We start from the raw sequence: 412,425 nt of genomic DNA, 5'->3' as shown, positions 1-412,425 counted from the left end.
TCACCACCGCCTGCCACTTTGAAAAAAATCAATTCCCAATCCATGCCAACAGATTACCCCAATCCCCTGTGCTTTAATTTTGCACATTAACCTCTTACGTGGGACTTTATCTAATGCTTTCGAAAATCCAGATACACCACATCCACTGGTTCACCCTTTCTATTCTACTAGTTACATCTTCAAAAATCTCCAGTAGGTATGTCAAACACGATTTCCCTTTCAGAAATCCATGCTGATATTTTCTAAGTGTCCTGTTATCGCATCCTTGAAAATAGACTCAAGCATTTTCCCTACTGCTGATGTTAGGCTAACCGGTCTGGAATTCCCTGTTTTCTCTCTCCCTCCGATTTTAAATAGTTGGGTTACATTTGCCACGCTCCAATCTGCCGGGACTGTTCCAGAATCTACAGAAATAAAGTGCAAAATTGCAAAAATTAGCTGCTGCAGGCGTCCAGCTTCAGCACTTTACTCCAGTGCAGTCACAGCTTCAGTTTCTTGTCTCATTGCCATTTTGTTTGGTCTTATTACTATCCTTCCTGTTGTCGTTCAGTCTCTCCTGCCTTCCATTGTATCACAGATCTTAGTTTGTTCTTTCCTCCTCTCTCCTCCCCTTCGCCACTCTTACTGCCTGGTTTAAAAACTGTTACAGCTCATAACATGAGTACGGTAGAATGTTCAGTTGACTGTTGAGCCACATAAATATTGCGTGCTTCTCAGCCGCGGGAGGCGGCGCCCTGTTTCCTGGTGGCGGGATTATCTGCTCCCTCCACTGTGAAGCCACCCCACGCCGTCTGGAAACCCACGGGCTTGGGGGCTGGGGGTACGCTGCCAGCGGGATGGGAGAATCCCACCACCAGCGAACGAACAGAGAATTCCGTCCATTATTTGTTCAACTGCTCTCTGATGTTTCCCATTTTTGACTATTGCCTGGCAAATGGCTGTTTCCCTTGTGATGAATGGTAAGGCAAGATGTCAAACAATGGGGAACTGTGTTTGATTGTTTACAGGACAGCTTTGTATTGAGTGATGGGGCTGGGTGGAAGTGGCTTTTGCATGTGGCTGTCAGATGGTGGACTGGTGAAATCTAAGTCATTCTTTCAATACTGAGCATATCCCAGGCATCTTGGGTCACAATGAACACTGTTTCTGGTGCTTTGGACCTCCTCCTCCCTCTCCTCCTCCTCAGGATCGTTAACTACGGGGAAGGCGGTGCGCCAACTGAGGTGGGCGAAGGAGTAGTTTATGAATATGGGGAGTATGCTGGCAGGCCAGCTTCAGAGGGAGACAGCGGTGAGGGAGATAGTCCAGGTGCAGGATAGGACAGTGAAATTGATGATGGCTCCGGAGCCCATTAATAAGGTGTTTGAGGGGTTTTATGAAAAGCCGCATAGGTCGGAGCCACCGGGTGAGGAACGAGGGATGAGGGAGTTCCTGGACAGGTTGGAGTATCCGAGGTTGGAGGAGGAAGATGAGGCCAGGTTGGAGGGGTTGGTGGGGAAACAAGAGGTAAAGGAGGCAATTGGGAGGATGCATCCGTGAATAGTGGCAGGGTCAGATGGGTTCCCAGTGGAGTATTACAAGAAGTTCAAAGACAAATTGGCACCGCTGATGGTGGGGATGTTTGAAGAGGCGATAGGGAGGGGAGTACTACCACAAACTTTGGGACAAGTTACGATCCCTTGTTAAACAAGGACAAGGACCCGACGAAGTGGAGGTCATATAGGTCCATATCGTCACTGAATGTTGATGCAAAGATATTGGTGAAGGGACTGGCAGCTAGGCTGGAGGGGTGCCTCCCGAAGCTGATAAGGGAAGACCAGACAGGGTTTGTGAAAAGAAGGCACTATTTTCAAACGTGAGAAGGTTATTAAATGTAATCATGACGCCACCCGAGGGTAAGGAGACGGAGGTGGTGGTGACGCTAGATGCGGAAAAGGTGTTCGATTGGATAGAATGGGGGCATTTGGTGGCAGCCCTAGAGAGTTTCGGGACAGGGCAGAGATTTATGGAATGGGTACGGCTATTGTATAGGGAACCGATGGCCAGTGTCCTCAAAAATAATTTGAGTTTGGGGTACTTTGCTCTGCAGCGGGGACCAGGCAGGGGTGTTCTATGTACCCTCTGCTATTTGCATTAGCGATAGAGCCTTTGGCCATCGCTTTAAGGAGTTTGGGCTGTGGAAGGGGATAGTACGGGGTGGGGGGACGGAACATAGGGTGTCTTTGTACGCAGATGATTAATAGTTGTATATTTCAGAGCCCAGTACGTCGGTGGGGAACATAACGGGACTTTTCCAAAGTTTTGGGTCGTTTCAGGATTTAAATTAAATTTGGAGAAGTATTTCCGCCCATAAGTCCGAAATATATGCTGTTAGGTAATTGGACATTCTGAATTCTCCCTCAGTGTACCTGAACAGGCGCAAGAGTGTGGCGATTAGGGAATTTTCACAGACACTTCATTGCAGTATTAATGTAAGCCTACTTGTGACATAATAATAAAGATTATAAAAGGTGATAGCCGACTTGGCAAGTTGAGATAGCCTCCCTCTGTCTTTGACGGGCCGGGGACCGAATGCAGGGGATTAAAATTAATGTGCTTCTGTGATTTTTGCTTTTGTTTCAGTGCCAGCTGGTCTTTTTCCAAAGGCTTTTTTCAAGGAAGTGGACAAATTGGTCACCTTGTTTATCTGGGGGTGGAAAGTTAGCCAGGGTCAGGAAGATGGTCCTGCAGAGAGGGCGGCAGGCGAGGGGGCTGGACCTCCCGAATTTACTTTATTATTATTGGGCAGCGAACACGGAAAAGGTAAGGAGTTGGGTCGGGGGTGGGGGAGTGCCGGGGGGTGGATGGAGAAAGATTTGTGGTGTAGGGGATCGGGGTTGAGGGTGCTGGTAACAGCATCGCTTTCAATGGCCCCGGGCAAGATTAGGGGTAATCACAGGTTTGAGCCAGGGAAACTCGACGGGAGGTTTCGGAGATGGGAGGAGAGGGGGATCAGGGTATTAAAAGACCTGTCCCTGGGGATACGTTTTGCGAGGTTGGAAGAGTTGGAGGAGAAATATAGACTGGGGCAAGGATAAAGGTTTAGGTGCCTGCAGCTCTGAGACTTTGCTAGGAAGGAGGTTCAGAGCTTCTCGATAGCGCTGGCTCTCTCGTTATTGGAAGATGTAATGGGGGCAGGGGGAATGGGGAAGGGGGTGGTGTCGGCAATTTATGGGAAGATTCTGGAGGAGGATGAGGTCAGCTTCTCCACCCTGTGCCTCTGCTTGGAGGGGTGGGGGGATCTACTGGAATTTTTGACTCTCGAGAAAGTGAAATTTGAGCTGAGGGTGATGAAGGATGGGTTCTACAATTCATGGGGGCTGTTTATTATGCACGTTCGAGAACTAGTTGCCATTGAACATTGAACATTAGGGGGGAAAGGGGGAGTGGTAGGGGTTACCGTTTTACTGTTTTGTTGTTAACTTTTACCTGGAATGCACAAATGGATGTACTGGATCGTATATTGAGGGGGTCATAATCTTTGGGGGATTGTTATTTTGTTTGTTCTTCTTTGTTGTTTGCTTGATGAAAGTGATGAAAATATGGAGAATAAAATGATTTTTTAAAAACAGCATAGGTTGACCTGATAGATCACAACTTTAAAGTGGAGATGGACGTATTATTTCCAAAGTTGAGAAAGTAACCTCTCAGACAACAAGCAAACCAGGCAAGTGAAGAGGTTTCAGTACTTACAATCATAGAATCCCTACAGTGCAGAAGGCAACCATTCGGCCCATTGAGTCTGAACTGACCCTCTGAAAGAACACCCTACTTAGGCCCACTCCTCTGTCACCCCACCTAACCTTTTGGACACGGAGGGGCAATTTTTCATGGCCAATCTATTGAACCTGCACATCTTTGGACTGTGGGAGGAAACCCACGCAGACACGGGGAGAAAGTGCAAACTCCACACAGATAGCCACCCGAGGTCAGAATTGAACCCGGGTCCCTGGTGCTGTGATGCAGCAGTGCTAACCACTTGTTGCCTTTTTTCCTTTGCTTTCTCTGGTGACAGAATCAATGGGAGGATGGCAAGCTTGTGTGATGCGTTGGGCTGAGTTCACCACACTCTGCAGTTTCTTGCGATCTTGGGCCGAGCAGTTGCCATACCAAGCTGTGATGCAGCCGGGTAGGATGCTCTCTATGGCACATCTGTAGAAGTTTGTGAGAGTTGATGAAGACATGCTGAATCTCTTTAGCTTCCGTAGGAAGTAGAGACGTTGTTGGGCTTTCCTGACTGTTGCATCAACGTGAGTGGACCAGGATAGACCGTTGGTGATGGTGACCCCCAGAAACTTAAAGCTATTGACCATCTCCACTTTGGAGCAATGATTCAGACTGGGGGTGTGCGTTGTGCTATGCTTCCTGAAGTCGATGATCAGTTCCTTGGTGTTTCCAACATTTAGTGAGAGGTGCATAGCTGGTGACCCATTAACAGCTCCGAGGGCATCGCCCCGGTAGTGGAGTGTGACGTGGTTCGATAATAGAAGAGGAAACGGGCCAGACAGGTCTCCGGGGAACTGGAGGTCTGTTTTTGCATTACCAGCTTAAATGTCTGCACCGTCTGTTCAGCCAATTTGTTAGATGACGGGTGGTAAGATGCGGTCGGTACATGGCGAACCCTGTTTGGCTTCAGGAAATCGGCCAATTCTGCACTTGTGAAAGCTGTGCCTTTCTCCAACGCGAACATCTCGTGAAGGCTGTGAATACTGAAAAGTTTGTCGGAGCTTCTCTGTAGCTGCTTGTGACATTGTCGTAGACATGTGGTGGACACTTCAAAAGGGCGTCCACGATAAGTAAATACAGGGCTCTCTGAAAAGGGCCCACAAAATCCATATGGAGTCGGGACCACAGTGGGGCAATCGCATCCTTGTCGCCAGTGTAAAGTTCCAGGTAAATGGCTACATGGAAGTGATGACTGTAAGAAAACTCAATATTTGTTTTACCTACTATAATACAAGTTCTCCTCCCCAAAGGATCTCCCATATCCAGTGCACACTCGGGTCGGGGTATTTATGTCCAAAGGGGCTCTTGGCTAAAGGGTGGAGCTCCAACCCCTCATCTGGGGATATCATATTCAGGTGAGACCACAGGGACTCTGATGTTGCAGACCCCGTGGCCTCCGGTTGGGTTATAATATTTACTTTCCACAAAAGGCACTTAGAATGTTTCATGTTTAAGAGATTTATTTAGTTGTCAGCACTGAGGTTTGTTAGTTATCAACCTCCTTCTCTGTGTCCAACTCTATCCTTTGGCAGACGTGATGCTCAGAACTGCCCACATTACTCCAGGTGTGGTTGTGCTAGGGCTCTGCACAGCTGAAGCATGGCTTCTGAAACCCTTTGTATTCTAGTCCTCCCGATATGAAGGCCTGCATTCCAGCCTGTTCATGACATCTTAATGATCTACGTACCTGGAATCCCCAAGTCATTTTAGCTTTTCACCATTTAGAAAGTGCCCTGTCCCATCGTTTTAAGTGCAGGTTGGAAACCTCATATTTGCCTATATCAAAATCCATATGCCATAGTTTAGCCCTTTCTTTTAAACTATCACAGAATTGTTATGGTGCAGAAGGAGGCCATTTGGCCCATTGTGTCTGCACTGGCCCTTCAAGTAAGCAACATGACTTAATGCCATTTCCCTGTACCCCCGCACATTGTTTCTAATCAAATAATCATCTAATGCCCTCTTGAATGTCTCGATTGAACCTACCTCCTCCACATTTCCAGGCAGTGCATTCTAGACTCGAACCACTCGTGCAAAAAGTTTTTTTTCACATTGCATTTGCTTCTTTTGCAAATCACTTTAAATCTATGCCTTTCGTTCTTGATCCTTTAATGAGTGTGAACAGTTTCTCCCTGTCTACTCTGTCCATCCCTCTCATGATTTTGAACATCAAATCTCCTCTTCGCCACCTCCTCTCCATTGAGACCAGTCTGGATCTCTCCAATCTATCCTCAGAACTGAAGTTTCCCATCCCTGGAACCATTCTTGAACGCCTGTTCTGCATGCTCTCCAATGTGTTCACATCCTCCCGATCGTGTGGAGCCCAGAACAGTACACAATGCTCCAGCTGAGGTCTAATGTCAAGATCACTTTGCAACTGTAAATGGAATGGTGTCAAACAAACAAAGAACAAAGAAATGTACAGCACAGGAACAGGCCCTTCGGCCCTCCAAGCCCGTGCCGACCATACTGCCCGACTAAACTACAATCTTCTACACTTCCTGGGTCCATATCCTTCTATTCCCATCCTATTCATATATTTGTCAAGATGCCCCTTAAATGTCCCTATCGTCCCTGCCTCCACTACCTCCTCCGGTAGTGAGTTCCAGGCACCCACTACCCTCTGCGTAAAAAACTTGCCTCGTACATCTACTCTAAACTTTGCCCCTCTCACCTTAAACCTATGCCCCCTAGTAATTGACCCCTCTACCCTGGGGAAAAGCCTCTGACTATCCACTCTGTCTATGCCCCTCATAATTTTGTATACCTCTATCAGGTCGCCCCTCAACCTCCTTCGTTCCAGTGAGAACAAACTGAGTTTATTCAATCGCTCCTCATAGCTTATGCCCTCCATACCAGGCAACATTCTGGTAAATCTCTTCTGCACCCTCTCTAAAGCCTCCACATCCTTCTGGTAGTGTGGCGACCAGAATTGAACACTATACTCCAAGTGTGGCCTAACTAAGGTTCTATACAGCTGCAACATGACTTGCCAATTCTTATACTCAATGCCCCGGCCAATGAAGGCAAGCATGCCGTATGCCTTCTTGACTACCTTCTCCACCTGTGTAGCCCCTTTCAGTGATCTGTGGACCTGTACTCCTAGATCTCTTTGACTTTCAATACTCTTGAGGGTTCTACCATTCACTGTATATTCCCTACCTGCATTAGCCCTTCCAAAATGCATTACCTCACATTTGTCCAGGTTAAACTCCATCTGCCATCTCTCCACCCAAGTCTCCAGACAATCTAAATCCTGCTGTATCCTTAGACAGTCCTCATCGCTATCCGCAATTCCACCAACCTTTGTGTCGTCTGCAAACTTACTAATCAGACCAGTTACATTTTCCTCCAAATCATTTATATATACTACAAAGAGCAAAGGTCCCAGCACTGATCCCTGTGGAATACCACTGGTCACAGCCCTCCAATTAGAAAAGCAGGAAATGAGGATGAGGAAGCATAGTCAATGCAGCAGTGGGAGTCAGTGGGCTGACAGTTAATATTGTCTGATAGCCTGATAGAGTAGAGACAGAACAATCAAAGAAGGGAAGGGAAGAGAAGAGTTGGGTCGGACCAGGCAAAGGTGAGGGAAGCAAAGCTGGCAAAATCTTCCAGTTCAGGGCAAGTGGGAAATTAAGTACTGAAGAACATTGTGTCACATTTTTGGAACTCCTAAAGTTGATTTTGAGGATGTTTGAACAATTTATAAGATTGCTGCATGTGCATGTAATGTTCAGGAACACTCTGACTCAGCACAGTATGTAATTGAAAAAAATAGTGCTGATGACACACTTAGGGAAAGGTAGAAATTCAACTCTCACAAAGAGTACTGATGTAATTACAAAGTTTCACTTTTGGCTGAAAGCAAATAAAATAGGAGATGAGAATAAAATAAATGTTTCTCTCACCATGTTTGGACTAGAGGTTTTTCAGGTGGGCACGGTAGCACAGTGGTTAGCACAGGGCCCCAGGTTTGATTCCCCGCTTGGGTCACTGTCTGAGCGGAAGGTGTGTGCATTCTCCCCATGTCTGTGTGAGTTTCCTCCGGGTACTCCGGTTTCCATAGTCCAAAAATGTGCAGTTTAGGTGGATTGGCCATGCTAAATTGCCCTAAGTGTCCAAAAAGGTTGGGCTGGGTGGGGTTACTGGGATAGGGTGGGGGTGTGGGCTTAGGTGAAATGAAATGAAAATAGCTTATTGTCACAAGTAGGCTTCAAATGAAGTTACTGTGAAAAGCCCCTAGTCGCCACATTCCGGTGCCTGCTCGGGGAGGCTGTTATGGGAATTGAACCGTGCTGCTGGCCTGCCTTGGTCTGCTTTCAAAGCCAGCGATTTAACCCTGTGCTAAATAGCCCCAACAGCTAAACAGGTAGGGTGCTCTTTCCAAGGGCAAGTGCAGACTCGATGGGCCAAATGGCCTCCTTCTGCACTGTAAATTATATGATACTCTATGATACTCAATGAGGTGGTACCTAACCAAAGTTGTTTGCGAAGACCCAGTACTACCCATTATTCTGAAATTAATGGGATTCTGGACTGTCATGATGGCATGACTATAAGTGCAATTGCATTGCTATGCTCCATTACTAGGTGCGATTGTCCTCTCCTTCATCTTCACAGAGGATGTGTCACAAATAATAGACTCCAAAGCCATACGACAAATTGTGTTCATTACTTGGTAAATGCAGGTCCTTGCAGCATTCTGATGTCACTGATGCCATGTTGAAAGGACCGAGGAACAATAGAAATTCGGCACTGTCGTGAGTTTCATCTCCACTGTTAAGGCAACATTTCGAGTTCAGCTTCAGGTCTTCCTTCAACATTTCACAAAAGTCTCCCATTGCTTCCTTGCTGAAGCACAGTCTCCTGGCACACATCTACTCTGACATAATTTCATATAATGTCCTTTGTCTGTACATTCTTAGGGGCGGGGAACTGATTTGCTTCATTGTCAGGCAGATATGTAGCCTGATTCTTCTCCCATGATCCCTGCCCAGACATTGATGCCTCAAAATAAATTGAAAGATTTTAAGAAGACAAGTAAGGTGTGATGCCCCAGCAGAGTTGAAGTATGATTACAGAATTTGAATCTGCACTGGATTCTGCAATACCTGTCAGAGAGATAGTTCACATTAGCTTACAGGAGGCTTGCGTATATCAACCCAGGCATTAAACTTTGTTAAAGCATTTGAAGTAATCACTGAGGCTTGTAAGGCCTGTAAGGTGGAAAATTAAACAAAAAATGGGGTGGAGGCTCCAAAAATCAACCCCACCCTCAATGCTGATGGAGCTCAGCATGTTAGTGCTAAATATGAATCTAAGCATTTGAAACCACTTCAACCAAAAGTGCCAAGTGGATGATTCATCTTGGCCTCCTCCGGAGGTCCCCAGCATAATCTTCAGTCAATTCAATTCACCTGATATCAAGAAAAGGCTGAAGGCACTGGATACTGCAAAGACAGTGAACCCTGTCAACATTGGGGCAGTAGTACGAAAGATTTGTCCTTCGGAATAACATGCCATGGAGGCTGAAGCCACGCTCCCGGAGTCGCAGACGCCCGGACCCCCACCAGAATCACGACCGAAGCTCAGACGATCCAGGAGGACGACCAGGCCACCCGACCGACTGATTGCTTCAGTATAACTGTAATTGTAACTGTAACTGTAAATGAATGTATATATCTTCCACGCTTGTAAATATTCGTGACAACCCTGTAAGGAGGTATCACGGTACCTCCATATCTGATCATACCATGTTAGATGCAATTGTAGCCACTGGCCACCACCCCCGCCGGACTCTTTTTTTAACAGGGGGTGAATGTGGTATTATCAGGTATTGCAGCACCCGAGAAGCTAAAGACCATTGGTTAAACCTAGGAGTTTACCATTGGCTGTTTGGTATGTAGCTCCGCCCTACAGGCGGGGTATAAGAACCGGTGCTGTCCCAGCAGCCCTCATTCTGTACCGAAACTGCTGGGGAACAGTTCTGGTCTATTAAAGCCTTCAGTTATGTTACTACCTTCGTCTTTAATAGTAATTGATCGTGCATCAACGTCTACCCTCAATCATCAGCAAACTGATGGGAGGCGTCATTAACAACACTCTCAAGCGATACTCTGTAACTATCTGCTCATTTATGCACAGAGACAGTTCCACCAGGGCTACCCAGCCCCTGGCCTCTTTCACCCAAACATGGACAAAATAACTGAATTCAAGAGATGATCTGACCGCCCATGACATCAAAGCAGTATTTGACTGAATGTGGGTTCAAGAAGGCCCAGCAATTTTGACATCAATGGGAATTGCTGGGAGGGTTTTGGTTACAGAACAGTGTGCCTTAAAGAAGTATTTGTAGCCTTCAGTAGATTAGCTGTAAGTCTTTCATAACTACCAGAACTATTAACACATGTACAGTAAAGGTTACAGGCTAAAAACTGTCTCTGTACTTAGTCTGCCCATCACCACACTGACCCCCCATTCTCTTGCATCACTGTGTGGGCAGTACAATATTTAGTCCTACATTAACCCTGAATGTACTACGGGGAATCACGGGCAAGTCTCCACTGATTGGCCAGATTGGATTTGTTCTCTTTTTTTTGACATACATCAGCAATGTTCCAAACTTTTAGTTAAATGCCAGTGTTTTAACTTTGCTGCTTAACTAGAGATGCAGCTGGTTCTGGACTTTAAAAACCAGGTATCTTATCAGGGCTCATAGCCTTTGTGGTATCCAGTGCCTTCAGCCATTTCTTGATATCACGTGGAGTGAATTGTATTGGCTGAAGCATTGCTGGGGACCTCTGGAAGAGGCTAAGATGGGACATTCACTCAACACTTCTGGCTGAAGGTGGTTTCCTTATCTTGTATACTGATGTGCTGGGCTCTGTTACTTTCTGGTACCTTGGGGGGGGGGGGGGGCATGGTAGCACAGTGGGCAGCACGGTAGCACAGTGGTTAGCACAGTTGCTTCACAGCTCCAGGGCCCCAGGTCCGATTCCTGGCTTGGGTCACTGTCTGTGCGGAGTCTGCACATCCTCCCTGTGTGTGCGTGGGTTTCCTCCGGGTGCTCCGGTTTCCCCCCACAGTCCAAAGATGTGCAGGTTAGGTGGATTGGCCATGATAAATTGCACTTAGTGTCCAAAAAGTTTAGGTGGGGTTACTGGGTTATGGGGTGGGTTTAGTTAGGATGCTCTTTCCAAAGGCCAGTGCAGACTCGATGGGCCAAATGGCTTCCTTCTGCACTGTAAATTATATGATTCTATGATTGACTGGTTGGAATAAATGCACCAGAGAACGACTAGTTCCTAGACTAGTTAAAGTTTTATTATTGAACAATTGTGTGGTAAAGGTAAGTATAAGAATATTGTCAAAAACTACTAACCATAGTAAATTAATTATAGGTTACTACAAACTATGACTATCCACTCCGAAGACCCTCTATGAACTCCGTGAGGTAACAGTGTCAAGTTGTTGTTCTCCACTGCCACCTTCTGGTCAGAGGTCTTGTCTATCGATATATACATAACTGCTTGTGCAAGTCATCACAGGCTCCCCTGTTATTGAGGTTGGGGATATTTTTGGAACCTCTTCCTTTGGTTAGTTGTTTAATTGTCCACTACCATTCATGACTGGATGCGGCAGGACTGCAGAACTTAGATCTGATCTATTGGTTGTGGAATCACCTAGTTCTGAAAGATGTATTTTGGGGACGACAAAAAGGTTGGTGGAATTGTGGATAGCGATGAGGACTGTCAGAGGATACAGCAGGATATAGATTGGTTGGAGACTTGGGCGGAGAGATGGCAGATGGAGTTTAATCCGGATAAATGTGAGGTAATGCATTTTGGAAGGTCTAATACAATTAGGAAATATACAGCAAATGTCAGAACCCTTAAGAGTATTGACAGTCAGAGAGATCTTGGTGTACAGGTCCACAGGTCACTGAAAGTGGCAACACAAGTGGAGAAGGTAGTCAATCATAGAATTTACAGTGCAGAAGGAGGCTATTTGGCCCATCGCGTCTGCACCGGCCCTTGGAAAGGGCACCCCACTTAAGCCCACCACATTCCCGTAACCCAGTAACCCCATCTAATCTTTTTGGACACTAAGGACAATTTACCATGGCCAATCCACCTAACCTGCACATCTTTGGACTATGGGGGGGAAACCGGAGCACCCGGGGGAAACCCACGCAGACACAGGGAGAACGTGCAGGCTCCGCACAGACAGTGACCCAAGCCGGGAATTGAACCTGGGACCCTGGAGCTGTGAAGCAACCGTGCTAACCACTGTGCTACCATGCTGACCCTGAAGGCATACGGCATGCTTGCCTTCATCGGCCGGGGCATTGAGTATAAAAATTGGCAAGTCATGCTGCAGCTGTACAGAACCAGACTTAGGCCACGCTTGGTTCAATTCTGGTCGCCACGCTACCAGAAGGATGTGGAGGCTTTAGAGAGCGTGCAGAAGAGGTTTACCAGGATGTTGCCTGGTATGGAGGGCATAACCTTTGGGGAGAAGTTTGATAAGCTCGGTGTGTTCTCACTGGAATGGCGGAGGTTGAGGAGCAACCTGATAGAGGTCTACAAAATTATGAGGGGCATAGACAGAGTGGATAGTCAGAGACTTTTTCCCAGGGTGGAAGAGTCAATTACTAGGGGGCATAAGTTTAAGGTGCTCGGGGCAAAGTTTAGAGGAGATCTAACTGGACTGTATTGCTGGTCTCACTAATGGTGACCAGCTACCCAACATTGATTGTTGTAAGATCCTATCTTGATCATTGATATCCGTCAGGGAAGGAAACCTGCCGTCCTTACTTGGCCTGGCCGACATGTGACTCCAGTCCCACTGCAACGTTGTTGACTCTGAAATGGCTGAGCAAACCACTCAGTTTATGGGCAATTAGGAATGAGTAACAGATGCTGGGCTTGTCCACATCCCACAAAATTATTTTTTAAAATCCTACACAGACAGAAAAGCTAATGAGGAAGTGCTGAACATGGCTGAAGAAAGAGGAATTAATACAGTGCATCAAAGAAAGAAAGACCTAGGGCAGGATTCTCCATCGGCGGGATCCTCCGTTTCTCTGGCAGCGCACTCCCGATGGCGTGGGGGTGGCCACAATGGGAAACCCCATTGGCCGGCTGCTGGGAGGGAGAATCCCACTGCCGTTGGGGGCGCACGGTGCCAGAATCCCGCCCACAAGATTTTGATCACATCATTAGAGCAAATGGTAGACAAAGGTAATTATTGGAAGGAAAAATTGACAGGAAATTATAAACGCTCAGGGGACTGGAGAAGGTAAATTCAAACGTCAGTTTATTTTAAGCCAAAGGAAAAGGCCGCAATGCAGCATACAGCACAAAGGTCCCAACCGGACCACAGATCATGCCAGTCCCAATCCGGGCTGACTTTTAAGAGCTGATTCTAGGAGCCCCAGTTGATGGGCCTTCGCTGACAAGCGGGGGAGCTCATATTCTACGAGGGAGATCAATTAGGTCGCCCCTGTGGGCCCCAACCCCTGAAGTCGGAAGGTTCATCTTTCCCTGGATGCAGAGAGGGTCTCCTTCCCGTTTTGCCCGTAGTTAAGCTTCTGACAGCTGGGGACTTCCGGTGGCGGATATGGAGGAGTAAGTCGCACATTTGGTGGCTCTCAATCCAGTCGGACTTTTGGACCTTTTCCCCCGACTTTTTTGGACTTTTGAGTCTGGATCGGAAGGCATAGGCACCCAGGCACTGACTCCAGACAGGTGTCTGGAATTAAGAAGTAGAAAGAATCGCAAACAGCTGAAGAAGTGGGTAAACGAGGGCAGTGTAGAAGCTGCTGCTGAGGACAATATGGCCGCCGTCCAGACCCCGGTGCAGACAGCCCAGCCAACAACGGAGCATCTGTTGAAGGTCATCCAAGTGGGCTTTACCGCATTGAAACGGGACAGTTTAGATCCGATTCAGAAATTTCCGGAGCGCCTAGAGCACAGGCTGGATGCCCAGAAGCAGATGATCCAGGAGCTGGAGAAGGTGCTGGAGGAGCAGGCGGATCACCAAATGGTGGTGGAGGCTGAGTTGGAGAGGCTGAAGGACCAGCAAAAAAGGCTTCTGGAAAAGTTGGAGGACCTGGAAAATAGGTCTCGTCGGCAGAATTTGAGAATCGTTGGTCTCCCGGAGGGGGCTGAGGGAGAGGATGCCGCAGCGTATGTGGCGGGCATGTTCCCGAAGCTGTTGGGAGATGATGTCTTCCCGCGCCCGGTGGAGGTGGTCAGGGTGCACAGGGCGCTGGCGAGGCAGCCGCGAGCAGGGCCCTTCCCCCGAGCGATGGTGGTCCGGTTCCACAGGTTCCTGGACAAGGAGCGGGTGCTACAGTGGGCCAAGTGCACGCGGAGCTGCCATTGGAATAACAGTGTCTTGCGCATCTACCAGGACTGAGCGTGGAGGTGGCCAGAAGGAGGGCAGCCGACAGGCAAGTCAAACAGATTCTGTTTAAGAAGCAGATTAAGTTTGGGCTGCTGTACCCGGCACACCTGTGGGTCACGCACGAGGGATGGCACCATTACTTTGAGGAGCCCGAGGATGCAATGGACTTCGCCAAGAGAGAAGGGCTGGTGCTGAACTGAGGACTTTCTGGACTTGTGGCAAAAAGACACTCAGCGATGTTTACACATTTTTCTGGTGTTATGTTTTTTTCCTCCCTGGTTTTTCCTTTTCTCTCCTGTATTTGAGTCTTCGTTGGAAAAAGAGGGTGATTAAGGTATGTGGTGCTGGGGGCTTTTTGTTTTCGGATCGGGGGGGGGGTTGGAAGTGCCTATTACTTAAGAGGTTTTACTTGATTTGCACTGGTGTTGGGGTTTTCTTGGTTTCTTGTTTCTTTTTTGTTTGTTTTCAGAGCAATTGCTCGAGGATGGCTGGTTTGGGGAAGTGGTGTTGATGGGTGGGGGGGATGGGTCAGAGGGAACAATAGGTGGGAGACTTGTTGGCGCCGGAGTCGAGAGTCACCAGGCTAGCTGGACGAGCTGGTCTACAGAAGCCAGGCGGGGGGGGGGGGGGGGGTGTACATAGCTAGTTTATGGCAGGGGTTAGGTTACAGGGTGTTGTTGCTAGGGGGGGAGGGGGGTAGTTGCTCTGCTGATGAGGGAGGGACTTAGGTGCATGGAGGAGGTCAGAGGTGGGGGCTGCCAATAGGCGGGCCGGGGGAAGCGCGACACAGGGGCTGGGGCCGGTCCCAAGAAAGGAGATGGCTGATCGGCGGGAGGGGAGGGCATGGTGCCCCTCAACCAGGCTGATCACCTGGAACGTCAGAGGGTTAAACGGGCCGGTAAAGTGGGCATGGGTGTTCGTGCATCTGAGTGCGCTGAAGGCGGACGTAATAATGCTTCAGGAGACACATCTGAAAGTAGCTGACCAGGTCAGATTGAGGAAGGGTTGGATCGGCCAGGTCTTCCACTCGGGGCTGGACACTAAAACCAGGGGAGTGGCGATTCTGGTCAACAAACAGGTGCAATTCGAGGTGGGCAGCACAATCTCGGATGGGGAAGACAGATTTGTCATGGTGAGTGGCAAGCTTGAGGGGATGAGAGTAGTCTTGGTCAATGTATATGCCCCAAACTGGGATGATGTGGAGTTCATTAAGAGACTGCTGGGGAAGATACCTGACCTGGACTCGCACCGGCCTAGACCGGTCGTGTTCAAAAATGGGTAAGGTGCAGGCAATGGCAAAAGAACTTAGGGGGATTATGGAGCAAATGGGGGGGGGCTGATCCATGGAGAGCTAGTCGGCCGACGGGGAGGGAGTTTTCGTTCTATTCACATGTTCATAAGGTATATTCCCAAATTGATTTTTTCATCATGAGCAGGGATTTGCTGGCGGGGGTGACAGACGTAGAATATTTGGCGATCGCTATTTCGGACCATGCGCCACACTGGGTCGATCTGCAGGTCTGCAAGGAAAGTTTTCAGCGCCCTCAATGGAGGCTGGAGGTCGGTCTGTTGGCGGACGAGGCGATGTGTGAGAGGGTGAGGAAATGTATGCAAAACTACCTGCAGGCCAATGACACAGGGGAAGTCTCAGCTGCGGTGCTTTGGGAGGCGCTGAAGGCGGTGGTGAGAGGGGAACTGATTTTGATTAGAGCACATAGGGACAGGACGGACAGGGCAGAAATGGACCGACTGACAGACAGACAAGTGATACGTGGAGGCCCCGAGGGAAGAGCTACTAAGGGAATGACGAAGGCTACAGACTGAGTTTGGGGTGTTGTCCACAGGTAAGGCTGTGGAGCAGCTTAGGAAGGCGAGGGGTGTGATTTATGAGCACGGGAGAAAGCCAGTAGAATGCTGGCACAGCAACTGAGGAAGAGGGAGGAGGCCAGGGAAATAGGGAAGGTAGTCGACGAGGGGGGAAACTTGGTAGGGGATCCGGCGGGGCTGAACAAGGTGTTCAGGGACTTCTATAGCAAGCTTTACACCTCAGGAACCGCCCCCCCCCCCCCAGGGCTGGAGGGGATGAGGCGCTTTCTGGATGGACTGACCTTCCCAAAAGTGGGCAGGGGGTTGGGGGCCTCGATCAGGACCGAAGAAATAGTGAGGGGCTTGAGGGCAATTATGCTGGGTCTGGGTCCTTGCACCACTACCAGTGGGAGTCAGACTCACAGTTGCCCATGGGTAACCAGGGTCACCGTAGTCCCAATATGTGTCAATGCCTCCTCAGTACACGTGCCAACCGGACCTTCATTAGAAATCATGAAGAGAAGCACTTTTTCCATGTTAGTCAATTCTAACAATTTGTTCCATCATTGGTGGGAACCCACTGTTCAGTTGTAATTTGCTTTTGTGAAGTTTGGGCTAATTAGGTTTGTACAAAGATACGGTAAAGGTAAAGTTGCCAGGGTCCCAGGTGACCATGGACTGCTTTCCCCTTTGAGAGGGACAGCTGACTGGTGGTGATTTACCCTGAGGATCACCACACCTCAGACAAGGGGCATGGTTGAGAAGGCGTGGCACCATGAATAATTAGATTTGTGTAATATGCCGTGTGTCTACATGAGGGATGTACCAGATATATACACAGATTCACAGTATCAATTTTCATTGTTATATTTTGAAATTATTAATTTTAAAACTTATCTTTGAAGGGGCTGGTTTAGCTCAGGGCTAAATAGCTGGCTTTTAAAACAGACCAAGGCAGGCCAGCAGCGTGGGTTCAATTCCCGTACCAGCCTCCCCGAACAGTCGCTGGAATGTGGCGACTAGGGGCTTTTCACAGTAACTTCATTTGAAGCCTACTTGTGACAGTAAGCGATTTTCATTTCATTTATTTTCAAGCTTTATTTTGCCAATTTTTCCACTGACCCCCATTTGCCACTCTGCTATGTACCTCCCTACCTAGCTGACATCCTACTTCCCTGCCACTTACTAATCCCGTCACCTAGCAATCCTGTTACCTACCAAACCTGCCACCTGCTAACCCCGTCACCTACCATGCTGCCACACTAGCCATCTGGCAACCTGCCACTTAACCTACTTACCTCATTCACATTCATTCGCTAAGGGCAGCATGATAGCACAGTGGTTAGCACTGTTGCTTCACAGTGCCAGGGTGCCAGGTTCGATTCCCGGCTTGGGTCACCGTCTGCACGGAGTCTGCACATTCTCCCCGTATCTGCGTGGGTTTCCTCCGGGTGCTCCGGTTTCCTCCCACAAGCCCCGAAAGATGTGCTGTTAGGTGAATTGGACATTCTGAATTCTCCCTCTGTGTACCCGAACAGGTGCCGGAGTGTGGCGACTAGGGAATTTTCTCAGTAACTTCATTGCAGTGTTAATGTAAGCCTACTTGTGACAACAATAAAAATTATTATTATCAACACACTGAAAGCTGTTTGATTGTCCCAAAGATTTTCAGTGTGTTGGTAAATGAAGGCATACCAAATTATGGCAGCAGTTGCTGCAAAAATGTGGCTTGGCTTCCTCATGCAATCCCAGATTATGTGGAAAGACTCCAAGAACAGGTATGCGCCACAATTTTAAAGATGCCCTGTTCAGAACTTTGGACCAGAATTATGGAATGTTGCCTCAGAAAATAGGAGTGGAGAGGCAATCTGACAGTGATTGCCATTACCAAAGTGAATTGGCTGTCATGATATTCAAACACACACATCATGATGGACACACTAACAGGCAAATCAGAGTACACAACACCACAACCAATCACAGACAAGAACACCAACCACATAAAAAGCACGAGCACGACACCTGGAGAGCAGTAGGTCTGGGGAGAAGGAAATAAGAAAGAGCTGTTGAAACACCACAAGCAGGGAGCCCCCCACGTGCAGAGTGCAAAGACCAAGTTGTAAATAGTGAGTTTAAATAAACAAGCGTTGTACCATATGCAACTGTGTTGGCTCTTCTGTGTGTTAGAACACCCAACACCACATGGTACAGGAGTGGATCGATACCTGCCTACCAACCTGCCATTCTGGACATGGACCACACCGGCAAACCGCAGCCGATGCAAGTCACGGGGAACCTAGGCACCAACTGGAAGCTCTACAGGCAGCGATTTGACCTGTACATCCGTGCCACCGAAAAACAGAATGTCTCGGATGATTCGAAGATTGCAATGCTCCTCTTCTACGCAGGCCCCCACCCAAATGATGTCTTTAATTCACTGGTGTTCGAGGAAGGCGAAAACCAGGCCAAATATGACACGGTCATCCTCAAAATGGACCAGCACTTTCAAACTGAAGTAAACGAAACTTTCGAAAGATACATCTTTCAGCAACGCCTGCAAGGTAAGGAGGAGCTTTTTCAACCCTTTTTGACGCACCTCCGGATTCTAGCGCAGTCCTGCGGTTACGGCACCACCACAGAGTCCATGATCAGGGACCAGATTGTTTTTGGCGTTGCCTCTAGTGGCCTACGCCAGCAGCTTCTTAAAATAAAGAGCCTCACCTTAGCGTCTGCTGTGGAAGCCTGTGTCCTCCATGAAAATGCTGCCTGCCGTTTTGCCCGATTTCAGGCGTCCGAGTTGGCACGGAGGGGGTCCCCAGCCGTCGAATCGGCAAGCCAGGCCGCCCACGACGTTGAACGCATCCAGGCCGTCGATTTCTTCCCGCCCCACGGCCCGGACGACAGCGGCCGCTTCCCGCGCTTTTCGCGGTCTCCCGCGCAGGTGCGCGCCAAAAATAACGGCCACAACGAGGGACGCACTGCGCAGGCGCGCCCACCGCAAGATCGCACTGCGCATGCGCAGTGGCGCAACGAACGCCGTGACGTCATGACGTGCAGAAATTGTGGAGGTCTACACTTAAAAGGGCAATGTCCTGCAAAATACCGACAGTGCAACAGATGTGCCATGATAGGCCACTACGCAGCCCGCTGTCGTGCGGCTCAACCCATGGATCCGGCGCATCCTCGACAACCTCGCACACGAGTCAGGACCGTCCAGCCCACGCATCAAGACTTCCAATTAAGTGATGCAGATGACCAGGATGACTTCCGAGTTGCCGTCATTGATGTCAACAAGGTCAATGCCATCAATCCAGACGATGAGTGGTGTGCCACCCTGACGGTCAACCGATCGCGCGTCGCCTTCCGTCTGGACACCGGCGCATCCGCCAACCTGATTGCTTACTCTGCAGTCCAGGCCATGAAGGTCAAACCACCCATCACACCATCCCGGCTTAAGATGGTTGACTATAACGGGAACGTTATCCCGTCCATAGGATCTTGCCAGCTACAGGTGACTCACAAGAGGTACACGGCCACACTCCCCTTCGAAGTTGTGGGCTCATCAAAGGACTCGTTACTGGGCGCACAAGCGTGTAAGGTCCTTCACCTGGTACAGCGCATCATGTCTCTCTCTCCAGATGAGATATCCGACTTCCCGGATGCTGAGTTCCACGCGAATCTCCATTCCCTCCTCGCTCACAACCAGGAGGTTTTTGAAGGCATGGGGACATTGCCACACACGTACAAGATTCGACTCAGACCGGACGCCACCCCTGTCGTTCACGCACCTCGCAGGGTTCCTGCGCCTCTCAAAGACCGCCTCAAGGAACAACTGCAGATTCTTCAGGACCAAGGGGTCCTATCCAAGGTCACGGAGCCCACGCCATGGGTCAGCTCCATGGTCTGTGTAAAGAAGCCCTCTGGCGAGCTCCGTATATGTATAGATCCAAAAGATCTGAACAACAACATCATGCGGGAACACTATCCCATCCCGAAACGAGAAGACCTCACCAGCGAGATGGCGCGAGCCAACATATTCACTAAATTGGATGCGTCCAAAGGATTCTGGCAGATCAAACTGGACCCGGCCAGCCGAAGACTATGCACATTCAACACCCCTTTTGGCAGATTCTGCTACAACCGGATGCCATTCGGCATCATTTCGGCATCTGAAGTATTCCACCGCATTATGGAACAGATGATGGAAGGCATCGAAGGGGTACGTGTATATGTGGACGATATCATCATTTGGTCCACCACTCCGCAGGAACACATGCATCGTCTTCGACGTGTCTTCACCCGCATACGGCAAAATGGCCTGCGTCTCAACCGTGCGAAGTGTGCTTTCGGCCAGACGGAGCTGAAATTCCTCGGGGACCACATCTCAAGGTCCGGGGTCCGTCCCGATGCAGACAAGGTTAGCGCCATCACAGCCATGCCACGACCGGCTGACAAGAAGGCTGTCTTAAGATTCCTCGGCATGGTCAACTTCCTTGGGAAGTTCATTCCCAACCTGGCTTCTCATACAACAAACATGCGCCATCTCGTAAAAAAATCGACGGAATTCAACTGGCACCAGTCGCATCAGCGGGAATGGGAGGAGCTCAAGCACAAACTGGTCACGGCACCAGTGCTGGCCTTCTTTGACACGACTCGCCCTACAAAGATCTCAACAGACGCCAGCCAATCTGGTATTGGAGCGGTACTCCTCCAAAAAGACAGCACGTCATCATGGGCCCCGGTTGCGTATGCCTCACGAGCCATGACCCCTACCGAACAGCGCTACGCGCAAATCGAAAAAGAATGCCTGGGCTTGTTAACTGGACTGGACAAGTTCCACGACTATGTGTATGGCCTGCCACGATTCACGGTCGAAACTGACCACCGCCCCCTGGTCAACATCATTAACAAAGACCTGAACGACATGACTCCTCGCCTCCAGCGCATCTTACTCAAACTCAGGAGGTACGATTTTGAACTGATCTACACTCCGGGGAAGGAACTCATCGTGGCGGACACTCTTTCCCGAGCAGTGAGCACACCACCAGATGCAGAGGGGTTCGTGCGTCAAATTGAGGCACACGTGACTCTGACAGCAGCAAATATGCCAGCTGATGATCCTAGTCTGGCCCACATACGCGCAGAGACGGCGACTGACCCTCTGCTGCAGCGAGTGATGCGCCACATGACGGAAGGGTGGCTAAAAGGGCAGTGCCCCCAGTTTTATAATGTGCGAGATGATCTCACCAATATAGACGGGGTCCTTATGAAATCGCATAGGATCGTCATTCCACACAGTGTGCGCCAGATGATTCTTCGTCAACTACACGAAGGCCACTTGGGCGTCGAAAAATGCAGACGAAGGGCCCGGGAGGCGGTATATTGGCCGGGTATTAATGAAGACATAGCCAACATGGTGCTCAACTGCACAACCTGTCAGAGGTTTCAGCCAGCGCAACCTCCGGAAACACTTCTACCACACGAGATGGTGACGTCCCCCTGGGCGAAGGTGGGTGTTGACCTATTTCACGCGCTCGGCAGAGATAACATTGTTATTATAGACTACTTCTCAAACTACCCGGAAGTCATGCCTCTCCATGATCTGACGTCGTCCGCAGTCATTGGGGCCTGCAAGGAAACGTTTGCTCGCCATGGCATTCCAAGGACTGTCATGTCAGACAATGGACCTTGTTTTGCCAGCCGTGAATGGTCGTCCTTTGCCGCAGCATATGGTTTCACTCATGTGACATCCAGCCCTCTGCATCCACAATCGAACGGGAAGGCTGAAAAGGGTGTCCACATCGCAAAGCGGCTCCTGTGCAAGGCGGCTGATGCCGGATCGGACTTTAACCTTGCCTTGCTGGCCTATCGATCGGCCCCGTTATCCACGGGCCTCTCGCCAGCGCAGCTACTAATGGGTCGCTCCCTCAGGACGACGGTACCTTCCGTCCTGGCACCGACAACAGACCATGAGGCGGTTCTTCGGAACATGCAACTGCAGCGTGATCGCCAGAAAGGTCGGTACGACACACGAGCGACGGACCTGCCCCCCCTGTCCTCCGGAGACAAAGTACGCGTCCATCAACCGTATGGTGGCTGGTCAGCACCGGCCGAAGTCCTCCGACAAGTGGCTCCCCGCTCGTTCCTGGTTCGCATGCCGGATGGTTCCGTGCGTCGCCGCAATCGGCGCGCCCTTCGCCGACTTCCACGCTCACAGACACACAACACGCCAGATCCTCAACAGGCTTCCGAGGATGACTTTGTGGAGCTGCCGCACATCACGCCCTTTCCATCGCCACCCATGGCCATGCCTGCACAGCAGCCGGTGGTTCTTGATCCACCCTTAAGGCGGTCAACCCGAATTCGTCGCAAACCCATTAGAATGGACTTATAATACAGTTCATATGTTTAATAAGTTGGACAATTTTACATGATAACCTGTTGTTGTTTATCGTTCCAGATGTCGTCTGACTGGACAACTGTTCAAATTTTTTTTCTTCTTTTCTCGTTCGCATTTCTGTTATGTTATGGTACAACTGGATTCATGTGATGCACTCGACATCGCCCCATGTACATAGTTCCGTCATAGACACATGCTGCACACGACACACACACACTCTTAGATGCACTCACGTCACGATCATATTTATTACCACGTAGGCACATATCTTTGTAAAAAGGGGGGATGTCATGATATTCAAACACACACATCATGATGGACACACTAACAGGCAAATCAGAGTACACAACACCACAACCAATCACAGACAAGAACACCAACCACATAAAAAGCACGAGCACGACACCTGGAGAGCAGTAGGTCTGGGGAGAAGGAAATAAGAAAGAGCTGTTGAAACACCACAAGCAGGGAGCCCCCCACGTGCAGAGTGCAAAGACCAAGTTGTAAATAGTGAGTTTAAATAAACAAGCGTTGTACCATATGCAACTGTGTTGGCTCTTCTGTGTGTTAGAACACCCAACACCACATTGGCCAATGTTGGGATTTTTGGTTCTCTCCTTATTCAATGTCCAGTGTAGTGCTTGCCACTCTACGAGACATGGCTGAACTTGCAGGCTGAGCTTGAAGGCCCTCCCTTCTATACATTGTAAAGGACATTGTCTGAATGACTCTCAGTGGGAAGAGTTGCCGGTGAGCTCAGAGCCCCGTAAGGACTTTACCAGCCAACATGCTGAGATGCATCTGCATTTAGACAGCAATGACATTGTTCTTCAGGCCCCTCATTTTCCTACCTTGGCTGACTGTCGCCATCACCCCTGTCACACCCAAAGCATCAGGCCCTTCTGACTTCATTCCTCTACACCCCTAACACCAGCTCTGTCCTCTCCTGAATCCCTCTTCAACTTCTGCCCATGATCCCAGTCTACAACCCCATACCCCTCAGCACTGACTCACCCTTGCAGGTCCCTGGCCTCTATGCAAGCTGCCAGTCTCCTGTTCCCTTCCCTTGTGTTGTAGAATTAGAGAAGGGAAACCACTGACCTTACACACGACTGCATGCTGTCTTAAAACGATCATGAACTGAGTGCCACAAAATTCTAAAACGCTGCTGATTTGAAGGCAGAACTGTATTAATTCTGCTTCGCGGGCGGTACGGTGGTGCAGTGGTTAGCATTGCTGCCTCATGACCCTGAGGGCCCGGGTTCAATCCCAGCCTTGGCTCACTGTCCGTGTGGAGTTTGCACATTCTCCCCGTGTCTACGTGGGTCTCACCCCCACAACCCAAAGATGTGCAGGGTAGGTGGATTAGCCACGCTAAATTGCCCCTTCATTGGGAAAGTTTAAAAAACCGGCTTCAGGCTAATGAGTACTTATTGCTTGCATGCAGGCTGATGTAAGGCTCAATGTGCCGCGATCACACCGCTGACTTTATTTTGCATCTCAACCCACCGTTGAGAAATCACAATCCCGTCCTCCTCACACCCCTACATTTCCCACTCTCGTGGGATCTATAAAATCTCCCCTACCCCAGGAATTGGGTTTAGTAATTTGTATGTATGTTTATTTCTTTCAAGTTTGATTCTTGACACAAGTATTTCATGTTCTTGCTGTAAATGTACAAAACATAACATTAGGACTATAAAGCATCACTGATGACCAGCACAAAAGACTTGCATTTACGTGACGCCTTTAATGAAGAAAAGTATTGCAAGGCGTTTCATCGCGAGAGAGAGAGAGAGAGAGAGAGATAAGAACAGAGAGTTTGAATGGAGAAGTTAAGAGAGCTAACACAGTTTTAAGGGGCCTTTACAGGAGGGAGAGAAGAAAGGAGAGAATAGGGCCGAGGAAGCTTTCGCTCTGTGACTGATGGTGGGGCAGAGGCTGCGAGTTTGGGGGGAAATGTATAAAAGGCTAAAGACAGAGGTGCAAAAAGATCGAAACAGAACATAAAGGTGGAGGAACTCAGAAATGCTGGTTTGGTGTCGCAGTTGAAAGATTTGTAAACAAGAAATGAGGATTTTGAAATTATTAAACCCACACATAGAGCATTGTTTTAACAATGATTATAGTTCTGGCAATCTATCTGGTGCCATATTGATTATTTCCTCTGAAGTTGGAAAGTTGTTACTGTCACAGAAATCCCAAGATGTGCTCATAACAATAACTTGTATTTATCCTGTACCTTTCACAGAGTAATACATTCCAAGATGCTTCACAGGAATGTTATCAGATACAATTTGACAGTGAACTACATAACATGATATTAAGATAGGAGACTAAAGTATTGATCAAAGGAGTGTCATAAAGGAAGAGGGAGAGGTGTAGATAAAGATAGCACTATTTTTATAGTAGTGTAATAAAGTGGAATGTAGCGACTTCCATGCTACTCTAAAAGCACAGTTCCTGACTTTAAGAAAAGTCGATTTCAATGTACTTTAAAGAAGATTATTAATTAGACCCCTCCCCAAGTATGTTATTTAATAGATATATTCCTCAGCACATGGCTATCAAGATAGTTATCAAAATACAGAAATATAAATGAACTGAGTCGTCGGAGCTACTGTACAAGGCAGAGACTTCAGATCTCATGTGAAAACGGGTTGTGATTGAACTCCTCTTCAGAAAGTGGTTACTTCAGCAGAAGACTCCATTTTCCATCTTGATGGGAGATTACGGAAAGATGCACTATTCGCCTGTGGTTCCGGTATTGTCCAAAGCTGTAAACAAATGCACCAATATGATTAGGAGCAGCTGACTAATAGCACAGGGATGTGGATCAGAAATTGGCTAGCTGAAAGAAGACAGAGGGTGGTGGTTGATGGGACATGTTCAGAATGGAGGTCAGCCACAAGTGGAGTACCACAAGGATCTGTTCTGGGGCCGTTGCTGTTTGTCATTTTTATCAATGACCTAGAGGAGGGCGCAGAAGGGTGGGTGAATAAATTTGCAGACGACACTAAAGTCGGTGGTGTTGTCGACAGTGTGGAAGGATGTAGCAGGTTACAGAGGGACATAGATAAGCTGCAGAGCTGGGCTGAGAGGTGGCAAATGGAGTTTAATGTAGAGAAGTGTGAGGTGATTCACTTTGGAAGGAATAACAGGAATGCGGAATATTTGGCTAATGGTAAAGTTCTTGGAAGTGTGGATGAGCAGAGGGATCTAGGTGTCCATGTACATAGATCCCTGAAAGTTGCCACCCAGGTTGATAGGGTTGTGAAGAAGGCCTATGGAGTGTTGGCCTTTATTGGTAGAGGGATTGAGTTCCGGAGTCAGGAGGTCATGTTGCAGCTGTACAGAACTCTGGTACGGCCGCATTTGGAGTATTGCGTACAGTTCTGGTCACCGCATTATAGGAAGGACGTGGAGGCTTTGGAACGGGTGCAGAGGAGATTTACCAGGATGTTGCCTGGTATGGAGGGAAAATCTCATGAGGAAAGGCTGATGGACTTGAGGTTGTTTTCGTTAGAGAGAAGAAGGTTAAAAGGAGACTTAATAGAGGCATACAAAATGATCAGAGGGTTAGATAGGGTGGACAGTGAGAGCCTTCTCCCGCGGATGGAAATGGCTAGCACGAAGGGACATAGCCTTAAACTGAGGGGTAATAGATATAGGACAGAGGTCAGAGGTAGGCTCTTTACGAAAAGAGTGGTGAGGCCGTGGAATGCCCTACCTGCTACAGTAGTGAACTCGCCAACATTGAGGGCATTTAAAAGTTTATTGGATAAACAAATGGATGCTAATGGCATAGTGTAGGTTAGATGGCTTTTGTTTCGGTGCAACATCGTGGGCCGAAGGGCCTGTACTGCGCTGTATTGTTCTATGTTCTATGTTTCTGTTGCCTCTCTCAACCTCCACATTCACAGTGATGTGATTGGACAGCCCTCTTCCTAGACCCTGCAGTCACAAAAGCAACATGCCAGTAAATGAAACACAGAAGTTGGTTTTAGATACATTTTATTTTATGGATTGTTTGGGGAACTATCGGCTATCCAACCACACTGGGTGTGGTTCTTCTACCTGAGAGGCCAGGCGCAGACAGGATTCTTCCTTCCCGTTTGATTCAAGCATGAAGTGAGCCGTCACCATAAAATGGCATAAAGACTCTCCACATAGTACATTCCATCCAATTTTATACCTTGAAGTTATCATTTAACTGATTTACATATACCAATCAAGAATATCTATTTAAATTTACCATTATCCATAGCCTTTTACAATTAATATACCAACACTCGATATACATGATTATGTTCAACCAATTACAGCATCTGTACGCTTGCCTAATGACAATATCCTCTCACTAACAAGACATGTCTACATAATTATACTATCCAATCATTAGCTAACACAGGTGCATGGGCCTTGCCTGTTATCTGGAGAACAGTGATTTAAGGCTTCTATTAAAGTTTCTCTTTATCCCTTATTCTCCTTGTTTTTGCCACTTGTAACTTGCAGTCTTAGCAGTTCCCAGCAACTCTGCTGCACTCAATGATTTTTAACCTCTCCATGAATAAATGAGTGACAAAACTTCCAATTTTAAAGTATGCCCGTGGGACTGGGTCTAATTCAATACCACTGAAGTGTTGTCAATCCTTGAAAATTGTTCTCACATCTTTAGGAATTTAAGGTTAACCTCCAGGACACTGTGTTCAGCTATATTTTCAAAGTTGTGATATTTTGGTTTTCCATATCGGTCCCCTCAAAGTATATCCTTCCACATTTTGAGACATTAAACTCTTATCTGCTGAATTCACTATAACATCCTGCAGCCTATAACTACTCTCACTGCTATCTTTTTTGCCAAGTTTCATATCATCTTTATAATGTCGCTCTCTATCCCCCAAGTCCAGGTCACTTATAAAAATTGTAAGGAGCAATGGATCCAAAAATAACTATTGTGGAATGCCACTGCAAACCACCTCATCAGCACCCTTTGCTTTATGTCAATTTTCTTAATGAACCTCTTGTGTGATACTTTGTCAAATGTACAACATCTTCTGCACTATTTTAATCAAGTTTCTCTGTTACCTCATCAAAGAATTCAATCAAGTTAGTCAGGCACGCTTTGCCTTAAGCACTGGCTCTCCTCGATTGATCCATGCCTTTCCAAATACAATGTTATGTTTTCCTTAAAAATGGTTTCCCACCACATGTTCAGGAAGTGCTGCCACGTGCATAAACATGAGCTCCAGTTTTGAGCTTGAGTGCGGCAGGAGTGACTGTGACCCGTCCGCGAGGGTGAGGGCTAGGCGGATAACACATTCAGAGAGGTGTTCACACCACAGGCTAGGAGCCTGGAGGCAGAAAGGGAATGGGTGACCGTCCAAGAGAACCATGCAGGTTGTGCAGGAGTCCCCTTGCGGCCCCGCTCACCAATTGGTTTTCCATTTTGGAAGCTGGTGAGGGCATTGGTTCCTTGGAGGAAAGCAGTCGGAGTCAAGTTTGTGGCACCACTGGTGGCTCTGCTGTGCAGGATGGGAGAAAGAAGATGGGAAGAGCAGCGGTGACAGGGGATTTGTTAGTTGGGGAAGACATGCGTTTCTGTGATCATAGACATGACCCCAGGACATTATGTTGCCTCCCCTGTGCCAGGGTCAAGGATGTCCCAGAGTGGCTGCAGGACATTCTTCTGCGGGGTGGTGATCAGCCAGAGGTCATGGTCCACTTTGGCATCAATGAGTTATGTAGGAAAAGGGATGAGGTCCTGAAATCAGACTTTTGAGCTAGGAAGGAGATTGAAAACCAGGACCTCGAAAGCAGGAATCTCAGGATTACTCCCAGTCCCATGTGCAAGCAAGCATAGAAATAAGAGAATTGAGCAATTAAACATGTGGCTGGAAAGCTGGGTGTATGAGGGAGGGCAGCAGTTTTCTGAGGCATTGGGAATGGTTCTGGGGAAGGTGGGAGCTCTACAAGCTGGACAGTTTATACTTGAACAGGATTGGGACAAATATCCTCGCAGGGAGACTTGGGAGTGCTTTTGGGGAGGGTTTAAACTAGGCTGGCAGAGGGATGGGAACCTGACGGAAATTGCAGAGCTGGGAACGGGAGATAGAACTTTAGTGAGTAATTCTGAAAGACAGAAGCGGCACAGGTTTGAAAGTGTACAGCACAGGAATTTGGCAGTGTTAAAATGTAAATGCAAGGAGAAAATTAAACAAAGCTGATGAGATGAGGGCACAGATCGACACATGGCAACACGATATCATCGCTGTAATGGAAACTTGGCTTAAGGAAGAACAAAAATGGCAGCTCAACATGCCTGAATATAGAGTTTTCAGGCAGGATAGGGGGGGGGGGATTAAAAAAAAGGTGCGGATGTAGCATTATTGGTTAAATAATTAATTGCAGCTGTGAGGAAGGATATATACTGATTGAAGTATCAAATGAGGCCAGATAGGTTGAGGTCAGAAATAGAAAAGGGGCAGCCACACTGCTGGGACTGTACAAGAGACCTCCCAAAATTGAGAGAAAGATAGAAGAGCACACATGTGGGAAAACAATAGGACAATAATCATTAGGGACTTCAACTACCATAATATCAATTGGGACACAAACGGCGTGAAGGGCATCGAAGGTGAACAATTATTGAACTGCATTCAAGTGAGCTTTTGTAGGGGCGGGGCGTGCGTTTCTAGATTTTAGTCTTTGGACATTTAACTGGGCAAGTGGATAAATTGGAATTAAGGGACCACTTTGGAGATAGTGACCATAATATAATTAGATTTAGCATAATTATGGAAAAGGACAAAGCTAGAACAGAAGTAAAAGTACTAAGTTGGGGTAAGACCAATTTTACAAAGCTGAGAGATGACCTGGCAAGACTGTACTGAATACATATATTAGAAGGAAAAACTGTCGAATCAGTGGGAGGCATTGAAAGACAAAATTCTATAGGCACAGTATAGACATGCCTCCACAAAGAAAATTGGTGGTCCTGCCAATCGAGAGCCCCTGGTCATCGAGAAACATACAGGTCAAGATAAAACAGAAAAAGAAAGCTCATGACAGTCACAAAAGACTTGATGCTATAAAAAGCCGAGAGGAGTAGAGAAAGTACAGGGGTGAAGTAAAAATGGAAATTAGGAAATCAAAGAAAGGATACAAAACAATATTGGTAGGTTAAATCAATGTAAATCTTAAGGCGTTTACACAGTGATGTAGTGCATATTGTCACTGGGCTAGTAATACTGAGACCCAGGGGTCTGGGGACTGGGGTTCTAACCCCGTCACAGCAGATGACGAAATGTGAATCCAATAAAAATCTGGAATTAAATGTCTAATGATGAAACCATTGTCGATTATTATAAAACCACATCTGGTTCATGAATAAAAGCAAATTACTGCGGATGCTGGAATCTGAAACCAAAAGAGAAAATGCTGGAAAATCTCAACAGGTCTGACAGCATCTGTAGGGAGAGAAAAGAGCGAATGTTTTGAGTCCAGATGACCCTTTATCTCCCTACAGATACTGGCAGACCTACTGAGATTTTCCAGTATTTTGTCTTTTGGTTCCTGGTTCATGAATGTCCTTTAGGGAAGGAAATCTGCCATCCTTGCCTAGTCTGGCCTACATGTGACTCCAGATCCACAGCAATGTGGTAGACTCTTAACTGCCCCCTCAAGGGCACTAAGGGATAGGCAATGAATGCTCACACAGCCCAATGCCCACATTTCATGAAAGAATGGAAAAAAAACATTAAGAGCAAGAGAATAACTAAGAAAAATGTAGGGCCCATCAGAGATGTACATAGTAACGTGTGGGTTGATTGAGAAGATGTGGACAGAGTTCTCAATGATTACTATGTCTCTGTCTTCACTCAGTTGGCACAGTGGCATAGTGGTTAAGCACTGCTGCCTCACAGCACCAGAGACCCGGGTTCAATTCTGACCTCGGGTGACTGTGTAGAGTTTACACATTATTCCCTGTCTGCATGGGTTTCCTCCGGGTGCACCGGTTTCCTCCCACAGTCCAAAGATGTGCAGGTTAAGTGGATTGGCTGTGCTAAATTGCCCCTATGTGGGGATACGGAAATAGGTTGGGGGATTGGGCCTGGATGGGGTGCTCTTTCAGAGTGTCGGTACAGACTCGATGGGCCGAATGCACTGCACTGTAGGGATTCTATGATTCTGTGAAGGAGAGGGTTGATTCAAATATTCTAGTTAAAGAGGAGGAGTGTGAAATATTAGATACAATAAGCATAGTGAGAGAGGAAGTATGGAGGGACTAGCATTGTTGAAGGTGGATAAGTCACCAGGGCCCGATGGATAGTATCCCAGACTGTTGAATAAAGCCAGGGAGGAAATAATGGATGTTCTGAGGATCATTTTCCAATCCTCACTAGGTACAGGCGAGGTACCAGAGGATTGGAGGTCTGCGAATGATATAGCATTATTTAAAATTGGTGCAAGGGAAAGGTCAGAAAATTATAGGCCGGTCTGTCTGACTTCAGTGGTGGGCAAATTATTGGAAACAATTCTGAGATACAGGATAAACTGGCATTTAGAAAGGCATGGATTGACCAGGGATAGTCAGCAGGGTTTTGTTCAGGGAAGATCATATCTTACTGACTTCATAGAACTGTTTGAGGAAGTAACAAGGAGGAGTGATGAGGGTATTTCTGCGGATATTGTTTATATGGATTTCAGTAAGACATTTGACAAGGTCCCACATGGCAGACTGGTCAGGAAAATGAGATCTCATGGGATACAGGGAAGGTGACAAGCTGGATCCAAAATTGGTTGAGCGACAGGAGGGTTGATGGATGTATTTCGGAATGGAAGGTAGTTTCCAGTGGTGTTCTTCAGGACTCAGTTTTGGGTCCTAACTGTTTGTTGTAAATGTTAATAATTCAGACTTAAATGTGGGTGGCACGATTGGGAAATTTGCAGATGGTGCAAAATTTGGCCGTGAAGTTGATAGTGAAGATGGCTGCCAACTCTGGAATTATATAAATGCTTTGGTTGAGTAGGCAGGAAAGTGGCAAATGGAATTCAATCCAGAAAAGTGTGAGGTAATACATTTGGTGAGAACAAATGAAACAAGAGAATACTCAATAAATGGGAAGATATTGAGAAGGGTTGAGGATGTGGGAGATCTTTGAGTGCATGCCCATAAGTCCTTGAAGGTGACAGGACAGGTGGACAAGGTGGTCATGAAAGCATTTAGAATGCTTTCCTTTGTTGGGCGAGGTATTGAATACAAAAGCAAGGATGGAATGATGGAACTGTATAAAACACTGGTTGGGCCAAAGCTGGAATTTTCAGATCAGAAATGCCAGTCCTCCCCACCCTGATAATAATATTGTGTCCCACTCTAATTAATGTCTCCTAATATTATTCCTCCATGTTTGTTACATGCCTTCAAATTTTCAGGCTGATTTTCTTTGAGTTAGGATGACTTGGAAGCCCTTTTGAAAAGGCAAGTGCATCCTAATTCCAGGATTCCAGAGCCCATTCCTGGGGTTATCAATTTTTAGTAGACCCTTTTGGCAGTGTGTGCTGGTTTGGGTCACAAGCTGAGGGCCTGTACTCAGGCTCCATTGTGGGTATAGGCATGCCCAATCCTCAATAGTTTTTATGGAGTCAGACCTGCTTTTCAAAGACTCACAGTTTATGCCACCTCCGAGGTGTTGTAAACAAGAATCTACATGAGCGGACCTTTTGAAGGTAAATTCAAAAGATCCTCCTCATGCCCTCCCATGCTAAGGTATGCCCCCCTGTGCCTACTCCCTCTGGTCCCTCATGCCCCATGCCAAACCAACGCCCACTGTATAGAAATAATTAATCCTATAATGACAGTAGGCTGTGCAAAAAGAGCTTTTAAAAAAAGTAATTCATTGATAACTTTGCACTTTCTAAGAAAAAAACTCCCTCTTAATATAGCTCAATAAGTGTCAATCATATAGACTCTTCAAAGTATCAAAGGCTGAAACTGCAAGGACTTGAAACATTTCTTAATCTTCTTTCGATAAATATTATGCAATTGACAGCAGATATCAGCTCCCAATCCAAGCATTGCTTTCCCTGATGATCAGGTTTTATACCAGGATAATGGATTTCTGGGCTCTCAGCCAAGCATACATAATAAGGATAATATATAATTGTGCAAAATCACAAGTAACACTGCACAAATTGAAGTTGGCGTATCTAAAATCTTATTTCCTTTTCAAAGCTCACCTCTCTGTGTTCTGGATATTGCTCACATTGCACACTTTTCAATGCTAGCTTGTCGGACCTGGCCTTGTGAGGGACTCCAGTGACCTATGCAAATAAAATAGAAAAACGTTCTATTATATCAGTACTTCAATAATTCTTAACGTAGAATCTGAGCTCAGTATGTAACGTTAAATGGTGGCTACAATGCTTGTTAATGTGATTCATTTCATCATTGCACTTTTTATGGCAATGAATTCGAAATTAAAAGTGATGTAGGCAATGGATAATGTTAGATTAAAATGTTTATTCTGTCGATGGTGCCCTGTCTTCATCTTCAAGTTCTCCAGAATAGGTGGATGTTATTTGATAATTTTTACTCCGTTGCTTACCAGGTGCCCTGTCTGCTGTTGGCCATGTCTACATTCAGACAACAGAGAAAACACAAGAGTGAGTTCAACACTACAGTAATGAAGTCACCTATTGATAATATAGTAATAATTTTAGAATTCTTGGTTACTTGTTAGGTACTGCAGAAAATTGAATGCATCCCCCTACCTGACCATGAAAAATAAAAGATTAAATCTGAATGAATGCAGCCCTGGTCAAACATTGGAGCTTGTCAGAATTAGCCTTGATTAACTACAAATGGAGGGATTCTCCATTTCTGAGACTAAATGGGTGAGATTCTCCATTTCCCGACGCCGATTTCGTAATCGATGATTGGGTGGAGAATCCCTTTATTACGATGGAATCGGGGGTGGCGCCTGTGTTCGCAGGCTGTGCCCCCTCCGAAACGGCGTCATCGCGGGCCAGGCCACATGGCTTTGGGATGGCCTCAGGACATCACCTGAAGGCCCTCCCCCGATGCTCCGACCCCGATGGGCTGAGTTCAGGACAGCGCGGGGGACATGCGGTCCCAGCTTTGCGGGAATCCCCCGCACTGTCTGCTGCCGCCACAGTCAGGCGGGAGCCGCGCTGCTAGCCGGGGAGCTTTGGCGAAGGCCAGGGGGACTGGTGGGGGGTGGCTGGGGTGGTGGCGAGGGGGTGTCCAGGGGGGGTTCTATCTGGCAGGCCGGGTCCGCGCACAGCCGGCGCCATATTGTACTCCAATTCTGACAAGCCACAGACCCCACGATTCTCCGGCCATTTATTTTTTGGAGGCTGGGCTTTTTCCGTGGCGCGGCTGCTAGCCCCTCACCGGTCAGAGGATCAGTGAGGGGGCGGCGCTGGGTTTTCCCACATAAAACGCCACGGATCCTCTGGACATAGCCTCAAAATCGGAACTGGCCCAGTGTTGATGCCAACGCAGAGTTCGTGGACTTTGATGACAGAAAAACCGGCGCTGCACCTAAACTGATTCCGCTACTGTTAAAGGGTTAGCACCGGCTCCACGTGGAACACAATCGATTCTAATGAGAAACGGTGCCGGATTTGCCAGTTTTGCGATTGACACTCAGGCTGAACAAGGTGCAGCCGTATATATACACTTCACTCCCCCCACACAATATCCCAGCCAACAAGATGGCAGCGAGGAGAGCATCCCCGAGATTCACAGATACCGACCTGGAGATCGTGTTGGACGTGATGGAGCAGCAGTGGATGACCCTGAAACCCGGCCCAAGAAGGAGGCTGCCAGCCGCAGCTGTTCGCTGTGCCTGGGCGCAGTTGACAGAGGCTGTGAGCACCGTGGTCAACACCACGCGGGTACCCATACCAGTCGCCATGGCCGGGTGCCCTGGCCGCTGAGGCCATCACTTATCCAACCCCTGGGCTACATTGGTTGAATTGTCTAACACTGTTGTGTTCCCCTTCCCCTCCAGGAGAAGGCCACGCACAACCGCCGGGAGTGGGAGAAGACAGGAGTGGGACCAATGGACCTGCGGGTCCTCACCATGGCAGAGCAGAAGACCCTGGACGTGGGTAGCAGCCCAGAGGAAAGGGAGGTCGCTGAGGTGGAACGAGGAAGTGAGACTCTGCTGAGTTGCAGATCCCCGCGTCAATCCCCCCCCCCCAATACCATCTCCACACCATCCTCACCCCTACACCACCTCACACCCACACCTCCCTCACCCCTACACCATCCTCACCCCCACACCATCCTCACCCCCACTCCACCCTCACCCCAACCATCGTTACCCCCAACCATCGTTACCCCCAACCATCCTCACCCCCACACCATCCTCACCCCCACACCATCCTCACCTCCACACCATCCCTATCCCCACACCACCCTCACCCTCAAACATCCTCACCCCCACACCACCCTCACCCCCCCAACCATCCTCACCCCTACACCATCCTCACCCCCACACCATCCTCACCCCCACACCACCCTCACCCCCAACCATCGTTACCCCCAACCACCATCACCCCCACACCATCCTCACCCCCACACCATCCTTATCCGCACACCATCCTCACCCTCACACCACCCTCATCCCCACACCATCCTTATCCCCACACCATCCTCACCCTCACACCACCCTCACCCCCACACCATCCTTATCCCCACACCACCCTCACCCCCAACCATCCTCACCCCCACACCACCCTCATCCCCCCAACCATCCTCACCCCCACACCACCCTCACCCCCACACCATCCTCACCCCCACACCATCCTTATCCGCAAACCACCCTCACCCCCACACCATCCTTATCCCCACACCACCCTCACCTCCACACCATCCTTATCCCCACACCACCCTCACCCCCACACCATCCTTATCCCCACACCATCCTTATCCCCATACCACCGTCATGCCAACACCATCCTCATCTCAAACCCGACCACACCCTCACCCTACACCACCACCAACCTCCACCCCATGCCCACCCCCAGCCTGCAATCTAATGATGCATCTTGTCCTGTGTCTTACAGGACATGCTGGTGATGGGGTGGGTCCACCTGGCTCCCAGTCAGTGCCGCGGCTGCTCCCCCCCACCCCCCCCTTGTGAGCCGAGCAGTGACGCTGAGAGCAGCTAGAATACCAGCCCTCCACCCGAGACTCAGGAGACCGCAGAGCTCCGGTTGGAGGATGACAGTGATTTCCCATTACTGCTGTCTCCAACGCCCTCCACCATCCCAGAGACACTCACCTCGGTTGGGCACTTTAGTGAAGAGGCTACTGGGACAGTCTTTAGTGCGCACCACACAACTGATCCAGTACAGCAGCTGGAGGTAGGAGCACCCGAGGGGGCGGACCCACTCACAACAGATGACCGAGTAAGAATCAAAATTCCAGATGGAGGATGGTCTACTCCAGCAACAATAATTAGGCAAGCAGCTCCAGGCTCCTACATAGTAAAATCAGCGGAAGACACGATTTTTCAACAAAACAGGTGTGCATTGCAAAATATTCGATTACACCACCAAATTTTTCCAGATTTAAACTTCACAGTCAATTTTCCGTGACAATTTACTGCATACCAGAAATTCGGATGATATGCACAAGACAGTGAAAACATCACTTTCACCACCTCGTCAGCTAAGAAGATAGACAAGACGACGACGAAAACCAAACAGACTGAACTTGTAAAATATCAATTGTTGTGTATAGTCATTACTCCAGTTTTGTGTGTACTGACAAACATCTCATGACTTATTGTTATACAATTTTCCTTGAAACTGAGAAAATATGTTTAAAAAAAGGGGATGTAGTGATCTGTATATTTGCTGGCATATAAAGGATTAACAACTGTATCATAGTGCTGGACAACCACTCGATGGCAGTACCAGATCCATGGATATAAACTGAACTCAGAGGTTCTTCCCGCCTCTTCGTATCAGGAGTGACTCGATAGCAGAGTGCTAGAGATATAGCTTAGTTGGCACGTGCAGTCAAACATTATTTATACTTCTTATTTACTTAATCATCAGTTATAGTTGTAGAAGAGTGAACAAACAAACAAAGAACAAAGAAATGTACAGCACAGGAACAGGCCCTTCGGCCCTCCAAGCCCGTGCCGACCATACTGCCCGACTAAACTACAATCTTCTACACTTCCTGGGTCCGTATCCTTCTATTCCCATCCTATTCATATATTTGTCAAGATGCCCCTTAAATGTCCCTATCGTCCCTGCCTCCACTACCTCCTCCGGTAGTGAGTTCCAGGCACCCACTACCCTCTGCGTAAAAAACTTGCCTCGTACATCTACTCTAAACTTTGCCCCTCTCACCTTAAACCTATGCCCCCTAGTAATTGACCCCTCTACCCTGGGGAAAAGCCTCTGACTATCCACTCTGTCTATGCCCCTCATAATTTTGTATACCTCTATCAGGTCGCCCCTCAACCTCCTTCGTTCCAGTGAGAACAAACCGAGTTTATTCAATCGCTCCTCATAGCTTATGCCCTCCATACCAGGCAACTTTCTGGTAAATCTCTTCTGCACCCTCTCTAAAGCCTCCACATCCTTCTGGTAGTGTGGCGACCAGAATTGAACACTATACTCCAAGTGTGGCCTAACTAAGGTTCTATACAGCTGCAACATGACTTGCCAATTCTTATACTCAATGCCCCGGCCAATGAAGGCAAGCATGCCGTATGCCTTCTTGACTACCTTCTCCACCTGTGTAGCCCCTTTCAGTGATCTGTGGACCTGTACTCCTAGATCTCTTTGACTTTCAATACTCTTGAGGGTTCTACCATTCACTGTATATTCCCTACCTGCATTAGCCCTTCCAAAATGCATTACCTCACATTTGTCCAGGTTAAACTCCATCTGCCATCTCTCCGCCCAAGTCTCCAGACAATCTAAATCCTGCTGTATCCTCAGACAGTCCTCATCGCTATCCGCAATTCCACCAACCTTTGTGTCGTCTGCAAACTTACTAATCAGACCAGTTACATTTTCCTCCAAATCATTTATATATACTACAAAGAGCAAAGGTCCCAGCACTGATCCCTGTGGAACACCACTGGTCACAGCCCTCCAATTAGAAAAGCATCCCTCCATTGCTACCCTCTGCCTTCTATGGCCTAGCCAGTTCTGTATCCACCTTGCCAGTTCACCCCTGATCCCGTGTGACTTCACCTTTTGTACTAGTCTACCATGAGGGACCTTGTCAAAGGCCTTACTGAAGTCCATATAGACAACATCTACTGCCCTACCTGCATCAATCATCTTAGTGACCTCCTCGAAAAACAAACTCATTGATATTTATATTCATTTTTCATTAAATGTTATTTGCCTAATTTGAAGACTGATAGTCTTGTTGAACTACAACCATCAGACCATTCTGGAAGTAAGCAAAAGAGTAATTGTCGTAATATACACCAGTATATCATGGTGCAGACACACACTGATGGACACACAGTGGGACCAATCAACACACACAACACTGCAGCCAATCACCAGTTAGAGCACACGCACTATAAAGACAGGGGGCATCAGAGTTCCCGCTCATTCGAGTTGCAGCTAGCTAGGAAGACGGAGCTCACAGCCTACAACACAGACATTCACCATGTGCTGAGTGCATCGACTGGTTAGGTCAAGGCAAAAGGTCTTTAGTTAAAGCTAGTATCGTATTAACCCACAGTCTGAGTATGTTTAAACAGTTAATGATTCAATAAAATAGTGTTGCATTATTTCAAGTGTTGGTGACCTGTATGTGATCCAGAACACACAACACATCATGATACCAGGAGTGGTGGGATATTAGCACTTCTTAGACCTACGTGCAAATGATCTGCCTTCCGCCAGCATTCCATCATCCTGCAACATGGACAACATCAGCCCGCCGCTCCGCATCGCCGGCAACCTCGGGGCCAACTGGAAGATTTTCAAACAGCGCTTCCAGCTCTTCCGCGAAGCCACGGACAGGGAGAGCACCTTGGACACCAGAAAGATTGCTCTTCTCCTCTCCACGGCCGGGGACCATGCCATCCACATTTTCAACTCTCTCAGAGACGAAATTCAAGACGGTCCTTCTCAAGTTTGACATTCACTGCAGCGTAGAAGTGAATGAAAGTTTTGAACGCTACGTGTTCCAGCAGCGTTTTCAGGTAAGGATGAACCTTTCCAATCCTTTCTCACGCACCTCCGCATCCTTGCGCAGTTTTGCAGCTACGGGCCCACCTCCTGCTCCATGATACGCGACCAGATCGTTTTCGGTGTTCAGTCGGACCCCCTACATCAGCAGCTCCTCAAAGTAAAGCAACCCACCCTAGCGACTGCCATTGGGACCTGTCTCTTACATGAAAATGCCCCGAGTCGGTATTCCCATATACAAGCGGCTGAAACGGCGCAGCAAGGTCCCCACGAGGCGGACGGGTCCAAGTGATTGAGCACCTCCAGGGCCTTAGCCTGGATGAGGGCGGCCATTTTGCGGACTCCCGCGCTTGTACGCACCAAACGAGGGGACGGCGACGTTGAGGAACGTAATGCGCAAGCGCGCACCATGCATGACCGCACCGCGCATGCGCGGTGGCCTAACGAACGTGTTGACGTCACGACGTGCGGCAACTGTGGCTCCGCCTACTTAAAGCAGCAGTGCCCCGCAAAATCTCGACAATGCCTACGATGTGGAAGACTTGGCCATTATGCTGCCTTCTGTCGAGCAGCTCAGCCTGCCAAGCCTCGCAGGAATGTTCGGGCAATTCAACCCACGGTCACCGAGTCCGATGCGGACCTCCCACACAGCAGTGACACCGAGGACTCAAAGGCGCCTTTTCGAGTCGGTGTCGTAACGAAAAACAGGCTGTCTCCGAAGCAAAGACACCAGCCGCTGTCGGTATACAGCATCGATCCAGACGATGAGTGGTGTGCCACCCTGATGGTCAACCGGTCCCAAATACGATTCCACCTGGACACTGGTGCCTCCGCCAATCTCATGGCGTGGTCTGCTTTCCAAAGCCTTCATGTCAAACCAGCCATACTACCATCGGCCTGCCAGCTATTGGACTACAATGGCAACATCATTCCTGCTACCGGCTCGTGCCAACTTGAAGTGACGCACAAGTCACGGAAAGCCATCCTTCCCTTCGAGATCGTGGGCTCCTCGAAGGACTCCCTGCTGGGCGCAAAAACGTGCAAGCTGTTGAACCTCGTTCAAAGAGTTCACTCTCTCTCTCCTGATGACACGTTTGCCTTCCAGGACGCTGACTTCAGGGCGCAACTCGACGCCATCATCGACCAGCACCGTGACGTCTTTGTAGGCATGTGCACGCTCCCATATACTTACAAGATCCTACTCAAACAGAACGCCACGCCTGTGGTGCATGCACCTCGCAGAGTCCCAGCACCCCTCAAAGACCGCCTCAAGCAGCAGCTGCAGGACCTCCAAGACCAAGGCGTGATCTCCAGAGTTACGGAACCAACCGACTGGGTCAGTTCCATGGTGTGTGTAAAAAATCCTTCCGGCGGCCGGAGAATTTGCATTGATCCCAAGGATCTGAATCGCAATATCATGAGGGAGCATTATCCGATTCCCAAGCGCGAAGAGATCACATGCGAGATGGCTCGCGCCAAGCTCTTCACCAAACTTGACGCCTCGAAAGGTTTCTGGCAAATCCAGCTCGACAAATCCAGCAGGAACCTATGTACCTTCAACACCCCCTTTGGCAGATATTGTTACAACAGGATGCCGTTTGGGATCATATCGGCTTCAGAAGTGTTCCACAGGATAATGGAACAAATGATGGAAGGCACTGAAGGTGTTCGCGTCTATGTCGATGACATAATCATTTGGTCCACCACCCCGCAGGAGCATGTCAGTCGCCTCCAGCGCGTGTTCAAACGCATACGGGAGCAGGGCCTACGCCTCAACAGAGCCAAATGCTCCTTTGGTCAGACGGAACTCAAGTTCCTCGGGGACCACATCTCCCAGTTGGGTGTGCGGCCGGATGTGGGCAAGGTGGCTGCTATCACAGCCATGAAAATGCCAGAGGTCAAGAAGGCGGTCCTCCGATTTCTGGGCATGGTCAACTTCCTGGGGAAGTTCATCCCTAACCTCGCCTCTCATACCACGGCTCTCAGGAACCTGGTCAGGAAGACGACAGACGTCCAATGGCTCCCTGCCCACGAGCGCGAATGGAGAGAACTCAAAACCAAACTCACCACGGCCCCGGTCTTAGCTTTTTTTGATCCAGCGAAAGAGACAAATAATTTCGACTGATGCCAGCCGGTCTGGCATTGGGGCAGTGCTCCTACAACGCGATGAGGCCTCATCATGGGCCCCCGTTGCATATGCGTCACACGCCATGATCCCCACGGAACAGCGCTACGCGCAGATAGAAAAGGAGTGCCTGGGCCTTTTGACCGGTGTCATCAAGTTTCATGATTATGTGTACGGCCTTCCCCAATTCACCGTCGAGACCAACCATCGCCCACTGGTCAATATAATACAGAACGACTTGAACGACATGACGCCTCGCCTCCAGCGTATTCTTCTCAAGCTCCGGTGATATGACTTCCAGCTGGTGTACACCCCGGGAAAGACCTCATCATTGCTGATGCTCTCTCCAGGGCAGTCAACACTCCGTGTGACCCAGCGGGATTCGTCTGTCAGGTTGATGCCCATGTGGCCTTCATGGCCTCCAATCTACCTGCCACGGATGAACGCCTCGTCCAAATTCGCCGGGAGACAGCGGCTGACCCTTTGCTACAGCGTGTCATGCGCCACCTAACAGACGGGTGTCTCAAGGGCCAATGCCCGCAGTTCTACAACATCAGAGATCTGGCGATAGTCGATGGTGTTCTCATGAAACTGGACCGCATTGTCAACCCGCACATCATGCGCCAGCTCGTCTTGGAACAGCTACACGAGGGCCACCTTGGCGTGGAGAAGTGCCGCCGACGGGCCCGAGAGGCTGTGTACTGGCCTGGCATCAATGACGACATCGCCAACACAGTGCTCAACTGCCCCACCTGTCAGCGCTTCCAGCTGGCCCAACCACGTGAGACCCTACAGCCCCATGAGCTGGTCACGTCCCCTTGGTCCAAGGTCGGCATTGATTTGTTCCATGCGCTGGGCAGGGACTATGTCTTGATTGTAGACTACATTTCAAACTACCCGGAGGTGGTACGTTTACACAACATCACATCATCGGCGGTCATCCGTGCCTGCAAGGACACCTTTGCTCGACACGGCATCCCACTCACTGTGATGTCGGACAATGGCCCCTGCTTCGCAAGCCAGGAATGGTCCAACTTTGCCAGGAGGTACAACTTTGTGCATGTGACATCCAGTCTCCTGTACCCCCAATCCAACAGCAAAGCGGAGAAGGGCGTCCACATAGTCAAACGGCTTCTTTGCAAGGCTGCCGATGATGGGTCCGATTTCTACCTCGCCCTGCTGGCCTATCGCTCGGCCCCACTGTCCACTGGCCTGTCGCCAGCCCAGCTGCTCATGGGTCGCACCCTGAGGACGATGGTGCCGTCCATTCATGTCCCAGACCTCGACCACGTTCCGGTCCTTCGACGGATGCAACTGTCTCGTGCACACCACGAGGCGGCTCATGACTCCCGTGCAGCTGATCTCCCTGCTCTGGCTCCAGATGACAACGTCCACATCCATCTTCCGGATGGTGGCTGGTCTGCAACCGCTGTGGTTCTTCGGCAGGTGCCCCCCGCTTGTTCCTGGTTCGTCCACCGGATGGCTCCATTCTGCGCCGCAATCAACGCGCCCTTCGTCTCGTTCCACGCTCGCTCCGTGATCCTCCACTGTCGCCTCGCCTTCCTGTTGTCCCTGACCTGGACTATGCAGAGATTCCAGTCACTCTGCATCCTCCTCACTCTGACGCAGTCCAGCCCGCTCCTCAGCCGGCGGCTCCCAACCCACCCTTGAGGCGGTCAACCAGAATTCGTCGCCCACCTCAGAGACTTAATTTGTGAACTTTGTGGACTTATGGACTTTCTGATTTGTTCTGTTCTTCCGTTTAATCGTTCAAGTGGATTGTATATAGTGTTCATCTCGTTATTCTTGTGACACACTGTTTTTCTGCACCAGGCACCTTCCCATATAAATAGCTTAGTTTTTATGTACATAGTCCTGTAAATATTTCGCACACACATAGTCAGGAACATTCACCATACACTATTTATTGTCACGCAGGCACATTTTTTATAAAAGGGGGGATGTCATAATATAGACCAGTATATCATGGTGTAGACACACACTGATGGACACACAGCAAGACCAATCAACATACACAACACCACAGCCAATCACCAGTGAGAGCACAAGCACTATAAAGACAGGGGGCATCAGAGTTCCCGCTCATTCGAGTTGCAGCTAGCTAGGAGGACAGAGCTCACAGCCTGCAACACAGACATTCACCATGTGCTGAGTGCACCGACTGGTTAGGACAAGGCAAAGGTCTTTAGTTAAAGCTAGTATCGTATTAACCCACAGTCTGAGTATGTTTCAACAGTTAATGATTCAATAAAATAGTGTTGCACTATTTCAAGTGTTGGTGACCTGTATGTGATCCAAAACACCCAACACATCAGTAATGACGTATTACAATCATGTAATATAACAAGCAGGAGCTGGAGGAGGGGAAACAGATAGTGGAAGAGATCACCCTAATGGCAGCATTAGCGTGGAATCCTTCCTCAACACTTTATGTTGAATGGATCCACGCCTTGATAACATGAACCTCTTTTTTTTCATTACTTAGTTTTCCTTCCGTAGAATGGTAAAGATTGTTATTGATTTTGCAGAGGTGAAATGTTAAGCAATCTTTTCTACAATGGTGTTGAGTGTGGCCATCTAAAATGGCCGCCCGCAAAGGATAATGGGAATTGCAGTCAGATTGGGACACAGACGATACACAGCTCGTGTGTATTGTGCAAAGGAAACCAGACCTATACAGAAACTTGCACCTGCTAAAGATCAATCACCGATCTCCCCAAGACAATAGTAACAGACTCAGGGGCACCTATTCACCTTATTTGAAAGTGTATACGTGCCTTGGACAATAACAACCAGGACCCGCCCAGTTATCAAGGTACCCGCCCCTAATTGGCCAGAATCGGTTAGGGTGATCAAAACCCTATCGATGCATTGGCTCCCGACTTGGGACCGCCCAAATGAGCGTGAATGATCGGAGGATAAGAGGATCTGCGCGACCAACGCTCGCTCTCTTTTGGGACCGGCCTCTGCCCCACCAACTGCAGCACATCGAACAGCCAAGTTCAAGGACCCGTGATCGCTACCAGAAGGACGAACCTCAGCCCAGATGTACCTGACAACTTCCAGCTGCCCCACGTGGGGAACCAGATAAAGGCCTTCTCTAACGTGCACAGAGCCGGTCACTTGAAAGCTAAGTTAAGGTCATTTAAGCTGTTAGGTATAGTTTAATGTGTAGTAGCGTGTAGATTATTAAGTACAGAACCAATCCTATGTTTAATAATAAACAATAATTGAACTAATATACTGTTTGTGTGGTCATTTGTCCAATACATGGAATGTACTCGCATCTTGAGGTTCTTAATAAAGATAGAGGTCCAACATGAGGATGCTCATGTGTTGGAAGAAGCAATAATAAATGTAACATTCTCATACCCCTGCCTTCCTGCATCATGGTGCCATCTTTGTTGAATCTCCCAACATTAACATCCAGTTGTGAAGGAGAGTCACGCTGGATTTGAAAGACGGCAGCACAAGCACAGTGGTTAGCACTGTTGCTTCACAGCGCTAGGGTCCCAGGTTCGATACCCGGCTTGGGTCACTGTCTGTGCGGAGTCTGCACATTCTCCCCGTGTCTGCGTGAGTTTCCTCCGGGTGCTCCGGTTTCCTCCCACAAGTCCTGAAAGACGTGCTGTTAGGTGAATTAGGCATTTTGAATTCTCCCTCTGTGTGCCCGGACAAGCACCGGAGTGTGGCGACTAGGGGCTTTTGTGGGAGTTGAATCCTGGAACCCCTCTCCACCACCACCGGAAGACTTGATTTATCCGGGAAGTTCAAACAACCAATGGACAATGACCCTGCACCAGGAACTATCTAATACTCTGATTTAAAATGGAGATTTCAAGTGGTTCTGACTCACTTACCAGAACAGTTGGAAGTTTTAGAATGTCTAATTCCTGGTAACTCTACCCCCCCTGCCTCTCCCCATCTATCATTCCCCACCCACATGGCTACCCTCATCCCCTTGATTACCCTTCTGACCACCTGACCACACTCTCATTCCACTGACTACACACCCAAATTCCCATCTGCCCTCCCAACCCTCGACTAACCACCTGATCCATCCAACACCCCTACCCCAACTACCCTCCCGACCCCTGCCTACCCCGGCAACCCAGCCCTATTCGATCTCCTGACATCTCTGACCCCTTGAACACAGCCAACCATCCGGTCTCCATCATGACCAATGACAACTGACTCTGCCGAACATTCACCGCCCCCCTCCCTGCCACTCCGACCAACCCAACCGCTCAGCCACCTACTTATACACTCAAAGTGGCTGGGACCTGTAAATATATTCAATTTGCAGCAGCTAGTGCTGTAAAAAGGGGCTTGGCCTCACTTCCCCGACGCTGAAGCCCTGCAATGGAAATACTGCAGAGTTACTGCGTGGCGAATTTCCCACCAGGCCCGGGTTGGAAGATTGAGTGCGAAATATGCAGCCTCCTGTGGGCAGGTTCCTGCGTATGCTCTGGGCCATTTTAGTTCTGTTTCACTCTCCACAGATATTGTCGGGCCTGTTGAGATTTTACAGCACCGTCTGTTTTTATTTCAGATTTCCAGCTTCTGCAGTATTTTGCTTTTGTGATATCAATATCCTGGGAATTACCACTGACCAAAAACTGAGCTGGATTTGTCATGTCAACAGTTTGGCAACAAGACAAGATTCCATGAGAGGTTGCTCATTTCCTGACCCCTTAAAGTCTCTGTACCATCTTCACGGATCAAGTCAGGAATGTGAAGCAATGGTCAGCTCTTTCCAGGATGGGTCCAGCTTCAAAAACACTGAAGAAACTCAACACCATCCAGAACAGAGGCGTTTGATGGATTGGTACTCCACCCACATACTCGTTACCCTCTGTTCGCACCTGAAGTATGTGTAATTTACAGGATGCACCGCATCAACTCACCAAGGTTATTTCAACACCACCTCCCTCCCGTGTGACCTCTGCCACGAAGACCAAGACCACCAATGTTAAAGAAACAGTATCACCTCCATGTTCCCCTCCAAGTCACGTACCATCTTAATGTGAACCTAGATCACTGCTGCACCATTAGCAATGGGTCAGAATCATGGTCCTAACTGCTTAAAGGAATTGTGGAAGCATCATTATCACGTGGACTTCAGTGGTTCAAGGAAGAGGCCAATCACAGCCCTCACAGAGATGGGAAGTAAATGTGACGTTGTTCATTCACCTTGTCCACTTTTCCCGCATACCGAAAGCATCTTTTTGCACTACTTGAAGAGTTGAATATCATCCAGACTATTTAATGATTCCTTACCTCAAGAGTTATCCCCTTGATTCCCCTGGGTCAGTGGGGAATGGGGTAGGGATAGTGCAACAAGATAATTATTTATATCCTTAGATATGCAATGTCTTCAAGATTACATTGGGGGAGATTCCCCAGGACTGTTAGCCATAACCAGGATACCCGCTGGTTCATTAAATCAGGCATGAGGGCCAAAATGGGATTGTCACAGGGCACAATTTGGCACAAGTCTCCCGGCCCGCTCCCCCTGGCGAGATCATGTCCTTAAGACCATCAGACCATAAGACATAGGAACGGAAGTAAGGCCATTCGGCCCATCGAGTCCACTCCACCATTCAATCATGGCTGATTTCAACTCCATTTGCCCGCTCTCTCTCCATAGCCCCTAATTCCTCAAGAAATCAAGAATTTATCAACTTCTGTCTTAAAGACACTCAACGTCCCGGCCTCCATCGCCCTCTGTGGCAATGAATTCCACAGACCCACCACTCTCTGGCTTAAGAAATTTCTCCTCATCTCTGTTCTAAAGTGACTCCCTTTCATTCTAAGGTTGTGCCCCCGGGTCCTAGTCTCCCCTGCTAATGGAAACAACTTCCCTACATCCACCCTATCTAAGCCATTCATTATCTTGTAAGTTTCTATTAGATCTCCCCTCAACCTCCTAAACTCCAATGAATATAATCCCAGGATCCTCAGACGTTCATCCTATGTTAGGCCTACCATTCCTGGGATCATCCGTGTGAATCTCCGCTGGACCCGCTCCAGTGCCAGTATGTCCTTCCTGAGGTGTGGGGCCCAAAATTGCTCACAGTATTCTAAATGGGGCCTAACTAATGCTTTATAAAGCTTCAGAAGTACATCCCTGCTTTTATATTCCAAGCCTCTTGAGATGAATGACAACATTGCATTTGCTTTCTTAATTACGGACTCAACCTGCAAGTTTACCTTTAGAGAATCCTGGACTAGGACTCACAAGTCCCTTTGCACTTCAGCATTATGAATTTTGTCACCGTTTAGAAAATAGTCCATGCCTCTATTCTTTTTTCCAAAGTGCAAGACCTCGCACTTGCCCACGTTGAATTTCATCAGCCATTTCTTGGACCACTCTCCTAAACTGTCTAAATCTTTCTGCAGCCTCCCCGCCTCCTCCATACTACCTGCCCCTCCACCTATCTTTGTATCATTGGCAAACTTAGCCAGAATGTCCCCAGTCCCGTCATCTAGATCGTTAATATATAAAGAGAACAGCTGTGGCCCCAACACTGAACCCTGCGGGACACCACTCGTCACCGGTTGCCATTCCGAAAAATAACCTTTTATCCCAACTCTCTGCCTTCTGCCTGACAACCAATCGTCAATCCATGTTAGTACCTTGCCTCGAATACCATGGGCCCTTATTTTACTCAGCAGTCTCCCGTGAGGCACCTTATCAAAGGCCTTTTGGAAGTCAAGATAGATAACATCCATTGGCTCTCCTTGGTCTAACCTATTTGTTATCTCTTCAAAGAACTCTAACAGGTTTGTCAGGCACGACCTCCCCTTATTAAATCCATGCTGACTTGTCCTAATCTGACCCTGCACTTCCAAGAATTTAGAAATCTCATCCTTAACAATGGATTCTAGAATCTTGCCAACAACCGAGGTTAGGCTAATTGGCCTATAATTTTCCATCTTTTTCCTTGTTCCCTTCTTGAACAGGGGGGTTACAACAGCGATTTTCCAATCCTCTGGGACTTTCCCTGACTCCAGTGACTTTTGAAAGATCATAACTAACGCCTCCACTATTTCTTCAGCTATCTCCTTTAGAACTCTAGGATGTAGTCCATCTGGGCCCGGAGATTTATCAATTTTTAGACCTCTTAGTTTCTCGAGCACATTCTCCTTTGTGATGGCTACCATATTCAACTCGGCCCCTTACTCTCCGGAATTGTTCGGATATTACTCATGTCTTCTACTGTGAAGACTGACGCAAAGTACTTATTTAGTTCCTCAGCTATTTCCTTGTCTCCCATCACAAAATTACCAGCGTCATTTTGGAGCGGCCCAATGTCAACTTTTGCCTCCCATTGGTTTTTAATGTATTTAAAGAAACTTTTACTATCATTCCTAATGTTACTGGCTAGCCTACCTTCATATTTGATCCTCTCTTTCCTTATTTCTCTCTTTGTTATCCTCTGTTTGTTTTTGTAGCCTTCCCAATCTTCTGACTTCCCACTACTCTTTGCCACATTATAGGCTTTCTCTTTTGCTTTCATGCATTCCCTAACTTCCTTTGTCAGCCATGGCTGCCTAATCCCCCCTCTGATAACCTTTCTTTTTTGGGGGATGAACCTCTGTACTGTGTCCTCAATTACTCCCAGAAACTCCTGCCATTGCTGTTCTACTGTCTTTCCCACTAGGCTCTGCTCCCAGTCGATTTTCGTCAGTTCCTCCCTCATGCCCCTGTAGTTACCTTTATTTAACTGTAACACCTTTACATCTGATTCTACCTTCTTTCTTTCAAATTGGAGATTGAATTCTACCATATTATGATCACTGCCTCCTAAGTGCCCCCTTACTTTAAGATCTTTAATCAAGTCTGGCTCATTACATAACACTAAGTCCAGAATGGCCTGTTCCCTCGTGGGCTCCATCACAAGCTGTTCCAAAAAGCCCTCCTGTAAACATTCAATGAATTCCCTTTCCTTGGGTCCACTGGCAGCATTATTTACCCAGTCCACCTGCATATTGAAGTCCCCCATGATCACTGTGACCTTGCCTTTCTGACATGCACTTTCTATTTCGTGGTGCATTTTGTGCCTCCGGTCCTGACCACTGTTAGGAGGCCTGTACATAACTCCCATTATGGTTTTTTTTGCCTTTGTGGTTCCTCAACTCGACCCACACAGACTCCACATCATCTGACCCAATGTCATTTAATTTCATTCCTAATTAACAAGGCAACCCCGCCCCCTCTGCCCACCTCCCTGTCTTTTCGATAGGTTGTGCAGTGTGTCCAGGAAGCTTTTCTAACACAGTATGTAGATTGTCCGACCAGAGGAGGGGCAATATTGGATTTAGTACTGGGTAATGAGCCAGGGCAAGTGATAGATTTGTTAGTGGGGGAGCATTTTGGAGATAGTGACCACAATTCTGTGACTTTCACTTTAGTAATGGAGAGGGATAGGTACGTGCAACAGGGCAAGGTTTACAATTGGGGGAAGGGTAAATACGATGTTGTCAGACAAGAATTGAAGTGCATAAGTTGGGAACATAGGCTGGCAGGGAAGGACACAAGTGAAATGTGGAACTTGTTCAAGGAACAGGTGCTACGTGTCCTTGATATGTATGTCCCTGTCAGGCAGGGAAGAGATGGTCGAGTGAGGGAACTATGGTTGACAAGAGAGGTTGAATGTCTTGTTAAGAGGAAAAAGGAGACTTATGTAAGGCTGAGGAAACAAGGTTCAGACAGGGCATTGGAGGGATACAAGATAGCCAGGAGGGAACTGAAGAAAGGGATTAGGAGAGCTAAGAGAGGGCATGAACAATCTTTGGCGGGTAGGATCAAGGAAAACCCCAAGGCCTTTTACACATATGTGAGAAATATGAGAATGACTAGAGCGAGGGTAGGTCCGATCAAGGACAGTTGCGGGAGATTGTGTATTGAGTCTGAAGAGATAGGAGAGGTCTTGAACGAGTATTTTTCTTCTGTATTTACAAATGAGAGGGGCGATATTGTTGGAGAGGACAGTGTGAAACAGATTGGTAAGCTCGAGGAAATACTTGTTAGGAAGGAAGATGTGTTGGGCATTTTGAAAAACTTGAGGATAGACAAGTCCCCCGGGCCTGACGGGATATATCGAAGGATTCTATGGGAAGCAAGAGATGAAATTGCAGAGCCGTTGGCAATGATCTTTTCGTCCTCACTGTCAACAGGGGTGGTACCAGGGGATTGGAGAGTGGTGAATGTCGTGCCCCTGTTCAAAAAAGGGACTAGGGATAACCCTGGGAATTACAGGCCAGTTAGTCTTACTTCGGTGGTAGGCAAAGTAATGGAAAGGGTACTGAAGGATAGGATTTCTGAGCATCTGGAAAGACACTGCTTGATTAGGGATAGTCAGCACGGATTTGTGAGGGGTAGGTCTTGCCTTACAAATCTTATTGAATTCTTTGAGGAGGTGACCAAGCATGTGGATGAAGGTAAAGCAGTGGATGTAGTGTACATGGATTTTAGTAAGGCATTTGATAAAGTTCCCCATGGTAGGCTTATGCAGAAAGTAAGGAGGCATGGGATAGTGGGAAATTTGGCCAGTTGGATAACGAACTGGCTAACCGATAGAAGTCAGAGAGTGGTGGTGGATGGCAAATATTCAGCCTGGATCCCAGTTACCAGTGGCATACCGGAGGGATCAGTTCTGGGTCCTCTGCTGTTTGTGATTTTCATTAATAACTTGGATGAGGGAGTTGAAGGGTGGGTCAGTAAATTTGCAGACGATACGAAGATTGGTGGAGTTGTGGATAGTAAGGAGGGCTGTTGTCGGCTGCAAAGAGACATAGATAGGATGCAGAGCTGGGCTGAGAAGTGGCAGATGGAGTTTAACCCTGAAAAGTGTGAGGTTGTCCATTTTGGAAGGACAAATATGAATGCGGAATACAGGGTTAACGGTAGAGTTCTTGGCAATGTGGAGGAGCAGAGAGATCTTGGGGTCTATGTTCATACATCTTTGAAAGTTGCCACTCAAGTGGATAGTGCTGTGAAGAAGGTCTATGGTGTGCTCGCGTTCATTAACAGAGGGATTGAATTTAAGAGCCGTGAGGTGATGATGCAGCTGTACAAAACTTTGGTAAGGCCACATTTGGAGTACTGTGTACAGTTCTGGTCGTCTCATTTTAGGAAGGATGTGGAAGCTTTGGAAAAGGTGCAAAGAAGATTTACCAGGATGTTGCCTGGAATGGAGAGTAGGTCTTACGAGGAAAGGTTGAGGGTGCTAGGCCTTTTCTCATTAGAACGGAGAAGGATGAGGGGCGACTTGAGAGAGGTTTATAAGATGATCAGGGGAATAGATAGAGTAGACAATCAGAGACTTTTTCCCCGGGTGGAACAAACCATTACAAGGGGACATAAATTTAAGGTGAAAGGTGGAAGATATAGGAGGGATATCAGAGGTAGGTTCTTTACCCAGAGAGTAGTGGGGGCATGGAATGCACTGCCTGTGGAAGTAGTTGAGTCGGAAACATTAGGGACCTTCAAGCAGCTATTGGATAGGTACATGGATTACGGTAAAATGATATAGTGTACATTTATTTGTTCTCAAGGGCAGCACGGTAGCATTGTGGATAGCACAATTGCTTCACAGCTCCATGGTCCCAGGTTTGATTCCGGCTTGGGTCACTGTCTGTGCGGAGTCTGCACGTCCTCCCCGTGTGTGCGTGGGTTTCCTCCGGGTGCTCCGGTTTCCTCCCACAGTCCAAAGATGTGCGGGTTAGGTGAATTGGCCAATGATAAATTGCCCTTAATGTCCAAATTGCCCTTGGTGTTGAGTGGAGGTGTTGAGTTTGGGTAGGGTGCTCTTTCCAAGAGCCGGTGCAGACTCAAAGGGCCGAATGGCCTCCTTCTGCCCTGTAAATTCAATGATATTCTATGATTAATCTAGGACAAAGGTTCGGCACAACATCGTGGGCCGAAGGGCCTGTTCTGTGCTGTATTTTCTATGTTCTATGTTCTATGAATCCCTGGATGTTTAAATGCCAGTCCTGAACCCCCTGCAACCATGTCTCTGTGATGCCTACCACATCATACCTGCCAGTCACAATCTGGGCCACAAGCTCATCTACCTTGTTCCGTACACTGCGCGCATTTAAATATAGCACCTTTAATTCTCTATTGACCGTCCCTTTTTGTTTTCTTAGTGTGGTGGACCTTGGTTTACTGAGCCTTTCCATACACTGTGTCATATTTTGTGGGATGGGGACTATTGTAACCTCTCCTGAGTTTTGTCTTTTCGTGCTTTTTTGTATTCCTAAGCAGCTACGCTTCCCACTGATTACTTCACTTCTTGGTTCCCTGACTTTCCCTTCCCCCCCAATCTTTAGTTTAAAGTCCTATTGACCACCCTATTTATTCTTTTCGCCAGAACACTGGTCCCGGCTCGGTTCAGGTGGAGACCATCCCAACGGTATAGGTCCCCCCTGTCCCAAAACTGATGCCAGTGTCCCATGAAAAGGAACCCCTCTTTCCCACACCACTCTTTCAGCCACGTGTTAACCTCCCTTATTTTTGCCTCCCTATGCCAATTTGCACGTGGCTCGGGCAGTAATCCGGAGATTATGACCCTTGAGGACCTGTTTTTTAATTTGAATCCTAGCTCTTTATAACGATGAGAAACGGTGAGAACCTGATCAGAACTTATCAGCATCCACTTCAGTCTCATTACCAAGATTGAAGTGGAATGCCCGGCCTCCTGGGGTGCTTCCGCACCCCTGTGCTCCCCGTTGGAAGTCCTGTGGGCGCGAAACACTACTGGTCTCTAAAAGCAGGCACCAGAGACACCAAGGGTGAGCAAGGGTGTGAGTTTCTTCTCTACACTTACCTCCACGGCACCAAGGGCGTACTTCAGAGGAGGGGTTGGAGGGGCTTAGGTCAAGGTTTTTTCCTGGAATGAGGGTTTTTTTGGCAAGACTTCCCTCCGTAGCCTCGAAAACCTTTAAATTCTCTCCCAGCATGTCAATATCACTGATCTGTCAGGTGAAGGTAAAAGTCTTCCCTTTGATGTGCTGGAAGCCTTTGAAGTTCTTTTTTCACATTCAGTTTCATTCCCTTTTCATTTTTCTAACCCTGTGGGCTTTCTGAGAAGCCTAAAAGCTTTGAACTGCATTCAATTGAAAATGAAATGAAATGAAAATCGCTTATTGTCACAAGTAGGCTTCAAGTGAAGTTACTGTGAAAAGCCCCTAGTCGCCACATTCCGGCGCCTGTTCGGGGAGGCTGTTACGGGAGTCGAACTGTGCTGCTGGCCTGCCTTGGTCTGCTTTCAAAGCCAGCGATTTAGCCCTGTGCTGAACAGCCCCTAATTTCATGGCCCATTACCTTTTACAAGCCTCTTGATTGATAAGTCAAGGCTATTTCAAATGCGGGATTGGTTTATTTATTTTTATAACTCTTCACAGTTCATTAACGCTGAAGTGCTTCCTCTTTTGAGCAGGTGTTGTTTCTAACCACAGTTTCTTTTCATAGAGGCTTTGTTTTTGTCCTGAACTGCTTACTAGAAAGAGCAGGTCTTGTTTCTAACCGCAGTTTTTTTCTGTTGGAGTCTCCTCTGTACTGAAATCCTTCCAAGAAAGACCAGGAGCTCTGTTTGTGTGCGGCCCCCTAGCAGTGCCAATCTAGCAGTGTCAGATTACCACTGCCAGGGTGTAGGCGGCAGTGACAGGTTAGTATTGTGAATGGGCAGGGCCTGGAAGGGTGACTGAGGTGGGGCCTGAAGGAAGAGGGGTCTGGAGCAGGGTGTTGCTTACTTGGGGGAGCCTGCCAATGGTTGGGGGAGGGGCCTTGCCAACGATTGGCGGGGGGAGGGGGGAGTCTTGCCAGCGATTGAGCGAGGGCCTTTCCAACTATTGAGGCGGGCCTTTTCAGCAATTTGGAGGGGCTTGCCAGCAATTCGGGGGCCTTACCAATGTTTCGGGTGGGGAGGGGGTGTTCCAGCAATTGGAGGTGGCCTTTCCATCGACTCTAGGGGTGGCCTTGCCAAGGATTGAAGGGGGGCAGTGACAATGATTTGGGAGGTGACCTTGCCAACCATTAGGAGGGCTTGCCAAAAATTGGGAGGGGGTTGCCTTGCCAACAATTGGGAGGGGGCGATGTGCCAGCGATTTGACGGGGCCTTGACAGTGAATGGATGGAGGGGCTTGGCAGCGATGGGGGGGGGGGGGGGGCTTACCATTTGGGAAGCCCTCCAGCGATGAGGGGAGGGCCTTGACAGTGCTTGGGGGGGGGTTTAACATCGATTGAGGGGGAGGGATTTTGACAGCAAGGAGGAGTCTTGCCAGCGATCTGAGTTGGGGGGGGGCATGCCAGAGATTTGGAGGGTGCCATTGTCAATGATTGAGGAGGGGAGATCTTGACATAAATGGGGGGGGGGGGGGATTTGAATGTGGTTGGGTGGGGGCCCTTGCCAGTGATTGGGGGCCTTGCCAGTGATGGGGGGCCTTGCCAGTGATGGGGGGGCTTTCTCAGTGATGGGGGGGCCTTGCCAGTGATGGGGGGCCTTGCCAATTATGGGGGGGGGCCCTTGCCAGCGATGGGGGGGCCTTGCCAGTGATGGGGGGGCTTTCTCAGTGATCGGGGCAGGTCCCTTGCCAGTGATTGGGGGCCTTTCCAGTGATTGGGGAAGTGCTTTGCCAGTGATGGGGAGCCTTGCCGGTGATTGGGGGGCTTTGTCAGTAATGGGGGGGCTTTGTCAGTAATGGGGGGGCATTGCCAGTGATGGGGGGCTTTGCCGGTGATGGAGGGGCCTTGCCGGTGATGGGGGGCTTTGCCAGAGATTGGAGGGGCCTTGCCGGTGATGGGGGGGCTTTGCCAGTAATTGGGAGGCCTTGCTGGTGATGGGGGGTCCTTGCCAGTGATTGGAGGGGCCTTGCCGGTAATGGGGGGGCCTTGCCAGTGATTGGAGGGGCCTTGCCGGTGATGGGGGGGCTTTGCCAGTAATGGGGGGGCATTGCCAGTGATGGGGGGGCTTTGCCGGTGATGGAGGGGCCTTGCCGGTGATGGGGGGCTTTGCCAGAGATTGGAGGGGCCTTGCCGGTGATGGGGGGGCTTTGCCAGTAATTGGGAGGCCTTGCTGGTGATGGGGGGTCCTTGCCAGTGATTGGAGGGGCCTTGCCGGTAATGGGGGGGCCTTGCCAGTGATTGGAGGGGCCTTGCCGGTGATGGGGGGGCTTTGCCAGTGATTGGAGGGGCCTTGCCAGTGATGGGGGGGCTTTGCCAGTGATTGGGGGGACCTTGCCGGTGATTGGAGGGGCCTTGCCGGTGATGGGGGGGCTTTGCCAGTGATTGGGGGGGCCTTACCGGTGATGGGGGGGCCTTGCCAGTGATTGGAGGGGCCTTGCCAGTGATGGGGGGGCTTTGCCAGTGATTGGGGGGACCTTGCCGGTGATTGGGGGGGGGTGATTTGCTGGTGACGGGGGGACTTGCCAGTGAGGGGGTGGGGCCTTGCCAGTGATGGGAGGGGAGCCTTGGCAGTGTGGCAGTGATGGGGCGGGGGTGGTGGGGGGAGGGGGGGGTGGTGGGTGGCTGCTGCAGTGTTATTCTGAGATAGGACGCACTTTAAAAATAGTGCCCTGATCTCTAAGGGTTTGGCCTTGCTGCCTTCTTTTGGTCCCACAGCACGAATCACCCAGCTCCAAAAACTGTCTATGGGTGGGTCGATTGCGTCCTGGACCGCGCTGATCCACCTGATAGGAGTCACACTTCATTTCCCACTAGATACCACACTAAGCAATTCTTTGGGAGATTTGTGTCCATTGTGTGCATATAAGCCATTAGTTGGACGTTATTATTGCTCAGATTTACAGTAACAGACAAAGGAATGTGATGTCGTGTTAAGCATTTAAATGCAATCATTTGACCTCATAGATTTTGTATGGTATTCCAAAATCTGTTGATATGTTTCGACTTCCCTTGACTAACTGATGTTGGTACAGCTTCCAGAGTTACTGTTCGAGGAACAAGACTGCAGTTGTGTACATTGTCAGTAACACAAAACAGCTGTGCCACAATGCATCTTGTCAAAAGAAAAGCTGGCGCATTTGACAAATTTTCTTCATTTATGAAGAACGTGTTGGCTCTGATTGCAGTTTTCATCGGTTTTGAGAATTCAACCCTCGTCAAATTGAAAATCTCAATTGAGGTTATTACACTAATGAGTGGAGGGGAGGTCAAGAGGGACAATCAATGAGATGATAATAAATGTTTGCCATCTATTGTTAATGGGTGGAATTATGGATTCCGACCAGGTTTTTCATGACAATAGCAGAAGAAATATTTATGATAGTCCGAACCAGTGTTTCATTTTATACAGCACTTAATATTCATGTAATCTGTGTACTTCCAATGTCTGCTGACAATTTGAATACATTTTGTTTCCAGTCTGAATGTTCCGCTATCTCTTGCTGCTTACAAATGCCATGAAGTGCCTCTTATGCTGTATTTATAAATGCTCGAGTCATGCACTTGTGTCCATTGTCATTCAATTTGCGCAAAATACCAATAAAAAAAAATCATTTGATGTAAAATGGAAAAATAAACATCCCACTCAATAGAAAAACAATTGAAAGCGTTCTAGTCAATGCAGAAAAAGAAAAAGGCGTACATTAAAAGAAATTTGATTCAGTTACCTCTTTGCTAAAGTTTACATTCTCAAGCATTTTCTTTAACTCTTGAGGGGGTGCTGCAACAGCAGTGATGGTGCTTGAACTGCTAGGCATGCTGAGAGAATCAGTTGGTTGTTGATGGTCAACAATCAATGGCTCATCATGTTCAAAGGCTGGATTAACACTTGCCTTGTTCTCGATACCATAGATGTGTCTATGTTACAGAACAGATTTCGAAATCCACATACATTATCAGAAAAATCTTGGAGAAAAGGAGTTTCAAAATGCAAGAGAGAAAAAAGGCCTCTGAAAGAAAGAAAAACTTGGAGAAAAAAAGTATTATAAAAAGCTTACAGAAAACGATCGCTCTTGGTTTTCACCGGTTTGTGGAACATCTTTGGCAAGATGAGAGTAAGAGTCGAAATGAGGAGCAGCAAACCAAAAATGGACATAATGGTAACCATGGTAATGAGTGGCTTAGACTCGGGTTCGGTGCAGTGCTCGCCTCGATATAACCAGTCGGATTCTATGTGGCATCTGGAATTTAGAATGTAAGAATTATCTGGACAAAATACTATTTTGTTCTGCAGTGCCTTCTGAGACAAGATTTGCTTTTGGAAAACAAGAGAGCATGTCAACATTAGGACACGTTTCAAACTTCGAATTGTTACAAAGAATGCTTCACATTAACAGGTTTTGATTTTGTTCTGTCATTTCCTATTTAGCATTAATGTTTATTTAGACGATTGGATTGATGTTATAATGTGCAGGAAGTTAAGTTCAAATTCATTCAAGTCTTATTTGAGCTAGATTAGTTTTAAATTGAGAACCCCACAGACAAGAATGGTGCAGAGTGTCGCTATGTCTGAAAAGGACAAGTGAGAAGGCTGGAAAAATTGATAAACAATAATGAGGTGACAATTTTTAGGTTTAGCACATTGAAGGAGAAAAAAAATTGAGGCAAGTGAGGAGTTTCACAGTTTGAGATCCTGGGGAGAAATAAAAATCAAACTTGAGCAGGAAATCATGCCATGAAGCTCAATTTAAACAGTGGAAGATTACTGACATGCACACCATACGGCAGATAATCTTCCACCGTTTAAATTGAGCTTCATGGCATTATTTGTCTTGTATAAGTTTTGGCAATGCGATTAGTGCTGGAAGCCCTCCCCCACCCCCACCCCTCCATATAGGGGCAATGTTCATGTTTAGGATCAAGAGCTGAGAGTTGTTTGGGGGAAAATGCATTTAACATACTAAAAGAAAACCAACAGACAGTTTTAGAAATGGACACTATTATAGCCCTCACGAGACCTACAGGGAGGGACCGATTAGAAGATTTTTGCTACCTCATTGATGGTGGACACAAAGGCAACACAATCAAACCATTGAACAAGAGGACTAGGAGAGGCAATCAGAAGAAAGTATGTGGGGCTGGATTCTCCGTCCTGTCACGCCACACTTCTGTTTCAGCACGCCGGCGGGATGCTCCGTTACGCCGGCTGGTCAATGGGGTTTCCCATTGTGGGGAAGCCCCACGGCGCGGGAAACCCCTGGGCTACCGGCAAAATGGAGCATCCTGCCAGCGGAGAATCCAACCCATGGTGTGCTAAATCATCAACCAAAAAATTTAATACGATGACGTTGAGCAAAAAGGAACAGATGAAGGAATCTTGTGGATCCCCTGAGGTCAATGAAAAAAAAGGTGATCAACACAAGCAAAGAGGCAGTGCTTTTCGAGGAAACTGGACAGTCACATGATCAGTTTTAGAGGAAATATAGGTACAAAACTAAGCAATTTAGCCCTTCGATTTAAACAGATGCTGACTGGTCTGTCTCTTTACACCAGCCACCTGCTTTGGGTCTGTATTTTGACACCCTTAGCAAAAATCTACCAATTACAGATCTAAAATTATTAATTGAGCCAACATTGATTACTCTTTGTGGGACAGAGTGCCACACTTCCACTACCCTTTGTGCGAAGAAATATTTCCCAATTTCTCTCCTGTATAGCCTGATTGTGATTTCAAGGTTTAAGGTCCACTTGACATAGGGTGAGATTTTCCGGCCCTTCCCGCTGGCGGGATCTTCCGGTCCCTCCTAAGCCGACCTCCCTGTGGTTCCCAGGTGGTTGGAAGGGCGAGCCATGCAAAAATGCGAGGTCATAGATACCTCCATTCATAGAAAAGTTTCTCTTTATCTCCCCTATCAAATCCTTTTAAAATTCTAAAAGAGCCAATTAAATCACCCCCAACCTTGTATAATCCAGGAATACAAGCCTATTTTACACTTTCTGACCTCAAAACGTAACCTTTTGGATTGCTGGCAACATTCTGGTAAATATTTGCTACATTCCTTACAAGGTTAAGATGGCCGTCGAACATGTTCAGAAATACCTGACTCACCGAATCATAATATTCATCAGCAAATAAAAGTTATTTTTCAGCATGCAAAAAGCAACACAATTATTATTTTGGCACTGATTCCTGTGACACACCAGTCACCCCCTCCAGCCAACCAGAAAACAAACCATTTATGCCTACTTTATGTTTCCTGTTAGCTCGTCAATCTTCCACTCATGCTAATTTGTGACCCCCGTACACCATGAACCTTTATTTTCCGCAATAACCTTTGGTGAAGCGCTTTGTCAAATGGCTTCTAGAAATATAAGTACAGCACGTCCACAAGTTCTCTTCTATCCACAGCACATGTTACTTCTTTAAACACTGCAATAAATTGATTAAACATGATTTCCCTTTAACAAAGTCATGTAGCCTGTGCCTTGAATTTATCTAAGTGCCGTGTTATAATATCTTTAATAATAGTTTCTAACATTTCCCCAAAAGCTAACTGGCCGGTAGTTTCCTGTCACTCTCCCTTAATGAATAAAAGAGTTGCACTTGCTATCTTCCAATCTATTGGAAACTTCCCTGAATCTAGTGGATTTTGGAAAATTAAAACCAACGCAAAAATAAAATCTCATTTGCCATTTCTTTTAAGACCCTAGGATGAAGCCTATCAGGATCTGATGACTTGTCAGCCTGCAATTCAAACAATTTTCTAAATACAACTTCCTTGGTGATTGTTATTTTCCTCGCTTCCTTCCAATTCATGATTGCCACCATTTCTGGGATGTGACTCGTATCCCCTATCATGATGACCACAGCAAAATAACTGTTCAATTCATCTGCCAATACCTTACTTTCCATTATTTACTTTCAATAGGACCAATGCTCAATTCTTTAACTCTTTTCTTATTTAAATATCTATAGAAACTCTTACCAACTGTTTTTATATTTCTAGCTAGCTTTCTCCCATACTCTAATTTTCCCCTCCTTATTAATTTTTTAGTCATTCTTTGTTTGAAAAAAATATTCTGACCTGTCATTCGTCTTTGCGCAATTATGTGCTTTTTCTTTAAGTTTGATACTAACTTTAACTTTTTAGTTAACGACAGATAGGTCCTCCCTGTGGAATTTTTCTTTCTCGTTGAAATGTATCTATTCTGTACATTCTGAAATACCACCTTAAATGTCTGTCACTGCATCTCTATTTGTCTATCCCGTAACCATAAATTTCCAGTTCACTTTTTCTTGCTCTGCTTTCATGCTCTCATAATTTCCCTTATTTAAGTTTAAAATACTGGTCTTAGACCTACTGTTCTCTTAAACTGAATACAACTGTTCAGCGTGAAAGAAGAATGAACAGCAAAAGAATGAATGTTTGACTGCTTTACAATCATGCAAAGTAAGTTAAAAAAAGTCACTCAGATGGGATCAGTAGTGATATGGGAGGAAGTGATGGGTAAATATAAGCTCAGTGTCCGTCTTGTTATTTTTCTTTTCAAATAAGAATACATTTAGAGTACCCAGTTATTTTTCTTCCAAATAAGAGGCAACATAGAGTGGCCAATCCATCTAACCTGCACATCTTTGGGTTGTGGAGGTGAAACCTATGCAGACACGGGGAGAATGTGCAAACTCCACACAGACAGTGACCCAGGGCCAGGATTGAGCCCGGGTTCTCAGCACCGTAGGCAGCAGTGCTAACCACTGTGCTGCCGTGCCACCCCTCATTTTCGTCTTGTTAATGGAAAGATCTGAATGTCAGAGCTATGTTGCCTGAGAAGCACTTGAGTTGAATGTAAAGATGTCCTATTCTGAGAAAATTCTTATGGGACAGTGATTTAACTGAAAGGCTTTATTCTGCTGTAAATCTTTAGGTTGAACTTGAGAAAATGTCAAGTTTAATGGATTCAGGGTTTCTATGAAGCTGACATTTTTAAGAATTGATCAGCTTTCTTTACTTAGATATTTTCCTTATACATATACATGCATCTCCCCCACATGTCACAAACCTGCAGACAGCTCCCTTCCGTGGATCTATTTGGCATTTGCCATTGTTGAGACAATAGTTTGGTCTGAGGTTGCAGATGCTCTGGCAGGGCAGTCCGTCCACACTGACATAACCAGGGTGGCACACACACTCGGCTTCTTCTGTCTGCCTGTTGACGCGACACTCGGAGAATTCATTGCATGCCTGGAACTTACATGCGTCGGCTTGGTCAGCTGAAATGAGATTTCAGGTTAGTTCAACTCTTGGGAAAAATTTAAATGAATGAGCATGCTCACACATCATTGGTCACTACTCTGCTGGCTCCGGTCAACAACTCTTGTTGGATATATTCCTCATCAACATGAAGTAATACCCCTAACAGCCTCACACCTATATTCCCGCCATTGGTCACCCGGCATCCCCATCCTCAGTACTCACTGCCTTCCCATGCAAATTGGAAAGCAACAGAACCTTCAACAATTGTTAGCCAACCCTTGTCTCCAATATTTTTACAACTGATAAAAGCATTTAAAGAAGAATAGAAAAAAAATGGCAATTTATTTATTTTTTCTCCTGGGTTGGTCATTGCAGGATCACGAAGATGAATCTTCAATCCCTGCAGGCAATCCTTGAGGGCTGGTGACCCTTATATAGACACATTGAACTGGTATGTTTACATGCCTATAGATGTCTTTATTGTGATGACAACAGTGGTGGGAAATGAAAAACTTTGTATCTTTCTATTTCTATTTTGAGATTTAAAGTGGCCTTTATGCACACACAGGTCTTTATGGTAGGGACCGCCCAGACCAAATAGCCTCACTTCAACTTGATTTGACAGGTTTCCTTACCCTATTCTTTGACTGACGCTTTCTGTTAAACCGATTTGCCTTTGTTGCAACTGTGAAATTGACAGAAACGCCTGCCGTCTGCACATATGTAATTAAACGTGGAAACCCAGAATCTGCTGCCATCTCGGTTTCTTCAAAGGGAATGCTGTTGCAGTCCCCAAGACTGTAATCTTTAGAAATCTCTTGAACAGACACAACCTTCCCTTTCTGCAATATAATATCACTGCAGACAAAAATGCCTCAGAAGGTCGTGCGTTCCAAGATTTGTGGACTGGGTAAAGCTACTATATAAGGAGCTGAGGGCAAGTGTCCGCACAAATAACATCAGCTCGAGATACTTTTTTTAATTTAAAAAAAAATATATTTTTATTCTCCTTTTTCTCATTTTCTCCCACATTTACACCCATCAACAATAAACAATAATCAGCAAGATATGTCAGTCCCCATACTAACAACGATCCCATCTACCCACCAACCCCCAAACCTCAACCCACATGTTTCCATAAACAAATGACAAAAAGGAATCAGGGATTACCCGTAGTCACCCTTAATCTACACAGCCCCCCCCCCCCCCCCCCAACTAATGTTCGATGTTATCCAGTTCTTGAAAGTGCATAATAAATAGTGCCCATGACTTGTAGAACCCCTCCGAGCTTCCCCTCAGTTCGAACTTAACCTTCTCAAGGGTCAAGTATTCCAACAGGTCCCCCCGCCACGCCAGGGCACTGGGTGGAGAGGCTGCTCTCCATCCCAGCAGGATCTGCCTTTGGGCGATCAACGAGGCGAAGGCTATGATATCTGCCTCCGCTCCCGTTTCCAACCCTGGCTGATCCGACATCCCAAATATGGCCGCTCGAGATACTTTTAACAACAATAATATAATAATCGCTTATTGTCACATGTAGGCTTCAGTGAAGTTACTGTGAAAAGCCCCCAGTTACCACATTCCGGCGCCTGGTCGGGGAGGCTGGTACGGGAATTGAACCCGCGCTGCTGCTCTTGGTCTGCATTACAAGCCAGCTGTTTAGCCCACTGTGCTAAACCAGCCCATTTTCTCTCCACTGTGGGCTAGGCAGGGATGTCCTATGTCCACCCTGCTTTTGCACTCGCGATTGAGCCGTTGGCCATTTCTTAAGAAGTTTGGGGGTATGGAAAGGGATAGTGCGGAGGGGGATAGAGCATAGGGTGTCCTTATATGACGATGACTTGTTATTATACGTGTCGGAACCGAGTGTGTCAATAGGGGGAGTATTGGAGCTGCTTCGGGTGTTTGGGTCTTTCTCGGGGTACAAATTAAATCTAGATAAGAGTGAGTATTTTGTGGTGTCTTGACCGGGGGTGCAGGCAGGGGTGAGGGGGCTGCCATTCCATAAGGCAGTGACTCACTTTAGATACCTGGGGGTACAGGTTGCTCGGGCGTGGTGGGGGGGGGGCGGTGCTCTGTAGGTACAACATTTCTAGTTTGGTGGGGAGAGTGAAAGCTGATATGACAAGGTGGGATGGTCTCCCTCTGTCACTGGTGGGGCGGGTACAGGCGGTTAAAATGAACTTGTTGCCGCAATTTCTGTTTATTTTCCAATACCTGCCGATTTTCCTGCCAAAAGCATTTTTAGAGAGATTAAAGGAATGATTACCTCGTTCATATGGGGAGGGAAGATGGCCAGAGTTAGAAAGGTGCTGCCACAGAGGGGAAGGCAGGCAGGGGGCTTGGGTCTTCCGAACCTGATGTATTATTACTGGGCGGCGAATGTGGAGAAGGTGCGGAGCTGGGTCAGAGGGGTTGATTCCCAGTAGGTCAGAGTGGAGTGTGGTGTTGGGTTCTCTGGTGCACAGATGAGCCAACACAGTTGTATGTGGTACAACTCTATTTTATTTTAACTCTTATATACAGTTCGTTCTGGATACTCTGCATGTGCTGTCTCCCTGAGTGTGTCGTGTAGCAGGTCTGTCCTGGTCCTCGTCTCCAGCTAATACTGACCACCAGGTGTCGTGTTTGTGCTTTTATATCTTTCTGTGATTGGTTGTGGTGTTGTGTGTTCTGATTTGTCTGTTGGTGTGTCTATCATGATGTGTGTGTTTGAATATCATGACATCCCCCCTTTTTACAAAGATATGTGCCTACGTGGTTATAAATATAATCGTGTCGTGAGTGCATCTAAGAGTGTGTGTTGTGTACAGCATGTGTATATGACGTAACTATTTACATGGGGCGATGTCGGGTGCGTCTCACTAACAAGGTTGTACCATAACAAAACATGAATGCGAGAGAAAAAAAAACAACTTGAACAGTGGTCCGGTCAGACGATATCTGGAACAATAAACAACAACAGGTTATAATACAGAAGTGTTTGACTTTTTGAACGTATGAACAGCATTATAAGTCCAGTCTAATGGGTGACCGCCTCAAGAATAGGCTGGTCCTCAAGCCGGCTCAGCTGTGGAGATTTGGGTTCACACTGGTTCACCTTGGACTGTTGGAGGTGATGCTGCTGCCGAAGTCTCTACTTTTCCATTTGTTGTACTTCGTGCAGTGCTTGGTTTTTCATTCGTGCAAATATAACATTCAACATCTTTGTTAGTGTTGCCTTGGCTGTGGTTTGGTTCTGGTGGCGATGGAAGGGGCATGATCCGTGGCATCTCCACGAAGACATCCTTGGGAACCAGTGGAGGATCCGGCGTGTGCGTACGGTTCAGTTGCGAGCGTGGAAGGCGGCGCAAAGCTCGCTGATTGCGCCTACGCACCAATCCATCCGCCCTGCATGCCAGGAACAAGGTGGAGTCTTTTTTCTTTTTGTGTTTGTGGTGGACGGCATCTTGTAGCCGATGGGTCGTTGCCATCGAAGAAGCACCATCACTAATATCATGCAAGGCGATGACTGTGCCAGATGTGGAAGTTGGCCGAGACCGTGCACGCTGGTTCCGGCCACCTGCTGTGCCGGAAGGGCGACTCCGCAGAGAAACGTCGAAGCATGTCGCCTTGGAGAGAGAATTGTTGCTCACATCAACGTCTGGCGATGGCGCGAATTGGTGTGTCCATCTTGGACCGCCGGTGCTGGTCGCCACTGCCGACCCAGTGGGACTGCCACACGATCCATTCCCTGTCGCCGTGGCATCCGCCGTCACCCTGAGCATGCCATCACCGAGGCCGCGACACCGCCCGTCCGGAGCAAGGTCTGGCGTGCGCGAATCAGAGTCGGCGCTTGGCTGCTCCCCATCTGGAGCCCGGTCTGCCTTCCGTCGATGCTCCCCGTCCGGAGTCCCAACAGGTTCACTGGAGGCAGCCGAGATTCCCTGAAGCTGCACTTCTGGAGTCGGAACATGCAGGAATGCACCAACCAGTGGAGAGGCTCGAGCCATCGAGGGTGGAAGCGGTGCGCCGCCACCGCAGTCGTCAGTGGTCCCACCGTGATCGTCGAGTGCCTCGGTACGCACTAGGCGAGGTCTGTCACCTTGCACCTTTTGCATGGGAAGTGGGATGCTGTCGTCACTCGTCTCACATCCCGTGGATAGATCCTCATTAGCAGCTTGCTGTTCACTAGGGTTGGGTAAATTGTCAGAGTTTTCATCTGGTGGTGCACACCATGTCGGTGGACTGTCATTGTCTTGCCGTTGTCCTTCATTTGGGCTTTTCTTCTTTGGAATTTTAAATCTTCCCCCAGACATTACAGAACCTTGTTTATTACCCCCAAATTCTCCCATATGTATGGTCTCGAATATAGGATCCAATGTTTCTATCGACATTGTACTATTTTCCAAAGAACATTCCGTTTCACTTTTCTTCTCAGGTACCTCATATGTATCTTTGTCTAATGTACATGCCTTCATGGTCTCTGGGTCTGATTTTGCTGGGACTGGCATGGTCACAGTCTCTCTTTTACTGTTCTCAATTGCCCACATTATACTCCCCATACATAACTGCTTAATCACTGGGGTTAGTGTGGTACAATGGATAATCGGGTCGACCTTATCTGCATCTTCACCATTAGTGGAAAGCACACTTGGTTCACTTGAAACTGCTGCGGGTTTTAAATTCGTTATCTGGCTACTCGATGTCGGTGTCCTCAGGATTCTTGCTCCAATGTTCTGCTCATTTATCAGTGGAGTGTGTATAGGTTCAATGCAATTAATGTTCCCCTCAAGGTTTGAAGAGTCATTACTGACTAACTGCTGGTCTCCGAAGTTGGGACTTTGCGGCGTTGTGTTGAAGGGAGACATTTGTCCCTGCTGTAGATATGATTCAGGTTGTGTTATTTCCATTACCTGAGGATCAATGTCATGTCCATTTTTTCGATCCGTACTAAAACACTGGCAATTCTCAGTCTGCTCCTTGCAAGTTAAACATTCAATTAATTTCTTTAGCCAATCCTCAGCATCCTTCTGTGACAGTTGGGCTTGAACAGTCTTCAGCGCTGTGCCCTTCATTGTAGCATGAGAGACCGTCATGGTCATGCTGCTGTGTAGTGGAGCATGGTAGGCTGTTATAGCCTTCTTGCTGTTCACGTGAGCATGGCAGACTTGCATCGTCTGCCGCTGGTTGGTCAGGAGAGGTTGCTAGACCCTCATGGTCTTGTTCCTGCAAGGACCGCACATTGGAGTCTTGCGTTGCTTCTATTGTGGAGGCTGTCCACGAGCTCTCTGTGGAGGCTTGTGACACTGGAGTCACTTCTTGTTCGTGCAAGGACTGCGCTCTGGAGTCTTGTGTTGCTTCTATCGTGGAGGCTGTCCACGAGCTCTCTGTGGAGGCTTGTGACACTGGAGTCACTTCTTGTTCGTGCAAGGACTGCGCTCTGGAGTCTTGCGTTTCTGCAAATGTGGAGTCTGTCCACGAGCTTGCTGTGGAGGCTTGTGACTCTGGAGTCACTTCTGGTTCATGCGAGGACTGCACTCTGGAGTCTTGCATGTCTTCTTTCATAGAGTCGGGAACGTTGAGCGGGACGTGGACCACGCTCTGTGTGGCAGCAGGGCGCTCTCCGTGTGCTTGCCCCGCTCCCTGTCTGTTAATGTCAGGCTGCAGCATCATCCGGCACTGATAAGTTGGGACGTCATATCTGCTGGATTGAAGATCCTCAAATCCGAAAAATGAATCCGCATCTGCGTCGGATTCAATGTGGGGGCCGCCAATGTGCAACACGAAAGGTTCGTCCGAGTCATAGTCGTATAGGACCACGGAGCTATCATTGGGCTCGCGAGGTCCGGAAACACTGTAAAGATTGTCATTGAAGTATTCGAGGTCGGAATCATCGGCTTGTGCGTAGGTAACTGCTTGTCGGAGGGTTCTTCGGAGGTCAAATTCATCTCCTGGGTCAATTTGCGGCAATGTGCTGTCATTCCAGGTGAGGGACGGTTGTTTTACAGCTTTAACAGATTTTTATTTTTTTGATTTGGGACGTTTCCCTTTTAAATTGGATTAGGGTCGTTTCCCCTTTAAATTGGTTCGGTCTGGGGCCTCTGACATCCTGACGCTCGGTATGTAGCACATAGGAAGCGACTGCGCATGCTCAGATCGCTGTTCCTTTACCGATGGCCGTTTTCTTGACTGCGCATGCTCAGCATCTCGCGCATGCGCAAACGAAACTTCCGGCTCTGCGCACTGCTCGCGCAACTGTGCTAGCGTGATACCTTTAGCAAGATGGCCGCCGATCTCGACCCAGCCCTCTCTCAGGCCCGGGATTTCGGCCTCTGGGAATTCGGGCTCCGGGATCCCGGCCACGAGGTGAGTACAGCCGCTTTTCTTACCTTTACTTGCCGATTGGATTGCGTTTTCTTCACAGTACTTGGAGAATTTGCCCAGGACTGCCTGGTAGTCGTACCTTTGCTGCCTCCTGAAGAACCTGAACCTTGTGAATATTTCTCTTGCCCTTGCACCGGCGATGGTGAGGAGAAATTCAATTTTTTCGCTATCATCCAGGTCTTGGAGTTCAGCTGCCACCAGGAACAATTCGAACACTTGCCGGAATCGCCGCCAGTTTCCGCGGAGATCGCCGTGGCACTGGAGCGGCTGCGGAACCGGGAGCTCTATCATTTTGCCTGGGCACTGCTGGTTGTCTCTGTACACTGAGGTATGCCGGCAGGTATCGATCCACTCCTGTACCATGTGGTGTTGGGTTCTCTGGTGCACAGATGAGCCAACACAGTTGTATTTGGTACAACTCTATTTTATTTTAACTCTTATATACAGTTCGTTCTGGATACTCTGCACGTGCTGTCTCCCTGAGTGTGTCGTGTAGCAGGTCTGTCCTGGTCCTCGTCTCCAGCTAATACTGACCACCAGGTGTCGTGTTTGTGCTTTTATATCTTTCTGTGATTGGTTGTGGTGTTGTGTGTTCTGACTTGTCTGTTGGTGTGTCTATCATGATATGTGTGTTTGAATATCATGACATGGAGGAGAGTTTGTGCAGGGGGTCGGGATTGAAAGCACTAGCAACAGCGTCGCTCCCGATGGCCCCGAGGAAATACCCTGGGAGTCCAGTAATAATAGCTTCATTGAGAATTTGGGGGCAGTTTTGCCAACACTTTGGGTTGGGGCAGGTCAAGGGAAATGCCGATTCGGGGGAACCACAGATTTGAGCCAGGGAAGTGGGATGAAAATTTTCAGAAATGGGAGGAGAAGCTGATTAAGACACTAAAAGATTTGTTTCTTGGGGGTCGGTTTGCAGGATTGAAGGAGCTGGAAGCGAAGTATGGGCTGGAGCAGGGGGAATAGGTTAGATTATTGCAGGTTCTAGATTTTGCCAGGAAGGAGATACAGAGCTTCCCGGTGGAGCCGGCCTCCACTTTGCTGGAGGAGGGGCTGACGATGGGGGGACACGAGAAGGGGGTAGTGTCGGCGGTTTACGGGGCTATTTTGGAAGAGGAGAAGGCACCACTGGAAGGGATCAAGGCAAAGTGGGAGGAAGAGTTGGGAGAGGGTATGGAGGAGGGGTTCTGGTGTGATGTGCTCCAGAAGTGAATGCCTCCAACTCATGTGCGAGGTTGGGGCTGGTACAGCTGAAGCTGGTATATAGGGCACACCTCACAAGGGCGAGGTTGAGCCGGCTCTTTGAGGGGGTAGAAGATGTGTCTGAACGTTGCGGGGGTGGGCCCCACAAATCACATTCATATGTTTTGGTCCTGTCCAAAGCTGGAGGTTTACTGGAAGGAGGTTTTTAGGGTAATCTCTAAAGTGGTGCACGTGAAACTGGACCTGGGCCCTCGGGAGGCCATGTTCGGGGTTTCGGATCGGCCGGGGTTGGAAATGGGTGCAGAGGCAGATGTTGTAGCCTTCGCCTCATTGATCGCCCGAAGGCGGATCCTGATGGGTTGGAGGGCAGCCTCTCCATCCTGTGCCCTGGCATGGAGGGGGGACCTGTTGGGATTCTTGATTCGTGAGAAGGTTAAGTTTCAACTGAGGGGAAGGATGGAGGGGTTCTACAATTCTTGGGTGTTATTCATTATGCACATTCAGTAATTGGATAATATTGAATATTAGTGGGGGGGGGGGGTTGGGAGAGTTGGGGGAGGGGGACTGTATGTGTTAATGGTGACTATGGGACTTCCGAATGTGACGATGCGGAGCTAAGCCGCACATTTCGGAAGCTCCCGCGATAACGGACCTTTGGGCTCTCCAGAGGAGCCCCAACGGAACCTTTTTGATTTAATCCCGTGTGGGAAGGTGAAGTAAGGTCCCCCCTTACGTTGTATGGCCGAGATTAGTGGTGGTGCGGCAGAAAAAGTGGCTCTGGAGCAGTGGCAAAAACGAAGGGGAAAAAGCAAGATGGCGGAGGGCGGAGATCGAGCAGCATGGGGGCCGGACCAGCAGGAGTTTCTCAGGCGCTGTGTGGAGGAGCTTAAAAAGGAGGTGCTGGCGCCGATGCTGTTGGCGATCGAGGGGATGAAGGAGACCCAGAAGGCCCAGGCGGTGGAGCTTCGCGAGGTGAGAGATAAAACTAATGAGAACGAGGACGAGATCCTGGGCCTGGCGATAAAAATGGAGGCGCACGAGGCGGTGCACAGGAGGTCGGCCGAGAGAATCGAGGTCCTGGAGAACAGGTCGAGGAGGAAGAATCTCCGGATTCTGGGTCTCCCCGAAGGAGTGGAGGGAGCTGATGCCGGGGCGTATGTGAGTACGATGCTCGATGCGCTGATGGGTGCGGAGGCCCCTCCGACCCCCCTGGAGCTGGAAGGGGCTCACCGGGTCCTGGCGAGGAGACCCAAGGCTGATGAGCCGCCAAGGGTGATAGTGGCAAGGTTCCATCGCTTCGCGGACAAAGAAAACGTGCTGAGATGGGCCAAGAAGGTGCGGAGCAGCAGATGGGAGAATGCGGTGATCCGGGTTTACCAGGATTGGAGCGCGGAGGTGGCAAGGAGGAGAGCTGGCTTCAACCGGGCCAAGGCGGTGCTGCACAAAAAAAGAGTCAGGTTCAGCATGCTGCAGCCTGCTTGACTGTGGGTCACTTATCAGGACTGACACCATTATTTTGAAACGCCAGAAGAGGCTTGGAACTTTATTCAAACGGAAAAATTGGACTCGAACTGAGGGGATGTGGTTGTGGGGGGAGATGTTGGTTGTATACGGGATTGTAAATATGGGCAAAGAATACTTCATGGGTGGGATGATGGATGGGGATGTGGGTAGAGTTCTGGTTAAAATTCCTTTTTTTTTCATTTCTGTAGACGAGATGATGGGGAATGTGGGCGTCGGTGCTGGAGGGAGGCAAGACCCGGGGATGAGGGAACTGGGATAATGGCCGCAACAGGAGCTGCGCCACAGGGGGCGGGGCTGGCTCAGGAAAGCGCGGGCTTTTTCCCGCGCTAAAGGGGGGGGGTGGAGGAAGGTAAGGAGGAGGAGAGATTCCCACACGGGGAGATCAACGGAAGGCGGGGGAAGCTGGGGTCAGCAGAAGTCAGCTGACTCACGGAAGTAATATGGGGGGAGCAAAAGTGCTAGATGCGGATCTAGCGGGAAGGGGGGGAGGGAAGGGGGGGACATTAGGGTTGCTGCTGCACTGTCCGAGTTGGAACTGAAAATGGAAGAGGTGGTCGGGGCGGGGGTTCTCCGCCTGGGGGATTGGAGGGTGCGGGAGGCGCGAGCACGGGACTGGCCTAAGATAGGAGATGGCTAGTTGGCGGGGGGGGGGGGGGGGGGGGGGGTAGCCCCCCCAATCCTGCTGATCACGTGGAATGTGAGAGGCCTAAATGGGCCGGTTAAGAGGGCCCGAGTGTTCGCGCAGCTAAAGGGACTGAAGGCAGACGTGGTCATGCTTCAGGAGACACATCTGAAGGTGGCAGATCAGGTCAGGTTAAGGAAGGGATGGGTAGGACAGGTGTTCCATTCGGGGCTGGATGCGAAGAATAGAGGGGTGGCAATACTGGTGGGGAAGCGGGTGTCGTTTGAGGCCAAGAATATAGTAGCGGACAATGGAGGCCGATACGTGATGGTGAGCGGTAGGTTGCAGGGGACGGAGGTGGTACTGGTGAATGTATATACCCCGAACTGGGACGATGCTGGATTCATGAAACGGATGTTGGGGCGTATCCTAGACTTGGAGGTAGGGAGCTTGATAATGGGTGGGGATTTTAACACGGTGCTGGACCCAGCATTAGATCGATCCAGATCTAGGATGGGGAAGAGGCCGGCTGCGGCCAAGGTGCTTAGGGGGTTTATGGATCAGATGGGGGGAGTAGATCCGTGGAGATTTGCCAGGCCTTTGGCCAGAGAATTTTCTTTTTTCTCCCACGTACATAAGGCCTACTCCCGGATAGATTTTTTTGTTCTGAGCAGGGCATTGATCCCGACAATGGAGGGAATGGAGTATTCGGCCATAGCCGTTTTGGACCATGCCCCGCACTGGGTGGAACTGGAGCTGGGAGAGGAGAGGGACCAACGCCCGTTGTGGAGGTTGGATGTGGGACTGCTGGCAGACGAGGAAGTGTGTGGGAGGGTGCGGGGGTGCCTCGAAAGGTATCTGGAGGCCAACGACAACAGGGAGGTGCAGGTGGGAGTAGTATGGGAGGCGCTGAAGGCGATGGTCAGGGGAGAGTTAATCTCCATCAGGGCTCATAGGGTGAAGAGAGAGGGCAGGGAAAGGGAGAGGTTAGTGGGGGAGATTTTAAGAGTGGACAGGAGATACGCAGAGGCTCCTGATGAGGGACTACTCAGGGAGAGACGAAGTCTCCAGACGGAGTTCGACCTGTTGACCACAGGGAAGGCAGAGGCACAGTGGAGGAAGGCACAGGGGGCGATATATGAATATGGGGAGAAGGCGTGCCGGATGCTGGCACATGAACTCCGTAAGAAGATGGCAGCGAGGGAAATAGGTGGCGTCAAGGATGGTAGGCGAACTACGGTGCGGAGTGCGGTGAAAGTGAATGAGGCATTCAAGGCCTTTTACGAGGAGCTGTATAGGTTCCAGCCCCCAGGGGAAAAGAGGGGATGCGACGATTCATGGACCAACTGAGGTTCCCGAGGGTGGAGGAGCAGCAGGTGGCTGGTTTGGGGGCGCCAATTGGGGTGGAGGAGCTGATTAAAGGACTGGGGAGCATGCAGGCAGGGAAGGCCCCGGGGCCGGATGGGTTCCTGGTGGAGTTTTATAGGAAGTATGTAGATCTGTTAGCTCCGTTGCTGGTAAAGACCTTTAATGAAGCAAGGGAGAGGGGGGACCCTGTCCCCGACAATGTCGGAGGCGACGATCTCTTTGATCTTGAAGCGGGATAAGGTCCCACTGCAATGTGGGTCGTATAGACCGATCTCGCTCCTCAACGTAGATGCTAAGTTGCTGGCAAAAATGTTGGCTACGAGGATTGTGGACTGTGTCCCGAGGGTGATTCACGAGGACCAGACGGGATTTGTAAAGGGCAGGCAGCTAAATACTAATGTGCAAAGGTTCCTAAATGTGATAATGATGCCATCGGTGGAGGGAGAGGCGGAGATAGTGGCAGCCATGGACGCGGAGAAGGCCTTTGACCGAGTAGAGTGGGAGTATCTCTGGGAAGTGTTGAGGAGGTTTGGGTTTGGGGAAGGGTTTATTAGTTGGGTTAAGCTCCTGTATAGAGCCCCGGTGGCGAGTGTGGTCACGAACCGGCGGAGGTCGGAGTATTTCCGGCTGTATCGAGGGACGAGGCAGGGGTGGGTGCCCCCTGTCCCCTCTGCTGTTTGCATTAGCAATTGAACCTTTGGCCATGGCATTGAGGGAGTCGGGGAAATGGAAGGGGGTGGTTTGAGGGGGAGAGGAACATCGAGTGTCGCTGTACGCAGATGACCAGTTGCTGTATGTGGCGGATCCAGTGGAGGGGATGGTTGAGGTCATGCAGATCCTAAGGGAGTTTGGAGACTTTTCGGGCTAAAAGCTCAACGTGGGAAAGAGTGAGCTCTTTGTGGTGCATCCGGGAGATCAGGGAAGAGGGATAGACGACCTACCGTTGAGGAGGGCTGAAAGGAGCTTTCGATACTTGGGGATTCAGGTAGCTAGGAGCTGGGGGGCACTGCACAAAATTAATTTGACGCGGCTGGTGGAACAGATGGAGGAGGATTTTAAAAGGTGTGACATGTTGCCACCCTCGCTGGCGGGCAGGGTACAGTCGATTAAAATGGTGGTCCTCCCGAGGTTTCTTTTTGTATTCCAGTGCCTCCCAATTATGATTACCAAGGCCTTCTTTAAGAGGGTGAGCATGGGCATTATGGGATTTGTGTGGACGAGCAAGACCCCGAGGGTAAGGAGGGGGTTCCTGGAGCGTTGCAGAGATAGAGGAGGGTTGGCGTTGCCGAATTTGGGTGGCTACTACTGGGCAGCCAACGTGGCGATGATCCGTAAGTGGGTGATGGAGGGAGAGGGGGCGGCATGGAAGAGGTTGGAGATGGCGTCCGGCAAAGGAACGAGTCTGGGGGCGCTGGTGACGGCACCGCTGCCGCTCTCGCCGACAAGGTACACCACGAGCCCGGTGGTGGCGGCAACGCTAAAGATCTGGGGGCAGTGGAGACGGCACAGGGGTGCGACGGGAGCCTCGGTGTGGTCCCCAATCAGAGATAACCGTCGGTTTGTCCCAGGAAGGATGGATGGGGGGTTTCAGAGCTGGCATCGGGCTGTCTGTGTGAATTCATCACATTGATGATATCACTGTTGCTGGATACATGGAGATCCCCTCGACTTGGTACCAGAATCAAACTAGCATCAGGAAAGGTGAAATACATGCCAGAAAGATCACTGGATCTTTGCGGACACATGTCTTTGAGGTCAGCAGGGAGTGCTATCACTTTATGGCTGACCGTAAGCTCCAGGCTATAAACGTTTAAAGGTCATTTATTATTCTATAGTATGAGAAAAGTTACATTCATTCTGTTTGCCTTCTCCAAATTTTTGACTCCTTTTAAACTTCAGACTCTCAGCAGAGACCAAGTAGAATTCATAGTTGCTCATTTACCTGGTTCCACATCAAGAGAATATTTGTCGATTTCCAGGTTATTTTTTTGGGCAGCTGCATTACAGAAGTCTTCCAGGACGCAGTAGACAGCTTGGGTGACATTGTATGGCACAAACTTGGCAAACCTCATCTTACTGTTCACTACAATGCTGCCATTTCGGAAGTTCAAAATCTCCAACTGCCGAAATCCAGTCAGATTGGTCTGCAAGTATGGAAGCAACTATAAAGAGAAAGAAAAGTCATTACCTTCAAATAATTCTAACCCCTCTCCAGTGAACTAGAACTGCTGCAGGAAAAATGACCATTTTAAATGTCAGCCAATGCATGGAGCCTATGTGTCAAAATCAGGACATGCCCAGCAGGGTTTGAAATTGCAGCTTAGTCTATCTGGCCAGTGAGCAAGAGCAGGGATGTGGGAGTAGGATACCACAGGTGAAGACCAGCAGCAACTGTCTCTGATGGTCAGGTATGAAGCGGAGGGTTCACATGTTTTCAGGAAGCGGGGTCCTGGGGAAAGGGAGGCCCAAGTGTGTCTGAAGGAGAACCCCTGGCCTTCATGGAAACCAAAATTACACCTTTTAAAACTCTACCTGCCCAGTCCTCTTCTCTAATTGGACATTGGGCTGAGATGTCAGACACTCACAGAAGGTGCGGCCTAATAGAGAAGCTGTCACTGCTCTCCTGCTCAGGCCGCCGACTAATAGTGCCATCAAGTTCTGAACGACACCTTGTCTTCCTGTGCATGTCATGCTCGCCTGCTCAAAACAGCAGGTTAACATGAAAACCTGGCAGTGAGGCAACAGGATAACAGGGGGTAAGTCATGACCCTTATTTTAACTGTTTCAAAGCCCCGACTTTTTACTCTCGACTGGTTTCTGTATAAATTGTCCTGAAACGGCCCCGATTTGCTGACAAGTGATTCAGACACCTGGATTCTCCGCCCCGCCACGCCACATTTCTGTTTCACCCCGCCGGTGGGATGCTTCGTTACGCCGGCTGGTCAATGGGGTTTCCCATTGTGGGGCAGCCCCACACCATCGGGAAACCCCTGGACTGTTGGCAAAACGGAGCCTCCCGCTGACGGAGAATCCAGCCCCACGTACCAGATTATTCGCAGGTGGCCTGCTGTTGCCCTCCATGGGATTGTGAGAAGCTAAACATATAGAACACAACTGCTGGCAATCACAGGACTCAATCTTGGGATGCCAATCATGTGAAGTTAATGTTTTCTTTTCGATCAACTTTTCTCACAATATGTAGAATAACTGCACCACCACTGACTAACTGGACACCTGTCATATACAATTGGTTGAGACTTTAGAAAATTGCATATTAGCCTGCAGAGTAAAGGACTTGCTCGGAGAAGAAAACTTGTTATTCAGTGATAAATGTGCTTGTTGCCGGATTGTGCATAACAATTGTAATTTGTACACTTATGGGGGGGATTCTCCGCAATTGGCGCGATGTCCGCCGACCGGCGCCAAAAACGACTCGAATCAGTCCGGAATCGCGCCGCCTCAAAGGTGCGGAATCCTCCGCACCTTGAGGGGCCGAGCCCTAACCTTGAGGGGCTAGGCCCGCGCCGGACTGATTTCCGCCCCGCCAGCTGGCGGGAAAGGCCTTTGGTGCCCCGCCAGCTGGCGCAAAACTGACTTTGCCGTGCGGCGCGGGAGCGCCAGCGGCCGCTCACGGCATCCCCGCGCAGGCGCAGTGGAGGGGGTCTCTTCCATCTCCATCATCGTGGAGACCATGGCGAAGGCAGAAGGAAAAGAGTGCCCCCACGGCACAGGCCCGCCCGCGGATCGGTGGACCCCGATCACGGGCCAGGCCACCGTGGGGGCACCACCCGGGGCCAGATCGCCCCGTGCCCCCCCCCAGGATCCCGGAGCCCGCCCGCGCCGCCTTGTCCCGCCGGTAAGAGAGGTGGTTTGATTCTCGCCGGCGGGACAGGCATTCCAGCAGCGGGACTTCGGCCCATCGCGGGCCGGAGAATCGCCGGGGGGAGCCTGGCAACCGGCGCGACACGATTCCCGCTCCCGCCGAATATCCGGTGCCGGAGAGTTGGAGAATCCCGCCCATGGTGTTTCCTTTCAAGGGTTTACTCATAGAGGGCGCAATTTACATCCACAAAGCGCTTGAGCGAGAGCAAAGCGTGGCCGTTAGGTTGCGGGAGAGGCCAGAATCAAGAAACACGGCTGGTGTCTATCTATTTGCGATTTAACCAGCCCGCTCCCGTTGGCGAAATCAGAATCCCGCCATGGCGTGGCGAGAAGCTAAAAATTACCACTTAAAGCCAATCTCGATGCAATTAATAATAATAATAATCCTTTTTAGTGCGATCAGCAGGCTTACATTAACACTGAAATGAAGTTACTGTGAAAATTACCGAGTCAGGGCAGCATGGTATGCAATGGTTGGCACTGGGACTACGGTGCTGAGGACCCGGGTTCAAATCCCAACCCTGGGTCACTATCCGTGTGGATATTGCACATTCTCCCCGTGTCTGCGTGGCTTTCACCCCCACAATGCATAAGATGTGCTGGTTAGGTGGATTGGCCATGCTAAATTGCCCCTTAATCTGAAAACAAATAATTGGGTACTTTAAATTTATATTTAAAAAAAGAAAATTCCCTGGTTGCCACACTCTGGAGCCTGTTCAGGTACACAGACGGAGAATTCAGAATGTCCAATTCACCTAACAGCACGTCTTTTGGGATTTGGTAGCACAGTGGTTAGCACTGTCCAGGGTACTTGTAGATGGTGGATAGGCTTTGGGGACATCAGGAGATAAGTTAATCGCCTTAGGATTCCTGCCTTTGATCTGCCCTGGTAGCCACAGTATTAATATGGCTAATGCAGTTCAGTTTCTGATCAATGGTAACCCCCAGGATGTTGATTGTGGTGATTCAGTGATGGTAATGCCATTGAATGTCAACGGGCAGTGGTTAGATCCTCTCTTGTAGGAGATGGTCACTGCCTGGCACTTGAGTGGCGCAAATGTAACTTGCCACTTGTCAGCCCAAGCCTGGATATTGACCAGGTTTTGTTGCATTTGGACATGGACTGCTTCATTATCTGAGGAGTCGCGAATGGTGCTGAACATTGTGCAGTCATCCGCAAACGTCCCACTTCTGACCTTATGATGGAAGGGAGGTCATTGATGAAGCAGCTGAAGAAGGTTGGGCCGAGGACACTACCCTGAGGAACTCCTGCAGTGATGTCCTGGAGCTGAGATGATTGACCTCCAACCACCACAACCATCTTCCTTGGTGCCAGGTATGACTCCAATCAGAGTTTCCCCCCTGATTCCCATTGGCTCTGTTTAGCTAGGGCTCCTTGATGCCATACTCGGGCCAATGCTGCCTTGACGTCAAGGGGAGTCACTTTCACCTCACCTCTGGCAATCAGCTCTTTTGTCGATGTTTGAACCAAGGCTGTAATGAGATCAGGAGCTGAGTGACCCTGGCGGAACCCAAACTGAGCGTCCATGACAGGTTATTCCTGAGTAAGTGCCGCTTGATAGCACTGTTAATGACTCCTTCCATCACTTTGCTGAATGAAAGTAGATCGATGGGATGGTAATTGACTGCATGAAATATGCTCTATTTTTAGAGGGCAGGACATACCTGAGGAGGCTGCAAATCTTTGATCTGACCTATTGGTTCTGGGGTCACTTGAGTCAGTCAATCACATGCTGCTTCTGCTGTTTAGCATGCATGTAGCTCTGTGTTGTATCTTCACCAGGGTAACACCTTAGATATAGGTGCGCCTGAGTTGGGCCCTTTATTTTAGGAACTGGATAGAATCAGGACTATGCTGGGCCAGGGGGTTACAGTTTGTGGTGAAATTCTATTGCTGCCAATAACCCACAGAGCCCTGTGGATGTTCAGTTTCATGCTGCTAGATCTGTTCAGTATCCCATTCCATTTAGCATGGTTGTAATGCCACACAATGGGATGCAAGGTGTCCTTAGGATTAAAAAGGGATTTTGAATCCACAGGGACTGTGTGGTAATCTCCAGTACCAAAGTTGTTAAGGGCAGATGTACCTGAAACAGGTAGATTGGTGAGAGTGAGGTCAAGCAACTGTTTTGTGTTGGTTCTGTCATGGCCTGTCATTGGCCCAGTGCAGCAGTCCGGACCTTTAGAACTCAGCAGCTCGCTCAGCATGTGAATAGAGAATAGTGCGAGTCAGGATTGGAGGGATTGCTGAAGTTTATGTCACTGCCCAGTAATAAATGGAGAGTTCTGCTTTATGTTTCTATGGGGCGATTTTAAACCTGCATTCACTGTCAGCGTAAAGGGCGACGCGGGCCCAAAACGAAATTTTTGCCGGCGAGATGTTGTTTCCGATTTTCTCCGCCCCTCAATGGTGACTTAATCAGACTCCTGCCCAGAAAGGGTGGGAACTTAATTTCAATATATTTTAAATCCCAGACACATGAACCCCCTCCCCCTTTGCTGAATAGTCATACCTCCCATGTCGATGAGGTTTATAACAGCTATATAAAAATGGGAATCGTCAGGAGTAACCCACTGAGGATGCCCAGGTAAGTATTCTCACCGCGGGAAGAGGGACAAGCCCAGGCAATGCCCTGGCACTACCCAAGCACAGGTTGGCACTGCCCTATTGCACTGCCCCAGCACAGTTTGGCACTGCCTCCTGGCACTGCCCCAGCACAAGTTCCAACCTGTTCCAGGGCATTGTCAATCTTTGCCTGGGAAAATGTTGGTCTGTGCAGGGGGCAATGCCAGGGTCAGTGCAAAGTTTGTAGTACCAGAAGTGGGTCCTCTCAGGAGCCCCGTGGGGGTGGGGACTCCTCTTATGTACGCTGGGGGAGGGGAGAGAGCTGATGCCTGTGAGGTGGGAAGGGCAATACTTCTGTGGTGGTAGGAACTGGGGTGGCTTGGTGAGTACCCCTGATTCCTCCATGGGGGTAGAAGGTGGGGGGGGGGGGGGAGAATGCCCCCGACACCTCCATGGTTGGAGGGGTCACCCTGATGCTCAGTGACCCGTATCTGTGGGGTCACTGAGGTGGGGGGGGGGGGGTTGCCCCAATGCTTGTCAGAAGGGTTATTTGTGTCTTTGGGCTATTGGGGGGGGATGGGGGGGGGGAAGAGTTTTATTCCATTGCAGAGGACAGGACGGCATCTTTAAAGGGAGCTGTGATCTCTGTGGAGCCGGCCTTGCCAGCTCCACAGGCCCTGACCCTCCAGAGTGATAGCGTTACCAATGCTCCCAAACCTTCAGTGCACTAAGTGGCAGACAGTCTGCTCTGGAAACTCGTCCATGCATCGGGAGAGATACACGTTGATTTTCAGCCAGACCTTGACACTCTGACAAATGTTGGTAGAATTCCGCCCCTTGTCTCTTACTGTTCTGTCCTCTTGTAGCTAAATCACAATTTAAGTCAAATTACCTAAATACAATTATTTTATTTGCCTTGCTTCATTTTAATGACCAGAGGAGTGGGTTTTTCCGGTACTGGAAATTCCTAATCAAGTCAATGGATTTTTGGCTGCTGTCCAAATTTTCCAGTCCTGCCCATGCTGATTCCTGTTGTGGCTGGGACTGGGACCAGGAAATCACAGCCCAGGTGTACGTCCCTCCCACTTTTGTTTGCTTCATTCTAAATGTATTTGTTTCACCATGCCTCTCTGTATACCTTTGACGTTTAACTACTGAATCCACCATCGTGCATTAATATTCTTTTGAAATTAGATTGCCCACAACTTGCACAGCAAATGGCCTTACTAACAACCAGTTGGTGCAGATTAAAATAAAACCTGTCTGATTTATAATCATAAGCCTTTCATTAGCCTTGTTAATAAATATCTTTACAATGATTCTTTTTGGTTCAAAGCATTGGGCTCATTTTGCCTAAATTGCTTTCTACATCTTGTACCATCAATATAATTTCATCCCAAATATATTATCTGCTGTTTAATATTTTGGAACCAAAGATCTTTAGTTACCAGTTTTATTTCTCTTTGTAATGCAATTCTTTGAATCAAGATGCAAGTAGCATATAATAGACTGCGGGAGCATTCCAGATGTATACTGAGTCCTGGGTTGACTTTAGACCATCCCCACTTACTAAAATATACAACTGGATTAATTTTTGATATTTCTGAGTGCATTTTCTCTTTGTTTCCATGCATTAAAGTTTATGACAGTATTTCACAGAAGGTGGCACATGTGCAGGGAGCAACTGCACTTTGGACAATGGGGCCAAATGATATTGGAGATGTAAAACTACAGGGACATGGTGATTCATAAATACTCGGTTTGCGGGTGGCACGGCGGCACAGTGGTTAGCACTGTTGCCTCACGACACCGAAGTCCCAGGTTCGATCCCGCGTCACTGTCCGTGTGGAGTTTGCACATTCTCTCCGTGACTGTGTGGGTCTCACCCCCACAACCCAAAGAGGTGTAGGGTAGGTGGATTGGCTAAATTGCCTCTTAATTGAAAAATCTTTTCAAAATACCCAGTTTGCAACATCACTGATATATTCTAGAGAAATGCTCCAAGGTGCTTCACAGAGCTGTATTTCAAAAAATACAGATTGGCGAAGGTGATCAAAGTTTGTTTGGAAAGGTTGGAGGGCTTTAAAGGAGACAAGAGGAGAGGAAGTGGTTAATGAGGGAGCTCTAAAATGTGGGATGCTAAAATAAGGAGGCAGCTAAGGGAGTAGGTAGAGCTGCTGAGGGGGAGCGAGTTCAGGGGCGTCATTCTCCGACCCCCCGCCGGGTCGGAGAATGGCCGTTGGCCGCCGTGAATCCCGCCCCCGCTCCCGCCGAAGTCTCCGCTCCCGGAAATTGGGCGGGGGCGGGAATCCTGCCGCGCCGGTTGGCGGGACCCCCGCTGGATTCTCCGGCCCGGGTGGGCCGAAGTCCCGCCCAGGAATTGCCTGTCCCGCCGACGTAAATCAAACCTGGTATTTACCGGCGGGACCAGGCGGCGTGGGCAGGCTCCGGGGTCCTGGGGGGGGGCGCGGGGCGATCTGACCCCGGAGGGTGCCCCCACGGTGGCCTGGCCCGCGATCGGGGCCCACCGATCCGCGGGCGGGCCTGTGCCGTGGGGGCACTCTTTCCCTTCCGCCTCCGCTACGGCCTCCACCATGGCGGAGGCGGAAGAGACTCTCCCCACTGCGCATGCGCGGGAAACTGACAGCGGCCGCTGACGCTCCCGCGCATGCGCTGGGAAACTGACAGCGGCCGCTGACGCTCCCGCGCATGCGCCGCATTTCCGCGCCAGCTGGCGGGGAAACAAACGCCATTTCCGCCAGCTGGCGGGGCGGAAATCCCTCCGGCGTCGGCCTAGCCCCTCAATGTTGGGGCTAGGCCGCCAAGGTTGCGGAGCCTTCTGCACTATTGGGCCGGCGCGATGCCCGTCTGATTGGCGCCGGCTTTGGCGCCAGTCGGCGGACATCCCGCAGTTGGGGAGAATTTCGCCCCAGATATCTGCAGATTAGGGACTTTGCACGAAAGATCTAGAGAGGGTTCCCGAGGTTGCCGGGATACGTCCTGCTGGAGCGACTGCTGCTTCCAGATGTGGAAGGGGGGTGAATAATTGGGGATATATACAAGTGACTGGGGAGCAAGGAGGTGAGCGGATGGTGAAGATCAAGGAGAAATGGGAAGTGGAGTTGGGAGCGGAGATCAATTGGGCAGTACGGAGTGAGGCACTGCGGAAGGTACACGGGACCTCCTCTTGTGCAAGGATGAGCCTGATACAGTTTAAGGTGATGCACAGGTGCATATGATTCGGGCGAGAATGAGTGGGTTCTTTCAGTGGGTAGCAGATGAGTGTGAGAGGTGTGGACGGGGGCCAGCGAATCATGCGCACATGTTTTGGAGTTGCAAAAAATTGGGAAGATTCTGGGCGGGAGTGTTCACGGTCTTAGCCAGGGTAGTGGAGGAGATGGTGGACCCGGACCCTTTGGTGGCGTTATTTGGGGTTTCAGAGAAGCCAGAGCTCATGGAGTGGAGGAAGGCTGATGTTGTAGCCTTCGCCTCTATGATTGCACTACAGCGAATTTTGTTGGAGTGGTGGTCGGCATCGCCAACGGGGGTAGCGGCTTGGTTGGGTGACCTGTACGACTTCCTGCGGTTAGAGAAGATAAAGTATGAATTAAGGGGCTCAGCAGGGGGATTTAAGAAAAGGCGGGGGATGTTTGTGAATGATGGATACAGAACTGGCTAGGTCATAGAAGGCAGAGAGTAGCAATGGAAGGGTACTTTTCTGATTGGAGGGCTATGACTAGTGTGTTCCGCAGGGATCAGTGCTGGGACCTTTGCTGTTCGTAGTATATATAAATGATTTGGAGGAAAATGTAACTGGTCTGATTCGTAAGTTTGCGGACTACACAAAGGTTGGTGGAATTGCAGATAGCGATGAGGACTGTCAGCAGGTCCTGATACAGCAGGATGTAGATCATTTGGAGACTTGGGCGGAGAGATGGCAGATGGAGTTTAATCTGGTCAAATGTGAGGTAATGCATTTTGGAAGGTCTAATACAGGTAGGGAATATACAGTGAATGGTAGAACCCTCAAGAGTATTGACAGTCAGAGAGATCTAGATGTACAGGTCCACAGGTCACTGAAAGGGGCAACACAGGTGGAGAAGGTAGTCAAGAAGGCATATGGCATGCTTGCCTTCATTGGTCGGAGCATTGAGTATAAAAATTGGCAAGTCATTTTGCAGCTGTATAGAAACTTAGGCCACACTTGGATTATAGTGTTCAATTCTGGTCGCCACACTACCAGAAGGATGTGGAGGCTTTAGAGATGGTGCAGAAAGATTTACCAGGATGTTGCCTGGTATGGAGTGCATTAGTTATGAGGAGAGGTTGAATAAACTCGGTTTGTTCTCACTGGAACGACGGAGGTTGAGGGGCGACCTGATAGAGGTCTACAAAATTATGAGGGGCATAGACAGAGTGGATAGTCAAAGGCTTTTCCCCAGGGTAGAGGGGTCAATTACTAGGAGGCATAGGCTTAGAGTAGATGTACGAGGCATGTTTTTTACACAGAGGGTAGTGGGTGCATGGAACTCGCTACCGGAGGAGGTGGTGGAAGCAGGGACGATAGTGACATTTAAGGGGCATCTTGACAAATACATGAATAGGATGGGAATCGAGGGATACGGACCCCGGAAGTGTAGAGGATTTTAGTTTAGACGGGCAGCATGGTCGGCACAGGCTTGGAGTGCCGAAGGGCCTGTTCCTGTGCTGTACGTTTCTTTGTTCTTTGTTCTTTGTTTGAGGAGCTGTCCGTCGCAGTGGGGGCGGGGGAGGGTGAAAAAGGGGAAAGTCTATGCAGACTACATAGTTGATTGCTGGAAAGTATGTTTCTCGGGGTGTTTATTTGCTGTCACCTGTTTTGATACTTGTTTGTACGAAAATACATTTTTAAAAATAAAATAAAATAAGGAGGCAGGCTTGGCATCCAAAATTTCTGAGTAATATTGCGTTATTCTGTCTTCACTGATTAACAGATACCGCTGATTGGAATAAAATGTTCCAAGACTGGGACATTGACACTATTTTGTCCACCTGGTCATTTTGGAATTATTAAAAGTTCCATGTATACATGAGGGGAGAGTTAATCTAACTTTTGCCAATGTGATACCCATTTCCCAGCCTGTTTTACTCCCCCTGTTATGCATTATACCACAGAAATAAACATCAGGGGTTATGCATGACGAGTATCTTATTAGTCTTTGCACTGTCACAAATTGCTAATTCCTAAAAGGTTGTTACATAACATAGGTCCCCTGCCCCCTATAGAACTAAAACCCTGGAGGAACAAACGGTCCCAAACATTGCAAAGCCATTCACTCACCAGTTGAAGGAACTGCTGTTCCAGAGTCCGGTATTCCGGGGAACTCTTATTGAAAAGGTCATCAGAAAACAACATGTTAGTGACTCGTAAGCTGAAGAAAACCACCAGTTCCTTTGATGGAGCAGGCATCAGGGAGCTTGATATTAAATGTTTCAGAAGAGAAGGGGATGCGGTGGAGGGGACACTACTCTCACTTCCAGCCAGTCTGTCTGTGCTCACCACGCTCTCGGTGTCCGCCATGTCAAATTTATCCCCAGCATCTTCCTCCGCTGTTCCAAAGACTGAAGCTTCATTACCGGAGCTGTGAGGTGCAGCAGTTGTGTGCAGCATGGCCGGAAGCGTGTTGGTCTCACCACCCATCTCACTCGCACCAGAGTGAAGCAGGTCAGAGGCTGGTAGCATTGCAGCTGTCGGCACGGTTAGAGCCGGAGAAGCAGTTGCTGGATTGACGGGTTCAGTGGTCTGTGACATTGGTGTTGGGAACTTGGGCGCAGTGGGCCCTCCTTCTGTTGAGGATTCTGCTGGTGACACTGGGGTCTGTGAGGTCTCTTTTGTCAATAGTGGAGCGGCAATATGTTCTTCAGATGTTTCTCCTGTGCTGTCGTGAGGCGACCGATGGTCTGACGACAGTGGAAGATGGGCTTCTGAAATGAAAGGAATATTCAGATTCAGTGATGTTAATAATGCACTGCTCATACCTTTCGGATTTACAAGCATATCTACATCTGAACCCATAGAGAAAAATAAGCTTTGCTCATTTATGGTTTGAATATAAATAAATTACATTCATTAACTTTCTTTTTATTCTAACAGATCTCCAGATCTGTCTTCAGCTGCAATGCATAAACTAGTGCCATGGATCCCACTTTGATTGGTAAAACATGTATTGAGACAATGGGCGAGGATTATAAGATGCAGTAACACTTGGATTAGGCGCAGATGGGGTTATAGTGGCCAAAAGTGTATTTATGTCTGCAAGCCGGCTTCAATGTGTCAGCTTTTGGGTTTAACACGGACACATTTGGCTGGGTGAATGTGCAATCTCTTTTGGAGAGACAGGACACCAGTTCAAATATGTTATTGCCCCGTTGTATTCCAAACGACATTCGGATTTACCAGCACTTACGCAGACTTTCCAGACTTCCTTAAACTCACCATTGTAACCACAATTACAATTCATGGGGCTTTATGAAAAGTCAGTTTTCCTCCCAGTTCCTAGCTACTTTCTTACCGTGCGCTGGGAAAGACTTTGGTCAGAGAACATGACAGGGTTAGTGTTTACACATTGGTAGTTTTCAGACTCAGATCCAGGCAGGGTGGTGCCTTGGATTAGACGTCGGGAAAGGTGCAAATATGATGAACACCAGCAGCAGCAACAACCAGCTGTGAATAGGTCTGACGGTGGTGAGCAGAGAGGGGGAGAGCAGAGACATCAAGAGGCACTCTCTGTGTAACAGGGTGAACAGGCAGGATATCAGCCCTACAGACCCCTCAGGAAAGTGATGCTTCTGGAGGCTGACATTGTTGTGTCAAGTAGTATCGGGAATGACATCAGGATGGGCAGTGTTTAGGCTGCTTGTTTAGACCTCGGATAAACAACAATATGCCCGATATGGTTCACAGTGCCAGCAACAAATGGCTATTTGGAGACCTGTGCCTGGAGAACAGAGAGGCTTGCAACAGGAAGCACTGACATGTCTACAGGCCGAGGCTGAGTTCTCTTCATATGTCAGGACAACAATGTTTCAAGAGGCTCAGTTCTCAGTTCTCAGTTCTCCCATCAGTTTGGTGACAGATACCTGCAGCCTCTTCAAAGAAGACCGGCTTGCTGCTCTTCCTTGTGGCCGAGTGTTGTTGGTAGCTGAGAAAGTCAACGCTGCGCTCAACTTGGCTGGAGACATGTTGAGAATCTCTTGTTCAGTCACCCACAAACACAGAAGACAAGTGGCTGATGGGTTGATAGCCGGATCTGGCAATTGTATGGACTTTGCCTCCAATGACAGCAGCCAGACTGAGTGGGCACTCGGGTTTATATATCTGGCTGGCTTCCCACCAGGGCAGGGCATTGTCGAGTGTGCACGACTGGCGGTCTGAAGAGGCTGCAGGTATCTGTCACCAAACTGATGGGAGAACTGCGCCTCCTGAAACATTGTTGTCCTGACATATGAAGGGAACTCAGCCTTGGCCTGTAGACCTGTCAGTGCTTCCTGTTGCAAGCCTCTCTGTTCTCCAGATCAACCAGGAGGATTTATGAACCTTAATGGTTTCTTTTCCATCAATGTGCAGCTGTTGTGCAATCACAAGAAGATACTTCTTCAGATGTTAGCGAGATTTCCGGGAAGCTGCCATAATGCTCCAAACTGCACATCTAAGCTTCATGGTCGGATACACTGAAACGGTGGTTGCGAGGGAACACGGGATACCAATTTTAAACCTGACTGGCGACACCCATAAAAAAACCTCAAGGCTGAAACTCGACAGTATTACAATAAGTGCCAGAGGACAACCAGATGTATGATCAAGCAAGGCATTGGAAGGTACACTTCAGATAACATTTTTTAATTCTTTCATTGTCGAGACCTTTCTTTGTTACTCATCCCTAATTGCCCTTAAGAAGGTGGTGGTGAGCTGCTTTCTTGAACTGCTACAGTCTATCTTACGTAGGTACACCCACAGTGCTGTTAGTAAGGGAATTCCAGGATTTTGAGCCAGTGACTGTGAAGTAACGATGATATAATTCCAAGTCAGGAAGATGTGTGCCGTTGGTGCTCTCATGTGTCTTTCTCGGCAGTAGAGGTCGCAGGTTTGGAAGGTGCTGAAAGATGAGGCTTGGTGACTTGCTGCAGTGCATCTTTTGGATGGTATACACCGCTGCCATTGTGCACCAGCGGTGGAGGGAGTGGATATTTGATATGGTGGGTACGGTGCCAGTCAAGTGGGCTGCTTTGTTCTGGATGGTGTTGAACCTCTTTAGTTTTGTTGGAATCGCACCCATCCATGCAAGTGGAGAGTATTACCAACCAATCTCCAAAAATGGTCGCAGCATGCTGATCATTGCCCAGGAAAAGCTGCTCCACCTGTATCTGTGCAGACAGACTCAGCCATCAGGACATGAGGTGTCTAGTTAGGGGAAATGGGTGAGAAATGAAAGTGCCTTGAGTGGAGTTCACACTTGCATATCCCCTTTTTCTAGCAACCTCTCATGGCCCAGCTGTACCTTTATGCCCCCACTTTGCTGGAGAACACTCTGGTGCAGATCATGGGAGTACTATAAGACCCAGGCTAAGTTATCCACCATTCTACGTATGACAGCAGATATCCTGGGGTTCAGGGTGTGCACAGTTGGGCTCAAGGCCTGCATAGTCGCTGCCACATCTGGGGCGGGATTCTCCGACCCCCGCCGGGTCGGAGAATCTCCGGGAGCTGGCGTGAATCCCACCCCCGCCGTGTCCTGAATTCTCCGCCACCAGAGATTCGGCGGGGGCGGGAATCGCGCCGCGCCGGTCGGCGGGCCCACCCCTGGTGATTCTCCGGCCCGCGATGGGCCAAAGTCCTGCCGCTGTCAACCCTCTCCCGCCGGCATGGATTAAACCACCTACCTTACCAGCGGGAGTAGGCAGCGTGGGCGGGTTCTGGGGTCCTGGGGGGGGGGGGGGGGGGGGGCGCGGGACGATCTGGCCGTGGGGGGTGCCCCCACAGTGGCCTGGCCCGCGATCGGGGCCCACCAATCCGCGGGCGGGCCTGTGCCGTGGAGGCACTCTTTTTCTTCTGTCTTCACCATGGTCTTCATCATGGCGGAGGCGGAAGAGACCCCCTCCCCTGCGCATGCGCGAGGATGATGTGAGCAGCTTCTGACGCTCCCGCACATGCGTGGACTTACGCAGGCCGGCAAAGTCCTTTCGGCCCTGTCTGGCGTGGCGCCAAAGGCCTTCCACGCCAGCCGGTGCAGCGGAAACACTCCGGCGCGGGCCTAGCCCCTCAAGGTGAGGGCTTGGCCCCTAAAGGTGCGGAGACTTCCGCACCTTTGGGGCGGCCCGATGCCGGAGTGGTTCCCGCCACTCCATCATGCCGGGACCCCCCCGCCCCGCTGGGTAGGGGAGAATCCCGCCCCTGATATTCCACCGAGTTGGTGGCTCTATCTATGTAATGTCTGCAGTCATGCTTGAGGAAATCAAATTGTTTTCTTTGCAATCTTGGTTTCTTGGAAGGCCAGTCAATGCCATGCACAACATATCCTCCTCCTCAATTTTCCTTTGGACCGACAGCCTCGGAATACGGCATCTGTGCCCAGTCAAGCAGAGCTTGCAGAGAACGACATCCTCTGATACAGCTGACTCTGCCACCACCACTTTACACTTCCATACTTACTTATGAATTGAGGATCACCAGGTGAAAATCAAATATCTATCTCAATGGTCCCACTGAAGTGCAACTATCTGAGCTGGTGCATAGCATGCATGAGTGCTGCATCGACAGAAAGATTCAGTTCCTCTCAGGAATTGGCGTCACAAACAATATCTACTGACTGCTGCAGCTGAAGTGACAGAGGGAAAAGACATGGAATAGTGACGGCAAGGGAAAAATATCACTACTTCTCAGTACGAAAATGATCATATTTCACTTGCCGCTGAAATCAAGTCAACAAGACAGATTGCTGTATGATCCATGCATCAATAATTAATTAAGTCACTGGATAGCTGGGATCTCCCATCTCTGCTAGCCAGGGGCACCAAAATGCTACTGATCTTCAGCGCCACCTCTTCTGTGGTTGTCAGCTGCAAGACCTGTAGAGGTCTATCTCTGGTTCTCGGCCTCTCCTTGTGCTCTGTGGTCTCTTCTCATACAATGACAGAATGGTATCGCACCAAAGGAGGCCATTATGGACCTCAAGTCTGCATGCAATTTTTTGGAAAGCACATCTATTGGTTCCACGCTACTTCTTTCCCAATATTCCTATAATTTTTTCCCCTTCAAGCATGTATCCAATTTCCTTGCAAAGTAACTGCCACCCTATTGGACAGCACATTCCAAATCCTAACCACACATTGTGTAAAAATGTTTTTTCTTCATGTTGCCTCTGTCTTTGTTGTTGATTACTCTCATCTTTATTTACTCTGTTTAAACCCTTGATGATTTTCAACGCCGCAATCAAATCTTTAAAGAGAATAACCCAAGCCTCTCTCGTCTGTCGACACAACTGTAATCTTTCGTCCCTGGAGCCAATTTAGTAAATATTTTCCAAACCCTCTCCAAAACATTCACATCTGAGATGAGGAATTGAACAATTCCAGACAGAGTCAGACTAGTGTTTTATATTTCTTTAACAGAACTTTGTGCACTTTGCCTCTATTTATAAAACTCTGGATCCCTGAGCATTATTAATTGCTTTGATAACCTGTCCTGGCACCGTCTAAGATTCATGCCTAAACACCAGCAAGTGCCTCTTGAAGTCTATTACTGTCTTCCTCACTGCTTACTACACTTACAAGTTTTCTGTCATCTGCAAATTTGAAAATTCTGCTCTCCACCTCCACATCCAAATCTTTAACATATATCATCTGCCACCATCCCTGTATCTAAGGGGGATTTGGAGATTGTGGCCAGCACCTCCACAATTCCTGCTTAATAATAATCTTTATTAGTGTCACAAGTAGGCTTACATTGACACTGCAGTGAAGTTACTGTGAACATCCGCAATGGGGGAAAGAAGAGACCGAGGAGCAACTGTACAGGCAGTTATTCATCCAATGGATGGAGTTCATTTGGATTGGAATGGATTTGGGTTTATTGTCATGTGTACCGAGGTACAGTGGAAAGTATTGTCTGGCCAGACAGATCGTTCCAGACATGAAGAAACATAGGACACACGATAATTACACAATGTAAATACATAGGCCGGGATTCTCCCCTAGCCGGCGGGGCGGGCTGCATCGGCGCCGGGGAGTGGCGGAGAACCACTCCGGTGTCGGGCTGCCCAGAAGGTGTAGACTCCTCCGCACCTTCAGGGGCTAGACCGGCGCTGGCGGGGTTGACGCCTCGCCAACAGGCGCCGAAGGGCTTCCACCGGCCGGCGCGAGTTGGCGCATGTGCGGGAGCGCCAGCTTGTGCTCATCCCAGCACATGCGCAGGGAGGTTCTTCTCTGCGCCGGCCATGACGGACGCTTACAATGGCCGGCGCTGAGGTAAAGAGTGCCCCCATGGCACAGGCCCACCCGCGGATTGCTGGGCCTCGATTGCGGGCCAGGCCACTGTGGGTCACCCCCCGGGGCCAGATCCCCCCCGCGCCCCCCCCCTCCCCCGAGGACTCCGCAGGCTGCCCGCAGAGCCAGGTCCCGCTGGTAAGTACCTGGTCTAATCCATGCCTGGGTGACATGCCGAAAACGGGCGGAGCGGAGGATCGCCGGGGGGGGCGCACTGCCAACAGCCCCCGACCGGCGCAACGCAATTCCCGTCCCCGACGAAAAACCGGCGTCGGAGAATCCGGCAGCTGGCGTCGTGGCGGGATTCACGCCGCCGCCCCGTGCGATTCTCCGGCCCGGCGGGGGGTCGGAGAATCCCGGCCATAAACACAGACATCATTCATTCATTCCATCCAGCATCAGCACACTATGGATGTGGTGTGTACCCTCTACAAGGTGCATTGCAGCAACCCACTGAAACTCCTTTAACAGCACCTTCTAAACCAGTAACCTCTGCACCCTAGAGGATTAATGGCACAGGTGCTTGGGAAGACTACCACCTGCAAATTCCCCTCCAAGTCACACGCCATCCTGACTTGGAAATATATTGGTGTTTTTGCACTGTTGTTCGTCAAAATATTGGAACCCCTTTCCTAACAGCTCTTTGGGTACATCTACAGCACACAGACTGCAGTGTTTGAAATAGGCAGCTCAGCACCACCTTCGAAAGAGAATAATGGATAGGTGTTAAATGCTGGCCTTGCCAGCCATCCACATATCTATGAATAATTTAAAAATTCCTGTGCCAATGCGATGATGTTTTACCATGGTTTTATGTAATATGGTACAGCCCAGGCCTAAGCCTACTGGGAAATGTGGCCAAGTAAAAGAGATGCTATAGCCTGATATGTATTCGTAAAGGCACCAGCAAAATGAAGACACCAGCAAAGCCTGATGGTTAAAAGGCTAACTCTATATCAGCATAAGCAATATAAACAGTGAAGAACAGGATGTGCAGCCAAGGAGTGAACACGGGAGCTGATTGGACAATGGCTGTTGCTATGCCTCGGATAGACAGTAATTAAACATGGACCACTATGTGTAGTGTTCCTGAGAAAACTACGACCCCTGAGTGAGTCACGGCTCTTTGAACATTTGGGACTCAAGGACAGTGATTGATTAGTGCTGCCCTGTGAGCACATCACTGGAAGTATGAGATCAGTGCCTGAAAGATCTGTATAAAAAGGATTTCATCAGCGAAACCTCCCGGAACAACATCGCAGAAGGAAGAAGCATCAAGCCTCTAGCTGGTATGAACTTTGTCCTGGCACATCACTGCAGGAGTTCCTCAGGGTAGTGTCCTAGGCCCAACCATTTTCCTCAGGGTAGTGTCCAAGGCCCGGCCATCTTCAGCTGCTTCATCAACGACCTTTCTTCCAACAAAGGCCAATGTGAGGATGTTCGCTGATGATTGAATAATGTTCAGCACCATTCGCAACTCCTCGGACACTGAAGCAGTCCACGTGCAAATGCAGCAAGGCCTGTAAAATATCCAAATTGGGCTGACAAGTGGCAAGGAATATTTGTGCCACATGTGCCAGGCAATGGCCATCTACAATAGGAGAAAATCAGACCATCGCCCCATGACATTCAATGGCATTATCATCACTGAATCTCCACTTTCAAAATCCTGGGGGGGTTACCATTGAGCAGAAACTGAATTGGACTAGCAAGGGATAGCATGATGGCACAGTGATTAGCACTTCTGTCTCACAGCGTCAGGGGTCCAAGTTCATTCAGGACTTGGAGTTTGCACGTTCTTCCCTTCCATGTGGGTTTTTCCCGGGTGCTCTGGATTCCTCCCACAGTCTAAAGCTGTGTAGGTAAGGTGGATTGCTCATGCTAAATTTACCCTTCATGTCCAGGGATGCGCAGGTTGGACAATGGGGATAGGGCGGAGTGGGCCGGAGAATTAGCCTAGGTAGTATTCTTTCGAAGGGTCTGTGCTGACTCGATGGGCTGAATGGCCTCCTTCTGCATTGTAGTGATTCTATGTTCTATATAAATACTGTGGCTACAATAGCAGGTCAGAGGCCGGGAATGCTGCAGTGAGTAAGTCACCTTCTGACTCCCCAAAGCCTGTCCACCACCTACAAAGCACAAGTCAGGAGTGTGATGGAATTGTCCCCACTTGTCTGGATGAGTGAAGCTCCAACAATACTCAAGAAGCTCGACACCATCCAGGACAAACCAGCCCGCTGATTGGCACCCCTTCCACAAACATTCTCTCCCTCTATGACCGACGAATAGTGGCATCCATGTGCACCACCTACAAGATGCACTGCAGCAACTCATCAATGCTCTTTAGGCAACATCTTCCAAATCCACGACCACTACCATCCAGAAGGGCAAGAGCAGTACATACCTGGGAACCCCACCAGTTGGAGATTCTCCTTCAGGGCACCCACCACCCTGACTTGGAAATATATCGCCGTTCCTCCACTGTCGCTGGGGCAAAATCCTGGAATTCCCTCCCTAACAGCACTGTGGGTGTAACTATAGCAAACAGGCTGCAGCGGTTCAAGAAGGCAGCTCACCACCACCTTCCCAAGGGCAATTAGGGTTGGGCAAAAAATGCTGGCCTAACCAACAAAGCCCATATCCTGTAAAAATGAATTTTAAAAAATCCTGGTCTGGTAGACATAGAAATATAAAAAATGGAGCTGGAGGAGGCCATCCAGCCTTTCGAGCCTGCTCCACCATTCACTATGATCATGGCTGATCATCTCACTCAAATAACAAAGAACAAAGAAATGTACAGCACAGGAATAGGCCCTTCGGCCCTCCAAGCCCGTGCCGACCATGCTGCCCGACTAAACTACAATCTTCTACACTTCCTGGGTCCGTATCCCTCTATTCCCATCCTATTCATGTAATTGTCAAGATGCCCCTTAAATGTCACTATCGTCCCTGCTTCCACCACCTCCTCCGGTAGCGAGTTCCAGGCACCCACTACCCTCTGCGTAAAAAACTTGCCTCGTACATCTACTCTAAACCTTGCCCCTCTCACCTTAAACCTATGCCCCCTAGTAATTGACCCCTCTACCCTGGGGAAAAGCCTCTGACTATCCACTCTGTCTATGCCCCTCATAATTTTGTAGACCTCTATCAGGTCTCCCCTCAACCTCCTTCGTTCCAGTGAGAACAAACCGAGTCTATTCAACCGCTCCTCATAGCTAATGCCCTCCATACCAGGCAATATTCTGGTAAATCTCTTCTGCACCCTCTCTAAAGCCTCCACATCCTTCTGGTAGTGTGGCGACCAGAATTGAACACTATACTCCAAGTGTGGCCTAACTAAGGTTCTATACAGCTGCAACATGACTTGCCAATTCTTATACTCAATGCCTCGGCCAATGAAGGCAAGCATGCCGTATGCCTTCTTGACTACCTTCTCCACCTGTGTTGCCCCTTTCAATGACCTGTGGACCTGTACTCCTAGATCTCTTTGACTTTCAATACTCTTGAGGGTTCTACCATTCACTGTATATTCCCTACCTGCATTAGACCTCCCAAAATGCATTACCTCACATTTGTCCGGATTAAATTCCATCTGCCATCTCTCCGCCCAAGTCTCCAAACAATCTAAATCCTGCTGTATCCTCTGACAGTCCTCATCGCTATCCGCAATTCCACCAACCTTTGTGTCGTCTGCAAACTTACTAATCAGACCAGTTACATTTACCTCCAAATCATTTATATATACTACAAAGAGCAAAGGTCCCAGCACTGATCCCTGTGGAACACCACTGGTCACAGCCCTCCAATTAGAAAAGCATCCTTCCATTGCTACTCTCTGCCTTCTATGACCTAGCCAGTTCTGTATCCACCTTGCCAGCTCACCCCTGATCCTGTGTGACTTCACCTTTTGTACTAGTCTACCATGAGGGACCTTGTCAAAGGCCTAACTGAAGTCCAGATAGACAACATCCACTGCCCTACCTGCATCAATCATCTTAGTGACCTCCTCGAAAAACTCTATCAAGTTAGTGAGACACGACCTCCCCTTCACAAAACCATGCTGCCTCTCACTAATACGTCCATTTACTTCCAAATAGGAGTAGATCCTGTCTCGAAGAATTCTCTCCAGTAATTTCCCTACCACTGAAGTAAGGCTCACCGGCCTGTAGTTCCCGGGATTATCCTTGCTACCCTTCTTAAACAGAGGAACAACATTGGCTATTCTCCAGTCCTCCGGGACATCACCTGAAGACAGTGAGGATCCAAAGATTTCTGTCAAGGCCTCAGCAATTTCCTCTCCAGCCTCCTTCAGTATTCTGGGGTAGATCCCATCAGGCCCTGGGGACTTATCTACCTTAATATTTTTTAAGACACCCAACACCTTGTCTTTTGGGATCTCAATGTGACCCAGGCTATCGACTCACCCTTCTCCAGACTCAACATCAACCAATTCCTTCTCTTTGGTGAATACTGATGCAAAGTATTCATTTAGTACCTCGCCCATTTCCTCTGGCTCCACACATAGATTCCCTTGCCTATCCTTCAGTGGGCCAACCCTTTCCCTGACTACCCTCTTGCTTTTTATGTACGTGTAAAAAGCCTTGGGATTTTCCTTAACCCTATTTGCCAATAATTTTTCGTGACCCCTTCTAGCCCTCCTGACTCCTTGCTTAAGTTCCTTCCTACTTTCCTTATATTCCACGCGGGCTTCGTCTGTTCCCAGCCTTTTAGCCCTGACAAATGTCTCCTTTTTCTTTTTGACGAGGCCTACAATATCTCTCGTTATCCAAGGTTCCCGAAAATTGCCGTATTTATCCTTCTTCCTGGCAGGAACATGCCGGTCCTGAATTCCTTTCAACTGACACTTGAAAGCCTCCCACATGTCAGATGTTGATTTGCCCTCAAACATCCGTCCCCAATCTATGTTCTTCAGTTCCCGCCTAATATTGTTAGAATTAGCCTTCCCCCAATTTAGCACATTCATCCTAGGACCACTCTTATCCTTGTCCACCAGTACTTTAAAACTTACTGAATTGTGGTCACTGTTACCGAAATGCTCCCCTACTGAAACATCTACCACCTGGCCGGGCTTATTCCCCAATACCAGGTCCAGTACCACCCCTTCCCTAGTTGGACTGTCTACATATTGTTTTAAGAAGCCCTCCTGGATGCTCCTTACAAACTCCGCCCCGTCTAAGCCCCTGGCACTAAGTGAGTCCCAGTCAATATTGGGGAAGTTGAAGTCTCCCATCACCACAACCCTGTTGTTTTTACTCTTTTCCAAAATCTGTCTACCTATCTGCTCCTCTATCTCCCGCTGGCTGTTGGGAGGCCTGAAGTAAACCCCCAACATTTTGACTGCACCCTTCTTATTCCTGATCTCTACCCATATAGCCTCACTGCCCTTATTAACATAGAATTTACAGTGCAGAAGGAGGCCATTCGGCCCATCGAGTCTGCACCAGCTCTTGGAAAGAGCACCCTACCCAAGGTCAACACCTCCACCCGATCCCCATAACCCAGTAACCCCACCCAACACAAAGGACAATTTTGGACACTCAGGACAATTTATCATGGCCAATCCACCTAACCTGCACATCTTTGGACTGTGGGAGGAAACCGGAGCACCCAGAGGAAACCCACGCACACACGGGGAGGATGTGCAGACTCCGCACAGACAGTGACCCAAGTCGGAATCGAACTTGGGACCCTGGAGCTGTGAAGCAATTGTGCTATCCACAATGCTACCGTGCTGCCCCTTTTCGTGCTGCCCTCTGAGGTGTCCTCCCGCAGTACAGCTGTGATATTCTCCCGAACCAGTAGCGCAACTCCACCTCCCTTTTACATCCCCCTCTATCCCGCCTGAAACATCTAAATCCTGGGACATTTAGCTGCCAATCCTGCCCGCACCTCAACCAGGTCTCTGTAATGGCAACAACATCATAGTTCCAAGTACTAATCCAAGCTCTAAATTCATCTACCTTACCCGTAATACTTCTTGCATTAAAACATATGCACTTCAGGCCATCAGACCCGCTGTGTTCAGCAACTTCTCCCTGTCTGCTCTGCCTCAGAGCCCCACTGTCCCTATTCCCTAGTTCTCCCTCAATGTTCTCACCTTCTGACCTATTGCTCCCGTGCCCACCCCCCTGCCATACTAGTTTAAACCCTCCCTCAATAGCTTGTTCTCGCTTTCCCCTCATATCCTTTGATCCCTTTAACCCCCAAGAACTATATCTAACTCCTTCTTGAAAGCATACAGTATGTGGGCCTCAACTGCTTTCTGGGGTAATGAATTCCACAGGCTCACCACTCGCTGGGTGAAGAAATTTCTCCTCACCTCAGTCCTAAATGGTTTATCCTGTATCCTTTGGCTATGACCCCTGGTTCTGGACTCCTCCACCATCGGAAACATCCTTCCTGCATCTACCCTGTCCAGTCCTGTTAGAATTTTATACGTTTCTATGAGATCCCCCCTCATTCTTCTAAACTCCAGGGAATATAATTCTAACAAACTCAATCTCTCCTCACAAGTCAGTCCTGCCATCCCAGGAATCAGTCTGGCAAACCTTCACTGCACTCACTCTATGAAAAGAACATCCTTCCTCAGAGGAGACCAAAACTGCACACAATATTCCAGGTGTGGCCTCACCAAGGCCTGTACAATTGCCGCAAAACATCCCTGCTCCTGTATTCGAATCCTCTTGCAATAAAGACCAAAATACCATTTGCCTTCTTTACCGCCTGCTGCACCTGCATACTTACCTTAGTGCCCCAGCTCGATTATAATTGGTCAATTGTCCCCATCCCTGTACCGGCAGCTGCTGATCCATCCAGTGTGAATAATACCGGTTTTAAGGAAAATACTTTTTTACGGAATGAACTCGACCCCAACACATTCCGCAAACACGGGACTGATTGTACCGGGGCACCAGGTCTCGTTGCACATTCTGCTCTCCTAATTTATGGCCATTCAGATATCAATCTACCTTCCTGTTTTTTGATACCAAAGTGGGTAACCTCACATTTATCCACATTATACTGTATCTGCCATACATGTGCCCAGTCAGCTTGTCCAAATCACACTGAAACATCTCTGCATCCTCCTCACAGCTCACCGCCCACCGAGCTTTGTGTCATCTGCAAATCTGGAGATATTACATTTAGTTCCTTCATCTAAATCATTAAAAGGCAAAGTCGCTATAATACCAGATGACCATATATATTGTGAATAGCTGGGGTCCCATCAGTGTACTAGTCACTGCCTGAAACCTGGGGAAAGACCCATTTATTCCTACTCTTTGTTGCCTGTCTGCCAACCAGTTTTCTATCCATCTCAATACACTACCCGCAATCCCATGCACTTTAATTTTACACACTAATCTCTTCTGAAAGTTCACATAAACGGCATCCACTAGCTCTCCCTCATCAACTCTACTAGTTACGTCTGCAAAGAATTCGAGTAGATTTGTCGTTTGGAAATCCATGCTGACTCTGTCCAATCCTGCCACTGTTTTCTAAGTGCTCTGCTATTAAATCTTTTAAAATGGACTCCAGCGTTATCCCCACTACTGACGTCAGGTTCACTGATCAATAATTCCCTGTTTCCGCTCTACCCTACTTTTTAAATAGTGGGGTTACATAAGCTACCCTCAAATCTGTAGGAACTGCTTATAGAATCTTGGAAGGTGACTGTTATAACCAACCAAGATTCTATTAGCTGGGGGCAGTTGGCTACCCTTTGCTGTTTGAGGAATATGAGCTCCCACAATGAGGGGGGAGGGGATGACAATCATTAACAGTGCAGCTCTAAAAACAGTGCTGGCCAGGATGGTACCGGCTGGAGAGGGAACCAGTAGTGAACTGCTGGTGATGCGCACATATTGTTGTAAATAAAGTTACTTTCTGTTTGACTCTACAAACTCGTGCTGGATTCTTCCTGGCCCTCACAAAAGTGTACCACCAATGCATCCACTATTTCGAGGGCCACTTCCTTAAGTACTCTGGGATATGGATTATCAACCCCTGGGGATTTATTGGCCTTCAATCCCATCAATTTCCTGAACACCATTTCCCTACTAATACTGATCTCCTACAGTTCCTCCCTCTCACTAAGCCCTGTGTTCCACAACATTTCCGTTGGGGGTGGGGGGGGGGCCTCCGCTGTGGCCTGGCCCGCAATCGGGGCCTACCAATCGGCGGGCCGGCCTCTCGGGCTGGGGGCCTCTTTTGCTCCGCGCCGGCCCCTGTAGCCCTATGGCATGTTGCGTAGGGGCCGGCGCGGAAAAGGAAGCCACCGTGCATGCGCGCAATTGCGGCGGTCGCAGTGCGCATGCGCAGACCTGCGGTGCCCATTTGACGCCGGTATTGGCAGCTGGAGCGGCGTGGGTCACTCTAGTGCCATGCTGGCCTACTGAGGGGCTCGGAATCGCTGCTCCTGAGGGCCTGTTGACGCCGTCGTGAAACCCGACGGCATTTACGACGGCGTCAACACTTAGCCTCAATATCAGAGAATCCTGCTCAAAGGCTCTCGACAATACAACTCTCGGGGAGATGCTTATTCCTGGGAATGCAGCTCATACAACCAGTGACATTGAGTCTTGGTCTTGTTCTGAGATCCAACCTCCTTCCTTTCAGTTAAAGGTACTTTTATTTTTTATTGTTTAGGGGTGAGATTGAGATCCGTTATTTTCCCAGCCTCGTGTTTCCCCAGCTAGATTATTATTGGCTGTTACACAGAGGGAGCCTCGAAAAAGTTTGATGTCTCTTCTAAAGCTGTTGTGTCAGGTGATGCCAGGTATCGAGAATGATATCAGAATGGGCAGTGCTTAGGGCTGCTTGTTTCGACTTCAGATGGACAACAATATGACCGATATGGTTAGCCTATTACACTCCTGTTAAACGCGAAGGTGCTTCTCAACAGTCCGCTCTCTCTCTTTCCCCCACAACGCTAGACTCAATGGCCTAATGGCCTCCTTCTGCACTGTATGTTCTATGTCTATGTACTAACTCATTGAACAGGGACGTTCAAGTGATTTCATGTTGCTAAGGTGTGCAGCCAGCACCAACTATCAGTTCATAACCTTGTTACTTTCATTCCATAAAACTGGCATTTCCGGTAAAATGTTGCTACACGGAAAGAGGAGTTATCTGTATTTAGATGGTCAGCCGTTTCTTTGTTCCTCAATATAAATTTCCCTGTTTTTGATTGTAAGGGGCCTACATTTGTCTTTCCAATGTTTTTGTCTTCATATACCTCGGGGCTGTACGGTAGCAAAGTGGTTAGCACAGCTGCCTCACAGCTCCAGGGTCCCAGGTTCAATTCAAGCCTCGGGTGACTGTGTGGAGATTGTACTTTCTCCTCGTGTCTGCGTGAGTTTCCTCCGGGTGCTCCGGTTTCCTCCCACAGTCCAAAGATCTGCAGGTTAGGTGGATTGGCCATGCTAAATTGCCCCTTAGTGTCCAAAAGGTTAGGTGGGGTTACTGGGTTATGTGGATAAGGTGGAGACGTGGGCTTAAATGGGGTGCTCTTTCCAAGGGCCGGTGCAGACTGGATGGGCCGAAAAGCCTCCTTCTGCACTGTAAATTCGATGAAACTTTTACAGTTTTTCAGTTTTTATGTTCCCACAAGCTTACTGTCGTACTCTATCTTCCCCTTCCCAATCAATCCCTTTGTCCTCCTATTCTGAATCAATTACGTTGTCCTCCCTTGCTCTCCTGGGCTGGTATAGTCCTGGGCTGATATGGACTTGGCCTGGCACATTCCTGGGCTCATATGGCCCTGGGCTGGTATAGCCCTGGGCTGATATAATCCAGGGCTGGTATAGTCCTGGGCTGGAATGGTCCCAGGATGGAATGGTCCTGGTTTGGTATGGTCCTGGACTGGGACGGTCCTGGGCTGATATAGCCCTTGGCTGGTATAGTACTGGGCTGATTTGGTCCTGAGCTAGCATAGCCCTGGGCTGGCACAGTCCTTGGCTGGCATAATCCTGGCTGGAATATTCCTAGGCTGGTGCAATCCTGGGCTGATAAAGTGCTGGCCTGATATGGTCCTGGGCTGATATGATCCTGGGCTGGTATACCCTTGGGCTGATATATTCCTGGCTTGATGTGCTTTAGGCTGGTATGGCCCTGGGCTGATATGAATTTGGGCTGGCATAGTCCAGGCCTGATATAGCCCTGGGCTGGCACAGTCCAGGGCTGGTATGGCCTTGGGATGGTATGGTATATATCAGTATGTTCTTGCCTTTTCCCTGAACCTTTGACAGTTCTTTCAAATAGACTCACCTTCTATCCCATTTATTGGTTGGGATGTCCAGGCTGCCATTGTGCTGATATCATTCTCTCCCTCATCAAATATTGTCCCAATTCTATTGTCACTCGGGGTTGCCTGAGAAGGAGTGATTATTGTACTGATGTCCCGGTCGTCATCCACGGAAGCTTCTGTCTCAGTATTAGCTCCTGCCTCCTGATCAAAAATAAGTGGATAGATTGTAGTATATATGAGACCGCCAGACTGCTGTGTTTTCTCAATGAAATTTGACTCCATGTTTTCCTTATCCATATGTGTAATGATTTGCTCCACATCAGGAGACAATGTGGTGCTCTGTTGCTGTTCTAATTGCTGACCATTTGCATCCAAGTGCAGCTTCTGACTGGCTGGTTGTGTAGTAAGAGGCTCTGCAATGCCAGGAGTAGTAAAGCCATATTCAGGCTCTTTTTCAGTTGGAGGGGCACGTTCAGGTTGTGGAGCAGGAACTGTGGTGCTAACAGTGATTTCATCTGCAGCAACCTCCTCCTCTGTTTCTTGTGTGTGTTCAGGTTGTGCAGTTGGAGAAGATGTAGTCCTACTAACATCCTCATCCACAGTAACATCCTCTTCAGTTCCCTCATGAAGATATACCTCAGTTTCCTGCATGTGATCAGATTGTACAGTTGACGTCGCTGTACTACTAATGGTTCCTTCACCTTCAGTAATAATAGCTTTGGCTTCCCCTGTATGTTCAGGTTGTTCTATAGAAGAAACTGTGACACCAGCTATGCCCTCATCACTGGTCATCGGTAGTATGTCAGATGAAATAGGGGTGGTCGTGATAATCTCTCCTGCAATTATATTCTCACTAGTGATTAGAAGGGTGGTTATAAATGCAGGGCCACTGATCTGTTGTCCACTTTCAGTCGTGTCTCTTTCAGAACTAGTCTGTGGCACAGATGTGGTCTCTTTCTCCAAGAGGAATGTCTCTGGGACCGTGAGTGAAGGTTCTGTCACGGATAGGTGATCAGTCTGGACACTCGTAGTTACAGTTAGGATGGGAACTCTGTGTGTGCTCTGTGCCAGAGTATCGGTCATGATTTCATCAATGGTTTCTCCAAGTGTTCCTTCATAAGGGATAGTTGGAATCCTCTCTATCAAGTTGCCATCCACAAATCCTTCAGTAGCAGATGGATTTCCAATGTTGTCCTAAAGAAAGAGAAAACAGATACATGTTTGGGAAATGTATCATTGTGATACAGACCATAATAGTGCTACTTTAATTCAACTACAATTCTGGATCTCCCTGCATCGCAACCTTCCTGCCTACTTTTCCAACTTTCTTCAAAATCCTCCTCAAGTTGTGTCTCTGGCTCCCACCCTAACCCTTTCCTGGTAACCTGCTTGTCCCTCCTTCATTTGTTAATGTAAAGCTCTTTTAATAATAATGTTTATTATTGTCACAAGTAGGCTTACATTAACACTGCAATGAAGTTACTGTGAAAAGCCCCTAGTCACCACCTTCCGACGTCTGTTTGGGTAGACAGAGGGAGAATTCGGAATGTCCAAATTACCTAACAAGCACATCTTTCGGGACTTGTGGGAGGAAACCGGAGCATCCACACAGGCACAGGGAGAACGTGCAGACTCCACACAGACAGTGACCCAAGCCGAGAATCGAACCCGGGACCCTGGTGCTATGAAGCAACAGTGCTAACCACTATGCTACTGTGCCACCCCACGTAATCTTTATAATGTCTTTCTCTATACAAGGGGGCTGATAGGAAGGTGAGCTGGTACAAACTTGCGAAGTTTAATGGAGCGACTAGTACTCAAAAGGTACATCACAGTACGTCTGACTCCACAGCACACCTTTTTAAAAACAATACTCTCAAATCTAATGAGGTGGCGAGGTCTCCTCCCTGGGCTATTTACCCCATTTATTATTAGTTTATATCTAAGCCATTTTCATCATTTGAAAGCTATTTATGCATCCAATTATAAAACAAAATAACAAAAAAAGGTATAGCTTTCTGACTGGTCTGCCTTGTTTAATTCTCCAAGCTCATTCTAAATCTAAATTATCAACTTGTCTCTACATCCTTGACATTAAGCATCACGTGGGTGGAATACTGGCAGGAAACGCTGATGGGCATCTGGTTTGCCTGTAACAGAAACCATCTGATTTTCCTTACGCTGCGCTCTGTAAAGAGAGACATTCTGCCCCGACTAATGCAAAAATCCACCATCCTAAAGTGAAAGGGAGGAGAGCGGGCTGCTCCAGGTGATGGAGAAATGCCGCAATATTGACCCCATGTCAACTATCTGTCACAATCAATTCACTGTTCACATATGGGCGACTAAACACAAAGACCCTTGGCAGAATGGAGTGCGTCTTTGTAAACATGACACTTAGGGTCCGTAGTGTACCAGAGACGATAAATTCTTTTTAAAACTGTCAAAGAAATTCATAGGATACAGGGCACAATACCGGTTTGATGGGAGTTGGAGCCATGTTGGGATCCAGTTGGTCGAGACCATCAGATGCTGCAGGAAGCACATTAATTTCTGCAGGGAAAGAATCAATAAATACTCTGTGTCATAAAACTTAAAAATTCTTTAATTTGAAAATTCCAGAATTCCTTAAATTCAATCATTCAGTAACCTCTTTATCCGGAGTGGAAGAATGTGGAACTCGCTACCATGCGGAGTAGTTGAGGGTATAGCGTGTGTACAATTAAGCTGAAGCTAGATAAATACGTGGTGGTGAAGGGAATTGAAGATCATGCTGATAGGGTTAGATGAAGTAAGATGGGACAAGGCTTGTGTGGAACATAAACATCACATGGACTTGTGTGGCTACACCGCTCCTTTGTGTGCCTTTACGAACAAGAGCGGAGAATCAACGCCATTGGCGGCGGCGTGGTTGGCGCGGTGCCGGTCGCGGGCCGCTCTACACGGCAGGCCCGCCGTTTCTCCGGTCCGGATGGGCCGAGAGGCTGTAAGAAAAAAACGATTCCCGCCGGCGCCGTTCCAACCTGCTCTGAGCCAACGGGACCTCGGCGTTGAAGGGTCAGGTGGCGGCCTGTGGGGGGGAGGGGGGGCCTCCAATGTGGCCTGGCCCGCGATCGGGTCTCACCAATCGGCGGGCCAGCCTCTCTGGCTGTGGGCCTCCTTTCCTACGCGCCGGCCCCAGTAGCCCTGCGCCATGTTGCATCGGGGGCGGCGCCACTGCGCAATGCGTGGATCCTGCGGCACACAGTTCGCGCCGGGATCGGCAGCTGACGCGGCGTGAACCGCTCCAGTGCCAGGGCCAGAATTACTCCTGGCAGCGGCCCATTCACGCCGTCGTAAAATGCGACAGCGTTTATGATGCCGCGGACACTCTGCCGCGGACACTCTGCCGCGGACACTCTGCCGCGGGATGGAAGAATCCCGCCCAAGGTTCCTGTTTACTGCAACTACTTTCGATTTTTAAAAAATCATGGGCGTCACTGGCATTTATTGCTCATCGCTGACTGCCCTTGAACAGACTGGCCATTTCAAAGGACATTTAAGAGTCATTATGGACCTGGAGTCACATGTAGGTCAGACCAGGTAAGGATGGCAGATTTCTTTCCCTAAAGGACATTCATGAACCAGATGGGTTTTTACGACAATGATTTCATGGTCATCAATCGACTTTTTGTTGAATTCAAATTTCACCATCTGCCCTGGTGGGATTCAACGCCAGGTCCCCAGAATTCCCAGGTCCCCACCTTTGACAAAGAGTCATTCAGATTCAAAATGTTAGCTCCGTTCTCTCTCCACAGATTCTGTCAGAGCTGCTGAGGTTGGCCAGTATTTTCTGTTTTTGTTTCAGATTCCAGCATCCATAGTCATTTGCTTTTATTTTAACCCCAGAATATCACCCTGGGTCTCTGGATTACTCATCCAGTGAAAATACCACTACACCATCAGTTCCCCCAGTCAGTAAGTGTCAGATCCAACCATGAGTCAGATACAATTTGAGTTAACGGAAAGGGAATCTCCCTCTACTTTGCTCCAACAATGTGCATTTGTTCCGACCTCTCCTCACTGTAGCAAAACACATTTGTTGATCCCTGCTTGTTGCAAGTTCAGTGTGACATTTTCCACTTCCCTCATTAACTGTCATTGTGGTTTGAGAATGACAACTTCATACCAATTCAAGATGTACAATGAGAAGTTCTGTGCTGTGGCCTAATGGCCATGGGAAGTGGGTGGACACAGCTTTTCAAGTAATTTTAATGAGAATATTTAGAGCTGGCAGAGGGGGAAAATTCAACCTGCATTGGACTGAACTCAAGATTCCAAGGCCCTCCATCACCCAGTCAGTGTTGACTAGAACAGCTTTTATCGATGCTATTCTAATGAGATGAAATTCCTATTAATCTGAACTGAATAAATTTACCTCAATAGAACTGTTTTATGTTTCAAAATTGTAGAATAGTTGAAAGACGTGGCAAAGCTTAAAGCTAACTGGAAAAGCGCATTGTGTCAAAAATAAAGCACTACTGTCTACAGTGGGCTATTTATTGGCTTCTCATCACAGCGCAAATCGGATTTAAGTCAGTTCCTGTGACCTGTCTCCGTGGGGTGTAAAGGTTACATATTCTGGCAGGGGTTCCAAAGGTATTGATATCTGAGGATCAATTGCTGCCACTGGAGACCGATCGCATCGACCAGTCAAAGTGCTGCAACTACTTAATGTGTCACGTCATTCAATTCAATTTTAAGCAGTGTGTGGAGCTACAACCCCACATAGTTGGCAGCTGTGGCATACTGTGAATGTCTGACCATGTAAGTACAGTTATGAGAGGTGCACATTCAATGTCCTTGTACACCATTAAAGAAGCTATGTCCTGAGCAGCACTGCATGAAGTCAATACACCATTAGGGGCTGATCAGTGGTCCCTAGTATAACAATCCCAATTGTTCAGCTTTCTCAACTTAAATATAAATCAAATGAAAAAGATTATATGACAATATCCCTTTGGACAGGTTGATTCTGAGGAGAACAGGAAAGTCTTTATTTGCTTTAAATCCACTTGCTTTGCTGGGTTATGGGCAACTGCTTCACAAAATATTGTGTGCTGGAAATGGAACCAGAAGCTTGATGTAAATTGGGAAATTTGGCGGATGACATGAAACCAGGGAGGGGGAAGGGAACAGCAATTACTGACGTAAAAATCTGTCACTAGCAAAATTTATCAAATCAAAACTGACAGTGGAGTGATATATGAAATTTAACTGGAAGATACTGCAGGTTGAGGGGTATAAACCTCAGCACTCATGGAAAGGGTTAAATTGAATCTGTTAGTAAATGGTGTATAAACATTTAATTCAGAGCATCATTACTTCAAAATGAACTGTATAGGACAAGGGGCACAAGCTCAAACTGGGAAAGGGAAATGTCAGGGAATTCTTCACAATGTGACTGCCATAAGGAATCGACTTTGAATAGGCCAATGGAGGCAAAAGCCAGGTGGAGGGAGAGCTGTCAGCTTTCAATTCATGTCCTCTGTTGGCTGTACTTTGTTGTAGCTTTGGGAAATTTTCAAAAATAGAAGCCGTTCTGATTCATCCCTTATCGGGTTTCAGCAAAATTGGTCATGACAGGAGGGACTGTATGAATTAAAAAGAAACTGAAGACTGACTAATCTGGCATTCACTGGACCAGTAATTACTACAGCCCCAGCCTAGACAGTGTAGGTGACTTAGCTGGGAAAATTGAGTTTCAGACGGAATTCTATGATTCCCAGCTTACCATGGAGATTAACTCCATAATGTGCTTTATTTTATTTTGCTTGGGTTCCTGTCCAGAAGTCTGTTTCCCATTTGGGTGAGGAACACTCTGGGGCAGGCCACTGTCCTATGTCGGAATTCCAAACTGTTCCTGGGAGCATGACAGGAGATGGAGTCCAATCACAATCCCACACATGGGGTCCTAGCCTGGAATCCTGGTAGACCCAATTCCTGATCCATAGAATCACGACAGAGAATCCTGTAGAATTCCTGCAGTGTAGAGGGAGGCCATTTGGCCCATTGAATCTTCACCGAACCTCCGAAAGAGCATCCCACCTAGGCCCAGATCCCCGCTCTATCCCTGTAACCCCACCTAACCTTTGGACACAAAAGGGAACTTATTTAATTTAGCATGGCCAATCCATTTAATGTACACATGTTTGGACTGAGGGAGGAAACCAAAGCACCTGGTTGAAACCCACACAGACATGGAAAGAATGTGCAAACTCCACACAATCATCCAAGATTGGAATCAAACCCAGGTGCCACCGTGCCACCCTGAGGGAGCTGTTCGACGTGGAGGGTCCGGTCCTTGGGGGAAGCATTTTTGCTCCTCCTGATCCACAAGCTGTGCTGTAAAGGAACTTCACTTCACCCTGAAGCTGACTTTGCCTCCCTTCACTACTGGATTTCCTGCGAGGCTTCGGAAACCTGACCGCTTGGGTTTAAACCTGGAAATCTGCCTCTGCCAGCTTCATTATCATATTGAATTGGCCAACCCACCTCTTGGGAGTGTGTTGACTAACCCCCGCTTGTCCTACATCCAATAAACCCAGACAGAGGTGGATGAAGGTGATTGGGGTTGAGTTTTGATATTTTAAAAATGAAAACATCTCACCCAATCCCAACCCAACTGCTTTGGAAGATTCAAATCTACGCTTCTGTTTGTTTTGCTGATGGGGGAGATGACTTTCTCTGTATAATATAGATAGAATAAAAAAATAAAGTTGTATTAAGTGGCAGATAACTAAATGCTCTTTATGAACAGACAGTAGATAAACAAATTATTCTAATGAAGCAGTGTGCCTACACAGATCACATCACCATGGTAACACTGTTTTAAAAAGAACAACTTTTTGTATGTTGTTTTAATGAAGTGGAATCCGCATGAAACATTTATTTTGCAATTGCCTTTTAGTTCTAAGGTCCATAATGGATTGTTCATTTAAAAAAAAAATCTTTTATTCATTCTGTTGATGATCGAGTACAGCACACCTTTACTTGAGACAGCCACTAATAAATGCTAACTTGTATCTCTCTCATGATAATCCTGCTGGTTGTTATCATTTACTTGCACATGCACCTCAATGGCTAGCGTATGCATTTTGAACCTGTGAGATAATGACAACAATAGTGGCAATCCTGTGGAATTCAACTCACATCACAGCTCTATGTTTGGGAGGTCAGCTCTTAATGGAGGCCAGCTCACCAGTATAGTGGTTGTACAGTCCCATCATTAAAACCCAAAGGATTGGTTTTTGAAATGATGTAAACTGCAGAAGGCATAATGTGTAGACGCTGAGGGTATTTGAGTTTTCCTATGAAATTGATGCTGGGGAAGGTACTTCTTTCAGTATGTCAGCAGTGGCTTACTTGGCAGTTCTCTCTCTTCTGAGTCACAGGGATGTGGGTTCAAGCCCCACTCTAGAGATCTGAGCTAAAATCTAGACTGACAGTACAGCTTTTTAAAAATAATCTTTGCGTCACAAGTAGGCTTACATTAACACTGCAATGAAGTTACTGTGAAAAGCCCCTAGTCACCACATTCCGGTGCCTGTCTGGGTACACAGAGGGAGAATTCAGAATGTCCAAATTACCGGAGCACCCGGAGAAAACCCACGCAGACACGGGGAGAACGTGCAGACTCCACACAGACAGTGACATCAGCCAGGAATCGAACCTGGGACATTGGCGCTTTGAAGCAACCGTGCTAACCACTGTGCTACCGTGCCACCCATTTGCGCAATGCACAGTAACAGGTGCAGTTTTTACTGATCAACTATTAAACTGAGGCCCTCTGTCCCCTCTAAGGTGGATATAAAGACCTCATGACACATTTCAAACAAAACATATAGAACATTTATGACACAGAAAGATGCCATTTAACCCATTTTGTCTATGCCATCAGAAAACGAGCCATCCAGCTGAATCCCACTTTCCTGCTCTTGGTCTCGGTTGCAGTCTTTCAAGTTCATATCCAATTTATTTTTCAATGCAATGAAGGTTTCTGCCTCCACCACCCTTTCAAGCAGCGAATTACAGACTCTGACCACACTCTAAGTGAAAAGATTTCTCCTCTACTCCCTCTAATCCTTCTGCAAATTACTTTAAATCTATGCTCCATGTAATTGATCTCATGCTAACAGAAATGGCTCTTTTCTATTTATTTAGGCCCCTCATAATTTTATACACCTCAACTAAATCACCCAGCAATCTCTCTGTTGCAAAAAAAACAAGCCCATCATATCCAATCTTTCCTTCTGGCTAAAATTATCCATTCTTGATAACATCCTCATAAATCTACTCTGCTCTCTTTTTTTTTTGTCAGATCACATCCTTCCTCCAATGATGACCAGAATTATAAAGCAGTACTCCACCTTGGGTTTAACTACAACATCATGCAGTATTAGCATAACCACCGCTCTTTTATTCTATGCCTTGGCTAATAAAGGACAGCATCCTACATGCCTTCTTAAGCCTCACCTATGTTTCCTGCTACCTTCAGGGATCGATGGACATGCACCCCAAGGTCCCTCTGCTCCTCTAAACTCCCCAGTATGAGGTGTTCTGCATTAAATTCCTCTCCCATCCACTTCAGAAAAAGTGTAGAAATTATCTGGTCACGATCACATTCATTTGTGGGATTCTGCTATGTACACATTTGCCGCTGTTTCCTACATTACACAATCCTGCGCTATGGGAAGTCATAGATCATAGAATTTACAGTGCAGAAGGAGGCCATTCGGCCCATCGAGTCTGCGCCGGCCCTTGAAAAGAGCACCCCATTTAAGTCCACACTTCCTTTTAAAAAAAAATATATTTATTAAAGTTTTTTAACACAATTTTTCTCCCTTACAAACAATAACCCCCCCCCGTAACAAAAAAAAAAGAGAAATCGCGCAGAGCAAGATATATACATGGCAAAATGATATATTTACACAGCTTTGTACACTGGCCCTCACCCGTACGTGCCAGTTTCCCCAACCCTTCGTGTTATCTCTTGCTCATCCACCCTCCCAGGCAGTCCCCCCTTCCCCCCTCCCCCCTCTCCCAGGACGTCCCCTCCCCCCCTCCCCTCTTCCCCCCCCAAAGTTGCTGCTGCTGCTGCTGACCGACCTTCCTCTAACGCTCCGCGAGATAGTCTAGGAACGGTTGCCACCGCCTGTAGAACCCCTGCGCAGACCCTCTCAAGGCGAACTTGATCCTCTCCAACTTTATGAACCCAGCCATATCATTTATCCAGGCCTCCAGGCTGGGGGGCTTCGCCTCCTTCCACATTAGCAAGATCCTTCGCCGGGCTACTAGGGATGCAAAGGCCAGAATGCCGGCCTCTTTCGCCTCCTGCACTCCCGGTTCGTCCACTACTCCAAATATTGCTAGCCCCCAGCTTGGCTTGACCCGGACTTTCACCACCTGAGATATTGCTCCCGCCACTCCTCTCCAGAACCCCTCCAGTGCCGGGCATGACCAAAACATATGGACATGGTTCGCCGGGCTCCCTGAGCACCTTCCACATCTGTCCTCTACCCCAAAGAACCTACTCAACCTCGCCCCCGTCAAGTGCACTCTGTGGACCACCGTAAATTGTATCAGGCTGAGCCTGGCACACGAGGAGGAGGAATTAACCCTACCTAGGGCATCAGCCCAGACCTTCCTCGATCTCCTCCCTCAGCTCCTCCTCCCATTTACCCTTCAACTCTTCTACCAGCGCTTCCCCCTCTTCTTTCAACTCCTGGTGTATTTCCGACACCTTGCCCTCCCCGACCCATACACCCGAGATCACCCTATCTTGAACTTCTTGTGCCGGGAGCAACGGGAATTCCCTCACCTGTCGCCTCACAAAAGCCCTCACCTGCATATATCTAAAGGCATTTCCCGGGGGTAACTCAAACTTCTCCTCCAGTGCCCCTAGGCTCACAAATGCCCCGTCGATGAACAGGTCCCCTATTCTTCCAATCCCCACCCGATGCCAGCTCTGGAACCCCCCATCCATTTTTCCCGGGACAAACCGGTGGTTACCCCTGATCGGGGACCACACCGATGCTCCCATTGCACCCCGGTGCCGTCTCCACTGGCCCCAGATCCTTAGCGTTGGCTCCACCACCGGGCTCATGGTATACTTTGTCGGCGAGAGCGGCAGCGGTGCTGTCACCAATGCCCCCAGGCTCATTCCTTTACAGGACGCCATCTCCATCCTCTTCCATGCCGCCCCCTCTTCCCCCATAACTCACTTGCGGATCATCGCCACATTTGCTGCCCAGTAGTAGCTCCCCAGGTTTGGCAGCGCCAAACCTCCTCAGTCCCTACTGCGTTCCAGGAACCCTCTCCTTACTCTCGGGGTCTTATTTGCCCACACAAACCCCATAATACTCCTGCCTACTCTCTTAAAAAAGGCCTTAGTGATCACGATGGGAAGGCACTGAAACACAAACAGAAACCTCGGAAGGACCACCATTTTGACCGACTGCACTCTATGCAGTCCCATCTTTTGAAATCCTCCTCCATTTGCTCCACTAACCTCGTCAGATTCAGTTTATGTAGGGTCCCCCAACTCCTGGCTATCTGGATCCCCAGATACCGAAAGCTTCCCTCCGCCCTCCTCAGCGGTAGGTCCCCTATCCCTCTTTCTTGGTCCCTCGCCTGTAATACAAAGAGCTCACTCTTCCCTACATTGAGCTTATAGCCCGAAAACTCTCCAAACTCCCTTAGAGTCTGCATGACCTCCACCATCCCTTCCATTGGATCCGCCACGTACAGCAACAGGTCATCCGCATATAGCGACACTCGATGCTCTTCTCCCCCTCGGACCACCCCCCTCCATTTATTAGACTCCCTCAATGACATGGCCAATGGTTCGATCGCCAATGCGAACAACAGGGGGGACAGGAGGCACCCCTGCCTCGTCCCTCGGTCCAGTCGAAAGTACTCCGACCTCCGCCGGTTCGTCACTACACTCGCCATCGGGGCTCTGTAAAGGAGCTTAACCCAATTGATAAACCCTACCCCGAACCCAAACCTATGCAGCACCTCCCAGAGGTACTCCCACTCTACTCGGTCAAAGGCCTTCTCCGCGTCCATAGCTGCTACTATCTCCGCCTCTCCCTCCTCCGATGGCATCATTATCACGTTTAAGAGCCGCTGCACATTGGTGTTTAGTTGCCTGCCCTTTACAAATCCTGTCTGGTCCTCGTGGATTATCCCCGGGACACAGTCCTCGATCCTCGTGGTCAGCACTTTTGCCAGCTACTTTGCATCCACATTGAGGAGCGAGATCGGCCTGTACGATCCACATTGCAGTGGGTCCTTGTCCCGCTTTAGGATCAAAGAAATTGTCGCTTCCGACATTGTCGGGGGCAGGGTCCCCTCCTCTCTTGCCTCATTAAAGGTCCTCACCAGTAGCGGGGCCAACAGGTCTGCGTACTTCCTGTAGAACTCCACCGGGAATCCGTCCGGTCCCGGGGCCTTCCCCGCCTGCATGCTCTCCAAACCCTTACTCAGCTCCTCCAACCCAATTGGTGCCCCAAACCAGCCACCTCTTGCTCCTCCACCCTCGGGAATCTCAGCTGATCTAGGAATCGTCTCATCCCCTCTTCCCCCGCTGGGGGCTGGGATCTGTACAGCTCTTCATAAAAGGCCTTGAATACCTCGTTTATTTTCGTCGCACTCCGAACCGTGGCTCCCCTTCCATCTCTGACTCCCCCTATTTCCCTCGCTGCCATCCTCTTACGGAGCTGCTGTGCCAGCATCCGACTAGCCTTTTCCCCATACTCGTAGGTCGCCCCCTGCGCTTTCCTCCATTGTGCATCCGCCTTCCCTGTGGTCAACAGGTCAAACTCCGTCTGGAGCCGTCGTCTTTCCCCAAGTTATCTTTCCTCCGGGGCCTCTGCGTATCTCCTGTCCACTCTCAAAATCTCCCCCACTAACCTCTCCCTTTCCATATCCTCTGTCTTCTCCCTATGAGCCCTAATGGAAATTAGCTCTCCCCTGATCACCGCCTTCAACGCCTCCCATACCACCCCCACCCACACCTCCCCGTTGTCGTTGGCCTCCAAGTACCTTTCGATACACCCCCTCACCTTCCCACATCCAGCCGCCACAGCGGGCATTGGTCCCTCTCCTCTCCCAGCTCCAGTTCCACCCAGTGCGGGGCATGGTCCGAAACGGCTATAGCCGAATACTCCGTCCCCTCCACCCTTGGGATGAGCGCCCTACCCAGAACAAAGAAATCTATCCGGGAGTAGGCTTTGTGTACATGGGAGAAGAAAGAAAATTCCCTGGCCTGCGGCCTTGCAAACCGCCATGGGTCCACTCCCCCCATCTGATCCATAAACCCCCTAAGTACCTTGGCCGCCACCGGCCTCTTTCCAGTCCTTGATTTGGAGCGGTCCAGTGCTGGATCCAACACTGTATTGAAGTCCCCTCCCATTATCAGGCCTCCTATCTCCAGGTCCGGAATGCGCCCCAACATGCGCTTCATGAATCCTGCTAGTCTTGGCCTCAAATGACACCCGCTTTCCCACCAATATTGCCACCCCTCTATTCTTCGCGTCCAGACCCGAGTGGAATACCTGTCCTACCCATCCCTTTCTTAGCCTGACCTGGTCCGCCACCTTCAGGTGTGTCTCTTGGAGCATGGCCACGTCCGCCTTCAGTCCCTTTAAGTGCGCGAACACTCGAGACCTCTTCACCGGACCATTCAGGCCCCTCACATTCCACGTTATCAGCCAGATTGGAGGGGCTCTCACCACCCCCCCCCACGCCCTGCCGACTAGCCATCTCCTTTTCTGGGCCAGTCCCGTGTCCACACCTCCCTCACCCTCCAGTCCCTCAGAGGGGGGACCCCCGTCCTGACCACCTCTTCTGTGTCCCATTCCCTTTTGGCCAGTGCAGCAGCAACCCCTTCTCCCCTCCCCTCCCCCCGCTAGACCCCTGTCTAGCTTTTTTGCTCCCCCCATGTCACTCCCGTAAATCAGCTGACGCCTGCTGACCCCGGCTTCCCCCGCCGTCCCATTGACCTCCCCGCGTGGGAGTCTCCCAATCCATATTCTCCCATTCCTTCATTCCCCTTCCCGCCTTTCTTCCCGCGCCCGGCAAAACACCCTGCGCTTTCCAAAGCCCGCTCCGCCCCCTCTGGCGCAGCTCCTGTCGCGGCCTTGTCTCTCTCCCCCAGCCCATGTAACATTTCCTGTGCATGATTGACCCCCTATATACAACAACCATCACACATCAAACCCCAAAACATCCCCCCCACCCTCACAAACCCTCAAAGTCCAACTTTTCGGCTTGTACAAAAGTCCACGCCTCTTCAGGCGTTTCAAAGTAATAGTGTTGGCCCTTGTATGTGACCCACAGTCGCGCTGGCTGCAGCATTCCGAATTTCACTTCTTTCTGGTACAACGCCGCTTTGGCCCGGTTGAAACCCGCTCTCCGCTTTGCAACCTCCGTGCTCCAGTCCGGGTATATTCGGATCTCTGCATTGTCCCACTTACTGCTCCGCTCCTTCTTGGCCCATCTCAGGACCCACTCTCTGTCCGTGAACCGGTGGAACCTCACCACCATCGCCCTTGGCGGCTCATTTGCCTGGGGCTTCTTCGCCAGCACCCGATGTGCCCCGTCCAACTCCAGCGGCCTCGAAGGGGCCTTCGTGTCCATCATCGCCTCGAGCATCGTGCTCGCATATGCCCCGGCATCAGCCCCCTCCACTCCCTCAGGGAGACCCAGGATTCACAGATTCTTTCTCCTCGACCTGTTCTCCAGGTCTTCGAGTCTTCCCGCCCACCTCTTGTGTAGCGCCTCATTCTGCTCCACTCTCACCACCAGGCCCACGAGCTCGTCCTCGTTCTGACTGACTCTTTTCTGTATTTCCTGGATCTTAGCTTCGTGGGCCTTCTGGGTGATCCCGAGTCCTTCAATTGCCGAAAGCATAGGCGGCAACATCTCCTTGCGCATCTCCTCGCGCTGCTCCTCGAAGCAGTGCTTGATGAACTCCTGCAGCTCCCCTTTGTCCCTGGCTGCCGCCATTTTGTTTTCTTTCCCTCGCTTCTCCCGTTGCTCCAGTGCCGCTCCTTTGGCCGTTACACTTATGGTCCGTTTCATAGAAGTTGGAGGGGGACCTTTCTCTTCCCTTCCCCACGGGTTGTGTCAAAAAAAAAAAAAAAAAAGTTCCGTTGGGGCTCCTCTAACGAGCCCGAAAGTCCGTGGTAGCAGGAGCTGCCGAATCGTGCGGCTTAGCTCCGCATAGCCGCAATCGGAAGTCGAGAGGGAATCCTTTTGGCAGTGTTTGCTTCACCAGTCTGCCCTAAAAAGTCTGTGGAAACTCCTGCAAAAGGTCTGAGAGTCGGTTCCAGATGGGAGCTGCCAAATGCGCGACCTACTCCTTCATGGCCGCCACCGGAAGCCTCGTCCCTGCTTCTTCAATGGCCTTGGTAGATCTTTTCACAGTTGTTTCCTCTGCTGCTAGAATTCACCTTTGATAGAGTCAAGTCAGATTGCAGCTTTAAGCTTGCCCTCCCCCGCCTGCATGCTGGAAGAGGCTTTTGTCTATTCCTATAGCTCAAGCCAAATCTTTTACTGTTTCTGCCGGGTCTGGTAGCCAAAAGACATAACATTCCTGGGGGACACTGTCAGGGGAATGCTGCAGTCTTCTTCCCACACCGGGAAATGTCAAACAAATGCCGTGGGGGCCCTGCAAAAGAGCCCAAAAGGCCGTTCCAAGCAGGAGCTACCGAATATGCGACCTAGCTCTGCATAGCTGCACCCGGAAGTCAAGTCCACACTTCCAACCCATCCCCGTAACCCAGTAATCCCACGTGGACACTGTAGCCATCTGGAATGGCCACTTCCAACTAGGTACATAGGAACTCGAAAAGCCTAGTGGGCAAAATGGACAAGCCAAGACTCAGGCAGGCTCAGAGCCTGAAATGCATATTCAAGCAAGAAGTCCAGACGGTATCGAAACTCCGACCAATTAGCATTTTGATGGGCCGATTAGCATTTGATGGCCCATCTCCACCAAAACAAAGGACTGGTACTCGAGCAGCCGGTACAGTCCCAGACATTTCGGCGCCACTCCCTGCTCAAGGGAAACGCAAACAACGGGGTCAGTGACCGCTTGGGACACGCCCAGCCATCCAGATCCCCGCCCACTTATTGGTTAGGAATCAAACGGAGTGATCAGGGATCACCCAATTAGTGGGGCCCAAACTGAAGGACCGCCCAAAAGAGCGCGAAAACACCCAAGTATAAGAACAAGAGCTCACCACATGTTCGTCCTCTCTTGGACCTGGCACCCCGGTCACGGCCATCTCCAAGGGCAGCAACACCAGAAGCAAGTACAAGTTCAACGCTCGCTACCAGACGGATGAGCCTAGCTCAGCAGCAGTTACTCCTTCGAACTCGATAGATCCAGAATCGAACAGCATCCACTGTTCTCTGACCTAAGCCGGGTGCCCGAAGTTAAGTACAGGTTGTCTTAGTCGATAGGTATAGTTAACTAGTAGTATTTATGTTACATGACTAATTGTGTGTAAATAAAGTACCCTTGACCTTGAACTAACTAACTGGTGTTTGGCTCTTTGATCGATAGCCGGTTGAAACTTGTGGTGATATCATTCGATACCTGGCGACTCTAAGCATTAGGACATAGATAACATAGAAAGAACGGCAAATTCACTGATTGCCATAATTGGAAGAGAGCCACAGAAAGGACAGAGAAAATAGTATAGAAAAAAAAGGCAACAGTTATTGGCGATATCTGACGGGACTTGACCCAGAAGTCACCATGTCACTCCAAGAGAACCCACAAAAGCATTTGAATTAGAATCCAAATTGGCAAAGTAAAGAAACCACAATGAAACCAGTATCGATCAAACCTCCGGAATTCGGAAGTGTGTAATTTTCATGCGTACTAACAAAGGGATACAAGGTAAACTCGATAGATTTTGTTGTGTGAAACTTTCGGTAGTTGTGTAAACCGGAAAATAGCTTAAGCCGTACCTGTGTTTGCACCACCGCTTTATTTCCCCTTGTTCCAAATTTAGGGAGACAGAAGTAATTGTAGGGATGGCCATGAAGGCCTTAAGAATCCACAAGAGCCCGAGGTCACAGCGACCAATAGATCAGAACAGTGTCTCGTATGGGAAGAAAAGCTTATGAGATACCTGAAGGGGAAAGGATGGCCCCTTTCATCAGAATTTTGCGCAAATGAAGAGACAGGTCCTGGCAGCATAGGACAGACTTGGTGGGACAGCCTGACCGAAATCCATAAAAAGAGTTTGACTAAGGTTCGTAAGCCGATGGCAATCGTGTCCTGTCTGGCATAATTGCGAGGCACAGAGGAGGTCGTGAGGACGCTCCGTAAGCAGTTTAAGGAGAAAGAGAGAAGTAGAGAGGGAGATATCAGTGAAAGCGAGAGGTTAAATGTACAGCTCCGGGAGCAGTTAGCGGAGATAGTCAAGGAAATGGATGATGTCAAGAGGGCACATCAATCCTGTCTCGCCCACCTTAGCAGCTTCCAAATCCAGTACGATAAGGCCTACCAGGACACACAACAGAGAACCAGGTTCAGGAAACAGTGTGATGATTTGAAGGCAGCCTTCCGAGCACTCCACAGTTCCACCACAGAACTGAGGCAGAGTTCAGTGGATCATGCCAAGTGCAGGCAGCAAATTGCAAGGTTGCAATCCCTGCCATCAGTTCAAAATGGGTTCAGAGACATCTTTGGCCCACAGCTAGACCAGGAAGACGGCCCCGATTGGCAGGAACTCAGTGAAACGGCCCAACGGTACGTAAGTGAGAATGAGAATCAAAATAGAGCCCCGCAGGCCCGGAAAAGAAAAGCACCCGCACCACTGACTGCACAGGCAGCACCCAACCCAATGAACCCCATTACCACACAGCGCAGGGTTACCACGGAAGACCAACCCGATTTTGTGTACACCACCGCATTATCGATCACCCAGTTACGAGATGCCTGCGAGAAGATAGATACTTTCCACCCCACATCGGACCCACACCACTGTTTCCAGCTAATGAAACAACAGACCCTCATGTACGGTTTAGATGAGCGGAAGAGGTAAAGCTCATAGTGATGAGCCTAGACCTGTCAGTTAGTTCACCCTTCCCGACCCACAAAATGTCGGAGGAGGTAGCCTCCAAGAAATGAAAACGGCCATTTTAGACACCATGGGATATAATAGAGGAGATCCGGTAGAAGGACTCAATTGGTGCAGGCAGAAAAAGGGGAGAGCATCCAACAGCGTTTGCTGGACGCCTTTGGATCCATTTTACTGCTGTATTTGGTGAGTTAGCCCGCGCCCATTTATCGGTGGACAATACGGCCAATTGGACCCGTACGCTAGTATCCCATGCCATAGAGGCAGGACAGAGGCATGAGCAGTTACGACCCCTCAGACCCAGCACACAATGAAGTGTGGATTCTGAAACGCTTGTCCAGAGCTTGGGAACAGTCTGTACAGAGAAAGACAGAGCAGGAGAGAGTAGACGCCACAATGAATCCAGTAAGGACACACCAGGACCCCGCATGGGTAAATGAAGGCAGAGGTACAGCACCGCACCCCAAGACACAGGAATGCTATAATTGTGGACAGAAAGGGCATTATGCCCGAGAATGTCAAGCCCCCCCGAAGCAGCAATGGAATCAGCACCCAAACGCGCCCCCCCAAAACAATACCCGACCCATCCACAATGTTAGCGCCCGACCAGATAATTCGGCCATGAATGGCACCGATTGACGGTGTTCGGGCTCCCCAACTTGGGTCTGCGATACTCTTTGGGATAAGTCCGGAAGACGGGTAGTCGCAGACACAGTCCGAGGACACCCCGTAGAGTTCCTTTGGGACACAGGAGGGTCCCGAACCACGTTAAACTCCTCCACCATGTACCAAAGAGAGATATGGCCCACTACGGACACCATTACCCTTAGTGGCTTTACAGGTCACCTCCAGCAGGGACACATCACAGCCCCTGTGGACGTACAGCTCGGTAATATTCAAACAAAACACTCGGTTGTTTTAGTAGATTTACCCTAGGCATAGATTTTGAGTGCACACAACCTTTCGTTCGACCCAGTCAACCGATGTATGTTGAAAATGGCTAGAGCAGCGCGAGCCCCCGCCACGCTCACATTAGGACATTATGCCCATAGAATCAGCTCAGTAGGACAGTACTGGTTTGATCCACAAACCATTACCACAGACAAAGCGGTTAGAGAGATCTTGAAAAGCCATAAAGCATCGTTTGCCCAGCACAAGCACGACTGCGGTAAAATCCCAGGTGTAGTAAACATTACAGGTCCCGATCCCAAGTCCCAGAAACAGTACGGCTTCCCCCAACAAGCCGAGGGAGAGATAACCAAGGTAATTCAAAGCTTATTGAACCAAGGAGTGATTCGACCCGTAGCATCGACAAATAATGCCCCGATTTGGCCAGTAAAAAAACCTAATGGATCATGGCGACTGACCATTGACTACAGAGAATTGAACAAAATGACTCCCCTTGCAGCCCCCACCGTTGTCACGAGTCCGGAGACAAGGTTGAGACAGGGACTCCAGTCGAAATTTTTCACAGTATTGGATATCTGAAATGGCTTTTGGTCCATACCACTGGACAAAGCATGCCAGTATAAATTTGCGTTCACTTTCCAGGGACAGCAGTAAACGTGGGCTTGCCTTCCACAAGGCTTCCACAACTCCCCCTCCATTTTTCACAGACAATTGGCAAACGGATTATCTAAACCTTCCCGCTCTGAATGCCTTGTTCAGTATGTGGACGGCTTGCTCCTACAGACTGACACCAAGGAAGAGCACATCTCGCATCTTTCTGAATTATTAGCACTGCTCACAATGATTGGATGCAAAATTAACCCCAAGAAAGCCCAATTCCTTTCGGAAAAAGTCACATATTTAGATACGGTCATCACGCATGGGAAGCGTGAGATAGAACACAAACGCATAGATTCCATTGTCAAATTGCCTTTGCCCCAGAACGTTACAGCACTCCGGTCATTTTTAGGACTGGTTCGATATTGTAGAAACCATATAGATGGATTCGCCACAAAAGCAGCCCCACTTTCCGAGCTCCTAAAGAAACAGGCCCAATGGAAATGGCTTCCACAGCACACGGATGCCGTGGATGCATTGAAACGCGCCCTGAGCACAGCCCCCGCTTTGCAAGCCCCAGATCCACACTTCCCATACGTGATAGAGGTAGCGACCACCGACCGAACCTTTTTGGCCGTACTCCTGCAGGAAAGGCACGATCGTCTAGGACTCATAGCCTATACCTCGCGTGTCTTAGATCCGGTGGAACAGGGATTTTCAGCCTGAGAAAAGCACCTGTTAGCAGTTTTCTGGGCGGCGTACTTCTCGTACATAACCGGACTCAACCCAGTAACCATTTTGACGGAGCACACCACGACACAGCTTTTATTGGATGGCAGACTAAAAGACGGCACAGTAAGCCAAATTCGAACAGCGCGATGGACGCTACTCCTACAGGGACGCGACATTACCGTAAAACGGACAAAAACGCACACGTTTCTGACCGATAATTTGCACTATGCAGGAACCCCACATGAGTGTGAGATCATAGCCCCCAAGCACAGCACAGGCCCCTTTGTTCCCAAGTCGGTACCAAGAAAGACAGGCATCTGACCACAGACGACCCAGCCCACAGACAAAGCACTGAGAATTTACGTAGATGGCTCCTCCACAGTCCTTGAGGGAAAAATGATAACAGGATGTGGGATTTATGTAGAGGACGAGCAGGGACGTGCTTTAGAAGAGATATCTTTCAAGTTGCCTGGACACTTAGGTTCGCAGGCAGCCGAGTTAGCAGCCGTTGCTTACATTGTCCAGCACCCCGATTCGTTCCCGACTCCTGCAGACATATATTCAGACAGTTTGTACGTCCGCAACAGCCTGACAGAATTCCTACCCCGGTGGGAATCGAGAGGATTTATTTACGCCGAGGGAAAACCTCTACCCTCAGCCCCATTGCTCAAACATATCCTTCAGACAGTTAACGGCAGGAAATATGGTATAGTTAAAGTAAGAAGTCACCACCATTCCTCCCCACCAGGTAACGTGAAAGCTGACGCCCTAGCGAAGGCAGGCTCACGACATGGCCACTTTTGGCAACCCCCCGAGAGTGCTCCAGTACATGCAGTTCAGGTCTCACTGACCAACATCCAAGACTTAGTCAGGCGCAGAAGGAAGACGAGACATTGGGGGAAATTTTAAAAGGAAACTTCCCAGCTCAGCTCGCTGCAGCTGTTCGGCTAGGCGCTAAACAAAAGCAGAGTAAGGCCTGCTTTGATAAGACGGTACGCCCGACAGAGTATACAGTCGGACAGCAAGTAATGATCACCTTATACAACCCCAGCTCATTCCTCTCCCCTAAATTTGGAGGACCCTATTCAATCTCGGACAAAGTAAGCCCCTCAGTTTATAAAATCACATATCTGAACAGAAAATCTGGACGATTCCATGTAAATCAGCTTATGGAACGCAGCGCAGCCACTCGCACCACTTCTCATTGGCGATGGCAGACAATGAGGACCCGCCCACTGACAACCCAAGTTCCCCCTCCCCCAGCAGCAGCGGCACGTCCACAGACACGACCTTGGCAAGGCCCCCAGAATCAAATTTCACCCTGACGCTTGATTCGGCTGCTAGCGACAGCGACAGCAACAGCACAACTGAAGCCCCTGAGAAAACCGAACAAAGCTCCCACGAACCAGGCCCCAGTCACTACAGCCCCAGAGACACCGACCAGGATATGTTCAGCCCCTTTGAGACGATTTATTTGCCCACACCGGAACCTGACCCACCACCCGACGCTAGCGACACCCCCCTTGACCCGACCGCCCTATGGAAAATGAAGCACTGGCACCGTGATAATTCCTGTCGTCTGACAAGGAATGATGAAATGGACCCCACATCGGCGCACGTCGCGTTAGCATGCAAACTCCATGAACCAGTTTGGCAACCAGGAGATGTTGACAACTCCGAGTCGGATTCCCACCATGGTAACCCCTTTGAAAATCTTTTTGGAATGGAACCTTGAGGTGCCCAGATGATGAGAGTCAGGAACCGATTGAGATTTACGGTGTCCTTCACTCTGATGGAACCTGCCCGCTTTTATGTTTAGTTTGTGTTTAAATGTTGCTCGTTCTCTCTTGTACGATTTTGTGTGTCGTCCTCACGAACGCTTTCTTGATACAGTCATAACTACTCTTCTGACGCCACATGGCAGTTAAAGAAACAAGTTTGTTGGAGCCCATATATTTACAAATTCTTACCGCTCTTGGAAGGTCACTCAGGCAGTGGAGTAACGGCACTTATCCCCGCCCTGCCTGAGGACCCCCTATACATTTGGTCAGCCAAGCTCGGGTAGTGGAGCAACGGCACTGATCACCGCCCTACCCGGGGATTCCACCCATTTTTGCCCTGCCACGGATCATACGCACCACCCCATTCGGATACTTGTTTTCAAAACTCTTTTGCTGTTCGTTTTCAGTCCTGTGGCTTAAGGAATGCATTTTGCCACAACTTTTGCCCTTTCTGGCAACCCTTCGGTTGCTATTCCCCCACATACTATTTACATGTCAGAATCACTTGGTTGGAAAAACAAGTTTGCAGAGGACGGAGAAATTGTCCGCCCACTCAGCCCATCAAACACAGGCTGCGAGTGTGCTCGCACTGTGACAGAATTTTTTTCTGATGTCTTGTCTCTGCAAATGGTTGGTTTAAAAAAAAATGAGGGAGTCACATATGTTGACGATTCTAATGGGACATTGACGTTAAGGAGAAACAGACAGACATACGAGATATTAAACAACAAGATTATAACAGACCCTATGCTTGTTCCCCTAGGAAGATACGAAGATACTCAACGCCGAAGGAAAGCCTGAACAAGATGAAGAAGACCCTGCTGATCGGCATCATGATCGTCGCTGGAACAGTACAGTTGCATTACCTACCTCCACCTCCCTCACCACACAGGCCCCGAACACGACTACCCAACACAACACCCCCAGCCCGGACACTACACGACACGTAGACCCAGCCACCGATACCCACATATGGTGCAAGAATCTCGCTAAGTGGTATTCCCTGTCATACACAATGGAAGCTTTACTCGTGATAACCATATTGTGCAGAGTCATCCAGACCATCAGATTGCGGAAATGGAGGAGGAGAGCCTCCCGCCCTCCAGTATACACATTCAGAGCCCCTTTCCTCGGACTCCAGCAAACCCCACACTCTTTCTGAACCTCTCCCTTTAATAAATTCCGCGGTTGTTGTTTTTGTTAATAAAGTAATTCCTCGATATGTGAATGTTAGTGATAAGAAGAAATGTGATGCTGCTATCGGATTTTTGTATTGTAAAATAAGTTCTTTGATTGTTAAATAGCAGCATGAATGTAGTCTAGTTAGAGACAGTTAGAGGTTCCCTTTTTATTGAATGTTAAATGGCCCCTTAGGAATTTTTAGATATGTGTTGTATTAGGGAAATTTAGGTAAATGTTTTTGACCCATAGGACAGAGTAGGGTAGAACCTGTCCTTGATTAAGGGTACCCGGCATTTCAGAGAACAAAGACGACCCAATATTGTGATCCTTCACGCTTCGCGTTGGGGATCAAGAAGACAGAGTGTAGCCATCTGGGATGGCCACTTCCAACTAGGTACAGAGAAACTTGCAAAGCCTAGCGGGTAAAATGGACAAGGCAAGACTCAGGCAGGCTCAGAGCCTGAAATGCATATTCAAGCAAGAAGTCCAGACGGTATCGAAACTCCGACCAATTAGCATTTTAATGGGGCCGATTAGCATTTGATGGCCCATCTCCACCAAGACAAAGGACTGGTACTCGAGCAGCCGGTACAGTCCCAGACATTTCGGCGCCACTCCCTGTTCAAGGGAAACATAAACAATGGGGTCAGTGACCCCTTGGCACACGCCTAGCCATCCAGATCCCCGCCCACTTATTTGCTAAGGAATCGAACGGAGTGATCAGGGATCACCCAATTAGTAATGCCCAAATCGAAGGACCGCCCAAAAGAGCGCAAAAACCCCCAAGTATAAGAAGACGAACCCGCCACATGTTCGTTCTCTCTTGGTCCTGGTACCCCTCCAAGTGCAGCAACACCAGAAGCAAGTACAAGGTTCGATTCCAGCTTGGGTCACTGTCTGTGCGGAGTCTGCACGTCCTCCCCGTGTGTGCGTGGGTTTCCTCCGGGTGCTCCGGTTTCCTCCCACAGTCCAAAGATGTGCAGGTTAGGTGGATTGGCCATGCTAAATTGCCCTTAATGTCCAAAATTGCCCTTAGTGTTGGGTGGGGTTACTGGGTTATGGGGATGGGGTGGAGATGTTGACCTTGGGTAAGGCGCTCTTTCCAAGAGCCGGTGCAGACTTGATGGGCCGAATGGCCTCCTTCTGCACTGTAAATTCTATCTGGCTAAACATCTACTTGCTGACACGCCTCAGCGAAATCTAGTACACTTCCTATACTACATAAAGCTTAATAACATTGCTCTTGACTAGGATAATTGCCATGAGATGAAACCAGCCAAGCATGGTTACCTGTTTAAATTAAATTACCTTGAGTAAACTGGAGTGAGCTTGGGTCCATTGAAAAAGAAGTGTCATTGAGCAGTGCCATGGCAACCAAGTCCTGAAACCTGCTGACTGTTATGTTGGTCACGGGTTTCTCCAGTATCTCTTCCTGTGGTTCAAACAACATTTCTCCGTTCTCAACTTTATTAGAACCAATGTTTAGCACTTCATTGCGAATATCGCTCAACGTGGCAGTCTGCTTATCAAAGATGGCAGCAAAGCGAATCACATGACTGTCCGCACTGAAAGAAAAAAAATTCATGATGTTCGGTTCGTAACTTATTTCAGAAAAAAAACATGTTTAGCTTAGCTTACAGTCAGTGGGGCCTAACACGGCTGGAAAATTGAGAGAGGATTGTACCAACATGTGGAACTGGGCTGGTTTTTGACATGAACTTTTTGATTACATTAGTTTTGACAGCCAAGCTCTGAACTACATTAATCACATACTTAACACTGTACTCTGCAAGAATCTCTCGCTATCTTCCTCTCTGCCCCTCTGTCTCTTGTTTTCTTTACCTCTTTCTTAACTGGCTGTAAAGCACCTTAGGGCATGTTGAATGTGTCTGTCAATGCAAGTTCTTTCATTCTTTATGCCCCAATTCCTGTTATTCTGAAATTTGAATGTGCCTAGTGCTTTTTAAAGGTGGGAAGGTGAATTCACCTGCATCTCATGTACATACCACTGGATCACTTGTGACAAGATAAGAATGATGGCTTGATGTTCTTATTCATTAAAATAAAGTGTATTGACTTTTCACGGAGACAGTGCCCATTAACAAGAATGTTCTCATAAAAGCAGTTGTCTAAGAAACCAAGCGTTATTTGCATGTATTTAACAGCATGAATTTTGATGCCCTCAAAGAAAGCTGTTCACAAAGACCATTGGGCTCTGTGACATAGACTTCACCTTTCCCAATTTTCATTTAATTCTGGTACCTGCTAAAGGAGATCTCCAGCATCCAGCAACAGTGATGCCATCAAGCAAGGTAAGCATCCAATCACATTCATAGAATCATAGAGTCCCGACAGTGCAGAAGAAGGCCATTCAGCCCATTGAGTCTACACCAACCCTCCAAAAGAGCGCCCTACCTATGTTCGCTCACCCATCCACCCAGCCATATCCTCACAACCAAACCCACACATCCCTGGATACTAAGGGGCGATTTAGAATGGACAATCCACCTAACCCATACATCTTTGGACTGTGGTAGGAAACCGGAGCACCCACAGGAAACCCACTCAGATGGGGGAGAATGTGCAAACTCCACAAGATAGCCAAGGTCGGAATTGAACCCGGGTCCCTGGCAGCAGTGCTAACCACTGTACCACCATGCCGCAAATCAGGAAGTAACAAATGCATTTATTCTTGCACTTTTTATAATTTTACAGGAAGTAAAATAAATGTGTGGGACATCCAAAAAGGGATTAAAGTAAAAGCTGAAATATCATGCACAATCTTTAAGAAAAACTGCATTATTGAAAAAAATCTGTTGAGGTTTTAGCATGGAATAGAGAATTTTGACATTTCCTACATATAGAGATGAATTTAGCCAAGGTGAGGAAACAGACATGCAGCTCGCAGGCTGTACAGGTGCCAGATAATCCAGCACTCTGTGCAGAAAGTATTTGGAGGCGTGATACACTCGGTAATGGTGTCTCACCACAGCCCCTCAGGCGCCTGATAGAGCCAGCAATGGCTTTTTAAAGGATGCCCTGACCTGCGCTTTAATAAATGTATCTTCTCCCCCTCCCCACAGGGATGGAGAACCTTCTCCCACTATCCCCACATGCACATTGGAGCAATGCCCCCCCCTCCCCCCCCCCCCCCCCACCCCGCATGAATACAGGGACCCCTTCCTTCCCACAAGTACCAGGACAACACCCAACACCCATAAGGAGAACCCCTCCAGTGGAGCTCCGCGGAAGGCCTGTCCTGGCATTGCCCCTGACATTGCCCCACTGGCAATGCCGGGGGCAGTGCCAGGGGGCAATGTCAGGAGCTGAACATGTCCTTCCCCCCTCCAGGGGGTTATACTCACCTGTATGCTCCTGGCGGATTCCCTTTGACTACTTCACATTTTTCAAAACCTCGTTGACATGATGTCACATCGGTAAGGGGAGGGGGGAGAGAGATTCTAAATGTGGGGGGACGATATGATGGGGAGGCCTGCCGATCATATTCAAAATTTGTTAAAAACATTGAAACGAGGTTGCTGCCTTTTCTAGGTGGGAACCTCGTTACTTCACTGCCGAGAGGCTGGAGGAATGATAAAATGAGATCTGCTGGCAAGAATATCGTTTTACGATTCTCACGAGATTTTACACCCGCGTCACTGTTTGCCCCCACGGCAGACACGGGTGCAAATCCGTGATTTGCCCAGATTGTTTGTTTAGCACTAAGTTTGGCTTCGTGTTCAATTTAATCAAAATGCATAACTTTTCCAGAAGCCTCGGAACAATAATAATTGCATAAAAAGTGCTATTCGTAGAATCACAGAATCCCTATAGTGCAGAAGGAGGCCATTCAGTACAATGAGTCTGCAGCGACCCTCCGAAAGAGCAGTCCACCCAAGCCCACTTCCCCACCCTATCTCAACAACTCGATAACCCAACCTACACATCCCTGGACACGAAGGGGCAACTTAGCTTGGCCAATGCACCTAACCTGCACATCTTTGGACTGTGGAAGGAAACTGGAGCACCCGGAGGAAACCCACGCAGACACGGGGAGAACGATTCAGGTAAATTCAGGGATTTCAAATTGATCTCCATCTGTGAGGACTTCAACTGTGCACCCATGGCGGAGCGAAGGATCACCCAGATTTTGCAGCATTAGTAATGGAGAAACCATCAGTCGTCGCGTTCGTTTTAATTGTGAAACTGACAGCAACTTCTGGATGTCCACGTTTAACTGCGTACATGCAGATGCCAGACGTTGCTGCTCATTTCACATTTGCCATGACAGAGAATGCTGACAGTTTCTCCATTCCTAAAACCACAAAATCCGAGCAAATATTGAAAACGGCAAATGATTGGCTCACTGGCATTCTAATTTTCAGATCAGGTTAATAGGAAATACTCACAATGGTGCAAAGACTGAAGCACCTTGGTGCCAATCCATCTGATTATAGTAATCTCACGACTGTTTCCTTTTAAAAATTAAAATAACATCCTGAAAATGGAAGTTATTTGAACTTCAGCCAATGGTGTAAATTTTTAAAAATTCATTTATGGGATAAGCCTGTTGCTGGCTCGGCCGGCATTTATTGCCCATGGCTAATATTGGATCCGATGGGGCCGGTTTAGCAGGGGCTGCTTTCGCACAGGGCTAAATCGCTGGCTTTTAAAGCAGACTAAGGCAGGCCAGCAGCACGGTTCAATTCCCGTACCAGCCTCCCCGAACAGGCGCCGGAATGTAGCGACTAGGGGCTTTTCACAGTAACTTCATTTGAAGCCTCCTTGTGACAATAAGTGATTTTCATTTCATTTCATTTTTTGTGTCAGCAGAGATGAGCATGTATGGCCAATCTAATTGCATTATTGATAAGACCTCAATTTACTCCCATTGATCAATGTTTTTATCACTCCAGTTTCATTCATTCTTTCAACCTCCATATAGCATCAATTTAACCTGATTGAAATACATATTGGAAATTGAACATTGGAGTGGAGGCATGTACATAAAAAATTTAGAGTACCCAATTCATTTTTTCCAATTAAGGGGCAATATAGCGTGGCCAATCCACCTAGCCTGCACATTTTTGGGTTGTGGGGACGAAACCCACGTAAACACGGGGAAAATGTGCAAACTCCACACGGACAGTGACCCAGAGGCGGGATCGAACATGGGACCTCAGCGCCGTGAGGCAGCAGTGCTAATCACTGCGCCACCGCACTGCCCGTAATCTGTAATCATTGATGGTCTGCAAAGTCACTTTTGGTTGGAAGTGAGATGAAATTGGAATCATCCTAGGGCAGCACGGTGGCGCAGTGGTTAGCACTGCTGCCTCACAGCACCGAGGATCCAGGTTCGATCCTGGCCCCGGGTCACTGTCCATGTGGAGTTTGCACATTCTGCCCCTGGCTGCGTGGGTCTCATCCCACAACACAAAGATGTGCAGGGTAGGTGGATTGACCACGCTAAACTGTCTCTTAATTGAAAAAAAAAATTGGGTACTCTAAATTTCTGAAAAAAAAAGAAATTGGTATCATCCTGGCTCCAGTTCAGTAGGACAAACTGTGACCACATTTGACATTAATGTGTGACTGGTCATGCTTATTGGATCCCTCATTACGATTATCGGCACCCATCTCACACCAACTACTAACTGGGACGGTGCAAGCTGGATCCTTCCTTGGATTGAACCTTTATCAGCAAAGACTCTGCGATATCTCGGATATGTTTATTTTGGAGCTCAGCTTTGTTTAGTAAGATTCTGCACTCAAGATATGTGACAAGGAGCTGTCATTGATCTTGTACATGTCGACTGCTGCAGCTTTGCACAACGATTAAATCTTTTGTTTACCCACCTGAAACCTAATACCTGAATTTCTTTGAATCCTGGGAGGTTATCGAAAAGATTCTGCATCTGGAAAGGAAATAATATGTTGAATCATGAAGTCGGATCATTTGAGAAGCAACAAAGAATGCTCACTATTGACGCTCGCTCGGCTATTTTGCAGTATTCTGCAACTTGCGTGCTGCAGCCAGTTCAAGATGCAAAGGTATCTTGCGATCATGTTAAAGAGTGCCAAATAAAATCATAAGTATTGACCTCAGTACAGTTAAGAGAGATTTGATGGGACTGGGTTGGAAGGGTCATGATAAACATAACATTGTGCCTCAGTAGAGGTGAACTACCATAATTGAATAAAGTTGAAACTCTGACCCCAAATTCCCAGAGCACATTATTACATTATGACAAAGCAGTTACTGCACAGAAACAATACATTCCACCCAACAGGTCTATGATACCCCACAAGCTTTCTGAGTTCATACCTTCGTGTCACGAGTGTGTGAAATTCTCTTCATTTGAAGAGGTGTCTTTACTCCGAGAGTGGTAAAAATTTGGAACTTTCTACCACGTGGAGCAGTTGAAATTAATGGGAATAACACATTTAAGTTAGAAAGATATAGCATGTTCCAATGTTGTTACAGTGGTTCCTGACTAGTAACAAGGGTGGGTCCCACTTTGAGTATGTTGATAGGTTTCCCAGACCAATTGAAGGGTCAGTGACGTGCAATGCAAGGGTCAGTCAATGTTTAGTCAATTTGTTAGTCAGGAGCAGATGAAGAAACAGGTGACTATCTCCATACAGCTAAAGTGCTGCTGTTAGCCCTGGGAGCCACTTGGTAACTCCGTGCAGGTGGGGCTCTGATTAAACCCCAGTGGCCATTTGCTTGTTCTGTGCTGCTGTGAGAGTTCAGCTTAGAAGATGCTTAGGGAGCCATTGATACTTGGTGCCGCCAAGAGTTGTGTCTCAAGAAATCCTATGTGACTGATGTGTTCAGAAGCAGGGAGAAAATGCTTCAGTCAGCAAAGGTGTTGTGGTGAGCAGTCTCCTGGGCATTAGGACTCAGGAGAAGTCTTGAGGCATAAACCCTGGAAGGGAGCAGTCATTAGGACAGCATGAGTCAGTGCGACTTTAAGGGAGTTCCGAAGCTAAGGCCGGGATTCTCTGGTTCCCCAGTTGCGTGTTTCTCAGCTGTTCGTTGTTGGCGGTTTTCTCTTTTCCCGCTGCTCATCAATGAGATTTCCCATTGAAGCCACCCCATGCCACCGGGAAACCTGCGGCCAGAGGTGCATTGCCAATGGAACAGACAATCCCAATGGCCGGAGAATTCCGGCCTAGATTTTGAAAATGTAGAATTCAAATTTCTTTTGAAGGAGACAGATTTTTAATGAGATTTGATGACCCACATTGTCCCTGTCATCTGGGTGGGTCACTGAGAAATCTATAGGATCTATCTTGACAACATCTGTCACTTGATGTGCACTGTGGGGTGTTCAACCGCAGTTTGTCTGTTAATGCATGTGTATCATATGTTAATTCAGAATGTTAGAGTATAAAGTATATATATATATCGTACATTGTTTTACTTTTCTAACTTTTCATGGTGAAGTTTATTGTATTTGTTCAAAACCTGTAGAATCTTGTGGTTTCAAAAACAGGTGTTGTTAATCTCAACCTTTAACTACTTTAAACAAGTTGGTCCCTGACCAGACATGTCGCCATGTCCTGGGGTCTGACCCGTATCGTAACAGAGGGAACAAGATAAATACATGAAGCAGAAAAGAATGGAAGGTGATGGGTGGTTAAATGCTTTCTGCAGAGAACAAGAGGAAGTGAGAGCACTTAACTGCCTTTGACGTAGTCTAAGAGTTATCTATCATAGCTAGATGTTTATAAACATTGTGGTTAGATTCACAGCTGGCTCCTTGAAATCCATTCAAGTGTGAAGGGAAATGAGATTAAACAATCCAGACAGCTGGCTGTATGTGTGAGCTGTCAATCACAACACAGTAAAATCAATTTGACATTGATGTGAATGAAAGCTTTGCAGGTCAAAGAATTGAGGGGGCTTAAACCCAGCTCATGTGGTTTTCTCTTTCTAGGAATTTACAGGTGCTGCTTCCTCTGCCTGAGCCATCAGGTGTATTGCACAGGTGAGTTTTAAAGCAGTGATTTTTCTTTTCACTTTCTCTGTCTGGACTGGTCACTAGCTTCCAGACAGGAGTCTCTGTAATGGGGGGATTCCAAGTAAGGGTCTCTTTTATGGGGAGGGCTTCCATATAGGTCTCTGTTATGGGGGGCTTCTAGGCAGAGGACTCTGTACCAGGAGGCTTCCAGGTGGGGGTCTCTGTACTGGTGGGCTTCCAGGTGGTGGTCTCTGTAATGGGGGTTTCCAGGTAGGAATCTCTGTAATGGGGTGTTTACAGGCAGGGGTCTCTGTATTAGGTGGGTCTCTGGTGGTGTTTTCTCTTACAGGGAAGTCTCTGGTGGGGGTATCTCTTATGGCGGGGTGGGGGTAGGGTTTTTTCTGGTGGGAGTCTCTTTTATTTGATTTGATTCATTTATTTGTTGTCATGTGTACCAAGGTACAGTGAAAAGTATTGTTCTGGCAAATTCTTTTATGGGGGGTGGGGGGGGGGTGTCTCTGGTGGGGGGGGGGGGGGGGGGGGTGAACCAGAAAATCTCATGGGGTAAGTATTGCTCTGTGGAGGGAGTGGGGCAGCCGCTAGACCTCGCTATCAGGCCACCAGCTCAGAATGACAGCCCTATAGTGGGATTCGTGGGAATCACTCGCAGTGCTCACCATACATAAATTTGCATGGCAAGGGATAGTAAATCGCCTCTGATTTGCGGTCCCAGCGAGAGCACATATTAAAGCTGATCTATCTCTGGTGGGAGCACATAGTGTCCCAAACACAGAATTTTGGCCATAATTTCTCTTCACTAAGTTTTAAAATGTAAGGCAGAAGGGAGTCACTCTCAGATAGAGACCAATGCTTCTGTTCAGGAATAAGGATAAAATGTGTTTTGCCTGATGAATGGAGCTGAAGTTGAACTTTCAGTTGTTGCTGTCTGGAAAAGCAAGTGTTTACTTTGCATCATAGTCACTTGCCTGAATCTCAAACTTTCGGGTCAGGTCTTGATACTCCTGTGAAGTGGGGTCACTCAACTCTGTGCTGTAATTTTGATTGGTGAGTTTAACGCTGAACTCCACAACTTGTTCTGATGGTTGCTCTGGGATGATGTTGGTTACGTGCAGATCCTAGAGCCAAAGGAGTGGAGTTACTAACCCATAATAAATCCAAAACCTTTTTCTCCCGTTTCCAAGCCACGTGTTTCTTGGCCGCACGACATTCGTTGGAGGTGGGATTCTAGCTTCCCGCCACTTGCCAATGGATTTCTCATTGTAACCACCCCACGCAGCCGGGAAACCAACTGGCTGGGTTGCGCTGCCGGCGGAAAAGTGAATCGCAATGACCGGAGAATTCCGGCCTTTATTTTTCCTTTGCATTCAGTATATTGGGCGGGATTCTCCGACCCCCCGCCGGGTCAGAGAATCGCCGGGGGCTGCCGTGAATCATGCCCCCGCCGGTTGCCGAATTCTCCAGCACCCGATATTGGGCGGGGGCGGGAATTGCGCCGTGCCGGTTGGCCCCCCCCCCCCCCCCCCCCGGCGATTCTCAGGCCCATGATGGGCCGACGTCCCGCTGCTGGAATGCCTGTCCCACCGGCGTGGATTAAACCACCTCTCTTACTGGCGGGGCAAGGCGGTGCGGGCGGGCTCCGGGGTTCTGGGGGGGGCGCGGGGCGATCTGGCCCCGGGGGGTGCCCCCACGGTGGCCTGGCCTGCGATCGGGGCCCACCGATCCGCTGGCGGGCCTGTGCCGTGGGGGCACTCTTTTCCTTCTGCCTTCGTCATGGTTTCCACCATGGCGGAGGCGGAAGAAACCCCCTCCACTGCGCATGCATGGGGATGCCGTGAGCGGCCGCTGACGCTCCCGCGCATGCGCCGCCCGGCAAAGTCATCTTTGGGGGTCGAGCCCCAACATTGAGGGGCTAGGCCGACGCCGGAGGAATTTCCGCCCCGCCAGCTGGCGGAAACGGCCTTTGTTGCCCCGCCAGCTGGCGCGGAAATGACATGTCGGGGCGGCGCATGCGCGGGAGCGTCAGCGGCCGCTGACAGTTTCCCACGCATGCGCAGTGGAGGGAGTCTCTTCCGCCTCCGCCATGGTGGAGACCGTGGCGGAGGCGGAAGGGAAAGAGTGCCCCCACGGCACAGGCCCGCCCGCAGATCGGTGGGCCCCGATCGCGGGCCAGGCCACCGTGGGGGCACCCCCCGGGGCCAGATCGCCCCGCGCCCCCCCCAGGACCCCGGAGCCCGCCCACGCCGCCTTGTCCCGCCGTTCAAAAGGTGGTTTAGTCCACGCCGGCAGGACAGGCAATTTATCGGCGGGACTTCGGCCCATCCGGGCCGGAGAATCCAGCGGGGGGGCCTGCCAACCGGCGCTGCCCGATTCCCGCCCCTGCAGAATATCTGGTACCGGAGACTTCGGCAACCGGCGGGGGCGGGATTCACGGCAGCCCTCGGCGATTCTCCAACCCGGCGAAGGGTCGGAGAATGACGCCCCAGAATTCTCAGCTGGTATGGGAATTGAGCCCGCGCTGCTGGCCTTGTTCTACATCACAAACCAGCTGTCTAGCCCACTGACCTAAACCAGCCCCTGCTGGTCTCACTCTAATGTGCAGATTCCCGAGGTACCTGAGGCATTGGGATTCATCCCCTTTGCTCCCAATTAGTTGAATTGCGCCCAATAGCTCTATACAACTCAGAAATATTGGGTGGAATTTCACGACCCTGTTGCGTAGGGGCAGGGCCATAAAATGCAACAGGACATTCAAAATTCTTGACATTGGCACGACTGGAAAATCCCACTAATGGGAGGAGCTGTAAAATTCCACCCATCATCCTTTGAGGAAAACGAAACATTTTCACAATCTTAAATTGCAGTAAGTTCTTGAAGGGGTAGATGGTAAACATTACACGTGGCTCTCAGGAAAACATAACGTTCTCTCCCAAATACAGTGTACAGCCAACATTGAGGTTATTTATTGAGAGAATTTAACCTTTGATTGATCAATTCTGACAGTTTTCCAATTGATATAATTGGTCCTCACAATCCGCAGTTTGAATTTCCAATTGAGCTGTTTGGAATTGCAAGTTGTCAATATAACCCAATGAAAAATAACGCTTGTCCTTCTTAACTTCTAGCAAGCTGACATATGGATTGAAACCCTGCCGCGTGGCCTGAAGCCCGTCTGTGTATACTGCCTTGACTTCAGCTTAGAGTTTTGTAAACATCTAAATTCTGGCTCATCCACTGCTAATTAACATCAAATTAATTCAACAACTCAGCATAATTATTGCACGAAATGAGAACACAGCCATTTTATAGCACAGTGCCCAGTCACATGTTGAATTTCAGAGGTCTCACCTTAACAGGTGTTTTAGTATCATTCACAATCTCATTAGAGATGACAATATTGGGAATTGATGCGGTTGTTGACAATGGCAGAGCAGAGATCTCTGTAAAAAAAAAGTTAGAAATCATATAAGTAACAAAGTAAGCTGGTGTAGTAAGATGCTATAACCTGCACCCTCACGGGATGGACAGGGTGGAAATGACTGTATTGCCCGGGTGCCTTGCGGAATATGGGCTTCCCCACTAAAGGGGTGGGGGAAGCTAAATTAACATTGCATATAAGGTCGGCCAGTTTGGACCAGCCAGCTCAGACCCGGTTGGGTACCACTGGGAGCAGTGTACCATTATAAATGAACCTTAGTTACTCTTGTTACAACTCAGTGTGGACTCCCCGTGTCTTCATCAAATAAGATGTGCTGAATAATGACACTGCCTGACAGTATTAGCAGTGGAGAACTTGCTGCTTAACTGGAAGGCCAGAGATTGGAGCCCCAAAACTATCTCTGACCCAAATCAAGCTGGTGATATTGAAGATACCAGCTGTTCTTAGCTGAACCATAATGCAGGCTAACTCACGGTGACAGACTATTATGGATTATTTCAGGGCTGTCTGCCAGTAGAAACTAGTTGACAACAACATACATTTGCATAAAACTCAATTTTCTTACCTTCTACAATCTATTAATTATACTTTGTAAATTGTATCTCTAGTCAGCAGCTACAGCTCTTTTTCAAAAACGATTTCCCCCCAATTAAGGAGCAATTTAGCATGGCCAATCCACTTATCCTGCACATCTTTGGGTAGTGGGGGTGAAATCCATGCAGATACGGGGACAATGTGCAAACTCTACATGGACAGTGACCTGTGGACAGGATTGAATTGGGGTCCTCAATGGCTTGGGGCAGCAGTGCTCACCACTGCACCACCGTGCAACCCCAGTAGGTACAGCTCTGACTATCATGGTGCAACCCTAACATGGAACCCCAGCTGACATTTTGCCCTCTTGTCAATCAGGCCTCCACTCCCTAAAGTACTCAGTGTCTTGCTTGATATCAATACTATCTGAGCGAAACCAGAGACCACAGGTCAGCCAATCAGGGATGCAACCTCCATGTGAAAGCGGTGAGGTGATGACACAAGTATGAGCTGACGATAGAGTACTGAGTCATAAATCCACTCATGATCAGTTGCCTATCTGAACTCTGTCATGGTGAGCTGGAACAGAGATATCACAAAAAGGAGAGTTATCCAAATCTCTCCAGCTCTCTCTTTTTTACATACCGCCATTTGGCATTTATACATTTCCCAAGTCTATTTCCTATATCTCTGTTTAAGTAGGACGGGGCACTGGTCAAAACCCCTGGGACAGGTAGGGGAGTGGATTATGGAGAAAATCTACTTCATGGGAATTTGAAATAGTCTTTTGCAGCTTTTACCCATCTCCTCATCATCTTCAGTTTACATGTCAAACATCAGAAAAAGTTGAGGTGAAACCGTACCTGTGGTTAGTGTCGAAATTTCACCTGGCTGATTATCCACTGGAATACTTTCCCAGCAAACAGAAAAAAGAGGCACACTATTAGAGAAATCTAATATTACTGTTTCACTCTAGAAAAGATATTTAATATGGGCTACATATCTGAACAATAAAAATATCATAATTTCAGTCTGTGCTAGAACCCAGCTGTGACAATATCTGATCAGCTCCAGTCAAGGATTTATATAGCCATCACAGTCACTCAGTCAAAACATATTAATATTTATACAATGTTGTCAAGTTTAATGTGTGGGACCATATCAGCTAAATAATGTTCTGGGATTTTGTGTGGTGATATGTACACTAAATCAACAGTAACAACAGGCCTAATACAATAGGTCTTCAGGACATTGCAAGCTGCACACATTACCTTAGTTGATGATCATCATCCTTTATACCCAGTCTCTGTAAAGGAAAGGAAAACCATCACTTTTGTCTTTTAAGAAAATGTAGAAATAAAATGGAAAAAACCTATGAAGCAGTTCAGATCCTTACACTTAATTTGTCTCCATTTCATATCAGCTTAATATTTAAATGTCAGAACAAAGTTGCTTTGGATATATTCCAATTTTCATGCAGGCGGAAAACTGGAACTAAAACATGTGCAAAATTAGTTCATGTTTAAAATGATTTCTCAACAAAATCCATTCCTTACCCTCTGAACCATGATTAGATGTTCCTGGGATTCACTGAAGTTTTGCCCAATCTGGAACAGATGGTGAGTTTCGCACTGACAAATATTGACCCATTGCTGGTACTCTTCCTTCTCCGGAATTCTGTCCAGGAAAATCCGAAATGCTTCCCAAACTGCTTCCTGACAAACTGAGCAGGGGATAATCCGTCAGCACAAGCCAATGTAGTGAAGTCTTATGATTTCATGATTAAATCTGGCTATTTGAAGTCCTGACTCTAGCTCATCTCCAGTTAAATTTATCTTTGGTTTTGACCCAACCTTATTAAATGCTAACTATGTGATGGCAGAGGGCCGAGTTTCATTTGGCTTTTTCTGTATCGATGCACTTGCTTTTAATATTAGATTAGTGAAACATTAAGTTACAGCACGCATTTGGAAAATTTGATCCTAGTAGCAGCCAAACGCACCAAAAGAATTAAACATCTCTCACATTGAATCTTATATCTACGTTCATTTGTTCTAGATCCTTCAGCATTCTGCTTCACCAAGTTCTAGGTGAACTATGAATTCATTCCTAAATACAGAGGACAGCCATCCTACACTTTGAGTAACAGAGGTTGAAATTTTGAAGCTGTAAGATAATGAGATCATGAAATTGTGACACAGAAACTGGGCTACCCGAAAGAACAGTGGCCCAATTGATAGGGCCCACCATATTCCCAGATTCTGCCACCTCCTTTCATTCTATTGTTATGGGCGAGGCGTTTTCGGAACCCCAAAATGTATCATGGAGTTCAACCAACCTCATCCTTTAATGGATTTGCTGCTTTTCCGAGCACGCAGCTTGTTCCCTATGTGTGGAATTTCAATTATGGACACGTGGGTTTTTAAACACAAAACAGTGTTTATTCCATGAACTCAACTTAACATCTTAAATAAACATTGGACCTCTTAACACCCCTTACTTCAAAAATAACTCAGAAAATATTGCAACAGTAAATAATTCCTTGAAATGTTCCTTCAAACCTCCAAGAGACTTAACACCTTTAAACAGTATCACATCAGGTTAAAGGATATGTTTATTTTCAGACACACTCAAACTGCTTTTTCCAACTGGCTTTCTCCTTTTAATCAGCTCTCAGCAAAATCAGCCAGGCACTTTTTTTAACTGAAACTAAAAACCAGCAAAATGGCTGACCTGGGGTGAAATTCTCCGTTACCGGCGCGATATCCGCCGACCGGCGCCAAAAACGGCGCAAATCCCACCTGCATCACGCCGCCCCAAACGTCGCAAAGTCTCCGGCCCGGAATGGGCTAGCAGCGACGTGACGCTATCCGCGCTGGTTTACGTGGTTCACGCCGTGCGGCGTGACGGCTCATAAGGACACGCTGCGCCCCCCCACCCGACCAGAACACCCGACCGGATGGCCGCCCGCCGCTCAGCCCCGAGGTTCCAGTCCCGTGACATTGAGGCGCTCCTGGACGCAGTGGAGCAGAGGAGTGAGGCCCTGTATCCCGGACACGGCCGCAGAGTTGCACCACACCACAGCCGGCGTCTGTGGAGGGAGGTGGCAGAGGCCGTCAGCGCTGTGGCCCTGACACCACGGACAGGCACCCAGTGCCACAAGGTGAACGGCCTCGTCAGAGCAGCCAGGGTGAGCCTCCCCGCCCCCCCTGACCGATATCCATATCCCCCCTCCCCCATATCCCCCCTCACCTATTTCCCCAAGTGAATCCAGCCCTAACCTTAACCTCTGCAATACATGCGCAACCGATGGCGTGCATTCATATACCTGCCTAACAGTGTTGCCTTTTACCCCTACCACCACCCCCCCACCCCCCCAGGAGAAACGCGCACACAACACCAGGGAGCATGTGAGGACTGGTGGAGGCCCAGCTGATGAGAGGCCACTGACCGTACACGAGGAAAGGGCCCTGGAACTGGCTGGCGGACCTGAGAACCGGTAGGTTGCTGATGCAGATGTCGGGGGCCCACCAGCAAGTGAGCCACCGACAGCCCGTCCCCATATCCCCCTCCCCCATATCCCCCTCCCCCATATCACCTGATCACTGCCTGCGTGTCTAACCATGCATGCTTCACTGTGTATCGCAGGAGCAAACATCGAGGCATCCATCCCCGCAGATGCAGACCGCCCGCATGATGCCCCTCGGAGACCACGGGAGACGGAGAGACCCGGACCCTCTGGCATGCGACGCCCGCAGGATGCCCCTCGGAGACCACTGGAGGTGGAGAGACTCGGACCCTCTGGCATGCGACGCCTGCACGATGCCCCTCGGAGACCACTGGAGATGGAGAGACCTGGAGCAACAGGGAGACGACGCCCCCGTCTCGTGCGGGTTCGACGACGCAGGCGTGTGCCACCCAGCGATGAGAGGGGCAGCCACAGGCCCCCGTCACAGCCGAGCCACGAAACCACTACCCAGGACACCACTACCCAGGACACCCCTACCAAGGACACCCCTACCCAGGACACCACTACCCAGGACACCACTACCCAGGAAACTGAAATACCGGACAGTGACACAGATTGGATGGGCGGAGACGAACCGCCACCCCAAAGTGCCATGGACTCAGAGTGGGACATTGCGCACGACACAACGCCACTGCTGTCACCAACACCCTCCACCATCGCAGAAACACTAACCTTGGTTGGGCACTTTAGTGATGAGGCGTCTGGTACACTCACTGGTGCGCACAACACAGCCGTCCCGGTACAGCAGGTGGAGGTAGGAGCAGCAGAGGGGCCGGGCGGTCGGAGGGCAGCCCAGCCCAAGCGAACATCTGCTGCCCAGATGGATCCCGGGTTCCTGGAGTTACCACACCCACCCATAGATCCGATGCAACCACCGAGCCTGAGACGAGCGAAGAGGGTGACGGCCGGCTTGCGGGGCTGCAGTCGCAGGTGGAGGAGTCCACCCGCGTCCAGGAGCTGGGAGTGGTGCCGGTCATGCGTGCCACCCAGGCCGACACCGCATGGGTGGCGTCCGCGATGGAGGCAATGGGTGCGACGATGTCAGACATGGGGAGCGGTTTGCGAGGCCTGGGGTTTTCCGTGCAGGCGGCGTCTGTGGCCCAGGACATGGCTGCCATCTCACAGGAGGCCATGAGCCAGCGCCAGCGGCAGGTGGCAGAGGGGCTCAACTCCGTGGCACAGTCTCTGCAGGCCATGGCCCAGTCTCAGCAGGCCATCGCTGAGGGCATCGGCGCCATTGCCCATGTGCTAGCCGGCGTCGCCCAGACACAGACAGGGATGGCCAACTCCCTGAGCTCCATGGCTGTAAACCTGCAGATCCTTGTCGATACCAGCACGGGCCTCCAGGACTGGCAGCGCAAGATGTCGGGGGGGCGTCGGATGGCCAGTCCGTTCACATCCCCCACCCATGTAGAGGCCTGGGGGCCATCGGGCACCCCGAGGGAGGAGGAGGTGCTGTGGTCCGTCCCGGGTCCCCCTGTAGGGGAGGTCCTGGAACACCGCGACACCTCGGACTCCCCCCCTTCCGTCCCAGGTGCATCGGGTGGGCAACGGGCAGGACAGGCTGGCAGCTCGCCATCCCAGTCGCCCGGGCCGCAGCCTGGCCCATCTAGGCCAGGACGCCGCAGGAAACGGCCGCCAAAGGGATCCCGTGTCAGAGGGCAGGAATCACAGGAGTCCACCTCCAGTTCTGCTGTACCGTCTGGGGAACCACGTAGACGTAGTCATAGGGTCCGTAAGGCCAAACAATTAGACACTGAGTAAGTTGGCACGGGTGCAGGGCACAGATGAGTTTTAGGGGCTAGGGCACGTGCATGAACTCCTTTGGTTATTAAAGTCAATGTTACACCTACAGAAGCTGCCTTTGTGCTCTGTCCAAAGTGTGCGGGGGTGTCATGTACGTTGAGCGCAAGTGTGTGTGTGAGGGGTGGTCTTACCTCAGCCCCAGGTGAGTCTGCCCCCTTCCTCCTGGGCCGCCATCAACATCCCCCCGGGCAGAGGACGGGACCGTGCGCTGCAGTGTCACAGCCGCATGCAGGGATGGTCCGGGTGGATGGTGGTACTGTGGCCATGGGTCAGACATAGTCCAACGATGTGGAGCCAGGAGCTCACCGCAGGGCGGGTTGTCATCATCCTCCATGGCCTGCAATAGACACGTGTCCATCCGCAACTGTGTGAGCCCGGCCCGTTGTACCGCAGGTGGATCGGCAATGGGGGGGGGTGGTATGCATGCGGGTGGGGTGGGTGGGGTTGGGGAGGGGGGTGAGAGTGCTGGGTGGGTGGATGGGTGGGGGGTGTGGGTGGTCGGCTGTTGCCATGGTGTGCGGTCTGTGGCCATACTACCCGATTCCCACGCCCATCTAGTCAGTGAAGCGGGCGGCTATCAGTCTGCCCGTGCCCGCTGGGCCAGCCGGTAACGGTGGACAGCCACCCGCCTGTGTCTAGCCCGTCTGCCCTGACCATTGCCCCATCCCCCTCATCTGGGGAGGACTGCACCTCTTCCTGCTGCTCCTCCACTCCGCCCTCCTCTGCCTGCGGCACATCACCCCTCTGCTGGGCTATGTTGTGCAGGACGCAGCACACCACAATGATGCGGCCGACCCTATCTGACCGATACTGGAAGGCGCCCCCAGAGAGATCCAGGCACCTGAAACGCATCTTCAGCACGCCAAAGCACCTCTCGATCACTCCCCTTGTCGCTACATGGGCATCATTCTAGCGGTTCTCCGCCTCATTGCGTGGCCTCCGTATACGCATCATCAGCCACGATCGCAATGGGTAGCCCCTGTCGCCCAGCAACCAGCCCCTCAGCCGGGGATGGTGTCCCTCGTACATGCCGGGGATGTATGACCGCGACAACACGTATGAGTCGTGTACACTGCCCGGGTAACGGGCGCAGATGTGCAGGATCATCATGCGGTGGTCGCAGACGACCTGTATGTTCATCGAATAGGTCCCCTTCCTATTGGTGAACACGGCCCTGTTATCTGCAGGTGGCCGCACGGCGACGTGCATCCCATCAATCGCGCCCTGGACCATGGGGAACCCGGCCACGGCAGAGAAGCCCACGGCCCGGGCATCTTGGCTGGCCCGGTCCACGGGGAAGCGGATGTAGCGGTGCGCCATGGCATATAGGGCGTCTGTCACTGCCCGGATGCACCGGTGCACCGATGTCTGCGATATGCCGGACAGGTCCCCACTCGGTGCCTGGAATGAGCCCGTTGCATAAAAGTTCAGGGCCACCGTAACCTTGACGGACACGGGGAGAGGGTGTCCCCCGTCAGTGCCACGCGGTGACAGGTGTGCCAGCAGGTGGCAGATGTGTGCCACGGTTTCCCGGCTCATCCGGAGTCTCCTCCTGCATTCCCGTTCCGTGAGGTCCTGGTATGACTGCCGGGGCCGGTACACACGGGGCGCCCTCGGGTGCCTCCGTTGCCGTGGGGCCGCGACGTCCTCCTCCCCCTCCTCGTCCTGTCGGTCAGGTGTCCCTCCAGCCTGGTCAGCTGCCGCCTGCCCCTCTGCGGCAGCCTGCGCCGCCTCTCTGGCACGCTCCTCCTCCTCCTCCTCCTCCTCCTGCTCCTGGGCAACATAGACATTAGCGGCTGCTGCCACGGCGGCCAACATCGCTGGATGATCGGAAAACATGACGGCCTGGTGGGGGGGGGGAACCACAACGTGTCATCATTGCCCATACCCCCTCCTCCCCCCAGCCAGGTGGCATGGCCCACATGGGTCCGACTGTTGGAGGCTGGCAACTGGCCAGGTGGACCAACTCACTTGCCGCCCCCCCTCCCGCCCACACCCACGTCCCTCCCCGGCACGGACCCCGTCCCCCCATCCCCCTCCCCGGCATGGACACCCGCCCCCCGTCCCCCTCCCCGGCACGGACCACGTCCACCCATCCCCCTCCCCGGCACGGACCCTGTCCTCCTCCCGGTACGGACCACGTCCCCCCCGCCGGCACGGACCCCGTCCCCCTCCACGGACCCCACCCCCCCATCCTCCTCCCCGGCATGGACCCCGTCCCCCCATCCCCCTCCCCGGCATGGACACCGTCCCCCCATCCCCCTCCCCGGCACGGACACCCCCCCCCTCACCGGCATGGACCCCGTCCCCCCATCCCCCTCCCCGGCACGGACACCCGTCCCCATCCCCGTCCCCCTCCCCGGCACGCACCCCACCCCCCCATCCCCCTCCCCGGCACGGACCCCGTCCCCCATCCCCCTCCCTGGCACGGACCCCGTCCACCTCCCCGGCACGGACCCCGTCCCCCCATCCCCCTCCCCGGCACGGACCCCGATCACCCCGTCCCCCACCCCGGCACGGACCCCGTACCCCCATCCCCCTCCCTGGCACGGACCCCATCCCCCTCCCCGGCATGGACCCCGTCCCCCTCCCCGGCACGGACCCCGATCACCCCGTCCCCCACCCCGGCACGGACCCCGTACCCCCATCCCCCTCCCCGGCACGGACCCCCCTCCCTGGCACGGACCCCGTCCCCTTCCCCGGCACGGACCCCGTCCCCCCATCCCCCTCCCCGGCACGGACGCCACCCACCCCGTCCCCCACCCCCCCCCGGCACGGACCCCATCCCCCTCCCCGGCACGGTCCCCGTCCCCCTCCCCGGCACGGACCTAGTCTCCCCATCCCCCTCCCCGGCACGGACCCCGTCCCCCTCCCCGGCACGGACCCCGTCCCCCTCCCCGGCACGGACCCTGTCCCCCTCCCCGGCACGGACCTAGTCTCCCCATCCCCCTCCCCGGCACGGACACCGTCCCCCTCCCCAGCACGGACCCTGTCCTCCTCCCGGCACGGACCCCGTCCCCCTCCACGGACCCCATCCCCCCATCCTCCTCCCCGGCACGGACCCCGTCCCCCCCATCCCCTTCCCCGGCATGGACACCGTCCCCCCATCCCCCTCCCCGGCACGGACACCCCCCCCCCTCACCGGCATGGACCCCGTCCCCCCATCCCCCTCCCCGGCACGGACACCCGTCCCCATCCCCGTCCCCCTCCCCGGCACGCACACCACCCCCCCCATCCCCGGCATGGACCCCGTCCCGCCGTCCCCCTCCCCGGCACGGATCCCGTCCCCCTCCCCGGCACGGACCCCATCCCCCCATCCCCCTCCCCGGCACGGACCCCGTCCCCCTCCCCGGCACGGACCCCGTTCCCCCCATCCCCCTCCCCAGCACGGACACCCCCCCCCCGTCCCCCTCACCGGCATGGACCCCGCCCCCCTCCCCGGCACGGACCCCGTCCCCCCATCACCCCATCCCCCTCCCCGGCACGGACCCCGTCCCCCTCCCCGGCACGGACCCCGTCCCCCCATCCCCCTCCCCAGCACGGTCCCCCATCCCCCTCCCCGGCATGGACCCCGTCCCCCCATCCCCCTCCCCGGCATGGACACCCGTCCCCGTCCCCCTCCCCGGCACGGACCCCGTCCGCCTCCCCGGCATGGACCCCCATCCCCCCATCACCTTCCCCGGCACGAACCCCGTACCCCCATCCCCCTCCCCGGCACGGACACCCGTCCCCATCCCCGTCCCCCTCCCCGGCACGCACACCACCCCCCCCATCCCCGGCACGGACCCCGTCCCCCCCATCCCCCACCCCGGCAGGGACCCCGTCCCCCTCCCCGGCACGGACCCCGTTCCCCCCATACCCCTCACCGGCACGGATACCCTGTCCCCCATCCCCCTCCCCGGCACGGACCCCGTACCCCTCCCCGGCACGGACCCCGTCCCCCATCCCCCTCCCCGGCACGGACCGCGTACCCCTCCCCGGCACGGACCCCGTCCCCCATCCCCCTCCCTGGCACGGACCCCGTCCCCCTCCCCGGCACGGACCCCGTCCCCCCATCCCCCTCCCCGGCATGGACCCCGTCCCCCTCCCCGGCACGGACCCCGTTCCCCCCATCCCCCTCCCCGGCACGGACACCCCTCCCCCCTCCCCGGCATGGACCCCGTCCCCCCATCCCCCTCCCCGGCACGGAGACCACCCACCCCGTCCCCCCCCTCCCCGGCACGGACCCCGTCCCCCTCCCCGGCACGGACCCCGTCCCCCCCCTCACCGGCATGGACCCCGTCCCCCCATCCCCCTCCCCGGCACGGACACCCATCCCCGTCCCCATCCCCCTCCCCGGCAGGCACACCACCCCCCGTTCCCCCTCCCCGGCACGGACCACGTCCCCCCCCTCACCGGCATGGACCCCGTCCCCCCATCCCCCTCCCCGGCACGGACACCCATCCCCGTCCCCATCCCCCTCCCCGGCAGGCACACCACCCCCCGATCCCCCTCCCCGGCACGGACCCCGTCCCCCCATCCACCACCCCGGCAGGGACCCCGTCCCCCTCCCCGGCACGGACCCCGTTCCCCCCATATCCCTCACTGGCACGGATACCCCACCCCCCATCCCCCTCCCCGGCACGGACCCCGTACCCCTCCCCGGCACGGACCCCGTCCCCCTTCCCCCTCCCCGGCACGGACCCCGTCCCCCTCCCCGGCACGGACCCCGTCCCCCCATCCCCCTCCCCGGCACGGACCCCATCCCCCTCCCCGGCACGGACCCCATCCCCCTCCCCGGCACGGACCCCGTTACCCCCATCCCCATCCCTGGCACGGACACCCCCTCCTCCCCGGCACGGACCCCGTCCCCTTCCCCGGCACGGACCCCATCCCCCCATCCCCCTCCCCGGCACGGACACCACCCACCCCGTCCCCCACCCCCCCGGCACGGACCCCGTTCCCCTCCCCGGCACGGACCCCATCCCCCTCCCCGGCACGGACCTAGTCTCCCCATCCCCCACACCGGCACGGACCCCGTCCCCCTCCCTGGCACGGACCACGTCCCCCTCCACGGCACAGACCCCGTTGCCCCCATCCCCCTCCCCGGCACGGACACACCCCCCCGTCCCCCTCCCCGGCACAGACCCCCATCCCCCTCCCCAGTACGGACCACGTCCCCCTCCCCGGCACGGACCACGTCCCCCTCCCCGGCACGGACCACGTCCCCCTCCCCGGCACGGACCCCGTCCCCCTCCCCGGCACAGACCCTGTTCCCCCCATTCCTCCCCGGCACGGACCCCACCCTCCCCGGCACGGACCCCGTCCCTCTCCCCGGCACGGATCCTGTCCCCCCATCCCCCTCCCTGGCACGGACACCCCCCTACCCGTCCCCCTCCCCGGCACGGACACTGTCCCCCTCCCCGGCACGGACCCCGTCCGCCCATCCCCCTCTCCGGCACGGACCCCGTCCGCCCATCCCCCTCCCCGGCACGGACCCCGTCACTCTCCCCGGCACGGACCCCATCCCCCTCCCCGGCACGGACCCCGATCACCCCATCCCCCACCCCGGCACGGACCCCCCCCCATCCCCCTCCCCGGCACGGACCCCGTCCCCCCGTCTCTCTCCCCGGCATGGACCCCGTCCCCCTCCCCGGCACGGACCCCATCCCCCACCCCCCTCCCCGGCACGGACCCCGTCCCCCTGCCCGGCACGGACCCCGTTCCCCCCATCCCCCTCCCCAGCACGGGCAACCCCCCCCGCCCCCCTCTCCGGCACGGACCCCGCCCCCCTCCCCGGCACGGACCCCATCCCCCCAACCCCCTCCCCGGCACGAACCCCGTCCCCCTCCCCGGCACGGACCACGTCCCCCCATCCCACTCCCCGGCACGGACACCGCCCCCCCCGTCCCCCTCCCCGGCACGGACCCCGTCCCCCCATCCCCCTTCCCAGCACGGACCCCCATCCCCCTCCCCGGCACGGACCCCCATCCCCCTCCCCGGCATGGACCCCGTCCCCCCATCCCCCTCCCCGGCATGGACACCCCCCCCGTCCCCCTCACCGGCACGGACCCCGTCCCCCTCCCCGGCATGGACCCCCGTCCCCCCATCCCCTTCCCCGGCACGGACCCCGTCCCCCCATCCACCTCTCCGGCACGGACCCCCCCCATCCCCCTCCCCGGCACGGACCCCCGTCCCCCTCCCCAGCACGAACCCCGTCCCCCTCCCCGGCACGGACCACGTCCCCCCATCCCACTCCCCGGCACGGACACCGCCCCCCCCGTCCCCCTCCCCGGCACGGACCCCGTCCCCCCATCCCCCTTCCCAGCACGGACCCCCATCCCCCTCCCCGGCACGGACCCCCATCCCCCTCCCCGGCATGGACCCTGTCCCCCCATCCCCCTCCCCGGCATGGACACCCCCCCCGTCCCCCTCACCGGCACGGACCCCGTCCCCCTCCCCGGCATGGACCCCCGTCCCCCCATCCCCTTCCCCGGCACGGACCCCGTCCCCCCATCCACCTCTCCGGCACGGACCCCCCCCCATCCCCCTCCCCGGCACGGACCCCCGTCCCCCTCCCCAGCACGGACCCCGTCCCCCTCCCCGGCACGGACCACGTCCCCAAATCCCACTCCCCGGCACGGACACCCCCCCCGTCCCGCTCCCCGGCACGGACCCCGTCCCCCCATCCCCCTCCCCAGCACGGACCCTCATCCCCCTCCCCGGCATGGACCCCGTCCCCCCATTCCCCTCCCAGGCACGGACACCCCCCCCTGTCACCCTCCCCGGCACGGTCCCCGTCCCCCTCCCCGGCATGGACCCCCGTCCCCCCATCCCCTTCCCCGGCACGGACCCCCCCCATCCCCCTCCCCGGCACAGACCCCGTCCCCCCATCCCCCTCCCTGGCACGGACCCCGTCCCCCTCCCCGGCACGGACCACGTCCCCCCATCCCACTCCCCGGCACGGACACCCCCCCCCCATCCCCCTCCCCGGCACGGACCCCGTCCCCCCATCCCCCTCCCCAGCACGGACCCACATCCCCCTCCCCGGCATGGACCCCGTCCCCCCATCCCCCTCCCCGGCATGGACACCCCCCCCGTCCCCCTCACCGGCACGGATCCCGTCCACCTCCCCGGCATGGACCCCCGTCCCCCCATCCCCTTCCCCGGCACGGACCCCGTCCCCCCATCCCCCTCTCCGGCACGGACTCCCCCCCCATCCCCCTCCCTGGCACGGACCCCGTCCCCCATCCCCCACCCCGGCACGGACCCCCGTCCCCCTGCTAGCACGGACCCCATCCCCCTCCCCGGCACGGACCACGTCCCCCCATCCCACTCCCCGGCACGGACACCCCCCCCGTCCCGCACCCCGGCACGGACCCCGTCCCCCCATCCCCCTCCCCAGCACGGACCCCCATCCCCCTCCCCGGCATGGACCCCGTCCCCCCATCCCCCTCCCCGGCACGGACACACCCCCCCGTCACCCTCCCCGGCATGGACCCCGTCCCCCCATCCCCCTCCCCGGCACGGACACACCCCCCCGTCACCCTCCCCGGCACGGACCCCATCCCCCTCCCCGGCATGGACCCCCGTCCCCCCATCCCCTTCCCCGGCACGGACCCCGTCCCCCCCATCCCCCTCTCCAGCACGGACCCCCCCCATCCCCCTCCCCGGCACGGACCCCGTCCCCCCATCCCCCTCCCCGGCACGGACACACACCCCCGTCACCCTCCCCGGCACGGACCCCGTCCCCCTCCCCGGCATGGACCCCCGTCCCCCCATCCCCTTCCCCGGCATGGACCCCGTCCCCCATCCCCCTCTCCGGCACGGACCCCCCCCATCCCCCTCCCCGGCACGGACCCCGTCCCCCCATACCCCTCCCCGGCACGGACCCCCATCCCCCTCCCCAGCACGGACCCCCGTCCCCCCACCCCCTCCCCGGCACGGACACCCCCCATCCCCCCCCCCCGTTCCCCCTCCCCGGCAGTCATCCTCCCGTCCCCGGCACTCACCCCCCCTCCCGGCACTCCCCCGGAGCCCAGCCCACTCTAACCACCCCCCCGCCGCACATACACACACACAACCCTACACACACCTCTCCCCCACACATACAGACTGTGGCCACACCATCGCCTCTCCAGCGGCCAACCCCCCAGGCTGTCACCCACCTCCACGCTGGTCGGCGTAAACCTTGAGCACTGGTTGACGCCGATTGAAAGGTGGTTTGATTTACGCCGACGTGACCCGTCATCACATCGGCGGGACTTCGGTCCATCCGGACGGGAGAATATCGGCAGCCCCAAAATCCATTGCCTTGCGCCCACCCGTGCCATTCTCCGAGGTGTGCGGCGCGATTGACGCCCCGCCGACTTTTCTTCCTTCGGAGAATTGGGCGGGCGGCGGGGGCGGAATTCACGACGGCCAACGGCGATTCTCCGACCCGGTGGGGGGTCGGAGAATCTTGCCCCTGAGCTGAGCTCCACCCACTCCATGAAAGCACTGTTTTCTTAAAGGTTCATTGCTTACACATCCTGTTCTTAAAGGCACTCTCGCATGACACCTCCCCCCAAGAAAATAAAATAAACCATCAACTTCAAGATGGTTTTATTTTTCACTTTTGCACAATCCACTAAGAAATGGACACAGTAAATATACATTTTTGTTTTTAAAAAAAAACAACACATGCAAACAGGTATAATAATATAGACCATTTTCTTTGTTCTTCTTCCTCCAACCGAAATCCTTCTCGATTGACAGTCTCCTTGAACAAAGTCTCTGCACGATCCATCCATTCCTCTACTCCTCGGTATTTCTCTTCAGAATCAGATAATTTAGTTCAATCTGACCACAGAGTGCCTTGCAATTCTCTAATACAGGAGCATTGGTGATCACAGCTTTCAGGCAGTCAAATGCCTGTTGAAAGTCTGCTGTCCATTGAAATTTTTTAGGTTTCTTTAGCAAGTCCATCAGTGGAGTAATCACGCCACAAAACTTTTGCACAGCTGTTCGATCAAATTCATTCATGTTAAGAGATCGCATTGCCTCCCTTCGTCTTGAGGGTATTGGAAACTCCTCAAGGAAAGTGATTCAGGCTTCTCCAAATTCACTTTCGGCTAGGTTCATCACCAAACCCGCCACCTGAAGTTGATCGAAGAACTCCATACGATGTTTTAAATGTTCTTTCCATGTCTGGAAGTTGGAAATAAAAGCAGATTGTCCCACTTTCTCCATGCAATCCTTCAATGGCGGGATAGAATAAGAGTCCGTTCTCGTAACTGCATTCACCTTTCGATAGTCCACACACAACCGTTGGGTACCGTCTGGTTTAGATACCATCACTATGGGTGAGCTCCATTGGCTGCAACCCACTTCAATTATGCCATTCTTCAGCATACTCTCAATCTCTTTGTTAACCTGTGCCAATTTTAAAGGATTAAGTCTGTATGGATGTTATTTGATAGGAACAGCATTTCCCACATCTACATCATGTGTAGCCATTTTAGTACTTCCCAATTTATCTTTACAAACTTGCCAATGTGATATCAATAACTCTTTCAGGTCAGTTTGTTTTTCCTCTGGAAGGTAACTTAACAATTCATCCCAATTTTTAAGAACATCCCCATTTTCCAATTTAATTTGAGGATGTCAAATTCACAGTCATCTGGATTTGGTTCGTCAATTTGAGTTAGAAGCATTAAAACCTCCTTTTTCTCTCCTTCCCTTTCAAAGTACCTTTTAAGCATATTCACATGACACACTCGATGAGTCTTCCTTCTATCTGGTGTTTTTACCACATAATTCACCTCACTTAATTTCCTTTCAATCTGATACAGTCCACAAAACCTAGCATTTAAAGGCTCCCCTACCACTGGTAACAACACTAAAACTTTATCCCCACTGGCAAAACTACTAACTTTGGATTTCTTGTCCGCTACCCGTTTCATCACATTTTGAGCAACTTTCAAATGTTGTCTAGCCAATTCACCTGCTCTATTGAATCGTTCCCTAAAATTTGACACGTAATCCAATAGTGTAATTTCCGATTTCTCACCCACCAATTTTTCCTTAATCAATTTAAGTGGTCCTCTTATGTCATGACCAATAATTAGTTCAAAAGGACTAAATTTGGTAGACTCAATAGGTGCATCCCTAATTGCAAACAATACGAATGGGATTCCTTTATCCCAATCCTCTGGATAATCTGACAATACGCCCTCAACATTGTCTTTAATGTCTGATGCTACCTTTCTAATGCTCCCTGCGATTCTGGATGGTACGCAGTTGATTTAAATTGTTTTATTCCTAAACTATCCATAACTTCTTTGAATAACTTTGAAGTAAAATTTGTTCCTTGATCCGATTGAATTTCTGTGGGTAGTCCATGTCTAGTAAAGAATTTAAGTAACTCCTCCACAATCCTTTTAGCTGTAATATTACGTACTGGAATGGCCTCTGGAAACCTAGTAGACACATCCATTACAGTCAAAAGATATTGATTCCTACTTTTTGTTTTAGGAAGCGGTCCTACACAATAGATTAGGACCCTTGTAAAAGTTCCTCAAATGCTGGAATGGGTATTAAGGGTGCTGATTTTATCACTGCTTGAGATTTCCCTATCACTTGACATGTGTGACATGATTGACAAAATGTAACTACATCTTTATGTAGTCCAGGCCAATAAAAATGTTTCTGGATTTTAGCTTGAGTTTTCCTTATTCCCAAATGACCTCCCACTGGTACCTCATGTGCAACACGCAACACCTCCTTTCTATACCCTACTGACAATACTACTTGATGAACTTCTGCTCACTTTTCATCCGCCTGCATATGTAAAGGTCTCCATTTTCTCATCAAGACATCACTTTTACGGTAATAACACTCTGATATACTCTCAGATTCCTCTTCCGTATATGCTTTCTGATATATACGTTTTATTTCTACATTTTTCTGTTGTAACTCCGCCAATTTTCCTGAACTAAAAATATCCGCATCATCCTCCACCTGTTCTTGTTCTTTTTCAACCATCTGATCAAAAATCGTTTCTAATAATTGCACTTCAACATCATCTTCACTCTTTGATTTCTCCTCTTGTCTTAACCTGTGATTTTGCGACCTTGTCACTACACAATCCGGAAAAAATCCCAGGATATTCGTCCTTCAACCCTTCAGTTGACTGATTTTCCACTGGCTTATCAACCACAGTAGGCATCACTCCCACCTGCGGTCCAGCTATGTCATTACCCAAGATAAACTGTATTTCTGGACAAGATAGTTTCTCTATTACTCCTATTACCACTTCACCACTCTTCACTGGACTTTCCAACCTTACCTTATATAATGGAACGCTACTCCTCTCACCCTGAATTCCACATATCACCACCTTTTCTGGCAACATTCTTCCCAAACTACATAATTCCTCACCTCTTACCATTAAAGATTGACTAGCCCCTGTATCTCTTAAAATTGTAACTTCTTTACCTGCTCCTCCTGATACACATGAGTAAACTTTACCCACACAAGTAAATTCTTTAAATACATCTGGCACCTTCTTAACAATTACTTCTTGAACAGGCTGTACAATCGTTTGCACCTCCTTCACTTCCCTTGTGCCTTCCTTTACCACTCTAACAAACCCCACTGTCTTATCCTGTTTTACCACATCAGCCTTCCCAGTGCTTTTCTTCAGCCACCAACATTGTGACTTTACATGGCCTAGTTTATGTCAGTGAAAACATCTGAAACTTTTCATTTCTTTTCCACCCTCCTGGATTTCTTTTTAAATCTGAGGTACACTCTCTTTATTGTCTTCCATCAGATCATCTTTACCTTTACCACTTGAGTATTTCTCATGTCCCCAGTTTCTCTCCCTCACCGGCTGAAACTGATGTTGGAAACCAATCTTTGATTTATGAACTAATTCATAATCATCTGCCATTTCCGCTGCTAATCTCGCAGATTTAGCCCTCTGCTCATCCGCATGAGTTCTCACTACATCAGGAATTGAATTTTTAAACTCCTCCAAAAGTATAATTTCTCTGAGAGCTTCATACGTTTGGTCTATTTTCAAAGCCCTTATCCACCTATCAGAATTACTCTGTTTGAGCCTTTCAAACTCCCTCACGGGAGACTGCTGAGTAAAATAAGGGCCCATGGTATTCGAGGCAAGGTACTAACATGGATTGATGATTGGCTGTCAGGCAGAAGGCAGAGAGTTGGGATAAAAGGTTCTTTTTCGAAATGGCAACCGGTGACGAGTGGTGTCCCGCAGGGTTCAGTGTTGGGGCCACAGCTGTTCTCTTTATATATTAACGATCTAGATGACAGGATTGGGGGCATTCTGGCTAAGTTTGTCGATGATACAAAGATAAATGGAGGGGCAGTTAGTATTGAGCAGGTGGGGAGGCTGCAGAAAGATTTAGACAGTTTAGGAGAGTGGTCCAAGAAATGGCTGATGAAATTCAACGTGGGCAAGTGCGAGGTCTTGCACTTTGGAAAAAAGAATAGAGGCATGGACTATTTTCTAAACGGTGCCAAAATTTATAATGCTGAAGTGCAAAGGGACTTGGGAGTCCTAGTCCAGGATTCTCTAAAGGTAAACTTGCAGGTTGTGTCCGTAATTAAGAAAGCAAATGCAATGTTGTCATTTATCTCAAGAGGCTTGGAATATAAAAGCAGGGATGTACTTTTGAAGCTTTATAAAGCACTAGTTAGGCCCCATTTAGAATACTGTGAGCAATTTTGGGCCCCACACCTCAGGAAGGACATACTGGCACTGGAGCGGGTCCAGCGGAGATTCACATGGATGATCCCAGGAATGGTAGGCCTAACATACGATGAACGTCTGAGGATCCTGGGATTATATTCATTGGAGTTTAGGAGGTTGAGGGGAGAGCTAATAGAAACTTACAAGATAATGAATGGTTTAGATAGGGTGGACATAGGGAAGTTGTTTCCATTAGCAGGGGAGACTAGGACCCGGGGGCACAGCCTTAGACTAAAAGGGAGTCACTTTAGAACAGAGATGAGGAGAGATTTCATCAGCCAGAGAGTGGTGGGTCTGTGGAATTCATTGCCACAGAGGGCGTTTGAGGCCGGGACGTTGAGTGTCTTTAAGACAGAAGTTGATAAATTCTTGATTTCTCGAGGAATTAAGGGCGATGGAGAGAGAGCGGGTAAATGGAGTTGAAATCAGCCATGATTGAATGGTGGAGTGGACTCGATGGGCCGAATGGCCTTACTTCCGCTCCTATGTCTTATGGTCTTATGGTCTTATGTTTGACCAAATTCTTTCCTTAAATTTCTAAACCTTTGTCTGTAAGCTTCAGGCACTAGCTCATATGCACTTAAGATGGATTTCTTCACCTCCTCATACGTTCCAGACACCTCCTCCGGTAGTGATGCAAACATTTCACTAGCTCTACCTACCAGCTTTGTTTGAATCAGTAACACCCACATGTCCTGTGGCCATTTCATTTGTTTAGCTACCTTCTCAAATGAAATGAAAAAGGCTTCCACTTCCTTCTCGTCAAACCTTGGCAATGCTTGGACATATTTAAATAGATTCCCACCAAGCCTTCGACTATGACGCTCTTTCTCACTATCCTCATCACTATCATCCAACTGCACGTTTCCCTTTATGTCTGCCAGTTTTAACTGATTGTCATGTTTCATGGCCATTTTCTGAAGTTCAAACTCCCTCTCTTTATCTTTTTCTCTGATCTGTATCTCCGTTTCTTTTTCTTTTTGTTCTGCTAGGGCTATTCTTTCTTTTCTCCTTTCTTCTCTCTCCTTATCTTTTTCCTCTCTCTCTCTCTCTTTCTCTTTATTTTTCCTCTCTCTCTCTTTCACTTTCTTTTTCCTCTCTCTCACTCTCGTATGCCAGCCGCTTTAATTCTTTCTCATGTTCCATTTGTTTAATTTTCAACTGAATTTTTGCCATTTCCAATGAGTCAAACTCTATCTCAGGCAACTTTAAATGCTTAACCACCACCATAATTACCTCACCTTTTTCCATTTTGTCAGGTAATGTTAACTGCAATGTTCTTGCCAAATCTAACGGTCTGCTTTTCGTTCCTGCCCGTAAAGTACTCCGTGTGACATTCTTCACCCCCAAAAACTTCTGACCTCTGAAAGAGCCATTGTTCACAACACTCTCCCCACTTAAACTAAAATACCACACCGGAAAAGCAACAATCCTTCACTATCTTTAACTTCACAAAAGCCAATCCAATAGATAGACTTTTATCCCCCTCGAACCCCCAATTGTTATGGGCGAGGCGTTTTCAGAACCCCAAAATGTACCATGAAGTTCAGCCAACTTCACCCTTTAACGTATTTGCTGCTTTTCCGAGCACACGGCTTGTTCCCTAGGTGTGGAATTACAATTATGGACATGTGGGTTTTTAAACACAAAACAGTGTTTATTCCATGAACTCAACTTAACGTTTTAAATAAACATTGGATCTCTTCACACCCCTTACTTCAAAGATAACTCAGAAAATATTGCAACAGTAAATAATTCCTTAAAATGTTCCTTCAAACTTCCAAGAGACTTAACACCTTTAAACAGTATCACATCAGGTTAAAGGATATATATATTTTCAGACACGTTCAAACTGATTTTTCCAACTGGCTTTCTCCTTTTAATCAGCTCACAGCAAAACAGCCAGGCACTTTGAAGCTGCTCTCAGCAAAACCAGCCAGGCACTTTTTTTAACTGAAACTGAAAACCTGCAAAATGACTGACCTGAGCTGAGCTCCACCCACTCTATGACATCACTGTTTTCTTAAAGGTACATTGCTTACACATCCCAGTCTTCAAGGCACTCTCGAATGACACTATCCTCTGTCTAAACCTGTCCTTAAATGTTGAAGCTCTTCCAGATTCGCACACTTGCATGAGTGTATTCCATAGTGTCACAACATTCAGCACAAACAGGTTCTCCTACTCACTGCCCTAATTCTCTTACATTTAATAATGGAAGGAGGTCTTATGGCACAGTCTCCGAGTCCCACTTCGAGACTTGAAGGACATGGGAGGTATGTTCATGGCTAAACAGGTTAATTATCAACCTGCAAATCATTCCAATGTGCCAATGGTAGATGGTAAGAGTGGGAGAGTCTCCTGGTGAACCAGGAGCATGTGGTAACTGCAACGCAACAGCACCCACACATTAAAAGACTCAATGCGTAATTTCTTGCCACAGAATGTACTCCACGGCAAGGTCTTCCTCACTTCGAGGGACTACCAGAGAGAAACATTTGATATTGCATCTCTGAACCTTTATTCTTAATTCTATAAATACTGGGAAATGTCTATTCCTATCACATGCATTGTACAGGTTGCCAATTTTTCTTCAAATAAATACCTTAAGGTGCAATCTCTACCTCATCAAAAATTAAATTTATATTCCACTCAGGGCTAGATACTAAGACCAGGGGGGTCGCGATTCTGGTGAACAAGCGGGTGCAGTTTGAGGTGGGGAGTATTGTTTCGGATGGGGGAGGTCGCTACGTTATGGTTAGCGGTAAGCTGGAAGGGAGGAAGGTGGTCCTGGTCAACATATATGCGCCAAACTGGGATGATGCGGATTTCATAAAGAGGGTGCTGGGGAAGACACCCGACCTGGATTCCCACAAGCTGGTTATGGGAGGGGATTTCAATACAGTTATGGATCCAGTCCTGGACCGGTCGTGCTCAAAAATGGGCAGAGTGTCAGCAATGGGAAAAGAGCTGAGGGAGTTAGATAGATAGATAGATAGAATTTACAGTGCAGAAGGAGGCCATTCGGCCCATCGAGTCTGCACCGGCTCTTGGAAAGAGCACCCTACCCAAGGTCAACACCGTCACCCTATCCCCATAACCCAGTAACCCCACCCAACACTAAGGGCAATTTTGGACACTAAGGGCAATTTATTATAGCCAATCCACCTAACCCGCACATCTTTGGACTGTGGGAGGAAACCGGAGCACCCGGAGAAAACCCACGCACACACGGGGAGGATGTGCAGACTCCGCACAGACAGTGACCCAAGCCAGAATCGAACCTGGGACCCTGGAGCTGTGGAGCAATTGTGCTATCCACAAGGCTACCGTGCTGCCCAGTTCATGGAGCAGGTGGGGGGGTCGACCCATGGAGGTTTAGAAGGCCGACAGGAAGGAGTTCTCCTTTTTCTCGCACGTTCATAGGGTTTACTCCCGGATCGATTTTTTAATACTGAGTAGGGATCTACTGACAGGTGTGGTGGATGTGCAGTATTCGGCAATCACCATTTCCAACCATGCTCCACATTGGGTCGAGCTACAGGTGAGTGAAGAGAGCTTCCAGCGCCCGCAGTGGAGGCTGGATGTGGGACTGCTGGCGGATGCAGGGGTGTGCGAGAGGGTGAGGAAGTATATACAAAACTACCTGCAGGTTGTCATGATATCCACATTAGCATATCATGGTGCAATCACACACACACTGATGGACAGGTAGTTTGACCAACCAACACACACACAACATCGCAGCCAATCACCAGTGAGAGCACACGCACTATAAAACAGGGAACACCACAGTTCCCGCTCATTCTCCCAGGAGATAGCTCAGAGCCCAGAGCTCACAGCGTGCCACTCAGACATACACCATGTGCTGAGTGCCTCACCAAGATAGTGAACGGGCTGGGTCCACAGGTTAGCTGGTGAAGCAAGAACCTCAGCCAGCAGTTAGTAGTTATTATTGTACAAGACAATAAAACAGAGTTGTACCATCTACAACTGTGTTGGTTCATTTGTGTATCGGAACACCCAACACGATACAGGTCAATGATACGGGGGATGTCTCAGCAGCGGTGGTGTGGGAGGCGCTCAAGGCAGTGGTGAGAGGGGAGCTGATTTCAATCCGGGCTCACAGGGACAAGACCGACCGACTGTTAGCAGAGATCCTGCAGATTGACAGGAGGTATGTGGGGACCCCGAGTGCGGAGCTCTTGAGGGAACGGAGGAGGCTGCAGGCGGAGTTTGGGGTGGTGTCCACGGGTAAGGCAGTGGAGCAGCTCAGAAAGGCGAGGGTTGCGGTATATGAACATGGAGAGAAAGCCAGCAGGATGCTGGCTCAGCAGCTCAGAAAGAGGGAGGCGGCTAGGGCAATAGGTAAAGTGGTGGATGGAGGCGGTAACTTGGTAGGGCATGTGGCGGGTGTGAACAGAGCTTTCAAGGACTTTTATAGCAGACTCTATAGCTCGGAGCCCCCCGCGGGGCCGGAGGGGATGAGACGCTTCTTAGACGGCCTGACATTCCCAAAAGTGGGCAGGGAGCTTGTAGAAGGGCTGGGCGCCCCGATCGGAGCTGAGGAGATATTTGAGGGCTTAAAGGCCATGCAGTCAGGTAAAGCCCCGGGGCCGGATGGGTACCCGGTTGAATTTTATAAAAGGTTCTCCGGGATATTGGGGCCGCTGCTGGCCAAGGTTTTTAATGAGGCAATGACAGAGGGGTGCTGCCCCAGACGATGTCGCAGGCTACCATCTACTTGATTTTAAAACGGGACAAGAACCCGGAGTCGTGTGGGTCTTATAGGCCGATCTCCCTTCTTAGCGAGGATGCTAAACTGCTGGCAAAGCGTTTGGCCACTAGGATTGAGGATTGTGTGCCGAGTGTTATTAGGGAGGATCAAATAGGGTTCGTTAAAGGTAGGTAACTGGTGGTGAATCTAAGAAGATTGCTCAATGTGATCATGATGCCCCCAGAGGGAATTGAGGTGGATGTAGTGGTGGCAATGGACGCGGAGAAGGCATTTGATCGGCTAGAGTGGGACTACTTATGGGAGGTGCTGGGACGGTTTGGATTTGGGGTGGGTTTCATCGACTGGGTCAGGCTGCTATATCAGGCCCCGGAGGCGAGTATGAAGTCAAACAGGACGACTTCCGACTATTTTAGACTGCACCGCGGGACGAGACAGTGGTGCCCCCTCTCCCCACTGCTGTTTGCACTAGCTATAGAGCCACTGGCAATTGCTCTGAGGGCTTCAGAGGGTTGGAAGGGGCTGGTTCGGGGAGGGTGGGGGTGAGCATACAGTTTCATTGTATGCAGATGACCTGTTTTTATACGTTTCGGACCCGATGGCGAGGATGGACGGAATCATGGCGACCCTGGGGGAATTCGGCCGGTTTTCGGGGTACAAATTGAATATGACAAAAAGTGAAATGTTTGCAGTTCAGGAGAGGGGCCAAGGGGACCGGCTGAGGGAGCTGCCGTTCCGGTTAGTTGGGGACAGTTTCAGGTATTGGGAATAAAAGTGGCGCGGAATTGGGGTCGACTGCACAAGCTGAACCTGTCCCGGCTGGTAGATCAAATGCGAGGGGAGTTTCGGAGGTGGGATGCGCTCCCGCTGTCGTTAGCTGGGAGAGTACAGACAGTTAAAATGACGGTCCTCCCGAGGCTCTTATTCGTGTTCCAGTGTCTCCCCATTTTTATTCTACGTTCCTTTTTTAAGAGGGTAAGTAAGATTATTTTGGGCTTTGTATGGGTGGGCAAGCCCCCGTGAGTGAAGAGGGTGATGCTCGAGCGGAACCGGGGGAAGGGGGACTTGCACTGCCGAATTTCAGCAACTATTATTGGGCAGCTAACATAGCCATGATAAGGAAGTGGGAGGTGGGGGGGGATCGACTTGGGAGCGGGTGGAGGCAGCCTCATGTAGGGGTGCCAGTCTGGGGGCAATGGTGACGGTGCCTCTGCCGTTCCCGCCGGCGCGCTTCTCCACCAGTCCTGAAGTGTTGCCGGCCCTTCGGATCTGGGGACAGTGGAGGAGGCACGTGGGAGCAACGGGAGCATCGGTCTGGTCCCCGATATGTGACAACCATTGGTTTGCCCCGGGGAGGTTGGACGGGGGGTTTCGTGTATGGTGGAGCGCGGGGATTGAGCGGATGGGAGATTTGTTCTTGGAAGGGAGTTTCCCTAGCTTGAGGGCGCTGGAAGCCAAGTTTGGATTGATGAGGGGGAATGAATTCTGGTATATTCAGGTGCGGGACTTTTTGCGTAGGCAGGTGCCATCTTTTCTACTCTTGCCACTAAGGGGGATCCAAGATAGGGTAGTGTCTGGAGGATGGGTGGGGGAGGGAAGTGTCTCAGATATTTTCAAGGAGCTCATGGGGGCAGAGGAGACGCAGACCGAGGAGCTGAGGCGTAAATGGGAGGAGGAGTTGGGGGGGGGGGGGGGGGAGATTGAGGAAGGCCTGTGGGCGGACGTGCTGAGCAGGGTCAATGGGACTGCAACATGTGCCAGGCTTGGCCTGATTCAATTTAAGGTCGTCCACCGGGCCCACACAACAGTGTCCCGGATGAGCAGATTCTTCGGCGTAGTGGACAGGTGTGTAAAGTGTCTGAGAGGACCGGCAGACCATGTCCACATGCTTTGGGCGTGTCCAAAACTTAGGAGATACTGGCGGGGGTTTGATGACGCCATGTCTCGAGTATTGAACATAAGGGTGGCAATGAGTCCAGAGGTGGCGGTTTTTGGGGTTTCAGAGGCCCCGGAAGTCCAGCGGGAGAAAGAGGCCGATGTTTTGGCCTTTGCTTCCCTGGTAGCCCGGAGACGGATACTTCTAGCTTGGAGGGACTCAAAGCCCCCGAAGTCGGAAGCTTGGCTGTCAGACATGGCGAGTTTCCTGGGCTTGGAGAAAATCAAATTCGCCTTGAGAGGGTCGTTGTTAGGGTTCACCCGGAGGTGGCAACCATTCATTGACTTATTTGCGGAGAATTAATCGTCGGCGGGGGGGGGGGTTAGGGGAATGTAGTATGGGGGTCAATTAGGCAGATCTGTGTGGGACGGGTTACGGCAATTGCACTATGTACTTTGTTTACTGTACAGTCCTTTTGTTTTCTCGTTCTGTAATTCTACTGTTTACAATGCCCAAAAATACCTCATTAAAATTGTTTATCAAAAAAAAATTACATTTATTTGCAAAGCTCTATGAATAAATGACTCAATGAAGAGCCAGGTGGTCTGGTGGTTACTCAGCCAATGTTTAACCATCAAGAAACATTGCTAAGTCAAATTATCTGGTCATTTGCACATTGCTGTTCGTGGAATCTTTCTGTGAAGAATTAGGGATTCACTAATGAAAACATGCTGAGTACATCCTTGAAAAATCCGATTGTACTCAATCAAATTGTGCTACCGTAGATATGTTGGCAGCCTGCAAGGAGGTGTTCCGATCGATGGCGGAAGGTAAACTGTGCCTGGAACTTCATGAGCAAAATTGTGCAACACTGAAGCAGAACAAATTCAATCACTAATTATGGTAAGAACAGAAAAAACCAATGTTCATGGTGAGATAGATGCCTTACTTCTGGAACTGCTCATCTCCCCTCTACTAGATGTAGTGATATGCATCACTGTATATACACAAGGGGTTAATGTAAGTAACCACTAGAGGGAGCACCAGAGATGTCATGACCTGCAGACACGCAACCAATGGCTCATTAGAACAGGACACAACCAATGGGTAATCAGGACACCCAGAGGTGGCATTACCACAAGGGGGCACTACACGACACACATAAAAAGGACAAGGCACACAGGTTCTGCCTCTTCCACCGGCAGAAACCAAGAGAGCAGGACAGGGTGGATTATCAACAACATCACACCTTAGCACATGGTCGAGAGCAAGCATGTATAGTTCGCGGAATAGACTGAGTTACAAGAGGCAGATTAGTAGAGTGTCGAACTCATTTAAGAGCATTGTTAACCGTTCAATAAATACCTTAAACTTATCTCCGAGTCTGGAGCATCTTTCAGCAGAGCCTACATCAAGTGGCAGCTTATGTTACTCGCAATAACATAACACAGCATTAGCCTCCCCACGATGATTGTTTACCTATGTCTGTTTAGTGTTGTCACTTTGGGCCTATATCAGGGGAATTCTCTCCTCCTGGCCAACATTTATCCCTGATCTAACATGACTTAAAAAAAATCTGGTTATTATCATATTGGTGATTGTGGAAGGTTGCTGGGAATAAACTATTACTTGAGTTTCCTATATTACCACAGGAGTATATTTCCAAAGTACTCTACTATATATGGATTGCTTTGGGATACTCTGAAATCATGAGGCGCTCTCGTCGAGACAACGTAAGATGTATTGTGAAAAATAGTGCATGCATGAATGTAGCATGAATGTGTCAGGCATTTGTACATGGAGTTTACAGATAGTGCAATATGCAGCACTGAAGGGAAACTAGCTTAGTGTGGCATTTGCTTGGAGATGGGAGAGAAGTGATTTGAAAATGTCTTTTCTTTCAGCCAAGTGATAGTGATCACGTAGTGCCCTCCTGAGATCAATGCCCGTCGATGTTAACGGATCTTCCTTACTTTGCGATAAAACTGTCAATCACTGGAGGATCACTGAGCATCCAGTGCAGCTGCCAACTTCCTTTTTTTAATAGAAAAGTAAAGAGTAACCTGTTCTAACAATGATTTCATCTTGCTCAAAGCTGACTAAAACCAGAAACTCTGAATCAGGTTCCAAGCTACAAGCAGTGATCAAAGCAACACCACATTGAAATCCTTCTCATTACCGGGAAAGTAAAATGTTTAAGAATCAGAGTTTACCAAGAGAAACCAAGATAACTGCTTGTGCACCTGTAATTAGAAGCTGATTTAGTGGATGGACAATTCATTTAGAGTAGGCCATTCAGCCCATCGGTTCTGCTCCACCATTCAATGGGATCATGACTGATCTGATATGATAATCCTATAAGATATAGGTTCTGGCTGCAATGAATCATGCACCAGTACAGCAACAACAACGTGCATTTATGCAGCAATGTTACCGGGGTAAAGCAACCCCAAGCTCGTCACAAGAATGTCATCAAACAAAATATTAGGAGTCATTCGGGCAGGAGACCAGAAACTTGGTCAAAAAGGTGAATTATAAGGAGTACCCTAAAGGAATAAAGAAAGCTTGAGAGGTGGAGAGGCTGAGCAAAGAGATTCCAGAACTAAGAGCCAAGGTATTGAAGGCAGAGCATCCAAGGTGGGCCACTGAAGGTTAGTATGCACAAAAGGTCAATATTAGAGTAATGCAGAGTTCTTGAGGGATGGAGGAAGTTACACAGGTTGCGATGGGCGAGGCCAAGAAGGAGCTTGAATATCAGGATAAGAATGATAAATACCAAATATTCATGAATCAAAAGCCAGTGTAGATTGACGAACACAGGGATGAAGATGATCAATGTAAGTAACAATAATTGAATAAATAAAAATAAATAGGAGAGAGTCAATGAAATCATAATGAAAGACTGGTGGTTGACAAGTAACTATAAAGAGCTTATTTGCAACTAAGCACAGACTGCAGCTAACACTGACAGCCCTGCCATGGAGGTGAATGCCGATCCCTTTTTTATAAGCCTGTGGCCAGGAGTATGTAATTCCTGCACCCAGTGAGCAGTCCTTCCTCACCTGACTTTTGTCCACTTCTGGTAATGCTGGTACTCATTTAGCAGACAGGGAGACTGGCGCCAACTTAAGTAGCTCAAGGAGATTCTCAAGTTGTCATTCAAGCCAAGCAGCTAATTAAACACGGTCATAATTCTTTCCAGTTTTTTTTTTGAAAATGTTTTTATTGAATTTTCATATTTTATCTCCAACCCATTCATAAATTACAACTTACAAAACCATGCCAAAAAATCCAACACATATATTTACAATCAAGTGTCTTCACTGCTGTGGCCGTGACCCCCCTTTAGACGGCATACATATTTTACAATCCCCAATATGGCCAACGCACGTTCTACAAGTATCCATTTGCAGTTTGGTTTGGGACTTAGCTTGCCCTCGCCTCAGTTCCCTGCAGCTTTGTTCCTTGACCCTCATGTTCTTTTTGCATGTCTCCGCCCCCCTTCCTCCACCCCCCCCCTCCCCCCTTTCCTTTTCCTTTCTCTCCCGCAGCTCACCCGTATCTCCACCTCCCTCCTTCCCCTTCCCTCCCTTTACTCTGCTGGCTGCTGGCTATGAACAGGGCTTGAAACAAGTTGGTGATCGGCTTCCAGGTCCTGTGGCTGCCGCCTTCCGACCCATGGATGGCGAGTTTTATTTTCTCCAGCCTGAGGAATTCTGCGGGGTTGGACAGCCAGTCTACAGCCTTGGGTAATGCTGTGACCGCCAGCCGAGCAGGATTCTCCGGCAGGCGATCAGAGAGGCAAAGGCTAGGGTGTCAACCCCCCTCCCCATGAAGAGTTCTGGTTTATCTGATACCCCGAACATCGGTACTTTTGGGCATGGCTCCACCCTCACTCCCACAACCCGGACATGGCCTTAAAGAAGGTTGTTCAATACCCGACAAGTCTGGGGCTTGCTCAGAACATGTAGGTGTGGTTGGCCGGGCCTTTCTTTCCAATTTAGACACTGGGATGACCAACACCATTGTTTTTGACCTGTCACAAATTATGTTCCCTTGCCAGTGATTCTACCCTCCTCACTGACTATTCTAGGAGATCTTGTGGCGTAATGGTAGTGCCGCACTGCTGGACCAGAAGCTACGGGTTTGTGTCCAACGGCAGGATTGGCCAGGGAAGCAGTGTTTACAACACCGTTCAATGGTCTGTAAATCAGCTCAGGTATCCTTCCCGCGCTGTTCCCCAAAAGGAAAAGTAATATGTGTGGGTGTGAAGATACGCAAGAAAAAGCTGACTGTTCAGAACCTCAGCACAGTAGCACAGTGGTTAGTACTCTTGCTTCACAGCTCCAGGGTCCCAGGTTCGATTCACGGCTTGGGTCGCTGTCTGTGTGGAGTTTGCACGTTCTCCCCGTGTGTGCGTGGGTTTCCTCCGGGTGCTCCGGTTTCCTCCCACAGTCCAAAGATGTGCAGGTTAGGTGGATTGGCCATGCTGAATTGCCCATAGTGTCCAAAAAAGGTTAGTGGGGTTATATGGATAGAGTGGAAGTGTGGGGTTAAGTAGGGTGCTCTTTCCAAGGGCTGGTGCAGACTCGATGGGCCGAATGGCTCCTTCTGCACTGTAAGTTCTATGATCTATGTGAACCTGAGCGAAGCTTTTCAAGCCACCTCCTCCCCAGCGCAAAAACCGCATGATCCCGTCTCTGTAATATCGACCATTTCTGCCCCTGCCTCAGTGTATCTGCTGCTGAAACCCTCATCCTTACTTCTGATACCTCTAGATTCCAATGCTTTTCTGGTCAGCCTCTCACCTAACCACCGTCCACTGAACTCATCCAGAACCCGGCTGCTCATATTCCAAATCGCACCAAGTTCCACTCACCAATATGCTCGCTGGTCCACATTAGTTCTAGCATTGTCTAGAATTTTAAGTGCCTATCCACTTGGTTTAGCTCAGTTGGCTAAACAGCTGGCTCGTCATAAGTATTAAATAAAAACAGAAAATACTGGAAATAAGCAGTAGAACAGGCAAAAGCAGTGCAGAGGGAAACAGTCGAAGTTTCAGATTGATAACCTTTAATCAGGAGAGGTTCTATCAACGGTTATCGATGTGAAACATTGGGTTGGATTTTTAACCGTAGGTTTCAGAAGCCTGACATCGGGGAGAAACGCAGGCCCCAAGCCAGTACATACCTAAGAGGGACCGGCCAGTGATTTCCACAGAAGCCATAGAATCCTTACAGTGTGGGAGGAGGCCATCCAGCCCATTGAGTCTGCACCAACCCTCTGAAAGAGCACCCTACCCAGGTCCCGCCTATCCCAGTTACCCACCTAACCTTTTTGGACACTACAGGCAATTTAGCATGGCCAATCCACCTAACCTGCACATCCTGGAACTGTGGGAGGCTATTGGAGCACCATCCAGGCCTAGGACACTATCCTGAGGAACTCCACAGTTGAGGTGGTCTCCTAATTGGATGCCTGCAGGCCCACGTCAGATTAAGTATGGCAAGTGGGCTAGTTATGGGAAAAAGGAAATGGCAGGGGAGTTAAAGGGCAGGATTCTCCGAAAACTGGCGCGATGTCAGGGACCCAGCGGCAAAAATGGCGCGGATCACTCCGGCATCGGGCCCTCCCAAACAACGCAAATTCTCCGGTCCCGAATGGGCTAGCAGGGGCATGACGCCATTCGCGATGGCGTCACCCGACGTGGACGGTGACGCCGTGAGGCAGCATTGACACCGCATGGTGTGACGGCTCAAAAGACGCGGCCCCCCCACCCTGGAAGACCTGACAAGATGGCTGCCCGCAGCGCAGCCCCGAGGTTCCAGGACCGCGACATTGAGGCGCTCCTGGATGCAGTGGAGGAGAAGAGGGGGTCCCTGTAACCCGGACATGGCCGCAGGGTCACCCCACACCTTAGCCGGCGTCTGTGGAGGGAGGTGGCAGAGGCCGTCAGCGCTGTGGCTCTGACACCACGGACCCAGCTGATGAGAGGCCACTGACCGAACATGAGGAAAGGGTTCTGGAACTGGCTGGCGGACCTGAGGACCAGGAGGTTGCCGATGCAGAGGTCGTGGGCCCACCAGGAAGTGAGCCACAGACAGCCCGTCCCCATATCCCCTCTCCCCCATATCCCCCATATCCCCCCTCCCCCATATCCCCCATATCCCCCCTCCCCCATATCTCCCATATCCCCCCTCCCATACCCCCATATCCCCCATATCCCCCTCCCCCATATCCCCCATATCTCCCCTCCCCATATCCCCACTCCCCCATATCCCCATATCCCCCCTCCCCCATATCCCCCCTCCCCCATATCCCCCATATCCCCTTTTCCCCATATCCCCCCTCTCCCATATCACCTGATCACCGCCTGCGTGTCTAACTATGCATGCTTCATTGTGTATCGCAGGAGCAAACGTCGAGGCATCCCAGGGCGACCACGGGAGACGGAAAGACCTGGAGCAATAGGGAGACGATGCCCCCGTCTCGTGCGGGTGCGGCGACGCAGGCGTGTGCCACCCAGCGATGAGGGGGGCAGCCACAGGCCACCCCTACCCAGGGCACCCCTACCCAGGAAACTGAAATACAGGACAGTGACACAGATTGGATGGGTGGAGACGAACTGCCACCCCAAAGTACCATGAACTCAGAGTCGGACGATGCGCACGACACAACGCCACTGCTGTCACCAACACCCTCCGCCATCGCAGAGACACTCACCACGGTTGGGCACTTTAGTGATGAGGCGTCTGGTACACTCACTGGTGCGCACAACACAGCTGTACAGGTACAGCAGGTGGAGGTAGGAGCAGCAGAGGGGCCGGGAGGTAGGAGGGCAGCCCAGCCCAAGCAAACATCTGCCGCCCAGATGGACCCCGGGTTCCTGGAGTTACCACACCCACCCATAGCCCCGATGCAACCACCGAACCGGAGACGAGCGAAGAGGGTGACGGGCGGCTTGCAGCGGCTGCAGACGCAGGTGGAGGAGTCCACCTGCATCCAGGAGCTGGGAGTGGTGCCGGTCATGCGTGCCACCCAGGCCGAAACCGCACGGGTGGCGTCCGCGGTGGAGGCAATGGGTGCGACGGTGTCAGACATGGGGAACGGTTTGCGAGGCCTGAGGCTTTCCATGCAGGCGGCGTCTGTGGCCCAGGACACGGCTGCCCTCTCACAGAAGGCCATGAGCCAGCGCCAGCGGAAGATGGCACTGGCACTCAACGCCGTGGCCCTGTCTCAGCAGGCCATAGCCCAGTCTCTGCAGGCTATGGTGCAGTCCCAGCAGGCAATGGCCCAATCCCTGCAGGCCATGGCCCAGCCTCAGCAGGCCATCGCTGAGGGCATCGGCGCCATTGCCCATGCGCTAGCCGGAGTCGCACAGTCACAGACAGGGGTGGCCAACTCCCTGAGCTCCATGGCTGCAAACCTGCAGAAAGCAGGTAACTACAGGCTGATTAGCATAACATTTATTGCTGGAAAAATGTTGGAACCAAATATTAAGGAAGTAATAGCAGCATATTTGGAAAATCATAATCTAATCAAGCAGAGTCAGCATGGCTTCATGAAAGGGAAAATCATGTCTGACTAATTTATTTGCATTTTTAGAGGAAGTGTCAACCAGAATTGATAGAGGGTAACCAGTAGATGTGTTGTGTTTGGATTCCAGAAGGCATTGCACAAGGTAACTCACAAAAGGTTAAGTCATAAGATAAGACCCCATGGTTGAAGGTAGTATATTGGCACAGATAGAGAATTGGATAATGCACAGGAAACAGCGAGTGGAGATAAGGGATTATTTTTCAGGTTGGCGGCCTGTAATCATAGAACATAGAACAGAGAACAATACAGCGCAGTACAGGCCCTTCGGCCCACGATGTTGCACCAAAACAAAAGCCATCTAACCTACACTATACCATTATCATCCATATGTTTATCCAATAAACTTTTCAATGCCCTCAATGTTGGCGAGTTCACTACTGTAGCAGGTAGGGCATTCCACGGCCTCACTACTCTTTGCGTAAAGAACCTACCTCTGACCTCTGTCCTATATCTATTACCCCTCAGTTTAAAGCTATGTCCCCTCGTGCCAGCCATTTCCATTCGTGGTAGAAGGCTCTCACTGTCCACCCTATCCAACCCCCTGATCATTTGTATGCCTCTATTAAGTCTCCTCTTAACCTTCTTCTCTCCAACGAAAACAACCTCAAGTCCATCAGCCTTTCCTCATAAGATTTTCCCTCCATACCAGGCAACATCCTGGTAAATCTCCTCTGCACCCGCTCCAAAGCCTCCACGTCCTTCCTATAATGCGGTGACCAGAACTGTACGCAATACTCCAAATGCGGCCGTACCAGAGTTCTGTACAGCTGCAACATGACCTCCTGACTCCGGAACTCAATCCCTCTACCAATAAAGGCCAACACTCCATAGGCCTTCTTCACCACCCTATCAACCTGGGTGGCAACTTTCAGGGATCTATGTACATGGACACCTAGATCCCTCTGCTCATCCACACTTTCAAGTACTTTACCATTAGCCAAATAATCCACATTCCTGTTATTCCTTCCAAAGTGAATCATCTCACACTTCTCTACATTAAACTCCATTTGCCACCTCTCAGCCCAGCTCTGCAGCTTATCTATATCCCTCTGTAACCTGCTACATCCTTCCACACTATCGACAACACCACCGACTTTAGTATCGTCTGCAAATTTACTCACCCACCCTTCTGCGCCTTCCTCTAGGTCATTGATAAAAATGACAAACAGCAACGGCCCCAGAACAGATCCTTGTGGTACTCCACTTGTGACTGAACTCCATTCTGAACATTTCCCATCAACCACCACCCTCTATCTTCTTTCAGCTCGCCAATTTCTGATCCACATCTCTAAATCACCCTCAATCCCCAGCCTCCGTATTTTCTGCAATAGCCTACCGTGGGGAACCTTATCAAACGCTTTGCTGAAATCCATATACACCACATCAACTGCTCTACCCTCGTCTACCTGCTCAGTCACCTTCTCAAAGAACTCGATAAGGTTTGTGAGGCATGACCTACCCTTCACAAAGCCATGCTGACTATCCCTGATCATATTATTCCTATCGAGATGATTATAAATCTTGTCTCTTATAATACCCTCCAAGACTTTACCCACTACAGACGTGAGGCTCACCGGTCTATAGTTGCCGGGGTTGTCTCTGCTCCCCTTTTTGAACAAAGGGACCACATTTGCTATCCTCCAGTCCTCTGGCACTATTCCTGTAGCCAATGATGACATAAAAATCAAAGCCAATGGTCCAGCAATCTCTTCCCTGGCCTCCCAGAGAATCCTAGGATAAATCCCATCAGGTCCCGGGGACTTATCTATTTTCAGCCTGTCCAGAATTGCCAACACCTCTTCCCTACGTACCTCAATGCCATCTAATCTATTTACCTGGAGCTCAGCATTCTCCTCCACAACATTATCTTTTTCCTGAGTGAATACTGACGAAAAATATTCATTTAGTATCTTGCCTATCTCTTCAGACGCTACACACAACTTCCCATCCCTGTCCTTGACTGGTCCTACTCTTTCCCTAGTCATTCGCTTATTCCTGACATACCTATAGAAAGCTTTTGGGTTTTCCTTGATCCTTCCTGCCAAATACTTCTCATGTCCCCTCCTTGCTCGTCTTAGCTCTCTCTTTAGATCCTTCCTCGCTACCTTGTAACTATCCATCGCCCCAACTGAAACTTCACACCTCATCTTCACATAGGCCTCCTTCTTCCTCTTAACAAGAGATTCCACTTCTTTGGTAAACCACGGTTCCCTCGCTCGGCACCTTCCTCCCTGCCTGACCGGTACATACTTATCAAGAACACGCAGTAGCTGATCCTTGAACAAGCTCCACTTATCCAGTGTGTCCAACACTTGCAGCCTACTTCTCCACCTTATCCCCCCCAAGTCACGTCTAATGGCTTCATAATTTCCCTTCACCCAGCTATAACTCTTGCCCTGCGGTGTATACTTATCCCTTTCCATCCTTAACGTAAACGTCACCGAATTGTGGTCACTGTCCCCAAAGTGCTCATCTACCTCCAAATCCAACACCTGGCCTGGTTCATTACCCCAAACCAAATCCAATGTGGCCTCGCTTCTTGTTGGCCTGTCAACAAACTGTGTCAGGAAACCCTCCTGCACACACTGTACAAAAAACGACCCATCTAATGTACTCGAACTATATCTTTTCCAGTCAATATTTGGAAAGTTAAAGTCTCCCATAATCAGTGGGGTTCTACAGTGATCAGTGCTGTGTACAATTTATATGAGTGACTTGGGGGGAGCGAATGCACTATAGCGAGATTTGCAGATGACACAAAAATAGGGGGAAAGGCAAGTTGTGCAAGGGATACAACCAGTTTGCAAAGAGATATTTATAGATTAAGTATCTGGGGCGAAAATTCTCAAATGGAGTATAATGTGGGAAAATGTGAAGTTGTTCACTTTGGAAGGGAGAACAAAAGAACAGAGGGCGTGATCTACAGATGCTTCTCCCCCAAAAGGGGGCCCGATGCTACCAGAAGAGGCCTCCATTGGGCTTCCGGACGGCCATTATGCCTCCCGAAATCTAGCCAGATCTCATGAGGCATCGCGATATGCGCCCTGCCCACAATGGTGGGACCCAGTCTCGCATGGCTAATTGTGTTTAAGAACTCACTTAACTGTGCTGATGATGCCAGATCTAAACAGTTCCTAGCATTTGCAGGCCCCCCCACGGAGACCTCAGCTGGGCACCATTTAGTCCACATTTCAAAATGGCACCTGAGAGTCACCCAGGCTATTGCAGGCTCCTGAGTGATCAGAGTCTCCCCCGGGAAACCCGACACCTTGGTACTGCCAAGCCGGCACCTTGGCGCTGCCATCAAGGCACTGTCAAGGTGGAAAATTGTCAGAAAGCATTGGGACCTAATAGCTGTGGGTCAAAAGCAAGGAACCTAGTCACTGGGTCAAAGTCCTGAAATTCCCTCCCTAATAGCACAGTAGGTGTACCTACACCACATGGACTGTAGCGGTTCAAGAAGGCAGCTCACCAGCACCTTCTCAAGGGCAATTAGAGATGGGCAAAAAATGCTGACCTAACCAGTGAAGCCCACATCCTATAAAAATGAATAAAACAAAATAATTCAATAGTGGTGATGCAAGTAAAGAGGATGCAATTAGATTCTCACTTATTGAGATGTTCATTGTATGGCATTTGGGTGGTACAAATGCTACTTGCCATTTATCAGGCTTGCTACATACGGTGACAAAGCACTTCAGTATCACAGGCTTAAAAATAGAAAATGTTGGAAATACTCAGCTGGTCTGCTAACATCTATGGGCTGAGAAACTGAGTTATCATTTTGGTCAGTGATTCAAAACACGGGGCTGAATTTCAGACCACTTCCCTCGTGGGCATGTTCACGGTGGTGGGAGGGTGTGCATATCAAATATGTTGCATGGGTAGACTTCCCACCCATCTCTGACACAATCCTCATAATACGGAGTGGGTGGGTAAGGTGCCCACCCGCCTGCCTTGTCAGTGGCCTATTGAGGCCCTGAAGTGGACAATTAATGGTCATTCAAGGCACTCAATCTGCCTCCACTATCATAATAGGCTGAGCAGGGGCAGCACGGTGGCACAGTGGATTAGCCCTGCTGCCTCACGGCGCCGAGGTCCCAGGTTCGATCCCGGCTCTGGGTCACTGTCCGTGTGGAGTTTGCACATTCTCCCCGTGTATGCGTGGGTTTCACCCCCACAACCCAAAGATGTACAGGTTAGGTGGATTGGCCACGCTAAATTGCCCGTTAATTGGAAAAATGAATTGGGTACTCTAAAATTAATTGATTAAATAAATAAATAATAGGCTGAGCAGTGGAAGACAGGTGAGAATGGGAAGGGTGTTTTTGTCGTACAAGGGTTTGGCACATATAGGGTGTGGTAGTATGCATTAGGGGTCATGTGGGACTGTGAAGCCGTGATGTCATTGGCTGACAGATCCCGGGTCCTGGTTGGCTGTTGATCTCTAGCTCCGCCCTGAAGGCGGAGTATAAGAACCAGGAGTTCTCCCCCGCAGGCCAGTCTGTTGCTGAACTGCGGGGAACAAGTCACGCTTAATAAAGCCTTATCGACTTCATCTCTATTAGTCTCTCGTGAGTCTTTGTGCGCTACATAGGGTTAACGTGGTACTGAATACAGTCCCATCCACACAGTGATTTAAGAAGACACATGATCCAGACCTAGTGTCAGTGTGGTGTTTTCCAGAGATGTGTAAAGACTTAGATATGGAGATCGCTCCATACCTGTAGCCTTTACTGTACATTCGTATATAGGTACAAATAGTTAATAAAGATTTGTTGTTAACATAGAGAAGACTACTAAGGCTTCCTTAACAGACACGTTCTGGTAGTTCGCAAGTGTGGAACCTCCTTCCACCGAAGGACCCTCAGCATGTTATTTCACCCACAGAATATTATTGCTGTGGGATGGCCTCTTCTAAAGTCGACCGACTTTTCTTCCAGGCGTCAGGAGTACGTCCTCCCTGTCCTAAAAGTCAATCCACTAACACTGTTTCTCTATCCATAGATTCTGCTTGATCTGCTGAATATTTCTAGCATTTTGTTTCAGATTCCAGCTGTATTTTACTTTGATTTCAGTGCGAATTGTGCTGAAACATTGTACAAGCAGTAGCCAGCATCCCCAATTCCGACCTTTTGATGGAGGGAAGCATATTGATGAAGCAGCTGAAAATAGTTGGGCCTAGGAACTCCTACAGAGAATTGGCCTCTCACAACCACAACCATCTTCCTTTGTGCAAGATATGATTCCAGTCTTTGGAGTGTGTTCCCGCCTTTCCCATTGACTTTAATTTTGTTAGGGCTCCTTGTTGCCACATGATCAAATGCTGCCTTGATGCCAAGGCAAGTTGTTCTCATCTCATCTTTGGAACTCAGCTCTTTTTAATCACTGTTTGGACAAAGGTGTAACGAGGGCTGGAGCTGAGTGGTACTGGCAGAGCCCCAACTGAACATCAGCGAACATAAGTGCCACTTGATAGCACAGTCAACGACACCTTTCATCACTTTACTGGTGATTAAATGTCGACTGATGGATGGTAATTGAATGGATTGGATTTGTTCTTTTTATGGACAGGACATACCTAGGTAGTTATCCACCTTGTTGGATATATGAGAGTGTTGTAGCAGTACTGCAGCCAGGATTTTATCATGGCCCACAGCCTTTACTGTATCTAGGAGGAAACAAGATCGATCATCTACTTGATGCTTCTGGCTGAGGATGGTTGCAAACTTTTCAACTTTGTCCCTTGCCTTCACATGCTGGGCTTGGCCATTATTGACATGGGGATGTTTCTGGAACCCACTCCTCCCATTAGTTAGGTGGTGGTGGGCCGCCTTCTTGAACACTGCAGCCTATGTGGGTATAAGAACTGCCATAATGCATGGTTTTGACCTAATAACATTGAAGGAACAGCGGTATATATCCATGTCGGGAATGTGAGTGATTTAGCGGGGAATTTGGAGATGGTGGCAAGCAATCAGCAGTTGGTACTATCTTATTAATAAAGTAACAAAGTGAATATGAAGATATAAAGGAAACATTTTACATTAACACTAAAATCCAATAATTTCTATCACACAGCCCTCTCAAGAAATCAAAGAAGCCCTTTTACAAGCAAGGTTGATTATAACATGGGCAACACATTATCATTAGTTTGTGCCATCAAATAGCTCCAGTGCAGCTTTTCACTTACATCCATTTTCTCATTTCGACTTATTTTCATGGTTCCTTTCTGCTGATTTAAAAATAAAGGTTTTTTTTCTGTCATATTCACACAAAGCTGTCTGATTCTTTAACTCGTCTCCACCCCAGAATTCCTTTCTTCTATTCTACATATAAATATCAAAGAAGGGGGTTGGCTCCCCCAAACTTTATAAACTACTACTGGGCGGCGAATATTGTGATGGTCAGGAAATGGGTAGTGGAGGAGGGGTCGGTATAGGATCGGATGGAGGCGGCCTCATGTAGAGACACGGGTTTGCGTGCACTGCTCACGGCGCCACTGTTGTTCTCGCTGGCCAGGTACTCCACAAGCCCAGTAGTGGCGGCTGCCTTGAGGGTGTGGAGACAGTGGCAACAGCACATTGGGCTGGAGGGGCATCGTCGGTGTGGGCACCGATATGTGGCAACCACCGGTTTGCTCCAGGGGGGCTGGATGGGGGGTTTCGGGGGTGGCAGCAGGCGGGGACCGAGCGGTTTGGGGATTTGTTTATAGACGGGGGCTTTCTGTGCTTGGAAGAGTTGGAGGAGGAATTTGAGCCGCCCGATGGGAATGGGCTCCGTTACTTACAGGTAAGGGACTTTGTGAGGAAGCAGGTATTGACTTTTCCGCACCTGCCGCCCCAAGGGTTACAACAATACTAATAGTTGTTTATTGTCACACGTAGGCTTCAATGAAGTTACTGTGAAAAGCCCCTAGTCACCACATTCCGGCACCTGTTCGGGGAGGCCGGTACGGGAATTGAACCCGCGCTGCTGGCCTTATTCTGTCTTACAAGCCAGCTGTTTAGCCCACTGTGCTAAACCAGCCCCTATGATAAGGTGGTGTCGAAAACAGGAGTGGGGGAGGGAAAGGTATCGGAAATCTATAACGCACTGATGGAATGGGAGGGAGGCCTGATAAGGGAGGTGATGTGAAAGTGGGAGGAAGAGTTGGGTAGGGAGCTGGAGGCTGGGTTGTGGGAGGATGCCCTGAGTAGAGTCAATGCATCCTCGTCGTGTGCCACGCTTAGCCTGATACAATTTAAGGTGGTCCACAGGGCACATATGACTGTGGCCCGGATGAGCAGGTTTTTTGAAGGGGTGGAGAATAGGTGTGGGTGGCGTGTGGGAGAGCCTGCGAATCATGTCCATATGTTTTGGGCCTGTCCGAAGCTTGGGGGATTCCAGCAGGGATTCGCCGACGTCATGTCGGAGATTCCGAAGGTAAGGGTGGTCCTGAGTCTAGAGGTGCCGATTTTAGGTGTGACAGAAGACTCGGGAGTCCAGGGGGCGAGAGAGGCTGATGTCTTGGCCTTTGCTTCCCTGGTAGCCCGGAGGCAGATCTTGCTAGCATAGAGGGACTCGGAACTCCCGAAGTTGGGGGTGTGGGTGAGTGACATGGCTGGGTTTCTCAGGCTTGAGAAAATTAAATCCACCCTGAGGGGCTTGATGGAAGGATTTGCCCGGAAGTGGAATTTTAGGATGTGTCCATTGTGTTAAAATTGTGTTAGAATTTATAATATAAATGCCTCAAAAAAATATTTTTTTTAAATATCAAAGAAAAAAGGAATTTGCATTTTGTTTCTCATGAACTTAGGATCTCAAACCAATTTACAACAAATAAAGCACTTTTCAGCTCCAATACTCTTCATAATGTCAGAAATAAGCAGCCAATTTTCACACAGCAAGGATAATGAGATAATGACTAATTAAGATGCCTTATCAGTGAACTTGATTGGGGAATTGCAGGATACTGGGAGAACCTCCCTCTGCAGAATCCTCCGTCGGCGGGATCCTCCCGTTTACCGGCAGTGAACCCAAGCCCGACGGCGTGGAGTGGCCCACAATGGGAAACCTCATTGACCGGCTGCGGGAAGGGAGAATCACGCTGCTGCGGGGATGCATCGCGCAGGAAAACGTGGAGAATCCTGCTTCCTGTGTTTCTTAAAACATTGCCATGGGATCATTTCCATCCAAATAAGAGAACCAATGTCTTCATTTAAAAGTCTGAGCGCCACACTCTCAGTACCGTACTATGCTGTCAGGCAGGATTATGAACAAGGAATTGAACTCACAACTATCTGATTTGGAGGCACTGATCCATGGCCGTAACGTGGACTGATATATCAGTGCACTTTGCTCTACTCTGAGAGAAAAGTGATGACTCTGGAACAAACTAGCTAGACTTTAGGGTCGTAGAAACTGGTTTAATTTCAATTTAGTGTTTGTACCATTTGTCCTTGTATATATTCTTTACTGTTTTAATAAAAAGATATGCCAAGCCCATTAGAATTAATCCAAATTGCTAAGGCATTCTCCACTTCTGTCTCATTTCCATATTGCTACTTTTAATTGTCTTCAAATGAACAAGCAACATCAGTCAGCAGAGCTTGGAGTCTTAATTTCATGCCTGGATTTGCAGTTGTTTCTACTGAGGTGGAATTTTCATTGGCCCTGCAATAAGTGAAGTGTTTGGAGCATTTGAAATTCTTTAATGCCATTTATTCATGACAATGTACGAGAATGAGGAAACCAGTGGAGTGCGAAATGAGCAACTTGCTGCACTGTTCTGCAACAATGCTTTCATTTTGCTCTTTGCCCTGGATGGAACTGTCCAGATATTTTTAACCATTTGGTTGGTGAACATTCCTCAATTCTTTCATGATTTTCTTCATAGAAGCATTTGTGTTTTTAAAACTCTGAGTCTGATGGAAGCATTTGCAATTTCAGTGGTGTGGGTGGTCTCGCTGGCTGGCAAGGGCAAGGACAAGGGTTTGCACTGAGTGCTGAATTTGGTGCTTTTGAGTGCTATAGTGAGAGTTTGGTGACTGAGGGAGTATAAGGCTTCATTTTTATCTAAAGTCTAGTCTTTCTTTTATTTAGTTAATTAACTTAAAAGTTGCTGTTTGGTTTACAAGAAGGTGAATTTTCAATCAGCTTTAAACAAAGTTTCTACTTGTAGGCACTTGCAGCTGGAGTTTGTTAGTTAGTTAATTGGATTAGGCCAGTTTTCAGAGGCTAGTTTCACAGTATAAAAGTGATCCCCTACAGTGCAGACTTTGTTTGCACTGAGTGCTGAATTTGGTGCATTTGAGTGCGATAGTGAGAGTTTGGTGACTGAGGGAGTGCTGAATTTGGTGTATTTGAGTGCTATAGTGAGAGTTTGGTGACTGAGGGAGTTAAGTGAGGAGGGAGTAAGGTGCTCCTTTCATTTTGTTTCCTACATTTCCGCAAAGAGTGAGAAGAGAGCCAGGAGTTTACAGAGAGTGCAACTGACTGGGAGCAGAGTCGGAGGGTGGAGATCCAGTTGGTCCACAGGGCAGCTATATTCTGTAAGGTAAGAGGGGATGGAGGCTAGGCCAGTTGCATGCTCCTCCTGTAGGATGTGGGTGGTGAGGGATACCACCGGTGTCCCCGCTGACTATACCTGCGGGAAGTGCACCCAACTCCAGCTCCTCAAAGATCGTGTTAGTGAACTGGAGCTGAAGCTGGATGAACTTCGGATCATCCGGGAGGCAGAGGAGGTGATAGAGAAGAGTTACAGGGAGGTACCCACACCCAAGGTACAGGACAAGAATAGCTGGGTTACAGTCAGGGGAAAAAAAAAAACAGGCAGACAGTGCAGGGATCCCTCGTGGCCGTTCCCCTTCAAAACAAGTATACCGTTTTGGATGCTGTTGGGGGGGATGACCTACCGGGGGAAGGCCCTAGCGGCCAGGTCTCTGGCACTGATTCTGGCTCTGGGGCTCAGAAGGGAAGGGGGGAGAATAGAAAAGCAATAGTTGTAGGAGATTCAATGGTTAGGGGAATAGATAGGAGATTATGTGGTCGCGAGCGAGACTCCCGGAAGGTATGTTGCCTCCCGGGTGCCAGGGCCAGTGATGTCTCGGATCGTGTCTTCAGGATCCTTAAGGGGGAGGGGGAACAGCCAGAAGTCGTGGTGCACATTGATACCAACGACATAGGTAGGAAAAGGGGTGTGGAGGTAATAAACGGGTTTAGGGAGATAGGCTGGAAGTTAAAAGCCAAGACAGACAGAGTTGTCATCTCTGGTTGCCACGTGATAGCGAAGCTAGGAATAGGGAGAGAGTGCAGCTGAACACGTGGCTGCAGGAATGGTGTAGGAGGGAGGGCTTCAGGTATTTGGCGGATAATTGGAGCGCATTCTGGGGAAGGTGGGACCTGTACAAGCAGGACGGGTTGCATCTGAACCAGAGGGGCACCAATATCCTGGGAGGGAGGTTTTCTAGTACTCTTCGGGAGGGTTTAAACTAATTTGGCAGGGGAATGGGAACCGGATTTGTAGTCCAGCAACTAAGGTAGCCGATATTCAGGACGCCAAAGCGTGTAATGAGGCAGTGGGGAAGGGAACACGGACAAAGGAGAGTACTTGCAGGCACGGAGATGGGTTGAAGTGTGTATACTTCAACGCAAGAAGCATCAGGAATAAGGTGGGTGAACTTAAGGCATGGATCGGTACTTGGGACTACGATGTGGTGGCCATCACGGAAACTTGGATAGAAGGGGGGCAGAAATGTTTGTTGGAGGTCCTTGGTTATAGATGTTTCAATAAGATTAGGGAGGGTGGTAAAAGAGGTGGGGGGGGGCATTGTTAATTAGAGATAGTATAACAGCTGCAGAAAGGCAGTTCGAGGAGTATCAGCCTACTGAGGTAGTATGGGTTGAAGTCAGAAATAGGAAAGGAGCAGTCACCTTGTTAGGAGTTTTCTATGGGCCCCCCAATAGTAGCAGAGATGTGGAGGAACAGATTGGGAAACAGATTTTGGAAAGATGCAGAAGTCACAGGGTAGTAGTCATGGGTGACTTTAACTTCCCAAACATTGAGTGGAAACTCTTTAGATCAAATAGTTTGGATGGGGTAGTGTTTGTGCAGTGAGTCCAGGAAGCTTTTCTAACACAGTATGTAGATTGTCCGACCAGAGGAGGGGCAACATTGGATTTAGTACTTGGTAATGAACCAGGGCAAGTGATAGATTTGTTAGTGGGGGAGCATTTTGGAGATAGTGACCACAATTCTGTGACTTTCACTTTAGTAATGGAGAGGGATAGGTGCGTGCAACAGGGCAAGGTTTACAATTGGGGGAAGGGTAAATACGATGTTGTCAGACAAGAATTGAAGTGCATAAGTTGGGAACATAGGCTGTCAGGGAAGGACACAAGTGAAATGTGGAACTTGTTCAAGGAACAGGTACTATGTGTCCTTGATATGTATGTCCCTGTCAGGTAGGAAAGAGATGGTCGAGTGAGGGAACCATAGTTGACAAGAGAGGTTGAATGTATTGTGAAGAGGAAAAAGGTGACTTATGTAAGGCTGAGGAAACAAGGTTCAGACAGGGCGTTGGAGGGATACAAGATAGCCAGGAGGGAACTGAAGAAAGGGATTAGGAGAGCTAAGAGAGGGCATGAACAATCTTTGGCGGGTAGGATCAAGGAAAACCCCAAGGCCTTTTACACATATGTGAGAAATATGAGAATGACTAGAGCGAGGGTAGGTCCAATCAAGGACAGTAGCGGGAGATTGTGTATTGAGTCTGAAGAGATAGGAGAGGTCTTGAATGAGTACTTTTCTTCTGTATTTACAAATGAAAGGGGCCATATTGTTGGAGAGGACAGTGTGAAACAGACTGGTAAGCTTGAGGAAATACTTGTTAGGAAGGAAGATGTGTTGGGCATTTTGAAAAACTTGAGGATAGACAAGTCCCCCTGTCCTGACGGGATATATCCAAGGATTCTTGGGAAGCAAGAGATGAAATTGCAGAGCCGTTGGCAATGATCTTTTCGTCCTCACTGTCAACAGGGGTGGTACCAGGGGATTGGAGAGTGGCGAATGTCGTGCCCCTGTTCAAAAAAGGGACTAGGGATAACCCTGGGAATTACAGGCCAGTTAGTCTTACTTCGGTGGTCGGCAAAGTCATGGAAAGGGCACTGAAGGATAGGATTTCTGAGCATCTGGAAAGACACTGCTTGATTAGGGATAGTCAGCATGGATTTGTGAGGGGTAGGTCTTGCCTTACAAGTCTTATTGAATTCTTTGAGGAGGTGACCAAGCATGTGGATGAAGGTAAAGCAGTGGATGTAGTGTACATGGATTTTAGTAAGGCATTTGATAAGGTTCCCCATGGTAGGCTTCTGCAAAAAGTAAGGAGGCATGGGATAGTGGGAAATTTGGCCAGTTGGATAATGAACTGGCTAACCGATAGAAGTCAGAGAGTGGTGGTGGATGGCAAATATTCAGCCTGGATCCTAGTTACCAGTGGCGTACCGCAGGGATCAGTTCTGGGTCCTCTGCTGTTTGTGATTTTCATTAATGACTTGGATGAGGGAGTTGAAGTGTGGGTCAGTAAATTTGCAGACAATACGAAGATTGGTGGAGTTGTGGATAGTGAGGAGGGCTGTTGTTGGCTGTAAAGAGACATAGATAGGATGCAGAGCTGGGCTGAGAAGTGGCAGATGGAGTTTAACCCTGAAAAGTGTGAGGTTGTCCATTTTGGAAGGACAAATATGAATGCGGAATACAGGGTTAACGGTAGAGTTCTTGGCAATGTGGAGGAGCAGAGAGATCTTGGGGTCTATGTTCATACATCTTTGAAAGTTGCCACTCAAGTGGATAGAGCTGTGAAGAAGGCCTATGGTGTGCTAGTGTTCATTAACAGAGGGATTGAATTTAAGAGCCGTGAGGTGATGATGCAGCTGTACAAAACTTTGGTAAGGCCACATTTAGAGTACTGTGTACAGTTCTGGTCGCCTCATTTTAGGAAGGATGTGGAAGCTTTGGAAAAGGTGCAAAGGAGATTTACCAGGATGTTGCCTGGAATGGAGAGTAGGTCTTACGAGGAAAGGTTGAGGGTGCTAGGCCTTTTCTCATTAGAAGGAAGAAGGATGAGGGGCGACTAGATAAAGGTTTCTAAGATGATCAGGGGAATAGATAGAGTAGACAGTCAGAGACTTTTTCCCCGGGTGGAACAAACCATTACAAGGGGACATAAATTTAAGGTGAATGGTGGAAGATATAGGGGGGATGTCAGAGGTAGGTTCTTTACCCAGAGAGTAGTGGGGGCATGGAATGCACTGCCTGTGGAAGTAGTTGAGTCGGAAACATTAGTGACCTTCAAGCAGCTATTGGATAGGTACATGGATTATGGTAGAATGATATAGTGTAGATTTATTTGTTCTTAAGGGCAGCACGGTAGCATCGTGGATAGCACAATTGCTTCACAGCTCCAGGGTGCCAGGTTCGATTCCGGCTTGGGTCACTGTCTGTGCGGAGTCTGCACATCCTCCCCATGTGTGCGTGGGTTTCCTCCGGGTGCTCCGGTTTCCTCCCACAGTCCAAAGATGTGCAGGTTAGGTGGATTGGCCATGATAAATTGCCCTTAGTGTCCAGAATTGCCCTTAGTGTTGGGTGGAGGTGTTGACTTTGGGTAGGGTGCTCTTTCCAAGAGCCGGTGCAGACTCAATGGGCTGAATGGCCTCCTTCTGCACTGTAAATTCAATGATAATCTGTGATTAATCTAGGACAAAGGTTCGGCACAACATCGTGGGCCGAAGGGCCTGTTCTGTGCTGTATTTTCTATGTTCTATGTTCTAAGGGGCAGGATTCTACAGTCTCCCAGCCACATGTTTCTCAGCAGAGCGCCCTTTGCTGGTGACGGGATTCTCTACTCTGGCCGCTTGTCAATGTGCCTTCTTTCTGAAACACTGCAGTCCAAGTGGTGAAAGAACTCCCACAATGTTGTTGGGTAGTAAGTTCCAGGAGTTTGACCTAATGACAGTGAAGGAACAGCGATATATTGTTCACATCATATTTACGTGAAGCTGGCTGCTCCTTTAACTTGCTCTGTAGTGATCTTTACATGGGTATGTACATAAGGGGTTAATGGGAAATTGAAAGATCACTAGGGGGCAGCACTTGTGGGTATAAAAGCAGGCGCAAGCGGCTCTCTGCCGCTCTTGGTGATTATACTGTGACGAGAGCAGGAGCATAGATCTAGCTCAGGGCTACTAGTGTGGTCAGACATAGCTACTGTATATAAACGTTGTGACCTTTCTACGTATTGATCTTAAAGTAAGAACTCACGCACTTGTTAAATTCTATTTCTCAATAAACTTTTCAATACCTCTGGATGACTTTGAGCCTTCTTCATCAAGGTACAGAAAGCCTCTGCAGCAACTGGATTGAGTAACGCATGTTACATACAGTAGTGCTACCAAACACACTACAGTAAGGTAACAAAAGTTGCTCCCCTTCCCAAAATGATCTCAATTCAATACATATAAATCAAAGAAGGAAGGAGCATGCATTTATATTTTGTCTCTCACAAATTCATGGTGCCCCCAAGCAATTTACAAGCAATGAAGCACTTTTCAGATACAATCATTTTTTTAATGTAGGAAATGGGGTGATGATCCAGCTGGGAATTCAGTAAGAGTCGGAATCAGGCACTGGCTTTGGCCTTCAACGTGATGGTGGTTCATGCTTCTTTTACAGGTACATTTTTAATTTAATCTACCTATAACTTAAACAAATAATTAGTTAGGTTTACATGGTGCAGTGCTGTTCCACAGCACCAGGGACCCGGGTTCTTGGGTGATTGTCTGTGTGGAGTTTGTATGTTCTCCCCGTGTCTGTCTGGATTTCCTCTGGGTGCTCCGGTTTCCTCCCACAGTCCAAAAATGTGCAGAATTGGCCATGCTGAATTGCTCCTTAGAGCCCAAGGATGTGTAGGTTAGGTGGGGTTACAGGGATAGGGCAGGGGCATGGGCCTCGATAGGTGCTCTTTCAGAGGGTCGGTGCAGATTCGATGGGCCAAATGGCCTCCATCTGCGCTGTAGGGATTCACCGGATTCTGTGGAATTGTTCCATGGATGAGAACCTTCAGTTATGAGGATAGATTGGAGAGGTTGGGGCTGTGCTCCTTGGAGAGAAGAAGGTTAGGCGGAGATTCGATAGGAATGTTCAAATCATGAGGGGCCTGGACAGAGCAGAGAGAGAGAGAACTTGTTCGCTCGAAAAAAGATCAAGATCGAGATGACACAGATTTAACGAGATATGCAAAAGAAGCAAATCTGATGTGAGAAAAGTCTTTTTAACAGAATGAATGGTTCTGGTCTGGAATGCATTGCCTGCAACAGTGGTGGAGGTTCAATTGAGGCATTCAGCGATTATTTGAATAGAAACAATGTGCAAGGGTACATGAAAATGCAAGGAATGGCACTAAGTCATGATACTCATCTGGAGAGACAGTGCAGACACAATGGGCCGAATTGCCTCTTTCTGTACCGAAACAACTCTGTGATTCTGTAATTATAAGCTAAATCGATTCAATGCAAACATTTTAAATGATAAAATATATAAAACTACTTTATATCGGGATGACAGTACAACTGTGATTTGTGAAAAGCCTCATCATCCACAGATGTGGACAACAACATTTGTCTGAAACTTGAAGACCTTCAGTTCAGAATTATTGAATTGGAGTCCAGGTTGCAGACCCGGCAGGGTATCGGAGATGGGGAGAGTTACCTGGCCACAATGATCCAGGAGGCAATTAGGTTAGGAAATAGTATAAGTCCGGTTATTTGTCAGAGACAGAAGGTGTGACTGTGAGTCAGGCAGGTGAGGTACCTTGGGTGCAATGCTGGAGAAGCCTTGGCCTTTTGCTTCTTGCTGCATTTACATAGGAGGGAGAAAATCAGCCAGGATGGATGTCCAAACTGATCATGTCATTGTGGGAGAGGAGACTATTGAAGGAGTGGAGTGAATGCAATATGTTAATGATAGGGACAATGTAGTCAGCAGGATAGATACCATTCTTTCTGAAGGTTGTGTTGCCTGTCCATCCCCTTGCAGATTGAGAAGGACTGAAGAATGGGAGGGGAAGGCTACAGTTGTGGTGATCCATCTTCGAATCAACAATATGGGTAGAATGAGATTCTGCTGATGGAGATTGAGGAGCAAAGATTTAAATTAATAAACATAAGAGCAAAGGCAATAAGCTCTGCATTATTATCTACATCGCATCTGTGGTAGCATGTCCTTTTAAGGGAGGGATGGTTTCCTGAAGAATAAAGAACAAGGCCACTGAAATGGGAGGGGGGGGGGGGTTGGTGGGGAAGGAAAACCAGCATAAATCCTTCTAATGGCCAATGGGGTACCCACATACAACCTGATCAGGAGTCTCACTTCTCCAGATGCCCCTGATTCCAAAACATTCGAGGAGCTGGTGGAGTTTGTCGAGGGACATTATCACTCAAAGCCCTCGATAATAATGCAGCATTATAAATTCAATTGGATGACAAGGTCCCCAGGGGAGATGATCATGGCATTTGTGACGCCCCTAAAACAGCTGAACAATGTGAGTTTGGGTCTGTACTCAATGACATGTTGAGAGACAGGCTGGTCCGTGGGGTTAACAACATGCTCATATGAAAAGAATTGTTAGCAGAAGCAGAGATTACTTTAAAGAAGGCATTAGAGGTTGCCCAGGCTATGGAAAGTGCCGAAAGGGGGCGATGGAGATGTAAAGTGTGTAAGGAGGTGAGGTCCTCCAGCTTTGACGGGAAACTGGTGGCAGTCATGTCACCACAAATGATGATGCAGAAAGCAAGCAGCAAAGAGGCTTGGAGCAAAAGAGAGTGCATATAGGGATATAGATATCGGGAATTTGGTTTGCAGACGGAGCTATGAAGATTGCTACTGGTGAGGGGGATATCACCCCAGGAGAGATATAAATTCAGGGAAGCTACATGCTATACCTTCAATAGGAGGCGGCACATGAAGGTGAAATGCAATCCTAGGCAGAGCCCACACGGGGGCTATTAGAATAAAGACTCTAATTCCAATACACACTGTTGAGAATAACCCTGAAGATGAAGTGAAGTATACAGTTTAAACAACATCAAAGTGGGCAAGACGCCAATTATGATTGCGTTGATGGTCAGCTACTTAGAATGGAGGTGGACACGGGTGCCTCCGCTACAGTTGTAGGTGAACAAAAATATCGTTGTCTACAGGGTGGGGTCCAGCCACTGATGTTAAGAAGCACATTGGTCAGGCTAGCTACATACACTGGGGAAGTTTTAAGAATCCTATGAATGACCACAACGCCCGTAGGCTACCGGGACCAGCCGACGCGATGAGGGTATGGCCCTGTCCTCCTTGAATAACCCCAGCAGTGGCTTGTGATCGGTCAGCATCATGAACCGACGACCATAGACGTATTGATGGAACTTTTTGATGGCAAAGGCTATGGCCTAGCCATCCTTTTCGATCTGGGAATAGTTATGCTCAGCTGCGGTGAGAATCCGCGAGGCAAAAGTGATAGGGCACTCCTTGCCACCTTTCGTCCGATGAGACAAAACCACCACGATGCCGTGGGAGGTGTCACATGTGACCAAGAGCAGCTTTCTGGGTTGAATTGAATGAGCAGCCGGGAAGAAGTGCGCTGCCTCTTACCTCCGTGAACACCACTTCCTGCGTCTGACCCCATGTCCACACCTGGCCCTTCTTGAGGAGACTGTGCAGGAGGGCCAATGTTGTCCCAAGGCTCGGGGAACAAACGGAGCTCCGTCGCACCTTCCAGGATGGGGGCCTGTCGGATAGCCCATTAAAGGGGCGTGATTCTCCCAGCCCTGGGCCGGGCCGGAGAATCCCCGCGAACAGTCCACGCTGCCCCGACGCCGGCACGCGATTCTCCGCAGAATGGAGAATCGGCGCCATTGGCGCTGGTCACGGGCCGCTCTCCGCGGCCAGCCCGCCGATTCTCTGGCCCAGATGGGCCGAGCGGCCGTAAGAAAAGAGCCGAGTTCCGCCGGCGCCGTTCTACCCTGCTCTGAGCCGGCGGGACCTCGGCGTTGAAGGGTCGGGTCGCAGCCTGTGGGGTGGGATGGGGGTTCGGACCCCGGGGGGGGGGGGGGGGGGGCCTCCGATGTGGCCTGGCCCGCGATCGGGGCCCACCAATCGGTGGGCCGGCCTCTGTGGCTGTGGGCCTCCTTTCTTACGCGCCGGCCACTGTAGCCCTCCACCATGTTGTGTCGGGGCCGGCGCGTTGAAGGAGGCCACTGCGTATGCGCGCATTGGCGCCGGTGCCACTGTGCATGTCCTCGTTGACACCGGCGTAACTGAGTCTGCGCGGATCTTGCGGCGCACAGTTCGCGCTGGGATTGGCAGCTGGAATGGCGTGAACTGCTCCAGCATTGTGCTGGCCTCCTGCTGACCCCTAGCCTCGATAGGTTACCTCATGGGCGTGAAAAAAACATTTTCCAGAGACTGCGAAGTGACGGGGTGCCTCATCGAGGTTATTCAGGTGGTCCCGGTCTGATGTCCCGGTGACCACCACGTCGTCCAAAGAAACAGCTATGCACGGTAGGCCATGCAATTTGTTTTCCATTACATGCTGGAAAATGGCGCAGGCCGATGACACTCAAAGGCAACCTGACGCAGTCATACAGCCACCGATGCGTGTTCACCGTCACATATATTCGGGACTCCAGGTCCAGCATCAACTGGAGGTACGCATGGCTCATGTTGAATTTGGTGAACGAGTGACCCCGCTGAGTTTGGCATAAAGGTCCTCGATCCTTGGCATTGGATAACGGTCTAGTTTGGAGGCCTTGTTCACAGTCATCTTATAGTCGCTACAAAGGTGTACGGTAACGTTCGCTTCAAGATGGGGATGACTGGCGCTGCCCAATCCGCAAATCTGACCAGGTGGATGATCCCCAGGTGATCGATTTCCATTTCCACCTTAGGCAGCAGCGCGTAAGGAACCGTGCGAGCACGTAAAGACCTGGGCTGCACTTTAGGGTCCATGTGAATCTTCGCTACAGCCCTGAAGATGGTGTCTAGCCCAGTTTTGAAGACAGCAGGAAAGGAAAGTAGTTCGTGAAGGCTGCCCAAGCTCATCCAGAACACCTGCTGCCTGTCGAGGCAGGGGCTCTTCAACCAATCGAGGTCGAGCACACTGGGGCCATTGCTCTGTACGACAACCAGGGCAAGTGGACTGCTGCCCGTAGACTTGCGGGATGATGGTAGTCCCAGCTATCGCCGGCAGCTTCTCGGTGTATGTGGCCAATCAAGGCTCAGTGTCCTGTATTGACAGGAGCTGCACTTCCATCCAGAATTTCTCGTAAGTGCCCCTACCGACAACCAAGAAGGCGGCACCGGTATCCAACTCCATCAGTAATGGATGACCATTGACACGCACCGTGACCATGATAGGCACGTCCTAGGATGCAGAAATGCAATTAAGTTGTAGGCTATTATCCGTGGGCTCGTTTATGAAAAAGGTGCGGGACTGAGGGGATGCAGCCTGGTCTGGCTGGGAGGCGGGCGGATGGACTACCCCGCAGATGCCGCCCTCTGCGATCACCCCGACCACGTGTCCTGCAGTATCCAGCATCTGCTTCGTCTGGATCGGGAGAGGGCTCCTGCCCAGTCACCGGGTTTTAGGCCAATGGTCCGACTCCCGGTGGGCATCAGTCCAGGGCCGAGGATCGGGGTTGCTCGGCCAAGGGGGTGCCGGTCTTTGGGGAGAGGTGCAGTCTAAACAGGGGACCTTCAACCCCTGCAATTCTTGCACGCCCTTGCAAGAACCTGGATTCCTGGTGCTGTGAGGCAGCAGTGCTAACCACTGTATAATTGAGTTTAAATTCTCCCCGCTACCATAGTGAGATTTAAACTCATGCCTCTGGTGCTTTTAGCCAGTCTTCTGCATTACTTGTCCAGTAACATCACAACTATGTCTCCATCCTTGAAGGAATGATGCTCTCACAAGGCCTAGCTCAGAAGGAGGCTGATGGGTGTGGAAAAGCCAAACAGCCAGCTTTAAAGCTTCTGATCATGTTGACTGGGATTCAGCCCATCGAGTCTGCACCAGCTCTTGGAAAGAGCTCCCCACTTAAGCCCACACCTCCACCCTACCCCCGTAAACACGTAACCCCACCGAACCTAAGAGCAATTTTATCATGGCCAATCCACCTAACCTGCACATCTTTGGACTGTGGGAGGAAACCGGAGCACCCGGAGGAAACCCACGCACACACGGGGAGAACGGCAGACTCCGCACAGACAGTGACCCAAGCAGGAATCGAACCTGAGACCCTGGAGCTGTGAAGCATCTGTATTAACCACTGTGCTACCATGAATACATGCAAGAACTGTGGCAAGAAGGGCTAATGTCAAAGCTCGTTGGGCTCAGATAACGTCTCCTGCCAAGAAGGTGCATTATGAACAACGCAAGTAAACAATCGAGCCGTGTCTACAAATTAGTTGATGAAGCTCAAGATCACTCAAAAGACAGTGAAACTGAGCTAATACAAGGGCTTTAGCTAAGTGTCTTGTCAATGCAGGGCGATCAACAACATTTTTGGGCATATCCAAAACTTGAAGGTCATATAATTAAAATGGAAGCTTGCACAGTGTTGCTAATGCTTGAGACAATTTATCATCAAAAACTGAAGTGTCTGCCTTTGAAACCATCAAACATGATCCTGAGGACATACACTGAAGAGGTTGTACAATTAAAAGGATGCATTATGGTGAAAGTAGAAGCAAATGGGCAGACAACGAAGTTGCCTCTTCATGTTGTCCATGGAAATGTTCATGCTCTATTTGGCAGAGCATGGTTGGCTAAGATTAGGCTTAACTGGGAAACAGTCAATCAATTAATGGATTCAAAGAGCATCTTGCAACAACTCCTGAAGATGCATGAGAAGGTGTTTGAAGATTCACGAGGTTCTGTGACTGGAGTTGAGCTACACCCCGAAATCAAGCCAGACAGCAAACCCACCTAAAAGCTAAACGAGGAACAAAGAAGTAGCCAAGGAACGAAATTCGTACATTGCTTCTGTCTTCACAAAGGAAGACATGAGTAGGAGTGGCACGGTGGTGCAGTGGTTAGCACTGCTGCCTCACAGCATCAGGGACCCGGGTTTAATTCCACTTAGATGGTGTACACATTCTCCTTGTGTTGCATGGGTTTCCTCCGGGGACTCCGGTTTCCTCCCACATTCCAAAGATGTGCAGGTTAGGTGGGATTATGGTAATAGGACGGGTGAGTGAGCCTAGGTCCGGTGCTCTTTCAGAAGGTCGGTGCAGACTCGATGGGCTGAATGGGCTCTTTCTGAACTGTAGGAATTCTATGGTTCTAATGTACTGGATGTTCTGAGAAACACAGGGCGGAATTCTCTGTAGCCCGACGCCGAAATCGGGATCATGATCGGGCGGAGAATGGCTTCCGACTCCGGAATTGGGACAGATGCCGGTTTGACGCCAGTTCGTGATGTTCTGCCCCCTCCAATTCGGCGTCATCGGGACGCACGCAGTGCGCAGTTGCAACACCATTGGCGCGTCATTGGCCGGCCCACCTGTGATGCTCCGCTCCCGATAGGCCGAGTTCACAATGGTGCAGATCACTGGGACCACATGTGGCCCACGCCATCGGGAACCCAGCGTGCCAGCTGCAGACAGTGTCCAGCGCTGCCACACTCATCCGGGATCTGTGCCACTGGCTGGGGGCTTCTGCCACTGGCTGGGGCTTCTGCTAGGGCTTAACCTAACCTGGTCCTTCACACGGAGATGTGTCTCCTGCAGAAAGACCACCCCCGCATTCAAGCTCCTGAGGCGCGCGAATACCCGCGATCTTTTAACCGGTCCATTCAGTCCCCGGACGTTCCACGTTACCAGCCTTACCGGCGGCTTATGCCTCCAATTCACCCTACCGTCTGTCATCATCCCCACTTAACTGCCGCCCCCTTAATTCCACCCTGTACCTAGCCCATCCCAGATGACCCCTTTCTCCGCCCATGACCATGTACTAAAGGCCAAATTTGATATGTTCTTTTTTAAAAAAAATATATTTTATTCAAATTTTTTCGGTCAAACAAGAACAGTACAGGATTTTCCCCTTTTTACAACTTTAAAACAATATAAATAATAATGACCGTTTTTTAACAAATAAATAATATATTAACTAACCGGCAACTGCCAACAACAAAATAATAACTCTCCAAAACAATGAAGTCCCACACGCCAGTATAAATAGCTAATATACAAACAACAATAGGAAAACCCTCCCCCCCCTCTCCCCCCCTCCCCCCCCCCGGGTTGCTGCTGCTACCTTCCCCATTTCCCTTATCGTTCTGCGAGGTAGTCAAGGAACGATTGCCACCGCCTGGTGAACCCTTGAGCCGAACCTCTTAGTGCGTACTTTATCCGCTCCAATTTTATAAACCCTGCCATGTCGTTTATCCAGGCCTCCACGCCCGGGGGCTTAGCTTCCTTCCACATAAGCAATATCCTTCGCCGGGCTACTAGGGACGCAAAGGCCAAAACATCAGCCTCTCTCGCCTCCTGCACTCCCGGCTCTTCTGCAACCCCGAATATAGTCAACCCCCAGCCTGGCTCGACCCGGACCCCCACAACCTTCGAAAGCACATTTGCCACACCCACCCAGAACCCCTGTAGTGCCGGGCATGACCAAAACATGTGAGTGTGGTTCGCTGGGCTTCCCGCGCATCTCCCGCACCTGTCCTCCACTCCTAAAAATCTACTTAACCTTTCTCCAGTCATATGCGCCCTATGTAGAACCTTGAATTGTATCAGGCTGAGCCTGGCGCATGAGGATGAAGAGTTTACCCTACTTAGGGCATCTGCCCACAGCCCCTACTCGATCTCTTCCCCCAGCTTCTCCTCCCATTTTCCCTTCAGCTCATCCACCATGATCTCCCCCTCGTCTCTCATTTCTCTGTATACATCTGACACCCTACCATCCCCCACCCATGCCCCCAAAATCACCCTGTCCTGAATCTCTTGCGCCGGGAGCTGCGGAAATTCCCTCACCTGTTGCCTCGCAAAAGCCCTCAGTTGCATATACCGAAATGCATTCCCCGGTGGCAACCCATATTTTTCCGTCAGTGCTCCCAGACTCGCAAACGTCCCGTCGAGGAACAAATCCCTCAATTGCACAATCCCTGCTCTCTGCCAGACTTTAAATCCCCCATCTATCTTCCCCGGGACAAACCTATGGTTGTTCCTTATCGGGGACCTCCCCGAGGCACCCATCACTCCCTTATGCCGTCTCCACTGCCCCCAGATTTTCAGCGTTGCCACCACCACTGGACTTGTGGTGTACTTTTTCGGGGAGAACGGTAAAGGCGCCGTCGCTAATGCAGGCAGGTTCCCCTACAGGACGCCATCTCTAGTCTTTTCCACGCCGCTCCCTCCCCTTCCCCCATCCACTTGCATACCATTGATATATTGGCGGCCCAATAATAGTCACTTAAGCTCGACAGTGCCAGTCCCCCCCTATCCCTGCTATGCTGCAGAAACCCCCTCTTCACTCTTGGGGTCTTCCCAGCCCACACAAAGCTCATAGCGCTCTTATCCACTTTTTTGAAAAAAGCCTTGGGAATCATCACAGGGAGGCACTGGAACACAAAAAGAAATCGCGGAAGGACCACCATTTTGACCGCCTGCACCCTACCCGCCAGTGACAGGGGCACCATGTCCCATCTCCTAAAATCCTCTTCCATCTGCTCCACCAATCTTCCTAAATTAAGCTTATGCAAGGTTCCCCAGTTCTTGGCTATCTGGATCCCTAGGTACCGAAAATCCCGTGTTACTCTCCTCAGCGTCAAATCATCTATTCCCCTGCTCTGTGCCCCAGGGTGCATCACAAACAGTTCACTCTTCCCCATATTCAGTTTATATCCCGAAAATTCCCCAAACTCCCTGAGTGTCTGCATTATCTCGGGCATCCCCTCCACTGGGTCCGCGACATACAACAAAGTCATCCGCGTATAATGACACCCGGTGCTCTTCTCCTCCCCTAAGTACTCCCCTCCACTTCCTAGAGCCCCTCAGCGCTATGGCCAGTGGCTCAATTGCCAACGCAAACAGTATCGGGGACAGGGGACACCCCTGTCTTGTCTCTCTATATAGACGGAAGTAGTCAGATCTCTGCCTGTTTGTGATCACACTTGCCACCGGGACCCTATATAAAAGCTGAACCCACCCAATAAACCCCTCTCCAAATCCAAATCTCCTCAACACTTCCCACAGGTAATCCCACTCCACTCTATCAAATGCTTTCTCAGCGTCCATCGCCACCACTATCTCCGCCTCTCCCTCCGGCGGGGACATCATCATCACACCTAGCAGCCTCCGTATATTAGTGTTCAACTGTCTCCCCTTAACAAACCCAGTTTGATCCTCGTGAACCACCCCTGGGACATAATCCTCTATCCTCGTCGCCATCACCTTGGCCAAGAGCTTGGCATCTACATTCAGAAGGGAGCTAGGCCTGTAAGACCCGCACTGCAGCGGGTCTTTGTCCCTCTTCAGGAGCAACGATATCGTCGCCTCCGACATCGTCGGGGGCAATGTCCCCCTTTCCCTGGCCTCGTTAAAGGTTCTCGTCAGAAGCGGGGCTAGTAGGTCCATGTATTTCCTATAAAATTCCACCGGGAACCCATCTGGTCCTGGGGCCTTCCCTGCCTGCATGCTCCCAATCCCTTTTACCACCTCCTCCACCTCAATCTGTGCTCCCAATCCTGTCCTCTCCTGCTCCTCCACCTTCGGGAATTCCAGCTGATCCAGGAAGTGCATCATTCCCTCCTTCCCTTCCGGGGGTTGAGCCTTATACAGCCTCTCATAAAATGCCTTAAACACCCCGTTCACCCTCTCTGCTCCCCGTTCCATCTCACCCTCCTCGTCCCTCACCCCACCTATATCCCTCGCCGCCCCTCTCTTCCTCAATTGTTGGGCCAGTAACCGGCTCGCCTTCTCTCCGCACTCATACTGTTACCCCTGTGCCTTCCTCCATTGCGCCTCTGCCCTGCCCGTGGTCAGCAAGTCAAATTCCGTATGCAACCTTCGTCTTTCCCTGTACAGTCCCTCATCCGGAGCCTCTGCATACTGCCTATCCACCCTCAATATTTCTCTCAACAATCGCTCCCTCTCTTTACTCTCTTGTTTCCCCTTATGGGCCTTTATGGAAATCAGTTCCCCTCTGACCACTGCCTTCAGTGCCTCCCAGACCACTCCCACCTGAACCTCTCCATCATCGTTAATCTCCAGGTACCTTTCGATACATCCCTTCACCCTTACACACACACCCTCATCCGCCAACAGTCCCATATCTAATCTCCAGAGTGGGTGCCGTTCCTTTTCCTCTCCTACTACCAGATCTACCCAATGTGGGGCATGGTCCGAGATGGCTATGGCCGAATACTCCGTCCCTGTCACCTTTGGGATCAGTGCCCTTCCCAGGACAAAGAAGTCTATCCGAGAATACACCTTGTGGACATGAGAGAAGAAGGAAAACTCCCTACTCCTGGGCCTAGTGAATCTCCAGGGGTCTACTCCTCCCATCAGCTCCATGAAGTCCTTAAGCACCTTGGCCGCTGCCGGCCTCCTCCCGGTCCTAGACCTGGACCGTCCAGCCCTGGATCCTGCACCGTGTTGAAATCTCCCCCCATTACCAACTTTCCCGCCTCCAGGTCCGGGATACGCCCCATCATACGCTTCATGAAGTTTGCATCATCCCAGTTCGGGGCATATACATTCACCAGAACCACCGCTTCCCCTTGTAATCTGCCACTCACCATCACGTACTGTCCGCTACTACCCCACTGTCCGCTACTATGGTCCTCGCCTCAAACACTACCCGTTTCCCCACTAATATAGCCACCCCTCTATTTTACGCATCCAAGCCCGAATGAAATACCTGTCTCACCCATCCTTTACGTAATCTGACCTGATCCGCCAGTTTCAGATGCGTCTCCTGTAGCATGACCACATCTGCCTTTAATTTCTTTAGGTGCGCGAGTACCCTTGCCCTCTTAATCGGCCCATTCAGCCCTCTCACATTCCACGTGATCAACCGGGTCGGGGGTCTCTTTACCCCCCCCCCCCCCCCCCCCCCGCCATGTCGACTAGCCATCCCCTTTTTTAGACCAGCTCCTCACCCGGCTCCCACGCTCCCGTTTGTCCCCCCGACGGTGTCCTCCCGTCCCGACCACCCCGCGCCATAACAGCTCCCCCTTTCCCTTAGCAGTAGCAACCCAGTTAACACTCCCCCCCCCTCCGCTAGATCCCTTTCTAGCGTAATTGCTCCCCCCATGTTGCTCCCAGAAGTCAGCAAACTCTGGCTGACCTCGGCTTCCCCCGTTTATCCTTGGCCCCCCCATTGTGTAAGGCCCCCTCCTTCCTGCGCTCCCTTTCCCGCCGCAATTACCATAGCGCGGGAACAAAGCCCGCGTTTCCCACTCGGCCTCGCCCCTAATGGCGCAGCTCCCTCTCTCCTTCCCCCTCTCCTTCCCCACCGGCGCCCACAGTTCACCATACCCCCCCCCCCCCCAACGAGGGGAATAGAGAAAATGTCCCCCCCTTCCCCCTTCCCCGTCCCATACAATCCCCCCACTACTTTATTACAGAAACTCTTTCTCTCTCCAGTCTAGTCCAACTTCTCCTCTACAATAAATGTCCACGCCTCTTCTGCCGTCTCGAAGCAGTGATGTTTCCCTTGGTGTGTAACCCACAGCCTCGCTGGCTGCAGCATTCCAAATTTAACTTTCTTTCTGTGCAGCACCGCCTTGGCCCAATTGAAACTCGCCCTCCTTCTCGCCCCCTCCGCACTCCAATCCTGGTACACGCGGATCACCGCGTTCTCCCACCTGCTGCTCCGTTCTTTTTCGCCCATCTCAGGACCATCTCCCTGTCCTTATAGCGGTGAAACCTCACCACTATGGCTCGAGGTATTTCTCCTGCCTTTGGTCTTTGCGCAAGGACTCGATATGCTCCCTCCACTTCCAAGGGGCCCGTCGGGGCCTCCGGTCCCATTAACGAGTGAAGCAATGTGCTCACATATGCCCCAACGTCCGCCCCCTCTGCACCTTCGGGAACACCCAAAACTCTTAAGTTCTTCCTCCTCGAGTTATTCTCCAGGGCTTCCAGCCTCTCTACACACCTTTTATGCAGTGCCTCGTGCATCTCTGTCTTCACCACCAGGCCCTGTATTTCATCCTCATTCTCAGCAGCCTTTGCCTTCACATCACGAAGCTCCAACTCCTGGGTCTTCTGTGCCTCCTTTAGCCCTTCAATCGCCTGTAGCATCTGGGCCAACACCTCCTTCTTCAGCTCCTCCACCCAACGCCACAGGAACTCTTGCTGTTCCGGGCCCCACACCAAACGGCCTCCTTCCGCCGCCATCTTGCTTCGTGCTTCCCTTCCTTGCCGCTGCTCCTGAGGATCCTCTGCAATCCGGCCACTACTCTCTCCTTTCTCCATATATATCTGGGGGGATTCCCTTCTATTTCACCGCACAATGGTTTTAGCCGTCAAAAATTGTCGTTGGGACTCCTAATAAGAGCCCAAAAGTCCGTTCCAATGGGAGGTGCCGAAACGTGCGACTCAGCTGGTCATCGCCGCACCCGGAAATCAATTTGATATGTTCTTAAAGCGCGAGAGCCCTTTTAGAAATCTTCAGAAGCAACAGCTTCAACTGGAGAGGTTAGAAGTTGCATTCCAGAAACAAGTCCTAAAACGGGAGGATGAATTCAGCGAGAATAATACCTCAATGGGAGAGGCGCAGGGTCTGACAGAGGTACCGCCACAATCTGGAGAATCATAGAATTTACAGTGAAGAAGGAGACCACCTGGCCTATCGGGTCCGCACCGACCCACCGAAAGAGCACCCACCCAAGCCCACGTCTCTACCCTATCCCCGTAACCCAGTAACCCCACTTAACCTTTGGATACTAAGGGGCAATTTAGCACGGCCAATCCACCTAACCTGCACATCTTCGAACTGTGGGAGGAAACCGGAGCACCCGGAGGAAACTCACGCAGACACAGGGAGAAAATGCAAACACCACCCAGTCACCCAAGGCCGGAATTGAACCCGGGTCCCTGGAGCTATGAGGTAGCAGTGCTAACCACTGTGCCACCATGCCATCTCAGGAGGCTGTGCCATGAGATTCAGGTAACGGAGGCTCTGGTATGGAGGCTGGAGGGGCAGTGGTTGGCAATGAAATAACAGATTGAAAAACAGATTGGCAATGAAATAACAGCCAGGGGCACAAACTAAAGAATAGCCTCTGTAATGAAAGCTCTTAAAAAGCAGCCGAATCAGGTTGTACGACGTGATAACAGGGCTAAATGCCGTGTTTTTCATAAAGGTCAAGAAGGATTGGCAAGGGGACTTCCGGTTGCGACTATGCCTGGGTAGGTCGCACGGTCGGCAGCTCCTGCCAAGAACGGACTTTTGGGCCCTTTTAAGGATCCCCAGCGGCACTTGGACGACGATTCCCGGTGTGGGAAGGCAGCAGTGAGGTTCCCCCAGCACTGCATGGAGTGGACCAGGAGTGGAGCGGTCAAAAAAGTGATCTTGGAGAAGAGAGGAGAATGGGCGGGAAAAAGTAAGATGGTGGCGGGCGGAGACCAGGCAGCGTGGGCGCAATGGTCGCGGGAGCAGTAGCAGTTCCTGAAAAGCTACTTTGCGGAGCTGAAAGCAGAGATGCTGGCCCCAATGAAAGCGTCGATTGAGAGGCAGGGGGAGACCCAGAAGGCTCAAGGGACGGCGATTAGAGAGGTGCAGCAGAAAGCCTCTGAAAACGAGGATGAGATCCTGGGCCTGGCGGTGAAAGTGGAGGCGCACGAGGCGCTGCATGAAAAGTGGCAGGAAAAGTTTGAGGACCTGGAGAACAGGTTGAGGAGGAAGAATCTCCGGATTCTGGGTCTCCCTGAAGGGGTGGAGGGGTCCGACATCGGGGCATATGTAGCCACGATGCTGAATACGCTAATGGGTGCGGGAGCCTTCCCGAGGCCCCTGAAGCTGGATGGGGCTCACAGAGTCCTGGCAAGGAGGCCTAAGGCAAATGAGCCGCCAAGGGCCATAGTGGTGAGGTTTCACCGCTTCACGGACAGAGAGTGCGTCCTGAGATGGGCGAAGAAAGAACGGAGCAGCAAGTGGGAGAATACGGAGATCCGCATCTACCAAGACTGGAGTGCAGAGCTGGCCAAGAAGAGGGCAGGATTCAACCGGGCCAAGGCGGTTCTCCACCGAAAGGGGGTGAAGTTCGGGCTGTTGCAGCCAGCGCGATTGTGGGTCACTTTTCAGGACCGCCACCATTATTTCGATATGCCAGAGGAGGCATGGACCTTTATTCAGAACGGAAAATTGGACTCGAACTAACGGTTTGCTGTAGGTTTTGGGAAAGCTGGGGAGTGGGAAGGGGGCATTGGATGTGACATGTGTGTTTTAATGGGCATGGTTATTGTTTTGGAGGGGCCGCCCCTCGTGTTCGAAGGGGGGAGGGATGCAGGAGGCCCTGGGTCGTTGGGAATTGGGGAGAGGCTGCAGGAGAAAGGAGCTGCGCCACAGGGGGGCGTGGCCTGATGGGAGTGGCGGTGCCGGAGGGGTGTCAGAATCGACCTGAAGGGGGAGGGGGGGACTTTTATGGGAAATCTAAACGAGGGATCGTTGGCGTGGTGGGAGCGGCTGGGGTCAGCAGGAGACAGCTGACTTACGGGAGTGCAATGGGAGGAGCAAGGGGGCTAGACAGTTTTCTAGCCAGAGTGGGGGGTGGGGGGGATGGGGGGACTGGACTGTACAAGTCAGAACCCCCGGAGGGGGGGGGGGGGGGGGGATGCGGTGGTTCCTGGACCAATTGAGGTTTCTGAGAGTGGAGGAGGGGCAAGTGGAAGGCCTGGGGCCCCGATTGGGATAGAGGAGCTGGTTACGGGGTTGGGGAGCATGCAGGTGGGCAAGGCCCCGGGGCCTGATGGGTTCCCGGTCGAATTTTACAGGATGTATGTGGATCTGCTGGGTCCGCTGCTGGTGAGAACCTTCAACGAGGCGAGGGAGGAAGGGATTCTCCCCCCGACAATGTCTCGGGCGCTGATCTCGCTGATCCTTAAGCGGGACAAGGACCCGCTGCAGTGTGGCTCGTATAGGCCGATCTCACTCCTTAATGTAGTTGCCAAGTTGCTGGCAAAGGTCCTAGCCACAAGGATTGAGGATTGTGTCCCGGGAGTGATACATGAGGACCAGACGGGGTTCGTGAAGGGCAGGCAGTTAAATGCAAATGTGCGGAGGCTCCTAAATGTGATTATGATGCCCTCGGAGAGTGGGGAGGCAAAAGTGGTGGCGGCAATGGACGCGGAGAAGGCCTTTGATCGGTGGAGTGGGAGTACCTATGGGAAGTGCTTGGCAGGTTTGGATTCGGGGAGGGGTTTGTAGGGTGGGTCAAATTGTTATACCAGGCCCCGGTGGTGAGCGTATCTACGAACTGGCGGAGTTCAGAATATTTTAGGTTGCACCGTGGGACGAGACAGGGGTGCCCCCTGTCCCCTCTGTTGTTTGCTTTGGCAATTGAGCCGCTGGCCATGGCATTGAGGGAATCTAGAAACTGGAGGGGGTTGGTCCGGGGAGGGGAGGAACATTGGGTCTCGTTGTATGCTGATGACCTGCTTTTGTACATCGCAGATCCAGTGGAGGGGATGATGGAGGTCATGCGGATCCTTAGGGAGTTTGGGGACTTCTCAGGCTACAAGCTGAACGTGGGGCAGAGTGAGCTCTTTGTGGTGCATGCGAGGGGCCAGGAAAGGGGGCTGGAGGAGCTGCCGCTTAAGAGGGCTGAGGGGAGTTTCTGATATTTGGGTATCCAGGTAGAAGTTGGGGGCCCCTGCATAAGCTTAATTTGGCGCGGTTGGTGGACCAGATGGAGGAAGACTTTAGGAGATGGGACGTGTTGCCACTCTCCCTGGCGGGCAGGGTGCAGTCCGTTAAGATGACAGTCCTCCCTAGGTTCCTGTTTGTATTCCAGTGCCTGCCCATTCTCATCCCCAAGGCCTTTTTTAAGCGAGTAAGCAGGAGCATTATGGGGTTTGTATAGGCAAGTAAGACCCTGAGGGTCAAGGGGCTGTTACTGGAGCGTAGTCAGGACAGGGATGGGCTGGCGCTACCGAACCTGTGTAGTTATTACTGGGCAGCTAATGTGGCAATGATTCGGAAATGGGTAATGGAGGGAGATGGGGGACGTGGAAAAGATTAGAGGCGGCGTCATGGGTGGGCACTAGCTTGGGAGCGCTGGTGACGGCACCTTTGCCACTACCGCCGACGCGGTACACCATGAGCCCGGTGGTGGCGGTGACACTGAGGATCTGGGGGCAGTGGAGACAGCACAGGGGTGAGTTGGGGGCCTCAATTTGCTCCCCAATACGGAATAATCATAGGTTTGCACCGGGCAGGATAGATGGCGGATTCCTAAGCTGGCATCGGGCAGGAATTAAAAGGATGGGAACCTATTTATCGACGGGGCTTTTGCTAGCCTGGGGGCGCTGGAGGAGAAATTTGGGTTCCCTCCCCGGAACCGCTTTCAGGTACATGCAGGTGAGGGTGTTTGTGAGAAGGCAGGTAAGGGAATATCCTCTGCTTCTTGCACAGAGGATTCAGGACAGGGTGACCTCGGGTGTATGGGTGGGAGAAGGCAAGTCTCGGCGATCTATCAGGAGTTGCACGGGGCGGAGGAAGCCTCGGTGGAGGAGCTGAAGGGCAAGTGGGAGGAGGAGCTGGGTGAGGAACAGGATGAGGGCTTGTGGGCGGAGGCCCTGGGCAAGGTTAATTCCTCCTCGTCTTGCGCCAGGCTCAGCCTGATCCAGTTCAAAGTGGTTCACAGGGCACATATGACAGGGGCGAGGATGTGCAAGTTTTCTGGGGTGGAGGACAGATGCATGAGGTGCTCGGTGAGCCCAGCAAATCACGCCCATATGTTCTGGGTGTGCCCAGCGCTAGAGGGGTGCTGGAGGGGCTTCGCAAAGGCTATGTCCAAGGTCTTGGATACTCGGGTAAAACCGAGCTGGGGGATAGCAATATTTGAGGTGTCAGACGAGCCGGGAGTACAGGAGCCGAAAGAGGCCGGAGTTCTGGCCTTTGCGCCCTTGGTAGCCCGGAGGAGGATCCTACTAATGTGGAGGGGTGCGAAACCCCCAAGCGTGGAGGCTTGGATTAATGACATGGCAGGGTTCATCAAGTTGGAGAGGATAAAGTTTGCCTTGCGAGGGTCTGTGCAGGGGTTCTCCAGGCGGTGGCAACCGTTCCTAGACTTTCTCGCGGAATGTCAGGTGGAGGTCAGCAACAGCAGCAACCCAGGGGGGAGAAGGAGGGCTGGGGGAAGGTTTTTTTTGGCTTGTTTTTATTACTGTAAGGGGCGTTTGCCCCATTTTTGTTCTTAGTTTGTTAGATAGTTTAATGTTTCGTGGTTTAAGTTGTTGGAGGGAATGGCGTAAGGCCCCCCCTTTTTATTTTTCTTCTGTATATTTTCTTTCCTTTTTGAAGTGTCTTGTAAAAATTTTTTGAAAACCTTGAATAAACATATTTTTAAAAAAAGAAGTATTGGTAAGGAACTGTACCATCAGTGGGAAGTGGATACCTGCCACCGTGTTAGCACAGATTTCCTACACAGAACCGATTTCCTGTTCAAACTTGGGACCATGTTGTGTGGAGATGTGACACTGACCAACTTTTAGCAGCTAGAACAGGTTTGCCAGAGACAGAGTCAACCGAGAGTCTGCAACAAACTGTGCCAAGTGAAGACCTAGACATTACTGAGAACCTGACAATACCAGAAACAGCTCTGGAAAACATTACCTCAGTTGAGGACATTTTAACACCGAGTCAACCTGCAAAAATGATGCCGATTCCGGTTGAGGCAACTACAGAAGACGCCCAAACTCAAGCAAAAACTCCAGAGGCTGAGGTCAACATGAAAAAGAAGATGCCTGAGGTTCATCAACAACCACACAGAAATTGATGTCCTCCAAAATGTCTAACTTATTGACTGGTCTGTTTGTTAATTGTTGTTATTGTAAATTTTGATTGTTAACATCAGACTGTTTTATTGCAGGCACCTCTGATGTAAAGGGGGAGGAAAGTATTGGTATTCATGGTTGTCCCGAATTGGAACCAGGTTACTTTAAGAGTTTGAACATGTGATAGAATTGATGATGTCATCGGCAGTTTGGGCAGGCTAACAGTCAGCCTAGTCTAGCAGCTTTGAGAGGAGACACCTTTCCAATAAAACTCTTGTTTGCTTGTACCTTCATGGTCGATCCTTTCAAAATACCACACATGAGTGCTCAGCTACTGTCTGGGGTTTCTCAGAGCACTCAATTTCTCGTCTTAACTCCAATAAGGTATAGCAGCATAGTAATCACTCTACCTGGCTGACGTCCTGAGAGAATATGCAGCAGAGCTGTCAATAACGTGTGGATACAATTGTAGGCCGGTTTAGCTCAGTTGGCTGGACAGCTGGTTCATGACGCAGAGTGAGGCCAGCAGCGTGGGTTCAATCTCCAATCAGGCTGAGGTTATTCATGGCAGCCCTGTCTTCTCAACCTTGGCCCTCGCCTGAGGTGTGGTGATCCTCAGTTTAAATCACCACCAGTCAGCTCTCCCCCTCAAAGGGGGAAATCAGTTGATGGTCATCTGGGACTATGGCGACTTTACTTTACAATCATGACAAATTATAGAAAGTCTCCCGATGTGCATCAAAAGTATTTTTCAGGTTCAGCGAAGTTGATCTCATCCAGAAAGAGCACACCGAAAGCTCAGCATTGTTTCAATTTGCAGCAATAACTTATTCATTGAGCTGGCTGCTGTTGTTGTTACTAAAATGGCATACCATCTCTTTAATGAGCTCTTGCAAGCAATTTAATTGTCAACCAACCCCTTAACAATCCTCTAGGTCGTCGTTCCTATCTCAAGCTACAAATCCGTTTCCAAGATGCTGCCTTGAGTTAAATGTGGGCCAAACAGTTTTTTCAGTCTATAATAATAATCTTTATTATTGTCACAAGTAGGCTTACATTAACACTGCAATGAAGTTACTGAGAAAAGCCCCTAGTCGCCACATTCCGGCGCCTGTTCGGGTACACAGAGGGAGAATTCAGATCGTCCAATTCACCTAACAAGTACGTCTTTCGGGACTTGTGGGATGAAACCGGAGCACCCAGAAAAACCTACGCAGACACGGGGAGAACATATAGACTCCGCACAGACAGTGATCCGAGCAGGAATCGAATCCGGGATCCTGGAGCTGTGAAGTAACAGTGCTAACCATTGTACTACTCAAGGCCCAACTTGGCTGCTTCTATAGCTATAGAGTCATTTACGGCACAGAAGGAGGCCATTTGGCCATGCCAGGATGACATCCAACAATCCAGTCAGTCCCACCCCACCCCCACTCCCCCCACCCCCGCCGCTCAATACCTGTGGCTCTGAGAGTTTATTTTGTTCAAGTGTAACCAATAGGGGCGGCATGGTGACACAGTGGTTAACAGTGCTGCCTCGCAGCGCCAATTCTGACCTTGGGTGACTGTCTGTGTGAGGTTTGCACATTCTTTCCGTGTCTGCGTGGGTTTCCTTCGGGTGCTCCGGTTTCCTCCCACAGCCCAATGATGTATAGGTTAGGTGGGGTTATGTGGAGTGGGCCTTGGTAGAATGCTCTTTCAGAGGGTCTGTGAAGACTCAGCGGGCAGTAGGGAATCTATGGAGACAAATCAGTGTTATGCACTGATTAATGTTGCAATTTCCCTACTCTACATAGTCCTGGCGCATGGTCCCAGCATCCACACGACTCACCTGTTCAAATTGGTATCTGGTGCTGCCTGCAGCAGAAGTGTGTGCAGAGGGCACATGGGAACACGCTGGACCTGAGACAGCACCCTTACTGCTGAAAATATGCGTGATAGACAGCAGCATCATGCGGTATTTGCCTCTGATCATTTTATTATTAACTGGCAACTAAGGTGTGAGAAAGGGGTTGTGAAGTAGATGGAGGAAATTGTGGGTGGGATTTGTGCATAAGCAGGTACCCAGGATAAAAGACAAAAAACCCAACATCATCAGGATTTGGAACCTCTAGAAGGAGAAATGAGTAAGCGTTGAAGGGAGCCTTCAGGGCTCCTTGGTGCAACCTTGGTTCATGGTCTAACAGAAGGACTGATGGGTGGACAGGCCCAATAAGATACATGGAGCCAAATACATATAGAATTTGTTATAACTGGTAGACAGCGGGCATTAGAATGAACAGTTGCCGTTGTGGAAGTGATTGCTCTGTTCAATGTGGATATAGGAAAGGATTAAAAGCCCATCAAGTTTCACAACAGAGTGAGTGGCTGGATCAGATGACAGTTTATAGGAATAAAAGGAAGAGAGAGTTTATGATTTATTTTAAATTCATTCGTAAGATGAGAGCACCACTGGCAAGGCCAAAAATTATTGCCCAATCCTACTTGCCCTTCAGAAGGTGTCTGACGAGTCGTCTTCTTGAACCGCCGCTGATTCTTTGCCACCTCAGGACAATTCAAATTGCTTTGCAATCTGTAAACCTCTTTTAAAGTGCTTACCACAGCAACCAGTCCGTGCATAAACACCAGTTAAGATAAATGATCAGATAACTTGTTTTAGCGATGTTGGTTGAGTGACAAATATTGACCAGGACACCGTTGCTGCTTTTTTAAAATGCAGTTGTGCTGTGGGATCATCGACAGCCGCTTGAGGGGGCAAAAGGGGCCTTAGTTTAACATTTCCTTCAGAGGACAGGATCTCTAACATTGTAGCACCCTCAGTATTGTATAGTAGAGACAGCATTGATTATGTGTTGAAAGGTCTAGGGAGAGATTTGAACCCAAGAACCTCTGACCCACAGCCAGGCCAAGAGTTCATAGCAGAAGACAAGATGTATCGGCATTCTTAGTAATATGCTGAGCGTCCTAGAATTGAAGGTATTTCAAATGAGATGGAAGAGTGGGAAATGACAGGATCATTTCAGAGGCACACATCTCGAGGACGTTAGAACAGAGACTAACAGGATTAGAAGCTAGATTGGAGTCAAGAGAGTGAAATAAAGGATATACTTGGCATAATCTCAGTTAAATGACAAACCAAATCGAGAACTTAAGCATTTGACATGGGTTTATGCTTTTTAAAAAGCTGACTGACTCATGAAGCAGAAGGGGGCCCGTTTCTGTAAGTTACATAATTTGCCAAATGCACCACAGTTTTTGTTTTGAGAAGATGATTGTTATACATTTTTCAATGTAGCTAGAAAATGAGATTATACAGTGGACAGAGAGCATTAAATAAGAAGTAACTTTTATCTTTTTAGAAAGATTCTCAGGATTACAGATATAGGCTCAGCTTTCAGAACTAATGTTAGAATTTCTATAATAATGGGGAGACGGTGGAGTAGGATAATGTACAGGGCCAGAAATCCAGGCCAATGGTCTGGGGACCGAGCTTCAAATCCCACCATTCATTAATTTGCCAGCAGGCAGGCAGCCCCAGACCCTTGTGGATCGCACCCAATAATTGAGAGGGAAGAGATGACAATTCCGAGTGAGGGAAGATCAGCAGTTGGATGGGAATATTCACATAATGGCTATGCTACTGGACTAGTAATCTAGAGGACAGGATGAGTAATCCTGAGATATAAATTCAATTCCCACCATGGAATCTGGGGAGTTAAATCTAATTAATTAAATAAATCTGGGACAAAGAAGCTGGATCTCAGTCACGGAGAACATGAAACCCAGGGATCAGCGTTAAAATCTGCCCCATGCCCTGGAGGGAAGGAAATCTGTTTTACTTAGTTGGCCTGGCTTATAAGTGACCCCTGGCCCATATCCAGCTAATTGACTCTTAACTGCTAACAACTGCTATCTGAAGTGGCCACGTAAGCCACTCAGTTGTATCAAACTGCTGTTAAAATGTTAAAAAGTTGAATAAAATTGGAGAGAACCCCTAACATAGACCAGTGGGCTGGTTTAGCTCAGTGGGCTAGACAGCTGGTTTGTGTTGCAGAACGCGGCCAGCAGTGCGGGCACAATTCCCGAACCAGCTGAGGATTCTGATACTCCCTCTGTGTACCCGAACAGGCGCCGGAATGTACCGTCTGGGGGCTTTTCACAGTAACTTCATTGCAGTGTTAATGTAAGCCTACTTGTGACAATAAAAGGTTATTTATTATTTACTTGATGTATTTAAAGCACGGTAAACAACAAAGGTATGCCCTGCTCAGTCAGCTTTGCAAAGTTGGGGAATTGTGCCAAGATTGGGAGCTCTTCACAAAGGCTGTGACTTCTCGTTATTGGCTCAAAGAAATCCCTGCTGATCACCCCCCACTGGCCTCCCTGGGCTGATGAACCAGTACACCTCCACGTTGAACAACGTTTGAAAGATGAATTGAGGGTAGCATAGGATGGGAAACTTCAATGCCCATTGTCAAGAATTGATTGGAAACACCACCAATGACTAGGTTGGCCGAGTCCTGAAGGAGACATTTGCCAGACTGGGCTTTGTGGTAGGTAGTGAGGAAACCAGCATGAGAATAATCGTACTTGATATTTTCTTCACCAATCTACCTGCTGCAGGTGCATGTTGTAGTGATCTGTACATCTGTACATACATCTGCACATACACCAGGGACTACAGACAGGTGTAACAGCCACAGCATCACTAGACGGCAGCATCAGAGACGGGTAGAAAGGGTCCAGCCCAAGGACGATCCGCCTTTTTCAGAAGCACAGGGCTAGTGAGCAGCAGCACACAGAGACAGCTCAGCATAGGCAGTTTACCTTAGCTTCACTGGTCATACCTCTTGACTGTATTATATCTAGTTAAGCTCTGGAAACAGAACAAACCTATTGAATAAAGTATTTGTGTTAACTGGAAGTCTACAGTCTTTATTCAGACTTAGAGAGTGACATACATGTGTCCATGACAGTATTGGCGGCTGCGACCAATATACAGTCCTTGTGGAGATGAAGGCTTTTAATGTCATGTTGGCGGGGGATACAACAGATTTTGTAAAATGGGGGAATTGATGAACAGAACTTGCTGAGGATGCACAGTTAAGTACAGGTTTCAAAATACGGTGTAAATTGTTCAGTTGCATTTGCAAATTCACAGATAATGAAGCAGACCAGGACGACATTCAAGCATGGACTGAGAAGTGGCAAATAACATTTGTGCTACACAAGTGTCAGACAATAACCACCTCCAACAAAAAGGAATCTATCCATCTCCTCTTGGAGCTCAAGCGCATTATCATCACTGAATGCTACACTTCAATAATCTGCGGATTGCCACTGACTGGAAACTTAACCAGAGCAGCCATGTAAATACTGTGGCTACAAGAGCAAGTCCGAGACATGAGAATTCTGCTGTGAGAAACTATTCTTCTGATTTTCCAAAGCCTGTCTGCCATTTACAAGGCACAAGTCAGGAGTGAAATGGAATACTCTCCACTTGCCTGGATGAGTGCAGCTCCAATGACACTCAAGGAGCTCGACACCATCCAGGACAAAGCACTCTTCTTGATTGACACTCCACCCACCACCTTAAACATTCACTCTTTCCACCACCAGCGTGTCATTGTTGCAGTGTGTATCATCTGCAGGATGCAATACAGCAACTTGCCAATAATCCAATAGCAGCACCCTCCAATTCTGCAACCTCCACCACCAAGAACAACAAGGGAAGCTTCTGCCGCCCCTTGGCTGCAGAGTGTCATGGCCTGAGGAAACCCAGGCAGCACCAATGAATTTCAGATTGGGCTCCCAATTCCAGCACAGGAGCCTGATGTAAATATGAATCATTTGCCACTACGCAGTGGGACACACAAAGGTTATCGGGGCGAGGTGGAATGTGAAGCTAAGGCCACAATCAGATGAGCCATGATTGTATTGAATAGCGGAGCATGCTTGAGAGGCTGAATGGCCTACTCCTGCTCTTAACTTGTATGTTCATATGTAATCCATGAAACCCGCCATGGTAAACATGATGACAAATGCATGTGACATGCTGTGGTGGGTTCACATGGATTTAATTTATAATTCTCCACACTACAACTCCCTCACTCATCTTGGAAGTGTAAATGTTGCGGCTATAATTTCAGTGAGCGAGTGATAAATCTATGTGATAGCTCCCGAGGAATGCAAATACAGTTAGGATAGATTTCTAACAGAAATAAATAGATAGCGATGCAGTATATGAGTGACATGAGAATCATGTCAGGTTTAGTAGCAATAGGTGGATGGCTTCTACGGTTCCCACTGTTATCCATTATTGGGTTTTTCCCCTGATGTCAAATCTGACTCTCTTGTCGACCAACTGATAACACTGGATTACTGTGATAGGTCACCGACTCCATTATTGTATCCTGTGAATCCCAAGTAGATAGAAAGTTAACTTGATTGATCTTGGTATTTTCTGTCCAGTAAGTTATGAAAAGCAGGTGGATATGGTTGGTTTTTTTTCCGCTGGAGCAAAGAAGATTGAGAGGCGACCTGATTGAGGTGTAGACGGTTATGAGGGATATGGACAGGATGGATAGGAAGCAGCTGCCCCCCTTAGTTCAAGGTGAGGGGCAGGAGGTTTAGGGTGAATTTGAGGAAAACCTTTTTTACCCAGAAGATGGTGACGGGTTGGAATGCACTGCCCAGGTGGGTGGTAAAGGCGGGTTTCCTCACATCCTTTAAACAGTGCCTGGATGAGTATTTGACGCATCTTAACTTTCAAGGCTTGGGGCCAAGTGCTGGCATACGGGATTAGGTAGGCAGGTCAGGTGTTTTTCGTGCATGGGTGCAGACTTGATGGGCCGAAGGGCCTCTTCTGTGCAGTATTATTCTGTGATTCTGTGACTGCTTGAAAGAAGTTTGCGTTTGGAACAAACAGAGAGAAACAGAGGGTCTTGTTTCTTAAGTTGGTGCCAGTCATTGAAGATACTAATGTGTAAAGTGAAATAAGTTCCAGATCTGTTTGTCACCAGATACATATTTCCACAAAGTAATTGAACTTCAAATTAATTTAATATAAAGTGGTTATACATCAAAATAAATTGCTTACCCTTTAACTTGTAATATGCTAGGTGACTGGCCATGATCTGCCTGATTGACTCTGTGGTGCAAATTTTAATTCCATTTTGGAAGAAGGTTGACCTCTTTGCCCTGTACTTGGCTGTCCAGTTGACTATCCTTCCAATGGTTGAGGTTTGTTGGCTGGTTACTGCATTCAGTGACTCAGGAGCTCCAGGGTTCCTTTTATTCTCCCTATTATTCCCCACTGCAACACCATCTGCAAATACAAAATAAAACAAATAGCCTAATTATTACACATTTTTTTCTTACCAAATAGTTGGTGTAGGAAAACCTGTATGAGATATTTACTTACTGTTTTTAAGTTCCATCTAACTGAAAGGTAAAATCATTCAGAACAGACGGAGACCATTCAGCCCATCATTCCTATACCAACACTGTGCAAGAGCTCTCCAATTGGTTCTGCTCCCTGTAACCGTGCAAATATTTCCTTTTCAAATATATATCCCCTTCAGAATGTTACTGAGTTACCATCAACAGTCAGTACCTTCAGATCAGAATAACTCAGTCAGCAAATCCTCAGAAAGGTCACATTAAGTGGAAATCTAAATTACATGTCAGTCGAATATAATAAAAATAAAATACTGAGCAATTTTAAACTAGCAATAAGGGAAAAAAATCTGTTCTTACTAACAGTAACAAAAAAAAGAGCTGCGGAATTGACAACTTAACCTCCAGTCAAGAGGCTTAGGTACCATCCCATTAATTCTAAATTAGGCCAGAAGAATCCCTGGGGATAGAAGAAAACGAAAGCTAACAAACAGCAACAAGAACTTGTATTTATAGATAGCCTATAAAAATATAAAATGTCCAAAGCGTTTCAACTTAAAGTGAACAGAACAACCTGGAAGAGCAGGGAAAAAGGAAGTAAATGGACTGTTTGAATATCTCCTAAACTGTGATACAAAGAACAAAGAACAAAGAAATGTACAGCACAGGAACAGGCCATTCGGCCCTCCAAGCCCGTGCCGACCATGCTGCCCGACTAAACTACAATCTTCTACACTTCCTGGGTCCGTATCCCTCTATTCCCATCCTATTCATGTATTTGTCAAGATGCCCATTAAATGTCACTATCGTCCCTGCTTCCACCACCTCCGGATTAAACTCCATCTGCCATCTCTCCGCCCAAGTCTCCAAACAATCTAAATCCTGCTGTATCCTCTGACAGTCCTCATCACTATCCGCAACTCCACTAACCTTTGTGTCGTCTGCAAACTTACTATTCAGACCAGTTACATTTTCCTCCAAATCATTTGTATAAACTACAAACAGCAAAGGTCCCAGCACTGATCCCTGCGGAACACCACTGGACACAGCCATCCAATTAGAAAAGCATCCTTCCATTGCTACTCTCTGCCTTCTATGACCTAGCCAGTTCTGTATCCACCTTGCTAGCTCACCTCTGATCCCGTGTGACTTCACCTTTTGTACTAGTCTACCATGAGGGACCTTGTCAAAGGCCTTACTGAAGTCCATATAGACAACATCCACTGCCCTACCTGCATCAATCATCTTTGTGACCTCCTCGAAAAACTCTATCAAGTTAGTGAGACATGACCTCCCCTTCACAAAACCATGCTGCCTCTCACTAATACGTCCATTTGCTTCTAAATGGGAGTAAATCCTGTCTCGAAGAATTCTCTCCAGTAATTTCCCTACCACTGAAATAAGACTCACTGGCCTGTAGTTCCCTGGATTAACCTTGCTACCCTTCTTAAACAGAGGAACAACATTGGTTATTCTCCAGTCCTCCGGGACATCACCTGAAGACAGTGAGGATCCAAAGATTTCTGTCAAGGCCTCAGCAACTTCCTCTCCAGCCTCCTTCAGTATTCTGGGGTAGATCCCATCAGGCCCTGGGGACTTATCTACCTTAATATTTTTCAAGACGCCCAACACCTCGTCTTTTTGGATCACAATGTGACCCAGGCTATCTACACACCCTTCTCCAGACTCAACATCTACCAATTCCCTCTCTTTGGTGAATACTGATGCAAAGTATTCATTTAGTACCTCGCCCATTTCCTCTGGCTCCACACATAGATTCCCTTGCCTATCCTTCAGTGGGCCAACCCTTTCCCTGGCTACCCTCTTGCTTTTTATGTACGTGGAAAAAGCCTTGGGATTTTCCTTAACCCTATTTGCCAATGACTTTTCGTGACCCCTTCTAGCCCTCCTGACTCCTTGCTTAAGTTCCTTCCTACTTTCCTTCTATTCCACACAGGCTTCATCTGTTCCCAGACTTTTAGCCCTGACAAATGCCTCCTTTTTCTTTTTGACGAGGCCTACAATATCTCTCGTTATCCAAGGTTCCTGAAAATTGCAGTATTTATCCTTCTTCCTCACAGGAACATGTCGGTCCTGAATTCCTTTCAACTGACACATGAAAGACTCCCACATGTCAGATGTTGATTTGCCCTCAAACATCCACCCCCAATCTAGGTTCTTCAGTTCCCGCCTAATATTGTTATAATTAGCCTTCCCCCAATTTAGCACATTCACCCTAGGACCACTCTTATCCTTGTCCACCAGCACTTTAAAACTTACTGAATTGTGGTCACTGTTACCGAAATGCTCCCCTACCAAAACTTCTACCACCTGTCCGGGCTCACTCCCCAATACCAGGTCCAGTACCGCCCCTTCCCTAGTTGGACTGTCTACATATTGTTTTAAGAAGCCCTCCTGGATGCTCCTTACAAACTCTGCCCCGTCTAAGCCCCTGGCACTAAGTGAGTCTCAGTCAATATTGGGGAAGTCTCCCATCACCACAACCCTGTTGTTTTTACTCTTTTCAAAAATCTGTCTACCTATCTGCTCCTCTATCTCCCGCTGGCTGTTGGGAGGCCTGTAGTAAACTCCCAACATTGTGACTGCACCCTTCTTATTCCTGATCTCTACCCATATAGCCTCACTGCCCTCGGAGGTGTCCACCCGTAGTACAGCTGTGATATCCTCCCTAACCAGTAGCGCAACTCCGCCACCCCTTTTACATCCCCTTCTATCCTGCCTGAAACATCTAAATCCTGGAACGTTTAGCTGCCAATCCTGCCCTTCCCTCAACCAGGTCTCTGTAATGGCAACAACATCATAGTTCCAAATACTAATCCAAGCTCTAAGTTCATCTGCCTTACCCGTGATACTTCTTGCATTAAAACATATGCACTTCAGGCCACCAGACCCGCTGTGTTCAGCAACCTCTCCCTGTCTGCTCTGCCTCAGAGCCACACTGTCCCTATTCCCTAGTTCTCCCTCAATGTGCTCACCTTCTGACCTATTGCTCCCGTGCCCACCCCCTGCCATATTAGTTTAAACCCTCCCGTGTGACACTAGCAAACCTCACGGCCAGGATATTTATGCCTCTCCGGTTTAGATGCAACCCGTCCTTCTTATATAGGTCACACCTGCCCCGGAAGAGCTCCCAGTGGTCCAGATAACGGAAACCCTCCCTCCTACACCAGCTGTTTAGCCACGTGTTTAGCTGCTCTATCTTCCTATTTCTAGCCTCACTGGCACGTGGCACAGGGAGTAATCCCGAGATTACAACCCTAGAGGTCCTGTCTTTTAACTTTCTGCCTAGCTCCCTGAACTCCTGCTGCAGGACCTCATGTCCCTTCCTGCCTATGTCGTTAGTACCAATGTGTACAACGACCTCTGCCTGTTTGCCCTCCCCCTTCAGGATGCCCTCTACCTGTTCGGAGACATCCTGGACCCTGGCACCAGGGAGGAACATACCATCCTGGAGTCTCTTTCACATTCACAGAAGCGCCTATCTGTGCCCCTGACTATAGAGTTCCCTATTACTATTGCTTTTCTGCGCTTTGACCCTCCCTTCTGAACATCAGAGCCAGCCGTGGTGCCACTGCTCTGGATGCTGTTGTTTTCCCCTGTTAGGCTATCCCCCCCGACAGTATCCAAAGGGGTATACCTGTTCAAGAGGGGGACAACCACAGGGGATTCCTGCACTGACTACCTACCCTTTCTGGCGGTCTCCCATTTCTCTGCCTGCACCTTGGGTGTGACCACATTTATATAACTGCTATCTATGACGCTTTCCGCCAGCTGCATACTCCTAAGTGCATCCAATTGCTGCTCCAATCGAACCATGCGGTCTGTGAGGAGCTCCAGTTGGGTGCACTTTCTGCAGATGAAGCCATCCGGGACGCTGGAAGCCTCCCGGGCCTGCCACATCTCACAGTCAGAGAACTGCACCCCTCTAACTGACATTGCGTCAATTAATTAGTAAATTAAAGTTGAAAGTTAAAATAAAAAATTTTTTAAAAAGTTACTGTTAACTATCTGTTTCCTAGCACTAGATTTCTACTATAAATGTTAAAGCTAAATATAGTACTCTCGGATCTCTGGCTTAGATTCCCTTCTAAATTATAATTAAGTAATTATGTTTAATTAGTTACCAATGCTTAATTTTTTAAATTTAGTGTAGATTCCCAACCAGCCACTCAGGTCACAGCTTTTCTGGGATGTCACTTCAGTTCCCCCCCCCCCCCCACACACACACAATTTGAAAAGGTAATAAAAGCAAAAATGAGTAAAAATCACTTACTTACCTTCTGAGGGTCTCAGATGTTCTCAGGTTCTCTCCCTGCTGATTAAAAGTTACAGGCCAGAAGAAAGAGAGAGAAAAAAACAGTAGGGAAAAAGCACCTTCTCCCACTCTTCACCGAATTACCTCACTGCACCAAATTACCAAGTTTCAAATTCTCACTCTGTCTGTGTCTCACTCACTCAGGCTGTGTCCCTTTGACCAGCGCAACGTTTACTAAGTGCGCTTTCTGTCTGTCTTTTATACAGACGTCAGGATGACTCACACTAAAACTTCAAAGAGAAGAATACAATGTGTCCCTTTGTGCCCCTAAACAGGCCTCAGGTGACTGACAGATAACTGCCTCTCAGCAATTAGGGTGGGGGCAGCTTTAGCCAATCAGGCACTAATCTACACTGCACTTTTAACTGAAAAACAACAGAATTAGATTTATCACTTACCTTTCCTGGTTACCTCACTGCACCAAATTACCAAGTTTCAAATTCTCACTCCGCCTGTGTCTCACTCACCCAGGCTGTGTCTCTTTGACCAGCGCAACAACAGCGTGATGACAAGATACTACACCCTTCTCAGGTAAATCTGCTATGTCACGCTAAGTATCCATACCTCAAAAAAGTGTACAATTCAGGGGTCACGGCTCCCACTTGTTATCCATAAGACCATAAGAAATAGAAACAGGAGTGGGCCATTTGGTCCCTCGATCTGGCTCCGTCATTCAACAGGATCACGATTGATCCAACATTACTCACGTCTACTTTCCTGTCCTTTCCCCGTAACCCTTGATTCCCTTACTGATCGAGAATCTATCGATTTCAGTCTTAAATATAAAAAAGGACTCTGCCCCCACAGCTCTCTGTGGTAAGGAGTTCCAAAGACACACAACCCTCTGAGAGAAGAAATTTCTCCTCACCTCAGTCTTAAATGGGCACCCCTTTATTCTGAGACTTTGCCCTCTGTTCTGAGGCATTCCCAAGAGGGGAAATATATAAGACAAATTATTAGGTTTGGTTCAACTAACCACTTCGCCTTCAACACCATCATCATAGCCAAGCTCATATCAAAGCTCCAAAGCCCAGGACTTGGCTCCTCCCTCTGCAACTGGATCCTCGACTTTCTGACCCACAGACCCACAATCAGTAAGGATAAGTAACAACAGGTCCTCCACGATAGTCCTCAATACCGGGGTCCCGCAAGGTTGCATACTTAGCCCCCTACTATACTCCCTACACACACGACTGCATGGCAAAATTTGGCTCCAACTCCATCTACAGGTTTGCTGACGTCACGACCGTAGTCATTGATCTCGAACAAATATGAGTCAGAATACAGGAGGACAATAGAGAACCTAATAGAGTGGTGTAATGACAACAATCTCTCCCTCAATGTCAGCAAAACTAAAGAGTTCATCATTGACTTCAGGAAACAAAGTACTGTACACATCCCTGTCAGCATCAATGGGGCCGAGGTGGAGATGGTTGACAGCTTCAAATTCCGAGGTGTGCACATCACCAAAAATCTGTCCTGCTCCACCCACGTCGACGCTACCACCAAGAAAGCCCAACAGCGCCTATACTTCCTCAGGAAACTAAGGAAATTCGGCAGGTCCGCATTGACTCTTACCAACTTCTGCAGATGCACCAGAGAAAGAATCCTATCTGGTTGCATCACAGCCTGGTATGGCAACTGCTCGGCCCAAGACCGTAAGAAACTATAGATAGTCCTGAACAATACCTAGTCCATCACATGAACCTACCTCCTATCCATTGACTCTGTCTACACCTCCAGCTACCTTGGGAAAGCGAGCAGCATAATCAAAGACCCCTCCCACCCGGCTTACTCACTCTTCCAACTTCTTTCATCGAGCAGGAGATACAAAAGTCTGAGAACACGCACGAACAGACTCAAAAACAGCTTCTTCCCCACTGTTACCAGACTCCTAAACGACCCTCTTATGGACTGACCAGATCTCTTCACACATCTTCTCTACTGAGTAGTACTACACTCCTGTCTGCTTCACCCGATGCCTGTGTCTAATGTATTTACATTGTGTACTTTATATGTTTGCCCTATTCTGTATTTTCTTTTCGGAATGATCTGTCTGAGCTGCACGCAGAACAATACTGTTCACTATACCTCGGTACACGTGACAATAAACAAATCCAATATCCAACACATAAGCTGCCAAATATACAATTTAAAAAAAATTCCACTTAAGGGGCAATTTAGCGTGATCAATCCACCTACCCTGCACATCTTTGCGTTGTGGTGGTGAGACCCACGCAGACACGGGGAGACTGTGCAAACACCACATGGACAGTGACCTGGGGCCGGGATCGAACCCAGGTCCTCGGCGCCTTGATGCAGCAGTGCTAACCACTGTGCCACCCTTGCCAAACATACAATTGACAAAATGTAAGCAAATCATAAAGGAATGAAAAAAACAACTGAACCCAAAGCAATTTCATTCTTCCGTCATTTTCAAAGTTACCACTCATTTACCAGGTGTCACAAAACCCATCGATCAAAGTCAAAAAGTTTTCTTCAGAATGTTCATCTATACATTTTATCATCTACGCAGAAGTGAGTGTATACCACTGGAAATGTTGCCCGGGGCTTGGCCATCTGAAGCATAACTCGAGCATCCCGAGTTACGCACTAATGAGGATTGATTGGCATAAGGCATGACTTCTGCCCCTCAGTCAGGAGGAAGTCCTGCCTTGGAGAGTTGCCGGTCAATCACAGTAGTCTCCAGTTCCTCCATCAACAGTGCTGCAGTGGCAGGAAGAGTTTCTACATGGAGCTACCAGAGCCTAACTCTGGGAACCAGAGGTCCAGGTAAGTATCAGAGGTCCCAGGGTGGGGAGTGTAAAGATGTCCTAGGAGTCAAAAGGTGTGGGAGATATTGGGTTCTTGGGGGTTGGCTGGGTGGGGAGGGAGGTCCGGAGGTCACCGGGCCTTAAGGGGAGGGCACCTCCAGTCAGAAGGGAGCCTCTAATGGAGACAAGAGAACAGTCTCTCCCTCTTTCCACCTAAGATCGACTTATCTTCATTTTTGGGCTCTACCGAGCTGTCATCCGTCTACTACTTAGGCTGGATGAGAAAGGGCCCTTAATTAACCATTTCCGGGCCTCAATTGGGGAAAAGTGGGCTTCCCGTCTGAGGCCCTGGCCGCCCTAAAGTAAAATTGCTGTGAGGTTAGGGAGGGCAGGAAACTGGAGGGAATCCCATCCCTTCAATTTCATGCTCTCCCCTCAACCTCAGAACCTGCTGGGTGAGGGCTGAAGGGCGGAGAAGTGTAAAATTCTGGCATTCATTGCTAATTTTACAAGCATACACAGAAGTTTACTTTCTGGAAAAAAAATCTATTAAGCTTACTACTATGTTCTCATTCTTTCTAAGATAGTTCTTTGTACACAGCACCAAGAATCACTCTGATAAGTAGCCCTTTATTGTCTGTGACCCAGAGTGTTCCCTTTCTTTCATTATGTCTCAGTAGTGTAGTGTGCCCAGCAATCAAACAGTAAACTGTGTTACTGTATTCAGCTTACTGGACCTATCAGTGATATAACTTGACATCACCTAGGCTTTGGAAAGATGCTCTCAGACCATAGCTTTACCCGCAAATAAGTTTAGCCTATATTCACCAATAGTGAAAGGTTAAATAGTACCTCCTCCGGCTGGGGTCTTAGTGATGAAAGGCATTAATTTAAATTGTCGTTGGCAGCGAGGGCTGAGTTAGGAGAATTTTTCTTGTTTACAGACATTTATTTTATTGAAGGACGGATTGCTCTGCAGAGACCATTGCAGCTTTTTACAGGAAAATTGGAAAAGTGGAAACAAATGTGGCGAGAACCTGAAGACTATAGCAGTGGGATTCCTTTTGGATTGCTGTCGATAATTACGAGCCAGTACAAACAGAATGGGCTGAATGATCTCCCTGGTGCTGGGGCCAATTCAAAGAGTCTACAGGTAAGCAGCAGCAAACATGAGCATGTTTGCAGTGATAAATCGCGATTGTTCCTTCCTTAGATGTCGGAAATGTGTCCTTGTGTTAACTCAAAGTGAAACAATAATAATAATCACTTATTGTCACGAGTAGGCTTCAATGAAGTTACTGTGAAAAGCCCCTAGTCGCCACATTCCGGCACCTGTTCGGGTACACACAGAGAGAATTCAGAATTCTCAGCCAGTACGGGAATTGAACCCACACTGCTGGTCTTGCTCTGCATCACAAGCCAGATGTCTAGCTCACTGAGCTAAACCAGCCCTAGATGTGAGATAGGCTCTAACTATATGTGAGATAGGCTCACTTGCCAATAATTTTAGGTGAGGTATATGTCCTAACTTACCCCCCCCCCCCACCCCCCGCATCCCCCCAACACCCCGTACCCCCCCCCCTCAGCCGATGGTCTCAGCTGGAGTGCCAAAATAAGATCATCGTCTTGGAGGTACGACGTAGGGCATCCATTTAAGTTTGACCAGAGCAAAGGAAATTATCATATAATATAAATGTCATTAATACAAAGGAAACTATAATGTGTTTTGAGACAGGCATAGGATGAACTCTGGATTCCTTCTGATACGGCACCGGACAGTGGAGGGGTCTGGAGGCCATGGTGGGGTGGCTGAGCCCCCCATGGGGGGCGGGGGGGGGGGGGTCGAAAGATCGGGGCGGCATTTAAAAATGGCAGCCTGATCCACGAGCTTTATTCCTGTACTGGTGAGCTGAGACAAAATTGAAGGAGATTTTGCTTTCACTGAGCACTGACCTTTTCCCTCCTGCTATCTTACCTTTTGCCACGATCAGCACTTTCTTTAGTCTTTAATGCCTTTGTATTGTGTCTATGACATCTTTGTCAATCTCTCCTTAGCTCCCACTATCCCTGACCTCCTATGCCGCTCCACTTTCTCCACCCTGTCTCCAGCTATATAATCCATCACATTTCTACCCCTCTTCAGCTCTGATGAAGAGTAATACGGACTCGAAACATTAACTTTCTTTCTCTCTCCACAGATACTGCCAGACCAGCTGAGTGTAGCATTTTCTGTTTTTATTTGTGAACACCACAGTCTAAATCATTGATATATATCAGGAAGGGCAAGGGCCACAACACTGTCCTCTGGGGAATTCCACTCCAAACTTTCCTCAGCCCATTTCTTATCCAAGTGCCTACTTTCCCTTCTATTCCATGAGCTAGAATTTTGCTCAGATGTGTGGCTTGATACAAGGTGGTGTACAAGGTGGTGAGAGGCATGGATAGAGTGGATAGCCAGAGACTTTTCCCCAGGGCGGAAATGGCTCTCACGAGGGGACATAATTTTACGGTGATTGGAGGAAGGTATAGGGGAGATGTCAGGGGTAGGTTCTTTACACAGAGAGTGGTGGGTGTGTGGAATGCACTGCCAGTGGAGGTGGTGGAGTCAGAGTCATTAGGGCCATTTAAGCGACTCTTGGACAGGCACATGGACAGCAGTAAATTGAAGGGGTGTAGGTTAAGTTGATCTTAGATTAGGATAAATGGTCGTCGCAACATCGTGGGTCGAAGGGCCTGCACTGTGCTGTGCTGTTCTATGTTGTTCTATGGGCAGCACGGTAGCATTATGGTTAGCACAATAGCTTCACAGCTCCAGGGTCCCAGGTTCGATTCCTGGCTTGGGTCACTGTCTGTGTGGAGTCTGCACATTCTCCCTGTGTGTGCGTGGGTTTCCTCCTGGTGCTCCGGTTTCCTCCCACAGTCCAAAGATGTGCAGGTTAGGTGGATTGGCCATGCTAAATTGCCCTTAGTGTCCAAAATTGCCCTGAGTGTTGGGTGGGGTTACTGGGTTATGGGGGTAGGGTGAAGGTGTGGGCTTGGGTAGGGTGCTCTTTCCAAGAGCCAGTGCAGACTCAATGGGCCGAATGGCCTCCTTCTGCGCTGTAAATTCTATGATTCTATGATTCTATGTTCTATGTCTATGTTCTATATGTCTGTTGTGTGGCACTGGATCAAATCCCACAGTTTCATTCTGCTTCTGAAATAGTCCTTGAGGCAAAAGCAATAGGGGGTTCTGAACCATCTCCCGTTTTGTGGGATAAAACCTCTTTACAGTAAGGGGACACATCACATGTCAGCACTATTGGTTTGCCTGGGTCAAAATGCACCTGGAGATTTGAAGACTGTAATGCTGAGACTGTAATTCACGACTGAGAAGGCTTCCTCTTGGGGGATTCTCCATTGCCACCGCTGATTCTTCCTGAACAGCTGGTGCAATGGTGGCAATATTTTGGCCAAATTCAAAATAAACCTTCCATTATCATTGATCATACCGAGGAAGGATTTAAGCTTGCTGACATTTTTGGTTGCAGGAATGTCTCGTATGGTCTTGACTTTTTCTTCCAAAGTGCAACCCTGTCTCATCAACGCAAAATCCTGGGTATGTCACCTCTCAGGCCTGAAAGAATATTTTTTTGAGTTTTAGGTGGATCCCTGCATCACGGAACCTCTTTAATATTTCCTCTACGCTGGCTGAATGTTCTTCTGGTGTAGTGCTGGTAACTAGCACATCATCGAGGTAAACCACCTCCTTCAGAATTCCTTGGAGGAGATTTTTATCTTATGCTGGAAGACACCGCAGGCTAAAGTGATGCCGAATGGGAGTCTGGTATACTGGAAGAGGCCTTTGTATGTACTGATTGTAACAATCCTCTGAGACTCCTCATCTAACTCTGGTTGCAGATAGGCGTGACTAGAGGTCCAATTTTAAATCGGTGACGCCCCTTCCAGGTTAGCACAGAGGTCCTGAATTTGGGGAATTGTATACCGATTAATGTGGGAGGCTTGATTTATCGTCAGCTTATCGTCTCCTCATGTCCTTATCGAACGATCAGGGGCGAAATTCTCCGTTATCGGCGGAAAGGCCGCCGATCGGCGCAAAAAACGGCGCAAATCCGACTTGCGTCACGTCGGAAAAATGGGTCGAAAGTCTCCGGCCCGAAATGGGCTAGCAGCGACGTAACGGGATCCGCGCTTGCGCAGTGGTTCACGCCGTGCAGCGTCATACGCGCCGCACGGCGTGACGGCTCATAAGGCCACAATGCTCCCCCCCACCCGACCGGAACAGCCGACCGCAACACCCGACTGGATGGCTGGCCGCTGCTCAGCCCCGAGGTTCGAGTCACGGGATGTAGAGGCGCTCCTGGACGCGGTGGAGCAGAGGAGGGACGCCCTGTATCCCGGGCACGGCCGCAGAGTTGCCCCACGCCACAGCCGGCGTCTGTGGAGGGAAGTGGCAGAGGCCGTCACCGCTGTGGCCCTGACACCACGGACAGGCACCCAGTGCCACAAGAAGGTGAACAACCTCGTCAGAGCAGGCAGGGTGAGCCTCCCCATATCCCCCCTCCTCCATATCCCCCCTCCCCCATAACCCCCTCCCCCATATCCCACATATCCCCCTCCCCCATATCCCCCATATCCCCCCTCCCCTATATCCCCCCTCCCCCATATTCCCCCCTCCCCCATATCCCCCCTCCCCCATATCCCCCCTCCCCCATATCCCCCATATCCCCCCCTCCCCCATATCCCCCCTCCCCCATATCCCCCCTCCCCCATATCCCCCTCCCCCATATCCCCCCTCCCCATATCCCCCCTCCCCCATATCCCCCCTCCCCCATATCCCCCCTCCCCCATATCCCCCTCCCCATATCCCCCTCCCCATATACCCCATATCACCCCCTCCCCCATATCCCCCATATCCCCCCTCCCCCATATCCCCCATATCCCCCCTCCCCATATCCCCCTCCCCATATCCCCCCTCCCCCATATCCCCCCTCCCCCATATCCCCCCTCCCCATATCCCCCCTCCCCCATATACCCCATATCACCCCTCCCCCATATCCCCCATATCCCCCCTTCCCATTTCCCCCATATCCCCCCTCCCCATATCGCCCCTCCCCCATATGCCCCCTCCCCCATATCCCCCCTCCCCATATCCCCCCTCCCCCATATCCCCCCTCCCCATATCCCCCCTCCCCCATATCCACCATATCCCCCCCATATCCTCCATATCCCCCTCCCAATATCCCCCTCCCCAATATCCCCCATATCCCCCCTCCCCCATATCCCCATAACCCCCCTCCCCATATCCCCCCTCCCCCATATCCCCCATATCCCCCTCCCCCATATCCCCCATATCCCCCCTCCACCATATCCCCCTCCCCATATCCCCCTCCCCCATATCCCCCCTCCCCCATATCCCCCCTCCCCATATCCCCCCTCCCCAATATCCCCCCTCCTCCATATCCCCCATATACCCCCTCCCCCACATCCCCCATATCCCCCCTCCCCATATCCCCCCTCCCCATATCCCCCATATCCCCCCTCCCCATATCCCCCATATCCCCCCTCCACCATATCCCCCTCCCCATATCCCCTCCCCCATATCCCCCCTCCCCCATATCCCCCCTCTCCCATATTCCCCCTCCCCATATCCCCCCTCCCCATATCCCCCCTCCCCATATCCCCCTCCCCCATATCCCCCCTTCCCCATATCCCCCTCCCCATATCTCCCCTCCCCCATATCCCCCTCCCCATATCCCCCCTCCCCCATATCCCTCCCTCCCCCATATCCCCCCTTCCCCCATATCCCCCTCCCCCATATCCCCCCTCCCCCATATCCCCCCTCCCCCATATCCCCCCTCTGCCATATCCCCCCTCCCCCATATCCGCCCTCCCCCATATCCCCCATATCCCCAAGTGAATCCAGCCCTAACCTTAACCTCTGCAATGCACGCGCAACCGATGGCGTGCATTCATATACCTGCCTAACAGTGTTGCCTTTTACCCCTGCCACCGCCCCCCCCCACAGGATAAGCGCGCACACAACAATAGGGAGCATGTGAGGACTGGAGGAGGCCCCGCTGATGAGAGGCCACTGACCGAACACGAGGAAAGGGCCCTGGAACTGGCTGGCGGACCTGAGGACCGGGAGGTTGCTGATGCAGAGGTCGGGGGCGTAGTAGCAAGTGAGCCACCGACAGCCCGTCCCCATATTCCCCCTCCCTATATCCCCCTCCCCCATATCACCTGATCACTGCCTGATGTCTAACCATGCATGCTTCATTGTGTATCGCAGGACCAAACGTCCAGGCACCCATCCCCGCAGATGCAGACCGCCCGCAGGATGCCCCTCGGAGGCCACGGGAGACGGAGAGACACAAACTCTCCAGCATGCGACGCCCGCAGGATGCCCCTCGGAGGCCACGGGAGACGGAGAGACCCGCACCCTCCAGCATGCAACGCCCGCAGGATGCCCCTCGGAGGCCACGGGAGATGGAGAGACCCGGACCCTCCAGCATGCGACGCCCGCAGGATGTCCCTCGCACACCACGGGAGACGGAGAGACACGGACCCTCCAGCATGCGACGCCCACAGGATGCCCCTCGCACACCACGGGAGACGGAGAGACACGGACCCTCCAGCATGCGACGCCCGCAGGATGCCCCTCGGAGGCCACGGGAGACGGAGAGACCTGGAGCAACAGGGAGACGACACCCCCGTCACATGCGGGAGCGACCACCCAGCGACGAGGGGGGCAGCCACAGGCCCCCGTCACATCCGAGCCAGGACACCACTACCCAGGACACCACTACCCAGGACACCACTACCCAGGACACCACTACCCGGGACACCACTACCCGGGACACCACTACCCGGGACAGCACTGCCCAGGACACCCCTACCCGGGACAGCACTACCCAGGAAGACAAAATACCAGACAGTGACACAGAGTGGATGGGTGGAGACGAACCCCCACCCCAAAGTGCCATGGACTCAGAGTGGGACGGAGAGCACGACACAACGCCACTGCTGTCACCAACACCCTCCACCATCGCAGAAACACTCACCTCGGTTGGGCACTTTAGTGATGAGGCGTCTGGTACACTCACTGGTGCGCACAACACAGCCGTCTCGGTACAGCAGGTGGAGATAGGAGCAGCAGAGGGGCCGGGCGGTCGGAGGGAAGCCCAGCCCAAGCGAACATCTGCCGCCCAGATGGATCCCGGGTTCCTGGAGTTACCACACCCACACATAGATCCGATGCAACCATCGACCCGGAGACGAGCGAAGAGGGTGACGGGCGGCTTGCGGCGGCTGCAGTCGCAGATGGAGGAGTCCACCCGTGTCCAGGAGCTGGGAGTGGTGCCGGTCATGCGTGCCACCCAAGCTGACACCGCACGGGTGGCGTCCGCGGTGGAGTCAATGGGTGCGACGGTGTCAGACATGGGGAACGGTTTGCGAGGCCTGGGGCTTTCCGTGCAGGCGGCGTCTGTGGCCCAGGAAATGGCTGCCCTCTCACAGGAGGCCATGAGCCAGTGCCAGCGCCAGATGGCAGAGGCGCTCAACGCCATAGCCCAGTCTCTGCAGGCCATGGCCCAGTCTCAGCAGGCCATGGCCCAGTCTCTGCAGGCCATCGCTGAGGGCATCGGCGCCAGTGGCCATGTGCGAGCCGGCGTCGCACTGTCACAGACAGGGTTTGCCAACCCCCTGGGCTCCATGGCTGCAAACCTGCAGACCCCTGTTGATACCAGCACGGGCCTCCAGGACTGGCAGCGCTAGATGTCGGGGGGGCGTCGGATGGGCAGTCCGTTCGCATACCCCACCCATGTAGATGCCTGGGGGCCATCGGGCACCCCGAGGGAGGAGGAGGTGGTGTGGTCCGTCCCGGCTTCCCCTGTAGGGGAGGTCCCGGTACACCACGACACCTCAGACTCCCCCCCTTCCGTCCCAGGTGCATTGGGTGGGCAACGGGCAGGACAGGCTGGCAGCTCGCCATCCCAGTCGCCCGGGCTGCAGCCTGGCCCATCTAGGCCAGGACGCCCCAGGAAACGGCCGCCAAAGGGATCCAGTGTCAGAGGGCAGGAATCACAGGAGTCCACCTCCAGTTCTGCTGTACCGTCTGGGGAACCACGGAGACGTAGTCATAGGGTCCGTAAGGCCAAACAATTAGACACTGAGTAAGTTGGCACGGGTGCAGGGCACAGATGAGTTTTAGGGGCTAGGGCACGTGCATGAACTCCTTTGGTTATTAAAGTCAATGTTACACCTACAGAAGCGGCCTTTGTGCTCTGTCCAAAGCGTGCGGGGGTGTCATGTACATTGAGCGCCATCAACATCCCCCGGGCAGAGGACGGGACCGTGCGCTGCAGTGTCACAGCCGCATGCAGGGATGGTCCGGGTGGATGGTGGTACTGTGGCCATGGGTCAGACATAGTCCAACGATGTAGAGCCAGGAGCTCACCGCAGGGCGGGTTGTCATCATCCTCCATGGCCTGCAATAGACACGCGTCCACCCGCAACTGTGTGAGCCCGGCCCGTTGTGCCGCAGGTGGATCGGCAATGGGTGGGGGTGATGTGCATGCAATGGGTGGGGTGGGTGGGGTTGGGGAGGGGGGTGAGGGTGCTGGGTGGGTGGATGGGTGGGGGGTGTGGGTGCTCGGCTGTTGCCATGGTGTGCGGTCTGTGGCCATACTACCCGATTCCCACGCCCATCTAGTCAGTGAAGCGGGCGGCTATCAGTCTGTCCCGTGCCCGCTGGGCCAGCCGGTAACGGTGGACAGCCACCCGCCTGTGTCTACCCAATCTGCCCTGACCATTACCCCATCCCCCTCATCTGGGGAGGACTGCGCCTCTTCCTGCTTCTCCTCCACTCCGCCCTCCTCTGCCTGCGGCACATCGCCCCTCTGCTGGGCTATGTTGTGCAGGACGCAGCACACCACAATGATGCGGCCGAACCTATCTGACCAATACTGGAGGGCGCCCCCAGAGAGGTCCAGGCACCTGAAACGCATCTTCAGCACGCCAAAGCACCTCTCTATCACTCCCCTTGTCGCTACATGGGCATCATTGTAACGGTTCTCCGCCTCATTGCGTGGCCTCCGTATACGCGTCATCAGCCACGATCGCAATGGGTAGCCCCTGTCGCCCAGCAACCAGCCCCTCAGCCGGGGATGGCGTCCCTCGTACATGCCGGGGATGGATGACCGCGACAACACGTATAAGTCGTGTACACTGCCTGGGTAACGGGCGCAGACGTGCAAGATCATCATGCGGTGGCCGCAGACCACCTGTATGTTCATCGAATAGGTCCCCTTCCTATTGGTGAACACGGCCCTGTTATCTGCAGGTGGCTGCACGGCGACGTGCATCCCATCGATCGCGCCCTGGACCATGGGGAACCAGGCCACGGCAGAGAAGCCCACGGCCCGGGCATCTTGGCTGGCCCGGTCCACGGGGAAGCGGATGTAGCGGTGCGCCATGGCATATAGGGCATCTGTCACTGCCCGGATGCACCGATGCACCGATGTCTGCGATATGCCGGACAGGTCCCCACTCGGTGCCTGGAATGACCCCGTTGCATAAAAGTTCAGGGCCACCGTAACCTTGACGGACACGGGGAGAGGGTGTCCCCCGCCAGTGCCACGCGGTGACAGGTGTGCCAGCAGGTGGCAGATGTGTGCCACGGTTTCCCGCCTCATCCGGAGTCTCCTCCTGCATTCCCGGTCCGTGAGGTCCAGGTATGACTGCTGGGGCCGGTACACACGGGGCGCCCTCGGGTGCCTCCGTTGCCGTGGGGCCGCGACATCCTCCTCCCCTTCCTCGTCCTGTCAGTCAGGTGTCCCTCCAGCCTGGGCGGCTGCCGCCTGTCCCTCTGCGGCGGCCTGCGCCGCCTCTCTGGCATGCTCCTCCTCCTCCTCCTCCTCCTCCTCATCCAGGGCAACATAGACATGAGCGGCTGCCGCCACGGCGGCCAACATCGCTGGATGATCGGAAAACATGATGGCCTGGTGGGGGGGAGGGGAACGACGACATGTCACCATTGCCCATATCCCCTCCTTCCCCAAGCCAGGTGGCATGGACCGCATGGGTCCAACTGTCGGAGGCTGGCACCTGGCCAGGTGGACCAACTCACTTGCCCTCGCATCCCCCTCCCCGGCACGGATCCTCCCCAACCTCCACCCCGGCACGGACCCCCCCCAACCTCCACCCCGGCACGGACCCCCACCCCAACCTCCACCCCGGCACGGACCCCCGCCAACCTCCACCCCGGCATGGACCTCCCCCCAACCTCCACCCCGGCACGGACCCCCCCTCAACCTCCACCCCGGCACGGACCCCCTATCCCCCTCCCCGGCACGGACCCCCCCCAACCTCCACCCCGGCATGGACCCCCATCCCCCTCCCCGGCACGGACCCCCCCCCAACCTCCACCCCGGCACGGACCCCCCCCAACCTCCACCCCGGCACGGACCCCCCCCCCAACCTCCACCCCGGCACGGACCCCCACCAACCTCCACCCCGGCACGGACCCCCCATCCCCCTCCCCGGCACGGCCCCCCCCCCCCAACCTCCACCCCAGCACGGACCCTCCCCCAACCTCCACCCCGGCACGGACCCCCCCCCAACCTCCACCCCGGCACGGACCCCCCCCCAACCTCCACCCCGGCACGGACCCCCCCCCAACCTCCACCCCGGCACGGACCCCCCCCAACCTCCACCCCGGCACGGACCCCCCCCAACCTCCACCCCAACACGGACCCCCCCCCAACCTCCACCCCGGCACAGACCCCCCATCCCCCTCCCCGGCACGGACCCCCTCGGCACTCCCCCGGAGCCCAGCCTATTCTAACCACCCCGCCCCCCACCCCCGCCGCCGCACACACACACAACCCGAGACACACCTCTCCTCACGCATTAAGACTGCGGCCACGCCATCGCCTGCCCAGAGCCAACCCCCCAGGCCGTCACTCACCTCCACGCTGGTCGGCGTGAACCTGGAGCACAGGGTCATGCCAATGAAAAGGAGGTTTAATTTACGTCGACGTGAACGGTCATCACGTCGACGGGACTTCGGCCCATCCGGAAGGGAGAATATCGGCAGGCCGAAAATCGGCTGCCTTGCGCAGACCCGTGCCATTCTCCGACGGCAGCGGCGACATTAACGCCCCGCCGACTTTTCTCCCTTCGGAGACTTCGGCAACCGGCGGGGGCGGGATTCACGCCGGCCAACGGCCATTCTCCGATCCTCTGGGGGGTCGGAGAATGATGCCCCAGGTTTAAGGACAGAAACTATCGGCAATGCTGCCAACTCTGAAAACTGAACCAGTTTGATTATATCCAGCTCTTCCTGTCTCGTTAGCTCTGTTTTAATCTTCTGTTGCAATGCATATAGCACTGGTTTTGCTCTTAAGAACTTGGGCGTCAAATCTGAATGAACATATACCTGGCTTTAACGCCCTTAATCCAGTCTAATTCCTTGTGCAAGAGTTCTTCATACCTCCTTAAGACATCTTGGAGGACGCCATTAGATATGTTGAAGGCTTCCAGCCAGTTGAGCCTAATCTTCTGTAACCAGTCTCTTCCCAACAGGCTGGGTCTAAGTCCTTCCACCACAACCAGCGGCAGATTGGCCTCCTGCCCTCTAGGTCACTGGGGTATTGGTTGTTCCAAAGATCTTCAAAATTTCCCCAGAGTATGTTGAAAGCATGGCTGTAGTACTCCTTCAGCTTAAAACTTGGGGCTGGATTCTCCGATTCTGGGGCTATGCCCCCACGCCGGTGTGGAAACAGTGGCATTTTACGACAGAAAAAATGGCGTAAAACGGCCACCGATTCCCCGTTTTGATGGGGGCTAGCAGCAAGGCAGTGTTGAGCACCCGGCTCTAGCTGTTAATACAGCCCGGAAAATTGCCGGGTCTGTGGCTGAGCTACATGACGGAGGCCCATCTTGGACCCGGCCCGCGAAATAGTGCCCCCTCTTTGGCCGGCTCGCGCGCCCCAGACCAACCCCCCACAGTGCCCCCAGCCCCTAATAAGGTCCCCCCCTGCCCACGGATCGGCCCTCCCCCGACTGTGGCAGCACTGGACTGAGTCCGCAGCTGCCACGCTGAGTTCCCGACAGATGAGAGCGCACGCGACCAACGGCGGCGGGAACTCGGCCAGTCGGGGGCGGAGCATCGGGGAGGGGCATCAGACGATGTCCTGAGGCCGTCGATACGTGGCACGCCGTACTCTCTGAGTACACCGCTTTGGAGGGGGCGGAGCATCGAGAAAGCAGCGCCCCCCTCTGATTTGGTCGGGAATTGTGATTCTCCGGCCAATCGCCGAATGCGATTTTGGCGTTGGCGAGCGGAGAATCCAGCCCTGGGTTCCTGCACAAAGGTATTGAAAAGCCTACTCACCGATTATAGTCACCATAGCCCCGGTGTTGACTTCCATTTTAAGGGGTCTACCATTTACCCTTAAGACAATTTCAATCGGGACCAGCTTAATCAATTGGACTGCATTCAACTGATACAGTGCATGCTCCTCTTCAGAGCTATTCTGCATTATGTTCAGTGGTGCTGTGGGCTGATGCTGCTGTTGTTTCATTATGCATTGGCGTGCTTTGTCTCACACGACAACGTGCTGCATTGGAAGCACATGAACATGGCAGGTCTCCTGGGGCTGGTCCTCCCCGCAACGATAGCAGCTACCTTAGACTCGGGTTGCCGCCTGACTTCTTCCTGCTCCTTGGGTTCCGGTCCTGCCCAAGGACTGTGTCTGGCCATGAGCTGTGCCTGTTGATTCTGCTACAGACCTCATGGCCATACCGCCCATACCTGGTTAACCTCCACTTCAGCCACGCACTCCGTCACCTGAGCTATCTTGTTCACTTTTTCCAATGTAATTGTGGTCTCTGCCAGAAGCTTCTTCTTGATATAAAGGTTATGGATGCCATAAATCAACCGATTGTGCAGCATGTCACTAAATGCAGCCCCGAACTCACAGTGCTTATCAAGCTGGCGCAGCCTGGCCATAAAGGCTGAGACAGACTCTTTATGGGCCCTCTCTGCAGAGCTGAACTTAGAACATTGTAGGATAATAGAGGGCCTTGGTTTGAAATATTCTTTAACCATTTTCACTATCTGGTCAAAGGTCTTCGGGTCGGGTGCCTCCGGGGATGGGAGGTTCCCAATCAAATTATATGTTTGGGGCCTATAAGCTGTCAGATGTATTGCCTTCTGTTTGTCCTTGCCTCTGATCTCGTTTGCAGTAAAAGAAAAATGGAGCCGTTTGATGTACTGATTCTAACTGTCTGGTCAAATATGATGTGGAGATGCCGGCGTTGGACTGGGGTGAGCACAGTAAGAAGTCTTACAACACCAGGTTAAAGTCCAAGAGGTTTGTTTTAAACCACTAGCTTTCGGAGCACTGCTCCTTCCTCAGGTGAATGAAGAGGTGGGTTCCAGAACATATATATAGACAAAGTCAATGATGCAAGACGATTCTTTGAATGCGAGTCTTTGCAGGTAATTAACTCTTTGCAGGTCCAGAGAGCAACTGGAGAGAGGGATAATCACAGGTTAAAGAGGTGTGAATTGTCTCAAGCCAGGACAGTCAGTCGGACTTCGCAAGCCCAGGCCAGATGGTGGGGGGTGAATGTAATGCGACATGAATCCCAGGTCCCGGTTGAGGCCGCACTCGTGTGTGCGGAACTTGGCTATAAGTTTCTGTTCGGCGATTCTGCGTTGTCGCAGAAGAGTCAAATTGGACCCCTCAGGAAGGCCGCTGCCCTAGACGCGACATGTATGCTCAAGCCGTCAGGAGTCCCGTCAATGCCAGATTCACCAGTCGCATTCACAAGACAGTCCCGAACGTCACCCAAGCATAACGCAATGCCATCCGCGATATCAAGACCAACCGCAACATCGTCATCAAACCAGCAGACAAAGGAAGGGCCACCGTCATACTGAACAGAACAGACTACTGCAAAGAAGTATACCGACAACTCAACAACCAAGAATACTACAGACAGTTACCCGCAGATCCGACCAAGTAACACACCCGCCAACTCAAAAGACTGATCAAGACCTTGGATCCAAACATTCAGAGCACCCTACGTGCTCTCATCCCACATACTCCCCGCATTGGAGATCTCTACTGCCTCCCGAAAATACACAAGACCAACACACCAGGCCATCCTATTGTTTCTGGCAATGGGACCCTGTGTGAAAACTTCTCTGGCTACATCGAGGGCATCTTGAAACCCATCGTACAAGGAACGCCCAGCTTCTGTTGCGATACAACGGACTTCTTACAGAAACTCAGCACCCATGGACCACTTGAACCAGGGACATTCCTCGTCACAATGGACGTCTCAGCACTCTACACCAGCAACCCCCTGACGATGGCATTGCTGCAACTGCCTCAGTACTCAACACTGACAATTGCCAATCTTCAGTTGAAATTCTGCATCTCATCCGCTTCATTCTGGATCACAACACCTTCACCTTCGCCAACAGGTTCTTCATCCAGATACACGGAACAGCCATGGGGACCAAATTTGCGCCTCAATGTGCCAACATCTTCATGCACAAGTTTGAACAAGCCCTCTTCACTGCACAGGACCTTCAACCGACGTTATACACCAGATACATCAATGACATTTTTTTTCTTTGGACCTATGGTGAAGAATCACTGAAACAACTACACTATGACATCAATAAGTTCCATCCCACCATCAGACTCACCATGGACTACTCTCCAGAATCGGTTGCATTCTTGGACACACTCATCTCAAGGATGGTCACCTCAGCACTTCGCCTTACCGCAAGCCCACGGTTAACATCACGATGCTCCACTTCTCCAGCTTCCACCCCAAACACATTAAAGAAGCCATCCCCTATGGACAAGCCCTCCGTTTACACAGGATCTGCTCAGACGAGGAGGAGCGGAACAGACATCTACAGACGCTGAAAGACGCCCTCGTACGAACGGGATATGGCGCTCGACTCATCGATCGACAGTTCCAACGCGCCACAGCAAAAAACTGCACAGACCTCCTCAGAAGACAAACACGGGACACAACCGACAGAATACCCTTCGTCGTCCAGTACTTCCACGGAGCGGAGAAACTAGGACATCTTCTTCACAGCCTTCAACGCGTCATCGATGAAGACGAACATCTTGCCAAGGTCATCCCCACACTCCCACTATTTTTTTTTCTTTGTTTTTTAATAAATTTAGAGTATCCAATTCATTTTTTCCAATTAAGGGGCAATTTAGCGTGTTTAATCCACCTACCTTGCACATCTTTGGGTTGTGGGGACGAAACCCACGCAAACACGGGGAGAATGTGCAAACTCCACACGGACAGTGACCCAGAGCCGGATTCGAACCTGGGACCTCAGCGCCGTGAGACTGCTGTGCTATCACTGTGCCACCGTGCTGCCCCACACCCCCACTATTTGCCTTCAAACAAACCGCGCAACCTCAAATAAACCATTGTTTGCAGCAAACTACCCAGCCTTCAGAACAGTGACCACGACACCACACAACCCTGCCATGACAATCTCTGCAAGACATGCCAGATCATCGACGTGGGTACCACCATTACGCGTGAGAGCAGCACCGGCCAGGTACATGGTACATACCTGTGTGACTCGGCCAACGTTGTCTACCTCATACGCTGCAGGAAAGGATGTCCCGAAGCGTGGTACATTGGCGAGACTATGCAGATGCTGTGACAACGGATAAACGGATATTGCGGGCCAACCGCCAGGCAGGAATGTTCCCTTCCAGTCGGGAAACACTTCAGCAGTCAAGGGCATTCAGCCTCTGATCTACGGGTAAGCGTTCTCCAAGGCGGCCTTCAGGACTCGCGACAATGCAGAATCGCTGAGCAGAAACTTATAGCCAGGTGTGCCTCAACCGGGACCTTGGATTCATTTTTTTTTTCCAAAAAATATACTTTATTCATAAAATTTATCATAAGCATTACAGAAACATTTCAAATTGTCTTGACTGTACATTTCCGGCAGAGTTACACATTGCCTTGACTTTCTTCCATTCAATTTTGATATTATTATTCACATATCACTCTTTACATTACAATTCCTTCTTAAATATTTACATTGTCATGTTTGTTTTATACATTGGAGTGTTGGTGGCCCAGAGCGAGGGGGGTTTACACTGTTACCCGCCCTTCGGTGTACATTTGCTGGAAAGACCTTACACAGTGGTCTTTCCCCATTGCGCCTTGGCGGCAGCTGCCCCAAGCTTGAGTGCGTCCCTCAGCACGTAGTCCTGGACCTTGGAATGTGCCAGTCTGCAACACTCGGTCGAGGACAATTCTTTGCACTGGAAGATCAGCAAGTTTCGGGCAGACCAAAGAGCGTCTTTCACCGAGTTGATGACCTTCCAGCAGCAGTTGATATTTGTCTCGGTGTGTGTCCCTGGAAACAGTCCGTAGAGCACAGAGTCCTGTGTCACAGATCTGTTCGGGATAAACCTTGACAAATACCACTGCATCTCTCTCCAGACCTTCTTTGCAAAGGCACATTCCACAAGGAGGTGTGTGACCGTCTCATTTCCCCCACAGCCACTCCGAGGGCAGCATGCATTGGCGCAGAGCCTTCGGGTGTGCATGAAGAATCTGACAGGGAGGGCCCTCGTTGGATTCATGTCGCATTACATTCATCCCCCACCATCTGGCCTGGGCTTGCGAAATCCTACCAACTGTCCTGGCTTGAGACAATTCACACCTCTTTAACCTGGGGTTACCCCTATCTCCAGTTGTTCTGTCTGGACCTGTAGACTTAATTACCTGCAAAGACTTGCATTCAAAGTATCGTATTGCATCTTTGACTTTGTATATATATATGTTTCTGGAACCCACCTCTTCCTGAGGAAGGAGCAGCGCTCCGAAAGCTAGTGATTCGAGACAAACCTGTTGGACTTTAATCTGGTGTTGTAAAACTTCTTGCTCCGGTCGAATAGGTCTAATTTCCCAATGGCAGCCATTTCCATTCACAGTTTAAATGATACTGACTCTTGCAGGAGCTTCTCTGCTTTCTCAACTATTCTTTCCTTCCCCCCTCAATTCACGACGATTGTCGGCTGCGATCGACAACCTTTACCTTGTTGGCAGTGTGGTAGTTCAAGACTTACACGGGAGGCTTGCAGTAGTAAACAAAGGGGTTTATTGAAGAAAGTTAAAGGCAGATGAGTAACAGGCACAGAACACTGTATGACAGGTTTTAACCCTTCAGCTCCCAGATCCACACTGCCCGGGGTCCTGCTCACAGCACCCCATTCAAACTCCCCATTTGCTGGGGTTCGCACCCTCACTTGCGATTGGCTCTGAGCCAGTCACATGGTCGGTGGAGCTCGCCTATCATAGGGGGCCATGCTTCCACGAAGCCAGCTAGTGGTGTCAGATTTCATGCCCTTTCACCTCTGTGTGCACTCATGTCAGAGCATTACAATACAAACCCCAAATCACTGTTGTAACGTAGGAAATAATCTGATTCCCAGGGTTGCGGGATTCCAGGGGCGTCATTCTCCGACCCCCCAGCGGGTCGGAGAATGGCCGTTGGCCGCCGTGAATCCCGCCCCCGCCGGTTGCCGAAGTCTCTGGTACCGGATATTCGGCGGGGGCGGGAATCGGGCCGCGCCGGTTGGCGGGCCCCCCCCCGCTGGATTCTCCGGCCCGGATGGGCCGAAGTCCCGCCGATAAATTGCCTGTCCCGCCGGCGTAAATTAGAGTACCTATTTACCGGCGGGACAAGGCGGCGTGGGCGGGCTCCGGGGTCCTGGGGGGGGGCGCCGGCCGATCTGACCCCGGAGGGTGCCCCCACGGTGGCCTGGCCCGCGATCGGGGCCCACCGATCCGCGGGCGGGCCTGTGGCGTGGGGGCACTCTTTCCCTTCCCCTCGCAACGGTCTCCACCATGGCGCAGGCGGAAGAGACTCTCCCCACTGCGCATGCGTGGGAAGCTGTCAGCGGCCACTGACGCTCCCGCGCATGCACCGCCCCGACATGTCATTTCCGCGCCAGCTGGCGGGGCAAAAAAGGCCGTTTCCGCCAGCTAGCGGGGCGGAAATCCCTCCGGCGCCGGCCTAGCCACACAATGTTGGGGCTCGACCCCCAAAGATGCGGAGCATTCCGCACCTTTGGAGCGGCGCGATGCCCGTCTGATTGGCGCCGTTTTGGGCGCCAGTCGGCGGACATCGCGCCGTTTGGAGAGAATTTTGCCCCAGAGGTCTGGGTGTCAAAACCTAATAGATTTGTTCGGACATAGTCAGAACAACATAACAGTAATAAAAGTCGCCCAAACAATGTGGCAAATTTTTGGGCGTGACTCTCTGGATCGCGGGACAGAGTGTCCGCACCGTCGTGAACGGAGTTGCATTTCACGACGCCGTGAAACAGGCGTGGGCACTAGTGATTCTGGCACCCACAGGGGGCCAGCACAGTGCTGGAGTGGTTCACGCCGCTCCAGCCTCACATCCTGGCGCGCACTGGGGGCGGCGCCAACCCGCGTATGTGCATTGGCGACGCGCCAACCCGCACATGCGCGGTGGCTTTGCGGAACGCGCCGGCCCCGATGCAACATGGCGGGGGTGGTTCTGGGACCGGACACGCAACAAAGTAGGCCCGGGGGGGAGAAGCCGGCCCGCCGATCGGTGGGCCCCGATCGCAGGCAAGACCCCATCGGAGGCCCCCCCCGGGGAAGGAGCGCCCCTCCTCCCCCCACAGGCCCCCCCCCGACCCTTCGCGCAGAGTTCCCGCCGGCAGCGACCAGGTGTGCATGGCGCCGGCGGGGCTCTGCTTTTTCCGCGTGGCCGCTGGGCCCATCCGGGATGGTGAATTGGCAGCCTGGCCTCGTACAGGGGCCCACGACCGGCGCTGCGCCAAACACGCCGGCACAAATGGCGACGATTTTCCGCACCTTGGAGAATCACGCGCCGGCGTCGGGGTGGCATGGCGCAGTTGCGCCAATTCTTCAGACCCCGCGCGGGGCTGGGAGAATCGCGCCCCCTATCTTCTGGATTTCTGCCATTTTAACATTTCGTTCATTTCAAAAACAAATCTCCACAGAAAATCCTTGTTCATTCTATTATTGTATGTTAATAGCGAACATAAGTAGAATGTGCTTGTTTTTTAAATTACCTATTGTTTACAACAAAGAATGAGAGTTAAACTGTAAACACAAATCTGTCTTGCTCCATTGACACAGCAATTGTCCTGCCTTCTGGACCATGACTATTTATGCACCATCAATTGTCATTAAAGCCATTTCCAAAATGAATGAAATCAGCCTCTGTTTTAACCACATCAATTGCTCCCTGCAAGCAAGTCACAATCAATTAATGTCTTTCAAGGCCAACAGAAAACGATTGTTTCACTTGATAATGAAGTAAGATGAACAACTTTCACAGGTTTGGCAGAGCAAATAATCTTTTAGCTTAAACAAAAAATTGAGCGATGCAAAATTATTTACATTCACCAAGCAAGAATTAGCCAGTTATAGTGCGATTATGGGCCAGTTATAGTGTGATTTAATGGAGATGAAACAGAGTCCCTTGTTGAGCGTGTTTAGCTGGGTGTTTCCTGGTGCTGGCAGGGTCAAGAACGACCCCGCTATCAAACAGGACTCTGCATCATCAATCCTGGGTCTCAGCAAGGAATGCCCCTCCTAGGCTTAGTCCCGTTTCCTGCACTAACAAGCACCCTGGCATTGCCAGGATTGCACCTGGGTGGCACTGCCAGGGTGCCAGTCGGGCAGTGTCACAGTGCCAGGATATCACTCTGCCCATAACCCGACCACCCAGGGGACCCGGTCAACTGGGAAGACCCCCCCCCCCCCGCCCCCGCCCACCACCACCAAATTCCAGTATTCCTGGTCCATGTTTGTGGAAACTAGTGCTAAACAGTGCCCACTCAGGGTCTCCGAGGCAAGGCCGTTAGTTCCTGGGAGCTGGGTAGATCCAGCGTAGACATATTCAAGTGAGACTAACTGGTCACTTGAAAATGTTAATCTGGATCCCAATCTCAATGGATGGGATCCAGATCGTGACGCTTCACGAGATCACGTTCGATCTTGCGAGGCATGATGAAGTCGGTAAATCGTCCCGCCCTCGCCGCGTCCCGAGTCGGGTGCAGCAAGGCCGATAGGTCGTGCCCCAAACCCTAGCAGGTAATCTTACCCCGTCGGGACTTCACTAGGAACATAGGAACAGGAAAAGGCCATTCAACCCGTTCTGCTGTTCTTGTCTGATCTGTATCTTAAGTCTATTGACGTCCTTTGATTCCATATTCTTCAATACCTTTTGAATGAGTGTTGCTGACATCAACCATGAACAGCCTAGCTCTAATTTTAAGGTAATGGCTCCTGCAGATCCTCTGGACCCTCCCTGCAAAGGAAATATTTTCTCTCTCTCCACCCTAGCAAAATTCTTTAATCATTTGAAACATCTTGATGAGGCCACTACTTAATCTTTTATATTCAAGAGTTTACAAGTCTGGTCAATGCAACCTGTCCTCATAATTTTACCCTTTTAGCTTTGGTATCATTCTCCCAATCGATATCCTTCATCAGCCTATCAGGGTACCCTAAGCCTACCAGCCTGTAACTGTTATAAAATAGGCCAAATAGCAAAGAGGAAAAGTGCCACTTGTTTTTACATTTAAAGGTCTGTATTTGCTGACAGATTGGGAGATAATAATAGAAAATGTTGGATAGCGCAAAGAAAAATCAGGACAAGCAAAATCAGTTTCACCCTTTCAAACCGAGGATCATAGAATCGCTGCAGTGCCGAAGGAGGCCATTTGGCCCAATGAGTCTGCACTGACCCTCTGAAAGAGCACCCTACCTAGGCCCACTATCCACTCAATCCCTGTAATCCCACCCAACCTTTGGACACTAGGGAGAATTTAGCATGGCCAATCCACCAAACCTGCACATCTTTGGACTGTGGGAGGAAATCGGAGCGCCTGGAGGAAACCCACGCACACACGGGGAGAAAGTGCCTGAGGTCGGAATTGAACACGGGTCCCTAAGACCATAAGACCATAAGACATAGGAGTGGAAGTAAGGCCATTCGGCCCATCGAGTCCACTCCACCATTCAATCATGGCTGATTTCAACTCCATTTACCCGCTCTCTCTCCATAGCCCTGAATTCCTCGAGAAATCAAGAATTTATCAACTTCTGTCTTAAAGACACTCAACGTCCCGGCCTCCACCGCCCTCTGTGGCAATGAATTCCACAGACCCACCACTCTCTGGCTGAAGAAATTTCTCCTCATCTCTGTTCTAAAGTGACTCCCTTTTATTCTAAGGCTGTGCCCCCGGGTCCTAGTCTCCCCTGCTAATGGAAACAACTTCCCTACATCCACCCTATCTAAGCCATTCATTATCTTGTAAGTTTCTATTAGATCTCCCCTCAACCTCCTAAACTCCAATGAATATAATCCCAGGATCCTCAGACGTTCATCGTATGTTAGGCCTACCATTCCTGGGATCATCCGTGTGAATCTCCGCTGGACCCGCTCCAGTGCCAGTATGTCCTTCCTGAGGTGTGGGGCCCAAAATTGCTCACAGTATTCTAAATGGGGCCTAACTAATGCTTTATAAAGCTTCAGAAGTACATCCCTGCTTTTATATTCCAAGCCTCTAGAGATGAATGACAACATTGCATTTGCTTTCTTAATTACGGACTCAACCTGCAAGTTTACCTTTAGAGAATCCTGGACTAGGACTCCCAAGTCCCTTCGCACTTCAGCATTATGAATTTTGTCACCGTTTAGAAAATAGTCCATGCCTCTATTCTTTTTTCCAAAGTGCAAGACCTCGCACTTGCCCACGTTGAATTTCATCAGCCATTTCTTGGACCACTCTCCTAAACTGTCTAAATCTTTCTGCAGCCTCCCCACCTCCACCATACTACCTGCCCCTGGTGCAGTGAGGCAGCAGTGCTAACCACTGTGCCATCGTACTGCCCTATTCTTCAGATGTCTGATGTTTCCCCTCCACGCTACTGGGCTGATCACATTAAGTATATTTTCAATCTGTGCTCTGACATCTGCCCAAAATTTACTTTTTATTAATTTCCATCTATACCCTCTCATATTTCTTTGTTACATCTTAATCATCTTCTTTCCATTCCGGTTTAGTTCCTCTATTTTTTCTTCAGACTCTACCCGCCATGCCCGCAATCTTTATATTACTTTCTGATGTCCTTTCTAATATGAGTACATCTTTGTTCAGGCGCAGTAACCAAAACTGACACAACATTTTAATTATTTCAACATTATTTCAAGAACAGGTTTACAACCTACTGTTATTATTCTTAGTTTTCATTGGAGAATGGTTTATCTGTACACAAAGTGACGTGCCCATTTAATTCCCACATCTGCATGTTAATTCAATGGCATTCTTCAAACACTTAATTTGAACTATGTGCCAGACTTGACATTTAGTTGTATGAAATCTCATTCATCTGTCAAGTTACAGAACCAATCAAAACCCCATTGTAAATAGTTTTGCTGCACCTTATGTTACAGCTCGCCTAATGTCTGTGTCATCACCAAAAGGATTAAAGCAAGAAGTCTTACAACCCCAGGTTAAAGTCCAACAGTTTTGTTTCGAATCACTAGCTTTCGGAGCACAGCTCCTTCCTCAGGTGAATGAAGAGGTCGGTTCCAGAAACATATATATAGACAAAGTCAATGATGCAAGACGATACTTTGAATGTGAGTCCTTGCAGGTAATTAAGTCTTTGCAGACAGAGCAACTGGAGAGAGGGATAATCACAGGTTAAAGAGGTGTGAATTTTCCACCCACCAGGTACGTGGTACATATTCGTGTGACTCGGCCAATGTGGCTACCTCATACACTGCAGGAAAAGATGTCCCCAAAACGTGGTATATTGGTGAGACCATGCAGACGCTGCGATAATGGATGAGAGGATATTGTGCGACCATCGCCAGGCAGGAATGTTCCCTTCCAGTCGGGGAATACTTCAGCAGCCAAGGACATTCAGCCTCTGATCTTCAGGTAAGCGTTCTCCAAGGTGGCCTTCAGGACGTGTGACAACGCAGAATCGCCGAGCAGAAACTTATAGCCAAGTTCCACACACATGAGTACGGCCTCAACCAGGACCTTGGATTCATGGCGCATTACATTCACCCCCCACCATCTGGCCTAGGCTTGCGAAATCCTAACAACTGCCCTGGCTTGAGACAATTCACACCTCTTTACCCGGTGATTATCCCTCTCTCCAGTTGCTCCGTTTGGACCTGTAAAGACTTAATTGCGTACAAAAACTCACATTCAAAGTAACATCTTGCATCACTGAATTTGTCTTTATATGTGTTTGTGGAACCCACCTCCTCATTCACCTGAGGAAGGAGTTGCACTCCGGAAGCTAGTGATTCGAAACAAACCTGTTGGACTTTAACCTGGTGTTGTAAAACTTCTTACTGTGCTCACCCCAGTCCAACGCCGACATCTCCACAACAAAAGGATTAAAAACATGAGTTCAAACACTGACCCATTGTGAGATTTGCACAATTGAGCTTTATACCTCCCCAATATAGGTTCTGTTTCTTATGTGAGGCAGCTTCTGGCCCAGGACATGTCTTTGCCTCGGATTCCTATGACTTTTAATTCAATTAGATATCCTTCTTCTGACATTAAACAGAAAATGCTGGTCCAGCAGCATCTCTGAACACAGAAACAGGGTTGTTGTTTCAGTTCATAGTATCAAAGAATTTACAGTGCAGAAGGAGGCCATTCGACCCATCGAGTCTGCACCAGCCCTTGGAAAGAGCACCCCACCCAAGCCCAACCTCCACCCTATCCCCGTAACCCAGTAACCCCACCCAACCTTTTTTGGACTCTATGGGCCAATATTAGCAAGGTCAATCCATCTGACCTGCACATCTTTGGACTGTGGGAGGAAACGAGAGCACCCGGAGGAAACCCAAGCAGACACGGGGAGAATGTGCAGCCTCCGCACAGACAATGACCCAAACCAGGAATCAAACATGGGACCCTGGAGCTGTGAAGCAACAGTGCTAACGACTGTGCTGCCGTGCCATCCTTAGTTTCTTGACCTTTCATGAGAAAGGCCAGTTCTGGTGATATGTCATCAACCTGAAATAATGGGCGAGATCTACTGGCTGTGTTGCACCCAAAAAGTAGCGTGGCGCAGCCCGTAGATACTGGAAGACCCTTTGTCCGGGATCTACCTGCTTGTCATGCCTCGTGAGATTGCAGTATACGTCGCGATGTGAATTCCACCCATTGTGGGCGGGTGCACTTTCTGGCAAATCTGCACGTTAGAGTGAGACAGCTACTCTCACTTTAATATGCATTCCCGAGATCCAACCAAGGGATGGGATCTAACCCCTCGCCTTGGAGACCTTGGGCGAGTGCTGTTCAGTGCCAGTCCCTGTTTGATGGTATAGCTCATGGGGATCTCCCAGGGGATCGTAGGCCCCCACGGGATCGTAGGCCCCAGATGCTTACTCACTCGGCAGGGTGCACCCTGACACTGATGGTACCACCTGGGCACATGTGGGTGCCAGCCTTACACTGCCAATGTGCCCAGGTGGCACTGGCAGGGACACTGGCAGGGTGCCAACCTGGTATTGCCAAGGTGCTAAGCTGGCATTATTTGTGTGCTGGGGATCGGGCCCCAGGGGTGCCCTGTCCGGGTGCCGGGGGGGGGGGGGTGCAAGGAACCCTTATGGGTGAGTTGGGGCTTGGGGGATTTGTTGTAGGGGGGTTCGAGGGATCGGGACGGCATTTAAAAATGGCATCCCAATCTCACCGTACATTGAGGAGTTTCGGCGATCGGAGCTCCTCAGTGCAGAAAACGAGACTGAGTGCGGCCTGAGCCACATGTTCCCCGCTGAGGCCCATGATCTACCCAATTGGCTGTTTGAAAGCATGGTGTTTCTTGTTTCCCCCACTGTTGGAAACACCTGGCTAATCGTGCTATGGGTCTCGGTTCCCATTGGGGTAGATGGTGCCAATTAACTTTGGGTTGCATTTTCTGTGCCCCCATAGGGTGTGGTTTTCAGGAGGGGGGGGGGTCTGTAAAATAGGGCGAGTGCCCACCCCACCACTTTCCTGCATTACCCTGAGCTCACCAGCATGATATGGAGATGCGAAAATTGGTAGCCCATGACCATATTTAAGTAAAGAATCAATTGTCAATTGAGCTTGTTTTTTAAAATTAATTTACGTGATGTGGGCTTCGCTGGTTGGCCAGCATTCATTGTCTATCCCTAGCTTCCCTGCAGATGGTGGTAGTGAGCCCCTGCAATCCCTGCGATATAGGTACACCCACTGTGCTGTTACGGGGGGATTTCCAGGATTTTGACCCAGCGACAATGAAAGAAAAATAATGGTCTGGATTCTCCGTTCCGCCGCGCCACATTTCTGATTCAGCACACCGGCGGGATGCTCTGTTTCGCTGGCTGGTGAATGGGGTTTCCCATTGTAGGGAAGCCCCACGCCAGCGGGAACCCCCCGGGCTGCCGGCAAAATGGAGCATCCTGACGGCAGAGAATCCAGCCCAGTATATTTCCAAGTCAGGGTGGTGAGTGACTTGTAGGGGAACCTCCAGCTGGTGGGGTTCCCAGGTATCTGCTGCTCTTGTCCTTCTAGATGGTAGTGGTCGTGGGTTTGGAAGGTGCTGTCTAACAAAACCCTGGTGATTTACTGCAGTGCATCTTGTAGATGGTACACACGGCTGCCACTGTTCATCGGTGGTGGAGGGTTTGAATGTTTGTGGAAGGGGAGCAATCAAGCGACTGCTTTGTCCTGGATGGTGTTGAGCTTCTTGGGTGTTGTTATAGCTGCACTCATCCAGGCAAGTGGAGAGTATTCCATTACACTCCTGACTTGCGCCTTGTAGATGGTGGACAGGCTTTGGGAGGGTGAGGAGGTGAGTTTCTTGCCATAGAATTCCTGGTCTTTGACCTGCCCTGGTAGCCACAGCATTAATGTGGCTAGTCCAGTTCAGTTTCTGATCAATGGTAACCTCCACGATGTTGATTGTGGAGGATTCAGCGATGGTAATGCCATTGAATGTCAAGGGGCAGTGGTTAGATCCTCTTTTGTAGGAGATGGCCATTGCCTGGTACTTGTGTGGCACGAATGTAACTTGCCACCTGTCAGCCCAAGTCTGGATATTCTCCATGTCTTGCTGCATTTGGACATGGACTGCTTCATTATCTGAGGAGTCGCGAATGGTGCTGAACATTGTGCAGTCATTCGCAAACATCCTCACTTCTGAACTTATAATGGAAGGAAGGTCATTGATGAAGCAGCTGAAGATGGTTGGGCCTAGGTTGACCGGCAGGTTGACCCTGATAACACACTGCTTGCACCATGAAACGGTTGATTTGGGCAGTTGGGCGGAAGTGGAAAGGCCGATTTAAAAAAAACTTTTTCAAAGGCGAGGCAAAACATGGTAGTGGGTGCTACCTTTGGGGACGGAGACCCTTGCAGATTGGGGGCACCCCACCCCTAGATCAAATCCCCTTTCGTCTGACCCACCTGCTCTACTAAACACACCATCCCCACCCCACTGAACCCTTCCCTAAACTGCTCAAACCCACCCTGCCCAAAATGCTGGCTCCGGAATCCATAGGAATTCTTATTCCTGCTTGCATCGCAGGGATTCCCACCAGCGTACTACTGGCACTGTCAGGACTGATGGAGCTGCTGGCCAACTGGATTGTTTGGTAACTCCCAAGGGTGGGACTTTCTCCCCAGTGAGGGGTTGGAGTCCCACACTGCCCCAATTCAGCTCACCCACAGCATGTTACGGCTGTGGGGTGTGCTGACAGAGAGAAGGACAGCTCCATGCCAAGCTTGCTTCTGGGGGTGGCTGGGATTGGGGGATGGGATGAGGGGAGATCCATCCATACCATAATGCCACTATATTATTCTGCCCTTTCTTTCTCCCTCCACAGATGCTGCGTAACATGCTGAGCATTTCCAGCATTTATGTTTTGATTTTGGATTGTCAGCATTAGCAATCTTTGCTTTTGTAGCTGAAACCTTGACAAAACTTTCTTGTAGGTTTCAAATTCCCCTCCTTTGAGTTGTGCATAATTTCAGCAATGTTGGAGCAACCTGTTCCTCGTAAAGTTCGTCCAGAGTTTCCTTTGATGCTCTAAGCTACCTACCGTCCGATCCCGGGAGCTTAGCAGTCTCAAGCGTTGATTCTTTATACAATATTGGTTGCACTGTTCACAAGTCAATTTCTCTCCCCGAGTGAGAATGGTTGTCAGATTACAGGCACTGTTTGGTCATTTTAACAAAAAGAACTTGTATTTACACAACACCTCTAACAGTGAAATGTCCCAAATGGCTTCACAGAAATGTTATCACACACAATCCCACACCGAGCTACACAAGGAAGTGGCTAAAAGCTTGGTAAAAGGGGTACATTTAAAGGAGCATGTTAAAAAAGGAGACAGAGAGAGAGAGAGAGAGAGCGAGAGAGAGGTGGAAACATCCTGTGGTAATTCTAGAGTTTAGGTCCCTGGCAGCATATGGGGAATGATGGAAATCAGCGATTAGGCTATCTTGCCTTTGACATGTTGTTAATATGAACTTAATTGTTTTAAGGGCTTGCTACTGTGATGTTCTTTGGTTCCTTGATAAGGATGGCTTTGATGTGTAATGTTCAACAAAGCTATGTTGATTAACAAAGCTTATTTATTAACACTACTTATAATTAGATTTGAACGTCTTCCTAAGATACAAAGGTTGCTAAATAAACTATTCTATAACTCTACTACAGATCTCCTGAATACACGACTGCTCTCTATCACGCCTAAACACCTTCTCCCAGAATGAAGGATGTCACGTGATCTACGTGACTGCTCTTGGTAACCATCTGATAGTTAGATGCATTTACATGAAATTGTTAACCCTTCATCTACCATACAATATCCATATTGTCACAGCCACATCATCATTCAATTGGATATGTTCTGGTAAATACATTGACTCTCGCCAATTATTTAATGCTTCATAAGTGGGAAAGTAATATCCTTGTAGTGAATACATAGACATGTACTGATTATACACATCACTCCCAATCGACAGCAGTAAGAAGAGCAGATGAGAAGGTGGCAAGATGAAGCAAAGTGTTGGAGCATCGATGGCTTGTGCCAGGGTGTATATGATTTGGGATTGCCCACTTCACCTGCAGAACTTCTACCCTTAGCTGTCTTGCTGTGGGAAGGCTGGCCAAGGAAAGGATTGAAAATCAAAGAGGAAAGTAGGACATGCTAGAAAAAATTACCAAGGTCTGTTTATTTGGGCCTTCTACCATCCAGATAGGCACAATAAATAATTGCAGCAATCAATTAGTTTATAATGGATTTGGGTATAAGGTGAGACAATCTTTGTAGTGCAAGCTCTGGGAACCGTACCTCCAAGTCCCCTGATCTTCCCAATACACAGTACATAGTTTCTCCCTCAACATAGTATGTTCCGAAGGAAAATATCTAATTTGTATTTGTATAAATCACTACGGTTTCCACCATCTCCCTATGAAACCTTGTTCACTGAAAGATTGGGCCTGGATTTACTGGAGTGTGTCCTAGAGTCATAGAAAGGGGCCTTTGGCCCATTGTGTCTGCGCCAGTCAAAAACAACGACTAAGTATTTTAATCCCATTTTCCAGCACTTGGCCTTGTATACCTTAGCATCGCAAGTGCACATCTAAATATTTCTTAAATGTTATGAGGGTCTCTGCCTCCACCACCCTTTCAGACAGTGAGTTCCAGACTTCCACCACCCTCTGAATAAAAAGGTTTTTCCTCACATCCCCTCTAAATATCCAGCCACTTACTTTAAGTCTATGCCCCCTGGTCATTGATTCCTCTACCAAGGGGAAAGGTTTCTTGGTGTGGACTATATTTGCCCCTCATAATCATGTCCCCCCTCAGTCTCCTTTGCTCCAAGGCAAACAACCCCAGTCTATCCAATCTCTCTTCATGTCTAAAACTCTCCAACCCAGGCAACATCCTGGTCATCGTCTCTGCACCCTTTCCAGTGCAATCACATCCCTCCTATAATGTGACCAGTTCGATTTGTTTTCTGCGCCATTCTGCTCACTGTTTTTTTTGTCCTGTGGGTTCCTGTAGGAGCAAGCAATTATCAGCAAGACTAAGGCAACAGGCTGGTCTGCGCCTTTTGAATGATAGGACCAACAGTGTATTCCTTTAACCAATGAGATTCAAGGATTAAGAAATAAGTAGAGAAAGAACCAAAAAGGAGGATGAATTTGAGATGAATCAGGCACGGTAACAAAGAATGCGAAAGACTGGATTAAGAGAGACAGAACAGAAATGGGGGAATTCTGAGCCCACATTAGCCGTCAGTGAGAATGGCGACCTGGGCGGAAAATACGGCGAGAATTGCGTTCCCCGATTCTCGTCGGCCAGATCACATTTTCTGATTTTCTGGGCCCCTCGCCAGTGCCACAATGAGAATCCCACTACAGAAGGCCTGGAACTTCACTTAAATACATTATAATATCGTGCGTCCTCCCGCCGGGACTTCCCCCCTCACTGAATATTCATCGGTTCCCACCGTGATTTACAACAGCTATATAAAAGCAAGAACCTGGCTTCACAGTGCCATCCCAAAGGGGATATTGGAGGTGAGAGCTCAGGTCGTCATTACCCTCTATGCCAGCCACAGACGGGGCAGCGGAGAGGATGCGATGGACTTTGATAAGGTCCATTCCGGGCCGGGGGAGTGTAGTGGGGGGGGGGGGGGGGGGGGGTAGGGGTGTAGTGGGGTTCATTATTGACATCGGGGGTTGGACCACCCACAGGTCTAACGGCCCTTCATTTCTCTAGGTTTAAAGGAATCTGGTATTCAGGCATCGCATCCTGTGTCCTCCTTCTGGGCTTGTGGTGACATAACCGCTAAGGGATTGTGTGGCAACTGGAAAGTGGGCAGTTCATGGGTGGGGTCCCATAAGATGGCAGGCTGGATGGGAAGAGTGAGGAACTCTGACAAGGTGTGGCTCCCAGCCTCAGGAGGACTGAAGACCCTCACACAGTGGGGAGGACAACTGCAGAGATAATGAACCCCGACACTCAGGCAGCACTGTGAAGCCAGAGGGCATGAGATATCTGGAAGTTCAAAGCCACTGGTTATGGGACCAGGCTATCAAGGATTAGTGTCTGGGTGGCTGGCTGTTCAAGATGGAACGCTTGTTTAATCTGCAGCCCCTTGAGAGCTGGGGGGACGAGAGTGCCCCGCAAGTATGATGTTGACATGCTATTTTCAGTCTTCACGTGCATCAAGTGTGCCTTGCCTGCCACAAGGGGAAGACAGTTGCTTAATCACCCACCCCTGACGAGTCAATTGTGCCAATTTAGTCAGCAATACAATGATTGAGTGTGCCACTCATTGGCACCCAAATTGTATTGACCTGAAGCATTGAACTCCAAGGCTCATACTCAAATCTACATGACAAAGAGGTGACACATGTAGCCCCAAATGCAAGGCATTATGGTGAATGCGTTCATCAGTCACCCTGTTCAAAGGAAGATAGGGGGCAGTGCCTTGTTCCCCTGTGAGGTTAGATCGCAGGTCCATTGAATTAACTCAACTGCCCTCACTCATCGCCCATGGGGGGTTAGGGACCGCTGGGGCTCTCAAGGGTCAAAGCCTTTCATTCAAGTGGCGTTGAGAGCGACAACGTGGACAACTTTGGGCAGCACGGTAGCACAAGTGGATAGCACTGTGGCTTCACAGCACCAGGGTCCCAGGTTCGATTACCTGCTGGGTCACTGACTGTGCAGAGTCTGCACGTTCTCCCCGTGTGTGCATGGGTTTCCTCCGGGTGCCCCAGTTTCCTCCCACAGTCCAAAGACCTGCAGGTTAGGTGGATTGGCCATGATAAATTGCCCTTTGTGACCAAAAAGGTTAGGAGGGGTTCTTGTGTTACGGGGATAGGGGGAAAGTGTGGGCTTAAGTGGGTTAGTGCAGACTCGATGGGCCGAATGGCCTGCTTCTGCACTGTATGTTTTATGTTCTATGTTCTAACTGTGGGGAAGTGGTTATTATGTGACGGGGAGGAAGTGAGGCTCAGTGGAAAGCGCTCACATTGGCGGAATGCACATGGGTGGATGTCCCAGATTCTGAGCGGGTTGTAGGTCAGGGCATTGTCAGGACTCCTCATCGTTCACTTAAATGTTCTCATTGACATCGACCAGCAGCAGCGACATCGATGTATGGCTGCACATGGCGAGGAACAGTGCCCTGCAGAAGAGGGGGAGGCTGGGCAGGGCACAAATGCATAAGGGAGGTCACAGATGCACTATTTGCCAGGGCCCATGTGAATATCAACTTGGAGCAGGCAAGCCAGGATGCCAGGGCCATGGGCTTTGCCCACATAGCAGGTATGCTCCAGGTGCAGGGTGTCATTGACTGTACCCACGTGTCTCCGCATTCCTCATAATCGCATGGGGCATCATTTGTGAACTGCAAGAGATACCACTCCCTCATGTCCAGATCCAGATCAGTGTGCGGGGCTGGAGGTGTGTTGCTCACAAGGAGGGGTTGTCAGAGGGGTCAGATAACCCCAGGGTCTCCTGGGTGGAAGGCCCCAGGCTGCACTCCTCCTGATCCTATTCTCTTCGGGTGCCCAGGGCTACTGGACTCCTTGAGATGGAAGGGCAGCTGAAGTGAGATCCAGAAGCTCCACCGCCCTCTGGCTCTGACACTATTGGATGGATATTCGTGCCTGCACCATGCAGTTGAAGCCCTGCACCATGAGGTCATGCCCTCAGCCAAGGAAGTTATGAGCTGAACCTTGGTGTGGACATCTCTCGCCATGGTGTGCACCTCCTGAGTCAAGGTCTCCACTGCAGACGCTACCCCTGCAGTGTCGGCCTCATTGTGTTTGAGATGCGGCACCATCTCCTCGGACAGAAGGCGATGGGACTCCTCCTTTGCAACTGCAGCAGCTCTAAGACGACAATAACCAGGAGTATGTCATTGTCCTGGGTCTCAACAGGGTCCTGAGCTCCATAACCCCTTGAGAGCCAGACCCCTGGGGTGTTCCTGCCTCCGTCTGCTGTGGAACATCAGCTGTAAGGTACACACCAATGAGTGACTCAGAGGCCTGCCTACTACTTAATCCCACTGAGGTGCAAGCATTTGTACTGGTGGAGTTTTTCCAACTAAGGGACAATTTAGCGTGGCCAATCCACCTAACCTGCACATTTTTTGGGTTGTGGGGGTGAGACCCACGCAAACACGGGGAGAATGTGCAAACTCCACATGGACAATGACCCAGGCCGGGATCGTACCCGGGTCCTTGGCACCGTGAGGCATCAGGCCTAACTACTGCACCACGAGGAACCCTGTAACACCTCTTCCATGTGGTCTCTGAGATATCTGCCTCGGAGTTGCTTTGGTCTGTGATATCCAGGGGGCACGAGGAGTGTTCGGGCTGCTCTGCTGTTTGAACTGCAATGGAAGCGAGATGACATTAGTGCGAGACTGGGGAACACTGATAGGAGGAAGGTCATCTGTGAAGCTCGTACCATGGTGGGATGTGTTGAGGGTTGTCACTTGTGTCTTTGGCCCCGACCTTGCCCTCTGCACAAGACCAGCCCTGCTCTTCGCCGGCAAGCTCAACGGCTCGTTCTCAAATGGGGTTAGGGTCTTGAGCTCCGGCATCATTTTGGCCAGCTGTGCCCACTCACACCTGTTGTGCCCGAGTTTGTCCTGCATTGAGACAGATTGTAAGACTGTAGGTGGGGGTCGTGCCATGCCAGATGGGGATGAGTGGGCAGCATGGTAGCACAGCTCCAGAGTCCCAGGTTCGAGTCTCGGCTTGTGTCACCGTCTGTGTGGAGTCTGCACCTTCTCCCCGTGTCTGCGTGGGTTTCCTCCGAAAAAATTGCTTGTTAGGTGAATTGGACATTCTGAATTCTCCCTCTGTGTACCAGAACAGGCGACAAGGGGATTTTCACAGTAACTTCATTGCCGTGTTAATGTAAGCCTATTTGTAACAATAAAGATGATTTTTATTATTATTAAGTGTGGCATGCATGGGCGGTGAGTGGGAGCGGGCATTTATGGGACAAAGGAGTTACTGGGGGATTCTGGGGCATCGAATGGGAAGTGCCATGACCCCGCATGTTGGGTGAGATTGAGATCACATGGCGATGTGAGGGCTGTGTTAAGGGGTGCTGAAGGAGACATGAGGAGGCAGACTTACCCAGGCTGCACAAAGCAGGTCATTCATCTTCTTATGACACTGCAGCCCTGTCCTCTTTTGGAGTGAGCTAGTGCTCATAATCCCAGCCACAGCCTCCCGGGCAGGGTTGGTCACTTTGCTGGATGGACGTTTGCTCGATTGTTGGGTAGAAGATTTCCCGCCTCTGCTCGACACCATCCAGAAGTTTTGTAAGGGCTCCCTTTGTAAAACGCGGGGGCAGCCCCCCCCCCCCCCCCCCCCCCCCATTTTCCCATATCAGGGGCAAGCCATCATGAGCATGGTGTGATTCACGTGGAGAAAATAAATTCTTAAAGAGGCTGAATATAAGGTGAGGTTTTCCCCCAGCAGGATTCTGCCGGCTTTCTTACTGGCACCCACGCTTCGAAATATATGGTAAGACTCTGCCTCATAAAAAAAAGTTATAAAGTCTGCAAAATTATTTCACTGTCTGACGGAATGAGACTCCACACTTTATGCGATACAGAAATTGATCAGCAATCATTGACAATGATCATAGTAAAACATGTCTAAACTACTCATTGTTGTAGAATCCAATAGAAGAGATGCAGGAATGCATGGTAGGATGGTATACCAAAATCACAAACCTACACCCCCGAAGGGCCACTCTCTTTGAGCTGCACCCAGGTCGAGGTTTTTATTTGAGAGGTTCCCCCTTGTTAAGGGGACACCCCACTCCCAATTACTGATGGACTTCATACTTTGTGGTAAAGGGGGGAATCGTACAGAGCACGGTTCTTGGCCCCCAAGGGGGTCGCAACAATTATGATACTTATGATACTTAATTTCCTGGGATAAATGTCATGGACAATAATGTGTAATTGCAGCAACGTAATGAAACTCACGGTGGCACAGTGGTTAGCACTGCTGCCTCACAGCGCCAGGGACCTGGGTTCAATTCCAGCCTTTGGTGGCTGTCTGTGTGGAGTTTGCATGTACTCCCGTTGTCTGCATGGGTTTCCTCCAGGTTCTCAGGTTTCCTCCCACAGTCCAATGATGCGCAGGTTAGATGGAATACCCATGCTAAAATTGCCCCTTAGTGTCCAAAGATATGCAGATTAAGTGGGGTGGCGGGGACAGGGTGGGGGAGTGGGTCGAGCTAGGGCACTCTTTCAGAGGATTGATGCTGACTCAATGGGTCGAATGGCCTCCTTTTTCACTGTAGTAACTCTACATGGAGGTTAAATTCGAGATGCTGATTTTGCAGAGCTAATTGCTGAACAACGCATATCTTCCACCACTTGTGCTAGGTTGCAATTCACATCCTTACCACAAGTTGCTGGTAAATTTCTGCATTTATAATGAAGTGTGTCACTCATGCCTTTTACTATTCCATCAAATTGCAGCCCATTCTTTCCAGCGAATAGTTTAGGATTTACCCTGTTCAAGTAGAGGTTGTGTTTTATGGTTCTAGTCTTCTGAAGAAGGTGAAAAAGCTTCTCATAGTTTCCATTTTCTCATGGATGCCCCTGTGATCAAGTTAAGTCAGGACTAAGTGGATATTGAGGAGGAGGTTGTACCCATGCTCTTTGGCAATGGGTAATACATGGCTTGTTGGAGACACCAGACAGAGAAAGAGGAGAATATCTGCGTCCTACACCATGACAGTGCTTCTTAACTCCACAAAATCATGCTATGAATAGAATACTGCTTCCCTGTTAACCATAGAATTCCTACAGTGCAGAAGGAGACCATTCTCTGGTCATGTCTGCACAAATCTGCTGAAAGAGCACCCTACCTGGGCTCACTCCCCACCCTATCCCTGTAACCCCACCTAATCTGCACATACCTGGATACGAAGGGGCAATTTATCATGGCAATCCACCTAACCTGCATATCTTTTGACTGTAGGAGGAAACCGGAGCACCCGGAAGAAACCTACGCAGACACGGGGAGAAAGTGCAAACTCCACACAGACAGTGACCCAAGGCTGGAATTGAACCTGGGACCCTCGAGCTGTGAGGCAGCAATGCTAACCAACTGTGCCACAGTGCCGTGTTCAGTCACCATCTATTTCAATATTTTGTACAATAGAATTAGCAAATCCAACATCCAGTAATCAACTTACCATTATTCCCAGTAACTTTGTGTGTTGCAAAAATGATGATAAAAAAGATTAATTCAATTTTCAAATTCATGCTTAAAAGTAGATGTTTCTCCAGCCAGACCCGACACGTTCAGTAACGAAGCATCTGTCTCTCGGTAATCTGAGACCTGGTGATATTATTCTCAACAGCAAATTCCCCCAAAAATGTTGAAGAGGGGAATAATTACAGCTGTAGGTCCCTGCAAATAGGATCAGGATGACTGTAATCGCACGCCTTCCAAAGCAAAGTGGTAGCTGGAGCTCCGAAGGTCGGGGTGGGCTTGTGGATGGGGTGGGCTAAGCTGCCCTGCTCCCTTCGAAATCACTCTGCCAAACTCAAGCAGGCCAATTTGGTTAAATCGTCCCTGGGCTCACAATGAAAGCGGAATGATGAGAATGATAATGTGAGAAAGAAGCAATGCCTGTTTCCGGAATAATCTGATCCTGATGATCAGATGTAATCTCTTTTACACGTCAGCTGGGTGGGCCCCTGCTCATCTTATTAGCAGCATTTGCAAGAGGCAGCTGTTAGTTTCCACAGCCACTTTGACTCCAAAGAGCCCCCAATTACAGATCCAACTCAGCAACTGATAGTGCTTCAGACCTGTGTGTTTTGGATCCTGTGGCAGAGAGTGCACTCTAGCTAGCTCTCTTCAGATGTTAAACGTTCCTCTTTGATATGTGGGTACTTGAGTTAATTTTATTCATAGTGACAGTTCAAAGTGATGGTTTCCAGGAAGCCATAGTAAGTCTATTCACAATGTGTTACTAAAGCTGGCTTCTTTGTCGATAGGTCTGATTTGACTCAATAAAGTGCGGACCTCATTATCGCAGCCTCTAATTTGTGTTTTTGTAATGACAATGGGTTCTGCGCCGACTATTTAGCAAGATGCGCAGAGGGTCTGAAAGTTCACTGGGTAAGTGGTCCGTGTTGTGTTGTACATGGATCAGGAAGAGCATAATTGGATCCTTTGTTTGTGCTCGGTGAATTAATTGATATCACCCATGGCAACAGGGAAACATTGCCATCAGCTCAAGCATCGCTGGGTTCAGGAATTAGAAAGATAAACAAGAAATTACTGGAAATACACAGCGGTTCCATCAGCATGGGAAAACAAGACTGGTATGTATGGAGCACCGTTCATGACTTCAGAACATCTCAAGTCACTTTTCAGCCAATGAAGTCCTTTATATCATGAGAAACATGGCAGGCATTTTACACAACTAGGTCCCAAAAACATCAGTGAAATAATAGCCAGATAATCTTCTTTCGTGATTTAATTAATGTGGTGGCTGGAGGCAATACTAGGGAGACTTCCAGTATAACTGAACAAGGGTTTATTGGTAACAGGTAAAGGTAAACTATATGCATGCACAGAGTCACTGAGGAGGTATCTTCATTCTCCGGCTCCAGTGGCCACTCTGCCCAGGACCCTGCACGTTTTCTCCATTGGTTAGGGTCCATACGCTCCCGCACGATAGCTCCCAAGTCGGTCATGTGGACCACGTGGGCTCATCCCTTAAAGGACCGTGCGACCACATTCCTCCCCCTTAGGTCCCGAAACAACATATTGCAAAACAGGTTATGTACAGTCACTATATACAATAAAAAGGTTTGAGAAGCATAAGGGGAGAGAGTCTATAAGAGATCATCACAATGTCAACCTGTTGTGGAATTCTCTGGGCCTTGTAGATTGTCATAGTCCCCCAATCGGCTTCTCAACCACTGAGGGAGCAATTTTGTCATCCATGGAAGATTTTCTCTAAGATTAGGCCATTACAGAGGGGACATGCCTTTCTCCAGTTCCCTCCTCGGCTGTCGATGGGGCCTCCTCAGAACTGCTAGATTCACTCGGTTCTGGCTCCACTATGGGAGCTCGAGTGCCACCTGTTCGCTCCATCTATTCCAAGATTGGGGTTGTGGTCCCCTGGCTTCTTGTGTGGTCAACATGCATCTGCACTGACCTGCCGTTCAAATCAACCGTGTACGTAACTGGGCCTGACTTAGATACAATTCTGCCTCGTAGTCAAAGTGGGCCTGAGGCGAAGTTCCTGACAATTACCAGGTCGGCCACTTGAAATGACCTACCTCCTTTGTGCGTGACTCTGGGCAGGATTCTCCGACCCCCCACCGGGTTGGAGAATCGCCGGCGGTCGGCGTGAATCTCGTCCTGCGAATTCTCCGGCCCCCCAAAAATCGCCCCGGTGCGAATCGCGCCGCCCGCCTTGGAGAATGGCGGGGACCGGCGCGACTCAATGGGCCCCGGGGCCGCCTGAATTCTCCGGGCCGCGATGGGCCGAAGTCCCGCCCGTTTAACGAGAGTCCCGCCAGCGTAAATCAAGGTTGGTCCCTACCGGCGGGACCCAGCTCCGTGGGTGGCCTCTGGGGTCCTCGGGGGGGGGCGCGGGGCGATCTGGCCCTGGGGGGGGGTGCCCCCACGGTGGCCTGGCCCGTGATCGGGGCTCACCGATCTGCGGGCGGGCCTGTGCCGTGGGGGCACTCTATTCCTCCGCGTCAGCCTTGTACCGATCCGTGATGGCCGTCGCGGAGATGATCCCCCCTGCGCATGCGCGCGGATGACGCCAGCAGACGCTGGTCCTCCCACGCCTGCGCCAACTCACGCCAGCCGGCGGAGGCCCTTCGCCGCCGGTTGGCGTGGCACCAAGCCCCTTCTCGCCGGCCGACGCGGTGCAAACCACTCCGGCGCCGCCCAGAGGATTCCGTACCTTTGGGGTGGCTCGACGCCGGAGTGGTTCCCGCCAGGGTTTGCGCCGTTTTTCCCCGCCCCGACGATTTGCGCAGAATCCCGTCCATGATGTTTCCTCTGGGAGACCTGCAATGCCTTCACCTTCCCCGCCAAATTTGGGAAAATTAAATTCAATCATGTCCGGAGGTGACAGCCCATGAGTAATTCTGCCGGTGTGATGCCTATACATAGATACATAGAAGATAGGAGCAGGACGAGGCCTTTTGGCTCTTCGAGCCTGCTTCGCCATTCATCATGATCATGGCTGATTATCCAACTCAATAGCCTAATCCTGCTTTCTCCCCATAGCCTTTGATCCCATTCTCCCCAAGTGCTATATCCAGCCGCCTGTTGAGTATATTCAAAGTTTTAGAACATAGAACATAGAACATAGAACATAGAACATAGACATTACAGCGCAGTACAGGCCCTTCGACCCTCGATGTTACGCCTACCATTTGAATACCCTTAGTGTTGGCGAGTCCACTACTGTTGCAGGCAGGGCATTCCACGCCCTCACTATTCTCTGAGTAAAGAACCTACCTCTGACATCTGTCTTTTATCTATCTCCCCTCAATTTAAAGGTATGTCCCCTCCCTCCATCACCAGCCGAGGAAAAAGGCTCTCACTGTCCACCCTATCCAATCCTCTGATCATCTTGTATACCTCAATTAAGTCACCTCTTAACGAGGTGACTTCTTCTCTCGAACGAAAACAGCCTCAAGTCCCTCAGCCTTTCCTCATAAGATTTTAGCATCAACTACTTCCTGTGGTAATGAACTCCACAGGCTCACCACTCTTCGTGTGAAGAAATGTCTCCTTATCTCTGTCCGAAATGGTTTACCCTGAATCCTCAGACTGTGACCCCTGGTTCTGGACACATCCATCATTGGTAACAACTTCCCTGCAGCTACCCTGTCTAGTCCTGTTAGAATGTTATAAGTCTCTATGAGATCCCCCCTCATTCTTCTGAACTCCAGCGAGAATAATCACAACCTAGTCAATCTCTCCTCATATGACAGTCCCGCCATCCCTGGAATCAGTCTGGTAAACCTTCGCTGCACTCCCTCGAGAACAAGAACATCCTTCCTCAGAGAAGGAGACCAAACCTGCACACAATACTCCAAGTGTGGCCTCACCAAGGCCCTGTACAATTGCAGCAACACATCCCTGCTTCTATATTCGAAACCTCTCGCAATGAAGGCCAATATACCATTAGCCTTCTTTACCGCCTGCTGCACCTGCATGCTTACCTTCAGCGAATGGTGCACAAGGACGCCCAGGTCCCGCTGCACACTCCCCTCTCCCAATTTACAACCATTCAGGTAGTAATCTGCCTTCCTGTTTTTGCTTCCAAAGTGAATAACCTCACACTTATCCAAATTATACTGCATCTGCCATTGGTTTGCCCACTCGCCCAACCTGTCCAGATCTTGCTGTAGGATCCCTGCATCCTCGTCATAATTCACCCTCCCACCTAATTTGGTATCATCTGCAAACTTTGAGATGTTACATTTTGTTCTCTCATCCAAATCATTAATATATATTGTGAATAGCTGGGGTCCCAGCACCGATCCCTGTGGTACCCCACTAGTTACTGCCTACCGATTTGAAAAGGGCTCATTAATCCCTACTCTTTGTTTCCTCTCTGCCAGCCAGTTTTCTATCCACCTATGGTGGCATGAGAGGTTGTGTTCTAAGATAGAAGAAAGTTGGGCCAACCTAAGGCAGAGTGGTCTCTTGGGCTGCTTCTTCATGCCTGTATGAATGTCTGCACAGCTCTCCACTAACCCGAGACTGGGTGATAGGGGGCTGTTTTAGTATAGCAAATGACATTGGTTCGGACAAAATGCTGAAACTCGTCTCCAATGAATGCAGAGTCATTGTCAGACACTGTTACTTTGGGGAGGCCATGGGTAGCATAAATCAACCGCAGGGCCTGTATTGTGGCCGCTGAAGTTGCTGTCCCCATCCCTTGGATGTCCAATCACTTTAAGTGGGCATCAGCCAAGGCGAGTTACATTCTGCCAAAGAAGGGGCCTGCAAAGTCCACATGTATCCCTGTCCACTGATGATCAGGCCATTCCCATGGGAGGAGGTTGTCTGTGGGTGGCAACGTCTGCTGTATCTGGCAGGGGTAGCACTGGCGCACCATGGCCAGGATTCTCCGAAATCCAGGGCAAGTGTTGACACCGGGGGCAAAACCGGCGCGAGCAACGCCGGTGTCAATGGACCTCCAGGCCCAGGCATTCACCCCTTCCGAGGGGGCTAGAACGGCAGCGGAGTGCTGTCCGCTGCTCCGGCGCCAAAATTCGGCACGCCACGGCCGGCATGGGTCCGCGCATGCGTGCGACGACCGTCTCCACACTGGCCTGCGGACAACATGGCGGAGCCCTACAGGGGCCCGGCGCGGAGGAACATAGGCACCTCCCAGAATGAGCCCGCCCGTCGATCGGTTGCCCCCAATCGCAGGCCTGGCCATCGTGGAGGCCCCCTCCGGAGTCGGCCCACCCCTCCCCCACCAGGACGGCCCCCACAGCCAGAACGCTGAGGTCCTGCCGGGTAGGACCGTAAGTAAATGATGTCGGCGGGACTCAGCGGGCACTCGGCCCGTCGATCGCGGAGAATCGCTGGGGGGCCGCTTTCAACGGCCCTGACCGGCCCCGCAGTGACGGCGCTGGCGCGTTTGCCACTGATTCTCCGGTCGTCGGAGTATCGGCGGCCCGGCATCGGAGCGGCGTGGCGGGATTCGCGCGACCCCCCCCGGCGATTCTCCGACCCGGCTCGGGATCGGAGAATCCCGGCCCATGTGTCCAATACCCTTATCTATGCAGGGCCACCAAATATAGCTCCTGGCTAGCATTTTCCTTTTCATTTGGCCCGGATGGGCACTGTTCAATTCCTGCAACAGTGGCTCTCTTGCTGGGGTTGGTACCACCAATTGGATCCCCAGAGTATGATCCATCCTCACAACTGAGTTGGTCTTTGTGAGTAAGGTAAGGCCTTAACTGGTCTGACTTTATCATGGTGCCACCCAGTTAAGATCATGTGCTTCACTTTGGGGACTGGGTTGTGTTGAGTCCAGTTATTCGTATGACCTGACAATACTGGCAAGTTTAGTGTCTGGATGATTTCCTGAGGCACCGCTGCTGGTGCCAGGTTCTTTGCAAGTGGGAGTTGACTCAGCACATCAGCATTTGAAATTTATGTGCCTGGCCTATGCTGAAAGATGTAATCATCGGCTGCCAATAACAAATCCAACTGTTGTGGCGGAGCCATTGGCGGTATCGGCTTGTCCTCATGGAGAATCCCCAACAGAGGCATATGGCCAGTTATTATTATCAAGCATCATCCATAGGCACACGAGTGAAATTTCCTGGTGCTGTAGATTACGGCCTTCTTTCTCAATCTGTGCATATTTCCACTCGGCATCGGAGAGGGTTGTGGAGGTGACAGCAATTGGCTTCTCTGAGCCATCTTCCATTTTATGGGATAGGACCTCCCTATTCCATATGGCAATGTATCGCAAGTTAAGATGATTGGCTTGGCTGGGTCAAAGTGAACCAGTAGCCGATATGTCCTCTGGACATGATGGGTTGCATCCTAGGATATTAAGGGAAGCAGGTAGAAATAGTGGTTGTACTGGTAGTAAGCTTCCAAAAATCCTTAAATTCTGGAAAAGTCCCAGGGGATTGGAAAACTGGAAAAAAGGAAGGGAGACAAAAACCAGGTAATTACTACAGGCCAGTTGGCTTAACATCTGTCATTGGAAAAATATTAGAGTCCATTGTAAAGGATGTTAAGCAGAACATTTAGAAATACATAATATAATCAAGCAGAGCCAGCATGGCTTTGTAAAGGCTAACATGCATGTTCAGCAGCTAATTGGGAAGGCAAATGGAATGTTGGCCTTTATTTCAAATGGAATGGAGTATAAAAATCGGGAAGTCCTGCTAAAACTATACAAGGCCCACATTAGACCACACCTGGAATTCTGTGAACAGTTTTGGTTCCCTTATCTAAGGAAAGATATACTGGCATTGGAGGAAGTCTAGAGAAGCTTCACTAAGTTGATCCTGGCTGTGGAGGGATTTTCTGATGAGGAGAGGTTGAGTAGGTTGGGCCTGTACTCATTGGAGTTTAGAAGAATGAGAGGTGAAATTCTGGAGACATCCAGCATTCTCAGGGGGCTTGACAGGGTAGATGCTGAGAGGATGTTTCCCCTTGTGGGAGAGACGAGGACCAGAGGGCATAATCTCAGAATTAGGGGTCGCCCAATTAAGGCAAAGGTGAGGAGGAATTTCTTCTCTCAGGTGGACGTGATTCTGTGGAAATCTTTACTGCAGAGAGCTGTAGAGGCTGGGTCATTAAATATGTTCGTCAGGACTTCCGGGTGCGGCTATGCAGAGCTAGGTCGCATATTCGGCAGCTCCTGCTTGGAACGGACTTTTGGGCTCTTTTACAGGGCCTGCACGGCATTTGTTTGACACTTCCCGGTGTGGGAAGAAGGCTGCAATATTCCCCCGACAGTGTCCCCCAGGAAGGGTATGTCTCTGGGTTGCCAGACACGGCAGAAACAGTAAAAGATTTGGCTGCAACTGCAGGATAAACAGGGCCTCTTCCAGCATGCAGGCGGGGGAAGGGCAAGCTTAAAGCTGCAAGCTGACCTGAGGGCCTGTATCAAAGGTGCATTCTAGCAGCAGAGGGAACAACTGTGAAAAGATCTCACCAAGGCCACTGAAGGGACTTCCGGTTGCGGTGATGCCTAGCTAGCCGCACGTTTCGGCGGCTCCAGCTCCGACGGACCTTCGGGCTCTTTTAAGAGCCCCAACGGGGAATTTTTCGACGACGCAACCAGGTGTGGGGTGTGTGAGAAGGGAGTCCCCCCCAAACGAAGGAGGAAAAAACCGGCGGCGGCGGCTGCAGCGCGAGGAATCGTCGACCAAAGGGTCAGAAAGAGAGAAGTACAAGATGGCGGCGGAGAAAGCGCAGGCGACATGGGGGCCTGAGCAGGATGAAATTGTGAGACGGTGCGTGGAGCTGCTGAAGAGGGAGGTGCTGACCACGTTGCTACAGGCGATTGAGGGGCTCAAGGAGACACTAAAGACCCAGGAGACAGAGCTCCGCGTGGTGGAGCAGAAGGTGACAGATATTGAGGACGAGATCCTGGGCCTGGCGGTTAAGACACAGACGCACGAGGCACTTCATAAAAAGTGTACTGAAAGGATCGAGGCCCTAGAAAATGGAGCGCGAAGGAAGAACCTTCGGATACTGGGTCTCCCTGAGGGTGTGGAAGGAGTGGACTGTGGAGCGTACGCAAGTACGATGCTGAGCTCACTGATGGGTGCTGAGGCCCCTACGGGCCCCTTGGAGGTGGAGTGGGCAAATTGGATTCCGGCGAGAAGACCAAAAGCGGGAGAACCACCCAGGGCGATAATCGTGCGATTTTACCGCCTTAAGGATAGAGAAGAGGTCCTGAGATGGGCTAAAAAGGTGCGGAGTAGCAGATGGGAGAATGCAGTGGTACGGGTATACCAGGATTGGAGTGCGGAGGTGGCGAGAAGGAGGGCGAGCTTCAACCGAGCCAAAGAGGTGTTGCATAAAAGGAAGGTGATGTTCGGGATGCTGCAGCCGGCAAGACTATGGGTCACGTATCAGGAGAGACACCATTATTTCGAGACGGCGGAGGAAGCATGGACCTTCATCAAAGAAGAGAAATTGGATCGGAACTGAGGGACTGATGCTGCAGGAAATGTTATTGTTAATGTTATGGTTGAAGTTAATTGAGAAGTAAATTGGGAAGGGGGGAGACATTGGGGAAATGTGGGCGCCGGTGAGGGGGGAAAGATGGGACATAGTTGGAGAATGGGGAAGGGGAGGGGGAGGGGAAAGGGAGCTGCGCCATAAGAGGCGGGTCAGGTAAAGGGATGTTCCCGCGCCAGAAAGAATAAGGCGGGAAGACAGGCGCAAGACGGATGGGAGTTCCCCACACGGGGGGGTCGAGGAGTGAGCAGGAGTAGCCGGGGTCAGTTGAAGTCAGCTGACTTACGGAAGTAATATGGGGGGAGCAATCATGCTAGAAAGAGATCTAGCGGGGGGGGGGGGGGGGGGGGGGGGGGGAGGACACAACTGGGTTGCTGCTGCGGAAATCCAAAAGGAAATGGCTAAAGAGTGGGTGGGCGGGGATGGTGTGCGACCCTGGGGGAGCGAGCGGGAGCGCGGAGGCGGGATATGGGACTGGCCTAGAGAAGGTAATGGCTAGTCGACACGGGAGGGGGGCAGGTAGCCCCCTAGTGAGGCTGATCACGTGGAACGTGAGAGGCCTGAACGGACCGATAAAAAGGGCCCGAGTGCTCGCGCATTTGAAAGGACTAAGGGCAGACGTGGTTATGCTCCAAGAGACTCACCTAAAGGTGGCGGACCAAGTTAGGTTAAGGAAAGGATGGGTGGGACAGGTGTTCCACTCAGGACTGAACGCAAAGAATAGAGGGGTGGCCATTTTGGTGGGGAAACGGTAGCATTTGAAGCAAAGAACATCGTAGCAGATAGCGGAGGTAGATATGTAATGGTGAGTGGCAGGCTGGAGGGAATGGAGGTCGTGTTGGTTAATGTGTATGCCCCAAACTGGGACGATGCGGGATTTATGAGACGGATGCTGGGGCGTATACCGGACCTGGAGGTAGGAAACTTGATTTTAGGAGGGGACTTTAATACGGTGTGGACCCGGGGCTAGATAGATCCAGCTCAAGGACCGGAAGAAGGCCGGCAGCGGCCAAGGTACTTAAGGGGTTTATGGACCAAATGGGGGGAGTGGATCCATGGCGATTTCTTAGACCTAGGGCTAGGGAGTTTTCCTTCTTCTCCCATGTCCATAAAGTGTACTCCCGGATAGATTTTTTTGTTTTGGGAAGGTCGTTGATCTCTAGGGTGGAAGAAGCTGAATACTCAGCCATAGCAGTTTCGGATCATGCCCCACATTGGGTGGACCTGGAATTAGGAGAGGAAAGGGAGCAGAGAACACTCTGGCGATTAGATGTGGGACTGATGGCGGATGAGGGAGTGTGTGCAAGAGTGCGGGTGTGTATTGAGAGATACCTGGAGGTCAATGACGACGGCGAGGTCCCTGTGGGAGTGGTATGGGAAGCACTAAAAGCGGTGGTCAGAGGAGAGCTGATCTCCATTGGGGCCCACAAAAGGAAAACAGAGGCCAAGGAAAGGGAAAGATTACTGGGGGAGATTTTAAGGGTGGATAGGGAATTTGCAGAGACCCCGGAGGAGGAATTGTACAGGGAGAGGAGACGACTCCAGACGGAATTTGACCTTCTGACCACCAGAAAGGCGGAGGTACTGTGGAGAAAGGCACAAGGGAGGAGGTATGAATATGGGGAAAAGGCTAGTCGCCTGTTGGCTCATCAATTGCGAAAGAGGGCAGCAGCGAGGGGGATAGGAGGAATTAGAGACGAAAGGGGAGACACGGTGCGAAGGGCAGGAAAGATAAATGAGGTGTTCAAGACCTTCTATGAGGAACTGTATAGGTCTCAACCCCCAGAGGGAGAGGAGGGGATGCGGCAGTTCCTGGACCAATTGAGGTTCCCGAAAGTGGAGGAGCGGGGGGTGGTAGGCCTGGGGGCACCGATTGGGGTGGACGAGGTTATTAAGGGACTGGGAAGCATGCAAGCAGGGAAGGCCCCGGGACCAGACGGGTTCCCGGTGGAATATTACAGAAAATATGTGGACTTGTTGGCCCCGTTGATGGTGAGGACGTTCAATGAGGCCAGGAAAGGGGGGACTCTACCCCCGACGATGTCGGAGGCGACGATATCGTTAATTTTGAAGAGGGATAAAGATCCGTTGCAGTGCGGGTCCTATAGACCCATTTCATTATTGAACGTGGACGCCAAATTGTTGGCAAAGGTACTGGCATCGAGGATAGAGGACTGTGTCCCGGGGGTGGTGCACGAAGACCAGACAGGGTTCGTAAAAGGGAGACAACTGAATGTTAACGTGCGACGGCTATTAGGGGTGATAATGATGCCCCCAGTGGAGGGGGAGGCAGAGATAGTGGCGGCAATGGACGCAGAGAAGGCATTTGATAGGGTGGAGTGGGAGTATTTATGGGAAGTGTTAAGGCGGTTTGGGTTTGGGAACGGGTTTATTAGCTGGGTTAGACTTCTTTATGGGGCTCCAACGGCAAGTGTAGTTACAGGTCAACATAGATCGGAGTATTTCCGACTATATAGGGGAACAAGACAGGGATGCCCGCTGTCTCCATTGTTGTTTGCGTTGGCAATTGAACCTCTGGCCATGGCGTTGAGAGGCTCCAGGAAATGGAGAGGGGTGATTAGAGGGGGAGAAGAACACCGAGTCTCGTTATACGCGGATGACCTATTGTTATACGTGTCGGACCCAGCGGAGGGGATGATCGAGGTTATGCGAATTTTGAGGGGGTTCGGGGATTTCTCGGGGTATAGGCTAAACATGGGGAAGAGTGAATTATTTGTGATACATCCAGGGGACCAGAGTAGAGAGATAGAAGGCTTGCCTCTAAGGAAAGTGGAAAGAAACTTCCGATACCTGGGGATTCAGATCGCTAGGAGCTGGGGAACCTTGCACAGACTTAATCTGACACGGTTGGTAGAACAAATGGAGGAGGACTTCAAGAGGTGGGACATGCAGCCTCTATCGCTGGCGGGCAGGGTGCAAGCAATTAAGATAATGGTCCTCCCGAGGTTCTTATTTGTATTTCAATGTCTCCCTATACTAATCACTAAGACCTTTTTTAATAAAATAGACAGGAGCATCACGAGCTTCGTGTGGGCAGGGAAAGTTCCGAGAGTAAGGAGGGGGTTCCTTCAGCGTAGTAGGGACAGAGGAGGATTGGCACTACCGAACTTGGGCGATTACTATTGGGCCGCCAATGTGGCAATGATACGTAAATGGATGATGGAGGGTGAGGGAGCGGCGTGGAAAAGACTGGAGAGAAAGTCCTGTAAAGGGACGAGTTTAGAGGCGCTGGTGACGGCACCGCTACCGATCTCACCTAAAAAGTTTACCACGAACCCGGTGGTGGCAGCAACATTGAATATCTGGGGACAGTGGAGGCGACAGAGAGGGGTGCGGGGAGCCCTGGTGGGGTCCCCAATCAGGAACAACCATAGGTTCGCCCCAGGAAGAATGGATGGAGGATTTCAGAGCTGGTGCCAGTTGGGAATTAGGAGGGTGGGAGATTTATTTATAGATGGGACTTTTGCGAGCTTGGGAGCATTGGAGGAAAAGTATAAGTTGCCCCGGGGAAATTTCTTGAGATATATGCAGGTGAGGGCGTTTACTAGACAACAGGTGAGGGAATTTCCGTTGCTCCCGACACAGGGGATACAGGACAGGGTGCTTTCAGGGGTGTGGGTCGGAGAGGGCAAGGTGTCAGAGATTTACCGAGAGCTGAGGGAAGAGGGGGAGGAGTCGGTGGGCGAACTAAAAGGAAAGTGGGAAGAAGAACTAGGGGAGGAGATAGAGGAGGGTATGTGGGCTGATGCCCTAAGCAGGGTAAATTCCTCTTCCTCATGCGCCAGGCTTAGCCTGATTCAATTTAAGGTGCTACATAGAGCACACATAACGGGAGCAAGATTGAGCAGGTTCTTTGGAGTGGAGGACAAATGTGGGAGGTGTGGCGGGAGCCCGGCAAACCACGCACATATGTTTTGGGCGTGCCCGGCACTGGAAGGGTATTGGAAGGGAGTGACGGGAGTGATTTCGCGGGTGGTGAAGGCCCGGGTCAAACCAGGCTGGGGTTAGCTCTATTTGGAGTTGCGGAAGAGCCGGGAGTGCAGGAGGCGAAAGAGGCCGACGTTGTGGCCTTTGCGTCCCTCGTAGCCCGGCGCAGGATCCTACTTTATGTGGAAGGAGGCGAAACCCCCCGGACTGGAGGCCTGGGTAAATGATATGGCGGGGTTCATTAAACTGGAGCAGATAAATTTGCCCTGAGAGGATCGGCCCAAGGGTTCACCAGGTGGTGGCAGCCATTTCTCGACTACCTAGGGGAACGTTAGAGGGAAGACAGATGACCAGCAGCAGCAACCCAGGGGGGAGGGGGGAGGTGGGGGGGGGGGGGGTTTAGTTTAGTTTAGGTCAAAGTTAAAGAGGTTTTGTTACTTGTGTATTGTTAAAAATTTCTGTATTGTTATTGTTGCGTTTGCTTTGTAAGAGGGGAAAAATTGTTGTTTGGGAAAAAATTTTCAATAAAACATATTTTTTAAAAAAAATATGTTCGTCAGATTTTTAATCAGTGAGGGAATCAAGGGTTTTTTTCAATTTGTTTTTGGGATGTGGGCATCGCTGGCTGGGCCTGCATTTATTGCCCATCCCTAATTGCCCTTGAACTGAGTGGCTTGCCAGGTCATTTCAGAGGGGGGTAATTAAGAGTCAGCTGCATCGCTGTGTGGGTCTGGAGTCACACGTAGGCCAGACCAGGTAAGGGCAGCAAATTTCCTTCCCTGAAGGATATTTGTGAACCAGATGAGTTTTTACAAGTATTGGAAATGGTTTCGTAGTCATTAGATCTTTAATTTCAGATTTTAGAAAATTAAATCTAAATTTCACCATCTGCCAAGGCAGGATTCAAACCTGCATTACCCTGGTCTCTGGATTACTAGTCTAGTGACAATACCACTACACCACTGTCTCCCCATTCTGTACAGTGGGGAGCTCTGCTCACCAGAATTCCCCAGTGTAGCGAGAGATTGGGACACCATTTAAAAATGGCATCCTGATCTCCGATGCACCCAAAGCAACTCCACCAGCCCCAACACATGATGGGAGGGTTCCTGGTTCCCCCAACATCCACACAGAGCACCCTGGCCCAATCACACATGTGCAACAATGCCAGCTTGACAGTGCCAACCTGGCAGTGCCCATTCCAGCTCACAGTGCCACCAGGGAGCCTTGGCAGTGTCAGGCTGACCCCCAGGTGACACTACCAGGATGCCAGGCTGGCACAGCCAGGTGCCCCCAGCAGTGCCAGGGTACCATCCTGCCCAAAGGGCCTGCAGCTGGAGGCCTCTGATCACCTTGGCAACCTCTGTGAGTGCCATTTGTGTTGAACAGTGCTCGCCCGAGGTATCTGAGGCGAAGAGGATGAATCTCAAAGCCTCAGGTACCTCGGGAATCTGCACATTAGAGTGAGACTAACTGTCTCACTCTAATATGCAGATTTGCCAAAATGTGATCCTGCCCACAATGGGTGGGAGTTACATCGCAACGTCTTGTGATATCGTGTTGGATCTCGTGAGGCGTTGCAAACCGGGTAAACCCCTGGAGAGGGGTCTCTGGCCTTTATCGGCCACGCTGCACTGTGATGAGCTGGCTTTTCTGGCACATCGTGGCAATTCAATTACTCCCACATCTTTTAACCAGGGACATGGGAAAACTGTAAATATTGGACAATATGTAAAAAGGTGCTATTGTGTGGAGATTGAGAAAAGCTGAATTGGCTCGCAGTGAAATTAATTCTCGCTTGCAAGAAAGTTGGGTCTCTCTGAGCTCATACATTCTGAACCTTAACGGTCACTTCCAGTTAGCTGGTGCAGGTTAAACCTTATATTGTTGCCAAGACAGAATGTTTAACGATGAAATGTGACAAAAGAAAGAGAATATACCTTTAACTCAAAGTCAAACAGATAATTCATGATAAACATCTCAGATCTTAGACCTGCCCATGTGATCCAGTTACAATGGGGAGAGAAGCTCACACAAACAAACGATTGAAATGTCACAACGTTTGACTCAGTAACAGTAAGGAAAAATTATAATTGTGTTAAAATATTTGGGGAACCTGTAATTGTTTTTTGAAAATCTAATGTGGACTTTTTAGAATTTGTAGTACATGTAAAAGGATTAATTATAAATTGGGGATAATAGGTAATATTGCCCATGTGACCTGGCGTTCCGTTAACCTGAAAGAAGTATTGACAGGGAAGGAAGTTAATTTATGGAAGTCATATGGCCGGACACAATGGAGCCAGGAAGCGGAGTTTAAAGAACACAGGAAGGAATTGGGTATTCAGGTAGGATTACACATGTATTATCCTGTTTATGTGGAAGCTGCGGCATGTGGAGAATCAGCTAAAACATTGAAGTTTGAAATTGAGCCAATACAGGCAGAGTGAACTCACTAGTGTTTGAGTGAAATAGTCTCTGTCGGTTCTGACTAGTCCACGTGCAATTTATAGTTTGTATTGATTATCATTTGCCTGTTAATTTACGCCTAATTTATGACGATGCTGAATCGTATTAAAGGAAAAGTTTCAAAATGTGAAATCTTGTCTGGTAATTCCTTAATTTGGGGATTGGTCAATACATTTGGTAATTTGATTTATGGATCCCTACAGGAATTATAACAGGAGGTTGTCACATGGTGAGCAGCATATCACAAGTGAATAGGGGCTGGAGACGGAGAGAGAGATGGCACCGGAGAGTTCCCATCTTAGGGCACAGGCTATTCTGATGCAGATGCAGAGCCTCGGGGGATTGTCTGTGACAAGTAACTTCTGGATCAGCAGCGGGAAATCTGTGCTTCTGTTAACATTAACAGGGACATTGCACACCCTTGGAAAGAGATTGGAAGTGTCCATCTCCAGCATAAGTGCCACAATGTCTCAGGCATTTGTGCTGATGACTAAGTCCATGGAAATAGTGGCTAGCAGCAGAGAGAATCAGAGGTGGCAGGTAACTGAATACATGCTTATCATGATCAATGGGCTGCACCCTCATTTAAACAAGATGGATTTGACATCTCACTAAAGTGTAGCAAAGTGCTCTCGAGCTCCTGACTGGGAGGGAAGTGCAGTTGGCCGTGATAGGGAATTAGGAGAGAGGGCAAATGTCAGTGGGGGCTCTTCTCAAGGCGCTGTCATTTCTCATCCGTCCTCCTCAGTCAGAGTCTCACTTGTTACCTCTTCCCTTTGATGAACCAGTCTGTCCCTTAACAGGTGCAGGTGGGACAGTGTTTGGCGGGGGCATCACAGCCTTAAAACTCAGAGGGTGTCTGCCATGAGCACCTGTTATGGGCCAGGGTTTAGAGAACCCCAAAGTGTATCATGGAGTTCACCTGACCCACAACATTTACTAGATTGTGGTATGGGGAGCACATGGCCCACTCTACAGGTGTGGTACAGCAGAAATGGAAAAGTAATTTTTAAAGCAAAACAATGTTTATTCTATGAACTCAAGTTAACCTTTTTGAAACATACAGTGAACCATCAATTCAAATACAAGAATCCAACACTAAGTAATGATTAAGCTGTCCTTTTAACATCCATAAGACTTAAAAAACCATGAAAACAGAAAGATATCAGGCTTAACTTCACTACTGAGAATATTTATAATTCTGAATTCACCAAATGATCCAGAGATAGTCTTTTGATGGCAGAGAGAACAACAGTACACCTGCTTGGTCTGGCGTCAGCTCCAACACTGAAAACGAAACTAAAACACACGCTGCAGCCTGCTCAAAAGCGAAAGTAAAAAGCTGACAGACAGCCCAGCTCCGTCCACTCTCTGACATCACTGCAGTAATAAACACTCATTTCTTAAAGGTACTCTCACTACAGATATTTATATACATACCCATTTATAAACACCCATTTCTTAATGGTGCTCTCACATGACACACCTCAGCTGTCAGAGTGGGGGACCAAGCAGCCTGCCAGCAGCTCTGTGAAGTCACAGGCATTGCACCAATTAGAACTAATAGAAAGTGTGTAATGAAGACTGATTATTCACTCGAGGGATTGATTCACTTGCGTGTTTCTAACGATATTCCTGTCATGATGGACATGTGTATTTAAATTATTCAAACACTTGGCTTGAAGTTTTCATTCTCCTGCTATCTGCTATGTTGCATCCTGAATTCCAACTGGAACCAGGAACTCCAGCCTCTGGTTGCAGATCCTGGTTGTCATGTCTTCATGCGATACACCGACACAGCTCTTGTGGGACATCCTGCCTTGACAATGAAGAGAGCACATGGATAAATAAGGATCCTTGCTTTCTGCGGTATTACTTAAAACCAATGTACAATCACATCTGGAACCATAATCGAAAGTTGTGCACAAATTGATCTTGTTTGAGGTGAGGCGGAGAGGAGCTGCAGTGTGGGCATAGGCTGGGTGGCCTGGGCATGTGTGTGAGCCTCCTAGTGTGTTCTGAGGGTAAGAGAGCGGCGCTGGACTGCTTCATTGGAGATATACAGGCTTGTGATGACAGTGTGTGCCTGTAGGGGTTATGGGGTGAGGCACTTCTGGGCACCCACATGTGAGGGATGAAAGATTATGTGGCAGGACATTAAGGATCTGCATGGGTAGTCCTGAGACTAGCCCGCGAGGTTTAATAGTCATTTCACTTGCTGTAGTGCTGTGTGACCTGCTGGAGCTATCACAATGCAGCAATGTACATGGCCATGTGAGCTGGATCATTGCCAACAGTGAATGACTGCTGTGTGGACACTCCTTAAAATGTGCAATTAGCAGACTTCACAATCTATACTTTCTTATGGGTGGCCCAGGAAGGGCCACCTCTTGCAGAAATATTTACCAGCTGGCCAACATTTCCAACATTTTACTCACAAGAAAGCATTCTGAAGTCTTCTTCCACATCGCCTTCCTTTCTCTCCCATGACTGCCGGCCAGTGCATCCTATGGGGCCCGATTTGTGAAAAGGTTGTCTCTGCATTCAGGCTGACCATTTCCAGGGTCAGCGGGCCCAACTCCAGCCCGCACCCGACCCCTAAAAATGAAAATCGAGCCCCCAGAGCCACTTTTCCTTGAGGCAGGTGCATGGAAATTGAATTTTTCCTGACTCCTGCTATCTGCTGTGAAGATGAAAATCAAACCCATTGGGGGCGAATCTTCTTCTCCAGGTAGGAGGCAGACGCAAAATCTATCCCAGCCAAAACAGCAGTCTCATCCTGTGCTGCTGGCATTATTCTGTACCACACATGAACTCTCAGGCCAACTGAGGTAGCTGAACCCCCAAAGACACAATTAATTGGTTGTTAAAAAAATGTAATCACTGATTCGACTTGGGATTTTCCAATGGTTTTCCACATGCCTGTAAAGGCTAAAATGAGGGATCATGATATTTTTCCAACATGCTGCCATTTCAAGATATTTATCCCCTACCCCTACCACTACTAAACTCAAACCTTTGCCTTCTGCCCTATAAATCAAGAATGTATGCTTGAATTCCCAATATTCACCCCATTGAGTGAAACTCTGTGCTGAGAGATGAGTATATAAATGTACTCATTGTACCATCACATGCATTTGGAATTATAAAATAGCACATCTTCTAATTACCATCAGTAATACGACCACTGAGTATTGTTAGAATTTTCCGATAGCTTTGGAGCAGCATTGAGATAACATTGCAGATATAATGTTGCCATACAATAGAACAACTAACATGACAATAGAAAAATCTTAGAATAGTTCTCAAAGCGCACAATTAAGTGTGCAAAGGCAACGTTTCAATCTAACTAATTCCAGCAAGTTTAATGTGCCATACTGTCAAAGGCCGTGTATGTAAATTTCTCAGGAAAATGATAGAGAGCCTGTAATGTACGGGGATTAAAATTCATCGGGAGAAGAAGAGACTAATCCTAGAGATTGGGGTGTACTATCCTGTGGTTTGTGCAATCTGTTAGCTTTGGGAATTAGCTCTTGAAGCGCACACAACTCAGTTCTATTCAAAGGTAGTTCAAGGTACTCCTGGCGGTATCATTGAGGAAGGCAAATCGACAGTTACGCCTTGTAAAATTTTGCTCTGAAAAGCTTAGTTACATTTTAAGGTAACAACTGCTCCTTTAAAAGCAGATCTTTACATGGTGTAATCATAAATTTGTCTTGGAAGGTTGCAAATGTAACCCCACTACTTAAGTAAGGAGGATGTAAGCAACAGAATAGATAAGGGAGAACCAGTAGATGTGGTCTATTTGGATTCCAGAAAACTTTTAATAAAACCTTAAACAAGAGGTTAGTAAACAAAATTAGAGCATGTTGGATAGTGAATAATATCCTGGCATGGACTGAGAATTGGTTAATGGACAGAAAACAGAATCGGAATAAACAGATCAGCCTCAGGCAGTGACTAGTGGGGTACCAAAATAATCAATACTTGGGCCCCAGCTATTCACAATCTATTTCAATGGTTTGGACGAGGAGTCCAAATCTAATATTTGCAGATGACACAAAACCAGGTGGGAATATGTGTGTGAGGATGTTGGAAAGTTGCTTCAAAGGAGTTTGGACAGACTTAGTGAGCAGGCAAAAACATGGCAGGTGGAATATAGTATGCATAAGGTGTCAGGTTATCAACTATCGTTGCAGGAAAGCCACTGGCCCGGATAGGGTAGCCGGACGAGCACTCAGGTCTTGCATGGATCAGCTGTCGGAGTATTCGCAGACATCTTCAACCTCTCTTTACAACAATCTGAGGTCGCTATCTGCTTTAATAAGATGACCATCATCCCTGTACCAAAGAAAAGCCAAGCAGTATGCCTTAATGACTATCATCCAGTGACTCTGACATCCATCATTATGAAGTGCTTCGAAAGGTTAGTCATGGCACGAATCAATTCCAGCCTCCCGGATTGCCTTGATCCACTACAGTTCGCCTACCGCTGCAACAGGTCCACAGCAGATGCCATCTCCCCGGCCCTGCTCTCAACCCTGGAACAGCTAGATAACAAAGACACCTATGTCAGACTCCTATTTATTGAGTACAGCTTAGCCTTCAACACCATTCTTCCTACAAAACTCATCTCCAAACTCTGTGGCCTGGGTGTGAAAGTGTACAAACTCAGCAATAGCATGATGGGAAAAATAGCCAACTTATGTAACCATGTATAAGAAAGCTGTGTCAGCTATTGCCAAGACCAGACCCTGACAAACTAGACAAAGCTAAGAATCCACATAATCGTATCATACAAGGCCAGAAGAGGGAAAATAGTGCCTGACCTTAGTAAAACCTGATAACAAAGCCACGATCTAGGAATGTCCTAATAACACAACCTCCTCATGACCTAGGTCCATCTGCGTCAAGGCATCATGAGGGCACTGGTAAAAGCAAAATAGGACCACGTCTTAAACCCTCTAAAGACAAAATACTGCAAATAAGCCGAGTCAGGGTCTTTCCATGATAACATGTTTGGTCAGAAGTTATGACTGTATTGACATTTTTGAACAAGGTCTGTTTTTGTAAAATGATACAGCTTTTGTATAAATATTGAACGTTTTCTCCATGTCTTTGCGAGCTTGTGAAAGAATGAGCAGTTTTGCTTTAACAGCTCTCTCTCTCTTCAAACTGTAGCCATACTGCATGCAGACTTTGGTCAATAAAGACAAAGTTTTTTTTATCGAAACAGAGTTGTAAAGTTGTTTTCTTCACAGTCTCGAAGTAGGAAAGATTTTAAAGACGACATGGGCCTTGGCTCCTCCCTCTGCGACTGGATCCTGAACTTTCTAACCCACAGACCACAATCAGTAAGGATAGGCAACAACACCGCCTCCACGATCATCCTCACCACCGGTGCCCCACAAGCTGTGTCCTCAGCCCCCTACTATATTCCTTATACACCTATGACTGTGTGGCTAAATTCCCCTCCAACTTAATTTTCAAATTTGCTGATGACACCACAGTAGTGGATCAGATTTCAAACAATGATGAGACAGAGTACAGGAATGAGATAGAGAATCTGGTGAACTGGTGCGACGCCAATAATCTCTCCCTCAATGTCAACAAAACGAAGGAGATTGTCATCGACTTCAGGAAGTGTAGAGGAGAACATGCCGCTGTCTCCATCAATGGGAAAGAAGTAGAAAGGGTCAACAGCTTCAAGTTTCTAGGTGTCCAGATCACCAACAACCTGTCCTGGTCCCCCCATGCCGACACTATAGTTAAGAAAGCCCACCAACAACTCTACTTTCTCAGAAGACTAATTTGGCATGTCAGCTACGACTCTCACCAACTTCTACAGATGCACCATTGAAAGCATTCTTTCTGGTTGTATCACAGCTTGGTATGGATCCTGCTCTGCCCAAGACCGCAGGAAACTACAAAAGATCGTGAATGTAGCCCAATCCATCACGCAAACCAGCCTCCCATCCATTGACTCTGTCTACAATTCCCGCTGGCTCGGAAAGGCAGCCAACATAATTAAGGACCCCACGCACCCCGGACATACTCTCTTCCACCTTCTTCCGTCAGAAAAAAGATACAAAATATGAGGACACGTACCAACCGACTCAAGAACAGCTTCTTCCTTGCTGCCATCAGACCTTTGAATAAACCTACCTTAAGTTGATCTTTGATACAGACCCTAGCTATGGCTGTAACATTACATTCTGCAGTCTCTCCTTCCTTCCCTTTGTACGGTATGCGCTGTCAACATAGCATGCAAGAAACAATACTTTTCACTGTATACTAATACATGTGACAATAATAAATCAAATCAAATCAAGGAATGGAGGTGCAGAGTTTTTCTTAAATGGTGAAAGATGGAGGCCTTGGTGTCCTTGTTTATGAGTCACTGAAAGCTAACATGCAGGTGCAGCAAGGAATTAGGAAGGCAAATGCTATGTTGCCCTTTGCTGCCAGAGGATTTGAGTATTGGAGTAAAGGTCTCTTGCTTCATTTGTACAGAATCTTGGTTAGACCACAAATGGAGTGCAGTGCGTTTACAGTTTTAGTCCCCTTAACAGAGGAAGGATACACTGGAGGGAGTGCAGCAGAAGTTCACCAGACTAGTCCCTGGCATGGTGGAACTGTCCTATGAGGAGAGATCGAGAAGATTGGACCTGTGTTCTCTCGCGTTTCGAAGAATTAGAGGTGATCTAATTGAAAATTACAAAATTCTTAAGGTGTTAGGCAGGGTAAATGCCGAAAGGATATTTCCCCTGGCTGGAGGGAGGGGGTTGCTAGAACCAGGGGACACAGTCTCAGAATAAGCGCTAAGCAATTTAACACTGAGATGAGGAGGAATTTCTTCACCCAGAGAGTGATGAATCTATGGAATTCTCTACCTCCGAGGGCTTTGGAAGCCTGGTCAAGACAAAAAAATCAATGGGTTTTTTGTTACTAATAACATCAAGGGATAAGGGGAGTGTGCGGGAAAATGGCACTGAGGTAGATGATCAACCATGATCTAATAATAATAATAATAATAATAGCTTATTGTCACAAGTAAGCTTCAATGAAGTTACTGTGAAAAGCCCCTAGTTGCCACATTCCAGCGCCTGTTCGGGGAGGCCAGTACGGGAATTGAACCCGCGCTGCTGGCCTTGTTCTGCATTACAAGCCAGCTGTTTAGCCTACTGTGCTAAACCAGTCCCGTCTAGTTGGATGATGGAGAAGGCTCGAGGGGCCGAATGGTTTACTCCTGCTCCTATGGTCCTCAGTTCTACTTGTACTTATATTTCTCTTGCAACAGTTAACTGTCCAGTGTTGTTCTAATTCAAATCTGGTAGGGTGACCCTGATTGGTCAAGCTGTTGCTCTGGGGCCTGAACCAGGAAATGAATGTTCCTCAAACTTTAGTTTAGTTTATTGGATTGATTAGCAAGTGATGTCCAATCGCGGAATCACATCTAATGTTGGACACTATGTTTTGCAAGCATGGACTGGTTGGGTATGCGCATTACGTTTCTCGTTGCGAACATGATCAGAGTTGGATTTTAGCTTAACGTTCTGCCTCTTGGCAACACTGTTCTTAAACTTAGGTGTCCTATTTGACCCTGAGCTGGGTTTTTGACCCCGTGTTACCCACCACCAAGACCTCCACCTCTGTAACATTGTTTATCTTTGTCCCTGCCTTAGAGGGTTTCAAATCCCTCTATGGCCTCAGTCCAATGCCCCCCCACCCCACTTATCTCTGTAACATCCTCTATCTTACATTGTGCTCCTCCACTTCTAGAAACCCACAAGTCCATAAGAATTCTGAGCAGGAGTAGGCTGTTCAGCCCCTCGAGCCTGCTCAGCCATTCAATAAGATCACGGCTAATCCGACATTCCTCAAATCCATTAGCCTCCCTTTCCCTGTAATCATTGATTCCCTTACTGCTCAAGAATCTGTCTATCTCAGCCTTAAAATTAAACAAGGGGCAGGATTCTCCGTTAGTCGTTGCCAAAATCGGGAAATGCGGTTTGGCAGACGCCGCTAACAGTCCACTTTGAACCTGGTGCTCCGGGTCATATAGGTGTCCCCACAGGGCACCCCCTGGGTGCCCTCCAGCCCCTGCAAACCCATCAGTTGTATGGGCGCTCTCCAACATCACCAGTGCCATCTTTTTGGCTGGGATAAGTGTATGTGGGGAGTGTAATGTGTATGTGCAGCTGCAGCTTGTCAGCCTCCCAAATGTCGATCACGGCCCTCGCGTATCTTGCACTGTTTTACAGTGGAATCGAGTGTGTTCCACACGGTACCGGTGCTAGCCCCTCAACGGTAGCAGAATCGGTCCAGGTGTGGCGTCGGTTTTTCTGTCATAAAAGTCCATGGATTCTCCATTGGCGTCAACGCTTTGTTTAGAAACGGAGAAGCCAGCCCAAGGACTCCCCCCCACATCTCTCTGTGGCAAGGACTTCAAAGACTCACAACCCTCTGAGAGAAAATATTCCTCCTCATCTCAGTATTAAATTAGCACTCCAATATTCTGAGACTGTGCCCTCTGGTCCTCTGGTCCCCTAGAGAGGAAACATCCTCTGAGCATTTACCCTGTTAAGCCCTTTAAAAATCTTGGGTGGGACTCTCCGTTTCTGAGACTAATTGGGGGTTTATACACTATTCCTTCTTCCCTTGCTGTTTTCTACCTCTACGCAATGTACTCTGCATCATCGGGTCTCAATCGTCTCTCACAATTGTACTCATTTAAGCTCTTTTTAACAGTGCTACCACACCACCATTTCCTTCCCTCCTTTCCTTCGAAAAGATCAATTATTCCTGAATATTAAGTTCCCATGTTTCTCTAATGGCTATGAGATCATATCCAAATACCTCGATTTGCGCCATCAGTTTGTCTAGCTTATTTTGAATGCTTTGTGCATTAAAATACAAAGTTTTGCCTTTTTGCCTTTTTTAATCATCCTAACTAAAGTGTGTCTTCTTCAATGCCAGGAGCATCCGGAATAAGGTGGGTGAACTTGCGGCATGGGTTGGTACCTGGGACTTCGATGTTGTGGCCATTTCGGAGACATGGATAGAGCAGGGACAGGAATGGTTGTTGCAGGTGCCGGGGTTTAGATATTTCAGTCAGCTCAGGGAAGGTGGTAAAAGAGGGAGAGGGGTGGCATTGTTAGTGAAGGACAGTATTACGGTGGCAGAAAGGACGTTTGATGAGGACTCGTCTACTGAGGTAGTATGGGCTGAGGTTAGAAACAGGAAAGGAGAGGTCACCCTGTTAGGGGTTTTCTATAGGCCTCCGAAAAGTTCCAGAGATGTAGAGGAAAGGATTACAAAGATGATTCTGGATAGGAGCAAAAGCAACAGGGTAGTTGTTATGGGGGACTTTAACTTCCCAAATATTGACTAGGAACGCTATAGTTCGAGTACTTTAGATGGGTCTGTTTTTGTCCAATGTGTGCAGGAGGGTTTCCTGACACAGTATGAAGATAGGCCAACGAGAGGCGAGGCCATATTGGATTTGGTACTGGGTAATGAACCAGGACAGGTGTTAGATTTGGAGGTAGGTGAGCACTTTGGTGATAGTGACCCACAATTCGATTACATTTACTTTAGTGATGGAAAGGGATAGGTATATACCGCAGGGCAAGAATTATATCTGGGGGAAAGGCAATTATGTTGCGATGAGGCAAGGCTTAGGATGCATCGGATGGAGAGGAAAACTGCAGGGGATGGGCACAATGGAAATGTGGAGCTTGTTCAAGGAACAGCCACTGCGTGTCCTTGATAAGTATGTACCTGTCAGGCAGGGAGGAAGTGGTCGAGCAAGGGGACCGTGGTTTACTAAAGCAGTCGAAACACTTGTCAAGAGGAAGAAGGAGGCTTATGTAAAGATGAGACATAAAGGTTCAGTTAGGGTGCTCGAGAGTTACAAGTTAGCTAGGAAGGACCTAAAGGGAGAGCTAAGAAGAGCCAGGAGGGGACATGAGAAGTCTTTGGCAGATAGGATCAAGGATAACCCTAAAGCTTTCTATAGATATGGCAGGAATAAAAGAATGACTAGGGTAAGAGTAGGGCCAGTCAAGGACAGTAGTGGGAAGTTGTGCTTGGAGTCCGAGGAGATAGGAGAGGTGCTAAATGAATATTTTTTGTCAGTATTCACACAGGAAAAAGACAATGTTGTTGAGGAGAATACTGAGATTCAGGCTACTAGACTAGAGGGGCTTGAGGTTCATAAGGAGGAGGTGTTAGCAATTCTGGAAAGTGTGAAAATAGATAAGTCCCCTGGGCCGGATGGGATTTATCCTAGGATTCTCTGGGAAGCTAGGGAGGAGATTGCTGAGCCTTTGGCTTTGATCTTTAAGTCATCTTTGTCTACAGGAATAGTGCCAGAAGACTGGAGGATAGCAAATGTTGACCCTTGTTCAAGAAGGGGAGTAGAGACAGCCCCGGTAACTATAGACCAGTGAGCCTTACTTCTGTTGTGGGCAAAATCTTGGAAAGGTTTATAAGAGCTAGGATGTATAATCATCTGGAAAGGAATAATTTGATTAGACATATTCAACACGGTTTTGTGAAGGGTAGGTCGTGCCTCACAAATCTTATTGAGTTCTTTGAGAAGGTGACCAAACAGGTGGATGAGGGTTAAACAGTTGATGTGGTGTATATGGATTTCAGTAAAGCATTTGAGAAGGTTCCCCACGGTAGGCTACTGCAGAAAATACGGAGGCATGGGATTCAGGGTCATTTAGCAGTTTGGATCAGAAATTGGCTAGCTGGAAGAAGGCAAAGGGTGGTGGTTGATGGGAAATGTTCAGACTGGAGTCCAGTTACTAGTGGTGTACCACAAGGATCTGTTTTGGGGCCACTGCTGTTTGTCATTTTTATAAATGACCTGGAGGCGGGCGTAGAAGGATGGGTGAGTAAATTTGCAGATGACACTAACGTCGGTGGAGTTGTGGACAGTGCGGAAGGATGTTACAAGTTACAGAGGGACATAGATAAGCTGCAGCGCTGGGCTGAGAGGTGGCAAATGGAGTTTAATGCAGAAAAGTGTGAGTTGATTCATTTTGGGAGGAATAACAGGAAGACAGAGTACTGGGCTAATGGTAAGATTCATGGCAGTGTGGATGAGCAGAGAGATCTCGGTGTCCATGTACATAGATCCCTGAAAGCTGCCACCCAGGTTGAGAGGGTTGTTAAGAAGGCGTATGGTGTGTTAGCTTTTATTGGTAGAGGGATTGAGTTTCGGAGCCATGAGGTCATGTTGCAGCTGTACAAAACTCAGGTGCGGCCGCATTTGGAGTATTGCGTGCAATTCTGGTCGCCGCATTATAGGAAGGATGTGGAAGCATTGGAAAGGGTGCAGAGGAGATTTACCAGAATGTTGCCTGGTATGGAGGGAAGATCTTATGAGGAAAGGCTGAGGGCCTTCAGGCTGTTTTCGTTAGAGAGAACAAGGTTAAAAGGTGACTTAATTGAGGCATACAAGATGATCAGAGGATTGGATAGGGTGGACAGTGAGAGCCTTTTTCCTCGGATGGTGATGTCTATCACGAGGGGGCATAGCTTTAAAGTTGAGGGGAGATAGATATAAGACAGATGTCAGAGGTAGGTTCTTTACTCAGAGAGTAGTAAGGGCATGGAATGCCCTGCCTGCAACAGTAGTGGACTCGCCAACACTAAAGACATTCAAATGGTCATTGGATAGACATATGGACAATAAGGGAATAGTGTAGATGGGCTTTAGAGTGGTTTCACAGGTCGGCGCAACATTGAGGGCCGAAGGGCCTGTACTGCGCTGCAATGTTCTATGTTCTATGTTCTAACTTTACTTTGTACAGTGGCTCTATTTGCATCTTGCCCTTGATTACCCTGTCTATCGTTTTTGCATTTTACTGTTGTTTTATTACTGATATTGTTCCTCTTTCCCTTGTCACCCTGCTTAGGTTCCCATCCCCCTGCCATTCTAGTTTAAACTCTTCCCAACCACACTAGCACATGGTTTAACCTGTTCATAGAATCCCTACAATGCAGAAGGCAGCCATTCGACCCATCGAGTCTGTACCGGCCCTTCCTCAGATGGAGCACCCTACCCCCTAGTCTCAATCCAACGTCCTATTCCCATAATCCCACCTAAACTTTGGGCAATATTGGCATGGCCAATTCACCTAACCTGCACATCTTTGGACTGTCAGAGGAAACTGGAACACCTGGAGGAAACTCACACAGACACTGGGAGAATGTGCAAACTCCACAAAGGCAGTGACCCAAGGCCAGAACTGAACCCGGGTCCCTGGCGCTGTGAGGCAGCAGTGCTGACCACTGTGCCACCGTACCACCCCAGTTTGTGCAGTTTTTACTGGTCTCACGACCTTGAGAACCAGCTCCAATGTCCCAGGAAATGAAACTCTCCACCTTGCACCATCTACCCAGCCACATATTCATCCGATGTTTCCTGCTGTTTCTATTCTGACTAGCACATGGTACTGGTAGTAATGCTTAGATCACTACCTTTGAAGTTCTACTTTTGAACTTAATTCCGAACTCCTTAAATTCGGCTTTTAGGACTTCATCCCTTTATTTACATAGGTCAATGGTACCGATGTGTGCCACGACCACTGGCAGTTCACCCTCCCCCTTCAGAATGTCCTTTAGCTGCTTGGAGACATCCTTGAAACTAGCGCCAGGGAGGCAACATACCATCCTGGAGTCTCCTTTGCAGCTACAGAAATGAGCATCTGTTCCCCTTATAGTTGAATCTCCTTCAACTCTTGCATTCCAAACTTTTGTCTCCTTCCCTGTGCAGCAGAGCCAACTGTGGTGCAATGAAATTGGCTGTCACTGCTTTCCCCTGAGAAGCCATTCCTCTCAACAGTATCCAAAGTGGTTTATTTGTTTTGCAGGGGAATGGCCACTGGAGATTTCTGCACTGTCCTATTGCTCTGCCTGTTGGTCACCCACTCCCTACCTGTCTGTGGACTCTTTAGACTGTGGTGTAAGCACCTCTCTATACAAGGGTGACATGGTAGCACAGTGGTTAGCACTGTTGCTTCACAGCTCCATGGTCCCAGGTTCGACTCCTGGCTGGGGTCACTGTCTGTGTGGGTTTCCTCCGGGTGCACCGGTTTCCTCCCACAGTCCAGAGATGTGCAGGTCAGGTGCATTGGCCATGATAAATTGCCTTTCGTGTCCAAAACGTTTAGGTGGGGTTACTGGGTAATGGCGATAGGATTGAGGTATGGGCTTAGGTAGGGTGCTCTTTCCAAGGACTGGTGCAGACCCGATGGGCCGACTGACCTTCCTCTGCACTGAAAATGCTATGAAAAATGCTTTCCATAATACCCTCCACCTTGCGGATGCTCCACAGTGTCCCTAGCTCCAGGTCCGAAAGCCAACATTCCAGGAGCTGTAGGTAGAGACACTTCTTGCAAACCAGCTGGCCCTGGGCACTGGAAATGTGCCCGGCTTCCCACATAGAGCAGGAGCAACAAAACACAGCTTTGAGCTCCCCTGTCATGACTGCCCCTTTGGATTAAGTACTTTAAGGCTCTTGTTCCCTTGACCGTATTAATACAGAATAGAGCCCTTATAAACAATAGACCACAAAAGGATCACAAATGGTGCTGAACATTGTGCAGTCATCCGTGAACATTCCCACTTCTGACCTTATAATGGAAGGGAGGTCATTGATGAAACAGCTGAAGATGGTTGGTCCTCGGACACGGCGCTGAGGAACTCCTGCAGTGATGTCCTGGAGTTAAGATGATTGACCTCCAACCACCACAACCATCTTCCTTGGTGCCAGGTATGACTCCAACCAGTGGAGACTTTCCCCCCGATTCCATTGACTCCAGTTTAGCTAGTGTTCCTTGATGCCATACTCGGGTAAATGCTGCCTTGATGCCAAGGGCACCCACTCTCCCCTCACCTCTGGCATTAAGCTCTTTTGTCCATATTGAACCAAGGCTGTAATGAGGTTAGGAGCTGAGTGACCCTGGCGGAACCCAAACTGAGCGTCCGTGAGCAGGTTATTGTTGAGTAAGTGCTGCTAGATAGCAGTGTTCATGGCTCCTTCCATCACTTTGCTAATGATGGACTGATTGGCTGGGTTGGATTTGTCTTGTTTCTTGTGTACAGGACACACTTGGGCAATTTTCCACATTGCCGGGTAGATGCAGCGTTGTAACTGTACTGGAACAGCTTGGCTTGGGGTGCGGTAAGTTCTGGAACATAAATCTTCAGTACTATTGCCGGGATATTGTCAGGACCCTTTGCAGTGTCCAGTGCCTTCAGCCATTTCTTGATATCACGTGGAGTGAATCGTATTTGCTGAAGACTGGCATCTGTGATGTTGGGGACGACTGGAGGAGACCAAGAAGGATCGTCCACTCAGCACTTCTGGCTGAAGATTGTCGTGAATGCCTCAGCCTTGTCTTTTGCACAGATGTGCTGGGCGCCTGCATCATTGAGGATGGGGACATTTGTGGAGCCTCCTCCTCCAGTGAGGAGCTCCCATATTGCTCCTATATTGCTGGAGCCTAAGGCTTTGAATTGACTCCATAAATTCCCTTTTTTCTCTCCCATTAAGTCGTGTTATAAACTACATTTCCCACCTGTCCAAATATCATCTTTTGTGGCTCAGTGCGTGAAATCTTCCACTCCTGTTATCAGTGGGAATGGTGGCAAGCGGGGCCACTGGACCTGGCGTGAGTCAATCAGTTTGCCGACAGCAGGAAAATAGTTTGGAATTCTGTTCACCGACTTTCAAGGTGCATTAAAGCGGGGCCAAGTTGCCAGAAACGCAGTGTTAGTAACTCCATTTGTGTTGTTTTGCATGTCATAAATGCTCAACTTGCCGGAATCATGTTACCCATCCAAACTAAATTCCCCGCCAGCAGATGATTCAAACGGGCTGTTACATGACTGTACATAAGTGTCATGCACCTGGCAAACTTTAATTCATCCACAACTTGGTGGCCAGTGGACACTGCTTTTGGCTTTCTTGTCATCCATCGCTGCTACATATTGGGTGCCTGTACCACAAGCTGTTCCAACCAAGGCTGGACATGGGAGGGGCGGGGTGAGTCAGCGGTAGGAATTGGGGGGGAAAGGACGAGATGCGAAGGGTGAGAAAGAGGTGGGGGTGGGGGCAGGGCAGGTGGAGGTGGCAGAGCGGTGGGGAGGAGGGAAAGACCAGAGTGGAAGGGTGAGACAAAGACAGACTGGTGGAGGGGGAAAAGGACTGAAAGGGAATGGTGAAAGACTGTTGGGTTGCTGTTTAAATATGATGCCAGGACCTTCAACCTCATGAGGTAACAGCGGGTGACTCCCTGCTTGCCTTTCCACGAGATTTGCTGAGCTCCTCGCAGATGCACAATTAAGGAGGTGAAAAGCAGAAGATTGCATGTGTTCAGCTGTATCGCCGCCGCCCAGCGAGAATCACGCCGACTCTCCTCCCTGACTTAGTCTCTAGAACGGGAGATCCTGCCCAATGACTGTTGGGTGCTCCTTTGGAGCTACTGGGCTATTTACTACATTAAAGAAACTACATAAATGTAAGTTCTTGTTGTTGTACCATTTGAAAGATCACATTGCACAGGAAGCTCTGCCAAGATTATATAGATATCTACCCAGAGTGCGACTTGAACTTACAGCTTTCAGTGTCAGAGGCCAGTTGCTACCACTGAGCCAAAGCTGACAACAAGAGCCGCTGGTATTAGCTATATGGAAATCAATGTGGCCTCTTTCATTGTGCGCCCTTCGGTAAGGGGAATTAATTATTTTCAGGGAGTGAAAATGAATGCAGAATAAGTAGGCTCATTTTCATTAATAAGAAACAGTTACATATCAGAAGCGTCTTTTCGGTGTTTATTACAACAACAATTGTTTGGTTAAACATGAATGTTGAGCATTTTATGGTTTAAAGAAAAAGTTACCATTTAAGACCAACTGAAAGGGCTGCAATGGTCATAGACCCGTTGCTCAAACCTAGTGGTCAGCAGATTTCTAGTTAATATCAAGAGAGTTATTAACGGATTAAGTGTAGGCTGGACGGATTAAGACAAAGCGATAATGCAAAGTGAAGGAAGCTGTTATGTTTTCTATAAATACCAAAGCCCAGTCAAAAGCTGTGCTAAGTGTTCCTTGATAATTAACAATAAAACCAAACAGAGTTTTAACTCCCTCTACTTGATACTTAATGCTTGTTTCCTGCTCTGCAGCTGTTTTAATATCCCTGTTTTCCTGGCTTGTTAACGCGTCTGTCTGGCTCAAGCAGGGAGTTTGGGGTTTTTTGCAAATTGAGATTTGCAAATCACTTAAATAGGATGCAGTTGCTGTTTTAACTGTGATGTGCACTGTGGATGTCCTCTCAGTAAAATGTGCTGAACAACCAGTGTACTTTCAGTGTCAAATTTAAAGTCTTTGTTATTAACTCCTCTGTGGTGGACAGACCAGGGTTGTGGGCGAGGGGAATGGTGGTGTTAAAACAGGGAACACACTTTGAAATACCGCGTATGCCCCGCTTATGTTTTCAGGATGCTGGGATTTATGGCGTGAAAGTGTCCAACAGTCAGGCTTTCATTTGGGAGCCTGATTTAAATGCAACAGTTGCTATGTGGGTTTTCTAAGGTTCAGGATGGGAGGCAGTGAAAGGGAGGCAGGGGTGCCAGTTCAGGCAGGTACATGCCTTTCTAAGCACTCCCTGTAGACCAGGGACAGGAGTGTCCCCCCAGCACCTGGGGGAAACCTTTGGCCCCTGCTCTGGTAATTGCAGCCTCGCTCCCATGCTGTGGCAATCACAGAATGGCAATGATACTAAGCCGTGATCGAGGGTAACATCCCACCAGCAGGCTCCAACCTCCAGAACATAATGCAACAGCTCAAAACTGGGCATTCGTGTGGAGCTGAGGACCATCAGCAGGGACAGATTGAAGCACAATCTGTAACCTCATGACCTGGCCTTTCCCCCACACTGCCATTGCCATCAAACCAGGGGATCAACCCTGGTTCAGCAGGAGCAACACCAGGCATATCTGAAATGAGGTGTAAACCTGGTGAAGCTACAACACAGGATGATATGCATGCTAAACAGCGGATGGTGCAAGTGATGGATCAGATCTAAGCTGCTGGTTTAGCACACTGGGCTAAATCGCTGGCTTTTAAAGCAGACCAAGCAGGCCAGCAGCACGGTTCAATTCCCGTACCAGCCTCCCCGAACAGGTGCCGGAATGTGGCGACTAGGGGCTTTTCACAGTAACTTCATTGAAGCCTACTTGTGACAATAAGCGATTTTCATTTCATTTTCATTTCATTTCTTCAGTCCTGCCATATCCAGCCGTGAAAGGTGGTGGACAATTAAACAACTAACTAGAGGAGGGAATTCCACAGATATCTCATCCTCAATGAAATGAAAATGAAACGAAATGAAATGAAAATCGCTTATTGTCACAAGTAGGCTTCAAATGAAGTTACTGTGAAAAGCCCCTAGTCGCCACATTCCGGCGCCTGTTACAGGAATTGAACCATGCTGCTGGCCTGCCTTGGTCTGCTTTCAAAGCCAGCGATTTAGCCCTGTGCTAAACAGCCCCTAATGATGGGGCAGCTCAGAACGCCAGTGCGAAAGACAAGACTGAAGAATTTGCAAATATCATCAGCCAGAAGTGACAAGGGGAAGATCCATCCTGACCGTTTCCTGAGGATGGCAGTCTTCAGCCAATGTGATTCACTCCGCATGATGTCAAGGAACTGCTGAAGCCAATGGGCACAGCACAGGTTATGGGGCCTGACAAGATCCCAGAAGTAGTATTGTCCTCTCCAACACAGTTCTGGCTGGGAAGAAACATCTGCACCATGTTTGGACAGTCCTCGGATGTCGTGGCATCGTTAGATGTAGCGGCCATTGGCAGAGAGGTGCAGCTGCTGCCCTCATCTGGAGCACCCTGAGAGGAGCCCATAGAGGCAACAGGCAGCTTGTCTGCCAGCATGAGGTGCTTCTGCACTTCCCTGTTCACCATTGATCGATGGACACCTAGCAGAGAGACTTGCTACCTCTTTCATTTCTCACACTGGCAGTGACCTCCACAGATCACAGCTGGTATGCTGGCATGCTGGTCTGAATGTGACCCATGGAAATCCAGGGGATGTCCCTGAAGCATCCTCTCCATGAGAGTCGTCACTCTCTCAATGGAGGAGACTGTGTGCTCGGTGCTCAGGGTCAACGTAGCATTCATGTCCCACACGGATTCCTCAATGATGGACACCATGACACGCAGACCATCATGGATAACCACCAGGTCTCCCCTCGCATCTCATGCGAGTGTGATGTGCACTTCCCACGTTGGTGACAACCGAATGCCCACCGACCTATGAGTATCTGCGCTGGTGTCTTGTGCTGAAAGACTGCGTGACACGGATGCAGGAGCAGTGTCCTCCTGGATACCTGACAGGGTGTCCTCGGGCTGCCTGTGGCTGGTGCAGTTGGCTCATCTGTGGAAGGAAGGCACAACATCAGTGAATTCAATCATCATTGTCACTGTACAGGCTCGGTGGCTGCTGAGACAGTGGAGAGATGCTGCATGGTGACATCGGCGTTGGAGCTTCAATGGGCACTCTGGCTGGAGCAGCTCACTTTCTGATATCGAGCCTGTGAACTCTCCCGCACACACGGTGAATGGGTTTGGGAATTATACACTTACCTTCATCGCAGACTCCTGTCTCACCAGGACTGTGGAAGCGAGCTGGCCAGTGACTGTCCAACCTGGGAGCATCTCTCATGCTCCTCATCAGCACCTGCAGATTGGGGACCCCCACAGGTCAGTGACCCCCCACAGGTCGATGACCCTCCGCAGTATTTTCATGACTGCTCCTGATAGAGGACAATGGAAAGGCTCATTAGGATTCCATCTTCCTTAAGGTCCATTCTGGATGCCCCTTTCCCCAACATGGGCAGTTAGCGAGTCATTTCATCGTGGCACACCTCCCGCTCCAGTGTACTGCTGCTCATTGTGCTGGCAGTCCAGCCTTGGCAGGGCAGCTCCATTGCCAGTTGGAATACATACTCAGATCCCTGAGCGCTCAGGAGAATGGATACCTGACTACATCTCTCCGCACAGGTCTTTGCCATCTCTGCACTTACCCTTGCTGACTGCACAAGATTATTGAATGGTTTGTGGTACAGCAGCCAGGTGTGGCACACCATGTCATGCCCACTGACCACGGAAGCCACCTGTGTCCAGGCCTTCTTCGCCAGGTGGGGCAGCCTTCTCTTCCCATCCCTGGGCATCAGGATGCTGTGCCTGTCTGTCCCTCTGCATCAAGACAGACTGGCATTCAGCTGTAACATTTAGCCCACCTGAGTTGCCCTCCTGCATTCTATGGCCTCCTGGCGCTGATGACATTCTGTTGAATAGCCATGTAACTCACAGCACCCTCAGCCTCCCCCACAACTCCTGGCAGCCTTTATGGAGCTGTCTCCTTTCCTTTTAAACCCACCTCCCTCTCCCCACTCGGCCTACAATGGAACTGGTCCCCGATGTGTTCCTGCCCGTGCCCGCTCAGAGACCCAACCAGCAGACATGTTACACGCTGGACCTTAACTGGCCACCCAGCGTGATATTGTGTTAACAAGATCTTGGGAAGGAGCGGGTTTCACATTCCCTTTTGCCTACGCCAACATAAATTTCAGGCCACTGTCTTTAAGTTAACCATGGATGGCGGGCCCTCACCTTAGAATATTTCTTCACATCATTGGATTGTGTCTTTTCTGTGTATTCTGAAATATCCCTTTGCATGCCTACCGCTGAACGTCTATTGACCTAACTCTTAACCTCATTTGCCAGTTCACTTTAGCTAGCTCAGCTTTAAGCCCTCATATTTGCCCTTATTTAAGTTTAAAAAACTAGTCTTGGATGCACTCTTATCTCCCTCAAACTGAATTTAAAATTCAATCATATTATGATTGCAGCTACCTAGGGGTACCTTCACTCAGAGGTTGTCAATTAATCCTATCTCATTGTACAATACAAGGTCTAGGAGTGCCTGCTCTCTGCTGTTTTAAGAAACTGTGCTGAAACATTCTGTGAACTCCATGTCTATGTTACTTTTGTCCATCTGATTTTTCAAGTTTATATGTCGATTAAAATCCTCCATGATTATTGGCGTACGTTTCTGACAAATGCCAAAATGGAGAACAGCTGGGTTGGGACGGGGAGAGAGGACGAAGCAGAAATGCATATTTCACACCCTCTGCAGCGTCTCAGCCGGTAGAGGGCAAGGGATGAGGGGGAAATGGGGCGGGAGAAGCAGGCTTATCCTTATCAACAATTGCTTCAGCCACAGACTCAGCGATGCTTAGTTGATGAATCAAAGTCCTGGCGCACTACGACAAGTTATAAGATTTGTAATATTTCTGGACTACGCCAAGTTGTTGGATTCCTAGTATTATTCGACTGTGTAAAGTTGAAGGAATTTATATTATTTCCACTATTCGGTTACCAGTAGCACTTTGCGAATACTGGGACTCAGCAGAAATTTAAGTTAAAACTTCTCAGGTGCCAATAAGAATTGTTTTATTTGTAGTCGCTTGATTACAATTTGAAAGTCATTTAAAAGGCAATTCGTAGACAATTCGAAGCTTTCAGAGAATTACAGACATTATCTTTTCTGCTTAGGCAGACAGCTCGAAAGTAACTTTTAAAAGGTCAAAGTCTGGAAATGAAACATGAAGAGAGAGAGAAAGCTAATCTTCAGCTAAACTCAAACTCAAAGTCAAAAACAGACTAACAAACTGACAGACTGACTAACAGACAGAAAGACAACACAACAACACAAAAGACTATTAAGGACAAAACTGACTAAACTAACAGAAAGACAACACAACAACACAAAGACTCACTAACAGAAAGACTAAGAGAATTAAAGACAGCAATTAAGGACAGACAACACTAAAATGGCGGGCGGAAACTTTTCAGTTATACATTTTCATATCTGTCTTAAGTCATCTAATCACACCCCAATATAATCCTAATTGGTTTGGGTTAGACTCAAACACATTTGATTTGATGGCAAGCCGTCCATCTTCAATGTGCAACATCAGCTTTTAATTGTTTCATGTCTTCATGTTATGGAATGTGATATTCTGACCAACAAAAACTGGTCTTTTGCTGACTTAGCTGTTATCTGCATTGTGAACAATGGTGCCTTCATGTTGCTATGGTATTCAGTCCTTGTCCTTGACAATTAGCACAAGCAGTGTCAAATTGTCTTGCAACTGTTCTGTTTTAATGTCACACTGACTTTGAAAATATGCATTTGCCAGAACAACGGACCTCAGTAAAAGTGAATTATGCTGTATAAATGGGTATTTAAAACTGGGGCTTAATATTTATGCTTAAACAGCTATCTTTTACCTATACTAGTTGTATTCGAAATACCTGGCTTCTACAACCTGGCAATACCAGGTGCTAGTGCCAGGAGGCATTGGCAGGGCATTGCCCGGGCCTGTCCCTCTCCCCACAGGGGCTGTGCTTAGCAGTGTGACCCGTCGTGGTCTCTTTGCTTGATTCACGTTGCCCCAGACCTGTGCCATGGTGGCGAGCGGGGGGGAAATCCAAATGTGTGGGGATGATACAGCGGGGAAGGCCACTACTGACATGGGAAGGAATTTAAATGAGGTTCTCAATCTTCCTACGCATGAACCATGTTATATCAATGGCGGGGGAGCAGGGACGATTATATCGCCAGAGTCACGATTTTGGCCTCTTGAGAGATTTTGCACCCATGGTGCCCTTTGCGCCCGTGGAAAAAGCAGGCGCAAAATCCTGGCCAATAATTGGAAAAAAGTCAATTATGCGCCACAATCCCCAGGCCCCTTTTTGAGTCATATCTAGTTAATGCACAGGAATTTGTGTAAAATATAGGAATGAATGTGTACACCACAAGGAAGAGGTTTTTCCCAGATCTCCACTCTCTATTCTGCTGAGGGACAGTACTTGTTAACTTCACTAACGCATGTCTACAAACTAAAGTTGTAATTTGCTTCTTGGAATGTGGGCATCGCTGGCAAGGCCAGCATTTATAGTCCACTCCGAATTGCCCTGAGGACACTTGGCACAACTGATTGAAGTGGCCAAGCAAGTCAATGGGAAGTTAAGAGCAATCTGGAGTCACATTGGGGCTAGATAAGAAAAGATATTGTTTTGTTATGCTCTTGACTTAGCATAAGCTGCTTCCTTGATGTGCACTCTGACAAAGGAAGGTTCACACTTGGAGATAGCTTTAACACGTTTATTAAACTATTAACAATTCTCCTACTTGGATTTGGCTCTACTGTTAATCCTGCTATAGCTACTCAGACTGACGAACCAGTCTGCTACAATCCACGTGGTGGTTGTGATGTTCAATCAACCCTGTGTCTGTACTCACTGAGTGTCTCCACTGGAAAGAGACTAAGCATGTGTGATGTGTCCTTTATATGGGTTGGTGTAGTGCCTTCCTGTGGTAGTGTCACCTCTATGTGTATCGTGAATGCCCATTGGTCATGTCCTATCTTACTTACCTATTGGTTGACTGTCTGTGTGTCATGTCTCTGGTGCTCCATCTAGTGACTAGCTAGGTGTAGTGTATGTATATTAACCCTTTGTGTACTTACAGTGATGTATATCACCACAGATATAACAAGCTTCTCTCTTTAATTAACCAGTCAGGTTTTTAATGACAATCTAATAGTATCATGGTTGCTATTACTGATGGAATACAAGGAGTTGAGGAAACCAATAAAGTGTGTGCATTCCTGGATTTCAAATGCCCATCTTATCTTAATGAGGTTATAAGGTTTTCTTAAGTGAAATCAACATTTTAAACTGCACTGGTAGGATTTGAACGAACATTATCTTTTTAACCAGTGCAATGACATAGTTACCGAGTTACTGGAACGATAATAAAACATATGGGCCTGTCACATGAGGACTGCACCCTCCGGAACTATACAGTCCATGCATTTGTAGCTCACATCACTGATCCTACAAATGTTCTAAAAATATATTTGCACTCTAAGCCTCAATGGACCTCTTTCGACACTGAATCTCATTAAGCGTCTGCTGTTCACAGCCGTCATCCCTTCACTAATCCATATGATAGCCAATCTATAATCTTCTGTCATTAAAATTGAGCTCCGCAGCATTTCATACTTATTAAAAAACAGACTCTGCTGCTATCTAATGGTTAATACTGAGCTTGGTGCATGAGGGGGCTTCTCCAGTACAGCCACACCAACCCTCCGCTGTTGCAGTAACTGGTTTGCATGCTTTGTTACCTGTGCAAAGATATGCTTGAATGGTTCAGACACTGACCAGTGACCTACATTGTAAGAGCTGTCTGTTATACTTCAATCATTTTTATTTCTGTTGTCTTCAACAGGAATGATAGTCAGGCAAGATGAGTAACTGTGGGTAGGAGTACACGACTGCTGCTTCACACTGTCAGTTAAGGGCAAAATTACCCACACTCTGTGCATGATTATGACCTTCATTTCTCTCATCACGCCTCCTATGGTCTTGTGTTAACATCACTTCAGCCATTTAACAATCTCTCGTTTTCCATTTAAGCACTTTACAGCTCATCCTGCATCTTCTTGGATGTGTTTAATTCCTTCTACCGCTTCTTGCGTTCCTGTTAAATGTTGTGCCAGGGGCTTAGACGGGGCGGAGTTAGTAAGGAGCATCCAGGAGGGCTACTTAAAACAATATGTAGACAGTCCAACTAGGGAAGGGGCGGTACTGGACCTGGTATTGGGGAATGAGCCCGGTCAGGTGGTAGATGTTTCAGTAGGGGAGCATTTCGGTAACAGTGACCACAATTCAGTAAGTTTTAAAGTACTGGTGGACAAGGATACGAGTGGTCCGAGGATGAATGTGCTAAATTGGGGGAAGGCTAATTATAACAATATTAGGCGGGAACTGAAGAACATAGATTGGGGGCGGATGTTTGAGGGCAAATCAACATCTGACATGTGGGAGGCTTTCAAGTGGCAGTTGAAAGGAATACAGGACCGGCATGTTCCTGTGAGGAAGAAAGATAAATACGGCAATTTTCGGGAACCTTGGATGACGAGTGATATTGTAGGCCTCGTCAAAAAGAAAAAGGAGGCATTTGTCAGGGCTAAAAGGCTGGGAACAGACGAAGCCTGCGTGGAATATAAGGAAAGTAGGAAGGAACTTAAGCAAGGAGTCAGGAGGGCTAGAAGGGGTCACGAAAAGTCATTGGCAAATAGGGTTAAGGAAAATCCCAAGGCTTTTTACACGTACATAAAAAGCAAGAGGGTAGCCAGGGAAAGGGTTGGCCCACTGAAGGATAGGCAAGGGAATCTATGTGTGGAACCAGAGGAAATGGGCGAGGTACTAAATGAATACTTTGCATCAGTATTCACCAAAGAGAAGGAATTGGTAGATGTTGAGTCTGAAGAAGGGGGTGTAGATAGCCTGGGTCACATTGTGATCCAAAAAGACGAGGTGTTGGGTGTCTTAAAAAATATTAAGGTAGATAAGTCCCCAGGGCCTGATGGGATCTACCCCAGAATACTGAAGGAGGCTGGAGAGGAAATTGCTGAGGCCTTGACAGAAATCTTTGGATCCTCGCTGTCTTCAGGGGATGTCCCAGGGGACTGGAGAATAGCCAATGTTGTTCCTCTGATAAAGAAGGGTAGCAAGGATAATCCCGGGAACTACAGGCCGGTGAGCCTTACTTCAGTGGTAGGGAAATTACTGGAGAGAATTCTTCGAGACAGGATCTACTCCCATTTGGAAGCAAATGGACGTATTAGTGAGAGGCAGCACAGTTTTGTGAAGGGGAGGTCGTGTCTCACGAACTTGATAGAGTTTTTCGAGGAGGTCACTAAGATGATTGATGCAGGTAGGGCAGTAGATGTTGTCTATATGGACTTCAGTCAGGCCTTTGACAAGGTCCCTCATGGTAGACTAGTACAAAAGGTGAAGTCACACGGGATCAGGGGTGAGCTGGCAAGGTGGATACAGAACTGGCTAGGCCATAGAAGGCAGAGAGTAGCAATGGAGGGATGCTTTTCTAATTGGAGGGCTGTGACCAGTGGTGTTCCACAGGGATCAGTGCTGGGACCTTTGCTCTTTGTAGTATATATAAATGATTTGGAGGAAAATGTAACTGGTCTGATTAGTAAGTTTGCAGACGACACAAAGGTTGGTGGAATTGCGGATAGCGATGAGGACTGTCAGAGGATACAGCAGGATTTAGATTGTCTGGAGACTTGGGCGGAGAGATGGCAGATGGAGTTTAATCCGGACAAATGTGAGGTACTGCATTTTGGAAGGTCTAATGCAGGTAGGGAATATACAGTGAATGGTAGAACCCTCAAGAGTATGGAAAGTCAAAGAGATCTAGGAGTACAGGTCCACAGGTCATTGAAAGGGGCAACACAGGTGGAGAAGGTAGTCAAGAAGGCATACGGCATGCTTGCCTTCATTGGCCGGGGCATTGAGTATAAGAATTGGCAAGTCATGTTGCAGCTGTATAGAACCTTAGTTAGGCCACACTTGGAGTATAGTGTTCAATTCTGGTCGCCACACTACCAGAAGGATGTGGAGGCTTTAGAGAGGGTGCAGAAGAGATTTACCAGAATGTTGCCTGGTATGGAGGGCATTAGCTATGAGGAGCGGTTGAATAAACTCGGTTTGTTCTCACTGGAACGAAGGAGGTTGAGGGGAGACCTGATAGAGGTATACAAAATTATGAGGGGCATAGACAGAGTGGATAGTCAGAGGCTTTTCCCCAGGGTAGAGGAGTCAATTACTAGGGGGCATAGGTTTAAGGTGAGAGGGGCAAGGTTTAGAGTAGATGTACGAGGCAAGTTTTTTACGCAGAGGGTAGTGGGTGCCTGGAACTCGCTACCGGAGGAGGTAGTGGAAGCAGGGACGATAGGGACATTTAAGGGGCATCTTGACAAATATATGAATAGGATGGGAATAGAGGGATACGGACCCAGGAAGTGTAGGAGATTGTAGTTTAGTCGGGCAGCATGGTCGGCACGGGCTTGGAGGGCCGAAGGGCCTGTTCCTGTGCTGTACATTTCTTTGTTCTTTGTTTGTTCTTTGTTGTTCCTCTGTAATCTTTATTCCAATTCTCACAAAGGGCACACACCAGAAATGTGAAGATGATTTGTGCTCACTAGGTATGATGCACTGGATTTTCTTACCAGGATTGGGTCCCCGGCGTAAGGTCATCAGCCCGCTTGCCAGCGCAACCTTCCAGGCGGTCGAGTCCATGCGGAAGGCAGGCAGATTCTCAAGGCTGAAGGCCCGATAAGCGGGATCGACAGAGATGTCAAGCTCGGAGGCTCATTGGGGTTGAGGTGGGTGCTGCTGAGGCAGGCACGCCAGCACAAAGCTGCCTCAGATAAAGAGGTCCAAAGCTGTTAGGGTTATCTAGGTGGAGAGGACCCCTCTACAGGATGTTTTTTAGATGCAGTTGCAGACTTGGACTCTCTGGCCCTGTGACTGGGGTCTGGAACTCTGGCCCCAATCAGCCTGCACAAGGAGGCCACCTCGATTGAGGAGGCATCCTCCACACATGGCAGGTAGCTGCTCTAACTGGTGAAAAATAGAACTGCAGTCACAACATAGCAGATTATTATTGTCTGGTTCCCAGTCTGCCCTTTGGAAGGTCCACCAGAGGAGAGCGGGCAGGTTGCGCTTTCCCACCCACCACCCCCTCACCATCTGCCATTGTGGAAAGGATTAATAACTGTTTTGCCAAATAGCTGGCATGCTATTAAGGGATGTCACATCATTTGTTTCTGGAACCTGAGGCAAGAAGGTTCCAGTGGAATCCCTGTGAATTGTCAACTGTTTATAACCAAAACTATAATGAAATGTGCAGCAAATACAACTGGGTAACTATTATCAAATTCCTAATTCATCACTTTACCTTTCTCCCCACTCTCTACACACGCACAAGACAGACAAACACAGAGAGGTAAAAGGAAAAAACATATTTTGTTTCGATGGTGGTTTCTACCATCTTATTCCTCTTCAAACTTTGTTTCTGGTTTGTGGTTTTACTGTGGATGCACAGGCCTTTCTGGGGAGAGAGAGAGAGAGAGAGAAAGGGAAGAGAGAAGAGAGAGAAAGACAGAGAGAGACAGACGGAGAGAGAGAGAGAGACTCTGGCTGTAATGGTTTTCCTGTACATTCGCCCATTCAGGTTCTTTGCATCCCCAGGAAAACAGTCTCTCTAGAGAAAGCATGGAGGTGGGAGAATAGGACCCTGTCCTTGTGCTGCCAGGAGACAAACTGAAGCTCCCTGGGACTCTGAAAATGATTCCACTGGGATAGAATCCAATCACCACCTGTTACCAGGCAGAGTACAGCCTCTTGGACCAATTCATTGGCCACCAGCAAATCAATCAAACCGAGTACCACCTCATCTCTCTTTCTGGTACTGACAAGTCTGGGGTCACTTGTTCAAACCGGCAGATATTAGCAGAGTGTTATTTCCTATAACTTCTGAATTCTGATGCTTGCCTTAAAGATCCATGTCCATTAATCATCCATGGATCAAAAATAATAACAGCAAAATAAAAGGGGAAATAAGGAAGTAAACAGGACGGACCCTTATACAACTGGGTGGAGTTTGCACGTTCTCCCCGTATCTGCATAGGTTTCTTCTGGGCATTCCGGTTTCCTCCTACAGTCCAAAGATGTGCAAGTTAGGTGGATTGGTCATGATAAATTGCCCCTTCGTGTCCAAAATGATAGGCGGAGTTACTGGCTTACGGGGATAGGGTGGGGGCCAAGGTTGGGTGCTCTTTCAGATGGTGGATTCAGATTTGATGGGCTGAATGGCCTCCTTCTGCGCTGCAGGGATTCTATGGACTGCTCTTAACGTCTTTGAAGAACATTAACTTTTGAGAGTAAAGTTAATGGATTTCCTTGCACACGCTCTTTCTTTTTTAAACTGTCAGACACTGCACACAGAAGATAAGCTTTACCTTCTTCCACATACACTTCATCCTGTTTATCTTGGAAAGTTTGTTCCTCTTCCATGTAAAGATGTTTGATTATTACCTCTGAACTCCCCAAGACATCCAACGTATAACTCTCCAGGATATTTGTCACTTGTGATTTTTTTCTAGTGCATGCTCACTTAGTGAGGTTACCTGTAAATACAATACAACTCCGGACCGGAGGTACCTAACTGTCACCCACCATTCATAATTTCCAAAGGTGCATATACCTTTTTCAACATCACCCCATTTCATATACACGGTCAGGTTTTTGAACTGCAGAAGACATCTAAGATAATGGTTACTTTATTATTTCTCAACCTTTTGCTCCAACAGTGCCTGGTGCCCCCTGACAATTTAATCTTATTAGTGTCACATAACTATCCCGAGTTGCTCATTCATTGACTGTAAGTTTCCTTTGGCTAATGTTTCACATCAGGATGCAGACAAAGAAAATCATAATACACTGTACCCGGTCATGGGAGTGTCCCTTTAAGAAATGTTTTTGTCTTATCACATGGCTTCAGTGATGTAATTGTGTGGGTGGAGCTAGGCTGTGGCTCTGGGAGTTGGTTTTACTTTCGCTTTGGTTTGGGGCTTGTTTTGGTGGCTCAGATGTTTTTTTTTGCTTTCGTTTTCACATTTGGCTGCTGTACTCAGAAAGAGAAGTATCGTGGCTTGTCTCTCTATCTTCAGTTTAAAAGCTGTTTCCAGACTGCTTGATAACTTAAAAGAAATAACTGCTTTCTGGAAGGAATTCAAACCTGCTGTTTGAGAAAGGGAACAAGAGCATCCATACCAGGTCTTGGGTGCTGTGTGCTGGGCTCACCTTTGAAAGGGGGTACTGGTTTATGGGATCTTGTTATTAAATTGAAACAGTTAATGGGAGGAATTTATTAAGGGTGATACATAGAGTACTGTAGCTGTGTGGGGTATTTATATTTGTGGTTGATAAAAATGCTTACTGTGTGTGTTTGTAAAATGTTAACTAAATTCGTAGAATGAAGCTTGTTTTTGATTAAAAATGCTTAAGCCCTCTATTCAATAACACCTGAAAGGTAGGCCCGTGTGCTCCTGGTAACTAAAATCAATAAACAATTGTAGGTCAGGTGAACTCCATGATATACATTGGAGTTTTTTAAACCGCGGTCCTTAAAGTTGCAGTGTACCACCATATCAAAAAACCACAGGCTTAATAGATTTTATAGCTCTTATCCACATTGTAGATATTCTTGCAGGTATTCTTGATATTATTTCCAACTGGTTTTCAGTCATTCCAATTTCATTGTTAACTCAAAAGTACTCAACTCTGAATTTTAGAAATTTGAATTCTATGCCCATCCAGATTAATTTCCAAACCTCTGCCTTTTCTCCTTGCTCAGCAAGGTTCCACCATCCAGGAGTAGTGGCCAGAGTATCAAATATATTTTACCCATTGTTCAATTAAAGGTAAAGACACAAACATCTCAAAGAGAAACCTGACAATTGATGATTCTGAGCCACATTTTACTGACTTTCAATAGAATGTACTTTGACACAAAATTGAAATTATTTTGTGAATCATACACAGGTGATTTATTTACATGGGGATGCATTCATTCATCTTTCCCAAACTCGGAAATTCATCCATAATCACCTAGCAAAATTATGTTAGAAAAATTCCTTTTTGGTGGTGTGGTTTTCCTGTTTCTAACTTACATCCTCAATCTTCTGAAACAATGTTACACATCCCATTTTATGATAATTTCACTCATTGTTGAAACCAAGATGAACATAGAGATATAGGAGGACAGTTTAAAAAGAGCAACTTGTAAACTCACTCCCAGTGAGTTCTCCCAGTGAGCCAGAGTGAGACAGCAAAGAGTGAGTTTGGGAATTTGAATCTAGGTGGGAATTGAATTGAATTGAATTGAATCAGTAAGGCAGCTCCTTTAAAATTTCAGGAGTTTAAATTAATTTAAATTAAGCTAGTATTGTGCAGTGTTGGTTAACAAGGGCTGCCCCACCCACTCACATAACTGGTTGGCAGTTAAGTGTCAGTCACTTTAATCTACTTTGATCTAAAAGCGGGTGGGGGAGGGGAGTCAATTCAGGACAGTTTAAAAAGAGCAACTTGTAAACTCACTCACAGTGAGTTCTCCCAGTGAGCCTGAGAGAAGACAGCAAAGAGTGAGTTTGGGAATTTGAATCTAGGTGGGAATTCGAAGCTGGATGGGGAGGAAGTGCTTTTCGTGACTGGTAAGTAGTGTTTCTGTTTTTCTGTTTCTTTTCATTGGTATATTTATTTATTTTTTTCTTCGTTGTTTATTTATTTAAAAATTTTGGGGGGGGGGGGGGAATTGTAATTGTTGAAGTTAACCGAAGGTTTAAGACATGGCAGGAGATCTCAGACCCGTGTCATGCTCCCCGTGTGCGATGTGGGAGCTCAGGGACACATCCACTGTCGCTGGCTCCTTCACGTGCAAGACGTGTGTCCAGTTGCAGCTCCTGTTAGACCGCTTGACGGCTCTGGAGCTGTGGATGGACTCACTTTGGAGCATCCGCGATGCTGAGGACATCGTGGATAGCACGTTTAGCGAGTTTGTCACACCGCAGGTGAAAGGTACTGAGGGAGCTAGTAAATGGGTGACCAAAAGACAGAGCAAGAGTAGGAAGGCAGTGCAGGTGTCCTCTGCGGTCATCTCCCTGCAAAACAGATATACGCTTTGGATACTGTTGAGGGAGATGGCTCACCAGGGGAAGGCAGCAGCAGCCAGGTTCATGGCACCGTGGCTGGCTCTGCTGCGCAGCTGGGCAGGAAGAAGAATGGCAGGGCTATAGTGATCGGGGACTCAATTGTAAGGGGAATAGACAGGCGGTTCTGCGGACGCAAACGAGACTCCAGGATGGCATGTTGCCTCCCTGGTGCCAGGGTCAAGGATGTCTCGGAGCGGCTGCAGGACATTCTGGGGGGGGGGGGGGGAGGGTGAACAGCCAGCTGTCGTGGTGCACATAGGCACCAACGATATAGGCAAAAAACGGGACGAGATCCTACAAGCTGAATTTAGGGAGCTAGGAGTTAAACTAAAAAGTAGGACCTCAAAGGTAGTAATCTCAGGATTGCTACCAGTGCCACGAGCTAGTCGGAGTGCGAATGTCAGGATAGATAGGATGAATGTGTGGCTCGAGAGATGGTGCAAGAGGGAGGGATTCAAATTCCTGGGACATTGGAACCGGTTCTGGGGGAGGTGGGACCAGTACAAACTGGATGGTCTGCACCTGGGCAGGACTGGAACCGATGTCCTAGGGGGGGTGTTTTCTAGAGCTGTTGGGGAGAGTTTAAACTAATGTGGCAGGGGGATGGGAACCGATGCAGGAAGTTGGAAGGTAGTAAAACAGGGTCAGAAATAAAAGGCAGTAAGGGGGAAAGTGTAAGGCAGAGAAGCCAGAGTCAAAAATCAAAAAGGGCGACAGTACAAGGTACAGTGACTGAGGGGAGCTCAGTGAATAGGATCAGGAATACTAAAAGAAATAAAACGGGAAGTGAAAACATTAATGGTAAGCGACGCGGCAGGTTATTACATGAAGATATAGGTTCGACGACAAGGAAAATTAGGAGAGAGGTTAAGAGGAAATATAACTTAGGAGAGGTTACTGATCGAGGTGTTAAAATTCAGAACAGAGGTAAAAAAGCCAACATAAGTGTACTTTACCTGAATGCTCGTAGTATTCTGAATAAGGTAAATGAGTTGATGGTGCAAATCATCGTGAATGACTATGATTTAGTGGCCTTTACTGAAACATGGTTAAAAGATGGTCACGACTGGGAGTTAAATATCCGAGGGTATCAAACTTTTCAGAAGGACAGAGTGGATGGTAAGGGAGGTGGTGTAGCTCTGTTATTTAAGGATGACATCCGGGCAAAAGTAAGGGATGACATCGGTGCTATGGAGGATAAGGTTGAATCCATTTGGGTGGAAATCAGGAATACTAAGGCGAAAAAGTCACTGATAGGAGTAATCTATAGGCCACCAAATAGTAACATTATGGTGGGGCAGGCAATAAACAAAGAAATAACAGATGCATGTAGAAATGGTACAGCAGTTATCATGGGGGATTTTAATCTACATGTTGATTGGTTTAACCAGGTCGGTCAAGGCAGCCTTGAGGAGGAGTTTATAGAATCTATCCACGATAGTTTCCTAGAACAGTATGTAATGGAACCTACGAGGGAACAAGTGGTCCTAGATCTGGTCCTGTGTAATGAGACAGGATTGATTCAGGATCTCATAGTTAGGGATCCTCTCGGAAGGAGCGATCACAATATGGTGGAATTTAAAATACAGATGGAGGGTGAGAAGCTAAAATCAAGCACTAGCGTTTTGTGCTTAAACAAAGGAGATTACAATGGGATGAGAGAAGAACTAGCTAAGGTAGACTGGGAGCAAAGACTTTATAGTGAAACAGTTGAGGAACAGCGGAGAACCTTCCAAGTGATTTTTCACAGTGCTCAGCAAAGGTTTATACCAACAAAAAGGAAGGACGGTAAAAAGAGGGAAAATCGACCGTGGATATCTAAGGAAATAAGGGAGAGTATCAAATTGAAGGAAAAAACATACAAAGTCGCAAAGCTCAGTGGGAGACTAGAGGACTGGGAAATCTTTAGGGGGCAACAGAAAGCTACTAAAAAAGCTATAAAGAAGAGTAAGATAGATTATGAGAGTAAACTTGCTCAGAGTATAAAAACAGATAGTAAAAGTTTCTACAAATACATAAAACAAAAAAGAGTGGTTAAGGTAAATATTGGTCCTTTAGAGGATGAGAAGGGAGATTTAATAATGGGAGATGAGGAAATGGCTGAGGAACTGAACAGGTTTTTTGGGTCGGTCTTCACAGTGGAAGACACAAATAACATACCAGTGACTGATGGAAATGAGGCTATGACAGGTGAGGACCTTGAGAGGATTTTTATCACCAAGGAGGTAGTGATGGGCAAGCTAATGGGGATAAAGGTAGACCAGTCTCCTGGACCTGATGGAATGCATCCCAGAGTGCTAAAAGAGATGGCTAAGGAAATTGCAAATGCACTAGTGATAATTTACCAAAATTCACTAGACTCTGGGGTGGTCCCGGCGGATTGGAAATTAGCATACGTGACACCACTGTTTAAAAAAGGAGGTAGGCAGAAAGCGGGTATTGAAAGGCCAGTGAGCTTAACTTCGGTAGTAGGGAAGATGCTGGAATCTATCATCAAGGAAGAAATAGCGAGGCATCTGGATGGAAATTGTCCCATTGGACAGACGCAGCATGGGTTCATAAAGGGCAGGTCGTGCCTAACTAATTTAGTGGTATTTTTTGAGGACATTAACAGTGCGGTAGATAACGGGGAGCCAATGGATGTGGTATATCTGGATTTCCAGAAAGCCTTTGACAAGGTGCCACACAAAAGGTTGTTGCATAAGATAAAGATGCATGGCATCAAGGGGAAAGTAGTAGCATGGATAGAGGATTGGTTAATTAATAGAAAGCAAAGAGTAGGGACTAATGGGTGTTTCTCTGGTTGGCAATCAGTAGCTAGTGGTGTCTCTCAGGGATCAGTGTTGGCCCCACAACTGTTCACAATTTACATAGATGATTTGGAGTTGGGGACCAAGGGCAATGTGTCCAAGTTTGCAGACGACACTAAGATAAGTGGTAAAGCAAAAAGTGCAGAGGATACTGGAAGTCTGCAGAGGGATTTGGATAGGCTAAGCGAATGGGCTAGGGTCTGGCAGATGGAATACAATGTTGACAAATGTGAGGTTATCCATTTTGGTAGGAATAACAGCGAAAGGGGATTATTATTTAAATGATAAAATATTAAAACATGCTGCTGTGCAGAGAGACCTGGGTGTGCTAGTGCATGAGTCACAAAAAGTTGGTTTTCAGGTGTAACAGGTGATTAAGAAGGCAAATGGAATTTTGTCCTTCATTGCTAGAGGGATGGAGTTTAAGACTAGGGAGGTTCTGCTGCAATTGTATAAGGTGTTAGTGAGGCCACACCTGGAGTATTGTGTTCAGTTTTGGTCTCCTTACTTGAGAAAGGACGTACTGGCACTGGAGGGTGTGCAGAAGAGATTCACTAGGTTAATCCCAGAGCTGAAGAGGTTGGATTACGAGGAGAGGTTGAGTAGACTGGGACTGTACTCGTTGGAATTTAGAAGGATGAGGGGGGATCTTATAGAAACATATAAGATTATGAAGGGAATAGATAGGATAGATGCGGGCAGGTTGTTTCCACTGGTGGGTGAAAGCAGAACTAGGGGGCATAGCCTCAAAATAAGGGGAAGTAGATTTAGGACTGAGTTTAGGAGGAACGTCTTCACCCAAAGGGTTGTGAATCTATGGAATTCCTTGCCCAGTGAAGCAGCAGAGGCTCCTTCATTAAATGTTTTTAAGATAAAGATAGATAGTTTTTTGAAGAATAAAGGGATTAAGGATTATGGTGTTCGGGCCGGAAAGTGGAGCTGAGTCCACAAAAGATCAGCCATGATCTCATTGAATGGTGAAGCAGGCTCGAGGGGCCAGATGGCCTACTCCTGCTCCTAGTTCTTATGTTCTTATAGGACCATAGGAATGAGGAGAAGAAGTAGGCAATTCAGCCCTCCGAGCCTGCTCCGTCATTCAATTAGATCATGTCTGATCTCTTCCCGGTCTCAAATCCACCTCCCTACCTATTCCCCATATCCCTTTCACCCGTATTTTAACATATCCCTTTCACCCGTATTTTAAATCATATATATATCTATCTAATGGGTTAATTTGTCAATTTTAATTCTCTTCCGTCACTTTGGGAAAATATCCACTAAAATTAAGAAATTTGGTGTGGGGACAGAACTGTAGTATTGCTGAGAAAAGAGACATGCTATCAAAATATTTTGTCTTGCAGTTGTGGTTGGTAATTTCTTGTGAGTTATCCTGATGAGTACAAGACATAAAGCTTTGATAGCATGTCACTTTTTTCAGCAATACTAAAATTAGGAAATTTAAAATATATAATGCATCAAATATTTACATTCACCATTAAAAAAGTTAAAAATTGAGTCAATATGGTATGAAAGATCAAAACAAAAACACACAGCTGCTTGCGGAAAGAGTTAACATATTTCAAAAGATGACAGGCATCATCAATCGGTCCCTACCTGAAACCATTGATAGCATTTTGAGCGCAACAGCATGAACTTGCATTCGGGTATGATACTCTGTATTCTGAAGTTATCTTTCAATCACCAATAGACATCTGAAAGTGATCAAGTGAAGTAACTGACCTGGGGTGATTTCATATAGCATTTAAACCACATCAATCATGAATATTTATCTGCCCGCAAGCCTTCAGCTAACATCATTGATGTTCAAATGACAGGAATGATGCCAAATCAGCTCTCATCTAGTTCTAAATGTATTCACAGCAAGTACTTTTGTTCTGTTTTAAAGTGTTCACAGATAAAAATACATCAGTCCCTGAAGTTATTGGAAACTTAACTAAGTCCTGCAATGTATTTTAATTGCAGGTATGAGCAATTATTATGTGTTGGCATCATCATGTTCATCTCTCTATTTCGGTTGTCATGGAAATATATCCACCGAACCCTTGACATACCCTAACTCGCCTACTGCCCCCGCTGACCACCTGATCCCACACCCCTCCAATGCCCAACTCCCCAAACCCCCTACCCCTTATATCCTCCTACCCCCAGACCAATCTCTGCAGCCCTAACAACCACCCTCTGCACCTCACCCCACTCCTAACCCTGACACCCCAAGCCCACACCAATACTAACCACAACCTACCCCCACTCTCCACCTCCCTACTCCCTCCTACACCTCAACCTGTTCTACCTCTTGCCTTCCCACCACACCGCCCATCCATATCCACATCTACACCTGCTATCCCCACACATCCCACAACTCCCACCCCCAACTCAGCTACCTCCAACCCACTACATGCATAACCAATCCCCGCCTATCCCTGACACACCCCACCCTCCATCCCCGTCGACCAACTGCATCCTCCCTACCTGGTACCCCTACTCCCTCCTACCCCCAACACCCCAACGCTCCCCACCTCCATACAACCCCCACACCCAAACATCCTATTACCTTACCCCCAAACCCCCTCCTACCATCCACACAACGCCCCCTCCCACCTCTACAACACCCAAAACAACACTTCCAGATTGGACACAGGCTGGAAATGGAAGTGGAGTCGAGCCAGACCACAAGCCACGCCAGGGGCCTATGCAACCCATATAGCTCTGTGGGATTTTAAGGCAAGGTAAGTTTTAGATTGTGGAGACTGGAGGGAGATGAAGTGAGAGTGAAAAAGAGAGAACGTGAGGGAGAGGATGGGAGGGAGTGACTGGGGGAGGGGGGACTGGGGGGCAGAGGGGGGACTGGGAGACAGAGGGAGAGGCTGGGGATGGGGAGGAAGAGCCTGTGGGGGAGGGACAAAGAGCCTGGGGGAAGAGGCTGGCTCTGTCAGGAATTGAAGTTGGCAAGGGAGCAGTGTGGGCCAAAGAGGTTGGCATGCATCCCAGGAATGAGGTGTTGCTGGAGCAGGTAGGGAGGGAGAGATTGGGGAAGGGAGAGGCTGGGGGCGGATGGAAAGGCTGAGGGTGAGGAGGGAGGGAGAGGGGGGGAAGGAAGGGAGAGGTGGTGGAGGGAAGGAAGGAAGGAGAGGCTGGGGTAAGGAAGCAGGGAGAGTCTGAGGGAGGGACGGAGAGCTGGGTGATGGAAGGAAGGAGGTGGAGGCTGGGGAGGGAAGGAGGGAGGGAGAGGCTGGGGAGGGAATGAGGGAGGGAGATGCTGAGGAGAGAAGGAAGGAACAAAGAACAAAGAACAATTACGGCACAGGAACAGGCCCTTCGGCCCTCCAAGTCTGCACCGATCCAGATCCAGATCCAGAGGCTGTGGAAGGAAGAATAGAGAGGCTGGGGTAAGGAGGGAGGGAGGGAGAGGCTGGTGGAGGGAAGGAAGGAGAGAGAGGCTGGAGAGGGAAGGAGGGAGGCAAGGAAGGAGGGTAAGGGAAGGAGGGAGGGAGAGGCTGGGGAGGGAGGAATGGGGAGGTTGGGGAGGGAGGAATGGGGAGGGGTGAGGGAGGGAGGAATGGGGAGGTTGGGGGAGGGAGGGAGAAATTGAGAGGTTGGGGGAGAGAGGAATGGAGAGGCTGGGGAGGGAGGGAGGAATTGAGAGGTTGGGGAGGGAGGAATGGAGAGGCTGCAGAGGGGGGAATGGAGAGTCTGGGGGACGGAGGGAGGAATGGGGAGGCTGGGTGAGGGAGGGAGGAATGGGGAGGTTGGGGAGGGAGGAATGGGGAGGTTCGGGAGGGAGGAATGGGGAGGCTGGGTGAGGGAGGAATGGGGAGGTTGGGGAGGGAGGAATGGGGAGGTTGGGGAGGGAGGAATGGGGAGGCTGGGTGAGGGAGGGAGGAATGGGGAGGTTGGGGAGGGAGGAATGGGGAGGTTGGGGAGGGAGGAATGGGGAGGTTGGGGAGGGAGGAATGGAGAGGCTGGGGAGGGAGGAATGGGGAGGTTGGGGTGGGAGGAATGGGGAGGTTGGGGGAGGGAGGAATTGGGAGGTTGGGGAGGGAGGAATGGGGAGGTTGGGGTGGGAGGAATGGGGAGGTTGGGGGAGGGAGGAATTGGGAGGTTGGGGAGGGAGGAATGGGGAGGCTGGGGGAGGGAGGAATGGGGAGGCTGGGGGAGGGAGGAATGGGGAGGTTGGGGAGGGAGGAATGGGGAGGCTGGGTGAGGGAGGGAGGAATGGGGAGGTTGGGGAGGGAGGAATGGGGAGGTTGGGGAGGGAGGAATAGGGAGGTTGGGGAGGGAGGAATGGGGAGGTTGGGGAGGGAGGAATGGGGAGGTTGGGGAGGGAGGAATGGGGAGGATGGGGTGGGAGGAATGCGGAGGCTGGGGGAGGGAGGAATGGGGAGGTTGGGGAGGGAGGAATGGGGAGGTTGGGGAGGGAGGAATGGGGAGGTTGGGGAGGGAGGAATGGGGACGTTGAGGAGGGAGGAATGGGGAGGTTGGGGAGGGAGGAATGGGGAGGTTGGGGAGGGAGGAATGGGGAGGCTGGGGAGGGAGGAATGGGGAGTTTGGGGAGGGAGCAATGGGAAGGCTGGGGGAGGGAGGAATGGGGAGGTTGGGGGAGGGAGGAATGGGGAGGTTGGGGAGGGAGGAATGGGGAGGCTGGGGAGGGAGGAATGGGGAGGTTGGGTGAGGGTGGGAGGAATGGGCAGGTTGGGGAGGGAGGAATGGGGAGGTTGGGGAGGGAGGAATGGAGAGGTTGGGGAGGGAGGGAGGAATTGAGAGGTTGGGGAGGGAGGAATGGAGAGACTGCAGAGGGGGGAATGGAGAGTCTGGGGGACGGAGGGAAGAATGGGGAGGCTGGGTGAGGGAGGGAGGAATGGGGAGGCTGGGGAGAGAGGAATGGGGAGGTTGGGGAGGGAGGAATGGGGAGGGAGGAATGGGGAGTTTGGGGAGGGAGGAATGGAGTGGCTGGGGAGGGAGGAATGGGGAGGCTGGGGGAGGGAGGAATGGAGTGGCTGGGGGAGGGAGGAATGGGGAGGCTGGGGAGGGAGGAATGGGGAGGTTGGGGAGGGAGGAATGGAGAGGCTGCAGAGGGGGGAATGGAGAGTCTGGGTGAGGGAGGGAGGAATGGGGAGGCTGGGGGAGGGAGGAATGGAGAGGTTGGGGAGGGAGGAATGGGGAAGTTGGGGAGGGAGGAATGGGGAGGCTGGGTGAGGGAGGGAGGAATGGGGAGGTTGCGGAGGGAGGAATGGGGAGGTTGGGAAGGGAGGAATGGGGAGGTTGGGGAGGGAGGAATGGGGAGGTTGGGGAGGGAGGAATGGGGAGGTTGGGGAGGGAGGAATGGGGAGGATGGGGAGGGAGGAATGGAGTGGCTGGGGAGGGAGGAATGGGGAGGCTGGGGGAGGGAGGAATGGAGTGGCTGAGGGAGGGAGGAATGGGGAGGCTGGGGAGGGAGGAATGGGGAGGTTGGGGAGGGTGGAATGGAGAGGCTGCAGAGGGGGGAATGGAGAGTCTGGGTGAGGGAGGGAGGAATGGGGAGGCTGGGGGAGGGAGGAATGGAGAGGTTGGGGAGGGAGGAATGGGGAGGCTGGGGAGGGAGGAATGGGGAGGTTGGGGAGGGAGGAATGGGGAGGTTGGGGAGGGAGGAATGGGGCGCGGTGTGAGGGAGGGAGGAATGGGGAGGTTGGGGAGGGAGGAATGGGGAGATTGGGGAGGGAGGAATGGGGAGGTTGGGGAGGGAGGAATGGGGAGGTTGGGGAGGGAGGAATGGGGAGGATGGGGATGGAGGAATGGGGAGGTTGGGGAGGGAGGAATGGGGAGGCTGGAGCAGGGAGGAATGGAGAGGCTGGTGAGGGAGGAATGGGGAGGTTGGGGAGGGAGGAATGGGTAGGTTGGGGAGGGAGGACTGGGGAGGCTGGGGGAGGGAGGGCGGAATGGGGAGGTTGGGGAGGGAGGAATGGGGAGGCTGCAGAGGGGGGAATGGAGAGTCTGGGTGAGGGAGGGAGGAATGGGGAGGCTGGGGGAGGAAGGAATGGAGAGGTTGGGGAGGGAGGAATGGGGAGGCTGGGGAGGGAGGAATGGGGAGGTTGGGGAGGGAGGAATGGGGAGGTTGCGGAGGGAGGAATGGGGAGGTTGGGGAGGGAGGAATGGGGAGGTTGGGGAGGGAGGAATGGGGAGGTTGGGGAGGGAGGAATGGGGAGGTTGGGGAGGGAGGAATGGGGTCTGGGGAGGGAGGAATGGGGAGTTTGGGGAGGGAGGAATGGGAAGGCTGGGGAAGGGAGGAATGGGGAGGTTGGGGGAGGGAGGAATGGGAGGCTGGGGGAGGGAGGAATGGGGAGGTTGGGGAGGGAGGAAGGGGGAGGCTGGGGAGGGGGGAATGGGGAGGTTGGGGAGGGAGGAATGGGGAGGTTGGCGAGGGAGGAATGGGGAGGCTGGGTGAGGGAGGGAGGAATGGGGAGGTTGGGGAGGGAGGAATGGGGAGGTTGGGGAGGGAGGAATGGGGAGGTTGGGGAGGGAGGAATGGGGAGGTTGGGGAGGGAGGAATGGGGAGATTGGGGAGGGAGGAATGGGGAGGATGGGGAGGGAGGAATGAGGAGGTTGGGTAGGGAGGAATGGGAGGCTGGGGGAGGGAGGAATGGGTAGGCTGTGGAGGGAGGAATGGGGAGGTTGGGGAGGGAGGAATGGGGAGGTTGGGTAGGGAGGAATGGGGAGGCTGGGGGAGGGAGGGCGGAATGGGGAGGCTGGGTGAGGGAGGGAGGAATGGGGAGGTTGGGGAGGGAGGAATGGAGAGGCTGCAGAGGGGGGAATGGAGAGTCTGGGTGAGGGAGGGGGGAATGGGGAGGCTGGGGGAGGGAGGAATGGAGAGGTTGGGGAGGGAGGAATGGGGAGGCTGTGGAGGGAGGAATGGGGAGGTTGGGGAGGGAGGAATGGAGTGGCTGGGGAGGGAGGAATGGGGAGGCTGGGGGAGGGAGGAATGGGGAGGTTGGGGAGGGAAGAATGGGGTGGTTGGGGAGGGAGGAATGGGGAGTTTGGGGAGGGAGGAATGGGGAGGCTGGAGGATGGAGGTAGGAATGGGGAGGTTGGGGAGGGAGGAATGGTGAGGTTGGGGGAGGGAGGAATGGGGAGGCTGGGGGAGGGAGGAATGGGGAGGTTGGGGAGGGAGGAATGGGGAGGTTGGTGAGGGAGGAATGGGGAGTTTGGGGAGGGAGGAATGGAGAGGTTGGGGGAGGGAGGAATGGAGGCGTTGGGGAGGGAGGAATGGGGAAGTTGGGGAGGGAGGAATGGGGAAGTTGGGGAGGGAGGAATGGGGAGGCTGGGGAGGGAGGAATGGGGAGGCTGGGTTGAGAGCGGGAGGAATGGGGAGGCTGGGTGAGGGAGGGAGGAATGGGGAGGTTAGGGAGGGAGGAATGGGGAGGCTGGGGAGTGATGGAGGAATTGATAGGTTGGGGAGGGAGGAATGGAGTGGCTGGGGAGGGAGGAATGGGGAGGCTGGGGGAGGGAGGAATGGAGTGGCTGGGGGAGGGAGGAATGGGGACGCTGGGGAGGGAGGAATGGGGAGGTTGGGGAGGGAGGAATGGAGAGGCTGCAGAGGGGGGAATGGAGAGTCTGGGTGAGGGAGGGAGGAATGGGGAGGCTGGGGGAGGGAGGAATGGAGAGGTTGGGGAGGCTGGGGAGGGAGGAATGGGGAGGTTGGGGAGGGAGGAATGGGGAGGTTGGGGAGGGAGGAATGGGGAGGCTGGGTGAGGGAGGGAGGAATGGGGAGGTTGGGGAGGGAGGAATGGGGAGGTTGGGGAGGGAGGAATGGGGAGGTTGGGGAGGGAGGAATGGGGAGGTTGGGGAGGGAGGAATGGTGTGGCTGGGGAGGGAGGAAAGGGGAGTCTGGGGGATGGAGGAATGGAGAGGCTGGGGGAGGGAGGAATGGGGAGGCTGGGGAGGGAGGAATGGGGAGGTTGGGGAGGGAGGAATGGAGAGGTTGGTGAGGGAGGAATGGGGAGGGAGGAATGGGGAGGTTGGGGAGGGTGGAATGGGGAGGATGGGGAGGGAGGAATGGGGAGGCTGGGTGAGGGAGGGAGGAATGGGGAGGTTGGGGAGGGAGGAATGGGGAGGTTGGGGAGGGAGGAATGGGGAGGCTGGGTGAGGGAGGGAGGAATGGGGAGGTTGGGGAGGGAGGAATGGGGAGGTTGGGAAGGGAGGAATGGGGAGGTTGGGGAGGGAGGAATGGGGCGGTTGGGGAGGGAGGAATGGGGAGGGTGGGGAGGGAGGAATGGGGAGGATGGGGAGGGAGGAATGGAGTGGCTGGGGAGGGAGGAATGGGGAGGCTGGGGGAGGGAGGAATGGAGTGGCTGAGGGAGGGAGGAATGGGGAGGCTGGGGAGGGAGGAATGGGGAGGTTGGGGAGGGAGGAATTGGGAGGTTGGGGAGGGAGGAATGGGGAGGCGGGGTGAGGGAGGGAGGAATGGGGAGGTTGGGGAGGGAGGAATGGGGAGGTTGGGGAGGGAGGAATGGGGAGGTTGGTGAGGGAGGAATGGGGAGGTTGGGGAGGGAGGAATGGGGAGGATGGGGATGGAGGAATGGGGAGGTTGGGGAGGGAGGAATGGGGAGGCTGGAGCAGGGAGGAATGGGGAGTCTGGGGAGGGAGGAATGGGGAGGTTGGGGAGGGAGGAATGGGTAGGTTGGGTAGGGAGGAATGGAGAGGCTGCAGAGGGGGGAATGGAGAGTCTGGGTGAGGGAGGGAGGAATGGGGAGGCTGGGGGAGGAAGGAATGGAGAGGTTGGGGAGGGAGGAATGGGGAGGCTGGGGAGGGAGGAATGGGGAGGCTGGGGAGGGAGGAATGGGGAGTTTGGGGAGTGAGGAATGGGAAGGCTGGGGGAGGGAGGAATGGGGAGGTTGGGGGAGGGAAGAATGGGGAGGCTGGGGGAGGGAGGAATGGGGATGTTGGGGAGGGAGGAAGGGGGAGGCTGGGGAGGGGGGAATGGGGAGGTTGGGGAGGGAGGAATGGGGAGGTTGGCGAGGGAGGAATGGGGAGGCTGGGTGAGGGAGGGAGGAATGGGGAGGTTGGGGAGGGAGGAATGGGGAGGTTATGGAGGGAGGAATGGGGAGGTTGGGGAGGGAGGAATGGGGAGGTTGGGGAGGGAGGAATGGGGAGGTTGGGGAGGGAGGAATGGGGAGGTTGGGGAGGGAGGAATGGGGAGGATGGGGAGGGAGGAATGAGGAGGTTGGGGAGGGAGGAATGGGGAGGCTGGGGGAGGGAGGAATGGGTAGGCTGTGGAGGGGGAGGGAGGAATGGGGAGGCTGGGGGAGGGAGGAATGGGTAGGCTGTGGAGGGAGGAATGGGGAGGTTGGGGAGGGAGGAATGAGGAGGTTGGGTAGGGAGGAATGGGGAGGCTGGGGGAGGGAGGGCGGAATGGGGAGGCTGGGTGAGGGAGGGAGGAATGGGGAGGTTGGGGAGGGAGGAATGGAGAGGCTGCAGAGGGGGGAATGGAGAGTCTGGGTGAGGGAGGGGGGAATGGCGAGGCTGGGGGAGGGAGGAATGGAGAGGTTGGGGAGGGAGGAATGGGGAGGCTGTGGAGGGAGGAATGGGGAGGTTGGGGAGGGCGGAATGGAGTGGCTGGGGAGGGAGGAATGGGGAGGCTGGGGGAGGGAGGAATGGGGAGGTTGGGGAGGGAAGATTGGGGTGGTTGGGGAGGGAGGAATGGGGAGTTTGGGGAGGGAGGAATGGGGAGGCTGGAGGATGGAGGTAGGAATGGGGAGGTTGGGGAGGGAGGAATGGTGAGGTTGGAGGAGGGAGGAATGGGGAGGCTGGGGGAGGGAGGAATGGGGAGGTTGGTGAGGGAGGACTGGGGAGGTTGGTGAGGGAGGAATGGGGAGTTTGGGGAGGGAGGAATGGAGAGGTTGGGGGAGGGAGGAATGGAGGGGTTGGGGAGGGAGGAATGGGGAAGTTGGGGAGGGAGGAATGGGGAAGTTGGGGAGGGAGGAATGGGGAGGCTGGGGAGGGAGGAATGGGGAGGCTGGGTTGAGAGTGGGAGGAATGGGGAGGCTGGGTGAGGGAGGGAGGAATGGGGAGGTTAGGGAGGGAGGAATGGGGAGGCTGGGGAGTGATGGAGGAATTGATAGGTTGGGGAGGGAGGAATGGAGTGGCTGGGGAGGGAGGAATGGGGAGGCTGGGGGAGGGAGGAATGGAGTGGCTGGGGGAGGGAGGAATGGGGAGGCTGGGGAGGGAGGAATGGGGAGGTTGGGGAGGGAGGAATGGAGAGGCTGCAGAGGGGGGAATGGAGAGTCTGGGTGAGGGAGGGAGGAATGGGGAGGCTGGGGGAGGGAGGAATGGAGAGGTTGGGGAGGGAGGAATGGGGAGGCTGGGGAGGGAGGAATGTGGAGGTTGGGGAGGGAGGAATGGGGAGGTTGGGGAGGGAGGAATGGGGAGGCTGGGTGAGGGAGGAATGGGGAGGTTGGGGAGGGAGGAATGGGGAGGTTGGGGAGGGAGGAATGGGGAGGATGGGGAGGGAGGAATGGGGAGGTTGGGGAGGGAGGAATGGGGAGGTTGGGGAGGGAGGAATGGTGTGGCTGGGGAGGGAGGAATGGGGAGTCTGGGGGATGGAGGAATGGAGAGGCTGGGGGAGGGAGGAATGGGGAGGCTGGGGAGGGAGGAATGGGGAGGTTGGGGAGGGAGGAATGGAGAGGCTGCAGAGGGGGGAATGGAGAGTCTGGGTGAGGGAGGGAGGAATGGGGAGGCTGGGGGAGGGAGGAATGGAGAGGTTGGGGAGGCTGGGGAGGGAGGAATGGGGAGGTTGGGGAGGGAGGAATGGGGAGGTTGGGGAGGGAGGAATGGGGAGGCTGGGTGAGGGAGGGAGGAATGGGGAGGTTGGGGAGGGAGGAATGGGGAGGTTGGGGAGGGAGGAATGGGGAGGTTGGGGAGGGAGGAATGGGGAGGTTGGGGAGGGAGGAATGGTGTGGCTGGGGAGGGAGGAATGGGGAGTCTGGGGGATGGAGGAATGGAGAGGCTGGGGGAGGGAGGAATGGGGAGGCTGGGGAGGGAGGAATGGGGAGGTTGGGGAGGGAGGAATGGAGAGGTTGGTGAGGGAGGAATGGGGAGGGAGGAATGGGGAGGTTGGGGAGGGTGGAATGGGGAGGATGGGGAGGGAGGAATGGGGAGGCTGGGTGAGGGAGGGAGGAATGGGGAGGTTGGGGAGGGAGGAATGGGGAGGTTGGGAAGGGAGGAATGGGGAGGTTGGGGAGGGAGGAATGGGGCGGTTGGGGAGGGAGGAATGGGGAGGGTGGGGAGGGAGGAATGGGGAGGATGGGGAGGGAGGAATGGAGTGGCTGGGGAGGGAGGAATGGGGAGGCTGGGGGAGGGAGGAATGGAGTGGCTGAGGGAGGGAGGAATGGGGAGGCTGGGGAGGGAGGAATGGGGAGGTTGGGGAGGGAGGAATTGGGAGGTTGGGGAGGGAGGAATGGGGAGGCGGGGTGAGGGAGGGAGGAATGGGGAGGTTGGGGAGGGAGGAATGGGGAGGTTGGGGAGGGAGGAATGGGGAGGTTGGTGAGGGAGGAATGGGGAGGTTGGGGAGGGAGGAATGGGGAGGATGGGGATGGAGGAATGGGGAGGTTGGGGAGGGAGGAATGGGGAGGCTGGAGCAGGGAGGAATGGGGAGTCTGGGGAGGGAGGAATGGGGAGGTTGGGGAGGGAGGAATGGGTAGGTTGGGTAGGGAGGAATGGAGAGGCTGCAGAGGGGGGAATGGAGAGTCTGGGTGAGGGAGGGAGGAATGGGGAGGCTGGGGGAGGAAGGAATGGAGAGGTTGGGGAGGGAGGAATGGGGAGGCTGGGGAGGGAGGAATGGGGAGGCTGGGGAGGGAGGAATGGGGAGTTTGGGGAGTGAGGAATGGGAAGGCTGGGGGAGGGAGGAATGGGGAGGTTGGGGGAGGGAAGAATGGGGAGGCTGGGGGAGGGAGGAATGGGGATGTTGGGGAGGGAGGAAGGGGGAGGCTGGGGAGGGGGGAATGGGGAGGTTGGGGAGGGAGGAATGGGGAGGTTGGCGAGGGAGGAATGGGGAGGCTGGGTGAGGGAGGGAGGAATGGGGAGGTTGGGGAGGGAGGAATGGGGAGGTTATGGAGGGAGGAATGGGGAGGTTGGGGAGGGAGGAATGGGGAGGTTGGGGAGGGAGGAATGGGGAGGTTGGGGAGGGAGGAATGGGGAGGTTGGGGAGGGAGGAATGGGGAGGATGGGGAGGGAGGAATGAGGAGGTTGGGGAGGGAGGAATGGGGAGGCTGGGGGAGGGAGGAATGGGTAGGCTGTGGAGGGAGGAATGGGGAGGTTGGGGAGGGAGGAATGAGGAGGTTGGGTAGGGAGGAATGGGGAGGCTGGGGGAGGGAGGGCGGAATGGGGAGGCTGGGTGAGGGAGGGAGGAATGGGGAGGTTGGGGAGGGAGGAATGGAGAGGCTGCAGAGGGGGGAATGGAGAGTCTGGGTGAGGGAGGGGGGAATGGCGAGGCTGGGGGAGGGAGGAATGGAGAGGTTGGGGAGGGAGGAATGGGGAGGCTGTGGAGGGAGGAATGGGGAGGTTGGGGAGGGCGGAATGGAGTGGCTGGGGAGGGAGGAATGGGGAGGCTGGGGGAGGGAGGAATGGGGAGGTTGGGGAGGGAAGATTGGGGTGGTTGGGGAGGGAGGAATGGGGAGTTTGGGGAGGGAGGAATGGGGAGGCTGGAGAATGGAGGTAGGAATGGGGAGGTTGGGGAGGGAGGAATGGTGAGGTTGGAGGAGGGAGGAATGGGGAGGCTGGGGGAGGGAGGAATGGGGAGGTTGGTGAGGGAGGACTGGGGAGGTTGGTGAGGGAGGAATGGGGAGTTTGGGGAGGGAGGAATGGAGAGGTTGGGGGAGGGAGGAATGGAGGGGTTGGGGAGGGAGGAATGGGGAAGTTGGGGAGGGAGGAATGGGGAAGTTGGGGAGGGAGGAATGGGGAGGCTGGGGAGGGAGGAATGGGGAGGCTGGGTTGAGAGTGGGAGGAATGGGGAGGCTGGGTGAGGGAGGGAGGAATGGGGAGGTTAGGGAGGGAGGAATGGGGAGGCTGGGGAGTGATGGAGGAATTGATAGGTTGGGGAGGGAGGAATGGAGTGGCTGGGGAGGGAGGAATGGGGAGGCTGGGGGAGGGAGGAATGGAGTGGCTGGGGGAGGGAGGAATGGGGAGGCTGGGGAGGGAGGAATGGGGAGGTTGGGGAGGGAGGAATGGAGAGGCTGCAGAGGGGGGAATGGAGAGTCTGGGTGAGGGAGGGAGGAATGGGGAGGCTGGGGGAGGGAGGAATGGAGAGGTTGGGGAGGGAGGAATGGGGAGGCTGGGGAGGGAGGAATGTGGAGGTTGGGGAGGGAGGAATGGGGAGGTTGGGGAGGGAGGAATGGGGAGGCTGGGTGAGGGAGGAATGGGGAGGTTGGGGAGGGAGGAATGGGGAGGTTGGGGAGGGAGGAATGGGGAGGATGGGGAGGGAGGAATGGTGTGGCTGGGGAGGGAGGAATGGGGAGGCTGGGGGATGGAGGAATGGAGAGGCTGGGGGAGGGAGGAATGGGGAGGCTGGGGAGGGAGGAATGGGGAGGTTGGGGAGGGAGGAATGGAGAGGTTGGTGAGGGAGGAATGGGGAGGGAGGAATGGGGAGGTTGGGGAGGGTGGAATGGGGAGGTTGGGGAGGGACGAATGGGGAGGCTGGGTGAGGGAGGGAGGAATGGGGAGGTTGGGGAGGGAGGAATGGGGAGGTTGGGGAGGGTGGAATTGGGAGGTTGGGTTTGGAGGAATGGGGAGGTTGGGGAGGGAGGAATGGGGAGGTTGGGGAGGGAGGAATGGGGAGGCTGGGGGAGGGAGGGCGGAATGGGGAGGCTGGGTGAGGGAGGGAGGAATGGGGAGGTTGGGGAGGGAGGAATGGAGAGGCTGCAGAGGGGGGAATGGAGAGTCTGGGTGAGGGAGGGAGGAATGGGGAGGCTGGGGGATGAGGAATGGAGAGGTGGGGAGGGAGGAATGGGGAGGCTGGGGAGGGAGGAATGGGGAGGTTGGGGTGGGAGGAATGGGGAGGTTGGGGGAGGGAGGAATTGGGAGGTTGGGGAGGGAGGAATGGGGAGGCTGGGGGAGGGAGGAATGGGGAGGTTGGGGAGGGAGGAATGGGGAGGCTGGGGAGGGAGGAATGGGGAGGTTGGGGTGGGAGGAATGGGGAGGCTGGGTGAGGGAGGGAGGAATGGGGAGGTTGGGGAGGGAGGAATGGGGAGGTTGGGGAGGGAGGAATTGGGAGGTTGGGGAGGGAGGAATGGGGAGGTTGGGGAGGGAGGAATGGGGAGGATGGGGAGGGAGGAATGGGGAGGTTGGGGAGGGAGGAATGGGGAGGCTGGGGGAGGGAGGAATAGGGAGGCTGGGGAGGGAGGAATGGGGAGGTTGGGGAGGGAGGAATGGGGACGTTGAGGAGGGAGGAATGGGGAGGTTGGGGAGGGAGGAATGGGGAGGTTGGGGAGGGAGGAATGGGGAGGCTGGGGAGGGAGGAATGGGGAGTTTGGGGAGGGAGCAATGGGAAGGCTGGGGGAGGGAGGAATGGGGAGGTTGGGGGAGGGAGGAATGGGGAGGTTGGGGAGGGAGGAATGGGGAGGCTGGGGAGGGAGGAATGGGGAGGTTGGGGAGGGAGGAATGGAGAGGTTGGGGAGGGAGGGAGGAATTGAGAGGTTGGGGAGGGAGGAATGGAGAGACTGCAGAGGGGGGAATGGAGAGTCTGGGGGACGGAGGGAAGAATGGGGAGGCTGGGTGAGGGAGGGAGGAATGGGGAGGCTGGGGAGAGAGGAATGGGGAGGTTGGGGAGGGAGGAATGGGGAGGCTGGGGATGGAGGAATGGGGAGTTAGGGGAGGGAGGAATGGAGTGGCTGGGGAGGGAGCAATGGAGAGGCTGGGGGAGGGAGGAATGGAGTGGCTGGAGGAGGGAGGAATGGGGAGGCTGGGGAGGGAGGAATGGGGAGGTTGGGGAGGGAGGAATGGAGAGGCTGCAGAGGGGGGAATGGAGAGTCTGGGTGAGGGAGGGAGGAATGGGGAGGCTGGGGGAGGGAGGAATGGAGAGGTTGGGAAGGGAGGAATGGGAGGCTGGGGAGGGAGGAATGGGGAGGTTGGGGAGGGAGGAATGGGGAGGTTGGGGAGGGAGGAATGGGGAGGCTGGGTGAGGGAGGGAGGAATGGGGAGGTTGGGGAGGGAGGAATGGGGAGGTTGGGAAGGGAGGAATGGGGAGGTTGGGGAGGGAGGAATGGGGAGGTTGGGGAGGGAGGAATGGGGAGGTTGGGGAGGGAGGAATGGGGAGGATGGGGAGGGAGGAATGGAGTGGCTGGGGAGGGAGGAATGGGGAGGCTGGGGGAGGGAGGAATGGAGTGGCTGAGGGAGGGAGGAATGGGGAGGCTGGGGAGGGAGGAATGGGGAGGTTGGGGAGGGAGGAATGGGGAAGTTGGGGAGGGAGGAATGGGGAGGCTGGGGAGGGAGGAATGGGGAGGGTGGGTTGAGAGCGGGAGGAATGGGGAGGCTGGGTGAGGGAGGGAGGAATGGGGAGGTTAGGGAGGGAGGAATGGGGAGGCTGGGGAGTGATGGAGGAATTGATAGGTTGGCGAGGGAGGAATGGAGTGGCTGGGGAGGGAGGAATGGGGAGGCTGGGGGAGGGAGGAATGGAGTGGCTGGGGGAGGGAGGAATGGGGAGGCTGGGGAGGGAGGAATGGGGAGGTTGGGGAGGGAGGAATGGAGAGGCTGCAGAGGGGGGAATGGAGAGTCTGGGTGAGGGAGGGAGGAATGGGGATGCTGGGGGAGGGAGGAATGGAGAGGTTGGGGAGGGAGGAATGGGGAGGCTGGGGAGGGAGGAATGGGGAGGTTGGGGAGGGAGGAATGGGGAGGTTGGGGAGGGAGGAATGGGGAGGCTGGGTGAGGGAGGGAGGAATGGGGAGGTTGGGGAGGGAGGAATGGGGAGGTTGGGGAGGGAGGAATGGGGAGGTTGGGGAGGGAGGAATGGGGAGGTTGGGGAGGGAGGAATGGTGTGGCTGGGGAGGGAGGAATGGGGAGTCTGGGGGATGGAGGAATGGAGAGGCTGGGGGAGGGAGGAATGGGGAGGCTGGGGAGGGAGGAATGGGGAGGTTGGGGAGGGAGGAATGGAGAGGTTGGTGAGGGAGGAATGGGGAGGGAAGAATGGGGAGGTTGCGGAGGGTGGAATGGGGAGGTTGGGGAGGGAGGAATGGGGAGGCTGGGTGAGGGAGGGAGGAATGGGGAGGTTGGGGAGGGAGGAATGGGGAGGTTGGGGAGGGAGGAATGGGGAGGCTGGGTGAGGGAGGGAGGAATGGGGAGGTTGGGGAGGGAGGAATGGGGAGGTTGGGAAGGGAGGAATGGGGAGGTTGGGGAGGGAGGAATGGGGAGGTTGGGGAGGGAGGAATGGGGAGGTTGGGGAGGGAGGAATGGGGAGGATAGGGAGGGAGGAATGGAGTGGCTGGGGAGGGAGGAATGGGGAGGCTGGGGGAGGGAGGAATGGAGTGGCGGAGGGAGGGAGGAATGGGGAGGCTGGGGAGGGAGGAATGGGGAGGTTGGGGAGGGTGGAATGGAGAGGCTGCAGAGGGGGGAATGGAGAGTCTGGGTGAGGGAGGGAGGAATGGGGAGGCTGGGGGAGGGAGGAATGGGGAGGTTGGGGAGGGAGGAATGGGGAGGCTGGGGACGGAGGAATGGGGAGGTTGGGGAGGGAGGAATGGGGAGGTTGGGGAGGGAGGAATGGGGAGGCGGGGTGAGGGAGGGAGGAATGGGGGGAGGGAGGAATGGGGAGGTTGGGGAGGGAGGAATGGGGAGGATGGGGATGGAGGAATGGGGAGGTTGGGGAGGGAGGAATGGGGAGGCTGGAGCAGGGAGGAATGGGGAGTCTGGGGAGGGAGGAATGGGGAGGTTGGGGAGGGAGGAATGGGTAGGTTGGGGAGGGCGGAATGGGGAGGCTGGGGGAGGGAGGGCGGAATGGGGAGGTTGGGGAGGGAGGAATGGAGAGGCTGCAGATGGGGGAATGGAGAGTCTGGGTGAGGGAGGGAGGAATGGGGAGGCTGGGGGAGGAAGGAATGGAGAGGTTGGGGAGGGAGGAATGGGGAGGCTGGGGAGGGAGGAATGGGGAGGCTGGGGAGGGAGGAATGGGGAGTTTGGGGAGTGAGGAATGGGAAGGCTGGGGGAGGGAGGAATGGGGAGGTTGGGGGAGGGAGGAATGGGGAGGCTGGGGGAGGGAGGAATGGGGAGGTTGGGGAGGGAGGAAGGGGAGGCTGGGGAGGGGGGAATGGGGAGGTTGGGGAGGGAGGAATGGGGAGGTTGGCGAGGGAGGAATGGGGAGGCTGGGTGAGGGAGGGAGGAATGGGGAGGTTGGGGAGGGAGGAATGGGGAGGATATGGAGGGAGGAATGGGGAGGTTGGGGAGGGAGGAATGGGGAGGTTGGGGAGGGAGGAATGGGGAGGTTGGGGAGGGAGGAATGGGGAGGTTGGGGAGGGAGGAATGGGGAGGATGGGGAGGGAGGAATGAGGAGGTAGGGGAGGGAGGAATGGGGAGGCTGGGGGAGGGAGGAATGGGTAGGCTGTGGAGGGAGGAATGGGGAGGTTGGGGAGGGAGGAATGGGGAGGTTGGGTAGGGAGGAATGGGGAGGCTGGGGGAGGGAGGGCGGAATGGGGAGGCTGGGTGAGGGAGGGAGGAATGGGGAGGTTGGGGAGGGAGGAATGGAGAGGCGGCAGAGGGGGGAATGGAGAGTCTGGTTGAGGGAGGGGGGAATGGCGAGGCTGGGGGAGGGAGGAATGGAGAGGTTGGGGAGGGAGGAATGGGGAGGCTGTGGTGGGAGGAATGGGGAGGTTGGGGAGGGAGGAATGGAGTGGCTGGGGAGGGAGGAATGGGGAGGCTGGGGGAGGGAGGAATGGGGAGGTTGGGGAGGGAAGAATGGGGTGGTTGTGGAGGGAGGAATGGGGAGTTTGGGGAGGGAGGAATGGGGAGGCTGGAGGATGGAGGTAGGAATGGGGAGGTTGGGGAGGGAGGAATGGTGAGGTTGGAGGAGGGAGGAATGGGGAGGCTGGGGGAGGGAGGAATGGGGAGGTTGGTGAGGGAGGAATGGGGAGGTTGGTGAGGGAGGAATGGGGAGTTTGGGGAGGGAGGAATGGAGAGGTTGGGGGAGGGAGGAATGGAGGGGTTGGGGAGGGAGGAATGGGGAAGTTGGGAAGGGAGGAATGGGGAAGTTGGGGAGGGAGGAATGGGGAGGCTGGGGAGGGAGGAATGGGGAGGCTGGGTTGAGAGCGGGAGGAATGGGGAGGCTGGGTGAGGGAGGGAGGAATGGAGTGGCTGGGGAGGGAGGAATGGGGAGGCTGGGGGAGGGAGGAATGGAGTGGCTGGGGGAGGGAGGAATGGGGAGGCTGGGGAGGGAGGAATGGGGAGGTTGGGGAGGGAGGAATGGAGAGGCTGCAGAGGGGGGAATGGAGAGTCTGGGTGAGGGAGGGAGGAATGGGGAGTCTGGGGGAGGGAGGAATGGAGAGGTTGGGGAGGGAGGAATGGGGAGGCTGGGGAGGGAGGAATGGGGAGGTTGGGGAGGGAGGAATGGGGAGGTTGGGGAGGGAGGAATGGGGAGGCTGGGTAAGGGAGGGAGGAATGGGGAGGTTGAGGAGGGAGGAATGGGGAGGTTGGGGAGGGAGGAATGGGGAGGTTGGGGAGGGAGGAATGGGGAGGATGGGGAGGGAGGAATGGTGTGGCTGGGGAGGGAGGAATGGGGAGGCTGGGGGATGGAGGAATGGAGAGGCTGGGAGGGAGGAATGTGGAGGCTGGGGAGGGAGGAATGGGGAGGTTGGGGAGGGAGGAATGGAGAGGTTGGTGAGGGAGGAATGGGGAGGGAGGAATGGGGAGGTTGGGGAGGGTGGAATGGGGAGGTTGGGGAGGGACGAATGGGGAGGCTGGGTGAGGGAGGGAGGAATGGGGAGGTTGGGGAGGGTGGAATGGGGAGGTTGGGGAGGGAGGAATGGGGAGGTTGGGTTTGGAGGGTTGGGGAGGGAGGAATGGGGAGGTTGGGGAGGGAGGAATGGGGAGGCTGGGGGAGGGAGGGCGGAATGGGGAGGCTGGGTGAGGGAGGGAGGAATGGGGAGGCTGGGGGATGAGGAATGGAGAGGTGGGGAGGGAGGAATGGGGAGGCTGGGGAGGGAGGAATGGGGACGTTGGGGTGGGAGGAATGGGGAGGTTGGGGGAGGGAGGAATTGGGAGGTTGGGGAGGGAGGAATGGGGAGGCTGGGGGAGGGAGGAATGGGGAGGTTGGGGAGGGAGGAATGGGGAGGCTGGGGAGGGAGGAATGGGGAGGTTGGGGTGGGAGGAATGGGGAGGCTGGGTGAGGGAGGGAGGAATGGGGAGGTTGGGGAGGGAGGAATGGGGAGGTTGGGGAGGGAGGAATTGGGAGGTTGGGGAGGGAGGAATGGGGAGGTTGGGGAGGGAGGAATGGGGAGGATGGGGAGGGAGGAATGGGGAGGTTGGGGAGGGAGGAATGGGGAGGCTGGGGGAGGGAGGAATGGGGAGGCTGGGGAGGGAGGAATGGGGAGGTTGGGGAGGGAGGAATGGGGAGGTTGGGGAGGGAGGAATGGGGACGTTGAGGAGGGAGGAATGGGGAGGTTGGGGAGGGAGGAATGGGGAGGTTGGGGAGGGAGGAATGGGGAGGCTGGGGAGGGAGGAATGGGGAGTTTGGGGAGGGAGCAATGGGAAGGCAGGGGGCGGGAGGAATGGGGAGGTTGGGGGAGGGAGGAATGGGGAGGTTGGGGAGGGAGGAATGGGGAGGCTGGGGAGGGAGGAATGGGGAGGTTGGGGAGGGAGGAATGGAGAGGTTGGGGAGGGAGGGAGGAATTGAGAGGTTGGGGAGGGAGTAATGGAGAGACTGCAGAGGGGGGAATGGAGAGTCTGGGGGACGGAGGGAAGAATGGGGAGGCTGGGGAGAGAGGAATGGGGAGGTTGGGGAGAGAGGAATGGGGAGGCTGGGGATGGAGGAATGGGGAGTTTGGGGAGGGAGGAATGGAGTGGCTGGGGAGGGAGCAATGGGGAGGCTGGGGGAGGGAGGAATGGAGTGGCTGGGGGAGGGAGGAATGGGGAGGCTGGGGAGGGAGGAATGGGGAGGTTGGGGAGGGAGGAATGGAGAGGCTGCAGAGGGGGGAATGGAGAGTCTGGGTGAGGGAGGGAGGAATGGGGAGGCTGGGGGAGGGAGGAATGGAGAGGTTGGGTAGGGAGGAATGGGGAGGCTGGGGAGGGAGGAATGGGGAGGTTGGGGAGGGAGGAATGGGGAGGGTGGGGAGGGAGGAATGGGGAGGCTGGGTGAGGGAGGGAGGAATGGGGAGGTTGGGGAGGGAGGAATGGGGAGGTTGGGAAGGGAGGAATGGGGAGGTTGGGGAGGGAGGAATGGGGAGGTTGGGGAGGGAGGAATGGGGAGGTTGGGGAGGGAGGAATGGGGAGGATGGGGAGGGAGGAATGGAGTGGCTGGGGAGGGAGGAATGGGGAGGCTGGGGGAGGGAGGAATGGAGTGGCTGAGGGAGGGAGGAATGGGGAGGCTGGGGAGGGAGGAATGGAGAGGTTGGGGATGGTGGAATGGAGAGGCTGCAGAGGGGGGAATGGAGAGTCTGGGTGAGGGAGGGAGGAATGGGGAGGCTGGGGGAGGGGGGAATGGAGAGGATGGGGAGGGAGGAATGGGGAGGCTGGGGAGGGAGGAATGGGGAGGTTGGGGAGGGAGGAATGGGGAGGTTGGGGAGGGAGGAATGGGGAGGCGGGGTGAGGGAGGGAGGAATGGGGAGGTTGGGGAGGGAGGAATGGGGAGGTTGGGGAGGGAGGAATGGGGAGGTTGGGGAGGGAGGAATGGGGAGGTTGGGGAGGGAGGAATGGGGAGGATGGAGGATGGAGGTAGGAATGGGGAGGTTGGGGAGGGAGGAATGGTGAGGTTGGAGGAGGGAGGAATGGGGAGGCTGGGGGAGGGAGGAATGGGGAGGTTGGTGAGGGAGGAATGGGGAGGTTGGTGAGGGAGGAATGGGGAGTTTGGGGAGGGAGGAATGGAGAGGTTGGGGGAGGGAGGAATGGAGGGGTTGGGGAGGGAGGAATGGGGAAGTTGGGAAGGGAGGAATGGGGAAGTTGGGGAGGGAGGAATGGGGAGGCTGGGGAGGGAGGAATGGGGAGGCTGGGTTGAGAGCGGGAGGAATGGGGAGGCTGGGTGAGGGAGGGAGGAATGGAGTGGCTGGGGAGGGAGGAATGGGGAGGCTGGGGGAGGGAGGAATGGAGTGGCTGGGGGAGGGAGGAATGGGGAGGCTGGGGAGGGAGGAATGGGGAGGTTGGGGAGGGAGGAATGGAGAGGCTGCAGAGGGGGGAATGGAGAGTCTGGGTGAGGGAGGGAGGAATGGGGAGTCTGGGGGAGGGAGGAATGGAGAGGTTGGGGAGGGAGGAATGGGGAGGCTGGGGAGGGAGGAATGGGGAGGTTGGGGAGGGAGGAATGGGGAGGTTGGGGAGGGAGGAATGGGGAGGCTGGGTAAGGGAGGGAGGAATGGGGAGGTTGAGGAGGGAGGAATGGGGAGGTTGGGGAGGGAGGAATGGGGAGGTTGGGGAGGGAGGAATGGGGAGGATGGGGAGGGAGGAATGGTGTGGCTGGGGAGGGAGGAATGGGGAGGCTGGGGGATGGAGGAATGGAGAGGCTGGGAGGGAGGAATGTGGAGGCTGGGGAGGGAGGAATGGGGAGGTTGGGGAGGGAGGAATGGAGAGGTTGGTGAGGGAGGAATGGGGAGGGAGGAATGGGGAGGTTGGGGAGGGTGGAATGGGGAGGTTGGGGAGGGACGAATGGGGAGGCTGGGTGAGGGAGGGAGGAATGGGGAGGTTGGGGAGGGAGGAATGGGGAGGTTGGGGAGGGAGGAATGGGGAGGTTGGGTTTGGAGGGTTGGGGAGGGAGGAATGGGGAGGTTGGGGAGGGAGGAATGGGGAGGCTGGGGGAGGGAGGGCGGAATGGGGAGGCTGGGTGAGGGAGGGAGGAATGGGGAGGCTGGGGGATGAGGAATGGAGAGGTGGGGAGGGAGGAATGGGGAGGCTGGGGAGGGAGGAATGGGGACGTTGGGGTGGGAGGAATGGGGAGGTTGGGGGAGGGAGGAATTGGGAGGTTGGGGAGGGAGGAATGGGGAGGCTGGGGGAGGGAGGAATGGGGAGGTTGGGGAGGGAGGAATGGGGAGGCTGGGGAGGGAGGAATGGGGAGGTTGGGGTGGGAGGAATGGGGAGGCTGGGTGAGGGAGGGAGGAATGGGGAGGTTGGGGAGGGAGGAATGGGGAGGTTGGGGAGGGAGGAATTGGGAGGTTGGGGAGGGAGGAATGGGGAGGTTGGGGAGGGAGGAATGGGGAGGATGGGGAGGGAGGAATGGGGAGGTTGGGGAGGGAGGAATGGGGAGGCTGGGGGAGGGAGGAATGGGGAGGCTGGGGAGGGAGGAATGGGGAGGTTGGGGAGGGAGGAATGGGGAGGTTGGGGAGGGAGGAATGGGGACGTTGAGGAGGGAGGAATGGGGAGGTTGGGGAGGGAGGAATGGGGAGGTTGGGGAGGGAGGAATGGGGAGGCTGGGGAGGGAGGAATGGGGAGTTTGGGGAGGGAGCAATGGGAAGGCAGGGGGCGGGAGGAATGGGGAGGTTGGGGGAGGGAGGAATGGGGAGGTTGGGGAGGGAGGAATGGGGAGGCTGGGGAGGGAGGAATGGGGAGGTTGGGGAGGGAGGAATGGAGAGGTTGGGGAGGGAGGGAGGAATTGAGAGGTTGGGGAGGGAGTAATGGAGAGACTGCAGAGGGGGGAATGGAGAGTCTGGGGGACGGAGGGAAGAATGGGGAGGCTGGGGAGAGAGGAATGGGGAGGTTGGGGAGAGAGGAATGGGGAGGCTGGGGATGGAGGAATGGGGAGTTTGGGGAGGGAGGAATGGAGTGGCTGGGGAGGGAGCAATGGGGAGGCTGGGGGAGGGAGGAATGGAGTGGCTGGGGGAGGGAGGAATGGGGAGGCTGGGGAGGGAGGAATGGGGAGGTTGGGGAGGGAGGAATGGAGAGGCTGCAGAGGGGGGAATGGAGAGTCTGGGTGAGGGAGGGAGGAATGGGGAGGCTGGGGGAGGGAGGAATGGAGAGGTTGGGTAGGGAGGAATGGGGAGGCTGGGGAGGGAGGAATGGGGAGGTTGGGGAGGGAGGAATGGGGAGGGTGGGGAGGGAGGAATGGGGAGGCTGGGTGAGGGAGGGAGGAATGGGGAGGTTGGGGAGGGAGGAATGGGGAGGTTGGGAAGGGAGGAATGGGGAGGTTGGGGAGGGAGGAATGGGGAGGTTGGGGAGGGAGGAATGGGGAGGTTGGGGAGGGAGGAATGGGGAGGATGGGGAGGGAGGAATGGAGTGGCTGGGGAGGGAGGAATGGGGAGGCTGGGGGAGGGAGGAATGGAGTGGCTGAGGGAGGGAGGAATGGGGAGGCTGGGGAGGGAGGAATGGAGAGGTTGGGGATGGTGGAATGGAGAGGCTGCAGAGGGGGGAATGGAGAGTCTGGGTGAGGGAGGGAGGAATGGGGAGGCTGGGGGAGGGGGGAATGGAGAGGATGGGGAGGGAGGAATGGGGAGGCTGGGGAGGGAGGAATGGGGAGGTTGGGGAGGGAGGAATGGGGAGGTTGGGGAGGGAGGAATGGGGAGGCGGGGTGAGGGAGGGAGGAATGGGGAGGTTGGGGAGGGAGGAATGGGGAGGTTGGGGAGGGAGGAATGGGGAGGTTGGGGAGGGAGGAATGGGGAGGTTGGGGAGGGAGGAATGGGGAGGATGGGGATGGAGGAATGGGGAGGTTGGGGAGGGAGGAATGGGGAGGCTGGAGCAGGGAGGAATGGGGAGTCTGGGGAGGGAGGAATGGGGAGGTTGGGGAGGGAGGAATGGGTAGGTTGGGGAGGGAGGAATGGGGAGGCTGGGGGAGGGAGGGCGGAATGGGGAGGTTGGGGAGGGAGGAATGGAGAGGCTGCAGAGGGGGGAATGGAGAGTCTGGGTGAGGGAGGGCGGAATGGGGAGGCTGGGGGAGGAAGGAATGGAGAGGTTGGGGAGGGAGGAATGGGGAGGCTGGGGAGGGAGGAATGGGGAGGTTGGGGAGGGAGGAATGGGGAGGTTGCGGAGGGAGGAATGGGGAGGTTGGGGAGGGAGGAATGGGGAGGTTGGGGAGGGAGGAATGGGGAGGTTGGGGAGGGAGGAATGGGGAGGTTGGGGAGGGAGGAATGGGGAGGCTGGGGAGGGAGGAATGGGGAGTTTGGGGAGGGAGGAATGGGGAGGCTGGGGGAGGGAGGAATGGGGAGGTTGGGGGAGGGAGGAATGGGGAGGCTGGGGGAGGGAGGAATGGGGAGGTTGGGGAGGGAGGAAGGGGGAGGCTGGGGAGGGGGGAATGGGGAAGTTGGGGAGGCAGGAATGGGGAGGTTGGCGAGGGAGGAATGGGGAGGCTGGGTGAGGGAGGGAGGAATGGGGAGGTTGAGGAGGGAGGAATGGGGAGGATGGGGAGGGAGGAATGGGGAGGTTGGGGAGGGAGGAATGGGCAGGTTGGGGAGGGAGGAATGGGGAGGTTGGGGAGGGAGGAATGGGGAGGTTGGGGAGGGAGGAATGGGGAGGATGGGGAGGGAGGAATGGGGAGGTTGGGGAGGGAGGAATGGGGAGGCTGGGGGAGGGAGGAATGGGTAGGCTGTGGAGTGAGGAATGGGGAGGTTGGGGAGGGAGGAATGGGGAGGTTGGGTAGGGAGGAATGGGGAGGCTGGGGGAGGGAGGGCGGAATGGGGAGGCTGGGTGAGGGAGGGAGGAATGGGGAGGTTGGGGAGGGAGGAATGGAGTGGCTGCAGAGGGGGGAATGGAGAGTCTGGGTGAGGGCGGGGGGAATGGGGAGGCTGGGGGAGGGAGGAATGGAGAGGTTGGGGAGGGAGGAATGGGGAGGCTGTGGAGGGAGGAATGGGGAGGTTGGGGAGGGAGGAATGGAGTGGCTGGGGAGTGAGGAATGGGGAGGCTGGGGGAGGGAGGAATGGGGAGGTTGGGGAGGGAAGAATGGGGTGGTTGGGGAGGGAGGAATGGGCAGTTTGGGGAGGGAGGAATGGGGAGGCTGGAGGATGGAGGTAGGAATGGGGAGGTTGGGGAGGGAGGAATGGTGAGGTTGGGGGAGGGAGGAATGGGGAGGCTGGGGGAGGGAGGAATGGGGAGGTTGGGGAGGGAGGAATGGGGAGGTTGGTGAGGGAGGAATGGGGAGTTTGGGGAGGGAGGAATGGAGAGGTTGGTGGAGGGAGGAATGGAGGGGTTGGGGAGGGAGGAATGGGGAAGTTGGGGAGGGAGGAATGGGGAAGTTGGGGAGGGAGGAATGGGGAGGCTGGGGAGGGAGGAATGGGGAGGCTGGGTTGAGAGCGGGAGGAATGGGGAGGCTGGGTGAGGGAGGGAGGAATGGGGAGGTTAGGGAGGGAGGAATGGGGAGGCTGGGGAGTGATGGAGGAATTGAGAGGTTGGGGAGGGAGGAATGGAGTGGCTGGGGAGGGAGGAATGGGGAGGCTGGGGGAGGGAGGAATGGAGTGGCTGGGGGAGGGAGGAATGGGGAGGCTGGTGAGGGAGGAATGGGGAGGTTGGGGAGGGAGGAATGGAGAGGCTGCAGAGGGGGGAATGGAGAGTCTGGGTGAGGGAGGGAGGAATGGGGAGGCTGGGGGAGGGAGGAATGGAGAGGTTGGGGAGGGAGGAATGGGGAGGCTGGGGAGGGAGGAATGGGGAGGTTAGGGAGGGAGGAATGGGGAGGTTGGGGAGGGAGGAATGGGGAGGCTGGGTGAGGGAGGGAGGAATGGGGAGGTTGGGGAGGGAGGAATGGGGAGGTTGGGGAGGGAGGAATGGGGAGGTTGGGGAGGGAGGAATGGGGAGGTTGAGGAGGGAGGAATGGGGAGGTTGGGGAGGGAGGAATGGGGAGGATGGGGAGGGAGGAATGGTGTGGCTGGGGAGGGAGGAATGGGGAGGCTGGGGGATGGAGGAATGGAGAGGCTGGGGGAGGGAGGAATGGGGAGGCTGGGGAGGGAGGAATGGGGAGGTTGGGGAGGGAGGAATGGAGAGGTTGGTGAGGGAGGAATGGGGAGGGAGGAATGGGGAGGTTGGGGAGGGTGGAATGGGGAGGTTGGGTGAGGGAGGGAGGAATGGGGAGGTTGGGGAGGGGGTAATGGGGAGGTTGGGGAGGGAGGAATGGGGAGGTTGGGGAGGGAGGAATGGGGAGGTTGGGGAGGGAGGAATGGGGAGGCCGGGGGAGGGAGGGCGGAATGGGGAGGCTGGGTGAGGGAGGGAGGAATGGGGAGGTTGGGGAGGGAGGAATGCAGAGGCTGCAGAGGGGGGAATGGAGAGTCTGGGTGAGGGAGGGAGGAATGGGGAGGCTGGGGGAGGGAGGAATGGAGAGGTTGGGGCGGGAGGAATGGGGAGGCTGGGGAGGGAGGAATGGGGAGGTTGGGGAGGGAGGAATGGAGTGGCTGGGGTGGGAGGAATTGGGAGGCTGGGGGAGGGAGGAATGGGGAGGTTGGGGAGGGAGGAATGGGGAGGTTGGGGAGGGTGGAATGGGGAGGTTGGGGAGGGAGGAATGGGGAGTTTGGGGAGGGAGGAATGGAGAGGCTGGAGGATGGAGGGAGGAATGGGGAGGTTGGGGAGGGAGGAATGGGGAGGTTGGGGGAGGGAGGAATGGGGAGGCTGGGGGAGGGAGGAATGGGGAGGTTGGGGAGGGAGGAATGGGGAGGTTGGGGAGGGAGGAATGGGGAGTTTGGGGAGGGAGGAATGGAGAGGTTGGGGGAGGGAGGAATGGAGGGGTTGGGGAGGGAGGAATGGGGAAGTTGGGGAGGGAGGAATGGGGAAGTTGGGGAGGGAGGAATGGGGAGGCTGGGTAGAGAGAGAGAGGAATGGGGAGGCTGGGTGAGGGAGGGAGGAATGGGGATGCTGGGGGAGGGAGGAATGGGGAGTTTGGGGATGGAGGAATGGGGAGGTTGGGAGAGGGAGGAATGGGGAGGTTAGGGAGGGAGGAATGGGGAGGCTGGGGAGTGAGGGAGGAATTGAGAGGTTGGGGAGGGAGGAATGGAGTGGCTGGGGAGGGAGGAATGGGGAGGCTGGGGGAGGGAGGAATGGAGTGTCTGGGGGAGGGAGGAATGGGGAGGCTGGGGAGGGAGGAATGGGTAGGTTGGGGAGGGAGGAATGGGGAGGTTGGGGAGGGAGGAATGGGGAGGTTGGGGAGGGAGGAATGGGGAGGATGGGGAGGGAGGAATGGGGAGGTTGGGGAGGGAGGAATGGGGAGGCTGGGGGAGGGAGGAATGGGGAGGCTGGGGAGGGAGGAATGGGGAGGTTGGGGAGGGAGGAATGGGGAGGTTGGGGAGGGAGGAATGGGGAGGCTGGGGGAGGGAGGGCGGAATGGGGAGGTTGGGGAGGGAGGAATGGAGAGGCTGCAGAGGGGGGAATGGAGAGTCTGGGTGAGGGAGGGAGGAATGGGGAGGCTGGGGGAGGGAGGAATGGAGAGGCTGGGGGAGGGAGGAATGGGGAGGCTGGGGAGGGAGGAATGGGGAGGTTGGGGAGGGAGGAATGGGGAGGTTGGGGAGGGAGGAATGGGGAGGTTGGGGGAGGGAGGAATGGAGAGGCTGGGGGAGGGAGGAATGGGGAGGCTGAGGAGGGAGGAATGGGGAGTTTGGGGAGGGAGGAATGGGAATGCTGGGGGAGGGAGGAATGGGGAGGTTGGGGGAGGGAGGATTGGGGAGGCTGGGGGAGGGAGGAATGGGGAGGTTGGGGAGGGAGGAATGGGGAGGTTGGGGAGGGAGGAATGGGGAGGATGGGGAGGGAGGAATGGGGAGGTTGGGGAGGGAGGAATGGGGAGGCTGGGGGAGAGCGGAATGGGGAGGCTGGGGAGGGCGGAATGGGGAGGTTGGGGAGGGAGGAATGGGGAGGTTGGGGAGGGAGGAATGGGGAGGTTGGGGAGGGAGGAATGGGGAGGCTGGGGGAGGGAGGGCGGAATGGGGAGGCTGGGTGAGGGAGGGAGGAATGGGGAGGTTGGGGAGGGAGGAATGGAGAGGCTGCAGAGGGGGGAATGGAGAGTCTGGGTGAGGGAGGGAGGAATGGGGAGGCTGGAGGAGGGAGGAATGGAGAGGTTGGGGAGTGAGAAATGGGGAGTTTGGGGAGGGAGGAATGGAGAGGTTGGGGGAGGGAGGAATGGAGGGGTTGGGGAGGGAGGAATGGGGAAGTTGGGGAGGGAGGAATGGGGAAGTTGGGGAGGGAGGAATGGGGAGGCTGGGGAGGCTGGGTAGAGAGAGGGAGGAATGGGGAGGCTGGGTGAGGGAGGGAGGAATGGGGAGGCTGGGGGAGGGAGGAATGGGGAGTTTGGGGATGGAGGAATGGCGAGGTTGGGAGAGGGAGGAATGGGGAGGTTAGGGAGGGAGGAATGGGGAGGCTGGGGAGTGAGGGAGGAATTCAGAGGTTGGGGAGGGAGGAATGGAGAGGCTGCAGAGGGGGGAATGGAGAGTCTGGGGGACGGAGGGAGGAATGGGGAGGCTGGGGGAGGGAGGAATGGAGAGGTTGGGGAGGGAGGAATGGGGAGGCTGGGTGAGGGAGGTAAGAATGGGGAGGTTGGGGAGGGAGGAATGGGGAGGTTGGGGAGGGAGTAATGGGGAGGTTGGGGAGGGAGGAATGGAGTGGCTGGGGAGGGAGGAATGGGGAGGCTGGGGGAGGGAGGAATGGGGAGGCGAGGGAGGGAGGAGTGGGGAGGTTGGGGAGGGAGGAATGGGGAGGTTGGGGAGGGAGGAATGGGGAGGTTGGGGAGGGAGGAATGGGGAGGTTGGGGAGGGAGGAATGGGGAGGTTGGGGAGGGAGGAATGGGGAGGCTGGGGAGGGAGGAATGGGGAGGTTGGGGAGGGAGGAATTGGGAGGTTGGGGAGAGAGGAATGGGGAGGCTGGGTGAGGGAGGGAGGAATGGGGAGCTTGGGGAGGGAGGAATGGGGAGGCTGGGGAGGGAGGAATGGGGAGGTTGGGGAGGGAGGAATGGAGAGGTTGGGGAGGGAGGGAGGAATTGAGAGGTTGGGGAGGGAGTAATGGAGAGACTGCAGAGGGGGGAATGGAGAGTCTGGGGGACGGAGGGAAGAATGGGGAGGCTGGGTGAGGGAGGGAGGAATGGGGAGGCTGGGGAGAGAGGAATGGGGAGGTTGGGGAGGGAGGAATGGGGAGGCTGGGGATGGAGGAATGGGGAGTTTGGGGAGGGAGGAATGGAGTGGCTGGGGAGGGAGCAATGGGGAGGCTGGGGGAGGGAGGAATGGAGTGGCTGGGGGAGGGAGGAATGGGGAGGCTGGGGAGGGAGGAATGGGGAGTTTGGGGAGGGAGGAATGGAGAGGTTGGTGGAGGGAGGAATGGGGAAGTTGGGGAGGGAGGAATGGGGAGGCTGGGGAGGGAGGAATGGGGAGGCTGGGTTGAGAGCGGGAGGAATGGGGAGGCTGGGTGAGGGAGGGAGGAATGGGGAGGTTAGGGAGGGAGGAATGGGGAGGCTGGGGAGTGATGGAGGAATTGAGAGGTTGGGGAGGGAGGAATGGAGTGGCTGGGGAGGGAGGAATGGGGAGGCTGGGGGAGGGAGGAATGGAGTGGCTGGGGGAGGGAGGAATGGGGAGGCTGGGGAGGGAGGAATGGGGAGGTTGGGGAGGGAGGAATGGAGAGGCTGCAGAGGGGGGAATGGAGAGTCTGGGTGAGGGAGGGAGGAATGGGGAGGCTGGGGGAGGGAGGAATGGAGAGGTTGGGGAGGGAGGAATGGGGAGGCTGGGGAGGGAGGAATGGGGAGGTTAGGGAGGGAGGAATGGGGAGGTTGGGGAGGGAGGAATGGGGAGGCTGGGTGAGGGAGGGAGGAATGGGGAGGTTGGGGAGGGAGGAATGGGGAGGTTGGGGAGGGAGGAATGGGGAGGTTGAAAAGGGAGGAATGGGGAGGTTGGGGAGGGAGGAATGGGGAGGATGGGGAGGGAGGAATGGTGTGGCTGGGGAGGGAGGAATGGGGAGGCTGGGGGATGGAGGAATGGAGAGGCTGGGGGAGGGAGGAATGGGGAGGCTGGGGAGGGAGGAATGGGGAGGTTGGGGAGGGAGGAATGGAGAGGTTGGTGAGGGAGGAATGGGGAGGGAGGAATGGGGAGGTTGGGGAGGGTGGAATGGGGAGGTTGGGTGAGGGAGGGAGGAATGGGGAGGTTGGGGAGGGGGTAATGGGGAGGTTGGGGAGGGAGGAATGGGGAGGTTGGGGAGGGAGGAATGGGGAGGTTGGGGAGGGAGGAATGGGGAGGCCGGGGGAGGGAGGGCGGAATGGGGAGGCTGGGTGAGGGAGGGAGGAATGGGGAGGTTGGGGAGGGAGGAATGCAGAGGCTGCAGAGGGGGGAATGGAGAGTCTGGGTGAGGGAGGGAGGAATGGGGAGGCTGGGGGAGGGAGGAATGGAGAGGTTGGGGAGGGAGGAATGGGGAGGCTGGGGAGGGAGGAATGGGGAGGTTGGGGAGGGAGGAATGGAGTGGCTGGGGTGGGAGGAATTGGGAGGCTGGGGGAGGGAGGAATGGGGAGGTTGGGGAGGGAGGAATGGGGAGGTTGGGGAGGGAGGAATGGGGAGGTTGGGGAGGGAGGAATGGGGAGTTTGGGGAGGGAGGAATGGAGAGGCTGGAGGATGGAGGGAGGAATGGGGAGGTTGGGGAGGGAGGAATGGGGAGGTTGGGGGAGGGAGGAATGGAGTGGCTGGGGGAGGGAGGAATGGGGAGGCTGGGGAGGGAGGAATGGGGAGGTTGGGGAGGGAGGAATGGAGAGGCTGCAGAGGGGGGAATGGAGAGTCTGGGTGAGGGAGGGACGAATGGGGAGGCTGGGGGAGGGAGGAATGGAGAGGTTGGGTAGGGAGGAATGGGGAGGCTGGGGAGGGAGGAATGGGGAGGTTGGGGAGGGAGGAATGGGGAGGTTGGGGAGGGAGGAATGGGGAGGCTGGGTGAGGGAGGGAGGAATGGGGAGGTTGGGGAGGGAGGAATGGGGAGGTTGGGAAGGGAGGAATGGGGAGGTTGGGGAGGGAGGAATGGGGAGGTTGGGGAGGGAGGAATGGGTAGGTTGGGGAGGGAGGAATGGGGAGGATGGGGAGGGAGGAATGGAGTGGCTGGGGAGGGAGGAATGGGGAGGCTGGGGGAGGGAGGAATGGAGTGGCTGAGGGAGGGAGGAATGGGGAGGCTGGGGAGGGAGGAATGGGGAGGTTGGGGAGGGTGGAATGGAGAGGCTGCAGAGGGGGGAATGGAGAGTCTGGGTGAGGGAGGGAGGAATGGGGAGGCTGGGGGAGGGAGGAATGGAGAGGCTGGGGAGGGAGGAATGGGGAGGCTGGGGAGGGAGGAATGGGGAGGTTGGGGAGGGAGGGTTGGGGAGGGAGGAATGGGGAGGCGGGGTGAGGGAGGGAGGAATGGGGAGGTTGGGGAGGGAGGAATGGGGAGGTTGGGGAGGGAGGAATGGGGAGGTTGGGGAGGGAGGAATGGGGAGGTTGGGGAGGGAGGAATGGGGAGGATGGGGATGGAGGAATGGGGAGGTTGGGGAGGGAGGAATGGGGAGGCTGGAGCAGGGAGGAATGGGGAGTCTGGGGAGGGAGGAATGGGGAGGTTGGTGAGGGAGGAATGGGTAGGTTGGGGAGGGAGGAATGGGGAGGCTGGGGGAGGGAGGGCGGAATGGGGAGGTTGGGGAGGGAGGAATGGAGAGGCTGCAGAGGGGGGAATGGAGAGTCTGGGTGAGGGAGGGAGGAATGGGGAGGCTGGGGGAGGAAGGAATGGAGAGGTTGGGGAGGGAGGAATGGGGAGGCTGGGGAGGGAGGAATGGGGAGGTTGGGGAGGGAGGAATGGGGAGGTTGCGGAGGGAGGAATGGGGAGGTTGGGGAGGGAGGAATGGGGAGGTTGGGGAGGGAGGAAGGGGGAGGTTGGGGAGGGAGGAATGGGGAGGTTGGGGAGGGAGGAATGGGGAGGTTGGGGAGGGAGGAATGGGGAGGTTGGGGAGGGAGGAATGGGGAGGCTGGGGAGGGAGGAATGGGGAGTTTGGGGAGGGAGGAATGGGGAGGCTGGGGGAGGGAGGAATGGGGAGGTTGGGGGAGGGAGGAATGGGGAGGCTGGGGGAGGGAGGAATGGGGAGGTTGGGGAGGGAGGAAGGGGGAGGCTGGGGAGGGGGGAATGGGGAAGTTGGGGAGGGAGGAATGGGGAGGTTGGCGAGGGAGGAACGGGGAGGCTGGGTGAGGGAGGGAGGAATGGGGAGGTTGGGGAGGGAGGAATGGGGAGGATGGGGAGGGAGGAATGGGGAGGTTGGGGAGGGAGGAATGGGGAGGTTGGGGAGGGAGGAATGGGGAGGTTGGGGAGGGAGGAATGGGGAGGTTGGGGAGGGAGGAATGGGGAGGTTGGGGAGGGAGGAATGGGGAGGTTGGGGAGGGAGGAATGGGGAGGATGGGGAGGGAGGAATGGGGAGGTTGGGGAGGGAGGAATGGGGAGGCTGGGGGAGGGAGGAATGGGTAGGCTGTGGAGTGAGGAATGGGGAGGTTGGGGAGGGAGGAATGGGGAGGTTGGGTAGGGAGGAATGGGGAGGCTGGGGGAGGGAGGGCGGAATGGGGAGGCTGGGTGAGGGAGGGAGGAATGGGGAGGTTGGGGAGGGAGGAATGGAGTGGCTGCAGAGGGGGGAATGGAGAGTCTGGGTGAGGGCGGGGGGAATGGGGAGGCTGGGGGAGGGAGGAATGGAGAGGTTGGGGAGGGAGGAATGGGGAGGCTGTGGAGGGAGGAATGGGGAGGTTGGGGAGGGAGGAATGGAGTGGCTGGGGAGTGAGGAATGGGGAGGCTGGGGGAGGGAGGAATGGGGAGGTTGGGAAGGGAAGAATGGGTGGTTGGGGAGGGAGGAATGGGCAGTTTGGGGAGGGAGGAATGGGGAGGCTGGAGGATGGAGGTAGGAATGGGGAGGTTGGGGAGGGAGGAATGGTGAGGTTGGGGGAGGGAGGAATGGGGAGGCTGGGGGAGGGAGGAATGGGGAGGTTGGGGAGGGAGGAATGGGGAGGTTGGTGAGGGAGGAATGGGGAGTTTGGGGAGGGAGGAATGGAGAGGTTGGTGGAGGGAGGAAAGGAGGGGTTGGGGAGGGAGGAATGGGGAAGTTGGGGAGGGAGGAATGGGGAAGTTGGGGAGGGAGGAATGGGGAGGCTGGGGAGGGAGGAATGGGGAGGCTGGGTTGAGAGTGGGAGGAATGGGGAGGCTGGGTGAGGGAGGGAGGAATGGGGAGGTTAGGGAGGGAGGAATGGGGAGGCTGGGGAGTGATGGAGGAATTGAGAGGTTGGGGAGGGAGGAATGGAGTGGCTGGGGAGGGAGGAATGGGGAGGCTGGGGGAGGGAGGAATGGAGTGGCTGGGGGAGGGAGGAATGGGTAGGCTGGGGAGGGAGGAATGGGGAGGTTGGGGAGGGAGGAATGGAGAGGCTGCAGAGGTGGGAATGGAGAGTCTGGGTGAGGGAGGGAGGAATGGGGAGGCTGGGGGAGGGAGGAATGGAGAGGTTGGGGAGGGAGGAATGGGGAGGCTGGGGAGGGAGGAATGGGGAGGTTAGGGAGGGAGGAATGGGGAGGTTGGGGAGGGAGGAATGGGGAGGCTGGGTGAGGGAGGGAGGAATGGGGAGGTTGGGGAGGGAGGAATGGGGAGGTTGGGGAGGGAGGAATGGGGAGGTTGGGGAGGGAGGAATGGGGAGGTTGAGGAGGGAGGAATGGGGAGGTTGGGGAGGGAGGAATGGGGAGGATGGGGAGGGAGGAATGGTGTGGCTGGGGAGGGAGGAATGGGGAGGCTGGGGGATGGAGGAATGGAGAGGCTGGGGGAGGGAGGAATGGGGAGGCTGGGGAGGTAGGAATGGGGAGGTTGGGGAGGGAGGAATGGAGAGGTTGGTGAGGGAGGAATGGGGAGGGAGGAATGGGGAGGTTGGGGAGGGTGGAATGGGGAGGTTGGGGAGGGAGGAATGGGGAGGTTGGGGAGGGAGGAATGGGGAGGTTGGGGAGGGAGGAATGGGGAGGCCGGGGGAGGGAGGGCGGAATGGGGAGGCTGGGTGAGGGAGGGAGGAATGGGGAGGTTGGGGAGGGAGGAATGCAGAGGCTGCAGAGGGGGGAATGGAGAGTCTGGGTGAGGGAGGGAGGAATGGGGAGGCTGGGGGAGGGAGGAATGGAGAGGTTGGGGAGGGAGGAATGGGGAGGCTGGGGAGGGAGGAATGGGGAGGTTGGGGAGGGAGGAATGGAGTGGCTGGGGAGGGAGGAATTGGGTGGCTGGGGGAGGGAGGAATGGGGAGGTTGGGGAGGGAGGAATGGGGAGGTTGGGGAGGGAGGAATGGGGAGGTTGGGGAGGGAGGAATGGGGAGTTTGGGGAGGGAGGAATGGAGAGGCTGGAGGATGGAGGGAGGAATGGGGAGGTTGGGGAGGGAGGAATGGGGAGGTTGGGGGAGGGAGGAATGGGGAGGCTGGGGGAGGGAGGAATGGAGAGGTTGGGTAGGGAGGAATGGGGAGGCTGGGGAGGGAGGAATGGGGAGGTTGGGGAGGGAGGAATGGGGAGGTTGGGGAGGGAGGAATGGGGAGGCTGGGTGAGGGAGGGAGGAATGGGGAGGTTGGGGAGGGAGGAATGGGGAGGTTGGGAAGGGAGGAATGGGGAGGTTGGGGAGGGAGGAATGGGGAGGTTGGGGAGGGAGGAATGGGGAGGTTGGGGAGGGAGGAATGGGGAGGATGGGGAGGGAGGAATGGAGTGGCTGGGGAGGGAGGAATGGGGAGGCTGGGGGAGGGAGGAATGGAGTGGCTGAGGGAGGGAGGAATGGGGAGGCTGGGGAGGGAGGAATGGGGAGGTTGGGGAGGGTGGAATGGAGAGGCTGCAGAGGGGGGAATGGAGAGTCTGGGTGAGGGAGGGAGGAATGGGGAGGCTGGGGGAGGGAGGAATGGAGAGGCTGGGGAGGGAGGAATGGGGAGGCTGGGGAGGGAGGAATGGGGAGGTTGGGGAGGGAGGGTTGGGGAGGGAGGAATGGGGAGGCGGGGTGAGGGAGGGAGGAATGGGGAGGTTGGGGAGGGAGGAATGGGGAGGTTGGGGAGGGAGGAATGGGGAGGTTGGGGAGGGAGGAATGGGGAGGTTGGGGAGGGAGGAATGGGGAGGATGGGGATGGAGGAATGGGGAGGTTGGGGAGGGAGGAATGGGGAGGCTGGAGCAGGGAGGAATGGGGAGTCTGGGGAGGGAGGAATGGGGAGGTTGGTGAGGGAGGAATGGGTAGGTTGGGGAGGGAGGAATGGGGAGGCTGGGGGAGGGAGGGCGGAATGGGGAGGTTGGGGAGGGAGGAATGGAGAGGCTGCAGAGGGGGGAATGGAGAGTCTGGGTGAGGGAGGGAGGAATGGGGAGGCTGGGGGAGGAAGGAATGGAGAGGTTGGGGAGGGAGGAATGGGGAGGCTGGGGAGGGAGGAATGGGGAGGTTGGGGAGGGAGGAATGGGGAGGTTGCGGAGGGAGGAATGGGGAGGTTGGGGAGGGAGGAATGGGGAGGTTGGGGAGGGAGGAAGGGGGAGGTTGGGGAGGGAGGAATGGGGAGGTTGGGGAGGGAGGAATGGGGAGGTTGGGGAGGGAGGAATGGGGAGGTTGGGGAGGGAGGAATGGGGAGGCTGGGGAGGGAGGAATGGGGAGTTTGGGGAGGGAGGAATGGGGAGGCTGGGGGAGGGAGGAATGGGGAGGTTGGGGGAGGGAGGAATGGGGAGGCTGGGGGAGGGAGGAATGGGGAGGTTGGGGAGGGAGGAAGGGGGAGGCTGGGGAGGGGGGAATGGGGAAGTTGGGGAGGGAGGAATGGGGAGGTTGGCGAGGGAGGAATGGGGAGGCTGGGTGAGGGAGGGAGGAATGGGGTGGTTGGGGAGGATGGGGAGGGAGGAATGGGGAGGTTGGGGAGGGAGGAATGGGGAGGTTGGGGAGGGAGGAATGGGGAGGTTGGGGAGGGAGGAATGGGGAGGTTGGGGAGGGAGGAATGGGGAGGATGGGGAGGGAGGAATGGGGAGGTTGGGGAGGGAGGAATGGGGAGGCTGGGGGAGGGAGGAATGGGTAGGTTGGGGAGGGAGGAATGCAGAGGCTGCAGAGGGGGGAATGGAGAGTCTGGGTGAGGGAGGGAGGAATGGGGAGGCTGGGGGAGGGAGGAATGGAGAGGTTGGGGAGGGCGGAATGGGGAGGCTGGGGAGGGAGGAATGGGGAGGTTGGGGAGGGAGGAATGGAGTGGCTGGGGAGGGAGGAATTGGGAGGCTGGGGGAGGGAGGAATGGGGAGGTTGGGGAGGGAGGAATGGGGAGGTTGGGGAGGGAGGAATGGGGAGGTTGGGGAGGGAGGAATGGGGAGTTTGGGGAGGGAGGAATGGAGAGGCTGGAGGATGGAGGGAGGAATGGGGAGGTTGGGGAGGGAGGAATGGGGAGGTTGGGGGAGGGAGGAATGGGGAGGCTGGGGGAGGGAGGAATGGGGAGGTTGGGGAGGGAGGAATGGGGAGGTTGGGGAGGGAGGAATGGGGAGTTTGGGGAGGGAGGAATGGAGAGGTTGGGGGAGGGAGGAATGGAGGGGTTGGGGAGGGGGGAATGGGGAAGTTGGGGAGGGAGGAATGGGGAAGTTGGGGAAGGAGGAATGGGGAGGCTGGGGAGGGAGGAATGGGGAGGCTGGGTAGAGAGAGAGAGGAATGGGGAGGCTGGGTGAGGGAGGGAGGAATGGGGAGGCTGGGGGAGGGAGGAATGGGGAGTTTGGGGATGGAGGAATGGGGAGGTTGGGAGAGGGAGGAATGGGGAGGTTAGGGAGGGAGGAATGGGGAGGCTGGGGAGTGAGGGAGGAATTGAGAGGTTGGGGAGGGAGGAATGGAGTGGATGGGGAGGGAGGAATGGGGAGGCTGGGGGAGGGAGGAATGGAGTGTCTGGGGGAGGGAGGAATGGGGAGGCTGGGGAGGGAGGAATGGGTAGGTTGGGGAGGGAGGAATGGGGAGGTTGGGGAGGGAGGAATGGGGAGGTTGGGGAGGGAGGAATGGGGAGAATGGGGAGGTTGGGGAGGGAGGAATGGGGAGGCTGGGGGAGGGAGGAATGGGGAGGCTGGGGAGGGAGGAATGGGGAGGTTGGGGAGGGAGGAATGGGGAGGTTGGGGAGGGAGGAATGGGGAGGCTGGGGGAGGGAGGGCGGAATGGGGAGGTTGGGGAGGGAGGAATGGAGAGGCTGCAGAGGGGGGAATGGAGAGTCTGGGTGAGGGAGGGAGGAATGGGGAGGCTGGGGGAGGGAGGAATGGAGAGGCTGGGGGAGGGAGGAATTGGGAGGCTGGGGAGGGAGGAATGGGGAGGTTGGGGAGGGAGGAATGGGGAGGTTGGGGAGGGAGGAATGGGGAGGTTGGGGGAGGGAGGAATGGAGAGGCTGGGGGAGGGAGGAATGGGGAGGCTGAGGAGGGAGGAATGGGGAGTTTGGGGAGGGAGGAATGGGAATGCTGGGGGAGGGAGGAATGGGGAGGTTGGGGGAGGGAGGAATGGGGAGGCTGGGGGAGGGAGGAATGGGGAGGTTGGGGAGGGAGGAATGGGGAGGTTGGGGAGGGAGGAATGGGAGGATGGGGAGGGAGGAATGGGGAGGTTGGGGAGGGAGGAATGGGGAGGCTGGGGGAGGGCGGAATGGGGAGGCTGGGGAGGGCGGAATGGGGAGGTTGGGGAGTGAGGAATGGGGAGGTTGGGGAGGGAGGAATGGGGAGGTTGGGGAGGGAGGAATGGGGAGGCTGGGGGAGGGAGGGCGGAATGGGGAGGCTGGGTGAGGGAGGGAGGAATGGGGAGGTTGGGGAGGGAGGAATGGAGAGGCTGCAGAGGGGGGAATGGAGAGTCTGGGTGAGGGAGGGAGGAATGGGGAGGCTGGTGGAGGGAGGAATGGAGAGGTTGGGGAGTGAGAAATGGGGAGTTTGGGGAGGGAGGAATGGAGAGGTTGGGGGAGGGAGGAATGGAGGGGTTGGGGAGGGAGGAATGGGGAAGTTGGGGAGGGAGGAATGGGGAAGTTGGGGAGGGAGGAATGGGGAGGCTGGGGAGGGAGGAATGGGGAGGCTGGGTAGAGAGAGGGAGGAATGGGGAGGCTGGGTGAGGGAGGGAGGAATGGGGAGGCTGGGGGAGGGAGGAATGGGGAGTTTGGGGATGGAGGAATGGCGAGGTTGGGAGAGGGAGGAATAGGGAGGTTAGGGAGGGAGGAATGGGGAGGCTGGGGAGTGAGGGAGGAATTCAGAGGTTGGGGAGGGAGGAATGGAGAGGCTGCAGAGGGGGGAATGGAGAGTCTGGGGGACGGAGGGAGGAATGGGGAGGCTGGGGGAGGGAGGAATGGAGAGGTTGGGGAGGGAGGAATGGGGAGGCTGGGTGAGGGAGGTAAGAATGGGGAGGTTGGGGAGGGAGGAACGGGGAGGTTGGGGAGGGAGTAATGGGGAGGTTGGGGAGGGAGGAATGGAGTGGCTGGGGAGGGAGGAATGGGGAGGCTGGGGGAGGGAGGAATGGGGAGGCGAGGGAGGGAGGAATGGGGAGGTTGGGGAGGGAGGAATGGGGAGGTTGGGGAGGGAGGAATGGGGAGGTTGGGGAGGGAGGAATGGGGAGGTTGGGGAGGGAGGAATGGGGAGGCTGGGGAGGGAGGAATGGGGAGGATGGGGAGGGAGGAATGGGGAGGTTGGGGAGAGAGGAATGGGGAGGCTGGGTGAGGGAGGGAGGAATGGGGAGCTTGGGGAGGGAGGAATGGGGAGGTTGGGGAGGGAGGAATGGGGAGGTTGGGGAGGGAGGAATGGGGAGGTTGTGGAGGGAGGAATGGGGAGGTTGGGGAGGGAGGAATGGGGAGGTTGGGAAGGGAGGAATGGGGAGGTTGGGGAGGGAGGAATGGGGAGGTTGGGGAGGGAGGAATGGGGAGGTTGGGGAGGGAGGAATGGGGAGATTGGGGAGGGAGGAATGGGGAGGCTGGGGAGGGAGGAATGGGGAGGCTGGGGGAGGGAGGAATGGGGAGGCTGGGGGAGGGAGGAATGGGGAGGCTGGGGGAGGGAAGAATGGGGAGGTTGGGGGAGGGAGGAATGGGGAGGCTGGGGGAGGGAGGAATGGGGAGGTTGGGGAGTGAGGAATGGGGAGGTTGGGGAGGGAGGAATGGGGAGGTTGGGGAGGGAGGAATGGGGAGGTTGGGGAGGGAGGAATGGGGAGGTTGGGGAGGGAGGAATGGGGAGGTTGGGGAGGGAGGAATGGGGAGGCTGGGGAGGGAGGAATGGGGAGGTTGGGGAGGGAGGAATGGGGAGGTTGGGGAGAGAGGAATGGGGAGGCTGGGTGAGGGAGGGAGGAATGGGGAGCTTGGGGAGGGAGGAATGGGGAGGTTGGGGAGGGAGGAATGGGGAGGTTGGGGAGGGAGGAATGGGGAGGTTGTGGAGGGAGGAATGGGGAGGTTGGGGAGGGAGGAATGGGGAGGTTGGGGAGGGAGGAATGGGGAGGTTGGGGAGGGAGGAATGGGGAGGCTGGGGAGGGAGGAATGGGGAGTTTGGGGAGGGAGGAATGGGGAGGCTGGGGGAGGGAGGAATGGGGAGGTTGGGGGAGGGAGGAATGGGGAGGCTGGGGGAGGGAGGAATGGGGAGGTTGGGGAGGGAGGAAGGGGGAGGCTGGGGAGGGGGGAATGGGGAAGTTGGGGAGGGAGGAATGGGGAGGTTGGGGAGGGAGGAATGGGGAGGTTGGGGAGGGAGGAATGGGGAGGTTGGGGAGGGAGGAATGGGGAGGCTGGGGAGGGAGGAATGGGGAGTTTGGGGAGGGAGGAATGGGGAGGCTGGGGGAGGGAGGAATGGGGAGGTTGGGGGAGGGAGGAATGGGGAGGCTGGGGGAGGGAGGAATGGGGAGGTTGGGGAGGGAGGAAGGGGGAGGCTGGGGAGGGGGGAATGGGGAAGTTGGGGAGGGAGGAATGGGGAGGTTGGCGAGGGAGGAATGGGGAGGCTGGGTGAGGGAGGGAGGAATGGGGAGGTTGGGGAGGGAGGAATGGGGAGGATGGGGAGGGAGGAATGGGGAGGTTGGGGAGGGAGGAATGGGGAGGTTGGGGAGGGAGGAATGGGGAGGTTGGGGAGGGAGGAATGGGGAGGTTGGGGAGGGAGGAATGGGGAGGATGGGGAGGGAGGAATGGGGAGGCTGGGGGAGGGAGGAATGGGGAGGTTGGGGAGGGAGGAATGGGGAGGTTGGGGAGGGAGGAATGGGGAGGTTGGGTAGGGAGGAATGGGGAGGTTGGGTAGGGAGGAATGGGGAGGCTGGGGGAGGGAGGGCGGAATGGGGAGGCTGGGTGAGGGAGGGAGGAATGGGGAGGTTGGGGAGGGAGGAATGGAGTGGCTGCAGAGGGGGGAATGGAGAGTCTGGGTGAGGGCGGGGGGAATGGGGAGGCTGGGGGAGGGAGGAATGGAGAGGTTGGGGAGGGAGGAATGGGGAGGCTGTGGAGGGAGGAATGGGGAGGTTGGGGAGGGAGGAATGGAGTGGCTGGGGAGTGAGGAATGGGGAGGCTGGGGGAGGGAGGAATGGGGAGGTTGGGGAGGGAAGAATGGGGTGGTTGGGGAGGGAGGAATGGGCAGTTTGGGGAGGGAGGAATGGGGAGGCTGGAGGATGGAGGTAGGAATGGGGAGGTTGGGGAGGGAGGAATGGTGAGGTTGGGGGAGGGAGGAATGGGGAGGCTGGGGGAGGGAGGAATGGGGAGGTTGGGGAGGGAGGAATGGGGAGGTTGGTGAGGGAGGAATGGGGAGTTTGGGGAGGGAGGAATGGAGAGGTTGGTGGAGGGAGGAATGGAGGGTTTGGGGAGGGAGGAATGGGGAAGTTGGGGAGGGAGGAATGGGGAAGTTGGGGAGGGAGGAATGGGGAGGCTGGGGAGGGAGGAATGGGGAGGCTGGGTTGAGAGCGGGAGGAATGGGGAGGCTGGGTGAGGGAGGGAGGAATGGGGAGGTTAGGGAGGGAGGAATGGGGAGGCTGGGGAGTGATGGAGGAATTGAGAGGTTGGGGAGGGAGGAATGGAGTGGCTGGGGAAGGAGGAATGGGGAGGCTGGGGGAGGGAGGAATGGAGTGGCTGGGGGAGGGAGGAATGGGTAGGCTGGGGAGGGAGGAATGGGGAGGTTGGGGAGGGAGGAATGGAGAGGCTGCAGAGGGGGGAATGGAGAGTCTGGGTGAGGGAGGGAGGAATGGGGAGGCTGGGGGAGGGAGGAATGGAGAGGTTGGGGAGGGAGGAATGGGGAGGCTGGGGAGGGAGGAATGGGGAGGTTAGGGAGGGAGGAATGGGGAGGTTGGGGAGGGAGGAATGGGGAGGCTGGGTGAGGGAGGGAGGAATGGGGAGGTTGGGGAGGGAGGAATGGGGAGGTTGGGGAGGGAGGAATGGGGAGGTTGGGGAGGGAGGAATGGGGAGGTTGAGGAGGGAGGAATGGGGAGGTTGGGGAGGGAGGAATGGGGAGGATGGGGAGGGAGGAATGGTGTGGCTGGGGAGGGAGGAATGGGGAGGCTGGGGGATGGAGGAATGGAGAGGCTGGGGGAGGGAGGAATGGGGAGGCTGGGGAGGGAGGAATGGGGAGGTTGGGGAGGGAGGAATGGAGAGGTTGGTGAGGGAGGAATGGGGAGGGAGGAATGGGGAGGTTGGGGAGGGTGGAATGGGGAGGTTGGGGAGGGAGGAATGGGGAGGCTGGGTGAGGGAGGGAGGAATGGGGAGGTTGGGGAGGGAGGAATGGGGAGGTTGGGGAGGGAGGAATGGGGAGGTTGGGGAGGGAGGAATGGGGAGGTTGGGGAGGGAGGAATGGGGAGGCCGGGGGAGGGAGGGCGGAATGGGGAGGCTGGGTGAGGGAGGGAGGAATGGGGAGGTTGGGGAGGGAGGAATGCAGAGGCTGCAGAGGGGGGAATGGAGAGTCTGGGTGAGGGAGGGAGGAATGGGGATGCTGGGGGAGGGAGGAATGGAGAGGTTGGGGAGGGAGGAATGGGGAGGCTGGGGAGGGAGGAATGGGGAGGTTGGGGAGGGAGGAATGGAGTGGCTGGGGAGGGAGGAATTGGGAGGCTGGGGGAGGTAGGAATGGGGAGGTTGGGGAGGGAGGAATGGGGAGGTTGGGGAGGGAGGAATGGGGAGGTTGGGGAGGGAGGAATGGGGAGTTTGGGGAGGGAGGAATGGAGAGGCTGGAGGATGGAGGGAGGAATGGGGAGGTTGGGGAGGGAGGAATGGGGAGGTTGGGGGAGGGAGGAATGGGGAGGCTGGGGGAGGGAGGAATGGGGAGGTTGGGGAGGGAGGAATGGGGAGGTTGGGGAGGGAGGAATGGGGAGTTTGGGGAGGGAGGAATGGAGAGGTTGGGGGAGGGAGGAATGGAGGGGTTGGGGAGGGAGGAATGGGGAAGTTGGGGAGGGAGGAATGGGGAAGTTGGGGAAGGAGGAATGGGGAGGCTGGGGAGGGAGGAATGGGGAGGCTGGGTAGAGAGAGAGAGGAATGGGGAGGCTGGGTGAGGGAGGGAGGAATGGGGAGGCTGGGGGAGGGAGGAATGGGGAGTTTGGGGATGGAGGAATGGGGAGGTTGGGAGAGGGAGGAATGGGGAGGTTAGAGAGGGAGGAATGGGGAGGCTGGGGAGTGAGGGAGGAATTGAGAGGTTGGGGAGGGAGGAATGGAGTGGCTGGGGAGGGAGGAATGGGGAGGCTGGGGGAGGGAGGAATGGAGTGTCTGGGGGAGGGAGGAATGGGGAGGCTGGGGAGGGAGGAATGGGTAGGTTGGGGAGGGAGGAATGGGGAGGTTGGGGAGGGAGGAATGGGGAGGTTGGGGAGGGAGGAATGGGGAGGATGGGGAGGGAGGAATGGGGAGGTTGGGGAGGGAGGAATGGGGAGGCTGGGGGAGGGAGGAATGGGGAGGCTGGGGAGGGAGGAATGGGGAGGTTGGGGAGGGAGGAATGGGGAGGTTGGGGAGGGAGGAATGGGGAGGCTGGGGGAGGGAGGGCGGAATGGGGAGGTTGGGGAGGGAGGAATGGAGAGGCTGCAGAGGGGGGAATGGAGAGTCTGGGTGAGGGAGGGAGGAATGGGGAGGCTGGGGGAGGGAGGAATGGAGAGGCTGGGGGAGGGAGGAATGGGGAGGCTGGGGAGGGAGGAATGGGGAGGTTGGGGAGGGAGGAATGGGGAGGCTGGGGAGGGAGGAATGGGGAGGTTGGGGAGGGAGGAATGGGGAGGTTGGGGAGGGAGGAATGGGGAGGTTGGGGGAGGGAGGAATGGAGAGGCTGGGGGAGGGAGGAATGGGGAGGCTGAGGAGGGAGGAATGGGGAGTTTGGGGAGGGAGGAATGGGAATGCTGGGGGAGGGAGGAATGGGGAGGTTGGGGGAGGGAGGAATGGGGAGGCTGGGGGAGGGAGGAATGGGGAGGTTGGGGAGGGAGGAATGGGGAGGTTGGGGAGGGAGGAATGGGAGGATGGGGAGGGAGGAATGGGGAGGTTGGGGAGGGAGGAATGGGGAGGCTGGTGGAGGGCGGAATGGGGAGGCTGGGGAGGGCGGAATGGGGAGGTTGGGGAGGGAGGAATGGGGAGGTTGGGGAGGGAGGAATGGGGAGGTTGGGGAGGGAGGAATGGGGAGGCTGGGGGAGGGAGGGCGGAATGGGGAGGCTGGGTGAGGGAGGGAGGAATGGGGAGGTTGGGGAGGGAGGAATGGAGAGGCTGCAGAGGGGGGAATGGAGAGTCTGGGTGAGGGAGGGAGGAATGGGGAGGCTGGTGGAGGGAGGAATGGAGAGGTTGGGGAGTGAGAAATGGGGAGTTTGGGGAGGGAGGAATGGAGAGGTTGGGGGAGGGAGGAATGGAGGGGTTGGGGAGGGAGGAATGGGGAAGTTGGGGAGGGAGGAATGGGGAAGTTGGGGAGGGAGGAATGGGAGGCTGGGGAGGGAGGAATGGGGAGGCTGGGTAGAGAGAGGGAGGAATGGGGAGGCTGGGTGAGGGAGGGAGGAATGGGGAGGCTGGGGGAGGGAGGAATGGGGAGTTTGGGGATGGAGGAATGGTGAGGTTGGGAGAGGGAGGAATAGGGAGGTTAGGGAGGGAGGAATGGGGAGGCTGGGGAGTGAGGGAGGAATTCAGAGGTTGGGGAGGGAGGAATGGAGAGGCTGCAGAGGGGGAAATGGAGAGTCTGGGGGACGGAGGGAGGAATGGGGAGGCTGGGGGAGGGAGGAATGGAGAGGTTGGGGAGGGAGGAATGGGGAGGCTGGGTGAGGGAGGTAAGAATGGGGAGGTTGGGGAGGGAGGAATGGGGAGGTTGGGGAGGGAGTAATGGGGAGGTTGGGGAGGGAGGAATGGAGTGGCTGGGGAGGGAGGAATGGGGAGGCTGGGGGAGGGAGGAATGGGGAGGCGAGGGAGGGAGGAGTGGGGAGGTTGGGGAGGGAGGAATGGGGAGGTTGGGGAGGGAGGAATGGGGAGGTTGGGGAGGGAGGAATGGGGAGGTTGGGGAGGGATGAATGGGGAGGCTGGGGAGGGAGGAATGGGGAGGTTGGGGAGGGAGGAATGGGGAGGTTGGGGAGAGAGGAATGGGGAGGCTGGGTGAGGGAGGGAGGAATGGGGAGCTTGGGGAGGGAGGAATGGGGAGGTTGGGGAGGGAGGAATGGGGAGGTTGGGGAGGGAGGAATGGGGAGGTTGTGGAGGGAGGAATGGGGAGGTTGGGGAGGGAGGAATGGGGAGGTTGGGGAGGGAGGAATGGGGAGGTTGGGGAGGGAGGAATGGGGAGGTTGGGGAGGGAGGAATGGGGAGGTTGGGGAGGGAGGAATGGGGAGATTGGGGAGGGAGGAATGGGGAGGCTGGGGAGGGAGGAATGGGGAGGCTGGGGGAGGGAGGAATGGGGAGGCTGGGGGAGGGAGGAATGGGGAGGCTGGGGGAGGGAAGAATGGGGAGGTTGGGGGAGGGAGGAATGGGGAGGCTGGGGGAGGGAGGAATGGGGAGGTTGGGGAGTGAGGAATGGGGAGGTTGGGGAGGGAGGAATGGGGAGGTTGGGGAGGGAGGAATGGGGAGGTTGGGGAGGGAGGAATGGGGAGGTTGGGGAGGGAGGAATGGGGAGGTTGGGGAGGGAGGAATGGGGAGGCTGGGGAGGGAGGAATGGGGAGGTTGGGGAGGGAGGAATGGGGAGGTTGGGGAGAGAGGAATGGGGAGGCTGGGTGAGGGAGGGAGGAATGGGGAGCTTGGGGAGGGAGGAATGGGGAGGTTGGGGAGGGAGGAATGGGGAGGTTGGGGAGGGAGGAATGGGGAGGTTGTGGAGGGAGGAATGGGGAGGTTGGGGAGGGAGGAATGGGGAGGTTGGGGAGGGAGGAATGGGGAGGTTGGGGAGGGAGGAATGGGGAGGTTGGGGAGGGAGGAATGGGGAGATTGGGGAAGGAGGAATGGGGAGGCTGGGGAGGGAGGAATGGGGAGGCTGGGGAGGGAGGAATGGGGAGGCTGGGGGAGGGAGGAATGGGGAGGCTGGGGGAGGGAGGAATGGGGAGGCTGGGCGAGGGAAGAATGGGGAGGTTGGGGGAGGGAGGAATGGGGAGGCTGGGGGAGGGAGGAATGGGGAGGTTGGGGAGTGAGGAATGGGGAGGTTGGGGAGGGAGGAATGGGGAGTTTGGGGAGGGAGGAATGGAGAGGTTGGGGGAGGGAGGAATGTAGAGGTTGGGGAGGGAGGAATGGGGAGGTTGGGGAGGGAGGAATGGAGAGGTTGGGGGAGGGAGGAATGGGGAGGTTGGTGGAGGGAGGAATGGGGCGGCTGGGGGAGGGCGGAATGGGGAGGTTGGGGGAGGGAGGAATGGGGAGGCTGGGGGAGGGAGGAATGGGAAGGCTGGGGGAGGGAGGAATGGGGAGGTTGGGGAGGGAGGAATGGGGAGGTTGGGGAGGGAGGAATGGGGAGTTTGGGGAGGGAGGAATGGAGAGGTTGGGGGAGGGAGGAATGGAGAGGTTGGGGAGGGAGGAATGGGGAGGTTGGGGAGGGAGGAATGTGGAGGTTGGGATGGGAGGAATGGGGAGGGGTGAGGGAGGAATGGGGATGTTGGGTAGGGAGGAATGGGGAGTTTGGGGAGGAAGGAATGGGGAGGCTGGGGAGGGAGAAATGGGGAGGCTGGGGAGGGAGGAATGGGGAGGCTGGGGGAGGGAGGGAGGAATGGGGAGGCTGGGGAGGGAGAAATGGGGAGGCTGGGGGAGGTAGGGAGGAATGGGGAGGCTGGGGGAGGGAAGAATGGGGAGTTTGGGGAGGGAGGAATGGGGAGGTTGGGGAGGGAGGGAGGAATGGGGAGGTTGGGGATGGAGGAATGGGGAGGTTGGGGGAGGGAGGAATGGGGAGGTTGGGGTGGGAGCAATGGGGAGGTTGGGGAGGGAGGAATGGGGAGGCTGGGGAGGGAGGAATGGGGAGGTTGGGCAGGGAGGAATGGGGAGGCTGGGGAGGGAGGAATGGAGAGGCTGGGGAGGGAGGAATGGGGAGGCTGGGGAGGGAGGAATGGGGAGGCTGGGGAGGAAGGAATGGGGAGGCTGGGGAGGGAGGAATGGGGACGCTGGGGAGAGAGGAATGGGGAGGCTGGGGAGGGAGGAATGGGGAGGCTGGGGAGGGAGGAATGGGGAGGTTGGGGGAGGGAGGAATGGGGAGGCTGGGGAAGGAGGAATGGGGAGGCTGGGGAGGGAGGAATGGGGAGGCTGGGGGAGGGAGGAATGGGGAGGTTGTGGGAGGGAGGAATGGGGAGGTTGGGGGAGGGAGGAATGGGGAGGCTGGGGAGGGAGGAATGGGGAGGCTGGGGAGGGAGGAATGGAGAGGTTGGGGAGGGAGGAATGTGGACGTTGGAGGAGGGAGAAATGGGGAGGCTGGGGAGGGAGGAATGGGGAGGCTGGGGAGGGAGGAATGGGGAGGTTGGGGAGGGAGGAATGGGGAGCTTGGGGAGACAGGAATGGGGAGGCTGGGTGAGGGAGGCAGGAATGGGGAGCTTGGGGAGGGAGGAATGGGGAGGTTGGGGAGGGAGGAATGGGGAGGTTGGGGAGGGAGGAATGGGGAGGTTGTGGAGGGAGGAATGGGGAGGTTGGGGAGGGAGGAATGGGGAGGTTGGGGAGGGAGGAATGGGGAGGTTGGGGAGGGAGGAATGGGGAGGTTGGGGAGGGAGGAATGGGGAGATTGGGGAAGGAGGAAAGGGGAGGCTGGGGAGGGAGGAATGGGGAGTTTGGGGAGGGAGGAATGGGGAGTTTGGGGAGGGAGGAATGGGGAGGCTGGGGGAGGGAGGAATGGGGAGGCTGGGGGAGGGAAGAATGGGGAGGTTGGGGGAGGGAGGAATGGGGAGGCTGGGGGAGGGAGGAATGGGGAGGTTGGGGAGTGAGGAATGGGGAGGTTGGGGAGGGAGGAATGGGGAGTTTGGGGAGTGAGAAATGGAGAGGTTGGGGGAGGGAGGAATGTAGAGGTTGGGGAGGGAGGAATGGGGAGGTTGGGGAGGGAGGAATGGAGAGGTTGGGGGAGGGAGGAATGGGGAGGTTGGTGGAGGGAGGAATGGGGCGGCTGGGGGAGGGCGGAATGGGAAGGCTGGGGGAGGGAGGAATGGGGAGGTTGGGGAGGGAGGAATGGGGAGTTTGGGGAGGGAGGAATGGAGAGGTTGGGGGAGGGAGGAATGGAGAGGTTGGGGAGGGAGGAATGGGGAGGTTGGGGAGGGAGGAATGTGGAGGTTGGGATGGGAGGAATGGGGAGGGGTGAGGGAGGAATGGGGAGGTTGGGTAGGGAGGAATGGGGAGTTTGGGGAGGAAGGAATGGGGAGGCTGGGGAGGGAGAAATGGGGAGGCTGGGGAGGGAGGAATGGGGAGGCTGGGGGAGGGAGGGAGGAATGGGGAGGCTGGGGAGGGAGAAATGGGGAGGCTGGGGGAGGGAGGGAGGAATGGGGAGGCTGGGGGAGGGAAGAATGGGGAGTTTGGGGAGGGAGGAATGGGGAGGTTGGAGAGGGAGGGAGGAATGGGGAGGTTGGGGAGGGAGGAATGGGGAGGTTGGGGGAGGGAGGAATGGGGAGGTTGGGGTGGGAGCAATGGGGAGGTTGGGGAGGGAGGAATGGGGAGGCTGGGGAGGGAGGAATGGGGAGGTTGGGCAGGGTGGAATGGGGAGGCTGGGGAGGGAGGAATGGAGAGGCTGGGGAGGGAGGAATGGGGAGGCTGGGGAGGGAGGAATGGGGAGGCTGGGGAGGGAGGAATGGGGAGGCTGGGGAGGGAGGAATGGGGAGGCTGGGGAGGGAGGAATGGGGAGGCTGGGGAGGGAGGAATGGGGAGGCTGGGGGAGGGAGGAATGGGGAGGTTGTGGGAGGGAGGAATGGGGAGGTTGGGGGAGGGAGGAATGGGGAGGCTGGGGAGGGAGGAATGGGGAGGCTGGGGAGGGAGGAATGGAGAGGTTGGGGACGGAGGAATGTGGACGTTGGAGGAGGGAGGAATGGGGAGGCTGGGGAGGGAGGAATGGGGAGGCTGGGGAGGGAGGAATGGGGAGGTTGGGGAGGGAGGAATGGGGAGCTTGGGGAGAGAGGAATGGGGAGGCTGGGTGAGGGAGGGAGGAATGGGGAGCTTGGGGAGGGAGGAATGGGGAGGTTGGGGAGGGAGGAATGGGGAGGTTGGGGAGGGAGGAATGGGGAGGTTGGGGAGGGAGGAATGGGGAGGTTGGGGAGGGAGGAATGGGAGGTTGGGGAGGGAGGAATGGGGAGGTTGTGGAGGGAGGAATGGGGAGATTGGGGAAGGAGGAATGGGGAGGCTGGGGAGGGAGGAATGGGGAGTTTGGGGAGGGAGGAATGGGGAGGCTGGGGGAGGGAGGAATGGGGAGGCTGGGGGAGGGAGGAATGGGGAGGCTGGGGGAGGGAGGAATGGGGAGGCTGGGGGAGGGAAGAATGGGGAGGTTGGGGGAGGGAGGAATGGGGAGGCTGGGGGAGGGAGGAATGGGGAGGTTGGGGAGTGAGGAATGGGGAGGTTGGGGAGGGAGGAATGGGGAGTTTGGTGAGGGAGGAATGGAGAGGTTGGGGGAGGGAGGAATGTAGAGGTTGGGGAGGGAGGAATGGGGAGGTTGGGGAGGGAGGAATGGAGAGGTTGGGGGAGGGAGGAATGGGGAGGTTGGTGGAGGGAGGAATGGGGCGGCTGGGGGAGGGCGGAATGGGGAGGTTGGGGGAGGGAGGAATGGGGAGGCTGGGGGAGGGAGGAATGGGAAGGCTGGGGGAGGGAGGAATGGGGAGGTTGGGGAGGGAGGAATGGGGAGGTTGGGGAGGGAGGAATGGGGAGTTTGGGGAGGGAGGAATGGAGAGGTTGGGGGAGGGAGGAATGGAGAGGTTGGGGAGGGAGGAATGGGGAGGTTGGGGAGGGAGGAATGTGGAGGTTGGGATGGGAGGAATGGGGAGGGGTGAGGGAGGAATGGGGAGGTTGGGTAGGGAGGAATGGGGAGTTTGGGGAGGAAGGAATGGGGAGGCTGGGGAGGGAGAAATGGGGAGGCTGGGGAGGGAGGAATGGGGAGGCTGGGGGAGGGAGGGAGGAATGGGGAGGCTGGGGAGGGAGAAATGGGGAGGCTGGGGGAGGGAGGGAGGAATGGGGAGGCTGGGGGAGGGAAGAATGGGGAGTTTGGGGAGGGAGGAATGGGGAGGTTGGGGAGGGAGGGAGGAATGGGGAGGTTGGGGAGGGAGGAATGGGGAGGTTGGGGGAGGGAGGAATGGGGAGGTTGGGGTGGGAGCAATGGGGAGGTTGGGGAGGGAGGAATGGGGAGGCTGGGGAGGGAGGAATGGGGAGGTTGGGCAGGGAGGAATGGGGAGGCTGGGGAGGGAGGAATGGAGAGGCTGGGGAGGGAGGAATGGGGAGGCTGGGGAGGGAGGAATGGGGAGGCTGGGGAGGGAGGAATGGGGAGGCTGGGGAGGGAGGAATGGGGACGCTGGGGAGAGAGGAATGGGGAGGCTGGGGAGGGAGGAATGGGGAGGCTGGGGAGGGAGGAATGGGGAGGTTGGGGGAGGGAGGAATGGGGAGGCTGGGGAGGGAGGAATGGGGAGGCTGGGGAGGGAGGAATGGGGAGGTTGGGGGAGGGAGGAATGGGGAGGTTGGGGGAGGGAGGAATGGGGAGGTTGGGGGAGGGAGGAATGGGGAGGCTGGGGAGGGAGGAATGGGGAGGTTGGGGAGGGAGGAATGGAGAGCTTGGGGAGGGAGGAATGTGGACGTTGGAGGAGGGAGGAATGGGGAGGCTGGGGAGGGAGGAATGGGGAGGTTGGGGGAGGGAGGAATGGGGAGGTTGGGGGAGGGAGGAATGTGGAGGTTGGGGGAGGGAAGAATGGGGAGGCTGGGGAGGGAGGAATGGGGAGGTTGGGGAGGGAGGAATGGAGAGGTTGGGGATGGAGGAATGGGGAAGCTGGGGAGGGAGGAATGGGGAGGTTGGGGGAGGGAGGAATGGGGAGTTTGGGGAGGGAGGAATGGGGAGGTTGGGGAGGGAGGAATGGGGAGGTTGGGGGAGGGAGGGATGGGGAGGTTGGGGAGGGAGGAATGGGGAGGTTGGGGGAGGGAGGAATGGGGAGGCTGGGGGAGGGAGGAATGGGGAGGCTGGGGAGGGAGGAATGGGGAGGCTGGGGAGGGAGGAATGGGGAGGCTGGGGAGGGAGGAATGGGGAGGTTGGGGGAGGGAGGAATGGGGAGGTTGGGGGAGGGAGGAATGGGGAGTTTGGGGAGGGAGGAATGGGGAGGTTGCGGAGGGAGGAATGGGGAGTTTGGGGAGGGAGGAATGGACAGTCTGGGGGAGGGAGGGAGGAATGGGGAGGCTGGGGGAGGGAGGAGTGGGGCGGGGGAGGGAGGAATGGGGAGGGGGAGGGAGGGAGGAATGGGGAGGCTGGGGGAGGGAGGAGTGGGGCGGGGGAGGGAGAAATGGGGAGGCTGGGGGAGGGAGGAGTGGGGCGGGTGAGGGAGGAATGGGGAGGCTGGGGGAGGGAGGAGTGGGGCGGGGGAGGGAGGAATGGGGGGGAGGGAGGGAGGAATGGGGAGGCTGGGGGAGAGAGGAATGGGGAGGCTGAGGGAGGGAGGAATGGGGAGGCTGGGGGAGGGAGGGAGCAAGGGGAGGCTGGAGAAGGGTGAGGGAGAGGGAAGGAGGGAGGAGAGGCTGGGAGTTAAGTGCACTGGGATAGTTTTAAGCGCACTGTAGTAGCGTGGAATTGCTTAACAATCCCAGGGGAATTGCAAATGATTTACAATTCTCCTCCGGGGTGAAGAATGTAGTCACCAATACGGAGAATTTCACCCAGTATCTCAAATGATCTACTCCCTAGGGAAGCTTCAGAAATCATCACAAAATTTAATTCGGCCAGATGTAGGTAAACACATATATGGTTGGAATGAACGATGGGTCTCACTTTTGCGACATCTTAATTGCACCTTTCACAGTCTGCTTGTATGTTAAACCAGGATTAAAAAAAAAAAATACTGTAACAGATATATGTACCTTAACCCAGACTTTTAATAACACTATTGCATCTTTGGACTGTGGGAGGAAACAGGAGTGCCCAGAGGAAACCCACGCAGACACAGGGAGAACAGGCAAACTCCGCACAGACAGTTTCCCGAGGTTGGAATTGAACTCCGGTCCCTGGCGTTGTGAGGCAGTAATGCTAACCACTGTGCCACCGTGAATGTTCCTCTCTGGCCGGGATTCGCCCCTACCCTGCGGGGTGGGGGGTCCCGGCGGGTTGGAGAGGCGGGAACCACTCCGGCATCGGGCCGCTCCAATGGTGCGGATTTCTCCACACCTTTCGGGGCCAAGCCCTCACCTTGAGGGGCTTGCCCCATGCCGGAGTGGTTGGCCAAGGACAGTCTCATTCCCGACTGAGAGCGCAAGGACAGTCTCATTCCCGACTGTGAGCCCAGGTAGAGCCTCATTCCCGACTGTGAGTCCAAGGAGAGTCTCATTCCCGACTGTGACCCTAAGTAGAGCCTCGTTCCCGCCTATGAGCCAAGGACAGTCTCATTCGCGACTGAGAGCGCAAGGACAGTCTCGTTCCCGACTGTGAGTCCAAGGAGAGTCTCATTCCCGACTGTGAACCCAAGGACAGTCTCGTTCCCGACTGTGTGCCCAAGGACAGTTTCATTCCCGACTGTGAGCCCAAGGACAGTCTCGCTCACGACTGTGAGCCCAAGGACAGTCTCATTCCTGACTGTGAGCCCAAGGACAGTCTCGCTCACGACTGTGAGCCAAAGGACAGTCTCATTCCCTACTGTGAGCCCAAGTACAGCCTCATTCCCGACTGCGAGCCCAAGGACGGTCTCATTCCCGACTGTGAGCGCAAGGACAGTCTCGCTCATGCCTTTGAGACCAAGGACAGTCTCATTCACGGCTGTCAGTTCAAGGACAGTCTCATTGCCGACTGTGAGGCCAAGGACAGTCTGATTCCCAACTGTGAGCCCATAGACAGCCTCACTCCCGATTGTAAGCCCTACGACATTCTCACTCTCGACTGTGAGGCCAGGTAGAGCCTCATTCCCGACTGTGAGCACAAGGACAGACTCATTCCCGACTTTGAGCCCTAGGACAGTCTCATTCCCGACTGTGAGCCCAAGTAGAGCCTCATTCCCGACTGTGAGTCCAATGAGAGTCTCATTCCCGACTGTGAGCCCAAGTAGAGCCTCATTCCCGACTGTGAGCCCAAGGACAGTCCCAGTCCCGACTGTTAACCCGAGTAGAGCCTCATTCCCGACTGTGAGCCCAAGCACAGTCTCACTCCCGACTCTGAGCCCCAGGACAGTTTCATTCCTGACTGTGAGCCCAAGGACAGTCTCATTCCCGACTGTGAGCTCAAGGACAGTCCCATTCCCGACTGTGAGCCCAAGGACAGTCTCATTCCCGACTGTGAGTCCAAGGACTGTCTCACTCCCGACTGTGAGCCCAAGGACAGTCCCATTCCCGACTGTGAGCCCAAGGACAGTCTCATTCCCGACTGTGAGCCCAAGGACAGTCTCGCTCATGACTCTGAGCCCAAGGACAGTCTCGCTCATGACTGTGAGCCCCAGGACAGTCTCATTCCTGACTGTGAGCCCAAGGACAGTCTCATTCCCGACTGTGAACCCAAGGACCGTCTCATTCCCGACTGTGAGCCCCAGGACAGTTTCATTCCCGACTGTGAGCCCAAGTGCAACTTCACTCCCAAAGTTTAGCCCAAGGACAGTCCCATTCCCGACTGTGAGCCCAAGGACAGTCTCATTCCCGACTGTGAGCCCAAGGACAGTCTCGCTCATGACTCTGAGCCCAAGGACAGTCTCGCTCATGACTGTGAGCCCCAGGACAGTCTCATTCCTGACTGTGAGCCCAAGGACAGTCTCATTCCCGACTGTGAACCCAAGGACCGTCTCATTCCCGACTGTGAGCCCCAGGACAGTTTCATTCCCGACTGTGAGCCCAAGTGCAACTTCACTCCCAAAGTTTAGCCCAAGGACAGTTTCATTCCCGACTGTGAGCCCAAGACAGTCTTATTCCCGACTTTGAGCCCCAGTACCGCCTCATTCCCGACTGTGAGCCCAAGGACAGTCCCATTCTCGATTGTGAGCCCAAGGACAGTCCCATTCCCGACTGTGAGCCTAAGGACAGTCTCGCTCGTGGCAGGAAAGGCCTTTGGCGCCCGCCAGCCGGGGCCGAAGGGACTCCGCCTGTCGGCAGAAGTCCGCGCATGTGCGGGAGCGTCAGCGGCTGCTGATGTCATCCCCGCGCATGTGCAGGGTGGGGTGTCACTTCCGCATCGGCCATCGCGGAGGCTATGTCCGAGGCGGAACTGGCCCGCCCACGGATCGGTGGGTCCTGATCGTGGGCCAGGCCACCGTCATGCCAGTCCCACCAGTAAGGTAGGTGGTTTGATTCACGCTGGCGGGACTGGCATGACAGCAGCGGGACGTCGGCCCATTGCGGGCCGGAGTATCGCCGGGGGGAGGCCCGCCGTCCGGCACACCGCGATTCCCGCCCCCGCCAAATTTTCGGTGCCGGAGAATTCGGCGGCCGGCGGGGCGGGATTCATGCTGCCCCCCCGGCATTTCTCCGGCCCGGCGGGGGATTGGAGAATCCCGCCCCTGGTGTAAATATACCTGGGTCACTGGCTGGACTTTATCCTCTTATTTAATGTTTAGTTTTTGATGTTGGTCTGAATTAAGTTGATGTTATTAAAGTTAACCAAATTGTGTGAAGCAGATTTTTATTATATATGGCTGTGGTAAAATGCTGGTTGTTGTAAATTATGCAGAAGTCTTTAATTCCAGATATTCACATGAAGAATTGTCATTTTTGCATTTCAGATCAATGTCAAGGACTCAATGATTTAGGCGTTTGTGAATATTTAATCATGGAGGTAATTCTGGACTGTGTAGCCAAAGGGGATAAAAGGGACAACATACGTATGTACAGTAATAACCAGAAGAAATCTTGTACTACAATTGAATCATACTAAAAAGTTATTTCAGAATTTTTAAATAGGTTATCTAATTATTCCTGCTGTTTTTCACAGGTTTTTAATTCCTCGTGTGGATATAAAATGTCTGTGCCTTCCTGGCTCATATTTTGAATATTAGATGTAAAAGTGAAATTTATTTTTGAATCTTGTTCTGAATTGCATCATGATAATTGTTCAACTTTTAAAAGCACAACAGCCTTGTAAAAATAGCTGAGTTTGGTTCTTTTATAATTGGCAAAGGTCCTTTGAGATTACTTGAAAGCTGTGAGAAGCTGTGTGACACGAGGTGATATTACCCCACCTGAAAGATCTGCCATCGATTGAGTGTTACAAAAGCTTGTAAGCAATCAGCACTGATCCAACATCAAATGGTACAATTCAGAATGAGTATTGATCACAGATCAGTGAAGCACTTCCCTGCCAAAAACGGTTGACATTGCTTTTGCTTTCATGTGTATTCAATGGTCTGAATTACAATGTAACATCGATAGTTCTAATTTGGAATGAATTTGATATCAAATTTGATCGCTTAATGCTATCCCGGCATGCTCAAAGCTATTCCGGTGAACTCACATCTCTCCTCGGCGCTCAAAGCTATCCGGTGCACTCATATCTATCCAGATGTGCTTAAAGCTACGTCGGTGCAGCCAATGCTATCCCAATGCACTCACATATATCGTGGCATGCTGAAAGCTATCCCAGTGTGCTCAATGCTTTCCTGATGCATTCAAAATTATCCCAGTGCATTCTGTTAGAAAAACAATGGTAGTTATAAGGGATGTATATTTGTATTGGTAAACTTTAGAAAACATGAGCGGCACGGTAGCACAGTGGTTAGCACTGTTGCTTCACAATGCCAGGGTCCGAGGTTTGAGTTCCGGCTTGGGTCACTGTCTGTGCGGAGTGCGCACGTTCACCCTGTGTCTGCGTGGGTTTCATCCGGATGCTCCGGTTTCCTCCCACAAGTCCCGAAAGATGTGCTTGTTAAGTGAATTGGATATTCTGAATACTCTCTCAGTGTACCTGAACAGGCGCCGGAATGTGGCGACTAGGGGATTTTCACAGTAACTTCATGCAGTGTTAATGTAAGCCTACTTGTGACAATAATAAAGATTATTATTATCAAGGTATAGTTTTAGATGTGTTTAATTTAATGTTTCTGTGCCTGGAAGTGTAGAAGCTATCATTAGATTCATGCTGGACAATGGTATTTATTTATATGTGTGGCGGTTGGTTAAGTTCCAACTGTGTTCCGATTGTGTTTAGAGCGGGCTGCGGAATGAAGAATAAATAGTACTAGCAGGGCAACAGGAGGCCACTTTCCTGTGTCCTTAGTTTTAATTGGAAGCCAGAGCAGTTGGAGACAGGGGACGTCATTCTCCGAACCCCCGCCGGGTTGGAGAATCGCCGGGGGCTGCCGTGAATCCCGCCCCCGCCGGTTGCCGAAGTCTCCGGTACCGGATATTCGGCGGGGGCGGGAATCGGGCGCACCGGTTGGCGGGCCCTCCCGCTGGATTCTCCGGCCCGGATGGGCCGAAGTCCCGCCGATAAATTGCCTGTCCCGCCGGCGTGGATTAAACCACATTTTGAACGGCGGGACAAGGCGGCGTGGGCGGGCTCCGGGGTCCTGGGGGGACCGCGGGGTGATCTGACCCCGGGGGGTGCCCCTACGGTGGCATGGCCCGCGATCGGGGCCCACCGATCCGCGGGCGGGCCTGTGCCATGGGGGCACTCTTTCCCTTCCGCCTCCGCCACGGTCTCCACCATGGCGGAGGCGGAAGAGACTCCCTCCACTGCGCATGCACGGGAAACTGTCAGCGGCCGCTGACGCTCCCGCGCATGCGCCGCCCCGATATGTCATTTCCGCGCCAGCTGGCGGGGCAACAAAGGCCGTTTCCGCCAGCTGGCGGGGCGGAAATCCCTCCGGCGTCGGCCTAGCCCCTCAATGTTGGGGCTCGGCCCCCAAAGATGCGGAGCATTCCGCACCTTTGGGGCGGCGCGATGCCCGTCTGATTGGCGCCGTTTTGGGCGCCAGTCGGCGGACATCGCGCCGTTTCGGGAGAATTTCGCCCAAGAGGAGTGAACATCTCTCAACTCTGTAGGAGGAATGATTAGTTTGCTCACATATATCCCAGTGTGTTCAGACCTATCCCAGTATGCTCACATCTATCCCGGTGTGCTCACAACTATCCCAATGTGTTCACATCTATACTGGTGTGCTCATATCTATCCCGGTGTGATCACACCTATCCCAATGTGCTCAAATCTAACCCAGTATGTTCAGACCTATCCCAGTGTGCTCACATCTACCCCAGCGTGATCACACCTATCCCAGTGTGATCACATCTATCCCGGTTGCTCACATTTTTCCCAGTATGCTCACATCTATCCTAGTGTGCTCACATCTATCCCAGTGTGCTCATATTTATCCCGTTGTGCTCACACCTATCCCAGTGTGCTCACATCGATCCTGATGTGCTCACATCTATCCCGATGTGCTCACATCTATCCTGATGTGCTCAAATCTATCCCGGTGCACTCACATCTTTCCTAGTGTGCTCACATCTATCCCGATGTGCTCACATCTATCCCGGTGTGTTCACATCTATCCCGATGTGCTCATATTTATCCCGATGTGCTCACACCTATCCCAGTGTGCTCACATCGATCCTGATGTGCTCACATCTATCCCAGTGTGCTCACATCGATCCTGATGTGCTCACATCTATCCCGGTGCACTCACATCTTTCCCGGTGTGTTCACATCTATCCCGATGTGCTCACATCTATCCTGATGAGCTCACATTTATCCCAGTGTGCTCATATCTATCCTGGTGTGCTCACATTTATCTCGATTTGCTCACATCTATCCCGATGTGCTCACATCTATCCCAGTGTGCTCACATTTATCTCGAAGTGCTCACATCTATCCCAATGTGCTCACATCTATCCCAGTGTGCTCAGACCTATCCTGGTGTGCTCAGATCTATCCCGATGAGCTCACATCTATCCCGGTGTGCTCACATTTATCTTGATGTGCTCACATCTATCCCAGTGTGTTCACATCTATCCCAGTGTGCTCACATCGATCCTGATGTGCTCACATCTATCCCAGTGTGCTCAGACCTATCCCGGTGTGCTCACATCTAACCCAATGTGCTCACATCTAACCCAATGTGCTCACATCTATCATGTTGTGCTCACATCTGTCCCAGTGTGCTCACATCTGTCCCAGTGTGCTCACATCTATCCGAGTGTGCTCACACCTCTCCCAGCAAAGAGTCAGGCTTCCTAAAGTATAAGTTAGAGTCCAGAACACCAGGGAATAGCTATCATGGTGATCTCAAAGTTATACATTGTGGTCAATGCTACCCAGAGCGTTCAAACCTATTACAGTGTGCTCAATGTTGTTCAGATGTGCTCAAAGCTATCTCAGTGCACAGGATGATACCCGATGTGCTCTAAGCTATCCCGGTGCACACAAAGCTGTCCCAGTGTGCGCAAAGCTGTCCCAGTGTGCGCAAAGCTGTCCCAGTGTGCGCAAAGCTGTCCCAGTGTGCGCAAAGCAGTCCCAGTGTGCGCAAAGCTGTCCCAGTGTGCGCAAAGCAGTCCCAGTGTGCGCAAAGCTATCCCGGTGCACACAAAGCTGTCCCAGTGTGCGCAAAGCTGTCCCAGTGTGCGCAAAGCAGTCCCAGTGTGCGCAAAGCTGTCCCAGTGTGCGCAAAGCAGTCCCAGTGTGCGCAAAGCTATCCCGGTGCACACAAAGCTGTCCCAGTGTGCGCAAAGCTGTCCCAGTGTGCGCAAAGCTATCCCGGTGCACACAAAGCTGTCCCAGTGTGCGCAAAGCTGTCCCAGTGAGCGCAAAGCTATCCCGGTGCACACAAAGCTGTCCCAGTGTGCGCAAAGCTGTCCCAGTGTGCGCAAAGCTGTCCCAGTGTGCGCAAAGCTGTCCCAGTGTGCGCAAAGCTATCCCGGTGCACACAAAGCTGTCCCAGTGTGCGCAAAGCTGTCCCGGTGCGCACAAAGCTGTCCCGGTGCACACAAAGCTGTCCCAGTGTGCGCAAAGCTGTCCCAGTGTGCGCAAAGCTGTCCCAGTGAGCGCAAACCTATCCCGGTGCACACAAACCTATCCCGGTGCACACAAAGCTGTCCCGGTGCACACAAAGCTATCCTGGTGCACGCAAAGCTATCCCAGTGCACGCAAAACTATCCCTGTGCACACAAAGCTATCCCGGTGCACACAAAGCTATCCCGGTGCACACAAAGCTATCCCGGTGCACACAAAGCTATCCCGGTGCACACAAAGCTATCCCGGTGCACACAAAGCTATCCCGGTGCACACAAAGCTATCCCGGTGCACACAAAGCTATCCCGGTGGACACAAACCTATCCCGGTGCACACAAAGCTATCCCGGTGCACACAAAGCTATCCCGGTGCACACAAAGCTATCCCGGTGCACACAAAGCTATCCCGGTGCACACAAAGCTATCCCGGTGGACACAAACCTATCCCGGTGCACACAAAGCTATCCCGGTGCACACAAAGCTACCCCGGTGCACACAAAGCTATCCCGGTGCACACAAAGCTATCCCGGTGCACACAAAGCTATCCCGGTGCACACAAAGCTATCCCGGTGCACACAAAGCTATCCCGGTGCACACAAAGCTATCCCGGTGCACACAAAGCAATCCCGGTGCACACAAAGCTATCCCGGTGCACACAAAGCTACCCCGGTGCACACAAAGCTACCCCGGTGCACACAAAGCTATCCCGGTGCACACAAAGCTATCCCGGTGCACACAAAGCTATCCCGGTGCACACAAAGCTATCCCGGAGCACACAAAGTAATCCCGGTGCACACAAAGCTACCCCGGTGCACACAAAGTAATCCCGGTGCACACAAAGCTATCCCGGTGCAAACAAAGCTATCCCGGTGCACACAAAGCTATCCCGGTGCACACAAAGCTATCCCGGTGCACACAAAGCTATCCCGGTGCACACAAAGCTATCCCGGAGCACACAAAGTAATCCCGGTGCACACAAAGCTACCCCGGTGCACACAAAGTAATCCCGGTGCACACAAAGCTATCCTGGTGCACACAAAGCTGTCCCGGTGCACACAAAGTAATCCCGGTGCACACAAAGCTATCCCGGTGCACACAAAGCTATCCCGGTGCACACAAAGCTATCCCGGTGCACACAAAGCTATCCCGGTGCACACAAAGCTATCCCGGTGCACACAAAGCTATCCCGGTGCACACAAAGCAATCCCGGTGCACACAAAGCTATCCCGGTGCACACAAAGCTACCCCGGTGCACACAAAGCTACCCCGGTGCACACAAAGCTATCCCGGTGCACGCAAAGCTATCCCGGTGCACACAAAGCTATCCCGGTGCACACAAAGCTATCCCGGTGCACACAAAGCTATCCCTGTGCACGCAAAGCTGTCCCGGTGCGCACAAAGCTATCCCGGTGCACACAAAGCTATCCCGGTGCACACAAAGCTATCCCGGTGCACACAAAGCTATCCCGGTGCACACAAAGCTATCCCGGTGCACACAAAGCTATCCCGGTGCACACAAAGCTATCCCGGTGCGCACAAAGCTATCCCGGTGCACACAAAGCAATCCCGGTGCACACAAAGCTATCCCGGTGCACACAAAGCTATCCCGGTGCACACAAAGCTATCCCGGTGCACACAAAGCTATCCCAGTGTGCGCAAAGCTATCCCGGTGCACACAAAGCTATCCCGGTGCACACAAAGCTATCCCAGTGTGCGCAAAGCTATCCCGGTGTGCTCACACCTAACCCAATGTGCTCACATCTAACCCAATGTGCTCACATCTAACCCAATGTGCTCACATCTATCATGTTGTGCTCACATCTATCATGTTGTGCTCACATCTGTCCCAGTGTGCTCACATCTGTCCCAGTGTGCTCACATCTATCCGAGTGTGCTCACACCTCTCCCAGCAAAGAGTCAGGCTTCCTAAAGTATAAGTTAGAGTCCAGAACACCAGGGAATAGCTATCATGGTGATCTCAAAGTTATACATTGTGGTCAATGCTACCCAGAGCGTTCAAACCTATTACAGTGTGCTCAATGTTGTTCAGATGTGCTCAAAGCTATCTCAGTGCACAGGATGATACCCGATGTGCTCTAAGCTATCCCGGTGCACACAAAGCTGTCCCAGTGTGCGCAAAGCTGTCCCAGTGTGCGCAAAGCTGTCCCAGTGTGCGCAAAGCTGTCCCAGTGTGCGCAAAGCTGTCCCAGTGTGCGCAAAGCTGTCCCAGTGTGCGCAAAGCTGTCCCAGTGTGCGCAAAGCTGTCCCAGTGTGCGCAAAGCTGTCCCGGTGCACACAAAGCTGTCCCGGTGTGCGCAAAGCTGTCCCAGTGTGCGCAAAGCTGTCCCAGTGTGCGCAAAGCTGTCCCAGTGTGCGCAAAGCTGTCCCAGTGTGCGCAAAGCTGTCCCAGTGTGAGCAAAGCTGTCCCAGTGTGCGCAAAGCTGTCCCAGTGTGCGCAAAGCTGTCCCAGTGTGCGCAAAGCTGTCCCAGTGTGCGCAAAGCTGTCCCAGTGTGCGCAAAGCTGTCCCGGTGCACACAAAGCTGTCCCAGTGTGCGCAAAGCTGTCCCAGTGTGCGCAAAGCTGTCCCAGTGTGCGCAAAGCTGTCCCAGTGTGCGCAAAGCTGTCAAAGTGTGCGCAAAGCTGTCCCAGTGTGCGCAAAGCTGTCCCAGTGTGCGCAAAGCTGTCCCAGTGTGCGCAAAGCTGTCCCAGTGTGCGCAAAGCTGTCCCAGTGTGCGCAAAGCTGTCCCAGTGTGCGCAAAGCTGTCCCAGTGTGCGCAAAGCTGTCCCAGTGTGCGCAAAGCTGTCCCAGTGTGCGCAAAGCTGTCCCAGTGTGCGCAAAGCTGTCCCAGTGTGCGCAAAGCTGTCCCAGTGTGCGCACAAAGCTGTCCCAGTGTGCGCAAAGCTGTCCCGGTGCACACAAAGCTGTCCCTGTGTGCGCAAAGCTGTCCCAGTGTGCGCAAAGCTGTCCCAGTGTGCGCAAAGTTATCCCGGTGCACTCAAAGCTATCCCGGTGCACACAAAGCTATCCCGGTGCACACAAAGCTATCCCGGTGCACACAAAGCTATCCCGGTGCACACAAAGCTATCCCGGTGCACACAAAGCTATCCCGGAGCACACAAAGTAATCCCGGTGCACACAAAGCTACCCCGGTGCACACAAAGTAATCCCGGTGCACACAAAGCTATCCCGGTGCACACAAAGCTATCCCGGTGCACACAAAGTAATCCCGGTGCACACAAAGCTATCCCGGTGCGCACAAAGCTATCCCGGTGCACACAAAGCTATCCCGGTGTACACAAAGCTATCCCGGTGCACACAAAGCTATCCCGGAGCACACAAAGCTACCCCGGTGCACACAATGCTATCCCGGTGCACGCAAAGCTATCCCGGTGCACGCAAAGCTGTCCCGGTGCACACAAAGCTATCCCGGTGCACACAAAGCTATCCCGGTGCGCGCAAAGCTATCCCGGTGCACACAAAGCTACCCCGGTGCACACAAAGCTATCCCAGTGCACACAAAGCTACCCCGGTGCACACAAAGCTATCCCAGTGCATGCAAAGCTATCCCGGTGCACACAAAGCTATCCCAGTGCACACAAAGCTACCCCGGTGCACACAAAGCTATCCCAGTGCACGCAAAGCTATCCCGGTGCACACAAAGCTATCCCAGTGCACACAAAGCTACCCCGGTGCACACAAAGCTACCCCGGTGCACACAAAGCTATCCCGGTGCACACAAAGCTATCCCAGTGCACGCAAAGCTGTCCCGGTGCACACAAAGCTATCCCGGTGCACACAAAGCTACCCCGGTGCGCGCAAAGCTACCCCGGTGCACGCAAAGCTATCCCGGTGCACACAAAGCTATCCCGGTGCACACAAAGCTATCCCGGTGCACACAAAGCTACCCCGGTGCACACAAAGCTACCCCGGTGCACACAAAGCTATCCCGGTGCACACAAAGCTATCCCGGTGCACACAAAGCTATCCCGGTGCACACAAAGCTATCCCGGTGCACACAAAGCTATCCCGGAGCACACAAAGCAATCCCGGTGCACACAAAGCTATCCCGGTGCACACAAAGCTATCCCGGTGCACACAAAGCTATCCCGGTGCACACAAAGCTATCCCGGTGCACACAAAGCTATCCCGGTGCACACAAAGCTATCCCGGTGCACACAAAGCTATCCCGGTGCACACAAAGCTATCCCGGTGCACACAAAGCTATCCCAGTGCACACAAAGCTATCCCGGTGCACACAAAGCTATCCCAGTGCACACAAAGCTATCCCAGTGTGCGCAAAGCTATCCCAGTGAGCTCACATCTATCCCGATGTGCTCACATCTATTCGGGTGTGCTCACATCTGTCCTGCTGTGCTCACATCTAGCCCAGTGTGTTCACATCTATACTGGTGTGCTCACATCTATCCCAGTGTGCTCACATCTATTCCGCTGTGATCACAACTATCCCAGTATGCTCACATCTATCCCTTGACAAAGTCAAGGATGAGCCAGCTGTTTAAGGGGTGGAGGATATCTGTGAGTGATGTGGGAGGGGCCTGTGAACCATGTACATATGTATTGGTCATGCCGGAAGCTGGAAAGGTTTTGGATGGTGATTTTCAGCACAATCTCGGGTGTCTTGCATGTTGATGTGGAGCCCGGTCCACTGGAAGCCATATTCGGGTGTCGCACCAGCCGGAGTTGCGGGTGTGAGTGGGGACGGATGTCCCAGTCTTCGCCTCACTGATTGCTCTTAGGTGGGTCTTGCTGGGGTGAAGGTCACTTTCTCCACCCTGTGCCTCGGGGGAACTGCTGGAGCTTTTAGCCCTGGAGGAGGTAAAATTTGTTATGGGGGGAGGGAGGGAAGGCGAGTGATGGGTTCTACAAAAGGTGGGGATTTTTAATTTTGTGTAATGGGCAGCATGGTAGAACAGTGGTTAGCATTGTTGCTTCATACCTCCAGGGTCCCAGGTTCGATTCCCGGCTTGGGTCACTGTCTGTGCGGAGACTGCGCGTTCTCCCCGTGTCTGCGTGGGTTTCCTCCGGGTGCTCCGGTTTCCTCCTACAGACCGAAGATGTGCAGGTTAGGTGGAAAGGCCATGATAAATTGCCCTTAGTGTCCACAAGAAAAGATTAAGAGTGAGTTACTGGGTTACGGAGATAGGGTGGAGGTTGGGCTTAAGTGGGCTAGTCTTTCCAAGGGTCAGTGCAGGCTCGATGGGCTAAATGGCCTCCTTCTGTACTGTAAATTCTATGTTTTAATTGTTCTAAAGTATCGGAGAGTTGGTTACTGTTGACTACTGAGGGACGCGCGGGTAGAGAGAGGGAGGGAGAGGGAGGTATGGGTGGGAGATGGAGGGAGGGAGGGAGGTATGGGTGGGAGAGGGAGGTATGTGTGGGAGAGGGAGGTATGGGTGGGAGGTATGGGTGGAGAGAGAGGTATGGGTGGGAGAGGGAGGTATGGGTGGGAAAGGGAGGTATGGGTGGGAGACGGAGGGTGGGAGAGGGAGGTATGGGTGGGAAAGGGAGGTATGGGTGGGAGAGAGAGGGTGGGAGAGGGAGGTATGGGTGGGAAAGGGAGGTATGGGTGGGAGAGGGAGGTATGGGTGGGAGAGGGAGGTATGGGTGGGAGAGGGAGGTATGGGTAAGAGAGGGAGGTATGGGTGGGAGAGGGAGTTATGGGTGGAGAGAGAGGTATGGGTGGGTGAGGGAGGTATGGGTGGGAGAGAGAGGTATGGGTGGGAGAGAGAGGGTGGGAGAGGGAGGTATGGGTGGGGGAGAGAGGTATGGGTGAGAGAGGGAGGGTGAGAGAGAGAGGGAGGTATGGGTGGGAGAGGGAGGTATGGGTGGGAGAGGGAGGTGTGGGTGGGAGAGGGAGGTATGGGTGGGAGAGGGAGGTGTGGGTGGGAGAGGGAGGTGTGGGTGGGAGAGGGAGGTATGGGTGGGAGAGGGAGGTATGGGTGGGAGAGGGAGGTATGGGTGGGAGAGGGAGGTATGGGTGGGAGAGGGAGGTATGGGTGGGAGAGGGAGGTATGGGTGGGAGAGGGAGTTATGGGTGGAGAGAGAGGTATGGGTGGGTGAGGGAGGTATGGGTGGGAGAGGGAGGTATGGGTGGGAGAGGGAGTTTTGGGTGAGAGAGGGAGGTATGGGTGCGAGAGGGAGGTGTGGGTGGGAGAGGGAGGTATGGGTGGGAGAGAGAGGTATGGGTGGGAGAGGGAGGTATGGGTGGGAGAGGGAGGTATGGGTGGGAGAGGGAGGTATGGGTGGGCGAGGGAGGTATGGGTGGGCGAGGGAGGTATGGGTGGGCGAGGGAGGTATGGGTGGGCGAGGGAGGTATGGGTGGGAGAGGGAGGTACGGTTGGGAGAGGGAGGTACGGGTGGGAGAGGGAGGGTGGGAGAGAGAGGGAGTTATGGGTGGGAGAGGGTGGGTGGGAGAGAGAGGGAGGTATGGGTGGGAGAGGGAGGGTGAGAGAGAGAGGGAGGTATGGGTGGGAGAGGGAGGTATGGGTGGGAGAGGGAGGTATGGATGGGAGAGGGAGGTATGGCTGAGAGAGAGAGGTATGGCTGAGAGAGGGAGGTATGGGTGGGAGAGGGAGGTATGGGTGGGAGAGGGAGGTATGGGTAGGTGAGGGTATGGGTGGGAGAGGGAGGTATGGGTGGGAGAGGGAGGTATGGGTGGGAGAGGGAGGTATGGGTGGGTGAGGGAGGTATGGGTGGGTGAGGAAGGTATGGGTGGGAGAGGGAGGTATGGGTGGGAGAGGGAGGTATGGGTGGGAGAGGGAGGTATGGGTGGGAGAGGGAGGTATGGGTGGGAGAGGGAGGTATGGGTGGGAGAGGGAGGTATGGGTGGGAGAGGGAGGTATGGGTGGGAGAGGGAGGTATGGGTGGGAGAGGGAGGTATGGGTGGGAGCGGGAGCTATGGGTGGGAGAGGGCGGTATGGGTGGGAGAGGGAGGTATGGGTGGGAGAGGGAGGTATGGGTGGGAGAGGGAGGTATGGGTGAGAGAGGGAGATATGGGTGAGAGAGGGAGGTATGGGTGAGAGAGGGAGGTATGGGTGGGAGAGGGAGGTATGGGTGGGAGAGGGAGGTATGGGTGGGAGAGGGAGGTATGGGTGGGAGAGGGAGGTATGGGTGGGAGAGGGAGGTATGGGTGGGAGAGGGAGGTATGGGTGGGAGAGGGAGGTATGGGTGGGAGAGGGAGGTATGGGTGGGAGAGGGAGGTATGGGTGGGAGAGGGAGGTATGGGTGGGAGAGGGAGGTATGGGTGGGAGAGGGAGGTATGGGTGGGAGAGGGAGGTATGGGTGGGAGAGGGAGGTATGGGTGGGAGAGGGAGGTGGAGGGAGGTATGGGTGAGAGAGGGAGGTATGGGTGGGAGAGGGAGGTATGGGTGGGAGAGGGAGGTATGGGTGGGAGAGGGAGGTATGGGTGGGTGAGGGAGGTATGGGTGGGAGAGGGAGGTATGGGTGGGAGAGGGAGGTATGGGTGGGTGAGTGAGGTATGGGTGGGAGAGGGAGGTATGGGTGGGAGAGGGAGGTATGGGTGGGAGAGGGAGGTATGGGTGGGTGAGGGAGGTATGGGTGGGAGAGGGAGGTATGGGTGGGAGAGGGAGGTATGGGTGAGAGAGGGAGGTATGGGTGGGAGAGGGAGGTATGGGTGGGAGAGGGAGGTATGGGTGGGAGAGGGAGGTATGGGTAGGTGAGGGTATGGGTGGGAGAGGGAGGTATGGGTGGGAGAGGGAGGTATGGGTGGGTGAGGGAGGTATGGGTGGGTGAGGGAGGTATGGGTGGGAGAGGGAGGTATGGGTGGGAGAGGGAGGTATGGGTGGGAGAGGGAGGGTGGGAGAGGGAGGTATGGGTGGGAGAGGGAGGTATGGGTGAGAGAGGGAGGTATGGGTGGGAGAGGGAGGTATGGGTGGGAGAGGGAGGTATGGGTGGGAGCGGGAGCTATGGGTGGGAGAGGGCGGTATGGGTGGGAGAGGGAGGTATGGGTGGGAGAGGGAGGTATGGGTGGGAGAGGGAGGTATGGGTGGGAGAGGGAGGTATGGGTGGGAGAGGGAGGTATGGGTGGGAGAGGGAGGTATGGGTGGGAGAGGGAGGTATGGGTGGGAGAGGGAGGTATGGGTGGGAGAGGGAGGTATGGGTGGGAGAGGGAGGTATGGGTGGGAAAGGGAGGTATGGGTGGGAGAGGGAGGTATGGGTGAGAGAGGGAGGTATGGGTGGGAGAGGGAGGTATGGGAGGGAGAGGAAGGTATGGGTGGGAGAGGGAGGGTGGGAGAGAGTGTTATGGGTGCGAGAGTGAGGCATGGGTGGGAGAGAGAGGTATGGGTGGGAGAGAGAGGTATGGGTGGGAGAGAGAGGTATTGGTGGGAGAGGGAGGGTGGGAGAGGGAGCTATGGGTGGGAGAGGGAGGTATGGGTGGGAGAGGGAGGTATGGGTGGGGGAGAGAGGTATGGGTGGAAGAGGGTGGGTGGGAGAGGGAGCTATGGGTGGGAGAGGGAGGTATGGGTGGGAGAGAGAGGTATGTGTGGGCGAGGGAGGTATGGGTGGGAGAGGGAGGGTGGGAGAGAGAGGGAGTTATGGGTGGGAGAGAGAGGTATGGGTGGGAGTGCGAGGTATGGGTGGGAGAGGGAGGTATGGGTGGGAGAGGGAGGGTGGGAGAGAGAGGGAGTTATGGGTGGGAGAGGGAGGTATGGGTGGGAGAGAGAGGTATGGGTGGGAGAGGGAGGTGGAGGGAGTTATGGGTGAGAGAGGGAGGTATGGGTGGGAGAGGGAGGTATGGGTGGGAGAGGGCGGTATGGGTGGGAGAGGGCGGTATGGGTGGGAGAGGGAGGTATGGGTGGGAGAGGGAGGTATGGGTGCGAGAGGGAGGTATGGGTGCGAGAGGGAGGTATGGGTGGGAGAGGGAGGTATGGGTGGGAGAGAGAGGTATGGGTAGGAGAGAGAGGTATGGGTGGGAGAGGGAGGTATGGGTGGGAGAGGGAGGTATGGGTGGGAGAGGTAGGTAAGGATGGGTGATGGAGGAATGGGTGGGAGAGAGAGGTATGGGTGGGAGAGGGTGGTATGGGTGGGAGAGGTAGGTATGGGTGGGTGATGGAGGAATGGGTGGGAGAGAGAGGTATGGGTGGGAGAGGTAGGTATGGGTGGGTGATGGAGGAATGGGTGGGAGAGAGAGGTATGGGTGGGAGAGGGCGGTATGGGTGGGAGAGGTAGGTATGGGTGAGAGAGAAAGTTATGGGTGGGAGAGGGAGGTATGGGTGGGAGAGGGAGGTGTGGGTGGGAGAGGGAGGTGTGGGTTGGAGAGGGAGGTGTGGGTTGGAGAGGGAGGTGTGGGTTGGAGAGGGAGGTATGGGTGAGAGAGGGAGGTATGGGTGGGAGAGAGAGATATGGGTGGGAGAGTGAGCTATGGGTGGGCGAGGAAGGTATGGGTGGGAGAGGGAGGTATGGGTGGGAGAGAGAGGTATGGGTGGGAGAGAGAGGTATGGGTGGGAGAGGGAGGGTGGGAGAGAGAGGGAGGTATGGGTGGAAGAGGGAGGTATGGGTGGGAGAGGGAGGGATGGGTGAGAGAGGGAGGTATGGGTGGGAGAGAGAGGTATGGGTGGGAGAGGGAGGTGGAGGGAGTTATGGGTGAGAGAGGGAGGTATGGGTGGGAGAGGGAGGTATGGGTGGGAGAGGGAGGTATGGGTGGGAGAGGGAGGTATGGGTGGGAGAGGGCGGTATGGGTGGGAGAGGGCGGTATGGGTGGGAGAGGGAGGTATGGGTGGGAGAGGGAGGTATGGGTGCGAGAGGGAGGTATGGGTGGGAGAGGGAGGTATGGGTGGGAGAGAGAGGTATGGGTGGGAGAGAGAGGTATGGGTGGGAGAGAAAGGTACGGGTGGGAGAGGGAGGTATGGGTGGGAGAGGGAGGTATGGGTGGGAGAGGTAGGTAAGGATGGGTGATGGAGGAATGGGTGGGAGTGAGAGGTATGGGTGGGAGAGGGTGGTATGGGTGGGAGAGGTAGGTATGGGTGGGTGATGGAGGAATGGGTGGGAGAGAGAGGTATGGGTGGGAGAGGTAGGTATGGGTGGGTGATGGAGGAATGGGTGGGAGAGAGAGGTATGGGTGGGAGAGGGCGGTATGGGTGGGAGAGGTAGGTATGGGTGAGAGAGAAAGTTATGGGTGGGAGAGAGAGGTATGGGTGGGAGAGGGAGGTGTGGGTGGGAGAGGGAGGTGTGGGTTGGAGAGGGAGGTGTGGGTTGGAGAGGGAGGTGTGGGTTGGAGAGGGAGGTATGGGTGAGAGAGGGAGGTATGGGTGGGAGAGAGAGATATGGGTGGGAGAGTGAGCTATGGGTGGGCGAGGAAGGTATGGGTGGGAGAGGGAGGTATGGGTGGGAGAGAGAGGTATGGGTGGGAGAGAGAGGTATGGGTGGGAGAGGGAGCTATGGGTGGGAGAGGGAGGTATGGGTGGGAGAGAGAGGTATGTGTGGGCGAGGGAGGTATGGGTGGGAGAGGGAGGGTGGGAGAGAGAGGGAGTTATGGGTGGGAGAGAGAGGTACGGGTGGGAGAGAGAGTACGGGTGGGAGAGAGAGGTATGGGTGGGAGAGTGAGGTATGGGTGGGAGAGGGAGGGTGGGAGAGTGAGGGAGTTATGGGTGGGAGATGGAGGTATGGGTGGGAGAGAGAGGTATGGGTGGGAGAGGGAGGTGGAGGGAGTTATGGGTGAGAGAGGGAGAAATGGGTGGGAGAGGGAGGCATGGGTGGGAGAGAGAGATATGGGTGGGAGAGGGCGGTATGGGTGGGAGAGGGAGGTATGGGTGGGAGAGGGAGGTATGGGTGGGAGAGAGAGGTATTGGTGGGAGAGGGAGGTATGGGTGGGAGAGGGAGGTATGGGTGGGAGAGGGAGGTATGGGTGGGAGAGAGAGGTATGGGTGGGAGAGAGATGTATGGGTGGGAGAGGGAGGTATGGGTGGGATAGGTAGGTATGGGTGGGTGATGGAGGAATGGGTGGGAGAGAGAGGTATGGGTGGGAGAGGGTGGTATGGGTGGGAGAGGTAGGTTTGGGTGGGTGATGGAGGTATGGGTGGGAGAGAGAGGTATGGGTGGGAGAGTTAGGTATGGGTGGGTGATGGAGGAATGGGTGGGAGAGAGAGGTATGGGTTGGAGAGGGCGGTATGGGTGGGAGAGGTAGGTATGGGTGAGAGAGAAAGGTATTGGTGGGAGAGAGAGGTATGGGTGGGAGAGGGAGGTATGGGTGGGAGAGGGAGGTGTGGGTTGGAGAGGGAGGTATGGGTGGGTGAGAGAGATATGGGTGGGAGAGTGAGCTATGGGTGGGCGAGGAAGGTATGGGTGGGAGAGGGAGGTATGGGTGGGAGAGAGAGGTATGGGTGGGAGAGGGAGGTATGGGTGGTAGAGGGAGGGTGGGAGAGATAGGGAGGTATGGGTGGAAGAGGGAGGTATGGGTGGGAGAGGGAGGGATGGGTGAGAGAGGGAGGTATGGGTGGGAGATGGAGGGTGGGAGAGAGAGGGAGTTATGGGTGGGAGAGGGAGGTATGGGTGGGAAAGAGAGGTATGGGTGGGAGGGGCAGGTATGGGTGGGAGAGGGTGGTATGGGTGGGAGAGGGAGGTATGGGTGGGAGAGGGAGGTATGGGTTGGAGAGGGAGGTATGGGTTGGAGAGGGAGGTATTGGTTGGAGAGGGAGGTATGGGTTGGAGAGGGAGGTATGGGTTGGAGAGGGAGGTATGGGTTGGAGAGGGAGGTATGGGTTGGAGAGGGAGGTATGGGTGGGAGAGAGATGTATGGGTGGGAGAGGGAGCTATGGGTGGGAGAGGGAGGTATGGGTGGGAGAGGGAGGTATGGGTGAGAGAGGGAGGTATGGGTGAGAGAGGGAGGTATGGGTGGGAGAGAGAGGTATGTGTGGGCGAGGGAAGTATGTGTGGGCGAGGGAGGTATGGGTGGGAGAGGGAGGGTGGGAGAGAGAGGGAGTTATGGGTGGGAGAGAGAGGTACGAGTGGGAGAGAGAGGTATGGGTGGGAGAGGGAGGTATGGGTGGGTGAGGGAGGTATGGGTGGGAGAGGGAGGTATGGGTGGGAGAGGGAGGGTGGGAGAGGGAGGTATGGGTGGGAGAGGGAGGTATGGGTGGGAGAGGGAGGTATGGGTGGGAGAGGGAGGTATGGGTGGGAGAGGGAGGTATGGGTGGGAGAGGGAGGTATGGGTGAGAGAGGGAGGTATGGGTGGGAGAGGGAGGTATGGGTGGGAGAGGGAGGTATGGGTGGGAGAGGGAGGTATGGGTGGGTGAGGGTATGGGTGGGAGAGGGAGGTATGGGTGGGAGAGGGAGGTATGGGTGGGAGAGGGAGGTATGGGTGGGAGAGGGAGGTATGGGTGGGAGAGGGAGGTATGGGTGGGAGAGGGAGGTATGGGTGGGAGAGGAAGGGTGGGAGAGGGAGGTATGGGTGGGAGAGGGAGGTATGGGTGGGAGAGGGAGGTATGGGTGGGAGAGGGAGGTATGGGTGGGAGAGGGAGGTATGGGTGGGAGAGGGAGGTACGGGTGAGAGAGGGAGGTACGGGTGAGAGAGGGAGGTATGGGTGGGAGAGGGAGGTGTGGGTGGGAGAGGGAGGTATGGGTGGGAGAGAGAGGTATGGGTGGGAGAGGTAGGTATGGGTGGGTGATGGAGGAATGGGTGGGAGAGAGAGGTATGGGTTGGAGAGGGCGGTATGGGTGGGAGAGGTAGGTATGGGTGAGAGAGAAAGGTATGGGTGGGAGAGAGAGGTATGGGTGGGAGAGGGAGGTATGGGTGGGAGAGGGAGGTGTGGGTTGGAGAGGGAGGTATGGGTGGGTGAGAGAGATATGGGTGGGAGAGTGAGCTATGGGTGGGCGAGGGAGGTATGGGTGGGAGAGGGAGGTATGGGTGGGAGAGAGAGGTATGGGTGGGAGAGGGAGGTATGGGTGGTAGAGGGAGGGTGGGAGAGAGAGGGAGGTATGGGTGGAAGAGGGAGGTATGGGTGGGAGAGGGAGGGATGGGTGAGAGAGGGAGGTATGGGTGGGAGATGGAGGGTGGGAGAGAGAGGGAGTTATGGGTGGGAGAGGGAGGTATGGGTGGGAAAGAGAGGTAAGGGTGGGAGGGGCAGGTATGGGTGGGAGAGGGTGGTATGGGTGGGAGAGGGAGGTATGGGTGGGAGAGGGAGGTATGGTTTGGAGAGGGAGGTATGGGTTGGAGAGGGAGGTATGGGTTGGAGAGGGAGGTATGGGTTGGAGAGGGAGGTATGGGTTGGAGAGGGAGGTATGGGTTGGAGAGGGAGGTATGGGTTGGAGAGGGAGGTATGGGTTGGAGAGGGAGGTATGGGTTGGAGAGGGAGGTATGGGTTGGAGAGGGAGGTATGGGTTGGAGAGGGAGGTATGGGTTGGAGAGGGAGGTATGGGTGGGAGAGGGAGGTATGGGTGGGAGAGAGATGTATGGGTGGGAGAGGGAGCTATGGGTGGGAGAGGGAGGTATGGGTGAGAGAGGGAGGTATGGGTGGGAGAGAGAGGTATGTGTGGGCGAGGGAGGTATGTGTGGGCGAGGGAGGTATGGGTGGGAGAGGGAGGGTGGGAGAGAGAGGGAGTTATGGGTGGGAGAGAGAGGTACGAGTGGGAGAGAGAGGTATGGGTGGGAGAGGGAGGTATGGGTGGGTGTGGGAGGTATGGGTGGGAGAGGGAGGTATGGGTGGGAGAGGGAGGGTGGGAGAGGGAGGTATGGGTGGGAGAGGGAGGTATGGGTGGGAGAGGGAGGTATGGGTGGGAGAGGGAGGTATGGGTGAGAGAGGGAGGTATGGGTGGGAGAGGGAGGTATGGGTGGGAGAGGGAGGTATGGGTGGGAGAGGGAGGTATGGTTGGGTGAGGGTATGGGTGGGAGAGGGAGGTATGGGTGGGAGAGGGAGGTATGGGTGGGAGAGGGATGTATGGGTGGGTGAGGGAGGTATGGGTGGGAGAGGGAGGTATGGGTGTGAGGGGGAGGTATGGGTGGGAGAGGAAGGGTGGGAGAGGGAGGTATGGGTGGGAGAGGGAGGTATGGGTGGGAGAGGGAGGTATGGGTGGGAGAGAGAGGTATGGGTGGGAGAGGGAGGTGGAGGGAGTTATGGGTGAGAGAGGGAGTTATGGGTGGGAGAGGGAGGTATGGGTGGGAGAGAGAGGTATGGGTGGGAGAGGGAGGTGGAGGGAGTTATGGGTGAGAGAGGGAGGTATGGGTGGGAGAGGGAGGTATGGGTGGGAGAGGGTGGTATGGGTGGGTGAGGGAGGTATGGGTGGGTGAGGGAGGTATGGGTGGGAGAGAGAGGTATTGGTGGGAGAGGGAGGTATGGGTGCGAGAGGGAGGTATGGGTGGGAGAGGGGGGTATGGGTGGGAGAGAGCGGTATGGGTGGGAGAGAGAGGTATGGGTGGGAGAGGGAGGTATGGGTGGGAGAGGTAGGAATGGGTGGGTGATGGAGGAATGGGTGGGAGAGAGAGGTATGGGTGGGAGAGGGTGGTATGGGTGGGAGAGGTAGGTATGGGTGGGTGATGGATGAATGGGTGGGAGAGAGAGTTATGGGTGGGAGAGGTAGGTATGGGTGGGTGATGGAGGAATGGGTGGGAGAGAGAGGTATGGGTGGGAGAGGGCGGTATGGGTGGGAGAGGTAGGTATGGGTGAGAGAGAAAGGTATGGGTGGGAGAGAGAGGTATGGGTGGGAGAGAGAGGTATGGGTGGGAGAGGGAGGTATGGGTGGGAGAGGGAGGTGTGGGTTGGAGAGGGAGGTATGGGTGAGAGAGGGAGGTATGGGTGGGAGAGAGAGATATGGGTGGGAGAGTGAGCTATGGGTGGGCGAGAAAGGTATGGGTGGGAGAGGGAGGTATGGGTGGGAGAGGGAGGTATGGGTGGGAGAGAGAGGTATGGGTGGGAGTGTGAGGTATGGGTGGGAGAGGGAGGGTGGGAGAGAGAGGGAGGTATGGGTGGAAGAGGGAGGTATGGGTGGGAGAGGGAGGTATGGGTGGGAGAGGGAGGTATGGGTGGGAGAGGGAGTTATGGGTGGGAGAATGAGGTATGGGTGGGAGAGAGAGGTATGGGTGGGAGTGCGAGGTATGGGTGGGAGATGGAGGGTGGGAGAGAGAGGGAGTTATGGGTGGGAGAGGGATGTATGGGTGGGAAAGAGAGGTATGGGTGGGAGGGGCAGGTATGGGTGGGAGAGGGCGGTATGAGTGGGAGAGGGCGGTATGGGTGGGAGAGGGAGGTATGGGTGGGAGAGTGAGGTATGGGTGGGAGAGGGAGGTATGGGTGGGAGAGAGAGGTATGGGTGAGAGAGGGAGGTATGGGTGGGAGAGGGAGGTATGGGTGGGTGAGGGAGGTATGGGTGGGAGAGGGAGGTATGGGTGGGAGAGGGAGGTATGGGTGGGAGCGGGAGCTATGGGTGGGAGAGGGCGGTATGGGTGGGAGAGGGCGGTATGGGTGGGAGAGGGAGGTATGGGTGGGAGAGGGAGGTATGGGTGGGAGAGGGAGGTATGGGTGGGAGAGGGAGGTATGGGTGGGAGAGGGAGGTATGGGTGGGAGAGGGAGGTATGGGTGAGAGAGGGAGGTAGGGGTGGGAGAGGGAGGTAGGGGTGGGAGAGGGCGGTATGGGTGGGAGAGGGAGGTATGGGTGGGAGAGGGAGGTATGGGTGGGAGAGGGAGGTATGGGTGGGAGAGGGAGGTATGGGTGGGAGAGGGAGGTGGAGGGAGGTATGGGTGAGAGAGGGAGGTATGGGTGCGACAGGGAGGTATGGGTGGGAGAGGGAGCGATGGGTGGGAGAGGGAGGGTGGGAGAGGGAGGTATGGGTGGGAGAGGGAGGTATGGGTGGGAGAGGGAGGTATGGGTGGAAGAGGGAGGTATGGGTGAGAGAGGGAGGTATGGGTGGGAGAGGGAGATGTGGGTGGGAGAGGGAGGTATGGGTGGGAGAGGGAGGTATGGGTGGGAGAGGGAGGTATGGGTGGGAGCGGGAGCTATGGGTGGGAGAGGGCGGTATGGGTGGGAGAGGGCGGTATGGGTGGGAGAGGGAGGTATGGGTGGGAGAGTGAGGTATGGGTGGGAGAGGGAGGTATGGGTGGGAGAGGGAGGTATGGGTGGGAGAGGGAGGTATGGGTGGGAGAGGGAGGTATGGGTGAGAGAGGGAGGTAGGGGTGGGAGAGGGAGGTAGGGGTGGGAGAGGGCGGTATGGGTGGGAGAGGGAGGTATGGGTGGGAGAGGGAGGTATGGGTGGGAGAGGGAGGTATGGGTGGGAGAGGGAGGTATGGGTGGGAGAGGGAGGTGGAGGGAGGTATGGGTGAGAGAGGGAGGTATGGGTGCGACAGGGAGGTATGGGTGGGAGAGGGAGCGATGGGTGGGAGAGGGAGGGTGGGAGAGGGAGCTATGTGTGGGCGAGGGAGGTATGGGAGGGAGAGGAAGGTATGGGTGGGAGAGGGAGGGTGGGAGAGAGCGTTATGGGTGGGAGAGAGCGTTATGGGTGGGAGAGAGCGTTATGGGTGGGAGAGAAAGGTATGGGTGGGAGAGGGAGGTATGGGTGGGAGAGGGAGGCATGGGTGGGAGAGGGAGGCATGGGTCAGAGAGAGAGGCATGGGTGGGAGAGGGAGGTATCGGTGCGAGAGTGAGGTATGGGTGGGAGAGTGAGGTATGGGTGGGAGAGAGAGGTATGGGTGGGAGAGTGAGGTATGGGTGGGAGAGGGAGGGTGGGAGAGGGAGCTATGGGTGGGAGAGGGAGGTATGGGTGGGAGAGGGCGGTATGGGTGGGAGAGGTAGGTATGGGTGAGAGAGAAAGATATGGGTGGGAGAGGGAGGGTGGGAGAGAGAGGGAGGTATGGGTGGAAGAGGGAGGTATGGGTGGGAGAGGGAGGGATGGGTGAGAGAGGGAGGTATGGGTGGGAGAGGGAGTTATGGGTGGGAGAGGGAGGGTGGGAGAGAGAGTTATGGGTGGGAGAGAGAGTTATGGGTGGGAGAGAAAGGTATGGGAGGGAGAGGGAGGTATGGGAGGGAGAGGGAGGTATGGGTGGGAGAGGGAGCTATGGGTGGGAGAGGGAGGTATGGGTGGGAGAGAGAGGTATGTGTTGGCGAGGGATGTATGGGTGGGAGAGGGAGGGTGGGAGAGAGAGGGAGTTATGGGTGGGAGAGAGAGGTACGGGTGGGAGAGAGAGTACGGGTGGGAGAGAGAGGTATGGGTGGGAGAGTGAGGTATGGGTGGGAGAGGGAGGGTGGGAGAGTGAGGGAGTTATGGGTGGGAGATGGAGGTATGGGTGGGAGAGAGAGGTATGGGTGGGAGAGGGAGGTGGAGGGAGTTATGGGTGAGAGAGGGAGAAATGGGTGGGAGAGGGAGGCATGGGTGGGAGAGGGCGGTATGGGTGGGAGAGGGCGGTATGGGTGGGAGAGGGAGGTATGGGTGGGTGAGGGAGGTATGGGTGGGAGAGAGACATATGGGTGGGAGAGGGCGGTATGGGTGGGAGAGGGAGGTATGGGTGGGAGAGGGAGGTATGGGTGGGAGAGAGAGGTATTGGTGGGAGAGGGAGGTATGGGTGGGAGAGGGAGGTATGGGTGGGAGAGGGAGGTATGGGTGGGAGAGAGAGGTATGGGTGGGAGAGAGATGTATGGGTGGGAGAGGGAGGTATGGGTGGGATAGGTAGGTATGGGTGGGTGATGGAGGAATGGGTGGGAGAGAGAGGTATGGGTGGGAGAGGGTGGTATGGGTGGGAGAGGTAGGTTTTGGTGGGTGATGGAGGTATGGGTGGGAGAGAGAGGTATGGGTGGGAGAGTTAGGTATGGGTGGGTGATGGAGGAATGGGTGGGAGAGAGAGGTATGGGTTGGAGAGGGCGGTATGGGTGGGAGAGGTAGGTATGGGTGAGAGAGAAAGGTATGGGTGGGAGAGAGAGGTATGGGTGGGAGAGAGAGGTATGGGTGGGAGAGGGAGGTATGGGTGGGAGAGGGAGGTGTGGGTTGGAGAGGGAGGTATGGGTGGGTGAGAGAGATATGGGTGGGAGAGTGAGCTATGGGTGGGCGAGGAAGGTATGGGTGGGAGAGGGAGGTATGGGTGGGAGAGAGAGGTATGGGTGGGAGAGGGAGGTATGGGTGGTAGAGGGAGGGTGGGAGAGAGAGGGAGGTATGGGTGGAAGAGGGAGGTATGGGTGGGAGAGGGAGGGATGGGTGAGAGAGGGAGGTATGGGTGGGAGATGGAGGGTGGGAGAGAGAGGGAGTTATGGGTGGGAGAGGGAGGTATGGGTGGGAAAGAGAGGTATGGGTGGGAGGGGCAGGTATGGGTGGGAGAGGGTGGTATGGGTGGGAGAGGGAGGTATGGGTGGGAGAGGGAGGTATGGGTTGGAGAGGGAGGTATGGGTTGGAGAGGGAGGTATGGGTTGGAGAGGGAGGTATGGGTTGGAGAGGGAGGTATGGGTTGGAGAGGGAGGTATGGGTTGGAGAGGGAGGTATGGGTTGGAGAGGGAGGTATGGGTGGGAGAGAGATGTATGGGTGAGAGAGGGAGCTATGGGTGGGAGAGGGAGGTATGGGTGGGAGCGGGAAGTATGGGTGAGAGAGGGAGGTATGGGTGGGAGAGAGTGGTATGTGTGGGCGAGGGAGGTATGTGTGGGCGAGGGAGGTATGGGTGGGAGAGGGAGGGTGGGAGAGAGAGGGAGTTATGGGTGGGAGAGAGAGGTACGAGTGGGAGAGAGAGGTATGGGTGGGAGAGGGAGGTATGGGTGGGTGAGGGAGGTATGGGTGGGTGAGGGAGGTATGGGTGGGAGAGGGAGGTATGGGTGGGAGAGGGAGGGTGGGAGAGGGAGGTACGGGTGGGAGAGGGAGGTATGGGTGGGAGAGGGAGGTATGGGTGGGAGAGGGAGGTATGGGTGGGAGAGGGAGGTATGGGTGAGAGAGGGAGGTATGGGTGGGAGAGGGAGGTATGGGTGGGAGAGGGAGGTATGGGTGGGAGAGGGAGGTATGGGTGGGAGAGGGAGGTATGGGTGGGTGAGGGTATGGGTGGGAGAGGGAGGTATGGGTGGGAGAGGGAGGTATGGGTGGGAGAGGGAGGTATGGGTGGGAGAGGGAGGTATGGGTGGGAGAAGGAGGTATGGGTGGGAGAGGGAGGTATGGGTGGGAGAGGAAGGGTGGGAGAGGGAGGTATGGGTGGGAGAGGGAGGTATGGGTGGGAGAGGGAGGTATGGGTGGGAGAGGGAGGTATGGGTGGGAGAGGGAGGTATGGGTGGGAGAGGGAGGTACGGGTGAGAGAGGGAGGTACGGGTGAGAGAGGGAGGTATGGGTGGGAGAGGGAGGTGTGGGTGGGAGAGGGAGGTATGGGTGGGAGAGAGAGGTATGGGTGGGAGAGGTAGGTATGGGTGGGTGATGGAGGAATGGGTGGGAGAGAGAGGTATGGGTTGGAGAGGGCGGTATGGGTGGGAGAGGTAGGTATGGGTGAGAGAGAAAGGTATGGGTGGGAGAGAGAGGTAGGGGTGGGAGAGGGAGGTATGGGTGGAGAGGGAGGTGTGGGTTGGAGAGGGAGGTATGGGTGGGTGAGAGAGATATGGGTGGGAGAGTGAGGCTATGGGTGGGCGAGGAAGGTATGGGTGGGAGAGGGAGGTATGGGTGGGAGAGAGAGGTATGGGTGGGAGAGGGAGGTATGGGTGGTAGAGGGAGGGTGGGAGAGAGAGGGAGGTATGGGTGGAAGAGGGAGGTATGGGTGGGAGAGGGAGGGATGGGTGAGAGAGGGAGGTATGGGTGGGAGATGGAGGTGGGAGAGAGAGGGAGTTATGGGTGGGAGAGGGAGTTATGGGTGGGAGAGGGAGGTATGGGTTGGAGAGGGAGGTATGGGTTGGAGAGGGAGGTATGGGTTGGAGAGGGAGGTATGGGTTGGAGAGGGAGGTATGGGTTGGAGAGGGAGGTATGGGTTGGAGAGGGAGGTATGGGGTGGGAGAGGGAGGTATGGGTGGGAGAGAGATGTATGGGTGGGAGAGGGAGCTATGGGTGGGAGAGGGAGGTATGGGTGGGAGAGGGAGGTATGGGTGAGAGAGGGAGGTATGGGTGGGAGAGAGAGGTATGTGTGGGCGAGGGAGGTATGTGTGGGCGAGGGAGGTATGGGTGGGAGAGGGAGGGTGGGAGAGAGAGGAGTTATGGGTGGGAGAGAGAGGTACGAGTGGGAGAGAGAGGTATGGGTGGGAGAGGGAGGTATGGGTGGGTGTGGGAGGTATGGGTGGGAGAGGGAGGAATGGGTGGGAGAGGGAGGGTGGGAGAGGGAGGTATGGGTGGGAGAGGGAGGTATGGGTGGGAGAGGGAGTATGGGTGGGAGAGGGAGGTATGGGTGAGAGGAGGGAGGTATGGGTGGGAGAGGGAGGTATGGGTGGGAGAGGGAGGTATGGGTGGGAGAGGGGAGGTATGGTTGGGTGAGGGTATGGGTGGGAGAGGGAGGTATGGGTGGGAGAGGGATGTATGGGTGGGTGAGGGAGGTATGGGTGGGAGAGGGAGGTATGGGTGTGAGAGGGAGGTATGGGTGGGAGAGGAAGGGTGGGAGAGGGAGGTATGGGTGGGAGAGGGAGGTATGGGTGGGAGAGGGAGGTATGGGTGGGAGAGAGAGGTATGGGTGGGAGAGGGAGGTGGAGGGAGTTATTGGTGAGAGAGGGAGTTATGGGTGGGAGAGGGAGGTATGGGTGGAGGAGAGAGGTATGGGTAGGAGAGGGAGGTGGAGGGAGTTATGGGTGAGAGAGGGAGGTTTGGGTGGGAGAGGGAGGTATGGGTGGGAGGGGGTGGTATGGGTGGGTGAGGGAGGTATGGGTGGGTGAGGGAGGTATGGGTGGGAGAGGGAGGTATGGGTGGGAGAGGGAGGTATGGGTGGAAGAGGGAGGTATGGGTGAGAGAGGGAGGTATGGGTGGGAGAGGGAGGTGTGGGTGGGAGAGGGAGGTATGGGTGGGAGAGGGAGGTATGGGTGGGAGCGGGAGCTATGGGTGGGAGAGGGCGGTATGGGTGGGAGAGGGCGGTATGGGTGGGAGAGGGAGGTATGGGTGGGAGAGGGAGGTATGGGTGGAGAGGGAGGTATGGGTGGGAGAGGGAGGTATGGGTGGGAGAGGGAGGTATGGGTGGGAGAGGGAGGTATGGGTGGGAGAGGGAGGTATGGGTGAGAGAGGGAGGTAGGGGTGGGAGAGGGAGGTAGGGGTGGGAGAGGGCGGTATGGGTGGGAGAGGGAGGTATGGGTGGGAGAGGGAGGTATGGGTGGGAGAGGGAGGTATGGGTGGGAGAGGGAGGTATGGGTGGGAGAGGGAGGTGGAGGGAGGTATGGGTGAGAGAGGGAGGTATGGGTGCGAGAGGGAGGTATGGGTGGGAGAGGGAGCGATGGGTGGGAGAGGGAGGGTGGGAGAGGGAGCTATGTGTGGGCGAGGGAGGTATGGGAGGGAGAGGAAGGTATGGGTGGGAGAGGGAGGGTGGGAGAGAGCGTTATGGGTGGGAGAGAGCGTTATGGGTGGGAGAGAAAGGTATGGGTGGGAGAGGGAGGTATGGGTGGGGAGAGGGAGGCATGGGTGGGAGAGGGAGGCATGGGTCGGAGAGAGAGGCATGGGTGGGAGAGGGAGGTATCGGTGCGAGAGTGAGGTATGGTGGGAGACGAGAGGTATGGGTGGGAGAGTGAGGTATGGGTGGGAGAGGAGGGTGGGAGAGGGAGCTATGTGTGGGAGAGGGAGGTATGGGTGGGAGAGGGAGGGTATGGGTGGGGGAGAGAGGTATGGGTGGAAGAGGGTGGGTGGGAGAGGGAGGTATGGTGGGAGAGAGAGGTATGTGTGGCGAGGGAGGTATGGGTGGGAGAGGGAGGGTGGGAGAGAGAGTGAGTTATGGGTTGGAGAGAGAGGTACGGGTGGGAGAGAGAGGTATGGGTGGGAGTGCGAGGTATCGGTGGGAGAGGGAGGTATGGGTGGGAGAGGGAGGGTGGGAGAGAGAGGGAGTTATGGGTGGGAGAGGGAGGTATGGGTGGGAGAGAGAGGTATGGGTGGGAGAGGGAGGTGGAGGGAGTTATGGGTGAGAGAGGAGGTATGGGTGGGACAGGAGGTATGGGTGGGAGAGGGAGGTATGGGTGGGAGAGGGCGGTATGGGTGGGAGAGGGAGGTATGGGTGGGTGAGGGAGGAATGGGTGGGAGAGGGAGGTATGGGTGGGAGAGGTAGGAATGGGTGGGTGATGGAGGAATGGGTGGGAGAGAGAGGTATGGGTGGGAGAGGGTGGTATGGGTGGGAGAGGTAGGTATGGGTGGGTGATGGAGGAATGGGTGGGAGAGAGAGGTATGGGTGGGAGAGGTAGGTATGGGTGGGTGATGGAGGAATGGGTGGGAGAGAGAGGTATGGGTGGGAGAGGGCGGTATGGGTGGGAGAGGTAGGTATGGGTGAGAGAGAAAGGTATGGGTGGGGAGAGAGAGATATGGGTGGGAGAGTGAGCTATGGGTGGGAGAGAGAGGTATGGGTGGGAGAGAGAGGTATGGGTGGGAGAGGGAGGGTGGGAGAGAGTGGAGGTATGGGTGGAAGAGGGAGGTATGGGTGGGAGAGGGAGGTATGGGTGAGAGAGGGAGGTATGGGTGGAGAGGGAGGTATGGGTGGGAGAGGGAGTTATGGGTGGGAGAGAGGAGGTATGGGTGGGAGAGAGAGGTATGGGTGAGAGTGCGAGGTATGGGTGGGAGATGGGAGGGTGGGAGAGAGAGGGAGTTATGGGTGGGAGAGGGAGGTATGGGTGGGAAAGATAGGTATGGGTGGGAGGGGCAGGTATGGGTGGGAGAGGCGGTATGGGTGGGAGAGGGAGGGTGGGAGAGAGAGGGAGTTATGGGTGGGTAGAGGGAGGTATGGGTGGGAGAGAGAGGTATGGGTGGGAGAGGGAGGTGGAGTAGTTATGGGTGAGAGAGGAGGTATGCGTGGGACAGGGAGGTATGGGTGGGAGAGGGAGGTATGGGTGGGAGAGGGCGGTATGGGTGGGAGAGGGAGGTATGGGTGGGTGAGGGAGGTATGGGTGGGAGAGAGAGGTATGGGTGCGAGAGGGAGGTATGGGTGAGAGAGGGGGGTATGGGTGGGAGAGAGAGGTATGGGTGGAGAGAGAGGTATGGGTGGGAGAGGGAGGTATGGGTGGGAGAGGTAGGAATGGGGTGGGTGATGGAGGAATGGGTGGGAGAGAGAGGTATGGGTGGGAGAGGGTGGTCATGGGTGGGAGAGGTAGGTATGGGTGGGTGATGGAGGAATGGGTGGGAGAGAGAGGTATGGGTGGGAGAGGTAGGTATGGGTGCGTGATGGAGGAATGGGTGGGAGAGAGAGGTATGGGTGGGAGAGGGTGGTATGGGTGAGAGAGAAAGGTATGGGTGGGAGAGAGAGATATGGGTGGGAGAGTGAGCTATGGGTGGGAGAGAGAGGTATGGGTGGGAGAGAGAGGTATGGGTGGGAGAGGTAGGTATGGGTGAGAGAGAAAGGTATGGGTGGGAGAGAGAGATATGGTGGGAGAGTGAGCTATGGGTGGGAGAGAGAGGTATGGGTGGGAGAGAGAGGTATGGGTGGGAGAGGGAGGGTGGGAGAGAGAGGGAGGTATGGGTGGAAGAGGGAGGTATGGGTGGGAGAGGGAGGTATGGGTGAGAGAGGGAGGTATGGGTGGAGAGGGAGGTATGGGTGGGTGAGGGAGTTATGGGTGGGAGAGAGAGGTATGGGTGGGAGAGAGAGGTATGGGTGAGAGTGCGAGGTATGGGTGGGAGATGGAGGGTGGGAGAGAGAGGGAGTTATGGGTGGGAGAGGGAGGTATGGGTGGGAAAGAGAGGTATGGGTGGGAGGGGCAGGTATGGGTGGGAGAGGGCGGTATGGGTGGGAGAGGGCGGTATGGGTGGGTGGGAGAGGGAGGTATGGGTGGAGAGGGAGGTATGGGTGGGAGAGAGAGGTATGGGTGAGAGAGGGAGGTATGGGTGGGACGAGGGAGCTATGGGTGGGAGGAGGGAGCTATGGGTGCGAGAGGGAGGTATGGGTGGGAGAGGGAGGTATGGGTGGGAGAGGGAGGTATGGGTGGGCTAGGGAGGTATGGTGAGAGAGGAAGGTATGGGTGGGAGAGGGAGATATGGGTGGGAGAGGGAGGTATGGGTGAGAGATGGAGGTATGGGTGAGAGAGGGAGGTATGGGTGAGAGAGGGAGGTATGGGTGGGAGAGGGAGGTTTGGGTGGGAGATAGAGGTATGGGTGGGAGAGAGATGTATGGGTTGGAGAGGGAGGTATGAGTGGGAGAGGGGAGGTATGGGTGGGAGAGGGAGGTATGAGTGGGAGAGAGAGGTATGGGTGGAAGAGGGATGGTGGGAGAGGGAGGTATGGGTGGGAGAGGGAGGTATGGGTGGGAGAGGGGAGGTATGGGTGGGAGAGGGAGGTATGGGTGGGCGAGCGAGGTATGGGTGGGCGAGCGAGGTATGGGTGGGCGAGCGAGGTATGGGTGGGCGAGCGAGGTATGGGTGGGCGAGCGAGGTATGGGTGGGAGAGAGAGGTATGGGTGGGAGAGAGAGGTATGGGTGGGAGTGCGAGGTATGGGTGGGAGAGGAAGGTATGGGTGGGAGAGGGAGGGTGGGAGAGAGAGGGAGTTATGGGTGGGAGAGGGAGGTATGGGTGGGAGAGAGAGGTATGGGTGGGAGAGGGCGGTATGGGTGGGAGAGGGACGTATGGGTGGATGACGGAGGTATGGTGGGAGAGGGCGGTAATGGTGGGGAGAGAGCGGTAATGGTGGGAGAGGTAGGTATGGTGGGTGATGGAGGAATGGGTGGGAGAGAGAGGTATGGGTGGGAGAGTGAGGTTTGGGTGGGGAGAGGGAGGTATGGGTGAGAGAGGGGAGGTATGGGTGGGAGAGAGAGGTATGGGGTGAGAGAGGGAGGTATGGGTGGGAGAGGGCGGTATGGGTGGGAGAGTGAGCTATGGGTGGGCGAGGGAGGTATGGGTGAGAAAGGGAGGTATGGAAGGGAGAGGGAGGTATGGAAGGGAGAGGGAGGTATGGGTGGGAGAGGGAGGTATGGGTGGGAGAGGGAGGTATGGATGGGAGAGGGAGGTATGGGTGGGAGAGGGAGCTATGGGTGGGAGAGGGAGGTACAGGTGAGAGAGGGAGGTAGGGGTGGGAGAGAGAGGTATGGGTGGGAGAGGGAGCTATGGGTGGGAGAGGGAGGTATGGGTGGGAGAGAGAGGTATGGGTGGGAGAGAGAGGTATGGGTGGGAGAGGGAGGTATGGGTGGGAGAGGGAGGGTGGGAGAGAGATGGAGGTATGGGTGGAAGAGGGAGGTATGGGTGGGAGAGGGAGGGATGGGTGAGAGAGGGAGGTATGGGTGGGAGAGGGAGGTATGGGTGGGAGAGGGAGGTATAGGTGAGAGAGGGAGGTATGGGTGGGAGAGCGAGGTATGGGTGGGAGAGCGAGGTATGGGTGGGAGAGGGAGGTATGGGTGGGAGAGGGAGGTATGGGTGGGAGAGGGAGCTATGGGTGGGAGAGGGAGGTATGGGTGGGAGAGAAAGGTATGGGTGGGAGAGAGAGGTATGGGTGGGAGAGGGAGGTATGGGTGGGAGAGGGAGGGTGGGAGAGAGAGGGAGGTATGGGTGGAAGAGGGAGGTATGGGTGGGAGAGGGAGGGATGGGTGAGAGAGGGAGGTATGGGTGGGAGAGAGATGTATGGGTGGGAGTCCGAGGTATGGGTCGGAGAGGGAGGTATGGGTGGGAGAGGGAGCGTGGGAGAGAGAGGGAGTTATGGGTGGGAGAGGGAGGTATGGGTGGGAAAGAGAGGTATGGGTGGGAGGGGGAGGTATGTGTGGGACAGGGAGGTATGGGTGCGAGAGGGAGGTATGGGTGGGAGATGGAGGTGTGGGTGGGAGAGAGAGGTATGGGTGTGTGAGGGAGGAATGGGTGGGAGAGATAGGTATGGGTGGGAGAGGGTGGTATGGGTGGGAGAGGGAGGTATGGGTGGGAGAGGGATATATGGGTGGGAGAGAGAGGCATGGGTGCGAGAGGGAGGTATGGGTGGGAGAGGGAGGTATGGGTGGGAGAGAGAGGTATGGGTGGGAGGGGGAGCTATGGGTGGGAGAGGGAGGGTGGGAGAGAGAGGGAGGCATGGGTGGGAGAGGGAGGTATGGGTGCGAGTGGGAGGTATGGGTGGGAAAGGTAGGTATGGGTGGGAAAGGTAGGTATGGGTGAGAGAGGGAGGTATGGGTGGGAGAGGGAGGTGTGGGTGGCGAGGGAGGTATGGGTGGGAGAGGGAGGGTGGGAGAGAGAGGGAGTTATGGGTGGGAGAGAGAGGTATGGGTGGGAGGGAGAGGTATGGGTGGGAGAGAGAGGTATGGGTGGGAGTGCGAGGTATGGGTGGGAGAGGGAGGTATGGGTGGGAGAGGGAGTTATGGGTGGGTGAGGGAGCTATGGGTGGGAGAGAGAGGTATGAGTGGGAGAGGGAGGTATGGGTGGGAGAGTGCGGTATGGGTGTGAGAGGGAGGTATGGGTGGGAGAGGGAGGTATGGGTGGGAGAGGGAGCTATGGGTGGGAGAGAAAGGCATGGGTGGGAGAGAGAGGTATTGGTGGGAGAGGGAGGTATGGGTGGGAGAGAGAGATATGGGTGCGAGAGGGAGGTATGGGTGCGAGAGGGAGGTATGGGTGGGAGAGGGAGGTATGGGTGGGAGAGGGAGCTATGGGTGGGAGAGAGAGGTATCGGTGGGAGAGGAAGGTATGGGTGGGAGAGAGAGATATGGGTGGGAGAGGGAGGTATGGGTGGGAGAGGGAGGTGTGGGTGGGAGAGAGAGGTATGGGTGGGTGAGGGAGGAATGGGTGGGAGAGAGAGGTATGGGTGGGAGAGGGTGGTATGGGTGGGAGAGGGTGGTATGGGTGGGAGAGGGTGGTATGGGTGGGAGAGGGAGGTATGGGTGGGAGAGGGAGGTATGGGTGTGAGAGGGAGGTATGGGTGGGAGAGAGAGGTATGGGTGAGAGAGGGAGGTATGGGTGGGAGAGGGCGGTATGGGTGGGAGAGTGAGCTATGGGTGGGCGAGGGAGGTATGGGTGAGAAAGGGAGGTATGGAAGGGAGAGGGAGGTATGGAAGGGAGAGGGAGGTATGGGTGGGAGAGGGAGGTATGGGTGGGAGAGGGAGGTATGGATGGGAGAGGGAGGTATGGGTGGGAGAGGGAGCTATGGGTGGGAGAGGGAGGTACAGGTGAGAGAGGGAGGTAGGGGTGGGAGAGAGAGGTATGGGTGGGAGAGGGAGCTATGGGTGGGAGAGGGAGGTATGGGTGGGAGAGAGAGGTATGGGTGGGAGAGAGAGGTATGGGTGGGAGAGGGAGGTATGGGTGGGAGAGGGAGGGTGGGAGAGAGATGGAGGTATGGGTGGAAGAGGGAGGTATGGGTGGGAGAGGGAGGGATGGGTGAGAGAGGGAGGTATGGGTGGGAGAGGGAGGTATGGGTGGGAGAGGGAGGTATAGGTGAGAGAGGGAGGTATGGGTGGGAGAGCGAGGTATGGGTGGGAGAGGGAGGTATGGGTGGGAGAGGGAGGTATGGGTGGGAGAGGGAGCTATGGGTGGGAGAGGGAGGTATGGGTGGGAGAGAGAGGTATGGGTGGGAGAGAGAGGTATGGGTGGGAGAGGGAGGTATGGGTGGGAGAGGGAGGGTGGGAGAGAGAGGGAGGTATGGGTGGAAGAGGGAGGTATGGGTGGGAGAGGGAGGGATGGGTGAGAGAGGGAGGTATGGGTGGGAGAGAGATGTATGGGTGGGAGTCCGAGGTATGGGTGGGAGAGGGAGGTATGGGTGGGAGAGGGAGCGTGGGAGAGAGAGGGAGTTATGGGTGGGAGAGGGAGGTATGGGTGGGAAAGAGAGGTATGGGTGGGAGGGGGAGGTATGTGTGGGACAGGGAGGTATGGGTGCGAGAGGGAGGTATGGGTGGGAGATGGAGGTGTGGGTGGGAGAGAGAGGTATGGGTGTGTGAGGGAGGAATGGGTGGGAGAGATAGGTATGGGTGGGAGAGGGTGGTATGGGTGGGAGAGGGAGGTATGGGTGGGAGAGGGATATATGGATGGGAGAGAGAGGCATGGGTGCGAGAGGGAGGTATGGGTGGGAGAGGGAGGTATGGGTGGGAGAGAGAGGTATGGGTGGGAGGGGGAGCTATGGGTGGGAGAGGGAGGGTGGGAGAGAGAGGGAGGCATGGGTGGGAGAGGGAGGTATGGGTGCGAGTGGGAGGTATGGGTGGGAAAGGTAGGTATGGGTGGGAAAGGTAGGTATGGGTGAGAGAGGGAGGTATGGGTGGGAGAGGGAGGTGTGGGTGGCGAGGGAGGTATGGGTGGGAGAGGGAGGGTGGGAGAGAGAGGGAGTTATGGGTGGGAGAGAGAGGTATGGGTGGGAGAGAGAGGTATGGGTGGGAGAGAGAGGTATGGGTGGGAGTGCGAGGTATGGGTGGGAGAGGGAGGTATGGGTGGGAGAGGGAGTTATGGGTGGGTGAGGGAGCTATGGGTGGGAGAGAGAGGTATGAGTGGGAGAGGGAGGTATGGGTGGGAGAGTGCGGTATGGGTGTGAGAGGGAGGTATGGGTGGGAGAGGGAGGTATGGGTGGGAGAGGGAGCTATGGGTGGGAGAGAAAGGCATGGGTGGGAGAGAGAGGTATTGGTGGGAGAGGGAGGTATGGGTGGGAGAGAGAGATATGGGTGCGAGAGGGAGGTATGGGTGCGAGAGGGAGGTATGGGTGGGAGAGGGAGGTATGGGTGGGAGAGGGAGCTATGGGTGGGAGAGAGAGGTATGGGTGGGAGAGGGAGGTATGGGTGGGAGAGAGAGATATGGGTGGGAGAGGGAGGTATGGGTGGGAGAGGGAGGTGTGGGTGGGAGAGAGAGGTATGGGTGGGTGAGGGAGGAATGGGTGGGAGAGAGAGGTATGGGTGGGAGAGGGTGGTATGGGTGGGAGAGGGTGGTATGGGTGGGAGAGGGTGGTATGGGTGGGAGAGGGAGGTATGGGTGGGAGAGGGATATATGGGTGGGAGAGAGAGGCATGGGTGGGAGAGAGAGGTATTGGTGGGAGAGGGAGGTATGGGTGGGAGAGGGAGGTATGGGTGGGAGAGGGAGGTATGGGTGAGAGAGGGAGGTATGGGGTGAGAGAGGGAGGTATGGGTGGGAGAGGGAGCTATGGGTGGGAGAGGGAGCTATGGGTGGGAGAGGGAGGTATGGGTGGGAGAGAGAGGGTATGGGTGGGAGAGAGAGGTATGGGTGGGAGAGGGAGGTATGGGTGGGAGAGGGAGGGTGGGAGAGAGAGGGAGGTATGGGTGGAAGAGGGAGGTATGGGTGGGAGAGGGAGGGATGGGTGAGAGAGGGAGGTATGGGTGGGAGAGAAATGTATGGGTGGGAGTCCGAGGTATGGGTGGGAGAGGGAGGTATGGGTGGGAGAGGGTGGGTGGGAGAGAGAGGGAGTTATGGGTGGGAGAGGGAGGTATGGGTGGGAAAGAGAGGTATGGGTGGGAGGGGGAGGTATGGGTGGGAGAGGGCGGTATGGGTGGGAGAGGGCGGTATGGGCGAGTGAGGGAGGTATGGGTGGAGAGAGAGATATGGGTGGGAGAGGGAGGTATGGGTGGGAGAGGGAGGTGTGGGTTGGAGAGGGAGGTATGGGTGAGAGAGGGAGGTATGGGTGGGAGAGAGAGATATGGGTGGGAGAGTGAGCTATGGGTGGGCGAGGAAGGTATGGGTGGGAGAGGGAGGTATCGGTGGGAGAGAGAGGTATGGGTGGGAGAGAGAGGTATGGGTGGGAGAGGGAGGGTGGGAGAGAGAGGGAGGTATGGGTGGAAGAGGGAGGTATGGATGGGAGAGGGAGGGATGGGTGAGAGAGGGAGGGATGGGTGAGAGAGGGAGGTATGGGTGGGAGAGGGAGTTATGGGTGGGAGAGAGAGGTATGGGTGGGAGAGAGAGGTATGGGTGAGAGTGCGAGGTATGGGTGGGAGATGGAGGGTGGGAGAGAGAGGGAGTTATGGGTGGGAGAGGGAGGTATGGGTGGGAGGGGCAGGTATGGGTGGGAGAGGGCGGTATGTGTGGGAGAGTGAGGTATGGGTGGGAGAGGGAAGTATGGGTGGGAGAGAGAGGTATGGGTGAGAGAGGGAGGTATGGGTGGGAGAGGGAGGAATGGGTGCGAGAGGGAGGTATGGGTGAGAGAGGAAGGTATGGGTGGGAGAGGGAGATATGGGTGGGAGAGGGAGCTATGGGTGCGAGAGGGAGGTATGGGTGGGAGAAGGAGGTTTGGGTGGGAGAGAGAGGTATGGGTGGGAGAGGGAGGTATGGGTGGGAGAGGGAGGGTGGGAGAGAGATGGAGGTATGGGTGAAGAGGGAGGTATGGGTGGGAGAGGGAGGGATGGGTGAGAGAGGGAGGTATGGGTGGGAGAGAGAGGTATCGGTGGGAGAGAGAGGTATGGGTGGGAGAGGGAGGTATGGGTGGGAGAGAGAGGTATGGGTGGGAGAGGGAGGTATGGGTGGGAGAGGGATCTATGGGTGGGAGAGGGAGGTATGGGTGGGAGAGGGAGGTATGGGTGGGAGAGAGAGGTATGGGTGGGAGAGAGAGGTATGGGTGGGAGGGGGAGGTATGGGTGGGAGAGGGAGGGTGGGAGAGAGAGGGAGGTATGGGTGGAAGAGGGAGGTATGGGTGGGAGAGGGAGGGATGGGTGAGAGAGGGAGGTATGGGTGGGAGAGAGATGTATGGGTGGGAGTCCGAGGTATGGGTGGGAGAGGGAGGTTGGGAGAGAGAGGGAGTTATGGGTGGGAGAGGGAGGTATGGGTGGAAAGAGAGGTATGGGTGGGAGGGGGAGGTATGGGTGGGATGGGCGGTATGGGTGGGAGAGGGAGGTATGGGCGAGTGAGGGAGGTATGGTGGGAGAGAGAGATATGGGTGGGAGAGGGAGGTATGGGTGGGCAGAGGGAGGTGTGGATGGGAGAGGGAGGTGTGGGTGGGAGAGGGAGGTGTGGGTGGGTGAGGGAGGAATGGGTGGGAGAGAGAGGTATGGGTGGGAGAGGGAGGTATGGGTGGGAGAGGGAGGTATGGGTGGGAGAGGGATATATGGGGTGGGAGAGAGAGCATGGGTGCGAGAGGGAGGTATGGGTGGGAGAGGGAGGTATGGGTGGGAGAGAGAGGTATGGGTGGGAGGGGGAGCTATGGGTGGGAGAGGGAGGGTGGGAGAGAGAGGGAGGTATGGGTGAGAGAGGGAGGTATGGGTGCGAGTGGGAGGTATGGGTGGGAAAGGGAGGTGTGGGTGGGAGAGGGAGGTATGGGTGGGCGAGGGAGGTATGGGTGGGAGAGGGAGGGTGGGAGAGAGAGGGAGTTATGGGTGGGAGAGAGAGGTATGGGTGGGAGAGAGAGGTATGGGTGGGAGTGCGAGGTATGGGTGGGAGAGGGAGGTATGGGTGGGAGAGGGAGGGTGGGAGAGAGAGGGAGTTAAGGGTGGGAGAGGGAGCTATGGGTGGGAGAGAGAGGTATGAGTGGGAGAGGGAGGTATGGGTGGGAGAGGGAGGTATGGGTGGGAGAGTGAGGTATGGGTGGGAGAGGGAGGTATGGGTGGGAGAGGGAGCTATGGGTGGGAGAGGGAGCTATGGGTGGGAGAGGGAGGTATGGGTGGGAGAGAGAGGTATGGGTGGGAGAGGGAGGGTGGGAGAGAGAGGGAGGTATGGGTGGAAGAGGGAGGTATGGGTGGGAGAGCGAGGGTGGGAGAGAGAGGGAGGTATGGGTGGAAGAGGGAGGTATGGGTGGGAGAGGGAGGGATGGGTGAGAGAGGGAGGTATGGGTGGGAGAGAGATGTATGGGTGGGAGTCCGAGGTATGGGTGGGAGAGGGAGGTATGGGTGGGAGAGGGTGGGTGGGAGAGAGAGGGAGTTATGGGTGGGAGACGGAGGTATGGGTGGGAAAGAGAGGTATGGGTGGGAGGGGGTGGTATGGGTGGGAGAGGGAGGTATGGGTGGGAGAGGGAGGTATGGGCGAGTGAGGGAGGTATGGGTGGGAGAGAGAGATATGGGTGGGAGAGGGAGGTATGGGTGCGAGAGGGAGGTATGGGTGCGAGAGGGAGGTATGGGTGGGAGAGAGAGGTATGGGTGGGTGAGGGAGGAATGGGTGGGAGAGAGAGGTATGGGTGGGAGAGGGTGGTATGGGTGGGAGAGGGAGGTATGGGTGGGAGAGGGATATATGGGTGGGAGAGGGAGGCATGGGTGGGAGAGGGAGGCATGGGTGGGAGAGGGAGGTATGGGTGGGAGAGAGAGGTATGGGTGGGAGAGGAAGGTATGGGTGGGAGAGGGAAGTATGGGTGGGTGATGGAGGAATGGGTGGGAGAGAGAGGTATGGGTGGGAGAGGGAGGTATGGGTGGGAGAGGGAGGTATGGGTGGGAGAGAGAGGTATGGGTGGGAGAGGGAGGTATGGGTGCGAGAGAGAGGTATGGGTGGGAGAGAGAGGTATGGGTGGGAGAGAGAGGTATGGGTGGGAGAGGAAGGTATGGGTGGGAGAGGGAGGTATGGGTGGGTGATGGAGGAATGGGTGGGAGAGAGAGGTATGGGTGGGAGAGGGTGGTATGGGTGGGAGAGAGAGGTATGGGTGAGAGAGAAAGGTATGGGTGGGAGAGAGAGGTATGGGTGGGAGAGAGAGGTATGGGTGGGAGAGAGAGGTATGGGTGGGAGAGGGAGGTATGGGTGGAGAGGGAGGTATGGGTGAGAGAGGGAGGTATGGGTGGGAGAGAGAGGTATGAGTTGGCGAGGGAGGTAGGGTGGGAGAGGGAGGTATGGGTGAGAGAGGGAGGTATGGGTGGGCGAGGGAGGTATGGGTGGGAGAGGGAGGTATGGGTAGGAGAGGGAGGTATGGGTGGGAGAGGGAGGTATGGGTGGGAGAGGGAGGTATGGGTGGGCGAGGGAGGTATGGGTGGGAGAGGGAGGTATGGGTGGGAGAGAGAGATATGGGTGGGAGAGGGAGGTATGGATGGGAGAGGGAGGTATGGGTTGGAGAGGGAGGTATGGGTGAGAGAGGGAGGTATGGGTGGGAGAGAGAGATATGGGTGGGAGGGTGAGCTATGGGTGGGCGAGGAAGGTATGGGTGGGAGAGGGAGGTTATGGGTGGGAGAGAGAGGTATGGGTGGGAGAGAGAGGTATGGGTGGGAGAGGGAGGGTGGGAGAGAGAGGGAGGTATGGGTGGAAGAGGGAGGTATGGATGGGAGAGGGAGGGATGGGTGAGAGAGGGAGGGATGGGTGAGAGAGGGAGGTATGGGTGGGAGAGGGAGTTATGGGTGGGAGAGAGAGGTATGGGTGGGAGAGAGAGGTATGGGTGTGAGTGCGAGGTATGGGTGGGAGATGGAGGGTGGGAGAGAGAGGGAGTTATGGGTGGGAGAGGGAGGTATGGGTGGGAGGGGCAGGTATGGGTGGGAGAGGGCGGTATGGGTGGGAGAGTGAGGTATGGGTGGGAGAGGGAAGTATGGGTGGGAGAGAGAGGTATGGGTGAGAGAGGGAGGTATGGGTGGGAGAGGGAGGTATGGGTGCGAGAGGGAGGTATGGGTGACAGAGGAAGGTATGGGTGGGAGAGGGAGATATGGGTGGGAGAGGGAGCTATGGGTGCGAGAGGGAGGTATGGGTGGGAGAAGGAGGTTTGGGTGGGAGAGAGAGGTATGGGTGGGATGGGAGGTATGGGTGGGAGACGGAGGGTGGGAGAGAGATGGAGGTATGGGTGGAAGAGGGAGGTATGGGTGGGAGAGGGAGGGATGGGTGAGAGAGGGAGGTATGGGTGGGAGAGAGAGGTATCGGTGGGAGAGAGAGGTATGGGTGGGAGAGGGAGGTATGGGTGGGAGAGAGAGGTATGGGTGGGAGAGGGAGGTATGGGTGGGAGAGAGAGGTATGGGTGGGAGAGAGAGGTATGGGTGGGAGAGAGAGGTATGGGTGGGAGGGGGAGGTATGGGTGGGAGAGGGAGGGTGGGAGAGAGAGGGAGGTATGGGTGGAAGAGGGAGGTATGGGTGGGAGAGGGAGGGATGGGTGAGAGAGGGAGGTATGGGTGGGAGAGAGATGTATGGGTGGGAGTCCGAGGTATGGGTGGGAGAGGGAGGTTGGGAGAGAGAGGGAGTTATGGGTGGGAGAGGGAGGTATGGGTGGGAAAGAGAGGTATGGGTGGGAGGGGGAGGTATGGGTGGGATGGGCGGTATGGGTGGGAGAGGGAGGTATGGGCGAGTGAGGGAGGTATGGGTGGGAGAGAGAGATATGGGTGGGAGAGGGAGGTATGGGTGGGAGAGGGAGGTATGGGTGGGAGAGGGAGGTGTGGGTGGGAGAGGGAGGTGTGGGTGGTTGAGGGAGGAATGGGTGGGAGAGGGATATATGGGTGGGAGAGAGAGGCATGGGTGCGAGAGGGAGGTATGGGTGGGAGAGGGAGGTATGGGTGGGAGAGAGAGGTATGGGTGGGAGGGGGAGCTATGGGTGGGAGAGGGAGGGTGGGAGAGAGAGGGAGGTATGGGTGAGAGAGGGAGGTATGGGTGAGAGAGGGAGGTATGGGTGCGAGTGGGAGGTATGGGTGGGAAAGGGAGGTGTGGGTGGGAGAGGGAGGTATGGGTGGGCGAGGGAGGTATGGGTGGGAGAGGGAGGGTGGGAGAGAGAGGGAGTTATGGGTGGGAGAGAGAGGTATGGGTGGGAGAGAGAGGTATGGGTGGGAGTGCGAGGTATGGGTGGGAGAGGGAGGTATGGGTGGGAGAGGGAGGGTGGGAGAGAGAGGGAGTTAAGGGTGGGAGAGGGAGCTATGGGTGGGAGAGAGAGGTATGAGTGGGAGAGGGAGGTATGGGTGGGAGAGGGAGGTATGGGTGGGAGAGGGAGGTATGGGTGGGAGAGGGAGGTATGGGTGGGAGAGGGAGCTATGGGTGGGAGAGGGAGCTATGGGTGGGAGAGGGAGGTATGGGTGGGAGAGAGAGGTATGGGTGGGAGAGGGAGGGTGGGAGAGAGAGGGAGGTATGGGTGGAAGAGGGAGGTATGGGTGGGAGAGGAAGGGTGGGAGAGAGAGGGAGGTATGGGTGGAAGAGGGAGGTATGGGTGGGAGAGGGAGGTATGGGTGAGAGAGGGAGGTATGGGTGGGAGAGAGATGTATGGGTGGGAGTCCGAGGTATGGGTGGGAGAGGGAGGTATGGGTGGGAGAGGGTGGGTGGGAGAGAGAGGGAGTTATGGGTGGGAGACGGAGGTATGGGTGGGAAAGAGAGGTATGGGTGGGAGGGGGTGGTATGGGTGGGAGAGGGAGGTATGGGTGGGAGAGGGAGGTATGGGCGAGTGTGGGAGGTATGGGTGGGAGAGAGAGATATGGGTGGGAGAGGGAGGTATGGGTGCGAGAGGGAGGTATGGGTGCGAGAGGGAGGTATGGGTGGGAGAGAGAGGTATGGGTGGGTGAGGGAGGAATGGGTGGGAGAGAGAGGTATGGGTGGGAGAGGGTGGTATGGGTGGGAGAGGGAGGTATGGGTGGGAGAGGGATATATGGGTGGGAGAGGGAGGCATGGGTGGGAGAGGGAGGCATGGGTGGGAGAGGGAGGTATGGGTGGGAGAGGGAGGTATGGGTGGGAGAGGGAGGTATGGGTGGGAGAGGGAGGTGTGGGTGGGAGAGGGAGGTGTGGGTGGGAGAGGGAGGTGTGGGTGGGAGAGGGAGGTGTGGGTGGGAGAGGGAGGTATGGGTGGGCGAGGGAGGTATGGGTGGGAGAGGGAGGGTGGGAGAGGGAGTTATAGGTGGGAGAGGGAGGTGTGGGTGGGAGAGGGAGGTGTGGGTGGGAGAGGGAGGTATGGGTGGGCGAGGGAGGTATGGGTGGGAGAGGGAGGGTGGGAGAGGGAGTTATAGGTGGGAGAGGGAGGTATGGGTGGGAGTGCGAGGTATGGGTGGGAGAGGGAGGTATGGGTGGGAGAGGGAGGGTGGGAGAGAGAGGGAGTTATGGATGGGAGAGGGAGTTATGGATGGGAGAGGGAGCTATGGGTGGGAGAGAGAGGTATGAGTGGGAGAGGGAGTTATGGGTGGGAGAGAGAGGTATGGGTGGGAGAGGAAGGTATGGGTGGGAGAGGGAAGTATGGGTGGGTGATGGAGGAATGGGTGGGAGAGAGAGGTATGGGTGGGAGAGGGAGGTATGGGTGGGAGAGGGAGGTATGGGTGGGAGAGGGAGGTATGGGTGGGTGAGAGAGGTATGGGTGGGAGAGGGAGGTATGGGTGCGAGAGAGAGGTATGGGTGGGAGAGGGAGGTATGGGTGGGAGAGAGAGGTATGGGTGGGAGAGAGAGGTATGGGTGGGAGAGAGAGGTATGGGTGGGAGAGGAAGGTATGGGTGGGAGAGGGAGGTATGGGTGGGTGATGGAGGAATGGGTGGGAGAGAGAGGTATGGGTGGGAGAGGGTGGTATGGGTGGGAGAGAGAGGTATGGGTGAGAGAGAAAGGTATGGGTGGGAGAGAGAGGTATGGGTGGGAGAGAGAGGTATGGGTGGGAGAGGGAGGTATGGGTGGGAGAGGGAGGTATGGGTGAGAGAGGGAGGTATGGGTGGGAGAGAGAGGTATGAGTTGGCGAGGGAGGTAGGGTGGGAGAGGGAGGTATGGGTGAAAGAGGGAGGTATGGGTGGGCAAGGGAGGTATGGGTGGGAGAGGGAGGTGTGGGTAGGAGAGGGAGGTATGGGTGGGAGAGGGAGGTATGGGTGGGAGAGGGAGGTATGGGTGGGCGAGGGAGGTATGGGTGGGAGAGGGAGGAATGGGTGGGAGAGGGAGGTATGGATGGGCGAGGGAGGTATGGGTGGGAGAGGGAGGTATGGGTGGGAGAGGGAGGTATGGGTGGGAGAGGGAGGTATGGGTGGGAGAGGGAGGTATGGGTGGGAGAGGGAGGTATGGGTGGGAGAGAGAGGTATGGGTGGGAGAGTAAGGTATGGGTGTGAGAGGGAGGTATGGGTGGGTGATGGAGGAATGGGTGGGAGAGAGAGGTATGGGTGGGAGAGGGTGGTATGGGTGGGAGAGAGAGGTATGGGTGAGAGAGAAAGCTATGGGTGGGAGAGAGAGGTATGGGTGGGAGAGAGAGGTATGGGTGGGAGAGAGAGGTATGGGTGGGAGAGGGAGGTATGGTTGGGAGAGGGAGGTATGGGTGAGAGAGGGAGGTATGGGTGAGAGAGGGAGGTATGGGTGAGAGAGGGAGGTATGGGTGGGAGAGAGAGGTATGGGTTGGAGAGGGAGGTATGGGTGGGAGAGGGCGGTATGGGTGGCAGAGGGAGGTATGGGTGGGAGAGAGAGGTATGGGTGGGAGAGAGAGAGGTATGGGTGGGAGAGGGAGGTATGGGTGGGAGAGAGAGGTATGGGTGGGAGAGAGAGGTATGGGTGGGAGAGAGAGGTATGGGTGGGGAGAGAGAGGTATGGGTGGGAGAGAGAGGTATGGGTGGGAGAGGGAGGTATGGGTGGGAGAGGGAGGTATGGGTGGGAGAGGGAGGTATGGGTGAGAGAGGGAGGTGTGGGTGGGAGAGGGAGGTGTGGGTGGGAGAGGGAGGTGTGGGTGGGAGAGGGAGGTGTGGGTGGGAGAGGGAGGTATGGGTGGGCGAGGGAGGTATGGGTGGGAGAGGGAGGGTGGGAGAGGGAGTTATAGGTGGGAGAGGGAGGTATGGGTGGGAGTGCGAGGTATGGGTGGGAGAGGGAGGTATGGGTGGGAGAGGGAGGGTGGGAGAGAGAGGGAGTTATGGATGGGAGAGGGAGTTATGGATGGGAGAGGGAGCTATGGGTGGGAGAGAGAGGTATGAGTGGGAGAGGGAGTTATGGGTGGGAGAGAGAGGTATGGGTGGGAGAGGAAGGTATGGGTGGGAGAGGGAAGTATGGGTGGGTGATGGAGGAATGGGTGGGAGAGAGAGGTATGGGTGGGAGAGGGAGGTATGGGTGGGAGAGGGAGGTATGGGTGGGAGAGAGAGGTATGGGTGGGAGAGGGAGGTATGGGTGCGAGAGAGAGGTATGGGTGGGAGAGGGAGGTATGGGTGGGAGAGAGAGGTATGGGTGGGAGAGAGAGGTATGGGTGGGAGAGAGAGGTATGGGTGGGAGAGGAAGGTATGGGTGGGAGAGGGAGGTATGGGTGGGTGATGGAGGAATGGGTGGGAGAGAGAGGTATGGGTGGGAGAGGGTGGTATGGGTGGGAGAGAGAGGTATGGGTGAGAGAGAAAGGTATGGGTGGGAGAGAGAGGTATGGGTGGGAGAGAGAGGTATGGGTGGGAGAGAGAGGTATGGGTGGGAGAGGGAGGTATGGGTGGGAGAGGGAGGTATGGGTGAGAGAGGGAGGTATGGGTGAGAGAGGGAGGTATGGGTGGAAGAGGGAGGTATGGGTGGAAGAGGGAGGTATGGGTGGAAGAGGGAGGTATGGGTGGAAGAGGGAGGTATGGGTGCGAGAGGGAGGTATGGGTGGGAGAGGGAGGGTGGGAGAGAGAGGGAGTTATGATTGGGAGATGGAGGTATGGGTGGGAGAGAGAGGTATGGGTGGGAGAGGGAGGTGGAGGGAGTTATGGGTGAGAGAGGGAGGTATGGGTGGGAGAGGGAGGTATGGGTGGGAGAGGGAGGTATGGGTGGGAGAGGGCGGTATGGGTGGGAGAGGGAGGTATGGGTGGGAGAGGGAGGTATGGGTGGGTGAGGGAGGTATGGGTGGGTGAGGGAGGTATGGGTGGGAGAGGGAGTTATGGGTGGGAGGGGGAGGTATGGGTGGGAGAGAGAGGTATGGGTGGGAGAGAGAGGTATGGGTGGGAGGGACAGGTATGGGTGGGAGAGGGAGGTATGGGTGGGAGACGTAGGTAAGGGTGGGTGATGGAGGAATGGGTGGGAGAGAGAGGTATGGGTGGGAGAGGGTGGTATGGGTGGGAGAGGTAGGTATGGGTGGGTGATGGAGGAATGGGTGGGAGAGAGAGGTATGGGTGGGAGAGGGCGGTATGGGTGGGAGAGGTAGGTATGGGTGAGAGAGAAAGGTATGGGTGGGAGAGAGAGGTATGGGTGGGAGAGGGAGGTATGGGTGGAAGAGGGAGGTGTGGGTTGGAGAGGGACGTGTGGGTTGGAGAAGGAGGTATGGGTGGGAGAGAGAGATATGGGTGGGAGAGTGAGCTATGGGTGGGCGAGGAAGGTATGGGTGGGAGAGGGAGGTATGGGTGGGAGAGAGAGGTATGGGTGCGAGAGGGAGGTATGGATGGGAGAGGGAGGTGTGGGTAGGAGAGGGAGGTATGGGTGGGAGAGGGAGGTATGGGTGGGAGAGGGAGGTGGAGGGAGGTATGGGTGGGAGAGGAAGGTATGGGTGGGAGAGGGAGGTGGAGGGAAGTATGGGTGAGAGAGGGAGGTATGGGTGGGAGAGGGAGGTATGGGTGGGAGAGGGAGGTATGGGTTGGAGCGGGAGGGTGGGAGAGAGAGGGAGGTATGGGTGGAAGAGGGAGGTATGGGTGGAAGAGGGAGGTGTAGGTGGGAGGGGGCGGTATGGATGGGAGAGGGAGGTATGGGCGGGTGAGGGAGGTATGGGTGGGAGAGAGAGGTATGGGTGGGAGAGTGAAGTATGGGTGCGAGAGGGAGGTATGGGTGGGAGAGGGAGGTATGGGTGGGAGAGAGAGGTATGGGTGGGGGAGAGAGAGGTATGGGTGGGAGAGGGCGGTATGGGTGGCAGAGGGAGTTATGGGTGGGAGAGAGAGGTATGGGTGGGAGAGAGAGAGGTATGGGTGGGAGAGGGAGGTATGGGTGGGAGAGAGAGGTATGGGTGGGAGGGAGAGGTATGGGTGGGAGAGGGAGGTATGGGTGGGTGAGGGAGGTATGGGTGGGTGAGGGAGGTATGGGTGGGAGAGGGAGGTATGGGTGGGAGGGGGAGGTATGGGTGGGAGAGAGAGGTATGGGTGGGAGAGAGAGGTATGGGTGGGAGGGAGAGGTATGGGTGGGAGAGGGAGGTATGGGTGGGAGAGGTAGGTAAGGGTGGGTGATGGAGGAATGGGTGGGAGAGAGAGGTATGGGTGGGAGAGGGTGGTATGGGTGGGAGAGGTAGGTATGGGTGGGTGATGGAGGAATGGGTGGGAGAGAGAGGTATGGGTGGGAGAGGGCGGTATGGGTGGGAGAGGTAGGTATGGGTGAGAGAGAAAGGTATGGGTGGGAGAGAGAGGTATGGGTGGGAGAGGGAGGTATGGGTGGAAGAGGGAGGTGTGGGTGGGAGAGGGAGGTGTGGGTTGGAGAGGGAGGTATGGGTGGGAGAGAGAGATATGGGTGGGAGAGAGAGATATGGGTGGGAGAGTGAGCTATGGGTGGGCGAGGGAGGTATGGGTGGGAGAGGGAGGTATGGGTGGGAGAGAGAGGTATGGGTGCGAGAGGGAGGTATGGATGGGAGAGGGAGGTGTGGGTAGGAGAGGGAGGTATGGGTGGGAGAGGGAGGTATGGGTGAGAGAGGGAGGTGGAGGGAGGTATGGGTGGGAGAGGAAGGTATGGGTGGGAGAGGGAGGTGGAGGGAAGTATGGGTGAGAGAGGGAGGTATGGGTGGGAGAGGGAGGTATGGGTGGGAGAGGGAGGTATGGGTGGGAGAGGGAGGTAAGGGTGGGAGAGGGAGGCATGGGTGGAGGAGGGAGGTATTGATGGGAGAGGGAGGTATGGTTGGGAGGGGGAGGAATGGGTGGGAGAGGGAGGTATGGGTGAGAGTGGGAGGTATTGGTGGGAGAGGGAGGGATGGGTGGGAGAGTGGGGTATGGGTGGGAGAGGGAGGTATGGGTGGGAGAGGGAGGTATGGGTGGGAGAGGGAGGTATGGGTGGGAGATGGAGGTATGGGTGGGAGAGGGAGGTATGGGTGGGAGAGGGAGGTATGGGTGGGAGAGGGAGGTATGGGTGGGAGAGGGAGGTATGGGTGCGAGAGGGAGGTTTGGTGGGAGAGGGAGGTATGGGTGGGAGAGGGAGGTATGGTTCAGAGATGGAGGTATGGGTGGGAGAGGGAGGTATGTAGGGGAGGGGGAGGTATGGTTCGGAGAGGGAGGTATGGGTGGGAGAGGGAGGTATGGGTGGGAGAGGGAGGTATGGGTGGGAGAGGGAGGTATGGGTGAGAGAGAGAGGTATGGGTGGGAGAGGGAGGTATGGGTGGGAGAGGGAGGTGGAGGGAAGTATGGGTGAGAGAGGGAGGTATGGGTGGGAGAGGGAGGTATGGGTGGGAGAGGGAGGTATGGGTTGGAGCGGGAGGGTGGGAGAGAGAGGCAGGTATGGGTGGAAGAGGGAGGTATGGGTGGAAGAGGGAGGTATAGGTGGGAGGGGGCGGTATGGATGGGAGAGGGAGGTATGGGCGGGTGAGGGAGGTATGGGTGGGAGAGAGAGGTATGGGTGGGAGAGTGAAGTATGGGTGCGAGAGGGAGGGATGGGTGGGAGAGGGAGGTATGGGTGGGAGAGAGAGGTATGGGTGGGGGAGAGAGAGGTATGGGTGAGAGAGGGAGGTATGGGTGGGAGAGAGAGCTATGGGTGGGAGAGGGAGGTATGGGTGGGTGAGGGAGGTATGGGTGGGAGAGGGAGGTATGGGTGGGAGTGGGAGGTATGGGTGGGAGAGAGAGGTATGGGTGGGAGAGAGAGGTATGGGTGGGAGAGGGAGGTATGGGTGGGAGAGGGCGGTATGGGTGGCAGAGGGAGTTATGGGTGGGAGAGAGAGGTATGGGTGGGAGAGAGAGAGGTATGGGTGGGAGAGAGAGAGGTATGGGTGGGAGAGGGAGGTATGGGTGGGAGAGAGAGTTATGGGTGGGAGAGGGAGGTATGGGTGGGAGAGGGAGGTATGGGTGGGAGAGGGAGGTATGGGTGAGAGAAGGTGGTATGGGTGGGAGAGAGAGGTATGGGTGGGTGGGGGAGCTATGGGTGGGAGAGGGAGGAATGGGTGGGAGAGAGAGGTATGGGTGGGAGCGGGAGGTATGGGTGGGAGAGGGAGGGTGGGAGAGAGAGGGAGGTATGGGTGGAAGAGGGAGGTATGGGTGGAAGAGGGAGGTATGGGTGGAAGAGGGGAGGTATGGGTGGAAGAGGGAGGTATGGGTGGAAGAGGGAGGTATGGGTGCGAGAGGGAGGTATGGGTGGGAGAGTGAGGGTGGGAGAGAGAGGGAGTTATGATTGGGAGATGGAGGTATGGGTGGGAGAGAGAGGTATGGGTGGGAGAGGTAGGTGGAGGGAGTTATGGGTGAGAGAGGGAGGTATGGGTGGGAGAGGGAGGTATGGGTGGGAGAGGGCGGTATGGGTGGGAGAGGGAGGTATGGGTGGGAGAGGGAGGTATGGGTGGGTGAGGGAGGTATGGGTGGGTGAGGGAGGTATGGGTGGGAGAGGGAGGTATGGGTGGGAGGGGGAGGTATGGGTGGGAGAGAGAGGTATGGGTGGGAGAGAGAGGTATGGGTGGGAGGGAGAGGTATGGGTGGGAGAGGGAGGTATGGGTGGGAGAGGTAGGTAAGGGTGGGTGATGGAGGAATGGGTGGGAGAGAGAGGTATGGGTGGGAGAGGGTGGTATGGGTGGGAGAGGTAGGTATGGGTGGGAGAGAGAGATATGGGTGGGAGAGTGAGCTATGGGTGGGCGAGGAAGGTATGGGTGGGAGAGGGAGGTATGGGTGGGAGAGAAAGGTATGGGTGCGAGAGGGAGGTATGGATGGGAGAGGGAGGTGTGGGTAGGAGAGGGAGGTATGGGTGGGAGAGGGAGGTATGGGTGGGAGAGGGAGGTGGAGGGAGGTATGGGTGGGAGAGGAAGGTATGGGTGGGAGAGGGAGGTGGAGGGAAGTATGGGTGAGAGAGGGAGGTATGGGTGGGAGAGGGAGGTATGGGTGGGAGAGGGAGGTATGGGTTGGAGCGGGAGGGTGGGAGAGAGAGGGAGGTATGGGTGGAAGAGGGAGGTATGGGTGGAAGAGGGAGGTATAGGTGGGAGGGGGCGGTATGGATGGGAGAGGGAGGTATGGGCGGGTGAGGGAGGTATGGGTGGGAGAGAGAGGTATGGGTGGGAGAGTGAAGTATGGGTGCGAGAGGGAGGTATGGGTGGGAGAGGGAGGTATGGGTGGGAGAGAGAGGTATGGGTGGGGGAGAGAGAGGTATGGGTGGGAGAGGGCGGTATGGGTGGCAGAGGGAGTTATGGGTGGGAGAGAGAGGTATGGGTGGGAGAGAGAGAGGTATGGGTCGGAGAGGGAGGTATGGGTGGGAGAGAGAGGTATGGGTGGGAGGGAGAGGTATGGGTGGGAGAGGGAGGTATGGGTGGGAGGGGGAGGTATGGGTGGGAGAGAGAGGTATGGGTGGGAGAGAGAGGTATGGGTGGGAGGGAGAGGTATGGGTGGGAGAGGGAGGTATGGGTGGGAGAGGTAGGTAAGGGTGGGTGATGGAGGAATGGGTGGGAGAGAGAGGTATGGGTGGGAGAGGGTGGTATGGGTGGGAGAGGTAGGTATGGGTGGGTGATGGAGGAATGGGTGGGAGAGAGAGGTATGGGTGGGAGAGGGCGGTATGGGTGGGAGAGGTAGGTATGGGTGAGAGAGAAAGGTATGGGTGGGAGAGAGAGGTATGGGTGGGAGAGGGAGGTATGGGTGGAAGAGGGAGGTGTGGGTGGGAGAGGGAGGTGTGGGTTGGAGAGGGAGGTATGGGTGGGAGAGAGAGATATGGGTGGGAGAGAGAGATATGGGTGGGAGAGTGAGCTATGGGTGGGCGAGGGAGGTATGGGTGGGAGAGGGAGGTATGGGTGGGAGAGAGAGGTATGGGTGCGAGAGGGAGGTATGGATGGGAGAGGGAGGTGTGGGTAGGAGAGGGAGGTATGGGTGGGAGAGGGAGGTATGGGTGAGAGAGGGAGGTGGAGGGAGGTATGGGTGGGAGAGGAAGGTATGGGTGGGAGAGGGAGGTGGAGGGAAGTATGGGTGAGAGAGGGAGGTATGGGTGGGAGAGGGAGGTATGGGTGGGAGAGGGAGGTATGGGTGGGAGAGGGAGGTAAGGGTGGGAGAGGGAGGCATGGGTGGAGGAGGGAGGTATTGATGGGAGAGGGAGGTATGGTTGGGAGGGGGAGGAATGGGTGGGAGAGGGAGGTATGGGTGAGAGTGGGAGGTATTGGTGGGAGAGGGAGGGATGGGTGGGAGAGTGAGGTATGAGTGGGAGAGGGAGGTATGGGTGGGAGAGGGAGGTATGGGTGGGAGAGGGAGGTATGGGTGGGAGATGGAGGTATGGGTGGGAGAGGGAGGTATGGGTGGGAGAGGGAGGTATGGGTGGGAGAGGGAGGTATGGGTGGGAGAGGGAGGTATGGGTGCGAGAGGGAGGTTTGGTGGGAGAGGGAGGTATGGGTGGGAGAGGGAGGTATGGTTCAGAGATGGAGGTATGGGTGGGAGAGGGAGGTATGTAGGGGAGGGGGAGGTATGGTTCGGAGAGGGAGGTATGGGTGGGAGAGGGAGGTATGGGTGGGAGAGGGAGGTATGGGTGGGAGAGGGAGGTATGGGTGAGAGAGAGAGGTATGGGTGGGAGAGGGAGGTATGGGTGGGAGAGGGAGGTGGAGGGAAGTATGGGTGAGAGAGGGAGGTATGGGTGGGAGAGGGAGGTATGGGTGGGAGAGGGAGGTATGGGTTGGAGCGGGAGGGTGGGAGAGAGAGGGAGGTATGGGTGGAAGAGGGAGGTATGGGTGGAAGAGGGAGGTATAGGTGGGAGGGGGCGGTATGGATGGGAGAGGGAGGTATGGGCGGGTGAGGGAGGTATGGGTGGGAGAGAGAGGTATGGGTGGGAGAGTGAAGTATGGGTGCGAGAGGGAGGGATGGGTGGGAGAGGGAGGTATGGGTGGGAGAGAGAGGTATGGGTGGGGGAGAGAGAGGTATGGGTGAGAGAGGGAGGTATGGGTGGGAGAGAGAGCTATGGGTGGGAGAGGGAGGTATGGGTGGGTGAGGGAGGTATGGGTGGGAGAGGGAGGTATGGGTGGGAGTGGGAGGTATGGGTGGGAGAGAGAGGTATGGGTGGGAGAGAGAGGTATGGGTGGGAGAGGGAGGTATGGGTGGGAGAGGGCGGTATGGGTGGCAGAGGGAGTTATGGGTGGGAGAGAGAGGTATGGGTGGGAGAGAGAGAGGTATGGGTGGGAGAGAGAGAGGTATGGGTGGGAGAGGGAGGTATGGGTGGGAGAGAGAGTTATGGGTGGGAGAGGGAGGTATGGGTGGGAGAGGGAGGTATGGGTGGGAGAGGGAGGTATGGGTGAGAGAAGGTGGTATGGGTGGGAGAGAGAGGTATGGGTGGGTGGGGGAGCTATGGGTGGGAGAGGGAGGAATGGGTGGGAGAGAGAGGTATGGGTGGGAGCGGGAGGTATGGGTGGGAGAGGGAGGGTGGGAGAGAGAGGGAGGTATGGGTGGAAGAGGGAGGTATGGGTGGAAGAGGGAGGTATGGGTGGAAGAGGGGAGGTATGGGTGGAAGAGGGAGGTATGGGTGGAAGAGGGAGGTATGGGTGCGAGAGGGAGGTATGGGTGGGAGAGTGAGGGTGGGAGAGAGAGGGAGTTATGATTGGGAGATGGAGGTATGGGTGGGAGAGAGAGGTATGGGTGGGAGAGGTAGGTGGAGGGAGTTATGGGTGAGAGAGGGAGGTATGGGTGGGAGAGGGAGGTATGGGTGGGAGAGGGCGGTATGGGTGGGAGAGGGAGGTATGGGTGGGAGAGGGAGGTATGGGTGGGTGAGGGAGGTATGGGTGGGTGAGGGAGGTATGGGTGGGAGAGGGAGGTATGGGTGGGAGGGGGAGGTATGGGTGGGAGAGAGAGGTATGGGTGGGAGAGAGAGGTATGGGTGGGAGGGAGAGGTATGGGTGGGAGAGGGAGGTATGGGTGGGAGAGGTAGGTAAGGGTGGGTGATGGAGGAATGGGTGGGAGAGAGAGGTATGGGTGGGAGAGGGTGGTATGGGTGGGAGAGGTAGGTATGGGTGGGAGAGAGAGATATGGGTGGGAGAGTGAGCTATGGGTGGGCGAGGAAGGTATGGGTGGGAGAGGGAGGTATGGGTGGGAGAGAAAGGTATGGGTGCGAGAGGGAGGTATGGATGGGAGAGGGAGGTGTGGGTAGGAGAGGGAGGTATGGGTGGGAGAGGGAGGTATGGGTGGGAGAGGGAGGTGGAGGGAGGTATGGGTGGGAGAGGAAGGTATGGGTGGGAGAGGGAGGTGGAGGGAAGTATGGGTGAGAGAGGGAGGTATGGGTGGGAGAGGGAGGTATGGGTGTGAGAGGGAGGTATGGGTTGGAGCGGGAGGGTGGGAGAGAGAGGGAGGTATGGGTGGAAGAGGGAGGTATGGGTGGAAGAGGGAGGTATAGGTGGGAGGGGGCGGTATGGATGGGAGAGGGAGGTATGGGCGGGTGAGGGAGGTATGGGTGGGAGAGAGAGGTATGGGTGGGAGAGTGAAGTATGGGTGCGAGAGGGAGGTATGGGTGGGAGAGGGAGGTATGGGTGGGAGAGAGAGGTATGGGTGGGGGAGAGAGAGGTATGGGTGGGAGAGGGCGGTATGGGTGGCAGAGGGAGTTATGGGTGGGAGAGAGAGGTATGGGTGGGAGAGAGAGAGGTATGGGTGGGAGAGGGAGGTATGGGTGGGAGAGAGAGGTATGGGTGGGAGGGAGAGGTATGGGTGGGAGAGGGAGGTATGGGTGGGTGAGGGAGGTATGGGTGGGTGAGGGAGGTATGGGTGGGAGAGGGAGGTATGGGTGGGAGGGGGAGGTATGGGTGGGAGAGAGAGGTATGGGTGGGAGAGAGAGGTATGGGTGGGAGGGAGAGGTATGGGTGGGAGAGGGAGGTATGGGTGGGAGAGGTAGGTAAGGGTGGGTGATGGAGGAATGGGTGGGAGAGAGAGGTATGGGTGGGAGAGGGTGGTATGGGTGGGAGAGGTAGGTATGGGTGGGTGATGGAGGAATGGGTGGGAGAGAGAGGTATGGGTGGGAGAGGGCGGTATGGGTGGGAGAGGTAGGTATGGGTGAGAGAGAAAGGTATGGGTGGGAGAGAGAGGTATGGGTGGGAGAGGGAGGTATGGGCGGAAGAGGGAGGTGTTGGTGGGAGAGGGAGGTGTGGGTTGGAGAGGGAGGTATGGGTGGGAGAGAGAGATATGGGTGGGAGAGAGAGATATGGGTGGGAGAGTGAGCTATGGGTGGGCGAGGGAGGTATGGGTGGGAGAGGGAGGTTTGGGTGGGAGAGAGAGGTATGGGTGCGAGAGGGAGGTATGGGTGGGAGAGGGAGGTATGGGTGAGAGAGGGAGGTGGAGGGAGGTATGGGTGGGAGAGGAAGGTATGGGTGGGAGAGGGAGGTGGAGGGAAGTATGGGTGAGAGAGGGAGGTATGGGTGGGAGAGGGAGGTATGGGTGGGAGAGGGAGGTATGGGTGGGAGAGGGAGGTAAGGGTGGGAGAGGGAGGCATGGGTTGGGAGGGGGAGGTATGGGTGGGAGAGGGAGGTATGGGTGGGAGAGGGTGGTATGGGTGGAGGAGGGAGGTATTGATGGGAGAGGGAGGTATGGTTGGGAGGGGGAGGAATGGGTGGGAGAGGGAGGTATGGGTGAGAGTGGGAGGTATTGATGGGAGAGGGAGGGATGGGTGGGAGAGTGAGGTATGGGTGGGAGAGGGAGGTATGGGTGGGAGAGGGAGGTATGGGTGGGAGAGGGAGGTATGGGTGGGAGATGGAGGTATGGGTGGGAGAGGGAGGTATGGGTGGGAGAGGGAGGTATGGGTGCGAGAGGGAGGTATGGGTGCGAGAGGGAGGTTTGGTGGGAGAGGGAGGTATGGGTGGGAGAGGGAGGTATGGTTCAGAGATGGAGGTATGGGTGGGAGAGGGAGGTATGTAGGGGAGGGGGAGGTATGGTTCGGAGAGGGAGGTATGGGTGGGAGAGGGAGGTATGGGTGGGAGAGGGAGGTATGGGTGGGAGAGGGAGGTATGGGTGAGAGAGAGAGGTATGGGTGGGAGAGGGAGGTATGGGTGGGAGAGGGAGGTGGAGGGAAGTATGGGTGAGAGAGGGAGGTATGGGTGGGAGAGGGAGGTATGGGTGGGAGAGGGAGGTATGGGTTGGAGCGGGAGGGTGGGAGAGAGAGGGAGGTATGGGTGGAAGAGGGAGGTATGGGTGGAAGAGGGAGGTATAGGTGGGAGGGGGCGGTATGGATGGGAGAGGGAGGTATGGGCGGGTGAGGGAGGTATGGGTGGGAGAGAGAGGTATGGGTGGGAGAGTGAAGTATGGGTGCGAGAGGGAGGTATGGGTGGGAGAGGGAGGTATGGGTGGGAGAGAGAGGTATGGGTGGGGGAGAGAGAGGTATGGGTGAGAGAGGGAGGTATGGGTGGGAGAGAGAGGTATGGGTGGGAGAGGGAGGTATGGGTGGGTGAGGGAGGTATGGGTGGGAGAGGGAGGTATGGGTGGGAGTGGGAGGTATGGGTGGGAGAGAGAGGTATGGGTGGGAGAGAGAGGTATGGGTGGGAGAGGGAGGTATGGGTGGGAGAGGGCGGTATGGGTGGCAGAGGGAGTTATGGGTGGGAGAGAGAGGTATGGGTGGGAGAGAGAGAGGTATGGGTGGGAGAGAGAGAGGTATGGGTGGGAGAGGGAGGTATGGGTGGGAGAGAGAGGTATGGGTGGAGAGGGAGGTATGGGTGGGAGAGGGAGGTATGGGTGGGAGAGGGAGGTATGGGTGGGAGAGGGAGGTATGGGTGAGAGAGGGAGGGTGGGAGAGAGAGGGAGGTATGGGTGGAAGAGGGAGGTATGGGTGGAAGAGGGAGGTATGGGTGGAAGAGGGAGGTATGGGTGGAAGAGGGAGGTATGGGTGCGAGAGGGAGGTATGGGTGGGAGAGTGAGGGTGGGAGAGAGAGGGAGTTATGATTGGGAGATGGAGGTATGGGTGGGACAGAGAGGTATGGGTGGGAGAGGTAGGTGGAGGGAGTTATGGGTGAGAGAGGGAGGTATGGATGGGAGAGGGAGGTATGGGTGGGAGAGGGCGGTATGGATGGGAGAGGGAGGTATGGGTGGGAGAGGGAGGTATGGGTGGGTGAGGGAGGTATGGGTGGGTGAGGGAGGTATGGGTGGGAGAGGGAGGTATGGGTGGGAGGGGGAGGTATGGGTGGGAGAGAGAGGTATGGGTGGGAGAGAGAGGTATGGGTGGGAGGGAGAGGTATGGGTGGGAGAGGGAGGTATGGGTGGGAGAGGTAGGTAAGGGTGGGTGATGGAGGAATGGGTGGGAGAGAGAGGTATGGGTGGGAGAGGGTGGTATGGGTGGGAGAGGTAGGTATGGGTGGGTGATGGAGGAATGGGTGGGAGAGAGAGGTATGTGTGGGAGAGGGCGGTATGGGTGGGAGAGGTAGGTATGGGTGAGAGAGAAAGGTATGGGTGGGAGAGAGAGGTATGGGTGGGAGAGGGAGGTATGGGTGGAAGAGGGAGGTGTGGGTTGGAGAGGGAGGTGTGGGTTGGAGAGGGAGGTATGGGTGGGAGAGAGAGATATGGGTGGGAGAGTGAGCTATGGGTGGGCGAGGAAGGTATGGGTGGGAGAGGGAGGTATGGGTGGGAGAGAGAGGTATGGGTGCGAGAGGGAGGTATGGATGGGAGAGGGAGGTGTGGGTAGGAGAGGGAGGTATGGGTGGGAGAGGGAGGTATGGGTGGGAGAGGGAGGTGGAGGGAGGTATGGGTGAGAGAGGAAGGTATGGGTGCGAGAGGGAGGTATGGGTGGGAGAGGGAGGTAAGGGTGGGAGAGGGAGGCATGGGTTGGGAGGGGGAGGTATGGGTGGGAGAGGGAGGTAAGGGTGGGAGAGGGTGGTATGGGTGGAGGAGGGAGGTATTGATGGGAGAGGGAGGTATGGTTGGGAGGGGGAGGAATGGGTGGGAGAGGGAGGTATGGGTGAGAGTGGGAGGTATTGATGGGAGAGGGAGGGATGGGTGGGAGAGTGAGGTATGGGTGGGAGAGTGAGGTATGGGTGGGAGAGGGAGGTATGGGTGGGAGAGGGAGGTATGGGTGGGAGAGGGAGGTATGGGTGGGAGATGGAGGTATGGGTGGGAGAGGGAGGTATGGGTGGGAGAGGGAGGTATGGGTGGGAGAGGGAGGTATGGGTGGGAGAGGGAGGTATGGGTGCGAGAGGGAGGTTTGGTGGGAGAGGGAGGTATGGGTGGGAGAGGGAGGTATGGTTCAGAGATGGAGGTATGGGTGGGAGAGGGAGGTATGTAGGGGAGGGGGAGGTATGGGTCGGAGAGGGAGGTATGGGTGGGAGAGGGAGGTATGGGTGGGAGAGGGAGGTATGGGTGGGAGAGGGAGGTATGGGTGGGAGAGGGAGGTATGGGTGGGAGAGGGAGGTATGGGTGGGAGAGGGAGGTATGGGTGAGAGAGAGAGGTATGGGTGGGAGAGGGAGGTATGGGTGGGAGAGGGCGGTATGGGTGGGAGAGGGAGGTTTGGGTGGGAGAGGGAGGTATGGGTGAGAGAGGGAGGTATGGGTGAGAGAGGGAGGTATGGGTGAGAGCGGGAGGTATGGGTGGGAGAGGGAGGTATGGGTGGGAGAGGGAGGTATGGGTGGGAGAGGGAGGTATGGGTGGGAGAGGGAGGTATGGGTGGGAGAGGGAGGTATGGGTGGGAGAGGGAGGTATGGGTGGGAGAGGGCGGTATGGGTGGGAGAGGGAGGTATGGGTGGGTGAGGGAGGTATGGTTGGGGGGAGGTAGGTATGGGTGGGAGAGGGAGGTATGGGTGAGAGAGGGAGGTATGGGTGGGAGAGTGAGATATGGGTGGGAGAGGGAAGTATGGGTGAGAGAGGGAAGTATGGGTGAGAGAGGGAGGTATGGGTGAGAGAGGGAGGTATGGGTGAGAGAGGGAGGTATGGGTGAGAGAGGGAGGTATGGGTGGGAGAGGGAGGTATGGGTGGGAGAGGGAGGTATGGGTGGGAGAGGGAGGTATGGGTGGGAGAGGGAGGTATGGGTGGGAGAGGGAGGTATGGGTGGGAGAGGGAGGTATGGGTGGGAGAGGGAGGTATGGGTGGGAGAGGGAGGGATGGGTGGGAGATGGAGGTATGGGTGGGAGAGGGAGGTATGGGTTGGAGAGGGAGGTATGGGTGGGAGAGGGAGGTATGGGTGAGAGAGGGAGGTATGGGTGGGAGAGGGAGGTATGGGTGGGAGAGGGAGGTATGGGTGGGAGAGGGAGGTATGGGTGGGAGAGGGACGTATGGGTGAGAGAGGGAGGTATGGGTGAGAGAGGGAGGTATGGGTGGGAGAGGGAGGTGTGGGTGGGAGAGGGAGGTGTGGGTGGGAGAGGGAGGTATGGTGGGAGAGGGAGCGATGGGTGGGAGAGGGAGCGATGGGTGGGAGAGGGAGGGTGGGAGAGGGAGCTATGGGTGGGCGAGGGAGGTATGGGAGGGAGAGGGAGGTATGGGTGGGAGAGGGAGGTACGGGATGGAGAGAAAGTTATGGGTGGGAGAGGGAGGTATGGGTGGGTGAGGGAGGTATGGGTGGGTGAGGGAGGTATGGGTGGGAGAGGGAGGTATGGGTGGGAGAGGGAGGTATGGGTGGGAGAGGGAGGTATGGGTGGTCGAGGGAGGTATGGGTGGGAGAGAGAGTTATGGGTGGGAGAGAAAGGTATGGGTGGGAGAGGGAGGTATGCGTGGGAGAGGGAGGCATGGGTGGGAGAGGGAGGCATGGGTGGGAGGGGGAGGCATGGGTGGGAGAGAGAGGCATGGGTGGGGAGAGGGAGGTATCGGTGGGAGAGGGAGGTATGGGTGGGAGAGGGAGGGTGGGAGAGGGAGCTATGGGTGGGAGAGGGAGGTATGGGTGGGAGAGGGAGGTATGGGTGGGAGAGAGAGGTATGGGTGGGAGAGGGAGCTATGTATGGGAGAGGGAGGTATGGGTGGGAGAGGGAGGTATGGGTGAGAGAGGGAGGTATGGGTGGGAGAGGGAGCTATGTGTGGGAGAGGGAGGTATGGGTGGTCGAGGGAGGTATGGGTGGGAGAGAGAGGTATGGGTGGGAGAGAGAGGTATGGGTGGAAGAGGGTGGGTGGGAGAGGGAGCTATGGGTGGGAGAGGGAGCTATGGGTGGGAGAGAGAGGTATATGTGGGCGAGGGAGGTATGGGTGGGAGAGGGAGGGTGGGAGAGAGAGAGAGTTATGGGTGGGAGAGAGAGGTACGGGTGGGAGAGAGAGGTATGGGTGGGAGTGCGAGGTATGGGAAGAAGAGGGACGTATGGGAGGGAGAGGGAGGGTGGGAGTGAGAGGGAGGTAAGGGTGGGAGAGAGAGGAATGGGTTGGAGAGGGAGGTGGAGGGAGGTATAGGTGAGAGAGGGAGGTATGGGTGGGAGAGGGAGGTATGGGTGGGAGAGGGCGGTATGGGTAGGAGAGGGAGGTATGGGTGGGTGAGGGAGGTATGGGTGGGAGAGAGAGGTATTGGTGGGAGAGGGAGGTATGGGTGCGAGAGGGAGGTATGGGTGTGAGAGAGAGGTATGGGTGGGAAAGAGAGGTATGGGTGGGAGAGGGAGGTATGGGTGGGAGAGGGAGGTATGGGTGGGAGAGGTAGGTATGGGTGGGTGATGGAGGAATGGGTGGGAGAGAGAGGTATGGGTGGGAGAGGGCGGTATGTGTGGGAGAGGTAGGTCTGGGTGGGTGATGGAGGAATGGGTGGGAGAGAGATGTATGGGTGGGAGAGGTAGGTATGGGCGGGTCATGGAGGAATGGGTGGGAGAGAGAGCTATGGGTGGGAGAGAGAGGTATGGGTGGAGGAGGGAGGTATTGATGGGAGAGGGAGGTATGGTTGGGAGGGGGAGGAATGGGTGGGAGAGGGAGGTATGGGTGAGAGTGGGAGGTATTGATGGGAGAGGGAGGGATGGGTGGGAGAGTGAGGTATGGGTGGGAGAGGGAGGTATGGGTGGGAGAGGGAGGTATGGGTGGGAGAGGGAGGTATGGGTGGGAGATGGAGGTATGGGTGGGAGAGGGAGGTATGGGTGGGAGAGGGAGGTATGGGTGGGAGAGGGAGGTATGGGTGCGAGAGGGAGGTTTGGTGGGAGAGGGAGGTATGGGTGGGAGAGGGAGGTATGGTTCAGAGATGGAGGTATGGGTGGGAGAGGGAGGTATGTAGGGGAGGGGGAGGTATGGGTCGGAGAGGGAGGTATGGGTGGGAGAGGGAGGTATGGGTGAGAGAGAGAGGTATGGGTGGGAGAGGGAGGTATGGGTGGGAGAGGGAGGTGGAGGGAAGTATGGGTGAGAGAGGGAGGTATGGGTGGGAGAGGGAGGTATGGGTGGGAGAGGGAGGTATGGGTTGGAGCGGGAGGGTGGGAGAGAGAGGGAGGTATGGGTGGAAGAGGGAGGTATAGGTGGGAGGGGGCGGTATGGATGGGAGAGGGAGGTATGGGCGGGTGAGGGAGGTATGGGTGGGAGAGAGAGATATGGGTGGGAGAGTGAAGTATGGGTGCGAGAGGGAGGTATGGGTGGGAGAGGGCGGTATGGGTGGGAGAGAGAGGTATGGGTGGGGGAGAGAGAGGTATGGGTGAGAGAGGGAGGTATGGGTGGGAGAGAGAGGTATGGGTGGGAGAGGGAATTATGGGTGGGAGAGGGAGGTATGGGTGGGAGTGGGAGGTATGGGTGGGAGAGAGAGGTATGGGTGGGAGAGAGAGGTATGGGTGGGAGAGGGAGGTATGGGTGGGAGAGGGCGGTATGGGTGAGAGAAGGTGGTATGGGTGGGAGAGAGAGGTATGGGTGGGTGGGGGAGCTATGGGTGGGAGAGGGAGGAATGGGTGGGAGAGAGAGGTATGGGTGGGAGCGGGAGGTATGGGTGGGAGAGGGAGGGTGGGAGAGAGAGGGAGGTATGGGTGGAAGAGGGAGGTATGGGTGGAAGAGGGAGGTATGGGTGGAAGAGGGAGGTATGGGTGGAAGAGGGAGGTATGGGTGTGAGAGGGAGGTATGGGTGGGGAGAGGGAGGGTGGGAGAGAGAGGGAGTTATGATTGGGAGATGGAGGTATGGGTGGGAGAGAGAGGTATGGGTGGGAGAGTGAGGTGGAGGGAGTTATGGGTGAGAGAGGGAGGTATGGGTGGGAGAGGGAGGTATGGGTGGGAGAGGGAGGTATGGGTGGGAGAGGGAGGTATGGGTGGGAGAGGGCGGTATGGGTGGGAGAGGGCGGTATGGGTGGGAGAGGGAGGTATGGGTGGGAGAGGGAGGTATGGGTGGGAGAGGGAGGTATGGGTGGGTGAGGGAGGTATGGGTGGGAGAGGGAGGTATGGGTGGGAGGGGAGGTATGGGTGGGAGAGAGAGGTATGGGTGGGAGAGAGAGGTATGGGTGGGTGGGAGAGGTATGGGTGGGAGAGGGAGGTATGGGTGGGAGGCGTAGGTAAGGGTGGGTGATGGAGGAATGGGTGGGAGAGAGAGGTATGGGTGGGAGAGGGCGGTATGGGTGGGAGAGGGCGGTATGGGTGGGAGAGGGAGGTATGGGTGGGAGAGGGAGGTATGGGTGGGAGAGGGAGGTATGGGTGGGTGAGGGAGGTATGGGTGGGAGAGGAGGTATGGGTGGGAGGGGAGGTATGGGTGGGAGAGAGAGGTATGGGTGGGAGAGAGAGGTATGGGTGGGAGGGAGAGGTATGGGTGGGAGAGGGAGGTATGGGTGGGAGGCGTAGGTAAGGGTGGGTGATGGAGGAATGGGTGGGAGAGAGAGGTATGGGTGGGAGAGGGTGGTATGGGTGGGAGAGGTAGGTATGGGTGGGTGATGGAGGAATGGGTGGGAGAGAGAGGTATGGGTGGGAGAGGGCGGTATGGGTGGGAGAGGTAGGTATGGGTGAGAGAGAAAGGTATGGGTGGGAGAGAGAGGTATGGGTGGGAGAGGGAGGTATGGGTGGAAGAGGGAGGTGTGGGTTGGAGAGGGAGGTGTGGGTTGGAGAGGGAGGTATGGGTGGGAGAGAGAGATATGGGTGGGAGAGTGAGCTATGGGTGGGCGAGGAAGGTATGGGTGGGAGAGGGAGGTATGGGTGGGAGAGAGAGGTATGGGTGCGAGAGGGAGGTATGGTATGGAGAGGGAGGTGTGGGTAGGAGAGGGAGGTATGGGTGGGAGAGGGAGGTATGGGTGGGAGAGGGAGGTGGAGGGAGGTATGGGTGGGAGAGGAAGGTATGGGTGGGAGAGGGAGGTGGAGGGAAGTATGGGTGAGAGAGGGAGGTATGGGTGGGAGAGGGAGGTATGGGTGCGAGAGGGAGGTATGGGTGGGAGAGGGAGGTAAGGGTGGGAGAGGGAGGCATGGGTTGGGAGGGGGAGGTATGGGTGGGAGAGGGAGGTATGGGTGGGAGAGGGTGGTATGGGTGGAGGAGGGAGGTATTGATGGGAGAGGGTGGTATGGTTGGGAGGGGGAGGAATGGGTGGGAGAGGGAGGTATGGGTGAGAGTGGGAGGTATTGATGGGAGAGGGTGGGATGGGTGGGAGAGTGAGGTTTGGGTGGGAGAGGGAGGTATGGGTGGGAGAGGGGAGGTATGGGTGGGAGAGGGAGGTATGGGTGGGAGATGGAGGTATGGGTGGGAGAGGGAGGTATGGGTGGGAGAGGGAGGTATGGGTGGGAGAGGGAGGTATGGGTGGGAGAGGGAGGTATGGGTGCGAGAGGGAGGTTTGGTGGGAGAGGGAGGTATGGGTGGGAGAGGGAGGTATGGTTCAGAGATGGAGGTATGGGTGGGAGAGGGAGGTATGTAGGGGAGGGGGAGGTATGGGTCGGAGAGGGAGGTATGGGTGGGAGAGGGAGGTATGGGTGGGAGAGGGAGGTATGGGTGGGAGAGGGAGGTATGGGTGGGAGAGGGAGGTATGGGTGAGAGTGGGAGGTATTGATGGGAGAGGGAGGGATGGGTGGGAGAGTGAGGTATGGGTGGGAGAGGGAGGTATGGGTGGGAGAGGGAGGTATGGGTGGGAGAGGGAGGTATGGGTGGGAGAGAGAGATATGGGTGGGAGAGTGAGCTATGGGTGGGTGAGGAAGGTATGGGTGGGA

General features: G+C 52.8%; 1 protein-coding gene across 3 annotated transcripts; it reads right to left on the bottom strand.

Moving 5' to 3' along the window:
- Nucleotides 1-23,978: 23,978 nt before the first annotated feature.
- LOC140419383 (interphotoreceptor matrix proteoglycan 1-like) lies at nucleotides 23,979-250,312 on the bottom strand. 3 transcript variants are annotated; one of them, XM_072503256.1, is made up of 18 exons: nucleotides 249,739-250,312; nucleotides 206,974-207,201; nucleotides 136,110-136,276; nucleotides 135,825-135,859; nucleotides 135,417-135,463; nucleotides 133,929-134,020; nucleotides 131,549-131,698; nucleotides 128,452-128,510; nucleotides 123,904-124,160; nucleotides 102,727-102,803; nucleotides 100,271-101,444; nucleotides 83,784-84,427; nucleotides 73,937-74,156; nucleotides 60,712-60,922; nucleotides 56,709-56,891; nucleotides 56,379-56,568; nucleotides 32,624-32,707; nucleotides 23,979-25,161 (listed from the first exon to the last, which is right to left on the bottom strand). In XM_072503256.1, exons 1-18 carry the CDS (start codon nucleotides 249,806-249,808, stop codon nucleotides 25,063-25,065), a joined length of 3,987 nt encoding a protein of 1,328 aa, XP_072359357.1. In that variant the 5' UTR covers nucleotides 249,809-250,312; the 3' UTR covers nucleotides 23,979-25,062. The 3 variants fall into 3 exon arrangements, with proteins under 3 accessions (XP_072359357.1, XP_072359361.1, XP_072359370.1); XM_072503260.1 differs by lacking the exon at nucleotides 56,379-56,568; XM_072503269.1 differs by lacking the exons at nucleotides 56,379-56,568; nucleotides 56,709-56,891.
- Between the last annotated feature and the right edge of the window lie 162,113 nt (nucleotides 250,313-412,425).

The sequence above is a fragment of the Scyliorhinus torazame genome, chromosome 1 (assembly GCF_047496885.1).
Source record: "Scyliorhinus torazame isolate Kashiwa2021f chromosome 1, sScyTor2.1, whole genome shotgun sequence".
NCBI classification, from domain to species: Eukaryota; Metazoa; Chordata; class Chondrichthyes; order Carcharhiniformes; family Scyliorhinidae; genus Scyliorhinus; species Scyliorhinus torazame.
The sequence above is the reverse complement of the archived record's forward strand: the minus strand, read 5'-3'. Positions and strand labels throughout refer to the sequence as shown.

What these genes read in the sequence shown, in the direction of transcription:
- LOC140419383 (XM_072503256.1), bottom strand. Translation starts at nt 249,808, where the DNA reads ATGAATTTGAAAATTGAATTAATCTTTTTTATCATCATTTTTGCAACA. An exon ending in CAAAGTTACTGGGAATAATG is followed by an intron (nt 207,202 to 249,738) that starts GTAAGTTGATTA and finishes TTGTATTTGCAG; the next exon opens with ATGGTGTTGCAGTGGGGAAT. An exon ending in CTCCAACTCCCATCAAACCG is followed by an intron (nt 101,445 to 102,726) that starts GTATTGTGCCCT and finishes CTCTTTCTTTAG; the next exon opens with GACAACATTGGAAATCCATC.